This window comes from Natator depressus, chromosome 1 (assembly GCF_965152275.1).
Source record: "Natator depressus isolate rNatDep1 chromosome 1, rNatDep2.hap1, whole genome shotgun sequence".
NCBI lineage: Eukaryota > Metazoa > Chordata > Testudines > Cheloniidae > Natator > Natator depressus.
In genome coordinates, this window is record NC_134234.1 from 245,019,875 (window position 1) to 245,563,242 (window position 543,368).

Sequence of the window (543,368 nt, forward strand, 5' to 3'; positions counted from 1 at the left end):
AGGTTATTTTACTTCCGTATTTGACACTAGTGCAACCGCTGCTGGAATACTGTGTCCAGTTCTGGCACCCACAATTCAAGAATGATGTTGATAAATTGAAAAGGGTTCAGAGAAGAGCCATGAAAATGATTAAAAGATTAGAAAACATGTCTTACAGTGATAAACTCAAAGAGCTCAGTCTATTTAGCTTAACAAAGAGAAGGTGATGGGGTGATTTGATTACAATCTATAAGTATCTACACAGGGAACAAATATTTAATAATGGGCTCTTCAGTATAGCAGAGAAAGGTGTAACATGATCCAATGGGTGGAAGTTGAAGCAAGACAAATTCAGACTGGAAATAAGGCATACATTTAAAAAAATGAGAATAATTAACCATTGGAACAATTTACCAAGGATTGTGGTGGATTCTCCATCACTGACAATTTTTAAATCAGGACTGATTCTAAAAGGTATGATCTTGGAATTATTTTGGGGATGTTCTCTGGTCTGTGTTATACAGGAGGTCAGACTAGATGATCACAATGGTCCCGCCTGGCCTTGGAATTTATGAATAAAGGTTTTTTTCAGTGGGTTACTGTGTGAACTGAGCCCTGAACTGGGAATCAGGAAACCTGGGTTCTATACCCAGCTCCACTGCCGACTCACTGTGTGACCCTAGGCAAGTTACTTCACTATTCTGTGCTCACTTAGTTGTTATGCATATGTCCTGTTACGTATATGTTCCCCAATATGTACAAATCTCTTCCACTTGCTAAAATCCTCTTCCAGGGCAAAGTATCCCTTACCTGGCTTTCACTCACCCCAGTCTTCTTCACTAACCATCCTCCAAGCCACTATCTGACCCTCACTCTCACACACATGACATTCCTGGGCAAGTCATCCTAGGTACCCTCCACACTTTTCCCTGAAAATCAGTCCTATGCCTCAGTACAAATCGTCTTCGTCTGATAACAGAGATTCCCAGGGCTACAAGGGCCTCTCCCATTCTTTCTCTGCCCTGTCCAGTCAAACAGCCTGCATGAACAAATAGCTGGCAGTGTTTCTCATGCATAAGAACATGAACATGATGTCTGTTTAGTCCATCTGCTCTCTGACTCCTCCTGTGCTCATAAGGTCATCATGTATATCCAGGAACAAATGAGCAAAATGTGATGGGGTGCAGAGGCTTTGAAGGCACCAGGTGGCACACACTTGCCCCATCTACAGCAGATGTAGCTGCTGCTGGTACAACTTCTAGGAGTAACTGTTTTTTCCACAGGCCACATCCTGGGGGTCTTATGCCTCTTGGGAGAAGGGAGTCATTTCCTCCACTGCTTTTCCAGCTCCCAGGTACAATATAACTTTCATTCCTCTTACGTGCTGGGGACAACGCACATGATGATGCGGTCATACGTCTTTGGCTATTCAAGAAGCCTGTCATGGAGGTGACGTAGGGGAGAATCTAGGGGGCATTCCGCCCTTAGCATTTTGGTGTACAGAAAATAGACCAAAACCTATGGGTTCTTTCCCCTGCTGTGAGATATCTAATGTTTCATTTTATGCTCTGGAACAAATTGTCTCTGGAATAAAAGGTCTGTTTTGGTTTGATTAACTGCTGATGAACATTCCAGGTACATCCTGATGCAACAAACATCCTTTGCTGCTAAATATTCCAGCTATTTCTCTGTACAATGCACCTGTTGTATTGTTAACTGTTCTAAATATGTCCACTGATTCATAGATTCATAAATTCCAAGGCCAGAAGGGACCATTGTGATCATCTAGTCTGACCTGTATAGCACAGGCCATGGAATTTCCCCAAAATAATTCCTAGAGCAGATCTTTTAGAAAAACATCCAAACTTGATTTAAAAATTGTCAGTGATGGAGAATTCGCCATGACCCTCGGGAAATTGTTCCAATGGCTAATTACTCTCTCTCTTAAAAATTTATGCCTTATTTACAGTCTGAATTTGTCTAGCTTCAGCTTCTAGCCCTGGTATCATGGTACACCTTTGTCTGCCAGCTAGACTGAAGAGCCTGTTATTAAATATTTATTCCACATATAGATACTTACAGACTGTAATCAAGTCATCCCATAACCTTCTCTTTGTTAAGCTAAACATATTGAGCTCTTTGCGTCTATCACTATAGGGCATGTTTTCAAATCCTTTTATCATTCTCATGGCTCTTCTCTGAACCCTTTCCAATGTATCACCATCGTTCTTGAATGGTGGACACCAGAACTGGACACAGTATTCCAGCAGCGGTCACAGCAGTGCCAAATACAGGATAAAATCACCTCTCTACTTCTATTCAAGATTCCCCTGTTTATGCATCCAAGGATTGCATTAGCCCTTTTGGCCACAGTGTCACATGCTGGCTCATGTTCAGCTGATTATCCACCAAAACCGCAACATCTTTTTTCAGAGTCACTGCTTACAGAGTCATACTTGGGGTGCTGCTGAATGTTCCAGTTATATCCAGGTAGAATAGGATGACTGAATGCCCTACTTTTTGTAGGATTGTCCTATTTTTTGCCTGTCTTAAGGCAGCGTGGCCAATTGTCCTTTTTTAACACTCCCATTCTCCCTATTTTGTGACAGTATAATATGCAGTTATAACTTTTTAAAATGCAGGGACACTTTATGATGTGTCAGAAATAACTGGCAAATACTTACAATTTTATTTCCTCGGCAAATCTCTTCAAACATGTCAAGTCCCCGTGTGCTTATTGAAGACTTCTGCCATGGCAAGTGTACGCTTTTAAAATAAAGCCATTTTTGAGTATGTAAACACACACCCAAAACAATCTGGAAAATGGTTAATGTCTGAAGCATTTTCTATGCTTGGGGATCTCTGAAATGGCCAAATGGAAATATATCAAAGTTCATACACAGGAAAACACCTCTGAGCTGAATGTAAGCTTGAGAAATTTAGTTCAAAGAATAATTGTCTATCAACACCAGTGCTGAGCCCCAGCACCCTTAGGCTTGGCAGTTTGTAGCCCAGCACCTCTGGGATTGCTGCATCAGTTATGAATGTAAAAAATTGCTTGAGCCCTGGTACCTCTTTCTTTACAAGTTAAGCACCAATCAACACCTTAAAATAGGGTTTGGAATAACACTGGGGAAAAGGGTTTAGAATAAAATTGCAAAAGGGCCTTTCCATAAGGTTAGTGGGACACTACAGTAGCAAAATCGGTCTTTGTATCTACTTAAAGTTAGCTTTCAGCTAGATGCTTTCTGTTTAATGTAATCACATGGGAAGCAAGATCCGCAGATGGTGTAAATCAGTGGATTTTAATGATATTGTGCAGACTTACAGTAGCTGAGAATCTGGCTTAGAAATTCTAGATGACGCTTTCAAGTGAGCTGTAGCCACTAGTAATACTAAAGAAAACAACAGATTTTACGCTTGCCTTACTATCTGGCTTTGCTTATGTACTGATGCAGAGTCCTTGCTGAAATCCCTCCTGGCAAAAATACGTGTCCTATTTTTTGGCTGTGAACATCTGATCACCCTAAAGGTAGATCGCACCTACTGTGCCGCTGAATATACTAAGTACCTTCTTCCAAGTATTCAGTTATTTTTCATATAATGTTAAAGGCTATTGGTAGCACAGCAGGTGCAGTGGAAAACAAGGTAAAGGGTCAATCTAAAACACCCTCTGGATTCTATACTATAGTCATTTTTTTAAATCTAAGCAAAACAGTTCTGCATTTGCAGACTGAAGGAAGCTGAAATAAATGTTTTCTTCTCGTCTGATTGTTGGGAGGGTTTATGTAGTTTGGAGGGAGTCAATGTTCAAAAGATTGGCCTAACTGTCAAAATGCTTGTTATGGGAGCTTGAGATGTATCACCTGAAATTAGCCCACAAATTGTTTGCAATTGTAGGGTGATGCCTCATCCCCAGTTACGCAGGTCTGACCCAATTTGAAGGACAATGTTTTTCTCATCCTACCATCCTGTCTGCACTACCACTGCCAAGTTTGCCGCAAAAGAAGCCTGAGAAATATGACACTGCCTCTGGGACATCTTTGTTTTTAGCTTACGTAAATTCACTGCATGTCAAAGACGCTTGACTAAGAGCTCTATATCTTGATTCCTCTCTTTAGTCATGCAGAAGCTTCAGCAGGAGCACAGGCAATGGAAAGCCTCTCCCCGCTACCTGGCCAATGTCCTTCAGTTGCTCACCCACACGGGGCAGAGCAGTTCAATCTTCATGGCTTTTTACCAAACAAAGGCAGCAGAGTGCCTGGTTACTATCTTCCTCTCCCTGCACACTACTAATGTTCAGCTGGTTGGGAAAAGGAAGTGCTTCTTGCTTCTGACACAAAACACTCAAGCTTTCCTTTTGATGGTGAAGAAACTGCAGATTCACACTCTCCCATTGTCTCCGACCCAATTAGGGGATTGTAATCAAGTCTCATTCAGGCCACCAGAATCTCTAAAAACAGGCCTGGTTTAGAATATGGTGACCTGTCCCTTTTCATTGAAGCAAAAATTGTTCTCAGGATTGGAAGAGGGCCCACTAGGTGGCTCTCCAGCTCAGGCTGTTAGAAGGGAACTCTGGCCTTGTAAGCGTACACATTCCTCCAGCTACGATACTCTTTGGTAGGCTGGAGCCTTTCTATCATGGCTGAGCCATAGAAACAGGCTGGGCTGCAGAAGGCAGCAGTCTTTCCCTACATGAGGTGGGATCCCTCAAGAGACTTGTGTCTTTGGTGGGTTTCCCTCCTCATGTCTTTCACTTTGTGTGTCTATCCTCCTTCTGCTTCTATGCTGCTACCTATGCTGCCTATCCATCTGCTGGGTCTGCTTGTTACCCTTTCTTCCCTAGCCTCCACCTTCCAATACAAGGCACAGCCTGGGATGGGGGAGGAGGCACGAGGCAGTTAGTGAAGCCAGGCTGAGCGGTTTTCTGGACTGCGAGAACAGAAATGGTTCAGGATGGGCTCCCTTGCCCTCATTTCTGACGCTGCCTGAGGCGGCTGGTCCCCAGGCTAGTCACATCTATCATTAATGCCGGCTCCACTGGCTTAGAGACTGATCTAAATTACGCTGGCAGAGTTTTGGTTGGGCAACTCAGAGAAAATCTGCCGGTGAATAACATTTCTTCCTTCCCCTCCACGCTCTCCTTTTGCTCTTGTACTAGAAGAACAGGTTCTGGGAGGATTTCTTTACCTTCCCCAAGCCAGAAATTTAGAAGGGATGTTCCTGACACAGCACTGCAGCAAATAACAACCACTTGACCCACAGCCACCTCCCTCCCAATACTAGCCCATGGCTCAGGAATATTCCCTGGTTCTCAGATTGTATTCTTTATTTCCCTAGGGAAAAGTTAATATGGAAATATTCATGGCTTTTGAATTACACTGGAAAGCCATTAAACAGCTATATTGCATCACCCAAATAGCAATCCTGTAGCAGGTCTATTCCTAAAATGGGGATTCATTTCAGAAGTCTCTGCACTCATATGAGGCTTATTTTGGACAGAATGTCACCTAGATATTAGAGAGAATGTCCAGGCCTGCATCCTTAGCTCTGGCACAGCACAACTGAGGTGGGCAGGGAGGCAAAGGTGGATCTAACCCACCTCCTCTGATCCTGGCGCAGGCTGCAGGTCAACTGTCCCTCAGCATAAGTTAGAGCTGCCACAGGGCTGCCCTACTTTACACCAGGTGGAAGAGTCCCCTAGGGAACTCTTCTGACACCCCCAACATTGATGGAGTGTAGTCCCATTCTGGAGTCTCCCGTGTACAGAGGAATCCCAAACTACTTCTTTAATAATCATAATACTTAATTCGTCAGAAGATCTCAAAGCACTTTACCAAGGAGGTCAGTGTCATTAACTGATACTGATTCCTACTTTTAGGAATCTCCAGCTGCCCAAGGCGAAGGCCATAGATCTATTCCTATCTGAATGTATATCATTAACACAGAATGGACTGAGTAGCAAGGACGCCTTCAAAGAAACTAGTTTAACACAGAGACAGCAGATTTCAGAACTGCTCACGTGATTGTAATGCCTTTTAAAACAACGTTCATTTGGAAGGGTGTTAACTATAGGCCAACTCTTTGGAAATAGCTAACTTCTCTCGGGCTTAAACAAACAAGCAAATATTTTCACTTCCATACATAGAATCTCAGGAGCCTCCAGAGTGGATGATTCAGAATGGATGGAGGAAACCATGGGTTTTTCAAGTCAGATATCTTGCCTCTTGCAGTGACTAATACCTGATGTTTCAGAGAAAAATGCACTTCTCCTTTTCTCGATAATCCATCTGGTCAACTGTGCAACTCAGTACAGGTAAGGGGAAGGGGGAGGGAATTTAAGGTTTTTTCCTCGTTGCTGATCCCTGTGGCAATCAGCTTATATTCCAAAGCATGAACTTTGATTATCTGTATCTCAGTCTACATTATTGATAGTTATAATATTAGAAATCCAGACCCAATATTTAACTCATGGCTGCCATTAATGTAGTCATGTCTACACCCATATCTAGATGACACTGGTTTAATCAGAGTCTTTGGAAACAACTAATACATCATTAACAATTCGTTCATTTTGTATTGAGCCAGTGACCTGTGAACCTATGGGACAACGCCTGGAACAATGTTAATCAAACAGCAACATCTCATAATCCAAAAGAAAGAGGAAAGATTCACTGACGATTTTCCATTAAACATCTCAATTTTCATTTTGTTTTGACTCAGTCGTGTAAATCACATTAGCCCCACTGGATAAGTCTCTGACAACTTGGACCATGTGTCCTGTGCCTTCTTGCATATGCTTGATCTTTCACCTCTTCCAAATTTGGTGCCAATACTCTACAAAGACAAGATTTTTACTTCCCATCCTTAGGCAGAGATGGGGGCAACATTATTAATCTTAATTCAAAGCAAGAGGAGTAAATCCATCACTGTAATAGTGACTCCCACACTCCGATTTTTTCCCTATTGGCAAAAATCTTTGCAATCAGAAGGGCATGAGAATTAACTTGATTTATATTCTGGAGAATAAGGAACAACCACCTGGGAAAAGGATCATCCCACTGAGTCACTCAGGTTGGACCAATCCAACCCCTGCTGAAATGCATGTCCTGCACTTAATATCGAGAATTCTCTTTGCTTAGGAAAGCTTACTTGCCACTTCAACAATTTTTATGAGATAGTTTTATTTTATGTCTTTTAAAATAATGTTGATGAATGCACATCCATTTGGCTTTTCAGTTACAACTACCATGAACCCAGTTTAGATTATTCTGCCTGTTCAATAACTCCCATTTTTTCCATATTATAAACTTTTGTTTGTTTGTTTGTTTAATGTGTGAGAGAAAATGGAAATTTTCTTGGTGGGTGGATTGCTGGAGTAACTGATTTGTCAGTTTTAATGTGATAGTCTACTTCCAGACACCTTGGAAGATACCTAAGAATTCTTCCAACTCTGCTTTGACTGTAAGTTCTGTGACATTTACTGAAAATATGTTTGTACCTGTTTTCATGGCCAGTTAGGTTTTGAGTCATTACACTGGTGGTACAGATGAATTTACCTTCTGGAAAGTTGTTACATGACACTGTTTTTTAAAACAAGTAGTAAAAGATATTTGACTTTGTATTGGGAATTTATGTCCTCAATATGAAACAATCATTGCTTTAGAATTCTGTGCAGTTTCTTTAGCTACTTAATACATTTTTTCTTTGAAGTAACATTGCATTGTGGTCTGGGATCCAATTTAAAGGATACAACTCTGTCATTAATGTTTAGGCATATTCATGTCACTTAATACATTGCTGGAAGGTGCTCAGGCACTATGGTGATGAGGGCAGTATACAAACTTGTACAGAATTGAAGCTGTTTCCACAGTTACCATTTACTGCACTTACAAAGATATCCATCCCACTTTGTTGCTGTTCTCGAAATGGACCCTCTTGGCTGCGACCGTGTGATGTTCTTTGAAAAATGATTTTCTTCCATTGCATTAATTGCGTCTTCACCCAAAAGCCAGGCAAATTCTCGACTTGTTATTTTAGTTGTCTTCATTTGTTTCTCCTTGTGAAATGGTGGTACATTGATGAGCTCCTCAGGGTATGTCTACACTACGAAATTAGGTTGAATTTATAGAAGTCGGTTTTTTAGAAATCGGTTTTATATATTCGAGTGTGTGTGTCCCCACAGAAAATGCTCTAAGTGCATTAACTCAGCGGAGTGCTTCCACAGTACCGAGGCTAGAGTCGACTTCCGGAGCGTTGCACTGTGGGTAGCTATCCCACAGTTCCCGCAGTCTCCGCTGCCCATTGGAATTCTGGGTTGAGATCCCAATGCCTGATGGGGCTGAAACATTGTCGCGGGTGGTTCTGGGTACATATCGTCAGTCCCCCCCTTCCCTCCCTCCCTCCGTGAAAGCAAGGGCAGACAATCGTTTCGCGCCTTTTTTCCTGAGTTACCTGTGCAGGCGCCATACCACCGCAAGCATGGAGCCCGCTCAGCTCACTGTCACCGTATGTCTCCTGGGTGCTGGCAGACGCGGTACTGCATTGCTACACAGTAGCAGCAACCCATTGCCTTGTGGCAGCAGACGGTAAATAGGACTGGTAGCCGTCATCGTCATGCCTGAGGTGCTCCTGGTCGCCTGTGTGAGGTCGATCAGGAGCGCCTGGGCAGACATGGGCGCAGGGACTAAATTTGGAGTGACTTGATCAAGTCATTCTCTTTAGTCCTGCAGTCAGTCCTATTGAACCATCTTATGGTGAGCAGGCAGGCGAAACGGATTGCTAGCAGTCCTATTGTACCATCTTCTGCCGGGCAGGCAAGAGATGAGGATGGCTAGCAGTCGTATTGTACCATCTTCTGCCGAGCAGCCCTGAGACGTGGACGGCATGCAGTCCTTCTGCACCGTCTGCTGCCAGCCAAAGATGTAAAAGATAGATGAAGTGAATCAAAACAAGAAATAGACCAGATTTGTTTTGTACTCATTTGCTTCCCCCCCTCCCCTGTCTAGGGGACTCATTCCTCTAGGTCACACTGCAGTCACTCACAGAGAAGGTGCAGCAAGGTAAATCTAGCCATGTATCAATCAGAGGCCAGACTAGCCTCCTTGTTCCAATAAGAACAATAACTTAGGTGCACCATTTCTTATTGGAACCCTCCGTGAAGTCCTGCCTGAAATACTCCTTGATGTAAAGCCACCCCCTTTTTTGATTTTAGCTCACTGAAGCCAACCCTGTAAGGCATGTCGTCAGTCGCCCCTCCGTCCGTCAGAGCAACGGCAGACAATCGTTCCGCGCCTCTTTTCTGTGCGGACGCCATACCAAGGCAAGCATGGAGGCCGCGCAGATCACTTTGGCAATTAGGAGCACATTAAACACCACACGCATTATCCAGCAGTATATGCAGCACCAGAACCTGGCAAAGCGATACCGGGCGATTAGGTGACGTCAGCGCGGTGACGTGAGTGATGAGGACATGGACACAGACTTCTCTCAAAGCACGGGCCTTGGCAATGTGGGCATCATGGTGCTAATGGGGCAGGTTCATGCAGTGGAACGCTGATTCTGGGCTCAGGAAACAAGCACAGACTGGTGGGACCGCATAGTGTTGCAGGTCTGGGACGATTCCCAGTGGCTGCGAAACTTTCGCATGCGTAAGGGCACTTTCATGGAACTTTGTGACTTGCTTTCCCCTGCCCTAAGGGGCAAGAATACCAAGACGAGAGCAGCCCTCACAGTTGAGAAGCGAGTGGCAATAGCCCTGTGGAAGCTTGCAATGCCAGACAGCTATCGGTCAGTCGAGAATCAATTTGGAGTGGGCAAATCTACTGTGGGGGCTGCTGTGATGCAAGTAGCCCACGCAATCAAAGATCTGCTGATATCAAGGGTAGTGACCCTGGGAAATGTGCAGGTCACAGTGGATGGCTTTGCTGCAATGGGATTCCCTAACTGTGGTGGGGCCATAGACGGAACCCATATCCCTATCTTGGCACTGGAGCACCAAGCCGCCGAGTACATAAACCGCAAGGGGTACTTTTCAATAGTGCTGAAAGCACTGGTGGATCACAAGGGACGTTTCACCAACATCAACGTGGGATGGCCGGGAAAGGTACATGACACTCGCATCTTCAGGAACTCTGGTCTGTTTCAAAAGCTGTAGGAAGGGACTTTATTCCCAGACCAGAAAATAACTGTTGGGGATGTTGAAATGCCTATAGTTATTCTTGGGGACCCAGCCTACCCCTTAATGCCATGGCTCATGAAGCCGTACACAGGCAGCCTGGACAGTAGTCAGGAGCTGTTCAACTACAGGCTGAGCAAGTGCAGAATGGTGGTAGAGTGTGCATTTGGACGTTTAAAGGCGCGCTGGCGCAGTTTACTGACTCGCTTAGACCTCAGCGAAACCAATATTCCCACTGTTATTACTGCTTGCTGTGTGCGCCACAATATCTGTGAGAGTAAGGGGGAGACGTTTATGGCGGGGTGGGAGGTTGAGGCAAATTGCCTGGCTGCTGCTTAAGCGCAGCCAGACACCAGGGCGGTTAGAAGAGCACAGGAGGGTGCAGTACGCATCAGAGAAGCTTTGAAAACCAGTTTCATGACTGGCCAGGCTACGGTGTGAAAGTTCTGTTTGTTTCTCCTTGATGAAACCCCCCGCCCCCGGTTCACTCTACTTCCCTGTAAGCTAACCACCCTCCCCTCCTCCCTTCGATCACCGCTTGCAGAGGCAATAAAGTCATTGTTGCTTCACATTCATGCATTCTTTATTCATTCATCACACAAATAGGGGGATGACTACCAAGGTAGCCCAGGAGGGGTGGTGGAGGAGGGAAGGAAAATGCCACACAGCACTTTAAAAGTTTACAACTTTAAAATTTATTGAATGCCAGCCTTCTGTTTTTTGGGCAATCCTCTGTGGTGGAGTGGCTGGTTGGCAGGAGGCCCCCCCACCGCGTTCTTGGGCGTCTGGGTGTGGAGGCTATGGAACTTGGGGAGGAGGGCGGTTGGTTACACAGGGGCTGTAGTGGCAGTCTGTGCTCCAGCTGACTTTGCTGGAGCTCAACCATACACTGGAGCATACTGGTTTGATCCTCCAGCAGCCTCAGCATTGAATCCTGCCTCCTCTCATCACGCTGCTGCCACATTTGAGCTTCAGCCCGGTCTTCAGCCCGCCACTTACTCTCTTCAGCCCGCCACCTCTCCTCCCGGTCATTTTGTGCTTTCCTGCACTCTGACATTATTTGCCTCCGCGCATTCGTCTGTGCTCTGTCAGTGTGGGAGGACAGCATGAGCTCAGAGAACATTTCATCACGAGTGTGTTTTTTTTTCTTTCTAATCTTCACTAGCCTCTGGGAAGGAGAAGATCCTGTGATCACTGAAACACATGCAGCTGGTGGAGAAAAAAAAAGGGACAGCGGTATTTAAAAAGACACATTTTATAAAACAGTGGCTACACTCTTTCAGGGTAAACCTTGCTGTTAACTTTACATACATAGCACATGTGCTTTCGTTACGACGTCGCATTTTGCCTCCCCCCACCGCGTGGCTACCCCCTCAACCCTCCCCCCTCTCCGTGGCTAACAGCGGGGAACAGGCTCCTCTGAGTGTCCCCTGAAGAAAAGCACCCTATTTCAACCAGGTGACCATGAATGATATCTCACTCTCCTGAGGATAACACAGAGAGATAAAGAACGGATGTTGTTTGAATGCCAGCAAACATACACTGCAATGCTTTGTTGTACAATGATTCCCGAGTACGTGCTACTGGCCTTGAGTGGTAAAGTGTCCTACTGTGAAGGACGCAGTAAGGCTGCCCTCCCCAGAAACCTTTTGTAAAGGCTTTGGGAGTACATCCAAGAGAGCTGCGAATGCCAGGGCAAATTAATCCTTTCACATGCTTGCTTTTAAACCATGTATAGTATTTTAAAAGGTACACTCACCGGAGCTCCCTTCTCCGCCTGCCGGGTCCAGGAGGCAGCCTTGGGTGGGTTTGGAGGGTACTGGCTCCAGGTCCAGGGTGAGAAACAGTTCCTGGCTGTCGGGAAAACCGGTTTCTCCGCTTGCTTGCCGTGAGCTATCTACAACCTCCTCATCATCATCATCTTCTTCGTTCCCAAAACCTGCTTCCGTGTTGCCTCCATCTCCATTGAAGGAGTCAAACAACACGGCTGGGGTAGTGGTGGCTGAACCCCCTAAAATGGCATGCAACTCATCATAGAAGCGACATGTTTGGGGCTCTGACCCGGAGCGGCCGTTGGCCTCTCTGGTTTTCTGGTAGGCTTGCCTCAGCTCCTTAAGTTTCACGTGGCACTGCTTCGGGTCCCTGTTATGGCCTCTGTCCTTCATGCCCTGGGAGATTTTGACAAAGGTTTTGGCATTTCAAAAACTGGAACGGAGTTCTGATAGCATGGATTCCTCTCCCCATACAGCAATCAGATCCCGTACCTCCCATTCAGTCCATGCTGGAGCTCTTTTGCGATTCTGGGACTCCATCATGGTCACCTCTGCTGATGAGCTCTGCATGGTCACCTGCAGCTTGCCACGCTGGTCAAACAGGAAATGAGATTCAAAAGTTTGTGGGCCTTTTCCTGTCTACCTGGCCAGCACATCTGAGTTGAGAGTGCTGTCCAGAGCGGTCACAATGGAGCACTCTGGGATAGCTCCCGGAGGCTAATACCGTCGAATTGTGTCCAAAGTACCCCAAATTTGACCCGGCAAGGCCGATTTAAGCGCTAATCCACTTGTCGGGGTGGAGTAAGGAAATCGATTTTAAGAGCCCTTTAAGTCGAAATAAAGGGCTTCATCGTGTGGACGGGTGCAGGTTTACATCGATTTAACGCTGCTAAATTTGACCTAAAGTCCTAGTGTAGACCAGGGCTTAGTCTGTAATAGCCTGAATGCGCATATCATTGGTTCTGCAAATGCCTGTAGCTTGGGTTAAGCTTAAATCAGCTTCCTGCAGCAATTTGCACCTCCTGTGGCCACTCATACAAGCCTGTCTTTCATTAAAGGATGACATAGCTCCCTAAATTAATACGTTTGAAATTCAGGTCAGTCACGAATGGAGCAGAAAGTTCATATTGCCTTATATTATGAATAAAAAAAACCTAATTATTCATCCTAAATAAATTTTTAGCTGCAATTCCAACATCTCTCATATTTATCCATCATCTTTGCCAAATGTTCTTTATCCTCTACCTCCCCACCTTTAAACGTATTGTTATAGGAGACACCAGGTGACACTGTTACACATATTATTGCACATTCCTTTTCACAGAGCGCACCAGTGTATGGTCTTTGTTGTTTGTATTTTTGCAGTACCGGGTTTAATATGGTTTAATATTCGCTGGGCCCATTATGGTTGCCAGGTGTCCAGTTTTTGACCAGAAAGTCGGGTCAAAAAGTGGACCTGGCAGTGTCTGGTCAGCACTGCTGACCGGACACCAAAAGTCCAGGAGTAACCGCAATCAGCCTCCACGCCAGGAGGGCAGGAAGAGCAGCGCTGCTGCCTGGAGGAGCTGCAGCTCAGCTGGAGAGAGAGAAAACTGGCTCCCAAGGACCTGGCTCTGGCGGAGAGAGTTAGGTACTGGCTCTGCACCGCCCCAGGGGGGATCCTGTCCATATCCCTCACTGCTTTGCTGTGCTTGTCCCTGGCCCCTGTCTCTCTCCAGAGACTGACCCTCCCCATCCCACTGTGCTCTCGCCCCGGCCCCTGCCTCGCTCCGGGGTCCAACTTCCCCACCCTGCTGTGCTCTTGGCCCATGGTGGCCACAGATATGTCTTGCGCCGGGCCCACAAAAGGTTAATCTGGCCCTGCACTGTTGTTAGCTTTATGATGCGGATCCCTTAAGGGGAGTTGTGACAAACAACAAGATAATTTGCTCTCTACCTTAATCCTCCAACTAGACTCAGTTCTTCAGTGGGATAGAATTGCTTCCTGGTCACCAGTGCTGAGGTTGAAATATCTGAACGAGGGGTTTGCCTGCATGCTGTTTGTGACACCTTTGTTTCAGGACTGGTGTATATTTTGTAAATAAACAAGTTACACTAAGAAAGTATACAGATTCCATGTCACTGATTTCTCCTTCAATGGGAAATTTTGAAGCCTCTTAATCTGCTACCACTTGGCAGAGGGGCAACAGTACCTGTCACATTGCTGGGGTCACTCCAGGGAAATATAACATTACCTGTACTATGGCCCCCACGGCAATGAGAAGGATTTCAAAGTGTGGTGCAGCATTTCCTTTCAAATTGTGTTGCAGAAGCAATTACTCCTTCTATGGTCTGATATAACTTCTGACATCATGTCATGTTTAGCAAGCACTCAGGAGGCAGGCTTGCTAAGGAGCGAAAGAGCTGATGCTGTTATTAACTATAGGAGCACTCAGCTCAGTCTGGCTGCTTAGTTTTCTCAAAACATCATCACTCATACTGGCCCTGTCTAATGGCTTCACACATGCACTAGGGCTGTCACTGCTGTAATTACATCCTCTCATTAGTAAAGACACGCCTCATGGTAGTCACGTGATACTTAGCCATACAGCAATGCTCTGAACAGGGCTGTCCTGCCACTGTTTGTCAGTGTGCAAGTTGTGTGGGGCTGTGGCCACACCCAGGTGCACCTCTTATGGGTCCTGGAGCACTGCCAGTACCACTAGACTGAATGGAAATTCCAGCACAAATCTGCCAGTTGCTGACTTTTGGTTCTTGCTGGTGACTAGATTTTAGAACAAAAGCAATAAGTTTACTTGATCTGCTGGTTCCTGGGCATACAGTTGTTCCAGGGGAAACCAGCTGAGACCATTTGAAAGATTCTAATGAAGTTTACTGGACTAGTCTAATGCACTAGAGCCAGTCAGTAGTCTCACTATCTTGCATTTCTCAGCACTTTGCAGCCAGATTCAATTTCCATGTGCCCTCTCTGCCCCCTAGCAGTCCCATGCAAGACAAGACAAATGAGCTGAGGGGTTTGGTATTTCAACATAATACTAATATGAGGGTGTATCCTCTTAACTTGGTAATAACTGCATCCTGGACTAACTACCATTACAATCTTCATCCTCAGAGTTTATTTACTCTAGGACATAGCTATTGCTATGAACAGAAAGCACCCTCAAGATGTCATCTAACTAGCTAATCATCTTTTTGAAAATCTGTTTCCTATTATCAATACAATTGCAGTACTCATTAAGTGAGCAGAGCACAATAAAAAAAATATATATATATATATATACACACATACACAATAATTGCACGCAAATGAAATTCAAAGCTCATCATGAATGATGGATAATTGTGGAGCAGATTGTTCTCCTCAGAGATTTTTATCTGTTATTTTCTGAGAAAGGTTTACATCCTTCAAGGAAATCATATTCCAGTCTCAGGATTCTCTAGTAGGATCTGGCCAGTTTGCACCACTCAGGCAGTGCGAAGTGGCCAGGTTATGCCCATAAATGATTGGTAGAGAATACCCCTTGTGAAGGGAAACTCTCAGCTGGTGTAAAACTGGTGGAGGCTCTTCCTGCACTAGGTGCTACCCCCTTTCCTGGTGTAGGGAGCAAGCCAGCGGCAGTTCAGGGATGTGATGGAGCTGAGCACTGCTACAACGGTCCAAAGGTCCTTAGGTACATAGGCTGCTCTAAGTGACACTGGGGCCAGATCTTAATTTAATGCCTAATCCAAAACCCATTGGAGTTGATGGATAGACTCTCACCGACATCAATGGGCCAAATGTTCAGACTGTTTTTGCATGCCTACTTTTGTGCATACAAATGACTGCATGTCTCCAAGTGGGATCACCTATTTTGCACCAGCAAACTGCCAATTGCACATGTAAATTGAGCAGCCAGTTTTACATACAAAAGCGGGCATGCAAAACTGGAAACTTGGCCCAATAAGATTTAATACATAGATCTCCCCTTAATCCATACTGAATATTCTAACATAATATTCATTCTGTCTCTGGTAAAAGAAATATTGGCAGATAGTTTTAGTTTCCATTTGGAAGAAAAATGACTGTTTGAAAGTACATTGGAGCAGCTTTCTTGAGGTGTCGTGTGTGATGTAACATTTATGCTTCTTTCTTGGCTTGGTGTATCAAAAATGTCTTCCTCTAACATATCTATTTTTATCAAGTTGATTTTGTATTGTGTTTTATTTATTTATTTTCTCCTGGAAGTTGTTTCCATTTATCAAAGATTAATTTGTAAGCTCTTCACTACACTTTGGTCCAAAGAAAAATCTCTCTTTATCTAGAGTTTAATAAAATAGACGTGTGTGTGTGTCTGTGTGTGTCTGTGTGTGTGTGTAAAGCTCTTATTGAGAGAAAGCTAAGGCAGAGAGATGAGTTTTGCATGTAGTTCAGAATGAAGAGAGATTATTTGTCACTACTCCTTTCTTTTATCCTGTTCCTGTCTACTTTACATTAATCTGAATGAATGACCTTGATTTCTTCAGAGTCCTGCGTTTATTTTGAATTTTTTGAGGGTGGGATGAGGGGATATATAAACCCCACACGAACAGAAAGAGTTAAGGGGGTGCTTTGGGCTGGAATGGCCCCATCCCTATGCACCTGGAAATCAAGCTAGGACTGGAGCAGTAGTTACAAGGGAGGGAACGTCTCTCAGACCGGGAAAACGCTGGCAAAGGAACAGACTATTGAGCCTTTCCAGCCCTGAAGAGAGGACTGATGGCTTGCAGCGCCCCCTGCCCTTGCAAAGGGGGGTTGCAGGACCGCTGAGCTGAAGGGGAAACAGGACTGATACTTACACTGGAACGAACCCAAGTGGACCCTTAAGTGGACAGTGATACTCCTTGGCCCTTCTGACATCAGAGAGGCCCATACCCTGGAGGGAGCTGCTGACAGGTTTTCCTTTAGTTTGTTTAGCCCCATTTACTGCCTGTGGGCTGTTTGGTGGTTTCGCCTGTGTCAAGGTTCCTTCCCCACTCTGAACTCTAGGGTACAGATGTGGGGACCTGCATGAAAACCCCCTAAGCTTATTTTTACCAGCTTAGGTTAAAACTTCCCCAAGGTACAAACTATTTTACTTTTTGCCCTTGGACATTATTGCTACCACCACCAAGCATCTAACAAATATATAACAGGGAAAGAGCCCGCTTGGAAACGTCTTTCCCCAAAAATCCTCCCCAAACCCTACACCCCCTTTCCTGGGGAAGGCTTGATAAAAATCCTCACCAATCTGCATAGTGAACACAGACCCAAACCCCTGGATCTTAAGAACAATGAAAAAGCAATCAGGTTCTTAAAAGAAGAATTTTAATTGAAGGAAAAAGTAAAAAGAATCACCTCTGTAAAATCAGGGTGGTAAATACCTTACAGGGTAATCAGATTCAAAACATAGAGAATCCCTCTAGGCAAAACCTTAAGTTACAAAAAGACACAAAAACAGGAATATACATTCCATCCAGCACAACTTATTTTATCAGCCATTTCAACAAAACAGAATCTAACACATATCTAACTAGATTACATACTAAGTTCTAAGACTCCATTCCTTTTCTGTTCCTAGCAAAAAACAACACACAGACAGAGAAAATCTGTGTTTCTCCCCCACCTCCAGCTTTGAAAGTATCTTGTCTCCTCATTGGTCATTTTGGTCAGGTGCCAGCGAGGTTATCCTAGCTTCTTAACTCTTTACAGGTGAAAGAGTTTTTTCTCTGGCCAGGAGGGATTTTAAAGGTGTTTACCCTTCCCTTTATATTTATGATAGAGAGCGACTATGCCACCTGTAATGGTAATACCACTTAGCAATTACCTCTCCAAAACATCTTTTTAACATTAAACCAATAAACCCTCACTATACCTCTCTGAGGAGCACAATTACTACCATTTTACAGGTAGGTAAACTGAGGCAGACAGGTTGCATGACTTGCCCAAGGCAACAAGGATGTCAGTGTCACAGCTGGGCCTAGAATTTGGGAAGGATGGCTCTCAGTCCTGTGCCACCTCTCCCTAAAGGGCTCCTGCACACATCTCAGAGGAAGCTTTCAGTTTCCATCGTTAGCTTATGAGCATTCAAACTATGTACGTAGAAAATGGATTTCAGTTCTGATTGTGAATGTTTCCATGCCTCCCCTGACCTCCTTGCTCCTGAGGAAGTGTCCTGAGACCCAGAATGGAGACCTCAGCAATCACAAAGTCAGCCTATTTGAGAGAGAAAGACAGAGAAGCCACCCTGCAGCTTTAACAAGAAACAGCTGGGATTGGCTAAACCAGTGGTTCTCAACCCATGGCCTGTGGGCTGCATGCAGCCCAATTAGCACACAGCTGTGGCCCAGCTGTGTGAGAAAGATTGCCAGGCTGCGCGGGGTTTGGGTTCCCGGCTGCCTGGCTACCCAGCGTTACGGAGTCTAGGCTGCCCAGCCAGGTGCAGCAGGGTCAGGGTCACCGGCTGACCCTGTGTGGCAGGGGTCATGGGCTGCCAGCTGGCCCCATGGGGTTTGGGCTGCCTGACGACCAGCCCCACAGATCCGGTGGGGTCCGAGGCTGCTGGCCAGCCGGCCCCACAGCAGCAGAAGGTCTGGGGGCTGACCCACAGGGTTGGGATCCAAGGTCGGCGTCAGGGCTGCTGGCCAGCCCTGCGGGGTTGTGGTCTGGACTGCCCTGCCATCTGGCCCAGCGTGGCTGAGTCCAGGGTTGGGGCTGCCACCCGACCCTACACAGAGGGGTCTGGGGTCTCTGTCACCCAGCCCCCCACCCAGGACTCCACTCCTGGCCCCACTTTGTGGAGGGGGGTCTCTGGGCAGGAGGAGCTGGGCATAGGAGTCAGGGGAGGGGCTCCGGGGGGGGCGCTGTGGTTTTCAACCTGCGGCCCGGGTAACACACTGTGGGCTACATATGCATCCCACAACGATAAATAGGTTGAGAACCACTGGGCTAAACTGCTGTGAGGACTTGGATCTTGGCCATTACTACCTATGCACAGTGATTTCATTTGGCATGCAAGAAGCACCTGTGTCCTCACTGGAGAAGCAGCATTCTGGGCTGATATTTTTTTTATTTTCATTCGCTTCCTCCTTCCTTCCCAGCTAGGTAGTAGGATGTCAGTGAGGAAGTAGAACTGTGGCACAAGGAGACTTGCCTTACTCTGAAGAGAGATGTTTTCTTTGGCTTTGCATTAACTTTGTGTACCTAGGGGCCTATGTGCATGGGTGCTGACATACTCATTCCCATGTTTGCTTAGTCATCACAAGGGGCTGCAGTGCTCTCTTCTCTTTTGGCCTGGGGGTGTGAGTGTGACTAGGGGAATGGTCCTATTGTGGGGAACTTCCCTGGCTTATAAAGTACCTGGTGGAATTGGCTAGCGAAAGGATCTGAGTCCTCACTCCCACTTCCTTTACCCAGAGGCCTACCTGACCTCGAGGACTCCCCTTCCACTCTCATGTGTGGCAGAGTCCTTGTAACCCCGACAAGGCTGGGCCCAGGATTCTTGGGGGGCTCGACCCCCCCATCTTAGGGCAGGGGCTAGGACGTCCCCACTCCAGGGTACTCTCTCCACTCTGGATGCTTCCCTGACCCACTGATCATGGCATGTAGTTCAAAGCAAATACAATTTATTAAACAGCAACTAATTAAAAAAATAAGGAAAAAATGGAAAAGGTGAAAGGAAAACACGTAACCCTGCTTTGTGGCACGGGGAACCACAAACAGCCATCGCAGGAATGTCAGGGCAGTTTACAGTCTATTCCTCACATGTCCCAGGCCTCCCACCCAGGCCCTGGCTGTGCTGCAGGGATGCTGTGGTCACACACTTGCTCTGGCAGTGGCCACACGCCTTCAGGCTCTAGGTGGCAGGACCCTTCTTCCCAGCATCATCCCCCCGTTGGGGTTATGATCAGTGATGAGCTGCCAAAATCTTAACAACCGGTTCCCTATAAAAAGTTCTGGTTTAAGGGATGTGCCCCAGTATGTATTTTTTGTACCAACAGGGTTACCATACGTCCGTATTTTCCTGGAAGGAATTTTTAAAATTTAAAAATTCCTCCCGGAGAGCGATTTAAGAACCAAAAAGCCTGACCTGTCCGGGAAAATACGGAGGTATGTTAAACCTGCCTAAAGTTCTTTTTTAAAAAGATGGGCCTGAACCAGAAATGAGCTCCCTTTCACAGGTGTGGGTCCCCACCACTCCCTGGGGGTGTGCTAGGGTGACCAGATGTCCCGATTTTATAGGGACAGTCCTGATTTTGGGGTCTTTTTCTTATATAGGCTCCTATTACCCCCCACCCCCTGTCCTGATTTTTCACACTTGCTGTCTGGTCACCCTAGGGTGTGCACATGTGTGGGTCCCAGCTGCTCCCTGCCCCCCTCATTGAAGCAGGTGTGCAGGGTTACTGCCCTGGGAACTGCAGGGCACCAGTGGACGTGGGGCCAGCTGCAGACAGGGGCATGGGGCAGGGCTAGCTGGAGGCAGGGGGTGCCGGGCTGGCTGCGGGCAGGGCAGGGGGTGCAGGGTTGGCTGTGGCAGGGGGGTGTGGGGCTGGCTGGAGGAAGGGCAGGGCAGGGGCTGACTGGAGGTAGAGGCTGGCTGGAGGCAGGGCAGGGGGGTGCAGGGCAGGCTGGAGACGGGGTGTGGGGCTGGCTGGCTTCGGGCAGGGCTGCAGGGGGCTGTGGCAGGGGTTGTCTGGAGACAGCGGGTGTGGGGCTGGCTAACTTCGGGCAGCGAGGTGCGGCAGGGGCTGGCTGGGACAGGGCAGGGGGTGTGGCAGGGGCTGGCTGCGGGCAGGGTAGGGGGTGCGACAGGGGCTGGCTGGAGACAGGGCAGGGGGTGTGGCAGGGGCTGGCTGCGGGCAGGAGGTGCGGGGTCGGCTGGAGGCGGGGGTGGCTGGAGACAGGGCAGGGGGTGCGGCACGGGTGGCTGCGGGCAGGGCAGGGGGTGCATGCAGCAGGGGCTGGCTGCAGGCAGGGGGTGCAGAGGGTGGCTGGAGATAGGCTGGCTGCGGGCAGGAGGTGCGGCAGGGGCTGGTGCGGGGAGGACAGGGGTTGCGTGCGGCAGGGGCTGGCTGCGGGCAGAGGGTGCGGGGGTGGCTGGAGACGGGGGCTGGCTGTGGGCAGGGGGTGTGTGCGGCAGGGGCTGGCTGGAGACAGGGCAGGGGGTGTGGCAGGGGCTGGCTGCGGGCAGGAGGTGCAGGGGTGGCTGGAGGCGGGGGTGGCTGGAGACAGGGCAGGGGTGGCTGCGGGCAGGGCAGGGGGTACGTGCAGCAGGGGCTGGCTGCAGGCAGGGGGTGCAGAGGGTGGCTGGAGATAGGCTGGCTGCGGGCAGGAGGTGCGGCAGGGGCTGGTGCGGGCAGGACAGGGGTTGCATGCGGCAGGGGCTGGCTGCGGGCAGAGAGTGCAGGGGTGGCTGGAGACGGGGGCTGGCTGCGGGCAGGGGGTGTGTGCGGCAGGGGCTGGCTGGAGACAGGGCAGGGGGTGTGGCAGGGGCTGGCTGCGGGCAGGAGGTGCAGGGGTGGCTGGAGGCGGGGGTGGCTGGAGACAGGGCAGGGGTGGCTGCGGGCAGGGCAGGGGGTACGTGCAGCAGGGGCTGGCTGCAGGCAGGGGGTGCAGAGGGTGGCTGGAGATAGGCTGGCTGCGGGCAGGAGGTGCGGCAGGGGCTGGTGCGGGCAGGACAGGGGTTGCATGCGGCAGGGGCTGGCTGCGGGCAGAGAGTGCAGGGGTGGCTGGAGACGGGGGCTGGCTGCGGGCAGGGGGTGTGTGCGGCAGGGGCTGGCTGGAGACAGGGCAGGGGGTGTGGCAGGGGCTGGCTGCGGGCAGGGTAGGGGGGTGCGGCAGGGGCTGGCTGGAGACAGGGCAGGGGGTGTGGCAGGGGCTGGCTGCGGGCAGGAGGTGCGGGGGTGGCTGGAGGCGGGGGTGGCTGGAGACAGGGCAGGGGTGCGGCAGGGGTGGCTGCGGGCAGGGCAGGGGGTACGTGCAGCAGGGGCTGGCTGCAGGCAGGGGGTGCAGAGGGTGGCTGGAGATAGGCTGGCTGCGGGCAGGAGGTGCGGCAGGGGCTGGTGCGGGCAGGACAGGGGTTGCGTGCGGCAGGGGCTGACTGCGGGCAGAGGGTGCGGGGGTGGCTGGAGACGGGGGCTGGCTGCAGGCAGGGGGTGTGTGCGGCAGGGACTGGCTGCGGGCAGGCAGTGTGGGGGTGGCTGGAGACGGGCTGGCTGCGGGCAGGGCAGGGGGTGCGGCAGGGGCTGTCTGCAGTCAGGGGGGGCAGGGGTGGCTGGAGGCAGGGGCTGGTGCGGGCAGGGTGGTGGGTGCTCACGGGGAGAGCGGCTCGGAGCAGCCCGAGCAGCAGAATGCAGCCCAGGCCCAGCAGAGCAGCCGGGGACCCAGGGCCAGGGGAGCAGCAGCAGCACCAGGGCTCGTGCCCAGGGCCATGCGGCAGCCCACATGGCTCCCGCAGCGCAGCGCCCCCGGCGGCCGGAGGAGGAATTACATCACTTCCCGGCCGGAGCCCATCAAAGCCTCAGCGCCCCCTTCAGGGAAGCGGGTTAACAACTGGTTCTAAAACTGCTTCCAAATTTAACAACCGGTTCGTGCGAACCGGCTCCAGCTCACCACTGGTTATGATCCCCCTTGCAGTCTGGCCTGAGAAGCCTCTTGGCTGAGGGCTTTTCCCTGCACTGGGCCCTCTGCCCAGGGCCCCCCTTCACTCTCCCCAGCTGCTCACCCCACCCGGTTCTGGACTGCTCCAGCCCCAGCCCCAGCTCCTGCTTCAGCGCTAGGGTGACCAGGTGTCCAGTTTTCGACCAGAACACCCAGTCCAAAAGGGACACTGGTGGCTCCAGTCAGCACCGCCAACCGGACCATTAAATGTCCGGTCGGCGGTGCTGCAGCACTAAGGCAGGCTAGTCCCTACCAGTCCTGGGGCACTGTGCTATGCCTCAGAAGCGGCCAGCAGGTCCAGTTCCTCGGCAGGGGTGCCACGGGGCTCTGTGTGCTGCCCACACCCTGAGCACCGGCTCTGCACTCCCATTGGCTGAGAACTGGCCAAAGGGAGCTGGGGGGTGGTGCCTGTGGGCGAGAGCAGCAGGCACGGCACCTCCTGCCCCCCACCCCCAGCCTACTAGCGCTGGACCTGCTGGCCACTTCCGGCACGCGCACAACACGGTGTCAGGAGAGGCAGGCAGCGTGCCTGCCTTAGCCCTGCCCGCTGAGCCACTAACCGGGAGCTGCGCAAGGTAAGCTCATGCCCCAACCCTGAGCCCCAAACCCCTGTCCCAGCCCTCCCAAACCTGGAGCCCCCTCATGCACCCCAAAGCCCTCATCCCCGGCCCCACCCCAGAGCCAGCACCTCCACCCCAGAGCCCTCACCCCCCTGCACCCCAACCCCCAGCCCAGAGCCCCCTCCCACACCCTGAATCCCTCATCCGCGGCCCAGAGTCCACATCCTCTCCCGCACCCCCAGCACCTGCCCCAGCCCAGTGAAAGTGAGTGAGGGTGGGGGAGAGCGAGTCACCGAGGGAGGGGGAATGTAGTGAGCCGGGGGCAGGGTGTCAGGGAAGGGGTAGGGTGGGGGGGGCCTCGGGGAAGGGGAGGGCTAGGGTGTTCGGTTTTGTGCGATTAGAAAGTTGGCAACCCTACCCAGCGCTGCTGCTTCTCTGGCCCCTCTGGCTCTGGCTGCTGCTCTCTCCTTCGCTGGGCCCTGCTCTGGCCAGGCAACTCCAGCACACACAGGGGACAGGACCCCACACTCTTGTCTCCCTCATTGGCTGCCTGCCAGGATAATCAGGCTGACCTGGACCACTGACCTCTCCCCATTGGCCCTGGGGACTGTCAGTCTCAGGGTCTTGATTTCTCATTGGCCCTTCCACTTTCTTTTGGTACTGGGAGAGGCCAAGCAAAGCCCCCCACTAAGTTTCAGTAAGGGCTAAGGGTCTGCTTACATTAGCAAATGTGTAACTAACGAGACATGTGCCTATCACTGCACTGATTGCTCTCCCTTTATCTGAGTCTGTGGCTGTCTTTGTCCTTTCCGACAGTACTCCTCTTTGGGGCAGGGACTCTTTGGCTCCTCTGTGTTGACCTGGTGGGATCATTTCAAATGGCGAGATGACAACAGAGTCTGTAGTTGTTTAATCTGTGAGCTGTTGTCTGAATGAATTTGCAGGCACACAGTCCCGCCAGTAGTGGGCATGCACTGGGACCAGTGACTTGTTTCAGATGAGGAAGTAGCCGTCAGAGGACAGTAGGTTGCTATCACTACGAACATGTGCAGGATTGAAACCAGCAACCCACAGATGAAAGGTTCTAGGTACCCATTACCACCAGTAGTCTGAGCCATCCAGTCCGTGGTCCCCCTCCCACCCCCCGCTCGGCTCAGTGTTAATGTTGAAATCAGAGCCATGTGAAACTTAGTGGATTTAATTCCCTGAAAACATTTCCCTTGGCTTTCATTTATTAGATTTGATTTTCACTTTGAGTTCTGGCTTTGAACAAACCCACAAACTCACTTACAGTCCCAGAGTCTGGAAGAACAGGGAGTGCTGCAAGTCAAAACTGAGGTGCATTAGCAAAGCTGGGAGAGGGGGACTTTGCAGAGCACCTTCCTACCCTATACAGTCTGTAACTCTAGTCATTTCTGTTAGGCTCCATTTTCATGAACAGAATTATGCTCTCACTTCTGGTAGAAAACAATGTGTGACAAAGTGGCTGTTCCTTTAGCTCTTGCCTAGGGAAAGGGTTCTAATCCCTGCACAGGCCTCGACTTCAAGTCACGGATTCAGGACTATTAAATGGCACATTTGTGATCACCTCTTGCAGTGCTCTGTGCATACAGATTATCCCCTTCCCCTCCATCACACATATTACATGATGAGTAATAGTGAATGAATGGCATTCAGGGCCTGATCTGGGGGATGGATGCTTTAAACCCTAGCTCTGAGAAGGTTTTAAAAGTGATCTGAGGATTGGAAGAAACAACCATGAATTAGCAATCAAAGGAACAGAAGCAATCAATATCACAGAAAAGCTTGGCTCATGCTAGCAGAGATCTGAAGTCAACCTTTGCGCACACATACTGGGATCAGTATAGCAGAGAGCGCGAGAGTGGGATAGTAGATGTACACTGGGTCTACAAGGACTGGTATAGCACAGATTAACTCGGCCCAGTATTGTAAACTATACTGTATTCATCAGAGGCTGTGCTGTATGTACGAAACAGGTCTCATCTCAACAGTCAGGCAGCCATTCTGGAATAGACTGGTCAGGGCTTTGATGCCACTGCAGAAATGAAGCAAGTGCAATGTCCTTAAGTGTAGGTGCATGGTGGCAGCTGGTTTCTGCAAATTACCAGCCCCCAGAGATCCAGTCTCTTCTTCATGTGGCTCAGGATCAGGTCACTGCCAGGAGAGAGATCGGAAAGGGTGCATTAATGGGTGTCATTGTAGACAGTGAATGCAGAGGACGTGTCCAAGATGCACCCAATGTCACCCAGTTGTTATTCCTTAAGACTTTCCATTTACCAAATAAGTGCTCTTCAGCCTCTTCAGAACTGCTCTTCAGCTCTTCACCTCCTGTGCTAGTCACTTTTCCTCCTGAAAGGAAGATGTAGGATTCAGGCTTGACTAGCCTTGAAAGACACAAGGCCACACATTTTGCTTTGTTACTCCAGCATAGCTTCACAGGAGCCGGCGGAATTCTTCAGGGTTTACAGAGAGTGGGAGTTAGTCCATCAGCTCTGTTTGGTGTGGGCTATAGGCTGATGATAGCACAATAACACTGTCACACTTAGCCCTGGTCTACACTAGGAGTTGAGATCGAATTTAGCAGCGTTAAATCAATTTAACCCTGCACCCGTCCACACGACAAAGCCCTTTTTTTCGACTTAAAGGGCTCTTAAAATCGATTTCCTTACTCCACCCCCGACAAGGGAATTAGCGCTGAAATCAGCCTTGCTGGGTCGAATTTGGGGTACTGTGGACACAATTAGATGGTATTGGCCGCCGGGAGCTATCCCAGAGTGCTCCATTGTGACCGCTCTGGACAGCACTCTCAACTCAGATGTGCTGGCCAGGTAGACAGGAAAAGGCCCACGAACTTTTGAATCTCATTTCCTGTTTGGCCAGCGTGGCAAGCTGCAGGTGACCATGCAGAGCTCATCAGCAGAGGTGACCATGATGGAGTCCCAGAATCGCAAAAGAGCTCCAGCACGGACCGAATGAGAGGTACTGGATCTCATAGCTTTATGGGGAGAGGAATCTGTGCTATCAGAACTTCGTTCCAGTTTTTGAAATGCCAAAACATTTGTCAAAATCTCCCAGGGCATGAAGGACAGAGGCCATAACAGGGACCCGAAGCAGTGCCACGTGAAACTTAAGGAGCTGAGGCAAGCCTACCAGAAAACCAGAGAGGCAAACGGCAGCTCTGGGTCCGAGCCCCAAACATGTCGCTTCTATGATGAGCTGCATGCCATTTTAGGGGGTTCAGCCACCACTACCCCAGCCATGTTGTTTGACTCCTTCAATGGAGATGGAGGCAACATGGAAGCAGGTTTTGGGGACGAGGAAGATGATGATGATGAGGTTGTAGATAGCTCACAGCAAGCAAGCGGAGAAACCATTTTTCCTGACAGCCAGGAACTGTTTCTCACCCTGGACCTGGAGCCAGTGTCCCCCGAACCCACCCAAGGCTGCCTCCCAGACCCGCCAGGCGGAGAAGGGACCTCTGGTGAGTGTACCTTTTAAAATACTATACATGGTTTAAAAGCAAGCATGTTTAATGATTAATTTGCCCTGGCATTTGCGGCTCTCCTGGATGTACTCCCAAAGCCTTTGCAAAAGGTTTTTGGGGAGGGCAGCCTTATTCCATCCACCATGGTAGGACACTTTACCACTCCAGGCCAGTAGCACGTACTCGGGAATCATTGTAGAACAAAGGATTGCAGTGCATGTTTGCTGGCGTTCAAACAACATCCGTTCTTTATCTCTCTGTGTTATCCTCAGGAAAGTGATATCATTCATGGTCACCTGGTTGAAATAGGGTGCTTTTCTTCAGGGGACACTCAGAGGTGCCCGTTCCTGCTGGGCTGTTTGCATGTGGCTGAACAGAAATGTTCCCCGCTGTTAGCCACGGGGAGGGGAGAGGAGGGAGGGGCTAGCCATGTGCTGGGGGGAGGCAAAATGCGACCTTGTAACGAAAGCACATGTGCTATGTATGTAATGTTAACAGGAAGGTTTACAGTGAAAGAGTGTACCCATTGGTCTATAAAATGTGTTTTTTTAAATACCACTGTCCCTTTTTTTCCTCCACCAGCTGCATGTGTTTCAAGGATCACAGGATCTTCTCCTTCCCAGAGGCTAGCGAAGATTAGAGGCGAAAAAAACGCACTCGTGATGAAATGTTCTCTGAGCTCATGCTGTCTTCCCACACTGACAGAGCACAGACGAGTGCGTGGAGGCAGACAATGTCAGAGTGCAGGAAAGCTCAAAATGACCGGGAGGAGAGGTGGCGGGCTGAAGAGAGTAAGTGGCGGGCTGAAGAGAGTAAGTGGCGGGCTGAAGAGAGGGCTGAGGCTGAAAGGTGGCGGCAGCTTGATGAGAGGAGGCAGGATTCAATGCTGAGGCTGCTGGATCAAACCAACATGCTCCAGCGTATGGTTGAGCTGCAGGAAAGGCAGCTGGAGCACAGACTGCCACTACAGCCCCTGTGTAACCAACTGCCCTCCTCCCTAAGTTCCATAGCCTCCTCACCCAGACGCCCAAGAACGCGGTGGGGGGGCCTCCGGCTACCCAGCCACTCCTCCCCAGAGGATTGCCCAAGCAACAGAAGGCTGGCATTCAATAAGTTTTAAAGTTTTAAACTTTTAAAGTGCTGTGTGGCCTTGTCCTTCCCTCCTCCACCACCCCTCCTGGTGCCTCTCTCCTCCACCACCCCTCCTGGGCTACCTTGGTAGTTATCCTCCTATCTGTGTGATGAATGAATAAAGAATGCATGAATGTGAAGCAACAATGACTTTATTGCCTCTGCAAGTGGTGATCGAAGGGAGGTGGGGAGGGTGGTTAGCTTACAGGGAAGTAGAGTGAACCAAGGGGCGGGGGGTTTCATCAAGGAGAAGCAACAGAACTTTCACACCGTAGCCTGGCCAGTCATGAAACTGGTTTTCAAAGCTTCTCTGATGCGTACCGCGCCCTCCTGTGCTCTTCTAACTGCCCTGGTGTCTGGCTGCGCGTAACCAGCAGCCAGGTGATTTGCCTCAACCTCCCACCCCGCCATAAATGTCTCCCCCTTACTCTCACAGATATTGTGGAGAGCACAGCAAGCAGTAATAACAGTGGGAATATTGCTTTTGCTGAGATCTAACCAAAGTCTAACTGCGCCAGCTCGCTTTTAAACGTCCAAATGCACATTCTACCACCGTTCTGCACTTGCTCAGCCTGTAGTTGAACAGCTCCTGACTACTGTCCAGGCTGCCTGTGTACGGCTTCATGAGCCATGGCATTAAAGGGTAGGCTGGGTCCTCAAGGATAACTACAGACATTTCAACATCCCCAAAGGTTATTTTCTGGTCTGGGAATAAAGTCCCTTCCTGCAGCTTTTGAAACAGACCAGAGTTCCTGAAGATGCGAGCGTCATGTACCTTTCCCGGCCATCCCACCTTGATGTTGGTGAAACGTCCCTTGTGATCCACCAGAGCTTGCAGCACTATTGAAAAGTACCCCTTGCGGTTTATGTACTCGCCGGCTTGGTGCTCCGGTGCCAAGATAGGGATATGGGTTCCGTCTGTGGCCCCACTACAGTTAGGGAATCCCATTGCAGCAAAGCCTTCCACTGTGACCTGCACATTTCCCAGAGTCACTACCCTTGATATCAGCAGATCTTTGATTGTGTGGGCTACTTGCATCACAGCAGCCCCCACAGTAGATTTGCCCACTCCAAATTGATTCCCGACTGACCGGTAGCTGTCTGGTGTTGCAAGCTTCCACAGGGCTATCGCCACTCGCTTCTCAACTGTGAGGACTGCTCTCATCTTGGTATTCATGCGCTTCAGGGCAGGGGAAAGCAAGTCACAAAGTTCCATGAAAGTGCCCTTACGCATGTGAAAGTTTTGCAGCCACTGGGAATCGTCCCAGACCTGCAACACTATGCGGTCCCACCAGTCTGTGCTTGTTTCCTGAGCCCAGAATCGGCGTTCCACAGCATGAACCTGCACCATTAGCACCATGATGCCCACATTGCCAAGGCCCGTGCTTTGAGAGAAATCTGTGTCCATGTCCTCATCACTCACGTCACCGCGCTGACGTCACCTAATCGCCCGGTATCGCTTTGCCAGGTTCTGGTGCTGCATATACTGCTGGATAATGCGTGTGGTGTTTAATGTGCTCCTAATTGCCAAAGTGAGCTGAGCGGGCTCCATGCTTGCCGTGGTGTGGCGTCTGCACAGAAAAAAGGCGCGGAACAATTGTCTGCCGTTGCCCTGACGGAGGGACAACATGGCTTACAGGGAATTAAAATCAACAAAGGGGGTGGCTTTGTGAGAAACTGAATGGCCCCCTCAAGGATAGAACTCAAAACCTCAAGGATAGAACTCAAAACTGGGTTTAGCAGGCCGTTGATTTCACAGAGGGAGGGAGGGAGGAGAAAATGAATACAAAACAAATCTGGTCTATTTCTTGTTTTGAGCCACTTCATCTATCTTTATACATCTTGCTGGCAGCAGACTGCTAGCCATCGTCAACACCTGGGTGCTCGGCAGAAGACGGTGCAGTATGACTACTGGCCATCATCTTCTGCTCGCTGCAGATTAAAAGACAGTGCGGGACTGAATCGCCACGAGACGAAACAAGGGAAATGACCTGGCTGAGTCACTCCCATGTTTGCCCAGGCACCCGGTTAAAAGAGCACCTAGGACTACGTCGATGATGGCTACTAGTCATAGTGTACTGTCTGCTGCCAAAAGGCAATAAACTGTTGCTGTGTAGCAATGCAGTACCACGTCTGCCAGCACCCAGGAGACACACAGTGACGGTTAGCTGAGCAGTCTCCATGCTTGCCGTGGTATGGCATCTGCACAGGTAACTCGAGAAAAAAGGCTCAAAACGATTGTCTGCCCTTGCTTTCATGGAAGGAGGGAGGGAAGGGGGGCCTGACGATATGTATCCAGAACGACTCGCAACAATGTTTTAGCCCCATCAGGCACTGGGATTTCTACCCAGAATTCAAATGGGCAGCGGAGACTGCGGGAACTGTGGGATAGCCACCCACAGTGCAACGCTCTGGAAGTCGACGGTTGCCTCGGTACTGTGGACGCACTCCACTGACTACATGCACTTAGAGCATTTATGTGGGGACACACATAATCAACTGTATAAAAACACTTTATACAAAACCAACTTCTATAAATTCGACCAAATTTCGTAGTGTAGACATACCCTTATTCAAAGCTTTCTTTCTGAGCAAATCAAGAAAAGCCTTTTTTCAGGGTGGGACAGGAAAGAAAATGTTAGTAAAGGTAGCTTTTTAGGTGGCTTAGTATTGGCCTCCATAGGAACAGCTCAACCATAACTCTCTCTAGACCGTCCCTGGGGAGGAGCCCAGTAATGCACTGGAATAATGATTGTCTGGCTATGAAAGCATTTCATTATCAGAATTCTCACTCCCTGCAGCCCCAGTCAGTTTCAGTTAACGTGCTTCTGACAAGAAAGGCCACTGTGAGATTATCAGGCCTTTTGAAAGGAAGCAGTTGTATTTTGGCAAGCTAGGAAGACACCAGGGTCCTCCCTTCATTTTGGGAAGGATGCGTCTGCAAGCATTGCTAGGCAGTCTGGGAGGGGCTGCCTTCCATGTGACTGATCAGAGCTTGTGTTAATACGGTTCAGAGGCAGACAAGTAGCTTAGCGGCTTTGAGGAACTCAAGTTCCGGGGTTCTGGAGTCCCCTTTGAAATGTTCAGTTTGAACTGCCACACCACTGATTGCCCCACACTATCCCACAGGAAACTGGGAGGTGGAGTCCTCTCCCCAGATTGTCCCTATTTAGCAACCTCCTTTATGAAAAGATGGCATTTGTATCATCGTTTGATGGCAAGGCTAGTTTTCAACTAAATTGTAGTGCTAGTTAAAAATGACAGCTTAACAGGCCTAAAGCTTGAAGTCCCGGCCACATCCGCAAACCTGAAACCGCACAAGCAGTAGGAATGTGGCTTTCCCGCCTAGTGCCCTGCCACCTGTTGAGTAGTTCAGTCGCCATGGTCAACTCAGCCCTTGCCCTCTCTGCTGAGATAGCTTAATAAGGGTGCCAGTCTAGGATCAGTTCCCTGATCTGCTGCATGCTTCCTGTGCGACCTCTTTGTGTCTCAGTTCCCCAGCTGTAGAACAGGGCTAATAAACCTTCCTTTCTCTCACCCTTTGTCTTGTCTATTTAGCAAGCAAGTTCTTTCTGACAGGGACTGCCTCTGACTAGGTGTATGTATGGTGCTGTGGTATTTATGTCTGGTGCTGTTGCTCTGTCAGAGAGAAAATAGCCACTCCAAGCTATTAATGTCTTTGAAACCCACATATAAGGATACGGCCTGCCTGCCGTCAACCTGCAGCGGGAAAGGTCTGCTCCATGCTTTCTGACCATCTGCTGCCGGCAAAAACAATTCAGCCAATGTGGCCAAAATTCAGCACAAAGTAGATGACTTTCTCACACCTGGAGGTTTGTTGTGAAGCTTTCCTGAAGCCAGAATGTTCCTCTTAAAAGTCTGCAAACACACACACACACACACAACAAAGCATCTCCCATTCCTCTCCTTTCTTATACTCATCTTTCTCCTTCCTGATATGAACTATCAACAGCTGAGCCTGCCTTCCCCTTCACCCACACCGAGTGCTTAATTTGTAATGAAAGAGGTGCCAGAGCTCAAACAATTTTTTTACATTCACAACTGATGCAGCAAGCTCAGAGGTGCTGGGGCTATGAACTGCCAAGTAAGCCCTGGCACAAATTAAGCACTGCCCACCCCATCACAGGGTTTCTCTGCAATCCCTGCAATGAGAAAAAAACACCTGTTAATTCTCTGGTTGGGGACCAGGTATTAATTATTTCTCTACCTAACACTGCACTTTACAGACTTCTTCCACCCTCATTCACCTTGATTTTTTGCCACCTTCTGACACCTTTGATCACTCCCCCTCCCTCTGTACTCTCTGTTTAGGCCATTTAAAAATCCAAGTATCCAATTTGCAGGCAAAAGCAGGATATAAAAACATGGCCCCACAAGTTGTATTCATTGTGCATTGGTCAGGAATAGAGAAATCTTCTAGTAGGCCCAGATCCTCCAAGGTATTTAGGGTCTGAATGCACTAAAGGAATTAGGTGCTAAATCCCTGTTTTAGGTACCTAAATACCAGATTCAGGACCAATAAGATGCACAAAACTCCCACTTAACTCTATAAGTACCTAAACTTTCAATGGGAGTTAGGTACCTAAATACCTTTGAGGAGCTGGACCCTCTTGCTTAAAGCTCTTACTTTTGGATTTAGCATCTCAACAAGGCTACTGAATTGGCTTCACACTTTGCCAACTGTTATCAAGAGAGAAAGGATGATAGAATTTATGCTCATTGAGATTATGCATTTGACCACTGAATGCTTTCTTATCTTCTTTGATTCATAGTTCTTTCATTTTGCTTCTTATTTCAGTAAATGTTGATATTTTAGACACTACCTCCTCTGCCCCAGACAGGACTCCATTACAACAAGCCCCACAGGATGTTGATATCTGTTGTTACACCCCTCAGCCATTACTTGACTGTTAGCAAACTTTTGAAGGATATTCAGGTAGAAGATGACAGCTGGAACATACCTGCTGTGCTACTGAAAGTGCTAAGTACATTCTCCTATTTCTTTGACTTCTCTTCAATGGATCAACAGCAGAATGTGGCTGAGGACAGAAAGTGACAGGACTGTTTTGATATTTAAAGGGCCATTCATAAAGATAATTGTATTTTTAAAAACTTCTTATCTGTGTGTTCAGTAACAGTTTATAAAAAAAAACGATGATAAAAACAGAATGACTTTTAAAATCTTTCAGAGTAGCAGCCGTGTTAGTCTGTATCCGCAAAAAGAAAAGGAGGACTTGTGGCACCTTAGAGACTAACAAAATTTATTTGAGCATAAGCTTTCGTGAGCTACAGCTCACTTCATCCACTGAATGCATCCGATGAAGTGAGCTGTAGCTCATGAAAGATTATGCTCAAATAAATTTGTTAGTCTCTAAGGTGCCACAAGTCCTCCTTTTCTTTTTAAAATCCTTCTTACTTTTCTTCTTTACTTTTTGATTTTCACTCAGTTGAAACTAGTCTGGTCAGTGTCACTCTTTGTTTATTGTCACTTTTCTAAGGATAGGTTTTAAGGCTTACATTTGCCAAGGAATCCACTGATTTTTGGGTGCCTGACTTGAGACACCTAAGGTCTGTCTCAAACTAGGCACCCATATTAGTGGAAACTTTGGAAAATGTAGGTCTAAGTTATTAGTGTTGGAGTAGATGTGCAAAAGAGATGATGGAACAGTAATAAGTGACTACACTAGTGTCTCTGACCATGCATGGTGAGAAGGAGAGGTTTTCAGAAGTCTAAGCTGTCTGAGCTGATTGCTTATGTAGATGATTATATGTGAGCTGAGTTCTGTCCAATCTACCAACCTTCTGAATGTTTCCTAAATGTTACAAATTCATGCCCTACCACACTATCATATAGTTTAGGTTCACTATACTGCCATGGAATGTTTAAATTCTACAATGATTCTGAATTCCCTTTACATCTTAAAGAAATCATGAAGATATTTGTTTTCATATTGGGATTCATAAACTTTTCATTTGAGGTTTAACTACTTGATAATATCTCTCTAAACTTCAACAGAACCTTGTACAGACTAAATAGCTCCAGTGGAGGATGCTGTGATTAAAATGTGTGGGGATGTTCACAGCTCCAAGGGCTCTCCTACCTATGGGGAGCAGAAGAACCTTTCCCTCACTAAGCAGATTCAGAAACTATTCATGTTTGGAAGATTTGAGCAGAATATATCCACACAATTAACACTTATTATTCAAAAATAGCCGATAGCTTCTCTGTTGCTCATTGCCACTAACAGCACGCCCCTTCAAACCCCACCCCCTTCAGCCTCTCTCCCATTTGTCAGGGGAGGAAGCGAGTGAAGCCCCACCTCCTCCATCCTGACATAAGCAGACACCTCCGCTTCAAACACACAGCATGATTTTTTTTATTTAATTGTTTAATCAGTTTACATTCCACAATTGACAGTTTACTTATTTAATTTTAATTGTCCATGAACAAGTTGTTTAATTAAGAACCAGACAAGATTTTAATTGATGGAAATACAGTATTTTCTGCCAATTGAAAAAAGAAAATTGCAAGATGCAGCTAGTTTTTCGGCAAAGTCCAGCAATGTTCTCTGTGTCCTTTGTCATTCCAAAGTTACAGGAACTTGGCAATTTTCATTTTCATTTCCCCACCTCCCAGCCCCACCATTAAAATTATCTCAGGCCCTGATCCTGCAAACACTTATACTCATGCATAAGTGTTTGCAGAATCAGGGCCTTGAAATAGAACAATTTTTTTTTTAAAAACTAGCTCTGCTCACTTTTTCTGTAATTATTGACAAGAAGGAATGGACAGTACAATAGATTTGGTAAGATGTAGCATTAATTGTAAAATGAAACAACACATTTATTCACATCATATCAGAACAACCTAACTTGATAGTTATTTATTCATTTTATTTTTAGCACCAATGAGCCACAGGACCCACTCTGTCTCTGGCGACAGCACAGAAGTAAGAACCATGCAGGACACGCCATGGGATTTCATTATGCAAATAAAACCAAACTGTATGGCGCCTGGTGGAGTGAATAATTGTATTTGATTCACTAAAAAAAGTCCCACATGGCTGAGTTACTTCATACCAAGTTAACTGCACATATAGTTCAAATGTATTTGACAATGCTTGAAACACAATCAGAGATGAACATATCTTCTCCATATGCAAAATATGCTCTGGTTTTGTGTATTTTAACTTAGATCCTGCTCCGGAAAAGGATTTAAGCACATGCATAGTCCCATCAATGGGACTCACATGCTTAAAGTTAGACAGGTGCTGAAGTGCTTTGCTGGATCAGGGCCTTACAGGATATGCTGGTGATGAGAGCCCAGAACTGGGAGCTAGGAAATCCTGAGCTCTAATCCCAGAGTTCACACCGGCTCCCTGTGTAGATCTGGACAAATCCCTTATGATCTGGATTTTCAGAAGTGCTGAGCACATAAAATGTGAACTGCAGTTAATAGGAGTTGTGGGGGTGCAGTACCACTGAAAATCAGGTAATTACACTCTCTGCCTCAATTCCCCATCTGTAAAATGTGTATAACAATACTCACCAGCCTCACACAGGTATGGTGTGGATTAATTAATATTTGTAAAGCACTTTGAAGAGGAAAAGTGCTCGATAAAATGCTACATAGCAATACATTTCTTTGATGTATTGGAATAATATGCCATTTTAGATCTTTTACGTCCAGCCTTGCAGTGTTTGATTCATAGTGTATAAGTTCATTGTCACCTATATTTTAAATATGTGTGCACTGCATTTATATGAAGCATAGTGATGCCTCTTTAAACATTTGGCTGACCCACAGTGTCTACAAGACCAATGTCTTGTACCAGCCTCTTGTATCGTTTTACTTGAGAATGTCATAGGAAAGGTGCTGAAATGTATCAGGTCACAGGCATTTGACTGATTTGTTATGCTAAGCTTCTCAAGCTGTTAGTGGCAGTGTTGGATGAAAGCAATTGGATCCTAACCAGAGCAGGGGGAGGCTGTTGGACTCCTTCCTTCCTTCATAGCAAAAGGGTGTTCTCTCCTTACAGCAGAGAGAACGTGAAGAAGGGGGAAAGGGAAGGGAACCTTCTGAATAACTTTTGGTCAATGGTGCAGCATGGGACTAGGGCATGTGTTATCTCTAGCAGGAGTATGCCTCCAGAGCAGCTGCAAGTCACATATTGTGGGTGGATAAGATTAACATTGCGGGCCTCAGTCCCCACGGTACCTTGCGCAAAATGGAATGCCCCCAGCTCTGAATGGAAGTGTTATACAACTGTTTTGCACCCTGTGAGAAGGGGAAAATGAATGCATAAGGTGTGAAGCAGTGGGAAAATGAATGCACAAGGTGTGAAGCAGTGGGCAATCAGGTCCAGAAGGAGGCCTGGCCTGTTGGCTCAAAGGCTCAGGGGATCTGTGAAGTTGGGCTTTTCACTTCTCAGGGATACTAGGAGTCTTAGTGATGCTTTAACCTTCACATGGGATTGCAGCTGGTACCAAAGTGATGTAGTGTTCTCATGGCAGGCTGCCCATACACCCTTGCCACAGGGTCAGAGTAGTGATTATGGCTTCTATTAGGAGAAGGAATTGTCTTATGAAGGGGAAGTGGAAAGGCAACCCAGAATCAAAGCTTTCGGATTTGTGGCTTAGTCTGGCTATATCCTGAGGTTACTGGTTGGAGACGAACCCTCTCGGCAAGCCTATAATCTGGCAAAAGTCAGTGCAGTGGTGAAGGGTGCCGCAAATGATCAGGTACCTGGGGGCTGCTACTAGCAACAGAAAAAGCAAATAAACTGGGTGAAAGGACCACCCTTCTTTAACTCCCCCACAATATATAATGTCACATTCACATTGACTTTACATCCTTTTAAAAATGGGGTTTCCTTTGACAGCAATAGTCTCAAAAACATGCAAACCCTTCATTGAAACCAGAGAGTTCTACAGCGAGAAGAACAACCGCAGAGATTTTAATATCCTAGATCGCCATCCCTGATACAAAGGGAGGGAGAGAGAATACTGATGAGATTTCAGGGACGGTCTCAAAAAGTTCCTTAGAAAACTGATGCTGCATCTTTAAATTCAGTTTATGTTCAAATCCCCTCCCCCGGAAGTTCATTTTTTAATCCTTTATTTCTTCTTCTGTTTTTTTTTTTTTTACATTTTTACAGACATCTTAGATAGCAAAACAGTCACACACTTCAGGGGTTGGTATGAAAATGGGACTCATTGGAAAAAAGCTCTTCTCTCTACATGAAACATTTCCACACGCTCACGCACAGGAAGGAAGAGAGAGAGAGAGAGAGAGAGAGAGAGAGCTCCACACCTGACCCTAAAAAAAGAGTAGGCAGGGCTTAGCAGGAAGATCAGGATGGAAAAGGTGGGATGGGGGACAGGGGAAAGAAAGAATGGCATTCGATCTCCTGGAAATCACAGTTTCAGCTACCACTGAATACCACAGTTTCTCCCACAGGAATGCTACAGTATTATTGATGTGCTACAAAATAGGTCACTTCAACCCATCCAAGCTCCTCCAACTCCATCTTAACAGTGTCTTTAACTGCTTTATTGGTGAGGGTGAAGGGGGGAGTAAAAATCACCAAGTGACTGACTGAACTGAGCTGTGCAGATAGCAGTGACCATGCAGTGCCACTTCAGCTAAAGTTAACTTTATCCAGGAGTTTTCGAAACTCGGTTTAATTCTCCCAGCCCCACCCAGTGTGTGGGTCTTATTGAGATAAAACAAAGTTTTTGAAGCATGCGAGAGCACAGGAGTTGTCATACTGGATCAAACTGTTGATTCTTCTCCCCTGTCAATGCCTGATCTCTTTGTTTGATTGACCCTATTGCCATATGGTGGCAGGAAGCAGTTGAGTTGGGGCATATCCTCAGTCTGGCTGCATCATTGTCCAAGTAGTTGCCTGACTAAATGTTCTCCCATTGATTCATGGGCTTTTTTTTAATGTGGATAGCTCATCCTGTGCACATCAGTGAGAGAACAGATCCCCCTTGCCTTCAACATCTGGCTACCCACAATATCCTATATGAGCTGTTTGTAATACAATATATTTAGGATTCAAAAGAAATATTAAGCCACCAAAAATATGACTTTAAGAGGAAGTTTTAAATGTCTGTTTACTGGCAGATGGAAGTCCTTTTTCTGGTCATTTTGTGGATGGAGCAAAAGAGGTATTCATGGAGTGGCTTAGTTAATGACAGGCATGTGTTTGTTCATTAGCATAGGTTCAGTGGTGTTCTAGAATTGGGTTGGAGGTGTGGTGCATTACAAGTAAAGATGGGCCTGAACTACAACCCCACATCTTGACACTTCCAAGCTTATAAATCTGGATCCAGATCAGAATTTTGTGACCTGAGCTCATCTCTAATGATAGGTTTGATAATCCACTTCTAGGAGTGGTGGCAAGCCCTCCCTTTAACAATCAGCTTGCTCTTTTTTGTTTGTCTGGAGGGGAGCTGCCACTGAGTTTCAACAATACTAAAGGTAGGCCCCGATCCTGTGAGTGGATCCATGTGTGCCACTGACTTCAGTGTGATACCCTGCCCACATACATGCGGTTGCAGGATCAGGGATTCAATGTGAAACACATTTTCTAATTGGTTTTGTTTTAAATCTGAGATATATAAGGATTGCAACATAGAAACAGGCCCTGGCCTAAAATTCTGTACATCAATCTAAGGGTATTCCAGACAATCATGAATATATGGACATTGTTCATAATTTTACATATATACATATATGTACATATATACAAGTATATGTGTATCTATCTATGGATCAGATTTACCACTGTGCTATTCCAGCTACACCAGCATAACTCCATTGGTTGAAGCTGGAGCCACACAGTGATGAACCAATCTCTACTATGGACTAGATACATAAAGTGGGCCCATATGTAAATATAATCCCCATCTGACACACTCTCTCTTTCTCACACACACACACACAAACACACACTTTAATAGGGCCCAACCCCGCAGACTTTTCTCAGGCAAGACTCCCATTGATTCCAATCAGTGGAAGTTCTGCCTGAGTAAGGGATGCAAGTGCAGGCCCACTTTGGGTATATCTAACAGCTTTGAATTTTACAACGTATGTCACATTTAGACCTCAAAACATTTGAAAATAATTTAAGTTGCTGCCAGAACAAAAAGTTTGTAGATCAAAGAACAAATACAGGAAGAAAGACACTTAAGTGATGGAAATTGTGGAGTAAAATTAGTACGAGTTTAAATGAGGTATCTATGGTTGTTGTTGGTGCCCAAGAGCTATAAATAATTCAATACACCCAAACTGAACTGAGTCTACAGCTGCACTTTTTACTTTGTAGTTCTGATGACTTGATCTTTTCCCTTATGATCTACATTGTTGCCCAAAACCCTTGATAAAAATGCAGCCTTATATTGACAGGTAAAATTGACTTTTCAGATAAAAATGTCAAAAGCACTTAAGCAATTTTGGTGCCTAAGGTCCCATTTCAAAAGTCATTTAGCCACTTGGGAGTCTTAGTCTCAGTGTGACTCAGGGTGGTATACATTCCAGCTTGAGGAGACAAACTGAGACTGGCTCAGATCAAGCCAGTGCACTAAAAATAGAATCTAGCCACTGCAGCGTGAACAGCAGAAGGCGCTAACTGTCCCATGTACGATCCCACCCAAGATTCAAGGTACCTACTCAGGGAGACCAGCCCCTTCTGCTGCTCATGGCACTGTGGCTACACTTCTATTTTTAGCACACTAGCTTGATCAGTGCTAGCACGGATATGTCTCCACCAGCTGGAATGTACACCTTCCAGCTCTAGTGCAGACATACCCTCAGCGCCTAAGTGCCTAAATCACTTTTAAAAATATGACAAGCTCCTAATGCACCTAGGTGCCTTTGAAGGCTTTGCCCTTTATCTGTAGACTGTAGAGTTATTATCCCTGGCTGAGAATTCTGACCAGGTGAAAATGTAGCAAAATCATGTTAAAAGAAATAGTTTGTCACCATACTTCTCCATTAAAAGCCTTTTCAATGGCTTGGGAGATCCGCTATCACTTACTGTTGCTGCTCAGTGCTCTTGAGGGGTGTAACTCACCCTGGGCAGAAAGACATCATGAGACCCAGGCCTATGCACCACTGAAATCCAACTTATGCCCATGTTGAGGACTGAAGTGATGCTCAAGTGGTGCACAGGTGTGGTGTGCCCCTCCAAACAACAGTGATTTTCACCTAAAGCGATCATAAACTTTTCAGATTCGAGCTGACATGGACAGAATCATTCTTCTGAATTAAGCAAAACAAAACTGGCTTTTTGCCTCAGCCTTTAAGTCCTAGGAAATCTCTTATGAGTCAGGATCAGCTGGTTGCAAAGAGTTCAGTGAGATTCTGTGAACACCAAGACTATCCTCCTGATTGGCCTTTGACCTTCACATTGGTTCCCCTTACCTGACTCTCTGAGCAGTTTTCTTCTGTACCATACACAGCATGTGTGGCTGTGGCTGGGTTATCAGTGGTGTTCGGGACACTGGAAGACAGTGGGGACTTGTGGGGAAATCAGAACTTTTTGGGTGCATTGTTTACAGCTCAGGGCTGATTGGACACAGAGGTGTGATAGGGAGGAGTCCTGTCTCTGAGTCTCAGGGATTAGGTTACAAAGGATCAGTTCAACACTGGCAGCTCTTTAGTATCCAAACACTCTACAGTGGTGAACTCACAAATAGTCCCAGTTCCATTTGCAGGCAGCTTGAATGTTTCCACTGTGCTTTGCGTGCTTCCTCACTACTCTTCAGCAGGTGGCACTGTACATGATCAGTGCACACATGTGAATGGAGGGGTATAAAACAGCAAGAGGTGAGATTTGAATTGCTTTGCACCTCCTGATTGAAGTACAAAAGGATAGAAAAAAGGTATGCTGCCTCCTGCCAAGTATTGTCTCTATACAGTACACACAGACTCCATATTTACAACATATGGACATACACCTCTTGTATATATAAACTGCACATGGAAACTATTGAAGTTGTTTTCTACCACTCTGCAGTGGTGTTTTATCAGTTAAAAAAAAGCTCCTGCTCCTGAAAGCAAGGGACTCATAAGACAAGCTACAGAGATGGCGAGACTGCTGGCAAGCACGGCATACGTTTCCCCATACAACTCTGCCAACACTTATCAATTCTGACCTTCAACAACCCCTGCTATTCTTGTTCTGGGCCCTTCCTGAGCACGTGACCTACAGCTTCCCCAGTTATTTCCATCCTGGGCTTCTCCTGAGCAGGGACGGACAATTGCACTAAACTTGGTGGTGATTTAGAGATGCTTTAATGGAACGTAGGATGAGACCAACAAATGCATTTGCCCCTGTGGCTTATTGTGTGCAAGATTTAAACCTATGCAGTCACCTAGCCCCTGTTCTCCAAGGTGATCCTTGTTACCTGCAGGGAATATTGTAATTATTATTATTATACTATACTGGGCTCCATCCTGTGTCCCAGTGATGTCAATAGGAATTTCGCCATTAATCAGAGGCAGCAGGAGCACACTCCTTGCCTTATAGTGTTGCCAGGAGTGACACCAGAGCTATGGCTAAGAGGGAAATAGCAGTGTGTGTGTTTACTGGAGATGGACAGAGTGAATCAGAAAACATAAAAAGACTTCTGAACCATTGCCTCTTTCTAGCACCAAACACTTAGTTTTCTGAAATGTGTGGACACGCATTTGAACTTTCAGCTCTGGCCAAGACTATGCTGAAATACTGCAAGAAAAGTTGATTTCATGTGGCACAAGCCAAAGCTCATTGAAGTCAACAGGGTCATTGACTTCAGTGGGCTTTGGATCAGGCCCAAGGTCTGGGACTGGAAGCAGCAGTGCTGGAAATTTTGAGACAAAGGCTGTTCTCATCAGATTTCCAGCTTAGTTTGGCAGAACCAAGAAGCTCAGATTGTTTGGATTTTGCAGTCACACTTCAGGTCCCTTGTTTGAAACTAGACTCCTTACCTTTGGAGATTCACCCAGCACTAGCCTTTATATGCAGTTTGTGCTTCATGGACATTTTCTACTCTCTGTCTTTCAGTGGAGTCTGGCAATCTTCCAAAGCTGTCTTAGGTTTTCCACCTCAAGCCTTCCTCCGCTGCATGGATGAGCATTTTTCTGCATGCAAACGGCATGGGACATGAAAGAGTTTTCAATTTGGCTACAAACAGATCAGTGTTGGTCGTGTGTGTGTGTTTGTTTCTTTAGTGTCTCGACGCCTGCTGTAGATGCTCAGAGAAGAAGAAATAGCTCAAATAATATGTCTTTGTTTAAGCTCTACAGTTGATAACTCATTATTTCCTCTCCATTTCACACGTAGCACTCAAGAGTTAAGGAGAGATTACAGTAATTTTCCTCTGAGCTACACTTATTAGTGTAGCCAGGATCAGAAGTGCTGCAAAATGGGGAAGGACAGCCATAAAGACAGTCTTTCAGTAACACTTGGGACATACATACAGGATCTCCCCTGCCCATCAGCCCTCACCCTAACTAAGGGTTCCTATTCTATTGATCACTTGATGTACCAGTGGGATTACAAGTCAAAACCAAACCGGCCCTAAACTGTTTGCATGAAGAGTGAATCAGGAGAACATTTGCATTCTTTAATGACTCTCTGCTGGGAGTGTGAAGAACTTCCACTGAGAGGAATTTGGTTTATCTCTCAGAGTACTTGGAGTCACTTTTCACTGTCCAAAACTGCTTGTCAAAAACATGAATAGCTCTGTTCACCTGAGGAGGTGTGGGCAACGGCTGAGGATCAGGGCATGAAGGGCTATGCCTGAAAAATGTTTTTAAAATACTAACTATGAGACTACTAAATATGAGGAGATCAGTTATGTATATGGGGTTGGGAGGGGAGAAGAGATGGATAATATATACAGCTGGGCTGGTATGAGTCTGGTATTTCAACACTCAACCAGCTTTAGCTTTAAGAGAGTGGCATATACAGTACATAGGATACAGAGTACATGGAATCCTGCCATGTAGTACAATCACACATACATTGCCCCGGGTATGTATGGACATGAGAACCCTCATTGTATCCACAGAACAACTGCACTAAACAGTAATCGGAGATCCACTATAAGTAAAACTGAAGTTTGCATACTGCAGTGCATTGAAACAATTCATTCTACTTCACAATGAGTGGAGTTTCATGACGTCTGTGTTCACTTAAGCAGGTTCCTCTGTGGATCTCTGGAACATATACGTTTCGTGTCTTAGAAGTGATACATGAAAGGCAATTTGTGAGACAGCTCTGGCAAATATTGGACTCCACAGTTATCAAGCTTCCAGTAAGAGAATCCAAATACCCAACAATATATTAGGCACGGACAGGAATATCACTTCAGCAATGGGAACAGATGGGGAAAGAGGAACTGGGGATCAGTCCTGCAAGATACTAAGCACTATGCCCTGATACATCAAAGCACTTGAACACATGCTTAACTTTAAGCATGTGAGGAGTCAGTGGCATTACTTACATGCTTAAAGTTAAGCACATGCTTAAGTGCTTTGCTGAATTAGGCTAGAGTGTTCAGCACATGGCAGGATCAAGTCACAGGTCCTTAAAATTGAGATCACTGTCAACCAATTCAGAACTACCTCTGAAGCCTAGAAACTAGAGATGAGCCCGAGTCACATCTGGATGTAGTTTCAGGAACACATTTCAAAGCTTTCCTAATATTCAGAGTGGGTTCAGAATTGGGGATTCTGCTCTGGCCCATTATAGAATTAGACAGTAATCACGACATTTGGATCTGGCTTCAGATGTGGATTTTAAAACAACCCTTGACCAAAAACTGGGCATGTGGAGATTCAGAATTCCAGTCTGAGCCAACAGAAAGCATGGCAAAGGCTCTGATCCCTGATAATGTATAAATAAGTACTTAGGTGTCTTGCACTCTGTGCCTGGGATTGAGTGGAATTCTGAATACTCCGTAGGGTTCCTGTCCTGATTTTGGGGAAGAGGGTGGGAGAACTGCCCTCTGGACAAATGGCTCCTTCTACAAGCCAGAGTCTGGCACACCCTAAAAATTAAGCAATTAAGGATAAATATTCACCTGTCACTTCAATGGCTGTCCACATAATATTTTACATAGTGGTTGTCCACTTATATTACCCATCCCTAGGGCAGGTCTTGGAAGGCATAGGCTAGTGAGTAGATAATCAGAGAACTGGGCCAAGTCACCAGAGTTAACACTTCTCTTCTTTTTTAAAGCAAAATGAACGTAACCACCATCTCCCCCACCACCACCCCCCGACACATATACACAAACTCACATACATTTTGTAAATTGCCAGCTTCAAAGTACATCATCATAAAGGCAGGGCTATTTTTATCCCAGGTGCAGGAAGAAAGAAAAGACTGAGGAGCTCACAGAACAGTCGAACTGATTTCTGCCTCTTTAAATGTTGTTGTTACGCCTATTTTGAAAATCCATCGACAAAAGAACCCATGAGCGGTCACTGATCATACCGGCTGAGTGGTGCTTTCCAGGCCACGACAGCTGATGGTGGAGTGGAGCAGATACTCTCTGTGCACTTTGATCCTACCCAAAGGCACATCAAACATAATTACTTGCATATAAGGGTTCTCCTAACATAACCACCATAGAGGTGGAGGAGAGGTTTTGTTCGAAAATTGTTTCAATGAAATGTGGTCTTTTTTTAAAAAATGAATTTTTTCACAAAAATATTGGTTTTCTCAAAAATGCCAATATGTTTCAAACATTTTTTCTAAAAACTTTCCATTTTTTCAATGGTTGTTTTTGTTTTCCATTTATTATTTTTTGCTTTCAGTTACTTTTAATTTTCTGTTTTCTTATTTTTTCCCCCTTTTACCAATGTTAATTAGTCAGCTTAGTCATATGGTAGGAATTTTGAAAACCAACCAGTTTTATTTAAAAAAACATGATTTTTGAAAGCACTTTAATTTTTAAAAATTGCTAAAAATTAAAAAAAAAAACAAACAAAAAACAAAAAATTGGTCCATTTAGAAAACAAAACTCTTTTCAATTTTTTTTAACGTTTCAACCAGCTCCGTTTGCAAGCGAAATGAACGAAAACTCACCTACAGAAGGTGGCACTTTAGTGTGAACACTGTCATTTGGCAGCTTGGATTTGCTTTGATTGTGGAATACGTAAAAGGCAAATCAAGCTAACAAAAAACCAAGCAGCTTAGTGAGAATAAAAGATAAACAAATCAATCCTACTCTGACATGCCCCCAAGAGTCTTCATTTCTTTGGGCCAGATTAATAAAACAAAAACAACAAAAAGACTCATGGGAAGGGAAAGGAAAGAACGTGCAGGGAACAACTGACAATGTCTCTATAATCGTATTGTATGAGAATGACTATTTTTTTTAAAAAGTAGGCAAAACACTGTCTCCCCCCAGCACTGTAGACCTGGAAGTCAACACGTCCTTTTTTTTTCTGGAGCAAATTCTGTTTCAAATGGATTGCCTCTTCTGCCAATTGTTTTTGTTTAGATGCCCTGGATATTTGTTATCTTCGACCAACTAGAACATGTGATGTGAACGAACTATTCATGTAACAAACAGTTGCAGAGATTGGTCTTAAATTAACAACTTTTTTTTCACACCTCTTCTCCCCTCCCTGCACATTTGTCAGTAGATGCCTCAAGGGAGTGATTCTCTACACTCCTTCACATGGCTATTCAGTAAGAGCATCCTCTGACTCCCTGTTAGTTACTACATTGGTGCCTTCTCTCCTGCATTTCCTGCCAGCCACACCTTCCACAGCAGGAACGACTAGATTTTCAGGTGAAATTTAGCTTCCCTGGATGACTTATTCCTCCCCAGTTGGGTTTTAGCTGCTAAATTAGCTGTTCTGGGATCTATGAGCTGCACAATGAGAGGAGCAGAGTAGAAAGGGGATGGCAGATAGGGCAGAAGCAGGAAAAAGAGAGAGAGACACACACAGAAAAAGAGAGAGAATTCTAATTGTGGATTCACAACTATATCATACAGGACTTGAGCTCATGGGGAATGGATTTTCATTCTCTGCATCTGACCCATTCTATTCCATCTGTATAGAGTGTTCTCCCAAATGGAAAGAAGAGATTGTCCAGTGAAATGGGGCAGTTTCCAATGACAAGATGTGGGAAGGTCTTATTTGGCATACCTGGACACAACAAGAGGCACCACTTATTTCTCCCTTACAAAAACTTGTCCCCCTTTTCTCCTCTGCAATGGCTTTTGCCCAGTGGTCTTTAATTTCCAAAATGGAAAATAAAACAAATCCCACTCAAATAAATATTCAGGAAAATCAACTGCAAGGGCTCCCCAGCCTCCCTTTCCCTGGATGGTTCTTTCCTGGTATTCACCATCCTGAATTTTCCATTGTTCTGTTAAAAAACCAAAACCTCCAGTGAAGGAGACAGGCTGTCTCAGAACTCGTGCCTTCCCTCGCACTTCTGCAGTCTTGATGCCTCTTTCTTGGGCTACAAACACAGCATGGATGGATTACAGACGATCACATTTCAATGTTTTTAAATTTTTCTTTTCTTTTCTTTTCTTTTTTTTTTTTTAAAAAAAAGGGAAAATAGAGTTATAAACACATGTATCACAGCATTTCAAAAGGCCCCCCACTGCGTCTCTGTTAGCAGTTCAGCCTCCATGTTAAGCCTGGATGTAAGGCAGCTGGAAGATTAAAACGGCATTGTTAGAACATCCACTGAAATGTCCTCATGGTTTTTTTCTTCTTTGTTTGTTTGTTGTTCCATATTTATTTTATTTGTTTATTTTTTTTAAAGTTTGGCAGGCAAAGAGAAAATGCTTTCCCCCGCCCCCCCCCCAATGGTCTGTCAATTTTGTCTTCTATTTTTAGGCAGGAAGAAAAATAACGATGGGTTTGTTTTTTTTAAAGGTGGTAGGGGTTTGAAAATGGCCTCGAGGAGGTTACATTCTAGAGGTGACTCAAATGGTTGATTTGTTTCTTTGCTTGTCGCTTGTATTCTCCTCTTGCCTTGCAGTTGATAGTTTTTGGTTCCCCATGTCCTGTACAGACTCAGGTTTCACATCCTCCATATAACCTGCTTCCCCACCCACCCCAGGTGGCAGTAGATAGATGCAACAGTATTTTCACTTGACCTTTACATTATGACACTGAAGTTAAGAGTTAGATGGAAGAGCCATGTTATAGAAAAGCTTTCCCATCTCTGTGAGAAAGAACGAAGCAACAGAAAGTCCTCTGGAGATGCAGGTGCCATGTTGAACTGAGCTCTACCTTGGCACTGGCATCAGTTTGAGATAAATATAGCTGTATGTATGTGTATACATATATATACACACACACACACACACATTTGTTTGTTATTTATTTATTTTAGCACACTGTCCCATTCTCAGGTCTGGATTTGGGGCAGTTGGTCCTGGGGACAGGTTGGACAGAAGGGGCCAGGGTGCAGAAGAAGCCAGATATAAGAGTGAGGCCCAGGCCTCCCCATGCACAGAACATGGACCAGCCGTAGCCATGACTGATGTCATCAGGAAGTCCATACAGGTAGCGGGGGTAGCGGGAGAGCTCGAAGTTGATTCCAGCCACGCATGTGCACAGTGAAATGATGCAGAAGGTACCTGGAGAAGGACAAGAGAGGGGGAAGGAGGGAGGGAAAGAATAAAGAAAGGTTAGAATGATAAAAGCAGCATTCCCCAGCTATCTAAAAGAGAGGCAGCATGATCATAAGGTAATATCTGAAAGGCTGGGGGCTGGAGGAATTGCTACAAAAAGAGGCATGGTCACACTGGATGCCAGGAACTGCTGAGCTGTAGCATTGGCCCTGGCTAGAGCTGGTTGGAGAAACTTCCATTGGAATATGCTGTTCCATCAAAATCAAATTGCTTTGTGAAATCAAGGCAATTTCACTGGTATTTTGTTTTGAAAAAAGAAAAGGGGAGGGGAACTTCTGACCGTGTCAAACCATTTCTGACTAAAATGTTTGTTTTTAATTTTACGTGACTTTTCATTTTTTAAAAATTTTGCAATATATTACATCATTTGAAAGTTGAAAATCTCAATGTTCTCAAAACAAAACATTCTGAACCACCTAAAATAACACTTTTGGGGAATTTTTCTTCACAGAGAATTTTAAATTGTTTGGTTTTCACTCCAATTCTGAACATTTTGAAATCTCCAAATCCTTTGCAAAACGGAACATCCATCCTCCTTGCTGCTCTAGCCTGGACTCTGCCTCCCTCTGTAATACTGGGGAAGTCACGGAGGCCTGGTCTACACTAAAATGTTAGGTCAACCTTGCTACATTACTCAGGGGTGTGAAAAATCCACACCCCCAAGTGATGTAGTTAAGTCGACCTAACCCCCAGTGTAGACAGCACTAAGTCGATGGAAGAATTCTTCTGTTGACCTAGTTACCACCTCTATGGGAGTTCCCATCGGCATAGTTAATATCTACACTGAAGCGCTACAGTGCTGCAGCTGCAGTGCTCCAGATATGCTGCTGTAACACTTCAAGTGTAGATAAGCCCTGAAACTTGCTGCCTCAGTTTTCCATCTGCAAAAGAGGATAAGAGTACTTGCATCATGAGAAGCTTGTGTGTGTAATTCTGGCAGATAATAAGTGTCATGGAAAGACATGAGTCTCATTTTAGTTGAGGTTTCGTTGAGCTACTCTCCCTTTATGAGCTTGATTTTCCTCTTCGATCCCACCCCCCAACTTCACCAAATTAAATACAGACCTCTTCAAATTTCACAGGAGTGAACCATCTGTCTATAGTGTGTTCTTATAATGTATCACCAAGGCACAAAATGAGATCAAACTAGCTAGAGACATAAAGGGTAACAAAAACATTCTACAAATACATTAGATGCAAGAGGAAGACCAAGGACAGGGTAGGCCCATTGCTCTCTGAGGGGGAAAAAACAACAATGTGGAAATGGCAGAGGTGCTTAATGACTTCTTTGTTTTGGTTTTCAGCAAGAAGGTTGGTAGTAATTGGTCTAACATAGTGAATGCCAGTGAAAATGAGGTAGGATCAGAGGCTAAAATAGGGAAAGAACAAGTTAAAAATTACTTAGACAAGTTAGGTGTCTTCAAGTCACCAGGACCTAATGAAATGCATCCTAGAATACTCAAGGAGTTGACTGAGGAGATATCGGAGCCATTAGCGATTATCTTTGAAAAGTCATGGAAGATGGGAAAGATTCCAGAAGACCAGAAAAGGGCAAATATAGTGCCAATCTATAAAAAGGGAAATAAGGACAACCCAGGGAATTACAGACCAGTCAGCTTAACTTCTGTACCCGGAAAGATAATGGAGCAAATAATTAAGCAATCAATTTGCAAACATCTAGAAGATAATAAAGTGATAAGTAACAGTCAGCATGAATTTGTCAAGAACAAATCTTGTCAAACCAATATGATAGCTTGCTTTGACTGGGTAACAAGCCTTGTAGATAGGGGGGAAGTGGTAGATGTGGTATATCTTGACTTTAGTGAGGCTTTTGAAACTGTCTTGTATGACCTTCTCATAAACAAACTACGGAAATGCAACCTAGATGGAGCTACTATAAGGTGGGTGCAAAACTGTTTTGAAAACTGTTCCCAGAAAGAATTTATCAGTGGTTCACAGTCATGCTGGAAGGGCATATTAAGTGAGGTCCTGCAGGGATCAGTTCTGGGGCCAATTCTGTTCAATATCTTCATCAATGATTTAAATAATGGCATAGAGAGTACACTTACAAAGTTTGTGGACGATACCACGTTGGGAGGGGTTGCAAGTGCTTTGAAGGATAGGATTATAATTCAAAATGATCTGGACAAACTGGAGAAATGGTCTGAAGTAAATAGGATGAAATTCAATAAGGATAAATGCAAAGTATTCCACTTAGGAAGGAACAATCAGTTGCACACATACAAAATTGGAAATGACTGCCTAGGAACGAGTATTATGGAAAGGGATCTGGAAGTCATAGTGTACCACAAGCTACATATGAATCAACAGTGTAACACTGTTTCAAAAAATGTGAACATAATTCTGGGATGTATTAGCAGGAGTGTTGTAAGCAAGAAACGAGAAGTAATTCTTCTGCTCTACTCTGCACTGATTAGGCCTCAACTGGAGTATTGTGTCTAGCTCTGGGCACCACATTTCAGGAAAGATGTGGACAAATTGGAGAAAGTCCAGAGAAGAGCAACAAAAATGATTAAAGTTCTAGAAAACATGACCTATGAAGGAAGATTGAAAAAACTGGGTTTGTTTAGTCTGGAGAAGAGAAGACTGAGAGGGGACAGGATAACAGTTTTCAAGTACATAAAAGGTTGTTAAAAGGAGGAGGGAGAAAAATTGTTCTCCTTAACCTCTGAGGATAGGACAAGAAGCAATGGTCTTACATTGCAGCAAGGGAGATTTAGGTTGGACATTAGGAAAAACTTCCTGTCAGCATGGTTAAGCAGTGGAATAAATTGCCTAGGGAGGTTGTGGAATCTCCATCATTGGAGATTTTTAAGAGCAGGTTGGACAAACACCTGTCAGGGATGGTCTAGGTAATACTTAGTCCTGCCTTGAGTGCAGGGGCCTGGACTAGTTGACCTCTCGATGGCCTTTCTATCCTATAATTCTACCACAGAATCTGAGCACCTCTCCCTAGAGATGATAGCCAAAATCACAGTAGAGCCAATGGTCTAATTTTCCTCCTTACTTCCCCCCTAACACAGTCAGGGCCATGTTATTATTATAGTTCCTTCTCTCTCTCTCTTTTTCCACATTCTTCTCTTACTACTCCTCTTCTCTCTCCTTCTTACTTTTGCCTCTTTTTCTTCCTCTTCTTTACCATTGCTAGTTGCAGCTAAGCAGTGAATTGTACACACTCCATTCTGCGGGCATGAGTGGAGTTATGCTAGAGTAGAATATTTCTGGAATGGCTGAAGCCAACCAGACAAGGTGTTGGGGAGAACACATACCAAAGGACATCCTTGGCACACAGGGACATGCCAGTATGCCAAAATCCTTTTTAGAGGCTACAGCAAAACAAATCTAGGATCTCCATGTAAATTCCATCTCCGCCACTGACCTCCTGCGTGACCTTAGTTCTGGCTCACATTTTCTTCATGCAAATGCCTGGGCATGCTAGCCATTAACCCATCCCGTGCTGCACAGCACGGAACGCTCTGGCCAGTGTCGTACAAACAGAGTGGAGTGCTGTGACCACAACTCTGAATGTTTTCCTTTGGCATGAAGGTACACACAAAGAGTGATCAAAACTGGTCCCCTACCCCGACACTTTTTTGGACCTGATTCTCACTTGCACCGAGGCTATTTTACATCGCTCTGGGAGTATACCTGCTGCCAGAACTTTACTGTAAGCGGGCATTGGGCTCTTTGGAGCTAAAGGTTTCACAGAACTCTTGAAAGGAAGAGATGCTCTGAACCTGTCCCTGTTCTGAGGATAAACGAAGACCAACAAACAGAGACAAAGAGCCTCCATATATTTCTGCTGCTGTTGGTTTTATCTCCCTGCCTCCCACATACATGACCCTGGCCCCATGTATTTCCTCTCCCTCTCCCTGATGTATCTGAAACTATATATCAGTATGATACACACTGGCTTGACTTCTCTCTAGACAAACCCACAAAGCCAGCTGCCAGCAAACGCCTTCAGAACTCTGGCCATTCAGTCTGCACTGCCGCCCATGACAGAAGGTCCCCTGTAGTGTGGTAAGTCAACCTTGCTGGCAGCCTGTCAGACTCACTCCTCTAATGCACTGATGGTGTCCTTTGGCCCAGAAAGCTCCTGGCAGAGGCATAGGAAGGAGAATGGGAGGAATTTGATTTTTCACCTCAGTGGGAGGAGAAAAATACATTGATGTTAACCCTCATTTTCCCCTCTAACAAAGGGGCGGTTGAGGGGAACTTTGTCTTTCTGGCCAAATTCTATACATGGCGACCAGACATTCCTGAATAATAAACGTTTTATGGTCCCAATTAGGATCAGGTCCCCATTGTGCAGGGTGCTGTGCAGACACAGATGAAGAGACAATCCCTGTCCCAGAGGGTAAATACCTAAGAATCACCCCAGATTAAATGCTCCAGATCTTTCCAAATATCTTGCAGGCACACCCCAGGCTCTAGGGTCATCTTTAGAGAAGTGTCACACCATCTGAAAATCAACAGCAGGAGACGCAGGGCACTGGAGGGCCTCCTTCCCAGAAGTCAGCAGGTGATCCTCTCGTCTTTATTCTGAAATCAACCCACTTGTTTGATGAGAAATCCCAGTCCCTTCCCCCACATCCTCCCTTGTTAAATGGATTATCCTCCTAACATGAGGCTGTATGGGTAGGAGTGCAGTAGTCCCTGTGTGGCAGGCCGTCCTGGCTGTTATACTGTGATGGGAGGAAGGTGCATGGCAGAGCTACCGAGCTATAAACTAAGCTCTGTGGCTTGTTTCAAAGGGCTGTGGTTAGAAAATGGCAAAAGAGTCCCTTCTTTGCTAAAAGGAATGTGATAATTTCAGCTCCATTAGAGACATAGGATTGTGAGAGGAGGTATCAGGGAAAATCTGGGTTGCCAGTTTGAAACCATGTGGTTGCTAAATACGAAAAGGAAGGAAGTACTCCCCTTCTCCTACACTTCGTCTCATCTATCTCAAGGGCAAACTCTTCAGGGAAAGGACTGTATTTGTACAGTGCCCACAACAATGGGGCTCAGATCTTGGTCTAAACACCACCACGTAACAAATACTAATGAGGAGAAAGTTACAAACAATGGAAAGTAAAACCAGCCATGAATGTGAAACTCATTAAAAATGCTGTTTCTGTCCCTGGATCAAACTCTGTGTTTTTACTGAGCTAATAAATAATCAGTAGTATGCGCAACAATTTGCTGGTGCCTGGCTCCATACCCCTCCACTGTCCTGGGTTACGTAAGATGTCATGTACAATATTTTAAACACCAATTTACCAGCATCCATCAATGACATGCCATTATCTCGCTATTTATTGTAACTTACCAAGGCACAAAAAATGCTGAATCATGCTGGCTCGAGAAAATTTTATGTCCAGTGTGTGAATCCCACACGCTGTTCAGATTCAACTGTCAGAAATCGGATGGCCCCACTTACCATTAATCAGGCCTCATGATGTAAGAGGTACCAGGGCTACAGATAATAACTGAATGCTGGTGTGTTTTGGGTTGTTTGGGGACCAGTGCAAAATGAGTTGGGGCCTGCAGTCCAATACCTAGTGAACAGATGCCCACATGACATAAAACCACCCTCCTGATTGGCACCATTGTTGGACTGAATGGGTATGGAGATTGAACCACCCCAAGAAGTGGTCTCTCCAAGTCAGGGTTAGACATACTGCTGGGCCAGTGTGAGGGGAAAGTAGACTACTGTTGCCCATGATACTGTACCTACGCTACAGACACAGGACTTCAGAGCCTCCAGGACTGTCATATTTCATGAACAATTCATTGTAACAGTCTCTTCCCCGCAAAAAATTAAATCCTAAAGAATTTCCCTGATAGGTTCTTGCAATCAGTCATGTACTTCCCTTCCATGTTTACTAATGAGTCAGCGTCCCAGGACAGCAGTGGCAATATAGAATTTTTATTTGTTTATCAAAAACACTTTCTGCAGCTTTGGGATAATCATCCAATCAGAACTGAATGCAGATGGGCTGAGGTTTAAATCTCCCCTCCATGGAATTGGCGGATAGAATATGAATGACAGGCAGTAATAACAGTCCGCCAGGGATGTGTTGGCATCCAAGCGGGACTGGGGGGAGAAAAACTGACTTCTCCAGCACAGCTGACAGGAGTGGAATAAACTGAATTCTGTTTGATGGGGGCAGAGAAATCCAGGCTGAGATTTGTGAGAGGAGGTGGGATCATCCCAAATGAAACACTAGTGAATGAGATAAAGCCACAACAATATTTTTGATAAAGGAAAAATAACATTTAATTGGGAAATGCTTCTGTCAGGCAAGACAGCAAGCCTCATCTAAGGCTGTGTCTACACCACAGAAGTTGCTTTGTTTGACATCCAGTAGCTACTTCCTTTCAATCTGGTTTTGAAAATGGTTGCCCTGATAATGGGGAGAGGTTCAATGCCTGTTACTACACATTAATTGTGTTTGTCTAGCTATTAAATCAATAAAAGGTAATAACAGAAGCTCTATCTTGAAAAAGAGGAGTGTAAGAACTCACCGGGAGTACTTGTGAGGTACCACTGCTCTGTTAATCTTGACGAGGCCTATCTGGGGAATCTATATTATTTATTATCTATTATTATTTATTAATTCTGTTTGATATTATGAACCCTCTGTACCTATCTATATCAAACTATAAACTCCATGATGACTGTAAGACTGGTCTGTGCCTTCTCTGCTGTCTTTTTACCTCCATCTTGGTGTGAAATTCCAAAGGGTGGAGACACAGGGCTAACAATGGAGGGTTGTTAAACCTCCCTTGAGGAATTCCACCATGATTTCAACAATTTCCATCCCACCATCAACCTCAGCCTGGTCCAGTCCACACATGAGATCCACTTCCTGGACACTACAGTGCTAATAAACGATGGTCACAACAACACCACCCTATACCGGAAACCTACTGACCGCTATTCCTACCTACATGCCTCCAGCTTTCACCCTGACCACACCACACGATCCATCGTCTACAGCCAAGCTCTGCGATACAACCGCATTTGCTCCAACCCCTCAGACAGAGACAAACACCTACAAGATCTCTATCAAGCATTCTTACAACTACAATACCCACCTGCGGAAGTGAAGAAACAGATTGATAGAGCCAGAAGAGTTCCCAGAAGTCACCTACTACAGGACAGGCCTAACAAAGAAAATAACAGAACGCCACTAGCCGTCACCTTCAGCCCCCAACTAAAACCCCTCCAACGCATTATTAAGGATCTACAACCTATCCTGAAGGATGACCCAACACTCTCACAAATCTTGGGAGAAAGGCCAGTCCTTGCCTACAGACAGCCCCCCAACCTGAAGCGAATACTCACCAACAACCACATACCACACAACAGAACCACTAACCCAGGAACCTATCCTTGCAACAAAGCCCGTTGCCAACTGTGCCCACATATCTATTCAGGGAACACCATCACAGGGCCTAACAACATCAGCCACACTATCAGAGGCTCGTTCACCTGCACATCCACCAATGTGATATATGCCATCATGTGCCAGCAATGCCCCTCTGCCATGTACATTGGTCAAACTGGACAGTCTCTACGTAAAAGAATAAATGGACACAAATCAGATGTTAAGAATTATAACATTCATAAACCAGTCGGAGAACACTTCAATCTCTCTGGTCACGCAATCACAGACATGAGGGTCGCTATCTTAAAGCAAAAAAACTTCAAATCCAGACTCCAGCGAGAAACTGCTGAATTGGAATTCATTTGCAAATTGGATACTATTAATTTGGGCTTGAATAGAGACTGGGAGTGGCTAAGTCATTATGCAAGGTAGCCTATCTCCCCTTGTTTTTTTCCTACAACCCCCCCCCCCCCCAAGACGTTCTGGTTAAACTTGGATTATTGCTGTGCACATTGTAAGATGAGCTATTGCCAGCAGGAGAGTGAGTTTGTGTGTGTGGTTTTTGGAGGGGGTGTGTGTGTGTGTGGGGGGGGGGGTGGTGGTGAGAAAACCTGGATTAGTGCTGGAAATGACCCACCTTGATTATCATGCGCATTATAAAGAGAGGTTTCAAAGAGGGATGGGCTATTACCAGCAGGAGAGTGAGTTTGTAGGTGTGTCTGTGTGTGTGTGTGGGGGGAAGAGTGAGAAAACCTTGATTTGTGCTGGAAATGGCCTTCCTTGATGATCACTTGATGATCACTTTAGATAAGCTGTTAGCAGCAGGACAGTGGGGTGGGAGGAAGTTTTGTTTCATGGTCTCTGTGTGTATATAATGTCTTCTGCAGTTTCCACGATATGCTATGCATCCGATGAAGTGAGCTGTAGCTCACGAAAGCTCATGCTCAAATAAACTGGTTAGTCTCTAAGGTGCCACAAGTACTCCTTTTCTTTTTTCTTTTTACGAATACAGACTAACACGGCTGTTACTCTTAAACCTCCATGGTCTTCCATTCAAATAGAGACAGGGAGCTATCAGGCACTCAGAAGACCCAGTATACTCAGGTGGGCTGGTAACCAGGCAGTCGATCACCTGACCAGGGGGTTAAGGCTGACCTAACAAAGGAGTCTGGAAGTCTATAAAAGGACTAGGTCTGCTCAGAGTAGCTGTCTCTCACCAACCAGAACAGGAAAAGAAGCATGTGTTGAAGAAGAGAAGTCCCAGAATCCGGACCAAATCCCAGAGAACACTTGAGTGGTGAGTAAACTGAGGCAGGGTATCACACACAAGTGTTTTCTTATTTTGCTTAGATCTATATATCTTTTGTGCATCTAAAGGAAAGAGTGATCGCTTTTTAGAAACCCTTTGCAATGTCTGTGCCTATTTGCTTCAAGGATCACATGTCCCAGAAGGGGTAAATTATAAACTAGAGAATCTACAAAGCCAGTGTTCTGAGAAAGGGTGGGCTTAAGCCACTGCGATGTCTTGGGGGTGGGGGTGGGGGGTTCAGAACTGGTTCTGGGGGCCTACAGCAGCGGGGCCATGAGGTCCCACTTCCAGGTACCCAAAAGAGAAACTGCACCTGGGGACCCTACTTGGATAAGTTTTCATGGAGGATATTCAGAGCTGCAGAGGAGGAAAACCATGCACGAGTTTCGACTGTGGTTCGAGAGTCCACTTTTGCCCTCTCCATATTGGACGCAGTACTGTGTGGAGCTAGTTACAGCCATTTCTCAGCATGATTGTATCAAGCAGGGCTGCAGAGATGTTCAGGTAGGGAGGTTTTGTTATCATCTGATTACCAGGCTGGCCAACCCTTCTAGGCGATCTACAGCATGATTTGCTAACATGGCTCTTGTACCAAAAAAACCAAGCCCCTCTCCTCAGTGGTCAGGGTGGCCATGTACATTGATGGATCAGCTAGCTTACAACGAAATCTTTTAGGCCTTGTCTGCACTAGAGAACTGCACCATTTGGAAGTGAACCAGTTGTACTGAACTGGTTTAGACACAGACAGCTCAGTTTGCCAGCAGTAGCCATGCTGAATTGGTTTAAGGTTTTGCTCCACACCTGCACTTCTGCTTTCTCACATACATTCCTCCATTCTGATTACCAAGTAACTAGTTTTATAGAGTCCCTTGTATTTGCTCTGTGGCCCAGCCATGCGTCAATTCCTTGCCCTCTACACCTGTGTGAAGCCTAAGCTGGAAAGCTAGAGGAACCTCTGTATGCTGCCACTGTGCCAGAACCCTGCTAACGACAACTTTGTTTAAACATGCCTGTGGCTAGTATTTGTGTCTGAGGCTTTAGATAAAGGATGAAAAGCTAAATATTAGTGGAATTCGTTCCTTCACCTTAAAGAGACACCATGGATTTGAAAGCTAGTCAGTTCCTAAAATAGTTACAAGTAGTTTCCAGTACTTGTAGCCAGACAGCCAGCCCCCCCTCTCAGACCAGCATTGCTGGAAACACACGGGAGCCAAGACACTAGGGCGCTCCAGCACAGCCTTTGAAGCTGTGAGAAGCACAGGTGTGCTGCTACAATGTGCCTCTGGGAACGTATACAACAATTGGGCTCACAGCAGGCAGAGGCGCTGTGACAGACATGGCTCTTAGCCCCTACTAAAACAGCATGATGCACACACACCAACATCCTAGGTGGGAAAATATTTACCCTGATAAAAGAAGTGTCCAGTAGTCGAAACTTATTGTTTCTCCCCTGCAAGTGTGAACTACTCTTGCGAGAGCTGGCGTCACCCCGACAGACCAGCCCCAATTTAGCATAGAAAGGAGAAAGAGAATAAAGGAGTACAGAGGTATAAGTAGGGGACCTACAGCACCATGATTTTTGAGTGCTTTTCACTATCTATCTGCTGGTCAGATAAGTGACAGCCTCCCAAGGCTTCTGCAGCTAAGAGGGTCCCTGAGCCTTGTCCCTTATTCGTCTTTCTGCGGAATTGAGTGACCGATCCTGGCTTGGCACCGCTGGAATCGAGAGATGCAAGGAGGGTAAGAAGCACCCACACCTGATCTCCTATCTTTAGTGTACACATATTTTGAAATAGAGCTCTATACTTTGTTTTCTTTCTTTGGGATTGTAGCTTCAGTTTTGTAACTTGTTTGTGTGTGTAACATCTCTACACTTAAATAAGTAGGCACTAGCAATTTTGTAACCACATGATTAGAATCTAGTTTAATAAATTTTGGTAACCATTTATGCATAAGCCTGACTTGTTTCTCTGGTTTACTGTGAAGCAGCCAACACAATTAAAGAACCTCAGCCGTTTTGGCTATAAAGCCTGGCCATTAGGTGAGAGTACTAAGAGCCTAGCGTTGAGTTGTGCCGCCTCCACGGGGCAAACTCTTGGGGCACCTGTCAGTCAATCCTGACTGCCCGCTGCGAAGGAGCTCTGAGCTCTAGCAGTTAAAGTCACGGGTGTGGAGAGGCTCTTAGTGCTGCCATTGGGGCACCTGTCAGTCAGTGTTGACTGCCCGCTGCGAAGGAGCTCTGAGCTCTAGCAGTTAAAGTCACGGGTGGTTAGGACCTTGGGGCATCCGTCAGCCTAGCCCGGGCTGCCCGCCGCGAAGGGACAGTGCGTCCTAGCGGTTAAAGTCACGGATGGTATAAACGGGCATAGCTGGCACCTCACCAAACATCCCTGGCCATCGGCTAACAGTACTATGCCTGCCCCTGAGACCCCTCAAAAGTTATGTGGCTCGACAATCACATTTACCTCTTGGTTTTTAAAAAATATCTCTTCTGTGCCTGACTGAAAGACACACACCCCTTCCCCGCGCCTCCCAAAAAAACAACTGCAGCAACTGACTCATGAACAGACTGTACTTTCAAATGTGCAAGATAAATAAACTAGGGGTGGAAACAGAGATTTTTTTTCCTCTCTGATCTCTTACAGTTATAAGAGCCTCAGGTGTTACTTTGCAACTCTAGTAGGTAAGAACAGCCCCACAGAAGTCTGATTTAGAAGATGATAGCATCCCTTTATTTAACCCAGGCAATTCTCACTGAAATGTGAGTTTCGTTTTTTAAAGTGTTTCTGTAGATCTGTCTCTGGATATTGTTGCTATTGGTTGTTATTTGTGGTTATTAATTTCTTTGGAGAGTGTGCTAGTCTTGTGGTCGTCATCTGATCTTTTATTATAGAGCTGGATGAAAAAACCCACATCACAACAGAAGCTGCATCATTTTCAGCCTCTCTCTACCCTACAAGATTTTTTGTTCCAGGTACATGAAACAAATAAATAACAAAATGAGTTCTGATCCTGAGGTAGATGTCCCATTAACTAGTTAAATTATATCACAATCCTGAAATTATTAAAGAATAAAACAATACTGCTCCTAGCTCCTTGGTGACAAACTCCGTTGTGAGGGAGCAGCTTTGCAGTAAACTCCTTCTGGGCATGGACTGAATGCCTCAGCGGCACACGGCTCTTGAGAGCACTTTATTGCTCTGTGCACACTTGCACAGAATATAAATTATTGTTTAATTATACACTGTCGCATCATCATCAGCTAACAGACAGGTTGCAGAATGCAAAGGATTTACTTTAAATTTGCCCTTATAAAAAGGCTTGGGCGGAAGGAGATATCTGATTGGCTGACAGGGTTCCCATGCTGTGTCATTATGAGACCATAAACCCACATGGGTTGGAATTTAATACACTTTTTAAAAACTAAGACCCACAATAAACAGCGGGGTGTATAGTAATGCTGTTATCGTGTCATATATCTGCTGGTTGGGTGCTTCTTGCATTTGGCCTTTGGCCTCATGTATCACAGCATACTGGAGGCACGCATAGTAAACCACGGTAACCATGCATCCTGTTGTGTATTATTTCAGCAGCACTGCATGTGTACTGAATTGTAAATACACAAGCTGTAGTGTACACCTGGGGAACGTGTATCCTGTACCATAACTGTACACCCTGCTGAGCCAGATCCTCAGCTTGCGTAAATCAATGCATTTAATTGAGCTACACCTAATTACACCAGGTAAGGAGTTGGCCCTTTGTGTATTACTGCTCCTATGGCACATAGATATGACACAGTAACTCCAAATTGTTGTATATAATGACACCCAAGATTTGAGCACAGGACTCTACAATTGCAGTGAAACGTGTTTCGTATGATTGCACCAATGGTGCGTATACAGTGCACCTTATCAAGTATCTCTGCATCCAAGATATGCCCAACACAATAAGTGCACACCTTCCCATGTGTTCTGCACACAAGAAAGGAGTGACACTGTCACTGCACATCCTGTCTTGCATTATTTCTTCAGAAGCTACAGTCGCACTATGTTTTGATGAGATGGACTCCAAAAAAGAACAGGGGATGCTCAAAGCATGGGAGTTGCTCAGTGACTAACGTTGAACACTGTGGACAAGGTGATGACCGTGGCAATCTCACCTCAAGATAGCCCAGCAGTAATATCATGACTGACTACACCCATGAGGCCTACATGATGTCTTGCAACCCTGCAAGCACATAACCAGAGTAAAAAAAAAACAAAAAACGGAGCCAGTATTAGCATGGCCCTTTAGTGGTGTGGGGGTAATATAGGTAGAGGTAATTCATGTCATAATTAAGTAACTTTTTGTGGAAATAACTCCTTCCATCACTGCAGATCTGATCTCCCAGACTGTTTATCCTGCTGCAAGTTTGTCCAGTATCTGACTCATATGCCTCCCGTTCCATCACATCTCAGATCTGCCATATAACCAGACTGCTAGATTGATGCCAAATTGCAGCACTGGCAGAAACCCCATTACGGGTTCTCAATTAATTTGAGCTGACCTTCATTATCACATAGAAGGACTTGACTTGTCACAGTTCTGCATTCACAGCAGTAAGGGTGTTGGACTGAGATTCACTTACTCAGCAGGTGGGTCTAACAAATCTTTAGGAAGGCAAAGCACTCAGTAAGTAGTGATCAATTAGTCACAAATGGGAAGCTCATCAGGATGATCTCATCATGGTTGCCTCCAGCACTGGACAGTAAGATTTCAGCTTCCCATTGTAACACAGACTTATTTATAACTTTCTGTTATCTTCTCTTTAAATGTGTTTTAGTCTCTCGTTTGCATGTTAACTCTCTTCCCCTGCCAGTACAGGATTTGTGTCAGTTCAGACCAGTTTCTTCTAGCTTTGTGGCTACTTTATCTTTTTTTTTCCTCACAGTCGTGATTACTCTTCAATTTCTTACACATGCGCAGTTATATTTAAGCTGAAACTTAAATGTAATCAGAACAGACTATTAAAATCACAGCAGGCTTCTTATCCAGTTTAAACATGCCTTTACTCCCCATAGAAGAGACTTTCAGCACCCAGGCTAATTTTTCCCTTTTCTAGGATGTGGAGGATAGATCTACTTCTGCTCTGAAAAGCAGATCCCTAAATGGAAGCCTGACTTTGGATTTTAAAGTGAATTTAGAGCTGATGAGAATTGTCAGATTCATGGCAGCTGAGGTCCTTTCTTTGTCTATAGAAGCACAGCATAAACAGAGGCAGTGCAAACTTCTCCCACACTGCCCTGCCAATGCTTCTAAAATACTCTGCAGGGAACAATTCAAGTGATGAGAGGGTAGTGTTATCTCCATGTCCATTTAATCCTTATTCCTCTGCTGTGGATGCCATCAAAGATGCCATCTGGTGCCAGTTGTGGTGGTGGTTGTTGTATGATTTGGACATCCTGTCTGACTTGGATTGAATTTGAATGGGTGGGGGGAACCTTGCTGTAGACGGCTTTGTAACTCACAACCAGTCTCCTGAGCCATTCAGTTAGAACTGGAACCGTTTATATTTGTCCTGAGGGATATAATTGTCCAGAAATCAAACTGAGATTTTCATTGTCCTGTAAATGAAGCCTGCAAAGAGACAGGACAAATCCATGAAAATGGTATTACATGAATTGCAGAGTGGGCAGCAGCACGCCTGATCCCTTATTTTCTGCCTTTTAAAGGATTACATGGCATTGAGAAGGGCTAAGATGGATTCTTTCTTCATGTTGCAGGGAGCTAAAACTTTCATCTACCATGAAGCTGTCCAACTCCACACAAGTACCATATGTGTGACTAACTTCTCTATTGCCCCCTAATAGGGCCCTTGAGAATAGAAAAGACAGGCCCACATTGCAAGGGTGCCTGGGAAGGTGGGTCTGAGTCTTGAGTCAATTTCTAAATTCCAAACTGGGCCCTGTTACACATACACAGGCAGTCCCCTTTCTCTTTCCACAGAGAGTTGTTCCTGCCTCGTAAGGTGTGGTGCCAGCCCTGCCTCTCCTTCTGTTACCCATGCACTGCCTTCCTCTCTGTTTGGTACCAGTATGCTAAAGGCGTTCAATAAGTAATTGTTTAAAAAACCCAGTAAACTCAAGTTTTGTTTGACCATCGTCCTATGGTCTTGAAATGCAAATGCCAGCAGCAGATCAAAGCCCTGGTGACGTTATCAAGAAGCAGAGAACTACAGAACTTTAAAAAAACGTGTAGCTTGTCTTCCATGGCTGTAGCTGGGACAGTCCTTTGTGTTCCTATCAGAGCCTACTCCATACGTTTTGTCCAGCTTTCATTCACCTCTTCACAGCAGAGCTACTGTTCTCCCAGAAGAAAGGGGCTACACAGACTCTCCCCAGAGCCAAAGGACAGATCATTTGCTGGCGAGCAGCACAAGGCATTACCTGCTTTCTCATCTCCCCAGAGGGCTGAGTGTACTGCCTCCACACCTCTACCAGTGCATGCTTGTCTTGGGAGTGAGCAATTAGAGTTCTCTCTAGCTATTTGGCCTACTTTAAAAGGAAACAAAACAAGAGCCGTGAAAAAAACACCTTGTGCTGCAAAATCAGCATGAACTCACTTAGCAGTCTAACGTAGGCCACATTGAGGAAAGTGGGCCTATCCCAATCAGCAGTGAAGGACAATGGGTTGTTGTGATGGAGTGGGAATTTTCTGTAAATATTTTGTATAAACCCTGTGCCTCAGTTCCCTCCATAGCCTGCATTGTCACCTGGGGGTAGAAAAGGGCTACTTACTCTTGAGCAGGGGACCAGGCAGGTGTGACTGACGACTTGCTGTCTTGAGTTTGGGGCCCATGCCATTGGAGATTCCATGTAGACAATGGAAAAGCCAAACACTGGGACATTTGCTACCTAGCAGCTAAAGACCAGGGATGGCCCACCCCTCCACAGGAAGCCAGCCGTGTTTGACCAGCTGGACAACAAAGGACTGAGGCAGGGCCAGGTGGGACTGGCCCAAGAACTTCAACAAAGAGGGGACAGAGTGGGAACCAACAGGACACCACTTGGCTGGGGCTCTAAGCCAAGAATGAACCATGCTGTAACTTTCTTTAATATATGCTAACCAAGGACTTTCTATACTGTGTTCCAGTTGACTAATAAACCCTTCTGTTTGGATAATGCTGAGTGAATGTCCCTGCAGATGCTGTTGGAGATGCATTGCTCCCTAAGATAGGACAAGTCTCCTTCAGGCATCTGCCTCAGTGGGGCTTGCTGAATGGAGTGCACGGTGTGAAGCAGGTACTGAAGGACCAGAGGTCCAGCCTAAGGAGGTGGTGAAGCCATGGGGCTTATCCTCAAGGAAGAGTGAGACCCCTAGGGAGTCTGGCTTACTGAAGGAGTCATCCAAGAGGCTGTTCCAAATCTGGGGTCATAGCACTGATCCTGTTCATCCTTGACAGTTGTATACACTCTCTTTTCCTCTCTCACACACAGAGCTACTGTCAGAGCTCTGAACCACAAAAAGCCAGAGTTCTTGTGTGATCTGATACAAAAGTGCCATAACTACTTGTGTTGGTCTGTTTTCTCCGGGGTGCGAGTGCATGTCTAGGAGCAGCAGAAATGAACAATAAAAAGAAAGCATTTGAAGTTTGCCTTTAAGGTCAGCTGATGTTTCCATGGCAATCAAATGCTACAAAGATGACACTAAATTCTCCAGTTGCAGCTACTGATCCATCCCTTCTGTTAAAAGCATTAAATGAATACCACCTGTGTCACACCTCTGAGGTTGGACTGGAATCCACCACTGCTTCAACCCCTCACCCCCAATTTCCACATGTAGACATAAACTCTTAGGTTTTCACTTTAAAGTACTGTGCCTGTTGGTATCGGCATAAAGATTAGGCTCCATTTCTGATGTTCTGTGCAAATCATTTAGTGAAAACTGTGTTTCTGCCAGAAGGAGGACACATAGTCCCACAAGTGAACTGATTTTACAGCAGGTGGTGAGATGTGTGTTGCGAACCCTCCTTGAGGAGTATTATTGTAGGAAGTTACAAAAGGGCACTACAATGGAGGATACAGAGTGATTTACAGAAGCGATCTTGGTGAAAGCAGTGTTTCACGCTCATTTTTCAAAGTGTCTACTTTTGAAATTGGGTGATAATATTATTTTAAAAAATGCAAAACCTGTGTGAAACACAATAAGGCTGCAGAGTGAAGCACTTGGAAGTCAAGAAATGTTAAAATTAATCTGCTACCTTAACTGTGTCCTTTGGGCATATGTATTATGATGCTGTCTTGTATCTTCTTGTTGTACAATCAACCTTAACTTTTGCATTTCTAACATTAAAACTGGGGGGAGAGAGGGGTGTGGGAAAAAGGTGGTGTCATAAAAATAAAGGGAAGGGTAAGCACCTTTCTGTATACAGTGCTATAAAATGCCTCCTGGTCAAAGGCAAAACCCTTTCACTTGTAAAGGGTTAAGAAGCTAAGATAACCTCGCTGGCACCTGACCAAAATGACCAATAAGGAGACAAGATACTTTCAAATCCGGGGGGGGGGGGGGGACGGGATGGGACAAAGGGTCTGTCTGTCTGTGTGATGCTTTTGCCGGGAACAGATCAGGAATGCAGTCTTAGAACTTCTGTTAGTTAGTAAGTAATCTAGCTAGAAATGCGTTAGATTTCCTTTTGTTTAGTGGGTGGTAAAATAAGCTGTGCTGAATGGAATGTATATTCCCGTTTTTGTGTCTTTTTGTAACTTCAGGTTTTGCCTAGAGGGATTCTCTATGTTTTGAATCTGATTACCCTGTAAGGTATTTACCATCCTGATTTTACAGAGGTGATTCTTTTACCTTTTCTTTAATTAAAATTCTTCTTTTCAGAACCTGATTGCTTTTTCATTGTTCTTAAGAGCCAAGGGTTTGGGTCTGTGTTCCCCTGTACAAATTGGTGAGGATTTTTATCAAGCCATCCCCAGGAAAGGGGGTGTAGGCCTTGGGGGGATATTTTGGGGGAAGACGTCTCCAAGTGGGCTCTTTCCCTGTTCTTTGTTTAACACGCTTGGTGGTGGCAGCATAGGGTTCAAGGACAAGGCAAAGTTTGTACCTTGGGGAAGTTTTTAACCTAAGCTGGTAAGAATAAGCTTAGGGGGTCTTTCATGCAGGTCCCACTTCTGTACCCTAGAGTTCAGAGTGGGGAAGGAACCTTGACAGGTGGTATAACTATTTAATTTTCTAGATTTTTATTTTCTTGGTGAAAAAAGGAAATAAAGAAAGAAAATGCCCCATTCCATAGCTGACAGGCACCAGTTGGCCACAGGATGACTGATGACTGCTAGTCTCTCAGGACAAATATGCATTTCCATACCTGTATATATACATCCCCTATCAGTGCACAAATTCAAAAATGTTTAAGGCAACATAAGAGCCCCATGCCAGCTCACCAGTTTCATTTTTATTTGCAGCTTAATGCAATCTATGGCCTTAATCTTAAAGGGCTTAAACCAGTCCAAGACTTCAGATCAATTTAAGCTGCTTATGCCACTTCAAGGCCTTAAATAATTTTAAAATGCAAAAGAAGAGTAAAAAAAAAATCAGAATTAACAGGGTAACAAAAAGGCAGACTCCTTCCTGCCTATTAACCTGTTTTGAAAGGCCTGTGTCCAAGCCATGCAAATACAGAGTAGCTCTTTGTCCCCCTCTAGTGTCTAAACCACATATAGGTGTTAATTATATGACCGCCTCATGGTGGGATTACACATGCACTTCCTGAGAGGCACACGCATACACCCGGTGCCCATTTTTAAGTGAGTCTCCCCATGTCATGGACAAATTCAAATGAGCATGCTCAGCATTTGCAAATGCTCCGAATGTTGTCAAACCACAGCTACTATTTGTCAAACCAAGGAAAGGCACTATTCCTCAGTGAAGACTACATTTATGCCCCTCTTCAATGCTTACATTTTAGTCATTGATTATGTAGTTCTCTTTCAAAAGGGATGGCCAGATTTCTTTGTGTGTAAGTGTTATGTATCTGCCATCACTCACAAATGGATGAAAAGATTTTGTATAAGCTTCCCAAAATTATTCATTTCTTAGAAGAGAACAAGCGTGAGAAATTGGATTCCCAAACGAGAATGTTATGAAAAGTTACAGGCATGTAAAACAGAATCTCATAATGGAAAATGTTTTCAGCCTTCACCATAGCAACTGCTTCTACTGTGACCACTATAAGAGATGCAACAAAAAGAATAAATGGGGACCACGACCATTTTGCCACATAAAAAGTTACTAAAAAAAGGAATTCCGTTAGCCTCTGCCATTTTCAGCTGAACTCCATGGAGTTTCATCCTGTCTCAGTTTTTTCCCTTCTTGCCTCCCCCTTGGTAGCTGCTATCAAGATACTTCATATCTGCCTTGGAGAGATCAATCACGGAGCTTTGCCACATGCTTGTTTTAGTAAATCCCTACATTTTGTTTGACAAATCAATCAGCAGTAGAATTATTATTTTTGTGAGATAGGAGCCCACAGACAAGTGGAATAGAGGCCCTATTTTTCACCTTCATATGCAAGTTTCAACTTAGGTTAAATTTGGGATCCAAAGGACTCAACAGCAGGTAACCATCCGTGGCTGCATAGACAGACATTGCAGTTGTCATTTAATTGCAGATATGCACCGCACAGCCATAGGCAGTACAATGCATAACCTTTGACTTCTTGAAGACGAGCCTCTACTTGGTGAGCTAGAGGAAGATATGCATGTGTGTTGCAAAGAGACAGACCGATACACACAACAGCTCTGATATATAAACCCACCAAAACTGTCAGCACTTGTCCACTCTCTCTCCCACATACCCAGGAATCAGTTTATCCTGAGATTTCTATTTGCCATGTGATTTATTCCCCTCAGCGTTATCCTGCTCACTGAGATCGTGGATAGCACCAGTGATTTTCTGGAAGCCACTTGGCACTGACAAACACTGGCATGATACACATGGCTGTGCTGTATTCCCGCCCGTGCCTTGCAACAGGGGGAAATGCACTACTCAGATGTTGCTTTGGGCACCTGAAGGGTTGTTTCCACCATCCTCACCCTGTTCCCAGACCAGAATGCAGAAATAGATGTGAGTAGAATCTCATACCTGGTTGGGTGTTTTCTTTAACAAACATCCCTGCTTTGCATATCTGGGATAAAACACCAGATTGTGCTGGCAACCTGCATACTGATCCTTGACTTTCTTTTTCGTCACACATCTTCCTTGTCTGCTTATCACTCCCGTACCAGCAGCCACAGGGGACAGTGGGTATTGATCACTGACGTGAGGAAGGGGTATGTAAAGTATTCGTAGCCCTGACCCATATCATGTGACTAGGGACAGACAGTAAGGATGAGTCACTTAGCAGCACTCCGATATGGTGTCAGAAGAAAACTAAATCTGTGGTGAAGATGGAGCCACTGTAAACTCCTGAAGCTCTCACACTGGCATATTACTGGGGGAAGGGATTGAAGCACTTCCGCGTGTTCCTAGAAGCAAGGGCTAATACAGAGAAATTAGACAGGAAGGAATCCACCACACTTGCTACATGGGGCAGGCCAACAAGCACTGGAGACCGATAGTACCTTCCAAGGGGAGCAAGAAATTACTCCAGACTACTAGACGAGGTCATTCAAAAATGTCCTGAAGTCTGTGTTTCACCAGGAATGTCACGTGCAGAAGACCAGGAATAGGCTGCCAGGTGAGACCTCTGATCATTTTGTGACAGAACTGCATGCTAAAGCTGAATTGTGCGAACATGGACATTGAGAAGACGGAATAATTAGTCTATTTGCTGATGATCGAAGACTGAGTTATCGAAGGTAAAGCTGATATCTGGTTTAAAGCCAAAGACCTAGACGTGACTTTGCAAAGAATAGTGAATATTTGCAAAACAAGCGAAAATTGTGCTTCTCCAATGACAGTGTTAACAAACAGTGAAAAAACAAAAGTGCATCTCTAATTAGAGTGTATATTAAGGCATAAATAGATAATACAAGGGTAAACAAATGGCAGAGACGAGATTTGTTTGCAATAAAAGTGACTGTAATAACACGATGAAAAAGTGGCCATCACAAAGGGTGCTGTGTTATGCAATAAATAGGGCCCTATCAAATTCACAGTCATGAAAAACACATCATGGACCGTGAAATCTGGTCTCCCAGTGTGAAATCTTGTCTTTTGTGTGCTTTTACCCTATACAATATAGATTTCATGGGGGGAGACCAGCGTTTCTCAAATTGGGGGTCCTGACCCAAAAGGGAGTTGCGGGTGGGGTCACAAGATTACTTTAGGGGCGGGTTGCGGTATTGCCACCCTCACTTCTGTGTGGCCTTCAGAGCTGGGCGGCCAGAGAGTAGCGGCTGTTGGCCGAGCGCCTAGCTCTGAAGGCAGCGACCCGCCAGCAGCAGTGCAGAAGTAAGGGGGCCAATATCATACCATGCCACCCTTACCTCTGCACTGCTGCCTTCAGAGCTGGGCGGCCGGAGAGGGACGGCTGCTGACTGAGGGCCCAGCTCTGCAGGAAGCAGCGCAGAAGTAAGGGTGGCAACACCACACCATGCCATCCTTACTTCTGCGCTGCTGCTGGCGGCAGCTCTGCTGTCAGAGCTGGGTTCCTGGCCAGCAGCCGCCGCTCTCCAGCTGCCCAGCTCTGAAGGCAGTGCCGCCGCCAGCAGCAGCACAGAAGTCAGGGTAGCAGAGCCACAACCCCCCCTACAATAACCGTGCGACCCCTCCTGCCCCACAACTCCTTTTTGGGTCAGGACCTCTGCAGTTACAACACTGACATTTCAGATTTAAATAGCTGAAATCATGGAATTTTTGATTTTTTAAATCCTATGACTGTGAAATTGATCAAAATGGACCGTGAATTTGGTAGGGCCTTAGCAGTAAAAAACAACTATTTTGCAAAAGTGTGTTGTTCTCAGTTCGAATTGCAAAGAAATACAAAAGCAAAATACATTCATGAATGTATAGCTGAAGAACAGAGCTCTGATGAAGATCATGAAGTTGACAATAATAGAGTTCTTTGTTGGGTCTCTTAATACATTTACAAAGGAAAGTTCTGCAACAGATTGTTTTTCACACTGGAAATAAATTAACAAAAAAGTGAATTTCAAAATAGAGCTGAGTGCAATGTAATCAAACTTAGCACACACACACGCACACACGAGAGAGAGAGCACTGACATTAAAATAAAAAAAAATAAGCCTTATTTTATACAGTGGGCACAAATTAACCTATGTGACAAAGCTACATTTGCACATCTGTGTAAGGACTACCACTCAGCAGCGTTTGAAATAGTGAAAGAAGAAACCCCATGTATGCCTGGGGTAGAGAGTAGGCTGCAAATGCAGATGATCAAATGGATGATTAACTTGTCTACTGTCCATAGGTTGACCAGATAGCAAGTGTGAAAAATTGGAACAGAAGTGGGGAGAATAGGTGTCTGTACAAGACAAACCCCCAAATATCAGGATTGTACCTATACAATTGGGACATCTGGTCACCCTAACTGTCCAGAACACAAAATATATTCTTAAATAACTTGATGAAGTGTTGAGGGAAGTGGGATGCATTGACAATGTAAGAGTTCACATTGATAGAGACCTCAGTGTGCCACCAAACCACATCACATCTCATTAGCACTGAAAGAGAAAATGAAAGCTGAACCTGACCTGATGGTAAAAGTAGATGCTGTTGAGTGAACAGACACCAACTAACTGGAATGATCAGGATGGCCATTATAATAAAGCCAAACAAGTTAAGAATTTGTATAAAGTCAAAAGTTTTGAGTTAGGCCACCAAACATGAGTGCTACCCCCGAGAACTGATAAAGAGTTCATGTCTAGAGGACCCCTAAATATTCAGGTTTTGATGCAAGTCAAGGCAGGGCTGAGTCAATATACAAAGTGTAAAACTCTTTGCCTCCCATATTTCTTTTGGCAGATATATGTTTAAGCAAATTGGATTGTCTCAGCACCCTGACGTGTGTGAAGGCATCAGGTGAAATCCTGGCCCCACTGAAGTCCATGGGAATTTTGCTATTAATTTCAGTGGGGCCAGGATTTTTCCCATCATGCCCCAGATCTCTGAGGCTCTGTATGGGATGGAAGTAACTGCTGATGATCCGCTGGCTTAGGGTAAAAATGCTCAGTGCCACAACGAGAGATGGCATAATGTTCTGAGGCATGTCAAAGAAAAGATTCTCAGATTGAACAGCATGAGGTCAGAAATGCTATACATATTCCACAATGCCCATCTGGGTATTTAGAAGTGTAAGAAGAGAGGCTAAAAAAAATCCTGTTATGACCAAGCAAATGCTGCCATCAAAGATAAGGTATCCAAGTGTGAAATCTGCAATAAATAGACTGCAAAATAACCCCGGAAGCCATGAGAGATTCCTGATCTCTGTTGGTATAGATACATTTGAACTAAACAGGAAAGATGACTTCTTATTAGTGAATTTTTTTAACTTGTTGCAAAACACACGGAATAACAATGTAGTAACACATTGTAAATCACCATTTACTTGTCATGGGATTCCAGATGAGCTAATAACAGATAATGGCCCACAAAGGATCACAAGTGACTCATTTTGGCCATTCTTTTGATTTATTAGATCAAGCACACTACATCAAGTCCTCGCTATACACAGTCACATGGGCTAGCAGAAAATTCAGTAAAAATAACAGACCTTCATTTAAAAAAAATTAGCCCTGGCAGATTCTAGGTATGCATACTTGGCATCGTTACAGTACCACAGCCCACCTCATAATGCTTCATGAAAATGACTAGCTTAGAGAATTTTGGGCAGGAGACAAAACCCTTAAACATCTAACAAGCCTCTTGAGCCAAAGACATTTAACTCTGAAGTAGTACAAAGAATGCTCCTAGTTACCCCCACTGCAAGTGGAAGAGGTTAGATTTCAAAACAGACCCTGGCTGCCAACCTGCCAAGGTCTCCTGTCATCTGCACCGAGGTCAGATGTCATAACCACCTGAAGGTCACTTCTACAGGAGAAACAAAAGCCAGCTTCTCAGGGCTGGGCTGGGCTGTGGCAGCTGATGTGCCCTGGTTAGCTGCTGAGATCAGGAGACAAGTAGCAGGGTCAGGAGCAAGCCAGGTCAGAATGCCAGGAAGTCAGGGTGAGGCACCAAGTTGCAGGCAGCAGGCAGATAGCAGGGTCAGACTCAAGCCAGGTCAGGATACCAGGAAGTCATACCAGGAAGGTCAGGAACTAGGTTACCAACAGCAATTGAATAGTGAAGTCAAGGACAAACCAGGGTCAGAAGCCAGAGTCTAGCATCTGTCACAAGCAGGGCCTGGAGTGGAAGCAGGCAGGCAGTCTGTGTCATTGCTCAGACAGCTCCTCGTGTTGGCTTCCTGGTTTAATTACTGGTATCAGCCAATCAGTAGGCTGTGAGGGGCTGCCACTCAGCCGCTGCTGGGTGGTAGTGCCTGCCAAGCCTAGCTTCACAGGTTCCTCTCGTGGGAGCGTGGCTTAACCCTCCCGTGGTGATGCAGCAGCATCAGTGGCCCAGAACCCACCTGGTCCTAGGTTTTAGCCCTGCAGGTTCTTAGAACAGCCAAACAAAACTATGGAGAACACTGGCTCTCTGCTCTTTGAGGACAACCACCAGAATGCTACTTGACAATGCTCCTGTGCTGACAGAAGTAACACCTGCCCATCAGGTCACTGTCTGTGGAAAAACTCCAAGAGCAATAAATAGGCTCCAAGTTGCAGATCCATCTCAGTGGCTAACCTGACCTCTGCAGTAGGCACTAGTATGAGAACAAGAAGAGACCATGTGATGAGAAAGCCAGAGGTTCAGAGATGGAGTTACTGACAGATATTGAATATCCTGACCTCCAGCCTAGATGTCTCTATTTGCCTGTTTTATTAATTGCCTGTTTCAGATTGTGGTTGTTATTTTGGGGTGATATTTCATTTGTATTTGACTTTCAAAAAGCCAGGGAGGATGTAACAGTAGCCACTAGAGTCAGTGGCTACTTACCCATGCCACATGACAGGGGGATAACCTTTTGTAACTCTGACTCATGTCGTGTAACTATGACTGACCAGAAAAAAAGTTCAGTCTCTTACCATCACATCTGTATTACAATCACTTCACTATGTTGACAACAGAATTTGTCAGATTTAATAAAACAGTCAATGCATCTTATTTCAGTTTGAATTTGCCTAGTTTAAATTTCCATCCACTAGATCTTGTTCTTCCTTTGTCTGCCAGGCTAAAGAACCTTCTAGTAGAAGATCTCTTCTCCTTGTGTAGGTAATTCTAGAATCTAGACCATGATCAAATCACTTCTTAACCTTATGTTCCACAGGCTAAATAGATTGAGTGTAAGTCTTTCATTATAAGGCACATTTTCTAGACCTAAAATCATTCTTGTGGCTCTTCTCTGAACACCCTCCAATCTTTCAAAATCCCTTTAAAAGCATGGACACCAGAACTGGATGCAGTATTCCAGCAATGGTCTCTCTAATACTGTGTGTAGAGGTAACACTACCTCCCTACACTGACTTAATATTCCCATTTATACATCAAAGGACTGTGTTAGCCCTTTTAGCCGCAGCATTGCATTGGAAGCTCTCATTCAGCTGGTTATCCACTATGATCCCTAAGTCCTTTTCAGAATCATTGCTTTCCAGGTTATAGTCCTCTCTTCTGTAAATATGACCTATATTCTTTATTCCTAGATTATGACGTTTCATTTAGCTGTCTCAAAACACTTTTGTTTGAATGTCCTAAGTTTACCAAGCTTCAGAGGGGTAGCCGTGTTAGTCTGGATCTGTAAAAGCAGCAAAGAGTCCTATGGCACCTTATAGACTAACAGATGTATTGGAGCATGAGCTTTCGTGGGTGAATACCCACTTCGTCGGATGCATGTAGTGGAAATTTCCAGAGGCAGGTATAAATATACAAGCAAGAATCAGGCTAGGGATAATGAGGTAGTTCAATCAGGGAGGATGAGGCCCTCTTCTAGCAGTTGAGGTGTGAACACCAAGGGAGGAGAAACTGCTTTTGTTGTTGGCTAGCCATTCACAGTCTTTGTTTAATCCTGAGCTGATGGTGTCAAATTTGCAAATGAACTGAAGCTCAGCAGTTTCTCTTTGAAGTCTGGTCCTGAAGTTTTTTTGCTGCAGGATGGCCACCTTTAAATCTGCTATTGTGTGTCCAGGGAGGCTGAAGTGTTCTCCTACAGGTTTTTGTATATTGCTATTCCTAATATCTGATTTGTGTCCATTTATCCTTTTGCGTAGGGACTGTCCAGTTTGGCCGATGTACATAGCAGAGGGGCATTGCTGGCAGATGATGGCGTATATTACATTGGTGGACATGCAGGTGAATGAACTGGTGATGGTGTGGCTGATCTGGTTAGGTCCTGTGATGGTGTCGCTGGTGTAGATATGTGGGCAGAATTGGCATCGAGGTTCGTTGCATGGATTGGTTCCTGAGTTAGAGTTACTATGGTGTGGTGTGTAGTTGGTGAGAAGATGCTTCAGGTTGGCAGGTTGTCTGTGGGCAAGGACTGGCCTGCCTCCCAAGGCCTGTGAAAGTGAGGGATCGTTGTCCAGGATGGGTTGTAGATCAGTGATGATGCGTTGGAGAGGTTTTAGCTGAGGACTGTATGTGATGGCCAGTGGAGTTCTGTTGGTTTCTTTCTTGGGCTTGTCTTGCAGCAGGAGGCTTCTGGGTACACGTCTGGCTATGTTGATCTATTTCCTTATTTCCTCATGTGGGTATCATAGTTTTGAGAATGCTTGGTGAAGATCTTGTAGGTGTTGGTCTCTGTCTGAGGGGTTGGAGCAAATGCGGTTGTACCTCAGCGCTTGGCTGTAGACAATGGATTGTGTGGTGTGTCTGGGGTGGAAGATGTAGGCATAGCGGTTGGTGGGTTTTCGGTATAGGGTGGTGTTAACATGACCGTCACTTATTTGCACCATGGTGTCTAGGAAGTGGACCTCCTGTGTAGGTTGGTCCAGGCTGAGGTTGATGTTGGAGTGGAAGCTGTTGAAATCGTGATGGAATTCTTCCAGGGTTTCCTTCCCATGGGTCCAGATGATGAAGATGTCATCAATGTAACGTAGGTAGAGAAGGGGCGTGAGTGGACGAGAGCTGAGGAAGCGTTGTTCCAGGCCAGCCATAAAAATGTTGGCATATTGTGGGGCCATGCGAGTGCCCATAGCAGTGCCACTGGTCTGGAGGTATATATTGTCACCAAATTTGAAATAATTGTGCGTGAGGATAAAGTTACAGAGCTCAGCAACCAGTTGTGCTGTGGCATCATCAGGGATACTGTTCCTGACAGCTTGTATTCCATCTGTGTGTGGGATGTTTGTGTAGAGGACCTCTACATCTATGGTGGCTAGGATGGTGTTTTCTGGAAGATCACCAATGCATTGTAGTTTTCTCAGGAAATCAGTGGTGTCACGGAGATAGCTGGGAGTGCTGGTGGCGTAGGGTCTGAGTAGAGAGTTCACATATCCGGACAGTCCTTCAGTGAGAGTACCAATGCCCGAGATGATGGAGCATCCACGGTTTCCGGGTTTGTGGATCTTGGGTAGTAGATAGAATAACCCCAGTCTGGGCTCTAAGGGTATGTTGATTTGTTCCGGTGTTAGTTCCTGCAGCAAAAAAACTTCAGGACCAGACTTCAAAGAGAAACTGCTGAGTTTCAGTTCATTTGCAAATTTGACACCATCAGCTCAGGATTAAACAAAGACTGTGAATGGCTAGCCAACGACAAAAGCAGTTTCTCCTCCCTTGGTGTTCACACCTCAACTGCTAGAAGAGGGCCTCATCCTCCCTGATTGAACTACCTCGTTATCCCTAGCCTGATTCTTGCTTGCATATTTATACCTGCCTCTGGAAACTTCCACTACATGCATCCGGCGAAGTGGGTATTCAACCATGAAAGCTCATGCTCCAATACGTCTGTGAGTCTATAAGGTGCCACAGGACTCTTTGCTAAGTTTACCAAGAGATTCAGGTTGCTCTGGATAAATGATCTGTCCCCATTGTTACTGATCACTGTACCAAACTTTGTGTCATCTGCAAACTTTATCAGTAATGATCTGTTTTCTTTCAGATCACTAATAAAATTATTAAACATGACAGAGCCAAGAAATGATTCTTATGCCACCCGCATAGAAACACCCCCAATCAGTGATAATTCCCCATTAGCTACTCTGTTTTGAAATCTATCAGTTAGTCAGTCTTTAATCCATTTAATATTGTGCTACATTGATTTTGTATAGTGTTAATTTTTAATCAGACTATCCCGGGGTACTAAGTCAAACTTCTTATAGATATCTTATAGATATCTGAGCATCCAATGAAGTGAGCTGTAGCTCACGAAACCTTATGCTCAAATAAATTGGTTAGTCTCTAAGGTGCCACAAGTACTCCTTTTCTTTTTGAGAATACAGAATAACACGGCTGTTACTCTGAAACCTTACATCAATACAGTTACCTTTATCAACCGAACTCATAATTTCATAAAAAAATCATATCCACTTAATTCAACAGACCTATTTTCCATAAAATTGCAAGTACTGAATCCTCACAGTGAACAATTTACAAGCGTCCACAGGCAGAAATGTGTTTGCACAGAACATTTGTTGAATACAAATTTGTGTCGATAGGCACGGAGAGTGTTAATGTTGTTGGTCCCACTATACTTAGAAGGGGAATGATTATTTGTGTCATTTCCAGATTATCATTACTAAAGCACTTACCTTTGCTGACACCAGACATGTCTGTCTCTGCTCCTTACTCCTATCTGCACCATAACATGGCACAAGTGAGCAACAAGAAGCAAACCTGTTGAAATCGTGATCTCATCATCAAAGAACCACGTGCGGAAAAAAGGACTAAATTGATAAATAAACTATTTACTCTGAGTCACTCACCCAGCTCTGCCTGCGGGGCTTGACTCTGATCTCATTTACACAAACACCACTGGCTTCAGTTAAGTCACTCCTGATTTACAGGCGTGGAAGATCAAAATCAAATCAGACACTATGGCATTTAAGACAACCTTGAAACCATATATAAGATGCAGAAAGGCAGAAAACATTTCTTTGCAAAACAACATCCTTACCTCCCATGAGGAAGAGAAGTCCTGCTACATACTGCATAAGGCCTCGATCCCAGCAGCACCCCAGCACCCCGATAATCCATCCAAAGAGGATGATGGCCACAGCCATGCCCATAAAGCCAGCCGTCATCCTACGCAGGTCTGCAAAGCAGAAGAGAGAACAACAGAATGCTTGTGAAATTTGATGTTATTATGATCAGATCTTCATAAGAACTCTAACCCAAACATCTTCCTTCTTTTGCACAGCGTTGTCAGTGGTTAGCACAGGAGGATTTGTGTCATGATGTAGAGGAAGGACAGTCCAGTGGTGAGGGAGCTAGCTTGCGACGTGGGAGACCAGGGTTCCTTTCCCTGCTTTGCTAACGAATTCCTGTGTGAACTTGATCAAATCACTTGAGGTATGTCTACACTGCACACCACTGGCGGTGATGTGTAGGGTATGTATAGCTACGTGCTGCAGTGAAAAGCAGGCTATATCCACACTGTGATTTGTAGCTACACACGTCAGTGAAATGCTCTGGCAGGGGGAGGGCAGTGGGGAAAGGCTCCAGCAGTGGGAAACTGCTGGAGCCTTTCCCCACTGCCTCCTCGCTTCCTGGAGTCTTTCCTTGGCACAGAGAAAGGCTTCAGCAGCATAGAGCTGCTGGAATGCTGCCTTCCCACTGCCAGAGCCTTTCCCCGCTGCCAACTACTTTCCCTGTGGCGGGGAAAGGCTCCGGGAGTAGGACACTATGCTGCTAAAAATAGTGTAGATCTGGAAGGCACTGCTCGGGCATGTAGACAGCCATGTAGGGTACATATCCACAGGGTTCAGGCATTACCTGAACTTACCTGTCTTACCTTGCCTAAGCAATGCCTCACCATCTACGCTGCTATTTATACCATGCTAGGGGGCAAGCAGGGTATGTACTCTACACACCACGGTAAGGTGTGTGCAGTGTAGACATACCCGTAGTCTTCCCCTGGGCCTCAGTTTCCTATCTGTAAAGTGGGGATAATAACACTGACCTATCTCACATGGGTGCTGTGAGGATAAATATATTAAAGACTGTGAGGTGTTCAGCTACCTTGGTGATGAGGGCTATATAAGTACCTGAGATACAAAGGATTGTGGCATGGAGCAGGCACTTTTCCCCCTCCTTTGGCTTTGGATGGTGAATGTTTCAAAATGAGTTTATGGTGGGGAGGTGTTCTGGTGCTACAGTCAGGATTGAAGAGCAGTGGCACAGCTAAGGGAGGGCAGGTGTCTGGGAATAAAGCATCTGGACACACTACAGATTAGGAATGAGGTGCATCAGCACAACTCCGTGTGTTACATGCATGCCTGAATAGAACCTGCCTGCGCCATGGCTTGCTTTAGCAAATGACACAACAGTTATGAGCATTTCATAGGAGCAAAATAAAATGGAAGAAAAACATTCAAATTAAAATTTTCCCATGTCCTATAGCACGATTCATCAAAAAGCGAGGGACGGCTGCATTACCATCTCCTGCCTGCACACAGGAGAAAATCAAACATTTTCACAGCTATTTCCAGAGTGAAATGTGGAACTGTAGAGTCTACATGGCTACTGAAACTGCAAGGATTACTAGAGTCAATGAGCTCCTTTACACCCTTAGATCAGATATCCAGAGTGGGGGTACTTTCATTAAAACAAACATTTGACTATTTTCAGCCACACACACACACGGCCATACTCACCACACACAGGAAAAATTCCACCCAAGTCAGCACCACAAACACATTCTCTCCCGCTTGAAGCACATTTTACTTGCAGAGGATTTTTCTTCTTCTTCTTTCAAATAACAGAATGCACGTGGGAGGAAGGGATGCAAGAGCGGGATTTGAAAATAATGAATCAGACACTGAGTCTAGGGCAGCTTTTCTCCTCGGTTGGGGCGAGGAAAAAGCTGGCCCAGCAATAGTGGTGACTAACTCCCACAAACCAGCTCCAATTTTCTATTTCTCTTTGCCACAATGGATCACAAGGACAACTACTGCTATGGGCCTAGGCTTCTTGCCCATCCTGGGATCTGGCCGGACAGTTCAGATTTTCACCTGGCTCCCTGTCCCACAACATTTGTGCAAGTTCAGCTTGTAGAACACAAATTCTCCTGTGCATGCAATGAAGACATGCATCAATGATGTTGTCACCATCTCATGTCTCCTTGTCACTTTGTTGTGGTTGTTGTGTAAGTGGGACAGTGACCCTTACTCCTAGGACAGGGGGATCGCTACTGAGCTCAAGATTGCTAGGTTCTCTTACAAAAGACAAGTCTCAGACCCCCATTTTCTGCCTCACTAAGAGAAACTTTTCATGGTTGCCCGATGACCAATAAGCAAAAGTGAAAAGAGAGTCCAAAGTATTTGAATATATTTAGGTGGTCCCTGGTGAAGAAAAACCAGGTACTTCCTACAAAACCGAAGCATCTGTACTGGTATCTGCTCCTCTGGGTGTTGTCAGAGGGATTGTTTTTTAACTCAAGAAGAAACTGAGTAGCCATCTTCAGTGGCAGAGTAGGTTGATACACTGGCTTTTAACCCATGGGTTCAAATCCTAATACAGGTGACAAAGGAAAGCGTTTGCTGATCTGTTCCTTGACTTTAATGCCTCAGAACTTGTATCACAAAACCACTGCACAATTGTCTGTGTCCGTTCACAAGAGACCTTTAACTTTAACTCAAGAACAAAGCTTTTTTCCTTGTGAAGACAGAGCCTAACACCCTAAGTGTTCAGCCTAAATAGCGTCTGCTGTATTTATTCTGCTCCATGACAGGAATGCCCCCCTAAACTGCCTCTACATTCTAGTTGGGGGTTAACCGTCAAAAACCCAACCCATTGACTGTCTTGACAGAGCCACTTCTCAGAGTATATCTACACATGGGCTTCAGTGTGGGTAACACAAGCCCAGCACAGACACTCGGTATGTACTCAGCTTACTAGCCTACTCTGACCTGTCTCCATTGCTACTGTTACTTGCACCAGCTGGATTCAAGCTAACATGGGTAGCTCGCCCATGCAGATTTTGTTGTGTAGACATCCTCTGAGAAACTCAGAGGGCTGGGGTGTGGCAGGGCAGCAGGATCTCTTTCTCATCTCACCTATCAAACGAAGGGCCTGTTTCTCCCCATTGAAATCAGCAGAAGTTTTGCCATTGACTTACTTAAATGGGAGCAGATACAGGACCTAGACTCCTGGATCCAACTTGTAGGACTGTCTCTAGTGCTGGGGTTCATTTCATCTGACCACCCTACCTGAGAGGTACCAGTACTGGGGTTCCTTTTCTCAGCACCAAGGTGCAGTCCATTAGCATCATTACAACCCTGGGCTAAGTCCACTTATGGAAAAGGAGAAGTGGCCCATACTTGATAAGGTTAACTTTTGGCTGACATTGAAACCCAAGCAGAAAAGTTTTATTTATGTTCTGTTTAAAACACCACTTCCCCTGAATTTTCCCTCAGCTCAGTTAAAAATTCTCACTGCTTCCTTCTCCTAGCAACCCTCCTCCCAGCAAGCCCTTCCACTAGGCTCATCTGGAAGAACTACAAAATAAAGGTAAGCTTCCTTTTTATTCAAAACCAGTTCAGTTTCTGTCCCGCCAGAACCACCCCAAAGGGCATCATTTGCAAATAGCAATGGCGGGAAAGGGGACTTTTAAGCTGGTTTCATAAACAGCTCTTGTCTGTCTGACAATATCTCCCTGGCACTCCTCACCTAGCAGAGCTCACAGGATGTCAGTGTTAAGAACAAGTCTATTCAAAGTGATTCTTCCATGAGAAAGTACTTAATATATAATGTAGTGCATCACTGAATCAGCACCCTCTGGCTATTTACAGAAGAGGAGGCCAGAGAATGGAAGCCTGTCTCTCTTAGGCACAGGCCTATAGTAGCGGTATTATTACTATTACTGGTTTGTTTAAATGGTACTTGGCAAGGAAGGAAGGGTAGAAAAATCAAGGCTTTGCTTTGCATCATAGAATAGTATCATGGAATATCAGGGTTGGAAGAGACCTCAGGAGGTCATCTAGTCCAACCCCCTGCTCAAAGCAGGACCAATCCCAACTAAATCATCCCAGCCAGGGCTTTTGTCAAGCCAGGCCTTAAAAACCTCTAAGAATGGAGATTCCACCATCTCCCCAGGTAACTCATTCCAGTGCTTCACCACCCTCCTAGTGAAACAATTTTTCCTAATATCAACCTAGACCTCCCCCACTGCAACTTGAGACCATTGCTCCTTGTTGTCATCTGCCACCACTGAGAACTGCCTAGCTCCATCCTCTTTGGAACCCCCCTTCAGGTAGTTGAAGGCTGCTATCAAATCCCCCCTCACTCTTTTCTTCTGCAGACTAAATAATCCCACTTCCTTCAGCCTCTCCTCATTAGTCATGTGCCCCAGCCCCCTAATCATTTTTATTGCCCTCCGCTGGACTCTCTCCAATTTGTCCACATCCTTTCTGTTGTGGGGGGCTCAAACAATACTCCAGATGTGGCCTCATCAGTGCCGAATAGAATATAATCACTTCCCTCAATCTGCTGGCAATGCTCCTACTAATGCAGCCCAATATGCCGTTAGCCTTCAGGGCAACAAGGGCACACTGTTGACTCATATCCCGCTTCTCGTCCACTGTAACCCCTAGGTCCTTTTCTGCAGAACTGCTGCTTAGCCAGTCGGTCCCCAGTCTGTAGCGGTGCATGGGATTCTTCTGTCCTAAGTGCAGGACTCTGCGCTTGTCCTTGTTGAACCTCATCAGATTCCTTTTGGCCCAATCTTCCAACTTGTCTCGGTCACTCTGGACCCTATCCCTACCCTCCAGCATATCTACCTCTCCCCCCAGTTTAGTGTCATCTGCGAACTTGCTGAGGGTGAAATCCATCCCATCATCTAGATCATTAACGAAGATGTTGAACAAAACTAGCCCCAGGATCCTGAAGGCCTCATTAAGCTCTCCTTGCTGTGGGAAGGGGAGTGGGAGGGCTCTGATGTCAATAAACAGCAGGGCATAGGAGCAAGGTGACAGAATTTTACCCAAGTTTGGTTAGCTTTGGCGATTTTTCTTGTGTAAAGGTATCCTGAAAAAGTAAACAAAACTGTGTTTGTGCCCTTTGATGCTTCCTTCTGGCGTTTAAAGACATCCTGAACGTTTCTGATTTTTTATAAGTTTTTTTTTGTTTGTGTTTTACACTTTGAAATTCAGGTCTCATTGTACGCTATTTTTTCTTAAAAAGAAAAGGAGTACTTGTGGCACCTTAGAGACTAACCAATTTATTTGAGCATAAGCTTTCGTGAACAGCATCTGATGAAGTGAGCTGTAGCTCATGAAAGCTTATGCTCAAATAAATTGGTTAGTCTCTAAGGTGCCACAAGTACTCCTTTTCTTTTTGCGAATACAGACTAACACGGCTGCTACTCTGAAACCTATTTTTTCTTAGATGACCCTCTGGATGAATGGAGAACAAGCAGGATTGTGATGTCTCGGGAGAGTGAAACCTGATTGACTGAAGGTGCATCTACACTAGAGAAATGCACTGCTGAAACTTGTACCAGCGGGACTGAACCACTGCGGGTTGCAATACTGTAGCATGTCTCATGCTAGCCAGACTCTTTCAGGTTCACGGCTCCCCCCTGTACACATATGGTCATGCCTTGCACTGCATTCCAGGTGGCCATCCCACAGTTCCTGACACTGCAGCAGGTGCACAGATTGTAGCACTCTCATGAATCCACTTTTACAACATAATGAGTGATACGCTATTATATTCTACATTTGATAATATCTAAAACTGATTACATCTTTTAGGAGTATGGTTATAGGTTGTCATAAAACTGGTTATTACTGCATTTATTTGGTAAGTACTATAATATATAATGTTTCAAATTCATCAACTGTTTGGCTGCTAGTCCCAATGGTTTACTAAGGCATGGGCTCTCATCCTGGGGGTCATGACCTCAGGGGGTCACAACCACTCTCCCTTTCTTCATGGCTTGATGAGACGGAAGTCTTGACGACGATTTTTCTATTGTTAATATAGGGCAGGAGTCGGCAACCTTTCAGAAGTGGTGTGCCGAGTCTTCATTTATTCACTCTAATTTAAGGGTTCGTGTGCCAGTAATACATTTTAACGTTTTTAGAAGGTCTCTTTCTATAAGTCTGTAATATAGAACTAAACTATTGTTGTCTGTAAAGTAAATAAGGTTTTTAAAATGTTTAAGAAGCTTCATTTAAAATTAAATTAAAATGCAGAGCCGCCCGGACCTGTGGCCAGGACCCGGGCAGTGTGAGTGCCACTGAAAATCAGCTCGCATGCCGCCTTTGGCACACGTGCCATAAGTTGCCTACCTCTGATATAGGGCTATGATATGGAAATGGATGAGAATCACTTTGTTTAATCCAATGATTGTTTCATATTAGTTCTGGCCCTGCGGAGGACCTGTGTATGCACCTCTGGGGACAATGCCTTCACTCTGTAAAGAGATGGCAGAGATTGCTCAGGCCGTTGCTCCATTGTCTCCTGACGAACTGTGGGCTGATTGCCTGAGAATTTAAATTACAACCTACACCTGCTGGACGCACTGCTCCAGAAAATCAATGCACTTCTCTTTCCTTTCGTATGCAGCTTTGTAGAAAGCTTCGCTAATGAAGTTTTTTGTTTCTAAATGCACAAGTGGTTTGAGTCTCACTGGGGCTTGTTCCCTAGGCTTGTTCCCTTATGATGTTTCTTGTTATTCTTAAAGTCCCAGCTCCTTGAGTCATTTGATTACCTGAGAATCACAGCTTTCTTTAAAAAGTAAGTTTCTAGCCATCATGACAGTGGAGAAAAGCTTTAAAATGTGAACCCTAAAAGCTCAAAAACCAGAAGGCAAATAAAAAAGCACCCAAAGTTTATTACTTTTTAAAATTTCATGATTTTTTGGGGAGCCTGCACCCACCAGCCACAGTGGTTCTGGCCCCAGGGCTGGTCACTGATGAGCTGTTTGGTGGGTGGGAGGCGCTCGGGGGAGTGGAGAGGAGGGAGCAGAGGGTGGAGGGAGTTTCGGAGGAGGGGGCGGAGTGGGGGAGTGAAGATGGGGCCTTAGGGGAGGGGACAGAGCGGGAGCAGGAAGAGGCAGAGTGGGGTCAGGAAGAGGCGGATCAAGGGCAGGGCTGTGAGGGCAGGGCTGCAGGGTGGGAGCACCCACCAGGAAAAATACAAGTCAGCGCCTGTAACTGGGGGTGGGTTTCATGCCTTCGGGGGTGATGAAGCAGAAGGCAAAAGGCCCAGTGTCTGGTAGTTAAGGACTTGGGGTGGACAGATTTGGGGAGACTGTGGACTGGAAGAGGTTTTTGGGGCCACTACAGGGAGTAACTAGGCTGGTGATTGCCAGGGTTAGACAGTTGTGGTTGTGGGCTGGCTACTGGTGTCAGAGCACTGAGGCATAGCAGCATAGAATTAAGGCACCCAAAGTTACATGCAGGAGGTGACAGAACCCCTTGCTGGTCTGGGTGATCCCCAAAACATCACACCCATGCACAATGTTGCTGGTGTGTATGACAGGCAACAACACCAGCCTCATACTTGGCACAAGGAAGATAGGAAGGGCCTGGGACGGAGTTCAAGCATGATGTTGGTGTGGGCCAGAGCCTCAAAGCTCACCTTTAATAATGTGCGAGAGGAGGGATGGAATAGCTTCAAGTCTCAGGCATGAAGCTGAGATGAGAGGGTTGAAAGCTGTCAACCTCATGCACAATGCTGGGAAGACAGATATAAAAAATCTCACGAGACTCCACGCATTCCCTAACAGCACTGCAGGCCTCAGCTGGAGAATATTTACTCAACAGGTTTCCTGGGTGTCTGAGAGGCAAAAGAGAACCTGATGCAGATTTATTTTCTCCGGGTAGCATGGGTAGAATCTTCTTGCTGTAAGTCTGCAAATGCCCCTCCCTCTGCTTTCACCCAGACATCTGTCCATCGGCAGTTGTTATGCTGCTCTGGTTTGAATGTCATAATGTGGGGGAAGTTTCACACCCCAGTAACCACAAACGAGACATGTTTTGAATCAGTGTTGTTACTTGAAAAAATCAGAGTGCGTTTTTGACCATTGATGTTTCATTCTCTCTTTTGAAATCACAAGTGAAATCCACTAGAGCTCAGGTCTTTCTCCCATTGATACCGGTTTGCCTCCCTATCACCACAGGAGTTGAATACCTCACAACCATTAGATTTTCCCCCCCCTTGCAACGGCTTTGTGAGGAAGGAAAAAATATGAGCTTCGTTTTGAAGATGGGAAACTAAGCCACAGAGAGATTAAGAGTCTTGCCCAAGATCACACAGGAAGTTTGTGGCAGAGCCAGGAAGTGAATCTAGATCACCTGACTCTCAGGTGAGTGCTTTAATCACAAGAGCATCCTTCTGACTTCAGGATGCAAAATTGCATCCAGAGTTTGCTATCAAATCAATAAGAAGGGTAAAGCTGCTGTAAAGAATGTGCCAGGTATTCTGTGCTACACTGTCTACTCTCTTCCCTCTCCCCACACTCTGGAACAGCCTCTGGGTGCAGGCCCTAGAGGGAGAAGATCCTAAAGGAGATTTCTGTGCCACAAGAATGGACTCTCATGTAACAGCTCCTTTCTCAAACCTCCCGCCCCGCCCCCTGGCTCAAAGACTAATCTGAATCAGATTGCTGTGCCCAGCTAGGCTTAGATGTCTAGGGTTTGTGTTATAAATAAGTAGAAATGGACTGGGACAATGTAAGCCTCCATACTAGGTCATTCTAATCCATGATCCTCCCAGATTGACTGACTTCAAATTTTCCTTAGCTATGTTGGTTTAAGTTTATCCAGAGACATTTGAATCACAGACATCTCACCCTTCCCTTGCTGGGGGTATGTCTATTATACAGTTAAATTAAGCAGATCCCTACACGAGTTCTTCTGCAGATCTAAATTCTCTCACATGATGCCAGAGCAAGGTTCACGGACTTCAGTGGAGCTACGCTTATTTATATTAGCTGAAGATCTGGCCCACAGTACTCTAAATTACAAATTTCTGCTAGGAGAATCAGCCACAGGAGATAGTCCTTCCCCTTTCCTCCACTCCAGAACACACTGCTATCAAGCTAGAAAGCGGGAGATTTGTGAAACAGCAATTTCCACACTGACCTCAGATTTAGCACCATCACCAGCAGAACTCAATCACACTGGGTAAATGAGCACTACTGGAGGTGGTTTTAACTGTGCATTTTGTGGCTTGCTCATCTCATAGTTTAAATGCTGGTGTTTTTCATTCTGTGAACAGCAAGATAATGGAAGAAACACTTCCAGTCTGCCTGAAACACTGCCAAAATGCATTCACCTATGAGTTCCTTGTTTGCACAATTGCTGCTCTTGGAATCTCATTTTGCAACATAAGTGTACCTACAAAGCAGCAACAACAAGAAAAACCTGTTTTAATATAAATAATAATAGTTTACATTTATACAAAGGACCTTTCACCACAAAGTGATTCACAAACGTATATTCAAACCCACCGAAATGCAGCCACTTCTGGAAGGGAGAGGGCAGCCAGGCAGATAACACTAGCGAAATGGGAAATTTTTGCACACAGGGATTTAGAGGACCCTTACTTTTACACAAAGTGCTATGGGATCTGTAATGGAAATGCACAGAAGACAGGACCACATTTTCTTAAGGTTTCATCTGCAAAACACAAAGGTCTTGTCTAGACTAGAGTTTTGGTCCTGTTGTAACGTGTTAATTGCAAAACACTTAACACATGTTAACTAACATAGACACGTTAGTCGTAAACTTTTGTTCCTGGTTGTGGTTCATGCTAGACAGGCTGTGCTCGGTCAGACTTGGTGGGGTTGGGCTTATAATGGAAATTCTGCACATTTTTAATTTTTGTCATGGGGAATTGTCTGTCTGTTTGCCTAGGTGCTTACCTAGTAACCACCCTGCACCAGAGCATCTGAGCACTCCCACAACCATTCAAAAATAGAAACAACAACAACAATCTCTCTCCCTGTCTTCTTTTCCATCTTGCAGGAAGAACAGCTTGATTTGTTTATAAGGTTCTTTTGTTTGGGGTTTTATGTGTCTGTATGACTGCAAAGATCGTTAGGAAAGAAAAGCAAATCAAAGAGATGAGTTTTGCATTTAGTTCTGAATGTGCTGAGTCCCCTGGTCATTATCTCTTGTGCCAATGAGTTCCATAATCTAAGTCAAACTTCTGTGAAAGTGCTATCTTCTGCACTCTTTGTGTAGCTATTGTGTGAGGTCACAGAGGGTGCAATTCTCATGCACCTAAGGCCAACCCCAAGGAAGGATTTGAACTTCAGAACAGAGCCAATGAACTGGACTTTGTGTTCAATGGGGAACTAGTTCAGAAATGGGACCACCAGAGAGCCATGTTCATGGTGACCTGTGTTGATAAGCAGCTGCCTTTTCTACCAGGTGGAGCTTTTTCAGGTGATGTGACTTCATTCCTAGATATGAGTTGCAATAATCAAGTCTGGATGTCACAAATCACTGTGGCCAGGTCTGCATCTCATAGGATAGGGTTCAGTCTTCTGGTTGGTGCAAATATAAGTCCCCATTTTTTTCTCAGCAGGCTATTTGTGTATCCTGTAGCACTGAGGAGTCCAAAGAGACCCAAAGGTTGCAGACTGACTACCAGTGGCTCTCAACCTTTCCAGATTACTGTACCCCTTTCAGGAGTCTGATTTGTCTTGTGTACCCCCAAGTTACAACTCACTTAAAAACTACTTGCTTATGAAGTCAGACATAAAAATACAGAAGTGTCACAGCCCACTATTACGGACAAATTGCTTACTTGCTCATTTTTACCATATAATAATAAAATAAATCAATTGGAATATAAATATTGTACTTCCATTTCAGTGTATAGTATATAAACAAGTCATTGTATATATGAAATTTTATTTTGTACTGACTTTGTTAGTGCTTTTTATGTAGCCTGTTGTAAAACTAGGCAAATATCTAGATGAGTTGATGTACCCCCTGGAAGACCTTTGCGTATCCCTGGTTGAGAACCACTGAACTAAACTATCTGACTGTCATTACTAGAGGAGGCAAGTTGTTTGAGGTGCTCCTCTCTCCCTACCAGAACCACCTCAATCTTGCCTGGGTTCAGCTTTAGCCAGCTGCTCTTCAACTAGGTTCTGATTTTGACTAAGCACAGAGTACTGGGAGATTGCATTGTTTATATCTGATGTAAAGGAGACAGAGAGCTGGATGTCACCAGTGTACTGCTGGCATTTCAGCCTGTGTTTTCTCCCCAGCAATTCCAACAGTTTCAGACAGATGTTGAATAATACGGCATGACTAGGATTGGTATAATTATAGCGATTTTAGCTTCAGGACAAAAACTCCAGATTGCCATGCACTGTCATGACTCCCCATCCCTATGTACTCTCATCACAATGCACCTGGGTTCCCTATTAAAGATTACCTTTGGGATTTGCTAATGTTCTGCAATGTTCTCAAAGGACATGGGACAGACCTGCCAAAAGCAAGGGGCCCTGAGAAATTTGAGATGGCTGGCAGCCCTATCTGTGGCCTGATACAGGTCCCACTGTCACTCTTGCCTTTTGTCACATAGTGCAGTGAGTGGCCATGCGGGAAGAGACAAGGGAGACATGGTGGAAATGAAAGAGCCTTTTGACACAATAATAAAAGAAAGAAAAGAAAAAAAGACACCTGGTTTGTGTATGTGAGAGAAAAAAAAGAAAAGGCAGAAAGTGTCTCATCAGGGACTGAAGAGAAGGATTTGTCTTCAAGAGACTTTCTGATATGGACATTAGAGAGGTCGAAGCACAAAGGCTGCGTCTGTATAGCTGAAGTTTAAGGAAGATTAGATGCAGCTCTGAACTAATGTAGAGAGTTTTACAACTGAAGGCAGAGAGTTTTACAACTGTCTGACCTTTGAGGAACCACACCATGGGCTGCGCTCTGTTGGCCAAGGAGGAATGCGTTGCAGCTGGGCAACAGTACTTTAAATTGGACAGAGGGATTGCAATGGGAGGATGTGGTGCACTCCCTTCTCTGCTCCCACTCTGCTATCTTTGTTCCACAGCATTTCAGCTGGTCGCATGAGAGGCTGGGTGGAAATCTTGGCTTTTTAAATGGAAATTCTTCTGTATTCTCTAGTGGTCTGGAAGAAAGCTGGAATAGGCTTGGGGTCTCAGAGCAAAGAACACATTCTTTCTTGTAAAGTACATTTCGCATGGGGGAAAGGTGTAGGATTGGCAGCCCTGAAAATTGAATTCCTCTATTTATCAACCAACCAGGGAAAAGCATCAGGGCAGGCTTCACTACACTGCCCTGCCAATGTGCCTTAACCCCGAGATGGAGGGGCCACCTCTTGGGGTGAGGGGTGAGTTCTGTCTCCAGGGCCATTCAGTGCTCAGGCTGTCTACTGAGACAGCCAACAAAGGTTCCAGTTAAGGCCAAATTCTGTGAGGTATTGAGAACTTAATGTGAAGTGCTGAGCTGCCTCCACTTCCACGAAGATGGTGGGAGTTGAGGGTGTTCAAAAGCTCATGGAGTGTGTGGGGAGGTGTCTAGCACCTCACAGAACCAAGTCCTGTGTGTAATTTGTGAGGTTGGTTTCTGCAATGTTCCTATCTTCTAGGAACTCTGTTCCCTAGACTATCAACTCAGGGCACATGAACCAATAAACAGCCCAGCCAGGAGATGGCAGGGCAATTTCCGGTCAGGTATGAACCTGGACTTGAGAAGGAGGAGGATCTTGTGGTTAAAGTACTAGACTGGGATTCAGGAGATCTGGGTGCACTTCCTGGCTCTGCCACTGACTTCTTGTGTGATCATGGGCAAGTCACCTGATTTTCAAGAGTGCTGGGCACTCACTGTTCCCGGTGACATCAACTTGAGTTGTGCGCGCTCATCACCCCTGAAAATCAGATCCATCATCTCTCTGCTCCTGAGTTCCCTACCTGTAAGAGGAGAATACGTCCCCATCTTACAGGAGGTGAAAATAGATTGCTTGTGATGCATTCAGATAACAATAGGGCAATGCCAGATAAATAGTTTTGAAGAAGTGACCTAGGTGCCAAAAAGCTCTGTATCCCATTACAGTCCCTCATTTTTAATTCAATTCTATAACCCATTGAGAAGAATGTGTAATTTAGTCCATTCTGATGAACATATAGTGGTGGTTTAAGGCTAGAAAAATCTGCTTCCAATCTCCATGCATATCAGATGAAAGGGGAAATTCTGAGACCCCAAAAATGAGAACCAGGTGAGCACTGTGGGGGAAGACATCCTAAAGTTGGGAACAAAACATCCCCCAAACAATTCTATCTAAATTAATCAGAGAAAAAAAATGAGAATTGACTTATTTTTCCCCAGTTGCTTAGTTCAAGCTCATTCAAGACCAGATTCTGAGAAGTCCACAGATCAGCCATGCAAGTGAAGAGGGAGAAATGCCCCACAGGGTGAGGGCCCCATCTCTTCTCCCACTGGTCAACAGCGTAGCACGTTATCCTTCTTGATGTATCATCATTCAGTCTACAAATGTCTCTCTGTGGAGGGAGCACACTCTGTCCAAGCAGGGCAAGAGACCTCTTATTCTATTCTATTCTATTCTGGTTCTTGTATTGCACCAATCGTTGTGGCATCTGAGTGCCTTGTTCGGCAGTGACTCCTCTGGAGCGATGTTGGTGGCCTCCCCTATCTAGGATTCCTTGACTAAGAGGAAAGAAGTGCTACCTAATCATTTTGGTGACAACTATTAAGATGGAATCTTGACTGTTGGAAGTACTTCACTCTCTGAATTCATGGGAGTTGATTAAAATTTAATCTCAGGCTATCACATGTGAAACCTGATTCTAGCCAAGCCAGGCCCAGCAAAACGTGACAGAGGTTAATAAGGCACTGAGTAAAGGGGAAGAGAAAATGGAAAAGCGCTTAAAGAGCTTTTTCTCTTTCTTCCTCTTAGAGAGAGGGAAAGAAAAAAAAGGAAAGAAAGGCTCCAACAGAGGGAAGAAAGAAGGAGCTATGAGAAGAGGGAGAAAGGAGGGGAAGAAAAGAGAGAAATGAGAAAAGAAAGAGGGGAGTTCATATGAATGATGAGAGGAATAGGATGGTGTCCTAAATATAAAGGGAAGGGTAAACACCTTTAAATCCCTCCTGGCCAGAGGAAAAACCCTTTCACCTGTAAAGGATTAAGAAGCTAAGATAACCTCGCTGGCACCTGACCCAAACGACCAATGAGGAGACAAGATACTTTCAAAGCTGGAGGGGCGGGGGGGGAACAAAGGGTCTGTCTGTGTGTGTGATGCTTTTGCCGGGACCAGAGCAGGAATGCAGGTCAGAACTCCTGTAAAGAGTTAGTAAGCAATCTAGTTAGATATGCGTTAGATTCTGTTTTGTTTAAATGACTGATAAAATAAGTTGTGCTGGAGGGAATGTATATTCCCCTTTTTGTGTCTTTTTGTAACTTAAGGTTTTGCCTAGAGGGATTCTCTATGTTTTGAATCTGATTACCCTGTAAGGTATTTACCATCCTGATTTTACAGAGGTGATTCTTTTACTTTTTCTTTAATTAAAATTCTTCTTTTAAGAACCGGATTGCTTTTTCATTGTTCTTAAGATCCAAGGGTTTGGGTCTGTGTTCACCTATGCAAATTGGTGAGGATTTTTATCAAGCCTTCCCCAGGAAAGGGGGTGTAGGGCTTGGGGGGATGTTTTTTGGCGGGGGGGAGACGTTTCCAAGTGGGCAAGCTCAATAACGTTTCCCTGTTATTTTTGTTAAACGCTTGGTGGTGGCAGCAGTAAGGTCCAGGGACAAAAGGTAAAACAGTTTGTACCTTGGGGAAGTTTTAACCTAAGCTGGTAAAAATAAGCTTAGGGGGTTTTTCATGCAGGTCCCCACTTCTGTACCCTAGAGTTCAGAGTGGGGAAGGAACCTTGACAGGTGGTATGCAAGGGCCTGATCCCAAGAGGTGCTGAGAGCTTTCCATAAAATGCAGATTCACCCTCAGCTCCCACTGAAGATAAATGACGTGGGAAGTACTCAGTACCTCCCAGGATTGGGCCCTGGGACAGATGGAAAGGGACAGAGTAGCACCATCTCTGCTGTGCCACTTCATGCCATCCCTTTCAGACCAATGGCATTTCCTCCGCTCCTACCTTCCCCCGCCCCCTATCAAAATCTTCTTGCTCACTTTAGAAAGAGATTATTCTACAGGTTTTCTTTCTGTGTGTCTCCCTGCCCCCAGCGACCGGCGGAATATTATGCAGTGCCAACCCAAGAATAATGCCATCATAAAGCATTCAGAGCAGCAAGTTTGATAAATGGCTGGGATGGAAAAGGATGGAGGCAGAAGGATGATATCTCTGCTTTATCAGCAACTCAGGGCTCTTTTCAAACATCCTCATTCCACAGAACCCAGCATTAAACATTTTAATTTAGGATTTTTGAAAAGCATATTCTTATTTTAAAAAAAAAAGACTATTTAATACAAGAGATGTTTGGGGGGGCGGGGGGAGAAGAAAGGTGGGGAAGAAGGAGGGAGAAAGTATAGAAATATATTAAATAGAGCGAAAAAGCGCTCTACCTCATGGAGAAATTTTGATTTTGAAGTTTACTCGTCTATTAACATTTAAATTGAAAGGCGTAGCTTCCAAACTCCATACAGGAAGCCAGAAAATCTGCATTTAAATAGATACCATTAAAAAGGGGGAAAATATATATCAGCACTGAATGCTTCTCCATTTTCTTGAAAAGAACTCACCCTATAAATGATTATTAATTTTTTTTTTCAAAAAAGAGAAACTGGAAGTATATTAAAATCCTACTTGGGATGAAGAGGAGAGGGGTGGATGGTTGCTTAATTGCCAGTGACCCAGGTTTTGATCTCTCATGTTCCATGTAAGAGGATTTCAGCTTCTGTAGAAGACAGAATGGTCTGGTGGTTTGAGCATGGGACTGGAACACAAGAGACATGGTCTGTATTCCCCATGTTGGGCCTGATTCTATAACCCTTACTCCCAATGAGTAGCACTTACACTCGCAAACAGTCCCATTGAATTCAATAAGCCTGTTCCCTTTGGGCTGCTGAATCGGACCCTTCGCAAGTTTACGTAGCCACTTTGTGCCCCAGTTTCCTCATCAAAAATGGGGATGATAGTTACCTACTTCTGTAAAGTGCTTTCAGCTCCTCTGCTGAGAGGTGTTGTATTAACTGGGAAAGGATCAGGCAATAGACGAGTCAAGGGGGCTTTGGAAGACTGGGCTGGGTTAGTTCTGAGTCAAGTCATGTGGCCACTAGAGACAGACCTGTGCTACACCACCTGCATTTAGATTCAGATTTCAACCCCCATGAAGTTCAGGTGCAGTAGGATCTGGGGTTTGGGTGCAACCCATTATAGAGACAGGAACCGAGTATGTAATTTGGATTTGGTTCAGCACTAAATACTCTGCTGTGGTGACTGGCACCTGAGGAGAGAGACCGAGACCAACTCATTGCGCCTGTGGAACTTCAAAACCTATTTTGCGGTATATCAGCGAGGGTGAAGGTGAGGAATATTCCCGCTGCACACATCCCTTCCCCTTCCCTGTCGCACTTTGACTCCTCCCTGTCAAAAGTGACTGACTGATTGAGTGAACATCAGCGCTCCGGGCCAATTCCTCACCACTGACACACAGCCCCGGGCTCCTACGTCTTAGGTTTCCGACTTGTGTATAGAAAGAAGGGAAAGAGCAGGGAGGAGAAAGGGGGAGTTTCTGCCTCTTGTGAGAAGGGGTGTCTCACCTATTTTTTCTGCAATCTGCCTCAGAATCCCTTTTGGTTTTTATCCTGAGTGACGAAATTAAATTTCACCTACCAGCACCATTCAAAGAGCAACAAAAGGCCACCTGCGTGTGGTGTTCGCTCTAATTCCACTACACAAAGGGCTTCATCTCCACTAGAGAATCCCTGGGACAATCCAATTATTAGTATTCATTTCCTTTTTTTCCGCCTCATTTTCAAAATCATTCCTACAGAAAAGGGTAGACACGCATTCTATCCCCTAGCAGCGTATTATCAGCAACCCACAGGGCCTTTACTGCCATGTCAGAAAAGGGGTAAGCAGAGACAAGCTAGGACTAGATGCCCCAGAGGATCGGTAATGGACTCTGGTGTCTTTCACTTCTAGGCTACTGGTTTGACTCTAGGGCACGATGGTAGTAACTGGAAGCCATCATGTGAGGGCTGTGCAATGGCTTATGTGAAAAAAGCTATGAGGCCTCCATAAAATTGCTGATAGACAACTATTTACACCATTCTTTGGCAGTCTTCACAGGGTGGCCTCAGTGAGGAAACTCAACGACCCCTCGAGAAGGCCATGGCTGAAGCGTGGTGGTGGTGTGCGTATGGGAGCTCATGTTGCTCCTGCCTGTTCTGTGACAAACAGGGCCCTTCAGTTTCCATGGCTGTCAGCTAGACAGTTTACTTTAAAAGAAACAAAAATGTACAAAGCCAAAGGACAAAAACAGGGGCTACGGAAGAGGAAAGATGGTCTTGTTCCAGGTTCAATTGCCTGCTTTCCCACAGACTTCCTGCGTGACCTTGAGCAAATCACTCAGTTTCTCTGTGCCTCAGTTTCCATACGTAAAACGGGGATAGTTTCTATCTCAGCAGGGTGCTGTGAGAATAAATATATTAAACATTGTGAGGTGCTCAGATACTACTAGAACAAGGGCCATAGAAATAACTTAGCTAGATATAAAGCTTGTTGTAAACTGCAGCAGGATATGTGGGGGCATTCACTGATTTTCACTGCTGACTTCTGGCATAGTTCTATTCTGTCTAATTAAATCTGCAGCAGCATATACATGGAAAATAAGTAAGAAGACAGGGAGAGGTCATTGCTATATGCAGAGTCCAAACACCTGCAAACTTTGGGGGTGTACAAAATCTGAACCCTGACTGAATTTTGTAACTCTTTATGATGGGCCAAACCAAAACCATGAATCCAACACCTTCAAACTTCAGGGGTGGTGAAAATCTAGATCCTGACCAGGACCTGAATTTTGCAGCTCAAGTCCATTTCTAATTTCTATACACAGATGCTTTGTCTAATTTCAGCATGTCAACTGCAGCGCCTTACTTCTTCTGTATCTGACTTCCCCTGCTCTGTCTCACTAGGAAGGGGCTTTGTATTTCTGGCAGCATCCACTAAGGATTTTTGCTATGCAGATGGTAAAGCCTTTCTGAATTTATAGGTGATAAGAAAATACTGTGCAGTAGGAGAAGCAGGTGCCTGGGAAACGAATTCCCCTTTGCCCTCCCCTCCCCTTCTCCAAAACCCAATCATTTTCCTGTTAATAAACTCGCTGACTACAGCGTGGCACTACCCTTTCGCAATTGACGCCAGTGACATTTTGACAGTTCTACATATGGGCCTGCCGAAAGCAGAAGGAATATAAATTTGCAACATGGTGAAAGCTAGGTCAGGAGCCAAAACAGCTAGAGGGAAGAAGGAGAGAAACAGCCAACCATCCAAACAAAAATACCCTGCACAGATGTTACATTGAGTGAAAATGAAAGGAATACCACTGCTCTCACAGCTGTATGTGCCCCAGAAAATCCATGCTCAGAAAGCTAGCCTTAGGCTCCTGGCAAGTCCAGCCTAGCCAGAGATGCCCTCCAATGGTCTCTTCTCATAGGGGACTGGCAAATTTAGAGGGTATTCCTTATGGGAAGAAATTAGATAAAATGTTCACAGGGTACCATATTGATGCTGGTTGCCAGCATCTTATGTGACAAGGGAGTTGCTCTTTTAGGGGATTCCGACAGTATTTCAATGTGACCAGCAACAGGGAAACAATATGTTTATAACACTGTACTAGTCTATAAAAAGAAAAGGAGGACTTGTGGCACCTTAGAGACTAACAAATTTATTTGAGCATAAGCTTTCGTGAGCTACAGCTCACTTTATCGGATGCAATGTAAAGAGCCCATTAGTATCCAGTTTTTTTCCCCATGAAGGTTCTTATGCACTGTAGTCAAGTCACCTCAGTCTTCTTCTGATATACTAAACAAATTGAGCTCTTTAAGGACATGTCTACATGGGGAAGTTACTGGAAATAAGCTAGGGTATGAATTTCCAGTGCAATAGTTACTTGGCACTAGCTCCTTGTGTGGACACTCTCATCCTGCACTAAACATGCCTTTTTCCACTTTAGCATGAACCACTTCTAAAGTGGATTAAACTTAACCACAGCGGCTATTCTGGGGTATTTCCCTACATCAACAACCTTCAAGTCTCTCACCGTAAGGCATTATCTCCAGCCTACAAATAATTTTTGTGTCTCCTTTCTGCATCCTCTCCAATTTTTCAATATCCCTTTGAAAATATGGATGGCAGAACTATACACAGCATTCCAGTACAGGTCTCATCATTGCTGTATGCAGGGATAAAATCACCTCCCTACTTCTACTTCCTCCTCTCTTCTTTATAGATCCAAGGATTGCATGAGCCTTTTTTTGCCACAGCATTGCACTCGGAGCTCACGTTCAGTTGCGTGTGCACTGTGACCACTAAATCCTTTTCAGAGTCACTGCTTTCCAGGACCCGGTCCCCCATTCCAAAGGCAGGGCCTGCATTCCTTGTTCCTAGATGTATAACTTTGTGTGGGGCTCTATTAAACCACATTTTGTTCGAACAGGCCCAGCTTACCAAGCAATCCGTTTTTGGGTTTTTTTGTATGACTGCCCTGTCCTCATCATTTACCAGGCTGCCAGCCTTTCCATCATCCAACCATAGTTGGAAGGCTAGTGTCAGCAGGCATTGTCACCACTTTGTTGTCCATGAATTTAGATGACACAGTGTTAAAACACGGGAGCCCTGTCTTTAGTGCTGCCACCGTTGCTATTGCTGGAAAAGCTCATCTGAGGGCTAGTACAACAGTGGAATATCTCCTGAAAAATGATAATCAATTAGCAAATCTTTTTTCAGCAGCTTTGTAACTCCTGTTAACAGGATACGCCAATGAAAGGCCTGCATCTTTACACAGGCTTCTGGAACCTGCCACCCTGTTACAGAATCCTTTAAGTACACCTCAGGGTGCTGCAGGAACTGTTATTGACGAATCAGTAGGTAGCACCCTGTCCTTTTGAGTCAGTGCTGATCCAATGGCCCATTATGGTGTTGTGAGACATTAAAAGGGCGAAGGTGCTGACTTTTGGATAAGAAATAAAATAGATATTAAAGATCCTATTAAACTTTCTACAAGTTCATAGGAGTGTTAGCACTTTTGTCCTGGCCAAATTCCACTTCAGATAACTTTCTAACTAAAAAAAATCCCCCATTTACCTTCATTTGCACATTGTGTTCTTCACTTTCTGACCTGAACTCTTGTTTACTGTTGCTGCTATTATCCACTTCAGAAACTGAAGTTCCTATGCACAGCCTCTAAAGTTTGTAGAGTATACTGTGATCTTAGGACAAAAGGTGCTATCTAGAAAATCAATACATTACACTCAGCACCTCATCAATCAATCAATCAATCAGAATTCAGGACTTGCCAGAGTTCTAAAGCATGGAAGAAGTGGTGAAAGGGTAGACAGATATAAATGTTGCTGAACCTGAATGCAACATTAATTTATACATATATGATGTTCATGCCATTTGGTATTTGTGCATAACCCTAGTAAACACCCTGTACAGCACGTATACTTCACAATCACACTCAATGATTCTAGAATAACCTACCATGCAGCACGTCCTTTAGTTTTCCTGAGAGGAAAGAAGTTATCCTGTTATTCATGTGGTCAGATTCCTTTCTCATTCACACCAGTGTAAATCTGGAGTGACTCCACTGATATGCTATTTAATGTGTAATTACTCACTACTGTATGGGAATGGCCAGATAGTTAAATGGTCAATAACCACTACATGACTATAATGCGTGATTGATTTTTGTGCCCTGCAACAAAGTGTTAATTAGTTTAACAGTCTGGAGATACAGATACAGCTGTGGAGCAGGTCACAGGATCTTACGACAGCAGCACCTAAGGTGGTGGAGGGGGATGGCACACTGGGTGAACTGAGAAGTCACAAAGTTCACCAGATCACATTTCTTCCTTCACTTCCTTCCTTCAAAGACTTGAGTTCAAGCTTCTGATCCAGATTGTTAGATGAGGCCAGAGTGCAGAAAACAGAAGTTGGGAGTGGTGTACAAAGGTAAAATAAAGTTCTCCTTTACATTCTCCTATATCCTACTGTTGCTATCTATAGGTCATTCCCCTTGCACTGTGTTAGAGCAGCCCCAGGTCTACTCTAACTTGCACCAAACTGCAATGGCCAAAATAAGCTAAAGACCAGCATTGGCATAGCATTGGGGTGTTCTGACCACACCCCCTTTCTTCAGCTATATCTTCGCCCCCTGATTATGAAGGCAGCAGGGAGAGTGAGAAGAATAAGAGCTCCTGCATTGGCTCTACTTCACTGGAAGATCACCCTTACTGTTAGGTGAGCCTCCTTGGGCTGGTTAAACCAGCTTTATGGCCAGACAGTGCAGGCTTTTGGCACAAAATGACCACACTACACAAGAGGCTCTTGCCCTCAGTCTTTCCACAGTGCAACCACAAAAACAGCAGTGCAACACAATGCTTCGTTGCAGGCTTTTGTGGCATTACCTACTGATCGGTTTGCCTACCCCTCTAGTTCTCTTTGTAGATATTTATACTGCACCCATCTCAGCAGTATCTGAGTGATAACAGAGTGGTGATGTTTCCCTTCCAGCCATTTATAGGGCTTTGGCAGGTAAGTGAAGGAAGAACTGATTTTCAAATATCTGATTTCTAAAATGACTTATAATGTTTTATGTCTACCCAGGAGTTATTCCATTAATATGAGACCCTAAAAATCCTTGTAACGTTTTTTCTCTTTTCACGAAGCATTTCAATTCAGCTTTATTGGGTGTTTCATTGGGCCTCTCCTGATCCAGTGACTGACTGAAGCTGTGAAGGATACATTTGGAAGGAGGAGGAGAGAGGAGAAAGAAATGTCCTTTGTGTATTGCTAACACTCTGGTACATTTCCTTGCTGCTGTGGTTAAGAGATCCCCAATTCCATTAACCTGTTTGATCTCACCAGGCAGTAGGATAACAGTAGGAAATAGCAAGAAGGAATGAAAAGATTGCAGTCATGCCCATTTCTTCCGCATATCAAACCAATTGCCTCAGTTCGCGTGGAGCAGGAGAGAGGTACGGTAAATGCACTGATGGTAAACGGAGGCAAACATATTTTGATTGGGGAAGAGCTGCTTTCCTCCTGGATGGTGTGTGTGAGATGTGAGAAAAATCTCCAGCATACACACTGTAGTGGGAAAGCAAATATATGCAGGTGCTGGAATTCACTCACCTCTGCTGCACTCTATTAGGATACAGTAATGATTTATCTTCTTGCCTTGCTCGTTAGCAAGGGAGCAGAAGGCAGATGGGCAGTAATGTGTCCATTAAAATAGTTTATCTTGCCAAACACTTGTTGACCACAAGAAGGGAGTAACTAGAGCAGAGCCCAGTGGGCTCATTCTCCTTTTTTAACTCATGTCCATCTAGATAGAGAGCAGGCCACACATCTTATATAAGAAAATGTACACAATTGGGACAGGATCTACAACCCTTCCCCTCTGTCTCCTTCCATCTCCCTGCCTTTCTCTCTCTTGCCCTTCCTTCCATTTCTGCATCTTTGTCTCCCGCATATCTAGCCCTCTGCTTTTCTCTTTATCTCTCTTCCATCCTCACCCTCTTTATTATTTCCATCACCCTACCCTTTGCTTCTCTATCCTTCTTCCTATACCCTATAATGTCCCTCCCCTCTACCTTCTCTCTCACTCTCTCTTGGTATAGCACATACATTTTGACATCTTCCTAGTCACTTGTAAGATCTTATCCCTCTGAGGATTTGTAGTCAGATATCAGATCTCACACATGGCCAACAGAAGGAATTAGGTTTCAGAGTAGCAGCCGTGTTAGTCTGTATTCGCAAAAAGAAAAGGAGTACTAGTGGCACCTTAGAGACTAACCAATTGGTACTCCTTTTCTTTTTAGAAGGAATTAGGGAAGCCTAATGCTACTAATGATCAGACCTTATATTGCTGCTGATGCCATACAATAACCATACCAATGTTTGTGATCTCAGAGAAGATTAATATTATTTTTAAAATCACATGCTTCCCCCCAGCCCCACCCTTTTGTGGCATCACTACAGGGCTGAGTTAAGGTTGTCTGGGAGCCTTAACTGTGCTTGTCTTAACTTAAAACACATGTAGATTTCTTTTAAGTGTAATCTTAACTTTCAATTCCATAATGCTTGGTTCTGGGATAATCAACATCTGGGATAATTACAACATCCCGTAAGTTACTGATATATACTCTCAACTTTCACTCCATCTTAACCTAGGCTTTTTTGTCTGGGAATTTTTTTAGTTTTTTTCAAATTATTAAAAATATCAGACATGAATACTTACAAGAAACTCAAGGAGAATGCTATCATGTGACATTTCTAATGATCTGGTATGTAATAACAATCTTAAATCATTCTTTTTAATTCTAACTTTTCAGGGCAGATTCAGCAGTACCCGCAAGCAGCAACAAAAAGCAGCCAGAGTGCACCAGCCAGGTAAGCTGGGTTTACAGCTGTTTTACATCACTGCAAGGCAGCCAAAGCATACTGGTGAATCTGGTCTTTAAGTTGCATTTGACTAGTGGGTTTAGACGGTTATATTAGCAAGACCAGCAACATATGAAGGGGTGCATGGGGTCAGCCCAGACCCTAAGTCCAAACGTTTCTGTGATTTAAGGGCTGCCCCTCCATCCTGCCTCAGCTCCCCAGCAGTGCCTCAATGCACAGTGAGCCAAGATAGCATTACCAGCTCAAAGAGCACAGATGGCTAGGATCAGTAATTTATCAATGAAAACTCTTGATACATGGTGGCCAGTATCCCTAATGCCACTGAGTCATCGCAACCTGTAGAATTGTTGCATGCAAATTAGCTATAGAGGAAGGATAATAATTGATTGAGTTACTTGTGATGTCACAATGGCACCACCCAAGAGTTATCTGAGCTGTAGACCTGAGCCTGTCAGAAGCTTATAACCACAGCAATTAGATACAATGATCATAAATAACTTTCCTTAATTACAACTTAATGTCTTCATATATAGCCTTATGTGCAAGATTTCAATTAATTTAAACTATATGGGAATTTTGAAGCGTCTGCGTTATTCCATTGTTAAGATAATTTGAGACATGAAAAAGACTGACAGATGCTAAATTTCTCGAAGGATCTATTTTAAATTAATTTTTAACTCAAACTAATTATCAGATTTATTTAGCCTACGGAAAATTAATTCTGTAGTCAAAAAGTAATTGTGGTAAGTTTGGGGATGATATGCAAGGTGGTCATTTTGTGAAGCACTCGTCATTCAGGGAGTGGGGTGGCAAGGGGCTGATATTTCTCTGGGAAGAACCTGCCCTTATAGAGTGATTGCCCTTACCAATTTTATCAGAGATAACAGATTTGGTGCCATCAGTATTTGCAGTGTGCCCTTGTACTTCACTATATTGAACAGAGGAAATTCCTTGAATACTGAAGATAGTGAGGTTATCTAGCTACAAATACTTACTTAGTTTTGTCAAGCAATCGGCGAGTTTTAAAGCCCCCCCCCATCTACAGCAGTGGTGCCTTTAAAAATGCCTAGAAACTATAAAAATATCCAAAGAATACATCTGAACTCTGCAAACAGTTTGAAACAGTTTATAGAAAATGAATCGGTGCCCGCGTGGTTGATACTTAGACATGTTATCTCTGGAGCATAGTCTTCCTTTCCGTGGGCAGGCAGCACTATGGAGGCAATTGGCTCAGCTCTCGGTAGTGGGGTAGGAGGCTCGTGTTGCCTTCTAATGAACTCTCTGGCCAGTCTCAATGTCATTAGCATAGTTCTAAGGACGCTACATCTCCATTGAAATGGTCTTTGGTGCAGGTTCAAGGGGTGATGGGGAAGTAAAGAGGGGAGAGGTGAAAATGTGGGTGATTCTGAAGAAAGTGCACCGTCTCCAACTCCCCATCCCCATCCCCCCCTCGAAACCAACGCCAAATGTTCTCTCTTTAGTACTATGGGAACCAAGCCCCATAACAGATACTCCCTTACATATTTTGTTTCTACAGAGCTGTTCACTCTGCCATGGATAATACAACAGGCTAGCTCAGCGCACCAGGAATGTAACCAAATTCCAACCCAAAGCTGGCCTGTGACTGCCCTAGCTGAGCACCGTTAACCCTTTTTTTGCCTTAGCTGCTAGACATATAGAAGAATATCTGAGGGGTGGTGTACTTACATAGCATAAGGAGGAAAAGAATTTACACTGGATTTCAACACCTACTTGCCTTTCACTTTGAGCAGAGCTTCCGAAAAACACAGCAAAGTGATTACTGCGACAATTATTACTCCCCTTTTATCACCCATTCCCCTCTACCAAGCACTGGGAAGAAACAGAGCAAATCCCCGTCTTTGCAGTTCCCACTGATTTGTACTGATGTGCAAGTAAACCTATGGGAGCGATATGATTCCCTACTGCTAAGATGGTGGTGAGAGGATCAGCAGCAGCAGGATTAGATGGGGAGGGTACTGTAGCAACTGCCTTTCAATGTTTCTGTTTCTCTGGAATGTCAATGTCAGGAGCCAAGAATCCACAAGCTAGGTAAATCTGGAGGTAAAAAGAGCAGGGACCCAGTTTGAATCAGTTTAGTGATATAAAGCCACATTATGTTGATCAAGGGAATTGTGATTTGCCAATGAAATCCCAGCAGGGCGTCTGCCTGCCTGATCAAAGACTCAGCTTTCTGATGGAATCTTAAGTGCACAAGCCATGAAATTACTTTGCAAAAAGGGAACATGCAGCACAAAGAGCGAGAGGAGAGGGGTGGAGGGAAGGATGGAGAGGGTGTCTTGAAGTGATTCTGTTGAGAGCTTTCATTCTCTTCTGCTGAATAAAATTGCAGTGGGGTAGACCAGAGAGAGAATTCACAGAGGCAAGCCAGTGAGTACAGTCAACATTTAAAATCACCACCTCACCAAACAGGTATATTTTCTCAAGTTTCTTCTTAAAAAAGAAACCAACAACAAAAACTATTAAAGGAAGTGGCAAACAGAGATGTAGGAAATGGTGGTTTCATTTCTCAGTGATTCCATATTTTTTCCAGACTAATTTTGTATGGGGTTCATACCTCCTGATTTTCGTTTTGAATTTGGATATCAAATAAACCTAAAAAATTCAGCTTACTCAAATCAAGTCTTTTTCTTGCTTGGTTGCTTTTTTCTTTCTTTGTTTATTTTGGGGTGGGGGGGTAGGGAGGAGACATATAAAACAAGTTTCACATTGCTTCAGTGCAAAAGGATCAATCAGCCATTGCTCCAACTGGGTCCATGTTTGCTCCAAAAGTTAGCAAACCTTTTAGCATAACTAGGATGAGTTTGGAGTTCATAATGAAGCCCCAAAGCAGGGGAGTTCTGTGTGACAGGATACTGAAAGCTCTTTAAATCAAGATACAAACTTGTTAGTGAGGCACGTAGAGGTATCTATGAACTTCATTAATCATTGCTTGCACTCCATGAGCATCTCCACAGCACTCACTAAACTTCCAAAGCCATGTCCCATCATGCAGCAGGCTCAGCATAAACCTGGGATGGATTCTTCAAGGGCAGCCTGAGCTTTGCTTGTTCCAAAGTTCCAGTGAGCAATCTGGTGGGGATCCATTCTAGTTACAAACATTTCACACAAGTCTCCTGTCAAGGAGTAGTATCATCTCTGACAGCTAGTTCAGACTGGTAGGTGTCAGCACCTCCTACTTCCTAAGCACGTATTTTCTTTAAAATGATCTCTTTCACTGTGGAATTGAAAACACAACTTAAAGAATATAAGAACTGTGATAGTAGAAAAGGTCAGTGGTTTGTCTCCTTTGGTATCCCTGTCAGTGGCCTAAGCTGGTTGCTTCTGATGGAGCTGTAACACACCCATATGCACCAATTGTGCAATGCAATACCACATTTAAGGTTGGACTAATATAGAACCTCTGTTCAGCAACAGCATGGACCTAATAAATCAGAGTCAGATGTGCTGACATCATCACTGGGACTGGTACAAAAACAGGAAATAAACAATCAGAGCCCCGTGAATGTCAGGCTCTATTCAGAATACACAGAGGAAAGCAATACACCTAATGAAAAAAAGGACAAAATCAGTAAGGAAAAACAATTGGTTTTCAAACATCTCCAATGGTTTGTGGAGCATAAGGCCAAAGGGATTTTGAAAGTCACTGCATGAAATAGAGAACACAGCTCTGGTTCTAGCCCATGGCACAAGGCACTATGTTTAATATGCCACAGTTTGGTAGTTTTATACTAATGTGCACAGACAAAAAAAAAAATCTCAATGGCATCAATTTAGTCAGTTTCAAAGCTCCACTGACTGTTTCTTTTCAGGCCATGCGGAAGCTGCCGGGTGAAGGAAATTGCACAAAGTGGGTCACGGAGCCCAAATACTTAACTTGACTTAACCTGATTTCTGCACAGTGGGTACCTCCCTCCACCTCCTTCCCTACCAAGTTCTACTCACCCAGTTTAGCAAAACATCTGCTGGAAATGGGACAGTCACACATTTTACTCACAGTTCTAGGGTCTAGTAAGGGCTTCTCTAGCTCATAATCAACCTCCTTGGCCCAAATTCTGTCAGTTACACAGGTGCAACTCCTGGTGAAGTAGATGGGTTGTCTCCATATAATTCAGAACAGAATTTGGCTTCTTTTTGTAACAGTTTGTTTGACCTAGCTTATCTCACAGTTCTAATTCTGCCGTCATTCACATAAGTGCAACTCTGGACTTCAGTGAGTTAAGAATTGGGCCCCTGGTTTCTCTCTGTTCCCTTTCCCACACATCTCTTCTTACAATCTCATCACTACAGCTGATGCAAAGGCCTTCTCCTCTGCAGTTCCTGCCGTCTGCAGCAGCCCCTCTCTATTCAGATCTCAGCTAAAAACATAGCTTTGCTCCCTTGCCTCATTTCTCTCTCCCCTGGCTGTTGTTATCGATTGCTGACTCAGTTATGTAACTTCGTAAAGTCTTTGGGGCGCAGTTTATATGAAACTACCCGGTGATTCTCAAACTTTTGTACTGGTGACCAGTGATGAGCTGCCAAAATATGAAGAACCAGTTCCTTCACTCGCTCTGGGTCTTCGGTGGCACATCCTTCACTTGCTCCGGGTCTTCAGCGGCACTGAAGGACCTGCCGCCGAAGTGCCACCAAAGACCCGGAGCGAGTGAAGGACCCACTGCCGGAGCACCGCCGGGTGAGTAAAAATTAATAAGGGATTCTCAGCCAGGGGAGCCTCCCCAGCTGGGAGCTCAGGTGGGCCGGACAGGACAGTCCTGCGTGCCGGGTGTGGCCCATGGGCCAGAGTTTGCCCACCCCTTTAACAACCGGTTCTAAACCGGCTTCAAAATTTAACAACCGGTTCGTGTGAACCGGTGCGAACCAGCTCCAGCTCACCACTGCTGGTGACCCTTTCACATAGCAAACCTCTGAGTGCAACCCCTCCTTATAAATTAAAAACACTTTTAAATATATTTAACACCATTATAAATGCTGGATGCAAAGCGGGGTCTGAGGTGAGGGCTGACAGCTTGCGACCCCCCATGTAATAACCTCGTCACCCCCGCGGGGTCCTGACCCCCAGTTTGAGAACCCCTGAACTACACCAAATAAATGTGGAGGTGTTCTCTGGTTGAGAACAAAATAAAAGTGTTTGGGTGAGGGTTTCATTAAACATTTATGGTTAAATTAGTGTCTGGTGGTCTCCCATACTAATATTAATAATTCCAACAGCTTGCCTGAAAGGGCCATTTAGAAACATCAGACTTTGCTTTTAACGTCTATAGACTCATATACATTATCGTTAGCCCCACTCTCCTGACCTCTAGGGAGCAGTTTCCCCATTTGGGCAAGAACTCCTACCCTCAGGTCCTCATCTCCATCACCCATGTCACAGCCACCGTTTTCCCAGCCAAGCGGGCCTGGATAGCTGGAGGAATTTTTGTAGAGCAACATTAGGCAATCTTTCCCCGAGAAGCTGAGTTTGGCTCTGCTTCTGCAGCATCTCCTACTAGCCTAGGGCATGGGACTGGAAATTGTCTTAAGTTTTCTGGCATGGGAGTGCCTAGCACTAGCTAATAAAGCACTGTGCACGCCAGGATGGTGTAGGTCATTTGGTTACTAAATAAGGCTTTTGATGCTGTCTGCAGCTACATACAGATTTCAGAAACCACTGGCCAGATCCTCAGCTGATATAGATCAGCAGGGCTCGGTTGTCTTCAATGGAGCTATAGCAATTCGCAGCAGCAGAGAATTTGGCTCCTGAGACACAGATAGATGTGTATGTGCATGCGGTGACTGCACATGTGTAGATGTAGATATGTTTGTGCAGAGACTGTGGGCAGGGATGTACCTAATGAGGAGGACAGTCTATGCAGTGGGATAAAATGGCAGGTTTTCTTTTTTTTTTCTTTCAAAGGATTCCTTTGGGACAGGGATACCCTTTTTTTTACTTCCCCCCATTCCTCCAACTTCTCTCAGCTTGTGAGCGGCTCCCTTAGACCCTTTCAATGCCCTTCCAAATGCCCACCAAGAGGGATGGGTTCAGGAGGGTCTGCAGGTTAAGGCACTGCACTCCAGAGATCTGAGTTCAATCCCTATGTGACCTCAGACAAAGCACTTAGTCTCTCTGTGCATCAGTTCTCCCTCTGGACAATAGGGCTGACCAAGCCCTCCTACTTCACGGGGCTGTGATGAGGATAAATTCATAAACGTTTGTAAGGTGCTCAGATGCTACTGTAATGCCATACAAGTACCTCAATAGAAAAGGGTGAGGTGCAGACTCCACTGCCTTCTGGGAGCTTAGAGGAGAGTGCCTTGGATTTCTCCAAAGAGGAATTCAGACAGCGACCTCTCCCCTGAAAGGAAAGGGGCACGCAAGCAGAGACGACGTCATCCACGGTTGCTCCCAGCCCACAGAATCTCACTCTGGGTAGTCCATAGCTGCTTTGCTCACCATGGGCTCCCTCCCTTTTTTTATTCAATGAAAAAAAACTAATACACTCGCACAATCTCTCAGAATCAGTGCTCATTGTAGTTAGTCCCCAGTTTTCAAAGGGCATTAATCGCTTTGGGCTTCACCTCAGAGTCATTAAGTATTGATAATAATGGGTTTGCTAGGGCTTACTGCCTAAAGAGCTGCTAATTACAGCCTGAGAACAGCAAGGAGCATGCTGTCTTTCTGCCACAGCCGTCTGTCTATCTGGTTTGCTAGGCATCTGTCCACCTGTCTCCAGGCAATTGTTCCTATTTCTACTTCTTTCTCTCCTCTCCCCAACCCTCCCTTTCCCCCCCCTCTTTTTCCACCTTTTATTTTTGACTTTCCTGCTGAGTCCTGACATATTTGATCTCTTGTCAACAGGGAACACAGTGTGCCAGCTCCACATTCTGGAACCCGAACGTTTTATCACCCCCCGGAAGAAGCTTGCAATGTGACAGGTGAAACGTCAGAAACAATTACAGACAAAGTGAGGCTGCAATACCCAAAGGGAAACTATCCGGGCTCCATTCTGTGCTTGGTCTGCCAACCATGCAAAAATCAGCGAGAGCTCAAACGTAGACTCCCAGACAGACAGACAGACATGCAGAGACACACATAGATGGGGTTCTTCAGAAGCTCATGCAAAGTAACACATTTGGGGCCTCATCTGGATTTCTCCTTACTTAAGACCAGTTTTCTCCATCTGTGTGCACCTAAGACAAATAACCCTCAGTCAGTTCCTCCCTTAATATAACCCACTTCCATTGTTGTGACCATCTGCTTCCTCATCTTTGTGAGTCTCTGATGATCATTCTGCCTGGACTAGGGAACCAGGCACTGGAACTGAAGCCCAGCTTGCCACTCAGGGTGGGCCATTGGGAATTCATTCTCTGCTGGGGCCCACTGCACTGGAGTCTGACAGGAGATGGATGTGGAACCGGGGTTGGCACACTGGCTGGCAGACTGTGGTGTGGGGCCCATAGCAGAGCAGTGTTCTGTGTGGCTTCACATCACATATGCCCGAAGTCACCCAGGCTCAAAGAGATACAAGCAAAGAAATCCACAAGCATAAAGATGCACACACAGAGGACCTGATTCTCTGCTGCCTCCAGCTTCTGTTGGGTGCAAGAGTAGGGGGTGCCTGTCAGTGAACTGCTAATGACCCCCTAAATCTCTCCTGCCCCTTGATTCTTGCACAGGTAATAACAGTTTGGGGGCTGCTCTAACTTATGCCAGCTGACTATGGACCCTTAGAGATCATATGCCAGAGCATATGGGGTTGTCAGAACACATTGCTTTCTGGCCACTCCTTCCGCCTGCCCCTCTGCACCCAACATGCCCCCTGCACCAGGGGCTGTGTGGGGAGAGACGTGTCAGAGCTGGCTGTGCAAGCTATCCACCGGCTGAGAACTGCCCCACACTTAGGGTATTGCTAGCTGGAGACTGGAGGGAGGTTTCCACTCCCTATGCACCACCTGAGCAGTGCAAAGGGCATGGAGCGGAGCCAAGAAGCTGAGCCAGAGACATCTACAAGGAAATCCACATGGACACAGATACCCACATAAAGGGCATCTGTGTCACACCCAGAAGGTCAGGAAGCACAGAGGTGTGTGAAAATGGACAAATAAAGAAGGAGAAAACTTGACCAAATATTTTCAAACCTCAAAAAGATCTAATTTTAATTCTTTGTGAAGGTTCAGAACAGTGCTTATTTGTATAAACTGGTTGGCTCATCCCTCCCAGTAATCCCTCTGCTTTTTCTTCTATCTCCATCTCCCCGAGGCACTGCTCACAATCAGCCTGTCACACCTGAGCTTGTCAAACATAAGCTCACCTTTCCCATAATAAGTGCTCTTGCTCAGCAGATTTCCTGGCATTTATAGAAAATGGCTTCCCCCCTCCCCTGTTTTTTCTCTCTTTCTCTTTTCATAAAACCGTTCCGGCAAATTATCTTTTTGGTTCCCGCTGAACAGTATAATTCGCCTCCCATGCACTTGTGCCAGATGGCAGAGTGGAGTGACTGTATCTGTACAAGAGAGCACTCCAGCTTTCCACACAAGAGAAACACACTGAAATGAAAGGGAAAACACTTTCAGATGATGTGTCTCCTGACACAAATGGATGAAAAGCCAGGTGGTTTCGAGCCCTGTCTGTTGCCACTTTGTCCTCGGCTCACTATCCCATGTGCTTCAGTACTGCAGGAAACTTGCAAATCTCTCATGAACTTCTGTACGAGCTACAATAACAGAGATGGGCCCAAACTAAAACCCCAGTGCTGAGTATTCCTAGACTTTGAGGTCATCTGGATTTCACAAATGACCCCATCTTTACAACGGACAGTACCCAAACCTCTGAAGTTTGGAGTGTCAGAAACCCACATCCACATCTGAATTTTGAGGGCTGAGTCTATCAAAGCTGACAAGCATCACTCATCAGGTTTCAGAGTAACAGCCGTGTTAGTCTGTATTTGCAAAAAGAAGAGGAGGACTTGTGGCACCTTAGAGACTAACCAATTTATTTGAGCATAAGCTTTCGTGAGCTACAGCTCACTTCATCGGATGCATAAAGTGGAAAGTACAGTGTGTGACACTCAGACATTTGGCAGCTCGGCTGTGTGTACCTGAATCCCAGCTATAATCTTATGCATTCAGCTGAACTGGGGCAGACAGCAGCAGTTCCTCCTCCAAGATGCTGTGGCGCTGCATGCCAGGTAATTAAGTGGCCTATCTGCAGATGTTTTCTCTGCTTCTGCTAGTTCCAGGAGCGCTGGCAGCCGGCCTGCAGCCCCCACGGAGCGGGAGGAAAAACAAAGCAACCAACAGAGCAGCTGTTTTGGACCCAGGGTAGGGGGGAGAATCAGTGACTTTTTCTCACAAATGTCCCACAGCTTCACAAAACAGGCCACCTCTGCTCTGTGCAATGGGACAGCACAACGCAGGGGGGTGCTGGGCAGCTCACAGACTTTAGGATGGAGCCAGGAAATAGAACAAATAGAAGCAAAAGTGTGGGAGAAGCCTACAAGGGATGGTGGTGGTGCAGGAGCAGGCACAGCTCCAGATGGGAGGTAGAGGAGAGGGAAAGGGAGATTCATCAAAGTTCTACAGGAAAGTCAAGTTTGCTTGAGGTTCCAACTCTCTTAACTCCATCTCTCTTTATAAAAACAGCCACGGGCAGGAGGGTAAGAGATTAACCCTAGGGCCCAGGGTCGATATCGTCTCTCGGTAAATCAGGTTCTGATGTCCAAAGGCTGCATGAGAGCTGCTTGCCTGATCAGTTGCTGCAGCACCACGTGACAGTAACTCATTGCTTTGGGACACCTGGAGCATGAAAGGCGTTAAATTGTATTCTCATCACAATGTTGCCATTCTTCACTGCTCCAGTTAACAGTTATGGCCTGGGTCATCTCTTCTAGACACATGAGTGGTATTTTGGAACAACCATTGATGATTTTATGCCAGGCCTGCTGTTTGCTGGGACAGGATTTTGGGGGTTTAAGTCAAGTGCTGCATGGATGCCCATGCAGCACAGATATCATCAAGAAAGCCCATAGTAACACACCTGGCTATTAAGCCTCAGTGCCTGGATTTAAGAAGCTCCTAGTCAGCTTTGATATAACATTAAATATCTGAGACACAGCTTTAAAAAATAAAGTTGTTGGCTGCATGTGTTTAAATCTGGCTTTTCCCTGGTGTTGTTGAAAGATATTGCCTGAAAGTCTCATTTGGTTCACAGTGTACTAGAGAGGATGGTGATGGGGCACTAGGGAAGGGAGCGCAGGGCTCCATTGCCAGATCATCTCAAGGAGAAAACAAGGGAGTTCAGTATGCTTCAAAATCCTAAATGATTCAACCTTTACCAGCAATGAACGCAAAACAAAAAGAGCCTGATGCCATTTTCTCCAGTGATGTGCCACAACTTATTAGGAAGGGGTTATAAGCTGCTTTCCAGGGTACTTGTCCTGGGAGAGAGAAGCTGACTAGTGGGAAATCAATCACTATGAATTTTGATAGCAGTGCCTGCTGAAGTAATTACTTCAAACATCAATAATTCTGCTCACCTGCCTGTGGAGTTTTCAGTCATGCTGAAGGTTAGATTAACGCCACCGTGCTTCTGAGGGGCTTTTGTTTCTTTCTTCTGCCCCTTTCTTTCTACTTTCTTAATTTTTAAAAAATGCAGATGTAACTGAAATGTCACTTTATGTGAGTCTTTCTTTCTCTGTCTCCTCACCTGAGTTATTAGCACAAGTTTGCTCTTATCAGTGAAATAGTCTCTTCCCTGTACACAGAAACTGTGGGTGATTCTTGTCGTCACTAATACTAAGTGTTGCACAGTCATGTCATCTTGCTCCCTAAGCGTTTACGTGTGTGTTTAATGTTACATATATTTGAAAGATAGGCTCAAACCACAAGCCTGGAACCAAATACCCTTGAACTTTGGAGAACTTCACATCAGACTCTGAACACTGTAGCTCTGGCCCATTTCATATATAGATATAAATGTATATAGCTAACTATGTGTATGTGTGTGTGTGTGTTTGTATAGATATAAGATGTGTGGTCCCTATCTGTATTCCACTGTGGGTTACACATGTGCGCCATGCATCCGGAGACGGAGAATTTGAAAGTAGTGTCTGTTGGTCCAGCATGTGCACTGGCTCACCCTGTGCTTCTGACTGAGGGGATGAAGGGCGGGGTGGGCTGATTGCCTCTCCAGTTCCTTTTCCACCAGTAATCAGAGAAGATGCGCAGCAGAGGGGAAGGAGGGTGGGTAGTGGAATACAGATAGGGACCACGCCTCTCAAAGAACCTCCAGCTACAGGTGAGTAACCGCCTTTTCTTCTGTAAGTGGTGGTCCCTATTGTAGTCCACAGTGAGTAATTAACAAGCAGTTCCTAAGTAGGAGGACGGGATGAGGAGGTAGACCAGGGATGGCCAACTTGAGCCTGAGAAGGAGCCAGAATTTACCAATGTACATTGCCAAAGAGCCACAGTATATGTCAACAGTCCCCCATCAGCTGTCCCTCCACCCCCAGTGCCTCCTATCCACGGGTAGCCCTGCCGCTCAGCGCCTCCCACTCCCTCCCGATCACCTGTTTCATGGCATGCAGGAAGCTCTTGGGGGGGAGGGGAAGCGAGGGCACGGCAGGCTCAGGGGAGGGGGCGGGAAGGGGTGGAGTGGGGGCAGGGCCTGTGGCAGAGCTAGGGGTTGAGCAGTGAGCATCCCCCAGCACATTGGAAAGATGGTGCACGTAGCTCCAGCCCTGGAGTCGGTGCCAATACAAGGAGCTGATAAAATATTAATTTCTGAAGAGCCACAGGTTGGCCACCCCTGAGGTAGACAGTAGGGATGAGCGATGGACAGCTGTTCCAAAGGAGACATCAGCAGAGGTGTCCTGGACTAGGGCATGGTGTCTTGTAAAGGTGTGGACAGAGCCCCATGTGGCTACTTTACAGCTACCAAGGAGGGACCTGAAGCCATGCCAGAGTCGCTGCTTGTGCTCTTGTGGAATGAGCTCTTCCCCCTGAGGAGGGGGAAGGTTTGAAAGTTGACCGCAGAGTAGAATGCAGACAGAGATCCACTTGGAGATCCTCTGGGTGCAGCATGCATGTCCCCTGATTCTTTCTGTTATAGTGACAAATAACCTCAAGGACTTCTCCATTGGTCTTGTTCTGTGCAGATAAAAGGACAAGGCTCACTGGACACTGAGGGCCTGGAGTCTCTGCTCCTCTGAGGTGACGTGTGGTTTAAGGAAGAAAACAGGCAATTGGATTGATTGGTTCAAAGGAAATTCTGAAAGAAACTTGAGGGTGAATTTGCGGTGTGAACATAAGGAAACCTATTTTTTATGGATCTAAGCTCGCAAACTCTTCTGGCTGAGGTGATGGCTACAAGGAATCTGACCTTCACAGAGAGAAGGGATATGTAGCAGGAAGCTAGGGGTTCAAAGGGTGACCTTGTGAGTGCAGAGAAAACAAGGCTCAAGTCCCACTGAGGGGTAGGCTTGTGAATAGATGGGAAGGTTCTGATTAGGCCCTTCTAAAATCTGGTGGTGAGCCGGTAAGCAAAGACCGAGTACTCCTGAGAAGGAGGATGGTACGCACTGATTGCTGCAGGTGGAGTCATAAGGAGCTGATGGATAGGCCTGATGTGTTTAGAGAAAGGATATAATCTAAAATGAGAGGGATATCTGTATTTTCTGGAAAAGCATCCTTTTGATGTGCCCATGAAGAAAAATATTTCCATTTAGCCAGGTAACAGCGTCTAGTGGAATCTTTCCTACTCTTGGAAAATATGTCTTGTACGGCTGCAGCGCATAAGTGTTCTAAGGACCATGCCCATCCAAAAACCAAGCCCTGAGGTGAAATGAATGCAGATTTGGATGCTTGCTCTTCCTGATCCACTGGGTCAGGAGCTTGGAAGCATTGGGAGGATGATCAGTACTTGGGATGACATGCACAGGAGAGTGGAGAACCAAAATTATCTGAGCCAGCAGGGGGTGATCAGGATAACCTGTGCCCTCTGCTGCTGGATTTGGCATAGAACTCATGGCAGGAGTAATAGTGGAGGGAATGCATAGTTCAGTTGATCTAACCAAGGAAGAGATGGAGCATAACCTTGGGAATGGCGACCTACAACTCCCCTGGAGCAGTATGCGATGCTGAGGCTGGTTGGGGTTCCCCATAGATCGAAGCGATTGTGCAGCACTGAGTCATGGAAAGCCTACTTGTGGTTGTCTGCAAAATATCTGCCGAGGGAGTCCGTGAGCATTTGTCATTTTCCGAAAGGCTACTGATAGGGTGATTTGGGTGCTGACACACCGGTTCCATAAGCTGATCGCTTCCACATGCCAGGAGACAGTTATCATTACTCCCTGCTTGTTGATGTAGAAGGCGGTCGTAACATTGCCCAGCAGTAACAGGACGTGGTGAATGGAAGAAGAGCCTTGCATGTCTTCCATACTGCTTGTAACTCCAGAATACTGATGTGTACCCTGGATTCTCGGGGTGTCCAGACACCTGGTATTGTGTGGTTTTCCATGTGGGCTCCCCAACCAAAAAGACATGTCTGTGGTTATGGACCTGTCTGTTGAGGAGGGGAACAAGGGGATGCCCATGCATACCTGTCAAGGATTCATCCACCATAGAAACCATCTTGGCAGGGATTGTTACCATGAAGCTCATGGGCTGGTGGTTCAGAGTGTATGCAGACTCGAGCCATGCTTGAGGGCAACAAAGATGGAGTCTTGCGAATGGAGAGATGTGAGTGCAGGAGGCCATATGGCCTAGGAGAAATAGACATGTCCTGACTGGTTCTCAAGGGTTGTTTGTGATATGGACTATAATATTGTTCATGGTCTGAAACCTGTCTGTGGGCAAGTATGCTTTGAATCCAAGGTGGCCCTGATGAAGTCCAGAGACTGTGTGGCTGTGAGAACAGATTTTTTTTTTTGGTATTTATGATGAGCCTCAGGGAAGAGAGGAGGTGTAGCATCATTAGAGTTGACACATGGGCCTATGGGCATGACTTGGCAACAAGGGGCCAGTCGTCGAGATAGGGGAAGACAATGAGACCGAGGCATCTGGTGTGAGCTGCTGCTCCTGAAAACACTTTGGGGAAGACTCTGGGGGCAGTCACTATGTGGAAAGGGAGTCCTCTGTACTGAAAATGGTCAGAACCCACCACGAATCTGAGGAAGCGTCTGTGAGAGGGATGAATATTGACATGGAAGTAGGTGTCCTTCATATTGAGAATATTGTCAATATTCATATTGACATGCACTCCACATGTCCTTTTCTAGGGATGGTACTTTACAGGCCTGTGTGACCATGCAAAACTTGAGTTTGTGAATGAAGTGGTTGAGGTGGTGGAGGTCAAGAATTGGTCTCTATCTGCCCTTCTTTTAGGGTATATGAAAGTAAATCAAGTAAAAGCTACTCCCTTGGTATTGAGGAGGGACATCTTCTATCACCCCTCGGTGTAATATGGAATCCATCTCCTGCTTGAAAATGTTCTCATGAGAGCAATCCCTAAAGAGGAGAGGGAAAGGGGGTTGTGGAAGAGGTAGAGATACAAACTCGATCGTGTCGCCAGAGGAGATGACTTTCAGCACCCACTGGTCTGTTGTTATTGCATGCCAGTGTTGAGAAAGAGTGTTAGACACCTCCAAATGGTGTGTGAAGGTCAGGCAATGTTTGACTTAGTGGCTCACAGCTCTTGAGGTCCCATCAAAAATAGAGCCTCACTGGGGGGTTGAGATTGGGATGCTGAGCCTGTTGCAGAAGATCTAGGGAAGTGGGTCCTTTGAACCCTCTGTCTTTCGCATGGCGGTTCACAGGGCTTCTGATGAAAAAATTGTTGAGCCATGGGTTTAGTCTAGTCTAGATGATTGTCGATGGAACTTCCTCTTAGGGGTAGGTGTATACATCCCCAGAGAGCAGCACTAGAGTCCTTTAAGGTATCGAGGGACTCATCCATCTTCTGACAGAATAACCACGATTCATCAAAAGGGAGGTGCTCCACAGTATTCTGGACTTCTGTAGGGAACCCTGACGCATGGATCCATGACTCTCTATGCATAACAGTGGTGAGAGCCATGGCTCTAGAAGAGGTGTCAGCAGCACTGACTGCAGATTGGAGAGCTGTCTGTGCTACTTGTTTGCCTTCATTGACCAATGCCTGGAAACGAGCTCTGTCCTGTTGCAGAACACTATCAGTGAACTCCGCCAACTTGGAATAGTTCAGGAAGTCATACTTGGCCAGCAGTGTCTGATAGGTGGCTATCCTGAACTGGAGGTGACGAGATGACCTTTCTCCCCAATAGGTCTAGACGCTTACCCTCTTTGTCTGAAGAGGTAGACTGGGGGTGTTGCTGCCTACCCCTTTTGGAAGCTGCTTGGACTACCAAAGAATTGGCAGAGGGGTGAGAAAACAAAAACTCAACCCTTTTGACTGGCACATAATAGTGTTTTTCTACTCTCCTGGAGGTGGCACAGGTAGCAGGAGTGTGCTAAACAGCCCTTGCTGGCTCCATTATAGCCTCATTAATGGGGAGCACTATTCTGTTGGATCTAGATGGGTGGAGGATGTCCAGGAGTTTGTGCTGGGATTTGTGGACCTCTTCAAGAGGAATCTGAAGTTCACTAGCAACTCTGCGAAGAAGATCCTGGAACTGCTTAACCTCATTGGGGAGGGAGAGATAGGGATTACCACTTTGTCCAGAGATGAAGATGGCAGTCTTGCTGGTTCTGGCAAAACCACTAGATCCAGTGCATTTTGTTCTTCCTCTTCAGAAGGATCAAGGGGGGATCTGAATGCCTCCTTCGAGGGGAGGGGAGGAGTGACTCCTCAGCAGACCTGACTAACTCTGCCGGGGAGTACTGGTTCCAGAGCCCCCAGCATGACCAGTTAGAAAGGATCAAAAGGGGGATGCGGAGGCCCTCATTGCCTAGGTACCAGTGGCTTTGATCTAAACACAAAGGTTGGTCCCAAGGTGGTGTAAGTCTTTTGGGCAGTGGTGGATACATAGGGTAAGAAAACGAAGGCTCCTGTGGATCAGAGTTTCCCAGCGTGGAAAAAGCAGATTCCTGTTCCAGAGGTGGAACCGCCGATACTGCTGGAGGGAAGTTGTATCTCGAGGAAGACACAAGTGATAAACTTCTCCGAGCGCACTTCTTCTCAGGTGGTGTTATGACATCTCTGGAAAGGAACCGACCTGATGGACAGGATTCCAGATCCGGGAATACACAGATGTCCTCTGGGGGAACATGGGACCCAGTTCTCCCCGGAGTGAGAGGGGCTGTCTCTGCCTAGACCATCAGAGCCAGAAAGGGGGCCAACAAAGATGGTGCCATGGATAGGAGGTGAATGGTCTTCGTTGGTGCTGCGATGTGAGCTTCCCCAAAGCCATACAGGCAGTTTTGTTGATCGTCACTGGCCGACAAGGATAGCAGGTAGGGGACCCAGAGTTTGAAGCCTGGAGTCCTGGGCATATCCAGTACCTGCATGGGGTATGGGTGTGTGTGTGTGTGTTCACCCAAAGATTAATCTAACACTAAAGCTATAAACTGCACAAAATACTAAAACTATTTACAAAGTTAAATCTTATCTTAAGGGACAAAGCTGAAGCTATGGACACACAGAGGTTCCGACCCAGACCATGCAGCGGAGAGAAGGAACCAGAGAAACAGTCAGTCCTCCCTGCCTTTTATCCCCCTGGTTGGAGGCACGAGTGAGTGAGGGTGCATGCATGGACCAATGAACACTACTACTTAATTCTCTGGCTCCGGACTGATGGTGCACATGCATTAGCCACAGTGGAATGCAATAGGGACCATCACTCAAAGAAGTACATGTGCTTATCAGGTACATGCACAATTCAGAACAAAAACAACAACACATTTTACAAAATCTCTAACACAATGTCAATCAAAGCCTTCCCAATTCACAAAACTAAGATGCCTCTTTCTCCCCCTGGTTAAAAGCCAGACTGAATAGGCAGGCATTGCAGTGTGTGTGTATTTGTGTGTGTGTGCATATACACATAAAGGAAACTGCGAATTAAAGGGACTACAGTTCCACAGAGAGGTTGAATGCTTTGTCTAGTTACTAAAACCCCATGATGAAATTGTAACCCTATTTCCCAAAATGTGTCTATTTTTCATTTCATGTAATGCACGATCAGAATCTTGGACCCACGTTCTTCACAAACACCCATTTCCTCTGTTCTCCTCATTCCCCAAGCTCCTGGACATTTACTGCTGTCTTCTGCTCATCACCCTCCAGGACTCCTGCTGCTTCCTCCTCCCCTTCCTCCATATTTCTTCTGGTCTCCCACTGCTGCTTCCTCCCGCCTCCAAATTCCTCACAGCCCTGTCAGCTCTGCTCTCACTGCTGGAGCAGCAGAGCATTTATTACTGTATTATTATTGTACTTCAGCTCCCAGCTACAGCAAATTCCACCCTGCTGTAACCCCTACCTCCCTCTACCATTCGACAGCCTGGGATTCCAACAGACTGCCAAATTTGATAGATTTGTTTATCAGCTCATCAAGACTGATGCAAGTGTGGCTTTATTTGCTGATTGCAATTGAAGGCAGAGGAAGCTACTCCAGGGGGTGTTTTTCTCACATTTCTTTTCACAAGTCCATGGGGGGTGTGGGTGGAGGGGGTGAGAGGTTGCTGTGATGTACCACAAACTATTTAAAATTGTTTATATGCAGTCTCGAGTCCCACAAACAAAACACCTCAGATTAATGCTAAACATTTAAAGATTCCCTTTTATGTTAGCTTTAAGGCCAATCTGTATAGATTTCCTTTGCTTATATTAGTGATTGACTGAATACATGTCAAAGCTTTCAACGGAGAAAGCCCTCTGCAGACCCCATTTCAGATCCAAAAAGTATCCTGATGACAATTGCTCAGATAAATCCAAGCAAAGAAAGAATGAAGATTAAAAGCAAGCGCCTTCCTGTCTGAAAGACGATTCACACTCTCAGCAAAGGATGATATCCATCACTCCTCTACCACTCAGCAAATCACTGCATCCATGGCTTGCTGAGAGCCAGAAAGACAACCTTCCCTGGTAGGGAGCTATGGGTACTCAGGTTCAGAGTAACAGCCATGTTAGTCTGTATTCGCAAAAAGAACAGGAGTACTTGTGGCACCTTAGAGACTAACCAATTTATTTGAGCATAAGCTTTCGTGAGCTAAGCGAGCTGTAGCTCACGAAAGCTTATGCTCAAATAAATTGGTTAGTCTCTAAGGTGCCACAAGTCCTCCTTTTCTTTTTATGGGTACTCAGTACCTCTGAAAATCAGGCCATTTGCATTTAGGCTTCTTAATCCATATTTAGGTAGGCACCTAGCTACAGGCATTAAGGTTTGAAAATTTTGAAACTTTAGCTAAATTCTGCTCTCAGTTACATTAATATAGCTTTACTTTAGTCAAGTAACTGAGAGCAGATTTTGGCCCATTTTCTTGATAATGCATAGATCAATATTTGGTGGCATGCTGTGAGGATGTCTATTTGGGCTTATTAGCAGGAAAGTGCACTCCGTTGATCTCACACTGTGTTTACCTCATTTTTATTGAACTTCCTTTTGAGTTAACTGTTAGGGAAGGGGAGGGGAGCTCTCCAATGAGAGCATGGAGTGAGAAGGAGCTGATGCGTTTAGAACATTTTTGTTTAGACCGCAGCAATTTGTGAGCAAAATAAAAATAAAAAATCCTTCTAATCAAAGCTCTTTGGATAACAGTTTTGAAAGTACCTAAGTGGTTTATGAGCCTAAGGGCTTCTCTAAATGGGAGGCTACTGCATGGCAAGTCAGGGTGTGACCTACAGCACACTACACTTTACAAGTAGTAATAGCCAAGCTGCATTTTTAGTGTGCTGGAGCAGCATCCACATGGGAGGTTACTGCGCAGCAAGCTCGTGTGTGGTAAATTCACACCCTGGCTTGCCAATGCAGTAATATCTAGTGTAGACAAAACCTAAATACTATTGGCTTCCAGAACAGAAAGCAGCTGGGTGTCAGTTGGACCAGTTTCATCTCGGTGAATCTTTTTGTTGAACCTCAAAATGATTTTTTTCCCTGCCTCTGAAATTGCAGGAACTTTTCAAAAGTGAAAGGTTGTGAGTTTTGTAATTCTGTTTTGGTTTCATAGTAGTAGCAGCATTAAGATATTTATTAATGATCAAGAAAAGTGGGTACAAAGTGGGGTAGCAGAATCTGCAGATGACACCATTTATTTAGTTTAGTGGCGTGCAGAAGACTGAAGAATTTCCGATGAATCTGACAAAACTGGGTGCATGGGCACAACAATGGCAAATGAAATTCAATGCTGACAAGGTATTTCAGATGAAGGAATAATGTGAACATTAGTGGGGTCTAAATTTACTGTACCCACTGTGGACAGCTCAAAGTGCAATAACAGCAGTGAAAAGAGCAAACAAAAGGTCAAGGTGTATAAGGAATGGGATGGAGAACAAAACTGAAAATATTATAATGCTATTACAGAAATTGATGATTCTCCCTCACTTGGAATAATGTGTTCAATTCTGCTAATCCTATAATTAAAAGCATATAGCAGAAGGCGAGAGGGGTCAGATTCAAAAATGATGGATGGGAAAAAATTCTATATGAAAAAAGATCGGGACTGTTTACTTTAGGAAGGAGAAAAATAAGTGGAGACATGATAGCGGTATACAAACCATGGATGGTACAGAGAAGGTAAATCATGTGTTCCTATTTACTCTCTCTCTTTAATTCAACTTGTTCTTTTATAATCACTGAACTGGAAGTTAGTGGTTGCCTAGGGGCCAGTGATCATGACCTGATTACATTCAATATGGGCACAGAGGACAGTCCCAACCAATAATAGATATACTTGGTGCTTCCCAAAGCTAAGGAAAATTATGAGAAAAACTGAGCGGGAAGAGAAATTTGGACAGAAAAAATGTGAATGAAAATTGGGAATTCTTTACGAAGAGTTTATTAAATGGCCAAAAAGCCAAAATTCCAAAATCAAGAATAAGGACAGCTTTGGCTAAAAATCCATCCTGGTTCAGTGGTGAAGTGAAGGTAGCAATTAGAAATAAAAAAGCAATATATAACAAATAGAAGAAAGGGGAAATAAACAGAAATCAATATAAATTAAAAGTTATGAAGTGCAGAAAATTGATAGGGGAAACTAAGGACTGGCAGGGCTAAGGAAAATAAGAAAGGAGTATTTAAATTATATTATGAACAAAAGTAATCCTAGTAATGGTATAGGCCGATTACTAGATGGAGATGGTAAAACTGTTAATAATGATGCACAAAATGCACAAGTATTCAATAAATACTTCTGTTCTGTCGTTGGAAAGAACCAGGGTGATGTACTAGTATCATCTGAGTATAATAATGAAGTACTTTAAAGTCCATTAGTAATTAAAAAGAGGATGTTATACAACTTTAGCTAGGGATAAACATTTGTAAATCATTAGGTCTAGAAAATCTGCATCCAAGAGACCGAAAAGAGTTGGCTGAAGAGCTTGTTGACTCTGATATTAATTATTAAAAACTCTTGGAAGTCTAGAGGAGTGCTAATGTTGTCCAATATTCAAAAATGGCAAGTGATATGACCCCCGTAACTATAGGCCAGTTAGTTTGATATCAGTCCTTGGCAAAATTAATGGAAAAGCTGATATAGGATTCAACTGATAAAGAATTAAAGAACAGGAATTTAATGCAAATCAACATTGTTTTATGGAAAATGATCTTGTCTAGCAAACTTGATTTTATTCTTTAAGATGAATACAAGTTTGATTGATGCCAGTAACTGTGTAGATATAACATACTTAGGCTTTTGTAAGATATTTGACTTACTACTGCACAGCATTCTTTTTAAAAAATGAGCACTATACAATATCAATAAAGCACAGGTTAAATGGTTCATAAGGACTGGCTAACTGACTGACAGACCTCAAAGATATTTTTCAATGGGGAATCACCACCAATGGAATGTTTTTAGAGGGGTTCTATAGGCACTGGTACTAGATCTGATGCTATTCAACATTTTCATCAGTGATCTGGAAGTAAATATAAAATCACTGCTGATAAAATTTGTGAATGAGGCAAAGATTGGCAGAGTGAATAATGATGAGGACAGGGGAGTTATATAAAGTAATCTGGACCACTTGCTAAGATCGGCCTACTCAAATATAATGCCTTTTAATACAGCCAAATGCAAAGTTATATATCTAGGAACAAGGAATGCAAGCCATACCTACAGAATGGGGGCCTGGGTCCTGGAAAGCAGTGATTCTGAAAAGGATTTAGGGGTCTTAGTGGATAAGCAACAGACCATGAGCTCCCAGTGAGATGCTGTGGCAAAAAGGGCTAATGCGATCCTTGGGTGTATAAATAGAGGAGTGGTGAATAGGAGTGGGGAGGTGATTTTACCTTTGTACATAATATTGCTGCGACTGAGACTGGAATATTGCATCCAGCTCTGAGGGGCACATTTAAAAAACATTGTTGATAAATTGGAGGGGGTACAAAAAAGAGCCACAGAAATGATTCCAGGGCTAAAGAAACTGATTTACAGTGAGAGACCTGAAGAGCTCAATCTGTTTAGCTTATCAATAAGAAGATTGAGAGGTGCTTGCTTACAGTGTATAAGCACATTCATGGGGAGAAAGAGCTCTTTAATCTAGTGGAGAAAGCCATAACAAAAGCCAATGGTTGGAAGATGAAGTCAGACAATTTTAAATTAGAGATTAGACAATTTTTTAACAGTACCGGTGATTAACCATTGGAAAAAGAAACTATCTAGGGAAGTGGTGGATTCTCCATCTCTTGATGTCTTTAAATCAAGACCGAATGCCTTTCCAGAAGATTTACTTTAGCCACACACGTCATTGGACTCAATACAGGGATAGCTAGGTGACATTTATTGGCCTGTGATATGCAAGAGTTCAGACTAGATTATCTAACAGTCCCTTCTGGCCTTAATTTTCTGTGAATGTACAAAAGGTGACATGCAATGAAATGGAAAGGTAGAAAATTTAAAAATGATAGTAGGAAATATTTTTTACACCATCATAAAGTACAATTGGCCTGTGGAACTCATTTCCACCAGATACAATAACTTACTTTAAATATCTACTAATAGTCTGTATCTGCATACAGTAAATACATTGTGACCTCAAACACAAGCAAAGCCACAGACATGCAGCTTTACCAAATATAATTCAAGACCTTTAGCCCCAAATGGAGGAACTCAATCGTGTGCTAAAGGAGGACCTCCATTTGCAAGGCTGAGGAGAGATGTGTGTCTGCTGGCAGTGTCTGAGAGAAAAGGAGATGTTAATGAGTTGAGGAGTGTGAAAAGGGGAGTAGGGTTGTGTGCGTCTTCACTGCAGAGCTAATTTGGGTGATTGGCATTCAGGTCTGAGCACCTGGTTAGCCTAGCCTGCTTGTGAGCGGTCACATTGCAAAGCCCTGCTTGAGTGTGTCCACTCAGCTGCTTCCACACTTGTGCTTCATTTACCTGTGTGAGGTGCTAGAACATCTGGGGTCAGATCCCATGGTTCTTAGTACTGCAGTCAGCTTAGGCTCTCTGTGATTCTTTATTAGTGAATTGTGGGAGAACTTGTTTGTCCTACTGGGCACACAGCAAGGATTACTGGAAGGCATTGGAGGACTACCATTATTGGAGGGGTTTAGACAGTGTCTTCACTGCAGAATGGGCAGATTACCAGCCCAAGTGAAAACAACGCTCAGGCTTTAGCCTACAGCCCCATACATGCCACCTAATTTAGGTGGCAAGCACCAACACACTCAGGAGAGAAGGTTTTGTATGTGGATGGGAGCCAGGTTAGGAGCAAGATCCAAGAAAGAGCCTGGGTTAACTGTGAAGACTAGCCCAGAGGAGGTAAAAGGGTAGAGAAGAATGGCATGGAGTACGTCTAAGAAAAAGCAGGATTATGTCCTGAGAGCATTTGAGAGGCCAGAAGGGATGTGTGCTGGGTGGTTATGAATTGGAGATGAGGGCATGTAAGGATGGAGATTAGGACATAGTGAAAGCAAGAACAAGATGACAGATGAAAGGTGAGGCAGATATGGGGACAAAAGAAATGGAATGGGAAGAAATGCCAGGAAAGTTAGGGGAGGAGAAAAGCAGATATGAGAAGGGACAAAACAGTGAAAAGATAAGAAAGGATAAGTGCAGGCTTCCTTCTCCATTCACTTTTACCTCCATCCCTGTTACGTCTCTTCTCTTTCACCCTCTCATCGTTCCCTACTCCCCTCCTTCTCTTCTTTTCTTCCCCTGTCCCTGGCAGATATTTCTCTTCAGAAAGAATGAATCCAGGCACGCCGCTCTGGTACACAAGCAGGATAATGGAAAAGACCTGTCATCTCCACCTGAGCCTGTGCCTCTGTCAGCTTACGAATCTGTGCCAGGTATGTGACACTAAAGACAGAGCAATTTTACCTTCAAAGAGAGAGCCTCATTCTGACAAACCCAAAATTTGTTTTCACCAAAAGATGTCCCTGAGGGAATAGAATTTAGCAAATAATATGCAATGTAATATTAATTCGTGTGTGTTATTTCAAGCTGACATGCTGTCTATTAAATGACTGTTTTTTCCCCTAACAGGGTTATTCCACCAAGAAGGAAATTAACTCAACAAGCATTTCTTTTCTCCTGTCCCCTCTCTCTGGTCTGCATTCCCTCTCATCTTCCTCTCCCTTCTAATACTTCTATCTCCCTTCCTTGTTCCATGCCCACATCCCTGATCTCTGTGTGTTCCTCCTCTGTTTGGTCTCCCTCTTGCCTTTCCTCTCTTTCTAACTTTCTCTCTCTTCCGCCTCGCTCTCTTTACCCCTTTCCCGTTACCTTTCCTCTTTCTTTCCCTCCCTCCTTTATAGCTCTCTATCCTCTTCCGCTTCTCCTCCTCAGCATCCTTACTCACTCTCTCGCACCCCATCCCATCTGCTCCTACATTCCCTACCCAGTACAGTACATCAGAACTTCAGTCTCTATTCTGCCAGTGCTATAAATATTAGGACTGTCGATTAATCACAGTTAACTCATGCGATTAACTCAAAAAATTAATTGCAATTAATCACACTGTTAAACAATAGAATACCAATTGAAATTTATTAAATATTTTTGGATGTTTTTCTACATTTTCAAATATATTGATTTCTATTACAACACAGAATACAAAGTGCACAGTGCCCACTTTATATTATATTTTTGATTACAAATATTTGCACTGTAAAAATGATAAAATAAATAGTATTTTTCAATTCACCTCATACAAGTACTGTAGTGCAATCTCTTTATCGTGAAAGTGTAATTTACAAATGTAGATTTTTTTTTCTTACATAACTGCACTCAAAAAAAAATGTATAACTTCAGAGCCTACAAGTCCACTCAGTCCTACTTCTTGTTCAGCCAATCACTAAGACAAACAAGTTAGTTTACATTTACGGGAGATACTGCAGCCTGCTTCTTATTTACAATGTTACCTGAAAGTGAGAATAGGCGTTCGCATGGCACTTGAGTAGCCAGCATTGCAAGGTATTTATGTGCCAGATATGCTAAACATTTGTATGCCCCTTCATGCTTCAGCCACCATTCCAGAGGACATGCTTCCATGTTGATGATTCTCATTAAATAAGTAATGCGCTAATTTAATTTGTGACTGAACACCTTGGGGGAGAATTGTATGTCTCCTGTTCTCTGTTACCCACATTCTGCCATATATTTCATGTTAGAGCAGTCTCGGATGATGACCCAGCACATGTTGTTCGTTTTAAGAACACTTTCACAGCAGCTTTAACAAATGCAAAGAAGGTACCAATGTGAGATTTCTAAAAATAGCTACAGCACTCGACCCAGCTTTAAGAATCTGAAGTGCCTTCCAAAATCTGAGAGGGATGAGGTGTGGAGCATGATTTCAGAAGTCTTAAAAGAGCAACACTCCGATGCGAAAACTACAGAACATGAACCACCAAAAAAGAAAATCAACCTTCTGCTGGTGGCATCTGACTCAGATGATGAAAATGAACATGTGTCGGTCCGCACTGCTTTGGATAGTTATTGAGCAGAACCCATCATCAGCATGGACACATGTCCTCTGGAATGGTGGTTGAAGCATGAAGGGACATATGAATCTTTAGCACATCTGGCACATAAATATCTTGCAATGCCAGCTACAACAGTGCCATGCGAATGCCTGTTCTCACTGTCAGGTGACATTGTGAACAAGAAGCAAGCAGCATTACCTCCTGCAAATTGTAACCAAACTTGTTTGTCTGAGCGATTGGCTGAAGTAGGACTGAGTGGACTTGTACGCTCTAAAGTTTTACATTGTTTTATTTTTGAATGCAGTTTTTTTGTACATAATTCTACATTTGTAAGTTCAACTTTCATGATAAAGAGATTGCACTACAGTACTTGTATTAGGTGAATTGAAAAATACTATTTCTTTTGTTTTTTACAGTGCAAATATTTGGAATAAAAAATAAATACAAAGTGAGCACTGTACACTTTGTATTCTGTGTTGTAATTGAAATCAATATATTTGAAAATGTAGAAAACATCCACAAATATTTAAATAAATGGTATTCTATTATTGTTTAACAACACGATTAATCAAGATTAATTTTGTTAATCACGCGATTAATCATGATTAATTTTGTTAATCGCTTGACAGCCCTAATAAATATATATATTTATATAGATCTCCACAGAGCCATAAGGGCCAGTCCAGCACTGTTTAGAAATCAGACCAGCTAGCCAAGTGCAGCCACCCCTACAGCACAGGAGTTCAGTGTGCTGGAGTCGCAAAAGGGCTGCAGCAGGGACCAGGATCCAGCTCCACATGTCCAGAAGGGAAAGGCCAGTGCATGAGTTCACAGAGACCATTATGATTCTCCATGCTTTGAGGCGGACAAGTAAGGAGGAGACACCATGACTGAGAGGGAAGGGAACAGAGATGGGGAATCTGGGAAAGGGAAGAACATGGAAAGAGTGGATGAGAAGAGAGAAAGAAATGGGCGGCTTTCTGTGCTTACTGGAATAGTGCAAAAAAAAAAGTCCTTACCTAACTCAATGATGCATTTATGGCCTGATTTTCACCCACAGCTCCCATTGACTTTGATTAGCAGTCTGACTGCTCAGCACCTCAGAAAATCAGACCCCTGGAGTCTCTCCTGAGATAAGAGTTAATCCAAGTGGCTTGTTTTTCGTTGCTAATGCTTTGGGCATCTCACTCCCAAAATGCTGACTTCATTAGATTTTGTAGCTAACCTTTACAGGGAAAAAAATGGAGTGAGGGAAGCAGAGAATTAACACAAACATCTCTCGCAGGAAAGCAGTCAATATCAGAGAATTCTGTCTCAGGCTATTTCCCTCACACCATTCTCCACAGTATAATTTAATCTCTTGACAGCATAAACTGTCAAAATCTGGAAGGGTGCACACGTGTGCACGGGCCTGCTAGTGCTTATGTATATTTAGGTGACAGTGATTTAGATGGTCATAAATATAAAGTGAAGGGTAACAATCTTCCTGTATACAGTACTATAAAATCCCTCCTGGCCAGAGGCACAATATCTTTTTACCTGTAAAGGGTTAAGAAGCTCAGGTAACCTGGCTGGCACCTGACCAAAAGGACCAATAAGGGGACAAGATGCTTTCAAATCTGGGGGGGTGGGGAGGCTTTGTCTGTCTGTTCTGTGTGCTTGCCAGAGTGAGATCAAGAAGGCAAGCAATCCAACTCTATTAGAATTAGTAAGTACTAGTAAGGAAATGTGTTAGTTTACTTTTGTTTTGGCTTGTGATTTTCTCTGTGGTGAGAGAAAGGTGTATTCCTGGTTTTCTTTTTGTAACTTTAAAGTTTTTGCCCAGAGGGAAATCCTCTGTGTTTTAAATCTGATTGCCCTGTGAGATTAGCATCCCTTCTAATTTTACAGAGGTGCTTCTTTTACCCTTTTTCTTTCTAATAAAGTTCTGTTTCTTTTAAGAGCCTGACTGATTTCTCTATGGTCCTAAGACCCAGGGCTTTGGGTCTGTGATCACTTTGTAACCAATTGGTTAGGATATTATTCTCAAGCCTCCCCAGGAAAGGGGATGTAAGCGCTTAGGGGATATTTTGGGGGAATAGGAACTCCAAGTGGTCCTTTCCCTGATTCTTTGTTAAATCACTTGGTGGTAGCAGCGTACCCTCCAAGGGCAAAGAATTTGTGCCTTGGGGAAGTTTTACCCTAAGCTGGTAGAAATAAGCTTATGGTGTCCTTCATGTGGGTCCCCACATCTGTACCCTAGAATTCAGAGTGGGGAGGGAACCCTGACATAGATCATAGCTGTGTATTCATGTATACAGCAAATTTTCTCCTAAAGAAACTGGGAAGCTCAGTGCTGTTTTCTTTGGGGACCAGCGCTGGCTTCTGCAGCTGGCTTGATTTGGCATCTCCATATACATAGCTGTAGCATATGACAATATAGGCTTTAGATAATCAAACATGAAGTAGGGCTGTGAGAAGTGATGTTAACTCTAGGGATTGGACTTTTTCAGGTTCATGTGCAGGGCTTCCATAGTGGGCAGGGTACAAGGTAACCAAGTAGGAGACAGGGTAAGTAGCAGAAAATGGAGATCTCTTGACCAAATCAAGGAAGAAGGAGCAATTATAAATCAACAGCAAATGCTACCATTAGCTCCATTAATAATCAAGGCTACAATAATACAATAATCAAATGTAGGGATAAACCTCCAAACCATAGGGAAGGTGGTATTTTATAATCAGGCTCCAGCTATGAGTAGGAGCTACTATATCAGAAGGGTTTTCACCTTGTTTCCAGAAGGGGAATGTCCAAGGGGCAAGGCTTCTGGGAATAATATTAAGTTAAAGATGTTGACCCTGGCTCAGAAACAGCATTTCTGCCAGGGAGGTGTCACTTCAAAGGTTAACTTGTTGTGTCAGGTCATTTGGGTATGCATTGATATTGAGTCTAGCACATCAGGACCTCTTTAGCTGAGCATCCTGCGTAGACACTCTCAGAGGATCTCTGCCGGTGAATCCATGGAGTGACCAAGACCTCAGTGGATGCCTCCTATCCAGCTTTCCTGATCTGGGGTGTAGGTGCAAAGACAACATCCAGGGTGGGAAGGATCAGACCACATGTGGAGAAAGAAAAGCATCCCAAGAGAGATGAGGTGGGCCATCTCCCACATGTGCAAGCTTGAAGGGAAAAGAGGGGGTCTGCCACAAAGAAAATAATTGAGGTGAGAGTTTTTTAAAACTTCATTCATGTAATAACACAGTTTTAAAATAGCTTGTGGGCCAGTTAGTCAATGAACCCTTTGTCCTGGAGTACTGAAATACTTTTTGTGGTCTGTGTCCTGTACATTGGCCTATAGATACCCCTCCCTTTGTACTGTTCCCTGACAAATGAGAACACCTAGGACTCTTGAACTGACCATCCCTAGATTTTCTTAAATGGGTTTTGGGAGCAAGGCATTCCCACTAGAGGGCCTTCACCATTGGAATTCACTTTTCCTCTTGGTCCTATGGAAACTGACTTTGTTAGATGTTTACTTTGGCTGTTTCTGAGGAGACTGACTCAGGGGGCAGGGTGAGGAGGTTGTTTTCACCTGCTGACACTGGTTGGTGCATGTATTGTTATGTTATTTCTACTGATACTATAATTATGCTAAGTGATTGTATATACCATAGGTAAATTTATCACAAAGAAGTAATTCCTCTGTAACTTTGTAATTACATACTAATTATTATCAATAACAGTGTCATGCTGTCATCTTTACCTGCCTTTTAATGCACACTGCAGATTACAGTGGAGCTACTGGAGGATCTAATATAGTAAGAGGAATTAAACAGTAATCTATGGGTACCCATAATTGCTTTGGAGTTGCAAGACATTCTTACCTAAGAAGTTACCATGTAATTCATTAGAGCATGAATGTGATATTTCTTCTCTTTAATTTAGTCTAGCACATTTTTGTACAGGAAATGTTAATTTTTTTGGCTAAGCACAGCTGAGACTGGAATGAAATGCAATGCCTGGAAGATACCTTGAGGGGAGAGGATAAGGGGAGAAGTATAAACATTTGCATTCTCTATTACCACACACATACTTTTTTAGTTGAATTTTTATTCCAAAGGAAATGGTGCATGCCAACAAAATCTGTGACTTCCCTACAAATGCTCCTTTTTGGGAAATTTGGCATTAATCACCAGAGAGAGAGAGGAGGGGGGACAAGGGAGGAGAGTTTGTATTGGACCAGCCTGTCGAGTGAGAGCAGCCAAACAGATGCACGTGTCTGAACAATGCACAGCCCTTCATGTCACCCCCATTCACATGGTAAATTCTTCCCTGCTGTGGGCTGTCTGCATGTGAAGAAGAAAGAGGGGTAATGCCTACTATTCTAGTAACCATGGTGACAGCAATTAGGGAGGCCAGCAACGGAAAGCACCTAATTCACCAGCAAAAGCTTCACTGCCTTCATAATCACCATATATCATTCTCTAGCTCAGGGGTTCTCAACCTTTTCCTTTCTGAGGCCCCGCCAACATGCTACAAAAACTCCTCAGCCCACTTGTGCCACAACCGTTTTGCTGCATATAAAAGCCAGGGCTGGCGTTAGGGGGGTTGCAAGCAGGGCAACTGCCCATGGCCCCATACGACAGGCAGCCCCAAGAAGCTACGTTGTTCTGGTTTGGGCTTCCTCTCCACCATAGTGACAGCTCTGTGCTTCAGTCCCGGCATGGCTCCAGCTCCAGCTTTCTGTCCTGGGCCCCAGCGAGTCTAACGCCAGCCCTGCTTGGCAAACCCCCTGAAACCTGCTTGCAGCCCCCCAGTGGGCTGCGGACCCCCTGGTTGAGAGAACCACTGCTCTAGCTAATTCCGGTGGATGGGTCTCGCTTACCTCTGTCATACCAAAGGGTACATTAATTAAATAAATATCAGTGATAATCTGCACTGATCGGCTAATTAAATTACGCCTCCTTCCCAACTTTTAAGACAATGTGACTCAATACAGAGGAGCTTGCCAAGTCTCGTCCTCCATTTATTCTAGTCACTCTCTAGTATAAGGGAAATACTGATACATCATTCCAAATTATATGTTTTTTTATTACCCATGGGGCGTCAGAGAGCATTTCTTAGCAGCAGAGAAGGATTTAAGCAGACACACACTTTCTTTTTCTCTCAGACATGCCACATACACATGTTCTACTACAAATATATGTACTGGAGTGAGTGTTTCACTCTTTCTTGTTCCCTGAATTGGGTTCTCCCCATATTATACCTGGTTATGTTATTCTTGGAGTAAATGGAAAATGAAGAATGGAAAAGGTTTTTCTTTGAGTAAACAGAAAAAGCTGAAGCGCAAAGAACCCAGAAGCTGAGGTGCATTTTTAAGCCTCTAGGAAAACAAAAAGTTTAAACAAATTAGGAATGTGTAGGACAGAGGGAAGGTGAGTGGTGTGAGACAGATGGGAACAAAGCAGGAACAGGATGAAAGAAGATGATGCAGAAGTGGGCAAAACTGGTGGGAATGGAGGAGATACTGAGGGGAATCAGGGAAACGGAGTGACAATAGGTAGGAAATGTAGGAATGAAGCGCTACCAGGTCGGTTCAAGGAAACAGAGCAGGAGTGGGAGGGACCAAGAGAAACAGAACAAGAAGAGGCAAGAGACAATGGGGGAAAAGAGACATGAAAACAAAGCAGGGATTTCGAGGACACTGGGTGAGACTGCATCCAGGATCGTATACACAGATCTGTGCACCTTTTCTCTGAAAGGTGTCAAATAGGGTGACCAGACAGCAAGTGTGAAAAATCCGGACAAGAGGTAGGAGGTAATAGGAGCCTATATAAGAAAAATACCCCAAAATCGGGACTGTCCCTATAAAATTGGGACATCTTGTCACCCTAATTCAAATTTGGGACCATTCAAAGAAACTCAACAGAAAGGTTAAGCAGTGAATTGGGCTATAACTTGGCTTATTTTACTTACCAGGGAAAATTAAAGGAGCTAAATTTAGTAGGTTGACTAAATGATGACCGAGAAAGGATATTATTAATTATTATGTATTTGTATGTTAAGTGGTAGCCCCTGCCATGGACCATGAACCCCACTGTGCTAGGCTCTGTACAGACATAGCATGAAAAGATAGCTCTTGCACATGGTAACCACCTGAAAGTACCAGTAAATGAAGTGTGCAGACACCAGGGAGGGAGAGAATGTGCTTAGACTGTCACATGTGGTGTATACGTTTCTATGCATTTATGCGGTGGGGGCATATCTAGGAATAGTGGGATAAAACTGAGCAAAAGAAAATAAAAGGCTGATTATCAGGAAAATGATCTAACACTGATGTTGGATAGAACGTGTAATAGCTTCCCAAAGGAACTGCTAGAAGCCCCCTTGCTTTGGACATTTAAACTAGAGTAGAAAAAACCCTGGAACTACAGTGAACAAGCCTGTACTATACCACATGTAGGGGATTGTCTTTTTGAGCTCTCATTTCTTTGAGTCTATGACTGTATGACACAGGGAAGCAGAGCAGTTGTGGATATTCAGGACACGTGTAAAACAGATCCAAAGTTGGAAGAACACCAGGCGATGGAACAGAGGTGAGTGGCAGATAGAGCAAAGGGGATATGCAGAAATGGAGCAGGATCCAGTGATACAGACAGACTTATAAATATTTGAGTTTTATGTCTAAAGGAAAATTTCTCAAACCTGGTAATACATTTTTCCAGCCCTGCAACAATCAGGGCCACATACAACTGGACTCAAAATTAGCAAAGATTAAATGGTGCAATAAATCAGCTGACCTGAATGGTACCCAGAATCCACTAGAGGTGGGTACCAAACTCAAGGTCATGATTTATCTATGAACCTCAGACACAAAAGAAAGGTTAAGTGCTAAAAGTCTGTCTCAGACAGGTTGAGGTCATGGGTCGGGGTCCATCTGACTCATGCAGAACATTGATGAAGAGGGAAATGGGAATGGGAAGCTTGAGGGTCCCCCTGATACTCTGGCGATACTCATTGGTGTATCAAAACCTTTTTCTGGATTTCTAGGCACATCACCACTTATCATGGACTTGGACTTTGCTTCCATTGGTGAGATACTAGCCCTTCCTCACCCCACCCCTGAGTCCCCTCTTTCAATCCCCACCAAGTCTTGATTGCATTAGTTCTATGAATGCACCAAACTCACCTCAGTTCTGACCTCCAGCGCCAATTACACTGCATTCGAGGGCTTTGAAAACTCAGGAAAGGACAATTTGGTTTTTGTTCTTTAAACAAAACTGTCTGAAAGCTGCAAGTTAATAATCCAATGAGAGGAAACCTCATATAGGGCAAGCGCTGCTGTTGCTCTGATCAGTTGGAAGCAGCACAGGCCTCTTGAGAAGAACCCTTAGACCTCACTAGTTAAGTCTCTGATTGGCACAGGCTCCCTCCCCTCTGCCTTACTCACATAGCCTAGGGAATGGTGTTGAGGCCATTAATCAGCATCACGTCCCTGGAGAACACCGTGCACTGGAATGTCACTGATGAGCAGATGGGATTTTTGGAAAGACGTGACCTGGCATGAAAATGAACAGCAGAGGAGAGGGCTAGGCAAGAGGGACATGCCTTAAGATCTGCATTTGAAAGGATGGAGGAAAAGAGATCCTCCTTCTCCCCTCATCTTAGTTGGGTTCTTTACTCTAAGTGCAGGTAAGGAATTCCACTGAGGCTACCTGTCCCAGCAGCTATAACCATTTCCTTTCTCTGGATTCTAAGAGCCTGATCCAAAGCCCACTGAAGTCAATGGATAAGGCCCTGAATGAAGCAGAAAACATTGGGGAATCCTTCCACCCCAGAGAAATGAGCATTCATACTTAGGAGTGTGGGCTCAGACTCCAGTCCTGGGAGTGGAAGAGGTGGTCAGGCACTTGGTTACACCTGGACAGCTCAGATCTGTGGCAGTCGGTGAAATGATTAGCAGTACACACATGCAAACACGACTTGGTTCTTAGATGTCACTGTCCAGTGTGGCAAGTTTTAACCATGTGAATTGCACTGATGATACTGGGGGTTGGGTAGTTATATTCCAGCCCAGAAAATATACCTCTCTTCGTAGAAGGCTCTTAAGATGCCACAGTATTGAGGAGCACTGTCATTCTTCCAGGTTCAAACGCAGACACACTTGAAATGTTGATGGAGATTGTTTGCTTCAGCTAAGTTTCTTCTTTAAACTCATTCATCCCATCACAAAATTATTTAGTTAAAAACATAACGTCAAAATGTGTAGTTAATCTAATGATAAATAAAGCCGTGTGCACACAGCTTAGAATAAAAGCACCTGCTCAGAAATCATTAGCGACTGAAGATGGAAACACTTCACTGCCTTGCATTCTCACTTCAGACAAGTTTTTAAAAGTCTGAGGCTCTTCATTTGGTGATGCACATGCTACAATAATCCTTTGCATTTCTATAGCTCCTGCTACCCAATGACCTTAAAACACTTTTCGCACATTAACAAATTAATCCTCCTCCCCCGCAGTGTTTCCAACTCTCATGATTTTATCATGAGTCTCACAATATTTGGTGTTTTTCGTAGGGTATGACTACATTACAATTAAAAATCCACAGCTGGCCCAGGCCAGCTGATTCAGGCTTGGGCAGGGCTCAAGGTGGGAAGGTCCTGGAGCTCGGGCTCCAGCCGAGCCCAAACGTCTACACCACAATTAAACAGCCCCTTATCAGGAGCCCCACAAGGCTGAGACCGTGGACACAGGCCAGCCACGGGTGTCTAATTGCAATGTAGACTTATGATTAAAGCCCCAAGCTCCTGGAGTCATGTGGATATATGAGAATCTCAGCTTTTTGTTGTTGTTGTTAAAAGAGAGACCTAATTGCTCAAAAGCCAGAAGGTAAATAAAAAGATCCCCATTTTAAAAAAACTGAATGATTTTTAAGCCAATCTCATGATTTTGGGGACCTGACTCATGATTTCTAAGTCATGCCTGGAGTTGGCAATACTGTAACGCTTCTTTGAGATGGGTAAGTAGAATTATCCCCATTTGGTAGATGAGGAAACTAAAGGACAGCACTAAATTCAGCCTTCATGTAAGTGAACTTTGAAGTCAGTGGAATTGTTCTTTCTTATAGCAGTGTTGAATTTGGCCAATAAAAATAGTAAGTGACTTGCTCCAGGTCATACAGAGAGCATGTAGCAAAGCCAGCAGTAAAATCCAGCTCTCCTTGTCTCCCAGTTCTGTGCTTTAACCACAAGAAAGACCCTGCTCCCCCCCAGACAAAGAAGAAAAAGTCAACCATTTTAACTGCAACCACATGAGAATCTGCATAAGGAAAGATAAATCTAGTATGGAAAACAGAGTTATGGTGAAAAGAAAAGGAGTACATGTGGCACCTTAGAGACTAACCAATTTATGTGAGCATAAGCTTTCGTGAGCTACAGCTCACTTTACAACAGGGAGCAGTGTGGGGGAATGAGAGGGATATTTTTCAATCACCTTGACAGAGTCCCTTTGAAATATTAACCATTATTTATATTGTAAGTATTTGGGACAGATTCCTTGTCTTTAGACTATAAGGTGCCTTGCACGCTAGCACTACAATAATAAAAGAAAAGAAAAGAAATAGCCAATAACATTTATGTTGTCAGTTCAGAGAACAGTAGCAGACAATAACATGAATGCTGGGGTACTGATGGATAACAAGGTGTTAAATGGGGTGTTTCCCCATTAATTTCCCATCCTTAAAAGCTCATTATGGATACAGGCCTGGCATAGCTGGGACCCTGAGGCCTTTTATTTAGCTTGTAGTATGTGGGAAGGGGTGGAGCCCACACCATGTGGTTTAATGCCCTGTGAACAGGATGATATGAGCAGTTTAATGTACTAGGAAGGTTGCACAACCTTCCCAAAGAGAGTCTGGCTACAGCTTTTTCATGGGGGCATCTTGAAGTGTACAGGAAGCAGTAATGAGTGCCTCAGGCACACCCTCTTGCCCCGCTGTCTGCCACAGGCCAGCTGCCACCTACATGGGACTGGAACCCAGAACTTTTGGAGAAGGCAGGATGGCTGGGTTATGCCTGTTCTGACATAAGAACACCAAGACTGGTCAGGACAATGGTCCAGCTAGCTCAGTATCCTGTCTTCAAACAGTGGCTGGTGCCAAATGCTTCAGAGGGAATGAAGAGAACAGGGCAGTTTACTGAGTGATCCTTTCCCTGTCATCCAGCCCGTTTCTAGCAGTCAAAGGTTTAGGGACACCCAGAGCATGGGGTTGTGTCCTTGGACCTATCCTCCACAAGCATATCTAATTCTTTTTTGAACCCAGTTATACTTTTGCCCTTCACAACATCCCCTGGCAATGAGTTCCACAGGTTGATTGTGAGTTGTGTGAAGAAGTCTGTTTTAAACTTGCTTCCTATTAATTTCATTGGGTGACCTCTGGTTCATGTGTTATGTGAAGGGGTAAATAACACTTCCTTGTTCACTGTCTCCATACCATTCATGATTTTATCAATCTCTATTATATCCTCATCTCTTTTCAAAGTTGAACTCTCACAGTCTTTTTAATCTTCCCTCATATGGAAGGTGTTCCATACTTCAATTATTTTTGTTGCCCTTCTCTGTACTTTTTCCAATTCCAATCTATTTTTTTTGAGATGGGGTGACTAGAACTGCACACAGTATTCAAGGTGTGGGCGTACCATGGATTTATATAGGGCATTACAATATTTTCTGTTTTATTATCTATCAATTTCCTAACGGTTCCAGGCATTCCATTAGCTTTTTTGAGTGCTGCTGCATATTGAGCAGATGTTTTCAGAAAACTATCCATGATGATTCCAAGATCTTCTTTCTTGAGTGGTAACAGCTATCATTTTGCATGTATAGTTGGGATATTTTCCAATGTGCATTACTTTGCACTTATCAACATGGAATTTCATCTGCCATTTTGTTGCCCAGTCACTCAGTTTTGTGAGATCTCTTTGTAACTCTTTGCAGTCAACTTTGGACTTAACTATCTTGAGTAATCTTGTATTGTCTGCAAACTTTGCTACCTCACTGTTTACCCCTTTTTTCAGATCATTTATGAATATTTTGAACAGCGCTGGTTCCAGTACAGATTCTTGGGGACTCTGCTATGCACCTCTCTCAGCTGTGAACATGGACCATTTATCCCTACCCTTTGTTTCCTACCTTTTAACCAGTTACTGATCCATGAGAGGACCTTCCCTCTTACCCCATGACTGCTTACTTTGCTTAAGCACCTTTGGGGATGAACCTTGTCCTCACCTTTGGTGAGGGACCTTGACGCTAAATAAATAAACACAGAAACATAAATAAGCTCTCCGTACAGAAGAAAAGGACAGCTCCTTCACAGAACAGGCCCTTGCATGCAATTTAACTTCAACAGCTATCTTTAGGGAGTCAGGGTATTTGAATGGTTTTAAGGTCCATAAAACAGATTATAAACTGTTACACAAGAGCGACACCATATATCGCTGAATGCAATTTTACAGGGGCCTTCAAAATGAAAATAAAATGCTGGGGATCTCTTATGTACCTGCGAAAAGCCAGGCAAGGAGAGATCAGTTGTGCAGGGAATTTATAATCCTGGAGAGAAGAGACTGGGAAAAGGAGACAAAGAAAAGAAGAGTTAATAAAAAAAATTAAAGAATTCGGGGTTTATTTTAAAGTATTTGTGGGTCTTCTGGATGCCCTCCTGAAGGAGTATCTGTTAAATACAGGAAAGCATCCCTGGCTAATATGTAATCAAGTCAGGAAAATGAACAGGGATTTAAAAAGCAAAATACCCTGACACAAATTAGTTGCTGGCATTCTTGAGGTTTAATTTTCCTTGGGAAGAAGGTGGGCGAGAAATGCCAAACAAAAATAAAGCAGTTTTCCTGTCTCTCATCAGTTAGGCTGAAATGATAAAACTCTCTCTTAGAGCGCAGGGGTCATGAGGGACGAGTGTGAGATGAGCACATAGAGGCATGGCTCAAGAGCACATACTGCTTCAACATATCCCATTACTGACCAACGTGATTAAAATGACTAAACCCTCTTAGATTTTCCGCATTTATAAGAAGGGAATTAAAATTAGCCAGATTGCATCCGAGTTTCTGCCTCTCTTCCATTTCCATTTGTTCCCATGTATTCAGGAAGGTGAGGCGATTAGGAATGTCAGCCTCAATAACCTTCCTCAGCAGCCAGGACCAGACTTGCTGCATATGGGACCCGTCCAAATACTGGAGCTGCATAGCTTAAAACGGGAATCTTCATCAGTTGTACGTAGCTGTTCTACCACAAGGTGAGCTACACTGGAGCCAGTTCTGTGAGGAGAAGTCAGTAGGAACGGGCCCTGAGCTTTTATATATTTTGTAAAAATCTCTGCATCCACCTTGGCCTTCAGAGTGATCCTTACTGCTGCACATGCTGGCCACTCAAAACTACACGGAGTCACTGAAACCAGAATCCAGACCCTTCTGTTCCAAAAAGCACAGGCCCCTTACCACTGAGCCAAATTAGTTGTAAGCAGTCTGGGGTCTGTGAAACACAGGTAAGCAGTTCTGGTTCTGTCCAATAGATATTGGTACCTATTGGCACTTCCTTTCAATACGTTACAGAGAGTAAAAAGATAAGACACATCTCCTCTGCAAGTGGCAGCCTGCAGCAGCGAGTCTGAGAGCCTGGGTCTATGCCCTACAGTGCTAAAAATAGCTGTGTAGCCATTTGGACTGGGGCTGGAGCTCGGCCTCTGAAGCCTACCTGTAATGCAGCATTCCCACCAATCACAGACAACACTTCTTTTTGAAAGTAAGATGGTTCTTCCTTCCTTCCACAATGGGAAACAAAGGCTCCTCCCTGCTCTTCTATTTCTCTCTACCACTGTCTCTTTCTTTCTGTGAACCATTCCTCACTGGTTCAAATCCCTTGACTTCAGAAGGGGGGCTGCATCAGGGATGAATTAGCCCTGGGTGTGCTTCTCCCTCTATTTCTCTTGGTGAAACCAGTTCTCCTGCTGTCCATCTATATGTCTCCTACATACACGTTAACAGCAAGCCTTTCCAAAGCAACATTTTGCTGAAGTGGCTCAGTCTTAAGGAGCTTTCTCCTACCCCATCTGCTCTGTTCCTTCTAAAGTATAGATGCCTTTCAGCATACCATCTTTCCCTAGGTAATTTCACTTTTGGATACTTGAGATCCATATCTCAGGGCTAGTCAAGAGACAGCTAAGGATGGGCCATGCGCTTAAAATTTTCAGCAAATGCTTTGTCTGTGTAAAGAGAAATGTGAGAGCCTTTTATCAACACTTCGTTATTTGCAGTAGAAAGCACCAGTTATTTAACTATGGGCTCCTGGAGTCCACCATCTCAATCAAGGCAAGGCATTTGCCAAGGAGGCAGAGGGAAAGCTCAACAATGTAGCCCAGTTCAGTGAGTCAAGATGTTAGGCTGGTCTAATATTCGGTCACTATTTTATGATGTGTTACTACAATTTTTTATTCTTTATGCCTTTGTATAGTTATTGTATTCTAGTGTTATAAAGCAAGTGGGCACCTATTTCTAGCTTAATTCCCTTTCTTTAACCCCTACCTCCCACTCCAATATTCCCATCTTCTACTTACAAAGCCAGTGCTAGCAACTAACTTTACCCCATTGCTCTCTGTGACGCAATAAAAATGTGTCCTTCTGTCATGCATGTCATTTCATCTTTCATCTCTAGTCCTGGATATCATATGGCAGATAAATTGTCCTCTCCCAGGAGCCCACAAGAATATGCCTGGGGAAGCTTATTCATTGGGTACCTTATTTGTCTCTAATTTTGATGCTGAAGGCAGTGAAACTGTGGAAAAACCTGAGTGTCTCTGGATTAAGTTTAGAAGTGTGTGCAACAAGAGTGATGTAGTGGTGGGAGTCTGCTATAGACCACCGGACCAGGGGGATGAGGTGGATGAGGCTTTCTTCCGGCAACTCACGGAAGCTACTAGATCGCATGCCCTGATTCTCATGGGTGACTTTAATTTTCCTGATATCTGCTGGGAGAGCAATACAGCGGTGCATAGACAATCCAGGAAGTTTTTGGAAAGCGTAGGGGACAATTTCCTGGCGCAAGTGCTAGGGGAGCCAACTAGGGGGGGCGCTTTTCTTGACCTGCTGCTCACAAACCGGGTAGAATTAGTGGGGGAAGCAAAAGTGGATGGGAATCTGGGAGGCAGTGACCATGAGTTGGTTGAGTTCAGGATCCTGACGCAGGGAAGAAAGGTAAGCAGCAGGATACGGACCCTGGACTTCAGGAAAGCAGACTTCGACTCCCTCAGGGAACAGATGGCCAGGATCCCCTGGGGGACTAACATGAAGGGGAAGGGAGTCCAGGAGAGCTGGCTGTATTTCAAGGAATCCCTGTTGAGGTTACAGGGACAAACCATCCCGATGAGTCGAAAGAATAGTAAATATGGCAGGCGACCAGCTTGGCTTAATGGTGAAATCCTAGCGGATTTTAAACATAAAAAAGAAGCTTACAAGAAGTGGAAGGTTGGACATATGACCAGGGAAGAGTATAAAAATATTGCTCGGGCATGTAGGAAGGATATCAGGAGGGCCAAATCGCACCTGGAGCTGCAGCTAGCAAGAGATGTCAAGAGTAACAAGAAGGGTTTCTTCAGGTATGTTGGCAACAAGAAGAAAGCCAAGGAAAGTGTGGGCCCCTTACTGAATGAGGGAGGCAACCTAGTGACAGAGGATGTGGAAAAAGCTAATGTACTCAATGCTTTTTTTGCCTCTGTTTTCACTAACAAGGTCAGCTCCCAGACTGCTGCGCTGGGCATCACAGAATGGGGAAGAGATGGCCAGCCCTCTGTGGAGATAGAGGTGGTTAGGGACTATTTAGAAAAGCTGGACGTGCACAAGTCCATGGGGCCGGACGAGTTGCATCCGAGAGTGCTGAAGGAATTGGCGGCTGTGATTGCAGAGCCCTTGGCCACTATCTTTGAAAACTCGTGGCGAATGGGGGAAGTCCCGGATGACTGGAAAAAGGCTAATGTAGTGCCCATCTTTAAAAAAGGGAAGAAGGATGATCCTGGGAACTACAGGCCAGTCAGCCTCATCTCAGTCCCTGGAAAAATCATGGAGCAGGTCCTCAAAGAATCAATCCTGAAGCACTTACATGAGAGGAAAGTGATCAGGAACAGTCAGCATGGGTTCACCAAGGGAAGGTCATGCCTGACTAATCTAATCGCCTTTTATGATGAGATTACTGGTTCTGTGGATGAAGGGAAAGCAGTGGATGTATTGTTTCTTGACTTTAGCAAAGCTTTTGACACGGTCTCCCACAGTATTCTTGTCAGCAAGTTAAGGAAGTATGGGCTAGATGAATGCACTATAAGGTGGGTAGAAAGCTGGCTAGATTGTCGGGCTCAACGGGTAGTGATCAATGGCTCCATGTCTAGTTGGCAGCCGGTGTCAAGTGGTGTGCCCCAGGGGTCGGTCCTGGGGCCGGTTTTGTTCAATATCTTCATAAATGATCTGGAGGATGGTGTGGATTGCACTCTCAGCAAATTTGCGGATGATACTAAACTGGGAGGAGTGGTAGATACGCTGGAGGGGAGGGATAGGATACAGAAGGACCTAGACAAATTGGAGGATTGGGCCAAAAGAAATCTGATGAGGTTCAATAAGGATCAGTGCAGGGTCCTGCACTTAGGATGGAAGAATCCAATGCACCGCTACAGACTAGGGACCGAATGGCTAGGCAGCAGTTCTGCAGAAAAGGACCTAGGGGTGACAGTGGACGAGAAGCTGGATATGAGTCAACAGTGTGCCCTTGTTGCCAAGAAGGCCAATGGCATTTTGGGATGTATAAGTAGGGGCATAGCGAGCAGATCGAGGGACGTGATCGTTCCCCTCTATTCGACACTGGTGAGGCCTCATCTGGAGTACTGTGTCCAGTTTTGGGCCCCACACTACAAGAAGGATGTGGATAAATTGGAGAGAGTCCAGCGAAGGGCAACAAAAATGATTAGGGGTCTAGAGCACATGACTTATGACGAGAGGCTGAGGGAGCTGGGATTGTTTAGTCTGCAGAAGAGAAGAATGAGGGGGGATTTGGTAGCTGCTTTCAACTACCTGAAAGGGGGTTCCAAAGAGGATGGCTCTAGACTGTTCTCAATGGTAGCAGATGACAGAACGAGGAGTAATGGTCTCAAGTTGCAATGGGGGAGGTTTAGATTGGATATTAGGAAAAACCTTTTCACTAAGAGGGTGGTGAAACACTGGAATGCGTTACCTAGGGAGGTGGTAGAATCTCCTTCCTTAGAGGTTTTTAAGGTCAGGCTTGACAAAGCCCTGGCTGGGATGATTTAACTGGGAATTGGTCCTGCTTTGAGCAGGGGGTTGGACTAGATGACCTTCTGGGGTCCCTTCCAACCCTGATATTCTATGATTCTATGATTCTATGAGTAATGCATTGCAGGAAGGGGCTGATGCTATCTCAGTAAAAAGGATATCCATTAGGTAATGGTAATGAGCCTTACTCCCTCAGCAGCAGTGTACAGATGCTGAGAGTCAGAATCCTGCTTTTTACCAATATTTCATTTTTTTTGTGAATTAATGTTGGTGAAAAGTGTCACACTGACAGCCCTGGAGACAGAAGTCCTCTCTCCACAGATTGCAGACAGCATAGACATTAGCAATACAAGTTCCTCACATTGCCTTGCCAATATGCCTCAACCCAGAAAGGGAGGGACCACTTCTAGAGGTCGGAGTTACCATCTCCGGACTCATTTAGTCCTTGATCTATCCACAGAGACTGCTAAGAAGCAGTGGTATGAGCACATGCCCATTAGGAAATGAGCTGAGATCAACAATCTACGTACATACGTGGCATCACTGAAATGATATCATGTAGCAAGGACTTTGGTGACTGTTAAGCTGAGCCTGAATCAAACTAGCAAACCAGAAGTGAAAGGATTTTTATCCCATTATCAGTCAATCCCTGACTGGAGACATCTAGGGAGTTTTACAATATCTGCACAGCAGACACCTAGTTAAAGGACACATGGGCTCAATCCTTAGCTGTGTCCAATCAGGGCTGGGTACAGCTGATTTGGGGTACTGTCAAAGAGGTACTCTGTTCCCATCCCTGTCATAGTATACAGCACATCTAGAGTTGCTCTAAACTATGCTAGCGAGCTGTGGCCTCAAGGGAATAGTACATCAGCCAGGGATCACTGAAGTTCAGTGACATTTCAGCCATGCTCCTTCTTCCTAGTCACATCCCCGATGGGTGGTGCAAGAGGCTGCAAGGAGCCAGCTATACCACCTCAACTCCACCCACATAAGAGAAATCCCCACATGCCTAGTTATACAGGCTTTCTGGACACTTTATGCTACCAGAGTGGTAGAAAGTGGCTGGAGAAGGGCCACGAAGCTGGCCCAGTGTTCCTAGAACTATATAGCTGAGTGTTGGACATTCTCAGAGATCTCTGGCGCAGGTGAGAACCTGAATTCTTCTGGTTAGTGCCTGGAGTGCTATCCATTCTTCAGACACAGTGCACTGAGAGAAGTGGAAGATGAACAGAAAGTTGAAGGGGCAAATGCTAACTATCACAGGGATGAGGATGCTGATTTTGGTGAAAATAAATAAAATGGTTCAAGACTGATGAGGAGGGTTACAGTGTATGGAATAAATTAGGGAACTGAATAAATCACCCTCTTGGTTAATTTGTGAGACTGGCAAGAGTACTAGTTCGAAGCATAGGTAGATATGACCAAAAGAAAAGGAGTACTTGTGGCACCTTAGAGACTAACCAATTTATTTGAGTATAAGCTTTCGTGAGCTACAGCTCACTTCATCGGATGCATAAAAGTGGAAAATGCAGTGAGGATGTTTTTATACACACAGACCATGAAAAAATGGGTGTTTATCACTTCAAAAGGTTTTCTCCCCCCACCCCACTCTCCTGCTGGTAATAGCTTATCAAAAGTGATCACTCTCCTTACAATGTGTATGATAATCAAGGTGGGCCATTTCCAGCACAAATCCAGGGTTTAACAAGAATGTCTGAGGAACAGGCGGGGGGTGGGGGGGGTGGGGAAGGAGGTAGGAAAAAACAAGGGGAAATAGGTTACCTTGCATAATGACTTAGCCACTCCCAGTCTCTATTCAAGCCTAAGTTAATTGTATCCAATTAATTGTATCCAAATTGGATACAATTAACTTAGGCTTGAATAGAGACTGGGAGTGGCTAAGTCATTATGCAAGGTAACCTATTTCCCCTTGTTTTTTCTTACCCCCCCCCCCCCCCGTGTCTCAGACGTTCTTGTTAAACCCTGGATTTGTGCTGGAAATGGCCCACCTTGATTATCATACACATTGTAATGAGAGTGATCACTTTAGATAAGCTATTACCAGCAGGAGAGTGGGGTGGGGGGAGAAAACCTTTTGAAGTGATAAACACCCATTTTTTCATGGTCTGTGTGTATAAAAACATCCTCACTGCATTTTCCACTTTTATGCATCCGATGAAGTGAGCTGTAGCTCACGAAAGCTTATGCTCAAATAAATTGGTTAGTCTCTAAGGTGACACAAGTACTCCTTTTCTTTTTGCAAATACAGACTAACACGGCTGCTACTCTGAAACCTGTAGATATGACCCACCTTTTCCATTTGGGACAACTGTTTCTCCCGCTTCAAGAGCCACTGCTTCTGCAGTTACTGTCAATACTGCTGCAAAATGAACTATGGTGCAGCAGAGGAGGGTACCTGGTATTCTCCACTTGGGGAGGAGCTGGAAAAGTTAATTTCTTTTGGGTGCTCCCAAACCCTGATCTCTCCCATTGTAATTCAAAACGGTGTTACGATGTCACTGGGCTAACTAAAACATTATTACTAAAGAAACACCATCTCTGGGAGGGTGGCACAAATTAGCATAATTCATAACAAATAACTGCTTTTAATCTTTACAGGTTAGGTCTTCAGAGAGGGGACCCTGTCATTGTGAACCTGTTCTCAATAGTCTCATTGAAGTTATCCTGCTGTGTCCTATTAAAATGAACTAAACACCACAGACCACATTTGTGTCTTCCCTTATATAAAACTAAAAAGCTCCAACATGTTCTGGGTGTTCCATTCATTTAAAATTATGTAGGCTTCCCATCTCCATACATATTTATCATTAATAATCTGGTTAATGACAGCTATTTCTTTTTTTATTTTATGTTTTGCTGGCTTTGATGCTTATGTGGGAATCAAAGAGAAATCAACATCTCTTTTTATGGCTACTTTGGTGGTTCTTCCTAACTGAGATATTTGAGTACATCTTGTTGCTGCACTAAAAGCAGACAGCTCCAATCTATCATTAATACGTTGTATTGTTAATATCACCTTTTGCAGAGGTTGTGAATTCCTGCCTTAGGAATGGTACGTGTGTCCAGAACCTTCTATGTGGTAAGATTGTGAATTCCTCTCCTAACATGGGGTACTGGTCTGAGGGAATTCTACTACACTATATGGCTGGGATACGAGTTCTAATCCCAGGACTAGAGGACTACTGTGTTAATCAGGAGGCACCTAAACATTACTGTGGTGATGATCATTACAGCTGAGGAGTGCTTAGAAATGCATATATCCAGCTTGTATCCCGTCACTGGTGCTACTAGTATAGCAGGCTTACTACTCTATAGGGATGATTCTCCCCTCACTCGCACCAACGTAACACCATTTACTTCAACAGACTAAATCAGAGGAGAATCAGGTCCTCCAAGTGTATGAGTCCCCTTCTCAAATTTGGTGTGGGGATCCTGCTTAACTATAAGACAGTTACCTGGTCTACCCCCAAAACTTCAGGTCAACCTCTCTATGTTGCTCAGAGGTGTGAAAATTTCTTACCCTCAAGAGACGTAGTTAAGTCAACCTAACCCCCAGTATAGACAGCGCTGGATTGACATAAGAATTCTTCCGTCGACCTAGCTTCCGCCTCCTGGAGAGGTGAATTGACTACAGCAATGGAGGAGCCTCTCCCATCGCTATTGTAAGTGTCTACATTACAGCACCACAGCGGCACAGCTGCAGCTGGGTCACTGTAGTGGTTTTAGTATAGACGTACCCTGTGTTTATATTATGGACTATATCGGCAGAGCTATATGGGCATAGCTGTGGCAGCCTAACCCCACTGCGTAGATTCAGTCTACATTGACAAGAACGGGTTTTGACAAGAAGGGGTCCCTGAATCAAGTTAGTTATGTTGATGGAAGCATTCTTCTGTCTACACAGCTGCATCTGCACTGGGTACTAGGTTGGTATAGCTAGATCAGTGAGGAGTGTGTGTTTTCACACATCCCTGAGCAACATAGCTTAACTTTTAAGCATAGACCAAACCTAATGCTGGTTCTTCTGCACTATAAAGTTCAAGTGGCAGTCCCACCACTTGCACGGCTACGGCTATTATTCCTGTCTTCTAAGGGGTGCATGTGCTGGGCATTCAAAGTCCCTGAATTCTAACTGCAGCACTACTGTTCTAGATGGCCAATTCTAGCACAGAGGTTCTCCAAATGTAAGCTATAGACCAGGTTGGTTTACTGATCACTTGCTGATTGTCTTTGGAGAGTAGGCTGCTCTGCTTCTTGGTTCCAGCTTCTAGTTCCCACCCAAGGCAGCTAAAAATATATTAAATACTTTCCTAATAGCATTTTTCCATAGAAGGCAATTGAGGAAAGTTATACAATTGTGAATGGAAGGGGAGATGATCTGCAGGATGGGAGACTGGAGGCAGGTGTCACCAAGGCAATCTCAATATTAAAATGCAGTTCATACTATGAAAAAGACTGAGAAACCCTGCAGCACATTATGTAGGGTTGGCCACTATTATGAATCGTGTCTAGTCCAAGAACGTATAGCACTTACTGCTGTAGTACTGGCCAAGGTGGCCAACAGAACATATATCTTATGGAGACCAGAAGCCATTTGCATTGTAATCTTGTTATGCAGCAAACGGATGTAGTAGAGTATTGTGCTGAGTTCTCTCCATGCTGCTGCAGTAACAGAACAAAACGGAGAGCCAGATGCCGTGGTAGAATGGGGACAGAAAACTGGCGTAAACAGCCAGCTCGCAATTCCTTTTGTGTCAGTGAATCCCTGGGTGATATAAAGTCAGTTTTGTGCCCCGTGTTCCTGCCTCTCCCTCCCACACAATACACAATAGATAGGGGGTGGGAGGGAGGTCACTGGAGCACACTGCTCTTCCATAAATTCTGGCCTAGCACAACAACCTGAGGCTGTTCTAAGTGGCACTGGTCTCTGGTTACCTCCTAGAAGCAGGGTACAGGGAGGCAGAAAGCCACTTATCCCCCCCCTCCCCCCACACCCCACCATTTGTTTTCAGTATAGCTCAGGCACACCAGAGACACCTGTCTAAGAAACTGCTTGCTAGAGTCTAGGAATATGTTCCTACCCAGGACCTCAGAACTACCTTTAACATCCAGAATATATGGTCAAATTAACAAATACTGACCTGGTATGAAATCAAGAAGTTAGGACATGATGGCTCACAATGAACTGGTTCTATATATAACTCTGACAGGAAGGTTAGTGAGGGTATAATGCAGGGGTGGGCAAACTACGGCCCGCGATCCGTTTTAAACTGGCCTGCAAGCCGCACCATGCGGCTCGGCCCACTTGGCGCCTGCAATCCCTGAGCCTGTCCCCACGCTCCAATCCCCTGCCCCAGCCCTGATCCCCCTCCCGCTCTCCAAACCCCTCGATCCCAGCCTGAAGCACCTTCCTGCATCCAAAACCTCTCATTCCCAGCCCCACCCCAGAGCCTGAACCCTCTCCTGCACCCCAATCCCAATTTTGTGAGCATTCATGGCCCTCCATACCATTTCTATTCCTCAATGTGCCCTCGGGCCAAAAAGTTTGCCCATCCCTGGTATAATGGGATGTGGTATGCAGATAGTGAAAAAGTCAACAGAATAGTGAAACGTGGGAGAACACGATATCTAAGGCAAAGTTTATGAAACAATATTGTGAAGTTTTACATCCAGAAGTTATATAATAAGGGTTTTCAACTTCCCACTATGAAACCTGTCACTCCTGCCTTGGGAACTCAGTGCTGGGGTGATTTGAGCAGGTTTTTTCCTGTGTTCTTTTTTTTGCCTGTGTAGGTCTCTCCAATAGTCTGAAAAAGGATTTTCATTTCTCTTTATTTAAACAATATTTTTAATAAAAACTGGAACAACAACAATGCTGATGATTTAGTGAGATCTTTATCTGACAGGAAGGCTGGAGACTGAACTGGAGGGTGGTACAAAAGGAAGGAGAGCAGAGGAGGCTAGGGTATATAGAAACAGAGCAGAAGAAGGTAGCTTAGGTGGAACCAGCAGGAGCAGACCAGACATCTGGAAATGGAGCAGTTGTGGGCAGGATAAGTGGAAATAGATAGGACATGAGGAACAGGAGTAGGCTAGATGAATGGACACAGGTCCTGGTTCACGAGTAGATTACTCCATTTTTACTCTGGTGTAAATTCATTAAAATCAATAGTTACACCAGCATAACATTGGAGTAAACCGTAGTAAAACAGACTGTTTCTTAAGCTTTGATGTTACAGTTAAGCTCAGGGGTGGGCAAACTTTTTGGCCTGAGGGCTACATCTGGGTGGGGAAATTGCATGCAGGGCCATGCATGTAGGGCTAAGACAGGGGGCTGGGGTGCAGGAGGGAGTGTGGGGTTCAGGAGGGGATGTGGTATGAAGGAAAAGGCTCAGGGCAAGGGGTTGGGGTGCACGATGCAGGAGGGGGCTCAGGGCAGGGGGTTGAGGTGTAGTAGGGGTACAGGGCATTGGGGGGCAGGAGGGGTTCAGGGTGCAGTAGGGGCTCAGGGCAGGGGATTGGGGTGCAGGAGGGATGTGGAGTGCGGCAGGGGGTTGGGGTGCGGGGTGCAGGAGGGGTTCAGGCTCTGGACTCCGGCTGGTGCTGCTTACCTTGAGCGTCTCTGGGGTGGCAGCGGTGCTCAGTGGGGCTAAGGCAGGCTCCCTGCCTGCCTGCCCTGGGCCCACGCCATTCCCAGAAGCGGCCGGCACCACGTCCCTGCAGCCCCTGGTGGTGGGAGACAGAGGGCTCTGTGCATTGCCCTCACCTGCGACTACCTCCCCCGAAGCTCCCATTGACCGCAGTTCCCTGTTCCCAGCCAATGGGAGCTGCGGGGAAGCAGTGCCTGCAGGCGAGGGCAGTGTGCGGAGCCCTCTCCCCCCAAGGTCTCAGGGACATGGTGCCGGCCGCTTCTGGGAGCAGCCTGGGACCAGGGCAGGCAGGGAGCATGCCTTAGCCCTGCTGCACCATGGGGCTGGCAATCCTGCAGACCAGATCCAAAGCCCTGACAGGGGCACACCTGGCCCGTGGGCCGTAGTTTGCCCACCCCAGTATAGCTGGTGAAGGAAAGTGAGTAGAGACAGCAGGCAAAATTCTGTTTCATTTACACCAATGTAAATCCATACTACCTCCTTTTTAGCCACTGAATTTTTAGCAGAAATTTGTCTAGAGAGGGTAAAAAGGCCTTCCATTGTTTGGGCAAAGTGCTTTTCAAACCTGACGGGAAACCATCCAAACCCGCCATTTTTTCTTTACAATGGAATGATTTTCAGCTCTTTGGGTTGCAGCTCAAAGGTTTTACCACAATTTTTCTAGCATTGAATGAAAAATCACACCTAGAAAATAAATTATTTTGCATGGCATGGTATAATCATTAAACATCAACATGAAGCAATTTTCCATTCAACACAACCTATTTACTTGACAAGTTAAATGTTTCAATACATGTCGAGAAGTGCTTTTCTTAAAAGAGAGGCAGATTTAATGGAGAATTGTCAGCAGCATGTATTTTATGGGAGAGAGATGGTTTTGTGTGCTTAGGTACTGGCCCCGGGGAACCTGAATTCACATCTTAATTGAGTGAAATAAGTTTGGGAGTTTCATTCCAGTTTTGGGTGCCACACTTTAAGGAAGATGTGGACAAACTCTAGGAAGTTCAGAGAAGAGCAACCAAAATGATAAAAAGGTTTAGAAAACCTGATCTGCAAGGAAAGGTTAATATAATTGGGCATGTTTAGTCTTGAGAAAAAAAGACTGAGGGAGGGACCAGCTAACAGTCTTCAAATATGTTAAGGGCCATCATAAAGAGGACAGTTATCAATTGTTCTCCATGTTAACTGAAGGTAGGACAAAAAGCAATGGGCTTAACTCTGCAGCAATGGAGATTTAGGTTAGATATTAGGAAAATCTTTACAGTTAAAAAGGATAGTTAAGCACTGGAACAGGCTTCCAAGGGAGGTTGCTGAATCCCCATCACTGAAGGCTTTTAAGAACAGATTAGAAAGACATCTGCCAGGGATGGTCTAGGATTCCTTGGTCCTGTCTCAGCACAAGAGGCTGGACTAGACGACCTCTCAAGATCTCTTCCAGCCCTACATTTCTATGATTCTAGGCCCTACTGAACATTCACCCACCTCCAAATGCCACATCATACCCTAACATGAACGGCAGACTCTGCTCAAGACCCAGGAGTAGGTTAGCAGATGCCCAGCACTTGATCCCACAAGTTCACTTTGACCGCTCATGTGACACAAAGTGAAATTAAACCAACTGGAGATTCGAACTGGAGACTTCCCCTGTCTAGCAGAATTGTCAGTGACCAGGACGTGAATGGTTGTGCCTAGTGGTTGGCACATGAATCAGTAGTGTGAAATCAGAGCCCAGGGTCAGAGCCAAAGTCAGAGGCCAGATGCCAGAGACCAGGGTCACAGCTGGAGTCAAGAGCCAGGAGTTGGAGCCCAGGGTCAGAATTAGAGTCAGAGGCTAGCCGCCAGAGCCAAAGGTCAGAGCTGGAGTCAGAAGTCAGGAACCAGAGCGAAGGTCAGGACCAGGTTACCTAGAGTGAAGCAAGGCAGGAGCAGGGCTGGAACAAGAGTGGAGCAAGATTGGAATAAGGCAGGACCAAGGCTGCGAACAAGTAAGTACAGGAGCTATCACAGCTGTGGGAAAATGCTTTGAGCAGACACTGGACTGCTGCTGCTGCTGGGCTTAAAAGCCAATCTGTTGACTCTTCCAATCAATCAGGCAGCCTACTACAGGCCAGCTGCGCTTGTTAGGTTGCCCACAGACTGGCTCTGCTGCATGTCCTGATTCCTAACAGGAATCTCCATTGGCCTAATGCTGGTGGAGGCAGAGTGGCCACCTCTTTCATCAACTTTTCTCCCAGTGGACTAAGGATGAGGGAGCTGCAGCTTCCAGTGGCCATAACTCTTCATTGTATCTGAGCTCAGCTTGGATGTAGTGAAGATTTGGGGCCTGTGGGTTTCAACAAAATGAAAGTATAAATCCAGTCCCGGTATGTCCTACAAGACCTTGGATAAACAGGAGCATTCCTTTACTAGTCTGTCAGTGCCAGGTCCTAACTACATCTGGCATTTCGCCCATCTGAATTTGACCTGCTTCTGAAGCTGGAGGAGAGAAACAGAAATGGCACTATGGGAAGAGGTGAAGGTGGAATTTATCTTTTGGAAAGTAAAAAAAGACCCCAGCACAGTTGGTTCTTTGCTGTCAAGCTGATCAGCACTGCCAAAGGTATCTGCTCCAGGGATGTTACCCAAGGGGCCATTTATGTCACAGTGACAGAGTGCATGCCACTGACCTCTGTGCTGCTGACAGCTCCCACTGTAAAACACACCCAGTTCTGCAAGAGAGCCAGAGCAGGGTGGCGGCAGAGCAAAGGGAATCAGCAGTGGAGGTGAGATACAGCAACCAAGGCCAAGAGTGGGGTCCCCACCCAGGGAATCATTAACGAGCCTTTCATTGCTTCTCTCCCCATTTAAGGGGAAGAGCATCGAAAGTTTTTTAAATTTTCACCCAGGAATACCCTTCCTGCTTCAGAGTCCGAAAGTCAAAGATCAAAACAGGCTGAAATGGTGCAAGCTGCCTGCAGAGCAGGAGAACTTCACATGCAAACTGACCTCCAAATGTATGGGTTATTCACAGACTAAGAGAGACAGTGAGCCATTCCAGTACGGCAAAGGCTCTTTCCACTTAGAGGCGGATCAGAAGCCATCACAGGGTGATTTAATAGATCATCAAAAGCCAGCGATTGAATTATTACATCAGTCATCAATCTCGCTCCTCGGCCATTATTTGTTTCATTACAGATGAAGAAACAGTTATTGAAGGACCTCTGCAAAGCCAGGGGAAGACTTTTATTTCAAAGAAGTGGGTAAGCCCAGATAGGGGAATTACAGCCATGATTCACCAGAGAAGAAAACTTTTTATTTCCTCTGAGAGTTTTATTGACTAAGCTAAACTCAAGGGATGGTAGGAGACGGGGGAGGGGGTGCAAGGATTAATTGCTCTTTTGATTTTTAAATGGGTGTGAATGTTCTCTCTCTCATTAAAAACTGAGCAGCATCTCATGGAAGGCTTCTAAGGAGATTCTATTTAGAGGAAACTCTTCTTCCATGTGAAATATCTCTCCTCCCTTCTATCTCTCCCCATTTTTTATTGCTAAGGTAGATGTGTATGAAAGCAGGGTCTTTACCTTTTAAAAGCACCGCTGCTTATGCCCCACATGGGGCCTGGCCCTGTGAGGTGTTGCACGCTCTCAACTACCATTAAAAGGCACCTCACTCAGAACCCCACAGGAGGCAATCTCGGCACTTTGCAAGATTGGGGCCAGCATGCTCCCCAGCCTCTGTTTTAACGCCTCACAGTTGGTTGCTGTGGAGATGACACAGAGGATCGTGAATTCCATGGGGTGGTGAGTAAGATGGCTGAATTATGAATTCAGAAAGATAGGTCACGTCTTCCTACAAATATCCCTCATAGTTATAGCTCATCTTAAGTGATCACTCTCCTTACAACGTGTATGATAGCACCCATTTTTTCATGTTGTGTGTATATAAATCTCCTCATTGTATTTTCCACTGAATGTATCTGATGAAGTGAGCTGTAGCTCACGAAAGCTTATGCTCAAATAAATTGGTTAGTCTCTAAGGTGCCACTAGTACTCCTTTTCTTTTTAGTAAGAAATTAAGTAATCCTCTCCTGTGCTCCCAGCCAAAATAGGATATTTAAGCAGAATTGTTTCGACATAGGGTGCCCCATCAAAACTGGGATTTTGCAGTGAGAAGTGGGAAGGGTGGCAACTGAGCATAATCTCAGTTAAGATGGAGGAATTGGAAGGCTTCCAGAATTCTATTCCTGCTTCTGCCACAAGCTTCCTGTGTGACCCATAACATTTCACCCTGCTGGGCTTCAGTTTCCCCATCTCCAAACTGGGGACAATAGCTCCATCACTGACAGGGCTTTCGAGTGGCTAAACTGACTGATGTTTGTATTATAGGGAGTTGAGATCCTTAGATGAAGAGCTATAGACCAGGGCTGGCACAGCTGAGTGGTGGGTGGGAGATCAGAATTGGAAAAAGCAGGTGTTTTGCAGGAGTACATTTTGCAGAGTTGGGTGGGTGGGAAGAAATTGCTTAAAGTCTGCCAGGTCTGGTCCTGGCTGTATGCAGAAATGCAGCTTCTGGAGGCTGGGAGCCCTGAGTACAAATTCTTTCCTATATGATGTTGCATGTTAATGAAATAATTACTAACCGTGGTATTTGCGATGTGCCGAATCACAGCTCGGTGACTCAGTCTTCCCTCAACCTGGTATTAAGCATTAAGAACTAATCAGGGGTAGCTTGTGACAAAAGGGGGAATATACATGGACTGCAGAAGCTTCATGGTTTAGTGCAGGGGTTCTCAAACTGGGGGTCGGGACCCTTCAGCGGGCTGTGAATTTATTACAAGGGGGGGTTGCAAGCTGTCAGCCTTCACCCCAAACCCTGCTTTGCCTCCAGCATTTATAATGGTGTTAAATATATTTAAAAGTGTTTTTAATTTATAAGGGGGGTTGCACTCAGAGTGCTATGTGAAAGGGGTCACCAGCACAAAAGTTTGAGAACCACTGCTTTAGTGCTTTAAGGGGAAACACCCATACACACACACACACAATTTTACAAGAATACTTCAAATCCAAAACTCTTTGTTTGTTGTTGTTCCAACCCAACTCCTCCTAAGCCTGAGGGCAGGACAAGCATATATATTTTTAAAAAGTGAACCTCAAGAATGTCTGTGAAATAGGTGAAAATCCAAGAGAGAGGCTGAGGAAGGAACCAGAAGAAAAACAGGAGGAGGAGGAGGATGGTGATAGAAAGACTCTCAGAGTTAGCTCCAAATCCAGAGATTCATTCTGGATGGAAGGGAGATAGGTTCAAAATTCAATTCCCCCTGCCCTCCTGCCCTTGGCTGCCTGCCACCCAGCCATGAGGGTTGAAAGCAATAGTCCAAATTAAAATAATTACACTTCCTCCCAACCCTTCTGGGGGTTGGGGAGAGAGATTTCATGCTGCAGTCTGGGTTTTTGGGACCAAGTCTGAGACAAAACTCTATATTTTGTTTGCAAAGGAGGTGGTACGTGAAGGATGAGGGGAGAACCAGCCATTCTACAGGATAAAGTGTTGCCTTCTTCACCTTTCCTACCAAAGCCATCATACCCCACACATCCCTAGAATAGAGAAAGACAAACAGCAATTGGGGGACAGGGGTGGGAGGGGAAACCCTGGTTTTTTATTCAGAAGTTATCCTCTCTCTCAGCCCTATGGTTTCCATAGCAACAGCAGGCTGTAAGCAGCCTGTCTCTCTTTCTCCCTCTCTCTCTGGCTTGAATATAGATGACTCAACAAAGGGTCAAATGCAGCTGCTGGTTTCAGGGGAGTAAGTAAACACACGTCATCTTCCCTCCCCCGCCCCCGTTTTGTTGGCAGTTTTTTGTTTTAATCCTCTCATGTTTGTTTTTCTCAATCACTGGTTCAAAACAAGAGGTTTCATTTTCAGGCAGCTATTCGGACCCTTGATCAGCCATATTGTACGTGAATCAGGATGTTTATAACAGAAGCACCATGAAAGTATTAAAATTCCTAGATAACTCAGCTCCAACCTACCTAGCAGTACACAGGTTGCCTATGGTAGAGCTGGCTGAATAGTACAAAAAGAGGTGTGCAAATAATTTTGTAAATAAAAGTGGTGAGCGCACACCACTGTTATTAATGGGGTCAAATTGTTTATTTGTTGTGTTATTTGGATAACTTACTGGTTGGTACATAAAAATGTTTGCAAATCCCAAAAGTTTCATAAATATCCAAAACTTGGTACCAGAAGTGTGTGATTTCCTACTCAGGATTTTCTAGTCTCCTTGTAGCACGGAGGTCACTTACTGAGCATGCCCTCGTGGCCAGAGGTCACTCTGTGGCACCCTGCCTCTGTTTCCCCCTCTTCAGAGCTCTTACACAGACTCGGTCCACTTTTTCTGTGGTCAAAATACCCCTCCTTGGGGGTCTCAGTTTATTTACAGAAAATAACACTCAGTCCCAAATTAAAGTCCAACAAACAATTTTTTCTCTTCCTACTCCCAGGCCTGTTTTTCACTCTTTCCCCTGCTTGCTCAGGGACTTTCCTGCCATAGCAGGCTACTCCCAGCCCTTCCTGGCTGGCATCAACCCCAGATCCAAAGACTCTGCTAGGAGTGAGCAGGCTCCAGCAATCTCTCCTTGAGCATCCTTGCCATCTTCCTACTGCTCTTTAGGAAGCACCTGGTCTGTCTCAGGTGAGGCTCATCCTGTAATCAGGGTTGGCTGAGTCCCAGGTTCTCCAATCCATGCAGCAAGCCACCCTCTTACACTCCTGTTTAAAACATTTTGGTCACCCAATTAAGGAGCAGAAAACAATACCACGTGACAAACTCAAAATGACTAGTCATTCACATAGTGGACAGCTGCTTTAAGTGAGTGAACAATCTCTGGGCTTCAGAGTAGCAGCCGTGTTAGTCTGTATTCGCAAAAAGAAAAGGAGGACTTGTGGCACCTTAGAGACTAACAAATTTATTTGAGCATAAGCTTTCATGAGCTACAGCTCACTTCATCGGATGCATTCAGTGGAAAATACAGTGGGGAGATTTATATACATAGAGAACATGAAACAATGGGTGTTACCATACACACTGTAACAAGAGTGATCACTTAAGGTGAGCTATTACCAGCAGGAGAGCGGGGGGGGGGGGAATGACCTTTTGTAGTGATAATCAAGGTGGGCATTTCCAGCAGTTGACAAGAACGTCTGAGGAACAGTGGGGGGTGGAGAAATAAACATGGGGAAATATTTTGTTTGCATAAACTATTCAGCAAGTATTTACAAAACAACAAATACGTTAACCATAAACAGGATGAGTTTGCTAACGCAAAAGAGGGCTAAATTCACTGGATTCATTATTTGCAACTAATAATTCTACCAGTTCTATTCTGATTTCTTTAGGTTGATTACAAGTGTCACTGAAAGTTTTAGAAATGCAAATATAATTGAAATTGAAAGTTTTCTAATCACATCATCATGCTGTATGCCTCTGTCACCATAGAGTTCTCAGTTATGGGAATAGGATTAGCTCCAGATCCAAAACACATCATCCTGCACGGTTCAATGTATAGTGCTATGTGAAATATTTGCTGGGAAAGAGGATAGCTAAAAAAGCACTATTTCTTCTCATCTTCTTACGCTTGTTTTCTCTTCTCTTCCTTCTCCCTTTTCCACTTTCTATTTTATAACCCTACCAGCCCACTTGATCTTGGCTAGAGTTTCTGAGAGTCTTGCCAACACCCAACTCCCAGTTTGGAGAAGACTATACATGGGCTTGCCATGGCTGCAGTGCCAAGCAGAACATTTATATCCGATTCTTCCTCTTCGCTTTTCTCTCTACAGACCAGCAGGAGGTGCTGGTAGTGCTGCATCTAAGGCTCTCCCCTCCCGCAGAGGCTGAGAGCTGTATGTCAATTAACTGTCCCTCCTCCAGATGATTAGGGAGACACACTGGCAGGTTCTGAAGTAAAAACCCATCCCAGGCAAAAGGAGAGTAAAAACCGTGAAACAAGCATTGTTGACACTGTCACCACAACGGATGCTGCAAAACACATTGTTGCCAACCAGTAGGATAGCTGATGACATCTTCATTCCTTATTTTGTGTTTGAAAACAGGATATTTAAACAGTTTTTAAAAAGTCTCCCTCCCACAGCCCTACTTGAGCTGTAAGATGCTATGGACTGTCCCCCCTCATGCTATCATTATCTCTGGATTAGAACCTCCCATTGGTTGCTCCAGAGAGGACATTACTCCAAAGCCAAAGATAGGAAAACTGATGAACTACTCAGAAGCACAAATTTGCACTTTAAAAGACTGTGTGCCTTACTCACTCTTGCTCTGCTTTCACTTGTTCCACCCACTCCTGATTTGTTTTCACATGTCAAACCTGTTCCTACTCCATTTCCACAAGTCCCACACATTCTTCCTCAATTTCCACGTCCCCCTTGCTTCCAGGTCTCCATTGCCACCTGCCCCACCCACTCCTGCTCTATTTCCACGTGTCTGCCCACTTGTGGTGTGGGGAAAAGCTGGTAGCCTTAACCCTGAGTTAGTGTAGATTCTCCATATTCTGTCTCTGTTCACTGTTTTTACCCTAGGACAGGCTCAAATCACCCCATAAATACTGTCTTGATGACCAGTTTCTCTTCATTGACATGCAAGAGGATTGATTTTGATTACCAGTCCTAGGCTTTGGCTCCACAGGTCAGCAGCACTGCAAAGACCTCCAAAGGGTTTAAGGTCAGTATATAGAGCCTTCTAGTTGCTAGCACATCACTCCTTTTCTGTACAGCTATCTTTGTGCATGCTACATAGAGATAAAGCATTATATACAGGTAGACTTTGACTGACATCTGTGATACCACTTAACACCCTTCGGAAAAGAGTCTTGTGCCTTTGGTCAGTAATGCTTTCATTCACAGACATCCTTATACTGCAACAGAAATTGTAAGATGTCAGTTCGTCACTTATGAGAGGCGCTTGAGATGACTTGAGAGGGTATACAGAAAGTGAGGGGGGAAGGAACACAAACGCACACATTCGCACCCTCACTTTTAAACAATCACAACAGCACAAACACATTCTGGGTTTTAAATTCCCCTGTTGTCTCAGGGAGAAGTAAGCTGGCCAGAAGGAAGTTGACTCAGGAGCTGAGTGTAGAATCAGAGCCAAAGATTAATATGGGTTTTCTTTTTTTTCTCTTCTGATTTCCAAAGTGGAAAACAAGGTGGGGAGTGAAGAAAGAGGGAGGCTGAAAGGGAACTGGAGTACATAACTGCCTAATTTACAAGATTTTCTCCATTAATTATAATCACTTTTAAATTAAATAGGGTTTAACTGCATCATAACCAAAATCTCTCTCTAGCTTTCCGCATTAGAAAAGCACCTGCAGAGTGCCATGAAGCCCCCTGCAAGGTTAGAGCTCCTGTGATTGATCTCTTATCAATGACCTGGGGCCAAATTCACTGCTGGCCTAAACTAGTGCAACACAAGTGAAGTCAGCTGGTTAATCTGGCCCTGGGACTTGATCCTCTCTAGGTTAGAATATTGTAGAAGAGGGAAAGTAGAAATGCAAATTGAGTCTGGGATTCTGCAACTGTCCCAGCCAGGTAAAAAAACATTAGCTATTTTTACAGCACCCAAGAATGTTCAGCCATTCAGGTTGCTCGACTGATGAATATTCCAACAACTATTTTTGGAAAAAAATGTTGACTTATCACAGAATCATAGAAGATTAGGGTTGGAAGAGACCTCAGGACGTCATCTAGTCCAACCCCCTGCTCAAAGCAGGACCAACCCCATCTAAATCATCCCAGCCAGGGCTTTGTCAAGCCTGACCTTAAAAACCTCTCAGGATGGAGATTCCACCACCTCCCTAGGTAACCCAGTGCTTCACCACCCTCCTAGTGAAATAGTGTTTCCTAATATCCAACCTAGACCTAGACCAACTTGAGATCATTGCTCCTTGTTCTGTCGTCTGCCACCACTGAGAACAGTCTAGCTCCATCCTCTTTGGAACCCCCTTTCAGGTAGTTGAAGGCTGCTATCAAATCCCCCCTCACTCTTCTCTTCTGTAGACTAAATAATCCCAGTTCCCTAAGCCTTTCCTCATTAGTTATGTGCCCCAGCCCCCTAACCTTTTTGTTGCCCTCCGCTGGACTCTCTCCAATTTGTCCACATCCTTTCTGTTGTCGGGGGCCCAAAACTGGATGCAATACTCCAGATGTGGCCTCACCAGTGCCGAATAGAAGGGAATAATCACTTCCCTCGATCTGCTGGCAATGCTCCTACTAATGCAGCCCGATATGCCGTTAGCCTTCTTGGCAACAAGGGCACACTGTTGACTCATATCCTGCTTCTCGTCCACTATAATCCCCAAGTCCTTTTCTACAGAACTGCTGCTTAGCCAGTCGGTCCCCAACCTGTAGCAGTGCCTGGGATTCTTCCACCCTAAGTGCAGGACTCTGTACTTGTCCTTGTTGAACCTCATCAGATTTCTTTTGGCTCAATCCTCCAATTTGTCTAGGTCACTTTGGACCCTATCCCTACCCTCCAGCATATCTACCTCTCCCCCGAAGCTTAGTGTCATCTGTGACTTATGTAATAGAATATGTGATAGATCATACCATTGTCATGTAACTGGATGTCATGTAAATTAAATGCTAAAACTTTATTAGGTCAAAATGTCATATTATCCTTTAAAATGGTTCAAACATCTTTGTCTATTCCTAAACAGATTTGTGCATATAAACGTGGAGGTTAAATGTGCAATTAACTCAATCTATTTATGTAAATGATGACATGCACAAAATTTGCATGAAGTAGTTTGAAGTCTGGTTTGAATACTTGTTCTGATTTAGGTTATTTTCTAGCCCAAATGGAATCAGATAATACTGGGAAATCTCACAAGAAAGCCTGTCCTCATGAGATTTTTAGCTCAAATTTACAGAAAAAGAAGTTTTGAAAAGGTTCAGATAAGCATCCAGAACTTTTGGGTGCTTCTCTGTCCCAAACCTCTGAACCTTTCTTGGATCAACCATCACTAACTGTAAGTCAGTGGAGATGGACCAGCTGGGTTTGTGTGTCATCCATGGATGGGGGTATCATGGCAGGAAACCTGCCTGCTTTGGCTTCTTTTCAGCTGTGATAACCACATTTGGAACAGATAATGGCTCTCTCCCAGCTGAAGAATGGCAATGGGCACTTTAAATGAAGACCTTTATGGGTAAGATGGTGTTTCATCATTTAGACATGAAATGACCTTACTCTGCAAAATGAAGAGCCATCTTTAAATAACAAGTGATGACCGCTTGCAGAGAACATAATGCCATAAACTGAACTATAACAGATCTTTCTTTTTCCTTGGGAAGCTATCAGGAAAGTTATTAACTTCCCCAGCTGAAAAGAAAAGGAGAATACCATAGGAAAATATACTCACACATCTGTACACCTCACAGCATAATATATGTATATGTACGACATATGCCTGCAACACACAACAGACACTCAGTCTACACATCATAATCACATATCTCTGAAAATTATGAAGTACATACACACATGCTTCACCTATCTCTGCAACACATAACGTATCCACAAATACAGAGCACACTTACACTTCAACATATAGCATGCATACACACGCACATGTATCTTGGAAACATCTACATCAGTGGTTTTCAAACTTTTGTCATTTGCAGACCCCTAAAATTTTTTGAATAGAGGTGCAAACCCCTTTGAAAATCTAATACATATTTGCAGACCCCAGGTTGAAAGCCACTGATCTAGATACCTGTATGTAAAACATAACCACTCATGTCGGAAACATTCTAAGGTATCTGAATAACACTCAGTGTAAAAGATCATATGCCTTAAAAACTCACCTGTATCAACAACCTTACACACGTATGCATAACGTTGCACACACATCTGTAATTCACTATATAACGTTGTGACGCTCTGTACCTCGGGGGAACACCCAGCACCCCCATGTTCATCCTTATAATATGATTGTGTGGTATCCAATGCAAAGTTTGTCACGTCAGGTGTCTTCGGAGGGCTCATGATGTACTGAGCATTGTTGTTATAATGATGTGATAGTAATTGCTGTTACAGTCATGTTATAGGCTATAATTTCATGTATATAGTTATGAGGCTGAAAATGTGTCTTCATGACTTAAAATAAGCCCAGGCAAAAACTCTAAGAGCAGAGGGACAGTTCACACCTCATCAAGGCATGTATGGGACAAACCCAGCCCAGCCCAGGAACAAAGGACGCTGGCCTAGGCATCAACAAAAGGATCTGCTGAACTCTCAAGTGAGTCACCCCCCTTCCTTTGGTCAGTTTGGGACTGCGATGAGGTAATGCTCACCTGACTCTGAAGTGGGGGGGGGCAAAGCCAAGAGGGAAGAAAGGACATGAAAAAAGTGAGAGACGTTTGCCATGCTCTTCCTCTCTCTTCCACCTACATCTACAGACACCACACCAAGCGACTGAAACACTGATCAAAGGGGAGAGCCTGGCTGAAGAGCAACCAGCCAGCCTGTGGTGAGAAGCATCTAAGTTTGTAAGGGCATTGAAAGTGTTAAGATCAGCCTAGAATGCGTTTTGCTTTTATTTCATTTGACCAAATCTGACTTGTTATGCTTTGACTTATAATCACTTAAAATCTATCTTTGTAGTTAATAAATCTGTTTATTTATTCTACCTGAAACAGCGAGTTTGGTTTGAACTGTGTCAGAGACTTCCCTTGGGATAACAAGCCTGGTGCATATCAATTTCTTTGTTAAATTGACGAACTCATATAAGCCTGCAGTGTCCAGCCAGCATAAATTGACACTGCAAGACGGAGGTGCCTAGTGTTGTGTCTGGGACCGGAGATATTGGCTAGTGTCATTCGGGTGCACAATCCAAGGAGCTGCTTACATGCCAGAGGCTGTGTGTGAACAGCCCAGGAGCGGGGGTTCTCACAGCAGAACAGGGTAAGGCTGCCTCCCAGAGTCAAGGATTGGAGTGACCTAGCAGATTGCCTGTCCAGATAACACCAGAGGGGAATGTCACAAATGTACATACATAACTATGCACATAGTAATCATCACACATCCTTGCCACATGTGGACATGTGCAAAACTCTGCAACACATTCTATTCACAGATGCAACATATATGTCCATTGATATAACACACACATTGTAGCAAAATAGACTCAGATAACAAAAGAAGTTTCAGATGGAAAATCCCTTTCAGGTGATCTAGATGATCCTCCTGCCAGTATGGAATTGTTCTTTACAGAATGGTTTCCAGTACTTTGTTCTGTACTGTTTTAAATGACCCAGCTGATGGGCTCATATATATATATATACACGTACACACAGCACACCCACATACAGTGTCTCAGCAACATACAATGTTCATATGCAACCCATGCCCATTTCTTGAGCTACACATATGCATAACATTCTGACATCTGCATGACACAGTGTACACAAGCACATCTGCATCTATTTGTCACATAGTAGCAGTTTTCCCTCGATAAAGAAATATTATGAACTTCCCACCCCCAACCTCCCTGTGGAGCCGAAATGTCATCTCTAGCTGCCTGTTTACAGACTCCTTGACAGCACTGGCATTGCCATCCATATTACTGACATTCTTCTCCATCCTCCCTTCACGGCCATCCTTGCCTGCTCTACCTGGGTAGCCCTGCTAATATCACCATTTACAAGAATAGCTGAGACAGCGGTGCTGACCAAGCATTTCCACAGCACCCGTTATTGATTCAACAGGCATGTGGAAAAACAGGAGAAGCTACGAATTTTTTCTCTGCATCACATTTACTTGAAAAAGGGTGTGTGTGTGTGTGTTTCAGCATTATGGGTACTCCAGAATGCCCTTGTCATGAAAAAAAATCAACCCCTCTACCCCAAACTCACACATCATACCCAGGCTTACCCTGGATTCCTTCCACCCTCTATGAGCAACTTGGCAGTTTGCCATAAATCAATACATTCTCTTTAGAGTTCCACCTTCCAAAAATATTTGCTGTACATAATTTAATATAATACTCGCCTGGATGAAGAGCTGACACTTTTTAATTACCTGGCTCAAGTGCTCTCCTTCTCCAGGATATACAGTACATACTGCTGGGAATATGGACAATATGCTGGGGATTTTTGTTCTGTTGAAAAACGGGGTGCAGGAGCAATTTTATCCATATAAATCCTCATCTGACACTGTCCTCCTTTTCCTGAGGTAAGTTTGTGTGTCACCCCAGGAGGAATTGGGGTATGCCTACCCACATAGCGAGACTAGGCTCAGTGTCTGCACTGCAAATTCCTGGGCTAAGAGGTAAGAGAGCTAAGAAGGGAGCCCAAAGTTTCATCAGCTTAGTATATAACTACACTGATTGATCTGGTGGGAGAGTGTTCATCTCAAAGAGATCTTCAGGAGAAAGACACAGTCAGAAGATCTCACCGCCACCCACTTCCCTCTTCATTCTGTTCCAGTACCTCTGATCACGGGGACTTTTAGTCACACCAAGACAATCTCTCCACCAACTCCTCTCATTCCCATTAAGTTTTGGGGTTCAGATACCTTTGACCATGTGTATTCAACACCTGCACTTTTAACTGCCCTCCCCCATGCATCTGCACTTTTACCTACCCATCTCTTCACCTGCTTGCCACCATGCACTGCACCAGGTTTTCTAAGGGGAAATGCTTGTGATGTCATTTTACAGCTACTATTAGAGACCATCTGTGCCAAAATGTCACCAAAACTATCCCAGCCTCCCATGGCTCTTTTACTCCCATTATGCTTTCATTGAATTGATTCCATCATGCAGAGGATTGCTACGAAAGAGGACGGGGTGTGATGTCACCATATAAGACATTTTGTGGTGATGGTATCACACCATGTCCCAGGTGGTTAAATCATGTCAAAACTGGGAGGAACCATCTGATTTTTAAAACTCAAGAAATGGTCAAGAACGGAGAACCTTCTCCTTCAAAACAAGAGATCTGAAATCTTCAGAAGGAGTCATTTCCAAGTCTGAAGTCAAAGCCTGTTATATACTATAACCCCCCCAGGTACCATGCAATTTTCCCACATGTAGTAACAGACCTCTCTCAATATACCTCCAGTTCTCAGCCTTTCTTAAGCAGAGGTTGCCAATCACGCCAAATTGTTTGCTAGGGGAAAATGTCTCTCATGTAAAAATAGCCCTGAACCAAAAACCCTGGATCTGAACAATTCAGTAAGTTTGGAGGAGAATCAGAACCTGCAGCTGAATTTTGTAGCTAACACAATCTCCATAATGGCTGAACCAAAAATACAGATCTGAGCTTCCTTAAACTTTTGAAATCTAAATTTAGATTTTATGGCTCAGGTCCACCTCTGCACGTAGGTGTGAAGGGGCACCTGCCCCACACTGCACTATAAGGGGTTAATAGAGCCCTAGGGAGGCTGCGCAGGAAGCAGCCACTCAGAAGGGTTGAAGGGAGCAGCCAATCAGGCCCATATAGAAAGGGAGCTGCAGGGCAGAGGAGGGCAGTTCTCTGCTGGGAGCCCAGGGAGGAAGGACTGTCTCTCTGGAGGGCTGAGATAACTGCCAGCACCCTGACAGAGCAGTGCTGCTAGCAGGGACCGGGGAGCGAGAGACTGCTCCTGGCTGGCTGCTAGGGTTTGCAGGCTGAGGCAAGGGCAAAGAGGATGCTGGGGCCACAAGGAAGCAGCCAGACAATTAGCTGCAGTAGCCACTAAGGGAAGTGACTGAACAGCGGACTGCAGGTTCCCTGGAAAGGGGGAGCATGGTGTGTGGCCCGGCTGGAGGGGTGTGTTGCTGAAGAGGATGCCGCGGTTGTTGGAGAGATGTGGGTCCTAGAGGAGGAGTGGTGGTAGCAAGGCACCGCAAGAGGAGGGCGCACTGGCAAACTGAGCTAATCCTGAGGACAGCCAGCAGGAGGCGCCACAGTGATGAGCGAACCCTGTTACAGTAGGGTCTAGGATGAGACCAACAAATTAATTTCACTTGTGACCTAAGGCATGATCCAAAGCCCCCTGAAGTCAATGGGAGTTTTTCCATTGACTTCAAAAGCTTTCGGATCATGTCTGAAATCAGGATATGAATCTGATCTGCTGAGATGAAAAGCCAGTGCACTCACCCATCTCCACCAGGGTACTTCAACTCAAGCCCTTCTAGCAGCAGAGAGCTCTGTGACATGCTGCACAGCAGCCTCCCTGTTTCTCCCACTCCCACTGACCCCCAGAATAGCTTATCAGAGTCTCCTGCATTGTCTAGCTGGCTGTAAACCAGCTAGCAGCTTCTATCTCCATGGCGACTGATTCTTTGTCATCTTTTCCTCAAAGCCTCCTAACTAGACATCCTGTAATTTGCAGCTTTTCTTTAAAATATTTGGAAGGATGGCAGGGGAGGGGAGCCTAAGTAAAGATTAAAAAGTGGTGGTGAATCAGCAATCCACAAATAGCCATAATAAATACATTAATGTAAAATATAATATTTTTAAAATGACATGACCATGGTCTTCCTTTCAGACAGGCAGCTGGTCATTTTGTTGCTTTACCCTTAAATCCAAAAGTGCAATCTGCTTTAACAAAGAATAATTTGGCTTGAAAGTTTCCACCCATTCTCAAGAGCATGAGACAGTCCGGATTTGGATGATCTGCCCCACACCCTGCAAGGCTAGCAGAGGATAGAAAACTGGATTTGGAGAACTGGATAGTTTAACAGAGTGATTTTGTAATCTAGAAACTGTCACCTCTAAATTATCAATTCAGATCCAGGTCAGACTGGCAGTAACCCAAAATTGCTAGCATTTGGTGATCTCTGTGAAACGAGTTGGTGATCTCAGGACAGTTCCTAGTGGAACCCAGCACTAAAGCTACCATCACAGCTGGTGTTATTCAGCAGCTCATAACCAGTCTGGACTGGACTGCTCATAACGTGGACTGCTCTAACCAGTCAAACAGCATGCAGGTCACACCCAGAGTGTCTGTGTACAGCTGAAGCCTGTCAGAAACACTCCAGTCACACTCTGGCTTCTACCAGCCTTGGTTACTACTTGCATGGTGACTCCAACACACTCCCAGTCCTGAATTTTCCCAAAAATGCATGTTCTGCACTGTCCATCCCTCTCCTGGACTGTTCAGATATTAGAGGTCCATTGCCCCTGTAAGGGGTCAATATACAACAATTTGCTCCTTTAATTGGAGTTACCCAAACAGTTCAGTTTAAACACAACATTGGATTAGTTTTGATTAAAGTTTATTTAACTACAAAGAGAGATTTTAAATGAGCACAGGGACAGGGTATTAAAGTCAGAAATGGTTACAGGAGAAATAAAGATAAAATGCTTCCTAGTAACTAAAACTTAAACGAGACTTGGTTCAAGGTAAAATCCTCCACATGTTTGTAACAACAAGGCTGACCAAATTCTCAGGTCAGAACCCCGTCTCCCCCGTAAAGTCCAAAGGGGTGAAAAAGAGAGAGAGAAAGCGAATGAAGATGTTTTTGTCCATTAACTTTTATAGCCCAATCACCCTTTGAAATGCATTTTCCTGAGGGTTACCCCTAGATCAAGTTCTTCCTGCTGTGAGGACAGAGACATGGAATCTCATGGTGAAAGAGGTTCCATGTTGTTGTTTGCTAAAATGCAAATCGATCTGTTTCTGCCCCCCTTCATTACCAAAGAATGGCCACTGACCTGTGATTGCCAATCAACTTTGATGACACCTGGTTAGAGGCATCAGCTTGTCCTCTGTCTTTGAGAAATAGGTTTGCCCCTCCCTAGATTTGTCTGGAAAACACATCAGTCATAATTTCAGCTTATGTTCATAACTTTACATATAATGTTGCTATATACATTTTACTATGATATTATTGACCAGCAAGGGTATTCGTTTTCAAATGATACCTCACTAGGCATATTTTGTACAAAGATTATTATAATGGTGTATAGGGTGTGAATACAGAGGTGCATTCAGTCACACCTCCAAAATTGGTTTTTATGTCATTATTACGCTAGTAATCCCTGGGCTTGATTCACATCTTCTGATGGAAACTTGGGAGGGAAGACCCTGGTGGCACAAAGTAGCAGGGTGCCTACTCCGCCAGAGAACCTGAATTTCACCAAGGCACCCAGGATGCATGCTGGTCCAGCATGTATCCCAGGAAGTCTCCAACAATGTGGCTGCTTTGAAGCCCACATTGTACTTAAAAGGTGCCCACCCCCAGCAGAGCGATACTATGCCCCCTTCATGCATAGTTTCTGCCATGCTCAGAGCTCCAGTACGAAACTGCAGAAAAACCTGAGTGTCTATGGATTAAGTTTAGAAGTGTGAGCAACAAGAGTGATGTAGTGGTGGGAGTCTGCTATAGACCACCGGACCAGGGGGATGAGGTGGATGAGGCTTTCTTCCGGCAACTCGCAGAAGCTACTAGATCGCACGCCCTGGTTCTCATGGGTGACTTTAATTTTCCTGATATCTGCTGGGAGAGCAATACAGCGGTGCATAGACAATCCAGGAAGTTTTTGGAAAGCGTAGGGGACAATTTCCTGGTGCAAGTGCTAGAGGAGCCAACTAGGGGGGGAGCTTTTCTTGACCTGCTGCTCACAAACCGGGAAGAATTAGTGGGGCAAGCAAAAGTGGATGGGAATCTGGGGGGCAGTGACCATGAGTTGGTTGAGTTCAGGATCCTGACGCAGGGAAGAAAGGTAAGCAGCAGGATACGGACCCTGGACTTCAGGAAAGCAGACTTCGACTCCCTCAGGGAACGGATGGGTAGGATCCCCTGGGGGACTAACATGAAGGGGAAAGGAGTCCAGGAGAGCTGGCTGTATTTCAAGGAATCCCTGTTGAGGTTACAGGGACAAACCATCCCGATGAGTCGAAAGAATAGTAAATATGGCAGGCAACCAGCTTGGCTTAACGGTGAAATCCTAGCGGATCTTAAACATAAAAAAGAAGCTTATAAGAAGTGGAAGGTTGGACATATGACCAGGGATGAGTATAAAAATATTGCTCGGGCATGTAGGAATGAAATCAGGAGGGCCAAATCGCACCTGGAGCTGCAGCTAGCAAGAGATGTTAAGAGTAACAAGAAGGGTTTCTTCAGGTATGTTGGCAACAAGAAGAAAGCCAAGGAAAGTGTGGGCCCCTTACTGAATGAGGGAGGCAACCTAGTGACAGAGGATGTGGAAAAAGCTAATGTACTCAATGCTTTTTTTGCCTCTGTCTTCACGAACAAGGTCAGCTCCCAGACTGCTGCGCTGGGCATCACAGCATGGGGAGTAGATGGCCAGCCCTCAGTGGAGAAAGAGGTGGTTAGGGACTATTTAGAAAAGCTGGACGTGCACAAGTCTATGGGGCCGGACGAGTTGCATCCGAGAGTGCTAAAGGAATTGGCGGCTGTGATTGTAGAGCCATTGGCCATTATCTTTGAAAACTCGTGGCGAACGGCGGAAGTCCCGGATGACTGGAAAAAGGCTAATGTAGTGCCAATCTTTAAAAAAGGGAAGAAGGAGGATCCTGGGAACTACAGGCCAGTCAGCCTCACCTCAGTCCCTGGAAAAATCATGGAGCAGGTCCTCAAAGAATCAATCCTGAAGCACTTACATGAGAGGAAAGTGATCAGGAACAGTCAGCATGGATTCACCAAGGGAAGGTCATGCCTGACTAATCTAATCGCCTTCTATGATGAGATTACTTGTTCTGTGGATGAAGGGAAAGCAGTGGATGTATTGCTTCTTGACTTTAGCAAAGCTTTTGACACGGTCTCCCACAGTATTCTTGTCAGCAAGTTAAAGAAGTATGGGCTGGATGAATGCACTATTCAGGTGGGTAGAAAGTTGGCTAGATTGTCGGGCTCAACGGGTAGTGATCAATGGCTCCATGTCTAGTTGGCAGCCGGTGTCAAGTGGAGTGCCCCAGGGGTCGGTCCTGGGGCCGGTTTTGTTCAATATCTTCATAAATGATCTGGAGGATGGTGTGGATTGCACCCTCAGCAAATTTGCGGATGATACTAAACTAGGAGGAGTGGTAGATACGCTGGAGGGCAGGGATAGGATACAGAGGGACCTAGACAAATTGGAGGATTGGGCCAAAAGAAATCTGATGAGGTTCAATAAGGATAAATGCAGGGTCCTGCACTTAGGACGGAAGAACCCAATGCACCGCTACAGACTAGGGACCGAATGGCTAGGCAGCAGTTCTGCGGAAAAGGACCTAGGGGTGACAGTGGATGAGAAGCTGGATATGAGTCAGCAGTGTGCCCTTGTTGCCAAGAAGGCCAATGGCATTTTGGGATGTATAAGTAGGGGCATAGCGAGCAGATCGAGGGACGTGATCGTTCCCCTCTACTCGACATTGGTGAGGCCTCATCTGGAGTACTGTGTCCAGTTTTGGGCCCCACACTACAAGAAGGATGTGGATAAATTGGAGAGAGTCCAGCAAAGGGCAACAAAAATGATTAGGGGTCTGGAACACATGACTTAAGAGGAGAGGCTGAGGGAACTGGGATTGTTTAGTCTGCAGAAGAGAAGAATGAGGGGGGATTTGATAGCTACTTTCAACTACCTGAGAGGTGGTTCCAGAGAGGATGGTTCTAGACTATTCTCAGTGGTAGAAGAGGACAGGACAAGGAGTAATGGTCTCAAGTTGCAGTGGGGGAGGTTTAGGTTGGATATTAGGAAAAACTTTTTCACCAAGAGGGTGGTGAAACACTGGAATGTGTTACCTAGGGAGGTGGTAGAATCTCCTTCCTTAGAAGTTTTTATGGTCAGGCTTGACAAAGCCCTGGCTGGGATGATTTAATTGGGGATTGGTCCTGCTTTGAGCAGGGGGTTGGACTAGATGACCTCCTGAGGTCCCTTCCAACCCTGATATTCTATGATTCTATGATTCAGTGCTAGGTTCAGCAGTGGTGAATTAAGTCAACTGTGTTTGAACATGGCTGCCAGTAACTAGCTTCTGATCCCAATGTAAATAGGGACTGAGGGAAATAGCGCCCTTCCTTGCTTTTTTTTGAAAGAGGTGCTGCTATTTGATGGGAAATTTAATAAAATATTCTCCTTGGAAGCAATTTTTGTTTATATGTACACACATCACATATTGTCTGCATTTCTCTCTCGCTTGTTTATTATTCCGGGGGACATTTGCAGAGAAAGAAGATGTTTGTTTCTGAAAAGTTCATCTGCCCTTGCTGCTCATTCCCCAGTTGAAGTCCCAGTCCTCTCCTTGTGACATCATAATAATTTCCACAGCAATTAATTGTGTTGTCACAAAGAGAGGCTTTATGATTTCAAAAGGGGAATAATCAGCAGGAGCAGATGAACTCGGAAGAAACAATGGTTGTGTTTTTCATGGAAATTTCCCCAGCAAGAAATAATGAGAGAAGAGCTATATGGAAAATATAGCATACAATATAATCAGATTTATATCTAAATAGAACATTTCTTACAAGGCATTAGCAGATCATTAAAATGTCCATGTCCAAACTCCATTGTCAGGTAAGTTTGCAGCTTTGTGAGCAATTTGAATTAGAGAACCCCAAAGCAAAATTGAATGTTGGGGATAGGGGGGTCCCTCACCCAGAATATAAATGAGATGTTGGTCAGAGACACCAACAGCCAGAAGAACAAAAGGATTACAAAACTCGTTTCATTCAGCAGAGGCAGGAGTTTTGTAGCTGTCTTTGGTACTTACACTAGAAGCAAATCCTTAATTTGAGCTGCATGTAAAATATGCTAACTTGGCCAATGGGCTTCCGAGACGTTTTAGGGATTACCCAGACCAGTAAGGGGTTCGGTCACACCTGCCTTGTAACTCTGGGTGCCTTAATGCTATGCTCTGACACCAGAGCTCTGACACCAGTAGCCAGCCCACAAGTATAGAGGTCTCAATGCTGGCTTCTCCCAGCCTCATTACTCCTAGCAAAGGGTGACCTCAACAACACCTTCCAGTCCAGAGTCTCCCCAAATCCTTTTCCCCAAGTTCCTAACTACCAGACACTTGGAATTTCCCCCTCTGGTTTGTCACCTATGAAGGAATGAAACCTGCCCTCAATTATCAGTTCACATTGGCACACACACTTCCCACGACAGAGAACTGCTTGGGGTAAAATAAAGAAAAAAGTTACTTAATAGAAAAATCATTGATTCAAAGATGCAATAGTAAGGGAAAGCAAACGCATACAAGTTACACAGAAAACAACATGAAGATGCAACCTCAGGCTTTACATTTCTATATTAGCTACATTCTCTTTTCTAATGTAAGTTATCTATTGCCTCTGAACAGTTTCCCAGCATGCCCTGTGTCCCAGAGGGCATTCAGTGTTTCACAGACAGCACCCAGCTTAAATGCTGGCCCTCAGCTTCTGGATAGCCTTCCCTTCAAATCCCTTCCCTTTTTTTCAGGGACTGCAGCATTTTTTTCTTTCTCTCCGACTATGGTAATTCATGGTTACACAGGCTATGTACAGCTTATGTATGAATAAGCCACTCTCTAAGCGACATAAGTTACACAGACATAAGCTCCGGTGTGGACAGCGCTGTTGGTAGGAGAGCTTCTCCCACTGCTGTACCTACCCGCTGGCGTAATTAAGTTTGTGGGAGAGCTCTCTCCTGTCGGCCTAGACCGTCTGCACTAGCAACAGTGCGGCTGCACCGCGGTGAGCTCTGTAGTGTAGCCATAGAGTGGGGGAAACTCACTCCTTCCTTAGTTTTCCAAGACTGGGGTTTTCTTTTCACTTCCAGTGTCTTTCCATTCACTTGAATGGGCCGCAATGGTTTTGCCCTGGGTTTTACAATGCTAGGTGCTTGGATTAGTTTCATGTAAACACCTAGCCTGGGAGGTGCCCCTCCCTGCCTGATTGCTTCCCCATGCTGCTGTGAAGTGATGCTGGAGTTCAGTAGTTCTCAAACTTTTGGACTTGTGACCCCTTTCACATAGCAAGCCTCTGAGTGCGACCCCCCTAATAAATATATAAAAAAGTGTTTCTAATCTAACACCATTATAAATACTGAAGGCAAAGCGGCGTTTGGGGTGGAGGCTGACAGCTCGCAACCCGCCATGTAATAACCTCGCGACCCCCTGAGGGGTCCCGACCCCCAGTTTGAGAACCCCTGCTGTAGTTGCACCCTACTTACAATTACAATATTCTATACATATGTACCTGCATACATGCCTACCCATAACCTGGATACATATTTCCTAATGACCATCACGTCCAGAGCATGACAAGCTTTCAGAAAAGACCTTACTTGTCATATATTTATATACAATAGCATTGTGTACAACCATTTCATTCAATTGCTTTTTGGGGTTCAGACCTCCTATTCTCCTCTTGGACCAGGATTGTCATAGCATCATTATCTTTTTGCTCCAGCACCGGCTATTGCAGCACCTCAGGAAGATATTATATCCTGAAATTATGTCATTGCACAAGAAACTCTGGCCTCCTGGAGCTAGTAATGATATTCCCAGAAGTAAAACCTTTTTGGAGGAACTATATATGGGAATGATATCCAAGACTGTCATAATGGCAAATATCAGCAGGACAGGCAGACATACATAAAGACACCACAATAAAAAAATCATTGGAAGTACAGCTATTTTAAAATATATAATAAAATCTGCTTCACACACCATCTAGAGTAGAGAGCCCACTACTTAAATCGGTGGGCTTGTCTATACTTAAAATGCTGTAGCAGCGTAGCTGCATTGCTTCATTGTAGACACTACCTATGCCAATGAGAAGGATTCTCCCATTGGCAAGGTAACCCACCTCCCTGAGAGGTGGTAGCTGGGTCGACAGAAGAATTCTCCCGTTGATCTAGTGCTGTCTACACCTGGGGTTAGGTCGGTATAACTACATCACTCAGGGGTGTGGATTTTTCATACTTCTGAGCGACACAGTTACACCAATCTAATTTCCTAGTGTAGACCAGGCTGGTATTTAAATGGATTCAGGCTTGGTCTACACCTACAACAACCTAGTTACATTGCTCAGGGTTGTGAAAAACTGCACACTCTGTGCAACATAATTAGGTTGGCCTACCCCCCAATTGAGTAGACACAGCTCAACTGATGGAAGGATTCTTCCACTGACCTTGCTGCGCCTCTCCGAGAGGTGGATTTACTACAGCGATGGAATAACCCCCTTCTGTTAGGCAGTAGTGAGGTCAATGGAAGAATTCTTCTGTCAGCCTAATTCTGGCTACACCAGCAGGTAGGTCAACACAAGGATGACTCTCAGGGGGTGGATTTTTTCACACCAGTGAGAGATTTAGCTATGCCACTGTAAATTTTCAGTGTATAGACCAGCCCTTGTGCAAACCCCATGGGCAAACACTTATTTCTGTCTGAAAGTGGCTTATTTCAGTTTAGCTTAAAACTGTGTCCTGTTGACTTAAATGAAAACAAGCCAGTCTCAAACTGACTGTTCACATAGAAGTTTAGACCCCTTTAAAGTGATTTAATTCACACTTTAGCTTAATCTGGTGTAAACTGCTCATTGTAAACAAGCACTTCATTAAAAGCTATGGGTCAGATCTGCAGGTGTAACTGGCATATTTACAATGACTCCAATGAGCTGAGATGATTGACACCGGCTGAGGTTCTGGCCCTGTATCTGCTAGACACCTGATTAATGCTGGTTCACTGCCTGGTCATTTCAGACAGCAGGTCACACCATATTTAGGAATTGTTCCACTGGGATGTGAACATCAGCAATGTCCATTTCCATAGCTTCCCCGTGTAATGCACCAGGTATGAACCAAATGGTTTGTGAGGTTCTGGCCTCATCCTCAGTTAATGGCTCCCAGTTAACAGAACCAGCCCAAGGGCAAGGAGATGGCAGAGAGAGTTCATAAATATTTATGAAGCAAAACAAGTGGTAGAGCTAGTCCCTTTTAACAGTCTTCATTATCTCCCTCTCCATTCTCCTGATGAAGCAATTGTATTAAAAACTAGGCATCTTGTTAGTGTTTCTCAGCTGCCACTCACACACAATCAGACTCAAAAACATTATTTAAACACGTACACGTCTACAAATGGAAACAGGAAGGAACAGACACACATTTCTTTTTAAATCACTCTGCTGCTCGGGGACAGGACCAGACTGACAGACCTCTTTTGTGCCTAATCCTGCAAGCTGCTGAGCACCCTCAGTTCCCATGAGTTGGAGACCAGGGTACTTAGCCTCTCTCAGCACATGTTCAGCAGTGTGCAGAACTGAGTCCTTTATTCACAGAACACGTCTAGCCTGGGCAACAGCAGAGCAAGCTTTCCCCATTCTGCCCCACCAACGGGCCTCGGCCCTGACCAGAGCAGTCTGCCTTTACAGGAGAAGGATTATTTCATTCTCCAACCCCCGTCAGTCCTTAGTTTTTCTGCTGAGGCTGCCAACAAGAGTGGAAATTACTGCTGATTGTGATGTAGAAACCTGCCCTGGTAAGACCTCCAACTTATTTCACATCAACCAATCAGCAGCAGTGAGGCATTAACAAGTTTCAGCCAGGGCTAGTGTTAAGAGCGTGACCACATCCATCCAGTTCCCCAAAGAACCAGGCACACACCAAGAAACAGACCTATAGTGAATTTTTCATCCCTGCTATGGTTTCTGTATGCTGCTGGTTGAGGGAGAATTCCCTCTGCATCGCATTGCATAGGACAGCCATTCGCATGCTGGGGGCAGGTGGGGATGTGCCAGGAGTAAGAGGGGACAGGTTGACAGTGCTAGGGGGATTCTGGTCAGCACTGCCCCAGCTCAGGACAGGCTGCTGTAATTTAAGGCATTCCCTGGAATGACTTGGAATTTGGAGCTATCCTTGATTTCCTCCTCTGGACTGCATGTGCTGTGTTGTTCATCTGTTGAGACACACAAAGAAATGCACATACTCACACTCAGTAACACAAAACCAGCTCCAAGCACACCAGAAGAAACATGCAACTCACTCTCAGGTATGGACAAACTTACAGACAAAGAAACTTACATATTTTCCTTACATAACATACACCCTCTTACACGCAACGTACGCACAGATTCATTAGGATGTTCATTTGCAACAAAGGCCTCGTGGTTTGTTGGAGATCATTACCCCACAAAAACTGATGCAATGACTCAGCTGAAAAGAAATGCAAGTGCAGTCAGCAAGGGTTTTTTCCCCAAGAGAGAATGTTCATCACACCTAATTAAAACAACCTAACAGATGCAAAGAAAGAGTCAGAGAAAATTCCCCCAGCTTGAAGTTCAGCCCTATGACCCTGGGAGTGGCATTCCTGTGTTCCCACCAGCATTCTCCCCACTTTGCCACCCAAGCAGTCAATTCATTGCCCTACCTTTGAGCACCTGTGAAAGAGAGAAAGGAAGCTGATCTGAATATAGCCAACCCTACTTGGGCTGGTATTGAGGTCTGAATCCAGGACCATCAGCACTCCCTAGCACAAACCTCTACCACTTCAGCAAAAGGAATAAATCCATTCACTGGGAGCCATAGCAGACTCTTAAACCTCTGTGGATGAGCCATGACAGGGGGTGCAGGACACCCACTGAACAATGGTTTATACACAGTTGGCCACTTGTTCGCAAAGACCAGGAAATCCCCCTGCATTCTTGCCATGAGAGTGGCCAGTTCCATCAACATTATCCCATGAGAAAAGGAAAAGGAAAGGAAAGAAAAGAAAAAAATTCTTGAATCTGGTCCCTTTGGGTGTTTCACTACCTTAGTGTCTCAGGCCTCATTAGCATGGTGAAATTCTAGTGGGAATGGGATCCAGTTCTACAAGCACATTTATATTCATTTCCCCAAAGAGGTCTGTCTAGGATACACAAAAAGTCAGTGATGCAGAAGGTTTGAAGAAGGCATCTTGTGTCACTGAAAAGTTGCTGACTTTTCCATCTCTTAGCAGCATATAGCACAATGCACATAGGGACAGTCTACCAGCACACCTCTGGAGCCCATGTGTACACACAGCAATCACAAACCTCCCTAAAGCACAACACTGCAGACACATTGCTCAGACCAAGGTGGAACATCATATTCGGAAGCTGTAGTCTCCAAAGGCTACCATTAGAACTCGTCAAACATGTGGAGGTGGGATTATGGAAGATTTTGACCAAAAATAGTTTTCATCAAAATTTTCAGTAAAAAAAATATTTTTCACTGAAAAACTGAAAACCCCCAAACTAAACATTTTTGGTTTTGGCTGAAATGTTTCAATTTTCATTTTAGGCCAAAAAACAAAAAAATTTCAGGAAAGCAGACACCTTCTACAAAAAAAATTGTTTATTCAAAAACGTAACTTTCCACAGAAAAAAAGTTTTGACAAATTTTTTCACCAGCTCTCACCACAGTTCTGTATTACAGATGAGCATGCTTGCCATCTCTTCCATTGTAGGTAAATTAGGAATGTTTACCAGCACATTGCCAGTGCAGGTCCACAAGCAGATCATAGTTTCAGTGTGCCTTATCTACATACCTGATCTATTTGTATCTGTCATTTGTAAACCTTTGAGTCTGTATTCCTCTTGTATTAGTAACCCCTTTCTCCAGACCATCCACCTACTTCTGATCCTCAAGTCTCTTCCTATCTCTCTGTGTGGGAAAAATTCTATAGATTTGCAGCAATGACTAGATAGACTCTGCTATGTTAAGAGTGAAGGTAGTTCAGGAAGTCCATCTGATTCCACTTCCTCACTTAAATTAGCATTTGAAGTGCCCCACAACATTACAGGATCATAGGTGGTAGAGCCACAAAAGACCTTCCAGGTCATCTGCTTTGGCTCTTGCAGACATTTCCTTAAAACATTCCCTTTAGTATCTAATATTTTCGAGGTCTATAATTTGTTTGAAAAGCAATGGGCTTTATTTTATTGCGCATCACATTTAATTTTACATTCATGTAACTCCAATGACTGCCATGGAGCTACTCTTGACTTACTCTCGTGTAAGGGAGAGGAGAAGCAGGCCCATCATACTTAATGCAATTTTACGATGCACTTTATTAGGTTCTTCTTCATTGCCCGTAGGAGTTCATTCTACATACAGGAGGTGGAAAGAAACTTTTTGAATATTAAGTCCATTGCCTTTGCAAGGGTAAGATACAATCCTGCAACCAAGATCAGATATTAAACTTGATTTAGTCAAAGCAGGAGGGGAGAGCACCAAGCTGTGCTACAACAGAGACTAGGGGAGGTTTAGTCTTAACTGTGCATATCATTTATACCACATTCAGTACTGCATACCTCCAAAAATATACATACCACATGTTAAAGAGTACTGGAATATTTGCTCATGGTCTAAACTGGAATCCATTCATATTGTTTTGTTTTTTACAGTCTAGAAGTGTTTAACATCCAATAAAGGTGAAAGTTCTGAGCTCTCAACCTGGCCAACTAATTCTGATCTGTTCTGAGAGCTGCCTGGCTGCTAGATATAGTGGCTTCTGAAGACTGGTGCAATTGGTGACATTGATCTCTAAACTGCTCAGAACCTTTTTCACTTTTATTAAGAACAAAGTCAACATTCTGTCAAGCAAATTCAAGTGGATGCTTTGTGATTCTTCAGTACACAAAACATATATAAAGTCTCATTTGAGGTTCTGGTGACACAAGTTTGGTTTTGTGGTTAGTAATGTCACCAGAATTCTTCATTCCCGTCAGGGTTCACATTATTCAGTAAATTAATGAGGTACTGGTCAGTCATATTTAGTCCAAAAATTAGGTTCTATAATATTTTATAAAACCTTAAACAGAAACATTTCCATGAAGTTATATTTTAATTTAAAAAAAAACACACAACGATGGAACATTTTAAATCTAAACTAAAAATCTGCTGCAGCGATTGGATCTATAGGTTATATCTAGGGCTTCTGATTTTTGGTTTTAACTGATAAACACCAATTAACACATCCTGATACATAAACAAACAAATGGGAAAGAGAGAAATCAGTGTTTATCCAACAAACACTGGAAAACACCAGAAATGCTTACTTGTATCTAAGGGCTTGTTGATACAGAGTAATAATGCTGCCTACAGGGAGGATTTCTACAGCGCACTAATGTGTTGCATGGTAATTGGTCCATGTAGATCCTACTGGTGCACACTAAAGGTTCCCGAGTGCGCTTTAACATAGCGCTGTTTGAAACAGTACTATGTTAAAGCACACCAGGGAACATTACGAAGAGATTACTCAGTACAGTATACACAAACAGAAAGCCCTGAAAACACATGAGTTTTGCACATCTATATAAAACTCCAAAACTGCTAAAAACAACTCCCTGTAATTAAATTAACTCAAAAAGCAGAAGCCCAAGTTATTGTGTAAATACCAGAGAGTGAAACTGACTAGAAAACGAATAGTTAGACAAAAGTGAAACCAACTATTTGCATTAAGATAGCTGAGAAAAATGCACAAAGGAGTCAATTAGCATGAAAAGTGAACTAGATTTTTTAAATATTCATTTTTACTAATATTAGAATCATATAATCATAGGACTGGAAAGTGATCCTAAGAGGTCATCTAGTCCAGTCCCCTGCTCTCATGACAGGATTAAGTATTATCTATCCCTGACAGGTGTTTGTCTAACCTGCTCTTAAAAATGTCCAATGACAGAGCTTCCACAACCTCCCTAAACAATTTGTTCCACTGCTTAACTACCCTGTCAGTTAGGAAGTTTTTCGTAATGTCCAGCCTAAAAGGCTCTTGCTGCAATTTAAGTCCATTGCTTCTTGTCCTATCCTCAGAGGTTAAAGAGAACAATTTTTTCCCTCCTCCTTGTAACAACCTTTTATGTACTTGAAAACTGTTCTGTCTCCTCTGAGTCTTCTCTTCTCCAGACTAAATAAACCCAATTTTTTCCAATCTTCCCTCATAGGTCATGTTTTCTAGACCTTCAATCATTTTTTCTGCTCTTCTCGGGACTTTCTCCAATTAGTCCACATCTTTCCTGAAATGTGGTGCCCAGAACTGGATACAATCGTTCAGCTGAGGCCTAATCAGCGTGGACTAGAGCAGAAGAATTACTTCTTGTGTCTTGCTTACAACACTCCTGCTAATACATCACAGAATGATGTTTGCTTTTATTTATTTATTTTTTGCAACAGTGTTACACTGATGATTCATATTTAGTTTGTGATTCACTGTGACCTCCAGATCCCTTTCTGCAGTACTCCTTCCTACGCGGTCATTTCCCATTTTGTATGTGTGCAACTGATTGTTCCTTCCTAAGTGGAATACTTTGCATGTGTCTTTATTGAATTTCATCCTATTTACTTCAGATCAATTCTCCAGTTTGTCCATATCATTTTGAATTTGAATCCTATCCTCCAAAGCATCCGCAACCCCTCCCAGCTTGGTATTGTCCACAAACTTTATAGGTGTAGTCTCTACGCCATTATCTAAATCATTGATGAAGATATTGAACAGAACCGGTCCCAGACTTGATCCCTGCAGGACTCCACTTAATATGCCCTTTCAGCATGACTGTGAACCACTGATATCTACTCTCTGGGAACAGTTTTCCAACCAGTTATGCACCCACCTTATAGTAACTCCATCTAAGTTATATTTTCCTAGTTTGTATATGAGAAGGTCATGTGAGTCAGTATCAAAAGCCACACTAAAGTCAAGATATACCACATCTACCGCTTCCCCCATCCATAAGACTTGTTACCCTGTCAAAGAAAACTATGAGGTTGGTTTGACACAATTTGTTCTTGACAAATCCTGCTGACTGTTACTTATCACCTTATTATCTTCTTGGTGTTTGCCAACTGATTGCTTAATTATTTGCTCCATCATTTTTTGGGGTACTAAAGTTAAGCTGACTGGTTTGTAATTCCCTGGGTTGTCCTTATTTCCCTTTCTATAGATGGGCAAATATAGTGCCATTTTCCAGTTCTCTGGAATCTCTCCCGTCTTCCATGACTTTTCCATGATAATCACTAATGGCTCAGATATCTCCTCAGTCATCTCCTTGAGTATTCTAGGATGTACTTCATCAGGCCCTAGTCACTTGAAGACATCTAACTTGTCTAAATAATTTTTAACTTGTTCTTTCCCGATTTTAGCCTCTGATCCTAGCTCATTTTCATTGGCATTCATTATGTTAAACATCCAATCACTACTAATCTTTTTGGTGAAAACTGAAACAAGAAGTCATTTAGTATTTCTGCCATTTCCACATTTTCTGATATTGTTTTTCCCCCTCATTGAGTAACGGGCTTACCCTGTCTCTGGCCTTCCTCTTGCTTCTAATGTATTTGTAGAATGTTTTCTGGTTACCCTTTAGTTAAACCCTAACTAGTTTAACCTCAGTTTTGCGTCTTGGCTTTTCTAATTTTGTCCCAACATACTTGTGTTATTTATTTATATTCATTCTTTGTAATTTGACCTAGTTTCCACTTTTTGTAGGAATCTTTTTGGAATTTCAGATCATTGAAGCCAGGGTGGTCTCTTGCCATACTTCCTTAGGCAGTGGGATAGTTTGCTCTTGTGTACTTAATAATGTCTCTGAAAAACTGCCAACTCTCTTGAACTGTTTTTCCCCTTAAACTTACTTCCCACAGGATCTTACCTACCAACTCCCTGAGTTTGCTAAAGTCTGCCTTCTTGAAATCCACTACTTTTATTGTGCTGTTTTCCCTCCTATCATTCCTTAGATTCATGAATTCTACCATTTCATGATCACTTTTGCCTACCACTTTCAAATTATCAACCAGTTCCTCCTTATTTGTCAAAATCAAATCTAGAACAGCTTCTACCCTAGTAGCTTTCTCCACCTTATGAAATAATAATAATAAAAAAAAGTCTCCAATACATTCCAAGAACAGTTGGAAAATCTGTGCCATGCTTTGTTATTTTCCCAACAGATGTCTAGGTAGCTGAAGTCCCCCAGCATGTCCTGTGCTTTGGATGATTTTGTTAGTTGTTTTAAAAAAGCCTCATCTACATCTTCTTCCTGGTTAGGTGGTCTATCATGACATAACTTTTTTTCTTTACCCCTTTTATCCTCACCCAGAGACTTTCAACAAGTCTGTCTACTATTTTCACCTTAACCTCAGACCAAGTGTATACATTTTTAATATATAAGGCAACACCTCCTCCCTTTTTTCCCCTGCTTGTCCTTCCTGAGCAAGCTGTACCCTTCTATACCAATATTCCAGTCATGCGTATTATCCGACCAAGTCTCTGTGATGCCAACTATGTCACAGATGTGTTCATTAACTAGCATTTCAGGTTCTTCCTGCTTATTCCCCATACTTCTTGCGTTAGTATACAGATATCTAAGATATTGATTAATTATTGGTAATATAGATAAGAACTTTTTTTTTGTTTTAAACGTAAAAACAAATTCTCTGCTGGCATAATTCTGTGGAAATACACAAGCAGAGAACATGGTCCATGATTTTTCTCTTGGCTGTGTCCCTTAACTTATCATAGAATATCAGGGTTGGAAGGGACCTCAGGAGGTCATCTAGTCCAACCCCCTGCTTAAAGCAAGACCAATCCCCAACTAAATCATCCCAGCCAGGGCTTTGTCAAGCCTGACCTTAAAAACTTCTAAGGAAGGAGATTCCACCACCTCCCTAGGTAACACATGCCAGTGTTTCACCACCCTCCTAGTGAAAAAGTTTTTCCTAATATCCAACCTAAACCTCCCCCACTGCAACTTGAGACCATTACTCCTTGTTCTGTCATCTGCTACCACTGAGAACAGTCTAGATCCATCATCTTTGGAACCCCCTTTCAGGTAGCTGAAAGCAGCTATCAAATCCCCCCTCATTCTTCTCTTCTGCAGACTAAACAATCCCAGTTCCCTTAGCCTCTCCTCATAAGTCATGTGTTCCAGTCCCCTAATCATTTTTGTTGCCCTCTGCTGGACTATTTCCAATTTTTCCACATTCTTCTTGTAGTGTGGGGCCCAAAACTGGACACAGTACTCCAGATGAGGCCTCACCAATGTCGAATAGAGGGAAACGATCACGTCCCTCGATCTGCTGGCAATGCCCCTACGTATACAGCCCAAAATGCCATTGGTCTTCTTGGCAACAAGGGCACACTGTTGACTCATATCCAGTTTCTCGTCCACTGTCACCCCTAGGTCCTTTGCTGCAGAACAGCTGCCTAGCCATTCGGTCCCTAGTCTGTAGCGGTGCATGGGATTCTTCCATCCTAAATGCAGGACTCTGCACTTGTCCTAGTTGAACCTCATCAGATTTCTTTTGGCCCAATCCTCTAATTTGTCTAGGTCCCTCTATATCCTATCCCTACCCTCCAGCGTATCTACCACTCCTCCCAGTTTAGTGTCATTTGCTGAGGGTGCAATCCACACCATCCTCCAGATCATTTATGAAGATATTGAACAAAAACGGAGCGAGGACCGACCCTTGGGACACTCCACTTGATACCGGCTGCCAACTAAACATGGAGCCATTGGTCACTACCCGTTGAGCCCGACAATCTAGCCAACTTTCTATCCACCTTATAGTTCATTCATCCAGCCCATACTTCTTTAACTTGCTGGCAAGAATACTGTGGGAGACCGTGTCAAAAGCTTTGCTAAAGTCAAGGAACAACACGTCCACTGCTTTCCCCTCATCCACAGAGACAGTTATCTCGTCATAGAAGGCAATTAGATGAGTCAGGCATGACTTGCCCTTGATGAATCCATGGTGACTGCTCCTGATCACTTTCCTCTCCTCTAAGTGCTTCAGAATTGATTCCTTGAGGACCTGCTCCATGATTTTTCCAGGGACTGAGGTGAGGCTGACTGGCCTGTAGTTCCCAGGATCATCCTTCTTCCCTTTTTTAAAGATGGGCACTACATTAGCCTTTTTCCAGTCGTCCGGGACTTTCCCCGATCACCATGAGTTTTCAAAGATAATGGCCAATGGCTCTGCCATCACATCCGCCAACTCCTTTAGCACTCTCGGATGCAGCACATCCGGCCCCATAGACTTGTGCTCGTCCAGCTTTTCTCAATAGTCCTGAACCACTTCTTTCTCCATGGAGGGCTGGTCACCTCCTCCCCATGCTGTGCTGCCCAGTGCAGTAGTCTGGGAGCTGACCTTGTTCATGAAGACAGAGGCAAAAAAAGCATTGAATACATTAGCTTTTTCCACATCCTCTGTCACTAGGTTGCCTCCCTCATTCAATAAGGGGCCCACACTTCCCTTGGCTTTCTTCTTGTTGCCAACATACCTGAAGAAACCCTTCTTGTTACTCTTAACATCTCTTGCTAGCTGCAACTCCAGGTGTGATTTGGCCTTCCTGATTTCACTCCTGCATGCCCGAGCAATATTTTTATACTCTTCCCTGGTCATTTGTCCAATCTTCCACTTCTTGTAAGCTTCTTTTTTGTGTTTAAGATCAGCAAGGTTTTCACTGTTAAGCCAAGCTGGTCGCCTGCCATATTTACTATTCTTTCTACACATCGGGATGGTTTGTCCCTGTAACCTCAATAAGGATTCTTTAAAATACAGCCAACTCTCCTGGACTCCTTTCCCCCTCATGTTATTCTCCCAGGGGATCCTGCCCATCAGTTCCCTGAGGGAGTCAAAGACTGCTTTTCTGAAGTCCAGGGTCCGTATTCTGCTGCTCTCCTTTCTTCCCTGTGTCAGGATCCTGAACTCGACCATCTCATGGTCACTGCCTCCCAGGTTCCATCCACTTTTGCTTCCCCTACTAATTCTTCCCAGTTTGTGAGCAGCAGGTCAAGAAGAGCTCTGCCCCTAGTTGGTTCCTCCAGCACTTGCACCAGGAAATTGTCCCCTACACTTTCCAAAAACTTCCTGGATTGTCTGTGCACTGCTGTATTGCTCTCCCAGCAGATATCAGGGTGATTGAAGTCTCCCTTGAGAACCAGGGCCTGCGATCTAGTAACTTGTGTGAGTTGCCGGAAGAAAGCCTTGTCCACCTCATCCCCCTGGTCTGGTGGTCTATAGCAGACTCCCACCACGACATCACCCTTGTTGCTCACACTTCTAAACTTAATCCAGAGACTCTTAGGTTTTTCTGCAGTTTCATAATGGAGCTCTGAGCAGTCATACTGCTCTCTTACATACAATGCACCTTTTCTGCCCTGCCTGTCCCCCACCTTTTCTGCCCTGCCGGTCCTTCCTGAACAGTTTATATCGATCCATGACAGTACTCCAGTCATGTGACTTATCCACCAAGTCTCTGTTATTCCAATCACATCATAATTCCTTGACTGTGCCAGGACTTCCAGTTCTCCCTGCTTGTTTCCCAGGCTTCTTGCATTTGTGTATAGACACTTGAGATAACTCGCTGATCGTCCCTCTTTCTCCGTGTAAGCAGTGTCAGGATGAGCTCCACCCTGACATCTGGTGGTGAGGTGTGGCAAGTTGTGGAAAAAAACTTCAGGGGCCAATCTCATTTGCATAGGCACACCCACCCCGCCTAGACTGAGGCCATAGCTGCCCAAATGGTCACTTCGGCTGCTGTGGGATCCCCAGTGTCTCTGTTATTGGGGCAGGAAGAATAAATTGTTATTACCCTGATTATGGGAACTGTGCTTGGAACTGTACTTGGCCTTTTGTTATGATGGAGGGACTCACCATCAACTAAGTAGCACTCGCTAGGCAAGGGTCATGGGTTCCAAAACTGTGTGAATAGAGAGAGGCTGGGGACAAGTATTAATACTTGGTGGCATGGGCCCCTTGGTGAGGGCCTTACATGCTAATTGCACTTTCTTCTCTCTCCACTGTGGAATATCAGAGCTAATTTTGATTTCATTAGAAGTGTAGTTACAGGCTGCTGAGCTCACTTTGGGCTAATAGTACACCAGCACTGAGGCTCCCCTACTACAAGCTGAATTCACCAAAGAGCTGAAATCACTGAGCGTTGTGTTAAGTAGTGGGGGAGCCTGAAGATATATCGTGGAGCAGTTTGCGGGATGGCTGGAGTGCCTTGTGGACAGGATGGCGGAGCAGTTCATAGGACGGCGGGAGCTGTTGGTGGGACGCGGAGCAGTTTGTGGACCGGCTGGTGGAGCAGTTCGTGGGACGGCTGGAGCTGCTTGTGGGCTGCGGAGCGGAGCTGAGCTGAGCGAAGGAGTTCGTGGGGCGGCTGGCGGAGCGGAGCGAAGGCCTACGGAGCTGTGGGGCAGTCAGCTTCAGATCATGTAAGGTGCCCCTTACCTCTCTTCCCCCCCCCCATCTCCACCCAGGTTGGGAGGTAAAGCTCCGTAGATAAACTTTCGAACTCTGGGGCTGCCCTGACCAGGGACAGAGACTTTTGGGTCATTGGACTTTTGGGACTTTGGGTGATTTGGGGTTGCTGGACTCAAGAACCAAAGGGAAAGGGGCATGCCCCAATTTGCTTGGGGTGGGTTTTTTTTGCTCATGGGTTGTGTTATGAATCCTGTTGGTGGTGTTTCTCCAACATAATGCCACATTGTTTCTCTCTGTTATTAAAAGGCTTTTTGCTACACTCAGACTATGTGCTTGCGAGAGGGGAAGTATTGCCTCTTGGAGGCACCCAGCGGGGGTGGTATATATATTTGTCCCAGGTCACTGGGTGGGGGCTCGAGCCGGTTTGCATTGTGTTATTGGAATGGATCCCCTAGATATTGAACCCGGCCCTTGTTGCTGCCAACTCTGACGGGCAGAAGGGTTACATCCGTATGAGGCAGGAGCCCTCCCCTCTTGCGCGCTCCTGCTCGTGCTTCCTCCTGGTATCCCACTTCCCCACTTACCTCAGGGCTTTGGTCGCCTTCCCCCGGTGAACCTAGTTTAAAGCCCTCCTCACTAGGCTAGCTAGCCTGCTCGCGAAGATGCTCTTCCCTCTCTTCGTTAGGTGGAGCCCGTCTCTACCTAGCACTCCTCCTTCTTGGAACACTCCTCCTTCTTGGTCAAAGAATCCAAAGCCTTCTCTCCGACACCACCTGCATAGCCATTCATTGACTTCCAGGATTCGACGGTCTCTACCCAGGCCTTTTCCTTCCACAGGGAGGATGGACGAGAAGACCACTTGTACCTCAAACTCCTTTATCCTTCTTCCCAGATCCACGTAGTCTGCTGTGATCCATTCAAGGTCATTCTTGGCAGTATCATTGGTGCCCACATGGAGAAGCAGGAAGGGGTAGTGATCTGAGGGCTTGATGAGTCTCAGCAGTCTCTCCGTCACATCGTGAATCCTAGCTGCTGGCAAGCAGCAGACTTCTCGGTTTTCCCGGTCAGGGCAGCAGATAGATGAGTCAGTCCCCCTGAAGAGAGAATCCCCGACCACCACCACCCGCCTCCTTCTCTGGGGAGCGGTGGTCATGGAACCCCCAACCCTAGGACAGTGCATCTCATGCCTTCCAATTGGCGGAGTCTCCTTCTGTTCCCTTCCCTCAGATGTATCATCTAGTCCACTCTCCGCATTAGTACCTGTGGAGAGAACATGAAAACAGTTACTTACCTGTATCTGCGTTGCTGGTACATGGACGCTCCCCCTTCTTCTTCTGGAGGTCACATGCTGCCAAACTTCTCTGTGCTTAGAGGAATTCTGCCTACATTTCTTCAGTCCCTAGCCTTTGAGAGTGAACTTGTATGTCCTGACTCCTGCTTTTGACAGGAATTCAATAAGAGAAGCAGGATCTCTTTACCTCCTTCATGGAAGCAGCACAAGTTTGTAGAGATTCTTTTTATTTGAATCAGTAGGTATTAGACTGCATTTTCTGCCATTTATTCATGAGTTTTGTTCCTTCCTGTTTTTTTCTTATTGAAAGTCACCTGAAAACCATGGTGATCTGTGTGGGTGGAGGGCTGGAAGGAGTATTGGAGTGTTTATTGTAACAGTCAGGGAGCAGTTGTGATGCTTCATTAAATCTTCTATTTTGCAACCTCTTGGTTAGGTAGACTTTTCTGTAAGTAAATTCTGGAATTTGGTGGCGTTCAAGAATTTCCAGGGATGGACTGTGGTGGTCATTTCTTCCTGTGTTGCAAGAGGAATAGTTCTTGCTGTCACCCAGAGGAGGATGTGGTCTGACCACAATAAGGGGGTGATTTTTGCAGGAGCCAGTCCAGGATATGGCTGACTGTATGTGTGAATCAAAAAATCAACTGTGAGAAAACCAAGGTGGAGAGTTTGTATTTGGAGGTTTTGGACTACTGGATCAACAGCATTACCACTGTGGATGCTGATATTTCCCTTCACCATTTCAGAGCGTTTCCACCAGCTCATCTAGGAAGCCTTTGGTTTCTGGCTATAGAGCAGGGTTCTCAACCCATGAATCAGCCCACAGCTGCGGCCCATGTAACATTCTTAGAGCCATTCAGTGGTAGTAGATATACTGTGTGGATGCGGCCCACGTAGCACACAGAGAGAGCTGCATATGCGGCCCACAGTGGTAAATAGGTTGAGAACCATGGCTACAGAGGCAGCAATATCATGCTCTGAAGAACTTTCCCATTCATAAATCATGTAGTAAACCCAGATTGCCACCACTCAGCTCCAGAACCCAGCACCTCTCCTTGCAAGGATTTATAATCTTATTTCACTGGGAGGATCTCCTGCATCTGGAGCACCAGAAAAGCAGCAATCCTTCCTGGATGCAAAATCAAACCACAAATAGGACCACACTCGTGCACATCTATCTGAAGCTGTTGGGACTGGTAATGAGAGCAGAAAGGCTGAAGTGCCAGTATCATGCAGATGACACCCAGCTCCTCATTCCCTTTACATAAAACAAACAGCATCATCCCCCAGCTTTCCAGGCAAGACTGAGATGATGCTTGTAGGAAGAGGAAAGCGGTTCAAGAAACTTGCCTTCTCTAAGTTGTTCCCATTATTCAAGGCATCTGCCTTCAGACTGTCAAGATGGTCCACAACCTTGGGATCTGTTTGGAGTTCTCAGCTGCTACTGGATGCCTAGATAGCCCTGGCAGAAAAAAACCACAACACTTCCATCTGCCACTGGCTATAGGATTGCACCCCATCCTATCAGACATAGACCTGGCTATACAGATTCAGGAATTCAAGACCCTCATATTTGATTATTGAACCTCCTCATATCTAGGAATGAAGCCACACACCCTGAAAAAGCTCTACCTGGTGCAAAATGCAGCAACCCATCTGCTTATCTACACAGGTCACCATGAATACATCACCCTGTGCAATCTCTGCATTATCTCCTCTTTAAATACAGAGTCCAATTCAATTTTTCTGTCCTGATATTCAAATTCCTTCATGGGATGGGGACTAGATATTGAGGGATCACTTCTCCATCAGTGATTATGACTTCCCATGACAGCTACGTTCCACTCAAACAATAAAATGGTTGACCAACAGCAGGAGGCTCTTGGGAGGAAGAACTTTCAGAGACTATGAAACTTACACCTGTAAGAATTAAGCATGACCCCAGGCCTCACCTCATTCAGAACTAAATGCAAAACACATCTGACGTGGCTCTTCTTCTATAAGACATTCACAAACGCACACAAATGCCAGCTGCCATACACGAACCCATACCCACACAAACTAATCTAGCTATTTCTTTTACAGTCTGAGCCAGGTGATAGAGAAAAAAAAGAGATCGTTAATGTTGTTTCTATTTTTAATTACTTGGGAGGGGTTCAGATACTGTGTTGATGGAGGTCCTGTAAGCTACCTACTAGACAGATATGTAACCCACACACCTCCTGGGTATGGTATTCTGTCCCATCTAGAGGCACTAAGACCACTTAGAGAGAGAGATTAATGAGTCTGCTCTACAGCCTTAGCTAAGAGCCATATGGTTTTTAGCTCACGCAGTAGAGGCTCATGCATGAATCTCCAGAGGCCCCAAGTTCGATCCCGCCCGGGCTCTGTTGGTGTTACAGATAGATAATCATAGAATCCATCTGTCATATCCCTCAAGACAGAAGGAAGACAATCTCAGATATCTTGCCAAACAACACAGATGTATCACTCATTTCTCCACACTTTATGAATAATGGAGATCACAGTGTTCCCATATCTTTCTGCTTGCCCTTTCTATTGTCTTCATTTCTGGACTATTCTGTTAATACAGGCATGCAGACACACACAAACAATGCTACGGGTTTGGATGAAAACAATAGAAGTTAGAGGGTTCAGAGAGGGACTGTCAACTCACTTCTGGCTGTATTTTATTACAGCGCATATGTTATATTGAGGTCCCTAGCTGTGTTACCTGTAGAAAGCAATCGGCTAATGTTGAAGTTTCCTCAACTACCTGATTCAACTCTGCTCCTTTGGGATTCTTTATAGCAGTTAGGACAGGGGAAAGCAAAGGAGTCAGGATTCTCAGGTTCTCTTCTCAGCTTTTCCACGGACTTGCTGTGACTTTACACAAATCACTCAGCTTCCCCATGCCTCAGTTTTCCCGTCTGGAGACCAGATGTATTAATACACAGCTACTCACAGGTTACTAGCTAGCAGTTGTTACATACTCTTATCTTATGTACATTGAGCACAGAGTGGGGAGACACAACACACACTGACCAGTGAGTTACATGGCCACATTAGATCACATCCTGCTATGCTCTGTGGCTGCAGAAGGCCCTGCTCCAGTAAAAACAAACATATCTGGTGCAAAAAAAGAGGCAGGATTTGGGGACCTCCATCACACAGAAAAGCTTTGCAGGGGCTCAGGGTGGCACAGTAGACAGAAGGATTTGGGATGGGGCAGGAAAGAGAAGTGAGATTTGGGACAGTGGAACCAACTACATGGGTCTATCAGGCATTCTCCCCTCTGGAAAGGAAGAGCACTTGCTGCAAGGGCATTTCCAAGGCTACTGTAGCAACTAAAGAGAAGCTCTGTGGCTGCAATGCAGCCTCCAGCAGAGAATTCCTTTCCCCTAAGATCCCAAATCCACTGACCATCCACTTGGGTTTTGTGCTGGGATCCACAATTTGGCCCACAGCATTTTGAACGCCCTCTCGTGGTAGTACAAATGATAATATCCATTAGAACAAGAATTGCTACTTTGTTTCCGTGTGGACCACATCTTAACAGTGAGATCCAGGCTCATTCCCCACTGCATTACTTACACCAATGGAAAACTGGAGTAGCACAGTGGTGATCTACCACTAGGCACAGTTAGACTAGCATACCTTGTTACTAGGTGGATAATGATCAAGAGAGTTTAGTAATTAATGAAGGGAGAGGTAATTGTGAGAGAGAAGCTTTGGTGGGCATAAGTTCCCCACTCCTGCCATGTGGAGAAAAATGTTAGAATTTTTTAATGCATGTTGTTAATTTGAATAAAGCTGCTCCATTCTGGGGGCCGGATTCTCAGTGGGTGTAAATTGATGTAGCTCCATTGACTTGTATTGGTAGAAGCTTGTCACAATGTAAACCTGAGATCCTCACCATTTGTGGTCATTAAAGATCACATAGCACTAGTCACAAAAAGAAGGTGTTAGCAGTGCCTGAAGTCCAACCTGACTAAATTACATTCTGCCTACCTAAACCCTTCCCCATTCCTGCCACAGTTTCAGCTGGATATGATAGTCTACACTGCCTGTTCTAAACTGTTGTGTGTTGTTGTAGCATGTTGTTAAACAACTGGTGTGTTTTACCTCAGAGGTGGCTTAATTTCAGTGCTGGGCAGAGTGATACATTCTCTCTCACACACACACACACACACACACACACACACACACACACACACACACACACACACACACACACACACACACACACACACACACACACACACACACACACACACACACAGTTTGTAAAAAGCTGTGCAATCCAGTTGGCTGAATGGCGCTGTATGACTATCATAAATCATTCCTTATCTAACTTGGCTCTTTTTATAAATAGCACAGCTTGACTTTGTACATCTTAAATGTTTTGGATCATTTCTTTTGTTTGAAAAAAAACCCTCAGTGATAAGGATTTATTCATTTACAGGGAGAGGGAGACAGGTATTAATATCTTTGTGGTGATGTCGCTGTTAATGAAAACAGTCCCAACAGGAAATGAATTTTCAGTCTTTTCTATAAAAGGTACCAGCAGCCTTATTCACTAGGCTACCTAGGATGTTGTTTAAAGCTTAACATACACACACACACACACACACACACACACACACAAAATTTCATGTAAATTAGCCACCTGAGCGTACCAACGTGGACCCATGATTGAAATGGAAACATATTGACATTGGCATAAAAGAGGCTAATTAACTGCTCCCCTTCTGCCAATTTTATACCAGACCCATCTAGCGGCTGAGCACTTCTTGGGCTGCTGAACATACACAAGTAAATCCTCTCATTCCATTGACTTCCGTGGAATGCCTATATAACACGGCTGCACAGAATTATACAGGAATGGAAGAAGGAGGGGGAAGGAACTCCAGAGGCAAAGGGATAGAGAGCAGAAAGTACATCTCCCCACCTTCCTATGCAGCAAAGCTCTCATCACGCCTGCAATATTTCTGGAAAATCAGACTTCACTTCATATGTTTTTCTTCCACTGTACAAAGAGCTATAGAAATGTTTTAGTCCAATGCAGCATGTTTTGGGCTGATAAGAATAACTACGTGCAGAGAATTTAGTCCTCTGTATCACACTGAGGAAAACAGAGAGGGAGTATTTGCACTTAAAGACTTAACCCCAAACAGGATTTGAACTCAAAACCTTTAAAGTTTGAAGAGAGGCACTTTAGCCAATAAACTACACAGCCTGGGTAAGAGTGAGGGGAATTTGTAGGCATTAAGTGAGAGTCTGTACAGCTTCATAAATGCAACAGAAACTGAGAATTTGTTTTTAAGTACTATACTATGCAAGCGGTACAGGGCCTGATCTCCACTGCCTTGCACCTTGTGTCGTCACTTGCACCAGTGCAAGGTGGGCACAACAAGAGTGCAAAGTACTTTCTGGGTTTGGGTGGTGAATTCTAACATTGCAGCAGTTTATACCCCCATTGCACTCGTTTTGCATGAGTCTAAATGGCTCTAATAAGGTGCAAGGCAGGGAAAAATCAGGTCCACAGATTTCCAAGTGTATGTTCTCTAGTATTTTCCAAGATCTTCAGGTTTGCAAAGTTCATGAGAATCAGACTTATTTTATTATCTGAGATAAGTCCAAATCAAACCCCCAAACCAAATGCCACCAAAAGCTGAGATGTTTGCAATCCAGATCTACATTTTGAAGCCAAACCTATCTTTGCAATTTATAATCCTTTTATGCTTCTTAATCACTTGTTTTCTCCACAACGTGCAGCAGACGGGGGGGGATCATCTTAACATGTAACCATTCTGTATCCACATCATCACTTCCTATAATGAAAACCTCTATCTATGAATTATACCCATGAAAGTGACATAATAATGGGTGACTAGATAGATCAGGGGAATGGTAATAGGATACAAAAAGCCTTTCATCTTTAGGTCATCAGTATGAATCCAAATCATCTCACTAGTAAATGAAAGCCAAATGACAGTTGTTACAGACTGACACTATTCAGTAGCCTATAAGAAAAAAGCTGGTGGTCTCACTCCATTTCACAGTGGACTGATGTCCCCATAGAAAAAAATACTACCAGAATTGACATCACTGTTATCACTCAGTAATGAAGCCAAGGACCTAAAATGCTTGGAAGCTAAAGCTTATTCTTTCATCCCAGGTACAGCATGGGCAGCAACAGTCCAAGTTTCAGCGCAGCACAGCACGTATGTATCTCCATATGCTCTCACAGATGCAGGTGTACAATTCTAGGGGAAAGCTCTCCATGTACCCAGAGTTCACAGTCAGCAAAAGGAGCAATTTTCAAGGACTTGCATTGAGGGTGATGAGATAGCAAGTGTGAAAAGTCGGGACACTGATTTCAGGGGGGAGGTATAGTTGTGTATAGAAGACAAAGCCCCTAATCTCGAGACATCTGGTCACTCTACCTGCAACTCTACAAAGGTCTGCCTCCTAATAGGCTATAGAATCATTACACTCCCATTTCTGAGCCCGTTCTAGAGACAACCCTTTTCCCTCTGGCTACAAATTAAAACATCTTTTTCCTCTCTCTCTGTCCCACCTTCCCTTCCCTTCCCTTCCCCCTTCCAGATTTGAGAATACAGCTGTAAGGAAGATGGATGCTGTGGCAACTGCAAACTGAAAATGTTACTGGTTAACAAAAATGCTTGCTAGAAATAGAAGATAAGGTTACAAGCAATGTTTCTGCTGCCAAACCCTCTTCTGACTCCTGAAAAAGCACAACAAAGGTTAGCTGTTCTAGTAACCTTGCTCTCTAATTGTTTTTCCCCCTCACAGCCTGAAGAAGGCCTTAAAGCAAAAACATTACCTCTAATATCATTGACGGTTTACAGTGTGTGCTCTTTGAGGACCTTTCCCTTTCATAGGATACAAAGGAGCTGATGAATTCTAACCACTCCTGCAGACAACAGGGATGCATACACATCCAGCTTGTGTTGCTTTGAGCTCTCTCGCACCCGCCAGCTACAATTAGACAGGTGCCCTATTAGCTCTGTTCCATCACCTCATGTTAACTTCTGAGTGTTCAGTCAGGCTGTCCTGAAGAGAAGGACCAGTGCTCAATTTATGAGCTAAAGTATTTCTGTTAATTGTAGAGTGTTAGAGTTTATATACTCTGTGGACCACGCACTAATGGACAACATAGTCTCACTTGAGCAGGTCTATCCAACCCAGGGCAGTGAGCATATAGGGTGGGCTTTTCAAAAGAGCCTGAGCAGCTTAGAAGTACAAGACTCACTGAAGTCACTAGGAGCCTGATGCAATGAACACGGATGTCAATGAGAGTCTTTCCATTAACTTCAATGGGTATTGGATTAGAGCCTATTAGAGCTGGATGAACTATCTGTAGCAAATATTTTATTTGCTGAATTTTACCCTTTTTTTTCCTGTTTGCAGGCAGACTGATTTTTACAAATGTGTCTGTTAATTTAAAATTGATGAATCCTTACTGCAAATTTCAACCTATGCATTGCTTACCATATGTCTTTACTATTTGTTAGTTATTATTAGTGTTGTGTGACTTGTCACTTTACTCACATGGTATTGTTTCTGTTCCCTGGATTGGATAAGTGTAACTGTAATAAAGAAATAGAAGGGTTTTTGGACCAAGTGAATAGGAAAACCAGGAAGTCTGTTACTTCTGCTTCTTCCCAAACTGAAGTGTGTTTTGGAAAAAAACAAATTTTGTCTGCAGGCTCAAAACTCATTTCCAAGAACAAATGTTTGTGTGTTTGCAACAGAAACAGATATGGTGAACCAAAATTCAGTTTCTGAATTTTACCAAAATATTTGTGAATATTTTCCCCCACTCTTCACCCACTTCTGCACTTTAGCTAGTTACATTACAATTCTATAAGAAAAATACAATTTCCCAAACAACTGAAAAGAAACCAAAACATTTTGAGTACTTGCTCTGAAAGATGTCACAGAAATATATGTTGGTATATTCATAGATTCATAGATACTAAGGTCAGAAGGGACCATTATGATCATCTAGTCCGACCTCCTGCACAACGCAGGCCACAGAATCTCACCCACCCACTCCTGCGAAAAACCTCTCACCTATGTCTGAGCTATTGAAGTCCTCAAATCGTGGTTTAAAGACTTCAAGGAGCAGAGAATCCTCCAGCAAGTGACCCGTGCCCCATGCTACAGAGGAAGGTGAAAAACCTCCAGGGCCTCTTCAAATCTGCCCTTGAGGAAAATTCCTTCCCGACCCCAAATATGGCGATCAGCTAAACCCTGAGCATATGGGCAAGATTCACCAGCTAGATACCCAGGAAGAATTTTCTGTAGTAACTCAGATCCCACCTCATCTAACATCCCATCGCATGCCATTGAGCCTATTTACCATGAATATTTAAAGATCAATTAATTTCCAAAATCATGTTATCCCATCATACCATCTCCTCCATAAACTTATTGAGTTTAATCTTAAAGCCAGATAGGTCTTTTGCCCCCACTGCTTCCCTGGGAAGGCTATTCCAAAACTTCACTCCTCTGATGGTTAGAAACCTTCATCTAATTTCAAGTCTAAACTTCCCAATGACCAGTTTATATCCATTTGTTCTTGTGTCCACATTGGTACTGAGCTTAAATAATTCCTCTCCCTGTTCAGGGGAAGAGCATTTCAAAGTTTCTGGCTGTTAGCAGAGGCACCTCCGATTCCTGTCCACTTGAGATTATAACATATCAGTATGATGGTCAGATGGACAAACACCAGAGATCTTAATAGGCATGACAGGACATTGGACAACAGACAGTCCCTTAGCTGTGCCCGTCCCAGACAGTGCTCCAGTTTGGGGACAGAGTGGCAGACCAGAGACAGTAGCTGACAAGAGAAGATCCCCGACAGAAGCACAGGTGATCAGTAAAATACAAATTTGTGATAATTGAAACCAAGCTGTCAGTGTTCTCATTCCCAGGAAAGGGAAGCAATATTTGCTTCAGCCCCCTTTCCTTATGATTTGCCATATCTGTATCAGATCTTTTGTTCCTCAAGTTTGAATGCCACTTCTAGCAGAGGCCCATACATGATCCTTCAGAGGAAGGCTAGTAATGTACACCATCAGTTGTGCACTACTGTATGGGATGGACGGGGGAACAGGGAGATTCCTTCCTGGCACCTGCACATGATCAAATTATACACCCTGAAGGAATTTGCCTTGGAAATTTTGAACATGCTCAGGTTTAGTTCCTAAATTGAAAAGAATCTCTTTGGAGGATAAGGATGAACATATAGACTCTTTACTCCCATTAGCCATGCCAGTCCTCTTTTAGCTTTAATACAGTCATGCACATCACCAGTATATTTTGCTACACTATTTTATCAGAAGCTTTAAATAATAATAGCTCTGCTGACAAAACATGAGCTAACCAGTAAAGCTGAATAACCCATATAGCTGCCACCACCACCCTACCTGCAATTTTGTAGCTATGCTGCTGGATAGTCTCATAAACTTCCTTTCAATAGGCTATTAAAAAAAACAAAGGCTTTTGCAGAACCCTCCCCACTTCAGTGTCACTACCGGGTGCTATCCAGAATGGCACAGATGAGCTGCAGTGATTTAACTTGGATGGAGAGAAGGCTGCTGGAGAGCCATGAGCAGGGATTAGGAAAGGTGGGTCTACTGCTGGATCATAGGAAGGGGATGGGTTAGGGAATGAACTTCAAAGTTGGGTAGGGAAAAATTTGAGCTACAACATTCAGCTCCAGATTTCAAACTCTTCCAAATGTATGGGTATTTGGGTCCTAGGGTTTGATTAGACCTATTATAGAGACTGGGACCAGCTGCAAAATTTAGGTGCAGGTCGGATTCCAACCCTCACCCCAAAGTCTCTAATATTTTTCAGCTCTGGGGTGCACAAACTTCTAAAGCTTTACGGGTCCTCCCACCTCCATTAATAACCTACAAAGTTAATGACTATTAGTATATTTAATATTAATGTTTACTCTAATATACATTATAAGGAACATTCCCACTGCAGTACTGCTCTCCCTTTCCTTCAGGTGACTCATGCTATATTTAGTTTTCTGTCCTTTAAAACTGCTGCTGGTTTTAGTATTCCCCCCCATGTTGATATTGTCTACAAATCACACATGACTGCAAGCAGGATTGTGCAGTGGGGCGGACAAGGCTAGTAGAAGATTCATGGGGCTTACTCAGCTCACTATGATACCTGTCTTGCAGGGAGTGAGAGAGGTAGCGGTATGGCACAGCAGGAGTGCTGGGTTTCTTGAACAATGGCTGCTGAGCACCTCATTATTACACTGTGGATCAGCTCTCTGCACCCCTAATACTCCCATTTCGTGGTGTGTGCATGTATGCAGAAGAAGGGTGGGTGTGCAGGTGCTGTCTTGCCATGCAGAACCTGGTATGCTTATCGCACTGTTCCATGGATGCCTGTACACACAAGGGACGTGTGTGTATCCCCCACTCTATGAGATTCCGGATAGCACCCCATAGTTTGTGCACTAATTAAACCACCCTGGAATGTCAGCAAGAAGCCAATGAGCTCTGAGGATAGGGTTTTATTAGATGTCCACTGAAGGGCCAGTAGGATAAGCTCATAGATTCTATAAGCAAAGACATTCATCTCCATATTTGTGGTGGGTCTCATTTTGACCTTAAAATACTTGCTTTTAGCCCTATTCCTAAAATACATAAGACATTTGCATGTTGTTTGGAAGATGGACTCCTGCTCACCTGACTCTCAGCTCTACAGATGGGTTCTCAAAACAGCATTTAAGTACCAAAATAAGCATTTTAGGCAACCAAGTGCAAACCTAAGCCCTCAGATACCGATCTAAGCACTTAATTTAAGTGCCCACATTGGAAAACTAAGGCCTGTGATGAAAATGCATCAGGACGTGGTGAGGTTGTATAGCTACTTCATGACATAAAGCTACTTTGCTATCATGCCACACAATTTTTTTCCTACCTGAATTAAATGTGGGAATCATTAATGTCCTGCAAAGAGGACTTGCAGAACACAAAACTGACCTTCAAGATCAGGACAACGCCAGGAAATTCAAGATGGGTGTCATTGTTAAATCTTCCCAGACCTTGCCTAAGGAATGAATTTAGGAGAGAAATACATTTCCATATGGCACAAATGACACTGTTTTTAAATCATGAGGCCGCCAAACAGAACCCCCATTAAGCGATTTTTTTTGTTAGTGCGGCTGCCCAGCAGATCCACTGTCAGTGCTTGTGCCAAATACCCGAGGTGACTGTGACACTGGGAAATCTAGTGGTGCAAAAGCAGTCACAGGGATCGTGAAGTCATACCAAATGCAATGTTGTATGGGCAAAGAGTAGGGTGACCATATTTCCCTATACTGAATACGGGACACCTGGTAAAATGACTCATATTCAAGCAAGTTCAATGGCAATCAATCAGAACTATGCAGTGCAAACATTCAAATTAACATCAAGTTGACTGAGCTCCTGTCAAAAAGAAATACCACCTGTAGTTGGATTCTTTTTATTTACCTTCTTATCTTTAAGGCTTTATGGCTCACACAGGGAGAGGTGACACACGCTCCCATACACCTCTCTCACAGTGGGGAGTGACCGACCGACCTAACCCTCCCTACCCACCTCTCCTGGTACACAGTGCCACATATTCCTGAGGCAACACGTGGGGGGACATGCAAGATCACATGCCCCCCTCCCCAGATTTCTGCCACAGTTCGCACCAGAATGTGGCCAGCAGCAGCCTTTCGGCATTGTGAAGAGGGAAGGGATGGGAGCTGCTTCCAGCCACCGGGGGGGGGGGGGGGAAGAGGGAAGATGACCTGGCCCATGTCTTTGCAGAGCTCATCTCTTCCCCCCCCCCCGCACTCCCTCCTCCCACCCCCTTCCCTGTGGCTGGAAGCAGCTTGTCCCTTCCTGCCCACAGGGTGTCGAAAGGCAGCTAGTACCTCCAGGCTGCTGCTGGGCACAGCTGGCCTCCGGCTACAGCACAGGCAGGAAGGGTTAAGCCCTAAGGATGCTTTGTGCACAAGGGCCCAGGGAACCTGACTGCAGGGGCTTCAGCAAATGGGGCCAGAGAGGTGGCTCAGCAGGGGAGGGTACATAGGGGGTGGAGCAGCCCCACGCTCCCTGGCGGCAGGGCCCAGGGAGGGGTGTGTGTGAAGAGGGTGCTAAGCTCCTGCCTGGGAGGCTGCTGTAAAGCCTGCAGGTTCAGGGCAGGAACAAGCTGGAAATCACTCCCCCACCACCACTCCAGAGCTTAGTTGAGAGGCGGAAAGGCTTCCCTGTGCCAGTGCTGTGCGGGGCTTTGGCACATGCAGGGCTCGGCTCCTCCTGGCACCCGTCCCGAGCCAGAAGGTCTTGGGCTTTCCTGGGGCACCGGCCCAGCCGGGGCAGTGGGGGAAGGAAGGAGCCTGCTGGCCAGGCTGAAGGTGAGCTGAGTGCTCTGACCAGGGGCTGGTTCTCTGCACAGCGCTGGGAGTGGGACGCATCTTGCCAGGGGAGAGGGGGTTATGGAGGAGCAGCAGGGTTGGGGGGCTTAAGGGGCAAAGTAGGGAGAGGACAGCAAGAGGGGGAGCATGTGGAGGGCCAATGGATGGGCAGCAGAGGCAACATGAAACCGGCCGCCGCCTGGCACCTGCCCGCACTCACCAGCCACCGCAGCTCACAGCATGCATCCAGTGCAGGTGTAGTGGTACAAACTGCTCCCTGGCAGAATTTCCGGGTAGCAAAGGGTAGCAAATTCTACTGCGTAAGCAAAGAAGGCCATCCTTATGTGGCAGTAACTGCTACTGGTGGGGAAAATGTGCCAGTTGCAGTTTGTGCCACTACACTGGCTGGAAACGGGATGGGGGGGTGGGGCCCTGCTGTCCAAGGAGGACCAACAGGAGGAGCAGCCAGCCCCACCGGCTACAGCTTTGCCCCGCCACCAGCCTTGCACTCCCACCCCCACTGTCGGCCACTGGACCCCCCCCCAACTCACCACTGGTGGGCGGGCGGCTGGTGAGCAGGGATCCAGCCAGCAGCTGGACCCACCAGTACTGATGGGGGGGGCAGGGGAGACAGAAAATACAGGACAATTTGCTTGTTTTTAAGAAGAAGTCATGACACCTGCAGGAGGGCTTAAATACGGGATTGTCCCTTTAAAAGTGGGACGTCTGGTCACCCTGGCAAAGAGGAGGATATGGATAGTAGGAGCTGAGCTAAAGAGGTGCACAAAGGAAGCCATTTGCACGAAACAGTGTTCCTATACCGTACCGTAGGGGACAATGGAACTCTAAGAATCTATCTTCAGAGTCACAGGTTTCAGAGTAGCAGCCATGTTAGTCTGTATTCGCAAAAAGAAAGGAGTACTTGTGGCACCTTAGAGACTAACCAATTTATTTGAGCATAAGCTTTCGTGAGCTACAGCTCACTTCATCGGATGCATTCAGTGGAAAATACAGTGAGGAGATTTATATACACACAGAACATGAAAAAACGGGTGTTATCATACACACTGTAAGGAGAGTGATCACTTAAGATGAGGTAATACCAACAGGAGACCGGGGGGGGGGGGGGGGGGGAAGAAAACCTCGTATTTTCCACTGAATGCATCCGATGAAGTAAGCTGTAGCTCACGAAAGCTAATGCCCAAATAAATTGGTTAGTCTCTAAGGTGCCACAAGTCCTCCTTTTCTTTTTATCTTCAGAGTGAGATGCATCAAAATTGAACAAGAGCAAAGAGCAGGATTTTGACAGGGAAAATTAAGTAACAGTGTGGAGACAGTCTAAAGAAAGCGAGAACCTGTCAACGTCAGGTGAAGAAAGGATATCTGTGAGGAGACAAACTGTGAAAGAGACGAAAACTGCCATGCCACAGGCTATGTCATCAATGCCTTCTAACACAGCCTGGCAGACTGCAGGTGCCCAGCAGTAACAGCACCTAAATCCCTGGGGAGATTGAGCTGTCCCTGCCCAGCTCGCTGCCATCCTGGTGTTTGCTGGTGTTAATCACTGGTGTCTTGTTAAGGCCATGCCAGTCAGCCTTCTAACACAGAGCCTGAATTGGCTCTGGATTCCCCGCCGAGCCCTTGGCCTAGCGCTGCCAGTGGGAAGTAAAAACAGTGTGTTTACTGACACAGGGCACAGTTCTTTTTACTGACACTGCCTGGGTTTGTTTTTGGTATATTTCTGTGTGGAATGCAGACAACGGCCCTGAGAGAGGAAGGGATCTGGACTCGGGAAAGCCCCATTGTTCTTACCACAATGTTTATATTTTCAGATTTATTAAGCATGTTTAAATATTAAATAGTCAATAAATGTCAAATAAAAAGATAAATATTCATTTAAAATGTGAAAAGAAAAATAAAGAGGCTGCAAGACAGCAAAAGCCAATGAGATATGGTCTCCCTTTCGGGGAAATGCACCGGACCTGATAGCGACAGAACAAATGTCCTGTTCCAGCTACACAGTTTCAAGCTCAAATAAATTGGTTAGTCTCTAAGGTGCCACAAGTACTCCTTTTCTTTTTACAGTTTCAATTCTCTCAATGCTTCAGGGTTTATTTATTTTTATTCCAGATGCAGCCCTGCACTTACTCCTAGAATGGAAACAATAATTAAATAAATAAACAATAATACTAATTAATAATACTAGAATCTTACATAAACAAAATGTATTTCATCCCATATGGTCCTGGAGAGATTTACAAATAGCCTATAGTCATCCTCTCCCAAAACCATTTCAGAGCAGTGCACAAGGTGGGCAGGGCAGTGCAGAAAAGTCCACGCTATGTCTTCCCACTACCAAGCAGGGCAGTGATGTGATGTGCTGGCCTGGCTTTATAGAGTCTGAAGAGAGTCCATGCTAGCTAGCCCGCCAGCCAGCCAACTCTGGAGAGGCTGTGTTTAAGGTTACCCACCTTGGAATGCATGCAACAAATGCTGGACAGCATTGAAAATCCCAAGGTCAATCAGGGTATGACAGACTGATAATTTCCTGCAATATCCTGAATGAACTTTATTGAATTAAGTTAAACCCTTATTGAATTAATTTTAACGTCTCTGGAGTTCATTGTGTTAAAAATGCAGTGCTGCATGAGTTATTGTGGAATTGTATGTATTTCCATGGGACGGGTAAATAGGAGAACAGCACCGGCTGATTAGGCAAATTCACTGAGGCTGTAACATCTCCAGGGAAGCTACGCCCATAACAAGTGTGCATGTACTTGTTCAAACTGGATTCTCCAGGGACCTATAGACAAAGGAAGGGTTTTGGAATAAATAGCCTGGTTTTAAACTGGCACAGGGCCTTTTCCCTGATCCGGCAAGTGGATGGGATCCCTGGTACATGGAGGGCCTCAGTCCTTCGGGCAGGGTTGGAAGGTCTGGGCCTACTGAGGTCCCATAAGACAGGGCACTTGTTCTGAGCTGAAGCTGTGATGAACTGATAACTACAAAAAATTTACTTGGGTGGGGTACTGAAGGACTGCTCCTGCCAGAATCCGTGTTAGGGTGAGATAATGTCTGGTAGGCTTAATAGTGGGCATGTAGGTTCTTTTATTGGTTTACATGTGTTTTCTCTGTAGTGCTTTTTCCCTTAAGAATAAATAGGCTTGCATAGGAAGAGCTGTGTGGTACTTATAACTGTAGCAATTACACCTGTTAGCGGTCTCTGAAGAGAAAGCAAGCTGGTGCCCTGGGGCAACCTGTCTATGCTGGGAAATACACAACGATGGCAGGGAACTGGGCAGGCTGGAAATACTCCGGTCAGGAGGGAGAAAGACATGGGTCTCCACTCAGAAGAGGCAACACCTGGGGAGCTGGAAACCTGAGGCTTGGGTGACCTGGCTGCACCATAGAGGGGAATGCAAGGGCAGTTGCCCTGAACTGTGACACAGGGCTGTTCAAAAGGGTTGCTGAGTACAGTGGCTGCCATTTAAAAAAGCAGCATGTACCAACAGGAACCGCACTGTCGTTTTCAAGATACCACACTCTGCATACGGTACCACTGCATTCTACTGACACACCACCGAAACCAAAGCACTAAGCCTTTTTCAGTTACAACCTTGGTGTCCTAGTCATACTTGGTATATTTGGCACTAGGTTAAGTATTTCGCAATGCATGGGATCCAAAAAGAATCTTAAAAGGGAGATATTTAGAAAACCATGTAACAATGGAGAAAACACCTTATGCTAATACTCATAGGCAGTCTGTCTGCTCAGGCAGCCATCAGCGGTGAGTGTGATGACACCAGCACAGTGCCAGCTGGGTGGTACACTGACTGAGCAGGTGATGTGAAGAGTCATGACAGGTCTGTACTTCACAAACTGGCTGCAGATGGGGATTTGAGATATATTTTCAATTTCTGAACATACCCCTTATTCAGTTTACAGCTACATTCAGTACACCATGCATTTAGGGCCTGATCCAAAGCCCACTGAAGTGAATGGGAAAACTCCTATTAATTTCAAAGGGCTTTGGATTAGGCCCTTGCTCCACAAATCCTTCCAACTTTGATTTCCACAGCAGCCAGGTCTGCACGACGTTACATTGTTATCCAGCATAATGTACGTGTCAGAAATGAACTCGGAGGTTGCTTGGGAAGGGACTTTGTCTTTTAGGTGTTTGTAAAGCATCTTGTCCACACGTGCTTTATAAACCATAAATACATAAGGCTGCTCGATTAGGTTCTCTTAAAATGTGAAGGTCACCTTGAAAGCTGCAGTATAAAGTACTAAACCACTTCATCTCTAGCACCACAGCTCTGCCTGCTGCTGCAGAATAAATAGATCCTCTCAACATGGAAAACACATTTTTAACTATTGTGTAGAGACTCAAATGGCTCTTCTGGAATTACTAGAAACACGCAGCAATGACCAAGATGATCCTGCCTGACCGTCTCTAGGTGTTGTCCAGATGGACGTTTAAGATCCCATGGCACTTTTTTACTGAGACTCAACAGTAACGCAGGGGAGACAGCATGGTTTAGTGGATATGGTGCTGCACTGAGTCAGGAGGCCTGGGTTCTAATATTATTAAATATTCTGATTATTTTATTAGCTACCCCTGCTGAGGAAATCATGATACTATGAATAGGTGGCACCAGGATATTCTCTGGCTGGCCTGATGTCAGCCTCCTCTTCGTAAACAAACATGGATTGCCTGCAGCATCTTGATTCTTGTTTATATCTCACAGTGGAGAGGTGGAACTCTAATGCATCAATTTCCTGATCTTTCCACTAAAAGGTGCTATGAAAAAAACCACAAGTATTTGCCTTTGCTATTTAAATTAGGCTCTTATGCATAAAGTCATTAATGTTGCTCTGTATTTTATGTCACTTTAAATAGCTGGATTCTTGCATGTGGGCTAGAAATTTCCTCTTTCTTTAAAAAGCCTGCTGTCCCTGCTGCAGTCCATCCTGGTGTCCATCCTGTCTGAAATTAGTTCTAGCCAGTGCTGACACACTGATCATTTTAATAATTAGTATTCTTAATGATACATTTCTCTGTTTTGAGCTATTCTTCATGTAAAGGGTCTGCCACAGTTTGCATGGTGAGGAAATTCAACTAAGAGTGTTGTATCAAGTCATTAGCACTACAAAGAATAGAGGTGAAAGATTTGGCACAATAGAACAGCAGCACTTTAGAGAGAAATCTGCATCTCAAAAGATCCCTTCTATTATTGTATATGTATTACAGTAGCCACTAGGTACCCCAGCAAAGATGGGGACACCATTGTACTGGGCATCGTACATACACATAGTAAGAGAGATTGTTCATGCCCTGAAGAGCTTAAAGACTAAATGAACAAGACAGACAAAAGGTGGAAGAAAGGAAGTATTATCATCCCTATTTTGCAGATGGGGAAATCAGACCCAGAGAGGTCAAGCGCAAGGTCACGTAACCTGGCTTTGGCACAAATTGACTCCCTGTCCAATGACTTAACCACATTTCAGTTTGGAATGGGAAACTGTCACTATCTGCCAAATAGCAGAGAGAAGGAATGGGAAATTAGCAGACTGGGGGGAGGAGGTGTGGGTGGGGAGTTAGAATATTTGTACCAGGGGGAAACAAACTGAGATACTCCCTTTCTTCCTGTTAATGAGAGAACATGACATTGACCAAATACACATGTTGTACAAAGGCAAACATCTCTAGAGAAAAGGGCAAGAACCCTATAATTGAAAAGTGAGGATTACCAGCACACACAATCTTCCTCTCAGAACCCTGTCTCACTGTTCTTTTCTCTGACAGGAGACTTGTTTCTACCATGCAGTAAACCCAAATAATCCTTCAATATTTGGTAACTGTGAGCAGGTGGCTTTCCCACCTTGTTCCAAAACACAGTCCATGCATGGTATTAGGTAAAAAGTCTACCTCCCTCTCACTGGGATTTGGCTTTATTCACAGAGAAATTAAAAACAATATTACATACGTTCCAGCTCAAGCCTGCTTCAGCACACTTGTGTGCTCCTTTAGATGTTCGTGGAAGACTGTTCAGCCTAGCTATCCCTGACCTTATACAGCATGGAATTAGCCCCACCTGCTGCAAACAGTGAGTCAGCAAGAATCCACCAGCAGTTTCCAGAAGGGTCCGAACACCTACTAAAGAGAGGTCAACAGAAGAATCCTAACCCCCTCATACAGTAATTGTCTGTTTGGTGCCAGTCTAACGATATGGTCCACAGTGTTCATTTAGGCACATGCTGTATGCGTTTAACTATTTTTTATTTTACGGTTCTCTCTCTTCTTCTGTCAAATTGCCAATAAAAACGTATTTTGTTTAAATCACTCTAAATGGACTCTGACTTATCTAGGGAAGGTGCTGGTGGCTCACTCCGAGAAATCTAAACTCTGACCTAGGGAAGGCAGAGAAAGGTGAAGCTAACTCAACCCATATTTCAGGTCACTAATGCAGGCTGCAGTCTTCCTCTGGAGCAGTGCCAGACTACAGTTAGCGAGGGGTCCTGTGCCTCGGGGACTTACGAGGTATGAAACACTGCTGTAGAATTTTTTTTTTTTAAAGACTCAAAGCTAGGTTGTCCAAATAGCCAAGTATTAGTCAGTGCTGTCTGGTGACGTCCACATGGGAGATCTAAGTTCAAGCCCCAGATGCTCTCCGAGAGCTGAGAATACTACTGCGAATCTCCTCTTTCCCCCAAAACCACCATTACTCTCCTACCTAAGCTCCTTAAACAATGTCCTGCTCTTCTCACCAAGATTGGTAGCCAAGATGTAAGCCCTGAGGATGGAGTTGTAAAAGAAGGGGGAAGGGAAGATCACCAGGCACTAGCAAGACTGTGGAGAACTCCATTCTCTTCAAATAGAAAATGCACAATTTAAGAAAGAAAAGAGCTCCATGGAGAGGGTCTTATTGGCAGTTGTCTATTGATTTTGCAATATTTGTAAGATTTATTCCGTTTTATTTTTACCAGGGGAAATTATGCTGTCAGGATCTATTAACCTGAAACAGGCCCTTATCCCCCTCATTATTACCATCTTCCAGAGCTGGCTGCAAAGCCTGTCAGATGGTGAAAGGCTCTGCCTTTGCTGTGTGCACATAAAGAAAGGATTTACTGCGGAGGCCAGTCAGGGGACAGAACAGATCCAGGAGTGTAATGTGCAGAATGAGAAGCCCATGACATTTCCCCAAAGCCCTGTACTGCATTCTATCTCCCCATCGCCCACTCTAGGCCTAGCGTTGGAACACTGAACAGTTTGTGCAGTGACATCACAAAGCATCATCATCTTGTCCTTGTAACGTGATCCTGTTGTAATGCAGCAATATAAGGAGCAGGGTTAAGTCTGCATATGTGATTTTGGAATCCTTAATGCATCCTTAATGTCCCCTTAACATAGCTTATTGCATTTAATTTGCGATGGTGTTTGTTCAAGAAAAAAGTAGACAAATCAAACGAAGAATCTTAAATCTCCAGGGATTTTAAATTCTTCCAGCTCACAAAAAATTGCAGTACAGTTCGTTAATCTAAAACGGCTTTGCTAAATACTACCAAAATTCTGCCGAGCTTGATCAAAATTTCAGCCCACCCACCCTGTTTGAAAAGTATGTCCAAATTAGTAGCACTTCAGGGGAGCTTAAATAGTGTAGTGTGCATTTAACTACAGGACAGAGGCACATTTATGCAGCACATCCTCTCTGAGGTGCTCAGTTAAGGAGCCTACCAAAATTGCTGCTGGACAGGTTCAGTATGTGATTTTTAAAAACTCTGAAATTGGTCAAATGAAAATCACTTTTCATAGGAACTAGGCCAATTGCTGCTCCTGAGTGCAGTCTGTTTCCATATTGACCTGCAACTTCCAAATTCCAGCCAATTCAGCACAAGCCAGCCTCACTAAATAGGGGTTCTCAAATGCAGAAAGTTATGAAGCCCGGAAGAATTGGAAACAGGATTCATGCCCTGTTGACTCGAGAACTGTGCATATTTCCCTGGGCTAAGGAGGCATTTCGACTGGTAGAGCAGCGGGAGCAAAAGGAGGATACATCTTTACAGTGAGTTTCTCAAACCATTTATAAAAGTTGTCCATGCTGGTTTGAAGCTATTCTGGGACCTAGCCAGTTGACTGCAGAGCTAAGTTATTCACTCATGCACAGTGCCTAATTTCGAAGGTGTGCACTTAAACTTAGCAAAAACATTCTACTGTGTAAGCTCCATATGCCATTTTCAAATGCTAATAACTGTCAAATTAAATTCAATTTCCTCTGGAAAAAGACCATGCACTGCTCCTCAATGAGGTCTATTTCCAATCCAAATTGCAACTTTTAAGCATCAGCCATTTCTACTGAAGGACTGATAAAAAAAAAAAGGCACAAGAAGTTTTTCTTTCACTCCCATCAAAAACAGCTTGCTCCAATGTCAAAGAAAAGAAAGGGGAAAAAAACTAACACCCCCCCCACACACACACACACAAAAATGCATGTTTTGGTGGAGACCCTGCCTGAAAAAATTCAGCCCAAATGGAGAATTCTTCACAAAATTATTCCTGTCTGAAAACAGGGATTTGAAACCAATTAAAAACCTTAAATATAGCAGTCACTGCTGCTCCTGCTAAAATGTTGATTGTTTAAATCTAATTCCTGCCCATTTTCTATTACTTGAAACTCACAACACTTGGAAGTGGGCGAGGTCAGAGAGAAGTGTGTGTGCAGACCTCTCAACAGTCCCAGGTTCTGCAAGACTGTGGCGCTTTGACTCCCAAAACCCTGTCCCAGTTAAAGCAGAACATTTCCTGCATTGAGGGTCACCCAGAGGTTTGGCCTGTCCGCCCCTCTGTCTCCTTCTACTGAGCGGTAGACAGGCCAAATCTGAGTGACACTGTGTCCCACTTTAAAATCTGGAGAGAAGTCCATGTGTGAGAGAGAGAGAGTGAGAGAGAGTTTGTGTTGGCCCTGATTCTTATGCTGAGGAGAATGATAAACAGCACGCTGCCTCCTCTTTACAGCTGGTTTCCACAACTGGCACTGCAGGCAACAGCTAGTCTGGATGGTGACCCAACCAACTCAGCCAGGTCTTCACTACCGTCAAAAGACTATGCTGCACATGTGTGGTGGGTATGCATCTGTCACAGCACCCCCTGCATTCCCCTGACATTACATATCACTGCACTAAGGGGAACATGATGTAAAAACGTGAACTATTCTGTGGATGGGGTTGGTCCTGCCCTCCTCACACTGAATTAAGGTTGCCAACCCTCCAGGATTATCCTGGACTCTCCAGGAATTAAAGATTAACCTTTAATTAAAGATTATGTCATGTGATGAAACCTCCAGGAATACATGCAACCAAAATTGGCAACCCGAGACTGAATGTATAGCAGTGCTATAAATTCCTCCCAGCTTCAGTCAAATCTCAGAGCAGAGTCTGTAGCGTGGGGGGGGGAAGGGGGGGCGGATTAGCAACAAAACTGGAAAAGCAAGACTCTTGCCATCCATCTCAGGCTGTCTGACCTGTAAGCAATATACCCACACGTGCATGGCCAGACTGTGATGACTGGTCCTTGCACGGTTATGTGGGGGAGGAGGTGCAGTGTGCAAGGGCCTGTCCCCGTACAGCTCTTCTATGTGGTGGGAAGCGCAGGAGCGGCTCCGTCCACATGCCTCTAGGGCTGCACGTTGCCCACCCCTTTGTCATGTAGACGTTGCGGGTACACCCAAAGGATGGTTCTGCCTGTACAAACCTTTGCATTCTAGGGAGCTCAGAGAGGAACGCTCCTGAAACACAATCCCTTCCTAATTTCCTCTGTGGCGCTACAGCTCCAGCGGAGGCCTGTGCAATAATAAAGCACAACAACAAAGCCTCAGTATCTCATCAACTCTCGTGAGAAGCTCCATCTTTGTTAACCCTTCTGCATCGGCGGAAAGTTGCTCTGTCTGTTTCAGAGAGAAATATCTGACTTGTGTGACCAGAATGTGGGGCTGCAGGAGGAGGGGTATGGTATGTTGGATGTTGCTTCAGATCATAGAAGTGGAGTATGGCCTTTCCAGGATTGTAGGGTCCAGAGTGACCTAGACCAATTGGAGGATTGGGCCAAAAGAAATCTGATGAGGTTCAACAAGGACAAGTACAGAGTCCTGCAGTTAGGAAGGAAGAATTCCAGGCATCGCGCTACAGGTTGGGGACTGACCAGCTAAGCAGCAGTTCTGCAAAAAAGGACCTGGGGATTACAGTGGATGAGAAGCTGGATTTGTGTCAGCACTGTGCCCTCGTTGCCAAGAAGGCCAACGGCATATTGGGCTGCATTACTAGGAGCATTACCAACAGATCAAGGGAAGTGATTATTCCCCTCTATTCGGCACTGGTGAGGCCACATCTGGAGTACTGCATCCAGTTTTAGGCCCCCCACTACAGAAAGGATGTGGACAAATTGGAGAGAGTCCAGCGGAGGGCAATGAAAATGATTAGGGGGCTGAGGCACATGACTTACGAGGCAAGGCTGAGGGAACTGGGCTTATTTAGTCTGCAGAAGAGAAGAGTGAGGGGGGATTTGATAGCAGCCTTCAACTACCTGAAAGGGGGTTCCATAGAGGATGGAGCTAGACTGTTCTCAGTGGTGGCAGACGACAGAACAAGGAGCAATGGTCTCAGGTTGCAGTGGGGGAGGTCTAGTTTGGATATTAGGAAACACTATTTCACTAGGAGGGTGGTGAAGCACTGGGTTACCTAGGGAGGCGGTGGAATCTGCATCCTGAGAGGTTTTTAAGGTCAGGCTTGACAAAGCCCTGGCTGGGATGATTTAGTTGGGGTTGTTCCTGCTTTAAGCAGGAGATTGGACTAGATGACCTCCTGAGGTCTCTTCCAACCCTGATATTCTATGATTCTGTGATTAGACACCACTGTGTTTAGATACAGTTATGCTGAGAGGAGCTAATGGCTGCCAGTCGGTCTGGGTTTAGATCCAAAGACAATTGCAGAACTCATTAAAGACAAAGGGAGTGCCAAACACTCTGGTTCAGGCTAACAGAAAGAGCAATCAAAGGCCCCTTAGGTAGCAAAAGCAACTGAAAACAATGGTGGGGGGACCACCCAAGGCAGTATACCTCTGGCTTGCCCTATGGTCAACTGTGTGAACTGATTTCAGAGTAGCAGCCATGTTAGTCTGTAGCTGCAAAAAGAAAAGGAGTACTTGTGGCACCTTAGAGACTAACAAATTTAGTCTCTAAGGTACCACAAGTACTCCTTTTCTTTTTGTGTGAATTGAGGGATTCCTGGATGGAAATATGGGGGCTTCAGGCTATGTATACTGGAGATAGAAGGCCATGAAAGGAAGCAGAGGACAGAGCTATGGAGACACAGCATTCATGGCAGTGGCAGACTAAGGGATTTCTGAGTAAGGAAACGAATGCTTTTTTTCCAACTGGGTTCAGGGAAATGGGACTTTGTGTACACTTTTGTAAATAAACAAGATTATGCCAAGAATGTACCCAACACATTTCACCAATTTCTCATCCCAACAGGAACGACCCTACAAGGTCCCAAATTTTGGTTTATTGCTTGTGCCAAAGGGGCAACCATACCAAGGTAATACAGATGCTTCAGGAAAACCTAGATTTAGATATGAGGTTAGATAAAATAGAGAGATTAAACAGAGATGAGATTAGAAAATTGTATAAATTAGATTATAAAGAAAGGTTAGAGAGACTGGGTAGACTGATTAGATTAGAACAAATAGATTAGCTAGAGAGATTTTAAGAGTACTAGACAGATTATATAGCAAAATTATGGAGATTAGATTGAGAGATATTAAGGATATGTGGAGAGATTATGGAAAACAGAGAGATTAGACAGATTAGCTAGAATCACTACTTCATTCAACATGGAAGAGAAGGAGATATATATTTTGGGGCCAACTCTGCCTACACAGTCAGTTCTGTGACATTTTATTCACATGAGCAGTCCTTACACATGCAAGTTTTCCCATTAACTTCAATAGGAGTAAACATATAAAACACAAGAGAAGAGTTTGCAGGATCTGACAGACTCCTAAAATATCAGGCCAAATCTTGAAGTTCTACTTGTGTAAAATTCCTGTTGACTTCAGTGAGAGTTTTGCCTCAATAGGAACTAAGTGAGGGCTTCAGAACCTGACTGTACTCCCCGCCACTAAATGCTTCATTCAAAACTGAGTGGAACTGTCTTAACAAAGCCAAGAATCAAAGCGTTCATGGAGAAATCTACAAGGCACATGAAAAGCACACAGAATTCTTAACTAGCTGAGAAACCCCATTGGCCCTTTCTGTGTACATTCAGATATGAAGAGATGAACAAGCAGACTAAAGACAGCCCAGCTGATTTAGAGTACACCCATTTAGAGTACACCCATGACAACTTCAGAGCAAGTGAAAGAAGACTCTGGCTAATCACGTAGTCGCTGATGTTTCTGGAGGGGGAAAAAATAATACTAAAATGCCAGTCCCATGTCCCACTGCCTCACACGACAGCTGCACCTAACTCTGGTGCAGGAAGTGATACAGCAGCTTCCTCTATGGCATGGGTCTCTAGGAAGCAAAGGGGACACCTGCTTTCCACTGAATGCATCCGATGAAGTGAGCTGTAGCTCACGAAAGCTTATGCTCAAATAAATTTCTTAGTCTCTAAGGTGGCACAAGTACTCCTTTTCTTTCTTTTCTGTCCTCTGCTCATAGAGCACATATTAAACTCATTCCTTTATTATAATAAGCAGGGCAGCTGTATTTTATCCCCTTGCAGACTTCTTCCTTAAACCATGCTCTGCAAGCTGACATGCTTGACATGAATCCCAGGTGCCTTGTGAAGAGGAAAGGTTGAAAGGGAAATGCAGAGGTTCTGAGCTCAGGAACAAATACCTGAGGTCGGAGCGCCTGCTTATGTTTCAGTGAGTGTGTGTGGCCTGGAGGATAGACCAGGAGAGGTCACTGTGTAGCTATGGGCTAAAAATCCTTGTGTCTCAGTTTCTGCATTTGTAAATGGGAATAATAATGTTCACCTACCTCACAGAGGTGTTGTGATGCATATTTAATATCTGGACATGCTTTGAGATAATGAGATGAAAGTTGCTATGTGACTGCAAAATATTATTATTGGTCAAAGTATGTAATATGGGTAACAATTTGGAACACATAATCCCACATGCTCATGCTCTGTATGCCAGAATCTACAAGGATCCATATTTTATTCCATTGAGATGAGAAGGGAGACTTCCAGTGGGAGCACAGTATGATCAAATGAAATCTCCTCCCGCATCTTCGCCATCAGATCAGCCACTAAAATCCCTATTTATTGCATTCACCCTGAAGCAACAACACCACAGCAGCAGTAGCTATTATTGTTCCCATATACAAACTGTATTAAACACTATATACAATATAAGCTGACAAAGAATATCCTTCCCCTACTACCCACCCTTTAATATATATCCACTGTTGTGAGGAAACCAGGACTTTGGGTACTGGGAGAGGGACACCTCTCTCAGCAGCGATGGCAGTAGAGTACAGTGTCACACAAAGGCACTGTCTTCAGGGCATACTGGGAGGAAACTCTCAACTGAAAAGGAAAGATAAAAGCCGAAAAGCTGAAGTGTTTGCTCTGTAGAGGACTGTGCTTGAATTTTCTAGGGTTCGTTTCTTTTATGCTGTTACTAACTGCCTCTTTCAACTTATGTGAAAAGATGTAATCTTTATTTGTGTTCTTGTGAGAAACGGATTGCTCAAACAGCACTTTTTTTGCTACAAAATACAATAAATAATAATAATATTTTGCATTTACGTTGTATCTTTCAGCCCTGGATCTCAAAGTGCTTTACAAATAATAATGAGAAAGTGTTGTCCCCATTTTATAGATGGGCAATTGAGGCTCACAGAGATTAAATTACTTGTCCAAGGTCACACAGGACCTTGGCAGGCAAGAAACTGAATCCAGATCTCTTGACTCCCAGTACTGTGCATACCATCCTTTCTCCTTACTAGCTTTACTCCCAGTCCAGCATTCCCCCCTGAAACGCTTGCACCCAAGCAGCATAAATTCACAAGCGCTTGCACACAGGCCAACTCTGACACATATACACATCTATGCAACTGTGTACACACACACACACAAACATGCACACACGTGCACTTCAATGTATCACACAAGTAGCCATACACCCTCCCTCATACCCAAGCAACTGCTTAGAGCTGTAAGACTATGGTCTCCAACTACCCTAAAACAAGTGAATTTATGAGGCTGATACAGTGACTGCTTACACTGCTCAGAGGGGCAGGGAAAGTGAGCATCCCAGGCCTCTCCTGGACCAAAGAAAGAAAAGTCCCAGCTGCTTCTAGGACTGAGTGGGGAGCAGGAAAGCAAGCTGAGCCAATACCCTCAACCTGTGATACCAGACACTGACTGCTGGAGGGGAAACTGAGCGAGGGGGCAGGCAGTGCCTCTATGGGATATGCATCAGAAGAAGAGGTGAAGGAAGATGCTTCTGCGCTCTGTGGTCCTAATAGCCTCTGTGATCATCTGGCAGCCTGTTTTAGCTAATTTACTTCACTGGGCAAGGGGAACTGTAGGCCAGCCCCTCCCCCAGGTGAGAGAGATGGATAGGCAGGGAGAACCGCAGTCATGGTTAGGATGCAGGGAGAAGCAGCAAGCAGCTGCTTGAACAGAGAAAAGAAAGAGGAGGGTGTGCCTCTGAATGCCTTTCTTTCATTGCCCCTTCTCCCACTCCGCAGGGCGATGGAGTGGGGAGGGGACAGAGTGGCCTTTGGGGGTGTGGAAATGAGGGACAAAGGGCTGAGCCGTGCAGGTAGAAAGGGAGCATAATGGGAGTGGGAAGATGCAGGAGACACTCAAGAGCTGGAGAATGGGCAGAATGGGTTGGACAGGCATTGGCAGGGGCAGCTGGAGTGTGAGGGAGTGAACACTGTGAGTGAAGCGAGCATGTTTGGACTGGTGAATGGCAGGAGTGGGCCCGCCCGGGGACTGCTGAGCTAGTGGGCATAAAGGTAGAGCAAGGGTATTGGTTTGTTGTCTAAATATAAGAGTGGAAGGACAGAGAGCCAATTTCAATGCATGGAATGGTTACTGGTGATGGATCTTAGTGATTCAGCAGCCTGCTATAATCTCTAGCTACATAAAGGGTTATGTTTGAACGGTTTAATTTTTTTTTATGTCTGGCTCATTCAGGGGCCACGTAGAGCTCTTTCTTTAGGAAACAAATCATTCAATAACTTGTTAAAAAGAAAAAATAGTTTTGTTGGGTGCCCTAATTCTAACATGTCGGACCAGGTTCTCGGTTGCCTCACACCTTGTATAGTCATTCACACCAATGTAAAATGCCACCAGATCAGAACAGTAGCACTTTAGACCCACTCTGTGCTGGTGTAAATGACTGCACCAGGAGCAGGAGAAGAGAGAATCAAGTTCATTGTTCTGAATCATTCCTGCCACCTCCTGCCAACCACTAAGCAACCACACATTTCCGGGTATATAATAAAACAACCTGGCTAGCGACTTTCCAGACATTCTTCCAGTCCTGCACATGCTCTCTCTCACACACTCACAAAACAGCGAAGCACCTGCAAATCTCTGTGCATACAGACATGCCTGTGCTCTCTCTCTCTCTCTCTCACACTCTTTTCATTGCGCTGACAACTTTTACAATTTTTCAAATTGCTTCTGTAAATGTAATTGTTCATCTTCTGTCAAAACACATGGAAATAAGTTTGCTCTTCAGTGGCAGGTTCTTAATGGGAAAGAAGGATTAGCAGCAGCTTTTCATACAAAGCAGGAGTCCACTTCATCTCAGCCAATGCCATCCAGGGACCTGGGATCTAGACAGCCTCCTGCCCTGAAGCCCATTGATCCAGTTCTAACATCTTAATGAGGAGAGGAGTAAAGGGGGTGTGACATTCCCCTCTCGTGTTATCTGGACTGGTGATCTGCTAGGTCACTCAAATCCTTGACTCTGGGAGCCAGCCTTACCCTGCTCTGCTGTGAGAACCCCCACTCCTGGGCTGTTTATGCACAGCCTCTGTGCAAGCGAATGACACTAGCCAATATCTCTGGTCCCAGAAACAACCCTAGGAACCTCCATCTTGCAGTGTCCAGTTATGCCCACTGGACACTGCAAGCTTATATAAATTTGTCAATTTAGTGGATACAGACTAACACGGCTACCCCCTGATACTTGACATCAATTTAACGAAGAAATTGATATGTACCAGACTTGTTCTCCCAAGGAGAGTTTCTGACACACTGCAAACCAAATGCACTGCTTCAGGTAGAATAAACAAACAGATTTATTAACTGTAAACGTAGATTTAAGTGATTATAAATCAAAGCATAACAAGTCAGATTTGGTCAAATGAATTAAAGGCAAAATGCATTCTCGGCTGATCTTAACACTTTCAGTGCCCTTACAAACTTAGATGTTTCTCACCACAGGCTGGATAGTTGCCCTTCAGACAGGCTCTCCCCTTTGATCAGTGGTTCAGTTGCTTGGTGGTGGTGGTGTCTGTAGATGTAGGCAGAAGAGAGAGAGCATGGCAAAATGTCTCTCCCTTTTATCATGTCCTTTGTTTCCTCTTGGCTTTGCTCCCCATCCCCCTTCAGAGTCAGGTGAGCATTACCTCATCGCAGTCCCAAACTGCCCAAAGGAAGGGGGTGACTCCCTCCAGGGTCTAACAGATTCTTTTGTTGCTGCTTGAGCCAGTGTCCCTTGTTCCTGTGAGGCTGGGCTGGGTTTGTCTCATCCATGCCCTGACGACATGTGAACTGCCTCCCTCTTCTTGGAGAGTTTTTGCATGGGCTTGCTTTAAGTCATGAGGATACATTTTCAGCCTCATAACTATATACATGAAATTATAACCTACAACCTTAGTATAACATTACTGTAACAATTACTATAACATCACTATAACAATCATGCTCAGTGCATTATGAGCTTTCCAAAGACACCCAACGTGACAAACTTTGCATTGGATACCACACAATCATTTTATAAAGATGAACATGGGGGTGTTTCCATATAGGGCCCTTCACTTGTACCGAGTCTTTTGTCCTTAACTCCTCCACCTCTGGTCTCCTTCCAAGCCCATGTAAGGTTAGGATGTACCTGGAACGTTTGACTGCACAGCAGGTATGTTCTAACAAAGCATAACTGGCTCATCATGAGACTCAGAGTTTAAAAGTTAGAGATAATTGTCCACATAGCAAAGTGGTGACCTAGCAGAAGAGGAGCACTGCGATGGGGTATACAAATTCCACACTGGGCAACACTGTGTTAATGAGCTATTGTGGGCTCAGGCAGCCCCGCCACACCACGCCTTTGACAGATGTCAGATTTAGAGGGAGTAGTCTAAAAGGGGCAGAGCACTACAGTTGGTGGCAGACCAGACCTCCAGTCCACAGCTCCTGGAGAAGGGTTGGTTGAAGGCGAGCACTCCATAGAGGATTGTTGCCCAATGGACCCCTTCCATGCAGGAAGGGAGGGCATGGTGCTGATCCACTTTTAATGGTACTATTCTTCCATATTAGCCTGTGAGCCCAATGGGGGCCACAGCCTACCACAAGCCCTCTGAAGAAATAGAGCCTTACCACACCTGTGAGACAACTGATCACTCTTTTTGTGTCTGGTGACAGCTCTGGAAGGGGCAGACTCTCCAGGGGTCAGCTAGAGGGTTGAGCCTCTTTCAAGTGGACTGATGTGGTGGAATGCCCAGATACCCCAGACCACAGACTGGGTGAGTGCAAGGCAAGGGACCTGGGGACATCCCCTAGTGGCACACAAATGTCCTTTAATGTCTCTGGGATAGACTGGGATAGACTGAGTAATTACATGTTCAGCAATAAATGTAAAATTCAGCTGACCTGGTTTTCTGGTGGTTAGGGGTTTAGTGCTAAAGATTTATCTATCAATTTGTCTGTCTAAGGTGTTTGTAGAGCATTCATCACTGGAATATCAAAATGCTAAATATAAACTAATACACAGTGGCCTCAGAAAGATACCCCCATGTTTCATATCTTTACCCTTAGCTAGTATTATCATTATTACTTACATATTACAGTGTCACAAATGTACAAGTTAAAAACAGTCCTGGCCCAAAGAGTTTACATTCTAACACCAACAAAAACACAACACTGGGCAAGAATTTAGGTGCAAGAGAGGGTGGACAAAACAATGATTATGGCTACTTTGGAGCTAAATGACAGGTCCACTAACTTATAGGAAATAGTAGATTCATAAACCTTTTTACCGGAGAGGGATAATTTCCTTCAGCTCATGGTCTGTGTTTTTGGAGCCATACAACCTGTGATCTAGTCCTGGCTTTGGGCTATTATGGAAAAGTTGGAAGCCTTTCCATAGTTTGGGTTGTAATTAGGGTCCTGCCAGGGTTTTACCAGAGTACTGTGTCCCATTTTGGGTGCCACACTTTAAGAAAGTAGACAACAAACTGGAAAGAGTTGAGAGGAGAGCAACAAAAATAATAAAAGGTTTAAAATACCTGACCTATTAGGAAAGGTTAAAGAAACTGGATATATTTAGGTAAGACTATGAAGGTAAGACAAGACATAATCCCCTTAAATTGCAGAAAGGGAGATTTAGGTTAGATATTAGGAAAAACTTGCTAACTATAAAGGTAGTTAAGCTCTGGAACAGGCTTCCAAGGGAGGATGTGGAAGCCCCATAACTGGCAGTTTTTAAGAATAGGTTAGACAAACACATGTCAGGGATGGGCTAGGTTTACTTATGTGACACAGACATGGCCAGGCAAGTATGTTACCTGTGTCCGATAATCTTCTTAATATTTCACCAAAGGGGCTCATGTGTTGTCTCTGCTGAAAGCTAAAAACTAGATGAATGTTGTGGTTATTATGAGATATTTGTACAGGAAATAGTTGAAGAGATATGTAAAATATTAGGTTGTAAAACTGTTGAAGTGAAACTTGTCACCTCAAGCGAAGTGAGGTTTCAGAGCTAATTCAGTCAACATTGAGACCAATGGACATCTGTGAGCCAGTACTTTGTTTACTGTCCAGTTAGAGACTTGGGCATTCACAGAGACAAACGAACCCCAGGAGAGTTCTCTGAAGAGGGACAAGGGGACCCCATGCTGTTGCACATGCCTCTCTGAGAGAGGATGGGGGAGCCTACCATTGCCACTCTAAGTGTGGGGTGGGACCTCGGCAATGGGATAGGCCACGGGGACCCTGTGTTGCGGTGTGGGGGCCCTGGGTTGCCTTAATCAAGTCCTGCTTAAAACGGCTACTTTTAAAATTCTTTTGCAAAGTTTTTAATGTTTCTTGGTGTTCTTCTCTCAGCCCAGTAAAACCATTATAGCACAACATTTCAAGCATAGTAAACTTTACTGACTACTGCAAAGCAGTCTCCCTGCTGTTTTTTAATCTATGTACAGCTCTTGAATACCACAGTGGTAAGTGCCTTAAAAATGCCAATGGATAGAACTGAGAAATTTTGACACTGGCTAGTGCAACCACAGGCAGTTTTCAAGGGCAGGGACGGTGAAATGTTTAACAAATTGCCATTATTTGAAAATCAAATACGATTCTGCACTACTGAAGCTGATGTAAAAAAGATGCAGAAGATATTCTCTGACAGCCCCTATCATCATTAAAATCTTCCAGTGAACAAAGCAAAGATACTGGGCTAATGGATCGTTTGTATACCATGGATTTTCACTAATAGATTTTTTCCCCCCTAGGACAATTTCAAAGTTACTAGAGAAGTATCAGTGTTGGTTTTCAGAAATTATTAGGTTAGGCAGAATGGCTCACTTCTTAAATTTAATAGTTGGATGAACCTTTCCATCCCTTTTTATTTTTTTTTAAAAAACTGTGTTTTTATTCACCTGAACACAAAAATAGCAATTAAATTTTTAAAAAACAAATAAAAAAAAACCCAAAAAACTTGCAGTCAAGAAACCATTAATATTGCTAAGTGACAACAATGTGTTGATCTATCACATAAAGCAAAGAAATTAAGTCCTCAAGCTGGGGGGGGAAAGCGATGATACTCCCTCACTAACCAAGCTCTGCCTTCAGCCAACAAAATGAGACATCACTCTCAGATTCTGCAGATGTTCAAAATATGATCATGAGTGTTCTGCTGGTCTCCTTCCTCAGGGGGTTTCAGATACACTCTTAGACAGGACTGGCTTAAGGCATAGGTGCAAAAGGTGTGTGTATAGAGTCCCTTCTTCCAGACTCGTGATGAAATCAGAATCTCAGTTTTCATTAAAATAAAAAAAAAGTGACTAGATCTCAAGGTTGTAAAGACTCATAGACTTGAAAATCAGAAGGGACCATCGTGATCATCTAGTCTGACCTCCTGCACGTTGCCTCACCCACTCCTGAAATAGACTCCTAACCTCTGGCTGAGTTACTGAAGTCCTCAAATCATAGTTTAAAGACTTCCAGTTACAGAGAATTCACCCTTTAAACTAATTTAAAACCTGCAAGTGACCCATGTCCCATGCCTCAGAGGAAGGCAAAAAAAAAGAAAAATAAAAACCAGTAAAACCAGGGTCTCTGCCAATCTGACCTGGGGGAAAATTCCTTCCCAAACCCAAATATGGAGATCACTTAGACCCTGAGCATATGGGCAAAACCCACCAGGCAGATACCTGGGAGAGAATACTCTGTAGTAACTCTGTAGATTCTCCCCATCTAGCATCCTGTCTCCGGCCCTTGAGGATTTTTGCTACTGGTAGTCACCGATGTGCCACATGCCATTGTAGGCAGTCTCATCATACCATCCCCTCCATAAACTTATCAAGCTCAGTCTTGATGCCAGTTAGGTTTTTGCCCACACTGCTCCCCTTGGAAGGTTGTTCCAGAACTTCACTCCTCTGATGGTTAGAAACCTTTCCCTAATTTCAAGCTTAAACTTCTTGATGGCCAGTTTATAGCCATTTTGTTCTTGTGTCCACAATGGCGCTTAACTTAAACAACTTCTCTCTCTCCCTGGTATTTATCCCTGTCATGTATTTGTAGAGAGCAATCATATCTCCCTTCAGCCATCATCAGTTCAAGCCAAGCTCTTTGAGTCTCTTCTCATAATGTAGGTTTTCCGTTCCTCTGACCATCCTAGCAGCCCTTCTCTACACCTGTTGCAGTTTGACTTCATCTTTCTTAAATATAGGAGATCAGAATTGCCCAAAGTAAAGAAAAGCCTACTAGAAATGTGAAATGAGTGTAAGCAACTTAGTGGTGTCTGCCCAGTGGCGCAAGTAAACCGGTACGGTCAGGTACGCCGTACCATTAGGACATTTATTGCCGGTACACTGTACCAGAAAGACACAATTTTCAAGAATGAATTGTAGAGCCCTGCGCAGATACAAATTTATACCCGCGGATGCGAATACCCACAAATAGAAATTGGTATCGGCTGAACTGCAGGGCTCTCCTGGGAACCGCAGTGGCAAATGGAGCAAAACGTGGGGCTGCCGCTCCCCCAATCTTCCAGTCAAGGTTGCAAAAAATCCTGACCTGACTGCCTGATGCAAAGGACTAAGCGTGGAACTTGGAGTTACAAACTCTTGAATTCTAATCCTGCCTCTGCCCCTGATTTGTTGTATGACCTTAGGCAAATAACCTAATCTGTGTGTGCCTCAGTTTCACCATCTGTAAAATGCGTTTAATCTTCCGTATCTCACAGTAGTGTTGTGAGAATTTTTTAATTAATGTTTGCAAAGTGCTTTGGGACCATAAAGCACTAAGTATTATTACTTCTTTCAAATGGAGCCATGGGGAAAAATTCACGCTGCTGGGGAAATTAGGTGTAAAATGGAATCAGGCAAATGGAAGTATCTGGGGTGGTCACCACACATGTATTTGTATTTTTCACTCTTTGGAAGGCAGCTTTCTCACTGGTAAAAGCCACCACTCCATTTGGGAAGGCTATGCTGTCTGTTTCCTCCAACACAATTTGCGGCTGAAGGGATTTTCACACTGTTACAACCTTTCTCCGGTGGAACGCGGAAGCCAGCTGGAGCGTGCAAAGACAAAGCATTTGGAAAATCCAGCCAGAATGCTACAGGGGCAACAAAACAAGAATGAGTTTTGTGCTGTGCAAATGCCACACTCCCTGTGTGCTAGCAGCAAATGTCTGGCAAAGCAAAATAACCCGAAACAAACAAACAATCCACCCCACTCCCGCAACCTAGGGTGTTTTGTTCTGCATGTGCACGCAAACTGGGAGGGGTTCCCACCTGCACCCTCCCTTTCTTCCAGACACTCAGCAGGAGTCTGGGAGGAAGGACCATAGCTTTGGGAGGCTCTTCGCCTGTCTGAAAGGATCAACGGGTCAAGTGCATGCTTTCTGGGGCACTCACCTGATTTCTAGCCAGGTAAAAGAACCCACTCTTTCTCTATTTGGCTCATCTGCCTTTGCATTTTCTGGGATTGACTTAATGCCTCCTATGGCCTTTAAAGCCCAGCTGCCAAAGAGAATAAGAGAAGCATTCGGGCGGCTCCTGATGGAAAGCAGAATGCAGTCGCTTAAAATCACAAAACAGAAAACAAAAGCACAGGCTAGGGAGACAGGGAACGTGGTGACTGTAACAATAAACGGCCTCATCGAGGCAGAATCCAGTCTGCATACGATAAAGAATTAGCTTATCTCTGGACCACAAAAAGAGCTATGCCGGGGAGCCAAGGGGGCTTTAAGCCCTTCCTTCTCTGCCCTTCTTGAAGCAGGAGAGCGGAGGTGGAGAGTGACATCTGTATTTTCCCTTTTGTTGCAGTCCATTCCCCACTGGCATCCCTCCAGTGCATGGGTGCTGCAACCTAATCCTGGTTAATTATCTTCCATTGAAGGTTCAGTCTTATGTCAGCGCTGTTATTCCCAAGGTAGGAAGAAGGAGGGGAAGGGCAGGCAGGGAGAGAAAGCAGCTGCTTGCAAAATGAGCCAGCCTAGGATTTCCTCCCATTCCTGGCAGCACAGGGCTGACCATCTGGAAAAGGGAGGGAGAGGAAGGGAAAAGGGAAAAAAGAGAAGGGTGACAGAGAGAAGATAGGTGCGGAAGGACAGAAGTACAATAGGGAGGAAGGGGGAGTGGGTGACGGGGCAAAGGCAGGAAAGGAGAAAGGAAAGAGGAAGAAAGGGGAGAGTAGGACAGCTGGGTCCCAGATTGAATTGAGGGTGTGGCAATCCAAAAATCAGTTTAAGGGCATTAACTAACTAATATGCTCACAGAGCTTGCTCAGGGCAGATGAAAGGATCATTTAGAGAGAGGCAGTATGATCTGATTCTCCAAGAATGATCTCAAGGCTGGGAGGGAGGGACTCCTACATTTTAATCATGGCCAACCACTCACCGTGTGTTCTTGAGCAAGGCATTTAACTTTGGTGCCTCTGTTTCCCCCTCTGTGAAATGAGAACACTACTACTAACTGCACAGGGATGTTTATGAGGCCAGACATGATTCATGTTTATAAAGGGCTTCGAGGCCCTTGGCTTTAAAGTTGCTATAGCAACTGCAAAGTTCTCGCCTCAGCCAGTAAAGGAATCAATCCTGACCTGTACTGGACAGAAGTAGTTCAAATCATGCTGTCAAATAGCCGGGGAACCTCATTCACGAGGGCTGGCCTGTGACAAATGTTAATGCATGGCCCGGCTCACACACAGCACTGTGGAAAAGACTCATGGCTGCTCTCAGTTTGACCAGTAGTGCTTCAAAAGAGCAGGAAAGTTCAACAACAGGGGCACATACCCCCTCGTGCCCCACTGGCTTGAGAGCTCTGTCTACAGCTATGGTAGGCACTGGGGCCCAGTGCTGCCAAGTGAGAAAACCCAGCGTAGGAGCAGCAGTGGGACTGCTAGATAAAGTTGCTGCTTCGGGTACTGTTAAGTGAAATCAATGAATACCAGAAGCAGCGAGGAAGCTGAAGAGACAGAGGAAGTTAAGGCCAACTAAAGATGTCAGTCTGAAAGGGGTAGGAAAAGCTGGAATAAGCCAAGTCATCTTAAAGGGCCAGCAGCCTAATAGAGGAGAGAAGAACATGCAATGCCCCTTTAAAACACCCTTCCCCCCTTTTTGAGTTTTCCATGCATACCAGAGATCCAGACGGTATTGCCTAACTCTTAGTGACCTAGTTGCTCAAGAAATATAGTACCAGAAGGAGGAGGATGGAAGGCAATCCATACATGTGAAAGGTTTCCTCCTCCTCGTGCCAACTGTCTTAAATGTGGCACCGTCGCCTGGAGTATTCACGTTCCAGCAATCACAAGGTGATACTGCAAAAAGAAAAGGAGTACTTGTGGCACCTTAGAGACCAACCAATTTATCTGAGCATGAGCTTCCGTGAGCTACAGCTCACTATTGGCTTTTGCTTTCTCCCTCACCTATCTAAACCATGTGGGAAATCAGCAAGGAAACCCCATGAGAAAGCAGTTTTATCACCCAGTTCCAGGGAAACCAAGAGGATGGCCTTTTGCGCACTGCTGAATCAGAAATACTGGGGGATGGGGATGGTACCTATCATCTCCAGTACATTATTACTGAACTGCACCAATTTTGCCTTCAGAAGCCAGAAATTCTTTGTTACTGCCTGTAGAAGAGCTAGTACAGTGACATCTAGTGGAACTTGGGTGGACTCCTACTAAAGAAAAGCAAAAAAGGAAAAATGACTTGAGGATAAAGAGATAAACATCAACATGGCAGCTCCAGTATCATCTGGCTGAGAATTAAAAATCTCCTTCCAGTCACTGCTTAGTGTCTTTAAAGTGTTATTTAAAGCAGTTTCAAACAATTCTCATGTCATGAGTGGGTTTTTCATATTATATATGAAATATAAATACACACATCCCAGATCTAGAATCAAAAGCTGATGGGAGGAGAAATCGGTGGCATAGCCAACACACACACACACACATGCACACAGACACACACACAGGTATCAGGGTTCTCCGTATGATCTAGAGATCACATTGCCCAAGTAATGTAAAACAATCCTATACTATCTCCCACATTTTCAAAGCACAATATGTTTTGTTACAGAAATTGCTCCTTTGGTTCTCTCTTCTTTGTTTTTCATGTTGTGGGAGGAATCCGAGTCCCTGCTCTCGGCCGTATACTCAAGGAATTTAAGAGAATTCCTGTAGCACAGGAGTCATGTCACTGGTGAAGCCAGGGGTAGGACAGAGGGGGGCTATAATGCAGGTCACTGTAGCCATTCCGGTTTCCACTGCAAGCCATAGATAAGACCACAGGGGCTGCCATAAGTTAGAGCAGGCCCCAAGGCTGCCTAGGTTAGGCTGAGGGCTGTTTTAGGCCCCTGCAGCAGCCCACAATCCAGAAGTGCAAAAATTATTTAAATTTTTCTTTGTATCCCCTCCTCCTGAAGGCACAGCAGAGAATCTGACCTTTTATTTGTACGAATTACCATCTCAGAAATTATGTAGATATCGATAAAAACTGAACAATGAGAACAGGGAGAAAAATATTTCAGATGGTTTCCCTGCAAAAATGAATACATTTCCCAGAAGAACTATAAGCTATCTGAGATGTTTGAGCAGTGCATAGCACAAAAACTCCAGATCAGATCTCCTTGTTACTGACCCAAGAGGTCAGTATTAGGGAGGGAAATCTGTACTAGTGTCAGACTTAGATAGAGGTACCCTTCTTTCCCACTTCTACCCAGTGACTAATTCAGTTAGAATAAAGAGGACATTGAGTTTCTGTGCCTTCCACTAATAGGCTTTGTGGTTTTTCCCCCTGTGAAGGTTGAAAGTTATGGGCTGGAAAACACCTCAAGTAAATATGTCCTTTCATATTTAATAGGCACAAACGAAAGTGCCTATTAAACAGAACAGACAGAGCCTCAAGGAAAGGATTAAATGAATTCATTATCTGTGTCCAATGGAGGCAGACAAAAGGCTGAACTGGATTTCTAATGAACTGGCCAGTGTGTGTGAAAGGCAAGGGTGCTGGTTTACTGGGAATAAAAGTAATTGTAACCTGTTATTAAAAGGGCTGTCAAGTATCTTAGACTCAAACTCTTATTTAACTTAAAAAGGTTAGTCTTGTGAGGAGTGCCCTATTATTCCTTCTCCCTCAATCTTCTTGATTATGAAGCTCCAGAGAGAGAGAAAGGATGGACAGGTGTGGAAGACAGGTTTTATCTGCATGCATTTGGGATGGTGGTCACATTAGTCATAAGTGGCAAAGCCATGTGCTCTGCAGATCATCCCTAACTCAAACAAATATGACCTTTCGACCACCACGAACCATCATATATGTTCTCTGTGTGCCACATATGCTGTAGAAAAACTATTTTTAAAATGTTTCAAAGAGTTTTGTAAACTGTTATTGGGACTGCATTGTTCATATCCTTCTGCCTGTAAAGCCAGGTGCCTTAGTTACCATGAACTCAGTTGTACAGGGCTCAGAGGGAACCATTAATACTGCAAAAAATGACCTAAAATAGCTTTCTTATACCTAAAAATATCACAATCTTAGACTCTTATCTCAGGTCCATTTAAGAGCTAGAGGCAAGTGCTGATCCCATTGGGAAGCCAGGGATCTTCTCTTCCCAATGGTATAAAACTCCGGTCTCTAGCCCTGCAGAACCACATACTTAGTTTTATGTCTAGAAAAGCCATTACTGGCTGAGGACTGGACCTTCTCCATCCTGGGCTTTGGACATTAGTAACTTGGGAGGGGAAAATCCCATATTTGCAGGAAAAGAGGAAATATTACTCTGGCAGGCTGATGTTTTATCTATTTAGTGTGAGCTTTTTCAAGATGTACAGGGGGAGATAACATGCATCCGACGAAGTGGGTATTCACCCACGAAAGCTTATGCTCCAATACGTCTGTTAGTCTATAAGGTGCCACGGGACTCTTTACTGCTTTTACAGACCCAGACTAACATGGCTACTCTTCTGATACCTGAGGGGGAGAAATGTTAGAATAAGTCACACAAAAGCAAATTAGTGGGCAGAGGCCAGGTGAAGTACTTGTTAAATGTATTGCATCACTCTGCAGTTTAATATTAGCTCTATCAGCAAGCACGCCTTACTAGTTAAAAAAACATCAACCTCGTGTAGAGGGGAAGTGAAGACAACTGTAAATATATGTCTATATCTATAGATATAGATATATTTCAGAAGTTAGGAATTGTAGAAAATGAGAAGGGAAGCCAAGAGAGTCAGGAGAAATCTGTGGCCAGCAGAGTTAAGAACACTAAGAAGGAGGTTTTTTAAAATATATTAGGAACAAAAAAGAATCCTGACAATGGTATTGGTCCATTACTAGATGGAAACAGTAGAACTATGAATAATAATGCAGAAAAGGCAGAAGTGTTCAATAATTCAGTTTTGTATCTGGGGAAAAAAACAGATGATGTAGTCTCACCATATGGTGATAACACTCTTTCCATTCCACTAGTATCTCTGGAGGATGTTAAACAGAAGCCACTATAATCAGACATTTTTAAATCAGCAGTTGCAGATAATTTGCATCCAAGAGTTTTAAAAAAGCTGGCTGAGGAGCTCTCTGGACTGTTAATGTTGATTTTCAATAAGGGTTGGAGCACTGGGAAAGTTCCAGAAGACTGGAAGAAAGCTAATGTGCCAATTTTTAAAAGGGTAAATGGGTAGTTATAGGCCTGTTAGTATGACACTGATCCCAGGCAAGATAATGGAGCAGCAGATATGGGACTTGATTAATAAAGAATTAAAGAAGAGTAATGTAACTAATGGAAATCAACATGGGTTTATGGAAAACAGAACCTGTCAAACTAACGTGATTGTATACATTTTATGAGATTACAAGTTTGGCTGATAACAGTAATAGTGTTGACATAATATACTTAGACTTCTGTAAGGCATTTGACTTGGAATTGCCTGGCGTGATAAAAAACTAGAATTATGTAAAATTAACATGGAACACACTAAATGGATTAAAAACTAGCAAACTGATGGGGCTCAAAATGTAACTGTAAATGGGGAATCGTCATTGAGCGGATGTATCTTCAGTGAGGTCCTGCAGGGATTGATTATTGGCCGTACATTCTGTAACATTATCATCAATAACATGGAAGAAAATATAAAACCATCACAGATAAAGTTTGTAGATGACACAAACACTGGGGGAGTAGTAAATAACGAAGAGGACAGGTTACTGATTCAGAGCAATCTTGATCGCTTGGTCAACTGGGCACAAGCAAACAACACATGTTGTTAATATGGCTAAATGTAAATATCTAAGACCAAAGGTCCATCTAGCCTATTATCCTGTCCCCAAGAATGGCCTGTGTCAGAGGTTCAGGTGGAGTGTACAGAACAGGGCAGTTAGAGTGAACTACCCCATCTTTCCCTTCCCCATCCCAAGCTTCCGGCAGTCAGAGCATTAGGGTCACCCCACGCATAGGGTTGCATCCCTGACCATCTTGGCCAATAGCCATTGATGGATCTATCCTCCATTAACTTATCTAGTTCTTTTTTGAACCCATTTATAGTTTTGGCCTTCACAACATCCCATGGCAATGAGTTCCACAGGTTAATTGTGCATTGTGTTAAAAACTACTTCCTCTTGTTTGTATTAAACTTGCTGCCAATTAATTTTCCCATGTGACCCATGGTTTATCTATTGTAGGAAAGGGTAAATAACACTGCTCTATTCACTTATTACACACTATTCATGATTTTATAGACCTCTATAATATACCCCCTCAGTCATCTCTTTTTTAAGATCAACAGCCCTAATATTTTTAGTCTCTCTTCATATGGTAGCTGTTCAATACCCCGATCATCTTTGTTTCCCTTCTCTGAAGCTTTTCCAGTTCCACTATGCCCAATTGGAGATGGGGCAACCAAAACTGGATGGTATTCAAGGTGGGCACACCATGGGTTTATATAGTGGCATGATGATATTTTCTGTTTTATTTTTTATCCCTTTTCTAATTGTTCCTAACATTCGGTTAGCCTTTTTGACCACTGCTGCGCATTAATCAGAAGTTTTCAGAGTCACATGGTGACTGTCAAATCTCATTTTTGAGTGGTAACAGCTAATTTAGAACCCATCCTTCCATATGTGTAGTTGGGATTATTTTTTCCAATGTGCATTACTTTGCACTTTTCACTGTAGCATTTCATCTGCCATTTTGTTGCTGCCCTGGCACCCAGTTTTGTGAGATCCCTTTGTAACTCTTCACAGTCAGCTTCGGAATTACCTATCCTAAATAATTTTGTATCATCTGCAAACTTTACCACTTCACTGTTCACTCCTTTTTCCAGATCATTAATGAATATGTTGAACAGCACAGATCTCTTTGCACTGGTGAAAACTGACCATGTATTCCTACCATTTGTTTCCTAACTTTTAATCAGTTACTGATCCATGAGAGGACCTTCCCTCTTACCCCATGACTACTTGGTTTTTTTAAGAGCCTTTGGTAAGGGATCTTGTCAAAGGCTTTCTGAAAATCCAAGTACACTATATCAACTGATGCATGCTTATTCACATTCTTGTTGACATCCTCAAAAGAATTCTCATGGACTGGGGAGGCATAACTTCCCTTTACAAAAGCCATGTTGGCTCTTCCCCAACAAACCAAGTTTATCTAGGTTTCTGATAATTGTGTTCTTTGCTATAGTTTCTACCAGTTTGACCGCTAGTGAAGTTAGGCTCATTCAATTGCCAGAATCACCTTCGGAACCCTTTTAAAAAGTCAACATTACAATTGCCACCTTCCAGTCATCTGATACAAAGGCTTATTTCAGCAACAGATTACATACTACAATTAGTAGTTCTGCAATTTCATATTTGAGTTCCTTCAGAACTCTTGGGTGAATACCATCTGGTCCTGGTGACATTCTTTTTTAATTGATCAGTTTGTTCTAAAACCGCTTCTACTGACACATCAGTATGGGACAGTGCTTCAGATTTGTCACTCAAAAAAAGATAGCTCTGATGTGGGTATCTCCCCCACATCCTCTGCAGTGAAGACCAATGCAAAGAATTAATTTAGCTTCTCTGCAATGGCCTTGACTTCCTTGAATGCTCCTTTAATACATTGGTTGTCTAGTGGCCTCATTGCCTGTTTGGAAGGTTTCCTGCTTCTGATGTACTTAAAAAAAATTCTTACAGCTAGTTTTTGCATCTTTACCAAGTTGCTTCTCAAATTCTTTATTGGCCTGCCTTATTATACCTTTACACTTGCCAGAATTTGTGAGCCTTGTTATTATCCAAGCTAGGACTTGACTTCAAAAAGATGCCTTTTTGCCTCTAACGGCCTCCATTATTCAGCTGTTTAGCCACGGTGGCATTCTTTTGCTTCTCACATTTTCTTCTCAGATTTGAGGCATACATTTAGTTTAAGACTCTATTACAGTGTTTTTAAGTAGTCCCCTTGCTGCCTGTAGGCATTTACCTCTTGTGACAGCTCCTTTTAATATCCACCTAACAAGCATGCTCATTCTTGTACAGTTCCCCTTTTTAAAGTTAAATGTTACTGGGGTGAGTTTTTTGTTTGTTTGTTTTTTGGAATTATCCCCCACCCACCCAAGAAGGATTTTAAATGTAATTTCATTATGACCACTATTACCAAGCAGTTCAGCTACAGTTACCTCTTGGACCAGATCCTATGCTCCACTTAGGACTAAATCAAAAATAGCTTCTCCTCTTGTGGGTTCCAGGACTAGGTGCTCCAAGAAGCCGTCATTTATGGTGTCTAGAAATTTTATCTTAGCATCATGCCCTGAGTTGACATTTACCTAATCAACATGAGGATAGTTGAAATCACCCATTACTACTGCACATTCTGCATTTTTAGCCTCTCTAACTTCCCTTAGCATGTCACTGTCACTGTCACCATCCTGCTCAGGTGGTAGGTAGTATATTCCTACTGCTATACTCTTTTTATTCAAGCATGGGATTTCTATCCGCAGAGATTCTATGGTATATTTTGGTTCATGTAAGATTTTTACCTTATATGATTCTATGCTTTACCATATAGTGCCACTCCTTCGCCAGCACAACCTATTCTGTCACTCCTTTATATTTTATACCCTGATATTACATAATCAATTGATTATATCATTCCACCAAGTTTCCATGATGCCTATTATATCAATATCCTCATTTATTGCCAGGCAATGTATTTCACCCTTCTTAGTATTTAGACTTCTAGCATTTGTATAGAAGTATTTGTACATTTTGTCAATATTCAATTACTTCCTTTCATGTGCTATATTTAGATGGGACTCTCTTTCATTTGACTGTTCCTCACTAGCTCCCACCTGTACTTAACCAACTTCTTTCCTATCCTCTTTACTAGGATATTGAGCTCCCCCTTTAGTAAATTCATCCCTAAGGAACATTTCCAACCGAACCAAGTGCTCCTCTGCACCTGTCGGCTTCACCCCAGAACAAAGAATGTAGGCCATACATACAAGTTGGGGGACTCTATGCTAGGAAGCGGTGCCTCTGAAAAAGATTTGGGGGGTCATGGTGGATAATCAGCTGAACAGGAGCCCCCAGTGTGGTGCTGCGGCCAAAAGAGCTAATCCCACCCTGGTTTGCATAAATAGGGGAATCTCGAGTAGGAATATTTTACCTCTGTATTTGGCACTGGTGTAATCACTGCTGGAATATTGTGTTCAATTCTGGTGCCCACAATTCAAGAAGGATGTTGATAAATTGGAGAGGGTTCAGATAAGAGACACAAGAATGATTAAAGGATTCAGAACATACCTTATAGTGATAGACATAAGGAGTCTCAATCTATTTAGTTTAACAAACAGAAGATTAAGGGGTGACTTGATTACAATCTATAAGTATGTACATGGGAACAAATATTTACTAATGGGCTCATCGATTTAGCAGAGAAAAGTATAACACTATCCAATGACTGGAAGTTGAAGCTAGACACATTCAGACTGGAAATACAGTGTACATTTTTAACGGCAAGAGTAACTAACCATTGGAACAATTTAACAAGGGTCATGGTGGATTCTCCACCACTGATTGGATGGTTTTCTAAAAAAATCTGCTCTAGGAATTATTTTGTGGAAGTGCTACAGACTGTATTAAACAGGTGGTCAGACCAGATGATCACAATTGTCCCTTCTGGCTTTGAAATCTATATTGGGGGTGTGTATGTTTAATTCACTATTGTTGCCAAGAAATGTTCCAAGAGTAATAGTCTCTGCTTATATAGGACCTGCACTGTGTTACTTTGTGCTGCTTCGTAACCAGAAGAGGTAACATCAGTTAATTAAAAGAAAAACCCATTCCCAGAGCTGTGCGAGCATTATCGAACATGTAGGTGCTTAGACAAGGAAGTAAATGGGAAAAACCAGGTTAATTAAAAATCCATGGGATACGTGGAAGTGGGGAAAAGACTCTAAATTATGTTTGTCTAATGGCAAAAGATGAAAATATTAAGGAAAGGGATTCTATTTTCATCCTTTTAAGAGGGTCTCACAAAGAAGAAAAGCATAAAATACCAAAATTAAAACCAACGGGCTAGAATTTAATCTTAGTTAATATGGTCATCCAGGGTAACTCCATTAACTTCAGTTGGTTTACTTCACATTTGCAGTAGTAAAGATGCCCCAATGCCCCTCTAAATTTAAAAATACCCAGATTTCACCAGCAATCACAAATCCAGTACTCAGATTCTCTCTCTCCCCAGTGGTAGTCTGCTGTCAAGCTCTAGTCAAACTTGCATAGTATATTTTAGACTCTTTCTGCCATTGCAGATTATGCTAATGTGGATGAGAATAATTTTGAGGAATAAGACAGAAAACTAACAGTGAAATTAAATGGACTCTCATTTTTGTATTTTTAAAGTCTCCACTGTTTATAGCCACCATTGAGACATTGGAAAACAACATTTTGACTCCATTGTTTTTTGCCCTTTACTGTTTGGAAAACGCTGAATTTTCTCCCTGCACTTGTGAAGCTACAAAAGCCAATGTGGCCCCATTTTGTTTTCTCCAGTGTCCATGCACCAGTGTCTACCAGATCTGTCCATCTGTTTCTTGGCCTTTCTGAAGTGCCTGTCATAGTATCTCAGCAGTTCACAGATTACAGAAATCCGTTCAGAAGGGACAATCTGTAATTAAGCACTGACTTCTGCCTTAAAACTTGCAAATGGGTTTTCCCATTACTTCACATGTTTTGGAGAAGGTTTTGGCAGAGATGAGTCTTGCAGTGTGATATGAAAATAGGAAGGCTTGAATGCTTTCTAGCTTCCCACAGGAGGGTGTTACAGTGCCTTTGCCATTGGGTTTTTCCCCCACTGTTGAGGAAACTCTACCTATGGCTCTCCCATGTTTATACCTGGGCTCTGTCAGTTGCACTATGTTAGACAACTGCTGTGGTAAGTCTTGGAAGAAGAGGCAATCTTTGATCTAAGTTGGCTTACCCTTTCAGTGTCAGACATAGGCTACCCATCAGCCATTCCATTAGGCTCTTAAAGTAGTATATGCATTGTAAATCAGGCGTAGAATCTTGAAGTGGATTTAGTTCTGGGAATTGTGGGTTGTTGTTTTTTTTGTTGTTGTTAATTACTGCAATACAGCCAGCAGCGGGAGGACAAGAGAATTAACACGCTTTCTGTACAGGTCCATGTAACAGGGTAGCACTCACTTCTTGCAAGCTTCCCCTGGCTGAGCGCATGTGCCTGTACTCTCTTAGTCTGTGGTGACCTCTGTTGGTGGTTTCTCAGGCAGTTTTCAGTAACTCAGTCCTCTGGCTGAGACACACACACAATCTGTATGTGAAACAAACCAGACCCCTTCTGAGGTATACAGTCCACCAGGGGCCCATCCCAGTACCCTTCCGTTGGTATCTCTGTGGCCCTCACCAGGCTCAGTCTTTAAATAGTCCTGGCCCTGATATGGGGTCATACCCACAGGGCTTCCTCCCTGGAGACACTGTCTTCCTGCAGCCCTCCCTGGGCTCATTCCCACAGCCCCTTCTTGGCTAGCCTTTAAATAGTCTCTCGACCCTGGTATAGGGCCGTGCCCCCAGGACTTCCTCCCTGTAGACTCATCACCCTTTCTGTGCCTTTCTGGCCCCAGCTGTTCTTCTATCTTCAGTCCCAGCAGCCAGCCACCCCCTCACTTCCCCAGACCCTGCCAGCAACCGAACTGTCCATGGTCCTGCTGTTCCTTCAGCCAGACAGCTAGGAACATAGTCCTCACTCCTCCAACAACTGACTGTCTCTAGCGCTACAGCTACTTTTATATGGCCCTCCTGGGCTCTGATTGGCTGCTTCCCCCGCAGCCACTCTAGGCAGCCTGGAGGACTTCTCTACTGCTTTTTTCTGAAACCACCAGCCGGAGGCCTCTGGACCTAGTCCACCCCATCACAATCCAACAAAAATGGTTTTTAAAAACAATATTATGGAGATGGAATTTCTGAAAGTAAAAATAGATATTACGAGCCAAACTGTGCTCTCCAAGGCATGCCTCCAGTTCTCACTGAAATCCAAGGAAGCAGCATTCATGTAACTGAAGGCAGAGTTTGGCAGTTAGATTTTAGAGGCAGTTCTACATCAGAACATAACTCATTGAACATTAAGCTTAGAACAATTGACATTGCCTTCTTAAACATTTTAAAGTAACTATTTAAGTAACCCTAAGATTGGGACATAAAACTAAAAAAATCTGGGAAATATTTTAAAGTGATTTAGTATTGGAGAGATATGCCAATTTGATCACCTCTAGCTACAGACCAGTACAACATAGGCAATGACTCTCCAAGCTCAACCCACACAACCCCCCAATATGTTGTAAACCTGATGTGGGGGAACCCCTCTAGTTCTGCATCTATGGTACTTATATGGCCCCCACTACCATAGGATCTGAGCACCTCCCAATCTTTAGTGTCTTCATCCTTGCAAGACTGCTGTCAGATTGGGAAGTATTATCATCCCAGTTTTATAGATAGAGAATGGAGGAAGTGAGAAACAAAGGGTACGTTTACACTGCAGCTGGAGGTGTATGGCCAAAGGAAGCAACTCTATGCTTCCTCCCGTTGCAAACTTCAGTATAGGGGGACACACGGGGGAAATGAGGGTGCATGCTGGGACTGGAAAGGGGAGTGGCTGCAGCACTGGAGGATTATACAGCCCTGGGGAGTTTACAATAAATTGGAGAAGCTCCCAGGGCTCCTCTCATTTATGCTGGGGTGCAAGTCACCTTTGCCTCCTCCTCATCCTGGGCTGAGCCTTTTGTACTGCACCTCTCAGTGTTACTGACTTCACTGGGAGCTGGAGCTGGCCCCTAATCCTGTACTGCATTGTTATCGCAGCAGCAAACACACTGATTGAAGATTGTTGCAATGCTTACAGTGGGGAAACATACGTTACTGCCTACAGAGGATGTTAATAAGTACAGTGGGGAGATGGATTGCAAGGGAGCATGAGAACATAATAAAATTTTGTCTGGAGAAGTCCCTAAACCCTCCCCAGTGTCAGTGTTGAAGGAAGCAGTTCAAAGGCATGAGACCAAGCTCCTAAACCTCAGTCTTGCTGTGCAGATACGGAGGACGTGATGTGCAGTGTATAGACCTTTGGGGTTTGTTAGTAGATATGTGTTCTCTCTCAACCATGTAACTACTGCCAGGTGTTTTAGGTATATGTCCAGACAGAATGTACCTACTATGTTGCCAAACATCCCATGTATGTCCCTTTGGAATAGAATAGCTGTGTGGTTGATCCCAGGAATGACATAACATTAATTTCAATGGAATGTTAACTGAATGATGGCAGCCCAGCTAGGGTAGTGGAGAACCAGAAATAAAGGAGGTAATACTGGTCTCAGGGTACAAGGTGTAAGAGGGGTACCAGAGGGAGAGACATTGGACCAGAACACAGATGCCCTTCTTTAGCACATTCTAATCAGAAGCTAGAGTGGGGAGCAGAGCAGGGTCTTCACTGGCTCTCCAACAGGCAAATTCTGAATCACATTCATTACCGAATCAGATAAACAGGAAGAAATAAACTCCTCTCATTTTCTCTCTATTTCTATGTCTTTCACTCCCCCTTCCTTTCTCTCACAATTTGATTCTTCATCCTTCTCCCGCTCTACCATTTTTCACTGCCTTTCTCTGTTTATTTCCAGTTTCTGCCTCCGATACTCTCTGTTTCTCTCTTTTTTCTTGTCTTGTCCTTTGTGTCCTCTTTCTCCGTATCTCACTCCTCACAGCTGCAGGCTTCTCCTCTATCCTTTTCTGTCCTTCGCCTCCTTTATCTCTACCCACCCTTCACTGACATAGCAAGACAAGTCTATTCCTTTCTCACTCTTTCTGTGGCTCTGCCAGGAGACAGAGTGTTAAAAATGAAGGATGTGAGTAATTATTTTGAGTGAAACCCTGACAGACTAAATTAAGAGAGCAACATGGGCTGCTCTTGGCAGGTGCGTCTCATAGGTGGGAGCCTGCTACCCTTGTGCAGTGATATGCTGAGCGACCTTGCCCTAGGGAGATCCTGCCACCCTGTCATAATACTTCATGTATTTCTTTAATGCCACAAGAAGTAAACTAATCCATCTCATTAGAAAGCAGGGTCTTTATGGTGTTCCGGAAATTCTCCTTTGACGCAAAAGGCAAGAATTTTGTTTCTGTTTCATATGGTTTCTTGCTTTGCATTATTAATAGCACTTGGCACTTCTCAGCTGTTAACTAACTAATCCTTGCAACCCCCCCCCCCACAAGGTAAATAAGTATTATTATCTCAAGTTTAAAGATGAAGAAACTCAGAGAAATTAAGTGATTTGGCTAAGGCCACAGAAAGAACTGGGATTAGAACTCAGGAGTGCTTTGGGCTCCCAAGGCCACTAGTCAGTCAGTCTAAGTCTCTCTGTAACAGGGTGGTTTTGCATCATCCAGTTAGCAGGCACTGGAATCCTACAGGGAGCCCTGGTTAATTCCTGACCACTCACTGGGGAAGAGGTAGCTTTTTAAACTCCACCCTGGATATAAGGAAAGTAGGAGCAGCCCTCTGGCAGAAGGAGCTAAATTCTGTGACAGACAGGTCGTGAGTTAAGAAGCCTAGAAGCAACCAAATCTTAATTAGAAGACTCAGACTTGAATTTATGTTGTATTAGCCTGAGTTACTTTGATAATAGAGCCAAATCCAAGGATGAGGGTAAAATTTTGAACTTATGCAAGGTGTGTGTAGCCTTTGTTTGGCACAGTATCAGGACTCCAGTGTCTTATATTCTCCCATTACAACTTGCTGGAAAGTACTAGAATACTTCAGAGCTGAGGCTCTTTTGAAGTGCAATCAGGAAAGAGACTATGTAAAAATGGGTACCTTCTAACTCAACATAGCATTTATTAGGGCTGGTCAAAATTTTTCAAAATCTTTTTTTAAACAGGAAATTGGGTTTTTGACTAAACAAAAATGTATGTGGGAAATGGCTGCTTTCCTTGAAGATTTTAAATCAGAAAACCAAAAACTGAATTTTTCAATCATCATCTGAAATATTACAGTTTTCATTCCATAATTATATAGTTTGGAGGGGGTGATGGTTTGTTTTTTAAACGAAAAGTCAAAATCTTCCACTGAAAATGTCAATGAAAATGTAATTGTTTTCTTTTTTGCCAGAATTTTCCAGGTGGGGGGGCGGGGGGGATATTTTCTGATTACTTCTATAATGCATATTTGGAGCATCCATAACTTGTTACATGCATACAGGAATGTACAGACCCAGATTTTTAAAAGCACTTAGGCATGCTGCACTCAGCGTTGCTGGGAAAATCAAGGAACAAGGACCTGGTATCACATTTTCATGAACAATGGTTCTCTAAAATTGGGATACTACTACTTCCCCTTCCCTGAGAAGGGGCTTATAAAGATACTATGGTAATGGGTGCCATATGAGTACCAAAGATATACAGAACTAGAGGGGTTTCCCCGCAAATCAAGTTCCAGCACACTGGGGTGTTGTATGTGGGGAACTTGTAGAGTTACGGTCTACTATGCTGTACTTGTTCTGTGTCTAAAGATCTTTAATTTGGCATATTTCTCTAACACTAAATCACTTAAAACATTTCCCATAATTTTAATGTTCCAATTTTAAGGTTACTTAAATAGTAATATGTGATCTCAGTCAATGGTGATAACGCACATTAATGTGGAGCATCACACACAAACATAACCCAAATTGGGAATTCTGAAAGCTGGAACAGGACAGTTTTCCTCTCCTCATGCATTAATTGATAATTGTTTTCTTTTTCTTCTCCTTGTTAGTTTAGTGCTAGTGAAAGTTGGCAGATGTAAAGCCCTGGAGATAGAAGTCTTAATTATCCACAAAATAGGTACAGCATCGTCAGTAGCAACAAACACTTTCTTTCCCACACACACACCACCCTGTCAATATACCTTACTGAAGGGACCACTTACACAGCCAAGAGAGTACTTTAATCTCCATGTCTATTCAGTACTCTTGGTCTGCCTGCTGTGATTGCCAAAAAAGGTATCTGTTTGTGCAATGGACATCTCTCCACTCTGAACTAGATTCACACCAGCAAATTATTTCAGAGGCCATCAAACAGGGCTCAGATTATAAGGGATTTCTGTTACTACTGACCTGATCCCTGCTGGAATTTTGGGGAGACAGGCTCAATATCCCATTGCCAAACCTGTGAGTGGTCTAGTCTCCTACTCCGCACATTTAATTTCTAACCTGACTGGGATTTATCACTGATTTTTTTCCCTTCTCTATAATGCATGGGTAGGTACAAAAAAAGGTCACAATCCTACTATTCTGATGGACACCTTTAGAGATAAATTGAAGGATTATCAGCAGCCAGTTGACTAGGTCCCCCAGAGTGAATTTTCCAAGTAACATGCATTAGCAAACATCCTCCTGAGAGCTGCACTGGGTGTACACACAGAATGGGAGGCAGTTAAAGGCCATTTGCTTCTCATGTGACCACTAAACATATCCGGTTCAAAGTAAAGATACCACCCTGCTAAACCTAACACTGCCACACTCCTCCACTCACTCTTCACTCTCATTTGTAAGGAACTGCTGACATTCAACAACAGTACTTTAGCTTTGGCTGAGAAACCCCAGCAGGAAGTATTAAAGTCACAGTGGGAGGAATCCCAGCTCTGTGCTCAAAACAAAATATCTACTCTGTAAGGAAAAGGGCACGTCATATAAAAATGAAGGGGAGAGTGACTGCACCATAAGGTGCAGACATTCGCCATCCATGAGTGTTTGGGTCAAGGGGGAAGGTCCCTGCTCTACAGAGCTCATGTTAGAAATACAAAGGGTAATCATTCCCATCCATAAAATGTTGGAAATACAAACTCACTCCCTGGTGTCTATTAGAGAATCTAATCAGAGTGATCAAGCAAGTGTGCTGGATAAGATCTAGTCAAGTACTGAGCCAGACATGGATACAATCAATTCTGGAGAAGTACTGGATTTAGTTTAGCAAAACCCACTGAACCCTTTCCTAGTGGTATCAGCACCTGCAAACAGAATAGGGTGCATCAGGCAAACATTACTGTCTTGTTGCATTCTGATACTCCTGTTTCCTATTAAAAGTGTGTGGGCATGTGCACATGCATGTACATTTGTAATGATAGTGAAATTGTCAGGCTGAAACTGGAGTCCCCTATTTAGTCACATAACAGAGACAGCTTTGTGCTGCAACTGTGACCAGGTGGGAGCTTTCCTAATAGCTAGAAAATGACAATCTCTTGACCCAGTCAATTTTTGACATCTCTTCTGAGACTGCCAGTTGGTGTTCATTGTGTTGGTGGTTTGTGAGAAGTGGTTAGCTGTCCAGTGGAAACAGGCCCATGATCACCAGTCTTTTTACACACAGGCCACTAAGCAGCATTCTGCTAGCAAATGGTAACTACCTTCAGTCACTACTGACCTGGGCTGGATTCAAGCCAGAAGCCTAGAGAGGCTACAAGCCAGATTCATCTCTGAGCTGGTGTAGTTGCTGGCACAGAGGCAGTTTGCACCTCTTCAGGGGCTGCAAGGCCAGTATGGCCTCCCATATAGACAAATTATACCCCTGCTTCAGTGACCCTTACAAGCTTTTACAGAAGTGCAGGATTGTCAGGGCACAGATCCACCCCAGCCACACCTCCTCCAGCCCATCTGCACTCCACTGCAAAACACATGGAGCTGTTGCAGAGGTGGTAAAGAGTTGGCTGAATCGGCTCTAAATCTGAGTGCAGGTGTCTCTGTGCTGGGGTATTTTCCAGGGGGACTTGCATCTGCCCTTTGGCCCCTTTGCACTGGTCAAGTTGGTATAAAAGGGCCACAGATCAGCAATTATTCAAGCACTATGGGCCTGATCCAGAGCTCATTAACTTTACTCGTACACGAGTGTAACTCCATTGATTCCATGGAGTTAATCCTAGATTACATCAGTGAGAGATCAAGGTCAGGCTTGCATGTCATATTACTAATTGCATGAACTATCCAGTCCCCTGGAGTTCCACAGTACTCAAATGAAACAATGGTAGTCTTGGAAATAGCCTAATAATTTAGCCTTGATTTGCATTTTATCCCACCCATAGGTCCACTGGAAAAGATAACAGGTATTTTTGGCTTGGGACAAGCAATAACGTGTGTACAGGCAGATATTAGCAATATGAAAAATGCCTCCCAGTCCAAACAAAGCCTACTGGAGAGAGATGCCATCTCATTTCCTTTCACTAGAAGATTCAATACCCACAGAGTTTTTGCTTCTTTCTAAGATAAATTTCTCTTCAGTCTACCACATAAGATATCCCTGCACCCAGGGCCGGCTCTACATTTTTTGCCGCCCCAAGCTCAGGTGGGGCTGGGGCTCACAGGCGGCGCTGGAAGCGGAGGGAGGGAGCTCAGCATCCCGGGACTGGGGCTTCCCCTTCCCGCTGCGGCCAGGGGCACGGCGCCCTTGCCCCATCTAAGTGGCACAGCTCCGAGAGCACAACTGCCCAGGAAAAAAAGGACGGCCGGAATGCCACCCCTGGAAATGTGCCACCCCACGTACGTGCTTGGGGTGGCACATTTCCAGGGGTGGCATTCCGGCCGTCATTTCACCCTCCCATCTGGATGCAAGATGCTACAGTGGCAGCTGCACTAGGTGTAAGGTATGGGAGAAAAACAGTCTGAATAAGCTGAGATTTTCATGTGGATCTGCCTTCATGTTGGGCTGGCCTGTGAGAACCCATAGTCACATGCTTGTAGGCTGGGGAAACGAATCTTAACAAAAAAAGATCAAAGGCAAAAGCCACTGAAGAAGGCTTTTGTGGTATAATGAAACATGCATGAAAGTGCTCAAAAGTTGCTAGGCAACAGTGCCCTGCCCTCCAGATCACTGAGCTGCCAATGAGATTTCGTTCCATCATAATGCTTCTGTCTAGCATTTCACTGGACAAGAATGACATTGTGAGAATAGAGTTCAGTGAAAACTAATCCAAAATGGTCCCTGCTGCTCCTAAGAACGCTTCGGAGCTCCCCTCACTTGTGCAACTGAACAAAGATCTGTGGATGAGACTGTAAACTTTCTAATTCATCTCCAGACACTTTTTAACTAGGACTCCAAACACGTAGTGTACAAGTAGTCAGAGTGTTTAAACCAAGTCTCCTTAAGAAGCCCCTTATTACAAATTAATCCCTTGAGCACTTCTTGGCCAGGAGCTATTGCTTCTCATTGCTCATGAATTCTTCATTAGTTTTTAATGCAAGAGGAAATTCTGCCTCCTGGCAAGAAAGGGTTAACAAAAGCTCCAATAATTAAATTAACAGCAATCAGCTAAGGGATCCCCAGTGCAAAGTCTGGTAAATATCAGTTCTACTTCTCCTCCAGGATAATGCGCCGATAAGACGTCTGAAAGTTCCCTGCAGGACCGCAGCTAACAGTCACAAATGTTACTTACACTGCTCAGTCTCTTGCTTCCCAACCACAGAATGACTATGGTCCCCCATGGCAGACAAGCCTTTATGCACAATGGGCCAAATAGCATCAATGGGAGTTATACCTGCTTCCTCCAGGTCTGAATCTATCTGAATATATAATGGCGAATATAGTGAGTTATAAGGTGTTAATGAAAGACCAAAATTAATGTTGGCCCCAGGAAATTAAAAATTGCATACTGTGTCATAAATGGAGTAAGTTGGCCTTTAATAGACCCTTGGCATTTCTCTCCCTTTCATCATATCCCACATGGGAAAAATCACTGTAATGTGCAATCCCTCTGAATGAAAGGTTCAAGTTCTCTATCACCAGGGAAAGTACAGATTGTTCTCCTTACTGGCATGAGATAGCCAGTTAAGATGGTAGAGATGGGAACTAATTACCATGGAAATTAAATCAGTCACAGAATCCTCTCTCCTTCTCTACCCTTCAGACTAGATAGAATCTGGTTCTCTCAGATTCTTCAGAAAGGAGAAGGGGAGACAGGAAAGCTTTCTTAACAGTTGGGCTCATACCATGAGGGTTTCAAGCCAGGATCCAAATGTAACATTTGTTAAAGCATGATGCCTAATGTCACCAAGACATCCTTGTTCTACTCTCAGCAACACTAAGAGTGCTGCGTCCTAATCAACAGCACCACAAGCCAAATGCACATGGAATATATGAGCCAGAGGGATGATTCACCTCTGGAGGAACTGCAAGATAAATAGAAGAACTGTTGTCATCCTCCCTCAAAGATTCCCTGTGGGGAGGGCAGCTTTAAATTCTGACCAGAGATCCATAGGAACCCTGCTACTGACAGCTACCTGCAGATGTATTAATTCAGCACATTTATTAGTCAGCTTGGCCCTGCTCCTCCCTAGGCGTATTTGTGGCAGCAGCTGGATATAGGGGGTTTCATGTGGCTTATGCCACTATGTCCCCAATCCTGGCAGTGAACATACATGAAAAATAAACTTCCCCCCTCGTGACATTAATTTATAGAATACAACATATTCTTTGTTTTGCAATATAGTGTGTATGGTTTTGTCATTGAGAACACGTAAATGTTAAAAATATTTGTTGAGAGCAGCTTTTACAAGCTGAGTTAAGGTTAAAATTTTAAGAGTCAATTTTACAGTATGAAATTTAGAAATTTATGAGAATTAACATTAACACTTAAACCCAGCTGAAAATTTCCAATTTGTTAGACATCTAACATGCTTTTAAAAAAACTTTAGCTAGGTTATTTTACAGTCTTTTCTGTAAAAAGGGAATGACTTGTGATATACAGTGTGTAGTAATAACCTCAAAATTCCCTTCCAGTCACAGACATTTGTTAATGTAATCTGCAAATATACAGTTTTTATAAACAGTACCAAAACAAAGGTGCAATCAAATGAGAAATGAATTACCAATGCACTGGTGTTAATAAGAAATGTACCATTGGCATAATAAATGATGCTGGTATTCTTCAGATACCAGAATCTTGTGATAACTGTTTGCATTTTACACTGTAATTGATGTAACTAGAGTGAAGTTATTTTTCAATGCCTCCTGTAAATAAAATGTAACTAGATATCTGTATTGTCAAGCTAGTACAAGTATTAAGAAGTCAACTCCAGGGGTAACAACAAATAATTCAGTCATGCAGATATCTGTCCAGTTATTGGAATTTGGGGAAAGTACATGTGTCAAAAGCTATATCTACAGTTAATGAACTTTTATGACTGAGCTTAATGAACTCAGACAAATTTTGCAATCCCACAGAATAATTTGCAATGCACCAAATTCCAAAATGCCCCTTCGGTTTGTCTATCCCTTATCTGAATGTTGTGATGGTACAATACCGAAGCTCTCTGCAACTCCATCAAATGCTAGCATATATTAAAGTCTGAGTGATGCTATTTTAGAACATTAGGGGCCTGAACATCCCAGGAGATACATGCATGCAGCTCCCAGAATGGCTGGACCCCAAGATTTTGAAATGAAGCTGTGTGTGTATAGGAGTCTGAGAGACAGACAGAGGGAATGGGGAAAGAGAAAGACAACAAGATCAGTTCAGGGAGCTGCTGTGTGCAGATTTTTCAAGCATGTGTTTATTTAGATATAGATATAGATATAGATAGATATATCTGCAACCACCACCCCACTGCCTCCCCTCCAACAGCCAACTCTTGATTCAATCTGTCTTGGCAGTGTCTGGGAGAGATGCCCCCACAGGGAAAACATCCACAAATGCCTGAGGACTAAGAGTAAAAGTCAAAGACATCATTAGATGTGGTGGTGGAGTCTGCAGGACTGCAGAGGACACGGCTGAGGGGAAGTGGCATGAAGACTCAGTATGACTGAATTCTTTCAGTACACCCACAACTAATATTTACAGAGAGGACTGTTCTTTGTCCCCCACACCATCACCACTGCCGCTTCCAGAGTCTGTTGGGGGGTGCTGTATTTTGTAAAGGATTTTGTTAGTTTGGTTAATTGCCAGGGGTTAGGTTACTGATCATGGAAATAATGGACTCAGGTTGCACTACAATTGTAAAGTGGGGGCAGTGACTGAGCATGATTTCCTTCTAAACACACAACTCTGCCAGTCATCTCAATCCTAATCTGCATCATCCCCCGTTATTCCAGTTCTGTGCCCACATGCACTTCTGAGCCTAAGCCTCAATCCTCACCTGAAATATTCCCTGGTGTTTTCATGCTTGGCCTTATAGGAGCTCTGAAAAAAATCAACCGTTATCCTGTTCTGCAGTGTCCTGTCCTAGTCCAGTCCTGGGATCCCACCCAGCTCAGCAAATGAATCTCGTTAACACCCTCTGCCATTCAAGAATGTGACGAATACCACCACACAGCAACTATGTTTTCACTTGTGATATGATAATGCAAATGTAGGGCCATATTTTTAAATGCCTAAATTGAGCCTGGAAAATTTGCATGTGCACCCAATGTGCTTGCGAATCCTGCAATTGCTTGCACAGATGGGTCTTTACACGTATTATCAGTCAGCTCAGTTGCAGGTGTATCCCAAAGTTTCATGTTGCTCACCCTTCGTAAAATCTTTAGACCAGCTTTGCGCCTACAGGTGTAATCATGCTGGAGAGAAAGTGATTATGCTTCAGGGGTGGGAGTGAGGAAAGGTCGCAAACACTTCTTCCACAGCCTACCCCAAAAAAGCAAACACCAGCTTGGCTTCTTTCAGCTCTTGCTGGAGCAGAGATTGATTTGGCTGCTGCTCACTAAGGCAGCATCTATGGTGCAGATATGCCCTCCTGTAGCTGTGGCAGCCGCTGCAAGGCGAATTCCCCTCCTGGGTCCTTCACTAGGGCCGACAAGAGCACACTGGAAAGCACTGTGTAGTCCTCCTCATCCCCTGCCTCGCTGCTCCAGCAGCACATGAGGTGAAGATGGGTGGGGCCATAATACTGCTGCAGTGACTACATCTCTCCTCACTGGTGCCTGTCAGCCCAGCCCTAGTTTGAAGTTTAAAGAGCTGTTACTGGGAGAGAGCCTGGAGGCCCCCACCACCACCACCCAGGAGAAACAAGCTTGCCACCTCACTTAAGTCAGGGGAGATTTGCTCCCCTACCTTGCTCTCCACACCAGTTAAGAGAGACCTCCAGCAGTCAGGGAAGACTTTCCAATCTCAGCAACCAAAGAGGATGGCCCATCGCTAAATGACCACCCAGCCCACTTGAAAAGGAACCTGCTCCACACCCTGCAAAGCTCCCCATTGCCAGAGGCCACAGGATGACCCACCTGCCCCCACCTCAGCTGCTGCAAGGACTGGGTGTTTAATAAAGGAGCCAGCTAGAAGAACTTTCACCAGGTGCTGGAGACAGGGAAACATGGTGAGGCTGGGAGAAGGAGGACTGGAGGAAGTTTTGAGATAGGAAAGGCAGGAAAGAGGAAGTGAAGAAAACGGAAAGAGGAAGTAATTTATCCAGGGAATGTCAAACGTATCGCCAACTTGGCGGGGGGGAGGGAGATTTGAGGGAGTCCCTTTTCAAAATGTCGGCAACACACCCCTGAGGGAGACTCTTGCTGGCCATCTCAGCAAAGAAGCTAACTATTGAACAGGCCGCGAGAAGGACTTCTTCACTCACCCCTGCCAAGGGTCTCTCCAAAACACACTACAGTCATATCAGCAGGGCATTGGGGGGGCATGGATCAGCATTCACATCGCACTCCCTGTCAGTACCCGGCCCAGGCCAGGGAAGCTAATGGTCCAACCAGTGGACCAAATTCGGTGATGAATCTTGGTCACATGCCACCCAAGGCACGTCACGCATATGCTAAAAAGCAGCAGGGCAATTTGCACCGATACTCCTCATGCTGTACCGCCACCTGCTCTGTGCATTAAGGATGGGATTTTCGGAAGTGCCTAAGTGACTCAGGATCATGAGTCCCATTAACCTTCAATGGGACTTGGGATCCTAAGTCACTTAGGTGTCTTTGAAAATCCCACTCTAAATGAATTCAGTCTCCATAGCCATCACTATGATGGTGCTTTCTGCAAACATTTATATCTACTAAATGTGGGGAGGAAACGGATTACAAAAATAAAGGAACAAAAGTAAAACTTTAGCCAACCAAAAAAAATCAGCAATTCAGGTAAACGTGGCAAACAGCCTTTTTCTTAGTCTGCTGGTTTCTATTTTTCTGAAGCCTTCTGGGCCAGTCAACATGCAAGCCTGCAGCAACCAATCCAGTGAGCAATTGTCACTTAACTGCACTAACATCCATGAGATAGAATGACAGCATTTTCTCTGTGGATCGCACAGTCCTCTGACAGAGAGGAAAAAAAAAACAAAACAACTACAGTGAAGCCTCTCCAAGAAGCCACGCTTATCAGGCAACTCCTGATTGTAGGAGACAGATTACCTCAAAAAGTCTCCACACACACAACACCAAATTCTCATAACCTTACTCACAATATATGCTGAGAAGTTTTGAGCACCCACACTCTGAAAATCAGGCCACTTTAAGGTCTCAATTTCTTGAGACACCCAGATTCACTAATCACGGCTGAAAATTTAATGTTTAATTTAATACAGTTTTATAAAGAAATATTTAAAATTGGTCAAAACCATTCTCCTGATACAACATTCTCTTCTAATGACACTAAAATCTCAGGATCTCTTAACATGCTTTTCAGACTGCTGCCTAAAGATCACGTAGGCCATTTTTTTCTAAACAGCCATTCATTTCGCTTGTGCAACTGAGGGTGCAAAATATGACTGGGTTTTAAGGCCCCTTTGAAAATTTAGCCTGGGATATCTGAAATGTGCCCTTTGTTCTTGACACAGAAGTGTCCAAGCACATGGAAAGCGGCCATCCTGCCTTCTCCTACCTGTCAAGATCAAGGAGGTCACCAAAATGTAATAACTTGAAAGAGGACGGAAACCAAGATCAAAATAATGGACAAAAGCTTTACACGGAATTGGAGACGGGTTACCAACTTGTTTACCTGCCACTAGAAGCCTAACCCTTCTTCAGGACTTGCTTGGGTAGATTATCACTCTGGAAACCAGTGAACAGGGATTATGTTGCCCAACTCTCATTAACATTAATGGCAGATGCATAGCGAAATCTTTGCACGCTATTCTGAAGATAAATCACAGAATCGTATCTGTAGGGTGCTCAGCACTCAGAACTCAGTGTATTTGCAACGAATGGGACAGCCATTCTTTGCAAGGCCCTTCTTTGAAGCAGCAATGAGAATGAGGTAGGTGTGCTGTGTATTAAGCCTCTCCTTTACCCCACTAGCACTTCCCCAGGCAGAGTTGCATTGAAGTCGGAAAGGGGACAAGTCGAGCTATATGAGTCTGTCTTGTTGCCATCCCAGTAATATCAGGGGGAAGGGACTGGAGGGGACATGATTTAATTTAATTCATTTATTTTATTGAGGAAGAGAAGAGAAGAAAAAAGTCACAAGAATTCTATACATGTGTTACTGGAGCTCAGCTCAGATTTTTAATACAGGATGAAGGCTGAAGCATTTTCATACACGGATTTGGAAAGCTAAAAATAATTTCTACTTAGAAAAACAAAACAACTGCCCTTGGAAGAGTCTGTGCTGAATATATTCAGCAGGAAATCTCTAATAGTGTCTTTTGTTTTCTTTCTTTTCTGCCACACTTTCCCCAGCCGTTTCCCTGGAGTTGAGGGACAACTTAAGTGGTCATTTTTAAACTGTCTCAAAGAATCCTTGGCTGAAGAGGGTTGCTAGACCAGTTAATATTTCACAGGAAGCTGGTTCTGTCAAGTCTAGGCTCGCTACAATTTGCCTCCGAGATGCTGGGATTTTGTCTGATTTGATGGCAATCACAACCTTTCCCCTCACACAGTCTCTATGTAATATTGCTCCATGAGCTTTTAGACCCTTTTCTCCCTGCCCCCTTGTTCTTCTACCTCAGAATCTCCAACATACTCTCTCTCTTTGCAGAACTTCTGTACAGTAAAAAAATCATATGAGAGGATAGCAGGGGTTACCATAGGATAGGCCAGAAGCTCCAGGGCATACTGAATTATAGTGCATAAGTCAGGGATAATCAATAGGCGCATCACAAGCGAAATCCAGACCGGAAGATGCCTTTGAACAGACCGCAAAATCTTTTTATTTACTTATTGTTGTCATTATTGTTATTTTTTAAATTATTTTTACCCTCTCCTTCTCTCACAATGTGATCGCCAATACATAAATAAAATTAATAATCTCTTAAACAAGAAATGCATCATTCACCATTTTCTAACAAAATAAATGTAAAAATTAAAAATCTGAATATATGAAGGAATATAACTTCTTAAATAAATGTGTATAGATATAGTGCATTGTCCTGGTTAACAAAAAAAAAAAAAAGCACAAAATTTAGTGTAAAGGCTATATTTATTTGCAAGGCAACATGGTCTAATGGTTACCAACCAATGAGAATCAACCTTTCTTTACGAAAATAACTAAAGAGTACAAATACAAAACACAATTAAAAATGGATGATTTATGTCAAGGTTTCCTTCTTGCCGATTTAAATCATGATTAAAATTGATCCACCCTGAGTCCTTTAACAGAACACACTGCCAGACCACCACGCAATCCAATGCAACTGGCAATCTCAAAGAAGAGAGACTAGTGGGTAGAGTCAGAAGTGAGATGCATCTCAGGAAGAGCAGGAATAGTTGCAGGCCAGGCTTGAGACTCATTGTGTTATGCAAGCCAGGGATCGCCTGTCACTAGAACAACAGTTTTGTAAATTGTAATTGAAGTTCACTGGCATAACTATAACTGGGAAGCTTGCCCAGTGCCTGCCTGCAGTACGCAGGCAGTGCTAATCAGTTCTCGCTTTAATGAGGAATACATTATTTCTAGAGTTAACTCATGCGATTAACTCCAAAAAATTAATCGCAATTAATCGCCGTTTTAATCGCACTGTTAAACAATAGAATACCAATTGAAATGTATTAAATATTTTGGATGTTTTTCTAAATTTTCATATATATTGTATTCTGTGTTGTAACTGAAATCAAAGTGTATATTATTTTTTATTATAAATATTTGCACTGTAAAAATGGTAAAAGAAATAGTATTTTTCAATTCACCTCATACAAGTACTGTAATGCAATCTTTGTCGAAAAAGTGCAACTTACAAATGTAGAATTTTTTTTGTTACATAACTACACTCAAAAACAAAACAATGTAAAACTCCAGAGCCCACAAGTCCACTCAGTCCTACTTCTTGTTCAGCCAATCGCTAAGACAAACAAGTTTGTTTACATTTACAGGAGATAATGCTGCCCACTTCTTATTTACAATGTCACCAGAAAGTGAGAACAGGTATTTGCATGGCACTTTTGTAGTTGGCATTGCAAGGTATTTACGTGCCAGATTTGCTAAACATTTGTATGTCCCTTCATGCTTCAGCCACCATTCCAGAGGACATGCTTCCATGCTGATCATGGTCATTAAAAAAAAGTGTTAATTAAATTTGTGATTGAACTCCTTGGGAGAGAATTGTATGTCCCCTGCTCTGTTTTACCAGCATTCCACCATATATTTCATGTTATAGCAGTCTCAGATGATGACCCAGCACATGTTGTTCATTTTAAGAACATGTTCACTGAAGATTTGACAAAACACAAAGAAGGTACCAATGTGAGATTTCTAAAAATAGCTACAGCACTCGACCCAAGATTTAAGAATCTCAAGTGCCTTCCAAAATCTGATTGGGACAGGGTGTGGAGCATGCTTTCAGAAGTCTTAAAAGAGCAACACCCCAATGAAGAAACTACAGAACCCAAACCACCAAAAAGGAAAGCTGCTTTGGATTGTTATTGAGCAGAATCTGTCATCAGCATGGACACGTGTCCCCTGGAATGGTGGTTGAAGCATGGAGGGGCATATGAATCTTTAGCGCATCTGGCACGTAAATGTCTTGTGATGCCGGCTACAACAGTACCATGAGAATGCCTGATCTCACTTTCAGGTGACACTGTAAACAGGAAGCGTGCAGCGTTATCTCCTACAAATGTAAACAAACTTGTTTGGCTGAGCGACTGGCTGAACAAGAAGTAGGACTGAGTGGATTTGCAGGTTCTAAAATTCTACATTGTTTTATTTTTGAATGCAGGTTTTTTTGGTACATAATTTTACATTTGTAAGTTAAACTTTCATGATAAAGAGTTGCACTACAGTACTTGTATTAGGTGAATTGAAAAATACTATTTATTTTGTCTTTTACTGTTCAAATATTTGTAATAAAAAATAAATATAAAGTGAGCACTGTACACTTTGTATTCTGTGTTGTACTTGAAATCAATATATTTGAAAATGTAGAAAACATCCAAAAATCTTTAAATAAATGGTATTCTATTGTTGTTTAACAGCGCAATTAATTGTGATTAATTTTTTTAATCGCTTCACAGGCCTAATTATTTCACCTTTTTTTTAAATAAAAGGAAAACTCATTTTATTGTGGGAGCCAGCATTCTGTTTCTGGTGCCCATTCATTCACATCAGAAGCCCACCAGAACGTTCACATCCAGTTGCGTCTCCTTTACTTTTCTTGATGATGCCATTTTTACAGCAAAAGAAACAAAACCCCACATTGAATTTAGAACAACTGAAAATTAGTTTTCATTCCTTTGTAAAACAAAGGAATCTAATGTTAGTTATGATATTTTCTACCAGGAGTATCCCACTTTGGTTAAAAGCTCCTGTGTGCCACCTATTATGATCCTGAGATGCTCTTTTACCTGGTAGCGAATGCAGCCATGAGGGCTATCATTTTCTAGTGCATACTGTATAGTGTGTTTTCATAACTCAGTCCTCTGAGTGGTCAGTGACTCCTCCAGTATAGCTGCTTGCTGGCTAATAGTGTTAATATAATATATCACTAATATATACAGTACAGACCCGTTTACGAACGAATCTGCTTAACGCATGGTAGCGCCATGCCTCCCAGTGCTACCTATTCAACACGCAAGACTCGTTAACACGCGGTACAGGAACTTGCTATGTAGCGCTACAGATTTGCTCACTAACTCACTGACATAAAAATTGACAGGAAGTGCGGAGCGGAAACGTGTTGTAGGCCTCCTGGCGTTTCCTCTTCCTTTTGATTGCCGATATTGATAAAGATGTATCACGCACGCTTAGTCATTGTCACGCTACCGGAAGAGGCAGGTCCTTTAAATCAGGATTTAAAGGGCCCAGGGCTAGGGTAGCAGCAGCTTGGAGCCCCGGGCCCTTTAAATCACCCCCTGAGCTCCCAGCTGCAGAGGCGGCTGGGAGCCCTGGGGTTCGGGGTGATTTAAAGGGGGGCCCTTTAAATTGCCAATGGAGCCCCGGGGGTCCTGGCTGCTACCGTGACCGCCAGGGTTCCGGGAGCAGGGCTCAGACGGCGATTTAAAGTGCCTGGGGCTCCGGCTGCCGCTACCCTCCAGGGCCCTTTAAATAACCGCTGGAGCCCTGCTGCCACTACCCCAGGGCTCCAGCAGCAGGGCTCTGGCAGCAATTTAAAGGGCCCGGGGCTCCAGCCGCTGCTGGGAGCCCCAGGCCCTTTAAATTGCTTCCTGGGGAAGCCGGTCCGTAGTGGGGCGTACCGGCTTACTTGCACCTCTGGATGAATCATTCCAAGTCAGCAAGGGGTTTATAAGTCGTTTTAAAAAGCGTCATGGCAGAGCGCAGGTATTGATTTCTGGAGAAAGCCAATCAGCGGATGAATCAGCCGCGAACGCGTTTCCCCGTGGAAATGCATGGCCCTCTTAACCCACGGTCCGTTAACACGCAGTCGTGACGGCTTGACTCCCGACATCCGCGCGTAAATGGGTCCGTACTGTAAGTGCACCCTCCTAAGTCCTTCTCGTTATGACCAACACATTGGTACTTGGGGACTGTAAGGTGCTGGCTTGTTCCCAGCCCATTACTACCCCCAGAAGCTCTTTCTAGGAAGAGTTTGATTTACCAGATATAAGCAAAGACAGCAAAAACAGTTCCTTAGCCTCCCTAGGCTACAGCCAGATTTTCCCCTTTGTCCTTCTCCATCCTTCCTGCTTCAGGGCCTATTGTAGGATTCTTCTGGGCTCTGTTAACCAAGCACTGCCTCCCAGGGCTTTCTCCCTTGAGGCCCTTTTTCCCTAGCAGGTTCTTACTGCCTCCTCTCCCAGCGGACTCTGGCAGCCACTCACAAGAAACTTCCTGCTGCTCCTGCTCTACACACCAACTTGTTTCTTCCTTCCCTCCTGAGGAGTTTGGATCCTGCTGACTACACCATGTCAAGGGCACTCCTGCCCCGTAGTGCCCCCTTCCCCCACGGCAGGCCACTCAGGCCCCTTAAAAAGTCCACACAGTCCAGATATTCAAAACATTCTCCATCAGAGGTCAAATTTATCAAGTGCTTCCCAAAGTCTTTCAAAAATAGTACTCGAACATACGAAGTGATTTAGTTGGGGCTGGTCCTTCTTGGAGCAGGGGGTTGGACTAGATGACCTCCTGAGGTCTCTTCCAACCCATATCTTATCTTCTATGATTCTATGCTTCTATGAAAGTCTTCATCCCACTTTCTGCTGGGCCCAGCCCCTCCCTGAGCTTGGTCTTCCCTTCAAAGTTCAAATACTCCTCTGCACTGGTTCCAAGCTGGGCACAGCCCTTCCTCCCCAAGGATCTGTCTTCCTGCTCTCCCTGCACCTCTCTCCTGGAGCTTAGCCTTCTCCACAGACCCTCCCCACTAATGTCTTCCCCCTCCTAACTCAAGGACCTGCAAGAGTCTTCTTACTCCCTGCAGCATCTATAGACATCTCCCCAACAACCGGCAGCTGTCTCTCCCTTTATAAGACCCAGGTGGCTTCCTTAAGACCAACTGGGCAGCAGGTTATCAGTCTGGATGCACTGGACCCTGCTCCCACTTAAAAGGTGCCAGTCTCCCTGTGACAGGCACATTCGTTTGTGTACATAGTTCTCCATCTTCCTGTATTGCTGATAGCAAGCAGCAGAAAATATAGCCGTGTGCTACTTGTAAATAAATGGCATAGCCATGCTGCCATGAAATAGTGCATCACAAAGTGCACTAACCCTTATCCCCCTATATGACTGATCACGTGATCTGATGGCATATAAGTGCACTGGCTTGCATGCCTCCATATAAACCAGTCTACCAAACGTGTGGTGTATTAGTGGACAATTACGACAGCCCTTTGCCCCACTACAGATTAGCGTACCAGATGCTAACCAGGACAAAAACGCATTCCCAACCCATGCCTCCTTACAATTCTGCACCATATGCTGTGGTCTATTAAGACAAGTACACCATATGGTATCGCAATAGATGTGACAGTCCACTAGTAAATAACAAAATAATGAAACTGGGCCTTGATGTATTAGGTTAGCTAAAGGTCAGCATGTTCGATGCATAACTGTGGGCGTGCATACATGCATACCTAAGACAGGTATAAAGTGCAGTGTAACTGGTGAGGCACAGCTTAAGCAAGCAAAGTAAAGACATGCCTGAAGGGTGCAGGTATCTATGTGAGTCCATACACCACGTGCTATGTTTTCACCCAAGCCACACTTCCCTGTCTACACGGCTTTTTCGTAGCAGTGTCATGTTACCCTGCCCCTGGCTGCTGGAGTGTTTCTCTGGTGCACGAAAAGAGTCCCCCAGGGGTAAGTCTCTAGCAAGGGAGAGGCAGCAGGGAAAGATCTGGGCAGCTCCCCGCTACACAGCCTTTCCTCACTGCAGGGAAACACTCCAGCAGTGGGGAGGCACCAGGGAAAGGCTCCGGCAGCTCTCTGGTGCTGGAGCCCTTACCGACTGCAGTGGAAGACTCCAGCAGGGGGACAAGGCTCTGCTAGGGGGAGGGACAGAGGAAAGGCTCAGGCCCCGCTGCCTCCCCTCTGCCAGAGCCTTTCACTGAGTGTAGCTTGGACACAGCCTGCTTTTTACTGCGGCATGTAGCTACACGTACTCTACATGCTGCCGCCAGTGGTGTGCAGTGTAGACACATGTAGCCTAGGTGTGCTAGTCAAAAAGAATACGGTGTATATAGTGCTGCACCCTCGGTCTCACTGAGTTGCCATGAATGGGCTTCCGGCAAGAGTTCTCCAGGACGTTGTGTCCCCCTGCCCCCGTGCCCTGATTTGGGGGCTGTCCACTAGCTAGCGGCATCAGATGTACTTTTAATTGCTGTTTTTGTTTTGCCCTCCCGACGAAATGAAGAGATTGATCTCTATCGATCCAGGGAAAGGCTCATTTTGTTTGCTCAACCTTTCCTGTCTTTTATCTGGGCTATGCCAAGAGCCTCTCTCTCTCTCTCTCTCTCTCTCTCTCTCTCACTCACTCTCACACACACACACACAGAGAAAAGTAAATTAAAGAAAAGCACTGCGTGAGTGGTGGCAAACGCAGGCCAGTCTAGTTTACCCTCAGACTTCAGTGCAAAAAGAAAACAACAGAGAAGGTGGCTTCAGGCTGCAGTCTCACTCAGTGGTGGCAAGGATACCAGGGACTTGTTTAATAACCTCGTGGTCTGTAGTGTCTGCATCAGGGCACAACTAGCAGAGCAGAGAAAATCTTATTACACACAAAAGGGCATCTTGGCATCACATTTTTATTCTACGGGGAAGATTTTCCTGGGATTCTCTATTATCCCGCCTTACTTCTCCCCAGCCTATCTATTCAGATACTTTATTAGCACTCATCACCACAGTAATGGAGTATCAACTCTTGAAAACCCCCATTGCCGTTACCCTCACATAACCCAACAGTGCCATGCCAGACGTCCTCCAGAAGGGATAACTTGATTGCAGCGCAAGGCACTGCTTCTTCCCTGCACTACCACTGCATCTGTGGGTCTCACACTTGCACAGAAGCCCATTTTCACTGTTCGTGTTTGTCAGGATTAGGGACTGAAGGGGCTGTAGAGTAGCAATAGCCCTCTTGTTGCTGGCTGGATCATCAGACAATTGCCCAAGGCAGGAGTTATGTCTCTCTCATTTATCGACATCAGAAAACGTGAGGGTTTCCTCTATGCTTTATTCTTAATATACCCCTCCCTCCCTGCCACACTCCCTCTTTCCAAAAAGCCAACTTCTGATCTTCTTTCCTCCCACTCTCAGTGACACTGCTGACTTCTTGGAACTATAAATATCATTTCTTCCCATCATCTGGACCCATGGAAAAGAAGCCCTTGAGGAATTCCACCATGATTTCAACAATTTCCATCCCACCATCAACCTCAGCCTAAACCAATCCACACAAGCCGTCCATTTCCTGGACACTACTGTGCTAATCGACGGTCACATAAAAACTACCCTATACCGGAAACCTACTGACCGCTATACTTACCTACATGCCTCCAGCTTCCATCCAGGACACACCACACGATCCATTGTCTACAGCCAAGCTCTGCGATACAACCGCATTTGCTCCAACCCCTCAGACAGAGACAAACACCTACAAGATCTCTATTGAGCAGTCTTAAAACTACAATACCCACCTGCTGAAGTGAAAAAACAGATTGACAGAGCCAGAAGAGTACCCAGAAGTCACCTACTACAGGACAGGCCCAACAAAGAAAATAACAGAACGCCACTAGCCATCACCTTCAGCCCCCAACTAAAACCTCTCCAGCGCATAATCAAAGATCTACAACCTATCCTGAAAAATGATCCTTCACTCTCACAGATCTTGGGAGACAGACCAGTCCTCGCTTACAGACAGCCCCCCAACCTGAAGCAAATACTCTCCAGCAACCACACACCACACAACAAAAACACTAACCCAGGAAACTATCCTTGCAACAAAGCCCGATGCCAACTCTGTCCACATGTTTATTCAAGTGACACCATCATAGGACCTAATCACATTAGCCACATCATCAGGGGCTCGTTCACCTGCACATCTACCAATGTGATATATGCTATCATGTGCCAGCAATGCCCCTCTGCCATGTACATTGGCCAAACCGGACAGTCCCTACACAAAAGAATAAATGGACACAAATCTGACATCAGGAATCATAACATTCAAAAACCGGAAGAAGAACACTTCAACCTCTCTGGCCACTCAGTAAAAGACTTAAGGGTGGCAATTTTGCAACAGAAAAGCTTCAAAAACAGACTCCAATGAGAAACAGCTGAGCTTGAATTAATATGCAAACTGGATACCATTAACCTGGGTTTGAATAGAGACCGGGAGTGGCTGGGTCATTACACATAGTGAATCTACTTCCCCATGTTGAGTATCCTCACACCTTCTTGTCAACTGTCTAAATGGGCCATCTTGATTATCACTACAAAAGTTTTTCTCTCCTGCTGATAATAGCTCATCTTAATTAATTAGCCTCTTACAGTTTGTATGGCAACTTCCACATTCTCTGTATGTATGTATATATCTTCTTACTATATGTTCCATTCTATGCGTCTGATGAAGTGGGCTGTAGCCCACGAAAGCTTATGCTCTAATAAATTTGTTAGTCCCCAAGGTGCCACAAGTACTCCATTTCTTCCCATTGTCTGCTACAGCACAAAGATGGAGCAACTTTGATGCTCTGTAAAGAAGTGGCAGCCAAGAGCTCATCACAAAGCCAACAAACAGATGACAAGGGGTCTTTCTTTTTGCTTGTACCCCTTGCTGATGGAACGTTTGATCTCCCCAAAGCAGTGATAAAAACAAAGATCTCTGCATGAGCCCTCTGACTCCTTCCCCAGTAAAATGGAGAAAACATTCTCGCTGAAGTTCTGTCCTCTCCTTTTGCTCAGGAGGTGCCATCTCATGCAGCTGTCAGAAGGCAAAGGGGAGATCATTAATCACAGAGCCACAGGAATTAGAGGTGAAGAGATGGATTAGCTCATCTAATCCATCTATGCGTTGTGAGGACACTTGCACTGCCACTGTCTGTGCTACCTGGTCTGTCAACAAAGAGCTTCAATTAACAGAGTTGTCAATTCAGCCCCTTCCAGTGCCACTTATGCCTCCTAGAAAACTCTGGAAGCATTCTACTGAGAAACAATACCGCTGCCATGTCAAATATATTCTGAATTTCTCATCCCTTGTTCTTTATTATGAAGAGTTTTGGCACAAAAAGAATTTGTTTCTTAAAAATTCACTAGCTCCTGCTGCTTGAAAATTAATCTACTCCTCCCTGAAATCACAATCCACTGAATGTAACATCGTCCTAGTCATTTCCACATCATCAAACTGTGATGTCACAGACAGACAACTAAGGCTTCAGATGAGGAGTAAAGAAAAGGAACGGATGAATACTTCAGAAAACAAGATCCTGCAAAAGTGCTTAGTAATAAAGAACAAGGGGTAAAAAATACAGTTAATATGTACAGCCAGATGCTCAGGTCCAGTCATGCTGTGCTCAGTGGAGGAGCTTTCCCCCAGCCCCAACTCTAGGACAAGCCAAGGGCTACGTCAGCCCCAGGCATAAGTTAGAGCAGTTCTGTAACTTACACTTACTGGTAACATCTCCCTAGGAGCTGCACAAGCAGCCAGGAATCACCAGACTGCAGAGGCACTCCTGTCACCCCGCCCATTCCATTGTCAGCATGCCTTTGATATTCCCATTATGCTTTTTGGGGGGGCCCAAACTGGGGCTGCAAAGGCAGTTGAACTGGCTCTATGCCAGCCTGGAATTCTCCTATTCACGTTGACTGCTGAGTTGCCCTGTACTGTGCCATCTAGGACCAAGAATCTGGACCATATCATTCTGGACATTGTTTCTATGTCTATATTACATATTTTCCATGAGGTATCGACATCTTTTTCAAGCTTACCTTCAGGTTGGTTAAAATAACTGCTTATAGTCACAGACTACATCCTGAGAAGTAATCTGGTTACTTTTCAGGTCAAACAATAATGCACATTACTTTCAGGTACTTTTCAGTTCAATTATGTTATTCTTGCCCTGAGCATAAGTGAAGTTGTCATGGCAATTAACAGAGACACACGCTCAGTGTGTGAGTCACACGTGGCAGAAAAGCCACCTAATATTAATCCACTATCCAATGGAGAAGAGTTCCAAAAATTATCAGTAATTTTAGGTACTAATTTGAGATTCCTTACAGGGCCTGTTCTTAAGAAGGTGCTGAGCACCAGCCTTCTTGAGCATCAAAAATCATGAACCATTTTTTAAAAGCTTGAGTCTTATTTCTAGAAAAAAAATCACCCGTAATATATGTAATGGTTTCTATTCTGTGACCAGTAATCATTCACATGCAATTGATTGACTTCTTAAAAGTGATCTTTAATAACTCTGTTAACCTCAATAGGGTTATACCCTGGTCTTTTCCTGGGATATATGCTATAGCATCTATGACCTTGCCTACACTTGTTAGCAGCACATAATGTACGTGTCGGTACACACGGCAGTGAAAGGCTCTGTCTTTCCCAGCTGCCTCCCCATTGCGGGAGCCTTTTCCCACTGCCGGAGCCTTTCACTGCAACAGGAAAAGGCCCCAGCAACGGGGAGGCAGCGGGACACTACACTGCTAAAAATTGCAGTGTAGACTTGGGAGGAACTGCTTGGGCATGTACGGAGACAGAGGGTATATACTCTCGGGTTCAGGCATGTAGGGCACCCTACCCTCTGCTTGCCTAGGCAATGTCTCACTTTTTAAACTGCAGTTTATACTAGGGCTGTTGATTGGTCGCAGTTAACAACTCAAAAAAGCAATCATAATTTAAAAAATTAATCGCAATTAATCAGTTTTAATTGCACTGTTAAATAATAGAATACCAGTTGAAACTTATTAAATATTTTTATATATATTGTATTCTGTGGTGTAATTGAAATCAAAGTGTATATTATTCTTGATTACAAATATTTGCACTGTGAAAGATAAACAAAAGAAATAGTATTTTTCAATTCACCTCATACAAGGTACTGTAGTGCAATCTCTGTGTCGTGAAAGTGCAACTTACAAATGTAGACTTTTTTTGTTTCATAACTGCACTCAAAAACAAAAAACAGTGTAAAACTTCAGAGCCTACAAGTCCACTCAGTCCTACTTCTTGTTCAACCAATCACTAGGACAAACAAGTTTGTTTACATTTACAGGAGAAACTGCTGCCTGCTTCTTATTTACAGTGTCAACAGAAAGTGAGAACAGGCATTTGCATGGCACTTTTGTAGCCAGCATTGCAAGGTATTTACATGCCAGATATGGTAAACATTTGTACGCCCCTTCATGCTTCGGCCACCATTCCACAAGACATGCTTCCATGCTTATGATGCTCATTAAAAGAATCATGCGTTAATTAAATTTGTGACTGAACTCCTTGGGGGAGAATTTTATGTCCCCTGCTCTGTTTTATCAGCATTCTGCCATATATTTCATGTTATAGCACTTTCGAATGATGACCCAGTACATGTTGTTCATTTTAAGAACACTTTCACTGCAGGGTTGACAAAATGCAGGTACCAATGTTGAGATTTCTAAAAATAGCTGCACTACTTGACCCAAGGTTTAAGAATCTGAAGTACCTTCCAAAATCTGAGAGAGACAAGGTGTGGAACTTGCTTTCAGAAGTCTTAAAAGAGCAAAACTCCGATGAGGAAACTATAGAACCTGAACCACCAAAAAAGAAAAATCAGTCTTCTGCTGGTGGCATCTGATTCAGATGATGAAAATGAACATGTGTCGGTCCACACTGCTTTGGATTGTTATTGAGCAGAATCCTTCATCAGCATGGACGAATGTCTGCTGGAATGATGGTTGAAGCATGAAGGGGCATATGAATCTTTAACGCATCTGGCACGTAAATATCTTTCAATGCCGTCTACAACAGTGCCATGAGAATGCCTGTTCTCACTTTTAGGTGACATTGTAAACAAGAAGCGGGCAGCATTATCTCCCACAAATGTAAACAAACTTGTTTGTCTGAGTGATTGGCTGAACAAGAAGTAGGACTGAGTGGACTTGCAGGCTCTAAAGTTTTACATGGTTTCATTTTTTAATGCAGTTATTTTCTGTACATAATTCTACATTTGTAAGTTCAACTTTCATGATAAAGAGATTGCACTACAGTACTTGTATTAGGTGAATTGAAAAATACTATTTCTTTTGTTGTTTTACAGTGCGAATACTTGTAATAAAAAACAAAATTTCAAAAGTGAGCACTTCACTTTTTATTGTGTTGTAATTGAAATCAATATATTTGAAAATGTAGAAAACATCCAAAAGGATTTAAATAAATAGTATTCTATTATTGTTTAACAGTGCGATTAATCGCACAATTCATTTTTTTAATCACTTGGCAACCCTAATTTATACCCATGCTGACTAGGAGTGCAATGTCTGTATGCTACATGCTGCTGTAAGAGTAGACCTATCCTATGACACTAAAGGAAGCAGAATTGCCTAATACTTAGAGCACTGGGAGTCAAGAGACCTGAGTTCCATTCCTGGCTCTCCCACCAAGTTACTGTTTGACCTTTGACAGGTCACTTAACATCTGTGTCTTTGTTTTTCTATCTGTAAAATGGGCATAATAATACTTATGCTGTATTAATACTTCCTATACCTTATCTATTTAACAGGAGTATTGTATGGAGTAATAATTGTGCATTTTGTGATCCGTGGATAGAAGTTTCTCTATGCATAATAATAAATACTGATAATTAATATTATTACTATTAATAAAGGAGTCTTGTACAATTCTGGAATCAGTCCACCCCTTTGGAGTCTAAACATCAAAATGTCTAAAACCTCAGAAAGTTGATTTATTTTCCTGAAAATTCCATTAAAACCTTCTGGAGCCAGATTCTGATTTCACATTGTATTTATAGCAGACTAACTACTTTGATTTCAGTGGAGTTTTTCCTGACTTATACTGGTGTAAGTGAAAGCAGAATCAGTCTCCTAGTTCCCAGCCTTATTACTTCCACCCCCCCCACACACACTAGGATCCCTGTGAATGTGGATTCATGTCATTACTGACTCTTCTCATATCGACAAAAAGTGCCCTGCTTTGATGGATAACATCCTTTTTCCATGGTCACATGCTTTGACATGAGAGGTATAGGTAAAGTTTGGTTGTGCACAGATGTATGATCACAACATGCAGCAGAATGGACACCAAAGGGAAGATCCTGTTTAGTATGAAAATGTGTGTGGTGGGTGGGAGAGTGGTGATATTGAGCTAATACATGAGCCACAGATTTTATCAGATAAATGACAGAGCCAATCAGCCATCTCCCTCTGCTCCCCCATACAATTTTAATAAGGCCAGTCATGAGGGAGGAAAAAGGAGACTGGGACCCTACTGAATTATTCACAACCTTAGTTGTGTATGGCAGAGGAATCTCTCTTATTTGTCAGTAAGCTATCTTCTCCCATTGATTTCCCCCCCTCAGGATCCCAAGGTGAGAGTTAAGTTTTGAAAAATATCAAAAGATAAACAGAAGCTAAAGGCAAAGTGGACAGAGACAGAGGCTGATAGAGACAGAGATGATGGAGATTTTTAAATATATGCTAAAGAGATCAATCAACTCTAGTGTACATCAATGATGGAACGACTTAAATTAGCTGTCAGAATTGTCATGATGCCCTGGCATGCACATGCTCAACTTCCATTAAGAATAACCTATATCTGAGCTGGCCGGATGAGAGCTGAGTGGCTGAGCCCGTAAGCCCCATAGGAGAGACCTGCAGCTGATTTATGTTCCTGCTTTCCTTTTCCCACATCAACGGCACACTCACCGCTGGAGGTGAGGAGCTCAGCTGTGATCAACCCAGCCAACTGAGGAGTCATGTGGACGGGCTCTGAAGATAATCCTCTCTCATTTGCCTAAGCCAGAATGATGTTCAACTGTGATTTGAGGCTTGAAGGGTGAGGTCTAGTTAAGTGGTGAAATGATCAGGGCTCATCAGCAGTGACGAGGAACCCAAAGAAAGAAATCCTGTACCTGCAATGCCTGTTTTCCGTCCCTTCTCTAACACCAACAGACTCCTGTTCTAGTGTTTTCAGCTTTTGTAACCATCAGACAACACTGCCATTCCCTAAATTACAACAAATACTTCTCGATATGTATTTAAAGGGTGTAAAACACAAGAAGGGAGGGAACTGTTTTGGGTTAAATGAGGGATATTAACAAAGAGTAATAGCATTAAAGGAAAAGATAGGCTGGATATAAGGAAAGACCTCTGGAAAATGAGGTTTATTAAGGTGGTGAAAAGTCTTTCACTGGAAGCAGTGGAAATGCCATCACTTGGATCATTTAAAAATGAGCTGGACAAAGTATTGGAGTATATTGTGTAGGGAATAATTTACACTGATAGGGACATGGACATATTAGATGACCTAATATGATCCTACGTCTTGTCAGATCATATTTGCCACCAGCAGGATCTTCACTACATGCCCTATTAATACAAGCCCTTTGCCCAAACAGTTTCTCTCAAAAACAAAGTCCAGATGCAACTGCGTGAGCTTTCTTGGGGATACTACCAACAATAGTTTCACGCTGGTTACCAAAACAAATAATATTGGCATGCTTTACATTAGATGTACAGAAAAGGATTCAGATTCCCAGTTACACTGGTGTTTATATGGAGCAAATCCACTGAGCTCCTCTCTGTCTCATTAGCTGAGATCAGAATCTGACCCAGCATTTCTACAGACCTTATTTTTTCAATTTTAATATGAGTTTTAGGGCTAGTCTACACTAAAAGAGATTTGCCAGTATAGCCAGGTGTAGCTATGCCAGCAAACCCTCCTAGTAGAGCTTATATACCAACAAAACAGGGCTTTTGTTGGTATAGTCCTCGAAACAAAACAATCTATACCAGCAAAAGTACTTTTTTACTGGTATGATAGTGTCCATACTAGAATTTTTGCTTGTATAGAAACAGCATAAAAATCATATTTCCAAGTGACATCTTTATACCAGCAAAAGTTTCTAGTGTAGATGTGGCCTAACTTATTTAAGGACCTGAAAAGGCATCTGTCAAGGTTTCTTCCCCACTCTGAACTCTAGAGTACAGATGTGGGGACCTGCATGAAAAACCCCCTAAGCTTATTTTTACCAGTTTAGGTTAAAACTTCCCAAAGTTACCTTTTTACCTATTTTACCTTTTGCCCTTGGACTTTATTGCTGCCACCACCAAGCGTCTAACAAATATATAACAGGGAAAGAGCCCACTTGGAAAGGTCTTTCCACCCCCAAAATCCTCCCGAACCCTACACCCCTTTCCTGGGGAAGGCTTGATAAAAATCCTCACCAATTTGCATAGGTGAACACAGACCCAAACCATTGGATCTTAAAAACAATGAAAAAGCAATCAGGTTCTTAAAAGAAGAATTTTAATTGAAGAAAAGGTAAAAGAATCACCTCTGTAAAATCAGGATGGTAAATTCCTTACAGGGTAATCAGATTCAAAACATAGAGAATATCCATTCCATTCAGCACAACTTATTTTATCAGCCATTTAAACAAAACAGAATCTAACGCATATCTAACTAGATTGCTTATTAGCCCTTTACAGGAGTTCTCACCTGCATTCCTGCTCTGGTCCTGGCAAAAAAAAAAAAAACCACAGACAGAGAGAACCCTTTGTCTCCCCCCGCCCCTCCAGCTTTGAAAGTATCTTGTCTCCTCATTGGTCATTTTGGTCAGGTGCCAGGGAGGTTATCTTTAGCTTCTTAACCCTTTACAGGTGAAAGGGTTTTTTCCTCTGGCCCGGAGGGATTTAAAGGTGGTTAGCCTTCCCTTTATATTTATGACAGCATCAGATAAATCAAAGCAAGATTTTGAGGAAAACATACCATTCATAGGCACAAACATGAAACAATAGCAACACAGTGGAATTTTTACCATATTGGAATTAACCAGTGAAGCACTGATAACATAGCAATGCTTTGATTGGAAGATATTTAGACAAGTAATTGCACAATGATTACATGCCATTAGAGTGCATTTGTTTATAAAAATTGCTAGTACAAATCTAAACACAACTGTAAGTCTGAGCACTCCCTTTCACTGTCCTTCAATTGAACATCACTGGAATAAATCTCTTGTGCTGCTAGAGATGAAACCCTTCCTATTTCTTTAGCTCCAGTGTTAACCAAAATGGCAGACCACTGGGAATTCAAAACTCAATAAGGAATTTTCTAAGGGAATGCAAAACACAATGGTAAAAAACTGTGAATAAATCCTTGTGGCTCCGTGTTGGAACTGCACATGTTGGGTCTGATTCTCATTTCTACTCAGGCCCCTTTCTATCCTTCTGACATTGTAAAGGGGCCTTAATGTGGGCATAAATTGCATTTTATCTAAGACCTCTTTATTCTGCCAAGTTGGTGTAAAGGTGTGTTAGTATACATGAGAATCAGCTCCAGGCAGTAATTCACAATATCTTTATGTCAATGCCGCAATTAAAATGGCAACTACTGTCTAGTTACTATCAGGATTTTAAAAACACCTACATGATTCAGCTTCAAGATTTTATCAGGTCAAAGTCAGGTTAGTTGATTCCTAGTTTGTAGCCACATCTCTCACACTGAGTGCTGTGATGTTTTATTAAGGTTGGTGCATGCCTTTATCTGAGCAGATCAGAAGAGCCTCACCTGCAAAATATTCTGCTATAAAGTCTGTCTGTATCGAAGCAAGGCAATATTTGCGTCTCATTGGTAAACCGGTGTGCATGTAAGCACCTTGAAATATTTAACTGGCCAGATTTCATCTCACAAACAGCATGTGGTGTGGCATCAGACTGGTGTATAAATAAACTGGGATATAAATCATTATAAAGCAGGCATTAAATTGGTATATAAATAAAAAATTATAGAAGTCAAAAATGGAAAAGACCCATTAGATCATCCGGTTTGTATTTTTCAGTGTTCTCGCCCTACAAATGCACCGGACATCACTCTTGATTAGCCAAGAGACATAGAAGAACGCCCCTCACCCCCAAGAGAGAAAGTGAGAGAGACAGAGAGAGCGCCACATGCATATTAATAAAGCTACATTTTGACTGGCTGAATGATTTGAAATGATTAGTGATGATATGCTTTACCTGTCAACATCTCCACACTGCAATAGGAAAAAGCCTCTACTATTCCCATGCAGAATATCATAGATAAGGTTTGGGAGAGGGGAGGTCACTTTCAGTGCTGCTATAATTCTGAGGATCTCCCTAACTGCCCTAAATCTGTTTTCAAGGATGAGAGTGAAAAGGTGCCTTCTTTCTTCTATGACATGAGAGAAAAAGCCTAGCCAGCCAGGAGGTTCACAGAATCAGAGTATTCACAAATATTACACATAGAACAACTATGTCTAAAGAACATTATTGAGGTTGAAAAGTCAAGCACTCAAAAGTTAGGAAATGCCAGAATTACAGTTGCCCATGCAACTTTAATCCAGCTCCTTTGTATGTATGCTTTATGACACCATCTTTAATTACATGATCACATACTACTCTTTCTACAGGACCTCTGCCTCATTCAATGCATCACATGGACAGTGCTCACTTAATGAGCAGCTATTCAATATTTGGTTTTATCCTTATTGTTCACTGTGTGACTCTGGGCATTATTTATTGCACACTATTCAAACCCTGCTCTGAAGACAGTATTATGGAACTCCAAGACCATCAGAACTCGAAAGACTATGGGCACCTGCCAGATGACTGACCTTCTTAGTGGTCTGTCTCATCCTATATTAATAAGCAATATGCATTCACAAATAACATGTTGTCAGTCAACTGGCATTGACTGGTGCAGTGATGTCATACTTTGGTGTCCATAAATTTGAAGCCAAGTTAGCAATTTTTAGAACAACCCAGATGTTCTTGTGGCAGTAGGAAGGAAGGAGGATGTGAAGAATGGATAGAGGGCAGGAAGGGGCATGGGAAGGCTAGAGAAAGACAGCAGCAAGGAAAGGAGGATGTTGACTGTTTATATCAGCTACCCATATGCACTGCTTTCCTTAATATTCAGAAAATAAGTAGGGCAAAAATTCTCTAAAGTCAGCACTTAATACAGATATGATAATGAAATATTTACCATATTTATCATAAGGTACAGAACTGATGGAAAACTCTTCAATCTCCAAAGACTTACTACAAAGACAAAAGTTCTTGAGAAACTCATACGTGAAGCCCTTTTTGCAGAGGATTGTGCTCTACCTAGTCACAGTGAAAGTGACCTACAACTTATCCTAAATAGATTCTCAGAGGCAACTGAACTGAGTGGACTCAGCATCAGGCTGTAAAAAAGTGAAGTCCTCTTCCAAACAGTTCCATCAACCGTTACCATTGAGCCAATCATCATTGACGGTACAGAATGGTCACCACTTTACATAACTTGGCAATGCCATCTCAAGTGATGGTTTGCCAGATCAGGAAATATCGAACAGAATATGAAAGGCAAGACAGGCTTTCAGAAGACTTTGCCATAGGTTACACAACCAGCATACCATCAAACAGTCAACAGAACTGATAATATACAATGCAGCACTGACAGCATCCCTTTTATATGGGTGTGAAACATGGACAGCTTACCACAGACACATTAAGCAACTTGAAAAATTTTACCTTCACTGTCTCAGTTCTATTCTGAAAGTCCACTGGCATGACAAAGTGTTAAAGATTAACATCCTTGAAAAAGCAAAACCAACCAGCATCAAGGCAATAAGCATCAAAGCTCAGCTTAGAGGAACAGGTCACGTTATCAGAACGGGTAATGATAGACTCCTACACAAAAAGTTTTCTGTAGTGAGCTGCACCTTGGAAAACACAGGAGGGGTAGTCAGCAAAAACACTTCAAGGACACCCTTAAACAGAATCTGTCCTTATGCAGCATAAATAGTGATATCTTCAAAGATGTAGCCAAGGACAGACCTTAGTTGCTCCCCCTTATCAAAAAAGGTTGTTAATACTTTGAGGAAAACAGATGTGAAAAACTGATTGGGGGATGGGGGGGGCAAGCCTCATGCCAAGTCTTCAGTGGGAGTCTGCATATTCCTATATAACATCTGTTCACAATCTTGCCCCCCATGGATCGAATTATACAGCCCCATGAGAACACATGATGCTTTGACAGCATCGTTGGATATGACGGACAGCCACACAAATTTACCCTTTCTTTTACAAATATCAGCTCCGGTCAACCCAAAAGCAGAGTGGTGTTACCTTTATATTGACAAGCAGACGACCCGAGTCTCTGTGCCAACCTCAGCATCTTGCTCTGTGGACTGACACGGCCTGGGATGTATGCAGATGTGTTTAGCTCCTGGGGATTGGCAAGTGAAGCCCCATGTCTTTTCTCTAGGAATACTTGCTAGCTACTGTATCAGTATCACAGATGTGCCCCAACAGGAGATCCATCCAGATCCCTCATGACTTCAATGGGGCTTAAGCAAGTGCTGAAATAATTTGCAGAACCTAAAATGCGGAGAGGAATATCATCATTATTGCCCTCCACCACCACACAGAGGCAATGTGAGGGTTAGACCAGTGGTTTTTTACCTTTTTTCCATTTGTGGACCCCTAAAAAATTTCAAATGGCTGTGCAGACCCCTTTGGAAATCTTAGGCATAGTGTGTAGACCCCCTGGGGGCCATGGACAACCTGCTGAAAACCATTGTTCTATGGTAACGACAACTTAATTCACAGACTCCTTAGACATAGTCTGCTGACCCTCAGGGGTCCACAGACCACAGGCTGAAAACCACTAGGTTATATCATTCATACTTCTAAAGTGTTTCAAGATCCTAGCATGGAAGTTGCTATGTAAATAAAAATATTATCTCCATCTTCAGTTAATTCTTCACTTTTCCCAATGATTGTCCCCCTACCCACCATCACAGTCTTCTGCTTCTGACATCACAATAAGTTTTTTTGCAAATGGCTTCCATGATGCCATATTTTATATAAGATTATTTTGAGCTCACATTATGAGTTTATGGAGAAGAGGCAGCTATCATTCCAATGAACATACCAAAGCATAATGGTTCACTTGCTCCTGACAGTAGGGTTGGCCACATAAAAGCTGTATGCTCAATGCCAATGTCCTTAGTAATAATGATCATGAACATACAAAGAAACATACAAAGGTGATGACACAGTACCACAATTGTTTCCAAATAAACAGGATATTCTAAACATTTCTGGGGAGGCATCAGCTACTTATTTGTAAGTTGAATCTCTCTAAAGCAATCTGGTGACACAATTTCTATCCAAGTTGCACAGGGAAAGGAAGTCAGTTTCTATAGCAATTATACAGTCACTTTATGACCAGATGGAACACATACCCCGTGTTCCAGAACACAAAACACAGCTGTTCATCCATCACCATTGATGGGAAAGGCCTCGATGGCAGGGGAAGAAAGGCCTACTGGCAGCAGCAAGGCCTGGAGGAAAACAGACGACACTTTTCCCCCTTTTGGCCAAGTTTATTCCAAAGTATAAATTCAGGCCTGTGATACAGAGAAAGGTTGAAACAGAAGGTTTAAAAGTACAGAAATATGTCTAATGTGGAGGACAGTGGACCCCTGTGAAAGAGAAGAACAAAGGTCTTTGGAGAGAGGGAAGCATGTTTTCCCTTTTCTGATCTGGGAGGCCTGCACATGATACAGTATGAGCTCTGGAGGGGACATATATCAGCGTTTTGGATTACAAACAGTATGGGCTTTGCATAGCATTTGCCTACAGTTTCTGCTGTCACTGGGGGGGGTTGTTTTGTTTTCATGAAGAAAAAAAAATCTTATTAATCAGGAACATATGGCAGGAATGTGTTTGTTTTTAAGCTTTTTAGATGCAAATACCTTTCTCAGTGGCCTCCTGAGGAGCAGTTCTGCCCTTCCTGCCCTAAGCAATATGATGCAGAAGACTGCCTAAATGCCCCAAGGACTGCAGGCCTGGCTGGGGCTAAGTAACCAGAGAGAGGTACGCTTGGGGTGACAGTGCTCAGAAGGAAGAGTCCTTCTAATGTCTGTATTATTTTGCTTAAATGAAATATTGTATAATGATATAGGGTGTACACACACAAAAACAGTGAATAACAATATCTTAAAAGGAAGAAATAAATGAGCGTAGCACACACAGCCATTTAGACCAAAAGGACTCATCCACAGAAGTGAAGGGCAAAAATGCCATCATACCAGAGTAGTTTTTTTTCAAAGGTATTTCAAAGGTATAACAAAATTATATCAGGGTACAATACTTCCCCTCCTCTATTCTCCTCCCTTTCCTACATTATTTGGCTCCCTGCCTTCCTTAGAGCAGGTTTGGGATAAAATATAAATGGTTTATGGCTAAAGCACAGGCCTTGGGCTCGGAAGACCTGGATTCTAGTCCTTGTTTTGCCACTGACTTCTTGTATGACTTTAGGCAAGTCATTTAACCTCTTTGTGGCTCCGTTCCGCAGCTGTAAAATGAGCATGATGGTATTCACAGGGGCAGTATGACGTTAAATTATTAATATTCACAAAATACGTTGAGATTCACAGATAGACCTGTCAAGTGTTGTCATAAATAGTTGTGCTGGCCTCATCCACTATTTTTTGTGGACTTGGATTAGGACACAGAAACATATAGGAGCAGCCACACCAGAGCAGACGAAGACCAGATTTTCTAAAGGTGTTTAGGTGCTTAAAGATACAGATAGGTGCCTAGTGGGGTTTTTAAAAGGTAGGTCAGCAAGCTAGATGCCTAATTCCCACTAAGCATCTATCTGAATCTCTAGGTGCCTAATGATCTTTGAAACTCTGGCCTCAATTGTCCAACTCATTGAATATGCTGCCTTCAGCAGTGGCTGACACCTAAAAGCTGCAAAGGAACAAACCAGATCCTAGGCTCTCTGTTGCTTATCCCATTTCCAAAAACTGTCTGATGGCTCATAATGCCATACCAGTCAGCTGGTGCTTGTTTCTGCTCCTGTGAGGTGGAACCAAAGGAATAGCTACTCTCCAGGCCCCTGAGTGCCACAAGAGGTATTTATATGCTGGTCCTCATCCCTCAGCAGCACTAGAGAAGGGCAAGCTGGCACACAAACTGGATACATTGTTTTCCCTAGTGGTTTCACTGGTGTATGGAATGTGGCCTTCAAAACAACCACAATGTTTCACACACTTTACCGCTGTACACCAGATTTAGGTCTCCAGAAGTTTTCAAGATAGGCAAAATATATAAGGCCAGATCTGCAGCTGGTATAAATTGGGATAGCTCCAGTTACTCACACCAGCCGAGGATCTGTCCTGTAACAGCCAGCCATATGATTATTACTATTATTGGATTTACCAAAAAAGGGTGTGATTTTAAACCAGTTTAGTTAAACCAGTGCAAACCACTGTGTAGACACTCTTATTTTGGTCAAATCAGACTTCTTTTGTCTTAAATATGTTCCCAGTTGACTTAAGTTAAGCTAAACCAAAGTATGGCACTACCAAACATATAGTGAATTTAATATTAAAATAAATAGCACAGGGACTACTGTCCTAACTGGATTATCTATTTTCAGATTTAATGCAATATAAACCTCAAATTTTTAAAAAAATATTAAATGAAGTCGCCAAAGATCTTTAGAATCCAGTGACCCTACTGCAGAATTCCTCTCCACCTTGCTGTGCAGTACACAGGGCCTTAATCACAGCATGGCATTTGGTAAATACACGTACAGTACCCCAGCCCTATCACTATGCTTGGATTTTCCAGAGAGACATGTTAAAAGTTGATGGACAAAATGTTCTTTTCCTTCCCTCTTCTCTTCCCCTCCCAGCTAGTACAGACAGTCATTTTGTTTAATTGGACTAACATTTATCTCCTGATGGGGGAGCTGGCAAATCTACAGTCACACTCCCTGCCATTCCTATTTAACAAGAGACTGTGAGAGGCACTGATTACAGGGAAGTGACGTTCTATTTCCCTGGCTCTGATGGCCACAGGCAATCAATTTGAAGCAAAGGTTCTATCTGGAAAATCCCAAACAGAATTGAAAAAAAATGCTAAAATTAAAAATGAAAAGATTGGCTTCAGTCATTCCTCTGGGTCCAGCCTCTCCCCTGGGTTCTTCTGGTGCATCACTCAAAGCACAGCTATAGGCGTATATGCTTCACTGTGCTGACTGCTGTCACTGGGGTCCTCTGTATCAAATGAATAACCCCTCACCCTCTCCCACCCTTGAAGAGGAATGTGCTGAAGAGTCCGTTGTGGCTGTCAGGGTTGAGAAAAATGGGCTACTGAGCACCACTAGGGGCCCATTTATCCCTCACTCCACCACTTAACAGTTTGTTATGAGACCAAGGAGAGCTGCTGCTGCAAAGGTAGCAAGAGCAACAGAATTCCTTCCTAACTCCAGCTAAAGCAATCTTTTCCCTATCTGAGGGGGAAGGGAAATCATAGCATAGTGATTCAGAGATGGCAAGGGAGAGCAATGGCTCTGGCTAAGGCACAGAGTGTATTTTGGAGGAAGGCTAGAGCTACAGTACTGAACTACACCTTTTACCTCTTTTTCTTGTACCTCTATGAAGCCATAGAATGAGTAAAGCACAGGCAGCCAGAACCCAGCCTTCTCCCATGCAACTTGGTCACTCTCCCTCAACCCTGACTAGCGAGGACCAGCACTGAATGGGAGAGGGGAGTTCAATCTCTAGTCGCTTCTTGGCTTCTCCGTTTATGCTAATTGTGATGCTGGTTTCAAAGATGTGAAACTGAACTGAGTCTAGCAACTCACTTCCCATGCTTCACTTAATCACTTTTGGTCTCTACGGCCTGGAGCTGGACTGAAGCCATGGAAAGAGAAGCCATGGAAGCAATGGAATACTTTCACTGTCCACCACAAAATGCAATCTGGCCTCTGCTGATCGTAGCTACCAAAAACAAACTCAGGACTCCTTGTGTCAGATGTGCACAGCTAGAAGTAAGACTGCTATTACATCTGAAGCACAAGTATTGTGCTACTTCCTGGATTGATTCGGGGTGGGGGGGGGGAAGCAGATCCATTGGAAAGAAAAAATCCTGAAGAGAGTTAAGATCTTTTTTGCTTTTCAGGGCTTTCCAGTTTCCTATTCTCTTCATCCTTTGCCTCTGGGACAATAATCCTAAATGTGAAAAATGCAAGAGTAGGTGCTTTCCTAGGATGTCCACTGTCAAGTCATTTCTTCATTGCTGAACCATGGATCCCTTTGCTTTCAGGTATTATTTGCCCCGGAATATTTTTGTATTATTCATGTACATCAGGCAATATAAGAATAATTTACCTGAATGTAGTTAGTGCTCTTTAGTCCTTTACAAATAGTAATTACATAGGAATCACATCAGCCTCCACAAATGTAGCCACCTCTGGGGTGGAACTGTTTAACAATGCAAAGCAATACTGCACAACCATTTAGGTCAGGGACTGAAGAATACTATAGCCAATTAAAATTGCAGAGAAAATTTAGCAAGACAGTTCATAATTAACAAAGTTGAAACTTGGACAGGACATCAACACTAGATATGGCTATAATCAGGAGCGGTTTTGGTTTAGCAAAACATCATTGTCGGGAGTTTTTATTTTGCACAGCTAAAATCTGGGGTGATTCAGATCTAGGTCCCAATTTATCAGAATCCTCAAAAAGCGTATGAAGAGAGATGGATAAATTACACAAAAGTTTGAGTCCATCTGACATTAACACCTCCTTTCATATAAAAAGGGAGATGGGATCTTTAAGGAGCACAAGTGATCAGGGCCTTGCTTTTATAACTCATCCAGAAAACGGCAACTGCAGCCACACAGGGCTTCTTAGGGCACTGATTCAGTACTGACTATGGGTGTGTCTATACTGCATGACTAGCTTGTGCAGACATACCTGAGCTAGCTTTAGTCTAGCAAGCTCAGATATAAGAGCTGTGAAGCCGTGGCAGCATGTGCTTCAGTGTGAGCTGTACAAGTCCGCCTGGAACCCTGGGTAATTACTCATGGGGATAGCCCACACGAATACAGCTTCACTGTTCCAGTACCTGAGCTAGCTAGATTAAAGCTAGCTCAGGAATGTCTACTCAAGCTACAATCACACCCCATGACTGCAGTATAGACATAACTTCAGAGGGAACATTGCCTTTGAATCACCAATCCATTTCCTGCAACACCTACGTGTTGCTTGGAGGTTTCTCAAAGGCATGACTTGCCAAGACTTATACTCCTAATATATGAATATGATGTCTATAGATTCCTAGCTTTGGTACAATAGTGGTGTTGGTTGTTTTATGGCTTGCCAAGTTCCTATTAACTCATGGTTCATTTCTGTCCTCTTGAAAAATTAACTCATGCTTCCAGCTACAATGGCAAAGGAAACATTAAAAATTGAGTAACAGGCCAAAGGTAAACAAAGTATAAACCCAAATATTGTGACAGCAGTAACTCTTCTAATCAAGTAGGTTCTATGCCTATTGCTACCATAGCCTTTTGAGGATAATCAGCCAGCAGGTATAGGAAGGGAAAAAGGAGAGGGGACTCCATCAAACCATCCTCATTCGCATGGACACCATCTTTAATAAAGCCCTGCCCTTGTATCTGCTATGGCCTGTCTCTTTGTGTGCCCCACACAGCTGGGAGAACCATAACCTGTCCCAGAACTGGAGGCTGTAACCTGGATGAAACCAGCCTAGCTGTAAAATATATTGTCCATGGGTATGGAGGGGATATGGTCAGAGGGTTTGTGTGAGCAAACTTATTGTATTGCCCTTTGCCTAAGCTAGTGACCACCTAATGAAGATTCCAGAAGCTCTTTGAAGAGGGAACACCTCCTCCAGCCCCAAAAGAAACTGAAAGGAGATTGCTAATGAGAGTTTTTCTAGACACCTCCCTCCTTTAAAACTGAAAGTTGGTCAATGGATAAGGTAGCAAGTTACAAACACACCTACCTCCACACCGTAAATATACCTATGGCGTCAGTTCATTGTTAAATACAGTGACCTTCAGACCCTCTAGTGGCTATGCATTAATCCCACATAGCCAATACTTTGAAATCTAAAGCTACTGCATAAGACAAATTGATCTATAAACAACACAGATTTATCAAGGGGTGCCTCTCCTTTTCCACCTTTGTTGAGAGGGACACAGATTCATACCTCAATCACATACAACTATCTACCTTCACTTATCTGATTCATGAAGCATCAAGAAAATCTAGGTCAGGAATATGCACAGATGCACGTGCGCCCACCCACACATACATTCCCTGTACCTTCCACAGTGAGGAAATAAACAACAGCCTCACCCTGAAAGTGCCTCGGACCAAATTGGATATGTAAATGTGTAAACACTTTGTGTCTAGACTGCCTCTTCAGAGGCTGGAAAATATGTTACTAAAGATTCCAGTCAGCTGCTGACACTTTGCATTCTCCCACAGAGCTTAGCACTAGAGCAGGAAGGGGGAAGCACTCCAAGGGACCAATATGGCCAAACATGTAAGCAATTACACTTCAGTTGAAAGAAAATACATGTACATCCTCACAATGACCCATTACCCTAAACATTGCTTAGTTAAAGATACATGTTTTTAAAGACAGTAATTCCTGTATTAATTTGCGAGATTCCCAGAAGGTGGTGACAGGAGATAGTCACTGCTGCTCAAAATAGAGAAGAATTTCCAAAGTACAACACACTGTCCAATATACATATATAACAAGAGGATGCACTCCTGTTGGCATCTTCCCTTTCATATGAATCTTAATTCTTCCATTTGGTCAGTGAAAACCCTTTGTCCATCTCAAAGCCCATAAGGAGGAAGAGAATCTATAAGGCCAACCCTGCATCTCCAGGCAAGTCCAACCCTGTCATGTCTTATTGCTTCAGTCGACTGCTACAAGTTGATGACCAAAGGCCACAATTATCACCAGAAGCTGGGATCCTTCCCTGTGCCTTTAAAGAGCAGCATTTCTTTTCCTAGACTCTCAAAGGCAAGCAGTGTCACTGAGCAGTGCCTCCCAGCCAAGAGACAGGGTTGGGGGTAGAACCACATATTCCATGACAGAACCTACCAATTTCTGCTATGTGCTAGTACTGAATTCTGCTGGAAGCTGGAAATTTTGCAGCAGCATGAAATGCATGGGAAAAATGCAAATTCAAAAGATTTTATTGAATTAAGAATTACAAAATTGATTATTTTATTCACGTTCATATTTAATTCAATACTAACCTCTGCATATGAATGTTCCTCCCACCCCACCCCCACACACATTTAATGCTTTCATGCTAATGCAGAATTTCCAGTCACCCAAAGAAATACACAGAGCTGTGGGTGCTAGCAGCAAATTGGCTTATCTGCCATGACAACTATCCACATGAGATGTCTCTGATTGGGTTGTCTGCCAAAGCCCCAGTTCACCTTTACTGGTTACTATTGCACTTTATGCGCACACTAGAGGAAAGGAAGAAAAAAGATGAGACACTTACGCAAGGCATGCCACTCATCCTGGCGGATTGTCTTGGTGATGTTGTAGGTGAGGTTCTTGGGAATTGTTGCTGAGGAGTAGTGGTACTTGATGTACGTGCACTGATCAATTGCTCCTGTGACGGACATAAAGAAAAATAAATAAAATGTTGTTAAACAGAGCAATGTGCTATTATATGTGGTTCTCTCGATCTCCTTCCTCTTCCCAGGGGACAAATCATGTGAGCATTGTTTTATATATTATATATATATATATATATATATATATATATATATATATATATATATATATATATATAAAAATCAATGCTCACATGATTTGTCCCCTGGGAAGAGGAAGGAGACCGAGAGAACCACACATGACAGATGATAGTGATGCAGCTTTGTGTACGCCTGGAAGGTGCTCAGATATCACGGTGATGCATATGGTAAAAGAACTGGAATAGATTAGAACTGAAGCAGAATGCAGTGGCATCCCATGACCAAAAAATGACAAACTTCAAACTCAAACATGAATGGCCGGCATTGTGCCCTATTTATTGCGTCGCTGAGATTTCATCTGCACTCTGTGGAAGGCAGCTGTATGCGACACTACTTTTTTTTTTTTATTTGATCATGGAGGTACTACATTTTCTTTTTATAGCCATTCCCCTCTACCCACAATCATCCCCGCGGCAAGCTTTGGTCTCCTGAGGAACCTCTCAGTGAAGGTAGTGCCCATGGAAGCAAAGAGTTTGCTTTAGCCACAGGCTCCCCACAACTGATGCCTTAGCCAATATTTGCTTCTGATCAGAAACACTTAGTTCAGCGATGCAAGGATAGTTGCAATGCCAGTAGGGTTTCCTACATCCCTTTCCCTGGCACCCACCAACATTTCTTTCATCAGACCATTTTGCTAAGCAATTAGGGTCTGACCAAAAGACCACTAAAGTCAACTTTCCTTTGACTTCCATGAGCTTTTGTCAAGATTCCTTCCCCACTCTGAACTCTAGGGTACAGATGTGGGGACCTGCAAGCTTAGGACCCCCTAAGCTTATTTGTTCCAGCTTAGGTTAAAACTTCCCCAAGGTACAGACTATTTTACCTTTTGCCCTTGGACTTTATTGCTGCCACCACCAAGCATCTAATAAATATAAAACAGGGAAGGAGCCCACTTGGAAACGTCTTCCCCCCCACCCCGAAAATCCTCACAAACCCTACATCCCCTTTCCTGGGGAAGGCTTGATAAAAATCCTCACCCATTTGCATAGGTGAACACAGATCCAAACCCTTGGATCTTAAGAACAATGAAAAAGCAATCAGGTTCTTAAAAGAAGAATTTTAATTGAAGAAAAAGTGAAAGAATCACCTCTGTAAAATCAGGATGGTAAATACCCTACAGGGTAATCAGATTCAAAACATAGAGAATCCCTCTAGGCAAAACCTTAAGTTACAAAAAGACACAAAAACAGGAATATACATTCCATTCAGCACAGCTTATTTTATCAGCCATTTAAACAAAACAGAATCTAACGCATATCTAGCTAGATTACTTACTAAGTTCTAAGACTCCATTCCTTTTCTGTTCCCAGAAAAAGCATCACACAGACAGAGAGAACCTTTGTTTCTCCCCGCTTCCAGCTTTGAAAGTATCTTGTCTCCTCATTGGTCATTTTGGTCAGGTGCCAGCGAGGTTATCCTAGCTTCTTAACCCTTTACAGGTGAAAGGGTTTTTCCTCTGGCCAGCAGGGATTTTAAAGGTGTTTACCCTTCCCTTTATATTTATGACAGCTTTGGATCAGGTCCTTAATAAATAAGTAGGTATTCTCAGTGTCACTGACCACGCTCATTTCAGTACTCGGAGGAGAGACAGACAGACTTTGCTAACTTTTGCCTCTCTGATTGATACTCAACAGATGATAGAAAAATACATTAAATAAAGCAATAAGCCATACACCAGTAAAACAAATGAGAAAATGATGCAACCCCGTACCGGGGCCAGGAACGGAACACCCACCATTAACACCAACTTAAAAGGCATTAAACACATGATGCCAAGAGTCCTGTCTTTCAGCTCCAAAGGGTTAAATATGCTTTCACCATTCACCTCTGAGCTGGGTTTCAAGCTGCCTCAGGTCATAAATGTTACTTGGCATGAACTGAAACAATGCACCATGGATTCAGAGTGTGAATAAAATGTTATGCAACAAAATTATTAGTTACAACCCAGACTGTAAGCATCTTCTGAAGTTAGTGCAGCACAAACATTGGAGGTCCTCACTGTTTGCTTTTCTTAAGTGTTCTTCGCATTCTGCCTTTGACAGCAATTAGATTCGACAAAGCCAAACATTATAGGGGAAAAAGGCAAAATATTTACACATGTATCTGCCTGCCCTGACAGCGTGATGGGCTTCTGTGCGTGCCTGCACCATCTGGGCACCAAATGTACGCCCAGAATGAAAGTTTCAAACCAAGAATAGTTGTTAAAAAAAGAAAGCTACCGCGGAAAGATCGTCTTAAAAAAAAAAAACTCAACCTTCCTAGTCATGATCTTAACGTCTTCATGCTAATTTGGAAAAACATTCTACCCGCTTTTGCTCAGCTACGTTCATGGTTCAGAAGTTTTGGCAGAAAGATGGAAATTGCTTATTTGTCTGGAAATAATCTTCATGTTATCTGATACCTATCCAGAGAGAAGACTTGCCTAGAGCAGCAGCAAGGAACACAGATTCACAACTGAAAAAAAGATATTAATAAATGGAATACTATGTTTAAAGGAATGCAATCAACACTAATGGGCTGTGCTAACTTCCTGTGAGATGCTGAGCACCCTCCATTCCCATTGCTGTCATTGAGAGTTAATGGCTCTCAGCACCTTACAGCGTCAAACCCTAAGGCAAGAATCAGACTATGACCTCAATTCAGGGCAGCACTTAAGCACGTGCTTATGTCCCATTGACATCCATAAGATTTAAGCACATGCTTAACTGTTGTCCTGAACAGGAATGCGTTCCTCAACAAAGGCCTGTGTTTGCAGTGGTAATTGTTTAACTAAGATATACAGCATTTATGATGAAAAAAATTGGCAATAGTTAGGCAAGTAGAACACCATATCAGTACATTCTTTCTGTGCCTACAGAATGTAAAAGACTACAGAGAATGTAGTTCAGAATATGTCAAAACCACATTTGATTAACTGCCCGACACACCTGAATTATTTCAGACTATACAACACTGACAACTGGTGGAACACACTTCCTGTGGAAAGGGTGTGCAGTTGTGACTGCCTTCTACTGACGATCACTGACAGACAGTTGTTTGCAGTATTGTTGTAGCCATGTTGGTCCCAGGATATTAGAGAGACAAGCTGGGTGAGGCAATATCTTTTACTGGACCAACTTTGGTTGGTGAAAGAGAGAAGCTTTCAAACTACACAGATCTCTTCTTCAGGTCTGATAGACAGGGCAGATGAGCTGTAATAAGGTCCACTCAAGATTTCCTGGTCAAATTTACAAAAAGTTTCCTGTAGTCAGAGACAAACTCAAGTCAACATTCTGACCTTGCTTGCACAAGTGTAGATCTGAGTAACTCCACTGCAGTCAATGGAACTGCACTGGTGTGAAACTGGTGAGAGGAGAATTCACCCTTAAACATCCAAAAGGGTTTCCTTTGTCCAAGTCTCTAAACACAGTCAACAAAAAGATGACTTTGTGACACCAGTGCTTAAGTATGTCACAAGAGAGATTGCTCCCTTTACCCCCACAGATGGTCTAGCTCGTAATGCAAACTACCTCCAAGTCCTCTGAGTATGCTCATCCTCTAGTGCCCTGGGAGGATGACATGATTCACTACAGCTGGGCCCAGAACTACTTCCCTCATGAAAGGCTCCCTGAAAATCCCTGCACTCAGGAGGGCACACAACTGTGGCTTTTCTTTTCAGAGAGAAAAGAGACTTAACCCTCTCCTTTCCATCCACTGAGTGAGGTGTCTCCACCCCATCACATTGACGCACAAAGATTTAATATTGCTACAGCTCACAGAGATTCACATTCAGTTCAAGTGACTGGGCCAGGGCTGGATTTACAGGCAGGCAACCCAAGGACTGCCTGGGGTATTGGGCTTGGGGGTGGGGTGGGGGGCGCTGGGCCCAGCGTGCAGTTTTTGTTGTTAGTTACAAAAGGGAAAATAGAGTGTTTGAAGTAACATGTTTCCGATATTCCGTATGTGGATTCATTTTTCACTAAACCTCCTAGAATGTTCTCAAAAAGAAAAGGAGTACTAGTGGCACCTTAGAGACTAACCAATTTATTTGAGCATAAGCTTGCGTGAGTTACAGCTCACTTCATCGGATGCAGTGAGCTGCAGCTCACGAAAGCTTATGCTCAAATAAATTGGTTAGTCTCTCAGGTGCCACTAGTACTCCTTTTCCTTTTGCGAATACAGACTAACACGGCCGCTATTCTGAAACTTAGAGTGTTCTGGATCTTTGTAGAAGCTCATGGAACCTTCCAGACTTTCTGAGAACTACATTTTCCTTCAACCTCCTAGAATGCTGTCAGCCATGCCCTTGTGGGTATGTAAGGGGAGGGGATCTTGCCAGTCAGTCAGTGAGATATAAGAACAACGTGAAGTGAGAGCCCAGCTGCAATATTATGAACCTTCTTTTCCTGTGTAATTGTGAACATGTACTTGTGTTTTAAAACTTGAAGGGTGTAGATAGCAACTAATAAAGGACATATTTAATGAGATGCCAGAGATATCTATTGAACCTTTATCTGCGCAACACTATAAAAGAAAGTTACTTTGTTTGCCGTGCTTAACACGTTTGATGACTTGATGTTAGTACATTTTAGTTATTCCTAAAATTAAAAAGTTTCTATAAGCTTAGAGAAAAAAAATGTTATTTGCTTATATATGGCATGAATAACAAATTTGCAGATCCTAGCATGCAAATTTATCATCTTACATGACAGGGATAATTCATGCATGCAAATTGAGCATCAAAGTAGTGAAATGGGCTACAAATGCAATAAAAAAATAACGTATTCAGAAGTTTAACAAATGGAAAGGGGGCATCAAATACACTCTTTGCCTGGGGCACCATTTGGTCTAGGGCCAGCCCTGACTGGGGACAATGTTTGTGGAAAAAAACCAAACTGAGTACTTTCTTTTTCCAATGACCCTGAAATCTATGCAGCTGAAGTGAACAATATGGATGGCCACTGTAAAGACAATATGGCTACAGAACTGTTAAACTAGGAGATGTAGCACATCTCATATTCCCCTTGTGGAAGGGAACTCCCTGCTGGCATAAACACAAAGGAGGTGGCTGCTGTGCCAGTTCCTCTCCTCTCCCCTCCCCTCCCAACACATACACGGACACACGTGCCCCTGCCAAAGGGAGGAGCCAGGTAAGGGGTGTGTCAGGGGCCTGAGCAGAACTCAGAGCAGAGCAGCACTCAGCTACACCAATCTTCCACCAGTAGCATAAGTCAGAGCAGCCCACAGGCTGATGCCAGCTCCAAAAGGGTTAAATATGCTTTCACTATTCGCCTCTGGAAAACTAGGTTTCAAGCTGCCTCAGGTCATAAACATTACTCTGCACCAATTGAAATGATGCACCATGGATTCAGCGTGTGAGTAAAACAGTATGCCACCAAATGATTAGTTACAACCCAGACTGCTAGCATCTTCCATAGTTTGTACAGCACAAACACTGGAGGTCCTCACAGTTTGCTTTTTCATAGAATCATAGAAAATCAGGGTTGGAAGGGACCTCAGGAGGTCATCTAGTCCAACCCCCTGCTCAAAGCACGACCGATCCCCAATTAAATCATCCCAGCCAGGGCTTTGTCAAGCCTGACCTTAAAAACTTCTAAGGAAGGAGATTCTACCACCTCCCTAGGTAACACATTCCAGTGTTTCACCACCCTCTTAGTGAAAAAGTTTTTCCTAATATCCAACCTAAACCTCCCCCACTGCAACTTGAGACCTTTACTCCTTGTCCTATCCTCTTCTACCTCTGAGAATAGTCTAGAACCATCCTCTCTGGAACCACCTCTCAGGTAGTTGAAAGTAGCTATCAAATCCCCCCTCATTCTTCTCTTCTGCAGACTAAACAATCCCAGTTCCCTCAGCCTCTCCTCATAAGTCATGTGTTCCAGACCCCTAATCATTTTTGTTGCCCTTTGCTGGACTCTCTCCAATTTATCCACATCCTTCTTGTAGTGTGGGGCCCAAAACTGGACACAGTACTCCAGATGAGGCCTCACCAATGTTGAATAGAGGGGAACGATCACGTCCCTCGATCTGCTCGCTATGCCCCTACTTATACATCCCAAAATGCCATTGGCCTTCTTGGCAACAAGGGCAAACTGTTCTTTTAGTTCTTACTGCTCCACCCCTTGGCTCCCTTCCACTCCCACAAAAGGAGAATTGTTTCAAGGAGAATCATCACACCATGGCATGGCAGGGATACCACCTGGACACCCTGGCTCACCATGCTCTCTTCCATTCTCAAAGCACATTCCAGTATAGTGGCCTCAGTCCAAGAGCTAGTGAACCTGTGCCCCCACCATGCGACTTGCGCTTTAAGCGTCTCACCTGTTGGCAGCGTCAGCAGAGAGACCAAGGATGGGCATGGGGAATAAACTGCCCTCTCGCCTCATAGAGGTGGTAAAGAACAGCGTTGAGGCACGTTAGTAGGGACGCTCACACCAATGTTGTCCATGCTGAACCTATTCTGTGGATAAATAGAGGGTTTCGATCTCCAAGGCTCTCAGGCTAGTACCTTTCCTTAGCTGATAGTTGGTAGATGGGAGGACTCTGACCAGAGTGGCCAAGTTGACTGTTCTAGAGGTAGTTTCATAGATGTTAAAGCCAGAAGGGATCAGTACAATAATCTAGTCTGACTTCCTGTATCGCACAGGCCTCAGCTTAGTTGTCTGACAGTTGCATGACTGAAGGTGCTGCTCCAGCTAATGACTTCTCAAGGTAGTCGGGAACATCAAGAAAAATGTCAGTTTGCACCCATGGCACTGATGCCACATTGAGCCTAACTTTGATAGATCGGCGTTAAATCAGTGGGAAAGGGGTTTTTATGGTGATAGTGACTGTCTCCTCCTAGTCCCACTGGAGGACTCCCCTTTGTTCCCCACATTCAGGGCACTACATTGTGAAGACCGTCCTTACAAGTTAGAAAGGGGTTTATTTTGGACCTATTAATCGCTTTCCTTCGCTAGCCAGAAGGTTCAACGTTAACAACACAGGAACTCCTCTCACACACACACACCTTCCATGAGCTACCATCCTGGAGAATGAGGGGCCAGGAATCTGACATGGCAGTTGCTGAGAGCTCCATCACTAGGCTTAATTTGTTTTGGTTTACATTTGACAGGGACAATTTCAACTTCACAACAGATTTAGCTGAGAGCACTGACCTGACAGAAATTCCACAGAATGTTTCCTTTAGATAGACAAAGACCAATCAGCTAAAAGCATTTGTCACCTCTCAGTGTGTCCTTTGATTTCTTGGAAAAATTCAGTTGTAGCCCCATCATTTGTTTATTTGTTCTGTTATGTTTGCTACCATGGACTATGGTACCATGAGCTTTCCCAAGAAGACTGAATGCAGCTCTCTCATTCCTGTGTTCTAGATACAGCTGGGTGAACTGTTCATAGCAAACAATTTATTCCAAAAATTTCGCCCTTTGCTCTGGCTTTAATTTTTACAACTCTGTTCTTCAAAATTATTAGACAAACATGTTATATGAACAAATTTCAGCCTGTGGCTTATGCACCCATGTTCATCACTTAGACTTTGATTCTCTTAGGGAAAATGTGGGAGCAGAGTGTGGGATTTGGAGGAGCTAGCCCAGCAGAACACGGAATGTTTAAACCCTTTCCTTTGCAGGCCATTGGAGTCAGGCTTTGCCTGATAAAAATTAGGCTGTAGTATTACTCTAGATTTGGATCACATCACTCAAAATAATTATGTGCAGCCTACATATGTGCGAAGTCTCAAGCACAAAAGTCATGTATATACTAGGAGAAAAGTGTATTGCTAACACTCATTAACATCTTTTAACACATTGGCTCGTAAAGGTAAACCGTAGGGGGGAGCCTATGGTTTAACTTGACCAGCGAATATATTAAGACTATTACTTGACACTAGGATTTTAACGATTGTTAACATGTTAGCTTACATGTTAAAAAACACACCTCTTTTCCTAGAGAAGACAAGGCCAAAGGGTGTGACTAGATACTTGTCTGGATTATTTCATTCCCTCTGCAGCAGTTCCAGCTCTGAAGATTGTAGTTACATATTCTTGTCTATCTCTATTCATTGTGATAGCAGCAGAAATCGGGCCTGGGGTTTTGGTAACACAGTCTTTCTGTGCATACCTGCTAGGGCTGAAGGTCTAAGCCCGTAAATAGTAAGCAAATGACACAATAGCTTAACTTGCATGTCTGACAATGACTATGCATTGCGTTATTGCATTGCATAAATGACAACCAACGTCCTGATTACCGGCATCCAGACTGACTAAGCTGCATCATGAAACAAACTTTGGGAATTGATTTGTTTCTGGCTGGCTTTGGCATACCCCTGAATTGGTGTCCAGGTGGCTTTAGCAGCTCTGTTGGTTGTGGCTTATCCTGGAATGAGTGGAGAGCTATGGTTGGGATGGCAGCCCCAGTGCTAGCTGCTGCCTGCCCTGGGCTGGGAGGGGGAGCTGGCTGCTTCCTACCTTCAGTTAGGGGGTTTTGTGGCTGAGCTGGTGGCTGTCAAGGTTCCTTCCCCACTCTGAACTCTAGGGTACAGATGTGGGGACCCGCAGGAAAGACCCCCTAAGCTTATTCTTATCAGCTTAGGTTAAAAACTTCCCCAAGGTACAAACTTTGCCTTGTCCTTGAACAATATGCTGCCACCACCAAGCGTTTTAAACAAAGAACAGGGAAAGAGACCACTTGGAGACGTCTTCCCTCAAAATATCCCCCCCAAGCCCTACACACCCCCTTTCCTGGGGAGGCTTGAGAATAATATCCTAACCAATTGGTTACAAAATCATCAAAGACCCAAACCCCTGGATTTTGGAACAATGGAAAAATCAGTCAGGTTCTTAAAAGAAGGATTTTATTCTAAAAAAAGAAAGGTAAAAGTCGTCCCTGTAAAATCAGGATGGAAAATACTTTACAGGGTATTCAGATTCAAAACACAGAGGATCCCCCTCTGGGCAAAACCTTAAGGTTACAGAAAACAGGAATAAACCTCCCTCTTAACACAGGGAAAATTCGCATAAAGCAAAAGATAAACTAATCCGCCTTGTCTGGCTTACCTATACTGGTTGCAATATTGGAGATTTGGATTAGGATGGGTTGGAGAAGATGGATTTCTGTCTGGCCTCTCTCAGTCCCAAGAGAGAACCACCACGTAAACAAAGAGCACAAACAAAAGCCTTCTCCCCCCCCCCCCCAAAGATTTGAAAGTATCTTGTCCCCTTATTGGTCCTTTGGGTCAGGTGCCAGCCAGGTTAGCTGAGCTTCTTAACCCTTTACAGGTAACAGGATGTTGCCTCTGGCCAGGAGGGATTTTATAGCACTGTATACAGAAAGGTGGTTACCCTTCCCTTTATATTTATGACAGTGGCTCTGGCTAGTCCTTGCCTCTTGCTCTGTGGCTGGAGGGAGCACTGCCAGCCCCTCCCTAGCCGTGTGTGTGTGCACGCACACACTGTCTCCCCTGCCTGCTGCTCACTGGCCCAGTGGCCACGGAAGGAGGTAGAGCACTGTCCAGTGCTGCTTTATCCACAGCTCCAAGTTTATTGTCATGGGTGGGTTATCATGGAAGGAATGGTGATGAGTCATATAGGGCTCAGTGGAGGACTCTAACCATAGAGATTCAGCCTATAGTGGTGACCTCCCAGTGATCTGCCACACACCATCTATCCATCTCCTCAGTGGTCAGCCCCTACTATGATGACCCACCACCAAGCCATCCATGATAACTTTCTCAAGGTTATTTCCATCTCTACACCTAATGTGACCAAAGTACATAAGTTTGTATCTGTTGATTTCTAGCATCTGGGTCTGCTTCTCACCAATAGTATTTCTACCAGAGGCATTAATCTTGTTTTCCCCCCCTCTAGGGGAGATATGCAAGAGTTTTCACCAGCACCACATTTCAAAAGCTTCCATTTTCTTCTTGTCAGCAGCTGTAATTTCCCACGATTCACATCCATAAATTGTTATGGAAACAGGTTATTCACCAGATACACCTTCATACATTTTGAGATGCCATATTTTTCCCCCCACACTTCCTAAGGGGAGCCATAGCTGGCTGAGCCATCCCTAGTCTTCTTGTGATTTCCTTGGAAGAGCCTCCTTGATTGGATATATATGATCCCAAATAATTAAATTCATCTAGTGCCTCTACAGTTTGTCCATTAATCATAATGTACATTTGCATCCTGTTTTTCTTAGTCCTGTCAATGTACATGCATTTTGTTTTCATCACATTCAGGAACTGTCAATAGTCCTCATTAAGCTGTTTTTACAGACTCCAACATTTGTTGCATTGCACTGATGGTTGTAGCAAAGAGCATCATGTCATCAGTATATCTGTGATTGGTTAAGAGGTGTCCACCAATGGAAATCCCAGCTCCTTCCACTTTGTCAAAACCTTCAAACGGCTTGTCTGATAATAAATTCTGCATTTATGTTAAAGATGCTTGGGACAAAAAACACTTCTGTTTCACACCCTGCCCAGTGGAAAACAACATACCGTCTCCTACTGCTGTTCGCACTGTGGTCTGCTGTTGTTGGTAAAGACTTCTGACAATTTAAATGAGATGCTTTGGAATCCCTATATCTGCCAGTATCCTCCAACGATGGTCATGTCAGATGGCAAAATTCTTTTCTGTAGTCAGTGAAACCCATGATCAATGAAATTGTACTCGCTGTATTTTCCAGTGATGTGATGGATATTCGCTATTTGGTCAGGGGTGCCTCAGCCCTCTCTGAAACCAACTTTGCAGTGGTAGTTCTCTTTCTATCCTTTGTTTCAGGAGATCCTTGATTATGTAGCACATAACTTTGCTTGCATGTGATACCAAGGAGATGATAGGATAGTTACTGAGCTCTGTTATGCTTCTCTTCTTTGTTAAGGTAAAAAATCTCTTTTGTCTAGTCCTCTGGCTAATTTCTAGTCATCCGTACATCATTACAAATTTTCTACATAAGATCAGTACTGCATTTGCCAACCACTTTTAACAATTCTTCAGGCAAGTTATCTACCCTGGTGCTTTCCCAGGCTTTATTTTCATAATAGCACACCCCACTTCCCCTTGCAGGATTGATGGCTCTGGCTCCATACTCTCTTTTCTGTCACCCCGTATTATGACTGGGTCTGGTGAAGCATACAGATTGGGACAGTAATCTCGCAACCTGCACTTAATATCATCACAGTGATGGTGCCCACTCACCTCTGCCTCCCGTCGGCCAGATGTGAACCTGCACTCTCTCTGCTTATGGTGCCCGCTGTTGCCCTCGTCAAGCAGCTCCTCAGTGACTCCAGCCAAGTCACACACATAAAGGAATCCCTTCTGGGGTAAAAGATCCAACAAGACCTGTCCCTGTGCCCCTGTTACTGTCTTTAGCCCTGTCCCTGGGCTCAGACCTCAGCCTCTTCTGGGCTAGCTTTAAGTCTGTGTCTGCCCTGATATTGAGCAGCATCCCCAGGGCTTCCTCCCTGGAGACTCTTTAAATCCTGCCCTTCACCTAGACCTCTAAAAAAGCCTTATCCCTTTCTTGGGGCTTAGGCCATTCTGCCACTGGAGGGACCAGGGCCCACCCACTACTCTGGGTCCTGACCCAGAGACTCTATAAATAACAGCCATGTGCTGCTTCCTGTAATAGTTGCTGCTGGACCACTTCCCACAAAGTGCCTTCTTCTTCACCCTTACCTCAGGGCTGAGGATCTCAACTCCTCTCCTTCCGGTCCCAGCCAGCAGCTGATCTGCTCAGGTCCTGCAGCTCCTTTTTAACTGGGCCTGCTGCACTCTTATTGGCGGCTTCCCTGCAGCCTCTCTAGGTGGGCCTAGAGGACCCACCTTCAATGCTCATTTTCTGGGACGGGGAGTAGTAGGACTGCAAGACCGCAGGCAGGGGGCCTCAAAGGGCCAAGTACATCCCATCACAATCACCTTCTGGGAAGACTCTGCCATCATGATCTTTTATGTTTGATCACAGGGAGAACCTTTTGGTAAGGAGTCTGACCAATGTGAACATACCTTTTGTACTATTACTCTCTTGATCATTCTCAAGTTCCATATATTTTGCCCTTTATATATTCGGTCATCTCATCTAGTCTGCCTTTAAATCTCTCTGCTCAGTTCCTTCTATTCTCTCCTATGTTAGTCTACCTCCAAGCCATTCTCTTTCACTCTGTCATTTTTCCTCCCGCTCATCCAGCTTCTCAGTTAACCATGTGCAGTCCGACACAGACGTTGCAGAATGTGCCCTTTAGTGGTTTCAAGCACAATAGTTTTCATTTTATTTCAAAGTTTGTTGGGGGTGTTCTCCTCTTTCACCTGTGCCAATGCCTCAGACCCATTCTGAGCAAAGTTATATAATCTTCATTGAGATTTGGGCCCAACAGCAGTGGCGTTGTTGAATGTCATATCTTTTAAAGTTTTAATTGTATGTTTAAGGCTAATAGCTCGTAGTCTGACCCACAGTCTGCACTCGCGAAACTCTTCATCCATTGGAAACTTGCATTCCAGCATTATATCATCACACAGTCAATTTGGTTCTGTCTCATACGGTCAGGCGACCTCTACGTGAGCTTTAGATGTGGGATGTGGACCATTGTGGAAGGAGAACACAAAAGCATCAGTGGCGGTGAGGTTCCCTACTACCTAGTAAAATCACTAAGGACAGGGTGAGGTGGTGGTACTGCAGAACATGACACTGCAGCGACAGGCAGTGACAGCCATGAGCTGTGGCACAGGCATCACGCAGCCGCCCTCCATGCGACACCCAGCGGCAGGAAGGGAAACCCCCCCCGAACGCACCCCTGGACTCAGAGACTTCATTGACCTCAGACAACAAACCGTGAGTGGGGTGGAGTGGAGGGAGCAAGATGGGCATGTTAAAGAGACATTTGTCCATTGGACTGTCACACTGCAAGGTGGAAAACTGCGATAAAGGACACTTCCCAAGATACTGCGGGGCAGGTGTTTGCTTATTGTTTGCATAATTTTGAATCATTGTTGCAGTGTTTTCCCAAATTAATGCTGCAATCCCTCTCGTCAAAGTTTTCTTTTGTTATACACAGACTCAGTGCTTGCAAGTGGGGATGTATTGCCTCTTAGAGGGACCCAGGGGTGGTGTTTAGTTTTCCCAGGTTTCTGGGTGGGAGCTTGAGCCAGTTCTGTACTGTAACATTAAGAGGAATCCCTAGATATTAAACCCAGCCCTTGTTGCTACCAGCACTGCCTAGCAGAAGGGTAAGTATGTATTAGCCGGAAATTTTTAAAGGAAAGGAAAAAAGTTTTCTTTGCAGTCAGGAGGGAAAGTTTCCTATTTCCTTTCCTCCTAAGTATGTCTTCCCAGTTTGCTTCCAACTAAAGAGCATCTCAGATCCTCTAGATTAGGGCAAATTTTACAGATAGTGGTCAGCTGGGGGAAGGAAACCGGTAGAAATTGATGAGGGGAACTAGCTATAATCCTATAAACATACCGTCAGTCGGTAGCTGAATGTCAAGGGCGAGGAAAGAGATAGAAAAGGTCTAAACGGCTCTTGCCAATGCTGTTTCCCATGTACTGCATACCCACAGCTGGCAAACTGCAGCTCACTGAAACTGTTCAGCTGATGGAAGCATAAATATTCTACCCAGGATAAGAAAAGAAGCCAAGTATGAGACCAAGTTCTTGAATTTGCACTGGGAAATGAGCAGCTCACACTTTCTCTCAAGGGACCAAGGGAAAGGGGTTTCAAGGAAACTGAAGCCAGAAAGGTGGTTATGAAACACTTTCTTATTCCTGCTATTAATAACAATCTCCAGGCCATGGAGCACTGGGGGAGTAGAGAGACATCCATTTGAATTTGTTAATCTCTTTGTCCAGTTATTTACCTGGTGAAGAGCGGGAAGGAAGGAGAGATGAAGAGGTTAATAGGGCTATAAATTATTTATTCCTGCTTGTTTGGATACAGAAATTAAGTGATCAATAGAGTCATGGAGACAGCAATGACCAGTAAAGACTCACTGAAGATCCAGCACTGCCGGCTGGATAAAAGTATGCATGGTAGGGGCTTGTACAGCAGAACAGGGTGAGAGAGGGGCTAAGGTGGGCATGGAGAGGTTTGTCCTTGGTTCTCTGGCCTCCAAGTATCAGATGGAAAACTGTGTTCACTGATCTAGGAAGCCAACTCACTGTATGAGCAGCTCCTATCCAATCACAGCATTGATTACAGGCCTTAAGCTTTTTTACTGAGTCCTTAATGCACAGGCCTCTCTGCTGATCTCATTGTTTAGTCCTTCCATATTTAAATACACTGGGCCAGATCCTCCTCACACTTATGTTGCTTTTATAACCAAGTAACTCTTCTGATTTCAATAGAGTTACTCCAGATTCCCATTGGTGTAAGTTCAGACAGAATCAGGCAGACACAGGCCCTGTTTCTAAGAGAGTGGCTGGGGATGTTAGAGCAGCTCTTCAGATGATGTAAATAGGTACAGATCCATTGACATCACTGATTTACACCAGCTCAGGATCTGGCCCATCCCACTCTCTAGGTTTCCCTGCTGCTGGTTTTTGGCTGCTCCAAAAATTGCCATGCTAGGACAGTTCGCTTAGCAAATGTTTTTTCAGTATTTCACCCCAGTGTCTTAACAGCAGAAGCACAACATGACAAAGGGAATAACTCAAGTGCTCTGCAGCCCACAGTCCAGAACTACAGTGTGCATTATGTCTCGGCCCATCTCCCAAAAGGTCACACTTACAGACCCAGTATGATCAAGAGCCCTAGAGCGTTCTCCCTTAGAAAGATCACCTTGCTAAAAGAACATGCATGTGGACTGCAGCATGTGTCTAGATAACACTCATCACATTTCCATGCAGAATTTATGTTCTTCACCTGATGTCAGTGAAAGTTATGACTTTCATATCGGAAGATGTCATGAGCTCAGTAGGTGGCCCCCATGGGTTTCATATGTGAAAATTCATAGGGATAAAACAAAAGAAAAAAATTAGTGTAGACAAACATTTAGGCTAAATGCCTTCTCCAGTGCCTTCAAAAGATGGCATGTAGACAAAGTTTCTCTCCAGAATGGTTTCTTAACTTACATTTGGGATCATATGGGAAGCAGGTTTTGTTTGGATTAAACAACCCAGGAGTAACAGGACTTTCATATGAATCTCACATCTTTTTGCATGTTTTAATAAAAGGGTTTGAAGCTATCACCACAGAAATTCATAGCATCCAGAAGAATGGCATTCCTGTAGAGTAAGTGTAAGAGGAAATCTCTGTGCCTTATTTTTTCAGGCTAAGGTCAGAATTCAACCAAGATTGATTTTTTCCCACCCATGAGATGAATGTAATATTGGTGAAGCAGGAAAATTCTGATTAATGCAGACTGTTTTGCCCATAAATAGTGCTTTCAACTGATCTCTGCAATGAGTTTGCAACACTCTTTGGAGGCAAGATAGACAGTCTTTATGCTGGACTTTCCAGGCCTTTTCACTGTGAAAATCATGGGCTTTGAACATATTCTTTCCCTCTGGGAGAGTTTGACTTGTTTTCTGGGGAGCATGTACTTGGTCTTCTGGGTTCCCCAAGATTCAACTCTGCTCTGCCCCCTGTGTATTCCAGTTGCTTAATGCAAGTGTTGTGGATGTGCTGCCATTATTGATGGGCATTATCAAGACATCACTCAGCAAAGGGAAGAATGCTGGCCATCCACTCACATGGAGGTCTCCTACAGTTGTTGTATGTACATACAGTTTAAAGCCAGTGGGCAAGATCATTTCTAAAAATTGAGTAGAGTGGCTGATAATACATATCTGTTAGCCCATGAACTGTGCAAGTTCTGTCTCTGCTTGGATAACACCTTGGATGATACTGCCAGCTAGATACCTCAGAGCTACTTTGCCATAAACCCTGGAAAAGCAAGTGTTGGTGAACTGAGATCATACATTATAAAATGGCTCCCTCTTCCTTTGTAAAGGGACACCCTCAGAAATAGGAGACCAACATTCTTCTGCCCTATTTGACCATGCTCTTTCCATGTAAGGCCATCTGTTCGATGATTGTTATTTGAGTTACACTGAGTAGCACCCAGCAGTCTGAATCAGAAGCAGGGCCTCAATGTGCGAGGTGTTGTGCAAACAGACAAAAAGAGGCAGTCCCTTCCTTGAAGTGTTTGCAATCTAAATAGAAACAAGATGCAACAAGGAGCTGTACAAGGACAGGGAAGGCAAGGGGAAGAGGAAGAAGATCATGCAGTTACGCTGCGGTATCCAAGGGTGGCTAGTGCACAGTTCGATCATTCTGAAACATTTAGATTATAAAAAAACTCCCCAACCACCACTCTCCCTAGCCATCATGGGTGGCTGCTTCCTTGCAGGCACAAGGTTCATCTTAAGGAGGGATTTTAAAGAGGAGAGGTGGTCCCAAAAAAAAAAAAGGTATTTTTCCAGCTGCATAATTTGACCAGGCTGTCTTCCTTTATCCCATGATGAATTTTTGCAACATCATCACATGCCCTTGTGTCCACAAGGCTTAGTTATTGACAGTCCCCCTTAGCTGGCTTTCCAGCAGCACATCTTTGGTGCCTGCAGGTTGTTCCAGCTGCATTCAAACACTTATTTTTATTTAAACATTTTAGGGCTAGATTCTCCAGTGTGCACTGGGCACTTTCCACTGAGTAACAGCACAAAGATCTTAAAATGGAGACAGTTAAAGGAGAATTCCCTTTACGCACAGGAACAGAAAGCTGGCAAGAGCAAACTTCCACCATCTTCTGAGCCAGCCACCCCCCTAATCCCATGAGGGAGCTGGCATGGACAGGAAGGGACACTCCTGATCCTCCACTGGTATAACATCCATCATGGACCTTATATTCATGGTGGAGGATAGATTAGTCCCCTCGCTGCTCCAATTTCCACCAGGACTGGGCAACCAGGGATCAAATTGCGCTCCCTAGCTCCTTGAGGCTGCAGCTCTCCACTAGCTCAGCCATAGCAGAGAATCAGAGCATTTACTTTATTTATAGCATATGCATAAATTACGCAAATTTAACATATCTGTCAAAATGGATTGGCCAGCAGAAGGCAGCTCCAGTGACATGACTGGATAGCAAAACTGAAAGAAAGCATAGGAAATAACTCAGCATCTGGAGTAACATCAATAGCTGATTTAAAGATGCCAGGAAAGGTACAAATTGTCATAAAAATACATATCATACTAGACTAGACAGAGAACTGGCACATGTTTAAATGGACTGAAAGTCTATTATTAAGGGATGAAAACTTTCTCATCCAGTAAGCGCCTACTGAGAGGTTAGAGCAGTCTTGGGAGTGCTCTTTTTACCATACAACGGTCCCTTGTCTGTGGAACAGACTCATGTCACTTGTGTGAGTAATCTACAGCTTCTCATATCCCATTGCCTGCACTGTCAAATCACATCAGAGGATCGTTGTGTGAAAACCTTCTCCCACTCACTTCACCATAGAACATTTTCTGGCCAGAGCAAGACAGACTGAGCATTTCTGTCGCCTGTCAGGTAAGGTTTGTAAGTTAAAAAGAGATCCTTGAAGAGTAGCTGTTAGGTTGGTTGAAAGAACCTTATTCATGGCAGCAACAAGTTTTATCCAAGAGGTATGTACCCCAACAGTAAGAACAACTCCTGCCTCTCCAGCCCTGCACTTAAAGGGATTAGCTGACTTTACATTGGCCTTGTTTGTTTCCATAGCCCAAAGTAGTATTGGCCCTGGCTATACTCAAGACCTGCTTCTTGGGCCTTATCCTGAAAGGAGTCATCCCCCTTCTGGGGATCCAGTCACCACATCTGAGGTCAGCAAGTGAAATTCATAGATTCTAAAGCCAGAACCATTGTGATCATCGAGTCTGACATCCTGCACAACACAAGCCAGAGAACTTCCCAGAAATAATTCCTGTTCAAACTAGAAGTCAGCAAGTGATTGTGCCTTTGCTGTAGTGGCCCTGAGGATTGACCTCTTCAATTATAACATTTAGTTCTACAAAATGTTTTAATTGCACTATAGTTCAGCACCCAATGCACTTATCAATACAATTAATGTCCGTGCTATTATTACTATAATACCATCTTGCACTTATGGAGCATTTTTCATCTGAAGATTCCAAGGCGTTATACAATGGTAGGTATCATTGCCTTGCCTTAGGCTACACACCTAACCAGTGCCAGAATTCAGGCCTCTGACTCCCAGCCCCATTCTCTAACCAGTAGGAGCACTGCCACCCCTCATCACAATCGGTTGCTTGTTGCCATGCAGACACTAGTCCTTCATTTAAATACCTGCAAAAAGGGATGAATAAATCTATTTTTATTTTTCACCCATAAATTCACAATTACAAGTTCAAGAACTATCAACATGAGAAGACGATGATCCCTGTTTATTCATAGACCAAGTAAAGGACAGCAACTCATTACAACATGAATTTCCTATGCTGCCTCAGAAAGTCATAGTGGTTGGAAAAAAGACCAAGCAGAGGCTAACTTATATCCCATATTTTTCTTTCCTCCCATTCTGGTAGTGGCCATGTTTGGCCTCTCAGAGTTTCAAAAAGGACAGGGTTCCAGCTCACTAAATGCAAGTTCAGCAGAGGAGACCTAATATGTCTCTAATGGGCCATCAGCATTTCTGATGGTGTGTGTGAAGAGGACACATCAACCTAATGGAATAACCCATTCCTTGAAAAACATCCAAAACACTAAAAAAAAACCCACCATCAGCACGACTGACTGATTCCCTGGGGTTTTGCAATGTAAGCCTTAATGACAACAAAGATCACAGTACAGAAAGCCAGAGAGACAGCTGTTTGTTGATCTTGTCCAGATACTCCAGCCATCAGGGGAAACATCAGCAGCAGTATTACTAAGAGGCTGATGGGATACAAGTCTAACAAGTCAACTTCACTCAAATCAATTCGTTTTTAAACATTGCAACTAGCCAGACCAAAAGGAGGCAATGGACAGTAGATTGTTACAGCAATAGCACAGCTGAGATTCACATTACTACCTTCAGTACTGAGGGGTTTCCTCTTTGGAAGGAAAAGGAAATAAGATTGGTCTCGTACCTCATCAGAAGTGATAGAAGATTAGAGAAAAGGCAGGCCCAGTTCATGCTTTGTGATGACATGCAAGAGACCAGGGTTTGATTTTTGTGGTCATCTACTGGGGCAAGGAGCACTGTAATTGATTTGAACCCCTCTGGCAAATTATGAGTTTCCTGGATATGCTAAGAGGAAACTGTTTCCACCATTGCATGGCTAAAAGGATGTGTGTTGCCATAGGTGCGGGAAGTAGAGGTGCGGAGGGTGCTGCAGCACCCCCAGGTTTTATGCAGGGCCACCGGCCCCACACCCAGGGTGCCACTCCCCATCTCAGGTCCTGGCCCCATGCCCCGCTTCCCAGCTGCTGGCTCTGCACCCAGGGTCCGGAGCCCAGCCGCCTGGGCCCTGTGCTCAGCCCCCCAGCGCCTCCCACCGCCTCCGGCTGTGGCCACAGCCTCAGCCCCCTTACCCTTGTTTGAGTTCCAGAGACACACCTCTGCTCCCAGCCCCAGCTCTGGGGGGGAGGGGCGCAGACAGGGTCAAGGGGGCTGACTTTCAGCACCCACACTACTAAAAAAGTGTTCCAGCGCCACTGGGTGTTGCAGTGCTAACTCTTGAGGGTGAAGAGTGGTGTAAAGGGAGCAAATAACAAAATCAGAAGCATGTTCTTGCCAGCAAGTTAAAGAAGTATGGATTGGATGAATTAACTTGACAAAGCCCTGGCTGGGGTGATTTAGTTGGGGATTGGTCCTGCTTTGAGCAGGGGGTTGGACTAGATGACCTCCTGAGGTCCCTTCCAACCCTGATATTCTATGATTCTATAACTATAAGGTGGATAGAAAGCTGGCTAGATCATCAGGCTCAATGGGTAGCAATCAACAGCTTGATGTCTAATTGGCAGCCGATATCAAGCGGAGTATCCCAGGGGTTGGTTCTGGGGCCGGTTTTGTTCAACATCTTCATTAATGATCTGGATGACGGGATGGATTGCACCCTCAGCAAGTTTGCAGATGACACTAAGCTAGATATGCTGGAGGGTAGGGATAGGGTCCAGAATGACAAAATGGAGGATTGGGCCAAAAGAAATCTGATGAGGTTTAACAAGGACAAGTACAGAGTCCTGCACTTAGGACAGAAGAATCCCATGCACTGCTACAGGCTGGGGACTGACTGGCTAAGCAGCAGTTCTGCAGAAAAGGACTTGGGGATTACAGTGGATGACAAGCTGGATATGAGTCAACAGTGTGCCCTTGTTGCCAAGAAAGCTAACGGCATATTGGGCTGCATTAGTACGAGCATTGCCAGCAGATCGAGGGAAGTGATTATTCCCCTCTATTCGGCACTGATGACGCTATATCTCGAGTACTGCATCCAGTTTTGGGCCCCCCACTACAGAAAGGATGTGGACAAATTGGAGAGAGTCCAACGGAGGGCAATGAAAATGATTAGGGGGCTAGGGCACATGACTTATGAGGAGAGGCTGAGGGAACTGGGCTTATTTAGTCTGCAGAAGAGAAGCATGAGGGGGAATTTGATAGCAGCCTTCAACTACCTGAAAGGGGGTTCCAAAGATGATGGAGCTAGGCTGTTCTCAGTGGTGACAGATGACAGACCAAGAAGCAATAGTCTCAAGTTGCAGTGGGAGAGGTCTAGGTTGGATATTAGAAAAAACTATTTCACTAGGAGGGTGGTGAAGCACTGGACTGGGTTACCTAGGGAGGTGGTGGAATCTCCATCCTGAGAGGTTTTTAAGGCCCGGCTTGACAAAGCCCTGGCTGGGATGATTTAGTTGGGGTTGGTGCTGCTTTGAGCAGGGGGTTGGACTAGATGACCTCCTGAGGTCTCTTCCAACCCTAATCTTCTATGATTCTTGCATAGCACTCTGTGTAGCAGAAGGGCGTGAACAAAACAGAAGAAAGCAAAAAGGTGAGGCTCCTATTTCTGGGGTGTATATGTTTACTGATAACATCCTCTTCCTATGGTCTGACTACAGCTCACAGGTTACAAACACAGCTGCTTTCTAAATTCAATACATAGTTTTCTTCCTGAAAAATACCCACAGCCAACAGCTATTCGACATTGGTTAAGTGGCCCCATGGTTTTGGCAGATTATGCCAAGCTGGGGCTGCCAAAAAGGGAACAAACTGAATGTGCACTAATCTAACTGAATCCCTGTTACAAACAAACCCCGCACTTCCCTGCCAAGCATGTGCACAGAATTTGAGTCTGCAGGTCAGCGCTTTGTAATTTATTGCATTAAAGAAAAGATAGCTCAGCAATACAAAACCCCAAAGGTTTGATGATGATTTTTCAATATCAATGAGTGAACAAGTAGGGCAGAAAGGGAAAATCCCTTGGTACCTAGAAACCAAGGGTTTCCACGGCAGGATTTTCCAGCCTCCAGCAAACATCTCCTCTTGAAAAGGAAAAAGGAAAAGGGGTGGGGGGGAGGAGGAAAAAGAAAAAAGAGGGCGGAGGGCACTAGGGGGAGAAATAGGCAGGCATCCATGTCCACAGAGCCCTTTAAAATACTAGCCAGCTGGCTATGGAAGCCAGTGCTAACTAGGTGTATTCAGGCAGAGGGCCAAAATAAATATGAAATAAAGAGACAGCCTAACAGCTTTGCATGTGGTTGAGGCTGCAAGGTTTGGGGAAGTTTGTATTATGCCTCTTTCACCAAAGCTTGCTGTATCAAGATGCAGCACCGTATGCTGCTTCAGAACAGGAGGCTGGAGACAGGACTTCTTTGTTGTACACTCAGCCCTGGTATAGGTTTGCTGATTATTAATTATTTGGATTATTGTAGCATCCAGGAGCTCCAGTCATGGACAGGACTCCATTGTGCTATGTTTAGTGCAAATACAGACCAGAAGTACAGTCCTTGCCCCAAAGAGTTTACAGTCAAAGTAGCTAAGGAAATCTCTCTAGCTCTTTAATCTCTCTCTACTTCCATTTCCCCATCTATAAAATAGGGATAGTGGTATTTATTTGGGGGGATGCTTTGAAATCTATGGAAGAAAAGAGCTGCACACAATGCTAGATATTATTAATACTCAAACTCCACAGAAAAAGATGCCCCATCTCACCAGCCTCACCATGCTCAACCATACCTGCAATCTCTCACACACACAAGCTAGGTGTCTCTTATGGACATGTTCCGGTTTATTATTGCTGGCATCTATCAGGGGATTATTACCATTCCAACGCATGGAAAACACTCTGCAAATGTCTCCAGTCATTTTTATAGTTGGAGAATTAACTTCTCCTAGCCACTCTCCCACTTCTGCTTTCAGCAGACCACAGCCTTCAGTTCCTGTGGAAAAACAACAGTACGTGATCTGGTAATTAAAGACTGTATCAAAATGCACAGGTGCAAGGGGACCAAATTAAAGTGGTTAATTCTGGCATTTCCTAACTTTTGAGTAACTGACTTTCTAGCCTGAATATTATGAAATCTAGCATGAAGTTTTGACCTCTTCTTTAGCCCTAATCCTGTGCTGTAAGAAAGTCCTATAAAATCAGTTCAGGGGTTTACTGCAAATTAGGCTCTGTCAACACTACAGTGGCACAGCTGCGGTGCTGCAGCTACACCACTGTAGCGTAGACGCTTCCTGCGTCAATGGAAGGGCTTTTTCTGACAATGTAAGTAATCCAGCTCTCCGAGAGGTGGTAGCTAGGTCAATGGAAGGATCCTTCCATCAACCTAGGCACGTCTACACCAGAGTTTAGGTTGAGCTAACTATGGTGCTCAGAGCTTGACATTTTTCACAGCCCTGAGCAATGTAGCTAAATCGACCTACACTTTAGATGTAGACTTGGCCTTACTCGTCACATACCGCAACAGCACAGCATATCAAGCATTTCATACTAGACAGCTCCTAGGCAGATCACCACAGGTACTCCAAAAGCTAAAATCTCTGTAGATATGCCTTAATGCGTGTGAAGCTTAGCATGTTGTCCTCCTGACTGGTACTCTCCACCACAGCAGTGGCAGAATTTAAGTAGTGCTGTACAGTCTTTGCTTTCTGGACCTAAAAGATCCCTGTCTCAACTCTGCAAGGAAAGAGAAGATCACCGTCACCATGGATGCCCTTGGCAGGAGATATACTGGAAGGAGACAGTGCTACATTAGTGGCCTGTTTCCTGTCTTTGGCTGGAGGATGCTGCTGCCTGCTACACCATAAGCCTATTGTAGGGAGGGAGGGGGACACTTCTGCTAGAGGACTGGCACTGCCCTGTCAGACAGAAGCAGAAGCAGCCAGGGCAGTCCTGAGTGAGGCAAGACATTCCTGGTGGAGAGCTATGCCACGTCTGCCATGTCAGGCAGAAAGATTCTGGGAAGGGGAGTGGGAATGGCGATTCTTCTGCTGGAGGGTCAGTGCTGTGCCAGCGTGCCCGGTCAAGCATAAGGATCTTGAGAGAGGAAGAGATATGAGCACCTTCCTACCAGAAGCTCTGTGTCATGTCCTGTCAGGCAGACAAATCTTCCTGTGGCAAGAGTTACGTGATGTGACAAAATGCGGCTCATCATAAAGCCTCTGAAATTACCCTCCCTCACTGCTTATGCCCTCACTTTCTATCCATGAAAACACACCCTCTCTGGACCACGAACTACAGTCATAAAACAGACAGTGGATGCAAGTGGATTGCTTGAACTCATGGTGGCAAGGAACCAAACGTCTTTTCCCCACTCCAAATGACGTAATTTAGCATGGACCGCACCAATTAGCGTGTGCCACTACTGAACAGCTATAAAATAAATTAGGAATAAAAGTCACCGTGTCTGTATAAAACTGTTTAAAAAAAAATCCAGGTTCTGAATTACCATTAAAATTAACTTCCATCCAAGCTCAGCCAGTGCTAATGAACTAATGTTCTTTTCAGAAAGCAGAGCGAATTGTTTTATGAGTGAGTGATATGAATCAATGTGAACTATTGTGCTGGCTGCTTCAGGTAGAGATCAAAGGGTGCAGAAAAGCAATTGTCTTAGGCCTTTTTCCTTTCTTCCCCCTACCTTAATTTTCAGTATACAACTCTTATATTACTAATGCACTTCTCAGGCAGAACTCTTCCTTTTCCCCCTGACAACCATCAGCCCCTGCCCCCCAAAAGGCAAACACAGCACCCTATGACAAGTAAAGCTCTGAACAAGATAGCTCACAGACTGTAGACGACTATACCATTACACTAAAAAGCCATCACATAACTAACAAGGGCTAAGTAATGTTTAAAGGAGTGGACGTAGCTTGTCCTGGTTTCTCTCCCTATGGCACTTTGGCAAGAAGTCAAATCTCATTTCAGGATGGCTGCCTGTCTCTTTTATTCACAGCAATATGAGCAGTGCTACTGGGTTACAAGTTCCTAATGTCCTTTTCTTTTTCAGCCCCTTTCCTAACTTAAGTATCAGCTTTTGTGATAGCTGGATATTTAATCTTTCCTTGGTTTAAGAGCTACTCAGAGATTCTGATCCATTCCAGTAAACTGCAGCTGGAGGAGTGAGTTGGTAGTGACAACAGTGAATGAGCAATGGAGGGAGAAATGACATCATTTTTATATGATTTTTTAACAATATAAAAGAAACTCTTTCTCCCTGTGATTCCTCAGAGTAAGTCACAATGCAAAGCACCTTCCACTGGGGTTCGAAAATACTTAAATAGCTATTCTGATTGTAGGCTGGTGTCTTGTTACATAGTTCAGGAACTATTCTGACTTTCATGATTTATGCCCATATATCTGTTTTTCTGCGTATTTCCCCCCCCCCCCAACCCCCTTTGTGGATGCCCTGCAGCTTAGGATAGCCACATGGGCTGCATAGGAACACAGGAATCACAAAATACTCCCAGGAATGGTTTAGGTGTACTTAATCCTGCCTCAGTGCAGAGGGCTGGACTAGTTGTCTTCTTGAGGTCCCTTCCAGCCCTACAGTTCTACGATTCTATAATATAAGAAAAAGGAGGACTTGTGGCACCTTAGAGACTAACGAATTTATTGGCGCATAAGCTTTCATGAGCTACAGCTCACTTCATCGGATCCGATGAAGTGAGCTGTAGCTCACAAAAGCTTATGCTCCAATAAATTGGTTAGTCTCTAAGGTGCCACAAGTCCTCCTTTTCTTTTTGCGAATACAGACTAACATGGCTGCTACTCTGAAACCTGTCATATAAGAGCGTGGATAGATTACACTGGGCCTGATTCTCCTTTGTCCTGCACCTTGCGCAGTCATTCACACATGCTGAGGGGGCAAAGGAAGGGTAAAACCAAGGCAGAAAGGCAGTATTTTACACCCACTGTGGGCTCACTAGGCACTGTAGTAAATGACTGCACAAGAGGCAGTGCACTGTAGAAGCAACTCTTAATCTTTGAGCAGGGCTCTCTCTCTCTCAGGGCTCATGCATACGAGGGGGATTTTTTTCTTGCTGTAGTAATTGACCGAAACAGATGCACTTCACTGGTTGAAAGCAGGCTTTGAATCAGTGTGACTTAGGGCTTGTCTACATGGCTCTACAATTCAGATGACAGGGGCATGATCTGCAGCGCACCCCAAAGTACTGAACTGCAACTGCCCTGCGGGGATACTGCTGGTGTGAGCTAAAAGGTACCTAGTTTGTGTTAACGTAGTCCTGAGGCGTTCTAGGTTAATTCGAATCAGTTACATTTGAGTTCGTGCTAGCAGCATCCACGCAGGGCAGTTACAGCTCAGCACTTTGGGGCATGCTGCAGTTCACACCCTCATAGCCCACACTACAGTGCCATGTAGCCATAGCTTTCAACTGGATGTGAAGTGGGATTAATCACCCCACTTTCAGTCAGTGTAGTGCACCTATACTGGGAGGTTGCACTACTGTAGCTATGCTGTGCCAAAAACCCCAGTAAAGCACAGCCCTCCAGCACATAACCCTGCATTGCTACCTGGGCTGGGTTTGAATTAATGCCTTGTGTCTCTGGATGCAAATGTCAAATATGGGAATATAGGTGCATCTTCTACCACATATAAGAGAAACATAGGCTCATAGGGTTACTGTTGACACCAATGGGAGTTATGCATTTAAAACAGTAAGTTGTTAATGCCTAATGTAAATACTTTTCATTTTTTACCACAACCAATAGCTACCCACAGCAGGTACAATGAAACACAACTTTACTTTAGATAATGTGTACCATACAAATTCTATCCCAAAATTCTTTGTAGAGGTAAATAATAGCAGATGGCGAAAGGAGTTAAGAGGCACTGGCAAAGGAAAAACATATGTTTTCAGATGAGCTTTGAAATGAGACAGAAAGTCAATGAGGCAGAGAAGCATAGGCAGGCTGTTTCAGATGGCAAGAGCTGCAGAGGAGAAGACTCTCACACCAATAGTGGCTAGAATGTGGAAGGTGAAGGGTTAGACGGAAGCTCAGGGCTAGCAGAAATAGATCTCAGGAGGAGGAGCAAAAAACATAGTGTTTCTTGGAAACACAGGAAAGGGAAGAGGCAAAGAGAAGCTATTCAAGGCTCAAGTCTACTTAAACTCTGTATGCTTTGCTGCTGTGACCCACACTATTGGGAAATTAAACCCAGGCCTCCCAACTGATCTTTTAATAGAAAGGTGAGGATAATCCATCTTGATTCCACATTTCACCCTTTTCTCCATCCCCGTCCCATGAAAGTACTGTTTGGGAAGAGCTTCATAGTTGCTTCTGTGCCACTGGAATTGTGCTGTTTCATAATCAGACTGCACTAAAGGACTCTAAGTAGTGTTTCTTCTTGAAGGGTGGAAAATACTTCTGAATTTATTGTGCCTGGTAATGAACTGTATCTCCTTTCATTCTATTGCAGATATAGAACAGTGATTCCTGTTTAATGTATTTGCATTAAATTTAATTTTTTTTTTTAAACAAAATTTGTTATCACTCATGGTCAAAGCCAGATAAATAAAAGAATACCATAAGAGGGACAGAAGGGAAGCTGAGATTTTCCTTACAATAGCTACAATAAATGAATCAAAATGGGAAGGAGGAGAAATATCAGTGGAAACAGAAGACATGCAGGTCAGTTTATTCAGGGACTGAGTTCATTGGTATGGGTATAAAGCACCCAGGAATACTTAACCAATCAGAATGTTTGATTGACTGAACATTACTTGTCCTCGAATAGCACTGGAACACTGACAATGACAATAGACTGCTTCACTGTAGCAATGGAGAGAGAGGAAACTATCGCATTTTTGTTTTAAAACGCGTGTGTGTTGGTCTTCTAGGAATTTTTTTTTTAATTAAGATAATGTTCCACTGCGCAGTTCTGCCCTATAGGAATTAGAGAACTCCTGGTTCAGAGTTCAGCTATCATGATAGAATCATTGATATTAGAGATGGAAGAAAAGACCTTGTATTTTTCTAGTGCCAGGGCCAGAAGTATCCATTGTTGTTTCACAGTCCTATTATGCAATGTCTGAAATGGCCACAAGGCAATGTCCTCTAATTCCAGTGCCTGAACAGTGGTTTATAAACAAAGGTATAGTGGCTCAGCTGGGCTAAGCTTATGGTCAAATCAGCTGGTGGGGAAGCGAGGAGGGTGGCTCTAAGGCATCTTCCCACAACCCAACCCTTATGCCACCAGGGGCCAAAGACAGTTTAAAAGTTGCTCTAGCATCCATCACCTGGAGCAATCCCATAAGGACTGCTCCACCAGCCGAGGATCTGCCACAGGACTGTCTGCTTAAGCCCTGCCCCCAAAATACCTAAGATATGACTGGCATAAGGCCAGCTATACCAGCTGAGGATCTCCTTGCACTGGAGGAATCTTCAGCTGTCTAACTGAGGCTGCTCTAAGTCTCCTTTGCATTGCTGGAATGGTGCAAAGGGGACTTAGGCAACGCAGAGACTCATGAAATGTGACCCCTGGTTAACACAGTCAAGGTCAGCAAGTTCTGCAATAATCTGCTAAATAACTGCTGGTCAGTCAATTTAGAGATGGCTGGGGGAAGCTCAAATCTACACATCCAATTTCTGCTAGATTGCCTATGATATTAGAAGGGGATTCATGTGACTTGATCATTAGACCCAATTGCTCCTCTGTTCCTTTTTTTTTTTTTCCTGTCCCCACCTCTCTCTCACACACACACACTTTTGAATATTCCCATTTCTTTACCCACCAGGAACTAGTCCAACATCGGCTACAAGCTACCAAGAAAAATTCCATTCCTCATTCAGATCAGGCACAGCGCTGACATCTGCAGAGGAAAGTGAACATAATTTGCAAAGACAGGATGTTTTTATATGGTTCAGGTTATGGACAGCACATCTCTTTGTCAGGTCAGGCATATATTTCCCAGTGTTGCAGTTAAAATATGGAGAGCAGCCCATTAATTGCACTAATGGATATTGTATGTATAATTTCCATGTTATTTTGAAAATGTGCCCAACAGTTAAAGAAATCCATTCCTCTGCTTTCATTGTATACGTGAGTGTGTGTGGGGGGGGGGGGGGCGGGGGATCCTCAGGTGAAAAGTGCTTTTCAGTAACACCACTGTGCACTTATTTAATGCCTTTCATTTTAGCATCTCCTAGAACTTTAATTAAGCATCACAAAGCACATCACCGGTAACACATTATAATAAAATGATTTCATTGATAAGTAAACTGAGACAAGATGCTAAGTACTCCCTTCCATTAGGGCAGTTTTATGCCATTCTGCTCGTACAAAGCTGACCTGGGTCAGCCAAGTCAGTCCCAGGAGTACTATACCCTGGTTATAGAGGATACTAGTTTGGCACAAAGTTGCTGTGATATCTCCTATATCATCCCTGTAATCATAGGCAACGCGTGGCGGTGGAGGGCATGCAGGGTCATGTGCCCCTCTCTCTGATTTGCTGCTTGGGTTTTACTGAGCATGCTCAGTAACACTGTTGAAGCCAGCTGCTCTCACACCACCTGCCCCTCCCTCCTTCCCCTACCCCCGCACTATTGGCAGGCACAGGTCATCTCTGCCTGTACCTTTGGCCAGTACAGAGGTTGTAGCCATGGGAAAGGAGGAATGGACAGGGCATCCCTAACTCTAGCAATTCCTGACTGACGTAACAGCTTTTTGGAAGCACTGACAGCCAGCACAAGTTAGAGTGGCCTTAAGCCTGCTCCAACTAGCACTGGAGTGGTGAAAAGTGACCACTGCAGCTGGAAGAAAAGGAGTACTTGTGGCACCTTAGAGACTAACCAATTTATTTGAGCATGAGCTTTCGTGAGCTACAGCTCACTTCATCGGATGCGTACTGTGGAAACTGCAGAAGCTGGGAAGCACAAAAGGTGGCTTAAAGCAATATCTGCACATAGGCATACAAACCTGAGCCGCAATCAGGACCAAGGAGTCATTATCTAAAGTTTATCCAGGTGAATCACCCAAGGCTCTAGACCTCTGTTCTAAACCACTGTTCAGTCACTGGAATTAGAGGACATTGCCTTGTGGCCATTTCAGACATTGCACTTATAGAACTGTGAAACAAAGCCGAATGCTTCTCTCCACCTGAGTAACTTGCCCAAGATTCTAGTGCAATTTAATGGCAAATCTGGGAACACAATTTAGCAGCTTGGCACCCAGTCCCCACTGAACACGTATACAGGAAAGCACTTAATCAAAGATTTCATTAGAATTGACCAAAAAAAACAAAACAAAAAAAACCCCCAGAAGAGACACTTAGGGCTGATCTACAGTTTAAGAAGTGTTACCAGGGTAACTATGATGGTAAGGAGTGCGAGGTTTGCTGACACAGCCTAGTGTGGATGCAATTATATTGATATAAAGTGCTTTATACCCCTATAGCTTATTTCTGGTTTCCAAACTGCAATAAGCAATACCAGTATAAGCATTTTTATATCAGTATAACTGCATCTATGCTAGGGAGGCTTTGCTGCTTTAACTAAGCCATTGTGAATGCTTCCCACTGGCAGGTGAGTTCAGGACCACCACATTTACTGACATGTTAGGCTGGATTTGAACTCTGCATAAAAAGTCAAAGATTCACTGACAAACCTGCCAACTCCAGTTCTGTTTCTCCTCCCCACCTCATTTCCTAATGAAGGGGTTATTGCCCTTCCAGAATGATCCATCCTCACGGTGATTTGGAAACTGAACTGCCAGACATGGTTTATGGAGAAAAACACCTGGAGGGTATTATTGCCTCCAAGGTCGGAAAAAGTCCAATATTGCTATTTACACACACACACAGATTGGCAATGAGCTATACAGTCTCTAATTTAGCTCACCGATTTGACTCAATCTTAGGTCAGTAATCTAGAGTTGAGTGAATAATTCACTACACAATTTATTTGACAAGTTTTGCCTATTTTTTCTGTTCATTAACTGTCTGGTAACAGGTTTCACAGTAGCAGCCATGTTAGTCTGTATCTGCAAAAAGAAAAGGAGTACTTGTGGCACCTTAGAGACTAACCAATTTATTTGAGCATAAGCTTTCGTGAGCTACAGCTCACTTCATCGGATGCATTCAGTGGAAAATACAGTGGGAAGATTTATATACATAGAGAACATGAAACAATGGGTGTTACCATACACACTGTAACGAGAGTGATCAGGTAAGGTGAGCTATTACCAGCAAGAGAGCGGTGGGGGGGGGGGGGCGGGAACCTGTTGTAGGGATAATCAAGGTGGGCCACTTCCAGCAGTTGACAAGAACATTTGAGGAATGGGAGGGGGGGAATAAATATGGGGAAATAGTTTTACTTTGTGTAATGACCCATCCACTCCCAGTCTTTATTCAAGCCTAAGTTAATTGTATCCAGTTTGCAAATTAATTCCAATTAAGCAGTCTCTTGTTGGAGTCTGTTTTTGAAGGTTTTTTGTTGAAGAATTGCAACTTTTAGGTCTGTAATTGAGTGACCAAAGCCATCACCTTCAGCCCCCAACTAAAACCTCTCCAACGCATCATCAAAGATCTACAACCTATCCTGAAGGAAGACCCATCACTCTCACAGATCTTGGGAGACAGGCCAGTCCTTGCTTACAGACGGCCCCGCAACCTGAAGCAAATACTCACCAGCAACCACACACCACACAACAGAACCACTAACCCAGGAACCTATCCTTGCAACAAAGCCCATTGCCAACTGTGTCCACGTATCTATTCAGAGGACACCATCATAGGGCCTAATCACATCAGCCACACTGTCAGAGGCTCGTTCACCTGCACATCTACCATGTGATATATGCCATCATGTGCCAGCAATGCCCCTCTGCCATGTACACTGGTCATACTGGACAGTCTCTACATAAAAGAATAAATGGACAAAAATCAGACGTCAAGAATTATAACATTCAAAAACCAGTCGGAGAACACTTCAATCTCTTTGACAGGTTTCAGAGTAGCAGCCATGTATGTCTCTAAGGTGCCACTAGTACTCCTTTTCTATTTGCGAATACAGACTCTCTCTTTGGTCACTCGATTACAGACCTAAAAGTGGCAATTCTTCAACAAAAAAACTTCAAAAACAGACTCCAACAAGAGACTGCTTAATTGGAATTAATTTGCAAACTGGATACATTAACTTAGGCTTGAATAAAGACTGGGAGTGGATGGGTCATTACACAAAGTAAAACTATTTCCCCATGTTTATTCCCCTCCCTCCCCCGTTCCTCAGATGTTCTTGTCAACTGCTGGAAATGGCCCACCTTGATTATCACTACAAAAGGTTTTTTCCCCCCCTGCTCTCCTGCTGGTAATAGCTCACCTTACCTGATCACTCTCATTACAGTGTGTATGGTAACACCCATTGGTTCATGTTCTCTATGTATATAAATCTTCCCACTGTATTTTCCACTGAATGCATCCGATGAAGTGAGCTGTAGCTCACGAAAGCTTATGCTCAAATAAATTGGTTAGTCTCTAAGGTGCCACAAGTACTCCTTTTCTCTCTGCTAGCAGACTGCAAAATTCTCAAATTTATTCATAAACATCTTCAGTGAATAACTCTTGGCTTAGCAAATATCTCAAACTGTAAATGTTACCACTGAATATACAATTTGCAATTCATGGTGTAACTTATGTAATGAACTTCTGTAACTTATATAACTAACAAATTCATTTTTAATTATATGTTTGATTGCAATATTTGCAACTGACAGTCTGTTGGCTGGTTATATACGTTGTCCACCCAGGGTACAAAAACAATGCCATGTGACTCATGTAACCAACACATTGCAAATAGCAAATACAAAATTTTACATTTGAATATATGTGAAATTCACTTTTGTCTAGTATTCAACCCTTCCGGTTACAAATTAGCTTTCTGCATGATCTTGTGCCAGTAATGCTTGAGCTAACATGAAAGGGACATGAACATAATCAAAATAAAGTATTCTTAAATTCCAAAAAAAATATTTATAGACTTCTTTTCTATATTCAGTCAACTCTGCAGTAACCAGAGAAATTTAAGACGCACACACCTATTAGGCCATCCAGCGCATCTGCCTACCAAGTTATGATTGTCTTCTACAATACAATTTCTAGCAGTTTCTCCAACCAAGTTTCAAGAGCCCCAAGCAACAGGGCTTCCACCATTTATTTTGGGAGTCTGTTGTACAACCAGTCAGGAATTCTGCCTGCTTTTTTCTCTTTCTTAATTTTGTCCCATTACTCCTACTTTCCCTCCTTGGTATTTACACCCTTCAGAGATTCGCAGACTATTATGTCCTCCCTCTCTATTGCTTCTTTGTCAAAGTATGAGCCAGATTCAGATACCATTATTTATGCCAAGTAGTAACTTTCTTATATATAGTCAATGGGAGAGAACAGATTTCATTGGCACTACTTGGAGAGTAGATATGCAACATCAATAAGGGTAGCAAAATCTGGCCCTATATATTTAATTTATGAGGAAAGATTTTAAAAGTTCATCTTCCCCATGTCCTAATAATTTTTGTTCTTTGATTTTCCAAAGTTGCTCAGTATCTTTCTGGTATTGTAATGCCCAGAACCGAATGCAATAATCCTGTGCAGTCAGACAATAGATATATCCTATGGCTCCAGGATGTGATACCTTGGTCTCTTTTAGTGTCCATCATCATCCACAGTACAGCTTGGCAAAAATTTTCACCTCTACTTTTTTTTTTTTTAAATGACCTTTTTTCAATAGCTAAACTTTTCACAGAAGAAAAGGAGTACTTTTGGCACCTTAAAGACTAACAAATTTATTTGAACATAAGCTTTCGTGGGCTACTATAGCTCATGAAAGCTTATGCTCAAATCAATTTGTTAGTCTCTAAGGTGCCACAAGTACTCCTTTTCTTTTTGCGAATACAGACTAACACGGCTGCTACTCTGAAACTTTTCACAGAAGAGTCAACATTATCGACATTTTCAATTTTTTGTGTGACTTTTCCATTTTTTATTAAAATCCCACACTTTTAATTAAAAAGCCCACATTTTTCAATTCAGTAACAATTTCAAAAACAATTTTAATTAAAAAAATTCACTTAAAATGTTATGAAATTCTCACAAAAATAAGAAAATGGGTCTATTTCAAATTATGTGAAACTATTTTTGCACGATTATCTTCCCGTTTCTACCAGCTCAAATTCCTGGGTCTCTCTCTATTCCCAAGGCTTCCCCCTCACCCTAACCCCCATTGACTATATGTTCCTGATTATTTTGCCCTGCATGCGCAATTAGTTGCTTGTATTTTTCCAACAGTCTCATTTTCTATCTGTGTTTTTAGTCTTTCTAGTTCCCTTTCCCTGTCTTGACCAGTATGTGCAGCTCTTCCTAATACAGTATCATATCAGTGAAACTCTCCTCTGTGCAGAAGGCCAGCATGAGGCCTATGATGCACTTAAGATCCACTCAGGCTCTTCCCCCCCCCCCAAATAAGGCATCCAAGACACCCCCCGCCCCACCCATCCAAGACAGTGGCTCTCAACCTTTCCTGACTACTATACCCCTTTGAGGAGTCTGATTTGTCTTGTGCACCTCCAAGTTTCACCTCACTTTAAAACTACTTGCTTACAAAAAGTGTCACAGCACAGTTACTGAAAAATTGCTTACTTTCTCATTTTTACCATATAATAAAATACATCAACTGGAATATAAATAGTGTACTTACATTTCCGTGTATAGTATATAGAGCAGCATAAACAAGTCATTGTAAGAAATTTAATTTGTACTGACTTTGCTAGTGCTTTTTATGTAGCCTGTTGTAAAACTAGGCGAATATCGGGATGAGTTAATATACCCACAGAAGACGTCTGCGTACCCCCAGCAGTATGCGCATCCCTGGTTGAGAACCGCTGATCTAAGATGCATAGGCATCATGCTGACCCTGTGTGCAGGAGGAAGTATCATACATTTATGAATTACATTAACATGCTGTTTACTTCCTCTTCAGCGTACCCTCTGCCAGCAGCTCCTTCTCTTATCCCAATGGGGCTCCAGCTGAGATGCTCCTGCTGGCCACGCGGGAGGGGGTGCTCTTTGGGGGCCACATTCCAATACCTTTATTCCACACTGAGGAACATCTTACTCCACAAGGAGTCTCCTTGACTCCAGCAGGATAGCCAATGTTGCCAACTCTTGCGATTTCATCACAAGTCTCACAATATTTGTTTTTTTCGTAAAGCCCCAGGTCCTGAGGTCTAGTGATTCTGTAAAACTCTTCGCTTTCATTTTCAAAAAGTATGCATCTAGCCTTCATGCTTGGGGAGCAAAGCATGAAAATTTGACTTCAATGTATTCTAAAGGCTCAGAACCCAGAAGAAAAATCAAACAAAGCCAGCAGGTTTTCTTTTAAATCATGACTTTTGTGGCCTGACTCATACTTCTGCACGCTTGGGGCTGGCCATAATGGATGGCTCAAAGAGTAACATGTTGCTCAGTGTGAATAAGAGAATCATAATGCAGCCCTTAGGCAATTAGGTCCCACATGAGAGTTTTGGCACTGCTGGCACCACTGCAAACATTGCCGCACATATAACACACCTCCACACACAGCACAAGGCAGTGGGGAATCAGGCCAGGGGAGTACAGAGATCATCTGGTGCAGAATGTTACACAACAGTGTTTATTTTAATTTATAATATAAAAACACTTCATTAAGTTGACATGTCTTTATTATAGCTTCACAGTACTAGTTGGTTATGGAGCTGGACAACTGGTTGCCTTTGCTATTTGTTACTCTTATGGAAATTGTGTTATTACTGCATTGCACTAGAGGCCATCACAAAGTAAGCAAGCCTTTAGAGAGGCTGAGGCTACATCTCCACAACACACCACCGGCAGCAGCAGGTAGTATAGGTGTAGCTATCATGCTCCACTGTGAAAAGCCCTCTGTATCCACACTACAGGGTGCAGAGATGTGTGTCAGATAGGCTCTGGCAGAGGAGAGGCAGTACGGAAAGGCTTCAGACTTTCCCTGCTCTGGGGAAGGTCTCCAGCAGCAGGGAGCTAACCAAGCCTTTCCCTGCTGGGAGAGTCTTTTCCTGCAGAGGGGAAAGGCTCCAGCAGCAGGACACTACACTGCTAAATACTCTGAGCAGCACCATTGAAGTTAACAGGACTACGGAGATGCTTAAAGATAAGCACCTGCATAAATGTTTGCAGGATACAGGCCTAAATAAGAACAAGATGTGAGAAGGGATGAAGAGGGAAGATGCAGATAATAGGAGCACAAGGTTGCATAGACTAGCCAAGCATACAATTTACCAGCTTCCAAGTTTTATTTCCCTCTCTCTGCCCAGACAAGGTTTTGTTTCAGTAGAACGCTTGAATGCACGTGTAACTTTAAGCTCAGGAACACCAGTAGTCCATAAACTAGGCACATGGTTAGGTGCTTTGCTGAATTGGGGCCCACGTCAACAATAGATTTAAATAAATCTTATTTGTTTAATCAGCTTTATCTACTCACAAATACAGACTTGAAGCATGCAGAGTACATTTGTTGACAGCACACTCACTGGCCGTGTTGGGCTAGAGGCCTATTACTAGGCAGCGGTAGCACTCGCAGGTAAAACCTTAACGGTGACCTCAGCAGCATTAAAGCAGAATAACTTCCCAAATGTCACAGTGAGATGTGCTGGTCTGTTAATATTAAACATGAGGTCATGGTTAATGTTTAGTATTAGATGCAAGGTTGATGAAGCTGGGGGTATGTATTTTTTTAATCCACTGCCCAAAAGCAAAAGTCAATAAATGACACTAAACTCCATATTCCCCCAATGAAAAATGTGCAAACTCTCTTTACCTTTGATGACACTAGTGCTTTTGGTTAGCTGGTGCAGATGGAAGGGAAAGCCTTATGGAGTGTGTTATCCATAGCAGTGGAGGAGTCGGAAGGTGACAAGGAATGCACAAGTCTTAACATCTCATGTCCATGCTTTTAAGGTTCTGGGTGGATAGGCTGTGTTGCCACTTTACATGTCGCTAAGTGTAGTTTGTTTCCTAGTACAGCAATGCCAGAGGTCCACAAACTGAGGGGGGCACAGCTGAAGCCCAGGCCAGCCCCCATATAAGGCAGGGAGGGAGCAAGTGCCACCCATCGCCCCTCCTGGCCCCATGCCCGCCAGGGCCATGCACCTGCCCCCAGCAGTGACCCCAGCCTTCTTACCCTTCTCCACAGCCCCCCCTCCTGGAGCCACATCCCCACTCCTGGCCCCAGCTGGGGGTGGGGGGAGGGAGACACAGAGGTAAGTGGGCACATGAAGTAAAAAGTTTGGGGACCACAGCCATACTTGCCATCTCATACCCCTACTGACCAAGCACACCACTACGGGCATGCCCTGACAATGGCCCCACAACAGGGTTCTTTGTCTCTCCCACACATGATTCAGCCACACAGGTGGGTCACTCTCAGAGTCTGATCACCTTCCCAGGGTAACAAGAGTCCAAACAAAAGGGTCTTCCACCCTGCTTAGCTTCCTCTTCAGCCCACCCTGGAAGTTCATTGCCAGTCCCTTCTGGGTTAGCTTTAAGTACCTCTGGCTCCAGGATAGGGCTCTGACTCCCAAGCACCTTTCCTCAAGTCCTCTCACATGCTTTTTGCTCCTCTCAGCTACCTTTCAGTCTGCCCTGCTCGGAGATCCAGTGCTGACCTTCAGGCTGCGTCTCTAGAGCCTTCCCAGACCAGCGATAGCAGCCCAACTTCTCTCCAAACTCAGTTTTTTCAGTACTTTGATGAAGCCCAGGTGTGTCACACTGTCACCTGACCCCAATTAGTGCAGCCCCCTTCGGCTAGGAGGCAGCTAATTATGGCACAGGCAGGGCTGGCCAGCCTCAGGGCTCTTAGAGGGGCAGGCCACCCTGACACAATCAAAAAGAAGAGAAATCTTTAATCTGGCCCATCAGTTGTGAAATTTCACAGGATGAGGAGACTTTTTCCCTAAGACTAAACTAGGAAATCTATTGGAGAATAGGGTTTTTTTTTTAATTGCATCACCTAGTATGAGCAAATTGCTGGTAGCAGCAGCCATCTCACAGAGAATGCGATGGCATGTTGAGCAGGGGATCTTAACATGGGAATTGATACACTCATTTGGAGCCCACTCCAATATTAGTTGAACAAACATAAGGAGAATGTTAAGTTTCCAGAATGAAAGTTTGCTTAAATACTAATTATTGTGGGTTTCTTCTGATCGCAACCCCAGATTTACAATCCTAGACGAAAGAGGTGGACAAAACCTATTGGATTATCTAATCCCTCTCCCAGCCAGAGGCAGGACTGCTCCTGACACTATATTTATTAGTACCCAAACCCATCTAATTTTGTACCAACTAATCAAGGAGGCATCCACCATTTCACTAAAACCATTCCACAGGCTGCCTCCTTGGAAGGAGCTAAGAACCACAGTTGCCAACTTCCACATTGTAAATAAGCACCCCGACTCTCACAATAAGCCAAAAATCAAGTTAATCCCATTTCAAAACAAGGCCAAAACCAGCCAATCCCTAAGATCCTCAATACTCTATCTGACTAGAACCCTCCGGCATGTAGTCTGGGACTGTGGTGGTCCCGCTGTGCACCCCTCACTCTCTCCATGCCTTCCCCCTCCGCCCTTGTTCCCCCTTGCCAGGAGCCCATCAAAAAAGAGAAGAAGCAACAAGCTACAAGCCAACCAAGCAATAAGTTACAAGCCAAAAACTAGCCAAGAAGCAACTCACAAGCCAATTAAGTCAAAACCAAGCCCAATTTCTGCATTTTTTCCATGGGTTTGGCATGTCTGCTAAGAACAGATGGCAAAAGGGGAGGAAACTTTGCTGTCTACTGTGAGCTGTTCTCCCAGGCTGGGCATCTGAGAGCTGCTAGAGATTTGTAATGATTACTACAGGGCTGCAACTACAACCGCAAATATTATTGAGAGCACCTGCCACACCCCTAACACACCTTATGTCCACACAAGAGCATCCGCAGTGGTGCGTAAGCACTGCTGCTAATATTGCACTTACTCCAAGCAGGCTCACCCCTATTGCATCCTGCCTGTGGATGCTGAAGTGCTAGCATAGACCCCCAAGCACTGGCATTTCAGCTGCATTAGTGCAACGGGTCTTCCCAATTCAGTTCTCCCATACTCCTTCCATCTATTTTGTCAGCTCCCTGATGCTGAGGCTAGCCACGGCACGGAAGCATTGCAGACATACCCCTTCGCTTCAGCAGAAGCACCTACACTAGGAGACCCTACATCAAGATTATGCTACCCAGGACTTCCCCTGGGCTGAGGCAATCTCCAGGTAGCCAGTTAAGCTCATTTTCCTGGCATTTGGTCCCCTCTCAAAATTCCTATGAATGTTGCACACATGCTGAAAACGTGCTGCAGCAAGGCAGTACAAAGGAGCAGTAGCACGGGAGACTCTAGCTCCTACTTTCTAAAATAAATTCCCTTGGGCCAATCCGACTGCAGAGAATGCCAGAAGAGCAGAAACTGGGTCCCGGAGCAACCCTCTCCAACAGTCAGTCAATGCTGTACCCAGCCCTAAAGTTGCACAACCTTTGGGAAGGAAGCCGGCCGCTGCTGAGAAGATACTTTATGAGAATAACAGAACCCACCTGCTCTCCCTGATGGGTACTGAAGTGCACAGCTGCCTCCCATTATTGCAAATTGGAGCAAAGTGCAGGCTGTGCCTTGTTAACCCTGGCTGGTGGTTTTTGTCCCCAATGCCAGTGCAGGTTGGTGAGATGGGGTGAGGGTTGTCTATTGACTGGCTCTCACATGGGGCAGCCAGCACTGGTTGTAGCTTTTCTTCTTCCCTTCACCTCAGCTGTACGGGGTAACTGTTGTGAGAGAATTTTCCTTTGCTAGGTACTAGCCCCCTAGGCCCAAGCAGAGCCAGCTGTGCTTTTGTCCTGCTCTCCCAGGGGCTCCCACAGCATGGCAATGGAGCAACTAGAGCTACTCTTCTCCCTCTTCTGTGAGGCAGCAGGCAGCCAGTAAGAGAGAGACAGGCAGAAAGCTCTGGCTCTGAGCAGTGGCTCACCTTACAGCAGCTCCGGAGGTAGTGCCCCCTACTGACAGAGTTGATTGGCCTCAGTTTAAAAACCCCAGGATGCAGCTCAGGGAGCACATTTTCTATTTACAATCAAATATACATTTGCTTCTTAACAGAGGCCTTTGAGGGCCACAAGTGGCACCCATGCTGGATACTGCTCATATTAACTCAGGATTTGGCCCTTTGACCACAATGTTGAGTTAAATGGGAGGAAAAAAACCCAACAACAACAACCCCAAACAAACAAAAACAAGCCCAATCATATGTTTTCTCCGGTGTATTTTCAGTGTTCATTAGACAGATGCAGTTAACATCTAGGGACCTTATGCTATTTTTTTCCACACAGTAGTAAGCGTGTATCAAGCAGCTAAAGTAAAATGGGTCATCAGGCAAAGAGTGAGATAAGAGTGTTCAAAAATACAGGAGGTGCAATAAACCAATGCAGCGGGCTTGCTTCTGTCTCTCTCTCTCTCTCTCTCACTTCTCTTTCCATCAAAAAGCTGCAAGGCAAGTATCCACAAGCCAAGGGGGAAACATTCTGCTCATTGTCCTGGCATTTTGTCCCCCTCAGAATTCCTGTGAACGTTGCACACATTTAATAATATTTGCGGTTGTAGCTGCAGCCCTGTAGTAGAGCTGAAAATATGCTCCTATGTACGGCTCATGCTAAATATTTTTTGGAATATCTTTATCTGCACTAAACCCATTCTGTTCTCATGTTGAACGCCCATCAGCACTGCAGCAGATCAAATAAAGAAAAGCAATATACAGCCTCTCTGGGGGAGAAAGAAACTAAAATAAAAATGGATAATACCAAAACCTCAGTACTCTTGGCTGTGGACACCAGAACTCTTAAGTAAATGGTTGAAGTCATATCTGTCTAGAATTGCAAACACACATAGCACTTCTGCCCTTTGATCAATCAATTATCCCTAAGTGGAGCATAAGATGGTTTTCCTCCCCCCTAGCCCAGCTGATCCTAGTTTAGTTTAAAGCAGCAGAACAACTGGAAGTAAAAAGGATGGTGGAGAAATGACAAGGCATTATTAATCACATAGAACTTAGTTTTCAAAGGACAAATAGATGTATCACAAACTCCTAGAAAAGTGCTATTTTGATAATCTTCTAGTCCCTCTCCCTTCCAGGGCAGGATTCTTCCATACAGTACTTTCTTCTAGAGTTTCATTTTATCTAATTATTAAAGTCTGAACTGATGGGTCTTTCCTGGGGAGACTGCTCCCCAGCAGCTCAAATCCTTTAGTGGTAAGTACCAGGCAACAAAACCCTAGATAGACAGCATGAGGATAATATACATCTCAATGGCAGGAAATTTGTCCTGATATTCAGGCTAAATTCTCCCTTAATTTTGTCTCATCACTCATTATACCCTGTCATAAATATAAAGGGAAGGGTAAACACCTTTAAAATCCCTCCTGGCCAGAGGAAAAACCCTTTCACCTGTAAAGGGTTAAGAAGCTAGGATAACCTCACTGGCACCTAACCAAAATGACCAATGAGGAGACAAGATACTTTCAAAAGCTGGGGGGAGGGAGAAACAAAGCCGTTCTCTCTGTCTGTGTGATGCTTTTGCCGGGAACAGAACAGGAATGGAATCTTAGAATTTAGTAAGTAATCAATCTAGCTAGATATGCGTTAGATTCTGATTCCTTTAAATGGCTGAGAAAATAAGCTGTGCTGAATGGAATGTAGATTCCTGTTTTTGTGTCTTTTTGTAACTTAACCTTTTGCCTAGAGGGATTCTCTATGTTTTGTATCTGATTACCCTGTAAGGTATTTACCATCCTGATTTTACGGAGGTGATTCTTTTTACTTTTTCTTCTATTAAAATTCTTCTTTTAAGAATCTGAACACTTTTTCATTGTTCTTAAGATCCAAATGTTTGGGTCTGTGTTCACCTATGCAAATTGGTGAGGATTTTTATCAAACCTTCCCCAGGAAAGGGGGTGTAAGGTTTGGGAGGATTTGGGGGGGGAAAGATGTTTCCAAACAGGCTTTTTCTCAGTTATATACCTGTTAGATGTTTGGTGGCAGCGATAAAGTCCAAGGGCAAAAGGTAAAATAGTTTGTACCTTGGGGAAGTTTTAACCCAAGCTGGTAAAAGTAAGCTTAGGAGGTTTTCATGCAGGTCCCCAACATCTGTACCCTAGAGTTTAGAGTGGGGAAGGAACCTTGATATACCCCATAAGGGGTCACGGGGTTAAAACTCAGGGTTATAGAGCCCGGGCCAGCTGCTGTTCCCACATCACCATAGGAGGATCATGTAGAACCATATCCAAGGAGCGCTGGGTACTGGTCAGTACCTCTGATCTCTGACTCTGACCCCAGCCTGACTCTGCCTATTGATCCTGGCTTTAGTGATTACTCTGATTCCTGTTTGCTGACTCCTGCTTTGTGGTTGTTGTTGACTTGTGGACACCAGCTGAGCTGAGACCAATGGGCCAGACTGCCTATGTGCTGGTCCCTTACACACCCACCCTGAATCACATTAAATAATTCCTCCCTTTCCCTAAAATTATCATCCTCCAAATATTTGGAGATTGTTAGCACACTGCCATCTTAGTCATCCCTTAGCCAATTTTAGCATTTTGAATCTTTCCTTATAACTCAAACCCTGTAGTCTCCTGATCATTTTTGTTGCTCTTCTTTGAACTTCCTTCAATTTGCCAGTATGTTCCTGGTAATATGGTACCCAGAGTGGAGTGTGATGTTCCAGGTGTGAATGCATCAGAGCAGTATAGAATCAATCTATTGCTATCCTGTTCTGTAACAGCGCAGGGGACAGGACTTGATGACTTCTTGAGGTCCCGTCCAGTCCTACATTTCTATGATGCTTCCGTATATGCAGTTCAAAATTGTACTGGTTTTTTTGTGCGGACATAATACTTTACAAACTAATGTCTATTGTGTTATCCACTATCGTCCCTAGGTCTCAGCATTACTGTTCTCCAGGTCTCTCCCTCCTTTTGAGTAGTATGTGTGTCTTGGATAATTTTCCCCAGATCTTGCATATTTCTGAGCTGAAAATCTATCCAATTGATACTGAATGTATACACAGATGTAGAGGGCCTCAATGACAACAGCATCAGAGTATGCTACACAAATCAGCAGGGGGCTTTGACAAATTTCCTGAAGTCTCCACAATGCTTGGCTCCTGGAAGAAAAACAATCTAACTGGGCTAAATCCTGACCCACATTCTGTGTGAGTGCAGAGCCCATCTGAATCTCCAAGGAATAGCTAGAAGCCACACCCACACAATCCTCAACTGCTCCACAAGTGTATAACCTCTTTGTCCCCTGTAAGGTGAAGTTTATGATTTCACTGTCCACAATCAGTGGGATTGCTAGGGAACGACATGACTGGGAGACAATGCTTCCCCGGCTGTGTGGCATAGTGTTGCACTGGGTGACTGACAGGTAGGAAGCTCAACCAGGGAGACACTGAGGAACTAATAATTAGCTAACAGCTGTGAGTGGGGTCTCAAAGGAAGATCTCTCATATCTCATACACCTAATGGGCAACTGGGAGAGGAGAGACCCCAGACCTCTCTAAACTCCCACCCACCAGCCTTCTAAGATTCAGGTTCCCATGCTGAGTTGCTTACTCCCTATCTTTGGGCTCCCCCAGAAGGTTGTTACATGGGAGTTACTATAGTATAACCTCACAACTTCAGTTGTATTTGCTGTTCTTGTCTGAGTAAGAGAGGGGCTGGGAGCTGCACAGAGCTGGGGAGAAGGGTAGGGAGCTGCCTTGCATGAGCTCCCCATGCCCTTGTGAGGCTAGGAGCCACTCCACACCCTCACCACACCATCTTGGCCATTCTCAGGATTGGTCAGCTTGAGGCAGAGCTCCCTTCCCAGGATGTGCCCCTCTAGATTTGTGCGCACCCAAGTATGCAGTAATACAAATCCTTAGTGCCTCCCTAAGCCCTGGTCTACACTAGGACTTTAGGTCAAATTTAGCAGCGTTAAATTGATGTAAACCTGCACCTGTCCACATGATGAAGCCCTTTATTTCGACTTAAAGGGCTCTTAAAATCGATTTCCTTACTCCACCCCTGACAAGTGGATTAGCGCTTAAATCGGCCTTGCCGGGTCGAATTTGGGGTACTGTGGACACAATTCGACGGTATTGGCCTCCGGGAGCTATCCCAGAGTGCTCCATTGTGACTGCTCTGGACAGCACTCTCAACTCAGATGCACGACTGGTTGCCGTTGCTCTGACGGACGGAGGGGCGACTGACAACACGGCTTAGTGTTGGCTTACAGGGAGCTAAAATCAACAAAGGGGGTGGCTTTACATCAAGGAGTATTTCAGGCAGGACTTCACGGAGGGTTCCAATAAGAAATGGTGCACCTAAGTTATTGTTCTTATTGGAACAAGGAGGTTAGTCTGGCCTCTGATTGATACATGGCTAGATTTACCTCGCTGCACCTTCTCTGTGAGTGACTGCAGTGTGACCTAGAGGAATGAGTCCCCTAGACGGGGGGCGGGGTGGGGGTTGCAAATGAGTACAAAACAAATCTGGTCTATTTCTTGTTTTGATCCACTCCATCTATCTTTTACATCTTTGGCTGGCAGCAGACGGTGCAGAAGGACTGCATGCCATCCACATCTCAGGGCTGCTCAGCAGAAGATGATGCAATAGGACTGCTAGCAATCCGTATCACCTGCCTGCTCACCATAAGATGGTTCAATAGGACTGACTGCAGGACTAAAGAGAATGACTTGATCAAGTCACTCCAAATTTAGTCCCTGGCCCATGTCTGCCCAGGCGCTCCTGATCAACCTCACACAGGCGACCAGGAGCACCTCGGATATGACGATGACTGCTACCAGTCCTATTGGACCGTCTGCTGCCACATGGCAATGGGTTGCTGCTGCTGTGCAGCAATGCAGTACCGTGTCTGCCAGCACCCAGAAGAGACATACGGTGACAGTGAGCTGAGCGGGCTCCATGCTTGCCGTGGTAACTCAGGAACTCAGGTAACTCAGGAAAAAAGGTGCGAAATGATTGTCTGCCCTTGCTTTCACGGAGGGAGGGAGGGAACGGGGGCCTGACAATATGTACCCAGAACCACCCGCGACAATGTTTTAGCCCCATCAGGCATTGGGATCTCAACCCAGAATTCCAATGGGCAGCGGAGACTGCGGGAACTGTGGGATAGCTACCCACAGTGCAACGCTCCGGAAGTCGACTCTAGCCTCGGTACTGTGGAAGCACTCTGCCGAGTTAATGCACTAAATACACTTAAAGCATTTTCTGTGGGGACACACACACTCGAATATATAAAACCGATTTCTAAAAAACCAACTTCTATAAATTCGACCTAATGTCATAGTGTGGACATACCCTAAGTCTCAGGCTGCTGAAGAAAAGCAGTTTGAATCCCATGTATCACAACATGCTAGCTGCAGACCTTGCAGTCAGTCAGTGTATGCAGCTATGTGGTACTGGCAGCTTCCCCCATTCCCTCATAAATACATAAGAACGGCCATACTGGGTCAGACCAAAGGTCCATCCAGCCCAGTACCCTGTCTACAGACAGTGGCCAATGACAGGTGCCCCAGAGGGAGTGAACCTAACAGGTAATGATCAAGTGATCTCTCTCCTGCCATCCATCTCTACCCTCTGACAAACAGAGTCTAGCGACACCATTCCTTACCCCTCCTGGCTAATAGCCATTAATGGACTTAACCTCCATGAATTTATCCAGTTCTCTTTTAAACCCTGTTATAGTCCTAGCCTTCACAACCTCCTCAGGCAAGGAGTTCCATAGGTTGACTGTGTGCTGAGTGAAGAAGAATTTCCTTTTGTTTTAAACCTGCTGCCCATTAATTTCATTTGGTGGCCCCTAGCTCTTATATTATGAGAACAAGTAAATAACTTTTCCTTATTCACTTTCTCCACACCACTCATGATTTTATAGACCTCTATCATATCCCCCCTTAGTCTTCTTTTTTCCAAGCTGAAGAGTCCTAGCCTCTTTAATCTCCCCTCATATGGGACCCGTTCCAAACCCCTAATCATTTTAGTTGCCCTTTTCTGAACCTTTTCTAATGTTAGTATATCTTTTTTGAGATGAGGGGACCACATCTGTATGCTGTATTCAAGATGTGGGCGTATCATGGATTTATATAAGGGCAATAAGATATTCTCCTTCTTATTCTCTATCCCTTTTTTAATGATTCCTAACATCCCATTTGCTTTTTTGACTGCCGCTGCACACTGTCAGGTTTCAGAGTAGCAGCTGTGTTAGTCTGTATTCGCAAAAAGAAAAGGAGTACTTGTGGCACCTTAGAGACTAACCAATTTATTTGATTGTGTGGATGTCTTTCGAGAACTATCCACGACGACTCCAAGATCTTTCTCCCGATTAGTTGTAGCTAAATTAGCCCCCATCATATTGTATGTAGAGTTGGGGTTATTTTTTCCAATGTGCATTACTTTACATTTATCCACATTACATTTCATTTGCCATTTTGTTGTCCAATCACTTAGTTTTGTAAGGTCTTTTTGAAGTTCTTCACAGTCTGCTTTGCTCTTAACTATCTTGAGCAGTTTAGTATCATCTGCAAACTTTGCCACCTCACTGTTTACCCCTTTCTCCAGATCATTTATGAATAAGTTGAATAGGATTGGTCCTAGGAGTTCCCCTTGCGGAACAACACTGGTTACCCCTCTCCATTCTGAAAATTTACCATTTATTCCTACCCTTTGTTCCCTGTCTTTTAACCAGTTCTCAATCCATGAAAGGATCTTCCCTCTTACCCCATGACAACTTAATTTACGTAAGAGCCTTTGGTGAGGGACCTTGTCAAAGGCTTTCTGGAAATCTAAGTACACTATGTCCACTGGATCCCCCTTGTCCACATGTTTGTTGACCCCCTCAAAGAACTCTAATAGATTAGCAAGACATGATCTCCCTTTACAGAAACCATGTTGACTTTTGCACAACAATTTATGTTCTTCTATGTGTCTGACAATTTTATTCTTTACTATTGTTTCAACTAATTTGCCCAGTACTGACGTTAGACTTACCGGTCTGTAATTGCCAGGATCACCTCTAGAGACCTTCTTAAATATTGGCGTTACATTAGCTATCTTCCAGTCATTGGGTACACTCGCTGATTTAAAGGACAGGTTACAAACCATAGTTCCGCAATCTCACATTTGAGTTCTTTCAGAACTCTTGGGTGAATGTCATCTGGTCCTGGTGACTTGTTACTGTTAAGTTTCTCAATTATTCCAAAACCTCCTCTAGTGACACTTCAATCTGTGACCATTCCTCAGATTTGTCACCTACAAAAGATAGCTCAGGTTTGGGAATCTCCCTAACCCCCTCAGCCATGAAGCCTGAAGCAAAAAATTCATTTAGTTTCTCTGCAATGACTTTAAGTGCTCCTTTTGTATCTTGATTGTCCAGTGGCCCCACTGGTTGTTTAGCAGACTTCCTGCTTCTGATGTTCTTAAATAACATTTTATTATTACCTTTTGAATTTTTGGCTAGCTGTCCTCCTTTGCTCTGATCCTTTGCTGCACTGATATGAGCTTGCATTTTTGTGCAGCCATCAATGTGACATAAGAAGATCTTTGACTGGCACGTCTAAGATCAGGAACCTTGTAAGGTTCACTTTGCTATTCACGCAGGAAGGTAAGAGGTCGGTGCAGAATGGGCAGGGGCTGGAGGGTGGATTAAATAACAGGCTAGCTCACGAGGGTGAGGGCAGTACCAGAGAACAGGGTTAGGGAAAAGCACAGAAAAGGAGGGAATGGAGAGGAGTGGTTTCAGGGTTCCTTCCCCACTCTGAACTCTGGGGTACAGATGTGGGGACCTGCATGCAAGACCCCCTAAGCTTATTTTTAGCAGCTTAGGTTAAAAACTTTTCCAGGACACTGGAAAAAAAAATCAGACTGGTTCAGGATGGTTTGGAGGACATGGATTGATGTCCGGTCCCTCTTAGTCCCAAGACTAACGAACCCAGAAACAAAGAACCCAAAACAAAGCCTCCCCCGCAGATTTGAAAGTATCTTTTGTCCCCATTGGTTCCTTTGGTCAGGTGCCAACCAGATTATTTGAGCTTCTTAACCCTTTACAGGTAAAGAGGAATTTTAGGCTACCCTTATGGTTATGACAAGTGGGATCAAAGGACTGAGAAGAATAGGAGTGAGACCACCAAGAAAGGAATCTCAATCCTGATCTCTCACTTTGCAGGCCAGCAAAGTCTGTGCACTCAGCCCATCAGGACTGAATGTCATATCTGTCACAATCCCATTTCCACTGGCTGACCTAGAAGTGGCTTTGCCAGATTCCAAAGGGAGTCTCCTTGGCTGAGATGCTGGGGACTGAAACATAAGGCCTTTGTGGCTGGGATGAGTGAACTAAAACAAGGGAAAAGTTGGGGCTTCTTAGAGCTCAGGCACAGATCCACACCCAGAGGGAAACAATTGCATCTTTTGGGGGATGAATGGAGCCACCTTCTGCATTTCAAGCATTATTGATGCAATATCAGGAGAGGAGCCATAGACACAGACCTGTCAGTGGTTCAGTTGATTTTAAAGATAATAACCAAGACCCACTGCTGCTGAGGCAAAACCCAAATGCATATCTCTGAAAGGACCCAGCAAGGTCTTGTATTTCTCCAAACAGAAACTGAATAGAGCAAAATGCAATGCAGAAATATAATACCTTGCTCTAGCTTACATCTATCAAACAGGGTGTGGCCACTGGGAAATACTGGGAACTCACGTAAGAGGAGCAATGTCTGATCAGACAGTGCTGCCACTTCTCCCCCAGTTGCTCAGTGCATTAAGTACAGGAGAATTGGGTTAAAATAATGTTAAAGGTCAGACTCAGCACCCACGAAAAGAGTAGCGAGAGCTCACTGAAACCATGTCCTCGCCTCGCCCTGGAGAGATGGAGTATGGCATCTTGCAGCACAGAATGCCAACAGTTTCTGTCACAAACTGTGTCAGTCTGCAGAACACATATGTTAGATATACAAATGCACCCTTCAGAGATCTTGGAACAGTGCTCAGTGTCAACTGCCATAGCTAAGGCAGTACCAATGCCCAGAAAAGAGAGAGCATCAACTTGGAATGCTGCATGCACCCAAACAGGTTCACGGAAGTGGAAATTACATCTCCATGGGGCAGCTCATCCCTCTGCACCTGAGAGGGATTCACCCATATACAGGGCAGAAGGGGGTGCCTCAGGGTTTGCTCCAGGGGAGAGAGCAGATTTCAGTTGTGGTCAGGGTTCCCAGGAGATCTGCTGACTGAGGCTGCTAAATCCGCTCACCTCTAAGACAGCATGGCCAAGGCCCCTTCCCAAGATGGCACCAGCTCTATGGCCCACTGCAGTCCCATCCGCCTCCAAAGGAGGTGTAATTAAAATTGCCTTCTACTGCTACAAACCTTGCCTGGTGGACTTTCTACTGCTGGGGCACTTCTACCAGGGCTTGTATTGGAGGAAGCCGGTGTACATCCATGAATGAAGCTGTGCTGGAGTTTTCTGGCTCAGAAAAAGTGCAGCTGTGAGACAATGGGCTATATAAAAATGGTGCCTTCTTGTTTTATAGATCTGCTCCATGACTGTCTTCAAGCCATTCCATGTTGTTGTCAGATGTTTGGCTGCGTGTGTTCCCTCTGTATGCCATCCCAGCTCTGCACAGGTAACTGGCACAGCAGACCTTGAGCAAACTGCCCAATGACCTCAAGATCTGTTAAGGTACAAAGAAGGCACCCAGCCAGGTTTATTGTCAACGACACATGGTACTAGTATCCTGCAGACTTTACCAGACCACTAATACATGTGTGCCTGTAACAATGGACCAGCTCGGTGACCGATGGGACTTTCTGTTCCTCCCTAGGCTAGACAAAGACACTCCTTTTGAGGCATCATTTTATACATCAATACAAACAAGTTATGTATTTCCCCTCTGACATGGGTTGTTACCACCCATTACCTTGTACGTGCTGGTTTGATCAAAACATCTTTATCCATCACACTGTCATCCTGACCTTATCTTTAGGAGGGGTCAGTGTGTTCTTGTTATCTCTGGGGGCAGGGAGGTATTCTGGTACCATCATTCTGGAATGTGTTTGCATGAGTGTCCTGTGCCTAGCTTTTCTTAGGAATGTGTGTGTTTGTGCAATACCAGCCCTGGTGCCGGGTTCTGTGAGCTCACAGCCTGTCTCTTGCAACTTTTGCTTTATATTAGTGAGGCTTGACCACTATTTTAGTTCAGGCCTCAGGCCTAACACCAGGCCTCTGATGCAAGGGAGTGTATCTCTGGCTCTCTTTCTAATGCACGTCTGCTTGCTTTATAGGCATAAGTGAGTTTTAACCAGTTAGCATAGCAGAGCCAATTCAGAGATGGAAGAGTGAGTTGGAATCTTTTTTGCCTCATGTGTGAACTACCCACTTAGCAGCTATATTCTATTTGCAGAATCTTTATGATGGGTGATTATGCATGAGCCAGAAAGGACATGGCTTGACTTCCAGATCTCAAGTTGAGTTTAAAGGGCTAGATGGTCAGAAAAATCACCTTGTAAATGAAGTAAATTTGAACTGGAAGCAACTGAAAGAGAATAATTATGGAACTCTTCCCTCCCCCCCCCCCTTTTTTTTTCTCCAATTCACTGTTCTGAGTACAACAGCAATTTAACTTTATTTGAATGAAGATTTTCTTTTTTGAATTTACTTTTGTTTGCATTTTTTTAAACAGTACAAAAGAAAAATAAACCTAAAAAAGAAAAGCAAGAATCATAGTCAGCCTGTCTGATGTTTGTTGTGACACAATACACAGCTGTGGAGAATGGAAGCCAAGGGAGCTTATTTATAAGGTTTTCAAGCTTTGATAGACCAAAGAGCTTAAATGACCCATTGCTAAAGTCAGGGGAGATTGTAAACTGTGCAAGATGAATAGAAGTGGAGCAAGATATTTACAAGATCTTATAACAGACCTTATAAACTGTGAAAGTTGATTATGTCCAGATCTTAAATTGCTTTTTTCCATTTTTACCCTGTTTTCTTTTTCCTTTAAAAAAAAAAAAATTAAAATGCAAGAACCCCAGCGTTAGTGTAACATGGAGGCTGCAAGATCAGCTTGTCAAAAGTCAGTATGCTCCGAAAGTTAAGAATGATCCAACAATATTAACTCAGCCATGTTGTACAGCTGTACTATTTACTGTTCCCTTGTTAAATGTAAAACCTGAGGCGTTACTCAGCTTTACAGTGTATTACCTCTAAGAACAATACATTATTTGTATTACATAGAATGAAAGGATGATCCTGTGGTGAATGCACTAGAGTGGGACTCAGGATACTTTGGTTGAATTCCCAAATCTTCCACAGGCTTTGTCTGTGACCTCGGACTAGACAGACCCAGATACACAGAGGTATTTAGGCTCCAAATCAGTGGAAGTTAGGAGCCTAAATATCTTTTAAAAAAAGAAAAGGAGGACTTGTGGCACCTCAGAGACTAACCAATTTATTTGAGCATAAGCTTTTGTGAGCTACATCTCACTTCATCGAATGCATCCACTACATGCATTCGATGAAGTGAGCTGTAGCTCACGAAAGCTTATGCTCAAATAAATTGGTTAGTCTCTGAGGTGCCACAAGTCCTCCTTTTAGTTTTTGCGGATACAGACTAACACAGCTGCTACTCTGAAATAAATCTTTTGTGGATCTGGGATTTAATTTCTCTGTGCCTCAGTTCCCTATCTCTATAAGGAGATAATAGTACAGCCCTCTCTCCTGCCTTGTGTCTTTTCCAGTTAGATTGCATACCTGGAGGCAGCGACTGTCTCTTAATATGTATATTAAGGCCCTGATTTGGTTGGGGCCTCTAGGCTCTGCCAGAGCAGTGTAAAGGGATCTTAGCATAAATGGGAATCAGACTCCCTAAGCTTTGAGCATTTGACTTTTTGCAACCTTTGTGTAGTATTAATGCTTCTAAGGGGGGGGGGGGGTGCATGATGCTCATAAATGGTCACTTCCTCAGCAGTAAGCTCCCTCTAGGATTCCTCCAGCAGGCTGAAGCCCTTCTATTTTGTTGAATCCCAATTTTGCAAGTGGGAGTAGAGGCTGATTAGCTCGATCAGCCTCTCAGCACACCCCCAGGGCCTCATTCTCCTCTCACTTATACCACCTCATGGCTTTGTAATTCCAGTGTGGACAGTGCAGTGATTTACCTCAGTGTGAATGAGAGGAGAACCATGCCCCCATTATCTGCTGTGACTCCCCTGCTCCTGTCTGTGAGCCTCCCTGCCTCTGGGGACACCTCCCTCCACCCTGCCTTTTAAGCTGGCAGTAGCTGGACATAGCTGTCTCTGGACAACCAGCACTCAAACACCACAGTGAGGGCTATCTATCTAGTTAGATCAAACAGCCCAGCCCTCCTCTGTTGGGGGCTTTTCACACTACTGGGAATGAATGCAGTGCTTTCTGGAAGGCTCTCAATCCTGTGATCATTCAAAATGTGGACACCCAGGGCTCAGCACAGAGTCAATTATAAGGGGGTTACCAGAGAACAGGGTTTGAGCTGTATCCTGTGGTGGCTACAACTGCAGCAAGTAAGGATGCAGCCAGAGATCCCCACTTGAGATCAGCCTCCAGGAAGATTAGGGTTTTAACCCTGCGAGTGCTGTTTTGCTACAACTGTGAAAAGGGACATTGAAATGTCATACAACTGCCCCAGCGTTAGTGGGCAGACACTAATGGGAAAGGGAATTCTCTTGCAGGGGCTCAGCAACAGGAAGGCAGCCAGGGCTTCACAAGAGCATCACTAATGGAGAATACCTGTGAAATGCCCTGAATGGGTCTGATCCAAAGACCACTGAAGTAAATGGATGTTTTTCCATTGACTTCAGTGAAATTTTAATCCCCAAAAATATCTGCTGGGGCCCTGGCCACACTGCTCCCTAGCTGGTTTCACCCAGTTTCTGAGCTGTACTCCAAGTCCCCTCCTCCCCCATGCAATGGGGGTAGTGTACACACACACACACACACACACACACACTTTTCTCCATGGGGAGTCCATAACCCTGGTTCCACCAGCAAGAATGGCCCCAGCCCATGACTCTGCTTTTCTGCCACCAAAGAGTTAATGACGCTGAGGTAGGAAAGAGGGTTTGGGAAATCTTTCCCGGAAACCACTGTATGTGAAATTAAATAATGCATTTTGAAAGTAAATTCAACCCAGGCCTTGCCAGGCAGCAGGTGTCAGAGGCATGCCCAGTGCTTTTACACTCAGCACGTTCTGAGTGCTAAGCCTACCTTTTGTATTAACTAGTGATTAGAGGGTGGGAAACTTTACGATTAAAAACTACTTGCAAAAATGTAATGTTACCCTTACTGTGAAGTCCACTGTAAAGAGAAGCAGACAAAGCAAAAGATGAGTCTCTCAAGGGTGGGTGGGAGTGATCCTACACAATCCACTCACTCCAGAAACATGTCAAAATCACAAAAGGGGAGAAAAAGACACAAAGTAAATCCAGAGCAGGACATATTTTAAAAGTAGCTGGAAACTCAAATGATGTAACAATAGTATCGAGAACAGCTGGCTATGAAAACATAAAGGGTTGGATTTTAACCCCCATCCATCTTCTATATGCAAGACCTGCCACAAAGGTTATGTTCGGGGTGCCAGAGGGGGCCCATAGCACTACAGGCATTCCTGGTGGCACTGCAGCCCACCAGGCTACCTGAGGAGGGAGCTGTAACTTATGGCAACCCCATGAACTGCCTCATTTACACTGAGGGTCATTTCAGTCCCTGGAGCACCCCGGAACTGGGAAAGTACAAAGAAGGTATAATGCCACCATTGCTCTCCCTCCCCTTAGACCCCAAGTTCAGTTCTGCATCTCTACAAGGTATAACACAGACTCTCAGCTCATTTGGTTAACCACAAAGACCGGTGTATAGGGACAGTAATATAACTTTTTTATGTGAATGTATGGCTCAAGAAGGCACAGGACTGTCACCCCACAAGACAGCTGTCCTCTTTAACCACAATGGGACAGATCCTGTACAGCACAGGTACTGAGTATATTGTTGCAAAGAAGCACAAGGTCAAAAACTGATGAGCAGAACCACAGCTCCACTTCTTTATTCTGGCTGAGCCGAGATGGAGGCAGAGGTTGCAATGATGGCTTTATGCCACCTTTGCATCTGCTGGATCTTGAGACTGATTGGGTACTGAAGCAGTCCCTGGCATAAGTTAGAGCAGCCCTTAGGGTTCCATTTATGAATGTGGTTTGGTGATGTAAATATTTGTCTGCTAATAATTAGACTGAGACAACACACTTCACTTGTGGTGATAACTTTGGTCACTACTAATGTGGGCAAGATTCAACCTGCAATCAATAAGTAAAATTCTCAGTATTCTATGACTAGTCCCATAAAGCATCCATTGTCCAGCCAATATGCAGTAAGAATGTACCTGCATGGCTGGCATAGAAAACTAAATATACCAGCAAGAAAATGTCTTTCACCTTACCCTTTGTTGTCAGAAATGTGAATTTCTGCTGGACTGCTAGCATATTGGGTGATTATAGGGGGAAATTCACCCCTATACAGAGGGCCAGCTCAAAGGCCTATGAACCTCTTAGGCCTCAGAATTCTATTTTGAATGCTTGAGTGGTGCAAAAGCCCTCAGCACAGAGGTGAATTTCACCCTCGAGGAATGAGTGTCTTTTATTCTTCCAAGCAGACAGCTAGCAAAAATGGCTACAGTCACTCTAGTTTCTTTTCTACTTTTGCATTGCCTTCATTCGGTTTAATTGTTTTTATGCCTCACTCTCTTCTTCCAAGCTGGGGCTTGAAAATTAAACTACCTGCCCTACAATAACAATACTGCATGAAGCGAATAAGCTTTTAAACTGACCATCCATATGAAAGCAGCCTTTTCGCTGAATGCTGAAGATGATAAAGGAAGGAATTCAGCACACTTGTTGTTTCACATGAAAGGCTGGGTTGTGGGAGCGTGGGGGGGGGGGGGGGTTCCCAGTTGATAATATTGTTACAAAGCACAACCTCACTCTCCTCATAGGACAAGCCGAGCCCCTAGACTAGTGCTCTAGAATACACTCAGCTGGGAATGGCACAGGGCCAAATTTTCACTCCCACAGTCTGGGCCTGCTTGCTGGTCCTGAAAATCTGGTCAGAAGCAGAGGTGCCAACTTTGTGATTTCCCCAGGGGGCTGGACTCCTGTTCTGTCCTGGGGCCTGCCCCCACTCCACCCCATACCCCCACCCCCCCATCCTGTTCTGCCCCCACTCCTCCCCCTCCCCCTGAGCACCTTCTACACATCACTGAACAGCTGATCGCTGGCAGGTGGGAGGCACTGGGGGATCAGTGGGGCTGCAAGTGGGTGCTGAGCACCCACTAGTTTTTTTTTCTGTGGGTGCTCCAGTGCTGGAGTACCCATGGAGTCAGCACCTATGGTCAGAAGTATCACAGTGGGAGCTGCTGAAAGCTGAACACTTTTGAAAATCTATCCCTGATTGGGGGGATAATCTTTGAAAATCTGACCCTTGACTATTGTGTGAAGCCTGGAGGCTAGCTAAAGGAGTAAAGGGGGTGTTTTAATTAAAAGAGTGCATTGCTATCTATTTTAATATTACAGTATACCACAGGGTGTAATATTCAAGTAGGATTAAATTAAATAACTACAGTATATGATATAGTGTGTTTAAAAAAAACCTGCAAGATGCAAAGGAGCTCAGTGTTGCGTGAAAGTATGGGCTAGGGAGTTTTCCTGGAGTGGGAGGCTATGAGCTCAGCCAGGGGACATAGAAGAGGGCAGCACTTCATGACCTGCAGAAGGAAACAGAGATTTCCATTCCAAATGTGCTGAATAGCCCTTTCTCCAGCTATTGAAGGCACTCTGCATATAATGCATAATTGTCTGATGGAGGGTGGGGAGGGGTTAGTTAGATGTAATGTTGCAATTCAGCATCAAATCCCTGCTGTAACAACATTCTGCTCTTTATTTACATTGTGCTGTGACATAACTTAATGGGAGATACTGATTTATTTATTCCCATACAGCATGGTAACAATGAAGGAAGGTCACTATCCCTAACAGGCATGTCTCTTTCTTCTTGCTCTTCTTCTCGCTCTTCTTCTCTTTCCACATTCTTTATTCATTCATTCCTTCTCGTTCAGTCTCTCCCTCTCTTCCTTCCTCCCTGTCTAATATTGTTTTAAAAATAATTCTTACTTTTTTTAGATATATATTAAATCTAGCATTCCCACCACCCACTTCCCTGGCTTTCCCCTGTGTTCTGGTGTCTATCCTTCCTTGCTACCTCCCTCTTGTGTTTTCTCACCCTTCCCTTCCCAGCTTCTGTCACCCAGAGAGAACAGAAATGGTGTGGGATATCTGACAACACCGTAGGACAATTCTGACTCACTGAGCCAGACTCTGCTCTTAGTTACCCAAGTGTAAATCCAGCATGACTCTGCTGAAGTTAATGGAGTTGCTTTGGAGTTACATCAGTGTGACGGCAGAACGTGGCCCACTGCTCATAAGAGGATCTGGACTACTGTGCTGCTATGCCACTAAATTAACTCAGCTATCAAAACCATGGTCAGAATCTGGGCTTCTATAATTAACTTATTTATGCTCCCCCCGCCTGTCCCCCCCACCCGCATGTGCACGCACACACACACACTCCCCTCTACCATTGGATTCTGACCTACACTCAGGAAAGCCAGAAAAACCCTGGGAACGTTGGTGTCAGTCCTTCCTTGCGTTGTAGGGTTAAAGCTGCTCCTTAATGTCCATACGTTCATATTGTATAGAGGAATAGCCAAAAGGGACCATCATCTAGGCTGACCGACTGTGTAACTTAAGCCAGAGGACTTCCATGAATTGATTCCTGTATCAAGTAGAACAGATCTTTTAGAAAAATATCCACTCTTGATTTAAAAATTCCAGTGATGGAAAATCCACCACATCCCTTGATATGTTGGTCTAGTGGTTATTTCTAGTCTGAGGGCTTGTCTACATGGTGGGGCATTGCAGAGGTATGATTTTCTAAAGTGCACTAACTTGTTGCGCATAAATTGGTCTACGTAGACCACGCTGGTGCACACTAAAGTTTCCCGTGTGTGCACTAACATCGTACTCTTTCAAACAGCATTACGTTAAAACACATCAGAAGGGTCAAGATCAGTGGTGGGTAACCTGCAGCCCACAGGCGCCATGTCAGGGTCATCCGCTGGCGGGTCGTGAGACAGTTTGTTTACATTGACCTTGCGCAGGCACAGCCGCCTGCAGCTCCCAGTGGCTGCAGTTCGCCATTCCTGGCCAATGGGAGCTGCGGGGAGTGGCGCAGGCTGCAGGGACATTGGGAACAGCGAAGCACGGCCACTGGGAGCTACGGGTGGCCCTGCCTGCAGATGGTCAATGTAAACAAACTGTCTTGCAGCCCGCCAGCGGATTACCTTGACAGGCTGTGTGCGGGCTGCAAGTTGCACACCACTGGCCTAGACAGACCAATTAATACACGTTAGTGCACTTTAGAAATCACAGCCCCATAGAGCGCATTACCGCATCATGTACAGAAGCCGTCAGACTAGAAATAAAGGTGCAACTTTTGAACAGGGAGGGTAATTATCATTGGACCAACACACCAAGAGTTGTGGGGGGGAATTCTCCATCACTGGTAATTTTAAAATCAATATAATCTCTCTCTTCCAACTCAATATTCCCCATTTATACATACAAGGAATGTATTAGCCTTTATGGTCACAGTGTTGCACTGGGAGCTCATATTCAGCTGACTATCCACCATGACCTTTTCAGATTCACTGCTTCCCAGAATAGCATGACACATCCTGTAAATATGGCCTATATTCTTTCTTCCTAGATGTATACATCGACATCTGGCCATAGTAAAATGCATACCGTTTGCTTGCACCAGCTTATCAAGTGATCTAAGGCAGTGGTTCTCAAAGCCGGTCTGCCGCTTGTTCAGGGAAAACCCCTAACAGGCCGGGCCGGTTTGTTTACCTGCCACGTCCGCAGGTGCGGCTGATCGCAGCTCCCACTGGCTGCGGTTCACCGCTCCAGGCCAGTGGGGGCTGCAGAAAGCGGTGCGAGCCAAGGGATGTGCTGGCTGCCCTTCCTGCAGCCCCCATTGGCCTGAAACGGTGAACCGTGGCCAGTGGGAGCCGTGATTGGCCGAATCTGCGGACACGGCACGTAAACAAACCAGCCCTGCCCACCAGGAGCTTTCCCTGAACAAGCGGCGGACCAGCTTTGAGAACCACTGATCTAAGGTCACTTAGAATCAGTGACCTGTCCTCTTCATTGTTTACCACTCCCCAATCTTTGGGTCATCTGCAAACTTTATTGGTAATGTCTTTGTTTTCTTTCAGGTCACTGATTAAAAATGCTAAATAGCTGAGGGCCAAGAACCGATTTCTCTGGGACCCCAGTAGAAACACACCTGCTCAATGATTCCTCATTTAAAGTTACATTTTGAGACCTATCAGTTAGCCAATTTTTATTCCATTTCATGTCTGTCATGTTAATTTTGTATCATTTTGATTTCTTAATCAAAATATCATGCAGTACTATATGAAATACCTTACAGAAATTTAAGTATATTACATCAACAGTAACTTTATAAACCTGACTTTTAATCTCATCAAGAAAAGATATTAGTTTGATAGGATGTATTTTCCATAACCCCATGTTGTTGACATTTATACTACATTCCTTTAATACTTAATCAAATACTATATCAACTGTTGCATTATTTTGCCTCGATTGATGTCAAACTGACAGGTGTAAGACTGACCTGAGTCATCCCATTTACCCTTTTTAGTTACTGGAACAATGTTAACTTTCTTCCAGTCCTCTGGAACTTCCCCCATGTTCCAAGACTTATTGAAAATCAACATTAATGGTCTAAGATCTCCATGACCAATTCTTTTAAAACTCTTGGATGCAAGTTTTCCAGACCTTCTGATTTAAAAATGTCTAGCTTTAGTAGCTGCTGATTAACACCCTCTTTAATTACTTTTGAAATGGAAAGTATATCATTATGACAAATACATCATCTGGCTTTTTCCCCAATTACAGAACAGAAATATTTGTTGAACACTTCAGCCTTTTCTGCGTTATTATTGACAGCTCTACCATTTCCATCTAATAATGGACCAATACCATAGTTAAGTATATTAGGAACAAATGAAATCCTAAGACTCCTTCTCATTGTCTTTAACTCTGCAGCCTGTAGATGTCTCTTTGTATCCTTTTGCTTTCCTTTTCAATTTTCTAGAATGCTTAGCTTCTGATTTATATTAATGATTTGTTATATATGCTTTTAAAAATTATAGTTGCTTTCACTTTTCCTCTAAACCATCTTGATTTTTTTTAACCAGTGCAGTCTTCTTTCTCAGTTGTGGAATTGTGGCTTGAGCATCGAGTAGAGTGTTCCTTAAATAGTTCCCAATTTGTTAAAATTCTCTCAACTGATTTGGCTCATAATTGTTTTCAGTTTTGTGAAATGTTACCCAGTCAGCTCTTCCTTCACATAGTTTAGTGATGTGGAGTTACAGGCATATGGTACAGTGATGTAGCTATCCAAAATAGCTAGAAATCAATCTTTATATACTGTATTGATATCAAACACAAGTATAAGAATGCAGAGAATTAAATTTTGTAGGCTTAGAATGTGCTATTATTCTGCCATATGTTTTGTCATTATCATCATGCTACTATCACCCATAGATGTATAGAATCAGCAAAACATTTAAATCTCAGATCAGTCACTGCACACAAGTATCTACTTATCAATTCAAATGTAGACCATGCTATGAGTCTGAAATTAGCTATTTACATTGATGAAGCAGAATGGTTCAAGTCACCCCTAACTCAGCAGTGCTCTGCCACCTGTGGGTAAATAAATCCTTTCTGTGCACACAGGTTTAGTCATCAGTGAAAACTGTAGACTCCCTCCCATTCAGGACTGCACTTCATTCTGCTGGTCTGAGGTCAGGTTCTGCATGCAGTTGATAAAGCTTCAATTAAGTGTTCCTCTTCCAGCACTTGCTGATTTATATATCTTGCTCCTGTATCAGCCATGTGGCTGAATAAGTCCACATAATAGAAAGAACACCCCTCCCCCATACACACACCCTCCCAAGATGTCTAACTTTATCTCCAGTCACTACCAAGCAATTTTAAAAAAGTGATATTTGATTTTTTAAATTATTATTAAAGTTGTAGAGTGCATATTACAAATGTTAATAACAATGCCCCATTTAGGTGGCTAATAATACGTGGCGTATCTTATTCTAGCCAATCTGTGTGTGTTTCCATGCGTGTGTACACTCAGATACTGCCATGATAGCATAGAACCTTAAGCAACATGAATATCATTTTATATTTAGCCAGGTCTCAGTAGTGGTACACCCACATATAACTGGTGTGACGTGAGTGCAGAATCAGACCACTAAAGAGTTTACAATTGAATGTCTAGACACTAACTACTCATTAACAGTAACGCTTACTATAGTGAACAATTCTATTGTGAAAACATTCAACTCAGTATTGTTCACAGGATCAGGCTTCAGGTTAAGATAACTTGATTCATAATTATTACAAATATTTTAGGGAAGGGGACAGAGGAGGATGAAGGTAACATCAATAAGACTATGCAGATGATTTAGTTGGTACTCCATGCATCTTGGAAGTTCTGAGCTCTCTGGTAGAGAGTGATACTGTCTGTCTAAAGGGAACATGAGACTTTTTAGCTTTCACAGGAGAAGTAAGTTTTGTGGAGAGAACTGAAATAGGGGAAGGTGGAGGCATGATGGACCATTTTAGTTAAGTGACTCTCAATAGTCCCATTTCTAAAGGGTTTATATTTGATGTAAACTGTCAGGTTATTTTATTTTACAAACATGAAATCTCTTTATATTAGTTTCAGAGTAACAGCCATGTTAGTCTGTATTCGCAAAAAGAAAAGGAGTACTTGTGGCACCTTAGAGACTAACCAATTTATTAATAAATTGGTTAGTCTCTAAGGTGCCACAAGTACTCCTCTTCTTTTTATATTAGTTATAATAGCCTTGAAAAATTGTCATGAAAACTTACCAGCCTGGCCACAAAAATCTACTCACTTGCCTCTTAGACTATGAGAATAATGAAGAAAAAAATCACCCCTTAGAAAAAGTACTTACCCCCAACAAAATAGCAAGTAAAATTTGGCAAGACTGATATTGATATGATAAAAGCATCTCAACAAATGTATTTTTAATTGTACATGTTGCAGATCACCTGCATTGTCTGTAACTTATTACCTCTAGGCCTACCTCCCAATCTGCCACAGGGCAGATCCTCCCTGGGGGCTCACAGGGTTAGACCTGTGCTGGGGAGACTAATTTAGAAGGCCTTCCTCCATTTTTACTCAGCCCCTCCACAGACAACACATTCCGTGAAATCCTAGTCTCACTGAAAGGGAGGTTTGCCATTCTCTTCAATGGGGCCAGGATTTCATCCATTGACTTCAGCAGAAGTCTTGCCTGATCAGAACTAAATAAAAGCTGTGCACAGTCTTCAAGATTTTGCCCTGGGATGACTTCAGTGACTATGGCCCTCAGGATGCTCACCTGCTGCCATCACAGCTTATCAAGGAAATAAACAGTGAGTGCTATTTAAAATGCAAATCATAATGGGGCATAGTTAGGGCCCTACCAAATTCACAGCCATGAAAAACACATCACAGACCATGAAATCTGGTCTTCTGTGTGCTTTTACCCTATGCTATACAGATTTCATGGGGGGAGACCACCATTTCTCAAACTGGGGGTCCTGACTCAAAGGGGAGTTGCAGGGGGGGTGTCACATGGTTATTTTAGGGGGGGTCACAGTATTGCCACCCTTACTTATGCGCTGCCTACAGAGCTGGGCTGCCGGAGAGCAGTGCCTGTTGACCAGGTGCCCAGCTGTGAAGGCAGCGCCCCACCAGCAGCAGTGCAGAAGTAAGGGTGGCAATGCCATACCACGCTTACTTCTGTGCTGCTGCCTTCAGAGCTGGGCGGCCGGAAAGTGACGGCTGCTGACGGAGGGCCCAGCTCTGCAGGCAGCAGCACAGAAGTAAGGGTGGCAACACCCTACCAGGCCATCCTTACTTCTGCGCTGCTGCTGGCGGCAGCTCTGCCTTCAGAGCTGGGCTCCCAGCCAGCAGCCGCCGCTCTCCAGCTCTGAAGGCAGAGCCAGCACAGAAGTAAGGGTAGCAGTACCACAACCCCCACTGCAATAACCTTGCGACCCCCGGTGACAGGTCTGGCACTGCAGCACCCCTTTGTGGCAGGGATGGATGGGGTGTCAGGGCCTCGCCCCTCTTATGTTCCCATGCCCGTCCTGTAAGGGCGTTCCAATGTGGCCCAATGGCCAGTTTCCACATGCTCGCCCCTTGGTCAGGGTAGCAGGGCCTAACGGTCTGAGTCCATGTGTCACACCCCCAAGTATCCAGGCAGCATGGCCCAACTTCCATATACCTCACCCTCAGGCAGGGAAGTGTTTCCTAATGGTCAGAGGGGTAGGGGGACCTGGGCCCACCCTCTCCACCAGGTCCCAACCCAGGGCTCTCCTATTGGCAGAGTTTCCCCTCATGCTTAGCTCAGCGGGGATCCACCCGCAACACGCTGAGCATCAGTGCAGCTTTAACGCTGCTTGTCTCTAAAGTTCCCCTGGGTCACTTCCTACCCTCAATGTCATCTTCTCCCCCCCAGGGGGAGGGGCCCTCCAGTGCATGCCCTCCTGCTGAGACCTCCATCTGGGACTCCGGGTGCATCCCAGCTTGGCTGGCCCCTAGATCCGGGAGCGTTAGCTATCCCTCCTCAGGAGCTGGCAGTGTGCCTCCTTCTCCTCTAGTGATCAGCCCAGACTGAGCACCTTTGCAGACTTTTATACCTATTCTCCAGTTGGAGCATGCCCAGCAGGGCTTCCGGGGCGGGGCTTCCTCTGCCAGGAAGGAAGGGTTAACCCCTGCGGTACCAGTGCAGGGCCACTCTGCCCCGTCACACCCCCTCCCCCCCACAACTCCTTTTTGGGTCAGGACCCCTACAGTTACAACACTGTGAAATTTCAGATTTAAATAGGTGAAATCATGACATTTACGATTTTTTTAATCCTATGACCATGAAATTGACCAAAATGAACCATGAATTTGGTAGGGCCCTAGGCACTGTGTGTGTGTTAAAATAACATAGAACAGTGGTTCTCAAACTCGGGGCGCCGCTTGTTCAGGGAAAGCCCCTAGCGGGCCGGGCCGGTTTGTTTACCTGCTGCATCAGCAGGTTCGGACTATCACAGCTCCCACTGGCCACCGTTCACCACTCCAGGCCAATGGGGGCTGCAGGAAGGTGACCAGCACGTCCCTCGGCCCGTGCCGCTTTCTGCAGCCCCCACTGGCCTGGAGCGGCGAACCGCGGCCAGTGGGAGCTGCGATCGGCCAAACCTGCGGACGCAGCAGGTAAACAAACCAGCCCAGCCCGCCAGGGGCTTTCCCTGAACAAGCAGCGCCCCTAGTTTGAGAATCACTGACATAGAAAACGTGTTTTAGTAATATCAGGGATCTGAGTAAACTCAAAAGAGCCAGGAAACTAAGAGTTAAGAGTAGAAATCTGGGATAAGAGTCCATCCTGAACTTATGCAATGAAGGGCAGAGTATCAGCATGGATTTACTCTGATTTTCGTTGCTTTTCTGGGTTTAAGACAGACCCCCTAATGTTCTTTTAATATGGATTTGCTACAGGCTCACCAACAGAATAACTGACAGGCAGCCATGAATTACAGGGATATAAATAAATCGAAGGGCTGAAATGACCGGGGCTGATACAGTAAGTGATTACTTCTCAGCATTGCATTTTTAAGAAGTAACCTGATTACTGATTATTTCAGGTAACAAAGGCATTGTGATTACTTTCACTTAATTTTCTTGGCAATCCTATCATTCCCATCTTGCCCAGGAATAATTATGCCATCCGTGGTGCTGTACCCACTTCGCTCATAGCAGGCACACACAGTGCAAAAGTAATCATGTCTTATAAAAAACAATCAGCAATATGTATTGAGAGTTGGGGTAGCCTCGATCCTACCCTTCTCTTGTCCCTTCCTGCCCTCTTTGTGCAGGACAAGTCCACGGCATGCAGTAGTCTGGAGGAGCTCTTGCTCTCCAGACTGAGCTCCAGTGCAATGGCTAGTCACAAGGCATGGGAAAGTTTCTTGTGCTCTCTCCCCTATTTCTCCATGCACACGCACAGGGCTAATTACAAGCTACTAATAGGAGCTTAAGATGAAAAGATGTATTAGGTCATCTAATCCAGTGGTTCTCAACCAGGGGCCTGGGGCCCCCTGGGGGGCTGCAAGCAAGTTTCAGGGGGTCCGCCAAGCAGGGCCTGCATTAGATTTGCTGGGGCCCAGGGCAGAAAGCCAAAGCCCCACCGCATGGGCCTGAAGCCCAGGGCCCCAAGCCCCACCATCCAGGGCTGAAGCCAAAGCCTAAGCAACTTAGCTTCTCGGTGCCCCCTGTGGCGTGGGGCCCTGGGCAATTGCCCTGCTTGCTACCCACTAACGTGTGCCCTGGCTTTTATATGCAGAAAAACAGTTGTTGTGGCACAGGTGGGCCATGGAGTTTTTATAGCATGTTGGGGGACCTCAGAAAGAAAAAGGTTGAAAACCCCTGACCTAACCCATCCCCTGCCAGTGCCAGAGTGTTCCCTGCAGTATTTTTCCTAATACTTTGTCCAGTCGAATGTTATATGTCACTCACAGTAGATTTTTTCCAAAAATAACTTTCACAGTCCTGCAGCTGAAGTTATCTGAAACCACAGGACTGGAGTTCAAATGGACTGTGATGTTATCAAAAGCCAAGCAGTCATGCTGTTCCTCAGCCACCGGTTTTCCTTTCTGTCCTTCACTGAGCTATACAAGCTATGGTGAAAATCCTAAGAAGCCAGTAAATCTCAGGTAGTAAAACAATCCCTCTCTCGCACACGCACACACACACACCATGCCACATCCTGCTTATCTTACTCAAATGAATAAGTCTCATTGAAGTCAATGGGACTGTTTGGGTAAGTACAGGCAGAGAGATATGGCCGGAAGGATTCAGGGCCTGATCCTCCAAAGTGAATGGCAAAACTTCCATTGTAGTCAATGGGACATGACTGGGCCCTTAAAAATTAAAGGTTTTTACCAGTGAGGAAGGCATAACAATTGGGGAAGTCTTGTTTTATTGTAAATTATTCTCCATATTATAGTATTCTCTAGGTTCTCCTGTTTTCACTGTGATCTGAACTACTCTAATCCCTCCCCCCCTCCCAAGAGAAATCTTTAGATTATCCAAAAGCTCAATTACCCAAATTTAGTCAGTCTCTCCCATGATGTCTGGAATATATAGCTTGTGCTTTATATCGATTTCTCTTCTCCCCCCCCCCCCCCCCCCTGCAAATCTCTTCTCCCATTTCATGTACATACTCTTCCTGGATTTCAGGTGGAGGTATCTCAAGGTCACACCAAGATGCTTCAGTAGGAGCCTGTAGCTCAGTTATGAAAAATGCATGCAGTTCACAATATTGTTTGAAAACAACCGACTGGAAATCATTCCTATTGCCTGAAAGTGTTCAGATTTATTTAAAATACATATGTATGTATGTGCACTTCTAAAATTTCTATTATATTTTAACAGTTCAAACAATGAGAATGAATGAGGCTGTGATCTGTCAAGCAGTCCTTTGTCACTACCAGGGCAGGGCTGTAATCCCTCCATTGTGATTATGCAGGAGAATATTACATTGATCCTGTAAAATATCTCTGATTGGATCAACGTTATTTTCTCTCGCATAGACAAGGTCTTACCAGAGAATGAACATAATTCCACTGATAACACTGTCTTACTGAAATCCCCCAATAAATCCTCAAAGCAGGGCTGTTAGTAATACCTTTATTAGACTAACTAAACAAGATATTTATATGCAGGGCTTTCCTGATCGCTCTGGTTCCTGCTTCAGATCAAGGAAGAAAACTTGAGCAGAGGTGCTCTTGCGCAGAGGAAGAGACCTGCTGCTCTGAAAGACTTGTCCCCACAGAGGTTCTGTCTGAACACAGTTTACAGGGGAAATCATCCCCACAAAATTCACAGGATTGATCAAAGATTTGTCAAGACAAGGTCAATTTATCCCACGTGTGATATGGTGATGGTGTTTTTCTGGATGTTTCCAGCATCCAAATAGACCAAGGGTGTCAAACTCATTCAGAGGAGACAGGTGAATTCTACGTTTCAGTACGGTCTGTGGGCCAGCGTGGGGAGTATATGCTCCCCACGATGCACAGCGGAACACCTGTGTCAGTAGGGCTTGCAAAGAGATCAAGAGCGGAATATGGCCTTGAGGTAGCAACTGAATTCTTAGTTACTACATCGCTTATTATTTGTTTGGTGCCTTCTTGTCACATTCATATCTCAGGAGATGTGTACTAAGATTTGGAATAGAAAACACAGTGGTGGGGTGTTCAAAGGGGCAACTGTGTTGACACATTCCCTCAAAATACTCAGGAGAAAATCTGCGCCCCTTTGGGCCTCTACTGTCTCTGTCCCTTGCTTCTCTTCCTTTCCTGTTCTCTCTACTGTTTCTCTTTCTCTTCTCTGTTTTTGTGATTATCTTCTGTTCTTTTTCTCCATTTCTTTTCCTGCAGCCACTCTCAGTTCCCACCCTAGTGGGCTTCACTGCCATTCTGACCTCCATTTCCTCCACTGAAATAACCAGTGAAAGTGAAGGGTCCTGTATGGGCTTTAAAAAAGTTGATGCTCCAATCAGATTAATGGTACTAGCCCCTTTGCATCATTTTTTGTTTCAGGCTGTCTGCACACTCATGCAGTGGTTACACTTTGTTCACATGTGGAAGGTTTTCTCTACAGACATGGGGGCGAGAAGATTATTGGGAGGGGTTGTTAGCTTGTTTTTTTAATGAAAGCTTAGATTCTGAATATGTCATGTGGGCCCCAAAAATACATCATATGAGCCAAATCTGGTTTACAGGTCATATCTGATACCTTTGAAATAGACATCTGTGCACCACGTGTGCTTAGAATGTTACGTTTCTGAAGAACAGAGCAGGGTTTGGCTAAAAGAGGCCTTTTGGGCTTCACTCATCATACCCAAACCAAATCATATCATCCCAAATTTGGCCCAAATGAAGGCCATGTTAAGCACAGATGATATTCCTTCTCTCAGGCTAATTAACTGACGTACAATAGCTATCACAGAGGTGGAGCCCTGAGTAAACAGACTAGAACATATAGCTACACATAGCAGCTGATGGAAAGGTCACAAAATAAACATCAGTGATCAAGAATATCAAGCAGACACTTGGCTGGAGGATGTGTCTTCCTAGACCCTTTGAAATTGGATTGGCAAACTGTGACAAGCACAGTTTGGCTCCTATATGTCTCATGTGAAAAACATACCCACTTTCCTTACATCTGTGCACTGAAATGTCAAAAGAGTCACCTCTCAACATGAAGACCCTCAAAAACAGAAGAAAAGCAATCACCATCAACCCTTGAGAATGTACATCTTGCTGACTCACCTAATGGGGAAAGCTGTCTGTTTAATCACTATTGAACACCATTGGTGAGAGACCTACTTCTACATTCAATTCATTAAATGTTGCTTCCATGTTCTAGTGCAGATATCTACCTAGGCAAATCTGTAAGAGATGGAAGAACTATGAGTGGGACTAAGGCCCAGATCCTCAAAGGTATTTGGGCTCCTAACTACCATTGATTTCAACAGAAGTTAGGAGTCCAAATACCTTTAAGCATCTGGGCCTAAGTGACTGTGGTAACAATTTCCCCCTTAACAATATACTCAGCTCTTATGCTCTGGATATTTTGGTGACCTTTAGGATGATGGAATCTGAGATCTATGCTGTTATGTTTTTATTATTTATAGTAATGTAGTACATGGAGGCCCCAGCCAAGATCAAGGCCCCAAACACATGGTAAGAGATAGTCCCTGCCCCAAAGGGCTTACAGTGTAAACAGACAGGACAAATGGGAAACTGAAGCAGAGAGGTGAAGTTGTATCATGATCAGTGGAATGGGAGTCAGACGACCCATGTTTCCTGGAGGGACTGTATTGATAAAACACCAGGGAACGTGGGGATTCATGGAAGCAACACCACCACATGGACAGAGCAGTGCACAAGGGTTTAACAACACTCCTCTTGTTCTATTCAACCTGCCTTCAGCTTCACTTTTTAGAAATTAAACATGGTGGCAGTGCCTGAGCTGTGAGAGCAGCTGTGAGAGCAGCCGCGCAGCAGCTGGAAGCAGCATGAGCCATGGAACTCAGTCTGAAGCCCCTCCAAAGCCTTGGATTCCACTGATACAAACTTAATCCAGCGATGGACTCAGTGGAAGGAGGAGTTTGAGCTGTACACTAGGGTGACCAGATGTCTCGATTTTATAGGGACAGTCCCCATATTTGGGGCTTTGTCTCAGATAGGCACCTATTACTCCCCAACCCGTCCCGATTTTTCACACTTGCTATCTGATTCCCCCCTACTGTACATAGACCTGGCCAGGCAGGAGGACAACAACAGCAGGAAAGTAAAACTGCTATTTTACCTTTCTGGGGAACAGGGCAGAGAGATCTACAGCACTCTCAAGCTCACCACTGACGCAAGCCTCACAGCAATCCTAGGAGCCCTGGAGACCTATTGCTCCCCAAAGCAGAACGAAACTGTGGCACCACACAGGGTTTTCATGGGAGACCAATCTGAAGGAGGAGATAGACCCACTGTGTTACTGCCTTAGGCACATTAGCTACCACTTGCAATTTTGGGGGCTCAACAGATTCCCTGATTGAGGACAGGATCGTCTGCATCGCTTGGGATCACCACCTGGAGGAAAAAGAACAGGAGTACTTGTGGCACCTTAGAGACTAAAATTTATTTGAGCATAAGCTTTAGTGGGAAATGCTTAGACATAGGGTGCACAGCAGATGCCTCAAGAGGAAGGGTGAAAGCTCCAGAAGACACAACCTCCGCAGAAGAACACACAGTGAGACAACAGCAAAGGAGAGCAGGTGGCCAGGGTACTGTACCCGCAGTGAGATGCACTCGGAAAGCATTGCAAGGAATGTGGCAAGCTGAACCACTTTAGCAGTGTGTACAGGAGCAGAGGAAGGTCCCAGAAAGATTCAGTCAGACTTGTACAAGAGGGAAATGGCACACCAGCCAACGGTGATGACATCACAACTCTCTTGTTAAGTCCAAGAGCATGTCGGCTTCAGGCTGCTGGGACAGGAAAGCAACAAGAGACAATACCAACCTCTGTGCATGCAACCAAGTCAATAGGGAAACATCCTGTGTGATTTCAGCTGAATAGCAGGGCCTCCTGCACTGGGATCTCTTTGGGTGAATTGGACTTGAACACAGCCATTACAAAGAGCAGGAACAATCTAACAATGTACCATGAGAGCATAATGCAGCCTTCAGGAAAATGTGACTGCGATGAACTGGGGGTTCTGCCATTCCCACTTCTGAATTTTGAATGATTTTATGAAATTTTATCATGAAATTATTGTGTCCTGGAAAGCCTTTATTATATGTGGATCCCCAACAGGGAGGTGTCATGTCTCTGCCAGGCCAGAGACAATGGGGAGTGACCAGCACTCGATGATCACCTGTTTAGAGTAAAACATCTTTGGACAATAGGTTTGTTCTGAGTGAGAGAAGACACTTCCTCCACTTATCTGAAGGAGTGGGGGTTGGGAGTATTGGAAAATTCCCAAAATGAGGAACAAAAGAAGCAGGTGACCCCAGTAAGAATCTATAAAGGGACTCACATGGGGCAACGGGCGGAGAGAGACATTTTGCATCCGATTAAGATAAGGGAGGCTTCTGCAAGGGCAGGGCAGGCAAAGGGGCGAAGGACCCTGCCTGCCTGCTGGCCAACCGACCGGACAGAACACAAATGATCACCCAAGAGAAGGGTGAGCTAATGACGGATAATTGTGGTTAGGATGTTCTGTTGTTTTGTATGATCTGTACTCTTCTGTGCATGATTAAATATGATTACATGATTAAATATAAAGAGCATAAAACTGTTAGATTGTACAAAGTGTATGTGTACTGATGCTTCACAACTGCTGCATGGCCCTGAGGCAGTTAAACTGAAAACCTGAAGCTTCACACCTATTTGGTGAAGTTTTAGGAAAGGGGTGTGTTTGAGTACTCAGGAGCCAAAGGGGTCAGTGCCGCGCCCAGAGGGGCTAGGTGACTGGACAGTGGGTTCCAAAATTCAGAGGAGTATGCCAGATAGAAGGTTTGTGCCCTGAGCATGGGCTTAGGGACCCTGAGATTGGGGAAGTGGCTGGACTCCATTCAGTCTCCAGGAGCTTAAACACCCCTGGGAATCTAAAGCACAGAGTCTTGGAATCCCCTCACAGCAATCATAGAAATGTAGGGCTGGAAGGGACCTTAACACGTCATCAAATCCAGCCCCCTGTGCTGAAGCAGGACCAAGTAAACTGAGACCATCCCTGACAGATTTTTGTCCAACCTGTTTTTTAAAACCTCCAATGATGGGGATTCCACAACTTCCCTCGGAAGACTATTGCAGAACTTAACGACCTTTATAGTTAGAAACTTTTCCTAATATCTAACCTAAATCTCCCTTGCTGCAGATTAAGACCATTACTTCTTGTCTTACCTTTGGTGGATAAGGAGAACAACTGATCACTGTCCTCTTTATAACAGCCCTTAACATATTTGAAGACTGTTAGCTGGTTCTCCCTTAGTCGTCTTTTCACTAGACTAAACATACCTATTTTTTTAACCTTCCCTCATAGGTCAGGTTTTCTAAACCTTTTATCATTTTTGTTTTTCTCATCGGGAGTCTCTCCAATTTGTCCACCTCTTTCAGAAAGTGTGGCACCCAGAATTGGACACAGTACTGCAGCTAAGGCCTCACAAGTAACAAGCAGAGCAGGATAATTACCTCCTGTGTCTTACATATGACACTCCTGTTAATACACCCCAGAATGGTAGTCACTTTTTTGCAACTATATTCAATTTGTGGTCCACTATAACCCCCAGATTCTTTTGAACAGTATTATCATCTAGCCAGTAATTCCTCATTTTGTAGTTATGCATCTGATGTTTCCTTCCTAAGTGTAGTATGTTGCACTTATCTTAATTGATTTTCATGTTCTTGAATTCAGACCAATTATCCAATTTATAATGGTCGTTCTGAATTCTAATCCTGTCCTCCAAAGTGCTTGCAATCCCTCCCATCTTGGTGTCATCTTCCAGTGTTATAAGCATTCTCTCCACTCCATTATCCAAGTTATTAATGAAAATATGGAATAGTACTGGACACAGGACCAACCCATGTGGGACCCCATTAGATACTCCCTCCCTCCCAGTATGACAGCGAACCATTGATAACTACTCTGAGGATTGTCTTTTGACCGTTGTGTACCCACTTTATAGTAATTTAATCTAGACCGCATTTCCCTAGTTTTCTTAGGAGACTGTCATGTGGGACTGTGTCAAAAGCTTTACTAAAATTAAGATATATCACATCTACTGCTCCGCACATCCACTAGGCCAGTAACCCTGGCAAAGAAGGAAATTAGGTTGGGTTGGCATGATTTGTTCTTGACAAATCCATGCTGGCTATTCATTATAACCATATTAACTTCTAGGTGCGTACAAACTGATTGTTTAATAATTTGTTCCAGTACCTTTCTAGGTGTTGAAATTATGCTGACCGACCTATGATTCCCTGGGTCCTCTTTGTTCCCCATTTTAAAGATAGGTACTATGTTTGCCTCTCTCTAATCTTCTGGGACCTCATCCATCCTCTACAAGTTCTCAAAAGGTTATTGCTAATGGTTCTGAGATTGCTTCAGCTGGTTCCTTAAGTACCTAGGATGAATTTCATCAGGCCCTGCTGATGTTAATACATCTAACTTATCTAAATATTTCTTAACCTATTCTTTCCCTATTTTGGCTTATGTTCCTTCCCCCTTGTTCATATGAATTGGATTGAGTATCTGGTCACCATTAAGCTTGTTAATGAAGACTGAAGCAAAATAGGCATTAAACACCTCACTCTTCCTGATGTCATTGGTTATTAGCTCTCCTTTCTCACTAAGTAGAGGACCTACAGTTTCCTTCATCTTTCTCTTGCTCCTAATGACTTTAAAGAACCTGTTCTTATTGCCTTTTATGTCCCTTGCTAGGTGTAACTCATTTTGTGCCTTAGCCTTTCTTATTTTGTCCTTACATGCTTGTGCTTTTATTTTATATTATTCCTTAGCAATTTGTTTGTTTCCACTTTTTGTAGGATTCCTTTTTAATTTTTCAGGTCATTAGAGCTTTTGATGGCGCCATATTGGCCTCTTACTGTTCTTTCCATCTTTCATTCACATATGGAGAGTTTGCAGTTGTGCCTTTTAATACTGTCTCCTTGAGAAACTGCCAGATCTCCTGAACTCTTTTTCCCCTTAGGTTTTCTTCCCATGGGACCTCACCTACAGTTCTCTGAGTATGTTAAACTCTTCATTTTTGAAGTCCATTGTCCTTATTCTGATGCTCTTATTCCTTCCTTTTCTTAGAATCATGAAATCTATCATTTCATGATCATTTTCACCCAAATTTCCTTCCAGCTTCAGATTCTCTACCAATTCTTCCCTGTTGGGCAGAATCAAGTTTCAAATGACTGTCTCCTGGTTACTTCCTCCACTTTCTGGAACAAAAATCTGTCCCCAATACGTTTTAAGAAATTAATGGAAAATTTGTGTTTTGCTTGGATAGTTAAAGTCCTCCATTACTACCAGGTCCTATGTTTTAGACATTTCTGTTGTTTGTTCTAGAAATGCCTCATCCATCTCTTCTTCCTGATTTGGTGATCTAAAGTAGACCCCTTTCCTGACATCACCCTGATTTTTACCCCTTTTGTCGTTACCCAGAGACTTTCAACTGGTCTGCTTCACACCCTCTTCTGGACCTCAGAACAAGTATATAATGGAACCCCTCCTCCCTGTTCATCCTGATCTAGCTATACCCCTCTATATGACTATTCCAGCCTTGACATTTTTCCCACCAAGTCTCTATGGGTGGCCAGGAAAGGGCACTCGCTAGGATCTGTCATAGTGATCTCATAGTTACTAACCCCCCCAAAAAGAGACAGTACCACCTGAAGTCTGTGGTGGTGGATGGTAAACACCACAGACCTCTCTTCGGGTATACAGCAACACAAGCCATGGATCTGATCAGGGTGCAGCATCAGAATGTTATAGCTGCATTGTATGGACAATGGAGACAATTTTAAAAGCATACGGGGATGTTTTCAAAGGTGACAGGTGCCTCGAAGGAAAGCTGTAACTTAGGTTCCATTGTGGAGTCTACTTTATATGCTTACTAGGAAGGAAAATTCCAATGTCACTACAAAATTCAGTACACAAGGAGCCTGAAAGTCTGCACAGCAGGGGTACCATAGCACCTGTAGAGGCCAGTACAACCTGGGTACAAAGCACGGTGGTGGTAAAGAAGCCATCATGCAAATTATGCATCTGCATAGAGCCAAAGCCACTGAACCAGGCACTGAAAAGATGCCACTCTCCACTGCCCACAATTGTTTATATGACTTGCCAGAATTTTCCAAAGCCAGAATCTTTACAGTCTGTGATGTGAGGAATGTGTCTGAGCACATAAGCCTGGATAATGAGTCCAGCATGCTGTCAACCTTTGCAACACCATTTGGTTGCTACAGATCACGCTGCATGCCAATGGTCATAAGCCCAGTGCCAGAGATGGTACAGAGAAGGCTCACAGAAATGCTGGAAGGACTGCCTGGGATGAAAATAAGTGCAAATTATAGCCTCATTGTAGGTGAATGGACCAATGATGCACAAGCGGAATGAGACCAAGACAGAAAACTACAAGCTTTTCTACTGCATCAGGTGACATATATTGGACATCTGCTCAGAGCAAAGGGAATGAAAGCAGATCCCAACATGATCAAGGCAGTCAAAGACATGCCAGTTCCAATGGATGTGAAAGGGGTACAGAGCTTCATAGGAATGATAAATCTGTCCAAGTTCTGTCCACACCTGGCTGCAGTGGCAGAACTCATAGGTCAGCTCACAGGGCTGGATGCTAAGTGGGACCGTCACAACAGCAAGCATTTGACACACTGAAACAAATGATAAGGGATGCTCCTGAAGTACTACCAGCCATGAGAGACACTGACACTCCAACGTGATGCATTGGAAAAAGGATTGGATGTAGCTCTTTGCAAGAGCAGCTGTTCACTTATGCCAACAAAGCCTTGTCAGAGACTGAACAGGGGTATGCGCAAATAGAAAAAGGGCTTCGGGCTGTGGTATCTGGAGTGGAGCCATAGGCACCGACTCCATGGCTGCTCCAGGGTTGGAGCACCCATGGAAAAAATTTGGTGCTGAGCACACACCGGCAGCCAGTTCCCCCCCTCTCCCTCCCAGTGCCTCCCATCCACCAGTGGCCCCACTGATTAACTCCTCCTCCTCCCTCCCAGCACTGCCTGCCTGCCGCAATCAGCTGTTCCGTGGTGCACAGGAGGTGCTTGGGGGGGAGAGGGAGGAGTGGGGACAGGGTGTGTTCGAGGGAGGAATTGGGCAGGAAGAGGCAGGGCAGGAGTAGGGGCTTTGGAGAAGGGGTGGGGTGGGGGCATGGCCTGTGGCAAAGAGGGGGCAGGAAGAAGCAGGGCCGGGTCTTGGGGGACGAGGGAGGGGAGGGGAGGGGCGGGACCTGGAGAAGAGCAGGGGATTGACTGATGGAGGATACAGCCTAGATGGAACATAACAGGGCACTTGGGAACTGTGTGGTGAGTTAAATGAATGTTTCCTGGGAGGTTCTGCCATGACAAAGTGACACAGGCTGTCACTTGGGTCCTCCTATTTTGGAGTGCCACATGAGTGTCCTTCATAGTGCATTTCACTAGTTTTGAAGCAGGTTTTGACACATGGGAAAGAATAAGGGGGATGCAGCTTGCAGTGTCATACCGCGGTTATCTGTTTTAAGAGAGAGAAGGTAGAAACAGGAAGGATGGAAACATTGCCTTGATGGGTATTGTCACAGGATAACTGGCCTCTTTAAAAGGTCCAGCCTCATCTGTGACTCATTCAGCTCTCCTCCCAAGGTGGGGAAAATCAGTGTAGCCCACATGACAGGAAGGTCACGTGGCTAAATCAGTCCAGGCCTGGAGATAAGAGAAGCCTCCTGAGAGGCAAAGAAGGAGAGAGAGAGAGAGAGAGAGAGAGACAGCGTGAGCAGACAGCTTGTAGAGGAGAATGTCTCTGCCTGCCCCGAGAAGGAAGAATATGGAACTCTTGAGCCAAAGAGAAGAACCTTTCCCTGAATTGTAGTACAGTCCCCAGGAAGGAAGGTTGTGGGACTCTTGAACCGAGGAGAAGAGAGATTTGGGACTGAGGTGCCGAATAGTCTGTATTCTGAAAATACTTAATAAATAAGACCCTACAAGGGGGATCTCACTTTAGGTACTCTGACCTGTGAGCAAGTTATTGCAAGAACCACACAGGAGCTGAGGACAGGGTGCCTGCAGGGCCATGCTGTGCCACAAATCAGAACGCTCTACGCCTGCACCCTGCCACCGTGCATTTCAAACTCTGTTGTGGTGATGACTGTCTCGTTAGATTGAATACAGAGATAATCAGTGCCAGCCACAGAATGCATGGGACCTTAGCCCAAGAACACATGCATAGCTGTGCCCCAGATATAGAATTAACTATTAGCTGAAAACTCCAAAATGCAGAAGAGTGTGGATCTTCAAAATCTTTCCTCAGTCATCCAAATAGCATCCAAATTCAAAGGGCCAGAAGAGGAAGAAGATATAAAATGCACTGGTATGCAGAGATCTCCATGTAGTGGAGAGAAGCATAGATGGATCACCCTAAGAGGATGATTTTACCTATAGGCTCAAGTGTGGGGGAACAGAACTTCTCCAGCTAACTCATAGGAAACTGCAGCTCACCTATTCAGATTTTGTACTGTGCCGTGAGACATATCATGAAAGGGGCATAGGAGTAGGATGGTTTATGGACCACAATGGGATAAGAGATATGGAGGAAGGGAAGAGACAAATGGGAGTTTTCTTCTAACAAGCTAACCATGTTGATATTCTTGAACCCAGAACGTAGGCTGTCTTTAACAAGCTGGAGGTGTCGGTTAAAGCTTTGCCTCTGATGCTTTCATTAATGTTAATTTGTTTGATATCCCAAAGTCTCCCTGACCTTGACAGTGTAACACTGGACAACTTTACACAGTATGAATTTTTTCCTATATGTAATGATAGAGCTGCTGAGCATGAAAGCTATCCCTTAGAGTGATCACATCTGTTTTACCCACTGTGCCTTCGAATTTGCAAAGGTGAGCAAACTGAGAATTGGATACCATGGCAGATGGATTTCCCCCACCAGCACCAAGTGATTCAGAATTCAAAACCAAGCAATTACGGATGCAGGAGTATCCAGTCCCTTTATTTCTGCTCATATATTTTCATCCCTTTGGAGGCTTCTTAAAGGCCTTATCAAAAACCCATTGAAGCCAACTCCCACTGACTAAGGGCCGTGCTTCTCCACCTTTTCAGGCTGGCAACTGCTTATCTGAAGTAAAAAAATTTTGCAACCCCCTTATATGTACTATAAGAGTAAAAATGTATGGATGATAATAAGCCTATATAATTCACATGTATTTGTTTGGGAGGTCGACAGAGAATACTTGACATTGAACAGCAAGGGTGTGCTTCACTTTAGGTTGTAATATATTTTCAATGCTGCACAACCTCCCAGTGGCCTTTTGTAGCCCTCTGTGAATCATGACCCACCAGCTGAAAAACTCTGAGTTAGAGTGACCTTTGGCTCAGGTCCTGAATAGTGCTCCGTCTCTAGTTTGTCTTCAGAGACAAGTCTTCCCATGTACTCTCTGGCAAGCCGGACCTAAATCCTACTGCAAAGTCCCTGGGTTCTGCAGTGCTCTGGTGTGGCAAGCTGGAAATTCTACTGCAGCTTCACTGAAATTAAAAGAATGGCAGTTGCTGATGAATTAACTATGAAAATGAATAATACAGTCAGGACAGTAGCCCCTGTGTTTTTCATTTTGATACTAAATTCAATGTACTCTACCCTGTCCCTAGGTTTTCTGTATGCCACAGACCTTTACACTGACAATAACTGCAGGATAAAAGCCATTAGGAGCAAAGCTGGAGGTTCTGGCTGCTGAGCGAGGAGACTTGGGACTCTCAACACCTGGGAAGTCAATATGGGATTGTGCGAGAAGGTGGATATTTCTGCTGAAATGGTCAGCAGTAAACTAGTTAACATTTATATTGTGGTCATTAGGTTTCAGAATTAACAGCCCACAGAGCTGTATCAGGCTAGTTCGTGTTCCTTTCTGAGCCTCTCTTTCAGGTTATGTGCAGACTCACGCACACATCCCCATACACTCGGTTCATATTTTCAAGGTCATCTTCACAACGGTGATGGCTAGAAACACTTATTTTAAAGGAAAAATTAAATTCAGGAGCACCATCCTGCAGTGAGGGTGGAGCCTGTGGCAAAATCCACAGCTGTGAAATTGCAGAATGCATGGGGGGCTTGACTACAGAACCAAATGAGGTTGTTTCTTATATTACAAGGTGGACCGGTGGGCTAATACATATAGTACAGCCAGATCCCCAGATTCTCACCTGTTCACTTCACAATAGCCACTAAGTCCTGGCCATGCTCGGAAGAGCTGTTCTGAGCTTCTTGGATATAACTTGGCATTATATGTTCCTATTCAGAGGGAGGGAAGTGGTTTAGACTGATACCTTAACACAGCCTAAAACTCCAGACAACAAGCTGGATCCTTTTGGTATTTCAAAATGAAGAAGGTGAAGTAATTTTAATGGAGGAAAGATGTTTATAACAGATAAGTGATCAAACAGAGTAAGGGCCCAATCAGCTGGTGTAAATTGGCTCCACTGAAGTCAACAGAGCTATGCCAATTTGCACAGGCTGAAAATCTGGCCATTTCGACCTAATTTTGAAACATGGGCACTTAAAGTAAGGACCCAAATGCCATTTGGGAGCCTCAATATGTGTTTAGGCTGCAGATGCTGGATACAGATGCCCAAGTGGAACACGTGGTATATCAGCCCTGTGTTCCAGGTGCCAGACACAATGCAGCATCCCAACACAGCAGTAAAGCAACAGCATTTTATACACGTGACCTCAAAGTGCAGGTCCAAAATTCGGCCATGCAAGAATTCAAAGGGAGGAGGAAAAGTAAAGCAGTCCAAGTGATCCCAGTACCATCAGAGCCAAACACTGTCATCCAACTGAAGTACAGTAACACTGTCAAATACAGCACTGGAACAATCGTGGGAATGTCACAAACCCTTTGTTAGAAGCAAAGCTAAAGCAAATGAAACAGAGGTTGGGTCTGAAAACCTGACAATGCCTAGGACCTTTGGGAAACGTTCTGCTTAGAGAAATTCTCCATAGCTATCCTTTTTCCATGCCTCTCCTCCCTGTCTTTTTGTTGTTGTTGTTCAAAAATTATTATTCCTAGAGCTATTCATAAGGAAACAGGATCTTCTTTCTGAAGAGTTCATCTGCTCCTCCTGCTTTTTCTTCATTTGAAGTCATTGACAACACAATTAGTTGCTGTGTCCCAGGCAGCATTATAACCTTAAAGGGTGAACGAGATGCACATGAGGATGAGTGTTCCCCTTGACTCTGTTGTAGCACAAAATCTGTGCTACCAATCATGGCAGAGCCCAGGTTCCCATTCAGAGACAGGAAAACTGGAGGGAAGAAAGAATAAACTACTGGAAGCTACCCCCTGTATAGTAGTTCCCCCCCAGGGTGAAACCAGAACCCAAACTAAAATGTACCTCCCCTGCCATTTGGCACTGTCTGCCTATGAAGAGCATTTTATCCTCTCCCTCCCCCGATTTAAGACACGGAACTTGGTACCTTTAACTTCACAGGTCCAGCTCACTCTGTGACGGACTCCTTTACTGTAGGATGGAGCATCTCTGGCCTCACCAATCAGGTGGTTGGGCTTCTGAACTAAAATACACTTCTTAAGTTAAACATGTGTGGATAAGATTTTTGAGTGTTTCCCTGTCTGCAGTGCTGAGGACTTAAGGAAAGTATGAAAACTCCGTGGCTTGCATTTGTTTCATTTTATTGTAAATGAACTGCTCTCCATTAAAAAGGGAAAGACCGTTGTAACAGGGTGGTTTGCCTGTGGGCTGGAGAGCCTGGGGCTAAACCACCCCTGGTTGCAAGATGAGCCCCGCCTGAGAGGATTCCCATATAAAAGGCAGTAGGAAGCTGCAGGGAAGGGTGTGGCTGAGAGAGGAGCTGACACTGCCAGAGGCAGGAAGCCTGGCACTAAGCTGGAAAAGCTTAGGAAACTGCAGTTATTCCTGTAGGGAGCAGTGAGAAGACATCCGAGTTAGTATGGGGAAGGCACCAGCTGAGAAAACCTCTGGGGAAAAAAGACAAACTCCAGGCAGGAGCTACTGGAAAGCTGACAGACAGACTGACCCACCCTCAGGGAGAAGAGGCTGTGCCCAGATGAAACTGGGATGAAGACTGTGAAAGTTTGTTATTTTGGGCTAGTGGATGAGAGACCCTGAACTATGGGTTGGGCCTGAAGGGCCAATGTGTACCCAGAAGAATAAATAAATGGGATCTCGTGTGGGGACTATTTCAATTACCTTTGAATAATGAGTTCTTAAATGGGCTCTGTAAACTGAAGAGGAAATAGAGGCAGGATGGCCAAAGAGGCAATCCTAGCCACAAGGGGGCAATTGGGAAGCCGAAAGTGGCCATTGTGCTACAAGCACTGAGATAACAAGGAGTGACTAGTCACTCCCACAGCGTATATGTACCCGTGGCTGAGAATTTGACAGCTGTTTGCTTTTGCAGAACAGAGGCAATAAGAAACAAAAACAGATTAGCTGACATGAAACAAAGTTCTTCTTACCTAAAAGAGGGAAGGAGAGAGACAGAAAATACATTCCTGGTCCTAATCCTAAATCCCACATGAATGTGCAGGGGCATAACACAAAGGAAATACTGCATGCGTTGGATCCATGTAATCTAATCCCTGGAGTGGAGCGGAGCAGCTAGCTTTGTCTGAAATTCCTTCCCACACACCATGCAACAGTAGTTAGCATCAGGTTCTACATGTATACCAGGGCTCTGCAAGACAGATTGGGCTGAGGGTTCCTCCCATCGGGTCCAGCCTGCTACAGAGCATTTTCAAGTCAGCAAGGCCCTTATAATTCAATTCAGGCTTTGCTCGCTTTTTCAGGAAGATAACTCCTTGCAGTGTTATAACACTTTTCATCAAAGGATGCTCCAGGTTAATATTTTCAAAAGTGCCCCAGTGACTTAGGACTTGACATCCCATTTTTAAAAGTGACATCGGTACTTGGGGCAAGATTTTCAAAGGTGATGGGATTTTAGTGCACCCAATTTGATAAACAGGCCTGATTTTCAGAAGGTGCTGAGAAACCTCCTGAGAATCAGGTCCATTTATGGTGTCTGAAGTTGGCCACTCAGAAACTGAGGCACCTATAATTAATAGTCACTTTTGAAAACCATGATATTAGGATCCTAAATCCCACTGATTTAGGAGTTTTTAGGCTCCTAAGTGCTTAAATCAGTTTTGAAAATGGGTTTTAGTTCCTAAGTCACTTCTGTATTTTTGAAAACATTACCGCAAGCGTTTAATTAAGTCACATGATGCCCCATGAAGTCATAGGTAGGGATCTCTATACTCAATACTGAAATACAGCCACCTCTGGGGTTGTCAAGTTTCCTTCCCCACTCTGAACTCTAGGGTACAGATGTGGGGACATGCATGAAAGACCCCCTAAGCTTATTCTTATCAGCTTAGGTTAAAAACTTCCTCAGGGTACAAACTTTGCCTTGTCCTTGAACCCTATGCTGCCACCACCAAGCATGTTAAACAAAGAACAGGGAAAGAGCCCACTTGGAGACATCTTCCCCCCAAAATATCCCCCCAAGCCCTACACCCCCTTTCCTGGGGAAGGCTTGATAAAAATCCTCACCAATTTGCATATGTGAACACAGACCCAAACCCTTGGATCTTAAGAACAATGAAAAAGCATTCAGATTCTTAAAAGAAGAATTTTAATTAAAGAAAAAGTAAAAGAATCACCTCTGTAAAATCAGGATGGTAAATACCTTACAGGGTAATCAGATTCAAAACATAGAGATTCCCTCTAGGCAAAACCTTAAGTTACAAAAAGACACAAAAACAGGAATATACATTCCATTCAGCACAGCTTATTTACCAGCCATTTAAACAAAAGAAAATCTAACGCATTTCTAGCTAGATTGCTTACTAACTTTTTACAGGAGTTCTGAAGAGCATTCCTGATCTGTTCCCAGCAAAAGCATCACACAGACAGCCAGACCCTTTGTCCCCCCCTCCAGCTTTGAAAGTATCTTGTCTCCTCATTGGTCATTTTGGTCAGGTGCCAGCAAGGTTATCTTAGCTTCTTATCCCTTTACAGGTGAGAGGGTTTTTCCTCTGGCCAGGAGGGATTTTATAGTTCTGTATACAGAAAGGTGGTTACCCTTCCCTTTATATTTATGACAGGGGTGAAATGGGATAGCTATTTAACAATCTAATGCAACATTGCATGAGTTGATTAGAAGTGAAGAATTCCATTGTATCTCATTGAAACGGCAGGGCAAATGTCTTAGGGGATTATAATTAGTTGAGTAGGAATTTGTACACAGGGCTTATATCCCTTCTCTTATAAAAGTGCCATCAGATGCTGCATGACCACAGGTTGCCAGATATTTAGACTTACATTTCATACGCTGGATGGCACTTTCAATAGCACAGTGCCTCTGACCCTATGCAGGGGCAGTGGTTCAGTGCTGCCTCAGGGGAAAAGTGAATCACCTCCACACCTTGCCAAGCACACTGAATGGTGCTCCGTGGAGGTCACCTACATATAAAACTATCCCTTGATAGATTTGTATTTCAGAGTTTGCCCTGAGTTGCCTCCTTAAGGCCTAACCACCTTGAGAACCCTTTTAAACAAATGAGTCTTTCTAATCGGATTAAAATGTCAGATGCACAGAGTGAGACTCACTAAAGTTGTGCATTCTTCGCTGTCTCATTACAAGCAAGGAGCATTATTAAATATAACCTACCTCCACTACTGTTCCTTTAACCAACATTACATTTTGGATGCAAAGCCAATGAAGTCAGCTCTTAAGCTGCTTCCTGAGTTTGCGTCATTGCAAAAAAAAAAAAAAAAAGGCATCACAGGTGTGCATGAATTCTCAAATTTTAAAATAGAGAGGAATGCCAGTCCAGTGATTAGGGCTAATGTAGGATTTGGGAGATGTAGATTCAAGTCCCTGCTCTGCTACAACCATCCCACACCTGCAACTTAGCTGAATCATGCAGACTTAGGGCTTGTCTACACTTAAAATGCTACAGCGGCACATCTGTGCCACTGCAGCGCTTCAGTGTAGACACTTCCTATGCCGATGGGAGGGGTTCTCCCATTGGCACAGTTAATCCACCTCCCCACGAGGTGGTAACTAGGTCGACAGAAGAATTCTTCCATTGACCTAACGCTGTCTACACTGGGGGTGGGTCAGTATAGCTACATCTCTACATTTCACACCCTTGAGAGATGTAGTTATACCAATATAAAATGCTAACGTAGACCAGGCCTTAGTTTCTCTGGGCTTAGGTTCCCAAACTATAAAATGGGGTAATCCTTACCTCTGCAGGGCGTTGTGAGGATAAATACATTAAAGATTGCACAGTGTTCAGATTATGGTAATGAGAGCTATATAAGTACCTAAAATAGATCATTTGGGCTGGATCACCAGCTACCGTGGATCAGTGCGCTCCACTGAAATCAGTGCAGCAACCCTAATTTGCACCAGATGAGAATATGGCCTTTAACTTCTAATTTTCTTTTCTTTTTTTTTTGTCAGTTTCTGTTACAACCTTTACGTTATTAAACTGCCCCAAGGCAGAAAGGGGTGGCATCTCAGATGGGTTTTTATGGAATTTCTTTATTTAAAAAGAAGCCTTCATACATTCAAAAGCATGTATTCATTATTGAAGCAATTGGATCAACACCATTTATATTTAGGCCGAAGGATTTTGTTCAAATATCTCTGTTTGCATGATAGAACTAGAAGGAGCCATTCTGCTCCATCAGATACTGTCAAACTGTGTTAAGGTGTTTTTTTTTAAAGATGTTTAATTAAAGATCCAATAAACTGCAGATCCTCTCGCCGTTAAATATGGCCGGCTTGCATTTTCACAATGAATAACGATTTTGGGTGCACTGATTTTTGGGTGGTAATTTGAGGCACCTTAAAAGGACCTGATTTCCAGAAGGTTCTCAGGACTTTCTGAAAACCAGGCCCCTTTAAAGCATCTCATGTTGGGCACCCAAAAATTGAAACACCCCAAATCACTAGTCACTTTTGAAAATGTAGGCTGGATTTGTATTTATCTTTAATGTTGTTTGCACAATAGACTTTAGTAATCAATTGGCTGACGGGTCCTAACTTGACACCAGCTACTGTTATCAGATCTGGGAAATCCTCCAGATGCTAATAACTCTGCTCTCTTTATTTTGTCCAACCCAATGGATGTGGCTGAGTTTCCTTCTCAGTGAATGGTAGTGCGGACACAGAGGTAAAGGAGCTAGCTAAGACCCAGTCTAGGGAAGACTCAGGTGATGTTGTTGGGAGAAGCAACTGGAGGAGATTGTAAAGATTCTGACCGAAGGTGGGTGGCTGCCAGTTTTCAGTCATGTTAAATTCTCAGCGCCCTTTCTCCCTGATGTGAACCTTGCTATAAGCACCCAGGCCTTTGTAACTTGAAGGCATTACCGCAATGCGCTCTACACGGGGGTACACCTTAAATCAATTCAGAGACTGAAGTGGGTACAGAAGACAACATGTAAGGATCTGTGAGTGAGGGCCCCCAGTTTCGGCTGTGGGGCCCTGGGTCTCTGACACACTGTTGTCGCCAGCAGGGGAGACAGACAAAGCAGCACCTCATGAATCCTGGAAGGTCAGGCTGCTCAGGAAGTCCTATTAGGGCTCCCAAGGCTGGGGGTCACCTGATTGGCTTGCACCTACTACTTACACCAGGAAGTGACCCAGGTGGGATGTCCAAGCAACTGTGCAGACTCCTTGTTGCTGCCACATTGACCCTGCTCTTTGACTGACTCCTGCAATCTGCATCCAATTCTGTTCCTGGTTCCTGCCTTCCTCCTGCCCTCATTCCCAATTCCTTCCCTGCTCCGTTCCTGCCCCTTGCCTCGTCTCTGGTTTCTGCCCCTATGCCTCACTCCTGACTATTGGCTACCAATTCTGGCTTTGACCCTTGGCTTGACTCTTGACTGTGGCTCGGACTCCTGGTTCCTGATGCTGGCTCTTGCTTTTGGCGCTGTTCCTGGCCTCTGAGTGCCACTGCCATGACCACTGGGCATGACCGCCACTGCTCCAACCAGTAGATCAGACCCCTACAGCCTGTCTCCTAACACAGCAGCCCACTTGTTAAGCAATGAGTCTCATGAGCTCACAATGGCAGCATTCCAGAATCTGCTCTGGTTGGCTGGCAGTTTCTGGGTGGAGTTTAAGATGTTGGTTCTGGCCTATCAAGTCCTCAGTGGCTCAGAACCAGCCTACCTGAGACACTGTGATCAGCAGAGGTACCTGAGCTAGAGGAGCGTTGGTATATGAGAGAAGAAGTTGTTGGCCTGGCCTCTCAACCCCTTAGTCGAAAATAGCCTGAATTTGTTCATCTGTAAGACAAGCTGAAAAGCTCATTTATTATTATCATCATCTTTATTATTCTGATAGCACCTAAAGGCTCCAATTGAGGTCAAGGCCTGGTTGTGCTAGGCACTGTACAAACACATAGTGAGAGACGGTCCCTTACGAGCTAAAGGTGAAATTCTGACTGCATTAAAGTCAATGGCAAAACCCCTCTTGACTTCAGTGGGGGGTGCACAGATTTTCATTCCAAATAGACCAGACAGACAACTCCATGTTGATGATCCTTAGCTGCACATTTCCTCACCTTCACATGTTTTCGACCTGTAGCCCTGGTTCAACTCTCCCATTCACCAAAAGGGCCATACACTTGATTTGGTCTTCACCAAGCATTACTTTCATTATTTTTCTGGTCTCTCCATTTCTCTGTCTAATGATCACTTGGTTCTTCAGCATCACCCAGCAACCCCCACCCTCCTACCCCCCCCACACACCCGGTCCTTGGCCATTCCTTGACTTCTGGACCATCACTGCTGATGATATCTCAGCTGTTCTCAGCCTTCTCCTTCCTGCCCTCTCTTTCCTTTCTCCCATGGATATGGTCATTGAGTGTCTGTATGCTTCACTGTCCTCAACCCTTGACTTCTCCCCTCTCTCCTATCGCGAGGCCTGTCCTGCCATCCCCTAGCCCTAGATTACCCCCAGTATCCACTTCCTGTGCTCCTACATGTCCTTGGCAAAAATCCTGTGATGAGGATAATTTCTTCCATTACAAATTCATTCTCTTTTTTCAGTTCTGCCATCTTCCTAGCTAAAGTCTCCAACTTAATTGAAACCCACACCTGCAATCTTAGTGCCTTTTTGAGACCTTTGACTCTTTCTTCAAATCCTCCTCCCTTGCTGCCTTGACTTCTGTCTCCACACAAGATCCCATGAATTTCTTTCAAGAGAAAATGGACAAAATACAACGTAACCTTCCCCTCCCGTCTGTCGTAAGGTGAGGCCCTGAAACATAAACCTTTGGTATCAGAGGCCCGGTATGAGACCTAAGGCCTGAGCTAAAGTAACGGTCAAGACTTTGCTGACATAAAGCAAAGTTAAGCTGCAAGCCAGAGGCAGGCCCTGCTCACAGAAGCTGGCAAGGAAAGGGCTGATGTTGCATAAATATATGCTGTTGCACAAACATATCTAAAGTATATTGGGTACCAGAGCCATACACAAATGGTACAAGAACATTCTTATACCATCCACATAGATAACGAGGACAGGGGCAAAAGGCTAGTATGATGGATAGACTTGTTTTGTTCGAACCAACATGTACAAGGTGAGGTGCGTAGAAGGGTGGTGCATTGTTACGTAAAGGGATTGCACCTCAATATGTCAGGAGTGTTATATAACTTGTTTGTACCTGTATATAAGAATACATCCCTGGGGCGGTGTCTTTTGTCTGGCCTAGGGGGCAGTGGAAAGTCCCGCCACTGACTGAGCTGAGTCCATTGTCAGGGAGCACATAGTTGACTAGCAACAAACCGTAGATATATAATCCGAGGAGCTAGAGATTGTGTTTCTCTTCGACAATAAGCCTGGCCGACATGCCTTCGTACCTTACTGGAGTCTGTGGTCATTGGGGGTTCTCTCGGGGTCTGCTGTGCCAGCAATCTGCAGAGCTGGGGCATCACACAGAGGGAACACACGCACGCATGCAGCCGCCTGATATCAACATCGAGCAAGAGCAGAGCACTACACCGGTAGCTACTGACAACACCGTCTACTCTCCTTTCTCCCCTCCCTCTAGAACTCTCTTCTCCTTCTCAGTCACAGATGCAGAAGTTTTTCATTTGCTGTCCTCTTCTCACCCCTCCATTTGCCTCTGTGACTCCATCCTATCTCCTGATCTCCCTTATGCCCACTTTCATTCCCCTACCTTATTCATCTCCTTAACCTCTCACACCCTGTATTCCCCCAATTTTTTTTTTAAAAAAAAGGTCCAAAAAAATGCCACCGTGGCTAAACAGAGTAAAAGAGGAGGTTACAGGCAAAAAAATCATCCTATAAAAATTTGAAGTCAGCTACTAATGAGGAAAATAGAAAGGAGCATAAACTCTAGCAAGTCAAGTATAACAGTATTATAATGCCGGCCAAGAAAGAATTCGAAGAGCAACTAACTAAAGACACAAAAACTAACAGCAAACATTTTTTAAGTACATCAGAAGCAGGAAGCCCACCAAACAGTCGGGGGGGCCACTGGGTGATCAAGGTGTTAAACAAGCACTCAAGGAACACAAAGCCATTGCAGAGAAGTTAAATGAATTCTTTGCATTGGTCTCCATTGCAGAGGATATGGGGGAGATCCCCATACCTGAGCCATTCTTTTTCGGTGACAGATCTAAGGAACTCTCCCAGATTGAGGTGTCAATACAGGAGGTTTTGGAACAAATTGATAAAATTAAATAGTAATAAGTCACCAGGACCAGATGGTATTCACCCAAGAGTTCTGAAGGAATTCCAATATGAAATTACAGAACTACTAATTATGGCATGTAACTTATTGCTTAAATCAACCTCTGTACCAGATGACTGGAGGACAGCTAACGTAACACTGACTTTTTAAAAAGGCTCCAGATGCTATACTGGCAATTACAAGCCAGTGAACCTAACTTCAGGCAAATTGGTTTTAACGATAGTCAAGAACACAATTTATCAGACACATAGATAAATATGATATGTTGGGAAAGAGTCAGCACAGCTTCTGTAAAGAGAAATCATGCCTAGCCATTCTATTAGAATTCTCTGCGGGTATCAACAAGCATGTGGACAAGGGTGATCCAGTTGATATACTGTACGTGGACTTTCACAAAAACTTTGACAAGGTCCCTCATCAAAACAGACAATGTCATAAAATACTGCATGCAGGTCCAGTTGCCCCATGTCAAAAAAGATATATTGGAATTGGAAAAGGTACAGAAAACGGCAACAAAAATGATGAGGGGTATGAAACAGCTTCCGTACGAGGAGAGATGAAAAAGACTGGGACTGTTCATCTTAGAAAAGAGATGACTGCGGGGGTGCGGGTATGATAGAAGTCTATAAAATCATGAGTTGTGTGGAGAAAGTGAATAGGGAACATATAACATGAGAACCAGAGGTCACTCAATGAAATAAAGGTTTAAAACTAATAAAAGGAAGTACTTCTTTCACATAACGCAGGGTCAATCTGTGGAACTCGTTGCCAGGGGATATTGTGAAGGCCAAAAGTATAACTGGGTTAGAAAAAGAATTAGATAAGTTCATGGAGGATAGGTCCATCAATGGCCATTAGTCAAGATGGTCAGGGACGCAACCCCAGGCTTCAGATGTCCCTAAACATCTGACTGCCAGAAGCTAGGATTGGACAACACTTGAAATTTCCCTGATCTATTCATTCCCTCTGAAGCACTTGGCACTGGTCAGTGTCAGAAGACAGGACACTGGATTAAATGGACCATTGGTCTGACCCAGTATAGCTGTTCTTATGATGTTATATTCTGGTTCTTTGCTCTTCATACAAGCATGCTTTTGTCTTTCCTATCTAAAAAAATCCACCCCTTGACCCCACCTGCCTCTCTAACTAATACTGACCCATTTCCCTTCTCCCTTCTGTCTCTAAACTCATTGAACACACTGTTTACAATTGCTGTCTGGAGTTCCTCGCCTCCAATTCCTCCTAGACTCTCCTTATTTTGGCTTCTGCCCTTTGCACTCCACTGAACCCACTCTCACCAAAGTCTCTGATGACTTCTTCCAAGTCAAAGCCAGATCCACTACTCCATCCTCATCCTCCTTGACCTGATAACCCACCTTTGAACACCATCAACAGTGCTCTTCTTTTTGAAATCTTATCTTCCCTTGGCTTCTGTCTTATCTTCCATGTCCTCTCCTGGTTCTCCTCCTACCTCTGTAATCATTCCTTCAGCCTGTCCTTCGGAAGATCCTCCTCTTCCTCCTTCCCCTCCAACTTTCTATGGAAGTTCCACAGGACGGTCCTTTGTCCTTTTTTTTTCTCCCTCTACACCTTATCTATGGGCAATCTCACCTGCAAACACAAATTCAGCTACTATCTCTATGCTGATGACTGCAATGGGAATTGTGGTGCTCTAGGGTGAAATTCACTCACCTGCAGAGACCCAGCACAAGGCCTGGGCATTACTTATGGTGAGGCATTGCTTTGAGTAAAGTTACAGCTGAACGCTGTGGGTATGTACCCTACACGGCTCTCTACATGCCCAAGCAATGCCACCCGTCTACACTGCTGTTTTTATCACTATAGTGTCCCGCTGTCTCCCCACTGCCAGAGCCTTTCCCCGCAATAGGAAAAGGCTCCAGCAGCAGGGAAAAGGTCCAGCAGCTCCCTGCTGCTGGAGACTTTCCCCACCACAGGGAAAGACCCCAGCAATGGAAAAAGGCTTTGGCAGAGGAAAGGAGTTGGGAAAGGCTCCAGCAGCTCTCCACTGCTGGAGCCTTTCCCCACTGCCTCACCCTGCCAGAGCCTATCACTGCTGTGTGTAAGCTACAGACCGCAGCATGGACCCAGCCTGCCTTTCACCACAGTGTGTAGCTACACGTACACTGTATGCCTCCGCCAGTGCTGTGCAGTGTAGACATAGCCTTAAGTAGTACTTAAGCAGTGCATGGGCCTTGTACTGGACATGTGCACAAGGGCAACTTTAACCTTGGAGGAGACTTGAAGGTGATTTCAGTCCTGAAGTCAATGGAACTTTTGCCACTGACTTCAACAGGAGCAGGATCAAGCCCTCAGTGAGGCCGCTTCATAAAGATGGAGTAATAGGAAAAGTGTTTTGGTTGTTTTTAAATAAAATATCATTAGATTGCTTTAAATTTATGAAGAATCCATGAAAAACGAATGTCCTTATTCACCTGGCAAAACACTGATTTAAAAAAAAAATAGTCAATTTCAAATAACTGCAGGATACTGCAATTTTTTTAACGGACATAAATCTTTCTACTCCTATACATACCTGCAGTAGCTGCTCGTCAGACTTTTCCAACTGCCTATAAATAATCCCTAGTGACCGCTGGAATGGTCTTGTTATGCTTTTGTCATTCAGTTGTGCCATGCATCTGACAAATTGAAACACAGAGTACTTTCATCCCAGAATCCTTGCACATTATTTGCTGTGGAGTTAGCCTGCATGGGAATTAGATTTTCTTTTTGTTTTTATGTTGACATGGGATAAAAATACTCACAATAAAGTGTTTAAAAAATAGGACTTAATATGACTGCTGTGCATCTTTGGGGGCAAAAAAATTTAGGTTATTGCCATATTTTTCTATAACTGGATTCCAGTGGCAGCAAGCGGAGACCAAACCAGACAGTTTTAATTGGCAGTCTTCCAAACACATGATGAAAGGTCCTCTGAATAGTAATTGTCTAAGTGGAATGGTCTCAGGTTATTGTGTAACTTCTTCATATGTGGTATTGTAGCTTTATTATGAAATGATTTAATCTTTTTCCCCCCGTTCTTGTTTCCCTTACTGCTCAATACAGAGGGAGCTTCCAAAGTTGCCATCTGATACAGACTCAAGAGGCTCTGTTTTCCTTTTGGGTTATTATGAGTCAAACACAATAGGATGTAATCTGATCACTGCAAAGGCAGGAAATAAACTCCTCCCTCTCCCAACCATGTACCACACTGAACTGACAGTTCTGTGCATTAAGGACAACTTGCTAGCTTGTTTTTTGCTTTCCACTAGAGAATCATTACTGAAGGATGGACCACTGGTCCAAGATGGTATAGTCACTCCTAAATCTAAAGTGAGTGCAGCAACAGCGCTGTAAAATTCATTCTTCCTGGAAGAAACCTAGATTGTTCAGCTGAATTAAAATGAAGTTAATTTCCTGCTACTTAGACACTGAAAAGGCTTTAAAGATCAATGGTAAAATCCTGGCCTCACTAAAGTCAATGAGAAAGATTACACCCCAAGACAGAACAGAATCGGAGGCCCGAAGGCTTACTCCCATAAATGGGCCTTACTCCCAGGAGTGGTCCTATTTAATCCAATGGGACTATTCATGTGAATAAAGGTGACTCATGTGAGTAAAAGTTAGCAAATTGGGTCCCAGGTTTGTATGCTTGAATGCAATACTCTTTTTATTGGCTATATTTTCTGTTGTCTTCATTATTCTTTTTATTTATATAAATAAAGAGTATAAATTAATTGCCCCATTTTGTAGCAGTCGTAAAATGTTCTTATTCCTTTGATCTGCCACATTTGTCAGCTCCTTTGTGTGTGGGCTTAATTGTGGAAATATGTTTTAATTGATTGCGTGCTAATCCAATTGTTTTGTTTAGAAATCTTCCAGCTGGATTCTATGGGAAGATATAAAAATAAATGGGAAAAATATAAATATGAGGAGCTGTTTATGTGCATTATTACTTACTACTATGTACTAAAAGAAATCTCAAGTAGCACATTTTCAGTTGCACCAAAGCCACACATAAGATTTTGATATATTTCAAAAAATGAAAAATAATAAAGAAAGAAAAGAATTAGGGAATTGATCTAGAATTCCAGAAATAGGATTGTTTTTAAAGGCACTGATGTCTGAATATTCCAAAGTCTTTCATGGGGCCCAGTCATGCATCTGATCTGCACTTACAACTCTCATCAACATCAATGGTAATTCCACAGCTGGAACACTTGCAGGATATTTGCAAAGATAGTGAGCAGACCATTAATATGGCCCATATCCAGAAGTCCTTTCTTAGGCAACACTACCATTGACAGTAGTGGAAGTTTTGCCTGGGGAAAGATGCAGGACTTGGCCCAAGCTAAGTAGATTATTAAGATCCTATCCACCTTTGAAAAGAACTTTTAACAGCATTTATATTTGGCTATGTACAGTACTAGATGCAATATTCAGAGCCGGAACCTGCATTGGTTTATACAATTCATAAACAGGCACCCTGGCTGAAAATGACATTTGTGCAGAGGAGCAGCACAAGGTTGGTGCACCACTTAAATGCTCCAAATGGTTTTACGTGGTGCTGGCCCTCTGCCCAAGGGGGAATTTCACCAGTAGCGCATATGCAGCCCACTTGTGGTATTTGACTACTGCAGGCATGGTACGGTCATTCAGAATCCTTCATGTTCGCACATGGCATGCTGAACCCAGCTCCTACACACTCAGTTTCTACTACAGGAGGCGCCTCTGTGCTGGGAGCTTAATCATCCAAGGATCATGAATATGTCAGAGTGCCTCATTTTGGACCCAACACTGTTCTCTACACCTGACAGCAGTGGAAAATATGCTTACACCACATTCACAATATTACTATAAAACCTAGAGAAATGCAGAAATATCTGCCCTCAGGACATGGAACTGGGACGCTATTTGGTTGCCCATATAAGGGTGGCCTATACACATATATACTGAATACCTTTTGCAGTGATAGCTGGATGCAAAGATTCTAATGGATTTTTTAAAAATTACTTTATGGTAATGAGTAAAATCCTTTAGTTCTTTGATATTTTTGTATCATATATAGATATCAAATAAAGATAGCTATACTGTAGTACGATGGTTGAGAATTTATTTTTGAGAAAGGTAAAGCTTCACATTGCTAACTTATTGTAAACTTTACTTTTCTGTGTTTTAATTCTAAAAGTTGTAAGGCAATGCAATCCCTATTTTTAAAGATAATGAGCAAGTATTAGGCCGCATAATGACTCAGAGTTGTTATATAGATGTAGCCTCAATCAAAATAATCCCCTATTTCACTGTAATATTGACACTTGCCGTAAAAGAACCTCCCTCCTTTTACCTCTCCCTCTTCACCCCCACAGAAAAAGCTGAAGGTGTACTGCAAAGCTTTAAAAGATAAAGACAAAATATTGTTTAAGCTCACAAATCGTGCAACAATATGCACCGGATTTTCAAACCAAATAGCAACCAATTGCATGCATATAATTGTGCAACCTACCCAAAATGCAAACACAAACCTGACATTTGTGCACAAACCACTGGCCTGACTGGCTCTGGCATAATCATATATCCAATCTGCAGGCATGCATTGGGTACCTGAGTCCATAAATTAGGCACCTGCCTCTGTTTGACTATCTGCCTCAATATGTTTAGGCTAAACTGACAACACACGAAAAATTAAAACTAGATCTTCCAAAAATCAACTCTTTCTGCAAATATTTATCTGCCTGAGTGTATGGTTGTGTGTTCTGCCATCACTAACACCTAAAACAGTGGTCCTTACACTGGTTCAGATGTTAAGTGATTTCAACAGCTCTATTAGGGGAAACACAGGTTCCTGAACTCAGGACATAGCAGGCAGGTGAAAGAAGGACTGAGTTTCATATATTTTGTTTTAAAATGAAATGCATTTATAATCTTTTAAACTACATTTTCAATAGACTTAGTATTTGTGAAATTTGCTGGAGCATCAGCCCTGCAGACTGAAATTCACTATTTATCCTTATGCCAGGCAGAGCACACACTGTAGTGCAAGCAACCCCTGCACTGCCACACCATTATGTCTCAATCCTGACCTAGAGGGATTAAAGGAATCCTTGGCTTCGCAGCTGTGCTTGCCAATCAGGGTGCCAAACGTGATGACAGGTTTTGGATGTGGTCATTTGTCCATTACAAAATGGACTGAAGCCTCCAATCTATTTCACATTAACGACTGAACAGCCACCACATAGTAATGACTTGCTCACTAACAGCCTGGGCTAGATTTGAACTAGCAATCTAGAGGGGAAAGGCTCCACATTTCATTACGCATTTGTACTTTGTGTGCCTATGTGGTGTTATTAACCTTTTGCGGTTCACTTTTAAAATAAACAGAACTAAACTCTATATTCATAAATGTGATTAGCTCCTTTGATATTTCTGCATGTAGTATTTGTAAAGGGGAGTAGGACAGGCAAAGAGAATCACGAGCATTCTGGATAGCTAATATATTTAAAACACAAGTGTTTTTAAAGATTATATAGTATAAGAAGCAATCAATTCATTTTGGGGAAAATATACTGATAGGTAATCCTCTGAATTCAGCATAAGGACTATGGAGAGAAAGGATGTTTTTTTGTGGGGAATAGCATGATGGGGGCAGCAAGGATGCTGTAACCCTCAACTGGAACCCTAATCATCTTGCAAAAACATCCATCTTTTTTGAAGGAATGTTTAACTTAGTTGGTGTTTGTACACAGCTGTTTGTGCTGCGCTCTGTATCAAAGAACCGTTCAAGGCAAATTGACCATCATCCTCACCCATTCCTCAGGAAAAATAAAACAAGAACAGCACAGCGATGCTATTAGCAAACATCTGTGTCTCCTTCTTGGGAGAAAACTATTCCTCTTCAGACCCTTCTTGATGCATCAGTTTTTGGCACATTGAACATATTCCAAAATCGGGGTTGGAATAAAGCAGCAAGCAGGCTGTATTCTCTCTCTTGCCCTCTGGCATTTCCCTTTGTTTATTCCCCTTTTCAATGTTAGAGGAAGCCTGTGTGTTTAAGGCAAATTGTGTAATTGGGAGCTGATGTTGGAATTTGATGTGGCAATCAGGAATAGCGAAATACACACATGTAGAGCCTCGGGTAACAAAACAAACAAACAAACTGGGCTGGGCCAGCAGGGCCACATGAAGACTTTTCTAATCTGCGAATTAGTAATATTGTTTACTTGTCCAGGCAGGTGCTCAGAGGGCAGCCTTATGAAAACCTTAGACAGACAGACAGATTACCCTCCCTGCAAATATGTCATCGTGCCATTCTAGACTCCCTCCCCTTCAAGTCTCAGTAACGGAGAACTGGGCACCTTGTACCAAACGGTTAAGGAATGGTTTGTGAGATTACACTCCTCAGAACCTCAAAGTCCAGAACCCCCATTGCAAGGAGGAGTACATGGCTGGGAATGTTCGCTCCCCTATGTTAGATAGTGGGGCGCTGCCAGCATAGGTGCTGGAACTAGGGGGGCTGCCGCACCCACTGGCTTGAAGTGGTTTCCATTATACACCTGGTTTACAGTTTGGTTCAATGGCTCTGGGCACCCCCTGGAAACAAACTATTCCAGCTGCCCCCGCCCAGCTCAGCTCGTTCATTTTGCAAAGCGGCCCCTTACCTTTGGCGATCAGCTCCTCCAGCTCTTGGTCGAAGCCCAGTCGGTGGCATTTCCTCCAGAGCCCCATGTTGGTGGAGTTGTACTGTCTGTTGCACTCATCGGCGGCGCTCATAGCAAAGAGCTGCCTCCTGTTCCTTGCCAAGAGGAGTTTCCCTTCCCATCGGTCCAACCTAGATCTGCTGGCCCGCAGAGGCAGGTTGTTGTTGGAGTTGTAAATGAAGCCGGGGTCGTTTCTCCTGGTGGTGAAGCTTTTGCACCTCTCTCTGTGCTTCCTGGCGTCCGTTTCATACCAGTGGTCGGAGCAGATCGCCACAGCCAGCATGCCCAGGGCACACAAAGCTAGAGAGAGGCCAGCATAGAGCAGTAACCTTCCCGCAGCCATGCCTCAGCTTCACAGCAACACCATGGACATCTTCACAACAGGCAAAGCCCTTCCACGCGAGACCCAGCGGAAACCTCCAGGAGCAGCCGCTGGGAGTCCCTTGACAGCGCGTCTGCCTTCAATGTCAACAACTCGGGCGGGTTCCCATCCAAGCCGCTGGAGCCTGGAAAAGCTCTGCGAAGTTCTGGCCGGCCCTGCAGGCAACCCTGGCCGCTCACCCGCTTCTCTTATGGCCCCCCTCTTCCAGCGCAGAGCATGCCAAGTGCAGACCCGGCGAGGAAATCTGAGCCTCCCACCTAAAAACAGAAGAGTGCCTGTACAGAGGTGTGTGCCCCCCGCGGTCTGTGGTCAGGGCAAGGACTCTTCCCTTGCAGTGTCCTGCTCTAGCCGTAAGATCAGTCCACCAAGCTCCTTCGCTCTGGCCAGCTGACGAAGACAGAAGGGGCCCTTTAATAGCAGCGTGTGACCTGCAACATCCCAAGAGCACAGGGCAGAAGAGAAAAGTTCTACGGCTGGAAATCTTCGGATGTTAAGCAGCAGCCACAGCTATCCTGGTTGCAAGAATCAATGACTTGGCTTTTCTTTGTCAGTAGCCCGACAAGCGCATCAGCTGGTTGGCTGGATGGTTAGGGTCGGGAAGGGGGGGTGGAGAAGAAATGTGTTGTTTTAATTTCAATCCCTAGTCGGGGAAGGGGGGGGGATCCCTCCACTCCTAATTAGCGATCCACGCTCGCAGGCGTCTTTCCATTAGCAGACTCCATGGAGGTGTGCAGCCAGGGACATCTTTGTTTCAAAACCACCTCCGCCTCTGTCCCAGCCTCGCCATTCACTAGGTTTGTTTTGTTGTCGGTGGTGCTGTCATCAAGGCAACGTAATGGATCAGTTTCTTCCCTTGGCTGGCTGAAGCTGGAGAGCAGCGACTCACCCACCGCACCGGGCTTCTGCTCGCTCATCTACAGTAGCGCACCCGCCCCGCCGGTGCCCGGGGCTCAGCGTGAGGCGGCTGGAGGGTGGGGGCTGGAAGAGGATGCAGGATTCAGCACCATGGACCGTGCCAGCTTCCTTCAGGCAGCCATGAAACCAGTCCTAGACCCCCAGCCTTTTCCCGCCCGCGTTCCCCTCCTGTTGTTGCAAAGCGCCCTTTTCCACCGGGGCTTCAATTCGCTGGGCAAGGTTTTCCTAATACACAGGCACGTTCCCCATCTGCAAAATGCAGGCAGGCAGGCAGGGCTACGGCTGATTAAAAGGATGGTAGGGGAAAAACAACCAACCTAAGGGGGTGGGAAGGAAAACAGCCTCTAACAGTTGTCAACAGCTTTCGATCTGCACCATTTCTCTGACATATGGCCTGATCTCCACACAGGAGCCAAGATCTCTAGCTCAGCAGCTTCATGCGATTCCTATCCCCAGCACCAGCAGTTAGATATTCAGACATTTTTTTTCCTTAAAATTCCATTCCCTTCTTTTCTAACGGGAGTAACTCACCCATCTCGCCGAGATCGGGAGCAACAGAAGGCGAGCTGGAGTCCGCGAGCTTTAGAAATCTCATTTCACCGTTTTCAACCCAAATAAGAGCGAATCCAATCTTCTGTACACCTGGGAATCATTCCTTGTTCAAACACTGAGCCCTGCAGCCTTGGCTAAAGCCTACAGACAGAGAATACAGAGCACTGAGCCAAAAGCCAGTGATGTCACCCATGCAACGTGAGACTCATTTCTTATTTCTCTAGCCTCCTTAAAGATAAACTGCACCACTTCATAGAGAGGAAACACCGAAGTCTTGCTCTGTTACGGAGGGGGGGGGGGAGGTAAAACCTGGATCTACCTGTACCCTGCCGGAGCCTGCTGATTTTTAACCACAAGCCCTCAAATGGTGCCACCAAAATACACAAGTGTAGCCCTTTCTTACTGAACCAACAAAATCAACCCCCCGAACATATCCCATGGCATGAGCTCACCAAAAATCCGGATCCAACATCTGGATTCTACTGGCTCCAGACAAATTTTGGCCCCAGTCCCAGTTATAATGTTGAAATGGAATATAAGTACAGTGGTTCCTACTACATCAAAAAATTCTGGACCCTGGCACATCCTGGAGCAAGCACACTGCAAAATCCCAAACCTGACACATGGATCCAGGGGCATTGGAACAATTTGTATAGTGGGGATGCTGAGAGCCATTGAACCAAACTGTAAATCCTCTATATACTGGAAACCACTTTAAATCAGGGGGTGCAGTAGCACCCCTAGGTCTAGCACCTATGCATGGATCCATCCAATTTTATGCCCCCCAACAGAAAACAAGTACAGGCACACCTGCCTCAAAAAACCCAGACCATGATGCACCCCAGAGCAGAAATATTGCAAAATCCTGGATCCAGATGGATCCTTGCAATTTTTGGCTCCAATACCCAAATTGTACAATCAAAAGAGACAGAACCTGCAGCCTTTCCCACTTTACAGGAATAATCGAGATTCTTCTGCATCATGGCCCCACCAGCACTGGAAAACATAGATCTGGCACCTGGATCCTTCCAATTTTTAACAGCAACCCCTCAAATTCTACTGTCTAAATAGAAAAAGAAATGTAGCAGCTCCTAGTGCACCAAAAAAATTCAGATCCTGTTGCAAAGTGATGCAGCCGCATCACAAAAATGTTGATCGAGCATCTGAATCCAGCTCGATTCTACCAAATGTGGCCTTAAGCCAAAACAAATTGTACCAGCAAAAGAGACAACACATGTAGCATCTCCTGTTTAACCAGAAAAATCCAGATTCCAGTCCACTGAGACTTTCAAAGCAGCCTAGTGGATTTAGATACACATTTTACATTAATTTATGCTTAAAATTAATAAAATATGTGTTTAAATCACATGGGGTGTTTGGGAAATCACAATGGAAAGATGGTCATCTAAACCTACCTATAATGTGATCATCCACATCTGCTAGACCAGTTCCATTGCCAAATTTCAATGTTATGGTATGACTGGTTGTTGGATGGTGCTAGAAAGATCCCGATGTCAGATTAAGTTTGTTGTGGTTTCAGTGAAACAACACATTGGATAAAGATTTATCAGATGTAGAAATATGGCTCCCTTCACTGTTTATCTAGGTGAAAAATGGGATAGACCATGTGGGATCCACATCCATATTTGGATCTTTCACGTTATCGTGTTCCAGGATATATCAAGGTGTAACAGTCTGTGCTCTTATGTTTACTCGTTTTACAAGATTATGATAAATTTTGTACAAAGTATGCCTTGTGAGGTATCATTTGAAAACTCATAACTGGCTGACCATTATTGTCCTGGTAAAATATGTATGGCAACATTGTGTGTAAAGTTATAAGATTCCACTGTATGATATTACTAAAACATGTTCCAAATCTGGGGAGTAGTCACAAACCAGTTCCTCAGAGACAAAAGGCTAGCCAACGCTTCAGCCAGGTGTCAACAAAATCAAATGGACCATCACCTAGTTAAGTGGCCCTTCTTTGTCAGGAAGTGGATGTGGGCAAAAATCGACAAGAAACAGCTGGGGGTTCCCGTCTACACAGACTTTGTCTCCTGAACGTCAGATGGAGATGATTCTCAAAGATGAGAAAGAACTATAAGAAGAGAGATGCCCCAAGTTATCTTTCCCTTTCTCTCTACTCACAGCATTGACAACACTCGAAGAACAACGGAAGCAGCATTGGACTGGGAGAAGGACCCTGACCTAAAGAATTCAGGCAGTAAGATTGCTAAGACATGTGGTGAGAGAGGCTTTTTCTTTGAATCTACTTAGCTTGTTAAGTTAGAAATTAGTTGCAATTTAGTTTTATTTTTTGTAACCAATTCTGATCTTATGCCTCATTACTTGTAGTCACTTAACATTTATCTTTCTGTAGATAAGAAATTTGTTTTATTGTTTTACCTAAACCATTGTGTTTGGATTCAAGCATTTGGGAAGCTCCATTTGGGATAACAGGATCTGTGCATATTATTTTCTATTAATAACATGACAGACTTTATATGAACTTGTATTTTCCAGGAGAGAGCTGGGCAGCACATGACATCCATTTCTGGGGGAAAAGTCTGGGACTGGGAATTTGCTGGTGTTACTCTGTAGTATAATTCAAGGGTGGCTCGCTATAGCACTCTGTAGGGGCAAGGTTGCGGAAGATTGGCGAGGAGCTAAGTGGCGGACCAGGTATGTGACTGAATGTAAGTGGAGGATGCAGGCAGTTCAATTAACTTTGTCTGACAAACCCTGCCAAAATATATCTTAGCATAGTTCAGCATATTTTTTGCCTGTAAACAAGTCAGTTTATATAACAAGCGTAAATCATGAATGTACGAATGTAACCAGCTGTTGACCCCATGTAACCTCGAGATAAGCGCGGAGAATATAACACCACAGAGGACTCCCCCCCAGCAGACTCCTGCCTGGTCAGCTGTTCTGAACGGCCAGAGTCCCCTGAAGCCCTCCCCACGCCCTAGGGACTCCCCGCGCAGATTGGAGAGTACGTTCTTCCTTCAATAAAGTGTAGCTTACTATTCTCAGGCCTGAGTGTCATCCTTTCTCTGGTATCTCCCCCGCCCTTGCAGGCACACACTCATACAATACAACTGGAAGTAACTTGGGGTGCTGGAGGCTGGCACCAAGTTGGAGAATTGAGGGGACACAGCTGTCCATCAGTTCAGATTGCACCCAGGGTAATGTCACACAGGGATCCGAATTTCATAATGGATTAGGAGCAGCTACACTTTTGGTCTCCACTTAGGCAGTAGAGTTTAGAGGGTTGTGGCCAAACATTTGCCGGATCATGAATGATTCAGATGTCAGCTATGTCTTTTTAGGTTGCTTTTGCATGGGGATGTGTAAGAACCTGGAATTCGCTGGTCAAAAAAGAGGAGCAACATGTGTTGTCTATTTTGATGGAACAATGTGTTGGCATGGGGCCACAAATAATAGGATCCAGCAGGTGCTGGGTGTAAGACAAGTGTCTTTTACAGTATTATTGAGCAGCGACACATGGACATCTGGATTTTTACAGTGCAGTTAGAGCAGCTATACTCCTGCTGCTGTTAGAATTTTGGGGTTTGGGCTAAAACAACCAACCTAGCAGAACCCAAGTCCTAAATACATATTTTATGGTGCTGTTGCGCCACTTTGAAACTAGGTGGTTCACCCCACACAAGGTAGAGCAGATTAAATTAGGTTAGTTAACCTGACCAGCTCCACCTGGGGGAGAGTCAGGGCTTGACTGAGCTTGGCAGCTCAACTGAGAAGGAACAGGAAGCATGGGGCTGCCATAAAGCCAGGAAGTTGGCAGCAGAAAGGGGCTGCAATGAAAGTAGCCTGCAGTCTCTTCCTAGAAGGGAGGTGTGTTTGGGGCTACGGAGTTAAGAGGGCTGTCGTTGGAGGAAGGAGTTTGAGTTGGTAAGCCTGGAGAGGGGGAGCCAGAAGCTGTAGGAAGGATTCCAGGGAAAGAGCAACAGGGTCTCAGAGCAGACTGCAGTTGCTAGATGTAGGGTCCTTGGAGTAGAGAGTGTGTCTGGGATCCCATATCACCCACAGGGGAAGTGGCACAGACCAGGCAGTGGAGCTAAAGACTGCCTTGGATAGCATCCATTGGGACTTTGATATCCTGGAAGGGCAGAACTGTAGTGACCAGGCTGGGGAGCCTAGTCACAAAGGAGTACCTCAAGTCCCAGGGGGACAGGGGGCATGGTGTGAGGAAAGGGGCATTGAAACAGCCAGAAGGAGGTGCCCTAGTGGTGAGTGGACTCTGTGACACAAGGTCTGGATTTTGTGGTGCATTGGGAGCTATTTTTTGCCTATTGAGACTGTGGAATTGGAGGATCAGGGTTAAAAATCCATTGTCCGGTTACTCAATCTCTGGATTTTTTCCAGTGATATGGAGCCAAGATGCACCAGGGGCCACAGGAATAATCTAAAATAGGAACGTCTACACGTTTTCTATTTAGACATTAGAATTTGGGGCAAGGGGCCAAACTTTGGCAGGGCCCAGCAGGATCCATGTGCCAGACTTTGGTTTTTGTGACACTCTTGCTCTTGGATGCATCAGGGGCTGGATTTTAAAAAAAAAAATTTGCAGTTGGAGAGGCTAGACTTGTTCTCTATTTTGATCACCTACAGTCTGGGGACTTAAGGCCAAAAACTAGCAGGATCCATCTAGATCTGTGTTTCAATTTTTTCCTTTCAAAGGCAAACTGGTGGCACTCTATGTGCAATTTTTTTGCTTGTATTTGTAGCATTCTCAGACAGCTCAAGACACTTTCTACATCTACATCCTGCCTCAAGACACTTTCAATATATAAATGTTCAAAAAAGTGTAGGGTTTCAGATTAACTTCAATTTAACTCTTAGAATTAAGATTTTTTTCCCCATAGTCTCATTCTTCTCAAAAGGGGTAGAGTACTGCTCAATGCAGACCTTACAAACATTTTCTTTGACTCCTCTCAAGATTATTATTGGCAGCCCCATCTCAGCAGAAAGAGTTCATTTTTAAATTCTCTCCCTCTCACCTGCCCCCACATGACCAGGGGAAAAACAATCATTGTGGATCCTCTGATCAATGTAAACTGGGAGAACAATCTTAAAGAAAGAAAAGGAGTACTTGTGGCACCTTAGAGACTAACCAATTTATTTGAGCCTAAGCTTTCGTGAGCTACAGCTCACTTCATCGGATGCATACTGTGGAAAGTATAGAAGATCTTTTTATACACACAAACCATGAAAAAATGGGTGTTTACCACTACAAAAGGTTTTCTCTCCCCCCACCCCACTCTCCTCGGTGATCTTCCTGATAACACCATCCTGGCCACTATGGATGTAGAAGCCCTCTACACCAACATTCCACACAAAGATGGACTACAAGCCGTCAAGAACACTATTCCCGATAATGTCACGGCTAACCTGGTGGCTGAACTTTGTGACTTTGTCCTTACCCATAACTATTTTTACATTTGGGGACAATGTATACCTTCAAATCAGCTGCACTGCTATGGGTACCCGCATGGCCCCACAGTATGCCAACATTTTTATGGCTGACTTAGAACAACACTTCCTCAGCTCTCGTCCCCTAACGTCCCTACTCTACTTGTGCTATATTGATGACATCTTAATCATCTGGACCCATGGAAAAGAAGCCCTTGAGGAATTCCACCATGATTTCAACAATTTCCATCCCACCATCAACCTCAGCCTGGTCCAGTCCACACAAGAGATCCGCTTCTTGGACACTACAGTGCTAATAAATGATGGTCACATAAACACCACCCTATACCGGAAACCTACTGACCGCTATTCCTACCTACATGCCTCCAGCTTTCACCCTGACCACACCACACGGTCCATTGTCTACAGCCAAGCTCTGCGATACAACCGCATTTGCTCCAACCCCTCAGACAGAGACAAACACCTACAAGCTCTCTATCATGCATTCTTACAACTACAATACCCACCTGCGGAAGTGAAGAAACAGATTGATAGAGCCAGAACAGTTCCCAGAAGTCACCTACTACAGGACAGGCCTAACAAAGAAAATAACAGAACGCCACTAGCCGTCACCTTCAGCCCCCAACTAAAACCCCTCCAACACATCATTAAGGATCTACAACCTATCCTGAAGGATGACCCAACACTCTCACAAATCTTGGGAGACAGGCCAGTCCTTGCCTACAGACAGCCCCCCAACCTGAAGCAAATACTCACCAGCAACCACATACCACACAACAGAACTACTAACCCAGGAACCTATCCTTGCAACAAAGCCCGTTGCCAACTGTGCCCACATATCTATTCAGGGGACACCATCACAGGGCCTAATAACATCAGCCACACTATCAGAGGCTCGTTCACCTGCACATCCACCAATGTGATATATGCCATCATGTGCCAGCAATGCCCCTCTGCCATGTACATTGGTCAAACTGGACAGTCTCTACGTAAAAGAATAAATGGACACAAATCAGATGTCAAGAATTATAACATTCATAAACCAGTCGGAGAACACTTCAATCTCTCTGGTCACGCGATTACAGACATGAAAGTTAGAGTGGCTAAGTCATTATGCAAGGTAACCTATTTCCCCTTGTTTTTTCCTACCCCCCCCCAGACATTCTTGTTAAACCCTGGATTTGTGCTGGAGATGGCCCACCTTGATTATCATACACATTGTAAGGAGAGTGATCACTTTAGATAAGCTATTACCAGCAGGAGAGTGGGGTGGGGGGAGAGAAAACCTTTTGTAGCGGTAAACACCCATTTTTTCATGGTTTGTGTGTATAAGAAGATCTTCTGTACTTTCCACAGTATGCATCCGATGAAGTGAGCTGTAGCTCACGAAAGCTTAGGCTCAAATAAATTGGTTAGTCTCTAAGGTGCCACAAGTACTCCTTTTCTTTTTGCGAATACAGACTAACACGGCTGTTACTCTGAAACCAATCTTAAAGAAGAATAGAAGAGTACACAGACTCTTTTGGATGCTATATTCAAATGTTTCTCTATAGTGAATTAGGGGTGTCTCAGGGAAGGGGATTAATACAATGATTTGAAATCATTTTGGATATAAAGATGTAATTTGAAGAAATTATTAAAATGAAAATTGAGGGATTTGTTTGTGTAGATTACAATATCTATGAAAGATAAACAAGATAAGGCACTGGTGCACTAAAAACCATGTCTGAAGGAACAGCCCAAAGATTCCATTCAGAGCAAATTCGTTGTGACAAGCTGCCTGTATTACTGGTTAGACCTCACCACAGATGTTATCTTACAGATAATGACAGTCCATTCTCCCTCTCCTTGCAGGACTGTTTCAGTTCTCCTTAGCATCCTTTAGCCACAGCAGCCTAATGCCTTTCAAGAAAACGTCAGTTACAAGGAGAGGCCCTACTGAGGTGCATTCAGGCATTTTGGGGTCAGGGTGGGGGAAGGGCAGGGTTGCTTGGAGAATCAATTGCAATTTGCTTTGCTTCATATTTTAAAATCAAAATGACCTCCACCATATTTTTTCCTCATCTTCCTTCTCTCTTTTTTAAGAAAGAGAGTTCAGTGCCATCTAGTGGGGGAGGGGATCAAACAGCTCAGTACATGTTCCTGTTCACAGATATCTGTGCTGCTAACTCAATTTATTCAGTGGAGAGAGCTAAGCCTTAGTAGTTCCCTTCTCCCTTTGACAATTCTTTGTGGGCAGCACGTATAATAGGCTGGAGAAAGCAGTGCCTCCCCAAACAGCCCCATGTGGCCCCGCCCATGCTCCATCCCGAGGCCCCTCCTGCTGCTAGTTGCTATCTCCCAATACAAATCTTCAATCTAGTAACCGGGACTAGAATACTGCCCAGGAGGTTATGCAATTGCACAGTCTGCACTCTACTTTTATGCAAAAGAGGCAGAAGACAAGTAAGCAAGCTGATATCAGGGATTTATTCAAAAAGCAGCATCCAGAGTATGTCATAGGGTCATTACAGATTCAGCCCAATCTCCTACACCTTCCACATCTACAATGATAATTGGTGTTGATAATGATGACCCTGAGGCACTGCAAGATCCTGAAGTGCCTTCCGAATCATCAAAGATTAAATTATGAACAATATAGTTTTAGCGTTGTGTCTTTTTAGTGATCTGTGTGTATGCCATGCGCTGCCCATAGCGATATGTAGTGTTATAAGATAACCTACTGTATAGAAAACTTTACCTGTATATACCTACCTGCTTCAAGAAACCCCAGCCACCCTGCAGTGCGGTAATCCTACTGGATTGTTGAGTACTTGTATACTATTTTATACTTTATTCATTTTATTGTATCCTTATTCTTTGAAAATTGGTATTCCATTGGTAAGTATAACTCTTAGTTAACCGAAATTTTTGACTAACTGGCACCCCACCTCCCTCATCCCCACAACATGCTGGATTGCAAAGCTTTTACTGTAGATCAAATTTTGCTCTAGTAAACTCATCTAATCCAGATAAATTCTACTAGTGGTAAAGAAATTACTCCAGATTTTCACCAATGTAGATGAGCAAAATTTGACTGATGTTCCCAGGCGATAGATATATCATATTGCACAAATTAGAAACCTATCTATACACACCCACACTGTTTCTCTACATCTGTAGATATATTACATAAAAAAACCCCTATGTTAAGGGTTGCAAAATTAAACACCCAAATTAGGAAATGCCAGAATTAATGCTACCTGTGCTACAGTAATTTACCCCCCATGTGTATGTCTGCACATTATGATAGCTTTTAACTACATGATCACATACAATTTTTTTCTACAGGATTCTTGCCTTTTTCAATGAACAGGATAGATGGCACTCACTTAATGAACAGCTATTCACCACTTCTTTTTATCCTTATCATTCGTTGTGTGGTCCTATGCATTGTTTAATGCACTGTCAAAACCCGGCACTGAATACAGAATTATTAATTTCCTCATGGGCTTTTCTGTGGTCCTGTCAGTGTAGTGTCTTAAATTCATTAATGTTTGTAAAGAACTAACATCAACACCCGTATGTTATGCTGAAGTGGTACTATCCCCATTTTACTCATTGGGAATTGAGACACAGAGATTAAAGCCAAAATTCTCAAGTGACAACATATTCTGAGTGTTAAGTTTGAGAAGTCTAGGGCTACACTTTTCAGAGTACTAGCATTTTCTATTTTCAGAGCACAGCTTTCATTGACCTCAGTTGCAGTTGTGAGTGCTCAGCACTTCTGCACATCAGACCCCATGTGCCTCAAGCTGGGTGCCAAGAAAATGAGGAACACACAGAGGCCACATATGAAAACGTTGGTTCATGTGACTTGCCCAGCCTCTCACAGGAACTCTGTGGCAGAGGCAGGGATAGAATCCAGTTCTCCGGGGCAGCACTCAATTGTCTTAACCATGCAACCATCCTTTCTCTTCCTGCAGTTCTCTGCCACGTTCCCTACACACCTTCCAACTTCAGCAACCAATGAATCAGGGTCCTACAGACAACAGCATGTATGGTGAGAAGGGATTCCTACTCTTAAAGTTGGGCCTAACACACAGCTATTAAAGCCTGTTAGCAACTCCCACTGAATAATTCATACCTTGCTGTAGCGCATCAATATTTGGTTCATATATCTGGTCTTATACTTCGTCTGCATCTGGTGAAAGGTCATTCTGTACCTCCCCATAGATGAGTGGTTGTTACTGATGGCTACCGTGACACTATTTTTTTTTCCAAAGGGACTCTTGGCCACAGATCATATCAACGATATTTCATGCATTAGTCCACGGAGAAATGGAGCCACAGCCTAAGCTTCACATTTTCTCCTAGGGATGAGCATATCACATCTGCATCATGCCTATGCCAACTCCAAGCTGCCAATTCAATTTGCTGCTGCTGTTGGCAACAAAAGAAAGGCAAGGTTTTCTTGTTTGTTTTTAAATGTAATTCACAGAGGATCATGGAAAAAATCACAGGAGGGACTGGAAGAAAAGCCAGTTAACAAAACCAAAAACTAGCACCTGGCCAGAAAAGCATGTTCTCTAAAAAGTTCCTTAATTCTGAAGCAGGACTTAGAAGAGAGGCCTTGATCCTGTAGCCTGATCAATTATTACTATTATAAAATGTATAGCGGTGCAACAGGCACTTGTCTTGAGTACCCGGTTCTTTTTCAGGTGGCTTCTTAGTTAATTATGAAGATGAAATTGGTGAAGCATACACAGATGTTATGAGCTTTACCTAATACAAATAATTGAAATCATAGGAAAAATCAATATACACAAGTATAAGATGTACACTAAAGTGGTTTCCTGCATTGTTCATACTTAGTTTTTCACTGTGCATACTTATTTTCCTTTCATCTTTGTTTCTAAGGGTCTCCATAAAGTTGTAAGTGGAGATCACAGGAAGGCACTGGGTCAGGCTTCCCCTGGTGCCCCAACAATAGGTTGCATAACTAAATCTTTTATACACCTCTTCTTATTTCATCCATGCATGTCCGGGACAATATATGATAAGGTTTCGGCCCCTGCCCATGTGTGCTATTCCAGCTAACCATAGTTAAACTTCCGACCATTGGCGCAACCCGTTTGTGTTAATGTACCAATTGTTTTGATATGTGAATGCAGTTAGCTGCATGGCTACCTTATTGCAAAAGTACCCTAAGGTGCAACCATATGTTCGTTTGCAATTTACCTATTTATCATATAGTGTATTTCTAAACTATCACAAGATACATTTTGCTAACACAGAATACTCATGTTAGCTTATGCCAGTGCCAACTTCTTTTGGACCTCTCTAAGCCTTTAATACTAAAAACCTATAGCCAAGCCTATTTTTAAAACATATATTTGGATTTTTCTAGTTGCTGTTGTAGCTTCAATAACATATTATTATTTCTCTATGGATGGTTAGCAAATAGATTTTATTTTACCCAAAACCATATGCCCTCCAAGGTCAGTTTGGGGCCACCAGTCAACAATCCTCATGTATCTTTGTTGACAGTGGAGTCCCAGCTGAGCAGGTTCTTTCAAAAGTGAAAACAATTTCTATAAGAGCAGGTGACATCTAGGATGAAAAACATTCTATTTAGAAACAAGTCTGCTGCTATCTCCTATGCTTCTGTATTTTGCTCCTTTTTCTTTATTAATAAAGGTATTTGCATAAAAATGCACTCTTTGGCTCTTCAAAGTTCATCTATTCCTGCAGCTTTTTTCCCCCACATGAAGTGGCTGTGATATCACAATTGGTTGCTGTGGAAATGATTAGATCAGAAAGAGAGAATTATAATTTTAGGTAGGGAATATGCAGCAGGAAGAGATGAACTCTCACGCAAGGAGACCTAGTTTCTATGCAATTGTCATTGCTTCCTTCTCTTTCTCTCACTCTGTATTATTACTAAGGAAAGAAAATATGTATTTCAACAGAATTGCTACCTAGGATGGCTTTCCAAGTGGTGTCAGCAGCTCTACTTCCTAAACCAACAATGAACTGAGATCGCAACAGTAGTTAGTTTCTTAGACACCATAGTTATTTCCCATTGAAAATTGCAATTTGATACATTATAGTTCTAAAGCTGACATGGAAAATGAGGCATTATAATAACCTACAGCAAGACGTCTCTCTCTTAGATTAGCATTTTCCTACGGCACCTTTCAGACTTTTGAAAGGATGGATCATTTGATTGCCCTGTTCTGTTCATTCCCTTTGAAGCATCTGGCACTGGCCACGTCAGAAGAGAGAATACTGGACTACTGACGCAGTATGGCCAGTCTTTTGAGATACCCAAGTGTTCTACAATACGTTAGCTACTCAGTGCAGTGACTGTGAAAGCAAAATCAGCAGTCACCAGGCACAGTGGGGAAATATCTGTTCTCAGTGCCCAGCCTGGATAACTGGGATGGCTACTGGTGTTTTCTGTGGGACCTGAGGGAGGAGATTTTCCCCCGACTCCCCACACCTCCATGTCTATCTTGGTGCTACTACAGTAGCCTCTGTACCCCTCCATATGTTGGGTCAATGTTGGAGATTCTGTGCAACAGCAGATCAATTGTTACTGTGTTACATCCAAACAGTCACAGCATATGGTTGTGTGGGAACCCTTACGGAGCTGGGTTCTACAGGGATGCTGGGTGTGTGCATAACCCCTCGCTGCAGTCTCTAAAAATTCTGTTTCCTCCACCCTCAACGGCACTGAACCACTGCTGCTTCAGGCAGGACCCTCTACACCCATGGAGGAAGAAGCAGGATTTGGAGCTCCACAACAGTTGACACAGATCTTGGTACTGGGAATCTGTTTTACTGAGAAAACCCCATGTCCTAGTCAATATGCCCGATCCCTGGTTCTCCTTGAAATATTCCAGAGGATCTGCCATAGCAACTCAAGACAAAGGGAGTTCGGTTTAATATCTGCTCAGCAGCAGCAATCCACACCCCACTCCAAATACCACATGGCAGTGTCAGCACTAAAAATAATGAAGCCAAGCCTAGTGTGGGATTGAGCCCAATGCCTTCTGAATAAGAGGCAAGATGCTGCCAACAGAGCTATACAGACAGCTTTTGTAAGTGTCTAAAGGTTCCAGGAGGGATATTAACTTCTCAGGGGAGTAAATTCTCAGGTAGTCTGTGCTATAAAAAAGAAGAGAATATTATGTAATACAGCAGGGAGAATGGAGAGTTTAATATGTATTGGCAGGTCACCCCTGAGACTGATGATGGCACACTCAAACGGGCTGATGGCACACTCAAACGGGTTTATTACTCAAATGGGCTGATGAACGCTCTCGGACTTTTTGTTTGAGAAGTGGTTATCTTCCTGAGGATTTTATTACTGGAACACTTTTTTTAAAACAGTTTGTCAAACACAGTTAGACATGGACAGATGTTTTTCTTCATTTTGGAAACCCTTGATAGATATGCTTTCAGATGAGCTCTGCAAGGGATGATGGGATAGGAGCTGTGAGAGCTTTTATCAGCACAGAGCCAGATGTCTCCATTATGTCTTTTTCCTTTCAGTGGATTCTGTCATTTTAATTTTTCCTTTCTTTTCCATTGCAATATTTTGTTCTTGTCAAAATGACAGGCTTTTTTGTTGCTGCTACTTTTAAAAAGTTTTGTTACATATAATATAAAATGCTGGTAAAGTAACAGTAATACTCTACATAGGTAAAAGCTCCTTTCATCTGCATATGTCAAAGCATTTTACAAGCCTCATTTATGGCTCACCACTTGTAGCCGACAAGGCCACGTGCAGGTGGAAGCAAGACTTCAGGCTACCTGTTAGAACTGGGTCTGGAAATGAGCCAAGGGTCAATACCAGAGGGTCAGAAGCCAAATGCCAGAGGCAGGAGGTAAACCAGAGATGTAAGCCAGAGACGGAGCCAGGGATCAGTTCCTGAGAGACAGAAGCTGTATACCAGAACTAGATGATCAACCAGAGCCATAAGCCAGAGGCAAAGCTGAAGATCTAAACCAGAAGTCTGAAGCCAGTGGGGAGCAGGGACTGGAACAAAGGCTGGAACAATGCAGGAGCAGGGACTGGAACAAGGGCAAGCACAGCTGAAGACATGGTACACATTGAGCAGCTGCTGATCTGCTGTGGGGGGCCAGGCAGGCTTATCAGCAGGGCTGCTAAACCAGTATCCAATCAGGGGCTGTGGCCACTCTGTCAGTTCCAAAGCAGTGCAGCTGGGCTCATGGGTTACCTAGAAGCAAAGTTAATCAGGAAGCAGGCCAGAAGCTCCTGGACACCACTCCGTCTGTGAAGTATATTATTATCTCTAGTTTACAGAAGCATAAGTTGTCAAACAGGTTAATTCACTTGCCAAAGGTCACACAGGGAGTCAGTAGCAGAGCTAGGAACAGAATTCAGCAATCCTAATTCTTCTTCAAGTTCTGGTCCCTATGTGAATTCCACACGTGGATACACATACATGCCATGCGCCTGAGTCCAGAAGTTTTTCCAAGCAGTGTCCATTGACCCATACATGCGCAGTATCTTCCCTCATGCTCCTGACCAAGGGCATAAGGGGTGGTGTGGGTCTATGCCTCTCCAGTTCCTTCTTACTTCCACATGGGCTGAGCCGCAATCCTGTCCTTCTTCGCTCTTGCAATCACTAAAAAATTTACTGTAAATATTTGATGTAAACAGTTGTCTTGTAGTTTAGAAATCTTCGAGACTCTTTGTCGCTATAGCAGAAAGGTCAAGGGGCCCAGCCATATCCTCACAGAGAATTTCTAAGTGCTTCTTGGAATGCATATTTTAATACTATCAAATAGCAAAGCTTCCCCCCCCCATCCCCCGGGGGTGTTACAGCTCACTCCACATGAGCACAAGCAGTCTCTACAACATCCTTATCAGACATCCTATTGCAGAACATTTGCAAAGCTGCAACATGGCAATCTGTCCACACATTTATGGCACACTACACCGTGACTCAAGCAGCGGCTGCTCATGCAGCAGTAGGAATGGCTAGATTACGGGCAGCTCTGCTACCAGCTTCCTCGCACCCACCTCCACCCCTATCGCTGCTTGCAAATCACCCACGTGTGGAATATACATAGCGACCAGCACGACAAGAGGACGAGGTTACTTACTGTAACTGGAGAGTCTTCGAGATGTGTTGTCCCAATCTGTATTCCACTACCCGCCCTCCTTCCCCTCTGGTTCGGAATCCTATTGCATTGCAATAAGAGGAGGAACTAGAGAGGCGTCGATCCACACCAGCCCTTATACCATCGGTCAGGAGCATGAGGGAAGATACTGCGCAAGTGCGGGTCAACAGACACTGCTTGGAAAAACTTCCAAACTCAGGCACATGGCGTGCATGCATACCCACATGTGGAATACAGACAGTAACCACACATCTTGAAGAATGTCCAGGAACAATAAGTAACCTCCTCTTCCGAGGCCCTTGATCTAACCACAAAGAAACATTCCCTCTCTTAAATTTTAAATATTCCATCTAATGTTAGCCATACATTAGGACATACATTTGAACTATGAATCATTCAGTCTAGATGACATGCATTTGAAGGACTGAGGATTTTCTGTATTCCCCTTTATTTGTCCCCATTCATCTCTTGTCTACCCCATACTGTGCTGATGAACTAATCCATTCAAAATAGACTTGATGCACTTCCCTCACGTAGGGTCAATACCATTTCAAGCATCAGTCAGAGGGAAGCACTAGAGACATGAAGAGTACTTGCTCTCTTTCCCCAGGAGGTGAGAATGCTGCCTCCACAGCCCCCCTGGCCCCAGAAAGCAATGAGCTTGAGACTCAAACATGCTTTGAAAAAATAATTTAGACTTTTCCTTTAAATTGATGCCAGTCTTGAAATCTCCTACACCACAGTGTTTCTAATGGGGCCAAAGTGGCAGCATTTAATAGCAGCTTCCTTGCAGATTTCCTTCTGAAGCACTGACTTCAGTGAGTTATCTTAAAGCCACAATATGTTGCAAACACCCACCCAAAGACTATTGGTCTAATAAAAGAGATTATCTCACCCAAAGACTGACATCCTCCTAGTACAACTCATTCACCATAGTGGGATTTGCATTACTAGTTGTTCTCTGGGCTTAGTGTGAATCACTGGAGAAGACAGCCCAGTTCAAGTTCACAAATTAATCACATTAATCATTAACCACAAAAAAAAATCAGAAATAATGTATTTTTTAAAAAAAGACAGCACTTGATACTCAATGCAAATTAACACCGTTTCCTAAGGAGTTCTCTACTTGAGTCAAAATACGTCTTCTAACTTCAATATTTAAAATAGAGCAGTCTAAAAGGTGTTCCTTCTACAGCATTAACTACCTGCTATAAGCAAATTCATAGGGTAAGGGATATTTATCCCATCCACAGTGGACTAGGATTTATTACCATGTATTACACATTTCCAAACATAAAAATTAATAAATTAAGACTATCTGTGAGTCACAAACTAACTGGTGCACAGATCTATTGTAGTTACTGGTGGATGTACTACTGCCCTCTAATGGATAGACTGAGACAGGCTCCAGCATGCATATTGTGTCCAGAATCCTACTGTCCAGGCCTCTTTATGTTCAATTTTAAACTAAAATGTACAAAAAATATGAATCAACCAAATCGGTGACTTCATATAATTAATGTTATTGCCCCGTAATCTACACCCAGGGTTTGCCCTGCACTTTTACCATGATGTCTGATTCACCACTCCTTCCTAGACTCTACTCTGCCATTCCTTGTCTCGATACTTCCTTCATCTCAAGTTCCCACGCCTAGAATATCCACCCTGGTTTTGTACCCCATGTAATGCTCCTTCAAACCCCTCTTCAAGACTCACCTCTTTTGGTCAGCTTAGTACCCTCATCCTAGACATTGTCCAAGCCAAAATATTACTTTATTAAGAACCAAAAGCCAAGAAAGCTCTAACAAGACATGTTCATAACACTCAGCTTATCTTTCAATCTTTCTTTGTTGCCACCCTCCAATACCTCCCATTCCCCCTCCCTTTGCTCTTCTTTTCCCTCATTGTGTCAGTCTAATTTAGACTGAGCAATACATCACTTTATTTGCCAGTAAAGCAGTATGCACACCTACAGTACTGCATCTTCTTCAAGTGATGTCTCCAATGTAGAGGCTGTTGACCACCAACTTCCATCTTTTGCAGTCACAACAAAGTTGTAAAACTTCCACTCTTTTTTGGATACCAATCCACCTGATGACATTTCCAATGTAACTGACCCTCTTTCTTTCTCTTCCTTGTTTTCCTGTGATCTTGTCTGATAGTATGAGTGCTGAAATGTCCGTAAAAAGATGTTAGTCTTTTACCTAGGGTCTCAAGTAATTTTACTCTTTTTAAATTAATCCTTCCCATCATTTCTTCATTCATATGTCTACACATACAGCGCTGCAGTGGCACAACTATACCAATACAGCTATGCTGCTACAGCACGTCTGGTGAAGACACTCCATGCTGGTGGGAGAGAGCTCTCCCATCAACATAAAAAAAACACCCCAGCGAGCAGCAGAAGCTCTCCCACTAACATAGCACTGTGCACACAAGCGTTTATGTTGGTGTAACTTATGTCGCTCAGGAGGGTGGTTTATTCATACCCCTGAGCGACATAAGTTATGCTGACATAGGCTGTCCATATGTAGCACTTCAGCATTCTAGTGCAGATGTGCAGTTTTAAATTTTGACAACACAGAAGTCTTTGGAAGTTGTTGAATATATCTTTTACAAGCTGTATCCCTCTCTTGATTTCTTTATCACATCTCCTGTCTGATGTTGTTAGATCCCTTAAATAGGGGAACCTATTCACTTGTTCCACCACTCAACCACCAAAGTATAGAGGTTGCCTACTTTGTGCATCACTGTTTACTTACTTACTATTGCATAAATAATAAAAATAAAAGACTGATTAAAAACAAGTAGCTCTTCTTTGTGCTCTGAACAGCATCAACTTCAGGGAACAGGGTGAAGTGAAAGCCTTGTGAACCCACTCTGTTTCTTCATCCTGTATCTTCCTGTGTTCACCATCCTGTGCTGGAATGGAGGTCGATAAGGAATATAGAAGAGAATGCCATGGAAACAGGGACACAGAAATGCTTATGTCTTTACCACCACCACCCAAGTCTCCTTCCACCTTGGACAGCAAAGAGCCCCGCTCTGTGACTAGAGGAGCTCATAATAAAGTACCAGCCAAGTGATCACCCATGCACTATATCATTAACAATGGTCCCAGATGGTGGGAATCTTCCATTCCAGCCCATTCACCTTAGCAAATGATTAATGGTCTTGGAATTCAACTAGGACCATAGAAACAGGAGCATGATCACTTGTGGATCATTGGGAACAATTCTGTATATGAATGAGTAGTGTGCTTCAGAACTGTAAGGCTGTCAGAACAGTGCTTAGCACTACCATAGGCAATTAATAAAAAGAAAAGGGGTACTAGTGGCACCTTAGAGACTAACCAATTTATTGCTCACGAAAGCTTATGCTCCAATAAATTGGTTAGTCTCTAAGGTGCCACAAGGACTCCTTTTCTTTTTGCGAATACAGACTAACATGGCTGCTACTCTGAAACCTGTAATAGGCAATTAATATTATGGCACTTCTTACCTACTGTAAGTACTACTGCACTTAACACAGGCAAGACCTCAGGAAGAACAAGTTCTGCAGTCAGAAGTACTCTACAAATGATTCCCTCCACTAGTCCCATAAAGTCTAGGAACTAGCAGATCTTAAACTTCTTGATGGGCACTAGAGAGAGAAAGGCAATCTCTCAGACCGTTTACAGCTTCACAGATTGTAAAAAGTACCTTACTTTCTAGGTGCAATGTAACAGGCACTAAGTGGAAACTTACATTTGTGCTTCGTTGACTATTGTGACTTTGTTTTCCTGTAAGTTTGTACAGTTCCTAGCTGAACGGGGCTATAATCCTGACAGCTCTTTGCATGCTACCATAATAACTAATATGAATACATATAGTAGTAATGGATAAGAAACTGATGAGAAAACAATTTTTTACTTTACTACAGTATTGGTCTAAGACTAAATAACATTTGGTTGTTGTTTTGTTGACAGAAGGAACGATTGATTTGCAAACAGAAATATACGCCCTGATTCTGCACTTATGTACATGCTTAAATTTATTCCTACAATGGGAACACTCGTTCCACAAATTTAAGCATGTGCATGCTTGCAGGGCAGACGCAACATTGAGATGAAGGGGAAGATCTTTCTAGCAGGACTGCTTCATGATGGAGCCAGTGGCACAATGAATAACGATAGATCAGAACCCAGTAGGTTTGAATCTTGCCTGAGTCATAAGTTACTGCAGCTTTTATAGTGTAGCAGATCTAACGTTAGCCTAAGGCATTAGATGTCCCTTAGCTTGAAACCAAGCAGGATTATTTTAGGGAATCAGACACCACAGTGATTACACTACATACACACTTAAATGGAAATAGAACCTTTACAACAGGCACATTTTTAGGCCAACTAACACTGAAAGGGAAACTGGAAATGGAAAGCACCTGTTAGGCCATCTAGTCTGTGCCTTGCCAGCGTCGGATTGTTCTGTGCCATACATTTGCTCATTCATTATCCCTTTTAATAAGGTGGTTGTTCCAAGCAGGTAATTCACTTATTTAAAATAGTGGCAGAAGATACGCGGCATCTACTGACATTCAGGAATCAGCTTTTAGGGTGGTAGGTAGATGCCGTGGCGCAAAGCTCCCTGCGGGGGGAAGGGCTGCTGAGCAGCGTGCAAAGAGCCCCCTTCCAAATGAATGCCTCGAGGGCGCCGCAGACGGGGCGCGCCATCCGTCCCCTTAGCCCCTGGGGGGCTGACTGAACACCCCCTGCCTGCCCTAAGGCGCAGGCAACGGCTGCCTAGCAGAGCTCTCCCCGGGCGCGTGCCCCCTGCCCGCCGCCCCTCTCCCAGGGAACCCCGTGCCGGGACACCCCATCAGACGGTGAGAACCAGCCGCCGCCCGCCCAAGAAGAGGAGGTGATCCAGCAGCAGGCGCGCACGCGCGGGGACGGAGCGCCCCGCCCCCGCCCTTGGCACGGCAACAACCACCCTACCCTGACGTCACCCACACAAAGAAGAAGGGCTTCGTGCGGGCGGCGTTCATAGCGCGCATGCGCACGGCTCACTCAGTCCGCTTGCGTTGGGGTGGTTACAGGGAACCGCCGCTCGATGGTTTCCCCGTTGCAGCCCGGAGAGTTGAGCGGGAGGGACGCTTCCGGTGGAGTGGCGGCTGCATGACGGGCAGGGCGGAGAGGTGAGGCCAGAGTGGGGGGCGGGTGTCTGTGAGGCCTGGTTAAGGGGAAAGCGGGGAGCCCAGGAGACTGTGCGCAAGGGGGGGGGTGCTACTGCGTGTGTTGGGGGGAGGGGTACTGGGGGGGAGGGGCTCGTGCGTGTATATATTGCGGGAGGGGTACCTGGGGGGGAGGGGTGGTCGATGGGAGGGGCTTGTGTGTGTGTGTGTGTGTGTGTATATTGTGGGAGGGGGCCCCTGTGTGCTCTGATGTGGGAAGGAGTGCTGCTGCTGTGCAGGGGGCTTCTGTGCCTGGTGGGTGGGATGGAGGAGAAGCTTGTCTGTGTGGTGTGAGGGATAGCGGCTGTACCTCGCTATAACGAACAGCGTAGTGTAGGGGGTGAATGTATTGGCCCTGAACTGTACCAGGGGTTCCCAGCCACAGAGACGTGTTGCGATGTCCCCACCATGGGTACTGTAGGCTTTTGCAATTGATGCTCGCCATGGCATCCATCAGGGTCTTGTGAGTTCTAGATGCGGCAATGAGATGAAATGTTTCACTGTTTAAATTTAAATAAATATAATTTCGTTGACTTTTTAAAAATAAAACTAATGGGAATACTTTTGTTTTAATTTGGTACTGTAACCCAACCCCTTTATTTTTGCTTGTCAAAATCTAAACTGTGCCTCCTATGTAGAATGCTAGTGTCCTTCCTCTTCAGGGAAAGCACTTGAAAATAATGTAGGGCCCTTTGAATGGACAGCAATGTAACATTAAGAATTCACATTTTATCAGAAGCTGTTGGAAGGAGACAGGTGGCTATTGTTGATGGGGATCGCTCTCTTCTGCTTCTGACCTTCTCTTTGCATTGTTGCCTATCTCTAAACACACTGTCAGGTTAAAAATTTTATTAATAAGGGAGAACTAATCCTGTGGTCTGCAGGTCTTTTTAAAGACCGTACTATGGGGGGGCCAGAGTGGAGGAAGGGGGAGAGGCAATATGGGGGAGGAGTTAATAGGAGCAAAGGAGAGGGAAAGAGTGGCAGTCATGAGGAAAAGGAGTGGGAAGGACAGTGAAGGAGTGGGATAAGGTCAGGGCAAACAACCTGTCAGAAAACAGCATTCAGTGTTAAACTGCTAACAGTCAGTTTGATAACATCACTGTCATGCAGAAATGTGGCCCAGCCCCTAGTGCTACTAGCTCACAGGTGGGCGAACTATGGCCAGCGGGCCGGCTCACCAGCCAATTTAATCCAGCCCTCGAGCTCCCTGTGGGGAGCTGGGTCAGGGGCCGCTCCGCACAGCTCCTGGAAGCAGCAGCTCCTGGAAGCAGTGGCATGTCCCTCCTCTGGCTCCTATGCATAAGGGCAGCCTGGGGGCTCCTCACGCTGCCCCCGGAGCTCCCATTGGTCAGGAACTGCGGCCAATGGGAGTTGCAGGGGCAGCATCTGCAGACGGGGCAGGGCACAGAACTGCTTGGGGTGGGGGCATCGTGCGGTATCAGTAGTCTTTCACCTACTAGGCTCAGACTTTCCATCTGCTTCTCACGGAAACTCAGGTCACCAAGGAGACCAGTTTGGATAGCTCTTCAGACACTTGTGGGAGTTTTCAACTTTTACTCGTTTAATCTCTGTGGTATTCTTAGATTAGATAGGATTAGCTAAGGACTCCAATCTTGGATTAGGCTATTTAGAAGATCCCAACAGGGACTATTAAATTAAAAGCCCATCACCATTCTGCTGTCTTTCATCATCTAGGAGCTAAGAGTGGTTTCATCTCTCCTGGCACAGTGGAAAAGGGAGACTGGAGAGGGTTGGTTGTGGCACAGCAGAATGCATTGGTATCTGTGAAGGTGGTGGCCAATGCAAAATAATAATCAATCCCACGCTCCTTTTTAGGTCTGGCCTACAAATGCAGGACTTCAGGATATCTGTTTAGAAAGGGCCAGTGCTGTGATTCAGCATGGCTGTGTGATGTTCTCTAGCTGCTGGAGAACGAGAGCCACTGTAGCACAGGAGAGCTTTAAGAACTCTACCATGTGTAGCCCATGGTTGTGATAAACTGAGATGCTGGACTGCAGCCGTTCCAAAGCTGTTCTCTTTTCACATTAGGACACTGCTTTGCCTTAAAGCCTCTGACCCTTTGCTTGCCCTCCCATTGTAGTTCTTCTCATATTTTCTTTTGACCCAGAACTCTTCATTATTCTCTGGGTGCTGAATTCATTTCCTCCCCCTGTTTCATCTTGCTATTGAGCGCCAGTGGGAGCAAATCTAAGGAGGTGATTGTGCACCAGCTCGTCCGCTATGTAGAAGCCCACGTGGGGTAATATTTACTTCAAGATAATGTTATTAAACAAAATGTTCCCTATTAATTTAGTTAAATCTGCTTGGCTCTGTCCTACACATTGTCTTCCCTGTTGCCTTTATCCATCTCTTGAATATTTTATGCTCATCTTGATTCTGTTGTTGGTTTCTGGATGCAGTTGTGAAATGCTTTTTAAAAGAAAACAAGCACTTTAAACTTTAAAGTCAATCTAGTGCTCATGAAAGAAGGTGGACAGCTCTAGAGATTTAAACCATCACCTATTCACCAGACAGGCATGATATGGGCAGCACAAGGGGTTTGAAGTCATTACAGAGTCATAGGAATCCCGTATGATCTTGTTCACTAACCCTATATGACAAAAATTGCTTGAAACTCCACTGCCAGGAATATCCCAAGCAGAGGATTGTACCTCTGTGCCTCATATACAATGTGTCCCCAGTGGAGCTGACTGCGATAATAGAGAAAAGTGGATTTAATCCTCTTCTATGTATGTGCTATTCCTATTTCCGTAGGTTTGACAGCTATAAACAGGAGTATCGGAGGGCAGTCTGCTGCTGAAGGCAAGACAAAAGGGTTCATCTTTTCCTTCTCTCCCTCTTTCATTTGTCTCATCTTGTGTAGCTGCTTCCCCATTGATCCCAGCAAGTAGAGTGAAACTAACAAGGATTGTCAGGTTCATTAAGTGGACAGTAGCAGCTTGAGAGCTATTCTGTGGGGAAGAACAAATTTAAATAGAGAGGAAGATGAGGAAAGAAATGGGGAAGGAAAAATGTGAAGAGAGCTGAAGAAAAACATCAAAGGGATCATTAGGGTGGGGAGAGAGAAGTGCTCTTGTGGTCTAGCAGTAATGGCTAAAAGTTTGGAGTATCACTCTGAGAGCATCTTATATTCTAGAGATTCCATTTGGCTGTCTGAAGGAGCAGAAGTGAGGGACTCTGGAGGGAGTCTCCTTGGTTGGAGGGAAGTTTGCTGACATGTTGGCTCTCTTGGAAAAGAGAAGGCAGAAGTGGAAAATTTGGATTTTCCTTTTCCTTTGCTTCCAAAAGAAATAGTTGGAGGAGAGAGGTGGGGAGGTGCTTTAAACAAAAGGACAGATATGCGAGAAAACGGACAGAAAACAACATCATGGTGGAGGACGTGCATGAAATCCAAAGAAATGAGGAATGGGAGAAAGAAATGGAGGTATGAATCCATCAGTGGGAACTGGGTGCCTAAAAACCTTTTGAGGATCTTGGCCTGAGTCTTCATGCCATTTAATCCCTGGCTTCTCTGCAGAAACTACCAAATTAAGTGATGTCTCTATATGGAGAACTGTGTACAGGATTAGGAATTAGACTAATTTTACATAGAGCTGGGATGACAAACCTCAGATGTGCTAAAAGTGATACCTAATGTGTTTTACGGTTATGCCAATGACATTGGCATTAGCTGTGTTGCAGTGAGAAATGCAGCCTCAAGCATGATGCCCTCATCCTGTGTGAATTACAAGTGTGATTTGAGGGTGGAAGAAGGATCATACTGGCAAATGCTTGGGATCCTGGAACATCTCAAAGAGCTGCAGTTTTTCCTCTTCCTTCTGTAGGGAAGTGTGTATATGTGTGCGTGTCCATTCTTTGCCCAGAGATGTCTGCTCTTTCCAATTATGCCTTGCGGATGGCCCGCCTGAGTGCCCGGATATTTGGAGAAGTTGTCAGGCCAACAGACAATAAGTCCATGAAAGTAGTGAAGCTGTTCAGCGAGCAGCCCCTCGCCAAACAGAAGGAGGTCTACGATTGGTATCCCCCTCACAACACCTACTTCGCCCTCATGAAGAAACTCCGCTTCTTTGGCCTCTACAGGTGATCCATGTGTGTAATGTGGGGGGTGGGGGAATGGACTGGGCAACAAGGAGTCGTGGATTCTATTAGGGTTGTGTTAAAACAGCAGCAGCACTATTAAAATGGTGCAGATCAGAAGACAGACAGTCCGAATAGAAGAAGCACTTTTTTGCTGTGCTTGGTGTGGGAAGAACAGAGTAAAATGCGAGCTGGTTGTTCATGTAGTTTTTCCTATTTGGATGCACTGAACCTTTTTTGTGGGCAAGAGTTCATAGACCAATGGGTGTAGTTAAGCAATCACATGTCAATGTGGGACATGCTTTTTCTAGCTCAGCGGTTCTCAAACCGTGGGTCGGGACTCCAAAGTGGATCACGACCCTGTTTTAATGGGGTTGCCAGGGCTGACATTAGACTTGCTGGGGCGGCCCGGGCCCAAAACTGAAACCTGAGCACAGGTTTCACCCTGGGCTTTTGGCTTTGCCCCCTCTCTCCTCCCCCCCAGAGGCGGCAGGGCTCAGGTGGGCTCAGGCTTTGTCGTAGTCTCCCTTCCCCCAGGTTTGTGTGATAATTTTTGTTATCAGAAGGGGGTCGTGGTGCAATAAAAGTTTGAGAACCCTTGTTTTAGCTGTTTGGGGCAGGGGCCTTATCCATTAAGAAGACAGTGCTTTGCAAATCTGATGAATGATGAGTGTGATGTCTGTCTGCAGAACAGAAGCTAAAACAACAATTATGCGGTGTGCTGTTCTTTCAAGGAGCTGCAAAAGATTTATAGCATGTTAACACACCAACTGCTAAAATACTCTTACGCTGGCTACTTCAGCACCTACCTTGAAATTTCGTGGTGGTTGATTTTTCTTTGGGTTTTAAAAAACTAGGTCATCTTCAAACCATCCAAAATGAAGGAAAATTGTTTTCCAAATATAGGTGGACACAACTGACTAGAAACATTTATATTCAAGCCTCTAAATGAGTATTACAATTTTGAATAAGAAAACACTGAACCGATTTACCTGTAGATGTTCTTTGAGGCAGTTAAATACAGCCCTTTCTCTGGCCAAATGGCATGGAATTTATAGGAGTTTCTTTAGTAGGTAGAATTTTTTTCTATTTCTAATATGGTATAGTGAGCATCCAGGTGTTGCCTGCACTATTGTAAGAACAACACTTCCTAGAGTAACTTCCTCTTGGCACAAAACTCCAAACTATAAACTGTGCTCGTTGAAGTGTCTTGTTTCTTCCGTATGCTCAGAGAGGCCTGCAGTGGCTCAGGCATGCTATTCAGAAACAAATGTTGTGGCAGGCAGTAGACGTTAGACACAGGTCTAGAGATCAAGTGGGCCTGGGAATAATTCATCAGCTTTTCTGGAAGTATTAAAAATAGCAGGGAAGCAGCCTCAGACCAGCTTGAGGTGCTACTACCCATTTTCCCACACTTTGCACTGCTAAGTTACATTTGGGTGGCAGATGGAGTGGAATTTATTTAAAGGGTTCTCCAGGATGTCCTATCCTGTCCTTCCCCACTCCTGTTCACTTTTTACTGCTTTTTTACGGCACCTAGCGCAGGGGGGTCCTGCTTCATGACTAGGGCTCCTAGGCACTGTGATAATACAAATAAATAATAAAGATCCCACTGGTGGATATAGGTTCCTCCAGAACCCATCAGTGAAATCAATTGAGAGCAATGACAGGTATAACTGCAGCCTGCCCTGCCTCTCTCCTCAGGAGCTAATGACCCAAACTTGAGTCTCTGCATGGCATTACAACACAAGACGAGACTTCTGATTGGAAGGGGGGACATTTTGATTTTGTATTTTACTTCCCATTTGAGCACAATGGATCAATAAATATACTGAATGAAATATATATCATTTGTTACTGATAAAGGCAATGTTGTTAATTTCATAAGTGTCAAAGAAAATATTTCAAATTATTCCGTGAGTGTTTGCAATGTTATTGCTAACAGTAAATGTAATGAGATTCAATATCGGCTTCATTCTCTAACACATCTGGACAACCATCAGACTTGCCTGGGAATAGGTATGGGTGTGGGGGTTGGAGAACATTGGATAAACAACAAAACTGCAAGCCAGGAAATCTGAATCCTGTTTCTCATTCTGCCACAGACTTGGTGTGACTCTGAGCAAGTCCCTTCACTTCTAAGTCTTGGTTTCCCCCACCTTTTAAAATAGAATAACACTATCTCACATGTTGGTGATAGGCTTCATTCCTTAATTTCTGTTAAGTACTTTGAGATTCTTGAATGGAAGGTGCTGCTGTAATGCAAAATATCATGATGTTATTGTTTTGTTTTCCTCTTGATGTAAAACACACTAGGATAGTGTACTTATTGTATAATATTTAGTTTAGTTCTCATCTTGTTTAATGTACATCTCTCCAATCTTCGAGGTGGGAATCTACCATTCTGAGTGGGAAGTATTGGCCGCCAGAACCCACTGCACTCTTGTTCTTTTGGAAGAAGTTAAATTTAACCCTCTTCCCTCTCTTTCCTCCATCCAGAGATGAACATCAAGATTTTAAGGAAGAGATGAGACGGCTGAAAAAGCTCCGTGGTAAAGGAAAACCCAAGAAAGGAGAAGGAAAGAGAGCTACCAAGAAGAAATAGAGCTACTTTGGAAATGCAACAGACTACTTTGGAAATGTCAGAGTAAAAGCAACCCTATCCCTTTCTTCCCAGCCAGAGGTGGCTTTGCATGCAGCTGAGTTCCTGGCTGCAGTGGGGAAGGGGTGTAAGCAGTCTGTCAGATATTAAACTCTGAATTGAACTCTGTTTTTATTAGGCCTCTTTGAGCACTCAGGTTTCTGGGGGATGATTTTTTTTTTTTTTCCACCAGTGACTGTATGTATGGGAATCATTCAGTATGTTCCAGCACCCATGATGATGATTATTTGGGTTTCAATTGCTATTGGACCCCTTTTCTACCTGAGTCAGCAATAAAAAACCAGTCTACATTTTTGGTATTCACATCTGCTGCTTTCAGTCCTTATTTCTTTGGCTTTTCACTTTCGACAAAATACTACATGTTCTATCTTCTTTCATTCATTAAGTATGTTTTACCTCTTTGTATTGATCCCCGTACTGTTTGGTTCAGACTCAGTAAGAATGATGCCTTCTGCTACTGTGTAACCTGGAACATCAATTTATAATGCATGCAGCTTTACCCACCCTACCCTTTACCTTGGTGGTTGCTTTTATTTAATGCTAGAAACAGTTCATTTGCATTATGCACTGGAGGGCACTTCTGGTCTCCTCCCTGCCCACAGCATTCTCATTGTACTGTGTGTAATTAGATCTAGAGATGATAGAAGTTGTGGTGTGAGGATTCTAAATTGCTTCCAAGTTCTGGTCCCTACCAAATGAATTATTGTTAAATATGTGTTACTCCAAAAGGAGATCAGACAAGGATGTTTGTTTGTCTGTAAGGACATGTATGTATTATTCCAGAAGGAAATTAACTCAAGTTCATTGATATTGGGGGTACCTTTATATCTAGGCTCCTGCAGCGTTATCCATATTCACAACTATGTGTCTCCTTACCCTTCTTTTGTCTGTCTTCCTGTCTGTTCGTTCCCTTTACGTGGGTGCAGCAACAGAAGATACATCCACATCTGTTCCTCCTGCTCCCTGTGTTTTAGGTGTACCTTTCTGGCCCTCTTCCCACTTTAATGCTGATGCCTTCTCTTCCAAGCCTATAGGCACAGCTCTTTCCCCACTTGCACAATGTACTGCTAACAGTACTCCCTTGGCTGCCTTCCTGGATGTGGCAAGTGAATTAGCAGGAGAGGGCTAAGTTAAAAGGCTTGTGTGCATGATGGGGGAGAATGTAGTACGTAGCAAGCCTTCAAACTCCAGAGGCACCTAATGAAATAAACATCTTCTGCATACCCTGGAACATACAGACACACGCTGAATGTAAAAATCATCAGGGGGGTGTACTCTTCTCTGTGTATCTATACCACATGAACTTGAGAATGGGGGTAACTTGATAGGTATGCTCCAACTGGAGATACCCAGTAGAAATTCGTGTGTGGGTCTATGCATTCATGGTCATGTTAGGGATGAGGTTTTATATAGACAATCCAAATTCAAAAATATGGCTTCTGGAGCTTACCATCCACTCCTTGTGCAGCTCTAGTGTTTAGTATTCCAGTACATGAGATTTTCTATGTATCTTATGTTAGTTAATCCTTATTTTATGGTGTCTTCCCTGGCAAACAGTAATCAACTAGGTTTTCTCTCTCTCTCTCTCTCACTCACTCACTGTATGTGTGTTTAGAGTGCTGAGATACAGTTGGAGAGGAGACTTTAACTTTGTTTCTAGACTTTTGAGCATTTAAAAATCTCCACTAATAAATTATGTAATATTTTTTCCAATTCATACTACAGTATACAAATGAGCACCCATCACAAATTCTGGCCACCTTTGGCAAATGTCTAAAAAATAATAAACCAACTCCAGCACTTACACACAAACAACCACTACCCTCCTCTCAATCACCCCCATTCCCAACTCCTTGCAGGGCAGAGAGAAGAGATGGTTCTTGCAGCTTGCCCTGAATAATAAACTTAGGCTATGAACTGAAACTGCAGGGCAGTGAGTTTCAAAGGCATAGATTTCCCCCAGAAATCACCTCCCAGCAGCCCCATCTCTCTTATCGTAAAGGGGCTTTATCTATCTGAAATATTTATATGGTCCTCTTTACTGTAGTATCAGAGTACCTCATAATGATTAATACATTTATCCTCACAATGCCCCCATTCGGTAGGGAAGTGTAACTATCCTCATTTTACAGATGGAGAGCTGAGAAAGAGAGATTCTAAGATTCTCTACACTGCAATATAAGAACTGTGACTCGGCCACAGCTGGCCCAGATCAGCTGACAAGGGCTTTTGGGGCTAAAAATTGCAGTGGAGATGTTTGGACTCAGGTGCCTGGCCTCTAAAACCCTGTGAGGGAGTGGGTCTCAAAAACTGGGCTCCAGCCTGAGCCAGAATGTCTACTTTGCATTTTTTAGGCCTGCAGCCACCCTGTGAGGCGGAGTAAGCTGAGCCAGGGTATGCGACTGGATGCTGCAGGTTTTTTTATTACAATGTGCTTCCCCCTTGTATAACCTTAGACTTTAGATCTACAGTTGTTTTTACAGTGGAATTGCCTTACTTTGATATTTAGATGACATGGAGGCTGAGTGCACCTGAAATAATGTTACACCTATGCTCCAACTCTTGATGGTGACAAACTCAGTTGACCTTTAAATAAGGACCTGCAAGCCAAATGTCAGCTTTCATCTGTATCCTGAACAGGTTTATCGAGGTATCTTGGGCAATTTATATCACAAGGTAAGAGGGTCAGTGTCACGGTTTATTTCAAGTGAGGCATGACTGTCAGAGGAAGTGTGACATTGAGATCTAGCAAAACATTACAAAGTATAAAGAAATATGTTTCTCTATATCTGAAAATCCAGCCTTGATCTTTTGAATGCATTTGTATATTATGACAGTAACAGCAACCTTGAGTTAAGGCAGTATTTTTAAGGGTAGCAATGTTCTAAAATAGGGTTCATGAGGCTCTTTAAAACTTACTTGTTTGTATCATAATGAGAGAGTAACAGGGTGACTTGCCCCTCTAAAAGGGAGCAGGATCCAGTGCACCTGGACTGACTACCTGCTGCTCAATAGGGTTTACGGGAAAGCAACTGGGCCTTGGGAGGCAGGAGACAGCTGCAGGTGGCTGGCAGATGCCTGTTGAAACTGCAGCTAGTAAGAAGGCTGCTGAGTCAGCAGGGGAAAAGCACCAGCTAGGAGAGCTTGTAGGGAAGGCCAAACTAGGTAAGAGGTGCTGAGAGACAGACCCTCAGGGAGGAAGAGCAGTGTCTAGCTTTAGATGGGAGTGAATGAAATGAACTTAAAGGAAGGAAAGATCCTCAGGGAGGAGGGACAGAGCCCAGCTGAAACCAGGGTGAAGACTTCATATGTTTGAGTTTTCTTTTGAAAGACTTCATGTAGGACTTAACAAATCAGAGGGGGGGAATGTTTTGAATATCCGGCCTATGTGGACTTTTTAAGGGGTCCTGAGTGAAGGAGAAATTGAGGCAGGGTGCTGCCAAACCATATTTGGCCAGAAGAAGGCACAACAGGGCAAGTATCCCCTTTGACAGAGACACACTGAGGACTTTCTTTGAGCAAAATAATTGACCTTGCACAGCCCTACCTTATAGGATCCAGTGTTGTCTATCTTTACATATCATGCAGCCTCCTATTCTATTATAGTTTAATAAATGCAGGTTTCTTTTGGAAACAGTGAAGAAGTTAAAATAAATACTATTGTGAATGTAGCCATGACTAGCACCACTTACTGAAAATGTGGGGCAAATTGATTATTAATAACTTGTATATTACTATGACAGTGATAGTAGAGGGGGGGAAAGAACAAGTATAACTTTTTTCACACCCTAGGCATGTGCATCATTCATGATTAATGTTAAATTTAAAATAATTCACCTGGCTTCGGGGAGGGGGGAGTGTATTCTGTTCTACTAGTTTGAGTGCAGAATTGGGTAGCTGGAGATCTGGAATATGTCCCTAGTTCCGCCAGTGAGTTGCTGTTTACTCTGTGTCACTGTGCGTCAGTTTTCCCATCTATAAATTGGAATGTTTACCTACCCCATAGAAGTGTTTTGAAGTTAAGATGCTACCTGCACTGGTAGAGTATGTCCCACTCAAAGCAGAGGTAAGCTCCTACTTGTGCAAATAGCAGCTTTGCCTGTCTACACTAGGGCCTGCACTTGTGCACCTCTGCCAATGGCTGGCTATGGTGGCTGTAACGGGAGCAAATCCACAATGTACAATGGAAAATATACTTCAAAACCTGATTTCAGAGTAATTCTTTTCACACAAGAGTTGATGACACCAGTAACACCTGAAACAAGCTGTATGGCACTCTGCATTCACTGTTCTGCTTTAGGTGTTCGAGATGTTCCCTTCCAGTAGCTGCTCACTCTGGACTTAATTGGTAAGTGGGGACGGAGGGAGGTGATTTTCAAACATTTTGTTTTAAATGGTAAATGTATCTGCAACTTTTAAGTGTAAACATACATTCCCTTAGTGATTTGAGTTAAGACAGTTTTTTGCATACTTTTTTTTTTAACACAAAATGTGGAGGGAATGTCACTTTAGCCTCAGAATTCTATTCCCGTGTATGGTCATTGGACACTTCTTGTACAGCTCTTGGATTGGAGCCCTCCAAGCAGCGCAGCTTATCAGAGAACATCTCTGAAACCTTGTCTTCCCTACTAAAAAAAGGTATTAAAAAAAAAAAAAGTCCTCCAGGCAGCTATTACTTGTGAGCAATCCCAACATGAAAACACGTGAAAACAAAGCACTTTTTTACCATGAGATAAATTAGGCAAGATCAAACCCAGGCACGGGTAGAGGGTTGACCTCACGTAGTTTACCTTGTGGTAAATTAAAGCCTTGTCTTCACTGTGTTTGTACCTCAGGCTAGCTTGTGTGTTAGTTACCCTGAGGTAAAAAATATGCCCTTCTTTTTAGGCAGTAAAGAGAAGGTTTGGCCTGTGCCCTCTTGACTGAGAATCCTGAGTGTAAGGGCAGGCACTCTTCCTGTGCAACATCTTCTAGGGGTTGGAGGCTGTTTCATGTCTCCAAAACTACTTGCATGAAATTCCTTTATAACAGCCTTAGACTCAAGGGTCTAATTAAAAACAAGACTTAGTAAGAATGGAGGAGTAAATTAAAACAAATGGTTTACATAACCTTTGTAGTTTTTATATTAGGCCAGAATTAGACTAGGTAGGTACATCTTGGGCCAGAGCCTTAAGACTGACCTTTCGGGGACAGATCAGCTTGGTGGAAGAGGAGGTGTAAAGGTTGCACAGCCTGATATCTCATTTCCTGCTCCCTGTGCACTTTCTTGCCCCCTTCAAAACCAATCTGTGTTGGGGATTAATTTATGATCATAGAATAAAACGAGCCATGTGGTTAAATGCTAACTAAATAGAGACATAATTGTTTACAAATATTTGAAGCTTCTAAACATCAATGCAGCTGAGGGATTGTTTAGAATTGTCTAAGGGGATATAAATAGGACTAACGGGTTGCTGATTCTGCTGCCACTGCTGAATCTTAGTACTCTACAAGTATTAACTGTTTAATGAAATTGAGAAGGATAATTTAGGCTGAATAGTGGGGGAAACTTTCCAAGGTGGTTATGTAGTGGACTGTGGATTGGGCTCCTAAAAGAAGTAGATTACACCTCCTTTGCTTGAGCCATTCATTCAAAGCTAGACTGGACAAAGCTTTGTAAAATACAGTGTAGGGAACAAGTCTATGCTGTGGGGGAGGGGAGATGTGCTAGCATCTCTAGCTGCTATGAGTCTATGAAAATAAACCTCTCCAAGGGATAAGAAATGGGGGAGGGGCTTATATCCATTATGGTGTTTTGTCTAAATCTGAAAGTTCTTTACTTCATCCCACTGCTCTTAAACCCATTTGTAAATATTTGATGGAGTTCAGTGGGTATGCCCCATTCTCCTATGTTGCTTGTCTTCTGGGCTTTTTCAGTACATAGACCTTTTAGCAGTATCAGAAGCAGAATGCATTCAGTCTGGAAAAAACGAAGAAACTTGACACAGCTGCAACACTTCTTTTGCAGCAAAGGTAAAAGTAAACATAAAAGGAACCTAGTGTTTCATTACAATTCTTGCCTGGATACAGATTGATAGGGTTGCTCGGGCCAAGATTTCAGAAGTGGGTGACTTAAGTTAGGCTTTATATTCAAGCAATTAAAGAAGTGGCCTGATTTTTTTATTTTATTTTTTTAATGCTGAGCACCCAGTATGACCCACTGATTTAATTTAGACTAATACCTGCATAAGAACTGAGGTCCAGATTCATAAAGGGATGCAGGGACCTAAACCCCAGCTTTAGGTGCGACTGTGATCCGCAAAACTCACTTTCAGCTGCTGCCTAACTCTGTAGGTGCCCAAATTCGTGTGGCCCCTAAACATTCACTAAAAGTTCCCTAGGTGCCTACTTTTCTGCCTCCAGCCATGTGTAGAGTGCCTCACTCTAGGCATTACACATATTTGACTCTATTTCCCCATGTTAAGTATCCTCACACCTTCTTGCCAACTGTCTAAATGGGCCATCTTGATTATCACTACAAATGTTTTTTTCTCCTGCTGATAATCGCTCATCTTAATTAATTAGCCTTTTACAGTTGGTATGGCTACTTCTACCTTTTCATGTTCTCTGTATATGTATATATATATCTTCTTACTATATGTTCCATTCTATGCATCTGATGAAGTGGGCTGTAGCCCACAAAAGCTTATGCTCAAATAAATTTGTTAGTCTCTAAGGTGCCACAAGTACTCCTGTTCTTTTTGCGGATGCAGACTAACATGGCTGCTACTCTGAAATCTAGGCATCTGGATGCTTGTCTCCTGTCCCACCTAAGCCCCAGTGTGATCCATGAACTGGGAGAAGATCTATTTTGCCTATGGGGCCTGAGCTGGCAGGTGTGCTCGGAGGCTGCCTACTGGCTTGAGCCCCATTCAGAATTGAGGAGGAGGTGTATCCCCTATAACTTTTAGCCCACTGCTTACAGCACTCACCCAAGATGTGGGAGACCGCAGTTCAATTCCTCCCTCTGGCTGCTGGGGAGAGAACAGGGGTCTCACACCTCTCATGAGTGCCCTAACCACTGAGCTATTGGATATTATGATGTGGGCGTAAAAGTCTCCCTCTGTCTTGCCTCTTGAAGCTGTTCCACTGTACATAATGAAGTACAGACTCATTGGAGCAGGGGGGCTGGATCCTGGGTCTCCTACTTCCCCCCTCTGTTCCCCAATCACAGGCTATAGAGTCATTCTTTCACTCTCTGGCACCATGTCTATTTAGGTATTTCTCCAAAGCGGAGGAGCATCAACAGGAGAGATTCTTCTCAACCCCTATCAGAATCACCCAGACCCCAGTAGTTAAAGCAGCCTCCTGAGAGGTGGAAGACCCCTGTTTAAATCCTTTCTTCCCATCCGGCACAGGGGGACTAGAACCTGGGTCTGCCCTAACACAGGTGAGATCTCTAACCACTGGACAACCAAGTTATAAGGGAGGCACTGCTTCCAACTCCAACTACATCACCTATTCTCACAAAAAATGGCTTAGACACCTGACTCCATGAGAGGGTTCTCAGCTGTAGATCACAAGCACATATTGTCCTTTTTCAACCCAAGCAGCTAATCAGAGTTAGGGGGTCTTGGGGTGCTCCACATGGGAGTAGAAATTGATGAAGTCTGGTATTTTTTGATGCTATTGTTTATTTAAAGTCCTGCTTGTCCAAATGCAGGAGAAACCAAGAACAAGGGATAGCTGCTTTGCTTACGGCCCCAAGCCTCTTTAGCCAGCACCAGACCCCAGAGCTCTGTCTGGGCTTCTCCCAAGGTCATGCTGTGTTTATAGGCTCCTGCTTGGTTTTTTTTTCATTGCCTCTAAGTCTCTGCCAGTTTTTTGTCTGTTTGCCCACCCGTACTTTTTTCCCCATACCTGCAGACACCCAACTGGTCAGAACAATCCACAGAGAAACCCTCTGCCCAAATGGTGCTAGTTTCTGGGCAGACTCCATTATGCCTTGTTTTAGATGTGGCCCCTTAACTGCACTCTACAGCTATCTTAAGTGAAGGGCACATTCACACATGAGTTTCAACCATGTTTTAGCTCAACCCATAATAAAGTTTAACCCAGCTCATAGCACTGAGGTAGATATCTGTCTCCCTGCAGCCCTGACTTAGGTACTTAACACTGAGAGGGGTGGGGCTAAGGACACAACCCTCTGGTTGGCATCTCTCATTGGCTAGTTTAGGCAGCTCCCCACCTAGTGTGCTGGCTTTTGTGGATTATATTTTAATGTGTCTATCTCCCTATTCCTTGTATAGGGAGCCTAGGCACCTAAATCAGGTTTTGTGGATTCCATTATTGTTCCAGCGATTTTTCTAGGCACCTAAAAGTTAGGTGTTGTGACTCCTAAATCCCTTTGTGAAGCTGGGCCTAAGTAAATACTTAGTGAGGACCTTAGCTTTTAGTCAATGGAGAATCTTTGTATACCTGATTCAGCATAGGCTAATGCATATTAGGCCCCAGTTCAGCAAAGCACTTAACCAAGTGCTTAATTTTAAGCATTTAGTGAAAAGGGATCAACTTAAAAATGTATTTAAGTACACTGCTGACCTGAGGACTTATTTTGTTTTCAGCAGATTGAATCATAGGTTACATTTTTAAAAGCATTACCAAGAACATGTATAAACAAAGATGGGATGTGCCTGAATGGATATTTCTTCACCTAAGTGCACCACTTACCAAAAAAGGCAGAAGCGGTCTCTGGAAATAAGTCTCAATTCTTTAAGGGCAGTAGTTGAATTACATGTAGCTAATGTGAACTGAAAAAGTTAACATCATACTGAAGACTGCTTAAATAATCAATGGCACACAAACCAACTGCCAAGAAATTCAACATTAAGGCTGCCATAGTTCCCTAAATGAAACAGGGACATGGGATGGTTCAGAGAGATTGGTAATGGGCCATAGAACCTTTTCTGTTGCCACGACAAATCTAGCTTGGGTCAATAGTGACCAAAAGCTATTAGCATCTGAGGGCTGTTCAGCAATCTGCATGAAGTGAGTTGATATTCTCTGCAGGCTCGTGTTCATGTCAATAACCATGATCACAACTGGTGTAGGAGAAAGACCAGAGGCTGAATCCAAGTGGAGACTGATCTATCCTATTACCCAAAAGATGGTGCAGCATGGGGAAGCTTGTGTTGCTGCTGCTGGGCTGTTCTGTGTCTGTTTTTATTATTATTGATATTATCGTAGCACTGAGGAGCTCCAGTTATGGAGCAGGACCCCACTGTACTAGGCACTCTACAAATACAGAAGAAAAAAACAGTCTCTTCCCCAGCCCTGCCCGAAAGTGCTTACAATCCAAATAGGCACTATGATAATAATACTCAGACAAAAGGCAATGGATGGATTTTCAGTCTAGCACTGTTCACAAACACTAAATTCACACTTTAAAAAATAAAATACAAAATATCAACCAAAAGCATGAGAATCTTGCAGTCATTATTGACTGCTGGAAAGTAGCACTTCATAGCCTCTTGGCTTGTTTCCACTCTTAGCCACCCTGCTTATACATTGTGTCATTTTTCAAGACACTGCTCTGTTGCCTGGTATTGACCAAGGCCCAGGTATAAATTCTCTCTGTATCTTGTCAAAATCAAACTGCTTGTTAAGTCCAACATGCCATCAAATAAAAGCTCTCTTTATAATAAAAATGCCTTCTGAGTATAGATGAATATTAGAATATTTACAAAACATACAATTCATTTATAAAAACAAATAAAAAATGGATCTGAGATGGAGCCCTGCAGAACTTCCCCATTAGGGAGTATCTGGGAGTTGTATTCATTTGCTGAAACAAATTGTTGTCTTTTGTAGGGAGAAGTCGTCATATCATTTTAGAACAGGAATACCCATGTCCAGAAGCCTTTAGTGTAACTGACGGCTTCAAGCAATCCACAGCATCAAAAGCCATTGAGAGATCATTGAACATTGCACCAGAAATTTTGTCTGTGGTCTATTGCATCTTAAGCATTCTCAGATACTCACAGAAATGATAACCGTAGAGTATTTCAGTGAGTTGCCTGATTCCTACATGCTAGACAAGCAGATTGCATCTTAGAGGAAACCAAATGTAAGCAAGTCTTTTTTACCACTGACAGACTATTAATGGTGGTATTAACCCCATCAGTACTCAACCTTCGTATCTATATATTACAGTATAAAACTTCCATTAAAAACCAAACAGCATTCAATGCATCGCTGAAGAACATATATTAAAAACAAATGAAATCCCCGGCTAAAATTTAACACACAATTCTGACAAACAATTTTCACAACATGAATTGACACATATCCATCAACTGAAAATTTCTGTCTGGACAGGTAGGCTGTGTGTTGCGGAATATCTGGAGTGGAATAACAGGGAAAAGCATGGGATGTTGGTGGACCTTGGAGGGGCATCAGGCAGGTAGCGGGAGCAGCATAGGTGGTAGAGGGCATGGAGCATATAACAGGTAAGCTCCACTCCTCCAGTGCATGTGAATTCCATGTGCTTAAACAACCCCTGCTTATCCTAAAGAAGCCTCCCCCTCTCCTAGACAGGTTTTCTCCTGTGCTGAGGAACTCCTGCCTTTTTCTTCCTTTCTGGGGATTCTCCAGCTCAGGGAAAACCTGTACATCAGGAAAGGGGCATCACTACCCTTAAGGAAGCAGACTGCCCCATCACAGTGACAAATTGTTGTTCTTTACTCTTATCACTTGATACTCTGTTACCCCAGACGACTGTGAAAAGAAACAGTGAAGATGGGGAGGCTGGGAGGCTGGGCTGGCTAGCAGGCCAGCCCCCTTGAAGATGATTAAGTGGAGAGGAAATGTCCAGACTCCTTCACAGAAGCTACAAGGATTGTTTCCAATCAGCTACTTTAACAACCATAGAATGGTTGCAAAGAATTCCCAGCTGAAATAGCAGAAATAGTCATAAAATCAATACAACCAACATCTCTTACAGCAATGACCATTGATTGGGCAACATTATTTCACTGTCCCATTCCAAAGCTGCAGTTTCTGTATTTGAGTCCCTATATTGATTTAGCGTCTTCTTTGTCTTACAGCTTTCCTACTCCAGACCCATATAATCCCTAATGACTTGTGCTGTTCCATGAAGGAGGTAAAAACTGAAGAAAAAAAAAAAACCCTGAGAGAGCGGATGCATTCAATTGCTAATCTGTTAACATTAGATCAGAGATGCAAGGAGAACCTCACTTCCTTGAAAGTGGTGGGGGGAAAAATCAAATTACAGCAGGTGCTGGGGTCAGAGGGAAAGCTCAAGGAAACAAAGACAGAAAATGCAAGCCTGGGAGTTGTGGAAGAAACTTCTAAAACCAGGCTGTATAACTGTCTGGACACCAGATTAAACTGTTTTATGTGGAATCCTTGAAATTCCCCTTCCTTCAGCCCCAGTAAGTTCTCTAAGCTGTGTTTTGTACCCAGTTAAGCAGTTGTAGAATATGAAATGTGACCATCAAGTGGAAGTATAATACAAGAAATCTACAACCATTTAGCACTTAAAGGCTGATCCATCTGAATTGTTAATGATAGACTTTTTTTTAGAAACCAGATATTTGCATGACTGCATTAATCAAAGCTATGAGACGCATAAGTGGAAACCGAAGTTAACAGAAATGTCTTGGCTGATTCGATCAAGTATGGTATTTGATCCCTGTTTCAGCAAAACAAATCAGGCAATGCAGCTACTTCTCTCTCCTCCCCCACCTTCCCATTTTCCACAGCCTCCCATTCCCCATGCACATTGCCTCTCTTCCCCCTTCACTGGTGGCTTCTGTCCCTGCTTCATTCTCTCTCCATCTAATATTCTATCCAACCCCTGCCTCTCTATCTCCTTCTCCCATAGCTGCCTCCTGCCTGCTCCCTTTCTTATCTTAATGATGACTTCACTTCAGGACTCACCGGTTTCTATTAGTGAATCCTGATGTGCCACCTCCATCAGCCTTTTGAGGTCACCTGTACTACTGCACAAGTGTTTGGACCTTTCAGTGTCTCATATTTCTACTGCACAGGTGATTGCAGGAGCAGGAGACAGTAGGTTGGGGTTCAGCACATAGACAGTTGGACCTTAAAGTCACCATTAAGACAGGAGAGGAAGTGGATTGGTGTGTGTGATTTTTGTTTTGTTGTGAGGGTGCTGAAAGACATGCACGGCATGGAAAGAAGAGAAATTAATTCTTATTTAGCTAGTGATATGTGCTCCAGGCCAATCCCCTTTATGTGACATATGGCCCAATCTGACTGCCTTCCCAGCTGCCAAGACCCTCCCTGATGTGCATAGTCCATCGAAAGGGAAATGTTTTGGTTTTTGCTTTCCAAAGGTCACTTTGAATGTGTGAGTTGTATTTCAGAGTAATGTTTTATTAGAAATGATCCTGCAAAGTTATTTTCAACCTGGGTCCAGTGAAAAGCTTGTGGCTCAGTAAATATGCCTCTTACCACTCCCAAAATAAGAAGTAAAAAGTTATTTTTAAAAGGGGGTTATTTAGAACATCATTCCTTAAAATATAAGAATGGTAACTGAGTTAAAAGCTTTGTGGACTTTTCTTTCTTTTAAATAAATACAAAATTTATTAAAGAGGAAAAGTTATGATGTTTCTTAAATTAATATTGCAAAGTATTTTTTTAAAAATAGAATGTTCTACATAAATATTTAGAACAAATATTATATATGATATATTTAAACTATAAAACACATATGTGTCGTTTGTAACATTTAGTTTTTAACTTAAATCTTTTACTAGTGTCAAATCTCTGAAAGCTTGGATCTAATGTGCAGCCTTTCAAAGTCACTGGGCAGTAGAGAAATTGTACTTTGGTTTGAGGAAAATGTAACTTTTGTAATGATTTAAGGCCATTTTATTTGTGATATAATTGTTTTATATTGTTAAGTTGTCTGGGTTATAGTTCTTTAGTTCTCTGTCTAAGCATTAGGGGCTTGAACCTATACAGTGAAAGTTAATGGGAATTTTTCAATTGGCTTGAATGGAAGCAGTATCCAGTCTTTGTATAACAAGCATATGCAAACTGGATAGCATTTTTGTGCCTTTTGAGGGAGAAAGAGAAAGCATGAACTGAGAAGATGACTTTTATGAGAACTGTTCAGCTGCCAGTTACTTATCCCCTGCCAAATATTAGTTCATTTCCATACAGAGGGCATACAGCATCAAAGGTCTGAGGCTCAACAGCATTGCAGAACTTCAGGATTCTTCAGATGGAAGTTTCAAACGATGTGAAGAACTATCATCATATTCTGCTAAAAAAATATCAACAAGATCAACAGAGAAACAAAACAGAAAATCAAAACACGCATGCTTTTTCTGAAAAAAACACAAAAGTTGGTGCAAAAAATGGCATAAGTACACATTCCTTGGAAAGGGGCAGGTTTTTTTGTATTTACAAATACAAATTTAGTTAGACTGTCTGTACTACAGGAATGACCCACCCAGAGGTCTAGATGGTTAAGGGTTGGCCAATGAAAAAACAGAGCCCTTCACATCTAGGTCACTAATTTGACTTGGACTTATGTTGATAGTGACTGGAAGTACCAGCTAAAGGCTGTCTGGTAGCCTCTGCAAAATGGAATAGTGGTATCGATCCTTAGTGAACAGAATTCTATATCAAAAGCACTGTTACATTTAACACTGATTAGCCTCCTTTCTGATGGGCTAAGCAGAGAAACCAAAGATGGTGCAGGACCACAAAATATGAATTACATTCATCAATGGATGTGGACCCTCCCAAAGAGCAAGGAGGTACAGTGTGAATAGTAGGTTTCTCCTCTATTCCTCCCAATCCATTATCTCTTACCAGCATTGCATTCTCTCTTTTATTTAAAAACAAAACAAGCAAACAAAAAAAAAAACCCCACCCATACCATGTGTATTAGGTGGTAACTCTTGGCTCTAATTCTAGTTCTGGTTCTCAGTTGGCAGCATTAAGGTTCCTACTTGAAGCCCTTAATGTGTTACACAGTATAAATAATAAATAATAACAACATAGTATGACTAACACTCTCCATGTGAATGCAAACCTCCTGATAAAATCAAATGCACAAGAACAAAGCAACGTGGGATTATTAAAGGCAGTAGGAAAAAGTACTAAAAAAATGTAGATTGATCGTAGGCCACTGGTGCTGATGTTAGACTTACACCCTGACTGTAAATTGTTTGGAGAATAAAACATGGATTATGACTAAGATTTGCACAGTAAGGCCAAATTCATCCCTGTGGTAAATTCTATTGAAGTAAAAGGGGTTACACCAGGGATGAATTTCACCCAGTGACTTTTCCATTAACATCAGCTACCTAAGGAATGTGCCCAGATAAGTATTTAATACTATACTTCTTTTCATTTCCTCACAAGTACAGGGAAATCTCTCTCAACATTCTAATCTTCATTGTTACATTTATTTCCTAATCTGTGTTTTGTTTACAGGCTGTGCACACATTTTCCCAACACTTCAGATTCTTATCCCACAGAGGGCATTGTTGACTATTATCTTTTCAACAGTATGTTTAGAACACAGATTTGTAAGGCATAAAGTTACAGACTTGGCAAGTAACTTAGTTTTTATGTTTGGTTCACATACATAGTGTTGGCTAGTGGTGGTAGTACTCCGAGCCACCTGTGACACAAGAATTTGGGCTTCTATTCAGAGTAGCAGCTGTGTTAGTCTGTATTCGCAAAAAGAAAAGGAGTACTAGTGGCACCTTAGAGACTAACCAATTTATTTGAGCGTAAGCTTTCGTGAGCTTCATCCGATGAAGTGAGCTGTAGCTCACGAAAGCTTATGCTCAAATAAATTGGTTAGTCTCTAAGGTGCCACTAGTACTCCTTTTCTTTTTGGCTTCTATTCAGTGATGATACTGTACTGCCCTAGAAGGGAGGTGCTGTGTTGTTAAGGTGTAGTGTGTCAGATGACTTGTTAAACAAATCCCTTCTGCATATCTCTGATGGCTGTCCAGGTGGGAGTTAAATATTGTGTGGCCTTTTGAACAGAGCAGGGAATAATTTTGAGCAGACTTGTGGCCAACTTTCCTCCTCCTAATAAAACAGGATCTAATGTTCCAGTCTGTATGGGAGTGATTGCTGAGTTCATACAATAAATAACTGTTATATTTACTGAACATGGAAAGTACTACCAGCACCCTAACTCATTTCCAAGTGCTTTTACAAAGCACTAACTTGAGTGTGAAAGGTGCCATATAAAACCAAAAGTTATTGTATATATATTTATAGAGTATTCAGCATCCCAAAACTACATTAATAGAATGAGAAGGCTGCATGTCAAATGTCAGGAAATGCAAAAGTTAAGGATGCTTGTGCCATCTCAAAGGGACGCTGTCAACTTGAATCTGTTTAACTGACTAATTTAAAATATTCCAGGTTGTGGCAGAACATCCTTTAAATAGTGTGGCTTGATTTGTTTGTTTGTTTTGATGTAGTTTTGGTAATCTTTTAAAAAATACGCATGAGGTTTTTCTGTTGCTTTCTTGAGGATATCATGATGATAGTTTCAGCAAGAGAGCAACTAAAAGCCTGATCCTGCAAACACTTACATACATAAATAAAATTAAGCATGGGCATAAATGTTTGGAGGCTCAGGCTGTCAATAAACAAACTGAAAATATTAGAGGTGTTTTGTTTTTAACTCCTCTCTGTTTTAATAATCTTAAGTGTTAAATATATCTACTCTAATCACAATTATGTCTGAAAATTGATTTTTCAAGCTGGCAGAGTCCCTTTAGCTGTTCCTTTTGTGCATATCTATAAAGATGTCTTATATAACATTTCTCAAATGTTACATCATAGTTTTTTAACACATTTAAACAGTTGTAGCATCTTGCAATATTTTCCCATTATTGTATAATAATTTTTATTGTCATAATATTCTGGTATATTGTTAACTTATACTGTAAGGTATTATCTCTCTTGGAAATGTATTTTAATAATAATGTCAGCACTAGTACTATGCATTTTTTTCCAATTGCAGTTTGGGAAATAGTATGTTATATAATTAGGGACAGTATTGTAAAGGGGTTAAAGATAATTTTGCCTGTACAGTCTTAACTTTGGACTCTTCAGATATTCAGTACTTAAATATGCACCCTTAAACCCCAGTCATTCAACTGGATCTGCGCAGGCAAACCCTTGTGTCTACGGTTTCTTCTGCAGGATCAAAGCTTTAAGGTTCTATAACATACTGTAGTTTTGAAAAGAATATTTTACCCATGAAAATATACCGAATTGTGATTGTGGGCCCCTTTAAGTTTACATTCAGCTTTCTCCCACCCTCCTTTTTTATATACACATCTCGCCTACTAATTTCAGAAGTGAAGTCACGGTCCCACTGAAATCACCGGCAAAACTCCCATTGACGTTTCTTGGGCCAGGATTTTACCTCGGTGTTCAATTTGAGACATCTAGGGCCTGAGTTTCCAAATAAAGCCGGGGGGCTGCAGGCACCCAACACCTCTGAAAATCAGATCCTAAGCTCTTCAGGTTGGTCATCCTAGAATCAGTGGACACAGTTGAAAAATCTGAACTAAATACTCCTAGGAAAGCACTTTTCCTCTTTACAAATGACTTTTCTTTTTATGTAATATTTTCTCAGTACAAAGGTGTTTTTTTCTTTTTTTTTAAGTTTGGGTTTTTTGTTTGTTTTTTTAGTTGCTTTGTGGCATGCCAGTTTAGTAGACGAGCAGCACGTTCTGACGTATTGTTGTTGCTTTTGACACCCCCCCCCCCCCACTTGTTGGAAGACTGTCTTCCTATAGCACAGAGCCGGAATTTAACCTTCTGAGCCCAGTCTCCTAGTAGAAACCCCACCCTAGAAGAAGTTAGTACCCTACCTCCAACCAGTGACTTGTCATTGTGCTTCCTGCCCTTGCCTGATTTGCTAATGGTGTATTTTTAGGTTGAAAATATGCTAGTTCAGTGCTTCATACTACTACTAATTGCTAAATTGGAAGAATGAGGGGTCAACAGGCTAATACCATACCAAAGGGATTTTCTACCCTAACTAGGGTAAGAGGCAGTGGAGGATGGCTGTGTGGCTACGGGGGAGCAGGAGTTCAGTGTGATTAGTCTCTGGGTGAAGGAAGATGGGGGTTGTGTGAGGGGAGCTAAGGGACAAGCAGTTTTGAGGGGGAGAGAGGGTATCTCTGTATGAGGGGAGAGAGCCTCAGGAAAGGCTGGAGCATTGGGTCAGAGAGGAGAGCCCAGGCCCTGGGAAGATGCTAGGTGGAGAAGGCTGTTAGTGGCAAAAAGAGGCTGGCTGGAAGGAGAGGGAAGTACGTGTAGAGAGGGGAAAGCCTGTGGGGAGCAGGGAGGGAGGGTGTGCATGGAACGGGCTTTAGGGCTGAGGTGGGGGTGCTGTGCAGATGGCATTGGGGGAGGCAAAAATGGACGGGAACTGAGCGAGGCTAGAAAGCGGCTTTGAGGCTGTTTCTGAGGGGGTCGGGGGAGGGGCTTATAGGAAAGGGGCGGGGTTACACCCCGCGCCCTCTGAGTTCCCTGGGTGACGTTTAGTCCCGTCGTGACGTCAAGGTGTTTCCCCGTGACATCAGACGGCCCATGCGCAGTGACAGCGGCTATTATAGGTGACGTCACGGGCCGGGTGTGACGTGTAGTGGCGCGGGCCGCTGGAGCTCTCCGGGTTGTGTGGTCTTCCCCCCCTCCCACTACGGGTCGCGGCTGGGGGCGGCCCGGCAGCGGGGACGCGGCTTCCCCCTCCTACCCCTCCCCTTCCTCCAGCGCTTCAACCCAAGATGGCGGCGCTGAGCAGTGGCAGTAGCTCCGAGGGGGCCTCGCTCTTCAACGGGGACATGGAGCCTGAGCCGCCGCCCGGAGCTGGGGCCTCGTTCCCGGGGGGCAGCGGCGGCGGCGGCGAGCCGGCCATCCCAGAGGAGGTGAAGCCCGGGCGGGGAAAGGGGCCGCCGAGCGGGGTATACTGGAGCCCACCCCCGGAGCCGCTGCCTGGGGCTTCCCCGGCCCCTGGGCTCTGTGCGGCCTGAGAGCCGCCGCGCAGGCGGAGGCGGAGGTGCGCGCTGCGCCGGCCCCCCCAGCCAGGGACGAGGCTCCCAGCCGTGTGGCCCGGGAGCGGGGTGCGCACGGCGGGGCCGGGGCTGCCTGGGGGCCCAGGTGAAGGGGGCGGCGGGACGGGGTGTCTCCCCTCCCCCGCGTAGCGGGAGGGGCCGGGGGGCGGCGGTGCCTTCCTGGGCAGGGGATGACGGGCGCGGGAGGCCGCGGCGGGGGGGGATCTCTGGCCGCCGGCAGGCCCAGCCGGGGCCGTTCCTCATTGCTCCGATGCAGCGGCTTGGGAGGGGGCTGCTCCGCTTAGCTGCGCCGCCGCTCGCCCGGGTCCCCCTGGCCGTGGCGACAGCGCCTGGCTCCTAAGGGTTAAGGCGAGGGGGCCCCGGCGCGCACGCTCCTCCTGTTCAACAAGTGCAGGCGGCGCAGGTGGCTCCGGCGGGCGGCCTGGGGCGGGGGCGAGGCGCAGGGGCAGCGGCGGGCCGGGCTACGGCAGTGTGTATCTGCAGCGGGGGGAAGCCTCGGCCCGGTCCCCGCTCGTGGTGCGGGGCTCCCGGCCTCCCTTTGCCCGGAGAGATGGAGACGCGAGTGCGCGCCTCGCTTTAATGTAGGGCCGTCGTGGTGGTGACAGGTGCAACGTCAAGGGGTCTGTCTCTGGGTCAAAACCGAAAGTCCGGGGTCTTCAGGCGGTCCCTCCGCCCCCACGGCTCCTTTGTGGTGTGCATCTGAGAAGCTGTAGTACGCTTTTGCAATCAGTTTATTTTGTGTTTGAGGATCTCAAAGCGCTTGTCGGATATTGACGAATCTCAGTGGGACCTCTCCTGTGTGTTTGCGGGATTGTTCCCTTAATCGCTATTGCAGCATGAGGTCTGCTGCTGTGGATTGGGCACCGGGTTGGGGTTCAGAATACCTGGGCTCTAATTTGTCTATCATCACAGACATGGTGAGACTTTTGGGCTTATCCCTTAACTAGCCTCTGTGTGTTTCCCAATCTGTAAAAGGAGGTAATACTTCTCTTACTGGGGTTTTGAGGTTTAAATCGCTGTTTGCAGAATGAGTTCAGCACTTGGATATACAAAGTATTTTGAGGTTTTGGGAGATTTAGGCACAAAGATGAAGTGACTTGGCCAATGTCACATATCAAATTGGTTCTAGAGCTAGGTTTAGAACCCAAAAACCCTGACTCCCGGTCTCTTGCATCAGTCACTGACAGTAAAACTTTCAAAAGCAGGTGAGTGATTTGGGAGCCTGGGCATCCAAGTGCTGTGGGTCATTAGACTCTACTTCTAGGGCCTCTACTTTTAGCTGCACCAGTTGCTAAACAATTACCATATTCCTACCTTAGTGGTAAAAGTGTTTTCGTATTTATTTATAGCACACACTAACCAAATTTTTAGTATTTCACAAACACAAATGAATTATGCATTGTATAATCCCTGGGAAATATTTTTTGTTTGACTCCAGTACACTTTATAGATGGGAAAACTCAGGGAATAGGTCTGTGGCATGGCTGGGATTAGACTCTTGATCCCACAACTCAGACTTCTGTCAGTGAGATAATTCTTCTTTTATGTAAGTAATAATCATCATCATTTGTTTCTAACTCTAGGTCTAATAGCTTTACTTCTGTAGTAGACAAGAATGGTAATGTCAGCAGTCAAAACTTTGCTAATACATAGTTAAAACTGAGATTTTTATTCCTGATACAAAAAAGGAGTTCACAGTTTAAAGATGTAAATGCCATAACATGAGTGTGTATGTGCACGCTCTCTATATTTTACACAAATGTAGGAAGAGAAAGTGATGTGTATGTAGTGAGAACGATCATATTTTGTTATTGTTAAGTGGCTACTGCTCTTGGACCAAAGATGTGTGTGTTTTAAGTAAAAACCTGAATAGAACAGTAGGAACCAGATTTATTCATGTAACGTGCTCATCTACAAATGTAAATATTTCATACATAGACTTTAAACAGAGTAAATTTGTAGCAGATAAAGCACCATAGTTCAACTACATTAAGTTGCTATTATGAATACACTTTTTAATTCAGCCCTGATGTTCAGTTGCAAAAATGTGTATGTATGGTCTATACTTATTCAGCTCTCTCACATTTTGAGGAGGTCTGGTTAGCTATCAAACAGGAGACCTATCAAACCATCTTGTGAGGGGTGACTTTGTTCTCGAAAAGGATAGCTACTTAAATGCGAACACCCTCCTTTATGCTTCTGTCAAGTTCCCAATCACAGATTTGTAGAGAAGAATTCTTTTTTTCTTAAAGACAATGGAATTCTAAAGTTCTTAAGTACCTACTATAGAGTCTCATCAAAAAGCTCAGCTTCAGTTGCTTTGAGTCAATATCTAGAATGGCTTCAGGGTCAGAGTGAATGTTGTCTTGAGCCCATGTGAAAACCTAAGCTGAAGTTACTGACACATTACAGGAAGTTTAGTTTTCTTTGTAATGTTCTTTTTTGGGCTATTCCATAGGTTGTTGTGTGGTTTTTTTTTTAAATGTTAAAAAAGGGGGGCGAAAGTGTTTGGGAAATTTTGAAAAAGACTTACTTAGTAAATTTGTGTTTTGAAATACTTGTATTTTAGTTGAGTAGGTAATTTATACTGAAACCATATGCCTTACTATGAGATTATGTGGCTAATGGCCAGAGCTGAAGTGTAATACCTTACACGTTCAAGATTTAGGATTTAAACAAAAAAAACCAACCCCAATTTTTAGGCAATGTTAAGTCTTTATAAAAAATTTTTATTAAATCTTGAACTTCTTACCTCAAATGTTAAGTCTGTAATAATAAAGTGTATTGATCTTTAATACTTGCTCTGGTAAAGAAAACAAAGTTGAATACATGTGTAAAACTAAAAGCTTATAGCTGGTGATGTGGGGGGAAGAATTCACTGTGCTAGAATGTTGTAGTTGCAAGAGCACATCTCATCTGAAAAATCATGCAGGATTCATAAGTAGGACTTGGAACCACACATGTGCTTACAAAAGTGTGGTCCATTTAGGAAATTATTCCTGAGGGCATTCTGTGCCAAAAAATTAAAAATTCTGCACACAATATTTTAAGCCTCTGCATTTATTTATTGATAAATCTTGCAGAATTTTTAGTATGGCAGTGGGGAGCGCAGGCCGCTGGGTGTACGAAGGTGAGAGGTCACCCTGTAGCCTCCCCACTGCTAGGACATGGACTCAGTGCTGAGGCTGTGACTGCCCCAGAAACACCCTGGGGCCCTGCCCTTCTGCACCAAGCACACCAGGCATGGGACAGGCAGGATCAGAGTGTGGAGGGGCTCAGTGTGGGGGGATCTAGGTGTGGGATGAGAGGATTTTGTGTGGGACAGTCTGGGTGCAGGCAGCTCAGTGGGGGGGTCTGCGTGTGAAGGGATCTGGATGCACAGAGGCTGGGGGCAGGGGGGTGCGTTCCAGATGCAGGGGCAATGGGACTCTGCAGGGGCTTCCAGGTGAAAGTGGTTCAGGCTCAGCAGAGGGATCTGGGTGTGGAGGTTTCAGCAGGGGGGTCTGGGTGCTGTGGGAGTGGGGCTTGTTGGGGTGGAGGTCTGGGTGCAGCTAGTTGGGGGTCGGTGTGGGGGTCTGGATGTGGGGGCTCAGGGTGGTGCAGGGGGTGAGGCTCATCAGCATGGGGGTTTGAGTGCAGGGATGGGGGTCCAGAGGCAGGGGGTCTGGGTGCAGAGGGGCTCCAGATGCAGGGGTTGAGGTTCAGTGGGGTGGGATTTGAGTATGGAAGGCTAGGGGGAGTCCTGGGTGTATGGGGTGAGACTTGGTGAGGGTGTCTGGATATGGGAGGTCCAGATGCAAAGGGGTTGGGCAGATGGGGGAGCAGCTTCCTGTACAGTGACACCCCCTTATCCCCCCCAGAGCTGAGGAGCAATGGGGGCAGGAAGCAGGGGAGGATGCTGAGCTTCCTGCAGCTGGGAGAGGTTTCTGGGTGTGGTTCTGACACAGCCCCAGCCACTCCTTGCAGGGGAAGAGGAAGTCCCCAGTTCTCTCCTGCCTCCAGCCCAGCCAGAATTAGTAGCTGATCCCGGTTCAGGTGTCCCTAGCCCTGCAGTGGTTTACCTCTCCGCCGACTGCTCTGAGTACCTGCAGTGATGTACCTGCGCAGCTAGGGAGTGGTGTGTGACTTGCAACTTCCCTGTCAGAAAGTGATTTTCTGCGGGGAAGCAAAGACATTAGCGGGAAACATGAATTCTGCACACGCGCAGTGGTGCAGATTTCCCCCAGGAGTAAGAAATGCATACTTTCTAGAGGCACCGGGACCTGTAGACAGTAGAGGTATGTGCATTTAGGGGATATTTGTCTTTTACACCCCCTACTCCATTCCCATCAGTTGTTTTCTTATAACCTGTACTCTCAGATGAGGACAGGGTTTTCAGGACCTGGTGAGAACCAGAGATGAGCCTACGGGAACAATCCAAGTATTATACCCAACTTCTAAGCGGGGGCAAGGGGGAGATTTCAAGGTGGGGAACCAGCCCTCCAGGGCTCCCTCTATGATCTTGCCTTCTTTCCTGTCTCTTGGTGCGTGGAGACTGAGGCATCCTCTTCTGCTCCCAGTGGCCAATCCAGTTGCCCAGACTCAAGCTGTCTGTCTACTCTCAGGTGAGCTTTGGGGAGATTAGACATCCAGGCTGGTCCACCCCAGGATGGATTCTCAGAGCCCAGATGGGGAACATCATGGGTTTGCAGGATGATTGGAAGTGTTTAGCAGCTGGGAGGAGAGACTAAATTCTTGTCACTGGGGAGTATTTCCAGAATTATTAAATCATTCCAATTAGATTCGGTTCTTTCAGAGGAAGAAATTCAAAATAGATGACTCAGGAAGTCCCCAGGGAGACACCCAGACTTATTGGACTCCTGGTGCCACTTTAATGGCTGGGGAAAATAAGTTCTGCTTCAACCTTTTTGGAAAATGTCGTTGTTTTCAGTTTTGAAATTATTTTAATTTTTTTACTATTCCATAATACAATTTTTCTGTTGATCCGAAACAGCTTTTCCCACAAATTTTGTTTTGCTGGAAATTTTGAAACTTTTACCTTTGTTCTCTTTTGGAACAGTTTATTTTTCAAACTCGCAACATTTCCCAGAAAACAAAAAATCCAGTTTCCACCCAGCCCTAATGAGAATCCACCTTTAATTGAGTGGTACTTCAGTTCATACTACTTTAGTCTGGAAAAAATTTTTTTCTCCTTTTGAAGTATTTTCCTGCCAAATGTAACTTTATGTAACAGATGTTTGGGGATTGAATGAATTTTCTCTTATGATGAAAGTTAATGCAATATGCATTCCCAATGGAAGTACTCTACTTTGGTGATGCCATCCATGGTATTTTCCTCATTACAAGACACAAGGTGCTAGCATTGAAAGGGTCCATGTATCAACATTCACTCTTTTTGCTGAAAACTGAATCTTAGAAATTGGTTGCTTTGGGTTTGAAAAAATGATTGCAGTCAGTTACAGGTTGTTGATGAAACAGAGTATCTTTGTGACATCTTTCCTGGCAAAATGAAATGTAGTTAATACCCTTTTATTATAGAAGCACTATAATTTTCTCCAAAATACCCAACAGCAAGCAAATAAATGTACTAATTAATACACTAAAATGTATTTACCATCAAAATATGTTGCATAGCTCAGTTGTCAGTGAGTTTATTAAAAATAAGAATTCTGTTATATAGAGGGATACTAGCAGTAATTTCTACAGTATATTTAAGCATACAGCATATTTAAGCTTCTGAAACAGTGTTATTAGTAAGGTAAATTGAAACAGTTAAACTTGCTGAAAATGGTAATTTTAGTTTTTAAAACAGTATTTGAACTGTTGCATGAGAGTGCTATAGAGCATGTAGTCTGAATTTTGCATGTATTTTACTTAAAGTTGTCTGTAACTTTCCTTGATGTAAAATGTTTTCCTTATTTGACAAGTTAACATTTCATAAATTAAAATAAGGAATTTCATTTTTTTGCAAAGCATTGTGAGCAAGATTGTTCTCTTTGGAAATTTTTTTTTGGCAGTCCCTTAACACCTTTCACAAGGATCATCTTTGACTTGTAAACGTCAGCCTGGGCAGGATTTTTTTGATTAATTTAATGGAATAAAAGTTTCTTCTATCTCTTCCTCTTCATCCAGATGTCCTGGACACAATAACTTTTTTAGTTTATTGAAGTATTCTCCACGATTTAAATATTCTAGTCAAGGGAAAGGAAACAGGTAGCTGATGCTTCCACAAATATACATCCAGCAGACCAAGCTGGAAGGGTATGCCATAAAATTTTCTATTCCAGACATTCTGAAAAGAGCATACAGTCTTTGCTGGAGTTACTATAAGATCTTTCAGTGTCCTAATTGCTCTGACTCAGAAAAAGAAGGCCATTCCTTTTATTGGTTGTTTTTTATTATCTAGCACCTAGGTGCTTATTTACAAAATTTAAAAATAACACACCTATTCACTGTGGATAAGGATGACCAGGTTTGGAATCCCTTGGGTCTTCTGGCTCTCCTTATGTTCATCTTGGCCTATGCCAGCTGCACTAGCTGGGAAGGGGAATCAAAACCAGATTCAGCCTTGACAGAGTGACTACACTATTACCACATTTCTGTTTCTGCTTCCCTTATGGGCCAAAGTCAGTTACTCCAGTTGCGGTCACCAAATCCAGCTCCACGTGTCTTAAAATAAATTTATCTGACATAATGCAGGAAAACCTCACATTTATTTACAATGGTTTATTTTGTCTACTAGGATATTATAAGTGTTGATAGTTTGACACAAAGTTTGGATTACAAACATGAAGTATTACCTACAACATAGATAAATGTTGTTTTTAGTCTTCCTCCATCCCAAACTTCCAGATACATAAGGCTGTTGGGCTTTCTTGTAGCATGTCCAATTCATGTTACAGCCCATCTCTTTGGAATTCTTTGGTTCCATCTGTACTAAGCAAGTATGCTATTATAGGGACATGGGTTGCATATAAGAGTTATTTGCATGGATTGTCTTTGCATTGGTTCAGCATGTCCACACTGCAGATCAGTTTGAAAAAACACTTTTATCATGTTCATATGTAGTTCTTTCAGCTGGTCCTGTATCAGGGCATTTTGGGACTTAACTATCTCATAGTGCTAGCATAGCTTTGTGGAACACTTACAAAAATTTGTGATCTGAAGGGCATTCTGAAAGACTTGTTTAAGCATTCTTATTTGTTGCAGTGAATCCCTTTGGGGTTGTCACCTTTTTCAGCATGAAGCGCACAAGAGACGTTTTTGGTGCAAAGCTCTAGTACCAGCGTCACTGAGCTATTGGCCTGGAATCCTTTGGCTTCTCTGGGTTAGCTAGTATACCTCCCTATGGGAAAGGGAGAGGGGAGAGACTTAAAGGACATTTGTCACTGAAGGCTCTGGGTCTCCAGCATTGTTAAGTGGGGCTACTGAATTGATCTTAAATAATTTTCTGAAGGCTACCAGAAGTTTAATTTCTCCTGACAAAGAATACCATTCAGCTCATGCCACTAGGTGAAAGAAGAAACAGATTCTTTATTTCAGGTATTTCTGAATAAAAGAAAAGGGCATTCTGAATATGAAGGATCTAGTACAGGGTCGGCAACCTATGGCTTGCAAGCTGATTTTTAATGGCACACTGCTGCCTGCTGGGTCCCAGCTGCTGGCCCCGCTCAGCCCGCTGCTGAACCCAGGTCGGCAGCAGGCTGAGCAGGGCCAGTGGCCGGGACCCCGGCAGGCAGCAGCGTGCCATTAAAAATCCTACCCGCCCCGGCCTGCTCTTCTCCGCCGTCCCCCCTCACTCTCCTCCCCTCCCCCGGCGGGGGCAGGGTGAAGAAGCTTGGTCCTGCTGCCTACTGCTGCAAGGCAGGCAAGCTTTTCCCCCCCCCCCGCCCCGTCTCTTTCCCCAGCGCTCTGGGTTCCTGCCCCTCCTCCTCTCTCTCCCTGCCGCCGATCAGCTGATGGCCTTTGCGAGGGAGGGGGAGAAGCTGAGCCGCAGCATGCTCGCTGCTCCAGGGAGGAGGCGGAGATGAGGTGGGGACGGGGCCTTGGGGAAGGGGGTTGGAATCAGGGCATATCCCCTCCAGTCCCCTGCCGTGAGCCACTCTAGGCAGGGGGCTGGGAGCGCCCACACCCCCACAACCCTAGCCTGCACCCCCAGCCCTCTGCCCTGACTCCTGCACCCCCACATGACTCCAGCACCCCCCATGCCCTGACTCTTGCACCCTCCACATTCCCACCCCCACCCTGAGCACCAAACAGGAGCTCCTGCACACCCCCCCGCCACATTCCCACTTGCACCCCTCGCACCGAATGGGAGCTGCCCAGGTAAGCACTCTACACCCAAACCTCCTGCCCCAACCCTGAGCCCCCTCCCTCATTCTAGTTCCTGGCCAGACCCTACACCCCAACTCCCAGCCTGCTCCGTCACCCCCAGCCCTGTGCTCAGTGTACTCCCACCCTCAGCTCAGTGCAGAGAGAGAGGAAGAGAATGGGCTAGAACCAGGAGAAGGTAGGTACCCACTCTATGTGGGCAGGGCTGGGATCCCAGACCGGCAGTGGGCTGAGAGGGGCCGGCAGCCAGGACCTTGGCTGGCAGGAGCCAGCGGACGGAACCCCAGACGGGCAGCGGGCTGAGCGGCAGCGGGCTGAGCCACTCAGCCCACTGCCTGTTCGGGGTTCTGGCTGTCGGCCCGTTGCCAGCTGGGGTCCTGGCCGCAGGCCTCGCTCAGCCTGCTGCTGGCCTAGGTGAACAGAACCCCAGGCTGGCAGTGGGCTGAGCGGGCCAGTGGTGTAAGATCAGCATTTAAATTTAATTTTAAATGAAGCTTCTTAAACATTTTGAAAACCTTGTTTACTTTACATATGACAATAATTTAGTGTTATAATATATAGACTTCTAGAGAGAGACCTAAAAAATGTTAAAATGTATTACTTGCACGCAAAACCTTAAATTGAAGTGAATAAATGAAGACTCAGCACACCACTTCTGAAAGGTTGCCGACCCCCAATCTAGTATTTCTGGTAGGAAAAGGTAGAAAATAATGTGTCTGCAATTTTTGTAGCTTCCTAAGGAAAGTGACTGGCTGTGCTCTCCAGACTTTTGCAAACACTTAAGTGTGTTTGGGGGTGGGGAGTGGGGAATGCAGTGCAACCATTGGAAGTATCACAGGTTTCTTATAAGAGAACAACACTAATAATTCTGGATGTAGCCTTTTGGTCTGGCATCAGTTATGCATTTCTGTAAAATACTTTGGCAGCCATAGCTTAATACCATAATATTTGAGTGCCTCTGGGACAGAGTCCCCTTGGCAATAGATCCCCTGTTCTCAAACATCTCTTACCGAGAGTTGACAGACTAACTACACTAAACACGTCTTACACAACATTTATCTGTGAACAGTAACATATGAGCTTTGTGTAGCTATCTTAAAACTTGTTAAGATTCATAATCATTGCAAGGTGTATGTACAAGTATTTTTAAAAAACAATGTATTTATATTGAAAATATGCTTTATGCTCTTAGCGTAGAAATTAGTCACCTGGAGATAATTCTTGTAATGGCCCATTTGGGCAAGGGGGAGTTGCCACCTCATCCTGTTTGGCCGGTGATGCTATGCAAGCTCAGTTGTTTAGCCTTGAACAATACTAAGACTTTGAATGGGAAGCCATCAGAGGCAGCAAAAAACAAATGAAACCACTTAAAGGTAAAAACAAAAAAGAAAACATTACAACAAGCAGATATTCACCCTGTCTATGAATAGAAACTGAAGGCTGTTTTTGGTACAACATGAAGGGAGAAGCATCCTATCCATTTACTGAGGATAACCCTGTGTGGAGCGGGGATGTTTTCCTGAACTTTCAGATTATGGTTCCTAAGAAACCAGCTATCCCTGCAACAGACTGACCTTTTGGGGGAAAATCTACTTTATTAAATAGGAAGGGTAACTGTTGATAAGTGTAGACTCAGATTTGCATTTTATGATTTTGTTTTATATTGTAACCCTTTTGTTTCCACCACTCTTGTTTCTAGTTAAATCTTCATTCTTACAGTAAAACAAAAATAAGCTTAAGTGCTCACAAGTGCCGTGTGTTGCACAGGAGTGCTGGTTTAAGGTAAAATTGGTAAATTGGGGTATGCTGAACCTTTGGGTGCAGAGAATCTGGAGTTTCTGTGAGTAGCCGGTGTCAGAGGCTGGATATCACAGGGGAATGATTCAAAGGGACTTGAGGATTGAGGCGCATCTATTGTTAACCTGTGAGGCAAACTTAGGGCTGCCATAGCCCAGAGGAGAGTGCTTGAGTGGTTGAAAGGCTGGTGGTGTCAGGGAGCTGATGCCCAGCTACCTCAATAAAGACTCTCTTTTTGCAGAAAGCAGGGGGTAACAAGGTGACTCTCAGACTTGGCTATCCAAAGAACTGTCACAGCCTTCCAATAGTAAGAACCCCTCTCTCTCTCTCTCTCTCTCTCCCCCCTCCCGCCACCTTCCCCCACCTTCTAGCAAAAGTAGGCTTATGTGTGCTTGCATGTTGTATTTATTATCCTAAGGCTTGTCAACATGGTACTTTAGTGCACAGCAAAGGGATGTAAATTTTAATCCTCACGTGTTGCACACTAACCTGACCCAGATGGGGCGCACTAAAAGTTCCTTAGTGCGTGTTAATATAGAGTACGTTAACATACTTTTAGTGCATGCCATCAGGCTCCACAGGAGCCAGTAGTGCATGATATGCTAGTGAGGACTAAAATTTACACCCCTCTCATGTGACTAAATCTCTGTAGACAAGCCCCTGGAAAAAGTGTGGTGGGTGTGGGTAAGGGTGCGGTTAAAAGAGAGCTTGAGAACAGAGGGGTGTATTGCATTTATCCTGCAAAGTCACATAGTTAGTGCTTATTCTTATGCTGTCCAGCAGTGAGTTCTATAGTCTTGGGCTGGTTCTTGCAAAGATTCTGTCTCCCATGACTGAGTTGCCCATATTGATCAATAGTTTCATTGTTGTGGCAGAAGATAGCTGTAAGGGAGAATGAGATGTGGTGATCTCTTGTGTAGCTAGAGCCATAAGAAGCTCATATGCACTTGCTTGCAGTGTGGGTTCCTTCCAATTGTCCAAACGTCTGTTTGTGCTGCTGGAGGCAATGGGCTTCCTTCTTAAAGACCCAACATTCCAGCTTTTCCCACATAGATGATTGGGGTACCTTGTGTGGAAGCCCAGCTGGATTCAAGGCCTTCTGCACTGGTACAGTATCAATGGTGTGGACCTAGGAGAAGAGATATTGGAGCCATCGTGCTTCAAAATGGATTAAGTTACAGATTTAGGTCCTGATAGCCATAACAGTTGCTGTAATGGCATGGCATAGGAGACCTCTATATGAGGTGACAGCTACGGATGCTGTAGTGTTAAAGTCAAGTGTTTTTTTGCTACATGTGATTGACTGCCTCCATGAAGTAGTGGCTTGTTCAGGCTCTAGCTGCAGTTAGGCAGGGGCTTCCAGATTCCCTCAATCAGACTGAAGTAATCACATGCTTTCTGCTTGAGATGGGTTGTACATACATGGCGCTTCATTCTTAAGGAGCTTTTCTCTCTAGGACAGTCTCTAGATCAGTGGTCTCCAACCTTTTTATGCCCAAGATCACTTTTTGAATTTAAGAGCAACCCAGGATCTGCCCTGCCCGCTCACTTCCCCCCGCCCCCATTCCTCGCTCTCCCCCACTCACCCTCACTTTCACTGGGCTGGAGTAGGGGGTTGGGGTGCAGGCTCCGGGCTGGCTCCAAGGGGTTCGCAGCATGGGAGGGCTCTCCGGGCTGACCCTGGGGCAGGGGATTGGGGTGCAGCATGGGGAAGGAGTTTGGGTACAGGAGGGGGCTCTGGGCTGGGGCAGAGTGTTGGGGTGCTGGAGGGGGTACAGGGTGCTGGTTGTAAGGGGGGTAGGGGCTTGGGGTGAAGGAGGGGGCTCAGGGCTGGGGGACAGGGTGCAAGAAGGGGTTTGGAGTACAGGAGGGGGTATGGGGTTCTGGCTCTGGGAGGGGGTTGGGGTGCGGCCTCCTGCCAGGCAGCACTTACCTTGGGTGGCTCCCGGTTGGCAGCGCAGCAAGGCTAAGGCAATGCTCCCTGCCTGCCCTGGCCCCACACTGCTCTTGGAAGGGGCCAACATGCCCCTGTGGCCCCTGGGGAGAGGTGCACAGGGCTCTGCGCATCACCCCTCTCTGCAAGCACTGCCCCCACAGCTCCCCATTCCCGGCCAATGGGAGCTGCACGGGCAGTGCTTCCAGGCAGGAGTACTGTGCAGAGGGAGACCTGCCCCCTCCGCCCGTAGCGCTGTGATGGGCTCTTCCGGGAGCGGCATGGGGCCAGGGCAGGCAGGGAGCCTGCCTTAGCGGCAGCCATGCTGTGGCACCGGAGAGTGTAATCGACTGGTTGGTGACCACTGCTCTAATGCACCTCTTCTGAGATAAGATCCATGAGGTGAGTTTCAGAGCTTTCACTGACCTTGTATTCCCAGAAATGGTTGATTCAAACAGATAGGATCCTCTCTATGTGCAAGATAGAATGGGTGTTGTCTCCTGTGCTAGGCAATTCTTCAAGGATGGGGTTGGGCAGTGTACCACAATATGTCTAATTACCGGTTACTTGGCAGGAAAGAGAATCTTGATTTGAAATACTGTCTACAATCAATGTGAGAGCCATGTGAGTTGTCTCAGATTGAAGCTAGCTCTTTCATGAGTGGGGCACACCACAGAGATCTGTTTGTGGGGTCTGCGAGCAACACACTATTGGAGTTCTGCATAACTTGTCTAATGATCCACTTTTGAGGGATGCTTTCTTTACTTACTGGATGGGAGTTCATGTACCTTCCCCCTGTAAGTAATGCACCTAAGTGGGTAGAGATCAAGAGGTTAATTTTTCTGGTAGACTCCTTCCAACCATTTAAGAAAATTCACCAATTCCAATAGAAAACGTCCATGATTCAGTATGAAAAGGCGTAGTTTAGAACAGGGGTCTCAAACTCAATTTACCTTAGGGCCACTGTCAGTTCTCAAATCCTCCCAGCCGACTAATAATGTCACTCTGTCCCCCCAAAACTCTGCCCCCCACCTGCCTAAGGCTCTGGGAGGGAGTTTGGGTGCTGGCTGTAGGCTCTGGGCTGGTAGTGCAGGAGAAGGGGGTGGGATTGCAGGCTCTAGGAGGGGTGCAGGCTCTGGGAGGGAGTTTGGAGGGGGGAGGGCGTGTGTGGGGTGGGGGTGTAGGCTCTGGGAGGGGTTTGGGATGTGTGGCACTTACCTGGGGCTCCAAGGCGGGCTGGGCCGAGGGGCCGCCACGTGCTGCTGCCCCCAGGCACAGCCCCCGCAGCTTCCCGTTGGCCGCAGGGGTGCTCGGGGAGGTGGCAGCGTGCGGAGGCACAGCCCCACCCCTGGGCCGCAGAGAGGGGCTGGCAGACGTGTGGAGTGAGCAGGCAGACACTGCTCAGCTCCGCTGCGCAGCCGGGGCCCAGGCCCTTTTAAATTGCCTGGGGGAGGGGAGCACTAAAGCTCACTCAAGACACAAGCTGAAGTCACCAGTACCAAAGGAGAGCCTTCATTTAATAAGTCTGCTCACATATCAAATAGTTGTGAAGGCTGTTACACTAAAGTTTAATCACCACATTGACATCGAACATGGGCACCTGAGCTTATAAATGTAGTATACACAATATAAAAAAACGTATCTACCTCCAGTGTTAAATAGGGCTTTAGGTATCTTAAAACTAAGCAGTGATCACAGAGTTCCCAGCCCACACCACACTTTCTGTGAGCATGAGAAATCCACTCTACCACTATGGCTGGAGTCCCTACTAAACTATATCTCCACTCAGCTCTTGATATGGTTGGCAATTTTCAAGAGCACTTAAGTGACTTAGGAATCAAGTCTCACTGGCTTTCAATGCAATTTTCACTTTTAAGTCATTTAGGCACTTCTGAAAATCCCACCCATGGACAACCACCTCATGGTGGGGCTTAGGACTCAACATCCCTCTCCTACACTAACAGCATCACATACGTAGGTGGTTGAGGAAGGAATCGTCAGTGGACAAGGTGGTCTCATCTGGCTGTCCCTGTACTACCAGAAGCTTCCCCATTTCCTCTCTGTGGTGGCTGGAGGGTGAATGACTTCCTCCGTCCCTGCAAGGATGTTTTCTACTTTGCATCCAGCAGTTACTATTTTGAGCTGCTTTTTCTCTCTCCCTCCAGTTCTACTGCTCTAGCACTATTATGATAACAGAAGCAGCAGCACCATGAGGAAAGGAGGGCCGCTCTATTCAGCAGCTGATAAGCAGATAGAGAGCAGCTTTTCAGAGACAAAAACTGGAGTTAAAGCCCTGGAAAAGCCCAAATAGCTGCCGAATGTACTCAAAGAAGTTGGGAAAGAGCACACAATAAGTTCTAAACCAAAGGTCTCAAACTCATGGCCCGCGGGCCATCTGCGGCCCACAAACCTCCCTAATGTGGCCCACGGGTCTCCAGCAGTTTGGGGACTGGGTGTCTCCATCACTTTACCAAGTAAAACTCCCTACTCCCTTATCTGGAACAGATTAGATGACAGAAAAAGCTTTCTGATTCTTTTGATATGTGTATACATTGCACAGCTCTCTCATTGCTGCTTCTTGGCAGGCATACAACTTAATGGTCACATTAACAGACGTCTGTTTGTGAATTCAGAGAAAAAGTTGGTCTTTACAGCCAGCCTCCACCGAGTTGACATATGTAAGATTTGGAAGACTGCCACAGAGTTCTATACATCTTTTTACAAACTATTATTGCTTGAACTTGGCCTCATGAGAAGAATCAAGATTTATCATCAGTGCTCCAAACTTGTACTGGGTTAGAGGTTACCCAACTGTCTTTCCAGCTCGTTTTATTTTCGTGGTGTCCCCATCTTTAATAGCTACTGCTGAATAACTGAGATCTTTATTAAAATATGAGTTAGGTGTATTTTGAACTTTTAATATGTTCATTCTGTGTTGCAGAAAGATTTTTCTCTTTACTTACCTTCTAGTATAATGTTTCAGACATCCTTGGAGTTGGGGTTCTGTTACTGGTATCTTTTAATAGAACATAAAGCTAATTCCCTGCAGTTCTTTTTCTGGAAAAGTATAAGTTCTAACAATCACCACCATCCCACCTCTCTCTCCTTAGAGACTGAGGGATTTGTATTTTCTTTCACTGACAGGTCACAGGAATCTCTGAGGTTCCACTGGAAGAAGCAGTATGCAGTTCTCCATTCTGGAGCTGATGGCTTTTTGAATTTTGAGCTATGTTACTTTCTCACTAGTCTCTAAGTAATAGTATCAATTTTGAATAGTGATACTTTTATAAATGGTATCTTCAGAGAACAGATAAGTATTTTTTCTCTGACTTGTAGAAATCAAATCTTCCTCAGTTTTCATCACATTAAGTTGATAGCAAATGTAATTTTAAGAACAATAAAAATCTCTTTTCTGGAGGCCAGAGTCTATTGGTCCGACAAGTGAAAAAATTCTGACTTCTTCTGGATCAAAATATCTTGTTTTCCTGTAAGTGAACTTACTATTGTATTGATTTAGCTTCAACAACCGAACGTTGCTTAGTGATGACTTACAGTGCAAGGTAGCACTCATAGTCATCTCATAATGCTAACAGTGGTTATTATTGGCTATTTCAAGAAGTTGCAGAGTCAGTGGGAAAAACTTGCAAACTGAGGAAGTGTAGAGCCCCAAGTGTACAATGTGTTTAAGATCAGGGCATTTAAATACTGCGGTGATAGGTACATTAGAAGTATCTAGATCATGTGATTACAGTGGTTACCAGTTTACCACTGAATGTTTAACATGTGTTGGTTTGCAAGTGTCATTATAGCAACTTGAACAAATTAATAAAATCCTGAAACTTTGAATATTACAGATTAATTTTCTCCTCTAATCAGATTTCCGTTTTGTACTGTATCATATATAACCTTAGACAAGTCACTGCACTACTTTGCCTCAGTTTCCACATCTATAAAATGGTGATAAGACTTTGTAAAGTGTTTTGAGATCTCCATATGAAAAGTAATATGAGAGAGATGTTTGTTTTTCGCGGTTCCTGCATTTCAAGAGGAAAGGGTTTTGCTCAGTTTAGTTTGAGTGGAACAGAACTGAGACTGTATTGATACAGATAGCAGGTGATCATAATCACCACAACTTGCTGTTTTTGATTGACATTACTGATACTTTGAAACACTATTTTCATTAAGGACTTCTGTCAAGAAAGCTCTGGAAAAAATGATTGATTTGGGTTTAGGACACATTTTACAGTCATTTCAGTACAATATGGAGTCTCACTTTTTTCAGCCTTAAAGATTAACTTCGTTTTTAGCTACTAAAATGTGAGTTCATGGTTTTACGTTTTTTAAAATCTGTCCCAGACTTGCCTTTTTTGATTTATAAAAAATATATTTTTATCTTTTAGGTATGGAATATCAAACAGATGATTAAATTAACACAAGAACACATAGAGGCGCTGCTGGACAAGTTTGGAGGAGAGCATAACCCACCATCAATATACTTGGAGGTAAGCTTTGAGTATTAAATGAACTCCGTTGAGTTAGTGTAATATGCTGTATATTTTTCAAGTATAAAGTAACTGTCCAGTAGAAGACTGATCGTAATACTTGCAATAGAGAACTGTTTCCTCCTTGACTATATAAAAACAAATTATGCTTTTAATACTTAAACATGGAAAAGAGATATTAGTGAGTCTGTCCCTCTTTCGTGACAAGCTGTAGGGTTCCTCCTGAGTAATGTGTGTACCACTGAGGGAAAGGCAGAAAACTATTGAAGTAGGTGCGCTGTTACAACTAGCGTAAAACGTAAAAGCCTAACGGCAGCTTTCCATTCTGTATTCTAAGTATGTGGAGGTGTGCATATGTATATATCACCACTCTCAAAACCTAAGAGCCACTCAGGTATGGGGGGTTTTTTAAATTTTTTTTTTACTTATAGCTTTCCTTCACAGACTCAAGTAGAATCAAAAAATTGTTAGGGTTGGAAAGGACCTGTTTAATTCATCCCCCCTGTTTCCTGAATGTTTGTAATATTTTTAGACCACATTTAAATGGAAAGATAGTACCAAAATAGTTTAAGCTCTCAATCTCTTGGTTTTCTGTAAGTACACCTCCACAGGTCTTCACTCTTGAAGTTTCATGGGCACAGAACCATTTGAAGCCATACTAAAGAGCCTCATATACCAGCTGCATCTCTATAAAAAGAGGTGCAGTGGTACCACTCATTCAGTTTCTGCCCTTTGGCAGGTATTAAAACCATCGTGGGCTAACAAGAAGCCTTTTAATCGTAAACGATAGTTGCCTTTTGGCATTGTATAATTAAAAATAAAGATCCTGTTTGAGGTGCTTCCAGCTTTTTCTTTCATAGGATCAGGTCACGTGCTAGTTATGCAGATATTCGCACAATGTCCTTAACTGTTAAATATAAATGTCTTCCCTGTTTAGAACATGGTTATTCTGTGGGAGTGTGAAATGGATATAATGGACGAAATACAAGTCACTGTGTTAACCTTCCTGTGCTAGATCAGGGCACTTCAATCCTGATGTGAAACTGCTTGTTCCACTCATAAGCAGATACTGATAATTGTGTAGTGGTTTTGCTCTGATTAAGTCGCATGTAAAAGTAATATGATAAGCAGTAACAAGCATAAGTTTCCAGTGGTGAAAGGGGTTAATTCATTACATTCATGTGCAACTCTAAATGACGTAAAAATAAATACATAAATATTACATAAAACACTACATTAAAAGAATATTATTTGAAGTGTTCAGTAGTTCACAAAAGTCAGTGTCCAATTTTTTATCTCTAACAGCAGGGAGAGAGGTATTTAGGGCAGAAAATGCATGATGCTAGAAAAGCCAAGAGTAATCAAAATAGATGGTCTCAATATCATAGTACAAGATGCATGGTAAGTAAACTTGCTGAATGTTGCAGTTAAGGTCAGTACAGAATTGGAAGAATTGAGATGGGCTGATATTTGGCAAATGGAATCTATAGCTGCTAAATGTAAGCCCATTCACATGGGGAGAACAAAAGTAGGAGTTCTAGACTTACTGAAGTAGAATTGGAAGAAAGTATGAGGGAAAGAACTCAATGGTATTATGGAGCAGCTGGTTGCAACTCCATAGGTAAGAGTTGTGTTGTGCATTGAAAGTAGGAGAGTCAACCTTTATTTTGTCTAGGGAGAAATACAAACTTAAAACAAATTCCCCAAATTTAGAACACTTACTCTTTGAGCACAGTGAATTTTCTGAGAATGTATAAGTAAATGTTAGTTTGTTTGCATTAAAATGAATCAAATTATTGCTTTTTAAGAAATTTAGTATCATTTGTTTCTTGCTCCTAATCTTATTGGAATAACATACTTGAAACTTACCATGATAGTTTAAATTAATTGAGATCTTTAAACTGTTTGAGGCAACTAGTTGTAATTAAGCTATGTTGTTGTTGTGTCTAATTTTTCATGGCTAGATGGGATCAGTTCAACAGCTGAGGTAACTCTCAAATGGGACCATTGTGACATCAATGCAACCAGTCCCCACCCTTCCTGTATATCTAACTTGCATGCAACAATTTTATTAGTTGTAATGGCTCAGTTGTATGAGGGAGACTGGACATGCAGTGGGGAGTTCTTGGTTAGATTATTTGCCCCAACTGTCCTTGCTCTTTAAAGAGTCTGTAGTGCAGACTAGTGAGCTAGTTATTTGCCTTTGCTCCTTTGCATGTTAAGGCAAAACTGCTGGGTGCCCAAGCACATAGGGAGCCCTTAGAGCATGGACACTGAGACTCTGGGATTGAGTTCTCATTACCTTTATTCACATAGCACTGATTTTACTAATGCAGCACTCTGATAAATCCATTGCAGTTTAAGGGCCGGATTCACCATTACACTTAGGTTGCTTTGCTCTGCTTTGGTGTACTACTCTTAAAAGTTAAAACAATAAAAAATTATTTTAACAAATTATTATAAATATCATGTGATAGCATTCTCTGTGTTTCTTGCTTGGTGTTCATATGACTTTTTTTTAAAAATGAAGAGAATTCTCAAACCAAAAAGCTGTTACATTCTCTTAACCTAAACTCCATCACATCAGTAAGTTTAAGGATAAAAATATTACAGGGATGTTGTAATTCCACCAGGAAATTCAGAGATAAGGTTACACTTAAAAGAAATCCAAATTTGTTAAGGTATGAAAATGCATATTTAATCCACCCAGATACCTCTAAGGGATGAAGACACAGGATTAAAACTGATATTTAAACGTATGAAAAAAATATCTAATCTGGGACCAGAAACACTAAAATACTTTAATCAGAATCCTATATTCCTTGCATAACATCACTGCAGGCAGAGATAAAGTTGTTTGGTTGCCTTGACTGCATTTCTGTATCTAAACATGTTAAGATTTCTTTGATCAACTTGTTTGTTTTAAGTTGGTGCAAGAGTAGTGGTTGGCCCTTACTAGCTTGTTAGAAGTTGTGGTGACACAATTGGTCTGAGACTCTAGTGTATCACAGTGCTGGATATAAAGCAGCCTGATATGCAACTAACAAAAACACATCTTGGTGTTGATTGCAGGATTGAAAGTACAAAAATGTAGAAAATATGTTCCACTGTCTGATTAGAAACCAGTATGGTTGCCAAAGTATGGAAGACAAACGTTAAGTTTCATCAAGTGCATATGAGCCAATTCAGCAGGAAATTCTCTACATATAAGATAGACTTTAGAAGGGAGATAAGGGAATACTGGTAAGTAAATTACAAGCAGCTCCACAGATGTGCATACCGTTGAGAAATCTAATAAAAATGGAAAAACAATGTGGATAACCTGTGCACCACTATCTTGCCCGTTGCTCAGGCCCTTACCAGGGTGCCATCTTCAAATCAGACCTCCTTTGGTTTTCACGACCAGACTGTCTAAATCTTGCAGATTCTTTTTGCGTGGCATACCTAAAATATGCCCTTCCTATCCATCTGCACAGCTAAAACTCTTGTCCAGGTGTTGATCCTATAATGTGTAAGGTTTCAGAGTAACAGCCGTGTTAGTCTGTATTCTCAAAAAGAAAAGGAGTACTTGTGGCACCTTAGAGACTAACCAATTTATTTGAGCATGAGCTTTCGTGAGCTACAGCTCACTTCATCGGATGCATACTGTGGAAATTGCAGAAGACATTATATACACAGACACCATGAAACAATACCTCCTCCCACCCCACTCTCCTGCTGGTAATAGCTTATCCAAACATGCCACACACATTGTGGGGAGAGTGGTCAGTTTGGATGAGCTATTACCAGCAGGAGAGTGAGTTTGTGTGTGTATGGGGGTGGGGGAGTGAGAAAACCTGGATTTGTGCTGGAAATGGCCCACCTTGATTTTCATGCAGGTTGTAAGGAGAGTGGTCACTTTGGATAGGCTATTACCAGCAGGAGAGTGAGTTTGTGTGTGTGTGGTTTTTGGAGGGGGGTGAGAGAACCTGGATTTCTGCAGGAAATGGCCCACCTTGATTATCATACACATTGTGAAGAGAGTGCTCACTTTGGGCTATTACCAGCAAGAGAGTGAGTTTGTCTGTGGGGGGGCGGAGGGTGAGAGAACCTGGATTTGTGCTGGAAATGGTCCAACTTGATGATCACTTTAGATAAGCTATTACCAGCAGGAGAGTGGGGTGGGAGGAGGTATTGTTTCATGGTGTCTGTGTATATAATGTCTTCTGCAATTTCCACAGTATGCATCCGATGAAGTGAGCTGTAGCTCACGAAAGCTCATGCTCAAATAAATTGGTTAGTCTCTAAGGTGCTACAAGTACTCCTTTTCTTCTTATGTGTAAATTACTGCAACATCCTTTTCTGTCCTTGACAAATGCAATCTTGCCTCATTCCTATCTATTCGGAATGCTCCTGCAAATTACTTTTCTTAGCCCATCACTTTGACCATGTCAACCCTTTCTTTGCATCTCTTTTTCTATTGAATCAAACCTAAGATACATGTCTTTGCTTTCAAGGCCCTTCGTGGCCTGCCCTCACCTTTCTTGTCTTCTCATTCACTATCAAGATGTGTACTTTGCCTTAGACTGACCCATGATGCCAGCCTCCATAGCCCACATGTTAAATTTTCATACAAGCACCTGTCATACATGCTTCCTCACATGCAGCCCCTCATGCATGGGAGGAACTCCCCATGAACATCTGCAAAACTAACTTACTGTCTTCCTTCAAAACCCTCCTTAAAACTCTATTTCTTTGTACTTTCCATCGGACTGTATCTGTCCATTGTCTCTTGTCTGATGCTTAGTGTGCCCTTTGTTGGGATGCCATGAACTTAGTTACAATTGTTGAGCACTGCTAGGGAAAAACTGCTTCAGTGTTGAGCAGTGAAAGATGTGGAAACATGCAAAACATCTTTCTGGGGACTAAAACACAACTTACTTAAAAAAAAAATCAAACTGTTTTTAAAAAGTGATACAACTGGCAGTTGCTGCTGGCTCCTCTTGATCCAACAAGTGACTGTAAAAAAGGGAATGGTGGCTACTTACACAAAAACAAAACAAAAATTCAATTGTTGCCACCAAGCACATATGTTTTGTGTGTAACATGCTCAGGAATGAAAACTCAGGCAGGGAGACAACCCTTAACCCTCATCAAACATTTGCAGATATGCTCCTCAGAACACTTGCAGTGAGTCTACAGAGAGCAGTGGTGGCCATTTTTGTTTCCAGCTGCTCCTGGGCGGGGCCAAAGCTCTTCATTGCAAAGAGTATAGATGCCTGTAAAAGCAACTGGAAACAAACAGGAAGCAGCGTCTGTCCCTTTGCTGGAGTCCACTGCTACTTGGAGGAAGAGAGGAAACTGGAGACGCTGCCAAGTACTAGCGCAGTCCGCAGGAGAAGAATGTTGAGATGACAATGTAGTGAAGCGTTGGGGCAGCATGTCAAGGGGAGAAGGGAGCTAAGAGAATGTCTACGCAACCTACAAGAGCAAGCCTCTCAACCTGGGTTGACAGCCCACCCTTCTCTCTAGGTTTTAGTGCTGGAGCTTCAATCTGAGCTGCAGTTTCAAAGTGCTGTCTACAGAACTATATTTAGAGCTCTAGTGGCAGCCTTGCGAACCCAAGTCTTTTGTCCTGGGCTCGGAGGCTCACGCCCATGGGCTGTGTGGATATACCGTAAGTGACAGGAACATGTGTTGGGGGCAAAAAGGAACATAGCTGCAGAGAAACTTGCAGGGGAGTGGGGAAGGCAGAAGAGGGAGAGGTGAAATGAAGAACAAAAAATACAACATGATTAACTGTTGTGACAAAGTTCCTCCTCTGCCTTGGTGGGTCTTGCGCTTATTGGCGAATTTGCTCGCCTCGGAGCTTCACGGCAGCTCTGTTTGGCCGTTTTCGTGAACCCACGGTTCAGGTCAACTCTTCCTGTGTCTGACCAGGAGTTGGGAGGATTTGGGGGGAATCTGGGCCCACCCTCTACTCCGGGTTTCAGCCCAGCGCCCTGTGGAATGCAGCTGTCTAGAGTGCCTCCTGGAACAGCTGTGCGACAGCTACAACTCCCTGGGCTACTTCCCCATGGCTTCCTCCTAACACCTTCTTTATCCTCACCATAGGACCTTCCTCCTGGTGTCTGATGATGCTTGTACTCCTCAGTCCTCCAACAGCACACACTCTCACTCTCAGCTCCTAGTGCCTCTTGCTCCCAGCTCTACACATGCGCACCATAAACTGAAATGAGCTCCTTTTTAAACCCAGGTGCCCTGATTAGCCTGCCTTAATTGATTCTAGCAGTTTCTTCATTGGCTACAGGTGTTCTAATCAGCCTGTCTTAATTGTTTCCAGAAGGTTCCTGATTGTTCTGGAACCTTCCCTGTTGGAGGACGGGACCGTCCTTCGCTTGCTCCTCAGCTATCTGCTTTCTTTTCTTTCCTAAAGTCCCCTGGCCTGGATTTTTCTTACTTTTGGACCCTGCCTTAGTCGTCCCCTCCCCCCCCCCCCCAACCGGGCCAGACGCTTTGCTGATTTGGTTTGATTTTCTGTTTTTTTTTGCTTTTTTTTGATTGTTGATAAGCTGCCATCTTGCAGCCAGCACCACCACCCCCCCTCGCCTGCTTTCGGGCGCAGCTATTTGTCTTAGCTGAACCCCCGGAGGAGGGGGGGAAGATTGCCGATTTTGCTCTCCGGAGGGGGGAGTGAAAGCCCCCAGACCCAGCCGCTTTGCTGGCAGCTCGGACTATCTCTACAACATTCTTAGCATGCCGGAAGCCTTGGAACACAGCCAACACGGCCGGAGAAGAAGGATTTCAGAAGACAGGAGAAATAATTTAAGAAGCTACGAATCATCGTGAAGGGGGCCGTAAGACTGAGTAATTTTTCGAATTCTACTCTTGTGGGGGGGAGTTTGACTGTGTTTTAATTGCATTTGTGGCGGCACAGGGGGTGTGGCAATAAGCTGCCCCCCTGATCCATTAGTGCCCCCCACCCCCCCCCACCATTACTACAACTGTCACGGCCCCCCCGCCGCTTCGTCCCTGCTGGCAATCTGCCATCCGCCTTCGGATCCAGCTGTTTGCTTTGAACTTTGCCTTTCGGACCGGACATAACAGCCGACCAAACGAGACTCTTTGGACAAACGTGTGTGGGTTTGCACCCCCCCCCCCCGGATTGCTTAGTTTATAGCCTGCCCCTATTATTGGATTTCCCCCCCCCTTGTCCACCCCATTTGGTATTCCCCCCCTCCCCCCTCCTGCAATCTAGTAGGGAGGAGTGGTTAATCTGCTTCCCCCCCCCTTCTCCTTCCGGTGTTTCCCCGTCCCTTCCTGCTTACAATGGCGGGGAATGAGAGAGGCGAGGCCCCTTTCATAAATTTAGCTGTTTCTCCCCCACCCCCCCCCGCCCAACCCCCAACCTTGCCCCCCCCCCCACCACGATTGTTAAAATACTTGCCACCGCCCCTGCTGGGGCACCGGCAGCAGGAGGTACCGGAGTGATTACTGCTGCTGCTACGCCCCCTGCCCCCTCAGGTTTTAGGAATCCCCTGCCAGCTGGCCGCAAAAGCCAGGGCAGGCAGAAAGGAAAGGGCCCCGCTAAAACATCTGGGCCCTCCATGGCAGGGGCGGCCCCCACAACCGTGGCCTCGTCATCGACCGCGGCACCCCTCCCCGCAATTCCCTCCACCAGCTCTGCATATGTCCCCCCCCCCCGGCCCCCAGGACGTATGCTCGGGCGGTGGCAGGCTCCCCCCTGCCTGCCGCCTCGTCATCTCGCCCACCCACTGCCTCCGCTACCCTCACCAGCAGTCGGGGCCCTTTTCCCGCCTTGACCAGGAAGCACGGTGTCCGTTGCCTCCTGGTGCCCGCCTCACCCCACGTGGAGGCATACGTGCAGGCGTTGGCGAAGGTGGTGGGACCCACGGCTATTGTGGCGGCCTCCAAGATGTATGGGAAGGTCGTTTTTTTCTTAGCTACGGAGACTGCCGCCCAAGAGGCGGTGGAGAGGGGCCTGGCAGTGGGGGGGTGTTTGTCCCCCTAGAGCCGCTAGAAGACCTGGGTGTTCGCCTCGTCCTCACCTCCGTTCCCCCCTTTTTACCCAATGCTGCCCTGTTACCCGCTCTCTCCGCCCTGGGGAAACTTACCTCTGTCATCAGCCCTCTCCCGTTGGGCTGCAAGGACCCCACCCTCCGTCACGTCCTTTCTTTCCGCCGGCAAGTGCAGTTTCTACCGCCGGCGGGGGTGCGTGACGGGGAGGCGCTCGAGGGGTCCTTCCTAGTCCCCTACCAGGGAGCCCGCTATCGGGTCTTTTACTCCACCGGAGAGGCCTGGTGCTACCTCTGCCGCTCGGCCGGGCATGTCCGCAGAGACTGCCCTTTGGCCCGGAGGGGAGGGGCACCTGAGACCCCCGAGACCCGGCAGGATATCGGCCCCGTTGTTGCTGACGCCCCTGGCTGCCCAGCACCTGAAACCAACCCTCCTCCTACTCAATCCATCGCTGCTCCTGCCCGGGCCCAGGAGACTTCTTCCCTACTACGCCCTGGCGAGCAAGGGAGTCCCACCCTTGCTATTACCACTTCAGCAGAGCCTATGGAGGAGGGTGCAACAAAGATATTATCGGGCATAGGAGAGGGCCCACCCCAAGGAGAACCCCCCGCCTCCTCATGCTGCCTCACCGCTGCCCCCCCGAACCCCTGAACCATCGCCTCCGCCCCCGACACGACCCCTACTAACCAGCCCCCAGACGACGCTATGGAGGGCTGGAACCTAGTCCAGGGGAAACGGAGCAAGCGGAAGGCTCGAGCTCCGCTGCATCCATCCGACGCGGAAGCCCCCCGGAAGACCAGGAAGGGAGGCACTGACATCGAGCCCTCCGCTACGACCACAAGTGAGGTCCATCCGCTGGTGTCGGGAGGGGAAGACAGAATGGCTTTGGAGGGCAGAACTCCCCCTCCACGGGAGACCCTCCCCTCCGAGACCCCTGAGGACGCCCCTTCTGCCCGGATACCATCCAAACCCCCCGCGAACCCCGAGGCGACCGCTGAGGCGGGCCCTAGAGGAGAGGCCCCCGGGGTAGCAGGCGTTGGCCTCTCCTCCGTGTACGCGGAGATTGAGGCCCTAGATTTGACCCCGGTCACCCAGGGAGAGGATGATCTACTCCCGGCTGGCGTCGGGCTGGGCAACCTCACCCCAGCCCCTCTTTCCCCATGCTTCCTCCCCCTGATTGCCTTCCCGGGCGAGCACCCTGCAGAAGGTGGTCCACCACCTGATGCCACGGCCGCCAAGACCACCGCGGAGCCAGCGCCTAGCATTACTGGGAGCCCCCTCCCTTACCTCTTAACCCTCGACTCTGCTCAGGAGGCACCTTCCTTCAGCTGCTTGCCTCCTGAATCTCAGAGCCTTACCTCTGCTTCTGCCCCCACCCAGTTTACCCCCTCCTGCAATGCTCCTGCCGCCCCTGGGGTTGTTTTTTTTCCCGCCTTTTGCAGATTCCCCCCAGGGAGCAGTCTTTGCACTTTCTAGTTGCGACCCATTAGGAGTTGCAATTTTTTCCCCCGCCATCCCCTTCCACCCCAAGGCATGAAATGGATTTAATAACCCCAGCTTGTCAGACGCCCCATCGGTGGTCCGCAGCCTGCCTACCCGCCTTAGCGGACCTCGAGACTGTATTAAGAGCCCCACCGGGGAATACCCCGGGAACCGTAACCCCACCCCCCCATGAGCTGCGGCATGCACTACGGAAGTTCTTAGAACACACCCGTGGTGCCCGCCATAAGGTACAGCTAGCTCTTCAGCTCTGGGGGGACTTTGAGCAAATTTTTCAGGCCACAAGGGCCCTTATAAAGGAGGGCAGAGGGCAAGGCAGGCGCGGTGCTGCGGCCTACGAGCAGGCCCGCAACTTCCAAAGCGATCTACTCATCTACGAGATGGGTCACGGGTTGCTGCGCAACCCGCCGGGGGCCACAAACACCCCTGCCACCGAGAAACCTCCACCCCACCAGCCCTCCGCATGATGCCTTTTCTTATTGCAACCTTGAATACCAGGGGCTGTAGGATGGCTCTCCGCAGGTCCCAGGTGCTCCCTTACCTTCGGGAAGGGGGGTACTCTGTAGTTTTCCTGCAGGAGACCCATACAGACCCGACCTTTGAGGACAGGTGGCGGCTGGAGTAGGGGGACGGGGTCTACTTTAGCCACTTCACGACTTGGCAAGCTGGAGTGGCGACCCTGTTCTCCCCCACCCTACGGCCCGAGGTGCTAGGGGTCACTGAGGTCGTGCCGGGCCACCTGCTGCACCTTCGAGTCCGTATGGAGGGGCTCGTGGTTAACCTTGTTAATATCTATGCCCCACAAATGAGCCCAAAGTGGCCACAATTTTACCAGCGGGTGTCCGGCTTTCTCGGCACCCTAGATTCGCACGAGTGCCTGGTCCTGGGAGGGGACTTTAACACCACCCTCGAGGAACAGGACCGCTCAGGCGCCGAGCCGAGCCCGGCTGCCGCGAATATTCTCCGGGGAATAGTTGAATATCACTCCCTAGTGGACGTCTGGCGTGACCATCACCCAGATGACACCTCCACGTTCACTTTTGTCCGGGTGGAGGCCCATCGGTCACACCACTCTCGGTTGGACCGTATTTATTTATCCCATTTCCATCTTTCACAGGCCCACTCCTCCACCATTCGGCCGGCCCCATTTTCCGACCATCATTTAGTTACTATAATGGTCTCCCTCCGTGCAGAGAGACCGGGGCCGGCCTATTGGCACTTTAATAATAGCCTGTTGGAGGACGAGAGCTTCGTGACGTCCTTCCGGGAGTTTTGGCTCACCTGGCGAGAGCAGTGGCGTGCCTTTCCCTCGGTGCGGAGATGGTGGGATCTAGGGAAGGTCCGCGCCAAGCTCTTCTGCCGTGACTACACTCGGGGCACCAGCCGACGGAGAAATGCGGCGATAGAGCAGTTGGAACGGGAGGTCTTGGAGCTGGAGAGGCGCCTGGCCGCCGACCCCGAGGACCCGTCCCTCTGCGGAGCGTGCCGGGAGAAGCGGGAGGAGCTTCGGGCCCTCGAGGACCACCGGGCCCGAGGTGTCTTCGTCCGGTCCCGCATCCGCCTCCTTCGGGAGATGGACCGCGGCTCCCGCTTCTTCTATGCCCTGGAGAAAACGAGGGGGGCCAAGAAGCACGTCACCTGCCTTCTAGCGGAAGACGGCACCCCCCTCACGGATCCGGAGGAGATGTGTGGGAGGGCCCGCGACTTCTACACAAGCCTTTTCTCCCCGGATCCGACCGATCCTGGCGCTTGCGGGGTGCTCTGGGAGGACCTCCCCACGGTCAGCGTGGGCGACCGAGAGCGGCTAGAGCTGCCTCTCACCCTGGCCGAGTTCTCGGAAGCCCTCCGCTGCATGCCCACCAATAAATCTCCGGGCATGGACGGGCTGACCGTGGAGTTTTACCGCGCGTTCTGGGACATCCTCGGCCCAGACCTAGTTACTGTCTGGGCTGAGTCCTTGCAGGACGGGATCCTCCCTCTGTCGTGCAGGCGAGCGGTGCTCGCCTTGCTGCCGAAGAAGGGGGACCTCCGCGATTTACGAAACTGGCGTCCCGTCTCACTCCTTAGCACGGATTACAAAATCATAGCGAAAGCAATTTCGCTGCGGCTAGGGTCTGTGATGGCGGACGTGATCCACCCAGACCAGACCTATACTGTCCCAGGTCGCAGCATTTTTGACAACCTATTTCTAGTCCGAGACCTTTTGGAACTCGGGCGGAGAGATGGTCTGTCGTTCGCCCTCCTGTCCCTTGATCAGGAGAAGGCGTTCGATAGAGTAGACCATGGGTACCTCCTGAGCACTCTGCAGGCGTTTGGATTCGGACCTCAGTTTGTGAGTTTTCTCCGGGTGCTGTATGCCTCCACGGAGTGTTTGGTTAGGCTCAACTGGACCCTGACCGAACCGGTCAGCTTCGGGCAAGGAGTGCGACAAGGGTGCACCCTCTCGGACCAGCTGTACGCTCTTGCGATCGAGCCTTTCCTCTGTCTCCTCCGCAGGAGGTTGACGGGGTTGGTGCTGCGGGAGCCGGAGCTGCGGCTGGTCCTGTCGGCGTACGCTGATGACGTACTTCTCGTGGTCCAGGACCCGGGCGACCTGGCGCGAGTGGAGGCATGCCAGGCCATCTATTCGGCAGCCTCCTCCGCCTGAGTCAACTGGGTCAAGAGCTCTGGCTTGGCGGTGGGGGACTGGCGGCAGGTAAGCTCCCTCCCACCCGCGCTTCAGACCATCCGGTGGAGCACGGGTCCCCGCTCTATCTCGGCGTTTACCTTTCCGCCACGCACCCTTCCCCGCCGGAGAACTGGCAAAATTTGGAGGGCGGGGTGATGGAGCGGATCCGGAAATGGACAGGGCTACTCCGATGTCTCTCCCTCCGAGGGAGAGCACTGGTGCTTAACCAACTAGTCCTGTCCACGCTCTGGTACTGGCTCAACACCCTGGCCCCAGCCCCGGGTTTCCTGACCCACCTCCGGAGATTGATTCTAGAGTTCTTTTGGTCGGGAATGCACTGGGCCCCTGTTGGAGTTCTTCATTTACCCCCTGAAGGAAGGAGGACAGGGCCTGAAGTGTCTGTACACTCAGGTCCGCGTTTTCCGCCTCCAGGCCCTGCAGAGGCTCCTTTACAGTGCAGGTAGTTCGACGTGGAGCATACTGGCGCACGCCTTCCTGCGCCGCTTCCAAGGGCTCCGATACGACCGGCAGCTCTTTTACCTTTGTCCGAGAGGTTTTCCGCAAGACCTCTCCGGACTGCCGGTCTTCTACCAGGACCTCCTCCGGACCTGGAAACTGTTTTTAACGACCAGGTCCGTGGCAGCCACTGCGGGAGCAGATCTCCTCACGGAGCCCCTGCTACACAACCCCCAACTCCGTGTGCAGGTGGCGGAGTCCCGCTCGGTGCGCCAGAGGTTGGTCTTGGCGGAAGTCACGAAGGTCGGAGACCTCCTGGACTACGACCGGAGGGACTGGCTGGATCCCCTGACGCTCGCTCGGCGCATGGGGCTCTCCAGCCCTCGTACTCCCCGGCGCGTACTTCAGGAGGTGAAGGCCGCCTTGACCCCCGCTGCTCGGGCTTATGTCAACCGAGCCTTGCGCGAGGGCGCACCACGCCCATCCTCTACCCCGGGCCCGCCGGACCTTTCCATTGGGCCCCTACCCTGCCGATCCCGACAAACCCCTCACCCTTTCACTGCGAGCCGGCTACATGAACTGCAGCCGGTCAGTTTTCAACTTGCACCACGGAAATATTTGTATACACTCACACTTCACACCCTTCACGCCCACACCCTGGTGTCCCGCCCCGACACAAAGTGGCGGGACCTCCTGCCACCTTTGGAGGGTGAGCAACCTCGGTGGGCCAGCCTGTATTCCACCTTGGTCCCGAGGCCCGTCGGAGACATCAGTTGGCGGCTCCTTCACGGAGCTGTGAGCACGGGCGTGTTTTTGACACGGTTTACTTCCATCCCGGATACTTGCCCTTTTTGTAATGTGAGGGAAACCCTGGCGCACGTCTATTTAGAGTGTGCCAGACTGCAGCCCCTTTTTCGGCTCCTCACAAATATTCTATTGCGCTTCTGGCTTCATTTTTCCCCCCACCTCTTTATCTATACACTCCCCATCCATGGCCCCACAAAATCGCGGGATCTCCTGGTTAACCTCCTCCTAGCTTTGGCAAAAACAGCCATTTATAAAACCAGAGAGAGGAGGTTGGCCCATGAAACGTCCTGCGATTGTAGGGCCTTTTTCCTATCCTCAGTACATTCATGTATCCGGGCGGAGTTCCTCTGGGCGGCGTCCACCGACTCCCTTGGCACCTTTGAAGAGCGGTGGGCGCTGTCCGGGGTTCTCTGCTCGGTGACCCCATCCGGTTCCCTCCGTCTAACCCTTTGCTAGGAGGGCCCTATAATACGTGGGTGTCTACCCCCCCCACCCCCAAACTGCCCACCCCGCAGCCGTGCCCATCTTGCCGGGCACTCTCGGGGGGGGGGGGGGGGATAATCAGTGACACTGGGTGCGGCACTAGGTAACTCGAGGGGGTGGAAGACCACGAGTGTCGAGGAAGCCCCCCCGCTCTAGGCCACCAGGTAACTCAGGAGGGTGGAAGACCAAGCCCCCCTGCTCTGGGCCCAGGCTAGCCTGAACACTTCTCCCTCCTGAAAGCTGCTGTGTAATACCTTCTGTTTGCGTTGTTTTGTTGCATACTTTGATTTGGTTCTTGGTAATTCTTGTAATTGTCACAATAAAATTTTTTTTCTGTTTCAATAAAAAAAAAAAAAAAAAAAACCTTCCCTGTTACCTTAACCTGGGGCTAATATATCTGCCTTCTATCACCCTCCTGTAGCGCACTCTTGTCCCTGTTGTTCATTAGTTGTCCCCCGTAATTGTTTGGTTTTCCAGGTCCTGTGGACCCCCTTCTTAGGCTGGGGGAGGATCCTTTAGCAGTGGGTGGGCTTCGCCCACTTCCTGGATCCCAATAAGGGATCACTCTCCTGTAACCATCTGGCCCGACCCTGTCACACTGTCCCAAAAATAAAACACGTGTCTTGTTAGAAAGCCAAAACAACATTAAATATTTCTAACAAGTCTTCTGTATAAATGATTGCTGTATGTAATCTATCAACTTAAGTATCACCCAATGTTCTCTAACATGGTTGTAACGGGGCTCTTCTGTCCATACAGCCTACATGGAAAAAACCAGTTTTGGGTACAACCATGTTTAAACATAAAATTAACCCTCATCTACACTACAAAGATCATTTCACACCATCTCAGGTTTTTCTCAAATTCTCTTTACATAACCCCTCATATTAGGGCACAGTTTTTCCCAGATTCAGCAGGTACTCTACATAAGAACGGCCATACAGGGTCAGATCAATGGTTCATCTCGCCCAGTATCCTGTCTTCCGACAGTGGCCAATGCCAGGTGCTTCAGAGGGAATAAACAGACCAGATAATCATTAAGTACTCCATCCTGTGTCGCCCATTTTCAACTTCTGGCAAACAGAGGCTAGGGACACTTCAGAGCATGGTTTTGTATCCCTGCCCATCCTGGCTAATAGCCATTGATGGACCTATCCTCCAGTAACTTATCTAGTTCTTTTTTGAACCCTGTTATAGTTTTGGCCTTCACAACATCATCTGGCAAAGAATTCCACAGGTTGATTGTGCATTGTGTGAAGAAATACTTCCTTTTGTTTTTGTTTTTAAACCTGCAGCTTATTAATTTCATTTGATGACCCCTAGTTCTTGTGTTATGAGAAGGAGTAAATAACACTTCCTTATTTACCAGTCATGATTTTATAGACCTCTATCACATCCCCCCTTAGTCGTCTCTTTTCTAAGTTGAAAAGTCGCAGTCTTATTAACCTCTCCTTATATGAAAGCTGTTCCATACCCCTAATCATTTTTGTTGCCCTTTTCTGAAACTTTTCCAATTCCAATATGTCATTTTTTGAGAGGGAACAACCAGATCTGCATGCAGTATTCAAGATGTGGGTGTACTATGGATTTATATAGAGGCAATATGATATTGTCTCTTTTCTCTCCCTTTCCTAATGAGTCACAACATTCTATTAGCTTTTTTTGACTGCCGCTGCACACTGAGTGGATGCTTTCAGATAATTATCCATGTTAACGCCTAAATCTCTTTTTCACATGGTAACAGCTAATTTAGACCCCCCCCCCATCATTTTATATGTATAGTTGGGATTATGTTTTCTAATGTGCATTACTTGTCATTTATCAACATTGAATTTCATCTGCCATTTTGTTGCCCATTCACCCAGTTTAGCGAGATCCCCTTGTAACTCTTAGGTAAGCCACGGGGCATGGGTCACTTGCTGGAGGATTCTCTGCTCCTTGAAGTCTTTAAACCACGATTTGAGGACTTCAATAGCTCAGACATAGGTGAGAGGTTTTTCGCAGGAGTGGTGGGTGAAATTCTGTGGCCTGCGTTGTGCAGGAGATCAGACTAGATGATCATAATGGTCCCTTCTGACCTAAATATTTATGAATCAAAGCAGACTGCTATCTTGAGTAGTTTTGTATCATTTGAAAATTTTGCCACCTCACTGTTTACCCCCTTTTCCAGATCATTTATGAATAGGACTGGTCCCAGTACAGACTCCTGGAGGACATCACTATTTACTTCTCTGCATTCTGAAAACTGACCATTTAGTTCGATCTTTTAATCAGTTACCGATCCAGGAGAGGACCTTCCCTCTTATCCCATGTCAGCTTACTTTGCTTAAGAGCCTTTAATGAGGGATCTTGTCAAAGGCTTTCTGAAAATCTAAGTACACTATATCCACTGGATCACCCTTCTCCACATGCTTGTTGACCGCCTCCAAGAATTCTAGTAGATTAGCGAGGCATGATTTCCCTTAACAAAAAACATGTTGGCTCTTCCCCAACAAATCGTGTTCATCTATGTGTCTGATAGTTCTGTCCTTAATTATAGTTTCAGCTAGTTTGCCTGGTACTGAAGTTAGGCTCATCGGCCTGTAATTGCTGGGATCACCTCTGGAGGCCTTTTTAAAAATTGGTGTCAAGTTAGTTATCCTTGAGTCATTTGGTGCAGGAGCTAATTTAAATGATAGGTTACATACCACAGTTCTGCAATTTCATATTTGAGTTCCTTTAAAACTCTTGGGTGAATACCATCTGGTCCTGGTGGCTTATTACTTTTTTGTATTTTATCAATTTATTCCAATACCTCGTCTAATGACACCTTAGTCTGGGCCAGTTCTTAAGATTAGTGACCTAAAAAGAATGGCTTAGGTTTGTGAATCTCCCTCAAATTCTCAGCCATGAAGACCGATGCAAAGAATTCATTTAGTTTCTCTGGAATGGCCTTATCTTCCTTGAGTGCTCCTTTAGCATCTTGATTGTCCAGTGGCCCCACTGGTTTAGCAGGCTTCTTGCTTCTGATATACTTAAATTTTTTTTGCTGTTACTTTTTGAGTCTTTGGCTAGTTGTTCTTCAAATTCTTTTTAGGCCTTCCTAATTATATTTTTATACTTCAATTGCCAGAGTTTATGCTCCTTTCTATTTTCCTCAACAGGATTTAACTTCCACTTTTTAAAGGTTGCTTTAGTGTCTCTTACTGCTTCTTTTACCTTATTTAGCCATGGTGACACTTTTTTTTGGTGGTCTTATTATGTTTTTTAATTTGGATGGAAGTGTCAGGTTTTCAATTTACTTTTGGATTGGTGAATACAGAAAGAAAAGATGAATAAACATTGTATAGTTTTGCTTTGGAGAAGCTGCAAGCGCATTTCGAGATTCTATAGCACACTTTGATAGCATTCTGTATCTCAGCCACTAAAAAACTGCCCTCTGGAATTAGTTATCTGTTCTTAAAGTGGTGGAAGGACAATTGCTGAAGTGCTGTTTCCCCAAATGTGCAGTGTATGATTAGCTGTGAGAGAAGTCCCTTTTCTTAAAAGGTGGCTGATCATATTGCAAGCACCCTAAAGGAAAATTGATATATGCACTTTTAGGACTTAAATTTTTATTTTTTAGAATCCTCAAAATAAGAACTAGTGTCACTTTTGACACTAGCAACAAGACTGATACTCTACAGCGACTGAAGAGGTAATGTGACATTGATGCAAAAGGAGACTTCAGGGAGGAAATAGATTAAACTACAGATCTATAAGTTCAAATTTGGTATTAGAAACATATTTTAGTTTTTGATTATGGAGAAGCTCAACATGTATACAGGTACAGAGAGGTCAAAAGCAGTCAGCTCGGATTTATAAAGGAGAGGCCATGCTTAAAAATCCAATTAATTTAAGCAAGTGATAATGAGAGCCAACGATAGTGACGTAGCAGACCTATTCTGTTTATCCACTTAATGTTTCTATGAACCCACATTTACAGTACTGTGTAAGTGACAGTATGCAACGATGGCAGAGAAAAAGGCTTTTGGAAGTTTAAAGAAGTGATATAGCAGTAGTAACATGCCAGAGTAGAGTAATTCTGTAAATGGGTACAGATTAGGTTGGAGCAGGGGTTCTTAAACTGGGGGTCAGGACCCCTGAGGGTCGTCATGAGGTTATTACACGGGGGGGGGGAGGAGGGGATTTGCAAGCTGTCAGCCTGCACCCCAAGCCTTGCTTTGCCTCCAGCATTTGTAATGGTATTAAATATATAAAAAAGTGTGTTTAATTTATACGGGGGGGGTCGCGTTCAGAGGCTTGCTATGTGAAAGGCCTCACCAGTACAAAAGTTTGAGAACCACTGGATTGGAGGGTGTTGCTAAGAGTTTTTCAGGGGTCACATCTACGCCTGCTCTTTCAAACTATTACACTAACATCCTGCATTAATTGCTACAGAAAACCTAGTCTGCAAATGTACACACAGTATGAAAAAGAGAGAGCTAATCAAAATATAGGACGAGGACTAAATGGTTTTATGGCTTTTATTTTTGTTTGTGGGAATCTTCTTCCTTCCCATTTCCTTCTGTTGAGAGACAGTCAAGAATTACAAGGATGGAGGTGGGGTTGTGTTTTCAGCTAGCATAATTTCTCATCTCCTTTTCTGGGTCTCTCTAAACTTTTTTGCTTTTCTGTATTAGGGAATTTTGCCATTGACTTAAATAGGGCTAGGATGAAATTTCAGGTTTCTACATAACTCACTGTCTTCAGCAACCCATAGATTTACTTAACAAGATAACTTTTCTCTGCTGTAGATACAGCATGTAAATTGTAGATACAGAGAGTAAGGCTGAAAAGAACTGGAATTGCTGGATCCCAGATCGTTTCATATTGCTCCTTGGACTACCAGGAAAGTGCTACTATGCAGGAGCAGGGGCACAGTGATACTGAGTTATTGTGTGGTATTCTCCCCTTTGGGTGAATGTAGGAATAAATACAAGACTTGTATAAATCTGCACCGAACTTAAACCTATGCCCCTGACACATACTCAACTGGTAAAATGGGTTGGGACAAAATCTGAGTGCCTAAAGTTAGGCTCCTAAATCCAAATTTAGTTAAATAAAAATATCCTGGCTATCAATAGTGCTTGACCCCTTCAGCTCCCACATAGTTTGGTGGCATTTGGGGGTTCTCAGTGCTTCTAAAATCAGGCCATATTTGTTTAGAAGCCCAGCTTGAAGATCCCAGATCTGGAAACCATGACATAAACTCTGAACGTTCACACACTTCAGGGCTCTGATCTGGTCTCTACCTACTTGAGATAAGACATAGTTTCTCACCAAAAGTCACTACTCCTGCTAGGCAAAACCCACCTTTTTCCACTTGATATTTTTTTTAAACCTTTTCCCTTCTTGACATTTCTTGTTCCTTAGAAGAGTACTAGTAGAATGAGTAAAGTCTGGTTATGGCCTAGGAAAGTGACTCTAAAAAAATGTACATTAGATTTCTTTTATTTGTTGGCATTCACTTCTGTGTAAAGTTAGAAAATGCTTACTTCATTTGTAAGCTGAATTAAGACCACCACAAATCAAGATGTTCTTTATAAAACTTCTCAAATTATCACCAACAGCAATGATTCTGGAAGCAGAATTTTGCTGGCACTTCTGCAGAATCTACTGCAGTTTGCTTTTTCGTGGCTATATTGATTCTCGTGGACTCTCTCACTAGTAAATTTGTTGTGTCAATAGGTAACTATGTTTAAGTTTTTAAGAGGTTTTACTTTTTCACTTGTATTGATTGTGGGAGGGGATGGGGTAGGTAACTATATTATGGTATGTGAATGTATACACACCATATATAAACAACTGTGTGTAACGTTTTGGCTATGCTCTCTAATTAGCCTGTTTAAAAGGTATAGTACATGCATTTAAAGCTGTTGCAGCTTCATTAGTATTCTCGCTTCCATTATATCTTTTGTTTACATAAATGAATTTGCTGTAGTGTCTCAGATAACCATAGCATTCTCTCTGATGCAGTTAATATGTGGAAACTTCAAAGTAAGGGATTAGCCCTTTAAATGAAGAGTTTTTAGGGGCAGTGGCTGGGTGGCTAATGCGAATGAGGATATGCAAGTAGAAATGACCACATCCGAGATGGAAGTCAGACTCAAACAGCTTAGTGGGACTGTCATAACCATACAGCTAAGGGTAGCCTAGAATTCCTCCTTACCTGTAAGGGGTTAAGAAGCTCAAATAACCTGGTTGGCACCTGACCAAAAGGACCAATGGGGAAAGAAGATAATTTCAAATCGGGGAGGGGAGAGGCTTTGTTTTTGTGTGCTCTCTTGGGAAGCAGAGAAGCATCAGGTCAGAAAACTTTCTCCTATAAACCATCCTAAAAGTCTCTCATATTACAAAAATTGTAAGTAAAAGCTAGATTATCTTTTATTCTGCTTGTGAATTTTTCCTCTGCTGGAGGGAGGTTTATTCCTGTTTTTTGTAACTTTGAAACTAAGCCTAGCGGAAGTTCTGCTATGTTTCTGAATCTTTTATTACCCTGTAAAGTTATTTTCCATCCTGATTTTTACAGAGGTGATTTTTACTTTTTTTTAATAAAATCCTTTTTTTAAAAACCTGACTGATTTCGCTATTGTCCTAAGACCCAGGGGCTTGGGTCTGTGATCACTTTATAACCAATTGGTTAGGATATTATTCTCAAGCCTCCCCAGAAAAGGGGGTGTAAAGGCTTGGGGGGATATTTTGGGGGAATAGGAACTCCAAGTGGTCCTTTCCCTGATTCTTTGTTAAATCACTTGGTGGTGGCGGTGTACCCCAAGGGCAAAGAATTTGTGCCTTGGAGAAGTTTTAATCTAAGCTGGTAGAAATAAGCTTAGGGGGTCTTTCATGTGGGTCCCCACATCTGTACTCTAGAGTTCAGAGTGGGGAGGGAACCCTGACAGGGACTAAATCGGGGGCCCCGGATAATCACCATCCAAGAAATTGGCACATGAAATTGCCAGCTCATTAGCAAGCATTTTTAATGAATTTGTAAACTTGGAGGTCATACCCCATGAGTGGAGAATTGCTTATATAGTACCTATTTTTAAGAAAGGGGAGAAAAACTGATCCAGGAAATTACAGGCCTGTTTGACCTTAATTGTATGCAAGGTCTTGGAACAAATTTTGAAAGAGAATGTAGTTAAGGACATAGAGGTAAACGGTAATTGGCATAAAATACAACATGATTTTACAAAAGGTAGATTGTGCCAGACCAACCTGATCTCCTTCATTGAGAAGATAACTGATTTTGTAGACAAAGGAAATGTTGTAGATCTAATCTACTTGGATTTCAGTAAGGCATTTGATTTAGGTTTCGGAGTGGTAGCTGTGTTAGTCTGTATCAGCAAAAACAAAAATGAGGAGTACTAGTGGCACCTTAGAGACTAACAAATTTATTTGGGCATAAGCTTTCGTGAGCTAAAACCCAATTCATCAGATGAATGGGGTGGATATATATAACAGTACATGGTAAGGCAATTCCCATCTTTTCAAGTGGGGGGTTGAGACAGTTCAATTAAAGTGGGCTATTATCCAGTTCCACTTCGGAAATTATTAGTTAAATTTGAGAAGATGGGGATTAATATGAGAATTGAAAGGTGGCTAAGGAACTGGTTAAAGGGGAGACTATGATGGGTCATCCTGAAAGGTGAACTCTCAGGCTAGAGGGAGGTTACCAGTGGAGTTCCTCAAGGATCAGTGTTGGGACCAATCCTATTTAACCTTTTTATTACTGACCTCAGCACAAAAAGTGGGAGTGTGCTAGTAAAGTTTGCGGATGATACAAAGCTGGGAGGTATTGCCAATTTAGAGAAGGACTGGGATATCATACAGGAGGATCTGGATGACCTTGTAAACTGGAGTAATAGTAATAGGATGAAATTTAATAGTGAGAAGTGTAAGGTTATGCATTTAGGGATTAATAACAAGAATTTTAGTTATAAGCTGGGGACACATCAATTAGAAGTAACGGAGGAGGAGAAGGACCTTGGAGTATTGGTTGATCATAGGATGACTATGAGCCGCCAATGTGATGTGGCTGTGAAAAAAGCTAATGCGGTCTTGAGATGCATCAGGAGAGGTATTTCCAGTAGGGATAAGGAGGTTTTAGTACTGTTATACAAGGCACTGGTGAGACCTCGCCTGGAATACTGTGTGCAGTTCTGGTCTCCCATGTTTAAGAAGGATGAATTCAAACTGGAACAGGTACAGAGAAGGGCTACTAGGATGATCCGAGGAATGGAAAACTTGTCTTATGAAAGAAGACTCAAGGAGCTTGGCTTGTTTAACCTAACTAAAAGAAGGTTGAGGGGAGATATTGCTCTCTATAAATATATCAGAGGGATAAATACCGGAGAGGGAGAGGAATTATTTAAGCTCAGTACCAATGTGGACACAAGAACAAATGGATATAAACTGGCCACCAGGAAGTTTAGACTTGAAATTAGATGAAGGTTTCTAACCATCAGAGGAGTGAAGTTTTGGAATAGCCTTCCAAGGGAAGCAGTGGGGGCAAAAGATCTATCTGACTTTAAGATTAAACTCGATAAGTTCATGGAGGAGATGGTATGATGGGATAACATGGTTTTGGTAATTAAATATTCATGGTAAATAGGCGCAATGGCCTGTGATGGGGTGTTAGATGGGGTGGGATCTGAGTTACCCAGGAAAGAATTTTCTGTAATATCTGGCTGGTGAATCTTGCCCATATGCTCAGGGTTCAGCTGATCGCCATATTTGGGGTTGGGAAGGAATTTTCCTCCAAGGCAGATTGGAAGAGGCCCTGGAGGTTTTTCGCCTTCCTCCGTAGCATGGGGCATGGGTCACTTGCTGGAGGATTCTCTGCTCCTTGAAATCGTTAAACCACGATTTGAGGACTTCAGTAGCTCAGACATAGGTGAGAGGTTTTTCACAGGAGTGGGTGGGTGAGATTCTCTGACCTGCGTTGTGCAGGAGGTCAGACTAGGTGATGGTCCCTTCTGACCTTAGTATCTATGAATCTATCTAAGTTTAGTGAGGGAGAGGGCTGGAGTAAATAGCCAGTTAGCAAAGGGGACAGTGTCCAGTTTTCAGTGATATCTTTAGTGTTCAACAGTCCCTCCTGCAGTACCTGCTGGGGCTGCTGCTTCTGTATGTTCCTGCTAGCTTGAATTTCTGTTCTGTGACCTTCATGATATACTAGTAAATGTAGTGAAAATATGGTAGAACATTGGAGTAGAAAAAATGTAGTTTTAGAAATATTTTGCACTTACATAGCACCGTCCATCTAGCAGCCTAAAGCACTTTACAAGCACAAATGTATTTCCAGTACCCCAGAAGGGTTCGGGGGAAGTATTACCTCTCTTACGGATGGAGGAAACTTAAGCCAATGGCGGTTATGCAATTACTCACATAGCTGTGAATTTGGATATAAGTAATGTCATGCTGTATTGAAAATTCTGCTGTCAGAGAAGATCCAAGGTGGTCATGCTTGGGGAGGGTTTCTACGTTGTGCTTCAGTAAAAGGTTGAGTGTCTTTCAGATTCTTCTTTTCTGAGATATTTAAGTTCTGTTGCTAGTTTTTACCCGTCAGAGAATAGACAGCTTGCATCCATTTCTGTAACGCGTCAGACTCTGAAATGGTTATCCACATTTCTGTTATAACAAGATTAGATTAGTGAAATTCCCTGTAGATTGGCTTGCGTAATAAGGTTTTTCACAAACTCCAGCTGGTGCAGAACACAGGTGCCAGGTTCCTTGTGAAAAGGGGTGATCAGAACACGCTTCACCACCTTTAGTTGCTGGATAAGCATAGAGGCTTTAAAAACTGCAGTTTTTAATCTTCAAGTACTACATGTCCTCAATCATGCACATTCCACTGTTCTGTGTTTATTTTCTTGGCTGTATATGGAGCTAAAAGCAACTATAAAACTTGTCTTGTAGCTGAATACTGCTTGCTTCCACTGGAAAAGCAAACACTTAACAGATTTCAACCTAATATTTTTGATATTTTATAAAACCCTATTACAATTTTAACTGTTCATTATGTTGACAGAATATTCAGCTAACTTGGCCTTCCTTACAATACAGTGGAGATATGATCTAAGACTCCATTTATTTAAAGCATTAGTTTTTTTATCAACTAAATCAACCATTATAAGCAAAAGAAGGAGCAGAAATTAATTTTGACTATTAAGGCTTTGTCTAGACTGTTTAGATTTGGTTTTTTTTTTTAGGGCCATTTGTGTAGCTGCACCAGTGCAACTCTGTGGTATAGACAGGCAAAGTTTCTATTTGTGAAAGTTGTGTCAACTTTCAATAGAAGTGAATCCTCGTCTTCTAACTGACATTTAACATAGGTCAGTCAACCTTTCTGTGTAATAGTTGTATATCTTTACCCAAATGAAGTATAGTAGGAGGATTATTTGTGTTTTTTTCCAGTATGGTGCAATTGTGCAGCTGACTGTTACATGTACTAAGCAGTCAGTCAAAACCTATGTGTGTCTCAAACATTTTGGCTTTGACAAAATGAAATTAAATCGAAAATGTTCTGACCAGCTCTCCGTTCTGTTATTGCTTCTTGCTTATAAAAGGGATTGACTTTTAAACAAACTGCTAAAATCCAGTCATGGATATCTAGTTTTGCGACATGTTTTTGCTGTTTCTTCTATTACTCTGTGACTAACTGTTTAAAGTCTAACAGGCCCTGTTCCTTTACCCATTAAAGTTAATGAGGTTTTTTTTTCCATTGACTTTGGTGGGAAGGAGCCCAAAGTTAGTTTACCAGTGTCTGTCACTTACATTCAAGTGACTTATCTATGAAGTATAACTTGGGTTTGCAAAAGTAATATCTTAAGTTGCCAAAATAAACAGTCTGCGTATTTTGAAAAGTATGTGTAATTTTGTCCAGGAACTAAGTTAAACCCACAAATATCTTGCAGCAGTGTGATACTGTGTGTGTTTCAAAACATTATTTGAGCTAATGTTTATGAAAAAAGGAAGTAAGAATAGATTTGGAAAAGTATATTGGCAAAACTGTAGTAGAAGCTTGTGACTTTTAACATTTGTTTATCTTAAGATAATTCTCTGCGTATAACTCTTACTGGAATTATACGTATATGGAAAAACATTCCACTTTCCTGGAAGTAGGAGAGAAACTTGTATTAAAAGCTGATCTTCTATAGATAGAGCCAAATTCTGCCCTCAATTACACCTGAGTAAATCTGGAATAATGGTGTTTGACAATGGAGTATAATTTAGGGCAGAATTTGGTGTCTGTGAGGCGCTAGACCCATTTCTGGTGTATAAAGGTTATATAATTTCTTTTTCAGTTTTTCTGGGTTCTCTTTGAGATTTAATATTTGAATTTGATTGTTTATCTCTCAATTTTTCTTAATTCCACAGTGAAGTCATAATTCTTTGTCAGCCTATTGGCATAGAAATGATGGCACAAATTCAGAGCACATCTCCATTCTGAACAGTTGGTAAAGGCTGATAATGAGGAAGAGAGAGACTGTTTGCTCAATAAAGGCAGAGTGGTTAGCTGAACCTGCAAATGCAGCTGTGAAGGAAAAATACGAAAATGACGAAATAAAGTGCTTATGATAAACTCTTCAAAAGTGTTCGTTTTTCTCTCCAGTGAATACTAATGGCTTCTCCACACATAGGCATTGGACTCCAAAATCTTTAAGATGTTCTGTTAGTTCAGTTGTAAAACATTTCTAATAATAAAAAAAATTAAGACAAGTTCAGCACATTTAGCTTACTATAAAATCAATTGGAGGAAGTTTATAGCTAGAAAACATTGCATATGAAAAGCATGAGAAAGACAAATGGATTTAAGTGGGACCTTTTTTTGTTTCTATAACAAGGAAGCCCCTCTAACAGCAAAGCAGGCAGTATGCACCTTGATATCAGTCTTGATTTCTTGTGTGGAGGATAAAGGGGAAAAAACATCTATCCTCTTCAGCTATTTAGATGGCAAGCTCTTGGGGGGCAGAGATCTATCTTAGTTTGTCTGTAAAATGCAGAGCATGCACTTGTGTATACCTTTTTAAACCTCCAAACTCAGAGAATCATTGCAACTAATCTGAAAGTTTAATGTTAGTATTAACTAATACAACCAACAGAAACACTTCTGATGAGGTGGCTGCAGAGTTCAGCATTCTAGATGAAAATACAGCTAGGCTATTATAATATATTTTTTGGTTGGAAATGAGTCTGATTGCAGGTGTCGTCATATTTGTTCTGAGGGTTTCTTGTCTTCAGCTGGCTGGAAAATCCACAGCACAATGAGTGATTTTTCCTGTCTTGTGTCTGTGCATTAAAAAATTTTTTATAGCCAGACTTAAAAACTGTTCTATTCAAAGGATGGTGTTCTGTTTTTCAACTAAGGGACACTGTCAAATAATTTTGGATTAAAATTTTGAGCCAACTTTAATTATCTGGTGAAAATGCACTGAATTCAAAATATTTAACTCATCACACAGTTACCAAATACTGTCTTTTTAAAAATGTTTTCCAACCCAGCAATTGTTTGTCCTGCTGAAAAGCCCTCCAACTTGAGTGCACTTTCTAACTAACCTGTGTTTTAAGAGCTGTACTGGCATCCTTGATAATGTAAGTGGGGAGGGATGATGAGGAGTAAACGGGTAGTTTGTCAGCCAGCAATGGTGAAAAATGTGAGATCAAAACAGGAGGCAAAGAAATGCTATTCATGAATTCCTGAAGGGGCATAACAATGTAGTGAAAATAAGAACTTTTTTTTAAATTGCTTGACACTTTAAAAAGAGAGAGCTGTGTTTAGTTTAGTGCACAACTCGTCTTTGGGACTGGGCTCCACGCTTATATTCTGTAGTTATTAGCAACTTTTCAAGTTATAATTTCTCCATGATGATATACTAAAATGTGTATACTAGATGCAAACTTTTGTTTCCCCCTTCATTCTTACACTGCATATGTTTGGTTTTGGTTCCAAGGGAGTAATCAGTTTTAGCATAGTTCGGTGAAGTAACCGGTAAACTTTGTTAAAGCTCATTATTTAAGTTACCTCTTTTAGGTACAACAGTATCTTTGGAGCATTTACTTTGGAGTTGATAGTCATGATGGCTTTTCTGTTCCATCAAAAGATGAGCTATTGGTTCAGTATCCACTTGGCTTAACACATCAATAGCAACGTCAATAGAACTGATCAGGCCTAATTTTGTGTAACTTGAATCTTCTGTAATTACAGCCTAAGATGTTATGGCTACAAATTCACACTCAATGCAGCTTATGCATCCAAGATGCCAAACTGATTTTAAATAACTTTTTTCTCCTCTACAGGCCTATGAAGAGTACACCAGCAAGTTAGATGCTCTACAACAAAGAGAACAGCAGTTATTGGAATCCATGGGGAATGGAACTGATTTCTCTGTCTCCAGCTCTGCTTCAACAGACACAGTTACATCATCTTCCTCCTCTAGCCTCTCTGTAGCACCTTCATCTCTTTCGGTTTATCAGAACCCCACAGATATGTCACGGAATAACCCCAAGTCTCCACAAAAACCTATTGTTAGAGTCTTCCTACCCAACAAACAAAGGACAGTGGTGAGTCAGCCCTGCATACGTGCTCATAACCTTAATTTTTTTGTGCATCTGTCCCCCTCTTTCCATGTTTGAATCAAACCTGAAAGCCAAAAAATGTATCTGTAGACATATGAAAGCAAAAAGTGTGGTGTAATTCTTGTATTCTGCCAAAGTCTGTTGGTTATTTCAACTTTGCTGCACATGCTGCTTTGTACAGTGTTAACACTGAGGAGATTGATTCTCTTACATGCAACAAAAGAGGCAAAACTTCAAGTGGGATACAAAAATGGATGCTTAGAATACTTTTCAAAAATTTAAATTTAGGTCAATGAAACAAACGTAATGAGCATAGCTATTTCCCAGACTTAGTTTTGAGTAGTATTGTTTCACTGTATATATATATTCTGGGTGTGGGAGATTAGTGTTGTGTTTCCATGTAATGTGTATTGCAGGTAACACATTGGTTTCCAACCTGTGGTCTCCGAACTACTGGTGGTTTACAAACAGATGGAGGTCATAGTGCTGGTTCTCCTTTGCCTCCAGTTACTTCTATAAGGCATTTCAGGCTCTTCATTACCAAGAGCAGCCTTGGCACCAGTGAAAGCAGGAAGGAAACAAGATAGTGGAGCCAGCCTTTTTTGCATCCACTTGGGGCTATTGCTACATAGAAGTAGTAGGTGAGGAACTGGCTATCCTGAGACTGTAGGTGCTTGGACCTGGTAATGTAACTAGTATCGCTCATGGTAGAGAAATGTCATGGGGTGTGGAAAACCAGCATCTGGGTTGTATCTGCAAGGAAGAGGTGGGCCAGACATCAGGGAAGCATGTGTTTGGGGTATAGAGGAACAAAATATAGAACAAGTGTAGAAATAAATATAGAACAAATGTACACAGTTCATTAAGGGGCAGTTGTCAACTTAAATTTCAGGTAGAAGTTTGACTTTTTAAAATTTAAACTTAGAATAGTTAGAAGTTGTATGCAGTGTTGTAGCTCTGTCAGTCCCAGGATATTAGAGAGACAAGCTGGGTGAGGCAATATCTTTTTTGCTGGACCAACTTCTGTTGGTGAAAGAGACAAGCTTTCAAGTTCTGTGTAGCTCAAAAGCTTGTCTCTTTCACCAACAGAAGTTGGTCCAATAAAAAATACTACCTCACCCAGCTTGTCTCTCTAATCGTTAAAAAATATCACCTAAATCAGTGGTTCTCAAACCTTTTTTACAAAGGTGACACACCCAAATGCATTTTGTCTTTTTGGGGACCCACCATTACCCCAGTTGGCTCCCTCCAACCCCCTTGCCCTCACTTTCCCAGTTCTGCCCCCCTCCTACAGCCCCAGCTGGCCACTCTCTCTCCCCATGACCGACCATGGCCACCATCTCTTCCAGACTGCTGGCTGACTGCTCAGTGTCTCAGGCCGCTGCTTCTGCGCTGCTGCTGTCCAGATCCCAGTCCTCGGACTGCTGCCTGCTACCCAGGGGAAGTGAGAGCCAGTGTGGGGGGTGGATACCTGTGGTAGGTCAGGGGCCTACTATTTGGGAAACACTGCAAGATTAGAGAAATATTTTCTGTACTTTTTGAACTGTTGTGCTTTTGACAGTGTTTTGTGTGTAGTCAGTTTTCCTGCTTTTGTGGGACTTTTGCACATCACCGGTCGAGGAACACTTTAAAAATAGGAAAATATAATTGTGAAGCCATAAAAAATGGCATGGGGACTTAAAACCACTTTTGTACCTGAAACTACTTTTAACTTTTTTTAATTGACTGTTTAATGCTTAAAGAGCTAAAAAAGATATTCTGTGGGTAGTATTTTTTAAAAATATTTTACTCCAGTTGCTGTAGTTGCCTTAAGGATGGTGAGTAATGGCTGGAAGGTGGTTCATGAGAAAATGTATCCAAGATCTAGTCCATACTATGAAAGAGTTTGAGGACCTCTGGAAGTGTGCATTTGGTATTTGAAAACTTTGAAAAAGAGCCCAAATAGTGCTGTTGACCACTATTCATGATACCATAGTATAACCATCCTTACTGGATGAGTACGCTTTCTTTGGCCAAAAGTGAAAATGGGAAATACTGATCAATGAGGGATGAGTCCTAAATCTGTTACCAAGACCTCATTGAACTAAGCTGATTTGTGTACTGTTGTAAACAGCTGATCACATTTTATTTGTCCATTGTGTCCGTTCTTGCCCTCATTCCCAACTCTTAGCCTACAATTACCCATGCAGCTCAGCAATGCTTTCTAGGCAACTTAGCAGTTGCACTTACAAATGTATTTCTGTACTTTGAGATTTCAATAAAAATGAGTTTACTGTTCATGAGAGCTGCTGGACTGATCACTCTGGTGAATTAAGTTCTTATCTACAGAACATACAAAAGAGAGTTGTAATATAAGCTTCACCCACCTCAGTCCTTTTTGAAAGGTGAAGGTAGTAGTTCAGCCTTTATGCCTGTTCAGTCCTGCATGCATCAGCTGAAAACAGCAACAAGATGCCAATTGATGTCAGTTATGAATATGATTTTTGTGACTTACATATTTGTTCATTGGGAATAGGATAGACACCAAAAGTTCATCTTTTAAATCACCGAACACCTATTAGATAGTAAGCCTTTTAGCCACGTCAGCAAACATGACCCAGAATACAACCAGTGACTTAAAAGCAAAAGACTTTATATATTGTTATCCAAAATCCTGATCCAGTCTCATAGACTTTAAGGTCAGAAGGGACAATCATGATCATGTAGTCTGACCTGCACATTGCAGGCCACAGAACCTTACACACCCACTCCTGTAATTGACCCCTAACCTCTGGCTGAGTTCCTGAAGTCTATCCTGATTTGAGAACTTTAAGTTACGGAGAATCCATCATTTACACTGCTTTAAATCTGCAAGTGACCATGCCCCATGCTGCAGAGGAAGGCAAACCCCGCCAGGATCTCTGCCACTCTGACCTGGGGGAAAATTCCTTCCTGACCCCAAATATGGTGATCAGTTAGACCCTGAGCCATGTGGCCAAGACCTATCAGCCAGATGCCTCAGAAAGAATTCTCTTTAGTAACTGAGAGCTCTCCCCCATCTAGTGTCGCATCACTGGCTGTTGGAGATATGCTGCTAGCAGTCGCAGATCAACTACATGTCATTGCAGGCAGTCTCATCATACCATCCTCTCCATAAACTTATCAAGCTCAGTCTTGAAGCCAGTTAGGTTTTTTTGTCCCCACTGCTCCCCTTGGAAGGCTGTTCAAGAACTTCACTCCCCTGATGGTTGGAAATTTTCACTTAATTTCAAGCCTAAACTTGTTGATAGCCAGCTTATATCCATTTGTTCTTGTGTCCACATTGACACCATGGAGGGAGAGGAGTTAGGATTTCTCTCTATAAATAACTATCTCCCTTCAGCCTTCTTGTGGTTAGGCTAAACAAGCCAAGCTCTTTGAGTCTCCTCTCATAAGGTAGGTTTTCCATTCCTTGGATCATCCTAGTAGCCCTTCTCTGCACCTGTTGCACTTTGAATTCATCTTTCTTAAACATGGGAGACCAGAATTGCACACAATATTCCAGATGAGGTCTCACCAGTGCCTTGTATAACAGTACTAACACTTCCCTGTCTACTGGAAATACCTCGCCTGATGCATCCTAGGACTGCATTAGACTTTCTCATAGCCTTTTTCAATTCTTCCTTTTCCCCCATACACTGCTATTAGGAATTAATGCTGTGTTTGAGTACACAAAACTTAGAGCTAAAGCAAGTTCTGTCATGGAATAAATCCCTTTTATTAATGCACCCCTGGAATAAACACTTTTTTTTCAGCTGTGGCCTTGTCATCTATACGCTTCTCTACTTATACATTTTACAGTAGTTTATGTTCCAAACCTCTCAGTAATTTCAAATGACTGTCATTTTATTAAAAAGAAGCTGTCACAAAAATATCATGCTACCCCTCAAATGTGTATGTGGTAAAAGCAAGGATTTAGAATTTAGCTTTACCTCTTCAGATTTGGACCAGTGACAGTTTTAAGGACCTGTTTTTTGCAATGTGCCAAAGCTAGAACCAAGTCCTTTACATAACTTGAAGAGCAGGGATTCACAACTTTCTGTTGATGTAAAGCATTTGTTCCTAGAGAAGTGTATTGAGAAAGTGGACCTTAAATAATTACATGATAGAAAAACTATTTAGGGAACTATTTAGTTCTTAAATGTATATTAGTACTGTTGTCACTCCAACAAATGCACATTGTAAATGAAATCAACATGTCTTCACAACTTTCCATCTGTATTAGTTTTTGTGCAGTTATCTACCTTTTTTTTTTTTTTTTAAAGGGGATTGGGAAATCCAGTGTCTTTTTCTCTTCAATGTTTGACAGAAACAAAAGCTTGAAAAAATGATTTGGCACATACACAAACTGTGACTGTCTGATGCCACTTCCTCTCTACAGCAGTTCCCCTTGCAGTTTGAAGGAATAAAATAGTAGTGCACTTCATGTGTTCTGTTAAATAAACTATTCAATAAGTACGTGTGAAATCTGTCAAAATAGTCCATGGAATGTTATTGACCTCCTTACTATTTTTTTTGTTTATACCATCGGTCCCTACCGGCCTTTACTCTTTACACCGTGATCCCTTATAGGAAAGCGAGTATCACGTCCTACATTGTTCCCAGTGTTGTTCCTTCTCTGTCCCTATTATCATTTTCCCCTATGTTGCTATTGCCTCCCACCCTCTCCCCCCAAAAATCTTACTACAGGCAGGGTAATGCCTTTGTTAAGGCTCTTTAGCCCTTAAAGCGCAGGGCTCCAGCCTCTTTGTTTTGCTTGAAGAATACAGTATATATTCTCCAAACTTACAACACATTGTCTGTGAGTAAAGACTGAACTTTGTGGGGTTTTAAGAGTATATCTGTTCGTTTGAGTTCAAATTAATTTAAAATAGGACCTACAGGAAAAGTTTCCTCTCTGATCTATCTCGGATGTCTTGCTAACTAAGGTGCATAAAAAACAATGACTTTTTTTAAAAGGATGTTTTTATTTAAATTTTTAAATCTATTTAATTTTAAACTTGTGGCAACCTGTTGGAACCTACAGGATTGGAACCTGGGACCTTGAGGGTTCTAGGCTGCTGCCTTCTACACAGCCACAGGAGGCTTAGGCTGGGCTTCTGTGGGAGGACCCTGTGAAGCTGGGCTCAGCAGGAAGTACAGCAGGGCTAGAGTGGCAGTCCTTTTTGCAACCCCCTGATTGGCAAATACCAGTATATAAACCAGGAAGCCATGAAGGGGAGCTCTCTGAGCAGCAACGCAGACTGTCTGCCCATTTCTGCTCCAGACTCCACTTTCAATAAACGCTAGACTCCAGCTGCCAACTGTGGTTTGTCCTCAACTTAGCTATTTGATTGCTGCCTGTAACCTGGTACCCCACCACAGTCTCCTGGTAACTTGAGCCTGCCTGACACACTTTTGCCCTCTGGCCCATCTTCTACTCTGACTTCCCAGTACCTGACTCCTGGTCCGATCACTAGGTCTGACTGTCCATGTCCAGTTGTGACACAACCTATGTTAAAGCCAAAACTTACAATCTATTAAAATCATTTACATTAAATACAGAAATAAGGAGTCAGTATTTGTGGCCAAGTTTTAAAGAAAGTCAAACCACTGAGCTGTTGGAAGACCGTGGCTAAGCACTTGGAACCAGAGTTTGTTGAAGTCCTAAACCACCTTTTGATAGCAATAGCCTTTTCTGCAAGTGTAGAGAATATTTTTAGGTTTCAGAGTAACAGCTGTGTTAGTCTGTATTCGCAAAAAGAAAAGTTGTACTTGTGGCACCTTAGAGACTAACCAATTTATTTGAGCATAAGCTTTTGTGAGCTACAGCTCACTTCATCGGATGCATACTGTGGAAAGTGTAGAAGATCTTTTTATATATACACACACACACACAGCATGAAAAAATACCTCCTCCCACCCCACTCTCCTGCTGGTAATAGCTTATCTAAAGTGATCACTCTCCTTACAATGTGTATGATAATCAAGTTGGGCCATTTCCAGCACAAATCCAGGTTTTCTCAAACACCTTAGATGCCTTCAAGTGACCAAGGCCTGATGAAATACATTCTAGAATACTCAAGGAGCTGAGCTAGGAGATATCTGAGCCATTAGCAATTATCTTCGAAAAGTTATGGAAGACAGGAGAGATTCCAGAGGACTGGAAAAGGGAAAATATAGTGCCAATCCAAAAAAGGCAAATGACTGGGGAATTACAGACCAGTCAGCTTAACTTCAGTATCTGGAAAAATAATGGAGCAAATAATTAAATAATCAGTTGCAAACACCTAGAAAATAAGCTTCCTTATAACTTTCTTTGACAGTGTTATAAACCTTATGGATGAGGGGGAAGTGGTAGATGTGATATATCTTGACTTTATTAAGGCTTTTGATACTGTCGCATGACTCTCATAAGCAAACTAGGGAAATACAATCTAGATGGAGCTACTATAAGGTAGGGTGCCCAGATAGCAAATATGAAAAATCAGCACAGAGAGTGGGGGGTAATAGGCACCTACATAAGAAAGAGTCCCAAATCGGGACTGTCCCTATAAAATCGGACATCCAGTCACTCTACTATAAGGTGGGTGCATAACTGGTTTGAAAACTATTTCCAGAGAGTAATTATCAGTGGTTCACAGTCATGCTGGAAGGGCATATTGAATGGGGTCCTGCAGGGATCAGTTCTGGATCAGGTTCTGTTCAATAGCTTCATCAATGATTTAGATCTGGGGTTGGCAACCTATGGCACACATGCCAAAGACAGCAACATGCCATTAAAAATCCGGCCCGGCCCGCTCTTCTCCGCCCCCCGCTCTCTCCTTGCAGGGCAGGCGAGCTCCCTCTTCCCCCGCCTCTTCCCCCAGCGTGCGGGGTTCCTGCCTCTCCTTCTCTCCTTCCCTGTCGCCCATCAGCTGATGGCCCTTGCCAAGGAGAGGGAGAGGGAAAAGCTGAGCCGCAGCGCACTCACTGCTCCGGGGACCTTGGGGAAGGGGGTGGAATCGGCATATCCTCTCCAGCCTCCTGCCGTGAACTGCGCAGGACAGGGGGCTGGGAGCACTGCCATGACCCCAGCCCCCTGCCCTGGCCCCCTCCACCCCCCCAACCCCCCACAACCCCAGCCCTGACTTCGGCACCCCCCACACATACCCAGCCCCCTGCCCCGACTCTTGCACCCCTCGCATCCCCACCCCCACCCTGAGCACCAAACGGGAGCTCCTGCCCCCCCCCCCACACACACACATTCCCACCTGCACCCCTTGCACCAAATGAGAGCTGCCCAGGTAAGCACTCCACACCCAAACCTCCTGCCCCAACCCTGAGCCCCCTCCCTCATTCTAGCTCCTGGCCAGACCCTACACCCCAACCCCCAGCCTGCTCCTTCACCCCCAGCCCTGTGCTCAGTGCACTCCCACCCTCAGCTCAGTGCTGAGAGAGGAAGAGAATGGGCTAGAACCAGGGAGAAGGTAGGTACCTACTCTATGTGGACAGGGCCGGGATCTTGGACCAGCAGCGGGCTGAGAGGGGCCGGCAGCCAGGACCCTGGCTGGCAGGAGCTGGCGGACGGAACCCCAGACTGGCAGTGGGCTGAGCCGCTCAGCCCACCGTTGGTCTGGGGTCCTGGCCGCCGGCCCTGCTCAGCCCACTGCCGGTCTGGGGTTTTGGCTGCCGGCCCCTTGCCAGCCGGGGTCCCGGCCGCAGGCCCCTCTCAGCCCGCTGCCGGCCTAGGTGAACGGAACCTCAAGCCGGCAGTGGGCTGAGCGGGCTGGCGGTGTAAGATCAGCATTTTAATTTAATTTTAAATGAAGCGTCTTAAACATTTTGAAAACCTTGTTTACATATGACAGTAGTTTAGTTATATATAGACTCATAGAGACCTTCTAAAAAACGTTCAAATGTATTATTGGCACACAAAACCTTAAATTAAAGTGAATAAATGAAGACTCGGCACACCACTTCTAAAAGGTTGCCGACCCCTGATTTAGATAATGGCACAGAGAGTACATTTCCAAAGTTAGTGGATGATACCAAGTTGGGAGGGGTTGTAAGTGCTTTGGAGGATAGGATTAAAATTCAAAATGATCTGGACAAACTGGAGAAATAGGTCTGAAGTAAATAGGATGAAATTCAATAAGGACAAATGCAAAGTACTCCACTTAGGACGGAACAGTCAGTTGCACACATACAAAATGTGAAATTACTGCCTAGGAAGGAGTACTGCAGAAAGGACTTTGGGGGTCATAGTATATCACAAGCTAAATATGAGTGAACAGAGTAACACTGTTGTCAAAAAAAGTAAACACCATTCTGGGATGTATTAGCAGGTGTATTGTAAACAAGACAGAAGAATTAATTCTTCCATACTGATTAGGCTTTAACTGGAGTATTGTGTCCAGTTCTGGGCACCACGTTTCAGGAAATATGTGGAGAAATTGGAGAAAGTCCATAGAAGAGCAATAAAAATGATTTAAAGGTCTAGAAAACATGACCCGTGAGGGAAGATTGAAAAAATTGGTTTTGTTTAAGCTGGAGAAGAGACGACTGCATGGGGACATAACAGTTATCAAGTACATAAAAGGTTGTTACAAGGAAGTGGGAGAAAAATTGTTCTCCTTAACTTCCGTGGATAGGACAAGAGGCAATGGGCTTAAATTGCAGCAAGGGTAGTTTAGGTTAGACATTAGGAAAAACTTTCTAACTGTCAGGGTGGAATAAATTGTCTAGGGAGGTTGTGGAATCTCCATCAATGAAGATCTTTAAGAACAGATAAGACAAACATCTGTCAGGGATGGTCTAGATCAGTGGTTTTTAAACTTTAGCAACCCGAGGACCCCCATTTTGATTTAAAAAATTTTGGGGACCCCCATCTCCTCCCCTCCCCCGCTTAGCCCTTGCCCAGCCCCCTTCACCGAGGCCCCGTCCTTCCGCTCAGTCCATACCCCCTCCCTCCATCACTGGCTCTCCCCCACCCTCACTCACTTTCACCAGGCTGGGGTAGGCGGGGTTGGGGTGCAGGCTGTGGGAGGGAGTTTGGGTGCAGGGTGAGGGCTCCGGTTAGGCAGCGCTTACCTTGGGCAGCCCTGAAAGAGACCTGGACATTCCTCTAGCAGTGGCTCTTGGGTGGGGGGGAAATGGTCTCTGCACGCTGCCCCTGTCTGCAGGCACCGCCGCTGCAGTTCCTGGCCAATGGGAGCTGTGGAGTCAATGCTCGGGGTGGGGGCAGCGTGCAGAGACCCCCTGGACCGCTCCTCTCCCCCAGGGACGTGTCAGCCACTTCCAGGAGCGGCACGGAGCCAGGGCAGGTAGGGAGCCTTAGTCCCGCTGCGCCACCATTCCTACAATTATATGATTCTATGATTCATTCTCCAGCAGATAAGGTAATGCTACATATTAATATTAGTCTCCTCACCTGTCAAGGTTCCTTCCCCACTCTGAATTCTAGGGTACGGATGTGGGGACCTGCATGAAAGACCCCCTAAGTTTTATTTTTACCAGCTTAGGTTAAAAACTTCCCCAAGATACAAACTTTGCCTTGTTCTTGAACCGTATGCTGCCACCACCAAGTGTGTTAAACAAAGAACAGGGAAAGAGCCCACTTGGAGATGTCTTCCCCCAAAATATCCCCCCAACCCCTACACCCCCTTTCCTGGGGAAGGCTTGATAAAAATCCTCACAGATTTGTACAGGTGAACACAGACCTAAACCCTTGGTTCTTAAGAACAATGAAAAAGCAATCAGGTTCTTAAAAGAAGAATTTTAATTAAAGAAAAGGTAAAAGAATCACCTCTGTAAAATCAGGATGGTAAATACCTTACAGGGTAATCAGGTTCAAAACATAGAGAATCCCCCTCGGCAAAACCTTAAGTTACAAAAAGAGACAAAAACAGGAATATACATTCCATTCAGCACAACTATTTTACCAGCCATTAAACAAAAGGAAATCTAATGCATTTCTAGTTAGATTACTTACTAACAGAAGTTCTGAGACTGCATTCCTGATCTGTGCCCGGCAAAAGCATCACACAGACGGACGAACCCTTTGTTTCCCACCCCTTCCCGACTTGAAAGTATCTTGTCTCCTTATTGGTCATTTTGGTCAGGTGCCAGCGAGGTTATCTTAGCTTCTTAACCCTTTACAGGTGAAAGGGTTTTGCCTCTGGCCAGGAGGCATTTTATAGCATGGTATACAGAAAGGTGGTTATCCTTCCCTTTATTTTTATGACATCACCTAACACAAAACTTTAGTGATGACCTTATACTTCTTCTAGAATTCTTGGGTATGTTTCCACACCACTTTAAAGTATAATTATAGCATGGGTAAGCATATCCCTGCTAGTTTTGATCTAACTTGCCCAGGTAACAATACTATAGCATAGGCAGGGTGGCATGGACTTGTGACCGGAGTTTAAGCTGTCTGGGGAGCCAGAGTATGTACGTGGGTTGCTAGGCCATGCTACCACATCTACCCTACTGTTACCCACACTAGCTAGATTAAAGCTAGAATGGGTATGCCTGTGTGTGCACCTTCACTTGAGCCTAGACATACCTTTAGTGACCCATCAGATGGTTAATGTGTGCACGTGTTAAAGCTGAATATTTGCTTTCTGAAGTTTTGTATTATACTGCCGGGAAGATTAAGGTGTGTTGGGCTGGAGGATGAAGAAGGTTCCTTGTTTAAAAAAAAAAAAAAAGGGGGGGGGGGGAGTCAGTCACCATCGATGGAAATATGCTGTATGGTTAAGAGATGTCCTGTAATTTAGTGGATTTTTGCTTTTATCATTTTGCATTAGGGGGATTTTGCGCTTAACTAAATGTAATCCCTTTCAAATAGATTTTGTTTATGGAATATACACTGTGCCTCTTCTAATTCATTCCATCAATCTCTTCCAACTCTGTCCACCTCCATTCTAACACGTGTAGCCCTTGAGGGATCCATTCCTGGGGCCTGGAAACTTTACCAGACAACTTGAGCCTGATCCATTAGTCAGTGAAGACAGTGGAAGAACTCCCATTGACTTCAGAGGCGGACACTTAGGGACATCAACATTCCTAGCCTCAGAATGAGATGAAAGACATAAGGCCCTATTGTCAAAGCCAACGGCTTCCCCCTCTTCCTGCCAATCTCAAGATGCTGGAAATGGGTGAGGCTGCTACATTTCAAACCAGCAGTGGTGTCTCTGAAACTTACTTGAGACTTCAATTTTTTTTTTGTATTATCTGTTGCTTTTAGTCTGAATTTGAAGTTTGTCTCCTTTGCCCCACCCTCCTTTGGCTACTGGAAGGGGGGAGGAACAATTTTTTTCTTTCACTCCATTTCCCCCTTTTATTTCCCCTTTTAGTCTCTTGGCTTCTACAAGGGTAGTCGGATGTCTAAGTTCTACCTTTCCTACGTTGCTACATGGTTCTCTCTAACAAGGAGCTCCAGTGCCTCCTGCCCTTGCTGCTGCCCATAGTTTTCACTCTTTTCTGCTTGGGGAAAGCTTATGAGAATCAGTCACTTGGACTGTCTATCTGCAGATTTAGGACACAACTACAGCCATTTACATAAACTGAATGTTTGGATGATTTTCTTCAACTGTAAGGAATAGAAATTTTTTTATAATGATACAGAAAAGCTTTCTGTTCATCACAGGTTAGTGTGGTTTCTCACGCTGTGCGTGTAAAGATGTTATGGTACTTGTTGAAGATGAGCTGCATAGTAATCATTGCACACTTATGCCCATAAAACCTTTAACACACCACCATTTTGTATGTATATAAATATGGGTTTCTGTATTTAAAATATCACAAGTTAATCACAACAACAAAGGCAATGCAGTATTTACAAAATACCAGGCAACATGGGACTGTTTCCTAGACTTTTCTTTTATCCCCAGGGCATTTAGGAATTCCAGAAACTAAATAGGAGTATGAGCGCTGTTCTGCATAGGGACAACAGTGCTTGTTACTCGGAGTTCTGACTTTTGTCACACCTGTCTCTAAATTAGAACACCAACCTTCTAATTACAGTAAAAGAACCATTTGATTTGCTCCTCTTCCCTAGGTGTGTGAACAGTGGGAGAACCAGATCTTACTTTTTGCTACTACCTATGTGATTGACATAGGCTAATTTTATGCAGTACATAGTTGGATCCTTTCTGCTATTGTGTTCCTAAATTTCTTTGAGCAAGCTTTAGGTAATTAAGTTATCCATAATATATTTGTCCTATTTTGACTCTAGATTTGCATATTGCTTTCTGCAATTTATGTTCTAAGTTTGATATGCCTCAAAGTTTGCAAACTGTAACCATTGAGTTTCTACAGGCATTCAAGTAGTCCTACTGGTTTCACCTGTCAAGTGTGAGGAACTCTTCCTTCTTGGAAATTTCAGACAGTTGAATAAATTAGTTTCTTACCACTACTCACCTTCTTTTTGATTGGCAGAACCTAATCGGATTAATCCAATTACAGCTACCCACACATTTATCAATCAAATATTGAAAATGGAGTTCTTGTGCAGTCTGTGGCAATGAAGACTTACAAAATGGATCTGAATACTCTCGGTTATAATTTACCTGATATGTATAATATGAATATATTGGGTATAATGCACCAGTAACTTTCAGGTAAACTTATTGATTTTACCCCACTAATCCTTCAGTAGATCTTATGCTGTCAATCTATCCAGGCTTCTCCTTAGTCCCTTAGGGGTTCCTGTGCTGCTTACACCCGGGCAGTCCAGTTCTTCCATTGATAGTAGTCACCCACTAGTTGAAGTAATTCTTCCCAGGTGATGCCAGTTCATTCAATATCCTCTGTCACTGACTTCTGCCAGTTCTTCCTTGGCCTTCCTCCCTTTTTCTTTCCTCTCTGGAGTACCCAATTCAATGCTTGCTTAACATGTTTCCCATTTTCCATATCATGTAAATTTCCCATCCACCTGAGACTTTTCTTTGATATTTTCTTTCCATAAAATGTGTAATATCTTCCTCAGCCATCTGTGATGGGCAGCCTCCAATATCTCTATTTTTGTTAACTACCTCTCTTCTCCATACAGTAGCATGCTAAGTATAATCACATTGTATAATCTGGCCTTTAGTTTAGTGTGGAGACCTCTGTATGAACAGATGTTGTTCATCCTTCTAAAAGTAGTGTTTGCTTTTCCTAATTTCATATGAATATCTTTATCATAGCTGCCTTCGAATTTCATCACACTCCCCAGATAATAGAACTTTTCTATCTCTTTGATTCTTTTCTGTGTACACTCTTGCATCTATTGTGCAGTTTCTTACCTTCATAATCTTGGTTTTTTCTGTATTTATTTTCAATCCAATTTTTGCTGTTTCCTGTTCTGCCTCTGATGTAAGTACAGTCATTTCTTTCCACATTATACTTAGTACAGTAATGTCGGTGGCAAACTCAAGGTTGTGTAACTCATCTCTGCACACCCGTTGTACACCACCAACATGCTTTTTGTTGCCCGCTTTATCACCCCGTCTATTGCAAACACAGAGGATTGGTATTAACATGCGCTCTTGTCTAATTCCAGTCACAATATTGAACCACTCAGCTAGGCCTGTATCCGATCTGATTGCACGTCTGCTTCCATCATATAAACTCCTTATCATGTTGATCAGCTTGCCTGGTATCCGCCATGTTTCACAGGGTCTCTCTGTGGACACTATTGAATGCTTTCTTAAAGTTGAAAAAGATGGGCTTTTGCCAAGCAGTAGCATTTTTGATTATCTGTCAAAGATTGACTATTTGTTCACAGCCTGATCTATCTGGATAATTGCTGCACAGCTTTGAGAGAAATGCCAATGCTAAGTTAGAAATAGAAGAGGGACCATTAATAGCTGATGAAATTAAAACAACTATCAAAGGCTACAAACAGGGGAAAGCTCTTGGGGTTGATAGAATTCAAGCAGAAGTACTAAAGGTAGCAGGCAAAATTCTGAGTGAGCAGCTAGCAAAACTCTTAAATGAAATATGGGTGAAAGCACAAGTGCCAAAAGACTGAAAAGATGGTATCAGCGAGGCATTGCCAAAAAGGGTGATCTTCATGCATGAACTGGAGAGGTACTTCTCTCAACCCTGGGTAAAGTGTTGGCTACCATTAAGCTGAATAGAATGAAGAAGGCAGTGGATGGAATATTATGAGGTTGCTGGATGACTAAACTCAGATATCTCAGAGTAGGAATAAATGGTCATTTTTCAACACGGCAAAAGGTTAACTGTGCGGTGCCTCACTTCAGCAATAAGACTTATTTAACATATTTATTAATTTCTCAAAAGGAGCTGAGGAGTGAAGTGAAATTTATAGTTGCCACAAAATGTAGGTACTTCAAATCTGGGGAAGACTGTGAGGAAAGCACCTTGAGAGGGGCCTAACTGAGCTATGTGAATGGGTAATGTGAATGGCCGCTGAAATTCAGTGTTGATAAATCCACAGTAATGCACACTGAAGGGAAAAATTTGAATTACTCCTATCATACTGGGATCTTTATTGATGGTATTGGCTCACAAAATGGACCTGAGTATCATTTGGACAGCTGAATGAAGATCTGTATTGTGTGCAGCTGTGGTTTAAAAAAATAAAAAACCCTCAAAACATAGCATGTTAGGTTGCAGAATGAATGAATGACATGAAGACATGGCAATTGTCAGCAATCAGTTCCGGACATGTGGGATCTGTCGTGTGCTTTGATCTTATAGGACTCTAACATCATTCTATTGTATTAAACTACTTCTGGTTTTTCCTACACCTTTGGCAGCATAAATTATTCCCTTCTGTTAAACAAATTACTGCTTCATGATGACCATGTGAAAGAACAGTCACTAGTAATTGATGCCACTATCTATAAATAGCTCTAGAAGCATGATTAATGGAATGTTAAATCTTGCAAAGCAGATCAATTCTGTTCAGCTTTGCTTTGGAAGGGGGTTTGTGTCACTGCAATGGAACAATGCCCCCATGCCCTTTTTGTGAATATTGATGCTGTTTTAAGAATTTATTTTTTTAAACTACCGCTTTTGCTGGAGGTTAGAACATAAAGGCTGACCCCAAGATCCAATTGGGAAAAACCACCTTCCTTCTAATTTTATGGAGGACATTTCTGTATGTTAGCTATGTTTCACATATTGTCCAAAACCCTTACTTTTTATTTTCACAGGGAGCAGTTAATTTTACCCTGCACTGCTGTTAACAGATGACTGGCTAAATGTCCTGTGAACAGCTCTGGGTAAGAAATAAATGCCCAATGGTAGTCTGGATCTCAGATGTTTTAGCAAGAAAACAGCTGAAAGTTTTGAAGGCAGAAGTAGTTACTTTAAGCAACACCTTTTTCTCTCCCCTCACCTTCCCCAAAGACAAACACCTGGTCTAATATGAACTGAATTTTGTATGACTAATAAATGGTAGTCACACACCATTTTACAAGAAAGAATCCATGGCTTTCCAGTGTGCTGAAAATGTGACAGGATATGACTGTCTAACTAGTACTTCCTAGTGATATTTCAAAATAGACTCCATCAGGTATAATATCCCAGATATTATAACTAATTCCACATGATGTACAGTACTAAAATATATGAAATTTGACAAAACTGAGCTAACATTTTTCATACAATTGCATGAGAAAAATAAATTTAGAAAATCAGGCCTTGTATTTAAAAATATCATAGAATCATAGATGATTAGGGTTGGAAGAGACCTTAGGAGGTCATCTAATCCAACCCCCTGCTCAAAGCAGGACCAACCACAACTAAATCATCCCAGCCAGGGCTTTGTCAAGCCAGGCCTTAAAAACCTCTAAGGATGGAGATTCCACCACCTCCCTAGGTAACCCAGTCCAGTGCTTCACCACCCTCCTAGTGAAATATCCAACCTAGACCTCCCCCACTGCAACTGGAGACCATTGCTCCTTGTTCTGTCATCTGCCACCACTGAGAACAGCCTACCTCCATCCTCTTTGAAACCCTCCTTCAGGTAGTTGAAGGCTGCTATCAAATCCCCCCTCACTTTTCTGCAGACTGGCTAAGCCCAGTTCCCTCATCTTCTCCTCATAAGTCATGCGCCCCAACCCCCTAATCATTTTGTTGCCCTCCGCTGGACTCTTTCCAATTTGTCCACATCCTTTCTGTAGTGGGGGGCTCAAAACTGGATGCTGTACTCCAGATGTGGCGTCACCAGTGCCTCGATCTCCTGTCAATGCTCTCACTAATGCAGCCCAATGTGCCATTAACCTTCTTGGCAAGAAGGGCATACTGTTGACTCATATCCACCTTCTCACCCACTGTAATCCCCAGGTCCTTTTCTGCAGAACTGCCGCTTAGCCAGTCGGTCCCCAGCCTGTAGCAGTGCCTGGGATTCTTCCGTCCTAAGTGCAGGACTCTATTAAGCACTTGTCCTTGTTGAACCTCATCAGATTTAGAAACAGTTTAAAATGACAAGATTGTTAGATCTCTGGTAAAAATAAATAGCCAAACTGCGTGCACTTTTTTTCTACAGAACTTCAGGTCAACATTGACAACATAAAGTTAAATTGGGAAAAAGAAATGAGCCAGCAGCTCACTCCTGAGGACTGGAGGAAGAATGTGGCTGACAGTGGCTAGCATTATAACTTCTCTCTCGTGGAGAGAAAACCAGTAGAAATTCTGATTCTTTTTGGAGCCTTGGTCCTTATTGTATTCCACTGAGGGTTATGTGCGTGCACTATGTGCCCGGAGCTGGAGCTTTTAAAAGTAGTACTGTTCGGCGGTCTGCACACGTGTCCTGTGCCACCTCGTGTTCTCATCCAAGGCAATAAAGGGCACAGCGGGCTGCCGGCATCTCCAGTTCCTTCTCACCACCACATGGTCAGAGTTGGAGCTTCTATTTCTCTTGTCCTTGTAATACACTTTTCAAAACTATCCTTAGTACTGTTAGTAGTTTAGATTTATTTGTTCTGTATTTTTTGTTTGTTTTCTGTTCGATTCTTCCTTTCGTACCTGATTTAGGACTTGGCTTTGGTGGTGTTTGCCCCCGCTGGGCCTGGGTACTGGATTATGCCGAAGATGCAGGGGCTCAAAACCTGTGCGTACTGCCCTTGCTTGTTTTCCATCAATGACGAGCACCAGCGCTGTTTGTACTATGTGGGGGAAGCCCATATCGTGTCCGGGTGCAGTATCTGCCTTTCCTTTCCTGCCTGTACTCGGCAGAACTGGACTCTCCACCTCAGGAAACACTTTATGGAAGCTGTCATGGGACTGGCATTGGATCCTGGTCAGTGAAGCCCCCTGTACATTGGCCTGAACAGGTGAAGAGCACCACCCAGCCACGGATCCTCCATCAGGCTCCACAAGTACCAGTGCTAAGGACCCTGCATTGGGGCCAAACCAAGGAAGCATGCCCATAAGCATGGCAGTAAGTCTTCCTCCAAGTCTAAGAAGGACTCTGCATCACCCTTGGGTTCTGTCCATGAAGGAACCACGCACTCCAAGTCTCACAAGACCGAGAAATGGCTGTACCGATTGCCAGATCTGCCAGTACCGACTATGGGCCTGGCAACTCCACCAGCATTCCGAGAACCATCTGTCTCCAGACAATTGCAGTTCCCGATACTGACTTCTCCAGCAGAACAGATGCCATTGACCCCTGGGAGACTTGGAAATACCTCAGGTTCCCACGAGTTATTCACTCTAGAGGGACTACAGTCTCCATGACTCTCAATCCGATCAACAGGTCGAAGGGACCCTTCCCCCACTATGTTCCTGCTGCATCCCTTTCTGGTGGTTCCGACCGCACAGCCATTTGTTGAGGTTCTGACTCCTCTGATTCAGACGATACTGCTGTCTGACATGGTCCACCGCTCCCATTCTGGAAGCACAAGTGCCAGAAGGCTCTGACAGCACTGTAGCAGTTCCCCACCTTGCCTTACCCGCAGAGTTGGTATCCGGTACCATGGTCAGAGGCTATACAACAACAGGGTAAACCGAGCTGGCCATACTGCAGCTTGTGGCCCCCATAATCAACCTCCAAATGATCCCACTTGGATTGGGAGAACTCCCCCACTTCATCACCGTAACCTTGTTAGGTAGGCACTCCAACATAGTGTTGGATGACACACTGATTAGCCCGATTCTGACGGTACCAATGGATCTGGAGAGACATCCCTCATCGTCTCCAGACAGAGCCGCCTCTTCAGTCCCCTCCTCCCCACCCGGACAACTATAGCCAGTTCCAGGAATTGCTGTGGAGAATAGCCAGTACCCTGGAAATTTCCGGAGAGGAGGTACAAAACAGTCAATACTACCTGCTTGACGTCTTGCACACTTCAGTGCAGACAAGGATGGCCCATCAATCAACAATGCCATCTTCCAACCGGCAAGCACTATATGGCACACCGTGGCCACGTGTGCACCCACCCCAAAAAGGGTCTATGTCCCCACCAAAGGGTCCAAGTGCCTGTTCTCTCATTCTCCACCAAACTCATTGGTCATCCAGTCGGCTTCAGTGTGTTCTAAACAACAACACCCCCGCTTCACCCATCCGATAGAGAGGGTAAAAGCCTAGACCTAATGTGCAGAAAGATCTTCTTGATGGGACTCCAGTTTTGTTTGTCAAATTACTTAGCCCTGATAGCCAAATATGATTTCATTAACTTTGGGCGATTGGCTGAGTTCACAGACAAGCTACACTTGCAAGATTGCAACCAATTCCAGGCAGTTTTGCAGGAAGGCAAGTTACTTGCCAGGTCAATGGTACAGGCTGCAGTGGACTCCGCAAACCCGGCTTCCCATATCCTGGCAATAGGGATTGTCAGGAGGAGGGAATCCTGGTTACAGCCCTTTGGCTTCCCAGGGAGGTGCAGAACATTACAGAAGACTTCCCATTTGACAAATAGCATCTCTTCAATCAGAAGACAGATGAGTCCCTACGCTCCCTAAAGGACAATAGAGCCACTCTAAGGTCTCTCGGTATCTTCACACCAGCACTCAAGAGGAAATTCTACCGCCTGCCCCAATCATATTGTTACAGGGTCCCACAGCTATACCTACAACGCACCTATGAGCCTCCTTAAAAGCACCTTAAGATTCACAGACCCCATCAACCTATGTCAACTACCCAGCTATCAATGCAACAGACCAAAACATCACGTAAGCAGTATTTGAATGTCTTTAGAGAGTGGTCAACCACTCCGTACACCAATGCCCATTTTGTCTACCTCCTTCAGGGGCCGCCTCAAACTCTTTCTGTCAACTTGGAAAGCTATAACAATGGATAGTGGGTCCTAGATATCATCCAGAGTGGCTACATCATAGAGTTTATGGCGATTCCCCCATCTTTCCCTCTTCCTCTGTCCACATGCATAGAACACCCATATGACAATCTCCTCCAACTTGAGGTTGACTCCCTATTGCAGAGGGGAGCTGTGGAACTAATCCCAGACTCCTTTCAGGAAACAGGGCTCTATTCGAGCTACTTCCTGGTCCCCACAAAGTCTGGAGAATGGAGACTGATACTGGCTCTCCAATGCCTCAACTGCTCGCTTTTTCCAAACCAAGATTTTGCATCGTCATGCTCGCAACAGTCAGTCCCTCATTAGAAAAAGGCATGTGGTTTACAGCTCTCCATATGCAAGATGCCTACTTCCATATCAATATACACCCGACACACAGAATGTTCCTGAGGTTGGGGTGGGGTGGGGCCTCGGCATCTTCGATACAGGGTCCTACCGTTTGGACTCACCACTGCCCCGTGAGTAGTCACAAAAGTTTTCTTGGTGGTGGCAGTTCATCTCAGACATCAAGGAATCCTCGTTTTTTTCCATATCTGAATGACTGACTGATAGGAGGACAGTCCAAACAAGAGGCCCAGAATCAACGTCCCAACTGCTTCTACTCTTCTCCTCCTTGGGAGTCAATGTAAACATTGAAAAATAAACTTTAAACCCTACACAATCCCTGGAGTTCATAGGAGCTCGCGTAGATGTGACTTTCACCCAAGCTTATCTACCAAGGCAAAGATTCCAGACAATGAGGGAACTAATCACTTTTTGGTGTCTTCCAACCCTTTAGTTTTGGCCAAAATCTCCCTCTGTCTTGGGACACATGGCAGCCTGCACATACGTCATGGCCTTCACTCGCCTACATCTGCGGTGCCTTCAACTCTGGTTACAAAGGGTGTACTCCTCCATGCATCAACCCATGCACACTGTGCTCCACATGCCACCAGAAGTTCTCTTCTCTCTCTAATGGTAAATGAATCTGCTAAAGGGGGGGAAAGATCCCGAGTATACTGTGTGTGTATAAGCTATACACCTTTGAGAATGGTGCATCACACACCATACTCTTTTGATAGCAGCTTACCTACTGGGCACCCAAAACATGATTGCCAATGTCCTCAGCAGAAACTGTACAACTGACCATGAATGAGAGTTGCATGACTCTGTAATCGCTGGGGAACCCCAGTGAGAGATCTTTTCACATCCCATAGCAATACCAAATGCACCCAATATTGTTCAAGGGGAGGAGTTGGAACTCAATCACAGCGGATGCCCTAGTCCTCGATTGGTCATATCTGACAGATTTTGCCTCCCCACCCCCCGCACTCCTCGTACCACAAGTGATCCACAAGATCAGATGGGAGAAAGCAAAAGCCATCCTTACTGCCCCCTAATGGCCTCGCCAATTTTGGCTCCCGATTCTCCTCTGCATGTCGAACAACCCCCCACTCACACTTTGGACATTCCTGGAGCTACTGACCCAACATAACAATAGACTCAGACACCCCAACCCGCACACTCTTCGTCTGATGGCTTGGTTTTTGGATGGACACCTCCACTAGCACAGGAATGCTCACTGGCAGTGCAAGATGTCCTCTGAAGCAGCAGGAAGAAGTCCACAAGACGCTCGTATCAGGCCAAATGGATGTGTTTCACTGCCTAGGCTACCCAGAAGGGCCTTGTCCCGAAGTGGTGGACATCCCACTACTCTTGGATATTTCCTTAATCTCAGGGACTCGGGACTGGCTCTCAGATCCATTAAGGTGCACACAGCTCCCCTTAGTGCTTTTCACCCACCAGTGGATGGCCATTCAATCTTTACCCACCCATTAACTGTATGGTGCCGGAAGGGCCTTCTGCGAAAATACCCTCTCATTCAGCCTATCGCTCCCCCAATGGGATCTTAACCTAGTCCTCACCTTGTTGATGTCCGCCCCCTTCAAATCTATGACCTCATGCTCACTATCTCTCCTTTCGATGAAAGTAATTTTGCTCGTCACCGTTACATCAGCAAGGAGGGATGGTGAACTGGGAGCCATGATGGTTAACCCCCCCTTCACCACTTTCCATATAGACCAGGTCTCTTTACAATTTCACCCCAAGTTCCTATCCAAGATGGTTTTCCAGTTCTACCTCAATAAACCCATACATTTACCTACCTTCTTCCCCAAGCCTTATGCCTTAAATGAGGAAAGATGGTTCACTCGATAGTTGTTCGAAGGGCATTGGCTTTTTATCTTGATCAGACAAAGCCCTTTCAGAAATCTCCTCGGCTTTTCATTGCCATAGCAGAGAGAATGAAAGGGAAAGCCATTTCCACCCAGAGAATCTCCAAGTGGGTTTCAGGGTGCATTACGTGCTGCTATCAGTTATCGGGACGATCTACGCCTGAAGGGATTCAGGGTTATTCCATGAGAGTGCAGGCATTAACTATAGCTGCACTCCACAACGTGCCCTTCGCAGACATATGCAAGGCATCCACGTGGAGTTTGGTACGCACCTTTTCCTTACACTACGCTGTAATGTATGGTTCTGCATTGGACGCTTCATTCAGAGGAGAAGTCCTCCATTCCACAGTCTCCTCGCACCATCCTCCCACATAGGCACTGTTTGTTAATCACCCTCTCTGGAATTCAGTAGGGACCATCACTCAAAGAAGAAAACAAAGTTACTTACCTGTAACTGAAGATGTGTGGTCCTGATCTGTATTCCAAATTCATCCTCCTTCCCCTCTGCTCCGAATTCAACAGCTTTGCAGTAGAGAAGGATCTGGACATGCTGGTGGCCCACTGCATCCTTTATTGCCTCAGGGGAGACCACAAGGTGGCACAGGGTGCATGCGCAGACCACCAAACAGTACTGCTTTCAAAAGCTTTGACTGTAGGCATGTGGCACATGTGCATAACCCTCAGTAGAATACAGATCGGGACCATGTATCTCGAAGAACCTCCCGTTACAGGTAAGTAACCTCATTTTACTTTTGGCATGCCAGTCTTGCAAACAAAATTGACACAGTTCATAGTAAAATACTAAAAAGGATACCATGGTGTGTGTCATGACCTTCCCCTTCCTGGGGCCATGCCTTGTTCAACACTGGTGGCTCTAGGGGACTATCCCTCAGCTTCCTCTCAGGACGCTTGCCTGTGAATATTGGACAATCCTGGCTGCTTCTCCTAACTCTAGTTCCAGGGCCATGTAGATTTCTTCAAAACTACTACATCTCTGACTTCTGGGTTTGAAAAACCACTCAACTTTTATTTAACCTGATTAAACATAAAAGAAACATACCAATAGCTTTCAGTAACTCTTTTGTTTCTTACTCCCAGAGGGAAAACCTAATCTTATAAGAGCCCTGCAGTGCTTCCCTTCCTGATTGCTGCCTATTTGTCTGATCTCCTCTCTGGTCCTGTTTCCTTTCCTCAGGAGCCAACCAAAGACCCTTCAAATTCAAAGCCCCGAAGTATCAAATGAGCAGTTTGGATGAAGCGTCCATCCAGGAGTCCATGTCTCTGTGCACTCAGTAGCATATGTGCTTTTTGCCTTCATCCAGCAAAATAACCCATCATATAGTTTCACTTAACAGCATGGAACCAGCTTTCTATCTCCTCGGAATGTCCCAAAGTGAAAGATCTGATGTTAGGAAATGGATGCAAGAGTTACTTCAGGGGTATAGCCCCATATCCTCTTATTACAGTGTTACAGGAATTTAACACAGATTTACTGAAATAAAGCATTTCTAGACACCTGCCTAGATCCTTATGACTGCGGTTAATAAATGTATTTCAGCCATATGGTTGCAAATACACATACCCACTTTGCAAATATTTGATAAGAACATAAGAACTGAGAAATGGAACAATTGATTGTCTAAATAGATTAATTTGAGCTACAGCCCTGATTCAGGAAGGTTTTTAAGCACAAGTAATCCTGTTCATTTCATTGGGACTAGTTACACCTATAAAGCTAGGCACATGGCTAAATACTTTCCTGAATGTTTGATGAAAGGTGTGTCAAATGCGTTAAACTGAGTCATTTGTTAAAAATGATGGAACTTACTTTTTTTTTTTTAAGTACTTAATGCAGCTCACAATCTACACTGCCTTATCTCTGCCTTATCCCTTATAATATATATTCAATACCCTCTCCTGCTGATGTAAGAAAATAATTTGTCCCAGCAACAATTCTATTTATCCTTGATTAAAAAATATTAGCTGAGGCTCAGAAGGAGAACTGGCCTGTTAAATTTCTCTTGTGGTTTTACTTGAGATTGTCTCAAACTGCACGTTGGGAAGAGTGCATATAAGTAACTTAGATTCAGAAAAAATAAATCACTAGACTTCTGGAAATAATACAAACATGAGCAATGCGCAGCCTGAGTTTATAAGGAATAAATATTGCCAAACTAACTTAGTTTATTTTTTTATATAATTACAGAATAAATGGATAAGACGGGAAAGTGATAGATAAGTGAATTTTAATAAAGCATTGTATGTAGTCTCACTGAAACCAAAGTCAAAATTTAGTTCAGCCTATCTTGGATAGGAATATAAACGTATGGATTAGAGCTGGTCTGAAACTTTCCAGTGAGCAGTTTGCTGTCAGAAAGGTTTGATTTGATGGAATTGAAACATTCTGTGGGAACATGCCAATTCATTCAAAAATTTTAATGGAAACCAGCTAGGTTTGCCCCAGCCAACTGGCTCCAAGTCCTGTTCTCCCACACCTCTCTTTCCTCATTGGCTCCCAGTCCTAGTCTCTACCCCTACAGCTCCCAGTCCCAGCCTCCCCTACCTCCTCACCCAACCAGTCCTAGCCTGCCCTATTCTCTCCCAGTATCCTTGCCAGACCAGACTCAGTCTCCCTCCTTCAAATCCCAGTCACAGTTTCTCTCCCACCCTCCATCCCCCCAGTCTCACTAGACTCCTTGCCCCAATCTACTCCTTCCCTCGTCTGGCTTTCGTCCTTCTCCACACTGTCTAGATCGCCACCAGGGGGATCACTGAGAGCACAGGATAGACAGGCTCCCTGTTCCCAGACCAGAACAGCCATTATGGGTAAAGCCTTTTGAACCCCTGGGCGGAAGCATGCTCATTTGCTCTGTGGGGATGGTGTATGCACAGTCTGGTCAGCATGAGAAGCTGGAAGGGGATGGAGCATGCTCAGTGAGGATAGAATTTTTGGAGGTTTTAGGTGTTAAGCTCTAGTAAATCTCTAGTGAGCATGTGCAAACTATGATTTTTTTCAAAGGCTTATAACCTGGCCAAATTTGGGTGAGTTTTCACAGGGATGGCAAAAGGCACAGCCCTGACATAAAGGCCACCCCCTGCCAAATTTCAAGTCCCTGGCCAACGCTAGAGCATTTCAAAGAAAAGGTCTCAAAAAATTGTTAACATAGGCATAATGTATTTTTCCCTAGCTGCCCTCTTGGAAATGGTTAAACCATTTTGGTTGAAATTTCCCAGTCGAAATCAGTGTGAGGCAGACACCTAGCAAGGAAAATTTCAACCCAAACTGTTAAAGTTTAGCAATATTATAAGCATTTGAACTCAGGGTCTTATAATGGGAAATGTTGGACAACCTTAATAATAGGCTTTGCTACAAGCCCCACCTGTAACAGTTTGGCTAAGTAACAAGTACATGGGGGCAGAAGGGGGGAGAACATAATTCTACAAATAATTGAAGGATGGGGTGTAAACACTATAAAGTGGGAAGTTGGTGAAATGGTGTATTTTGGAATAATGGGGTGGATTTATGGAAGCGAAGGTCTAGGCTGTTTAGCAAGAGAAACTTTGACACACATTTGTCTGTAAAATAGTTTCTACATTGACAGGGAGAAGGACCATGACCAAGAAGGTCACTTCCATTTCTTTCTTCTAGGAGAGCATACATGTAGAGGATAGAAGTGCAGTAAGTAGTGTAACCTCAGTAAAGTAGCATTCACCAGGACACTTGAAACAGGATTGTCATTGTTATCTTTAAGTAGGAGACACAAGCTTCTATCTACCTTTAGAATTTTTAAATATTAGCTGCTCAACTGAGCCCTGATCCAAAATCCTTTAAAGTTAATGGAAAGACTTCTGTTGACTTCAGTGGGCTTTGGATCGGGCCCCTGGTAAGCTGTAAATAATTACATTTCATGTGGTCTGACTGGCTTTTTGGTTAGTTAAGGCTAAGGAGTTTCCTAGCATAGAACTGGCTCATTACAGAAAAAATAAAATACCAGGGATGAGCAGAAGGGAAAGTACTGGTGTATATATCAGCAAATGAAACCCTGTTCAGTAAATAGCACCAGAAGTATTGAAATGGTAGTGTTAGATATGTTTAGACACCCTAATATATCTTATCCTTTCTTGATTGCTTAAGGAACACTGTCAATTAAAAATCACAGTTCGTTCTTAAAAAGCTTAACTAGTGTTACAAGAAACACCTAAGATCACCGTAACTGGAAGAGATTAGAGGAAAAATTATGTTAGAGAATTGTATAGTTTGTGCATTTCACAATACTTTGTGTTTGGTCAATTTTAATCTGTTTCCTTTGTATTCATCTACTCCTCTCTGCTCATGTGGGTCAAATAGCAAAAGGGGAAAGAAAAATATTCTTTACAAATAGGAAAATGTGTCTGTAGAATCACAAATATTGGCTGGGGCCTCAAGGACAGATGTGTTACCTGACACCACTATTAGTTCTTTTTTTCCTCTTTTTAAATGGACTAGATTTGAAGTTGGTGTTTTCTGTTTAAGATATCTGTATTTTATTTCAAATTTTATTTTATAAACTTGTGGCAAGTAGTCCAGTTCAAGCTAGTTCATCCAAGCCTATTGCCTGTTTATTTTTAGTTCCAAATGACACATCACTCCACTTAATTGCAGTACAAGCTCTTCAAAATTATCATATGTATAAATAGCTTTTAGTTACCTATCTCTTTGCCATCTCCGTTGCAAAATGGGAAAGATAGAAGGTCACCCAGGGTCAAGTCAAGTTTTCTCTCTCAAATGTCATTAGAAATTTAAGGTGGCACTCATGTCCAGCTGAGCTTGGTTTGATATGAAATTCATAATGGTGTGGTTTGTAGGCAGTTTACACAATGTGCAAAGTACTTTGAGAAATTATTATTTAGGATTCTATGAAGTGCTGTAAAAATGAAAATTGTGGTGCTTTGAAGATTTTGTGTACTTTTCAGGGAGTGGAACATTAGTTTGCTTCAACCATGAGAATGAATTATAATCTCTTTCTCTAATGCTTATGTCTTATATTGACCTTGCAGGTTCCAGCAAGATGTGGGGTGACAGTCCGGGACAGTCTAAAGAAAGCTCTGATGATGAGGGGTCTTATCCCAGAATGCTGTGCTGTTTACAGAATACAAGATGGGTATGGTTTATATGGGGTATGGTTTTTTTTACGCTATCAGGGTTCTTTCTAGGAGTATACCAGCATGGGCCAACTCCATCCAACATTGTGAAGGTAAAGATCAATCTCACTAAATTGAGAATGAACTATTTAGTTTGTGCTAAGATGGTTTGGGCCAACACAAAATATGGGGTGATAGCCACAAAACTGTGCCTAGAAGAAGGCTATGACATATGAAAAGTTTATGGGAAAATGTTTAACCTCCACCCCTTCTTGGATGCACTTCACAGAATGCAACAGGCTGTTATTCCTGAGGTCTATTTTAGCTGAAAAACTATAAGAAAACATCTTATTTTAAACTATGAAGTAGGGTTGTTTTGAATTTTTAACTTTTATTTGGTTTTACTTGAACTGGGTTTCAAAGTAAATAGCTCTTAATATGAATTTCCATCCTTAAACTTCTAATTAAAATCCTACCATTCTCCCAAATTAGTAAACCCTCTGAAAGTCTGTTATGGGGACAAATGAGAAAGACAAAGTAGGGGAAGTGATATAAATCTATTCACCTAAATTTGGGTTATTGCTGATTACGTACTCTATGGGCTTGGCTACACTTGCGAGTTAGTGCACATTAAAGCAGCCCCAGGCGCCCTAGCTCACTACCCGTCCACACTGGCAAAGCACGTAGAGCGCTCTGACTCCATGGCTAGAGAGCTCCTGGAACTCCACCGCGGCGAGTGGAATAACGTTTGCTGCGCCTTGGCTATAACCCCTGGGCGTCAGTGTGAACGAGGTGTTGCATTACTGCGCTCTGATCGGCCTTCGGAAACGTCCCATAATCCCCTTAAGTCAAGTGGCCACTCTTGTCATTTTTTTGGAATCGCTGCAGGAATGCGGATATGCCTTTCAAAGCTCCGTTTCTGACAGCTGGCTGCTTATCTGCTCCGAGACAAAGCAACCATTAGTGTGGAATGCTGTCTGTGAGAGAGAGAGAGAGAGGCGGGGGAGGAAGGGGGGTCTGTTGCTGTCTGAACTTACAAGACAGCATGCTCACACGCTCTCACCCCCCCAAAACCCACTCTCTCTATATACACACAACACACTCCCTGTCACACTCCACCCTACCCCATCCAATTTGAAAAGCACGTTGCAGTCACTTGCATGCTGGGATAGCTGCCCATAATGCACCACTCTCAATGCCGCTGCAAGTGCTGCAGATGTGGCCACACCAGTGTGCTTGAAGCTGTCAGTGTGGACAGACTGCAGCGCTTTCCCTACTGCGCTCTATGAAGGCTGGTTTAACTCAAAGTGCTCTACATCTGCAAGTGTAGCCATGTACTAAGTATCATATGACTTTAAAAACAAACTTTGTATTTGTGAATAATCTAAGCACTATACCCAGATGTACAAACACTCTTTTCCCAATCTATGTATTATATAATTTTTTTTAACATTCGCTTTAATAACATTTTAAAATTTTTTATTGGGCCAACTTCTGTTGGAGAGAGAGAAGCTTTCAAGTTACACAGAGCTCTTCCTCAGGTCTGGGAAAGGTACTCAGGGTGTCACAGCTAAATACAAGGTTGAACAGATAGTTTAGCATAAGTAGTTATTCTAAGGGAACATTCAAGGTGAATATGTGCTAACTACTTATGCTAAACTATCTGTTCGACCTTGTATTTAGTTGTGACCTCTGAGTACCTTTCCCAGACCTGAAGAAGAGCTCTCTGTGGCTCGAAAACTTTTCTCTCTCACCAACAGAAGCTGGTCCAGTAAAAGATATTACCTCACCCCCCTTGTCTCTCTAGTATCCTGGGACTGACACGGCTACAACAATACTGTATACACATGGGGACAAATTGTCACACAAACACTCTTTTTTTCTTTGAATGGATAGAAAAGTATCTGTCAGTTTTGGACTTAAAGGACCAGCCATTCTCTGCATTGTAGATCTTTGCTGAAGCTGGTTTGAAGAAAAGAGTGCATTTCTTTACTCTGTTGTTTGTCCAAGAGCGATGCAATTTATTTTGGGGTAAACTCAGATTAATTTCTTGCCATTTACATTTCTAACAGTGAAAGACTGGATAGGAAACCTCCCACAATACCACTACCTCTCAATAATAACTTTTCACATCTTTAGCATAATGTTTGCAAGGGCTTGCAGGTTGGTAACCATAAATGACTTGTTTACACTTCAGAGAGAAGAAGCCCATTGGCTGGGACACTGACATTTCCTGGCTCACAGGAGAGGAGTTGCACGTGGAAGTCTTGGAGAATGTGCCGCTTACCACACACAATTTTGTATGTACTTTGCATTATGAACTGTCTAAAACGTTCACTAGAGTTAAATCTACTTTTCAACATTTTAAATCAAAATAACTTTGTTTTTGAACAAACATTTTTATCTGTTGGTGGGGATGGTTGTTGCATAAGAGGTTTTAATCCAACAGACTCAAATGAACTAAATCTTATTGCAGTTGAGATAATTGACATTAAAATAAACCCAACTTGACTTTCCTTAATATTTTCATATCTTAGTAGGAGACAACCTCCGAAATCTATGTATCTAGGGTTTTTAAATCACCACTGCATTGCAGAGTAGTAATAATAATCCACTATTTTTGTATAGCTGTATCTATAAAATGTGTTCTGTGCTTCCCTGCTGACTCTGCAGCAGCAATTAACTAATGAACCTTATTCCCAGGGCTATGCTGACATCATCAGTGATGCCGGTGCACAAATATGTTTTGACCCGATGAGGTGCTACATGAGTGGAAGCTGTTACACAGAAGCCCTCTGGATCATTCTAGGTCCATACACAGATCTGGAAATAACATTTACCACACGGAAAAGGGCAAAATCTAAATGAAAGCTGTTTTATTTTTAGGCTTAGGGTGGATTATATAAACAATGGACCATTAAATGAATGCATAAAAGCTATTATAAAAATTCTGACAGCATCCTTTAAAACTTTTGATTGTTACCGGTCAGAAATCTTGCTTGTGTTACTTTTAGACTAGTTGTGCTTTTAAGGTGGGGAACCAAAATAGAACACAACTTTTGTGCCTTGTAGTGTGACTCTGTAGTGTAGCGTTTTCTTTTTTACAATTACAAACATTTCCAGGTTTTACTAAACAAAATTATAAATAAGTTGGGCAGAATTTGATTTTTTTTAAAAAAAATAATTTTGATGGATAATATCAATGTTTATTTTTGTGAAAATTTACATTGATAAATATTGAAGTTTTGGGAAATTATGGGAGCTTTCATGAGTGGGGTTGGTCAGACAATAATTATTTAATGGTCATAGATGTTGAGATTCAAAAAGTTAAAGCTTTATGACTGTTAAAACACTTTTGTCAACATCACATGTCAAAATATACAAGGTAAATATCCTTAAATCAAACTCTAATGAGTTCTCAAGCAGCATTTTTCTTACTTTGCCTGTCAGTAAATTGAAATAATTATTAATGGAAATATTTTTTTATTGGTTTTATGTGTGTGGTGACATTAACGTTTACTGACATTTACTGATAAAAATCTAAACCCTCCACGTCTAATTATAAACCATTTGAATGTTCCCAATCCTCTGATTTTTGAGCAAGGGGGTTATCTGATAAAGATAAACAAACAAAACCCTCTAAAAGAGGCCTTCTCTCAAATCCACTATTTACAAGGTGTTTTGGGACATTCTGTTTATATATCTTTGAGTTGTTTTCTCCTTCAACTATATATATATTTTAAAATTTTTCTTAGGTTAAATGCCTGCAATAGTCATATCTTTGAAATAGGGGTGCTTCTTTTATAGTTCTGACACAGGAATACTTTTGACTTTGCTTCATAGTCCTGTGGCCATTGTCTTCACTGCTCATGGAGTGATGCACATTAATTCTGATGGTGGGAATCTTGTAGGCACTTAGAGGCTAAAGATCAAAATGTTCAAACTTGGATGTTAAAAGTTAGCCACTTTAAATCCATATTTAGGCAGCTAAATAAAGCAATCTGATTGCCAAAGGTGCCAAATGCTTCTACACTCCTACTGAAGTATGGTTATGCTCACCTCTGAAAATCTACCTACTTCTATCTAGATGCTTAAGTATGGATTTAGCTGACTAACTAGGCACTAAATTTTGAAAACTTTGTCCTAAATTCTTCCATTTTTATTACCCAGGGTACTTCGTCTAGTGTCTATATTAGTGTCTATATTAGTCTGATAAGATGTTGAGAGGATGCCATAATTCTTTAAAGCTAAGATTACTTCAAGTATAAGATCTTTATGTGTTTAAAATAATATTGGTTATTGTATATAAAAGTATATTTCCAAGATCAAAAAACAGAGTTGTAGGTATATCTTCCAGGGCAAGATGACAGTAATATCTTAAAAAGAACAGGAGTACTTGTGGCACCTCAGAGACTAACAAATTTATTAGAGCATAAGCTTTCATGAGCTACAGCTGACTTCATCGGATGCATAGAATGGAACATATAGTAAGAGATATATATACCTACAGATAAGTTGGAAGTTACCATACAAACTGTGAGCGGCTAATTAGTTAAGATGAGCTATTATCAGCAGGAGAAAAAAAACGTTTGTAGTGATAATCAAGATGGTCCATTTAGACAGTTGACAAGAAGGTGTGAGGATACTTAACTTAGGGAAATAGATTCAATATGTGTAATGACCCAGCCACTCCCAGTCTCTATTCAAATCCAAGTTAATGGTATGTAGTTTGCATATTAATTCAAGCTCAGCAGTTTCTCGTTGGAGTCTGTTTTTGGAGCTTTTCTGTTGCAAAATTGCCACCCTTAAATCTTTTACTGAGTGGCCAGAGAGGTTGAAGTGTTCTCCTACTGGCTTTTGAATGTTATGATTCCTGATGTCAGATTCGTGTCCATTTATTCTTTTGCGTAGAGACTGTCCGGTTTGGCCAACATACACGGCAGAGGGGCATTGCTGGCACATGATGGCATATATCGCAGTGGTAGATGTGCAGGTGAACGAGCCCCTGATGACGTGGCTAATGTGATTAGGTCCTATGATGGTGTCACTTGAATAAACATGTGGACAGAGTTGGCATCGGGCTTTGTTGCAAGGATAGGTCCTGGGTTAGTGGTTCTGTTGTTTGGTGTGTGGTTGCTGGTGAGTATTTGCTTCAGGTTGGGGGGCTGTCTGTAAGCGAGGACTGGTCTGTCTCCCAAGATCTGTGAGAGTGAGGGATCATTTTTCAGGATAGGTTGTAAATCTTTGATGATACTCTGGAGAGGTTTTAGTTGGGGGCTGAAGGTGACAGCTAGTGGCGTTCTGTTATTTTCTTTGTTGGGCCTGTCCTTGTAGTAGGTGACTTCTGGGTACTCTTCTGGCTCTGTCGATCTGTTTTTTCACTTCAGCAGGTGGGTATTGTAGTTTTAAGAATGCTTGATAGAGATCTTGTTGGTGTTTGTCTCTGTCTGAGGGATTGGAGCAAATGCGGTTGTAACTTAGAGCTTGGCTGTAGACAATGGATTGTGTGGTGTGTCCTGGATGGAAGCTGGAAGCATGTAAGTAAGTATAGTGGTCAGTAGGTTTCCAGTATAGGGTGGTGTTTATGTGACCATCGCTTATTAGCACAGTAGTGTCCAGAAAATGGACCGCTTGTGTGGATTGATTTAGGCTGAGGTTGATGTTGGGATGGAAATTGTTGAAATCATGGTGAAATTCCTCAAGGACTTCTTTTCCATGGGTCCAGATGATGAAGATGTCATCAGTGTAGCACAAGTAGAATAGGAGTGTTAGGGGACGAGAGCTAAGGAAACGTTGTTCTAAGTCAGCCATAAAAATGTTAGCATACTGTGGGGCCATGGAGGTACCCATAGCAGTGCCGCTGACTTGAAGGTATATATTGTCCCCAAATGTGAAATAGTTGTGGATAAAGTGGGCTGTAGCTCACGAAAGCTTATGCTCTAATAAATTTGTTAGTCTCTAAGGTGCCACAAGTACTCCTGTTCTTTTTGCGGATACAGACTAACACGGCTGCTACTCTGAAACCAGTAATATCTTAGTGGAAACATAGAGCCCTGTCATATTACGAAAGTATCTAACTATCTAACTGTTTGTTTTCGACATTACAGGTACGAAAGACGTTCTTCACTTTAGCATTCTGTGACTTTTGTCGAAAGCTGCTTTTCCAGGGATTCCGATGCCAGACTTGCGGTTATAAATTTCACCAGCGCTGTAGTACAGAGGTGCCACTGATGTGTGTTAATTATGACCAGCTTGAGTAAGTAATCAAAACTCCTATGTTCTTTAATTCAGACTTTTGTTGAGTTTCTTTATGACACAAGAACCAGTTGGCAGATGTAATTGAAAAAGTCAAAAGAAGTGTGTGAGAATATAAAATAGTGAAGCTCTTGTGGTGAGAGTATATAGTTCTTTTTTTCTCAATGCTGGTTCAAATAATCAGTTCAAGTTTTTTGTTTGTACTGAGAAACTCTTTCTTAGAAGATGAATAGGAGGGCTGAAATCTTGATTCAGCAAAACAAACTTTGCCTTGGTCACATATGTTATTATCCGGTCAAAAAAATTCCTTATCAGGGGAATGATAGTGCCTCACTTAAATGTGTTTAGATGCAGGTGTATTATCTTTGACCAGCTACAGTTAATTTGGTCTCAAATAACATTGGACTTTCTTGATCAATTAGATGAAGTTGACATTTGTTTTACTGCAGGCTTGGTTGAAAAATAAAACCCACTGGTGGTTTTTGTATACCTAGGTAAAAAGTACCAAGTAGAGTCAAGAAAAGTGCAGAATATTTCAATATGCATTTGTTCTTGAATTTTTATACTTAATTTGTTCTGTACCAGGACTCCTAACCAAGGTATCTGCTCAATCTGTAGTGATCTTAGTACCGATCAGTTTCAACAGAGCCAAGTAAAACCATTTAAAAAGACTTCCCCATTGGGGAAAGCTTCCAAATGTTTTGCAAATAAAGTTTTACTTCCAGCTTGCATTCATCACAATTCCCCTGGCCACTTCTAGATAATGAACTAAGAGTTGTGGATGCAGTTGTTTTATCCTAGTCATGGCCCCATTTGAAAGTCCCTTTTTAATATTATGCCACCACCTTCCATATAAGGTTAGATCACAATCTTCTTTGTAAATTACTGTGATTTAACACGAAGGTATAAGTTGCTTGCTTTTACACTGCTTAGAAACTAGGTTTTTACAATTTCTCGCACTCAGAGTTCAAAATAATTTAGGCAAAAAGGTGTTCAAGGCACTAACTCTTGCTCCCTTGCAGTTAACTAACAACTTGTGAAAATGCACAGGGTAGTCTGCCAGTGCATTCTCTATTCTAAAATTTAGAATTTGATACATTACTTTTTTTCTTCTGTGCATATTATGTTGTGAACCTTCTGGGTTTTGCACAAGTTAGGTTTGTTTTTGTTTTGTTTTTGTTCTTGCCTCACAGTTTGCTGTTTGTCTCCAAGTTCTTTGAACACCACCCAATATCGCAGGAGGAGGCCTCCTTAGGAGAGACCACCCAAGCATCTGGATCGTACTCTTCAGTGCCCCCCTCAGATTCTATTGGGTAGGACTTTACTCGTGCTGCTTAATGACTTGACATTTTAGTACTGTTTGCCTTGACGTATTCAGAATACTGCTTCAGAGCCTCTTCGCTAACCTGTGTAATTAGGTCCCCATCCTTCTAATACTCGCACATGTGCTCAACTTTAAGTTCACCAGTAGTACCACTGATTTCAATGGGAACTAGTCACATGCTTAAAGTGAAGCATGTGCATAAATGTTTGCAGGATAGGGACCTTAGTTGTTGTACTTGTTTGCCCATAGTAATGTAGGCCTGGTCTAAACTGGAAAGTTTTTAGATATATCTTTAGTTTTTTTCAGTATAAATTGCTTTGCATCCACACACAAATTCTCTCTTTTTGCTTTATTTTGCATCTTATCCAGCTATAACTAATCCGCTTTGAAGCAACATAACTTTATTTCAGAATGAGTTATAGAAGTGTAAGGTTTGTATGGACACATCTCCATTTCAGATGAACAACTCTGCTTCAGGTAGTCTTCCCACTACCATCCCTACCTGCACATTACTACACATCTACATTGGCCTGCCTGGTTACTGGTGTTCTGGGGTCCTCTTGACTGGATGTCCCCCCTCTGTTTAAACACTGGCATATACCCATAGCCATCTGTTGTGATAAATTCACAGACACCAAATCCTTTCAAGCCATCACGCTCTGTACTTCTGCATGTTCCCATCAGGGAATGCTGTATTGCCTTGCCCTGTGGAGAGAAGAATATGTTTACTTTCATCTGTCCAGTAGTCACCGGAATGCCAAGATCTACCAGCAGCTAGCACAGCAAATGCAGGAGAAGGGGTACTCCTGGGACATGAGCCAGTGCTGTGCCAAAGCAAGCAGCTGATTCAGAATTACTAAAAATGCTAAAGGTAAAAACAAGACCTCCCTTAATGCTCCCATCACATGTGTGTACTATGAAGAGCTGGACTGAATTTTTGCCTTTTGAAAGAGGCCACCACAGAACTCCGGTATATGTCGACATCCGAGCCATGGTCTGTAATAAAACAGACACACCTTCGGAAACTACACAGGCAACGATGGACACCTGACCAGGAGGAATTTCCCCTGGGCAGCCAAGATCTCTTTAACAGAGACCCAGCTTGATACACCCCCAGGGGCCGTGCCAGAGAGCTAGGGTGAGAATGCTGCAGAGGGGATCTCATCCAGTAAGTATTAAGTGCTGTATTACTATTATCCATCCCATTAGTGCCTGCTTAGGGGGATTTGGAAACCTTTCTTCTGGGTGCTGGATGTGCGACGCCATGTCTAGTGGATGCTGCTACAATGATGGCAGATGTGTCCATCGCTTTGCAGCACCCTTACTCCTTGGCTTACTCAGTTTTTTTTCTGGCCCCAACAGCATGGAAGCTGGAAATACAAGCTGAAAATACAAATAGTTAAAAGTAGTTTTTCTCCCCAGGCAAAATATTTAATCCTATTCCCATAGACCAAAACATACCACACCACCTCTTCCCCATGCTGCTTGATGTTAAATTTCTCTATCCCTCAACCACCTCTGCCCCCGTCCACTACCACACAAGGTGGCACCACACAAGGTGGTGGCACCACACAAGGTGGCACCACACAAGGTGGTGGCTAGATGGCAGAGAGAAAAATGTAAAAACAAATTGCATCCAAGGCAGTTTTAATGTAGGGAAAGAAAAAGCAAGAAGTAGTAGAAAATTCATGTAAGACCACAGTTTAGTCATGGCCTTGAGCTTTTTCATATATGTGAAGGTAAACAAGATAAATTGGCCACTAGAGGTTCTTTTAGGCATTTCATATTACATAGACTTGAAGGCATTTGTGGTGGCAGGCATTATAAAAGGCATGTAAGCTTTTCACAAAGCACTCATTTATTGCAGTACATTGCATTGGTAAAGCCAGTACAGGACATGCATCACAGCTGCAAAATTCTCTTTATTTTGTAGTGTTCTTTATGCTGATCAGATGGTTTAGAATTAGAAATAAGACTTTTAAGCAAAGATAGTGAGATAGTTTGACACACACATTACAAGACATTGCTGCCCTCCCAGAGACACTCATGTAGGTAATGCTTCACTCCAGCAACAGCTCAGTGACCAATAACAAAGCTATATATCTTCCTGGTTGTCCTTTGCTTTCTGAACATGCTCAGAGTAATACTCATCAACTTAAGGGCAGGCTGCAGGGTTGTACAAAACAATTAGCCTGTCCCATGGGAACACACATGCCTTCCATTCCCCTATCCCCAAACAAGCAAACACACATATACAAAATGTAAGGATAATTTTAATTTAAAGGGTGCTGCTACACCATGTTGCAGGGGACCCCACTAGAGGGAAAATAACTTCAAAAAAGTATTATATCCAAGCGTACCCCAGGTTGGGATGAACTCAAGGAAATGGAATTCCAAAATTGAGAAAATTTGGAGAGAAGTAACATTTTGTCATTTTCGGCATGGTGGCTATTCTATTGGTATAGTAACTACTGCTATGGTTTCTCTGTTCTCCTAGCCTGTGGCATGGCACAGCCCACGTCAAATGGGGTGTTACCAGTAGCTGAGTTCCTGGCAATCCTCTGAGGGAAGAGAGAGAAGACAAAGAAGATATTTGGTGACCTCGTGAATGAGTACCAGCAGAGGGCAAAAAACCCTCGGGAACGGAGCGAAAGATTTGTGCTGCAGGACAGGAACGAGAGAAAGGACAATAGGGCATATGCTGAGGAGCTGTCAAGAGATCACATGGACTGACTGACCAGAGAAAGGGACATGCAGGAAAGAATGTTGGACATGATGCAGAAGGAGACAAGTTTGCTGGAGAACAATATTACGCTGTATTCATGTGTAACTCTCTAACCTAATCCTGTGCTGCCGCCTATTAAGATCACAGTGTACTGGGAGCCCCCTTTCATTCCCCAACTGCAAGAGAGAGACAGTTCCCTCACCATTCAACCCCCAAGACAAGGAGAGAACACCAACGATCCCCACCTACACGTTTTTGAGTCCCTATCTTAATAACCATATATTCACTCTATACCTTGGTTACTTCTGTACTATTTTAATGCTTTTTAAGTTTGCTCTTTCTTGTTATGTGTTAAATCAGTAGTTTTGTTTACCATTGCACGTGTATCAATGACATTTTTAAGCCAGCTCTTCCTACCCATATGCATTCCTAATAAAATTAATTCACAAACTGTATACATTACATTGTATTCATTTCATTCAGTACATTACATGTATTTTCCTTACTTGCACAGTGTTCTCAAATAGCACATTGCACCTGTGACCTAGTTCCCTGGACCACAGGAACATTTGGTTGAGGTGTCCTTTCCGGCTGTTCATAATGTTCCAAAAGTCTCTCTACTGCCAATTTAGCCACACCAAACTAGTTAGCTACTGACTGGTACAATTGGAGTTGGTGACCTTCCATATGGCGGTGGCTACATACTTCTCCATGTTAAGGGGAGACTCTCATTGTGGTCCAGCATTGCAACTCCAGGTTGAGTTCTGCACAGATTTCTAGGAAAGTGCCCTTCTTCATCCTGAAAGTTTGCAGCACTGTCCCACCCCACCAGTGACTGGCTGGGGCCACAAGAAATGCTGCACCGAGTAAAGCCTGTCCCAGAAAATGTCATGAAGAAATAGCTGCAGAAGTAGCTGTTCATTCTCCAGTAGTATCCGCACACCATTGTTTGTGGTATCCATTTTATCCACGTGGAGGGAGAAGGGGTCAAGTCTGGCTTAAGGGGAGGGGGGCGTCTTGCCCTCAGCAGTGGGAGGCCCTGGGCAAGTCTGCCCTGCACTCATCCCACAGCAGCGGCTCTTGCCTTACAGGGTCTGAGCTTGGCTCCCTACTCTGGGTGATGCGACCGTGTGCCTAGAATGGGGTTTTTTCATTTTCTTTTCTTTCATATATTATTTGTTTTATTTTGTGTTATTTCATATTTGTGAAAAACACAGGGGCGATCTTCCATCTCCTTCAAAGCCACCTGCTTAATTGCCAGTACATTTGGAGTGTCCTGTTTGTGTTAATTAGGGTTGCCAACTTATTTCTAAAAACCAGACCCCCTGAGGCCCCTCCTCTGCCCCTGAGGCCCTGCCCCCATTCCCCCCCCCCCCTCGTTGTTTGGTCGTGTCCACCTCCCTGTGTTCCAGGGCTTGGATGGGAGTTTCAACCTGATGCAGAGCCTGCTGCTTGCCTGCCCACAAGATGCAGGTACGGGGTGGCCCGGCTGGACAGGGGCTGGCAAGCAGGTTGATGACCTGGTGTCTCTGCCCAGCTCCCCCTCCACAGTAACAGGACTTTTGGAGTCTGGTCAGTACATTTGACCAGATGCTGCCAGGTCCCCTTTTCAACCAGAAAACCTAATAATGGTCAGGAGCAAGGTGCTCAGCATCCTGGCTGGTTGTAGTTTGAAAATTTGTTTGAAACTTTGAAAAAATGGTGCTGGCTTGTAAAAAAACAGGCAAATTATGAGATACAGTAAAAGGAATCATGGGAGTTTGACCCAAGTCCCAGAATTCCAGTAGGTGTCTCACAATCTACCATGACAAATAACTTACAATGCATTGAGCCTCACACCAGAAAATTGTACCTTGAGATACCAGCCCAGAAAACGGTGCTTATTTTGAAAAATCATAGTTCTGTGTGGATGCTGTTTCTCACAGGCGAAGTGGGCTAAGCCACTTTAGACAAAGCAATGTTGGATACACTCTTTCACTTTTATTATATCTGTATAACTATAGTGAGGGAAAAACTATGTCAAAAAAGCTTTCCTGGATAGACAAAGGCTTAAGCACATGAAGTCACGTTGGTGGGTGTAAGGAAACAGACAATTCATATTAAGACTTGAATCCCTTTGGTATTTGTAAGGGGAATAGACTTTTAAAAGACAATTATATATTTTTTAAAATGTTTCCGGCATCTAGATCTTTTGAGAACATTGTGTGAGGAGGGGGGGAGTTGTTCTGTTATATCTGTGAAATATTAATTGTCATTTGCCGGCATATATCCAAGCTGCATTCCTATTCTCAGTGGCCTCGAACTTGCATCACTTGAAGTCAATGGGAATGTTGCTATTTGTGACAGTGGGCAAAAGATTAAATCTTAGACTGTCTCACTAGTGCAATAGCTTAGGCATGCTCTCCTTTCTTGGGAGATGGAACCTTACTTTTCTCTCTAACAGAAATTCCTGCAAGTTGATGTCAGTAAAATAGGAATCAAAACAGGACTTCATCCTCCCTTCTAGCACAAACACACTGTAGAAATACAGTGTCTGGTTTTTATTTTTATAGGAGTTACAGTAATGTCTTTTAGGGGGTAGGGATGTGCCAGGCATTTCCCATGCAGGCCATTAATATTTTATGTATGACTGATTTAAAGGTCTCCACAGTGGAAGATTGGAATATATGTATATGGGCCTGGGAAGACACTGTGCTGAATAATGTGGCAAACCTCCCAGTATGCTCAGAAAGAACTCTCTTCTCATATAGCCTGGAAACTGGGAGTTAACCACAGCCGCAAACATCAGAGAAGCAGCAGACTTCCAGAATTTGGCACATAAAGTACTGCCATCTTTTATGAGTCCTGGAAGTGCATCACAGCACCAGTTTGCTGCATCTGTGCCACTGTAAACAGCGCTTCTCATAAGAACATAAGAATGGCCCTACTGGGTCAGACCAAAGGTCCATCTAGCCCAGTATCCTGTCTTCTGACAGTGGTCAGTGCCAGGTGCCCCAGAGGGAATGAACAGAACAGGTAGTCATCAAGTGATCCATCCCCTGTCTCTCATTCCCAGCTTCTGGCAAACAGAGGATAGGGACACCATTCCTGCCCATCCTGGCTAATAGCCATTGATGGACCTATCCTCCATGAATTTATCTAGTTCTTTTTTGAACTCTGTTATGGTCTTGGTCTTCACAACATCCTCTGGCAAGGAGTTCCACAGGTTGACTGTGCGTTGTGTGAAGAAATACTTCCTTTTATTTGTTCTCTGATTTAGGCTACTGCTCCTTGGATTTTGTTAGCAGTTCTCCCCTCTCTCCCACCTGCTGCTGCTTCTCTCCTCCCCTTCCTATCAGCAGTCTGTACCCATATTGTAGGTTGGGGTTTAGAGCTGCAGCTGAACCCCACACACACATAAGGTCACACCCCAAAGGACAATGGACTATCCCTTCTTCTTCAAGTAGTGTCTCTATGGGTGCTGCGCTGTAGGTGTGCTCTCATCCCTGCGCTACTGATCAGAGAACTTTGGTAGCAGTGTGCATTAGGCCCGCACATGTGCTGTTCCCCATTATGCTCTGCCACAAGGCTAACCAGCGCTGCACGGGTGAACCCCCCTCAGTTCCTTCTCAACTGCCCCGGCTAGAGATGGAGCCATTGGCAGACCGTTCATTGGATCGTTATCTCTATTAGAATTCAAATAATTAATCCCATTCTTAGTTGTAGAGTTCTTCTAGTTTTTTTTCTTTTCTCTAAAAAAAGAAAAGAAACCTTTTTTCCCTTTGTCTGGAGACTTCCCCAGTTCAGGGTATGCCCAATTTCCTGGGGTTTAAGAGGCACCTCTTGTGCAAAGAAACCATCCCAGTAGCAGATAGACATTCCTGTTGCCTCGAGGAAAGACACATTTCCCAAAAGTGTGGTCTCTGCCAACAATTAAAGTCCAAATCTCAGAAGGACTGAGAACTGAGACTAAAACTCCTCATGGAGGCAGCCCTCCAGCCTTCTGCGGACCTGTGCCAGGATTCACCCACATAGCGTGAATCTTCCACACAGCCCTCGACATCTAAGGACTCTGAGTAAAAGAAAACAGCCATGGACCCCTCACGTAAGGTTTCAAAAAAGCGAGCTATGGGAACCCAGAGTGAGTCTCGGGTTAGCAGAAAATGATCTCTGTCACGTTTGGTATCATTGGTACCAACTGCACTGAGGCCATCTGAACATGGTACTCCTAGCTCATGAGGGTCTGGTGCAGCAAATACTGTTGATGCACCTGAGGGGCATAGGCACCGAAGCAACAATAGTGACAAGGAAAGGTAAGGACAGCGACCGTACCACCTCCGGGAAAATGCTGCTGGTATGGGCATTACTATTGGCACCGTCAATGACATGCCATCCAGCCTTGGAGCACTCGGAGCCCAGATTGCCAGCTGCCTCCGTGCCATGGACCCAGCACTGACAACCACCGTTGGTACCAAGAATCACAGCACCATAAGAGTACAGACACTTAGAGGACCTCATGGATATCTGAGGTACCAGAATCTCCCCTGCTTGGTAACCAGGGCCCCAGTACTGAGTTTACTTTGAACATGGGAGTCTCCACCAGTACCATGTCATGCACTTTCATTCTCTAGTGGAGAATCGGATAGCGAGGAGAACCACGCTCCTTATAGTGTCCGTTACCAACCTTGGCCCCCTCACTCATACCCTTCATCTGCTCCTCAACCCCTATGGTATGGCAAACCATGGGCCTAACCACCGCGATCCTTTCCACCGCCCTAGTGGCCCTAATGGGGTCCCTGGACGGCATACAAACGCCATGTCTCCAGAACATCTAGTGTGACACTTCATGAACCTTTGAGGCGCTCTCCCTCAGCCACAGTATCCAGAGCCTCTGAACCTCCTGAAGGGATCATGAAAGAAGAGCAGGTCAGATTTGAGGAGGAGGTCACACTACATATCTTCCTCCTCTCTAGCCATGGTAGTGATGCCTCCTCTGCAGTCTCTAGCAGACGACTTCAGGCTATTTCAAGATGTGGCAAAACGGGTGGCAGATGCTTTGCAGATACCTCTTGAAGAGGTTAAAGACACCCATCATAAACTGCTGGTCATCTTGCACTCCTCCTCTTCCTCCAGAATAACCCTCCCCATTAACAAGGTCCTTCTGGACCCATCCAAGCTTATATGGCAAACTCCATCATTGGTCACGCCTACCTGCAAATGGGCTGATAAGGAATATTATGTTGTGGCTAAGGATACGGAATTTCTTTTTTCCCATCCCCTCCCTAATTCGATTGTTGTGGATGCAGTGAACTCCCTAGGTCCTCAACACCAGGTTAAGTCCACCCCTTATGACAGTGACTGGAAGCATCTCGACCTATTTGGGAAAAAGGCCTATTTGTCCACCACACTGTAATTTAGAATGGCAAATTATCAGGCCCTGACAACAAAATACAATTACATCAGTTACTCCAAGCTCAACACATTTATTGATCAGCTCCCGGGATCACACCAGGAACAGTTTCATGCCATTGTTAACGAAGGACAACTGGTGGCCAAGACAGCACTGCAGTCAGTGCTTGCTGCAACTGAGACAGCAGCCCAGTCCATTTCTACAGCTGTTGTTATGTGGCGAGCATCACGGTTGCACTTATCCAGCTTCCCTTTGAGGGCAACAGATTTTTTACCGAGAAGACTGACGTGTCCCTCCATACTCTCAAAGATTCTCGGGCTACTCCTTGGTCATTAGGGATTTATATACCTGACAAAAAAGAACCTCAACATAAATCCTGCACAGCACACTTTCCAACTCAGTGCTACTATGAGCCTCAAAGGAAAAAATCCAGATTTTCGAAATGCAAACCGTCAGACCCTCAGTCTTCCTCTTCACAACCATCCGCCTCAAAACATCAGTTTTGATGCCTTGATCAGGGCGCCGAGAGACCACTCTCCTCAACACCAACTCCAGCTAGCCAACCTGTCGCGTTCATTTGGGTGCCGCCATGCTCCGTACCACAACTGGGAACAAATAACATCTGACAAATGGGTTCTGGAAATCATCCACAATGGGTGTACAATCTATTTTACCTTCCTCTCTCCTTCCCCAACACCCTTCCCCATCCCTCTTCAGGGACCCTTCTCATGAGAGTCTGTTTCAACAAGAAATAGATCACCTCCTCCACGTAGGAGCTGTGTCTCAGCACCTATGAGGCAAAGGTTTTTACTCTTTTTATTTCCTGATACCAAAAAGAAGGGAGGTTGGAGACCCCATACTGGACCTCAGAGCACTGAACAAGTTTGTCAAGGCTCAAAAATTCAAGATGGTCACACTAGCAGTGATTATTCCATCTTTGGAACAGGGAGATTGGTTCTCAGCCCTCAACCTACAGAATGCCTATTTCCACATATCAATCTTACCTTCTGACAGATGATTCTTCAGATTTACCCTGGACCAGGATCATCACCAGTACAGAGTATTCCCCTTTGGTTGCTCATCAGTTCCGAGAGTATTTTCCAAGATCCTCTCCATAGTGGGGAGGGGATCATGATTTACCCCTACCTGGACTATTGTCTCCTCAGAATCATCTCCTTCGACGAGGCTCTTCAGATCACCCAAACAACTGTGGAGTTGTTCAGGGATTTGGCCTTACAGATCAATGTCCAAAAATCGATGTTAGCCCTGGTACAGTGCTTAGAATTTATAGGAGCCAATCTCAACTCATCACAGGCGGGGACGCTCCTTCCACAGCACAGGTCCACAACTTGTCCACACTCATAGATTCAGTACAAACCAGCGCTCAAATATCAGCTAGACACTGCCTTCAACTTCTGGGGCATCTGGCTGCAGGCAGGTCCCTGATAACTCATGCCAGGCTTCACATGAGGTGTCTCCAGGTGTGGTTCTGCTCCGTTTACAGGCTGAACAGAGACAGGCTAGACAAACCTCTGTCACTGTCGTCCAAAGTCAAACACTCCCTGGACTAGTGGTAGGACCCAAGAAATGTCTGCACAGGAATCCCCCTTCTCGCAGACTTTCCCATTATTACTACTCACCATTGATGCATCCCTCATAGGGTAGGGCGCACATGTCAACAATCTCATGACACAGGGCAAGTGGTTATCCATGGAGACATCTCTTCACATCAACCACTTTGAACTCAGAGCGGTCAGATGCACTCACTTCCTTCTGCTGGTCAGAGGTACACATACAAGGGTCATGACAGACAACGTAGCGTGCATGTACTACATTACATGAACAAGGGGGGCAGCAGATTACCCTCTCTTTGCACAGAACCACTAAAGCTATGGAACGTGGTGCCTTTCCCACAGTGTCACAATATCAGCGGCATATCTTCCAGAAGTGCAGAACACGACAGCAAACAGTCTCAGGCACAGCTTCCCACACGAGCACAAATGGGAGATGAACTCAGAAGTACTACACAACATATTCAGATGGTGGGGGACACATACTATAGACTTAATCACCACTTACCTGAACAAGAAATGTCCATGCTACTGCTCCAGGGCAGGCCTTGGACAACACTCCTCAGGGGACGCTCTCCTTCTCTTGTGGGATAAGGGCCTTCATACATCCCTCTATTATTAAAATTCCTGTTAAAAAATAAAGAGAGAGAGCAAATGTCATACTGATTGCTTCCACCTGGCCGAGACAGCTGTGGTACCCTTACCTGTCACAACTGGCAATGTGTTTGCCAACACCTTTTCAACGCAGTCCATACCTTCTCTTGCAGAACGAAAGACACACTCTCCACCCCAACCTGCGGATACTCCGGCTCAAGGCCTGGCTCCTTCATGGTTCAGCACATAGAAAGATCCTGCTCTGAGAAGGTACAGAAAGTGTTACTACACAGCAGGAAATCAGCTACTCCTCATGAGTACCTGTAAAAGTGGACTGCGTTTCAGATTTGGTATAATTCCAAGCAAATTTTCCCAACATCTGCTGCTCTCCAAACGGAAATCAGGGCTCTCTCTTAGTTCACTGAAAGTACACCTTGTGGCCTTTCATCAACAAATAGAGGGATACTCACTGTTCTTGCATCCAACTGCAAAATGATTCCTCAAGGGGATAGTAAATCTTTTTCCCTAACTCAGACATCCCATGAATCACATGAATCAACTGATTCGTCTCCCAACTTTTTACCCTAAGCCTCACTGGGATAGCAGGGAGGCTGTACTACACATGGTTAGAAGGACTCTGGCCCGTTACCTGGACAGGACAAAGACCTTTAGGAAATCTCCTAAGCTCTTCCTTTCCATTGCAGACTCATCAAAAGGTACAGCAATATCTACACAGAGACTCTCAAAATAGGTCTCGAACTGCATTAAACAGTGTTATGAGATTTTCAAGATCATTCATCCATCTGAAATCTGTACACACTCCACCAGGTCAATTTCCACCTCAGTTGCCTTCCTCAAGAATGTCCCTATTTTGGAAATCTGCAGAGCAGCCACCTGCGTGTTTGTACGTACCTTGGCAGAACATTATGCAGTTACAGGTGACTCCGCTTCTGATGCCAACTTTGGCACTGCAGTATTATCATCCATAATAGATGCACTTCCAAAGCCCCAGCCCTCCATTGGGATACTGCTCATGAGTCACAGCAGAGCACCCATAGGGATACTACTTGAAGAAGAAGAGGAAGTTACTCACCTTGTGCAGTAACGAAGTGTTCTTTGAGATACATGTACCTACGGGTGTTCCACGACCCACCATCCTCCCCTCTACTTTGGAGTTCTTGTCAGGGACTGCAATAGAGAAGGAACTAAGGGGGGTTTGCCCAAGCAGCACTGGTTAGCCTTGTGGCAGAGCACAGTGGGGGTCACAGTGCACGTGCAGGCTGAATGGACTCTGCTACCAAAGTTCTCTAAATCAGCAGCTCAGGGACGCAAGCACACCCTCACTGTGACTCTTTTGGCTAATGTTGATTTCTAATTTGACTCCTGAACCACTGAGGTCTGAGTACCATTGTCTTAAAGTAAATGATGCAGGCTATCCTAGATGGGAAAACGCAGGGTCCCTTATTCCCTTGCGAATGTTCCCCAGAAGGAAAAGAAAATCAGGACAGATCTTGCTTCCCTGATGCTTAGCTTTTTGGAGAAGGGTAGTGAGTGCACAATAATTTAGTTGAAAGAAGCCATCTATTTCTAGGGCCTATGCTAAACTGTATATAATCCCTAATGAAAAATGGGATAAATATGGCTCTGCCCATAAGGTAGACTTCAAGATCCTCCTTGGGTTAAAAATAAAAAAAGACCCTGTCTCTGTTGAGGGTGCTGTTTCCCCTAAAGATCAGTGAATAAAAGATTAGAAAGAATTTATTTAAAGGGGACAGTGATAGAACCTTGTTGGTGCTGCATGCTGCTTTGTCCTTTGCCTCCACTTCTAAAGCCCTTCCCTATCCTAGCCTTTGTGGATGTGGTTAACTCATCTATCAGTCTCCAGACTAGAGGACTGCTGTTATGAGAAGATATATTTGCAATTAGTTCAAATTGACTGTTACCTGCTATCGAGTGTGCTGTAAGTGTAAAGTTACCTTTGAAGAAGAAAAGCAAGCATTTGTCATTGACTTTTTGCCTAAATCTATTAAATCTTACCAACAGACCCAGCAATGATTGACCTTTAATTGAATAATAGTCAAATATTGATTTACTACCCTTATCCAGAGTAGCAAGATAAGTGACATCTTGCCTTTTTATTAATAAAAAGATAGGCACATGTGGATACTTTCTCTGTTAAGTAAATGACACAGGACTCCACATATCAAAGGTTAAGGTTTTAGTGACATTTTAATGACCTGTAACAGTTACTTTTCCTCAAAAACTGGTCTAAATATTCTGAACTGTAGGTTTCAGGTCAAAACTCTACAATTCAGTGATTGTAATATTTATAAGTAATGTTTTAAAATATTTAATTGTTCTAAGTGATTTGCTGAAGACAAAGGTTAAAAGTTAGTATTTTTATTTTTAGTTTGATACTAATAATTCCAATTACAATGACAACTGTAACATTGTTACCTTTGCTAACTTATAGTTTTCAGTCCATCTCTACTGCGCAGCAATCCTATTCTTATATACACTTTATTCTGCGAGATCATTCAAACGCAGGACACTGATGGAGTACATCACCTTTAATTCTCATTGGGTTACCGTTCAGAAAGGGGAACCACATTTGCTCCTTAGTATAAGAAGCTGTGGAGCAGCCCATTCTCTGCAATGCGCATCTGGCCTCATGGATTCCCAGCATAAAGGGATTAACATGGGTAGCTAGATGCACTAAAGATTGTTTATGCTTTAACCCCAGAACATTCTGTTTCACCGTTTTGTAATTAGGGAGAGCTCACAGAGCAGGGATTAGTTACAATTAATTCTAGGGGAGTATAGACAGTTAAATATAAATTGGTTCTGATTGGGTCTTTATACTGGCCTACTAGTGAAATGATCTTTGTACCCCTAAATCTTCTTTTTCCTTGACTTTGTTTCTCAGACCACCAGTTCTCCCTAGTCCTTCTCCTTCAAAATCCATTCCAATCCCACAGCCCTTCCGACCAGCAGATGAAGACCATCGGAATCAATTTGGGCAACGAGACCGCTCGTCTTCAGCACCCAATGTGCACATCAATACAATAGAGCCTGTCAATATTGATGTAAGTATCAATAACTGTAACAGTGGAGTTGATCAGCTTTCTTAATACGTGCTGCTGAGCTTGTAAAACACAACTGTTATTGTTCTAAATAAATCCTTGTTCAACTGCTTAAATCTTCGTAAATCCTAACTAACAAGAGAAGAGTTTTTACCAGTCAGAGCTGGGAAAAAATCAGGCAATCCCTTCACAGATAATATTGAATCTCTCTTGACAATCATATCTCCATTTCTCCACACAAGCACACTCCCACAAACAATTAGTTTTAAGATAAATTCCTGAACTTGTTATTGCTAGCAACACCCCACAGTGATGATCCTGAAAAGCCAGTAACAACTCTTGCAAGACATCCCAAATACTGGAAATGTTGTTTTAAATGTTTGATTTCTTGTATCACTTACAATGGGAATAATGTTTCTGGCATTGGAGGATGTGGTTCTTGCAATAAACTTGAATTTGAAATTACCAGATGCTGCTTTGAATCTCAGAAATGGTTTATTGTTCCACATGTAACACCCTTAACATTCTCCTTGAACCTCCAATAATTTTCTACAATATGATTGTCTTGAATTTTTTTGTCTGTGTCCTTTGACATTTTGGAGGTTGAATTTTAACATGTATGAAAATGAAGGACAAATACATTGTTTCGAGCTAGGCATAATGCTGTCCAGCACTATGCAAACTACTACTAACACCAATATCTTCCCAGTTTTTCTAACACATACCTGTATCCTAGTGAGACAAGGTGAGTAAGGTAATATCTTTTATTGGATCAACTTCTGTTGATGAGAGAGACAAGCTTTCGAGCTTACACAGAGCTCTTCTTCAGGTCTGGGAAATGCACTCAGGAGTGTCACAGCTAGATACAAGGTGGAACAGATTGTTTAGCATGAGTAGTTAACACACATTTTCAAGGGACCATTTGGGGAAGTGGCCTGTTAACACCTCCCCAGTCATAGGAGGCAAAGGAGGGGGTGAAAGATGGGGGAGGAGGGGGAGGGAAAGGGTGAGAGATTTAATGGATTATAGATTGTTGTAAGAAGCCATAAATCCAATGTTTCTATTCAGTCCATGATTTTTTAGTTTCTAGCAAAGTCATGAATTTAAGCTCCCAGGCTCGTCTTTTGAAGGTGTGCAGGTTTCCTTTGAGGATGAGGACTGAGAGGTCAGATATAAAATGATCTTTTTGTGAAAAGTGTTCGCCCACATGTGATACGGTATTTTTGTCTTTTAGCATTTTTCTGTGTGAGTTCATTCAAGAATGTAGTGATTGTCTTATTTCACCTATGTAGTTGATATTGGGGCATTTAGTGCACAGGATGAGGTACACTTCACGTTGTGATAGGCATATGTAGGATCTTGAAAGGTGTGTTGTGGAGAGTGTTGATCATGGAGAGATATGTCTACTGGTTTTGTATCTGTTCTGGCAGGGTCTGGTGCTGCTTTGAGTTGGTGTATCCTGGTCTCTGGGGAGCTTGCTTCTGATGATGAGCTTGGAGAGATTGGGGCGGTGTTTGAAGGCCATAAGACAAGGTTCAGGAAAGATTTCTTTCAGGATGTGGTCTCTATTGAGTATGGGTTTTAACTGTTTAATGATACCCCATATGGGTTCCAATGTTGGGTGATAGATGACAACTGGGGATGTACAGTTGAAGGGGGTTTTATTTCTATAGTGAAGCAGGTTTTCTCGGAGTATCTGAGTGACCCATTCCATGACGTGATCTACTTCTCTGGTGGAGTGTCCTTGTTTGGTGAAGGAGGTTTTAAGTGTGTTAAGGTGCATATCCTGGAATTTCTCCTCAAAACATGTTCTGTGGTATCTGAGTGCCTGGCTGTAGACAACAGATTTCTTGGTGTGTTTGCGGTGGTTACTGGATCTGTGAAAGTAGGTATGGTGATCTGTGGGTTTATGTATATAGTTGTCTGTAGGGTTCCATTGTTGAAGCTGATCGTGGTGTCCAGGAAGTTGATGTTAGTGTGGGAGTGTTCTAGAGAAGGTTTAATGGGTGGGTAGTAGTTATTGAAGTTGTGGAGGAAATCTGTAAGGGAGTTTATGTTGTCTGTCCAGAGGATGAAAATATCATCAGTGTATCGCAGGTATATCATTGGTTTCATGGTGCATTTGTCCAGAAATCCTTCCTCAAGGTGGCCCATGAAGAAGTTGGCATGTTTGGGAGTCATCCCAGTATCCATGGTTGTTCCCATGGTTTGGACAAAGTGTTGTTCAATGTAAAATTGTTATGGGTGAGGATAAAATGGCTGAGTTTGGCGATGTGATTGGGGTTCTAAAGCCTGAATCCTGGCTTTTAGTACCCTTACCTGTCCGTTAGCCTGCCCTCTGAAAATCACTGAGTTAGCAGTTGAGTGGTTTTGATTTAGCAGCAAAGCTACCAAAACATAAAGATGAACAGACTCCTTGAACCTGTTATCTAAGTAGGAGCAAAAGGTTAGTACATTAACCTGCTGGGTCACCAGGCCATCAGATTCAAACATTTAAGGCTCATTGATGAAAAGTGATGCACGAAGGGAATTTGCATAACTTTTCTCTGTTCAAAAATTGCTGTTTACTACTACTTGTAAAATTGCTCAGTTATTGTTATGATCCCTGGATATTTTGTAGCAAATGCAATCAGTGCATACTACATCGCAACCTAAAAGAACCTGATAAAATTAATTAACATCTTTGAAAAGAACTTGAGTGCATTTGGTGTAGAAATCAGGTACCTTGTTACAGGAAAAGATTAAGCAAAGTTTTGTGAATCGGTATCGTCCACGTAAGAAATTGGTGTCCCAGCTTCTAATGTGACATTCAAGAGCATTTTGTGTGTCAAACAACATAACTGGAAAGATGATTCCTGATTTGGTTCAATTTGGTTGACTAATTGCAGGCCTAAATCAATACCTACAAGTATGCATCTATTTTAACTAGATTACACTAGGTTACACTATTTGAAATTAAGATATTTCTTAAAGTTTCATACATTATTCTATATATTTTGTGTGCTACTGTAATTATTAGATTGTAAGCTCTTCAGGGCAGAGGCTGGCTTTTACTCTTTGGACAATTCTTAGTGTGATGGAACTTCAATCCTGATGGGGGCTTTTAGGCAATACAATGATACAAATAATAATATATGAACCAGATATATACACCTGTGCTTTTGTTTGTAGGACTTGATTAGAGACCAGGGGTTACGAGGAGAGGGAGGTAAGTAGTCTTAGAACTATCTTCTCTTACTAAATGTAATTACATGATTGCCTTAGCCCCTCCCCTTTGTAGTACTTCATTCCTCCAAACACAGACACAGAGAGAAATGTGAAGAGAGCAATGAAATTTATTTACATTTGTTTGTCCATGATGTTTAGCATCTGTCTGATAAGGATTTCAGTCATTCACCAGTCATTCTAGGAGTGGGGGAGAGGGAAGGAGGAAAGGCTGTGAAATGCTAGCCAGTGTTTTAATTTTAAAATAATTTTATTTCTAGAGAAGGGGAATCCCCTCTGTTCCTGATGGAGCCTTGAGGATTCCCCCCAACATATACTTAAATCTCCAGTCCCATTCTCAAAGCCCTTTATGCCAGCCACTACCCTTCCACCTAAAGAGTCATCAGGGACTTCCTTTGAAGTCTGTCAACATGTTTTGTGAACCTGGCCATATAAACTGGTGTGTCTCCTAAATGGCATGAGATACTTGAGCTCCTTCTTCCCCTCTCCCCAGCTGAAGCTGCTGCTTTGCTGTACTGCATGCCTTTGTTAACCTGGGAAACAAATAATTATGACTATTAAAGCCTGATCTCTTGTGTGCCTTTCAACAGCACTATTGTAGACAGCCTTAACTCTTAGTGAAGGCAAAATTAGTGAAAAAAGACACAATTATCATTTTTCTTCACGTGTCACACTCACTACTGTGAAGTCTGTTTTCCCCAGGAAAAACCCTAAGCACTGGCTGTCAAGGTCTTGTGAAAATATGTCCTTTGCTGTACTTAGTCACTTGAGATGACATAGGTGACTCATAATAAAGAGGAGATGCGTGAGACCACTCACCCAGCTCCAAATAATGAACAGGCCTGATATTTCCTATTAACTGTGACTTGCTTCACCCCTCAGCAAAGTCTTGAGTTAGCCTGATCTCTCTAGCTCAGTGGCTAGGATCTTACACCTTAAGCTACAGCTGACTTTGGTTTTGCCATCTGTATCTGTTAACTAGTAAGGTGGTAGCTGGCTACTGCTTTGTGTTTTCAGGAGCTATGATTCCTTATACTGTCTATAGTACCAGCCCCCTTTTTTCCTCCTTAAATCCGTGAACCTACTGATAAAGAAGTTGCCCATTTTAGCTATCTTGTATGTCTTGGTAGCTGTGGCTTTCAACAAGTTTTGCCCATTATGTCTAGCATTTAAATGTCATGCTATCATGTCAGTTTTAACTTTGGTCATAAGCTGTCTGCTTGGCATCTGAGAACAATTGGCTATTCCCATTCTTGAAAGCATGTTTTTAATAATTGGAGATGTTTTTTTCCTTCAAAATCCAGAAGTAATCTATGAATAGGAGTCAAAGCCTCCTAGTTATTTCCCATGACTTCTTTCATTTCTTCTGTGTGTCTGTCTTCCTGTCTCTGCCTGCCCGTCTCTTTCTCTCTAACAGCCCCTTTGAACCAGCTGATGCGCTGTCTTCGGAAATACCAATCCCGGACTCCCAGTCCCCTCCTACATTCTGTCCCCAGTGAAATAGTGTTTGATTTTGAGCCTGGCCCAGTGTTCAGAGGTAGTTGGGCTCTTCTTTCTCGTTTTCACCCCAAACAAAATAAGTAACACCACAGATGCTGTTTGTGCCTCACCCTCACACCGTGTGTATGTAAGTGTGTGAGTTTACCAAAACACGTCAGTTTTTTGCTTGGCCTGGCTGGAATGCTTTGAATGTGCTTTTCACACATACTCACTTCAACCTCTATACATATGCAACTACTGTATGTTAAATCTGACTTAAAGGTTCTAAAGCAAGGAATTTCAGAGTTAAGGTTTCCATACTGTCCCTAATATAGCTTGTTTATTGCAGGGATCTCAGATTGCAGTGGAATGAGGCCAAGGACATAGTGACATCCTTAACTTTGAATTTTCTTGACTGTCAATTTAACGTTCTAAGAGTTTTCTATATTTTAACATTCTCTGTTTTTTTAAAGTACTGTAAGAAATAAAATGCAAATTGCAAATATTTCCCTTGATATTTTGTTAGGTCTTAGGCTTTTGGAGATCACGTAAGTGTCAACTTGCTATGATTCATATGTTTTCAGAGAGTAGCACTGACATCAAGTTGGGGATCTAGATAAGTTGGATCAGATCAGACACTAGTGCAGTTATTGCAGTTCTTCGCATAGTCCCATTAAAGTCAGTTCTTGTTTGTGTACTAAAATTACTAAACAAGACCATCATTTTGACTTCTTATCAGGCCTAAGGATCTCTCAGGCATGAGGCTGTCAATAGATTTGTTGTTGTATTGTACAAAATCCCAGAGTACTCAGTGAGATTTCATATACTAAAGATACCAAGTATTAAACAATAGCCTACAATATTAATGTATATGTGTATATAGATAGATAGTAATGGATAGTCCAGTGCATATTGTATATGTTTTTCAAATACTACTATCCTGGCTGTTTCAAATATTTGTGTTTCAGAATACTAAGAGCAATTCACTTTATGGACTAAACTCTTGGAACATTGTTCCAATGATCTTTTAGAAGAGAGGCATTTGCAATTCAGTTTTCGTCTAACAGACGTGACTAAACAAATCAGAATTAATTAAATATAGTGCATAAAATGTATCCTCAGATTGCAGGCTGATGGCTTGGTGTACAAGTTTCAGTCCAAGAGAAGCTGAAGTAGTCAAACTATAATTACTGGAAAAACAAGGCTTCTAGATTACTTACAAATAGATTAACTAAAGCAGTTCTAACTTTGTGCTGTAATCATATTCTCATGGAAGGATGAGTATTGTGTTGCTATCTCTGAATCTTGTGTTTAAAGTTGAGTACAAGAACCTACCTCTAAGGAGGAAACCATTCTCTTTGAACTTTGACATTACAGCTAAAATCTATAATAAGGTAGAAAAATTGCATCTGTACTTTAAATGTCAGATAGTTGCATTGAAATATTTGTAATTCAGAAAAATGGGAAAATTAACACACAAAGCCTAGCTACTACAATATTAGTATAAAAAGGAGGAACTATTAAAGTATTAGAATTAAAAAAAAAAACCCCACCCTTGCAAAATCAGTGGTTTCCAACTATTGGTACGTCTGCTTAGGTAAGACACCTGGCACATTTATCAGTACTGGTGCTTCACACCCTTGTGATAATATTCTAGCTACTCCTTCCCAACCTTTATGATGAGTTTTCATGATGGCCTGTGTATCCCTTTTGTCTGTCTCCTCTTTTCAACGCTGGGTTTTGGAGCAATGAGATCAAACCTAATTGAAAGCAGCCAAAGTCTCAGTCTAGCAGACAGGTATATCCTGTAAAATAGGAACCATTGAGCTAGTTCAACAGTTATGAATTGGAATTTTAATACTGCATCAGTAGAAGTCTCCTTTCTAACAAGAATGGAGCTGCTGCATGAATCAGAGGAAGGAAAAATAAGTGGCTAGTACCAGTTCCTCAAGCACCACTGTAATAGAAAACATCTGTGAAATACTGGAGGTTTTGCATGGTGACCTGTAATGATTAGCAGAGCAGCACAAACTTAACTAATAAGTGGCCCTGTTTTATGTCCCTTGTGTTGGGAGTGTCAGTTTAACCTTGCTACTAATAATTATAGGATATTTTAGAAATTAGTATCTAGTTTAAAGTGTTCTGTATAAACAGGCACTGAAGCTCTGAAATGCAATCCTGTTACTAGTGACATTTTTCTGTGTAGCTTTGTTTACATACACTGTATGCTAGGCAGATGGACTGCTCTTTTTGTATTTAATGGAATAAAACTCAAGTAGCTAACTAACGTACTTGTTCTATTGAATCCCCAATGCACTCTAGTATGCTACTTTGAAATAAGTGCCCTCTGCTAGCAGCTAGCTTTGAAACAGCCAAATGTTTTTGAGATGGCACTTGAGGACTCAACTGGAAAACATCCCCAGCTTTTATAGTCCATCCATTTTAATCCCAATTTGTTGCATCCCTGCAATTGTCAGGGCCCTAAAAAGTTGGCAACAGCGAGTCTGGGAAGCTGGCTCTGTTAACTAAAGTATTACATTTTTATTTTTGTTATCAAAGAATCTGGATATATCAAAAATAATGTGTAGTGGTGCTTTTGTTGTTCAAAGAGACTGTCCTTTTAATAAATCAGTAATAAGACATTGAAGACTCTTTGGCATACAGGAATGTTTGCTGTAGATTAAATTTTGGTCTTTCCTGCTTTCTGAGTAAGACTTCAATACTAATCAGATATTAATACAGTATTCCTAAGTGCACGTTTCCGTACTCTTAACATTTACATTTGAGTTTGGAGATACTGCATCTTAAACACAATTCCTGCACTTAATATTTTTTACAATAGATTAATATATAAACTATCTTTATAAAAAAGTTTACATAAAAATTCTTCCATTTATCTAATCTCCAATTTAGGTTCAACCACCGGTTTGTCTGCCACCCCACCTGCCTCTTTGCCTGGGTCCCTTACCAGTGTGAAAGCTTTACAGAAGTCCCCTGGACCACAACGAGAGAGGAAGTCATCCTCATCCTCAGAAGACAGGAATAGAATGGTAAGGAGCAGATCAACTATGTTTTACTGCTTTTGTATTAGGCATCCTTATTCCTTCATCAAAGCCATCTAGAATTATTCTGGAGAAACTGATATTTGCTATCATATACGTTAAGCCAATAAATAAGATAACAGGACAACATGAGGCTACTTGGACTGATGTATGAATTAGTTGTAAATCACTGAGTATATACAGATTTTCTAGGTGGCATCCAAAAGATTCTATATGCTTCATAGTGTGGTGCTGATCTCCCTGAGAGAAAAACTTCTAAAATTTTCTTACATCTCACAAATGTTAGCTTCCTGATTCTAGATTTAGCCTAATCCCCTGAAAGTTACTGGGTTTTTAAAATTAGCAATTTAACCATTATTTGTCTTTCAAATTCCAACCTAGTCATGAGTTTTTTTGGTTTATTAATAATATCTCAATTTTACTTGTAATAACTTCCAAAAATCTGACTCAGTGATGAATGCCTCCATGATAGGAAATTATTTAGTGCACCTCTGTGCCAGAGTACAAAGAGGTACAGTATGTGCTCATCTTGAAAAAAATCAAAACCACTTAAGAGTAAAGATTAAATTATAAATAAAATATTACTAAGTATTTACTCTGGAAATCAAATGAAAATAAATTTTGCATGATGATAAATGACCTATTAAGTATTCAGGTTTAGAAAGATACCCAAGTAGCCTTTAGCTGTGAAGAAACCTGTTTTAATGAAGATTACTACAGTTGCATTTCTTTTCAAAGAAAACCCTTGGTCGACGGGACTCAAGTGATGATTGGGAGATACCAGATGGGCAGATTACAGTCGGACAGAGGATAGGATCTGGATCATTTGGAACAGTCTACAAGGGAAAGTGGCATGGTATGTAATCATTGTGGCAAAGTACTGTTACCAAGCTTCATAGAGGAAGTTGTCTGGGTGTTTTTTATTTAATTTTTCATTTAAACAAAGCAGTAGATCAAATGTGTGATACTGGAACTTCAACAAGTTAAGAAACAGATCTCTTGCTAATTTTAGTGAGTAAAGTAATTATCACACTAAAGATTAATCCTAATTACTCATGAGCCTGAAGTTCCATCTCTTATTGAATAAAGATTTCCAAAAGTATGTGTATGTGTGTTATGATCTATGTTGCATTTCCTCATTGAGTCATCTGTGTATACTATATACATCTTAATTTTTTTTATTAAATGGCTATTTTTAAGGTGACGTGGCCGTGAAAATGTTGAATGTTACAGCACCCACGCCTCAGCAATTACAGGCCTTCAAAAATGAAGTAGGAGTGCTCAGGTAAGAATGTGTAAATTATCTTTTTGATGACATTAGATAATCAATATGCATTTACATAGCTTCAGGAGTCATAACTCTTGTGTATTCTATTCAGAACACCGCACTTATTCCCATTATCATAATATTCAGAAGGCAAAATAACTAGAATTTTTCAGAAATATTTTGGACCTATTCCTAGTTTTTCCTTTCTAAAGATAAATTTGAACAGTGAGCAATTCTTGAACTGTCATCAGAAGTGTTTAAATCCTTCCATATAGTGAAAGAAGTTTAGAATGTTGCACACACCCAGGCTGTGATATTTCCTTGATGAAACCTGCATTTGTATATTAGTATGTCTAAAGGCAGCCACATCATCTGGATTGTGAAATTTCTATTAGTGCTTTAATTGATTTCCAGTAAAAATTTTCTTCTACAGGAAAACACGACATGTGAATATCCTACTTTTCATGGGTTATTCAACGAAGCCACAGTTGGCTATTGTTACACAGTGGTGTGAGGGCTCCAGTTTGTATCACCATTTGCATATCATTGAGACCAAATTTGAGATGATCAAACTCATTGATATTGCACGGCAGACCGCACAAGGCATGGAGTAAGTATTGCATCACTTGTTTGCAAATGAACTTTGAGATAATATTGAATTCTTCTTTTTCTTTTGCTCTGCACTTTAAGTGCAAAATGAAGTTAATATCTATGTACCATGGCCAGAGTCCTATCTTGATGTGTCACATCAGTTTATGACAGTACTGAGTTATTGCTGCTGAGGAAAAGAGTAAAATAGGCCTTCTAATGTACTATTGTTAGAAGCATGGAGATATGTTACTCAACAAGGAATATTGTTCCAAGAAATAATATTTCAGCAGGAAATAAAGGTACTTAACAACAACAATGAAAGGTAGTTAGATAAACTTTAGTATGTCTAACTTTAGTCTAGTCAGTCTATTTATCAAAGCCCCTGTAGTTCTCCTACTAAGAAGAGTGAAACAGTAAATGAGCAGAAATCTGAAAATCTGTATCCAGAGTATTTGATTAAAAACCAAATCCTGCAAACCCTTTAGCTATTGCCAACACTTTATTATAGTGGACGATCAATTCTAATATAAAACATAGAGTTTCAGGACTGAAGGAAGAATATTTATCAAAAAGATGGGATGCCAAGGTTTAATTGTGAGCTCTGAGATATGTCAGGTTTAAAGCAAAGGAGCAAGTCAGCAGTCATCATGATCTTTAACCTGAGGCTTATTAACACTGAGATTTTACCTAAAAATCCTAAAATAGCAGTAAAACAATAACTTTGGGGCTGTAATCTGTTGATTACTTTGAGAATTCATATGTGTGCTGTTTGTAGTTTAGAATACAATCATATTTCATGCATTCAGTGAAAAACTCGGGTTGAATTATGTACAACAGTTGTAAATATGGGATTTTGCAAACTCTACTTGCCTTCTAGTAATTTATACAATTTTACACATTGTAGGATCCCCATCCCAAGGCATCTAGCACCTTACAGTAAAAAATAAAATAGAAATAAAACAATCACTCCAAATGCGCAATGAGACAGAACTCTGCAATATACCAGAGAAGGCAGATTACCTCATTAGCGTTCAGGATCAATTTGTTTACCGTTAACTTAAACACGTCAACCTCCAATTCTGATACAGATATTTGAGTTTCTAATTTAAATAATATAATTCAGTATTTTAATAATACAGCTATTCATATCAACCTTAAAGAGCTCAGGACCTGATCCTGCAAGGACTGTGTGAGTAATCCTAACTCACATGAATAGTCCCACTGAAGTCAATAGGACTATTTTTGTAAATAAGTGTTTATTGGACCCATATTCTGTACTTCAACAAATTAAAATACTAGTAAAGTCAGGATTCACCCTCTGACTGAAAAAATATCAAAGTGACTAAAGTTAATAGGACCAGGAGATAAGATGCTATGCTGAATACAGTGGTATTTTCAGTCAAGACTTGGTGTTTGGGGGTCACCATAAAGAAGGCTGAAAGCTGGAGCCATTCAACACAGAAAGTCATTTCAAAAGCTTTGGTTGAAATTCCCCGATGCTGGCTTCGAATGTTGAGTTAAACATTCAAAAAACAAGTAAAAAACAAGGTTTCTGCAACACGGCTGGTTATGTTGTTCTTCAGCAATGCCAGATTTGACACTGGAAATCTAATTCTTTCTGCAAAACTGCTCCTGGTTTGATACGACTATCAAGGGTAACTGAAGATTTACTATTTTGACTCTATGCATATTTAATATGTAAACTGTTTGTTGCTTCACTAGATTAGAGAGTGTACATTGAGCTATTGATGAATGAAACATCCCTTAGCCCACCCATCCCAAAACATTCTTTGTTTCTTTTCAGTTACTTGCATGCCAAGTCAATCATCCACAGAGACCTCAAGAGTAATAGTATCCTTTCCTAAAGATGTGACCTCAGAACATGACACCAAGCCTCTTTCTTCTGCCAGAAATGAACTTCCCAAAGTAAAAAGCAGCTCACAAGTGACTCTTTTCAGAAATGTGAGAGGAGAGTTGACATTTGGGTGGGAATGGGGTAATAGTACCAAGAGCAAAATAAGATATACTCATTGCACCTTATAATGTGTTCACAAAGGGAAAACAAGTTTTCTTGAAGTGTCAGCATTCACTTGAGATAACCATTCATCTTATGAACATGGGAAGGATCCTGACAACTCACTCACAGACTTCCACTATATCTGCAGTTTCCAGCAGCCCTTTAAGAATTTGACATTGTAATGTGATCATCTAGTCAATAGTCTGCTTAGTACTAATCTAACCATTATAGCTCTCTTTAGAGCAGGGGTTCCCAAACTTGGTTTGTGGCTTGTTCAGGGTAAGCCTCTGGCGGGCCGTGGGACGCTTTGTTTACCTGAGCGTCCACAGGTGCGCCCGGTTGCAGCTCCCAGCAGCCCTAGTTCACCGTTCCCAGCCAATGGGAGCTGTGGGAAGTAGTGCGGGCTGGGCCACTGCTTCCCACAACTCCCACTGGCCGGGAATGGCAAACCATGGCCACTGGGAGCTGCGAGCGGGCGTACCTGCGGACGCTCAGGTAAACAAAGAGTCTCGCGGCCCGCCAGTGGCTTACCCTGAACAAACCGCGAACCAAGTTTGGGAACCCCTGCTTTAGAGGATAGAACTTCACAGGTGCTGGCTATTTGGAATCTAGGCCTATGAAAGAACTGATAACTTGAAAATTATACTGTGTGTGGGTGCTACAAACTGGTACACCTAACACTGCAGGTAGAGGGTCATTTAATGTGTTCGTGCTTGATAGGAAACTGTAGGGTCAGTGCTTCTTTTCCTTTACATCTCCTCCATAGATATATTTCTTCATGAAGACCTTACTGTAAAAATAGGTGATTTTGGTCTAGCCACAGTGAAATCACGATGGAGTGGGTCCCATCAGTTTGAACAATTGTCTGGGTCCATTCTGTGGATGGTAAGTAAAGGGGAATGGTGTATTCCTTTCAAATTATTTGGCTGTAGATGGCCTTTGAAGTGTCAGCTCCTGTTCTTTCAAAAGGTTTCCATTTTGACCAAAGATCTCTAAACACCACCCCTCAAGCGTGCAGACATATAGAATCTGACTTAAGAAGACATGGTCAAGATCAACTAAATTAATACTTGTAACTCTTCTTTAAATACATTTTTAAAAAATCAGCAAAATCTGAAATGTTCTCATGTTTGTTTAAAAATAATTTGCTTTTAAGTTTGATATATTCAAGTGTAGCAGTTGTGAAGAAACTGTCATAAAGATTATCCAGATTGATTGCCTCTTCAGAAGAAACTTATTTAAGGACTTCTGTTTAGCTCAGCTTCATATCCACCCTACCCCCCCACACCTTAAAACTTTGATGGTGGTCCGGGTTGTTTTAGCACTGTTGTAATTCCAGTTTAAAAATTGCTTCTCAGTCTGTAAAATGTCAGTTTGCCTCTCATAGTACAGTAATGAACTCACCCAGTTTGATAGCCAATGGATTTAGAAATTCATGTTCAGATCCACCACATTAATGCTGTAGGCCCAGCAGTTCTGGACAGAGCCATCCCTTGGGTATGGCGAATCAGGGCAACCACTCCGGCCCCATGCTTCAGTGTGGGTGTCGTGCAGGGCAGGGGAAGGTGCCAGGCTGGCCCGGGGGGGGGAGGGGAGGGGGGAGGTAAGGGTGCCTGGGGCTCCAGGCCAGCTCAGAGGTTGGGGTTACAGGTTTAGGGGACCAGGGGGGCCTGGTGCCGGTAGCAGGGGTTGGGCCTGCACTCACTGGTGGGAAGCGTGCGTTGTATTTCTTTTTCTTGCTTGCCCACTGCCGCACTGGCCGCCGGCATCCTAGGGCTGCCAGAACACGACAGCGCCAGGCTGACTCCATCCACTGCCCTTCTGCCCTGGACCCCTCCCTTTTCTGGGAGCCCCTAGCACAGGTGCCACCCTGTGACTCTCCATCTTCTCTCACCCCCCAGCACTTGTGTCTCCTCTCCACACCAGATTTCACCTGTATAAAAAATGTTAAGGGGGGGCCATTGAGGCTGATTTGTCCCGAGCCCCGCAGCCCCTTAGGGACGACACTGGTTCTGGAACATCTGTTTCCAGCAGTGGACCTGAACAAATCCAATTACATGTTTCCAAAGTTACAAGATTTTAACAAATACCTCTGGGACAGTAACTAACTGAGAGAAATTGGGTAATCAGCACTGAGGAGAGAGAGAGAGAGAGCATGCATGGAAGCCTGTGTGTTTTCCTGTTGAGCAGTTGGAGCCTAAAACTGAAAGACTGCGTTTGCATGGCACCTCACTTGGTGTTGTTTCACTGCTTGTTTGTTCTTTTTTAATGCAAAAGTTTCATATTTGGTGTGTGAGATGGCAGCGTGACATGGTAAAATGCAGAATAATTCTCTTTCCTTTTACAGGCACCAGAAGTAATCAGGATGCAAGATAAAAACCCTTATAGCTTTCAATCAGATGTGTATGCATTTGGGATTGTTCTTTATGAGCTGATGACTGGGCAGTTACCATACTCGAACATCAATAACAGGGACCAGGTAAAGAGAGTATGGGTTTGGGGAGGTTTTGATTGTACTTTCTCACTTGTCTGTTGTAGATGTTAGCTGCAATGTAGAATAATTTAGGCTAGTGAAATGAACGAGCTAATGTTTGTCAGCTGTCCCTTCTGCTCAGTGTAGATCCACTTTCGTCTCTTTTAATCCTTTTCTGTTTTTCTTACTGCAAGTGTGGGTTTTCAGATTCTGAAAACTATGTGGCAGGAATCTGCTTAAAGAGAGAACTTGTTATTTGTGGTAATCTAATTTAGTTTTAATGATCTGCAAAAAGCAGGTGATCTTCCGTATATTCACGTTTATCCACCTTCCTCCTTCCTGATTACTTCAAATTAACATAGCTTTGAAAAATAGTCCAGGAAAAGAACTGAGGAGGCCAACAGATTGTGTCCTATATTCATCTCATACATTGAAAAGCACATACATTAGTTAATTGAAATTCAGGATTTCAAGCCGCTCCCAGGGTCTGCTTAGTGAAACACATGGCTTTCTAAAGTGTGCATATCCTGGAAGATAAGACAACTAATAAGATAAGAAGACAAGTAATCAGTAAGTCGCACAGTGTTGAGGGAACATAGTATGCCTCCATGTAACAATGTTCAGAGGCCTTACTTGCTTCATAATTTTCCAGTTTAATGTAGAAATTGGATGTATGTGTGTGTGTCATGGCCTTTAGTGAAAACTGTCTAAGGTCTGGGTGATGCCATTTGTTACATTGTTTGTGTCTCCATCCCTGTTTTTCTAGTGTCAATACTTGAGAAATGCAGCCATAGCAATGTTCATCCACAGAACTTAATTTTATATGGCTGTGTGACAGGGTGCTATCAGCAGCACCCTGATCACTGACATTGCTGCAGCCTGGAGAAGGCTGAAGGCCCAGCTGAGGGCAATTACACACTTTCTGATGGGGGACTGTGAGCATCTGGGTGACAATCACTGGGTTAACAAGGTAAATGGGGAGAATATAAGGGGAGGAAACAGTCAGTAAGAGGCAGCCTGGGAGGGGCTCAGAGGGTGAGCCTGGGCTGGGGAGTGAGGGCTGCAGGGAAGCCTACCCTTGCTATAAGCCGGTGTTGCATGCTCTTGTTATGTAAGAGGGGAATGAATACACACTTTGGTGAAAGAAACAGCCCAGTGTGTGTTTGTGACTGAGAAACCAGCTGAACTGGCCAGGTAGTGAGGTTCGCCAGGTAGTGACAGAGGTGCCCTGTGACAGGCTGCTTCCATATATGTCAGAATTCTTCACAGTTCATCAGATCTTGAGTGACTCATTTGCTTTTTCGTTTCTGCATTTTACATTTTTTAAAGGAGGGGGAAATGCCCACATTCCCAGCCTGCGGGCCTGTAACCACTTACAAGTTGTACTTGGCCCTGTTTCATTTTAATTTTTTGACAGCTCTGACTCATGAATCAGTTTTGTCTACTTGGTGATAGATGAAACAAATTTTAAACTACAGGTGCAGCTGATGTGTAAAATGCAGTGAAATGCCCTGAGTTTATCTTCCTCGGTCCATTGACTAAAAAGGAAGTAAACAGGGCACTGTATGTTTTGACAGATCTAGGCCACGAAGAAAACAAACAGTTTAGCTATGACATGAAAAGTTAAGTCCAAGTTTGACAGTGGGCAAAATCTGTGTCACTCCTGCTTATTGGCTCTGTGATGTAATTGAACCCTAGAATGCCTGTTTATACATTATGCAGGCCTTAGATTAGGACTACTGTTCTTGTGTTGTTCCCCTACTTGTAAAGTTTAAAAAAAAAAGTCCTTAATGTTAATTAAACCCATAATATTGAAATCAGTAAACAAAAACAAATTATCAATAATTTCAGTGTTAAATATTTACTGTAGTCGAAAGAATGCTGTCTCCTGGATGGCGAAAAGTCTCTCTCTTTGGAGCAGAAGCAAGGGGTAGACTAGACAAGTCTTTACATAGGATACATAGTTGGTGCTTGTGAGTTTCTAAAGATGTTGTGGGGGAGCTTCAGGCTATCTCCTAAAGGGAGGGCAGAAGCTCTTTGGGTCCAAAGTTTAAATAAGGAGCAGTAGAATATGTTAACTTAAGCAGCCTCCATATGTAACTTGACATGTAACTGTTTTGCCTCCCATACACGACATAAAATAATTACATTTCTTTAAATGTAAAGTCACAACATGCCTGCTGGATCCAGCTGGATAGTTATTCAGTGAAGGTAGTGATTGTCTGTTACAGCATGAATAGATCTTTGACTAGTTTGAAGAGGTTTTTTTAGTATCAACGCAATGTTTAAGCTCCTTATATATTTATATTTGACCTTGACTTGACAGAATATTTGACCTTGACTTGACAGAATAGTGTCTGCTTCATATTTCTAAAAGAATATGCACCACAGTTTACTTTGCCTTCTCACTAGATATTTGTTGAGTTAGAGTTGTGTGCTTCAGTTTTAGTCCTTTCTGAAATACAGGCCTTCCCTGTTCAGTATATTGGTATTGAAAATGCAAGATCTATTTCCAAACAAAGCAGACCTATAGCATTCTGGTTCTGTAGAAGAGAGGCAATCTCTCCTTTCCCAATATGTTACGAAAAAGTAGTCAGAAGAGAATTAGGAGAATTTATGATGGAAAAGTACAGTGCCATATGTTTCTTTAATTGTCCTAAGGTGTGAATTTGCCACTGACTTCTGGATAAAATCGCGCAAAATAATTAAATGGCACAGAATATTTATCCTTTAGTCCTGCAACAGAGCCATTTAGCCTTTTTATTATAACCTCTTTTGGTGTTCAAGAATTGTTCCTTATATACATTCCTGCAAATAGTATTGTCTACTAGCATTTATGATTCCCCCTTAGTTCCTTTTTAAAAGGGGAAAGAAAAGAAGAGCATAACTCCTTTTCTACTGAAATGATTTACGAAGTATATCAGCAAAGTCATTAGTCTCAAATTGTGTGGAATATACTATACCAGATACTTCTGCATATGTGTAGAGAACTACTGCTGGAATATTGACAGTTAAATATACGTAATTCTTTCTGATTTGTTACATGGTTTTGTTTTATGAATTTTCCCTTTCCCTTTTTCTTTAAAAAGATCATTTTTATGGTGGGACGAGGATACCTGTCTCCAGATCTCAGTAAAGTGCGAAGTAACTGTCCAAAAGCCATGAAGAGGCTAATGGCAGAGTGCTTGAAGAAGAAAAGAGATGAGCGACCCCTCTTTCCACAGGTAAAAAATTTCCCCATTTTGGATTGAGGTGAGAGGTAAAAAGTAGTCTAGTGGTTCTCATCCATATTGGGCTCAAGACCCATTTGTAAACTTGGATGGCCTGCTATGACCCAGTAAATAGCATTAGTGCTAAAAACATTTGGCTTATGAAATATTTCTTACTCACAATATATTACTCCTGAAGGAATTCTGCGCCATTGCGCGTGTGCATATTTCATGTGCTGTGCACATTTGTGTGTGTGTGCAAAAAACAGCTTCTGCTGAAAAGTTGATGCAGTTCCGCCTTCTGCTCACCAGAGGGTGCTGTGGCGCTAGAACACAGCAGCTGCTCTTGGCAAGCCCTAGCTATGATAGGGAAGAGAAAAAGCCTGCATTGTATTCTTCACAGTGCCTGTCAGGCCAGGTCAGGAGACAGGAGATATGGGATGACAGACAGTGTGGGGTTGCTGGGGGGGTCACAGACAGGTGCTCATCAGAGCTAGTGTGGGGAGGGCAGACTGGGGAAGGGGCTGAATGGGAGTGGAGGCACAGGGCCACAGGAGGAAGGGAGGTGTGCAAGGCCACATCGGGACAGGGGGTGCAGGGACACATGGAGATGCGGGGAGGGGACTGGCTGAAGGGGTGCAAGGACACATGGGCAGGAGGGGAGGGGGTGCAGAGCTGGGGGGGAGGGGTATGTCTGAGTGGTGGTGGGACAGAGACACATGGGGACGGGCAGATGTGCCTGACTGTATGGGAGAGGCTAGGGCAGGGGTCGGCAACCTGCGGCTGTGGAGCCACATGAGGCTCTTTGGATGCCCCCTTGCGGGCAGCTGTTTTTTGAGGGGGGCGAGGTGCAGGCTCTGGCCAGGTGGTACTTACCACAGGCAGCTCCGGGCTGGCGGTGCAGCAGGGTTCAGCAAGCTGGCTGCCTGCCTGTCCTGACCCCACGCCGCTGGCAAATCTCTGCGTGCCCCTTGCGGGGAGGGGGCAGCAGGTCTCTGTGGGCTGCTCGCGCATGCTAGCACCACCCCTGCAGCTCCCATTGGCCGGTTTCTGGCCAATGGGAGCTGTGAGGACACTGCTGGGGGTGGGGGCAGCATGTGAAGCCGCTCCCTTCCCCCTGCCTCCGCCCCCCCCCCCCCCCCCCCCCGCCGCCAGGGGTGTGCAGAGAGGTGCCAGCTGCTTCCGGGAGTGGTGTGGGGCCAGGGCAGGCAGGCAGCCTGCTGCGCTGCCGGCTGGGAGCCAGCCGCCTGTGGTAAGCGCCGCCCGGCCAGAGCCTGCACCTTGCACCCCCTTCCACACCCCTGCCCCAGGTCAGAACCCCCTCCTGCACCCAAACTCCCTCCCAGACCCTGCACCTCCTCCTGCACCCCAACCCCCTGCTTTGTTATCAAGGAAGACTGGCATCCAGCAGAAGAGGTGGGAGGTTTGTATGCAGGGGATTCGGAGTCTGATACAAAGCCAGCGTGAGGTTCTCATAAACACATAATCCACCACAGCACAGGTGTAGTTATTGTATCATCTCAGGTATGCAATGCTCCTGGCACCCCGTGATTCAGAAAGGCAGAGACCACTCAGCCCCCAGGGAGCACACATATTGTACAGTGACATCGCATTACTGTGACCCCCTGCCAGGATAATGGCCTTATTCAGAGCCTCACTTGAGGGAGTGTCACGTCACTGCAGGCCCTGTAGCAAATGCGTTTTAACAAACTCAAATCTAAATGCAAGTATTTGCAGAAGAGATGGGTCCAAACTTATTTGTATGTCAGTAACATCAGTAGGCCCCAACTGAGATCAGGTCCCCATTGTTCTAGGGGTGCTGTACAGACGCAGGGGGTGTGCCTACATTGCAATCAAAAGCATGATTGCAGCTCTGCTAGCTTTAATCTAGCCACCCTGGCTAAAGATATAAGTGAATATGCAATGGCATGGACCCAGCATGGTTTAACACCACAGCTGCATACCCAGGCTGTGGGCAGTCTGGTACAGTCCTCGCTGAAGCACCTAGATTCTAGTCGCATTAAAAGTATTGGTGAGTAGTAGTAACTTTAATATGTTCAGTTATTATTAGTTGACAAATTCCAACTCTACAAGTAGCCTTGCGTGTGATGCAGCTATCGAAATATTTTGGGCAAAGGCAAAAACAAAAAAATGGCTCTTCTTCTTTGAAAGGTTGCTGACCCCTGAGCGAGGGTCTGTATGGGGACGCTCCCTAACAATCCCTCCCCGCCCCCACAAAAAATCTGTTCCATACTTTTCCCTCCCATACCCAATAACCCTTCAAGTTCATACCCAGACTTCTTCCCAGCAACTACTTCTCTCTCCCTCAGCTTCTCTGTTACCCCTGACTCCCCCAAGCCTTTGCACTGCTTCTGAGGGGTGTGGGAAATATGGTTCTGTACTGTAGATTAAATGAATTATTACTCAGAGTTCTGTATTAATATGCCTAGTAAGGAATCTGTTTGTCAAAAAACATTTCCTGAATCTTTTTTGTTGTCTGTATTATTACAGACATACTTGCTGACAGGTATTTTGAAATAAATGACCAAATATAATTGAAACTGGTGTGATTATATTGTGTTATTTTGACAAATAAAATATACAGAATTTTAAAATATTGTGTGCAGAATTTTTAATTTTTTGGCGCAGAATCCCCCAGGAGTAATATAACATACACATTAACATCCTAAGTGCTAAATAAATGCATTGTGTATACCATAGTGATGACTCCTGTCTCACAAGCTGATTGGGCACGGCTCCCTGCTCCAGGCATTGCAATCTCCAGGGTTGCAGACCTGATGGGGGTTTGGCCAGGCTGAATTTGTGAGAGTGGCACTGTGACTTGATACATAGGGACGCAGAACCACTCACTCAAATTTGGCCTGGCTCTTTCCCTGTAGTCATGTTGGAAGGGTGGCTGGGCTAAACCTGATCATCACTGTGACTCCGTGCTCCAGCTCACAAAGCCCAGAACGAGGAGCCAACCCTAGTCACCCCACAGGACCAGAGCCACAGGAGCCACTGCTATGGGTTGAGTGTGGGGTGGGCTCTGTAACATCCTCCCTTCCCTCTGGCCTCCCACATGACCCTTTGATACATTCTGGCAACCCAGTTTTGAGTAACAATTCACGGGTTAAGAAACCCTGGTCTAAGAAACCAGCTATGGTATGTACTTATTGGCTGTTTCAAGGTTCTCCCTTTGAACTGGGACCTGAGTTCCAGCTGAAGACCGGACTTAGTACGATTCTAACGTTTAGCACATAGTTGGCGTGTGTAGTTAGCAAAGTGCATTTTTAGTACAAAGAAGACACATTCACACAGCAAGTGGACGCTGCATTAACTTCTCCATTTGAGTACTTACTATATATTCTCTGAAATTTTTATACCCCCAAAACACTATAAAGGGGAATTGTCAAGTAGTTTTGTTGCAAAACTTGACCTGCCAATCCCTCTATCAGGGAAAATATCTTTGGATTCTAAACATTTTTTGCTGTATTTTTTTTTTTTAAAGTACATGAGTTCAACACTTAAAAAATATAAAAAGATGAGTTCCCTCTGCAGGCTTTACAGTAATGGTTTGAAACAAACAAAAGCTATGTTCGTTCCTGGTGACATCACTGATGCATGAACAAGGAGGTAAACAAAAAAAATTGTCACCTTCATCAGACTCACTGAAGAAGAGGCAGTGTATTCCTTAAGGGAAAAAGTGATGCAATTTCTCCATAGATGTTTTTTTCAGCCTTCTCAGGAAGTAGAACAAAAACTTGAGTGCAAAATGTTAAACTGTTTAAAAAGTGATGGCTTAATTGACCTAGAGTCGCTCATTGTTCGTAACTCAGCGTTCTGCCTTTGGCTTTGTGGGTGCTGTTGCCACTCTACAGCACCAGTTTTGATCTTCTCTTGTTTTCTGCTTGTTTTAGATTCTTGCCTCCATTGAGCTTCTGGCTCGGTCATTGCCAAAAATTCACCGCAGTGCATCTGAGCCCTCATTAAACCGGGCTGGCTTCCAGACGGAGGATTTTAGTCTGTATACTTGTGCTTCTCCAAAAACACCCATCCAGGCAGGGGGATACGGTGGGTTTCCAGTACACTGAAAAGGCGTTGAAAGCATGTGCCTGTGTGAGTGCTGTTCTGTTCCCATGTGTGCATGCACAAGTGTGCGTATGTTCTGAATTCCTACATGCTGTTCTCTTTAAAGGTGCACTGAGGGAGTAAACACTTACATGTTAGGAGTGTGGGCTTTGTATGTTGCTGGCATGGAGACTGTTGCTAGATATGGATGCCCTGGGAATTGCCAGCACAAAAGGATTAAAAGGTCATCTAAGGGAAAAGTCACTTCAGACAAAACAAAAAAACCTGTTTTGGTTACTGGGTCATACCTTGCATTTCCTTTGCGTTCTATGCCTTCTTTCCTTACTTTGATGGTTGGGTTAGTTGCTCTGTGGGCGGTGTCTTTATGTTTAAATAATCAAACTATATATTTTTTTCAATTGAATTGTCCGTATCCATGAGCAACAGGTTTTAGCTTCTCAGATTAGTTGTGTTGCTGGTGATATGTGAAGATGGCAAAAAGACCTTAGCTGCAAGGCTGAGCACAGCCAAAACTGGGTGTAGTCAGCAAAGGTGAGCAAACACAACACAGATTGCAAAGGAAGGCTTTGGCAATGTGTGACTTTTATTTTTAAATTTATGGTTTAAAAGAGTGCTGGTTGGAAAATATCTTTTACTAGAGAAGGTATCTGTTTTTTGTCTAAATGGTCTGACCAGTTCTACTTTAAAACCTTTTACAAATCTCTAATATCTCTGCAATGTAGAACAAACTTCAGATGTCTGGTGTTGCTTCTGAACAGCACACATATCATGAATAATCATCCCCGTATCCTGCAAATTAGAAGGAGCCTTATTTTAAGAAACTTGACGACTCTGAGAACATAATCAAATGTGTGTCTGCTAGCCAATAATATGTTAACACCCACAATAGGAAAAACCTATTTTGTAGAAACAAAGCAGTAAACTTGAAAAGTTGTTTTCAGTGGGAAATCAATATTGTACAATGAATTTTATGTTTTAAAAAATGGTTTGCTATTATTTCACTACTTTATTTTAGTTAGTAATGTTGCTGAAGAAGTCTCTTTTCTGTGGGGAGAATGTTTTGCTTTTGTATAGAAGTTATTGGGTTGACTGCAAGTACCTAGCAAAGCAAACTAGAAACCCTGCTAAGATTATAATGTCAACTCACACCCTATTTTTCTTCTTCTTTTTTTTTTTTTTTTTGGATTATTCAACTTGAACAGGTAAATGGCAGAGTAGTTCTATCTTTTTCATGTTACACTGACCTCTGGTGGCAGACATTAAAACAGTAACATTTTCAATGTCCGCATTGTCATATTCCTGTCCTATTTGAACTGTGTTCTTGAATATTTTACAGTTCTTTTAAATATTAAGCTATTTACTGTGAACAGTTTCTCTCCACCAGAAACAAGATTTTGCTCTTGTGGTTGGGCCTTCAAGGCAAGGAAAATATTTCCTAATGGCTTCTGGTTTATAATTTGTAGATAAGTTTGCAGTGGTGCTGCCAGGATGTCTTACCATTAGATGGGGGTGAACAGCAAAAAGCTTTCCTGCATGCCAGACCCTGCTGTAGGAGTAGAGTGCCTAGCTGTGTGGTCACAGATCCTTGTAATGCAGTAGTTGGTAGCTGAGGGCTTGGAGAGGTGTGAGCAATTCCTACATTCCATAGGCTGACAATAATCGCCTAGCCCTTCTAATAGTTTCCCTACTTCCTTTCTATCCACCCGCTGGAATAGTAACAGAACAAACCTGTTTCTTTTTCCATTTCGTAAGATAAGGAACTCCAATTGTAAATTGTGGTTTTATTAGAGTTAGGTTTAGGATTAAAAGCTTTTATTTTTTTTTAACATTTTTGACCATTTTGTCAATGTTTGGGTATTTTTAGTTTACCATGGCAGACCTATCTTAAAACCAGAGTTTTAAAGGTTTTTTTTCTCTTTCCCATGAAATTCCCTACTTCAGATAGTCAAGAAAAGTGCCTCTTATGCTTTGGGGAAGGGCACTCAGCTGAAGGTTATGATGCCTCCTCAGGTGCAAGTAGTATGGCTGCTATGCCTCCCTTGCTGTCCAAACAAGATACGGTGTAGAATCCCAGGCAGAAAGGGCTCTTCCTCTTGTAAAATCATCCTGCAAGGAACTGTCAAAATGGTTTCCCTCGGCTAAGGGTACAGAGTAAGCAGCTATGACTCCAGCAGAACCCAGAGGCATCTTGGTTTAAAAAAAAAAAAAAAAAGGTGTTCTGACAAGGATCCCACAGTCAGATTTATGTCTGCTTCCTTGGATCTCGGAGAAGAGTAGAACTTGTTTGGATCTGGGCCAGCTAGATCAGTCATACACATCGGGGCACCGTTCCATGTCATCTAAGTACCAGGAGCCAATAACCTTTAAAGGCTCCAGTGGTGGGGCTGTCAGAAAACACAGAGCCATGATCACTGCCCAGCCCCAGCTTACTCCCTCTTACAGTCTGTCAGATCTGTTCAAGATTTTCCCATCAGTGCTGTGCTGATGAGCCCTTGATGTCATGGGAACCAGAGTTCTGGAAAAACCGAATGTCATACTCAGATATATGGGGCCCACTTTTCCTGCTATATCTAAGCTGAGTGCATTGGACTTCTTGGAACCAAAAAAAAAAAAAAGGATTACTTGCCATTCTGCTGCAGCTCCACTCAAGGGGAGCCCTGTTTGGGCACAGGAACATCCTTGGAGCCTCAGATGTCAGGTTGGGAAGCTCCAAAGTTTAAATCTTACCCAGACTTCCCTCCATCTGAACACACTTTGGGGATTTTTACCCTATGGTCTTCCACCACCTGTGTCAGAGGTCTCTTCAGTGAACAGTGGTAACAAGATACCATGATTTCCTACTCTCCCAAAAAATCTCCTGAGCGGGTGAAGGATTTAGTAGGGATCCCTCTGCTGTCTCCATCTGAATTCACTAATTTTCCTGATGTGACATCAAGTCCTCAGAAGTATAACTGTCTACCTCATCCTCTGATGAGACCATCTTAACTGCTTCCTCCTCTCCTCCAAGTAATATCAGGGCTTTGTGTGATTCCCATCACATATCCTGGACCTATGCAAAGAGAGACAGACTTTCTGGAGCTTTTTTAAAATCTAATTTTGCATGGTTTCTTTGGGGCAAACCCAGTCCCTATTCTCAATCCTCAGGTTTGGTTATGGGTCCTTATCCTCTCAAGATGCCTAATTCTGTATCTTTTTAAGGCAAAAGTACAGTGACTACCTTAGGTTTGTGGGGGAAAACAACCTGTACAATTTAGTAGCCTGCAGGGTATTCACCAAGTAACTAGTAGTGACTACAGCTTGTCTGCGTTGACAAGATTTACAGGCGTATCTGGATCTGGGTAACTGGGTCATTAGAGCCCAGTCTTACTGTGAAATAGTTTATTCCTGGTGAGATGTGCTCCTTCTTCAGATCTCTTGGTCTGAGAGTAAACAAAGTGAAATCAAACTTGGTCCCTGGGCAGGCTCTAATCTTCATAGAGGCCCAGCCTAAATTTTACAAGAGTTCTAGCTTACCTGTCCCAGACAGTGAGCCTAGCCATGTCCATGCTAGATGGTCCTGTGAGATTTTATCTGCATGCGTGAGGCCTGATGGAGACCTGCACTTGTGTCAGCCCCGTTTGTAAGTATACAAATATGACCCAGGTAGAGGTAGCTGCAGCTGGTGTAGAAATATTTTCATCTCGGTGGATCAGATACTTACTACTGCTGTGGATACTGCCAGTGTGCATCTCAAAGGCCGGGGGATGCCCTTCTCTTAGCTTGCTTCTCAGACAGTGTTGCATCAAATCTGGGTTAAGGAGCACATCGAGAATCTTGGAGCAGTGAATAGTCTTTGGAAAAGAGTCCACATAAATTTGCTAGAGCTGAAGATCCATGAGTTGGATCACAAATCCTTTCTCCCAGAGATGAGGGGCAGCTAGTACAGACCATATGAATGTGATTTATTATATGGACATATATGGGAGAACTTGGTCTCCTCTTATTACAGTAGTTTTTGGAAATTGTGCATTTGAAACAAAGTGGGTCCATCTGCTCTGCACCTAACAAGTATGAAAATGCCTTAGCCATCTACTTGAGACAAACGGGGACCATCATAAGTGGTCATTCAAATCATCTATGGCATTTGGAAATTGAGTTGTTTGCTGAAAGTCAAAACAAGTGTCAGATGTTCTGATTGAGAGAAGGCAGAAATCCACAATCAAAAATTTTTCTTACATGCTGAGGGAAAAATGCTCTTTCTTGTTTCCTCTCACATCCAGAGCATTGCATAAGGTTCGGCATGACAGAACCAGAGTGACCCTATTCACGCTGGGCTGGGCACAGCAGACTTGTTCTCAGTGCTCATGGCACTGTCTGAAGATCATCCATTCAGTCTTCCTCAGAGTCAAGATCTCTTGTCCCAGCAGAACAGCCGGGTAGTGAACATCTCAAGTTACTTCATATGACAGCATGTTTGGTGGGTTTCAAGAACCAGAGGTCTGTGCTTGTCAAGTCAGTCATTCTACAGATAGAGGTTGGGGTGGGGTGGGGGGTAAAGATGAGCTGGGGCAAGGTTTTTATATCCTCATTATATGAAATGTTGGGATAAGGGAATTTGCTCTTAACTGCCAACTACTGCTCAACAGAGTTCTGTGGCCACATGGCTGGATACATGACTCTTGCAGCGTGGCTGTTTGGCGCCAATGCACTTGCAGAACAAGAACTTTTGTTGGCAAGTAGATTTTATATATATATATATATAAAGAGAGAGAGAGAGTCTGTCAGATTTTAGAAGAAATTTATCTTGATTATCTACCACTATAGGGCCAGCATGTTATCTGCACTAAATTTGTCACCCATTCAGTTAAGATTTGTTATCTGAGATCAGGCTAGCACCTGAAAGTTAATAAGTATAGACTAAGATCAGCTTGTTGTAAATGTCACTTTACTAAGATGTAGATGTAGACAGACTGAAAAATGACTGACAATATTGACCTGTTAACATCTGCTATGCATTATGTCAGTCACTAGATGAAATATTTTGACCCCCCTCGCTCTGTTCTCCAGCTCATTCATATTAGTAGTTCATCTTTCATCTTCTGAAGTCTCTTAGCAACAACTAAAAACTGAACTATTAGCTGAAACAGGCACAAGAGGAGTAAAGAGGGAGCAATCTCTTGTTTATCAATTAATCTTTAATCAGCCGTTTCGGAAAGTAGACTGAAAAGCAAATTAAATAGAACCTGTTTAGACAGTTTGGCCTGTTAACCTCAAAGAGGCAATATTGTAACCTTTTGTCCTTTTTCCCTTTCAAAAAAAGTACTGAAACACGAGGCCATGAGTTCTACTAAAAGATGCTGTAGATATGCCAGAGAGAGGATAACATTAAGTATATTGAGTGTTTGAGAGCACGGGTTTCATCTTTTGGTAGGGTTAAGAGAGTATTAACACAGTAAACGGAGCCCGTGGATAAAAACACTTCATTTAACAGGATTATCTTTCAGTTACATGCCTTCATGGAGTACTGGAGCTGTCAGAGGGCATATTTTTACTTGCAAGTTTCATGTGTGTGACTTCCACAGATTACAGGACGCTAAACCTCTTCAAGCCCCAAATTTGACTAATTTTAAAATGGTGAGAAGTTCTCCTGACAATTCTCTTCCTGTGCTCCCTCCACCCCATGCCTTAAATTAACAACCGTGATGCTGGAAGATTTAAAGTGAGGAAAATGAACATTGCTTTGGTATAATGTCCCTACTACTGCTCTCAGGGTGAAATTCATCCTTGTGCAGAGGGCTAGTGCAAGGCTTATGCATTGCTCACATCCCAGTTAAGCCTTCAAAATAAGGCTTAAATGTGGCTTAAGCAGTGCACTGAACTTGTGCTGGCCCTTCTGCTCCTGGATAAATTTCATCCTCCAAGCTTATCACGATTCTGGTGTTCTCTTTAATGCTGATTCCCAGAAAGATATAAACAAATAAAAGTCATATTGAATTTTTGCCAAATGAAGGATGACAAAAGTGCTACTGAAGGAATTATGTTTGAACTTGCAAAAGGGTAGTCTGGAAAAAGCTAAACATTGTGAAATGCTTTCTGCATTGTTACTACTTAAAAATAACCCCACCAATAAACAAGATACACATGGTTCTGTAGATTACAATATGCCCCATTCTTTATCCCAGTCCCCCTTTTTTAGAAATCTGGGAAACACCCCCTCACTCACTTCCCATGACACTCTCCTTCTAATCAAGACCTTTGATTAATTTTCTCAACTCTGACTCCCTTATGTGCTCCTGTGTTCTTTAGGGAGTACCTCAGTGCATGCATTTCTGTATGAGTTATTCCTAAGAGTACTCTCTGCACACGTTCTCCTCACATGGAGACTTGTTCACTTTCCTTGGTTCTTTCCTTTGTAAAGCAGGCTGTGCTACACGTTTTGGGGAACTGAGTGTCATTTTGAATTGAACTAACATAATTCTTTTGAAATAATACTTGTGAATATATTTCTGTCCGTTCCACCCCCACCCCCATCCCCCATTCAGGGTATACATGTAAGACAATACTTGTACTTATTTTTCTTTAGACTATTTGGGCTGTTTTTCAGAAGGTGGAAGGATACCAATGTAGGGAGCAGTTGTTTGTTTGTAACAGTGGATACCAAGGTAGGGAGCAGTGTTTGATTGTAACAGTGTACAGAATGGACAGGTATTCTCTTGCAGGAAAGTGGCGTAACTTGTCCTACCAGCAGTGTGTGAACCCAATAATGGAGACTGTAGGCCAGTTTCTTTTCCTCACACTCAGTCCCCTCTAGTGAAGCACGTATAGAGATCCTCCATGAAAAGCCTGCCAAAGTACAATTTATTGATAGGGAGGAAAGAAAGGTCTTTTATCTAAAGTACAGAATCTGGGGGCAACAGGCTTTGGTTTCATTCCAGGGTTTGCTACAGACTTCTTGTGTGACCTTGGGCAACAATCTTAATCTCTGTGCCACGGCTTCATTTCTGTGACGTGGGGATATGGATCGACCGCAAAGGGTGTTGAGGCTTAATTAAATGTGTATGGGAAGGCACTGTATAGAAGTATTATTTATTGTTAAATAATTCTAAAATGGCCATTAGGGTTGTTTCAGACCCAGGCTAGGCACCTATCCTTGTGCTTCCTGTCCTTGGTGAGTGAATGTACTTCCACCACTCTGCTTTCTGGCCCAGGAGTGAATGGACGAGCTCACATCTCAGGTTCCCATCCCATTAGATTGCTGCATTGGTCTATAAACCAGTTTCTAATGTACTTTAGTATTGGTTTAATAATCAGAAGGACTTTAGTGCGTAACACTTAAAGATTCATGTGTAAGCACAGTAATTCTTTCGATTATTAAACCAGTTCTGAAGCAAGATAAAACTGGTTTACAGGCTGACAAACTGCGTTATTACAAATGTCACTTTTCAGCAAGTGGGACACATCTGACAGTAGGAAGCTTAAAAATGAAATTCTAATTTAGCATTTTATTTTAAAACTCATGGTGAAAAAGATTTCTTCCTGTGAATGTTCAGACCTCTGCCCTGAGCAAAATGGGCCTGGCTTGCTTTTAAGAAATCTTACTTCAGAAAAATATGCTGAGTACCCTTGATGTTCTGTCACTACAGGTATGGTCTTTCTGTGCCTTAATTTTAACTGTTGCATTTTTTAACATCTGACATATTCAGCCTAGTGTTCAACTAGACTGCAGAAATCTCTGTCCAGCTGATAATTGAGATCACCTTTTTAAACCAAGATCTTGTCCTCCCTCTTGTCCTCCCTCTACAGGAGAATTTGCAGCGTTCAAGTAGCCACAGCGCCATGGCAGCACCCACTCTATTATTTAAGTCTTGTGTTCCTACAGTTTCTTAACATCAAAACTCTGTTCTGCTCCTCAAAACCTAAAGCAATTTAGGAAAAGATATCTGTAAGCTTAGAGCAGAGCAGAAGGGAACTGCTGGTCCAACACAAGGGGGGGAAATAATCTTTTTAGGAACCAGAATTCTCTGCTGCCAGTGTTTCTCCTTCAACACAAAACACCACGTGTATTCAGAGACCGCAGTGGCTGCCTGTACCGTTGTCATCATTCCCAGGAGAGAGGAGAGGGCACGCGTGTTTTGACTTTGGTGCTCAGGCATAAGGGGATGGAACTGCTGCAGCAGCTTAGGAGACTTGCTTTGGATGTCTGCCAGTTGGCTTTCTCCCTCTAACAACGAATCATCAGAGGCTGAACATCTGATGAGAGTGCTAATCAAAAGAATCATCTTCTGTTCTGATTTATTTTTTTCCTGGCATGCTTACTGATTTATGGGTCAAAATGCAGTATCCCCTTTTCATTTAAATGCAGATATCAAACATTTCAATCAGTCTACATCATTGACTTTTATCCCAGTTAAATTTGATACTTTGAGGGGTGGGAGGTGGCTTGGAGAGAAGTTAATCTGGAGGAAAAGGGGATGCTGCACCATATTCAAATTTACTTTTCACTTATCCAAAAAACCTACCCTTTTCTTGTTTCTAATACTTTCTGGTGTGCTCAGACAGGGCATCTTTCAGAAGGGTTGGGAAGCTCCTCTCGTTGGTCCAGCAACAAACTAAAGTTAACCAAAAAAAAATATATATATATGTAGCAAGTTCTCAAAATATTTTTTTGTATCATCTAATTCAGTGTATTTTTCAGAAATGTGATAATGGCATCCGAAGTCTGTAAAACTGCTAATACAGACTATGGAATGGTGTATGTACCTATTTTAAAAGTTTTATTTTAAATGAGGGTGCAGGTTAATGCCAGGTACCTTACCAATATATAAGGTTTTCATAAACAGGAAAAAATAGTTCTCAGGTTGAACTGAAAAAAAATATATATAAAAAATCCCCCCCTCCCACCCCCAAATTAGACATTCTGCAAATTGTGTTTTGGTACTTAGAGAGCTTTTTTAAAAGGATTTTTATCCTGTTAACTCAGTGTTCTCTGATAAGTGTGTGTGTAAATGTGGAGCATCTTGTCCCAGTGGCAACGTGTTAGATTAAAAAAACAAACTACTACTACAAAAAACGGTACTTGCTGGATCCACGCTGACCTTTTCTCCTCTTGTTGGTTCCCTCTGTTTGACTCTCTTGTTTCCATCCCTCCATTTTTCCCTTTTCCACAGTTTGCAAACTAGGATAAAGGTGGCAGTATCCAATTAGTTTCCCTTGTTTCCCTGTCCTCCAAGCCCAGTTCTCAAATGGTTGGTAGCTTTTTGACAAGTTACCAAGTCAGAAGACAAATTCATAAAGTTCAGCACATTGTTTACCTCTAGTAGAATATCTTGTGATGTGATCTGTTTGCAGAATTCTCCGATGTGTGGTATGAAACTTAAATTATTTGTACAGCGGCAAGTCAGACCATAGTAGAAAGAAATTCAAGCTCACATGGAAGTCTTCAGAGTTTAGTTAATATCTGCCCTATACCACTCTACATGAGGCAGGAGAATTGACGCCTCTAATTGGCAGTGCTTTTCTTAGGTGAATGAAATCATGAGACACATGTAAAGGAGTTAAATTTGTACAAATGCACATGGCGTTGGCTGAACACATGGCTTTTGCTTCACTAGGTGAGTGTGGACCTTTCCTGTGTACAGAAGGGTGCCCCTGGAGGTATAGGTAGCCTGTTAACGTTTGTCAATTAATATTTGCTGGGGTTAAGGGGTCCTGATTAATTTGAAGTGAGAAATATAATTGAAATACTGTGTATTCATGTTAATTCCACAAACATTAGCCAGACAGCAACAAAGAGTGACGTGAAGTTACTACAAGGATGAAGCAATTCATGTTGCTACATGAATAGAATTGATTATGTGTACAGGGTGCATTTTAACAAACAAACAAGCGCAACTTTTTTCTTCTCTGATGTGGGTCTTCAGATGCTATTAGGTTTTTTCCTTCCTGAGATGGGCAGGAATTAAAAAATAATCAGTAGCAGTGTCTACTTTCCAGTGTAGAGAAGCAAGCCAAGTGAGCAGTAGTGCACAGTCAGGTGAAATCACCGTGTGCCATGTTAGTGTAATGGCAGTATACAGTGCTATCTGAGGCAGTTGACAGACCAAGGTGGAGAAAGCTAGGAACCAAGTTGTCAGCAACAGTTGAGAATTTTTACCAACATTAACTCCAAGAGAGTGGAGTCATTACTGTATCAGTTTTCCCCTCAACCATTTTTTTTTTTTTTTTGGCTTGTGATATAGCTTGTAAATGTAGGGCACACTGAAAATTACATATGCTCCTAAAGAAAGGTATAGTCTAAGTATGTATTGTTGGGTTAAGAATTATCATTTCAACGTACTGGATAAAAATCCTAGTTTCCTTCTATATTTTCATGCTGGCAGAGAAGTATTTGTTAAAATATAACAGTAAGGAATTATTTTTATCCTCTTTTTAAATGAATTTATTTTGTAATGCTTCATTACCTATTAGTCTACAATATGCTTCTTGAGCCCACAGGAAAAGCACAAGGAAAATTGCTATCCTTGTCCATGCAAAGCACTTTATAAGTAACACATGGTCTTTGATTTCCCCTGCCCTCCAAAAAACATGTATGTTGTTTGACTGTTTAGTTAAGTCTTTCAGGTTTCATTTCTATTACCTTCCAAGTTTTTTCTCTTAAAGTAGCTGTAATGCTTTGTTTGTGTCCAGCTTTGTATCTGTACAAAGACCACCTTAATCCTCATGCAAAACTTTGGGAAAATTTGATTTGTAAATAATTGTTTTTCTTCATTTCTTTTCCTTCAGAAATTACTAAGGACGTTTTGCATGAAAATAGGATCAGTTTTAAAGGTGCCTTGCAGGTGTTTGGTAAACAGTGAGACAGTAGCAGGGACATGTATTGAAAGCCCCAGATAATAATGGGGTGAAGAAAACAATTAACTCTTTTAAAAAATAATAAATACATTCAGGCTCTCTGTTCACACAATACAGCTTCAGCTCATCTGTGATTCCCCAGCTCAGTGCACTAGGACATAAACCCACATGCTGGGTTTGGAATTTTTATTAAATATTTTTATGCCTGTTGAGATACAAAATTATCTAGGCACTTATACTGCTTTAAGCTCCAACATATCTGAGCAGCTAATAAACCTTTTCAAAACCACCACTTGAGCACCTGTAGTCCAACTCCATGCTCTTATCATCTAGTCCCATCTCCCTGTCAATGCAGGATTCTTCCCTACAGTATATTGTCTGGGGCATCGTGGTGGCATTGAAGTCAAATGGAGTGAATGTAGGGGCCTAATTACTTCTAAAGCATCAGCATCAGTTAAATGCCGAATGTCCCTATATTCGACAGAGTCCTGCTATTCTCATTTTTCACAAAACATTTGCAGGTCACTGAGTTAATCTGTTCCTGCTTGCTTTATTCCTTACCTGAAATCATCCTTTCTCATAATTGAGTTCTTTGGCAATTACTGATCATACAGATTATTTTGGGTCAAATTCTGCCATCATATTTTAGTGGCTTCTACTTAAGTCAGTTGGAGCTATATGTGCTCTTTAGAGGACAACATTTGGCCTACTATGACATGAAGTGAATAAACAGAAGTGTGAACTGTTAACAAAGATCACATCTTTATGCAAATGTCCAGTGGTAAAAACATACTGAAGAATTGCCTCTATAGTTGTATTGTGTTGTCGATGTACACGGTGCTTTCCTGAACACTTTGAAGACAAGGTCTATGCCCCAAAGACACAATGATCTAATATCAGTTGAGGCATCAGTAGTTCTTGAAGGTATCTATGTAGTGGAGGGCCAAATTAAGAGCTGAAGCGTGCAAACATTTCACACCTTTCCAGCCGGCAGGTTTTTATGGAATATATTCCCTTCTTGACTGTGAGTGCAGCATGTGTAGCACAAACTATTCAGAGTACTGTAGACAAGTATCTTTCCGTCCATTGAAACAATGTCACCAGGACGTAATATGATAGTCTAACCTTTTAGGTACCTTCGAGATTCAGATGAAAGCCAGTTGCATAAATGGACTGTCATGGCATCACTTTGAAGATACTGGGTGTTTTGTGTCTCAGTGGTTTGGTTTTTATTTTCTTTATAGAGACTAGTTTATCACACACATTTTCTTTATAGATACAAGTTTATCTCACACACACACGTTTTCTTTGTAGATACAAGTTTATCTCACACACACTCACACACCTCTTTCTTGGCTGCTTTATTATTTCTTATCTGGTAAATCAATGCATCAAAAACAGGTGTTGCGACAGTTGGAGTAAAAACTTCTTGTTTGTCTTTAGGTTTTAAAGATGCTAATATAGAAGCTAGTCAGCACCATGAGAGCAGTGAATAGTAATAGTCATAAGTGTGTGTGTGGAATGAAGGGGCGGTTTTTAAAAAATAGCAGGATGGGGATGCTGATGTGAACAAACTGAGGAAGTGAAAGCTAGTAATATTTATATAGAAAAGATATCCAGAAACTCTCTTAAATGGTATACATGAGGCTTCCCAAAAGTTACCTTTGCAATTTGCCAAATGATCTTGTGCCTTCATGACTTAAAACAACTATACATATATATTAGGTGCTTTGTAACTAGAGCAGTGGCTTTGGTTTAATTCCAATGCAGTGTCTTCATATTTAGATGCAAATATGGACCTTTCACAAAAGTTAGCAGTTTTTGAGTTTGTAAATGTAAGCAAAAGATATATGGAGGAGATGGGGAGGAGAGAATTTACAGAAATATCCGGTGTTTGTATCCAAAATAAAGTTTATATGAGACATATACATGTCTGAGAAAATCTGCAACTTGAAGCTACTCTACAGAAAATAAAATGAGTTGCATTTTTTAAAAAATTAATAAAAAGACTTTTTGACCCCTCCAAAAATCTAGCATCTTGTTTGGGAAATGTAATATAAAGTTCTTAGGAGAGAGAAAGTCAGAATATCCAGAGCAGTGTATGAAAAGTGAGCTCTAGAATAGACGGTTGACTGTCAGTACCCATAAGCCATGTACATCATGGTATACCGTTAATTTCCTGGTCCGGGGTTACGTTGTTTAATGGAGTATCGGCAGGTTTCTTTAGATCTTCCTCAGGCCTCATATTGATACACTGCTAAACCTCTACAACCCCAGCCACTGTTTAAATGATCGTATATCCTGTAATCACATTTACCTTGGGAGATGATGAGTATATTATCAGTTGAGGGGCAAAATATACGTTTGGATTTGATGTGTTCATGTTTCAAACTTATCTTCGCTCCTAGCAGTACTTTAATACTAGTGTCATATTTCATCTGTATGTCCATAAGGAAAAGAGAATGGTCTTTGTTCTTAATGTTTTTTCAAGTCCTTTCCCTGCCTTTGTTGTTGGTGGAAGACTTTGGACATAATTCTGTGTTATGTAAATCAGTGCAATTAAATGCACAATTATTACAGAATATTAGACTTCTATTAACCCCTTTTTAGTTCCTTTTATAAATCAGGGTGTAATGTTTTTTAAATGTTTTACTTAAATGCCCAGGAAATATCTGGAACTTTTCTTCCTCTTCCAACCCATGCACTGAAAATACTCTTTAAGAAAAGAGTATCCTCCCCCTACTTCTATGAAAAACACAACTATTTCCCTATTCTGTGAAGGGGAGAGGGCTTGTGGTAATGTTAGGGAACTTTTAAACTGCCTAAGTATTTGTTTTAGTGTGTCATAGCAACAGTATGTTCAACCCATCCAGATGCCCTAACAGCCTACATGTACTATCCAGTCTTTCTGTCTGGCTTATCATACCTGCAGCAATTGTAGTTTAGAATAAGCCTGTATGACATTTACTTCTGAATTAGTAAAACACAAAGCTAAAACTGTTGTCTGAGTTTTAAATAATAGTTTGTTTTGACAGATATCATTTCATTTGGGTGCTCACCCTGCTTGAACTCAGTTTGTTTGTTTTGCGTGTTTGGGAGTTCAGTAAAACGTTAAGACATGACAAGCAATGAACCCTATCTGTGTTGGGGAGACAGGGGTAAAATGGACCAAACTGGGATGGTGGGTATTTTGGGGATAGTGGGGGTTATGAGGGTGGGCATAATTTAAATAACTTTGTCTAAAATAAAATGTAAGTGCAATAAATGTGCTTTTTATTCAAAGCTGTGAACTGTTTAAAAAAAAGACATGCACATCATTCCTTCCTGAGCCTTGTTTCTTCCTCCCTTCCCCCCCAAATGACTGAAACCTGGCAGTGGCCAACCTGCATGTCTTATCTAGTATCGTGATTTAATATGTGCTTATCTACATCATGCTATTAAAAAAAAAAAAATCTGAATCCCTCTTGGTAGGACTAACAAGGCAAATCCTGCCCCTACTTCTGCACCGCTGGAGACTCCTTTGGAACTAGTGCTAGTCTGCTATGCTTCACTTGAAAGGACAGGCTGTGAACAGCCCTTGAGGCTGGAGCACCGGCAGGGGGCCCTGAGGATCTGCTGTGTGGCTCCTCTTCACAGGGATACAGAGCCTACTCCAGCCATTGGAGTAGCCTCTCTGAGTGGGAAGATTCCTTCCTCTGCATATGACTGGCACTTGCTCTGGCTATGGACCCCAGTGCTGGGTAGAGGATTTTTTCCTAAGCAACTTCCTGCTTGGGTCCTCTATATTCCTTTTGTCAAAACAAGCATGCAGGCTGGCCCCTGTTTTTTCCTATTACTCCACCTTGTTTTGAAGGAATAGTTATACATATTTTTAATCACTTGTGCAGTCGTTGCACAGTCTGTCCCTTCCTCGCTCAAGATCATGCCGCTCTCCCTAGGTTAGGAAAGGTGCGGTGGTCTTTTCTCCACAAAGGACTCAATACCAATGTTTCGTTAAAAAGTTCATGAAAGCATAGCACTCGGGAAAAGCAAGGGGGATGGCTTTTTAAAAAATATTATAAAGATGTTGCCTCATAATACCTTGTTTATGAGCAACAGAATACTCTAGTAAGGAGAGGAAAGGGAAATATATAGATTTGATTTTTTTTTTAACTTAGTGCAATGAAATGTACATCCCACAGTTTGAACTCTGTGCTAACATTCCTTTAAGCTGTATTTTTACCACCAGAAGTTTTGTGAGGGTCTGAGTCTTCACTGTAGAAGGTCCAATCTGGTTACTTAAGAAAACAGTTGTGTTAGTAGATTTCTATAGCTGCTTTTAAAAACTACAGTGGAGTAATTGTTTTAAAACTTGTATTTATTTTTTAATTCATAAGAAAATATTTTCAGTTTTCTGTTACACAGACCATGGCAACTC

General features: G+C 44.0%; 3 protein-coding genes and 1 long non-coding RNA gene across 7 annotated transcripts; 2 read left to right on the forward strand and 2 right to left on the reverse strand.

Annotated features, from left to right (window-relative positions):
- Nucleotides 1-10,918: 10,918 nt before the first annotated feature.
- On the reverse strand, nucleotides 10,919-23,702 carry LOC141985466 (uncharacterized). Its single transcript, XR_012638947.1, has 3 exons — nucleotides 23,561-23,702; nucleotides 11,916-12,324; nucleotides 10,919-11,365 (listed from the first exon to the last, which is right to left on the reverse strand). It is a non-coding gene; the product is annotated as an uncharacterized LOC141985466 (long non-coding RNA).
- Nucleotides 23,703-45,602: 21,900 nt separating this feature from the next.
- Nucleotides 45,603-370,604, reverse strand: TMEM178B (transmembrane protein 178B). The gene is made up of 5 exons (XM_074940013.1): nucleotides 370,393-370,604; nucleotides 368,526-369,924; nucleotides 273,718-273,831; nucleotides 76,329-76,466; nucleotides 45,603-47,416 (listed from the first exon to the last, which is right to left on the reverse strand). The coding sequence occupies exons 2-5, from the start codon at nucleotides 368,905-368,907 to the stop codon at nucleotides 47,166-47,168; spliced, it is 885 nt and encodes a 294-aa protein (XP_074796114.1). The 5' UTR covers nucleotides 368,908-369,924; nucleotides 370,393-370,604; the 3' UTR covers nucleotides 45,603-47,165.
- A 19,421-nt stretch (nucleotides 370,605-390,025) lies between these two features.
- Nucleotides 390,026-397,268, forward strand: MRPS33 (mitochondrial ribosomal protein S33). Of its 2 annotated transcripts, none has more exons than XM_074949622.1 (3): nucleotides 390,026-390,183; nucleotides 394,068-394,323; nucleotides 396,820-397,264. In XM_074949622.1, exons 2-3 carry the CDS (start codon nucleotides 394,109-394,111, stop codon nucleotides 396,923-396,925), a joined length of 321 nt encoding a protein of 106 aa, XP_074805723.1. In that variant the 5' UTR covers nucleotides 390,026-390,183; nucleotides 394,068-394,108; the 3' UTR covers nucleotides 396,926-397,264. The 2 variants fall into 2 exon arrangements, with proteins under 2 accessions (XP_074805723.1, XP_074805734.1); XM_074949633.1 differs by having other exon boundaries at nucleotides 390,035-390,183; nucleotides 394,107-394,323; nucleotides 396,820-397,268.
- A 17,356-nt stretch (nucleotides 397,269-414,624) lies between these two features.
- Nucleotides 414,625-536,989, forward strand: BRAF (B-Raf proto-oncogene, serine/threonine kinase). Of its 3 annotated transcripts, XM_074940023.1 has the most exons (20): nucleotides 414,625-414,933; nucleotides 431,542-431,643; nucleotides 458,894-459,157; nucleotides 485,682-485,785; nucleotides 487,963-488,065; nucleotides 491,873-492,021; nucleotides 493,214-493,333; nucleotides 506,550-506,709; nucleotides 509,878-509,914; nucleotides 511,349-511,468; nucleotides 514,324-514,460; nucleotides 515,211-515,328; nucleotides 515,673-515,757; nucleotides 516,173-516,349; nucleotides 518,135-518,181; nucleotides 519,114-519,232; nucleotides 520,695-520,826; nucleotides 523,910-524,044; nucleotides 527,950-528,103; nucleotides 535,904-536,989. In XM_074940023.1, the coding sequence occupies exons 1-20, from the start codon at nucleotides 414,793-414,795 to the stop codon at nucleotides 535,924-535,926; spliced, it is 2,427 nt and encodes an 808-aa protein (XP_074796124.1). In that variant the 5' UTR covers nucleotides 414,625-414,792; the 3' UTR covers nucleotides 535,927-536,989. The 3 variants fall into 3 exon arrangements, with proteins under 3 accessions (XP_074796124.1, XP_074796141.1, XP_074796134.1); XM_074940033.1 differs by lacking the exon at nucleotides 511,349-511,468 and having other exon boundaries at nucleotides 414,628-414,933; XM_074940040.1 differs by lacking the exons at nucleotides 511,349-511,468; nucleotides 535,904-536,989 and having other exon boundaries at nucleotides 414,626-414,933; nucleotides 527,950-528,123.
- The last annotated feature ends 6,379 nt before the right edge of the window (nucleotides 536,990-543,368 follow it).

What these genes read in the sequence shown, in the direction of transcription:
- TMEM178B (XM_074940013.1), bottom strand. Translation starts at nt 368,907, where the DNA reads ATGGCTGCGGGAAGGTTACTGCTCTATGCTGGCCTCTCTCTAGCTTTG. An exon ending in GGATGAGTGGCATGCCTTGC is followed by an intron (nt 76,467 to 273,717) that starts GTAAGTGTCTCA and finishes TCTGCTTTGCAG; the next exon opens with ACCTGCGTAGGATGACGGCT. An exon ending in ACTTCTCTTCCTCATGGGAG is followed by an intron (nt 47,417 to 76,328) that starts GTAAGGATGTTG and finishes GTCCTTCTCCAG; the next exon opens with GTACCTTCTGCATCATTTCA.
- MRPS33 (XM_074949622.1), top strand. Translation starts at nt 394,109, where the DNA reads ATGTCTGCTCTTTCCAATTATGCCTTGCGGATGGCCCGCCTGAGTGCC. An exon ending in CGCTTCTTTGGCCTCTACAG is followed by an intron (nt 394,324 to 396,819) that starts GTGATCCATGTG and finishes TCCTCCATCCAG; the next exon opens with AGATGAACATCAAGATTTTA.
- BRAF (XM_074940023.1), top strand. Translation starts at nt 414,793, where the DNA reads ATGGCGGCGCTGAGCAGTGGCAGTAGCTCCGAGGGGGCCTCGCTCTTC. An exon ending in CAGAGACCTCAAGAGTAATA is followed by an intron (nt 518,182 to 519,113) that starts GTATCCTTTCCT and finishes TCTCCTCCATAG; the next exon opens with ATATATTTCTTCATGAAGAC. An exon ending in AGCGACCCCTCTTTCCACAG is followed by an intron (nt 524,045 to 527,949) that starts GTAAAAAATTTC and finishes TGCTTGTTTTAG; the next exon opens with ATTCTTGCCTCCATTGAGCT.